Consider the following 576716-nt stretch of genomic DNA (forward strand, 5'->3'; position numbering starts at 1 on the left):
TTTATTGTATTTGTATTTTATTCATATACTAGCGGGTACTCGATGCCAGTTAAGTTAGATTGAGAGTAATGCATTCTGATGCGATATGGAATCCACATAAAAAATTCCATAGAAAATAAGCTCATTGTCTCTCATTATGTCAGCAGCAATGGCAGGCAGTTTTTAATGATTTTCGTCTGTCTAATCAAATGGTTGTAAAGGCTGAAGTTCAACCAATATTTCACCTGTATTCAATTTTAGTCGATTAAATGTCGCGAAAAATCGATCATAATTAATAAAAAATCAATAACGCGAAAAACAAACACACACTTTTTTTTATATAGATTTTGTAAAACTTCCAAATTTTTGATTAACAAAGTCTACGATTTGAAAGCAAGCAGTAGCAACACTTTTCAAAATAAAGCATTTTTATCTCCAACGTGCGAGACTGTTGCCACTCGAAAAAAATGAGTGCGAAAATGAGCGCACAGGTTTTTAATTAATATTTAGGCTGATTAAAGTCGTACGAAGATGGGAATAGCCGAAATGGCTTCCCACGAATTTTCGGAATCGGGAATAATGTATTTAATGTTTGGCGATGCTATTTTTATTTCATCCTGAAACTTAGAAATTTCAAACTCTAGGATTTGAAAGAGAGCAGTGGCAACAACTTTCGAAATAAAGAAGATTTTTCATCTCCAGCTTGCGAGACTGTTGCCACTCGAAAAAATGAGGGGAAAATCAGCGTTTTTCCGAGTTTTTAATTAATATATCTGATTTTAGCTTTTTTTTTTTTTTTTTTTTTTTTTTTGTTGTTGTTGTTAAAGTGAACGTCGACCTTTTTCAGGACCAAGAAAAGAGTTGTAGAAAGTTTGGTGACAATAGCTATAGTAGTGACTGAGTTATTAGAGGATAAACGCACAGACTTTCTTCTTTGTATATAGATTCAAGATAACGTATTAGCTTCTAAAATAAAAAGGTACCAAAATCTTGACAAAAGCAATTAGACATATTCATTGAAAAAAAATTATCGCCAAATGAAATGCATGAAATAAATATTGTTGCGTGTGTCGTTACAGATTAAATGCAATCAGGTCCATTCATAGGTATGTAAAATTTATTTTATCAAAAGAAACACTTCAGAGATATTTCTAGCACTTTCTGCTTCTTGAAATTACTGGAAGGCAACATGAGAATCGAATTACGGTTACAGCTAATACAGTGATCAGTTACATTTATTAAATTACAGTACTTATTACGATCATACAGTACCGAACCCATATGTCGCCAAGTTTGGCGACTTGTAGAGATTTCTCGCCAAATTTGGATACAAAAATTAATCGCTAAAACAGCGGCCATCTTGGCGATATCTCGCTAAATTACCGAGATACCTATTTGTTGAATGTTAAATAGACCTTTTTCTTCTTACTTTTCCGGCAAAGCTTGTCTCTTTAAATATATTTTCGTGTTACATTACACAGAAAAATACAACAATTTCACATATAATTGCACTAAAATCGTCTATCTATGTTTAAAATTCGTAACAATATAATATATTAAAATAAATATATAAAAATTTTAAAAAATAAAGCTTTAAATTAAAATGCATAAGATAAAAGAAAATTTGTGAATTTGCGAAAGAGTTGTTAACAATGAGTGGCTTTCAGTTTTGGTGTAGTACCTTTAAGTAGACTCAACAAACTTCCAGATTGGGGTCAAACAAGCTAACTACTTTGCTTAAAGCTAGACTTTCTAAATCTGGGGCTCAAATAAATGTATTTGATAAAGCATATACCAACAATTTACTTGTTGTATTCTTTAAGAACTTAAAATTGGAGTTTTATATGTGTGGGTACTCGACCTTTAAGATTACCTGAGGTTCCGGAAATAATGCAATAAAGTTCGTACTGTTCGTACTGCATTCAAGTACACCAACAAATCACGATACAGAAAGCAGATATTTTTAGCTGCAGATTCTAAAATACGAACTTCTATCCACATCAGTTTTGTGTCTGAATCACTTTTCAAATTGCCGCTACCACTGCTATCGAAATATATTATTAAAAAATAAATAAATAAATAAACAATGAAGAATCTGTATATACGCATGTTCTCGTATTCTTTAAAAATGGCGACACCCAGAGATACCGAATTTTTAATACACCTAATCCTCTACCCGAACGTGGGCACCTGGAAGCACGAATTTTGGATTTCGAATTTGTTTTTGATTTATTTCCTGTAGAAACTCAATGAATTTTTGTTTAACAAACTGAGCAGTTTGAAAGCGAGAAGTGGCAACACTGTTCGAAATAAAACAATTTCCAGCGCACTTGATTGTTGCCATTTGGCAAAATTTAAGATGTTTATCTTTCAGTTTTAATCCACAAATTCGGTTATTTGAAAGCAATGTTTTGTCACTGCCTTATGTAGAATACACTTTATCCCCACGCATCGACATGTTACCATTCAGTAAAACGTAAGATATTTTAACTTTCAAATTTATTCTTTCTATTACTGAGCAACAAACCAAGTGATTGGAAAACAATAAACGGAGTTCTTAAAAATTATTTATCTACTTTTTAATCTGATTGATTTCGATAAAAATACATTTAAATCACGATATTTCTAATTAGAAATATTAAATATTTTAATGAAATAGCACTAACTGGACTCATTAAAACTATTATATATTTTTTTCTTTAACTCATAACTCTGTAAAGTGTATGTTTCTTTGGAAACATATTATGTAGACTTTAAAAGGGATTATTGAAGAATTATATTCTAGCCTTGTGAAACCAAACAGAAATCAGAAGAAAGGTGTATAAGACCTTTTATTTAAACATAAAATTAACAAATGATCCAACTTGGGCCACAAATATGCCAAGCACTTCTGGCTTGACAGAACTACGGAACAATAATAATTTTCAAGGTGTCGTAGATTAGCCTAACGTCTCACAGAATACTTTAACGCGCAGGAAGAGCTCTGGTTTGTAGAAAATCGGCGTGACAAAACGCTTCATTCTACTTAATCTGAATAAACTCTCGCTGTCGCTTTTACATTCTTGCATGAAACGCGTGGGTGAAAAGGGAGTAACAGGAAAGTCAAACTTAAAATTAACTATTAGTTAATAAAAAGATAAACATCAGAACTCCTCGCTTGGAATTTGTTTTCCTAATTTCTTATCAGGATGTTTTCAAAATATATTCATCCAACATGCGCGATAAGGTTATTAGACAATGCTGTTACACGAATTCCCTTTTCCTTTTTCTCCGAGGAAAAATCGGGTCATAATCGTAGATAATTCTTCAATAAGGAATCAAACTTAAAGTTTTTTTTTTTTTTTTTTTTTTTTTTTTTTTAAGTGCTTGGGATTTTTTGGTTTTGGAGCCTTTTAATTCATGGGCGAAACCAGCATCCACAAAAATCTCGTATTTTCAAGGGCTCCTTAAAACAGCATTAATAATAATGAAAATAATACGTATACGTATTATTACGTACGCATTGTTAAATATTATTACGTACGTATACGTTCATTACGAAATTTAAGAATGAAATAAATACTTTATTTTAGAATTCATTTTTCCCAGTTTGAAAACTTTAAATATTGCAGTTCAGTTCGTATTCATAAGTTGAAAATTTAACTTACCTTTGCTCATTTTTATCCATACTGTTAATTAGATAAGTTGAAGAATTATCGTGGATTAATTTATTAAGTATTTACATAAACGTATGTGTCATACCTTTGTGACTTTCGAGTTCTCTTTAAACAATCAATTAAGAGAAAGACATTAACAATATATCGTAAATAATAACGACAAATAGCAAAATAAATAACTAAACTTCAGTTTCTTAGAGATAGCAAGTGACTGACGACATCTGAGTATCGAAGCTGTATTTATAGATGCTGCACAAGCTTCTGGAAACTTCGGGAGAAATCACACTCTATAGCCAAAGATTTTTCTAGTAGTTCCTTGAAGTTCTTTACTAGAGGAGTCATCTGCAACCCAAATTACATCTAGGCTGAATGCACGACCCGAGTTTTATGATAACTTAAAGGAAAGTAAGTTCCAAAAAGTAGCACAGCGAAATGATGAGGTAGCAGAAAGTACGCAAATTTGCATAACCATAAATTTCAGTAGCGCAAGGTTGTCAAAAGTAGCAAATTTGTGAAGAATCGTACAATCTGGCAAAACTGCACAGCGACAGGACAAGCGTTTTCGCACTGCTGATACCAGAATTGGTTTGGTTTATTTGATTATGGCAAAGCACTCGAGGGGTATTTGCTAAGGGGGAGGGATGCCTTCGTGGAGCACTTTTTAAGGGTGGCTCATGTACGCGTTACACATGGGGAAAAGCACGGAAACGCCCATGCTGACGGCCCGTTCGCCGGGATTCGAACCATGGACCGAACTGCCAGTATTCAACAACTTTATCGCTTGGCCGCTGATGGGCTCAGGTTACTGCAGGGAAAGTGACGCAAAACGAAGGGAGTATATACTTAAATTAAAATTTGTAATATAAAAAGGTCTATTGCCAATTTGTTTCAATTAAGTTTAATTTGTTAGTATATTTCCGTCATATTTTTGTATCTTAGATATTCCCCCCTTGAAGGAGAAAGGCTTGGAGACAGAAAAGCCTTTGGAGGGGGAAAAAACAAACAAACTGTTAAGTTCCTATCACATACATTTCCTCTAAGCGGGACTGGACGTCGAAAGGGACATTTCGCAGAACCCGCACATTTCCACGAAACCTACGTAACTAGGTTACCATTTTTACTTACTAAATAGACTTGAGCGCCAAACAGTAATCGATTATCGCTCAGATTGGAATCACGTGATCCTTCAGAAGCAGAACTTTCGTCTGATTAGTTGATCTCTACCCGGGAGAGAGCTGCAGATGAAACATTTTGGGTGACGTTTCAAAATGACATCGTTTCCGTAGGTAGGCGGGATATCTCTTCCAGCAGAGCTGTTTTTTTTTTCTAGGAATCATCCCTCTTAAACCAGAGCTACCAGAATCTAGTTTCTCAGAAAAGTCCCGTCTAGCAGAGACTGTCGCTAGATGTGACGACTCTTTTAGCAACAGAAGCGAAATTTTGTGCAATATTTATCAGTTTCAGTGAGAAAACAAATAATGGCTTCTCTGTCACTACGCCTTTTCTCCTTGAAGGGTGGGGTGATATGTACGAAAAAAAAAAATGTTAATAGAAATTATAATTTGAATTAGCGATATATCCATTATGCTCTGATACTTGATATGATGTTTGAATAGCATAATCGTCAAGTTATAAAGATGTGCTTATCCAAGGATTTTATTGTTCTAAGTGTTGACGATATCTGTTACGCCGTCAGCGTTGTGCGTCACATCTTTTACCACTTCGATCATGATTTAAAAGTGAAACGTACTACGCCTGCCAGCGTCTAAACTACTACAACACAGAGCTTCGAAAATGCGTTTTCCCCGAACTTCCTAAAAAGCTGCCAAGTTGCGAAAATTCGTCAGATATCGCTAATGCCTGTCAGAAGTGTGTCTGCCCATATCTTGCGGTCTGGTCGAGCCATTTTAAATAGCACAAAGTGTAGAGAATTTAGAATTTAGAGAGAGCAAAAATTTTAGAATTTAAAGAAGGACCGAGCAGCCAAATTCAAGAAACGTAAAATTTGTAGAATTCAGGAGAGGCACTGATTAGCAGAATTCAGGGACTGTAAAATTTTTTAATTTAAGGGGCCACCAAATATCAGAATTCAGAATCCTTAGAGATTGCACCGGACGGTGAAATATGTCTGAATGATAGTGAAAGCCTCCTCAAGGTTTTAAAATCTATTTACCGTCGTCAGTCCATGAAGACTTTTATTTGTTTTTGCTAGGAGTTCTAAAGTCGCCTCATTTTAAGTAACTATATATTATGGCCTAATGTCTCCAAATTAGTTCTAAATCTGCAGAAGATTAGAACGCAGGTATGCAGGTATTAGGTTTATATTTAAAGAAATTAAATAATGAAGAAGCCGCATGAATGTTTCTCGCATTGTGAAAAAACAAAAGTAGCTAGTGCCATCAAATTTTGAATAAACCCATTGTGAATAACCTGACCTTTTGAGAAGTTTGAAATTTTCATCAACAAACATCAGAAAAGTGTTACGGAATCTCAGATAGGGTAACTTAAAGTTCAGTCTTTCGAAATAAAAATGATTTTGCCGAGAAATTAGCTGTCCTGATCATATTATTTCCGCCGAAAGTGTACTGTACGCACAGATTTTGAGAATATTCTCAAAACGTCAGATTTTCACAGTGGGTTTATATCTAATACCTGCATTCTAATCTTCTGCAGATTTAGAACTAATTTGGAGACATTAGGCCATAATATATAGTTACTTGAAATTAGAGAAAACAAGAGTTTTTGTATTTGGCGTGATTTTAATTGAAACTTGATTTCGAAGGAGCACAGGCACAAGTCCCTCTTCGTCAGGAGCAAAGAAATTCTGCAATCTTTACCGCCGGCACTTTAATTAAAACCACGAAACCTGTTCATTATTGCACTAGTTTGGCGTTTTAAAACCGTACGAAACAAGCAGACGTACTTCGACATCTTAGAATATTTATTTTCGGAATTAATTTCACAAAATGCTCTGTAAAATAATAACTTCGAACAACTGCAGAAGGGGAAAGTGCAGAATCAAAGAATTTCTAAGGAGACAGGTATCTAGAAACTGAGAATTTGAACATCCACTACGGGAATTTTAGAAGTTGAAAGAATCAGATGGCGCCCTCTAGTGGGAGGAAAAATCGTTTAAGATATCTAATCTGAGAAAAAGGGAGTACTGCTTTGTACAATCATCAATTATTATTTTTATTTAATTTTATAGAAAATAACCTGATTTAAAATTATAATTCAGAATGTTAAACAACATTTTGTTAATTTTTACATCAGCTAGTTTAATTTTTATTATTATTGAAAATTCTTTGAATTAAAAAAATAGATAAATATCATTTTTATAAAAATCATACTTAAATATATTATCAAATGCTTATTAAATTAAAAAAAAAACATATAGCTAACAGGTTGATGTTACGGCAAATAATCAACAAATATTAAAGTAAAAAGTTATATAAAAAAAGAAATAAAAATATTTATGATCTGAGCTCTTCTAATTTTTAAAGCATACAAATGTTTAAAGAAATGTGTAATCTATGGATGGAAATAAATGGCTTAATTAAAAAAAACATAGTAATATTGAATGTTTAAAATAATAATTTAAATATCACTTTCTTCTTTAGAATTTGAATTCTTGTTGAGAATTAAAGATAAGGCTATATTTTGTTGTTCAATAGGATTTCTTGGTTTTTTACGAATTCTACGTATAGAGTACAAAGTTCTCTGACAGGTAATGTTTTTGTTTGCAGGGAATTTTTTAAGATTATCTTGTGACGTAAGTGAACAATTGGTTGATGTAATGGCATATAAAGTCGGTTCTATTGGTGAAATTAGTTTTTTAACTGCTTCAAACTGACTATCTGATGATATAGAATCAATAATGCATGTAATTTTTTGTTGAGTTTCTCTTTTTTAAGAGAAAGGTTTAGTTTGATACAGGGGAATCATTTTTACTTAGCTCGAAAACTAATGAGTCTGACTCTTTATTTTGATCAGCAACATGCATATGTAATGTGGTATCACCATCGTTTTGAAGAATTACTTCTTCAGAATTATTTCCAGTGTTCATGGATTTTACTCGACATATTAAATGGATATGTTTGCACATATTCCATTTTATGCTGGAATCTATACAAGTGCAAGTATAATTGTGAATACATGACTTGCACTCCAAGCAAGTTAACTGGCATTTGCAATCAATGCCTGATTGTTGTACAAAATACACCTATTGGATTTCTGATGTTGAAATTACATTCCAGCTATTTTCAGTTTTCGAGACTAATTCATTAGGAAGCTTATCATATCAAACAAAAACTTATCATGTCTCTTACGAAGCTCAATTAACTTATTTGTGAGCTTTCCTTTATGCATGATTATTAGTCTATCAAAAAATTTGTCTTTGATAAATTGCATAAGTATGTTTATCGATTTATCCAATCTTTTTATTTGTTTACCTAGTAAGTAAACATGCTTGATTGTGCGATGCATACTCTCAACATGCATATTGGTATTAATACCACAGTGTAACCTGTGACAATATGCCCATGTTTCCACGCAGTTTGCATAATTAGATACAAAATATTTTCCAAATTCAGAAGTTTTATCATCATTTAACATCAACGAAATAGCTTCTGTTAACATTTTATGAAAAGCAGTGGAATCTCGCTCTTCCAAAAGTGTGCGCACTACTTTATACACCTCCAGTTGCTTTTCTGTTGAATTAATTTTTTTAAGATTATTTCTCCACGCACGGTCTACATGCCATGTACAAAGTAATCTTTTCTTTGGAACTTCCATAACCTGGCACCAGGCACTGTAAAAAAGAGTGTGCCATATCAGACATAAAGATATTAGCCTTAAAAACTCTTTATTTTTTATGTATTTGAAAAATATCGAAAGGCAAATTTCATCAGTTCTATTTGATATTAGAAATCCACATGGAAAGCCTTGTCTGATATCATCGAGAACAAGAATTGTTATCAATTCAAACTGATATGCATTCAATCCGTGTGTCCCATCCACAGAAACACAAGCTGAGCCGTATTTTTTTTTTAAATTTCAGATTGAGCATCTGTCATTATCATTAATACAAAATCTTCATTTTTTAATTCACCATGTTCCCTGAGGTTTTATAATAAAGGAGAATGCTTTCATTGCTTCTCATTTCATTTACACTTGTACCATCATCTTTGTTTAGTATGGGTTAAATTGTATCTATTTTCAATGTTCAGCAGATCTTTTCTTGTTGTGAGATGAATTCTGTCCAAGTTACAGCCAGATACCGTGTTTCGAATATCATTAAGGATAACATTCAATGGTATGTTTGAAGCAATTTTTGTTGCTAGAAATTGTTTTTCTGTCTTTGATAAAACCATGTGTGATAAAACCTTTCGTGACCGATGTATGTTTTCATAAAAGAAACTTTGCACTGACCATTGGCCATTTTGATAGCTTTTATTTTTGATGGACAATATGAATTGATTTTTTTACTTCCTTGTAATTTTAGATGTCTATTACCCAAAGATTTTATTGCAAATGAAACAGTGACATCTGAAATAGTGCTATTCTATACCAGATGAAGTTTTTTTAATTCCACAGTCTTTTATATATACATCTTTTGTTTCTTTTTCAACACTGAGCTTCTATGCTTCAAACTCTTCAAAAGATGAAAATAAAAAAATTATCACATTCAAGCCTAATATCGTGTTTGGAACCGAAATGGGCTTCAAAATTGGTTTTCAACCCTGTAAAATCACAGAAAGTACACTTAAGAGGCTTATTATCTTTCTCTTTATGCCCTAAGTGCGTTTTGCAAAAGTGCACTTGCAACTCCCATTTGAAGCCACTGTTAACTTTATTCATGATGGACAGTACAAATTCATTTTCTTCGTTTCATTTTCAGTATTATCTTTAACTCTCTGTTTTGAGCAATTACACACAAAATAAAAGTGTTGACTACCCACTTTATTTTTCTTACTTCCGCCACAGTCTTTCATGAAACATGAATTCGTTTCACTTTCTAAGTTTGCTTTAAACTTTTCGAATTCCTCAAGTGAAGTGAACTCTAAATCATTATATTCAAGAGTAATGTTATGCTCGTTACACACATGAATTTTAATCTCTTCCATTTTAGCACAGAAGTCACACAAACTGCATTTTATTTCCACCATCTTTGAAAATAGCGGGGAAAAGTATGATATTCTATCTTATTTTCGCAATTTCCCCTCCACTAGAGGGCGCCACCCTAAAATTCGGGTAGTGGATGTGACGTCAGATTTTCAGATGGCAAATGTGGCTCCGTCAGACCGAAGAGACACATTGTGTATATCCCTGAAGCTTATTTTAAAGGGGAAATCCATTCACCCTCCGTACCTTTCTGCGCATGTGCGAAATAGCATCAGAATCAGAAGGCTACAAACCAGCATGTCGTCGGCTCAGGCAATTATGCGTGCTACCCATGTCGAAATGTAGCCGATTATCGAATGCTTGTAGTTTCTAAGAGTGGATACGGCATATCAACTTTAGGTGAATTAATCAAGCAATGTTGAATAATCTGACCATAAAAATTTGATGAAACATAATAAAACGAGACCGAGAGAGAGTCTAGCACTTAAGACTGTAGCTGAACGACGTAAGGCGAAGATGAGTTTTCTTATAAAAAGTAAACACCAGTATTGCAGGAGAGTTCAAGAGTCCATAAGTGTGACACTCATACGTATGATATTGAAACATATTATGATGACAACATAACAGCAATAAGTAAAGTTATATGTACATATAAATACAAATGAAAAATAGGGGTATGGTATATATACAGAAATAAAAATACATGTGACGCAACATTGCAATTAACACAGAATCAGACAACAAATTGTTAATGTTTTATTTATTTATTTATATTAATTTAGATGCCTTAGGATAGCAAGTGGCCTTTTTCTATACTCCCTAATTTGAAAGTTGTCGGCCATATTAGCAGTCTTTTACCGCGTTGTTTGAATAGGTTCTAAATTTTTTTTTTTCAGTTCTTTGTTGTAGTCAAAGGTGCATGTTTTAGTTATTTCAGCAAATCTTAAGATGGATGTTTCGCAAGACGATCACCGGAATTCACCCGATTTTCTTTCTGCAAGGTAAGCTTGCTTTTTAAATTTGAATACTTATAGATTTTAAAAATTGATTTTGTATAGTACATTTTAATGTTGATTCCCAAGCTTCGAAAATATTTTGTCTCATTGTATAACACAGCAGCTAGATTTTCATTCTTAAGTTACTTAATATATTAACTTTGCATTTTAGTATAATATAAAAATAAAATATTAACTTTGCATTTTAGCATATGAATCATCTTAATTTATATAATTAATCATATGGCAAACAAATACTATAGTTTGTGCAGGCATATTGGTATTTCTTTCTAAATTTTTAAATTAGTGAGTTTTAAGCTTTAAAGTCTAATAATAATATTACTACAAAACGAGCGATCTGGAATAAATTTGCCATTTATAATAATGCTGCAGCTAATGGCATGTATGATTGTATAAATTAATTTTATTAATAAATTGCGTTATGCTTTATTCAGCTTTAAAATTATGCTATAGATTACCGAATATTTTATCCGAGAAAATTTAAACTCATTTAATATTAGTGGCCGTTGAAGATATTACAGTATTATTTTTAATTTAGTATATTGATAGTTATATACAATATTTCCTATTTTATGATTATTTTTGAAAATTTTTTAAATTTATATTCGTTGTTATAAAAATATAATTTTGAGTTCTCTCAATATTTGATGTGGTGTGCTGAATAACAGACTAACTCACTTTATCTTCTACTCAGCAAACAACCCAAATCCTGATATCGCTGTTGTGTTTGTGGGACAACGTCTCGAAAAACACCAGACAGGAAATTCTTCAGATTTCCTAAGGATCCTATTAGGTAAATCATTTATAAGTTTAAAAGAAACTAAGCTTTGAGTATTATTAATATATATCTCCATTTTTGATAGAGCAGCAAATATTTCATGTATTTGGAATAATTTAAATAAATAGCTTGTTTTTTCCATTAAGTGTTCCTCATAATAGAGAAATAGTTCCGTGTTCTTCTGTAAATATCCAAGATAACTGTGTTTGTGACACAGTGGCTCCCAAAAATGTTCATACACTTTAAGCATTTGTATAAAATGTGCTGTAGCCTGGAATTGAATTCGATTATAAAGCCCAATATTTTCTCATATCTTGATACGATTTTGAATAAAACCAAATTTTTAAAAAAATTTCTCTTCTAATATCTTAAAAGATAATTTTTACAATTTATGTATTACAAACAACTTACAAGCTTGAATGCTGCAGGATATCCTACAAAAATTGACAGAAATTTAACTGCAATATTTCATAATAGTGGGTGCAGATTTCTTTAAAGTGCACAAAGATTTTTGTGAGGTAACTTTTTTGTTACTTTTTAATTATTTATTCCCTCCCCCCCCCAAAAAAAAAGTTTTACTGTATTCTTAAAATACTTTTATATAGTTTTGCTAAGATAAATTTATAGATATTATTAAAAAATTCTCACAGCAATATTTCACTGAAACTCGTAAATGTACGAACACTTTAGGGAACCGCTACATATTGGTGTGAATAAGGAAGGAAACATTTTAAAGACACACTTTACGAACAATGTGTATTTTTTATTGATGCCTTACCCTTTTTTAATCATATTTTTAACACCACCGTACAAACAAATGCTGAATTGTTTAATCAGATACTATGACCGGTAACTACAATTCAACACTGAATATCTGCAAAATTATTGGTTTTTGTAGATCAAACTAAAACTAGATGAAATGAAATCATTTCAGCATTTTTTACTAATGTAAAAGGAATTTTTTAACAAGACTAAATTTCTAGTAACACTGAAAAGGGATTCTTTGAATTAAAGAAAATAAAATTTTCTTTAATGTAAAGAATTTCAAAAGTTTTTGTTTTCATAGATCAAAATAATAGAGAATTAGTATAAATATGTCAGAAATGTAATAAATCATATTAAGTTTATCAAGTTATACATGAATTTTTCCTTAAATTATAGTTTAATGTTTGTTCTTAAAAAATATGTAACCCTTCTCGAGGTTGTGTAACTAATGTAGAAGGAATGTTTTTTGTTTGCTATTTTTCTGCTAACAGTGAAATGGATTTACTGAAATTCAAAATATAAAATTAATGTTTTTCATTTTCATAGATCAAAACAATGGGCTGCTGCATGCAGTAATGAAGACTTGTTAAATAAATCGGCTACTGATTTGTATAAAACTGCCCGAATATGTTCATCACATTTCAAAGATCATGATTACTGTTCGCCAAAGATGCGATATTTACATTCCTGTGCAGTGCCAAAAAAATTTGAACATGCAGGTATCTACAGTTTTTTATGTCATCAAACTTGATAATATTATAAAGGAGGTCATAAAAATTTCTTTTCTTCAAAAAAAAAAAAAAAAAAAAAAAAAAAAAAAAAAAGGAGGTAAAAAAAACTCACCACCAAGGGGTAATTGGTACTGTATGCAATATTGTTACGTGAAATAAGGCGTGAAGACATTGGTTTAAAATGTGCTTAATTGTTTCTGAAATGTGTTACAAAACATGTTAAATGTGGCATCCACCATTTTCAAAAAGCAAGTTAAATCGTATTAATGCATCCTGAACAGCAGCTCTTAGCATATCAGGAGGAATGTTACAAACCTGTTGGTGCTTTATCTTTCATTTACACCAAATTGTTTAGATTATTTGTGTAAATCATTTGCTTCTTCTTCCCGTAAGCCAATCACAAAGCCATTGTGGTTTTGCTTTAACTCACAAAAAGCTCCGTTTAGATACGATTAAAATCGTTTTAAACCGAATCTTCATGTCCTAGGGCTGAATTCACGCTTAAAAAATCGCAAATTAGAGATCTGCAAGAAAACAGTTTCTGTATAATTATACATTACTATTTATTTGTTAAGAATTAGTTGAAGACTACTCTGAAGAATTATCTTTAAAACAATACCCAGTTTTAAAATTTGTCATTCAGTTTTTAATATATTTCATGTTTGTACTGTAAAAGATTCTTACATATTTTTACTATATGTCTAATTTTCTTTTAATAGATATTGAAGTTTCAAAAAAATTGCGATTAGACTTAGGAATGTTACGGAGTAACTTAAAAAGAAAATTACATTCAGAGGAATCCCATTCAACTGCAGAGAATTTGGCTAAAGATGCAGGCCAAACATCATCTTGTGATGCAAAACTAGCTGTTCAACAAGATGAAGCACTAATATGTATGAGTAAAGTTTGTATGAAAGATTGAGAGAATTAATCTTTCATACAACATACATTCATTTTCTTATCTTTTGGCTAAGAACCAAAAGATAAGAAAATTAAGAAACCAAGTTTCGTATTCAAATTAATAATTTTTTTTTTTTTTTAATTGTGGTCAGATAATGATATTATGTATTTTAGTGTTTTCAATTTATTTAGAGGTGCTTTAAATTGCCTTTAATTATTTTTTCTGTTTTGATTAGTTATATGCAAATTTTGCCTGTAAAATTTTAAATATTGATTCATAAAAATTCATTATGTATTGTATGGTATGGTTTTTTTTTCTTTTTTAAGATTACAGAATTAAATGCACTCATTGGTCGAATAATTCTGGATTAAATAGATTTTTTGTAAAATTAAAATTATGAAAAATCCAAACATATAGCAATTTTACAATTATTAGTTGTATAGCGAAGGTGAAGAATAGTCATTTTTGTAATTTTATATTTTGTCATTTTTGTATTTTTGTAATTTTTTAATTTCATAATTTGAAATAATTTTTGTCCCTGTGTCCATAACAATATTTATTTGATTCAGTAAATTATTTACAAAATTTCTATCCAGGTTTTAATAATAATACCTGGAAGGTTTGATTTTCAAGTTAAGTATTTAACCTTATATTAATAAATATAAGAAGTATTGAATATTTTATGATAAAATAATAAAATCAGTTATTTTAATAATTTATGTGAAATTCTTTAAAAGGCCTTTTAAGTGTAATTTTGTATTTAATTTATGTGAAATGCTTTTGGTTTTTGGCTGCAAAATTTGTTCATGGTTTTCATAATGGTCATTCCAAATAATTGTCTAAAACATTTCTTGGTATTTGTGAAGATGATTAAAAATTATTTTGCATATGTATATTCTGTAACATGAGAAATGTCAATAAACATAATTATTTTACTTAAAATGTGTTATTCTTTATTTTAATATTTAATAATACGCTTGATATGAAAAGAATTACAAAATAGCATTATTTATGTAATTAATTACAGATTTGTTAGAAATCTAACATCATAGCAGTAGTTAATTTTATTTTCTATTAATTCTGATGTTAGTTATAAATTAATGCTGGATATTATATCAAATGAAAAACAATTATGTGAATTTACAGAAAGAAGGGTTAAGAGGGAAAAAATAAGGAATATAAAAATAATAATATTTATTTATTTATTCTTTTTCCCCCCTCCATTTATTTTGCAGTGGAACTTTAGGATGTTCCATGCGAAACATCTAGATAATTAAAGATTAGAAGATAAAAGATACAACTGCACAATTTATCTAAAACAAAAGTCTCTGAATCCTAAAAAGTATTCAGAAATTTATTTCATTTAAATTTTGTCTTACGTATGGCTCGCTGTTTAAATTAAAAGTAAAAATTGGATGGGATTCCTATAATTCGCCCGAAATTCCAACTAACATCATTTTGCTCATAAAACTTCGGAGATGTATGAAAGTAAAACATTTTGAGTTATTAAGTAAAAAATTTACTATCTCCTCGGACTGCCCTATTTAAATTCCATCCTGCGCTGCTGTGTCACTGCACAGCCGTGGCTCCTCCGTGCAGAGCGAAACAGGTTTACATTGCGTCTATGGAAGCTTTTATTCTTCTCCTTAGAAACTCTTCGCTTTATCCCTGCAGAATTATCTGTAGCTATGGGTGGTTGTCTTCTTAAATAAGACTAGATATTGTATTAAGTTAGCAAAGTAAATATAGAAATTTTAACAAATTCATCATGTTAACTAAGTAGGACGTGCCGAAATAGCTCAGTTGGGAGAGCGTTAGACTGAAGATCTAAAGGTCCCTGGTTCGATCCCGGGTTTCGGCAAAACATCATTTTGCTTCTTTCGATCTTTCTTTCTGGTTTGAATAATACTTTCTTTAAGAATCTGCATATTATTTATTTATTTATTTTTTAAACTGAGAGTTTCATGATTTAAGTTCGGACTTTCTGAATCGTGTGTCGTGTTAGCCTCTAAATAAACTTTGTAGTAACGCGAACATGAAAAATTAATAAGAAAATAAATGTCAAATTAATAAAAATATAATTAAACTTCTTTCCTGTTCAATTTTTTTAATGTAAAATACAATCTAAAAAATATAAATAATTGATTTATATAAGCAAAATGAAATTATTTATTAATATAAATAAAAATCTAAATATTAATATTATAAGAATGTCAATGTAAATAAAAACGTGTATAGTAAAATACCAGTAAACTACAGAGTAAATGTACTTTTCTTCTAGACTAATATTCAAAGTTATAAAATGTAGTATGTCCACACAAACACAAAAGAAAATATATCAATTATAGCGTTTTTCACATTTCACTAGTAGATGGCGACACAGACTGTTCTAACAACCAGATTGCGTATCTATTTACCGAACTCTACTTCATTTGTTTATCGTCCTTCATAGAAAAACTGTTAAAAACAGAACGCAAAATTATTAGGAACAAAATATTCCGTTCTTTTCTTGTCTCTTAATAAAAACTTTAAAGAAAGGCACAGAATAAATTTTCTATAACTAGCCTATATGGACTATTGTTTACATAGAGTAAGTTAATGAATGTTTATCATGATAATGTTTGTGCATTCATGAGGAACATGACTATTATTTAAAAACTAATTTATGTTAAAACTTTTATTAAGTTTTAAAAAGTCTTTTTATTATTCTAATTAAAGCAGCTACAAACAATCCGCTGAATTCTCTCTTAAATATGATGGCGCCATCTAGTGAGAGTATCTTTCCCCACATCAAATTTGCTTAAATTGATTAAGAATATTTTTCGATATTTTGCAAAACGCTGCAAAATATGCTTCTAACTTTAATTGTTTTATTAAATGTTTTCAAAATAAAAATTATTTCGTAAATATTATTTAAAACTTAATTTTAACCGTATAAAGCAAAAATTCAAACATACTTTTCTCTTTTACTAAAAAATTTCACACTTTATATTTCATTGATTGATACGGAATTGTGAACCGTTGTTATTGCAGGGGCGTAGCTAGAGGGGGGGGGCAAGGGGGCATTTTCCCCCTGGCACAGAATCCAAGGGGCGCCAAACTGATGTTACGACATTTTAGAATTAAACGTTTTCCATCCTTGGCCAGCAGTAGGGGGCGCGAAATCTTCAGTTGTCCCTGGGCGCTGAAAACCCTAGCTACGACTCTGTGTTATTGCTATTAATTGAACGTTTTATATGCAGTTTATAGGGCCGTATTACTGATATTTATTTTTTCTTATCTTATCAGATTTTATGCAATTATATTTTATTTGAGATTTTTATTTATTTATTTTTTCCTTTTAGAGCCTTGCTTAATTCATACGGATGATGATGATCAGGAAAATAAAAGTAAGAGCGCTGCTTTCTTGCCACATAAAATATATTTTGGATTTCAACAAATTTCTTTTAAAACTACTTGCTGTGTTGCCCTTCTTACATTTACGTTATTAGCCCAAAAGGTCATTAGTCACGAAACGGCATTTCGCGCTGAATCACTTAAAAGTGATGTATTACTTTTCAAATTATTGCCACCAAATATTACCGCCCTGTATTATATTTAAAGAAACTAAATAATGAAAAATCTGCATGAATGTATGCATGTTTCTTGCATTGTGAAAAAAGTAACGGTCCCTAGAATCAACAAATTCTGAATAACCTAGTCCTCCACCCGAACATGGGCATCCGGAAGCCCGAATTCGGAATTCCGATTTTGTTTTACTATCTGCTTCATATTTAAACTTTAACGAATTTTTAATTAAAAAACTCGTTAATTTCAAAGCGGACAGTGGCGACACTGTAGGGAATAAAACATTTTTTCTGCAGCACACGAGACTGTTTATCAGCAGAAATTCTACAGATATACTATTCTTAAATATTTTTATCTCAAAGTGGCGTCAGCTTAAATGCTTTTGAAACGTGTATGTGCCTGTAAGTGAAAAGAGCGCCCGTCTTGGCGTAATATAAAATCTGAAAGCATTCAGATTTTTTTTTTTTTTTAAATATTATTATAAATAAAATCATTCTAAGTTGCATTCTTTCTAACTACGCTTCAAAATGTTCAAAAACTAATACACCGATTGTGGTAGCGGAGCTATATAATTGTTCTAAAATGACTATTTTGTAATATTTATAATTTTTATTGATTATATTATTATTATTTATTGTTGATTATATCCACCAGACTAGCCGCCTAAAGTAACTATTATAAAAAGAAAAGATATATAGTGATTTTAATGAGTCTGGCTCTAGTGTCATTTCACAGGTGCAGCCAGTAACGGCTAATAAAAGAAGCGAAAAATTGCGTTTACTGCTTTTTAATCGCTTAGTTTATCAGTCAAAATTAAATATGAAATAAAAAATCGGACATCTTACGCTTTCCCGAAAGACAACAGGCTAGAGCATGGAAATTCAAAATAGTACTTAATTTGAGTAGTAGCAGCCCACTTTTTTTTTTAAATCGATTAAATTTGATTTTCGATTAAATTTTAAATACAAATACTTTAAGCTTTGCCATGTAGCAACACATGTCTTCTAAACGGCTGAGTTTTCTGATAAAATCTGAAATAAATATTTTACGATTGCCGAATGGTAACACATTGCTTTATCGTGAAGTTTTTAAATCAAAATATCATCATATTCGCTCAATAAATTCAAACCTGGACTTCGAAGAGCACATGTACGGATGGAGGACTATGTATGGTTAAAATTTGGAGGATGTAGATGCCGCCAATTTACCACAGTGCAAAGTGCATACGTACAGAAATTCATACATTCTTCAACGCACACCTTCTTCAGTATTTCATAACAGAGATAAATGCGAGTTATTAGGTTGTCCGGAAAATAATGCAGGTTTTTAACCTATATCTTAAAAGTATCATAACTCAACTCAAAAACAGTTAAGAATGACCTGGTTGAATGACGCCGTGAGTACGTAACATTTCAAAACGGAAAGTAAGAAAAAGTTCTGTTATTCTTAGAGGTATATGGTAAATAAAAAATTATTTATTCTCAAACAGTATCTCTCTTTACAGAAATTTATTGTTCGCAGCAACAATATCAAAAAATTCTGTATAGATTGCTCAGATGAACATTTTCTACCAAGGTACGTAATAATGACGTTAACATCTATATTAATTAAAGCTAGAATATCATTCATTTTTTTATAATAAATTAATAATTAGTGAGCGTGAATCCTTTAAATTACAACGAAGATTGTGAAGTCATCTTCATAAGTTACTTTACATACCGAAAGAAAAAAATATTGCCAACTACAGATTACAATCTAACACTCGAAGAGTTTGCCAATAAAGCTTTTAAGAGTAAAATACAGATATTCAAAAATTAAAAACTAGAAAAGTTGTAAAGATAAATAGACATTGCAGTCTGTTATTATAGAAATTGCATCAGTTTAGCTTCTCACTGAGTTTTAAACTAAATACATACGATAGCCCCCTAGTTTAGGAATTAGTTTTCTAGAAATAGTCAAATAATTAAAAAAGTCTGATATTATTTTATTGTAAATTAACGCCATATGGAAAAATCTGTGTGCTTTTTTAATAATAATAAGTAATAATGATAACAATAACAGTAACAATAAACCTTAACTAGTCAAGATTGTTTCTGTGTATTTATTTTATTGGATTATGTGTGCTGGAGGCTTGTAACAAATATTTTCTTTAAGAGGCAGTGCTTTTTACTTTGCCAGTACACGAAAAGTGCTCACTGAAAAAAAAAAAAATTAGTACTTTTTCGAGGTGTTAAAAAACGTAAAGGGAAAAGTTAAATACTTTCATTTTGTTGTGAAAAACAAAAGTTCTGGATTTTTTCCTTTCCTTTAAAACTCAAAATTTAGTTCTGTGAGCATTCTATACCGGTTTCAATATTTAGCTGTGATGTTTATTTAGGTAGTTTATCGCTTATTATAAGCAGTTCTTAAAAATTTTGAAGCCCATTACTGTGTAATCCCATATAATCTTACTTCCTTGTACATATGTGAGATATAAAAGGTTAAAGAAAACTACTAACTTTAATTTGGCAAAGTGCTTTTAATTCCTCATTTTAAGTAGGCTACGTTCCCTTCCATTAAAATCGTATGATTTGAGAATAACTGTAATGATTTGAGAATAACTGTATCATTTCTAGCGATAGTCTCTACTAGACAGGACTTTTCTGAGAAACGAGATTCTGGTAGCACTGGCTTAAACGAGGGATTCCTAGAAAAAAAGAGCCCCGCTGGATACGAAGTCCGGCCTAGCTATAGAAACGATGTTGCGGCTACGCAAGATTTTTTCAAACCTCACCAAAAATGTATCGGTTGGAGCTCTGTCCCGCGTAGAGTCAAACGATCAGACGAAATTCCTGCTTCTTAAGGATCACGTGATCCCAATCTGAGCGATAATCGATTACTGTTTGGCGTTCAAATCTTTGTAGTAAGTGAAAATGGTAACCTAGCTACGTGGGTTTCCTGGAAATGTGCAGGTTTTGAGAATTGTCCCTATCGACGTCCAGTCCCGCGTAGCCGAAACTTAATGTGATTAGAACTTAACAAGCTGTTTGGAAATAGCTGCGTAGTCGAACAATGCCCCGAGAAACCGCCTCAACAGTACGATGATAGGACTTTTTTAACTTCTTGTTTTAACTTCTTGTTACTGGATATTTCCTTTGAATTCTGCAGACCAATTTGCTTACATTTTCAGACAATGGACAACAGACAAAAGAGGCGAGCGAGACGCAAGAGCAGATGCAAAGCGAAAAAGGGAAGAATGTAAACATGGATTCAGGTAGACAGTTAAAAAAAAAAAAAAAGATTTTTTATTCTGATTGGTGGAAAAATATCCGCATTGCTACTCTTACATGGCACTTACACTCACATGCCATTACATGGCTTACATCACATTTCTATGCTTACACGGCATGTGAACCCAAATGCAGATTTTCCTTTCGCAAGTAAAATATTCCGAATTAGTAGAGCAAAGTTTAAAAAAATAATAATAAGCTGAATTCTCAGACAATAACAACAATATCTTTTATACGTTTATTTTTCCTATTCTGAAAATTGAATACAATATTTTCATTTTAATGCTGATTTGAGATATCTTTCTTTTTAGAGTCTTCAAAGATACATCACTCTTCAGAGATTTTTGAAACGTCATTTTCTGGCAAATCCTGGTCCTCGACACATGCACTTGTTGCCAAAGCACTCCCCATTAGCTTTGCCATAAAATCTGCATGTGTTGATGCACGCACTTTATTTATTTGTAATGGGCAAGGATTAGTATGGGCGGATGTGGTAGCTGGAAAGATAAAATAACATTACAAGTAACAAAAGGTTTAATCGCGGTAAAAAATAATTCTGCCAAGGAAAACTTGTTAACAACAGCGAGAAAAATAATATTTAAGTACCAATCATAGTGGATAATTCATGGTCCCACATGAAACTTTTTCAAATACGAGTTGGAATCGCAATTTATGATATAAATCCGTAATACAGTTTGCAATTTCAATCGTTCCTCATTCTAATCTCTTAAATCATAAATTTCTGTGAAAGTGAACTGAAAAATTCGCCAAGCACTCCATCGAACGGAAAATTTCCTGGAATTTTGCTTACGTAGTTAGGTTGTCATCTTCAATAGGGAATAGTTGGAAAGGAATGCTTTTAACTCCTTATCAACGGAAGATGGTTTCTGGTCGTTCTTCACCTTGTTTCTGATTGGTTTAATTATCCGCAACTTGCGATATGTTGTATCTCAGAATGAAACACTATGTATAGAAGCATATTGTTCAGATTAAACGGTCTAGAAAGCACACTTCTAAGGAAAGTTGCTTATGCGTCTCGAATCCTTCTGTCCGGTAGAATTTGAGGATTACAGAAAATTTACCCTGTCACAAAAGTTATGCGGATATCATTGTCGTCTTGGCACTCTCAAAACCGGAAGCTCCAAACAAACGTTAAACGTTGGGACTATGCAGACATGGAAAATGGAAGGTGGCTAAATATTACACAAATAAGTTAAAACAGAATGCGAACCGGTATTGAATGTGGATAATTATAGCAACCTGTATAGGATTTATCAAATAATAGCATGGCTAAAGAGGTTTGTTCATAATATAAAACCGAATTCCGAGAAAATAAAAGGATTCATGACAGAACAGGAATTAGCTGAGGCTGAAACTTTCTATGTAAAATATGTTCAAAAAACAGATTTCCAAAGGAATTAATGCAATTATCTCGTGGAAAAGCGGTGAATAGTGCTTCTCGATTGATTGGCCTTGACCCAAATTTGGATTAAAATGGACATCTACGTTTAGGCGGACGGCTACAGAATTCATGTTTTCTTACTAGTCTAAAACACCCCTGGAACGCATCGTTTTACGGAATTTGTTAATTGATACTGAGAGATCTCCAAAGAGACAAAAGGGTTTTAAACAATTGTTATAAATGCAAAAAGTTCATGGCACACCACGGAACTCAGAAAATAGCTCCACTACCTCTCGAAGAATTAAAGAAGCATGTGCTTTGGAGGTTATCGGAGTGGATTTTGCTGGGCCACTTTATGTGAAAGGTATGAATGGAAAAGCATATATTAGCGCTTAATCATGTGCAGTAATTTGCGCCATTCATTTGGAAATGATTTCAGGATAAGTGAGAAATATCTTCTTGCATTTCGGCGTTTCATAGCATGAAGCGGATTATGTAAAGTTATATGCAGTGATAACGGACAGACTTTTAAAAGGGCAGAATACGATCTCCGTAGATTATGGACATCAGTTACCGATGATCAGATTACGGATTATTACGGTGAAAAGGGAATCAGAATTAAATATATAGTAGAAGAGGCTGCTTGGTGGGGAGGATTTCGGGAAAGAATGGTACAAAAGTTTGTTTGAGGAAAAATTCTAGGAAAGGCTTTATTATCTTACTAAGGATGGTTATCTTAGGTTACCTTGTAAACTGTAATAACGAAAATTAAAGCTATCTTTAATTCATGGCCGATTACTTATGTGTATAATGACACTTTGAACCATCTCCTCGAACTACTTCTCATCTCTTAGTAGGTAAAAGACTGACTTATCTACCTGATCTAGCTACATCTACTGACGACGTTACCTGCAGCAGAAATGTCATCCTGAAAAGGCATCTGTACTCTCAAGGTCTGCTGAATAACTTCTGACGCAGGCGACGCAAGGAATATTTACTGCAGTTGAAGGGAGCTCATTACACAACTCCTGTTGACGTCGAGCATAGTTTAAAATGGGTGATGTCGTTTTAACACAAGAGGACAAGTTATCTCGACATATCTGGAGACTTGGAAAGATTGTATACATTCATAAAGGAAGAGATGGTAAGGTGCGCAGTTGCAGGTTAAAGACTTCAAGTAGTATGTTCAGGAGGCCAGTGCAGTTACTTTATTATTTAGAACTTGAGAAGTTGTAAAAGTATCTTGGTTTAATTTCATACGATTTATCTTTATTTCTGATGAACCTCTTCATCTCGGGGAAAGGATGTCGCATAAATTAAACTAATATCATTGCCGTCTTGGCACGGCGCGAGCATATGCAGCACGTATCATAAAGACTTTTAAAGCGGGTAATGAGTTTGTACCAGTAGCTTCTGCTGAGGAACTTCCATGATGCCGGTGCCCAAGTAACCTGCTGTTTCATCCTGTTGCCTTTGTTCCCATCGCCAAGTGGGCGATGCTTCTGTACAAGGAGTGCTACTCATCCTAAAGTGCCATCAATCAGTAGATCTTCATCAAGGCAAAGCAAGCAGCCACACTTCAAAATTCTCTGTTAATTTCCCGGAAAAACTGTAACAAGAATCGAGAATCAAGACCATACCTTCCACCTAAATCCCTATTAAATATCCTGATGGATTTTCGCGCTTTTGCACTTTGAAAAATCAAATTGTCCAAATCTCCAACTACAACCATCCTTGGACTTTAGAAAGCTGTTCAAGAGGAATGGAATAAAATGCCTCTTCCGATACTACAGAAGGCTTTATTGTTTAGGAAATTTCGAGGTAGAAAGACACTGAAGAATAAGAGTTATAAAACAGAACATTTAAAACACAAAACTTTTGCGCAAAATAGTTCTGTAAATTCAATGAAGTTCGTCTGAAAAATGTGCGAACAGCCTCTGTACTGGATCAAAGCTTTAAAAGTTTTGTTATATATTGTTTCTCGTATAATTTAAGACTGTAAAGTATATACGTTGCTGCGCTACCAACATAATTTCAGTAAGAAATGTAAATTACCGCAGACGATTATCTGTAAAGAATATACGCAGACGATGTGCGCGCTTAAAAATTTTTTTTTCAGTTATTCTGTAAGTTTTGACTAATAAAGTTGATTGTTCGTTCAAAAATGGCGAGAGTTCTTTAAAACTTTATTACAGACATATACAAGAATAAATATCTGGTGGCAGTGGTGTTGTACGTAAGAATTATGGTGGCGAATATTCATACATTTTAATAGAAAAAAACACTTTTCTGTAGTTTTCGGAGTGTTGTGATGTATCGGTAGAGATATCTTTTCATATGCAAAAATCATGAAACATTTTATTTAGTTATTCAATTTGATTAGCTATTTAACTCTAATTAATTACCGTTTTCTGGTTTTCTTTCAATATAAAGAAGATAATAAAGGTATGTTCCTATGTACAAAACCATGTGAACCCAAATGCACTTACATCTTCTTTTCGTAAATAAAATAATTTGAATTTGTAGAGCAAAGTTTAAAGAATTAATAATAAATAGCTATCTCAGAAAATAACAACAATATCTTTTACACATTTATTTTTCCTATTCTGAAAATTGGATGCAATATTTCAATTTTAATGCTGATAAGAGTTTTTTTTTTAAAAAGAGTCTTGAAAGACACATCACTCTTCGGAGACCTTTGACACGTCATTTTCTGGCAAAGACTAGTCCTTGGCATATGCAGTTGTTGCCAACGCACACTCCACTAGTTCTGCCAAACAATCTGCATCTGTCGAAACATTCTCTTTGATTATATGGGCAAGGATTAGTATCCTGAGCTGATGTGGCAACTGTAAAGATAAAATAACATTACCAGAAACAGAAGGTTTAATCGGGGTAAAAGCTAACACTGCCAAGTAGAACTTATTAAATAAAAACAAAATGAAAGCAGAGGCGAATATATATATATACGATGATATAAAGTTTGGTACTCTTTGCATCTACTAGGTATAAATACGCTTTGCAAAACAAATACGTCATTCCGTTTCCTAGCTTCTACCCTCCAAACAACTCTGCGCCGCTTATGCTGTCCTGTCCAAAATGCCTATATCAGAACAATGCTATATATAAATATAATGTATATCATAAGTTAAGTGTAAAATATTCCTATCCCCCCCGGGATGTTTTCCATCAAAATTAGGGGCGGAACTGAGCTAAATCGCATTGTTATCTGTTAGGTGCTCAAGGCTGCTGCCAACCACAAGCGTATCTAGTACTCCCTGCCACGAGGAACTTCGTGGGCTTGGGCGTCACCATCGAGATAGATAAGGCCTGCGCGCTGAGTTACTACGTCACTGCTAGGGGACCGGTCTTCGCGCAGTTTAGCTTCCTTGCTAAACACCCGTTTTCCTAAACCTATTCTATGAAACTGGTATCTCATACTATAAAATCAGTCTAAAACAAAATTACAAGCAGCAATATAATGTTTTAGCTTATACGAATATGAAATATTTTCATTTTCTTTTGTTATTATTTATTTTCAAAACAAAATTATTTGAGAATGGTGTGGTGCTTTTAAAAGCAAATCATTTCTTTGAAGAAAAATTGGTTTTAAAATTCAAGTAGCTAAAATTTTTACTTTGATTTTTCTGCACTGTCTTTGTGTCTCTCGTTGATTCTCATCACCGCATCAAATTTTTTTGTTTCACCTACTACTTTAACAAAATGTTTGCCAGTGGGAACACTTGTTATCGCTCATTCTATAATTATTGCATATTTTTTATATCTATCATATTAATGTAGCAGGATTATAAAACATCAAACGAATGCAAGAGACTGCTTAATATTTAGACTAACATTTAAATGCCTTATATCAGTCAGAAAATTTTTCTGAATGTAATAAATTACTAAATAGTCTAGTCTTAAAATTATTTCTTACTTACATATTGTATGTTAATCTGTATTACAGTTAATGTTTTCCTCTTAATGCTACATAATTATTCGAGAAGAATCTGTAGTTAAATTGAGATAATGTTTATTACATAGCTCTGAAGACTATCAATATTAAAATTCCAAATAAGACAGGAAAAAAGTTTTTTAAATAAAGTTATACACAATTTTTTTTGAAAATATTTTAAAAATATACGAAATACTTAAAAAACTTTTAGAAACTGAAATTTCTTGCAAATATTTACATCATACCTATTTAACTATAAGCGTTACCTCTGTTCTGAAAATATTTTTTTTACTACTGCTCCTTCAATAACTGTACATTTTTAAAATTTCATTTTGCAGTTTCGCAATTTAATTACCTTAATATGAATCTTACATACATTACTTTAGAAACTTTTCTATCATTCTCAGAAAGATTTATATTGCATAAAAAATTTTAAACAAACTGATTGCATGATAATAACATACATAAAAGTGAACAGAAGCTATATTAGCTAAACATATGCATTTAAGTTTCATCATGATAAAATGATATTTAATGATTTGCAAAAAACATTGATATTTAAATTTAAGAACACAGTACTCTGTCAAGAATCAAATTTACTCTGCATTTGATATTCTACATATTATGTAATGAAATAAGTGTTATGCTTTTAACCCCTTAGGACAGTTATTTCATATAAAAGTAGTTTCCAATTAAAATAAATAATCATAAATTTTGCTGACAATTTTTATATTACTAGTGTTAGTAATTATTACAAGGGATGATGCTCCAGATGTCAAAAGTAAACATAAATTCAATTCTTAAAACATAATGAATAAAAAATTACAACTTATAAAAGCCAAAAAAAAAGTTTGCTGAGGGTCTCTTAACCGTGACGTCACAAGCCAGTTTCGTTTCAGAGCGCAGGCCTTATCTATCTCGATGGTGACGGCTTGGGCTGACTATGGGTCAGACAAGTGAGCACTAGTCAATAATAATAAATATATTATCTATGCCCACTGGCAGCACACTAGCGCGTGAAATATAGAAGTATTTTATTTCGGACAATGTACTTGTAGGGTTTATATTTATTTTAACTAACATTTATTTTAAGTTTAAACTATCTTTCCTGTCAAGCCTTACTTTCCCCTGGAACTGCCAATGCCAGAATATGTAAATTTGAGTAGAACGCGCAAGCATTCAAATTATCAGCGGAAGTAGTATGATTTAAATAGAAGGAAACGAGTTCGGTGAGAGAGTTATTCTTACTTAGCGAGCGCGGAGGTAGAAATCGAGAATTGAAGAACCCCGCGTTGCGGCCTATGTGCTTGGCGGGAAGTAGTTGCAATTGTTCCAGTGAGCTTCAAGTCTGCTGAATTAGCTGCGGCTTTTGTAAAACGCGGTGAGTTAGTTATTTTAGAGAGCCTCGTAGTTAGAATATTGTCTTTAATTTCTTTTCAGGTTTTTATTTTTATTTGACTGCCGAGTTGGCACCGTTTGTAAGCGTCAAGAGAACGCAATTGTAATTCATTACGTTGAATAAAAAGGGACTTAAACCCTTTACAAGACTCTGTGGTTTATACAAGCTTTCACAGTCACCCTTGGTTGCGTGCAAGTTGTAGGCGCGCAACGTTATATACATACTATAATTTATGCAGGTTTTTATTCCGAAAACTGTTTAAAATATTACGCCTTCATAAATGATATACTACGAAATTAAAGGGAATGTGCATTTTTACTTTCTTGTACGAAAAAAAAAGGAAGTATTGTAATCGCGAAAAGTTTCAGGCAGCATATTTCAACGAAAATATCCAATTTGACCGCTATCGAACGCATTTTAACGATGTTTTTGCGTGATATCTGGACATAAGAACAGAAATACTCTTTTCCTCCAAAAAAATTATAAAACTGCTTTAAAATGAATTCTAAAGAGAATTTTTTCGTGGCGTCTGTACGAACGTACGTACGTACGTATCTCGCATAACTCAAAAACGAGTAGCCTCAGAACGTTGAAATTTTGTATATAAGACTACTATAACATGTACATGTGCACCTCGTATTTTGGTTTCAATCGGCCGCACCAAACGTATATGCAACATCAGTCAGCAATCTTTGGTAAATGTGATTTCTCTATATTAGTTATTGCAGATGGTGTTCGTTATGGCTACGAAACAAGCTAGTACATCGCTAACACTGAAATGTATTGGTACTTCTGGGTTACTAAAAATTTTAAACTCCGGTGCTTCTGATTGCAAGCCGGACGTGCTTCCAATTACACCACGAGGAAACGAGTTAAGGAAGGAGAAACTCTTTATAACACAAGTAAATTAGACAGCAGATATTTTAAATCCCATTATTGTCAAAAATTAATAGATTTGAATGGAAGAATTTAACATTAGATCAACTGCATTTCAGATTTTTGATGCAAAATTCTTCTATTTCTTGATTGTTCCATTTTTGCATTTAAAATTATAATTGACTAGTTGCCTAAAATAGTATGATAAAAAATCAAAAATTATATATATAAATCTGAAAGTTTTCATATTTTATATTACACTCCAAGAGGCTTTTTACTTCCTTGTATGAAGTAAAAAGGAAGTATTGTAATCGCGAAAAGTTTCAGTACACTATGTATATTTCAACGCAAATATCCATTTTCATCGCTATTGAATGCAATTTAACAATGTTTTTTTGTTACATCTGCATGTAAGGACTCTTTTACCCCCCCCCAAAAAAGTGTAAAACTAATATTAAATGAATTCTGAAGAGAAATTTTCGTGGCGTCTGTGCGTACTTACGTACGTTCTTATGTATCTCGCATAACTCAAAAACGAGTAGCCTCAGAACGTGGAAATTTTGTATATAGGACTGCTATAATATGTAGATGTGCACCTCGTATTTTGATTGCAATCGGCCGCACCAAACGTATATAAATATATTTATATATATATATATCCACTCTGTTACCCGGCTCAGTGATCTCAGTTTCTTTACTTTTATATGTTTGTAAATTGTACATTTTTTGCTTTAAAAATGGTTGAATTATGTTGTTCTTATCTTCCGGTTAAGGTTTTTATGCCTTTAGTAAATCTGTATGCAATATTTTTAGAATTATCAATAATTTAAAAGTTGTTTAAGTGCCGCTAAGCCTAATAATTTTTCCATGGCGGCCATTGGTTATTTACATTTGAAACCAGCAGAATAGTAGATTTGTTGCCAATCTAGAGAAAGTAAGCTTCGAAATAACAAAGATAACGCCTTCTTTTATTATTGCGAATTAAATCATGCTTAATCCATTCTGGAATTTATTCGAGGAAATAAGTGTTTAAGATTTACTTTATAATTTTCAATGCAGACATCTTGAGTTTTAATGCATTTTTGCCTTTTCGCGAAGTGAGAACTGAATTAATTGAATGAGAAATACTGAATCGTCTGTGAAAAACTTTCTTTTTTGTTTTGTTTGCTTAATTTCTTTTATGCATCGTTTTAGATTTGTTACAGTATTTGAATAAAACATGTGGCACCGATTAGATAATTCTTAAGATGATATAAATTTTGTGCATTCTGACTTAAAAAATGAATGAAATGTAATGCTGTTAAGTGAACCTAGGGCCAGAGTGTCGCTATGGTAAACAAATAGAGTGAAGTTTAAAGAGTGCATTTATTCTATTGGGATTTATACTGTATCAACGAAGTAGATTTAATTCAATCCAGTAATTTTAAATGAAATGCAAGAAAAAATGGGTATAATTTACTATTCCGTACAAGGAAGTCATGTGGTGCATACATCAGATTTTTTGTTTCACGTTTTGTGTGTTACTTTAATATATTAAATATCGTGTTCTTCGTAGTTAAATCATAAAATTCAATTCAACAGCAATATTACAAAATAATTTAAAAAGAGCATATGTTTAGAATTTCCGACACACAGTCAAGCGCATTTCCGATACACGCAAATTTCCGATACACAGACTGGTTTTTATAGCTTTGTAAACCTTGATTTGCTATTATATTTTGTTTACATGGTTTGTTTGTTTTTTGTGTGTAGTGTAATATGGACGCAGCTCCTTTGTGTCATATAAAGAGCTTCGCCTGCCAGTCGGGCTGGACAGCGTCCTAAATAAATAAAACACAGTCTGGCGCGCTGGAGATAAAAAATGTTCTTTTTTCCGTACAGTTTTGCCATTGCTCGTTTTGAAATCGTTGAGTTTCTTAATCAAAAACTCATAAATGCTTTACAAAATATGAAATAGATAAAATAAATTCCAAATTTCAGCTTCCAGATGCCCATATTCGAGTGGAGACGTACGTTATTCAAAATTTGATGTCTCTAAGTACCGTCGTTTTATCACAGTGCGAAAAACATATACACATTTATGCAGTTTCTTCATTATTTAATTTCTTTGAGCATAGATAATAAGAATATAGATATTGGGTGGCAACAATTTGAAAACTGAAACGTCGTCTATAGTGAAACACCACAAAATGACAAACGAAATTTATAGCCCTTCTGGGCAAACACCCTTTGGGCTAATAATTATTTTATAAACGATTATAACAGCGGAGCACATTTATTGATTTATTTATTGATCCCTTTACTGTATCAGTAAAGCTTTACAGAATATTTACAATGCATTTTTCATTTCTGTCGCATGTATAAAACGTAAAGAATTCTCACGTTAGCCTATCTTCGAGAGAGAACGGCGGTTGGGAGTGAAAGCTAAATGATGTAAAATACAGACAATGCGATGAAACGGGTGCTCTATCTAAATTAAGAACTGTGTTGAAGCAGTTGTGTTTGAGTCCCACGTGGTCTAGTGGTTAGGATACCTGGCTCTCACCCAGGAGGCCCGGGTTCAATTCCCGGCGTGGGAAAGACGTTTTTTGCATTAAAATAGCTATTAAAAAGAAAAAATATACTATAAGTGAGTACAGCTGGTGTCATGTTACAGGTCCCGCTTGTGATTAATAATAATAAAGAACTGCGTTTATTGCTTTTAAATCACTTACTTTGTTATTGAATAATTAACAAATCAGATTTGAAAGAAAAATTACATATTGCTTTCCCGAATGGCTTGCCAGTGCGTGAGAGATTTATTTCGGGTCGACATAACACATTTGCTTTAAAACGCTGGGATTTTATTAACTTTGGAAGATAATTAACTTACCGTTAGTTGATGGGAAGCACTTTTCTGATTAAATTTGAAACATTAATATATTTCATTCATACATACATTTATGCAGATTCTCGTTTATTTAATTTATTTAAATATAATAAAACGTTCTAATATTTGGTGGAAACAATTTGAAAAGCGAACCGACAGTTATAGTGAAACAACGCAAAATGACAAAACGAAATTAATAGTCCTTCTGGGCAAATAGCCCCCTTTGGACTAGTAAATAAATAAAAATTTCCTCATTAAATTTGTTAATAAAAAATGCAGTTATACGTATCTGCAAAATTAACAAGCACTACTTGGAAATTAAAAATGTAAGAATTTTAGATATATATTCAAAGAATTTAAAATGCCGTAACACTAAAAATTAAAAATGTAGGAATTATTAATAAAGAGTCCTTGGCTGTTCTTAGTAGGTAGCAAATAAAATGAAGTTCAAATTTAATCGTTAAAAATTTTGAAGTGTATAAAAGAAAGAGATGCTACTCGTGAAAGCAAAAATTATTGGTAAATATTAATAAAAACATTAATAGTCTTACCAAACAAGACGCTCATAACAATAGCCAACAGAACAATAACGCAAACTTTCATTTTGAAAACTAGTCTAGAAAAAGTCTAGAAGAAAAAAAAATTCTAATTAATTTTAAATGTTTTTACTCGATTAAACAATACATATTAAAAAAATATCTTTTAAAAATTTCCAAGGCTATAGTTGTAAATTTTTTAAGAGTTCCTTCTTAGCATTGGTATATTGTAATAATTTTAAGCTTCGCTATTCTTACGGTACATAAGTGTCTTAAATATGTAGCGTGACAACATATCTTGAAAATGAAATTAATTATAGATCTTAGTTACTCAATTCGAAACTATGCTATGGCATTTTGTTGCTAAATCTTTTAATAAGTACGTAAATAATCTAAAAAATAATCTTAGCACGTAAATAAGCTAGAAACTATAACATCTTTCTCAATGAAGCCTCTTTTATATGTTATCTAATAGATTATGCAACATTAAAACAACCTATATGCAGTTTCTAAGTCAGTGCAATGAATTTCTCTGAAAATAGCAATTCGAAGAAGTTCATTCATTAAAATTTTAAACACTTTTGTCTGCCTTTCAAATCTATCAGCTATACATTCGTTCCTATTTGATCTACATCAGCGATTCTCAACCGATGGTACGCAAAAGAAAAATAGGTGGTACGCAAGGAAACAAAGTATTTTCAAGTATTGAATTAAAAAATTAAATACCCCAACATCCTGTCTAAGGTTTTTTTCCTAACACTCGTAAATTTATGCAATCTGAACTTTGTTCAAATCAAAAGCCGCTGTAACGTGTATTTGCGTTGCTAAGCTACCAACATAATTCCACTAAGAAATGTAAAGAAACCGAGCGCAAGAATATCCGTGCAGACGATATACGCCCTTACTTATGACTTACTTTTTTCTGGTCATTAACTACTAAAGAGTTTTCGTCAGTAGATCGCATTGAAGTGCACTAGGCAAAGATATTTTCAAATAAATGGTACTAGGGAAGTACCAACACCCGTGGGCGAAGAAAATTCAGCTGCATGAGCAGGCATTAATACTTACGAAAGTAGGCGTTCATCATAAAAATTGTGCAGTGATAAGCAATGGCATTAAATTGAAGCATGCAGGCAGGTGCAGTGAGTTGTATGGCAAATGCAGATGGTGAGTGCAATATAGCTAGTAAGAGTGCAGGATAAGCAATAGTGAAACATCATGAAAATGGCGCGAAGACAGTTTGAAGCTGTGAATGGCATAAGAGTTCAAAGTCCTTCAGAAGTATGCAGTAGCTAGATAGGCCGTAAAAAGTTCAAAAGTTCGTAGAATCATACGATAAAGTAAACATTCATACAAAATAATTTCTTAAAAATGAAATAGTAACATAAAAATCTCGAATAAAAAAAGTTTCTTGATTAACATAAGATGCAACACAAATAATAGGATAGAGTCCAATTTCAGAGTTCAAATAAATTTTAAAATTAAAATTTACAAATTACCACCATGACGAATTGTGATGAATTGTCCTTGGGCGTTATGACAGTGTATTCAATGGTTGGATCATAATTCAGCATTTGTTTAATTGCGTTATACTGACTATGCTTCCTCTTCTCAAAGAAGTTGTGAGCTGTCATGAGTATATTGCACAGATGGAATATCCAGGTCGTTATGAATTATAGAGTTTCTCACGTACCAAGCTGCATTCACATTGCTACGTAGAATTTTATTTTGAAGTATATCCAGTTTTTTGCGCTCAGTTTTATTGGCGATTGCCCAGGCCGGCACTGCATATAGCATGATCGGTCGAATTAGATATATGTAAAGCATTTTCTTTATTTTTAGACTGAGCTTTGATTTTTTGCCGATAATAGGATAAATTGCTATGTAGGCTGCATTTGCTTTGTTTAAGATATAGGAAATATGATCTTTGAAGTTGAGAGACTTATCTATGTAAACACCTAAATATTTGTAGGAATTAGCTACGGGGATTAGAGTTCTATCTAAGTAGATATCAGTATTGACTCTTAATCTTGTTTTGTATCTCCGATAGAGCACAATACAACATTTAGAGGCGTTGAGCTTAATTTTCCAAGTCTTGCACCAGTGATTGATCATACTGAGATGCATTTGTAAATTACTTAGATCGAGCTGGAGACTTCTGGATTCAGTCAGTACTACAGTACTGACAGTTCGGCGCATTTAAGACACCTAGGTTTGCAATGACATAGATCTCGAGTGTGTCCGTATCTCTGGCACCTGTGGCATTGCACAGGGCCAGGTCTGGATTTGTAAGCACGGACTATGACGTCTAGGAGTTGCTTTATTTGGTAGATTTGTTTACCGTTTTCGTTTCTTTTAGCCTCGACTAAGAATATAAGTAGTTTAACAATTTTTCCTTCTCGGAATCTTTCGAGCTGACGTATCTTTTCTACAGGAATTCCGTGTTCAGTGAGTTCTTTGTGAATTATTTCCACGTTTGAGTTTCTAGGCAGCTTCTTAATTACTACTTTGATTGGTTTTTCGGAATTAATTTTGTATGTGTGGAATTGCACATCTCGTTTGGCCAGAAACTCCGTGATTGCGCGATTGTCATCTTTATGTGAGATTGCCTATTACTTTTTTTACTCCTAAATTTTCGATTTCCTCTTTTAACGTATCCCAGTTGGAGTAAAATCTGAGAGAACAATTGGGGGAATATGTCCAGTGCTTTTTTTGGCGAAAGTAAATCCTGTGGACTCTGAGTTCGATTCCTGCTCCATGCTGTCATCGTCCTGTAGGTCATTGAACTTATTTTTCTGTACGGCTAGTTCAGCTTCCGATGAATTTGAATGCGTTCGTTTATGCGTGATACGGGGTGGGGTTTAAACCCGTCGCTGTCAGTAGTAATTTTCTTTTTCTTATTCTTAGATATAGTCGGACGCTCTATATTTTTTGCATCGCTTTTTTGATTATATGTTGTTTTGTTATATGCTTTTGTTATATTATATGCTTTTGCCTTTAACATAGCATCGCTTTCGTTATTATTTTCCATAATGGAATTGTTTGTTTGATTTTTATGCATGACGGCCAGTCTTAAGAATTCTTCGTAATCCTGAATGATGCGTTCAAGCTCCGCTATACGTTTGAGATCATCGCTAGTTTTGTTTTCAACTGAGTTGAATTTAAGGAGATCAGCAATAGCTTGCTTTTTTAGGGTTGTGTAAGAGTTAACATTGGGTGGGAGATTAGCTCTCTCTATTATATTAATTCTACCGAAGGCTTGTTCTGCGGCTGAGATTTCATTATCTAAATTTGCTGATGGCTGACACTCACTCATATTTCACCGAGGTAAAGCATAGCGAGGAAATCAAAAAGCAAAAATAGCTTACCTAAATCCAGAGCAGCAGCTTCGGCGAAATACCGAAAGATATACGCCCTTAAAATGTTTTTCAGTTATTCTGTAAATTTTAGCTAATAAAGTTGCTCGTTCAAAATGACAAGATTTCTTTAAAATTTCCTTACAGAGGTATAAAAGAATAAATATTACATATAAAATGTAATATTCTAATATTACACTGCTAACAGACTTCATAATAATACTAATAATGCAAAATAATCCGTTTTTATTTTCCCAAGTATTCTTTTAGACATTAGAAATAACAAAAATTTTCATACATGATGTTTTTGATGTTTTTAAAATCAGTAATAAAAATGAATGTTGTATTTAATAGGAAATAAAACAAGTTCCTATAAGAATATAGCAGTATCTTATTAATTCTTTTAGAGCTGATAGATTTATTAGCATGTCTACGCTTTACGTCGCCATCATTTCTGGGTTCATATTGCTCTATTTTCAATTAGAATAATTTTTTTACGTTGATTTTCTGTCTCTAACAGCAGGTATTTTGCGTTCTTGTTATTTTGTATTCCTCACTTTTCTACGCGATTTGAGAATATCGTCGTTTGTTTTTGAAGAATTTATAATATATTGTGCATTTAAATATATGCGAAAAATTAATAAACAAACTTACATTTTCAGAACGGAAAAATGGCTAGGAGTAACTAAGCGGAAAAGGGATAATTCACAGGTGATGGATCCAGGGCAATCTGCAAGCACTAAGAATACTGAGAAAAAAAAAAAAATTATAGAAAATATAATGAAAGTTATTTATCATTTGGGTTTACTTGGAATGGAGATAAAATGGACCCTCAACCTCAATGTGTTGTTTTTAGTGAACTATTATCCAATCAATGTATGAAACCATCGTTTCTTAACAGACATCTTGAATCTAAGCATGCCAGTGTAAAGGATAAATCTGAAGAATATTTTAAGAGGAAATTATTGGAGTTCAAAAATAGTAAACAAGTAATGAAAGGTTTTGTTACTTCAAGCTTTGGAAGCTGCCAAGACTGGGCAGACTCATACTAATGGAGAAAAAACTTATATAACCAGCAGCCAAAGATATCATTTTAAAATTATTCAGCGAAAAAGCGGCTAATGAACTTAATAATATTCTATTATCAAATGATACAATAAGTCGACGCATTCATGAAATGGCAAATTCCATAGAAGAGACACTTACTCAAAAAATTAAACACAGTGAGTATTTTGCATTGCATTTGGATGAAAGTACTGATATAACGAACTTTGTTAAATTATTGGTTTACGTACGCTTCGAAGTAGGTAAACGAATTGCCGAAGAGTATTTATTTTGTGGATCTCTTCATGACAAAGCAACTGAAATTTTCAAAGTAATTGACAATTTTATGTCTTGGAATAAGTGCATTGCCGTATGCAGTGACGTACCTCAATCTTTAACAGGAAAACATTCCGGTTACTTCTCAAAAATAGAAAATCACACCTGAAACTAAATTCACTCACTGCTAAATTCATCGTGAAGCTTAAGTAGCCAACACAATCCCCGAAAACTTAAAAATCGTTTCGAATCAAGCGTTAAAACTGTTAATTTCATTAAAAGCCGAGCTTTAAATTCAAGAATATTTACGATTTTATGCCAAGAGATGGGCAGCGAGTATGAAGCGTTTTTGTTACATTCCGAAGTAAGGTGGAGACAAAGTTTTAAATCGTCTTTTGCTTAAATCAGAAATCCTAATTTTCCTCTGTGATTCAATATTTGAATTGCAAAATTGTTTATTTAGTGAATAATGGTTGGCGCGTTTAGCATATTTAGCTGATATTTTTGGAAATTTAAATGAATTACATTTAAGATTACAAAGACAAAATGTTAATTTGTTTACCATTAGAGATAAAATAAATGCAATGATAAGAAACTTAACTAATAATTAAAGAATTAGAGAGAATAATATATTAAGCTTTTGACCACATTTAGAAAGCTTTCTAAGCGAAAATAATTTGAAAATAAAAGAAGAATTAACTTCTGACATTAAAAATCATTGTTTTTCATTGATAAATTCATTGAAAATTAGATTGGAAATCCATTTTGTTCCAATGTACCTGAAATTTTGTCTCGGGAAGAAATAGAACCAACTGATAGAAATTTCCTGTGGTCGAACTCTAACTGATGATTTAAAAAATAACACACCTGTTAACTTTTGTCTGAACCGAAAAAAAGAATTTAAAGGCAAATAAAACTATTAAATTTTTATTGTCTTTTTGCACAAATTATTTGTGTGAAAAGGGATTTTCTTCTATGTTATGTTTAAAAAATAAATTTAGAACAAAATTAAAAATGAATCCTAATTTAAGTTTAAATCTAAGCGAAATAAGACCAGACAAAAGAAATTGATATATCTTAACAGGCCCAAATTTCGCACTAAACTTTAGAATTAAAATATCATAGCGTAAATTTTGATAATTAAAATGGTAACCAATTTTTAAGATAATATATTTTTATTTTTGGACATTTAGACTGTTTAAAATCGCAAAATATATGTTTTTTTAATATTTCTATTGAGAAATTGAAAAATAATCATCGTAAAATGTAGTAGGGGTACTAAAGTGTTTCAATTTTTGTTTAGATGCTGCGCGTTAGTCAAAAGTTTGAGAACCGCTGATCATCTACATGACAAGCATAAAAGTAAATTTCTTTGCCGGTTGCTGTTTAGGTAAGGTATTATTATTTTAATTTGATTTCTTTTTTATATGAACACAGAGAGATTTCCCATGCGCTGTAAGTGCACACTGCGGAGGGGGACATTAAAAAAATCTGAAAGGTTTCAGATTTTAAATTACGTCCAAAGGGGCGTTTTTTTAACGTTTTGTGTGTTACCTTTATTTATTAAATATCATGCTCTTCGTACTTAAACCATAAATTTCAGTTATATAGCAATGTCGCAAAATAATTTTTAAATGAGCCTATCTTTAGAATTTCCGATACACAGTTCCGCGCGCTGGAGATAAAAAGGTCCCCCCCCCCGTAGAGTGTTGCCATTGCTCGCTTTCAAATCGTTGAGTTTGTTACTCAAAAATTTAATCAAGATTCGGAAAACTGAAGTTTTCGACTGAAGCGAAGTTTTCCAAAATATGAAATCGATAATAAAACAAATTCCAAATTTCAAATTTGGGCTTCCACATGCCCATATTCGCAGTAGGATTACGTCATTCAAAATTGGATAGCTCTACGTACCGTTGTTTTATCACAATGCGAGAAATATACATACATCTATGTAGATTTTTCATTATTTAATTTCACCAAATATAATGCAGGACTCTAACATTTGGTGGCAACAGTTTAAAAATAATAGTCCTTCAGGGACAAAGCCACTTTAGACTAAAAAAAAAAAAAAAAAAAAAATTACCCGAAAGCTTTCAGATTTTATATTATGCCGAAAGAAGCTTTTTCTAACGTTTTTTGTGTTATCCTTATTTATTAAATATCATATTCTTCGCCCTAAAACCATAAAATTAAGTTCAACAGCAATATCGCAAAATATTTAAAAACAACATATGTTTAGAAATTCCAATTGAGTCTCCTGCGCTGAAGATTTTTTCCCCCTCGTACAGTGTTGCCATTTCTGGCTTGGAAATCGTTGAGATTGTTAATCAAAAATTCATTATTAAGTTTTACAAAATATGAAATAGACAATGAAACAAATTCAAAATTTGGGCTTGGAAATGCCCAAATTCGAGTGGAAGACAACGTTATTCGAAATTTGGTGTCTTTAGGTACCGTTGTGTTTTCATTATGCGAGAAACAAACATACATGCGCGCGGATTCTTTATTTAATTTTTTTAAATATACTGCAGGGCTCTAATATTTGGTGGCAACAATTGGAAAAGTGAACGACACAAAATGCCAAAACGAAATTAATATCCCTTCTGGGCAAATTGCCTTTTTTTTTTTTTTTGCTTATTACTTGCTCTGTCCTTAGGCAGTACATGGAAAGGGAGGGTGTATTTGGTGTATTTAAGTATGGCAAAGCTCACTGGAGCTATCTGCCTAAGGGGAGGGATGCCTTCGTGGAGGACTTTCTAAGGGAAACTGGCTCGTATACACGTTACACATGGGGAAAACCACGAAAACGCTCATGCAGCCAGCCCGTTCGCGGGATTGGAAAGGGAGGGATGCCCCGTGGAGGTCCTTTTAAGAGAAACTGGCTCGTATCACGAAAACGCCCATGCAGCCAGCCCGTTCATCGGGACTCGAACCCCGAACCGAACTACCAGTGTTCAAAGGCTTTTAGCACTCGGCCGCTGGTGGGCAAAACAAATTGCCCCTTTGGACTAAAAATAAAAGGAAATTGTTCTTATTATCTCTACATTTGACGCTCATAATTTCATCCAGCACTAAATATTTAGATATTGTTACGAAATGTACAAGCGCGGTAAGATACCTTCCCCCGCAAAGCAGTTTCAGGGTTGCCATAAAATGGCGAGGGAAGTCTGAGTTGCCATATTTGGCGAGAAATTGTCCATTTGGCGACAAAACTGGCGATATGCCATGGACGGATGGAGAACCTTCTGAAACGAATTCTTACCGGTTTAGCCCAGAATGTTCTCGAACACAAGCCGGAAGCTATATAAACCCTGCTGGTCCGCAGTTAGTTAGTCTCTGTCTCTCATCGAGTTGGTGTTTTGTCTAGCGAGTCAATCTCTGCGGAGTCGATCGAGTTGACAGCCGGGCAGCGAGTGCCGAGTGGGTCGTCGAGTTCACCGAAGGATTCTCTTAGTGTATCGCGGTTAGTGCATCGTCGAGAGAGCGTGTTGAGCTCCGGGAACGACTGAAGCGAAGAGTCGGGAGCCATGCTCTGTGTGTTGTAGAGTGCATCGCGAGTTGTAGCGTGAAGAGCCTCGAGAGTACGTGGAGTTCCGAGAACGACCGAGCAGAGTCGGGAGCTGTATTCTGGTGCTTTGCAGTGAAGCTGTCTCAAATGCGATAGTCTGATAACCTGAAGGCTGTGTCGCTGATCGTGCCAGCGTGTTTATAGTAGATCTTCGACGACTGTAAAAGTGTTTTGGAGCTGTCCTGATTAATATTGGTAAATAAAGTGTGTTTCGATACTTCATCAAGTGTCGTCGTTATTCTCTCCAAATCTACGAACCCTGTACGAATTTTAAGGAAGAAAATAACGTAACAACTGGTGTCAGAAAAGAAAAAACGCAACAATATTTTATATCACCAAATTACTGAAATATAGCATCGGAAATCTGATGATATTGAAAGTATAAAGTTAATTTTTCACCCCAAACAAGCTCAAATTTTCGAAAATCATTACTGGAAATCTGATGATATTGAAAGTATAAAGTTAATTTTTCACCCCAAACAAGCTCAAATTTTCGAAAATCATTACTGGAAATCTGATGATATTGAAAGTATAAAGTTAATTTTTCACCCCAAACAAGCTCAAATTTTCGAAAATCATTACTGGAAATCTGATGATATTGAAAGTATAAAGTTAATTTTTCACCCCAAACAAGCTCAAATTTTCGAAAATCATTACTGGAATATTTCGCAGGCATCTATTATCGTTATCGTTAACAATGAAAATTACAATATCGTTTAAAAAGCAGATTATCTATCGATTTTCAAATGTATTTTGCTAAAGAGAATCTTGATTAAAATTTATCATACTTACAGGAGAACGTAATTCCGATGTTTAATCTTTCTTCTTAAATGCTTGAATGTAAAAATCAGGATGACAGCGGTTTTTATATGAAAGCAAAAACAAATAACAGAGAATGTTTTCGCAAGTGTTAGCTTATTGTAAGTAAGACAATGACATCGTTCATGTGCTTTAACAATTACAGCGTAAGATATTATTTTTTAGAAGATGTATCACCTGTTCCTAATTCTTGAGAAATCATAAAATATTGATAGGGATTTTGATTCGTCATTTATTTACTAGTGTTAATTTACCCGAGAGAGCTTCAGGAGGGGATGATAACTATGACAAGGCATATAATTATTTATGACATGTTGATTTATTCAAATGGCATTATAATTTCTAATGATTACATATGTCAAACGATTTCTCTTTGTTCTTAGCTAAGGATCGTTTTTCATGATGATTGCTGGCTTCGTATTGATAACTAACTGACTTCCTTAAACGCTAAATTTCAGCTGGAAAAGAAGAAAAATCATTGTTCTTTGAGAAATCTGACCAAACGATTAGATGTTTGAAACGTTTATCACTTTTTAAATTCCTTAAACTTAGTACTGATACGGCTAAACTATTTGCAAAATCCGAAACGTTCAAAAGAAAAAATTCTGAAAAAAAAAAAAAATTCCATATATTATTCAGAAACAAATGGTAAGATTTTAAGATGCTATTTGTTGTTTTTTAATGATATTAATTTTGTTAACTATTTGTATTAAATCTAAACATTTTTCATGGGAAATGGGTAAATGTAGCAATCAGCACATTGTTAACATCTCAGATTTATATGAATTTACATGTTAAATCTCTCCTGCATTTCCACTTTGCGTTCATTTCCACCAGAAATGCAAATTACGTAAGTTTAAACAAAGAAAGAAAATGTAAATTAACTGACAGAGAATAAGTAATATATCCTCTAATTTGTATTTCCTTTCAAAGTAACTGAACTGCTGCTAAAACCTTATCCCCCCTGAAGCGGTTGTTTAGTTTTTGTTAACGTTTTAGTCTGTAATTTCAAGTGGAAACACAAATAAATGTTTGGATTAATTTTACCATTCAGTTATTTCGTGCTACTGAATTCTACTGTTAGTGAATTACTTTGGGCTGTTGTGTTCCATGTTAAAGTTAGGTATGGTGTGGTCTACTTAATTATGGCAAAGCACACTAGGGCTATCTGCCTAAGGGGAGGGATGCCTTCGTGGAGGACTTTCTAAGGGAAACTGGCTCGTATACACGTTACACATGGGGAAAACCACGAAAACACCCTTGCAGACAGCCCGTTCGCGGGATTCGAACCTCGGACCGAACTACAAGTGTTCAGCGATTTTACCGCTCGGCCGCTGGTGAGCCTGTTAAAGTTAGGAATGGAATTTGTTGGACAGGGGGTTAGGAAATGTTTAGGAAATTTAACCTAGTCCCCAAATAATGGCACGGCACAATGCCTTACAAATGAGACTCATTCTGCTCTGCTGTCTCAATTAAGGCTCTTTGAATTAAGACATGGTTTTGGAATAAAACCTAGCTTTGAATTAAGGCCTGGTTTTGAATAAAGGCTTTCTGAATTAAGGTCTCGTTTTAAATAAAGGCCCTCTGAAATAAGATCTGGTTTTAAATTAAGGCCTGGTTTTGAATTAATTAAGACTCTCTGAATTAAGATCTGTTTTTGAGTGAAGGCTCTCTGAATTAAGGTCTCGTTTTAAATAAAGGCCCTCTGAAATAAGATAAGATAAAATAAGTGAACAAATGTTGCTGAAAGTCGTCAGGCATACAAATATTTATATTGCATCTATTTCTGACAGCTTTCAAAGAGAGAGAGAGAGATGCTCATAACACGACTCTAAACGAAATTCGCACTTTTATGGGTCTTTTATATTTTTGTGATACAAGGCATCTCATGTAAATGTGAGGTATCTGCGGGCAACAGACGGAACCGGCTTGGAAATTTTCGACAAAACTATGTCCTACAAATGTTTTCTTTTTTTATCAAGATGTTTGTGTTTTGATAACATAGAAACTCGCGTCGTCAAGAAAGAATCAGATAAACTTGCACCTATAAGAGAATTTTTTGATGATTTTGTGAATAACTGCGAGAAATATTACACTGTCGATGAGTTCATAACAATTAATGAAAAACTTGAAGCCTTCTGAGGAAAATGTTCTTTCAGGCAGCATATTCCTGGAAAACCTGAATTATAATTCCTGAATAATCTGAATAATATAATGAATTCCTAATCAATTCAATATTAATATAATATATTTTCTATTCCTTTAAACATTTATTTCATAAAAAATATTACAGAAATTGAAATTAAAATTTTAATTTTTATAGTTTGAATATTTTTTGTTTGAGCATAAAATTTTCGCATAAATGTAATACTTTTACCCGAAGAGCAACAGTTTTTTCTTCAGAAAACACGAGCCGGGTCTTGCGCGTCAGGATTAAAACTTGTTTTTGAAATAAGACTGGTTTGAATTAAGATCTGGCTTTGAATTAAGGCCTGGTTTTGAATTAAGGCTCTCTGAATTAAGACCTGTTTTTTGAAATAATACCTGGCTTTCAATTAAGATCTGGCTTTGAATGAAGGTTCTCTGAATTCAGGCCTAGTTCTCTGAATTAAGACCTGGTTTTGAAATAAGACCTGACTTTGAATGAAGGTTCTCTGAATTCAGGCCTGGTTTTGAATTAAGGCTCTGTGAATTAAGAACTGGTTGGCCTGGTTTTGAATTAAGAATCTCTGAATTAAGACCTGTTTTTTGAAATAATACCTGGCGTTCAATTAAGATCTGGCTTTGAGTGAAGGTTCTCTGAATTCAGGCCTAGTTCTGAAGTCAGGCTTTCTGAATTAAGACCTGGTTTTGAATTAAGACCTGACTTTGAATTAAGGCCTGGCTTTGAATGAAGGTTCTTTGAATTCAGGCCTGGTTTTAAGTTAAGGCTCTGTGAATTAAGAACTGGTTTTGAAATAAGACTTGGTTTTGAATGAAGGCTCTAATTAAGAATTAAGATCTGGTTTTTCGAGATTCGATCGGGATTTTAAGATTAATTTCCGAGATTAAAAAAATTCAGTCGAAGGGTAATTAAGTCATAACATTACAAAAGTGGCCTAGTATTAAGGCATTAGTATCCTATCCTGCTTTTATAGATTTGAGCGGGATCTAGAATTCGATCGATATCTGTATCGATTTACTTTTGCCGTGCTCTTTGAATTATGCGGTCATTTATCTTGGATAATAGCCGGCTTTACATCCCCGTCCCCGCTTTCTAATCTGCCAATAACAAACTCTATACAAATGAGCTTAGATTAAAGAATTAGCAGTAGTTATAATAATATGGCAAACATTTCAAGAATGCGCACTATTCATCAATAAATTTTCTATTTTATTGTGCTTCTTTTCCTTAAAATGGTCTCAGAACAATTTATGAAACTAAGTGTAATGGCTAATTCAGAGAATTTAAACACTTTCTTGTTACTTTACTACTTCAGATCGTCATTTATAAATGTTTCAGGGAATTTGAAATCTCTCGAAGTATTAATCTTTAAACAAGCAGCATTTCGGGAAAAAATGGATGCCTGTGGCGACATGGCATTCTTTGCAAGAATCAGAAATAATGCTATGCTCGTATATTTTGATTCGTGTAACTAGAAAGTATTAAACATTTTTCCTTAGGTCTACCGAACTACAGGATTTTTCCGGAAAGTAGAAGAATTGAATTTCTTAAAAAAATTATTCACAATTTTGACACATCGAATTAATTAGTTTTCAAAATATGCCCGTTCTGCTACAACACGGAGTTTCCAGTGGCTCTGCCATTCACGGAAGGCTTCCTGGAACGCATAAATTGGAATGATGTTCAGCTTATGTCTTAACTTCGGGTAAGAGGCAATCTGGTCTATTGCGGCCTTTTCCAATATATTATTTTTGACTTTTTTAATCTTGAGAATCAAGGGAGTTGAATCCACTAGAATGGAAAGTACTTATATACATACTGTGCTAGAGATTTTTAATGGAGGCTCCAGTGCCGCCATCTGTTGAGATAAGTAAACTTAGAAGATACGAGGGTGCTCATGTGGCTTCACCTATTTTTGGTAATGGAAAGCTTCTTAGTACACTGGTGCTCCGGTGGCGCCATCTCTTGTAGATTGCATCGTGAGCCATTTTTGAAAACATTTTCATACTATTCTTTGGAAAAGCAATTATTGGCAAGTGATTATATGATGAAATATCATAGTTTGTCACTGTAGAAAACGGTTCACAAGAATAAAACTATATACACATCAAAGTTTATATCTGCTTTGACAGGGACAAAGTCCATAGCGCTTTGTAAAGTAATGCAGTAAGATGAAAAGTAAAAATAATAATAAAATGAAGCTTGGCTAAATAAGTAAAGAACGAAAAATATATACATAATTACCACCGATTTTCGTGGTGAATAGAACCGGGTCTTTTGTGGCGTTGTTCTACTGTGTAATCATAATTTCCGAGTTTTTTAATAATATTTTCCGGATAATTGTCTCACTTCGTAAAGAAGTTATGAGATAATTTTAAAATTTCTGCATCTGTTGGTTTGATTTTCAAGTCGTGTGTAAGGTGCTATCCCGCACAAACCAAGATGCATTTGTAATTATTCGAATTGTCTTGTTTTGAATCTTTTGAATTCTTGTGCGGTGAATTCTCTTGCAGTAGCAGCCCAAGCTGGAGATGCATAAGAAGAATAGGACGTAATGCCTGAAGATAAATTACTCTTTTTGTTGCTACACTGAGTTGAGAATTTTTTCCTATGATCGCATAAATACTTCCTATTGCTTGATTAGCTTTTTTTGCATGTATTTTCAACGTGATCTTTGAATGTGAGTTTTTGGTCGAGATAAACTCCTAAATACTTGATGCATTTTTCATTGAGGATAGGGATGTTATTGATTTATTTGCTTTCGTTAATTTTAATTTTCCATGCATTGAACCATGGGAAAATATAATCTATTGCATTCTGTAAGGTTTGAACAGCTCTTTGAGGGTTGTTGGATTTGCTGAGAATGGCAGTGTCGTCTGCATAGCAGGCGATAATGGCATCTTTGTGGTGGGAAGATAGATTATACACATATTAAAGAGAAAAGGCGAAAAATTCGAGCCCTGAGGGACACCTGCATTCATATAACTGATATTCGAGAGTTCGTTCTTAATACGAACTTGAAAAGTTCTGTTTACCAAAAAACTAGAAATTAGAAGGATTAATCCAGGTAGAAAATTGTTGCCGATAAGAAGGGCTGGGTGCCAAACCTTATCAAATGCTTTCTTAATATCAATAAAGATGCAGGCAACCGTTTCTTTTTTATTGAAGGCCCCACTGATAATTTCTGTGATACGAGTCACTTGGTGGGTAGTGCTAAATCCATGCCTGAATCCAAACTGATGTTCCTTAACGACTTCTGCGAATTTTGTAAGTATGTTGATAACTAATTTCTCAAATAATTTTCCAATAGCTGAAAGCTAACTGTTGATGTTCAGCTAGCTCCCTCGTTACGGCCTCTTGAATGATCTGGACCGAACCTTGGCGCCCTCCTTTCATGACCCTATTCAGGCGGGAGAAGTGGAAGACGTCTGAAGGAGCGATATCTGGGCTGTAGGTTGGCTGGTGAAGCTGTGTGATTTGGTCAGGAAGTCCATGACAGCAATGGCGATGTGGCTCGGTGCCTTGTCGTGATGCAGCCTTCATGATCCACCAATTTCTGGACGGACGTGGGCGATCCGTTTTTCGAGTCTGTCAAGTACAGGTATAGCCCAGATGTCAATCCTTCAGTCTTTTTCCTCTTCCTCCGACTGAAAAGAGTCATGAAAAGATGGCACCACAGCTCGGACCAGGCCAATCAAGAGGCCATATCCAGGAAGCTGAAGATCATTCCAGTTTCTGCGTTCCAAGGAGCCTTCAGTGATTGGCAGAGTCGCAGGAAACGCTGTTGATGTAGAAGGAGCATATTTTGAAAACTATTAAGTCGATGCGTCAAAATTGTGAATATTTTTTTTTTTTTTTTCAATTCAGTCCTACTACTTTCAGGGCAAACACTGTGTAGTGAGTTAATGAAAAAAATGACATGATGAAATATATGCTGCTTTGCGAAATGCATTCATTCACACTGTGGCATGTTACTTCTTTTCCTTCCTGCCTCTTTCGCGATAAAGCTCGTTCATTCCAGAATTTATGCAGATTTTGAGCAGAAGCAGTTTTACTGCAAAGTAGATAAAGGAATTATGAATACGTGTGTAAGAGTTTGGCCTGCGGTCCACTGCTGTCTTGCCGATCAAAGTGAAGTCTGTTAGCGACTCCAGTGCTGTTCTTGAATGGGATATTGTAATCTGAAGATAGACTTGATTTTGGAAAGTCGTATGTTTGAATTTCTGTCGTGGTCTAGGGAAAGCTTGTAGTCTCTGTTCAGGGTAGATTAAAACTGTTAAATATATAGAAAATGTTAAAACAACTCGGGCAGAAACCGGACCTAGTTGTCTGGTAACTTTCTATATTTTAACTCCTCAAAAGTGGTTATAAATTTAATGTAATTTTACTCCTGTGTCTGTTTGCTTGTAGTTAGAAATTCTTGCAGTTATAACTCCATTTGGAATATATGTAACACCTTAATTTGACTGAAATTTGAACTAGCTAAGTTACTCAACAGTAGTTGTAAATATTCTGTTCACATCGTGCATGCATGTTTGTTGTGACGGTCGCAATTTCCTTGGTAAGATAATACTATCACTATTTTTAATGCTATTACTGTTTTAGATGAGCAGTTTGGTTGGGGAGGTAAACCATGCTGGAAAAAGGTACAAATCAAACTAAATGTTCGCAAATATTTGTTTTAACAATTTAATATTAAATTTATGTAGATTAAAATTGCTCGAAATCCTTAAATTTAACGAATTTTAGAGTTATTAGCCTAAAGGAGCTTTAGCCCAGGAGGGCTATTAGTATAGAAACAGAATTTTGAGTCGGTTTACTATAAACGGCGTATCATTTTTTTAAATCGTTGCCACCAAATATGTTCTTCCTGTAATTATATTTAAAGAAATTAAATAATGAAGAATGTGAATGAAAGTATATGTTTCTTGCATTTTGAAATAAAACGGTACCTAGAGCCATCAAATTTTGAATAACGTACTTCTCCACCAGAATATGGGCACCAGAAAGGCCGAATATGGAATTCCTTTCATTGTCTACTTCATATTTTGTAAAACTTTAAGAAAGTTTTGAGTAAAACTCTCACCGATTTCAAAGTGGCAGCACCGTACGAAAAACTAAATTATCTTCAGCGCACGAGACTGTTTAACGGAAATTCTAAAGGTATGCTGTTTTTAAATATTTTTAGCCCAAAGGGACATTAATATCCAAAATTCTTTCGAAACGTGTACGTGTCTGTAAATGAAAAAAAAAAAAAAAAAAAAAAAAAACTGGCCCGTTTGAGCGTAATATAAAATCTGAAGGCTTTCAGATTTTCTTTTCTTTTTTTTTCTTTTATTATTTTAATTAATCAGTTACGACTATTTAGAGCTTTACTATAATTTCTCTTTTTCTATTTCTTCACCAGAAATGTAAATCAGTTATAGAGTATTTAAGCAGAGCTTTTTGAAATGTCAGACAGAACGTGTTTCTGCCTCCGAGGCCACGTTGCTAGGTTTTGCCAATTCTGATAAGATTGCAATTGTGTAGTCTTTGATTATTAGGCTTAGTTTTAAATTTCAATTTTACTGTTACTTTAAATTTTATCGTCAGAGGTGGTGGTTGTTTTGTTAAGCACGAGACATGCGTGTTAATTTAAACTTAATAAAAAAAGCTCTGCTTTAATTAAAAGGTTGTTTTAACCTTCTTAAGTCTATGTCGTTAACTTCAGACACAGCGATAATTCTCTCTACGTGTGTTAGGAGTTTGATACCAGTTTATGCTACCAAAGAAAGTCAAATTCTATAAATAATTGCACTCAAAAATGACTGTTCTTGCTTTTATGATGACCATAACAAAACTAATATAAATGGGGTCATCTTCAAATTAAAGAGATGAATTTCTGTTTCACCTACCTTCTGTTTAACCCTTTGATTACGCATTTTTTTTAAAAAATGCCATGTTTTCTATCCAAGTGAAAAAAATATGTCACATATAAGGTAAATTTAGCATTTGGGATTTTTTTGACAAACGGTTTTCAAGCCAAAGGATGGGACACGTATGTCCCAGCCGTAGTTAATGGTGGGAGACATATGTGCCACGCGTAGCGATCGACTTACTATAAGCAAACCTATTACTGTCGAAAGCTTCATTATCTGAAATAGATTTTACATCGTATGGTACAGGATAAAGATTCTTTGCATAACCCAACATTATACATTGGGCAACTCATACTTGTTCTTTTTTCCATGTTCATTTGTGTACAACGAGCACAGCGGCGTCTGGATTTTCAAACTATTGGAAGATGATCCTCAACATTTACGAGATTCTAAGTACTTTTTAACTAAGCATGGATTTTTAAACTTTTAGTGGGACATATATGTCCCGTTAGTAGTCAAAAGGTAAAAGATTTCAAGCAGATAATATATTAAAGTAAAGAAAATACAATTATGCTGATAAGAGAGTAATGTCACCTTTATTTTACTTCCTTGTAAGAAGCAAGTATTGTAATCATGAAAAATTCCGGGTGTGATATTTCAACGAAAATATCCATTGTGACCGCTATCGAATGCAGTTTAACGATGTTTTTGCGCTTGAAATTTGTACGTAAGGACAGAATAAAGGACTCTTTTTTCCCCCAAACGAATTATAAAACTAATTTAAAATGGATACAGAAGTGATTTTTTCGTGGCGTCTGTACGTACGTGTGTACGTATCTAGCATAACTCAAAAACCAGTAGCCTCAGAACGTTCCAATTTTGTATATAGGACTGCTATAACATGTACTGGTGCACCTGCCTTTTTGGTTGCAGTCGGTCTCACCAAAATTATCACTTTTTCTAATTCTTATATATTGATAAATTTTGCATTTTTTGCTTTAAAAATTATTGAATTATGTTGTTCTTATCTTCCGGTTAAGGTTTTTATACCTTTAGTTAATCTTCATGCAATATTTGTAGAATTATCAAGAATTTAAAAGTTGTTTACGTGCGGCTAAGCCTAATTTTTTTTTAACCATAGCAGCCATATTTGTTTACATTTGAAATTTAGCAGAATAGTAAATTAACTCTTTCTGCACCTTCAGTGTCTTTTTGTCGAGTGAGTCCAAAATGAAACTTCTAGTTTTGTACACCAAAAAAATCTGCCTTCTTGCCTGCTGGCCAAATTGCTTGTTTTTCCATAGAAACTGTAATTTTAGTAAAAATTGTTTTAACTGTATTTGGTGTTTTATGTTTTCGATAATATTTCAATTTTTAATGAAGATGTTTTGTGTTTTTATGTATTTTTGCTGTGCCACGAAGTGCGAATGGAATCAATTGAATGAGAAAATATATCTTTAATGAAATTTGAGGAAATAAGTTAAAATAAAATGCGTATAATTTAATATTCCGTAGAAGGAGGTCATGCGGTTTATACATCAGATTTATTAAGATTCAAAATGGCAGGCCATTAATTGTAATATCGCACTTATATAAATTCATTCATACAGGACTGGTTGATCGTCTGATCTGTTTAGGAAACATCTAATAATCCTGAATAGGAACAGATAGCTTACTCAAACTATGTTCTCTGAAATTGTAGAAGAGATGACTAAGATGCGAAGGGTTTAACTACCCTTTATTCTCCACGATATTATAGGCGCTCCCGCACTTCGGGATACAAAGACCACCCACTTGTGGTCTGAACCCGAAAAGATAAGAACTACTAACTAACTAAATTTAAATAAGAGCTAACTTTGAATACTTTACACACATGACTAACACTATGGTTGGCCTTTCAGATTATTACGTATGTAAAACGCAAACTGCGGAAAACTACAATACGTCTTAGATAGCAAGAGGACTAAACCTCTGGCCTTAAAGGCGGACAGTAACTGATTGAAAGCTCGCGTGTAGTACAGTGGCAAGAAGGCTCACCCTCTCCCCATCTAAACTCTGTTCCTGGCGAAATTAAATACTTAAGCGTTAGCAAGTACAATTTGCATAGACCGATTAACGCGTTTATTCTGGCTGGAAGTGGAAAATAAGAGAGGACAGTAAAGTTTTAAAACAAAATAAACGTTAGTCAAACTTAAGATCCTTGCAAAATGAGTAGAAGTAAAGGTAAACAAGAATGACACACTCCATTGTATGTCAATCAGAAACTATCCCGGCATCAACACTTTCTACGGATTCAGATTTCAAGTATTATTATCTGAGAAGTCTCGTGCCATTACAGGTCCTTTAATCATCTGTATAGAGAGATATGTTGATTGCCCACGTAATGAAATGGGAATACGCTGACTCATTTCTTTTCGGCATATTTCAGAAGCGAATGTCGTATTACGAAAGGCATCATTAAGCCATTATTATATTTACATGGCAAATATTTCGTGTTGAAAACAATTTGATTCATTTGTTTTTTGTAAGTGCGTAGTAACGAATTAAATACACGTTTTGTTTACGAATTTCATTACCGAGTTATTTTCCAGCATGTTGCGCGTACGCGTCGATTTTTCACCACGAATATCAGCTATTCTCCTGCCCTACGGTTTTAAGAGACCTTAAATATTGCGAATTTATAGACTTTATTCCATCAGTAATGCATGATATAGGATGAACCTCCAGAGATTATGTTTTTAATCTTGACAGGTAGCCAGCAAGACAATATTTTTGAATAAAAGTACTTAATTTTTGCTTTAAGAATATTTTTTATTAGCCCAAAAGGAGCATTAGTCCAAGTTTTAATCTCGAAACAGCATTTTCAGTCGAATCACAATAAATGACATATCGCTTTTCGAATTGTTGCCGCCAAATATTATTGCTCTATATTATATTATATTTAAAGAACTGTACTTCAAATTCTCACCACTGTACTTCAAATTATGAACAATCTGCATGGATGTAGGTATGTTTCTCGCATTGTGAAAAAACAACGGTACCTAGAGCAAACGTAGTCTTCGACTCGAACATGGGCACATGAAAGCCCGAATTTTGAATGTCGATTTTTTGTTATTATTATCTTGTAGAGTTGCGCGCCTCCAACTTGCACGCAACCAAGAGGTGACTGTTGAAACTGGAAAATAGACAAAGTCTTGCTAAGGGTTTAAGTCCCTTTTTATTCAACGTAATAAATTACAAGTGCGTGCTCTTGACGCTCACAAACTACGCCGACCCGGCGGTAAAATAAAAATAAGAACCTGAAAAGAAAATAATAACAAGACTCTAACTACGAGGCTCTTTAAAAGTAACTATCCTCATCGCGTTTACCGCTGCTAATTCAGCAAACTTTGAATATCACGTTGAACAATTAACAATTCTCCTAGGCAAGCACAGCTACTTGTTTTTATTTATTGTATTTTAATTTAATCAATTGTACTCACCCCATCACGTGTTTGGCGCACTATAATCATCTTTGGTTTTGCGCCATAATCTCTCACTCACCCCCCCCCCTAGGCAAGCACACAGGCCGAAACGCGGGGTTCTTTAATTTCTGGCTAACTACCTCCGCGCTCGTGAAGTAAGAACAGCACACTTCGAACTCGTTTCCTTTCTATTTAACTCAGAATACTTCCGCTGATAATTTGAATATTTGCGCGTTCTACTAAAATTTACATACTCTGGCATAGGCAGTTCCAGGGGAAAGTAAGGCTTGACAGGAAAGATAGTTTAAACTTAAAATAAATGTTAGTTAAAATAAATATAAACCCTACAATCTATTTTATATTTCGTAAAATTTCGACGAATTTATCATTAACAAAATGATTTCAAAGCGAGTGGTGGCAGCACTGTAAAGAAAAATTACAATTTTAATCACCAGAGGGCGAGATTGTTTATCGGAAATTCTAAAAATATCTGTTTTTAAATATTTTGTGATTTTTTTTTTTTTTTTTTTTTTTTTGTTAAATTGAATTATAAAATTTACATGGTGTAAGCACCATAAACGTCATATTTAATAAATAAAGTAACCATAGAAAAGGTTAATAATAAAAAGACAAATAAAAGCTTGGTAAAGGTGTCTTAGTAAGAAAACTGATTAGTAGTGAGTGCAACAGCACCCTGGTAGACTGCGAGTTCAGTGACAGTATAAAATACCTGAACAAACCCTTCTGGACAACCGTTACAATCTGAAGGCTTTCAGATTTTTTTTTTTTTTTTTTTTTAAACTTAGGCAAGGTTCAAGTTTAATCGTTCAAGTTTAATCGTTAACCGAAGCCAAAACATATAGATCAGACCAAAATAAAATGTAATGCTTAGTTAACTAACCGTTAAATTTTATAGCAAAATACATGTATAATATGGTTCGGCATCGCCTGGGACGATAAAAAAGTTGCAATATTGAAGAAAGCCCGATATTGCTCAGCATGATAAAATTATAACGTCGAATAAAATCCGGTATCGTCCAGGATTTCCCAAAACACTGGATTAGCATGTGCACTGAACAGTTATCCATTAATTAATACTAGCAGAGCTTAAAATTGCTCCGGTACTTCTTAGTTTTTGGGATAAATCATAAATCTAGACAGAGCGCAGTGGAGCCCTACGTAAGAAGGCTCCTGAATTGCTTTTATGTAACTGAAGAATAATTTCAGTAGAAATTTGATGTCGAAAATTTTATTTTTGTTAATAAAATTATATTAAAAACCGTTCATTTAATTTTAATTTGCCTCTTAACATTTTATTAAATTTAAATTATTTAATTACTTTAATCATTAATTATTAGCCCAAAGGGGTTATTAATTTCGTTTTTGCATTTTGCGTTGAAAACTTTAATGTCGGTTCGCTTTTCAAATTGTTGCCACAAAATATTAGAGCTCTGTATTATAGTTAAAGAAATTAAATAATGAGGAATATGCATAAAGGTATCTATGTTTCTCGCATTGTAATAAAACGACGGAACCTAGAGCCATCAAATTTTGACTAACATACGTTTTCACCAGAATATGGGCATCTGGAAGCCCAAATTGGAATTTGTTTCATTATCTAGTTTATATTTTGTAAAACTTTAACGAATGTTTGATTAAGAAACTCAACGATTTCAAAGCGAGAAATGGCAGCGAGACTGTGTATAGGAAATTCTAAAGACATGCTCATTTTAAAATTACTTTTCGGATATTGCTGCTGAACTGAATTTTATGGTTTAAGTGCGAAGAACATGATATTTAATAAATAAAGATAACACACGAAACGTTAAAAAACGCCCCTTTGGGCGTAAAGTAAAATCTAAAAACCTTCAGATTTTATACTTTTTAAATTAATTATTAATGATTTTTATTAGTCATTTTATTTATTTATGTATTCTAGTTCTTTTTTTATTTATGTATTCTAGTTTTTCTTTCTTTTTCGTTCCTTAGGGCTGTAGCACTTCTAATTTCAGAAATTAAGCCCTGAATGAGTTAACATTTAAAAATTCATAATTAGCAATTAAGATTAACAGTCTTACATTTATTATCGAAAAGATGTGGTAGGTTATTAAGTGTTGTAGTTACAGTCACTGTATTACCTGCTATTGCAGAGTTCGAAACAAAACGCCCTCAAAATCCTGAATACATTGTTGCCAATTGCAAAAATCAAATTCTAGCTAGTGCTGTCATCTAGTGGGGACAAAAGGAACTTTTATCTCCCACAGGACGATAAAACTACCCACTCAGCACAATACAACTATAATATCGAATCCAACACGACGCAGTCAAGACCACGACGACAAACACGGTCTTTTATCATCAACAGCTCTGAAACTATGATGTGGAATACAGTACGCCTCCATCAAGAATAATAAAACTCTGATTTCGAACATGATCTGGCACCATCCATCCGAGTATAACTGTGATATCGAACACTCTGTTTAGAAATGAATATGATATATTTCAGGACTAACGAGATAACTACTAATTTTTTTGCCACCATTATATGTTAATCTCATTGAATTCGAAAACAAAGTAATCGTAATTTTTTTAATTAAAGTGTAGATGATAATAACGAACCATTAAAACATTATGATCACCACGTATGTATGAAAGCAACTTCAGACACATACAGAACATATCAAGCTCATGAAGAGACTAATATAAAGCGCCTTTGAACTTTGCTAATGTATGTACTTCTTCTAAGGATGGGAATGGCGGATAGCTAATCTAACTTTGAAAAAGACAAAAACAAAACGGTTCTGCAACAGAGTTGGAAAATTGCTCCAATAGCAAAGCATGTGCGGTACTCATCATTAGGTGCAAGAAAGGGCACATACCACTAGTACTACAGGCAAAGTACTACTTAAAACTCTATTCGAACACTATTCAGGAGTGGGAGAAGAGAATGTATCGTTTATATAATTGTAGATGTGCGTCTTTTTATATTTTTGGTGCTACAATTTGAGAATTCCTCCAAATTTTGAAAATTTTCTTACTTGACAAAAATTTCACCTCTACCACTTCTGAAGCACTTGTAATAACGAAAATGGTCTCTTTCCTAAACCAGGTTATAACTATCATAATTTACAGATTAAGAATATCTTGATTTAATTTTGAATTATTATGATTTGCGAAAGAGCTAATTTTTTTAAAACTCATATTTTTATATAAATATAAATATACATATATATAAAGGAAAATTGTTAATAATTTAGTGTCAGCTGGCAATAGCCCTTTAACATTCCTAATTTTAGTTTAAATAGAACCCCCTTCAAAGCATGTATACTGCGTCATTGACGTCATGTTTTTCTTGCAAGATAACGCAATGCGAAAGTTCTTCTCAATCATCATTTAAAATTCAAATAAAGAATTTCCGAGCAATAAATACGTCAGGTACGTAATATGCATCACCTATCCTCCTGCTGTCGCTTCGTAAGCATGTAATCTCAATATCTTCCTGTATGGTAACGATGTAATCTGCGTATATAAACTCGTGGGGCGCTTACAGTACCCCTAGTGTTGTACCAGTTAAGAAAATATGTGGTATGAAACTCTCTGTCCAGAAATAAAACCGATGTTTTGCCCATCAAGCTAGTTGTGCTTTTCCCGAACTGCGCTCATCTACGTAACAGCTTAAAGCTATCTTCTATCGTGTGCAAGCTACATCTTTCCTCAATCTGGCCATGATTGAAACACAATAGTGTCTTCTCTACTAAGTTATCTATCTAAAAAAATCATATGCATATATATATATATATATATATATATATATATAAATACAAAATGTAAACATATCTAGTATTTTCGTTCATTAAGCTGCTGAAAAATTATCAGTAAAGATATAAACATTTTTCACAAAGACCAAAACTGAAATTCATAATTAATACATTTCAAATAATTTTATAAATGCAATAAAGAATTTAAAAAATGTTAAAACCAAAACTTTTCAAACGAGCAATACAAAAAAAAAAAAAAAAAAAAAAAAAAAAAAACATTAAACAATTTAAAGAAAAACGAACATAATAAAAGAGGAATTCAATCAACTTCAATGCCACTTCGTCAGGAGGAGGAACACTGAAATCAATTGAAATCTCTTCTTCCACAAAAATTCTTGCTTTTCTGTATCCAGAATTAGCCGATGAACCATTTCAATGTATTTTAATTATAATATTTTTATTTTTATTATAATTATAATTATTATAAGACAAAAACTGCGATTTTAGCCTTCTGCACTGTGTCTGTCGTCAAAGCCTCTCGATGTCAGGAGGGCTGACAAACCAATGATCTTGTTTTTCCTCTGATATCGTTCCATATATATAACGAATCAAAAGACGTAAAATACTATTGAAAAATTAAGGAGGCGTGGCTAATTCAGTCTAGATTTTTTTCCAACCGAACAACAGAATGCTCTTGAAATATCGACTAGAGAGATCCTCGTTAGCAAGTTCCTTTATTAATTTAACTTTCACGGTCATTTCTAATATCCTTAAAATACAATCTGACCCTTCGAAATTTACGGTATGATTATTTTTTATATAGATTGGATTCGCAATATTTAAATAAAATAACAAAGAAAAACGGGGACAGAGCGTCTACTCGCCAACTCTGAATTATTCCAAGAAACGGTAATTTTTCCTGAAAAGGATTTAATTCTTTACCGAATTGAATGCTTTTTCTTTTTATAAAAGAGAAAATAATAAAATAAAAGCGCAAGCTGAAAAAGCAAATCCTATAGATGCATAGGATGCTCTAGGGTTGAAGAGAATGAGGAAATTCAGATTTTAGTATTGTCTTGTACTTTGAGGAAACCCTGTCTGTTAAACATGCTATGGAATTTGGGTGCTTTTGTTACAACCTAACATAACAACGGAATAAAAATGCAAGATCAAAATGACGTAATAACTATGTTTCCGGCTCGAAGAAGTGAAAGGAAAACAGAGGGTATTATATAGATGAAATATTTTTGGACTTGGAAAATATGAATTGATAAGCGAAACTGCATGTTCTCCGGATACTGACGTGAAGAGGTTTGAATGTATTTATCTTTATTAATTTTTATATGTTTAGAAGCAGATGCAATTAATTAATTATTGAACTTCTGATATATATGTTTATTAGCATAAATAATTGTAAAGGAAATTTAGTATGAAGACTGATACAAACTAGCACGATAAATCCACTTGGTACAAATACAGTAATTAATGGTCTCGGTAGTATTTAGATATGGAACATCTTTCTAAGTTTTAATTTTTCTCTTAAAGATTCTAGACTTTTTGAAGTTTAAATTGAATAAAGAAGGTGTTTGCTAAAACTGAAATATGTTAGCCCATAGGGGCAATTTGCCTAGAAAATTAATAGACCTTCAACTTTGGGCTTCCAGATGCCCATATTCGCAGGAGGATTACGCTACTTAAAATTTGATTTCTCTAGATCCGTTGTTTTATCAAAGTGCGAGAAATATATATACATTTATGCAGATTCTTCAATGTTTAATTTCTTTAAACATAAGGCAGGGCGATAATATTTGGTGGCAACAATTTGAAAAGTGAAACAACGCTTGTAGTGAATCGACGCAAAATGCAAAAAAGAAATTAATAGTCCTTCTGGGCAAATTGCCCCTTTGGACTAATAACGAATGAATTTCGATTGGTTACATCCTATAGTTGATAGCTTTCTCCGCTTTAAAAAAGCACTTCCATATGCACTCAGAAATTTAAAAAAGAATCGCAGTTCGAATTATAGTCGAGTAAAAAATCATTACGAAGCAACAAGAGACAATAAGTTTAAACATTTTCATTTTTATTCTTATAATTTTCTTTTTAAGACATAGTTGCCTTGAACTAAAAAAGCATCAGTTTTGTATAAAATCTTTATTGATATTCTAAAACATGAAATATTATTTAAGAAAAATTGCCTGCAGCGCAGTGTGGCTAAGAACACTATTCTACTGAAACATAAACATGAACAATTGTTGCCATTCACACAAACTCAATAGTAAAATAAAGCATGTTGCCAGTAACAAGATTATTGAAAAAATCACAACATAAAATTAAACAGTGAGAAAATAGATAAGGCGAAAGAAAAAAAGGAACGCAAATATTAAATATACATCCAAAACCAGACCTATAAACTGCAATAAAAATTGTAAGCAAAATATCAATTATATCGCGAAAATTGTTCAGTACGTAGACTTAATCTAAGAATTTTTGTATTTCATTATCCCACAGAAATATCTGAGGAAAGTGGAAAGATGTAACGCAGAATAGCACAAAGTAAGCGAACAGGAATGGAAATGCGTTATGTCTGTTATTTAAATTAGAAGGATCCGTGTGACTGCATGTTCCTCACATTTTGAAAAAAAATAAAAAGAAAAAAGAAAAAAGGCGGGAAACTAGAACTACCAAGTTTTGAACACATATATATTCTTTCCTAGGAAGACATGCACCGCCAAGCCGAAATTTTATTTTCGATTTATTCCAAATTTTGTGTAAATTAAAAAATTTAACCAGAAAACTCAACTGTTTAAAAGAACTGTGTTGATATATTTGTCTTTGAATTTAATTATGAAACTTCCTCGTTTTTTTTTTTTTTTTTTTTTTTTTTTTTTTTTTTTCTAGGCTTTGCCATATCGCAAACAAAAAATAATTTCACGCGCCAGTGTGTTGCCATTCCGCAAAGCGCAATATTTTTAATTTTTCTTTCAAATTAAAATTTTTTCTTATCGACTAACTGATTAAAAAATACACACACACACATATATGTGTAATAGATTAAAACTCAGAAGCAATGACTATCAGAAATTTGGATGGTGTAAAATTAAATGATTAGAAAATTGGAGGTGAAGGCAGATTAAATCTTCATTTTTACTTCCTTGTACGAAGTAAAAAGGAAGTAGTGTAATCGCGAAAAGCTTCAGGCAGCATATTTCAACGGAAATATCCACTTTGACCACTTTTGAATGCAATTTAACGATGTTTTTGCGTGATATCTATACGTAAGGACAGAATAAAAGACTCTTTTCCTCCAAAAAAACTAAAAAACTGCTTTAAAATGAATTCTGAAGAGAATTTTTCGTGGCGTCTGTACGAACGTACGTACGTATCTCGCATAACTCAAAAACGAGTAGCCTCAGTACGTTGAAATTTTGTATATAAGACTACTATAACATGTAGATGTGCACCTCGTATTTTGGTTTCAATCGGCCGCGCCAAACGTACATAAATATATTTTTATAAACATATCCACTCTGTTACCCGGCTCAGTGATCTCAGTTTCTTTACTCTTATATGTTTGTAAATTGTACATTTTTTGCTTTAAAAATGATTGAATTATGTTGTTTTTATCTTCCGGTTAAAGTTTTTATGCCTTTCGTAATTCTGGAAGCAATATTTGTACAATTATCAACAATTTAAAAGCTGTTTAAGGGCGGTTAAGTTTTAAATAACATGGCGGACATATTTGTTTACATTTGAAACAGCAGAATTGTAGATTTGTTGCCAATCTAGAGAGACTAAACTTCGCAACACAAAAATAACGCCTTCATTTATTATTGCGAATTAAATGATTCTTAATCCTTTCTGGAATTTTTTCGAGGAAATAAGTGTTTAAGATTTACTTCGTAATTTTTAATACAGATATTTTGAGTTTTTATGTATTTTTGCCTTGTTGAGAAGTGAAAACTGAATTAATTGAATGAGAAATACTCAATCGTCTGTGAAAAACTGTTTCTTTTTCGTTTTGTTTGCTTAATTTCTTTTATACATCGTTCTAGCTTTGTTATAGTATTTGAATAGAACATGTGGCAGCGATTAGATAATTCTTTAAATGATATAAATTTTGTGCATTCTGAGTTATAATATGAACGAAATATAATACTGTTAAGTAAACCTAGGGCCAGAGTGTCGCTATGGTAAACAAAGTGAATTTTAAAGAATGCATTTATTCTATTGTGGTTTATGCGCTGTCGGCGAAGTAGGTTTAATTCAATCTAATAAGTTAAATGAAATGCAAGAAAAAATGCGTATAATTTAATATTCCGTACAAGGAAGTCATGTGGTGTACACATCAGATTTTTTTATTTCCGCAAACATGTTGTAACCACAATCCAGTTGGCACATTAATCGTGCCTATACCGAGAATTTTTACATTTTAGATAAATTTGCAGTAAGAAAGAAGGAGCAGACAGATAGCAGTCGGGCCAGGCCAAAGCGCAGAAAGGAAGTGTGTTCTGTTCATCTTAACTCGGACTGAGTTAGTTTTGGTTCACAAAACATTTTGATTGGATAATTAATATTGCTGTAAAATTACTATTGGCTGCTTGAGTTTTAGTTCCATTTACATCATCAGAACTATGTAGGAGTCACATGACACGGATTAATCTAGAAAAGACGTAGTCCAGAGAGAGAGGTTACTATGTTAAGAATTGAGAAGGGAAATTTATGTTGCTAATTTAATCTTTTACATATTTTTTATTTTTCTTACACACACACACACATATATATATATATATTTCTTGCAATAGCTGTTTTAGGTGATTGTCAGTGCAAGCGGCTAACATGTTGCAAAAGTAACATATATGAGTATTAAAAAGGAAAAAAAAAGATATTTCTCTCTGTCGATACTGCTTTTTAAAATGTTTATAAAATCCCAGTTTGCCTTCTTAACGACTTGCTAAGCCGCATTCATTTAAAGTTACCCTTTTACATTTTATCCTATAACATGTAATCTGTCAAAATTACGCATTGTCTGTAAGCTTTCGTACTTGAAATTTTATTAATTAAACTATTGTTCATATCATATAGTATTAGAAAGTCATGTCTATTAAATCCAATATTCGTGACTGGCGAAACTGCATGTGCGTATACGGGATGATGCTACGAACTGTTTCGTAACATCGTCCCGCATATGCAGAACAAACATCAGCCGTGGGGCTGTATATCAGAATGATTAGAACATTTCATTCTGAGTCATCTTAATCTAATCCTCCCCCCCCCACGGGAAGGTCCGTTTTTCCACATCTCCCACCTCTCGATCGACTCCCACTACATAATCGATCATACTTCCCTGAACATTCTCTAAATAAGACGTAGCTTTTCATCAGAGCAGCGAATGCACATAGAAAACCATCGGTTTTAAATATAACATCATGTTTGGCACGTAGGCGGCAAAAACAAGGTAAGACCAAAGTATATTATATTTATAATTTATACAAATGTTTTAACGTTAGAAATGCCTATAACTAAATCTTTCCACTTTTTTGGTCACAGTTATATTAATGTTACACTACAATGACATTAATCGTCGTCCGGAAGTAAATGTTGCCTTTATAAGAGACGTGAAAATCATATTTTGTTAAAAATGATAACCGAAAGTTCTTATTATCCACCCAGCTTGCAAACTGCATGTTCTCAGAGGTGCTGCCATTCAGCGCACTAAAAGATAAGCTTAGCTTTAAAAAAAATTGCATACTGCTTAACCAACTGTGCAATTCAAAAGCACTTTACAACGCTATCTCTATAAGACGAAGACTCAGATCTACTGGAGAGCTGGTCGCCTTAGAAAGAGGACCTGTTCCCTAGTAGACCACTGTTTATTAGCGTTCCTCTGCACATTACCGCTGTTTATTCATATTTCAGGAAATATCGTTCACTTTTTGAGGTGATCCTTTACTGTAGATGATTACTATGAGAATTTGCACTATAAATAATTCTTAGAAATTTACACTTTTTTAATAATATCTTTATATTGCGCTCTTATCTATTTCGTGGGACATTTTTATTGGATAACTGTTGTTGAAATTAATGAAGATATGCTCTTAATACCTTATGCTACACACTTAGATACAGAATAATCATTTGTGTTCCAATTTGAAATAACCATAACCATTCATATATAGATTAATATGAAATAATAATGGATTTTGATCAAAGAGCAAAGTGGTGGTTATAACATATGTCCAAGGTGCCTGGTAGGAAGAAGGAACATTCAGACAAACTCTTGCAAGCTTTGAAAGAGAATTGGTTGGAATCCCAAACACAATGGATGTGTAATAATGGATTTCGGTCAAGGAGCAAAGTGGTGGTTATAGCATATGTCCAAGATGCCTGATAGGAAGAAGGAACAATAATAATAATAATAATAATACAAAAATCTTGCAAGCTTTAAAGAAGTTGGTTGGAATCGGAAATACGATAGACGGGTAATAATGGATTTCGATCAAGGAGCAAAGTGGTGGTTATAGCATATGTTCAGGATGCCTCATAGGAAGAAGGAACATTCAAACAAAATCTTGCAAGATTTGAAGGTGATGTTGGTTGGAGTCCGAAACACAGTGGATGGATAAGAATGGATTTTGATCAAGGAGTTCAGAATAAGATGACTATGAAACTGATTATGCAGATTTTGAATTTTTCTGAAAAGAAAATTGGGGGTGGGGAGTGCATTGAAGTGGGCAAGAGTGTCTAAAATCATCTTAATTAACTGAGAAACAACGCAGGATTAGAAAAGTGCCCCAAAATTCTACTTTTTTGTCTCTAAAATCTGAATTAGAATATAAATGCAATAAAAAATTGAAAATTATAATGTATGTTTTGTGTTTTGCACACAAGAGAGTAATTGCCTTTTGTATTAAAAAAAATCAACAAAAAAGGTAAAATTCATTGATAATTTTTTTATCACGCCAGCATTTTGCTGTCAATCCGTAGCCTAGATAGAGAATGAAGAGAAATTATACATGCTTTTTAAGAGATATATTAGGTATTTATCAATTTTTATACATATAACACATACATCTTTGTTGTTAAAATCTATATTTATGTATACAAGTAGCCTAAATAAAATATTGCTAAAGCAAATTAGTAATTAAAGTCACCATTCCAAATTTATTAAAAGATAATTAAGAAGGGTGGTTTTGTGGATAAATTCCACTAAATTAAACAAGCTACGTATGCTGTCCATCAGTTCACATTCCTGTGAGAGGAAATATCCCTGGTTTCGATTTGTGCAGAAATGTTGCGTGCGAAAGTCCCTTAAATTGTCCCAATTTTGATAGAAAACACTTCGGAGGAGCTGGGCAACTAGTTTGTATAAAAAATATGAGCTTTTTTAAAATACATGTCATGTTTAAAATTAACTTATGATGGTTCCTCGATTTAAAGGCAACAATGACATAAGAACTGTCAAGTAATCGTATACTCCGTTTCACTATAATTTTCAATAATCCCTTGGTAGTTGCCAAATTCAGATTTAATCATACTTGCTTTAATGGTCTGTATTTTGAAAGGGAGCTTACCATATCTTCTTTTTACACAGCACTGAAATGCAGCCTCAGTATTAGGACAGCATCTGATAATAAAAGTGCAATGACTAAGAAAATTCGAGTCTTCCTGGAAATCGGATATCCACAGTTTATCATCTGTTTATTCTTTCATGGCCTATTATTTGCAGGTAAGTGAAAACACATTTATCAAATTATCAAATTAACACCTAGGTTATAATGATAGGAGAATTCTTTCTCACTGCATTTACCAACCATTCAAATTGAACACTAACAATACGGTCCAGATTCGGATCCCGGTGATCGGGCTGGTTGCATGGGCGTTTTCGTGGTTTTCCTTGTGTGTAAAGTAGACGCGAGTCAGTTTCCCTTAGAAAATTCCTCCCCAAAGGCATCCTTCCTCTTAGACATATAGCACTCGAGTGCTTTACCGTAATTAAATAAACCAAACTAAACCATTACCTAACTTTGGTTATCTCCCTTCAGTCGAGTTATCTCCCTTCAGTGTGGAAACAACAAACGTACCAAGGCTCAAAATATTTGTTTCATTTTTCTTCATATTTGTGAGATAAATTAAAATAATACAAAAATAAATCTAAGTCTCCTCGACTTTTAGCTACCGACTGGAATGTACAACCGTTTAACTGGTTACGATACCAGCACTTACTGCTCAGTAACACTTGGGCCGATCAACCTAACTCTGAATTAAAATGGCATTTACCAATCTGTGCTTAATGTCTGGCAAATATTCTTAATCTAACTGCATTTTCTGACGGCGAAGGAAGTTGGCAGAGGTAGCAACAGCAAGTGTCTCTACCACAAGTCATGTGGAAAGAAGCTTAGATAAATCACTAAACCAGCGGCTCTGAACCCTTTTTACCCCATGCATCCCTTTCACCCCTGCTAGAAGATCAATTTCTTTCTCCTTTTCCCAAATCAAAAAAAATATATATATTTACCTAAATTTAGTTAATTTTTCAATGTGTTTTATAAATTTAACAACAACCAAAAAAATGTAGAAAATATTGATAAATACCAAAACTTGAATCAAAGTAGATTTTAGACTCGGAGCTAAAACTAAAACAGTTAACAGATAAAGAAGACTGACAGGTGACAGGTGAGAGCGGATCCAGACACCCGGGCGGCTTACTAGGACTATTCGGGTATCGTCTGGTATCCGCAACTGTACAACGCGATAATTCTTTGACGCCCTAGAAGCGCGGTGTCAGGAGCTTAATAGAAACTTTTGTTGGTGCTGTATATTGAAATTTGAGCATTTTAAACTGATATTTAAACATTTAACAATAACTAATTTACAATACAATAATTGCATACTGATGCACGCACTGAAGCTGTTGCATAAATATTATACATTAATAATTAAACATTAACGTGGTACATTTTATGTGCACCTAGGTTTAAACACTGGGAATAAATTGTTACAATAATATTTGTTTTGCACATGCGTACGTTATTGCACGTACATAAACATTCCACACTAATAATTAATCATTTTACTCTTGGATACAGGCCAGTTATACATATATACATAAATAAATAAACACACATAAGTTACCCTGGTACATTTTACATATATAGTAGTTTTGAGCTCCATCATGCACATACTAAATAGCACACTAACATGCCGCGCAAGAGTACTAGTACCATACAACGAGGCGCTCAGGAATAAGGCAGTTAGTACTGAAGACTGGGTAGGAATCTGTAGTGCACTAGGTGACATGACAAAGGTCCTGTCTCAAAGCCTGCAGTTTTTCCATTATGAGTTTTAGTTTTCTGAGGAAAAGACTGACAGCATTGCCCCCTTCTGAAATTATGAAATTCCGCCCCCCCGGTTGAGAACCCTTGCTCTTAAACTGGGTGGATATGAAACAAGGCATAAAGGAATGTGTAAAACAAACTCATAACTGTTACTTCCAATGAACTATCAGAAGTTCATTTGCCTAAAATTTCGCGTCAAGAAACATGAGGCATATGTTAGAAAAAAGGAAACACAGAAGTCTTCTGTTGCCCAACACTGTTGGTCCGAAAATCACACTTTCAATTTTTCTGCTGCCAAAATTATTCAAAAAACATCTTCCATTGGAGAACTGGATTTTCTAGAGGCATTTCACATTCAAAAAAATCTTTATGTTCTAGTTAATGATCCTAATTCCAATCCATCTTTGCCTTCGGCCTTTAAAGAAATTATGTTTTAGTTCTAGTTTCCCCAGCAGATGGCGCCACTAGCTTATTTTCTGTCCAGGATTTCTTATCTTATCTGATCATTATATCCTATCTCGTTCATTTGTGCTTTTGCAGCTGACGATGGTGGTTCAGTAAAACCATCGAAACTAGTCCTGTGAAAATTTGAACATATAACGCTGATTTTTGTTGTTTGACTTCTGAATTAGTATCAGAAGGTTAATGGATGTTCGACCAATTAAGTCTTAGCCGTGGGGAAGACAGTGATACCATTACAACGTACAGGGGTTGGACAAAAATATGGAAACACCTTTAAAATAATATGGTGTAGGAAACCCATTGGCATCCAAAACAGCTTGCAGTCTTCTCGGAATGGATAAATACAGTTCCTGTATGTTTGCCAAGGGAATATTATACCATTCTTCCTGCAAAACAGTGGCAAGTTCAGATAACGATGCTGGCGGTGGATAACGAGAACGCACTTTCCGTTCTAATGTAGACCACAAAGGTTCGATAATATTCAGGTCTGGTGACTGTGGTGGCCAGGGGAGATGGGACAACTCATCCTCGTGCTCAGAAAACCAGTCTTGGACAATGTGAGCTGTGTGAACAGGGGCTTTGTCGTCTTGGAAGACACCATCACCATCGGGGAACAAAGCTTGTACCATGGGATGAACTTGATCGGCCAAAATGTTCACATAAGTCTTGGCAATCATGTGCCCTGGCACAGTCATCATGGGGCTAGCAGAGAACCACGATTTGGCTGCCCAAACCATAACAGAACTCCCGCCATGTTTCACTCTTGGCAACAAGCAATCTGTATTATAGGCTTGAGATGACGTTCTCCAGACGTAAACTCGGCCAGAAGTGGGAAACAATGTGAAAGAAGACTCGTCAGACCATATTACTCGCTTCCACTGCTCTATAGTCCAGGCTTTATGACTTAAACACCACCTTCTCCTGTTACGGGCATTAGCATCACTGATGAGTGGCTTCTCAATTGCAGCACGGCCAGCAATTCCTTGTTTATGAAGCTCCCTTCTAATTGTTTTGGTACTCACAGGGTTCGGTAACACAACATTCATTTCAGCAGTAACCTTTGCAGCTACGGTCTTCTTATTTTTCGTCACAATTGCCCTTAATGATCGTCTGTCACGATCACTCAGGACACACTTTCGTCCGCGCTATGATTTAGCAGATGATGTTTTTCCGCTTTTCAAATATGCGGAATAAATCTTCGATACAGTACCTCTTGAAACACTAAACACCTCGGCTACCTTGCTTGCGGAAGCACCTACCATACGTGCTCCAACAATTTGCCCACGTTCGAAGTCTGTTAACTCTGACATAATGAATGACAACCTCACATAACAGTACTCCGACAACAACTGAACTGTTTAGCACATTTACGAAGTTGTATAGGTGGCGTCAGTATTCAAAAACGCCAGCGCCACCTAGATATTTCATTAAAATCAATCTTTCTTTTCAAACATGCATTTCACAAGGTGTTTCCATATTTTTGTCCATCCACTGTAATATAATGATGTAGCTGCAATCAACTGCAGCTATTGTGAAGATTAAATACCATTTTTATTTCTGAACAAGAATAATTTTTTAGAGACACATTTTTGTTGATGGTGCAACACTAGGGGCGTTAAACGATAACATAGCAATCTTATGAGCAAATCATCTTGAACAAAATAGTGTTCTGCACGAGTGGCCAAGGAGTGCTAGACAGTTATACTTGCCAACATATCCATGTTATCGGCAAATCCTGTTCAACTAACTGGTGTAGTGGCCAAGAGGTGTTAGACAATTACTTCTAAAAGGCTACAGTTCCTTGTTTAAAGGCAATTAGTCTTTTTGAGTTGTGCTAAAACATTCCATTATATATATATATATGTATAAATAAACCCACTTTATTATATGAAAAAATAAGAATAAAAATTATTCTATTAAAAAAATTTAATTTTTTTCATAAGATGGGAACCTTCAAAGCCTTTTCTTAATATAGTACTCTATGTGAACATGCAATTATCCATTAAGGTTCACTTACCATATTTTGATATTACATATCTGCATTAACTTCACTTCTTAATTACATTACTCATAATCAATTTTATTATAATTATTCAATCTCTAAAGTTACAAATATTTTTAAATTTATTATATTCATTACAACAATATTCAATATCAAAATATTAAATATTTCCTATATTATACTCAAAAGATAATTTTATGTCCATTATTTTTTCTGATATTCAAAATTACTTCTTTTAGCTTTGATATTATGCTCAAGAAACATTATTTGTTTATCATATTCTATACCAGTTTATCAAATTATTTTATTCACTTAAAAAAAATCTTACGAACAATTCAAAATTCTCAATATAAGTTCAAAAATATAATTATTAAAAATTTTTAACAGAAATACTGAAAAATCGATTGAATTGGTGTTACAAACGCTTCGTATTTCCCTTACTTCGATTTCAGAAATGAATATTACTTGCTAGCAACAAATGGCTGCTGTTGCAATTTTTGGAAAAAATTCGTCGAATCTTGTAAAATAGTGATATTTTATAAGGTATTTCTCCCGCCTTCTTGGCATGCATTCGTGGTGTGGTGGTCTGCACACTGGGCGCGTATTCCATGTTCGATTTCCGGCGAAGGCGTTGCTAACTTTTCATCTCTCCTGCTTTCAAAAAATACCTAATGTCTCTACAATTTAACCTGGAAAAATGTTATCTTATCTAAGGTTATGTCTCGTTTCAGGCTTTCCCAATTGAGGCTTTTTAAAAAATCATGCCATTTCCCTTTCTGTTGATGAGATAAATAAGAACGATTCCCATTTCAGCCTTTTCATTCAGGGTCAGCATAAGAACATTACGTGACTGTGAAGTATGTATAAAACGATGTCACAAAATATAATGCTCAAGAAAATCGTGAGTAGTACAGCTGTCACAGTTTTCTGTCACAGAATCTGTTTAATAAAACAGATTCTGTTTCCAAGTGCCTCTTCTAAATTCTAAATTTTTTCTGATTTTGCTGTTCAAAGTGGTTTCGTATTCTAAACATTTTACCGCCTCTAATTCTGCCGGTTGCACCAGTTTGGGCGCCGGCCATGCTGATTTACGTAAAGCTAAAAAGAATGTACTACTTCATTTTAAAGCATTTTAAAGCAGAAAATAAAAGCAAAGTTATAATTTAGAAAGAAGGTATTTGTGATGTGCCTTAAATTTTTATTATGAGACTTCATTGTCTGGTACAAGTTATTACCATTTCGGAAACGTAAAATATTAAGATATGAAGGTGTATAATATTTTGAGTGAAGAGACTTTTCGAAATAGATCATAACTTAAATGGAGAGTTTATGATCTTAGCAATGTATGTTATGTGAAATATAACTATATCAAAAGTTAAAATCATCAGTTCTGAGAGTTATTTGTTAATTAGTAGAATTTAGTATTTAGTAGTTTATCTAACGGAGCTTACGTATTTGTTTATAAAAGTACACTAATAATAATAATAATAATAATAATAATAATAATAATAATAATAATAATAATAACAGTTCTATATCTATATAGGGTCGATTGACGAAATTCATTTTGAGTTATTCAAGTCTGGAAAACACCTCTTAGGATATGTATTAGACTTATATACAACATTGTTCTAACTTGGATGTTTTAACACAGAATCGGATTATTTTAAAATTTTTTTTTTCATATGTCTATTCTACAACTCAAATTATGCGTAAATATTATTATTTTTTTTAAGTTGGGGGAGGAACATGCCGAGAAATTCAAGCATTTATCTTGGCGTACTTTTTTCAGTTTTCGCCAAGAATAATTCACTTAACAAAATTCTTAATTTATGGTAACCTATTTTCATTTCCCTTTTAACAAACAATTTTAACAAAGTGCTAAAACCACTTTGGCGTTATTATCTCTTGCAACAAATACACCAGATTTCAAAACTCGCCAGCGTATAAATTTCATTATATCTTAGGAAATTTTGAATAAAAAACTCTAAATTTTTTTCAGGTATGCGTAGAAATGCATCTACTTTAAAATGATGATAAAAATTTTACAGGTTATAATTCAAAAATGTTTTCGAAAAATTTTTTAAAATAACTGAAAAATATAAATTAAAAAAATAAATCAGAAAATATCTGCGAATTTTATTTAGATTGATCCTAAATTTCGACTTAATGAAAGAAGGACTCAATTACATTTAATTAAAAAAAAGATATATTGGTAAATATATAACAAATTCAATAAACATCGAGGAGCTAAAATTCTGAGAGCTAACTTTTTAAAAACTACTGGCGCAATTTTTACAAAACTTGGCATTTAGATATAACTTTAGTGGTAGAATCGAAATGCGGGAAAAAATCGCTATGACATCTTCAGAAAAAATCTGATTTTGTGTCAAAATACCTATGTTAGAATAATGCTGTATATAAATCTAATATATATATCCTACGTCGCACTTTCGAGATATGAGAGTGTAACGTGCTGTATAAATTACGTGTTTCATTTTTACTTTTACCACTTGTTGTCTTTTATCCAAGAATGCTAAGTTCATTTGTATTATTACTAGTTGTAGTAAATGTAATGGGTAATTTTTTTTTCTTGTAATTTCAGACTGCATAGCCGGCTCTAACACTGACAATTTAAGAATAAACCGTCAGAAAAGAAATATATTTTGTTTTTGGGGTTTAACTGGCCTTATAAAGCAAGTATGTTATTTAATCATTATTATTATTATTTACTCATTAATGAAATATTTAATTTTCTTAATACAGATAAGATTTTCAAATATGTTAGAATAAATTTAAAAACAATAATCTAAATTCATGTTTATTACTCCTGGAAGCAGTTTCAAAAATTTGATACTCGAATCGCAATAATACGACTGTAACGTAGAGCCTAATAAAGACGATAATCTATGAATTAAAATTTTCAAACTTTCTGAACATTTTCCGATGTCTGATTAACACATTTATTTTGCTATAGTTAAGGTTGATGACGGTACAAATATTAATAATAATAACGTTTATATAAAACGTATAAATATTTGCCGATACAATGCCGATACATTTCAAGAAGAAATCACTAACTTGGTCAAAATTCTCTTAGAGAACCTTTATTCAAAATTTCTATATCTTTAAGGAAAGTTGGCATTAAGAATACTTTTTAAAATTCTTATCTAAATTGAAATGGTAATTATCAATTAAACCTTAATGGGAGGTAATAATTGGATGATTACGATAAGAAATTTAATGTAAATATGTAAAAGTATCTAGTAATTTTTTCTTATAATTATTTTAAATACGAACTTTCTAATCTTTCTACTACTTTGTCAATTTAAATAAACTGGCAAACTTTACTTTTACTAAAAAAAAACATGGGGATCCTAGTTTCATTCTGAACAGACGATTACAGACGAAGACATTCTGAACCCCGATTACGCGAAGACCTTTATCTTTTATGACTTGATTTTTTTTTTTTTCCTTTTTCCTCCACTTTCAGCCAGTTTTCGTGTTTTAATATTTTACAGCGGACATTATCTTTTAATAAAGTTTAATCTGCCGCCATGTTACGTTGACACTCTCCTTCGTCGTTTGTTACTTTTCCGGACCACACTCACATTTCACCCCCTCTTCCACAAAGATTAACAGGATAGGATATTGCACACACGCAAAATTAATGTTTTCTGCTATTGCACACTTAGTTAGACCCTTGTCTCATATTTTTTCCAAAAAGTTCAACTTTTCTACATCTCTAAGAGTAGTTTTGAATTCAGTTTTCTTCTGCACGAGTCCACAATTTGGAAAACGCTGGTCTTTCCGTAAGATATTCAGTAAGTTTGCGTTTTATTCAATAATTTTGTTTTGGATAGGTTTACAGTTTTTTAGCTGGTTAAGGCTCGGTTTAGAATTTTATGTACAATTTATTTATGGAAATCTTTTTAGAAAAAATTTTCATTTTCTTAGTTTTAAAAGTTTAAGGTTCGCATAATCGGAGACCACCCATTCTTTGAGTTCTGTTTAAACGACAATTTGATTTAAAAGTGAATTCTTTTAATTATTAATTTGTAATTTCTTTTGAAAGTCGGATTTGCATTTTAACGTATCTTTGGCAAATTTTGTTTTTTAGAGAGTAGTAATTTTTGTATAATATAGTATTTTACGCATTTTCTCTTTTTTACAAGTGATCGAATACGTGTAGGGCAAATTCTGAATAAATGTGAGATTCGATCTTTCGGTTTTATTTGAATTTAAATTTTTTTATTGAAAATTTAGTTGAATCTTTTATCGGATTTTAATCTCAAATGATTCAGACGAAAAAAACATGTATTCGAGTCACATTAATCGACTTTTATGAAACTTTAATTCATTTTCTCCTGATGAGTTCGGAATTAAAGTTTAAGACAAAGAAAATTCATTTTAAAATTTTTATTTCTATTACCCATTTGCATTTTTATTTATCGAATTTTATTTTTCGAGTTTTCTACTGATGAATTCTTATATTAAATTTGATTTTTTTTAGCCACAATGTTAAACCTTTTATCCACGGTTGCAATTTTTAATATTTTTAAAGTTTAGAAATTTAGATTATTGCTTCTTAATAATAAGTACTAATATAAAACTGTTAAGGACTGGCAAAAATGTTGTCCATCCTAAATGTCTTTTCCTGTTTTAATATCCAATACTTTCTTTCAGACGCTTTACAACTCGCTTCAAGACATCCATGAACATGATCCTCTTGATTTGGGAAACGCATACGGCAATAAACTACGAGATGGCGTTCTGCGAGGTCTGTCTTCTCTAACTAATGTTACCGATCTTGATGTCTACTGTAATTCAGATACTGTGATTTTTGCCACGACACTGGGCATGAAAGATGCAGAAATTCGTTACAAATGGCGGCGTAAATTGCTTTTTAGCTTTATGGGGTCTGTCTGGACGAAAGCTAAAGAAGTTCACTTTTCAATTAAGGTTTCTTTAAACACTACGAGAGAGACAAGATTTGCTGTAACTGATATTAAAGTGACGAAACTGGAAGGCTTCGAATTTGGGTTCACTGGATTGGGTCCACTTAACCATTTATTGAAGAGTTTTGTGAAAGTGATGTATCAAGTGTGGACAAAGCGTGTTATCAGAATAATACAAAAGCTTATAAAAACTGCAGTGGAATCCCAGCTTAGTAAAGTTACTCTACCATTCTGATATTTGCTAAATTATTATAACGAAAAGAACACTCCAAAGGTCAATGTGAAACATACTATAGCAACAAGAATCAGCCTAAGTTGCGTAAATTTCACGATTTTAATTTTGAAGGTCAAATAAAACCTTCTCTCTCAGCTGCGGTAATGAAAATGACGATGGAGAAGCATGTGCTCACGCGATAACAGTAACGAAAAAGGAAGAAACAAAGCCACTGGCGTCATCTAGTAACAAAATGAGAAAACACAACAATAAAAATAGGTTCTTTAAAAGCTGAAGGCAAAGACAGATTAGAATAGGATTCAACTTTAAAGAAATGATTTAAAACGATTGAATTAACTGATTGAATTAATCTTCGCATATTTTCGTTTTTTTCAACATAATACAGTAAATCAAGAAATCACCCTGAAACTATATGTGAACAGAGTTGGATCTAGCATTGTCTGATCGTCTGCTTAAGCAGGCGGCCATTTTATACGAATGTGAATAATTCTTGCAGGTTAAAAATTTTTCCGTTGAACTCTTTTATTTATTGATTGATTTTTCTACACTTTTACTTGCTCCTCCTTCTTTCGATTGGCTTTACGCGAGTAAAATACTAAGAATTAAACCTTATATTTGCCATTTAAAAAAAGTGTCTCGTTTAAAGGTTCTGTTTCAGGTTTAAAGAAATTACAACTTCGTTTTATTTAATTTATAAAACACTAATACTAAAATTGTACTTTGCAACTGCATAGATTTTATCCATTATCAAAGAAAGTATGTATGTGTTATGAATAAAACCAAAGATTTTACATGTATTATAATTTGTTGCTTCATTTCTTCAAAGAATTAAATTAAATAGAGTATCAAAACACTACGAGACACGAAACTGCGTAATATACACAGGGTGTTTACACATTTTTGTAATGATTTTGATTTTATACATAAATTTAAATATTAATTTAAAAATATAAACGTGACTTGCACCAAATTTGCATAATGTTTACTTATTGTATGCAGCATTAAAAATATTCTTTTCTTTAAAATGTCTCTAAAAAATAAACAATGGATCGAAGGTTGTACTTTTGCGCTGTCCAAAGAGAAATACTCTTATTCGTTTATTAAAAAATGGGAAAAGCATGGTTTTAATATTTCTACACGCAAAATAAGTAACATAACTAATTAATATGAAAGGAGTTTACATCTGACAAAGTTTACATCTGACTGGGGAAAAGCCAAAACATGCGTACCCAATAAAGGTACGTACAGCTCTTATGAAATCTAAAGTTGTATCTCATGTTTTAAAGAAAAATCCAGCTCTCAAAAGAACTATTGCAAAATCTTAAAATATCTCTGTAGGAATTGTGAACAAAATTATAAAAATCTGATTTAAATCTAATAAAAACAAAACAAAAACACGATGTTTATCGCCTAAAAATGTTTCTCAGCTTAAGTATCGGATACCGATTTCAAAACTCAACTATAAATCGATATTCATAATACTCAAAAACTCAAATAATGTACAAAGTATTAGCACAATACTCTTTTTTATTCTTCGTACGTTAATAATCACAGCGTTTATATTTTAAACATCTAACTACGAATATATAAAGACAATTCTCATTAAATTCAAAACATTAGAATATTTTTTTCAGTTGCCAGACTCAGAATTACAAAGTTAAAAACATTAAACTCGTGAAGTTATACTGACAACAATACGCGTGCATAAATTTAACACTCAGTTTTCTGCTTCTTCCCATCTTGAGACTTTACAACTTAACAATCGCGTTACAAATCAAGTATTTCTGGTATTTTGATAATTCTTCCAAATCGAGTTGTTACAGTTCATGTAATGGGTTCTCCAGGATTTGCTACTCGTGCCTGGGAAACTTCAGAATGAAACACTTGCTATCTTTGCATTTCAGCGTGAACATCCTTAACCATTTCACAAGCAACCTCTAACGGAAACAGCCATTGTATCATTCTCATTATTTCTTCATGAGCTGTTTCACGAGCCTGGTGATGCTTTCTTTTCCATATAAGATCCCTCAGAAACGTTCCCTCAGAAGATTAAGTAACATTTAAGTCTCCACATGTTCATGCCTTTTGTGAAAAAGAAAATGTTAAAAGTTTTACAACTTGGCGTTGAGAAGGTAGAATCACAGGTCTTGTAAAAAAATGGCTGTCTTCTCGATAGACAATTTTTGTCCTTAATCTGATGAGATCATCTTCATCTTTATAAACATTTAGTGTTCTTAATTTCTCATCTTTCTCGTCTAAAAATTCTTCTCTTTGAATGATCTTCATTACTCTTTTCTCAGCTTCTGAAAGTTCTTCTGCATCCAGACCTGATTCTTTTCTCAATTCTTCCGATTTTTCTTTGCAATTTTCCAGAAATCTCAACATCCAGCCAATCATGCGTACAATCTTTTCATACTGTGAAAAGTAACGAAAGTACCAATCAATATTTACTTTTTTTTTATCTGCGTAGACAAGCAGCTAGTCTACGCAGAATATCTTCTTTCGCTCCTTAAGAACTCATCTTCATTCACAACAAATTCTGAAGATGGCCTTTCTCAGTAGATCCCCCCGGGGGTCGACGTAGAGAACTCTGCGAAGCTACTGGCTAGGATCTGTACCTAGGCAGTCTCGGCCACGGGGGTATAAAATTTATGAACTTGGCGGTTCCCGATGGTCCATGGGGTAAGTCTATACTTTCTCTTCATGGGCCGGGAGGTGTAAGTCCCTTCCACCAGGGTATTGGTAGCCAAATAGCAAACTGGGCCATTGAGTGTCTGGTCACTGCTGTCCTTGGTATTCCATGTAAAAGCCTAAGGAGAGGGGCATCCCGTGTAGTGCTCGCAGGTAGCCCAATTTAACGGCCCGGTCATCGACCCTAAGTTGTCATCGCCCACCCCACCGTGGTCTCGGCCCAGCCGGGACGGTGGTCTTGACTGGGTCGTGTTTAGCGGTGGGCTCGATGATCGTTGTGCGATCATCAGAGGGTTCCATAAATTTGTTGGTGTCTCGGGGGTGTGGGACCCTGGGCCCAAGGTGGATTTCTGACTGATTTTATCAGTCCCTGTAGTGCCATTAAGTTAGCGAAGCAGGTATAAAATTAGTTAGTTAGTTTCTCAGTAGATAAATGTAACCAATTCGAGCACTCCCACCATTTTGATTGTATCATTTTATTCGCAGAACAGCCTCTACTTGGAAGATCAGAAGGGTTTAATGTTCCTGACACATGTCTCCATTTCTCTTTGGAAATCAAAATTCTCATTTCAAATATTCGATTTCGAAGAAAGGTTCCCCAAGCTTCTTCTCTTTTAATCCAAGTAAGTACAGTAGTGCATTCTGTCGAAAAGTAAACTTCATCAAGTGGAATCTCACACACAATTGAAAAAGCAAGGCGAGAAGCAATTATGGCTGGCTGCTAATAACTCTAATCTAGTGATAATTCTTTTTTTTTTATTTTTTCAGTTGTAGAAACTCTGGATTTAGCACTTAACAACTGTACTTTAACACATTTACTAGTTTCAACTCGAAAAAAGGCTACTGCCGCATAGGCATACATGCTTGCGTCACAGAAGAAATGCAAAGAATATTTTTCATTGTTATCACCGATTTTCAAATATTGAGGAATGCGCACCTTTTCTAAATAAAAAATATTTCTCATCCTCTTCAGAAATTCTGCTTTAGTTTCAGAGTTAACCTCTTCCTCCCAATTCAACGTCCACGTTCTCTGCAATAATAGTTTCGGAAACAATGCAGCAGGGCAAGTCTCATTAATGGGATCGAAGATTCGATGAGCAGCACAAAGTATAATTTTCTTCGTAATTTTTTCTACTCAAATCTCCCTCAAACTAGTCACACTGATATCCAACTCTGCATCTTTATCTCACTGCATCCCCAACACATTTGTATTGGGAGTGACTGCGAAAATTGCCTCTTAAGTCAAATTTTCGTTCAGTCGTAGCATTGGTTGCAACTTTAATAAAAAGCTTTAATTCTTGTTCGTTCGGCACACTTGCTACACAGTTATCTACATAGAAACTTTTCATCAGTAATTCGTTGCAATTTGTGAAAAAGCTTTGCGAATGTTGCCTATAACACAAATTTTTTCCAATCGGAAACAATACAAAATATTTGGTATCATCTCAATCAAATTTAATCCACGCTCTAAACAATCATTGAGACTCGGTGTACCTTTTCGTTTTGGCGAAGCATCAAAAACGGGTCGGATTTTGGTTGTGCTATTCTCCTTTAAAACAGGGTGGTGAGGTACATAATGTGCAGGGAGTCGCAATTCACCTTTGGCCACTTCTATAATATTTTTCTCTAACCACTCTGCAAACATTTTTCCGTACTCAAGCAATCCTACTATTTTAAGACTCTACAACTTTGTGTAGTCTTTTCTCAGAAAGCTCAAAGTTATCAGGAAGTGGGAGATGACCTTCAATCCAAGGTTAAGTTTCCTAAAATCCTTTCATTTTCTATCTTAACTGTGTTCAAGAAATGTTTTGTTGCCTCTTGTAATTCGATCGTTGTTTTCTTTTCAGATGGATCAGTGATATCCAGAGAGTCTAAAGTCGACAATTCTGAAATGCAAGTACTAGTTGTGAGTATTGAAGCAATTAAACTTGAACTCTCATTATATTTGTGTGTCCAATGACTGTCCAACCCGATTTTGTTTCAATTGCAGTTAAGTCCATTCTTTAGTTGCAGATGGTTTCCTGTGATTAACTTTCCAGCAATGTCTACTCCGATGAAAACTACAATCAGACCATCCAAATCTTAGATTATAAGTGATTAGGCTTGGACGCTGATTAGATTAAAAATGTGTGACCCTCGCTTGTTAGCTAATATTAAGTCAGAAATCACCACTTCTCCAAGTCCTTCAAAATGGCAAGTATAGCCTTCCATTAAGCTTGACAAGTATTTCGTGAACGCATCATGCTGGCATCTGACGTATTGGAGCCACCGAACAAGGCATGCTTGTAGATACGCTTTCCGTTTGGAATCGTACTTAATTTCTTCTGTCCTTGTTTTGAGAATGTACTGAATAATACAGAATCACTGAGAGCCAGAATCTGTGATTGCTCCAGTTTTGCGTTTAATATTTTCCCCCTACTAACACTGTTAAGGTCTATAAACAAACATTGGAAGATTTAGACAAGTTGGCTAAGGCTTGTAAGGATCTTAAGTTTTAATAACGTTTATTTTTATTTTAAATCTTTACTATCACTTCTTATTTTCTACTTCCGGCCAGAATTAAAAGCTTTAACTTATTTATGCAAATTTGTCTGGCGAACGCCAAGTACTTAAGTTGTGGCTTTTTGCCAAGCGAGAGAGAGGAAGGAGTTAGTCGAAGCAGGCCGCTTGCCTTAGAAGTTTTACTCGGTTGCTGGTTGCCTTCCAGGCCAGAGGTTTAATCCTCTTGATAATTTTAAAAGTATTGTAGTGTTAACAGTTCTCTGTACTACATACGGCTTCCTGTTAATATACGGCCAATCTTCCACGCAGGCCCTTGTTTATTATTCCAAAATTTAAGTTAGAGTTTAGTTAAGATTTTTATATTCTTACGTTCAGACCACAAGTAGTTGGTCTCTGTATTCCGAAGTACGGAAATTATTGTAAAGAGTGAAAAATAAAGGGTTTCGTATACCCTTCCTGTGTATCTTGTCTACTTCCCACATTTATTGAACATAGCTTTAGTAAGCTCCCTGTTCCGAGTCAGGTTCCTCAATGTTCCCCAAGCAAGTAAGGAGAAACACTGAACCTGATAGTGGCGCCCAACGAAGAAGAATAACCATGGCCGAGTTTCAAGAAGAACCTGTGCTGCCTGCAGAAGCGGCTCAGAATCCAGAAATGCCAGCTGCCGCCCTGGAAGGATTTGGTTACATCGTCCAGACCATGCGCGCAGCGATGAAACCAGAAGCAACATTTAATGGAAACTCACCGGTAACCAGTTTTTTGGAAAAACTAGATGCCCTCTTCATGATGTATCCCGTGCACGAGTTCCAAAAAGTTACCTTAGCTACCAGCGCTTTGAGGGGCCAAGCGCTTAACTGGTTCAAATGTATAGGCAGAAGTCTCTTGGGTCAAGCAGGAAGTCCCACCTATACTTACGAAAATTTCAGGACTGCCCTAGTAAAAGCCTTCCCTGTCGTAAGGGATCGTGCGAAATTAGAAACGGAACTTTTCAGCATATATCAGCAAAGAATCGAAAATCTCTCAAGCTTTATTTTATTTTAAGAAAAATTCACGTCTTCAAACTCTTGTATGGAAACCGTCCGAATCCTGAGATAATTCAAGTGATTTTGCCGAGGTTACTTCCCCAAGTACAAGACTTTATTGAATTAAGGAATCCGACTACACTGGAAAAATTATTTGAGCTAGCAATCCAGTTTGAAAGTAGAAGAACGGCGGACATTGAAAGAAGACGCCAATATCAACAACGAAACCAATTTGGTGCGCCAAGACCACAGCAAAGTCAAGCACACGGCTACGGAAGCAAAGCGAATCAGTGGGCAAGGAAACCCGAGCATCCAAAAACAGCCGGCGAACGTCGACAGTTCAATAGCAATCCAGGAAAAAAGTCTCAAGGCCAGTGGAAAAAGAAGGAAAGCATGGAAATGGAAAATGATTTAAACTAAAACGGATTTCTGCTGACGGGAGGGTGCGGAAATCCCCGAAGGCCAAGAAAACTCCTCTTCCTTCAAGTTAAATACAGTGATGGTGAAAGCCACCGCACTCCTGGATACAGGCGCGCAGTGTTCCTGTGTGGCAGAAGATTTTTTTAGGAAGTATTTTCTTAAATATCGCATATATAATTCGGATAATACGACAGTGTTCGCTGCGCAAGGAGAAAGATGTAAGTGCATAGGTAAATTACCGCTATACGTCCGTATCAAGGACGAACAAGTAAAGGTTATGTTTTTTATAGTAAAGAATCTGCAAGCACATATTATCTTAGGAATAGATTTTCTTTCAGAGGCACAAGCAACCCTGGATTTTAATGAAGCGTCCCTAAGCTGACGATGAAACCAGTTCGAGAAGAAAAATCGGAGCCGCCGATGTTAAACCTTGACCACCTGCCTAATGAAGAGCAACAAAGAATCCGACAAGTGGTAAGTGAATTTGCTTCGTTATTTAGTGATATTCCAGGATTTACTCAAGTTACTAACCATAGTATTGACACCGGAGATTCAATGCCAGTTCGCCACAAAGCATACCGGTATGATAAGAATAAAGAAAAAATTATAGAATGGCACATCAGCGATATGCTACGTAAAAAGATCATAACGCCCATCTCAAGTAGTTACGCTAGCCCGGTGGTTTTATGTAAGAAAAATAATGACTATCCATTAACACATCCAAAAAGGTGGCGTTTCGCGATCGACTATCGTAAATTAAACTCCATAACTAAATATCCGGTATATCCGTTACCTATTATTGAAGAAATTCTAAGGAACATAACGTCGACCAAATATATGACGACTTTAGACTTAACGACTGGTTATTTTCAAATAGGGGACCGGAGGACGTGCCTAAGACTGCATTTATAACCAAGTCTGGCACTTATGCATTCCTGCGTATGCCGTTTGGCCTTTCAGGGGCACCGGCAACATTTCAGCGATGTATGGACATTGTGTTAAGGCCTGTTCTTGGAAAGTCCACATTTATCTATTTAGACGATATCATTATTACTAGTGATAATCTCGACCAACATGTACAGGATTTAAGACAGGTGTTTTCTTTATTAAATGAGGCCGGTCTAAAAGTTAATGTCGAAAAGTGCAAATTTGCAGCCCCTGAATTAAAATATTTAGGTTAACAAATATCTCAGAAAGGAACCGAGACAGACGAATCAAAAATAATCGCTGTGCAAAAGTATCCGCCGCCAAACACGGTGAAGAAGCTCTCTTCTTTTCTAGGACTTTGTTCATATTATAGGTCCTTTATAAAAGATTTTGCAGCTATTGCTGAACCATTGTTAAAATTAAAAAGGAAAAAGGCAAGATTCTCGAGGACGGCCGAAGCCAATAGTGCTTTCGAAAAATTAAAGCAAGCATTAACGCTAGCCCCTGTGTTGAAATTTCCTGAAAAGGATGAGAATTTAGAAATTTCAGCGGATGCTTCGGATTATGCAGTAGGAGCGGTACTTTCGCAAAATCAGCAGCCCGTGGCATTTTTTAGCCGGACTTTAAATCAAACACAAAGAAATTATTCCGCGACCGAGAGAGAGGCACTTGCAGTTCTGTTAGCAGTGTAAAAGTTCCGAGTCTATTTTGGAAAGGCGCCAATAACAGTGTATTCTGATCATGCGGCGGTAACTAGATTGTACTCAGGGAAAAACTTATCCCCAAGGTTAATAAGATGGGCACTCGAGCTGCAAGAATATAATCTGGTAATCAAGCATACCCTTGGAAAGGAAAATATTGTAGCAGATGCCCTATGTAGAATAAAAATAGATGAAGAAGGTGATACTGTACAGGTGGCAATGCTCACAGCATGTACAATAAATTCCCGAGAAACTGTAATAACCGAACTGGGTAAGGATCCTGAGTTTGGAAGCATTTATGAGTATTTAAAGGATCCTGAAAATTTTAGCCACCAAGATATTGTGGCGATAAGAAATAGGGCGGCCCATTACGAACTAATAGATGGTTTATTATTTTATACAAAAACTACGAATTCCAACAACGAATTTCGACCTGTTATCCCAGCTAGTCTTAGATTAAATATCCTGCAGGAGTTGCATCACAGCCCTTTAGCTTCTCATGCTGGTATTCGAAAAACTATCCAACGCGTACGCGAGGCAGTCTATTTTCCTGAACTGCAAAAGTTAACAAGGGCGTATGTCCAGTCCTGCCCAACATGTCAAGCGGTTAATTATATTAATTTCCGCCCGGCCGGGTTTCTAAATAGTATTAAATCCGAATTTCCAAATGAAATAATTGGCATCGATTTATTGGGCCCTTTCCCAAAAAGTCAGTTAAATAAAAGTCGCTATCTCCTTGTTATGGTTGATCATTTTAGTAAGTGGACCGAAATTGTTACCTTAAAACGAGCCTCCGCGAAATTAGTTACTGATTCTATTTTAAATAAATATATTTTAAAATACGGGGCGCCCCTAAAAGTTATATCGGATAATGGTCCTCAATTTGTAAGTAATGTATTTGAAGACATGTGCCAAAAACTGGGCATACGTCATTTAAAAATGGTCCCGTATCGGCCGCAATCAAATATAGCGGAACGGGTCAATAGAAATATAGTGAAAATTATCCGTAGTTATGTTAAAAATTTTCATAAAAGCTGGGATAACTATGTCAATGAATTTGCTTTCGCCCTTAGGACCGCAAAACATGATACAACGGGCAAAACTCCTGCTGAGTTATTTTTAGGCAGAAAGACTATAACGCCGTTAGATAAATTATTTTATGTGCAACAAAGAGCCCCAGAATTTAAAATGGGTGATATAGAAAAATTAATTAAAGAAGCAAAAAAGAATACTGAAGTAGCACAAAGAAAACAAAAACTTTACTACGATTTGAAACGACGGGGAGTAACTTATAAAGTAGGAGATGAAGTATTGAAAATTAAGCATTCACTTTCTTCAGCACCAGAAGATAAAACCGCCAAATTTTTTCCACGATTTGAAGGACCATATGTCATAAAAAAAAATAACTCACGCTGTAGTGGTGTTAAAAGCCAGGAATGGTGAAACATGCTCCGCAAACATTGATCAAATAAAACCCTACTATGATCGTAATAAAATGCAAATTTTCAAAGATCTTTTGCAGGATCCGGCACGGCAGGCACAAGCTCCAGAGGTGGAACAACGACAAGTACAAGGGCAAGCCATTAGGAGGCAGGAGCAATTGAAAAGAAAGTTCCCCCCCCCCTGGAAAATTGAAGGTAACAAGAAACCGTTCCACCGTCCAGAAAAGAGAGCTCACGAACACCCCCAGAATGAAGAAGGGAGAAGTACGACGAATGCAAAGAAAGCTAGGAGAAATAACGGCAACTATAACCCGGCTCCCAAACGGTAGATCTACTCATCGGACAGGACTCTCCGCAGCAAATGTCGCCGAACTGCGGAAGGGCCACCAGCGGCGGACGAAAAGATACAAGGAAAATTTGAACGGCCAGCAACGAGGTCCAAGCAGGAACGAGAGCGAAGTGTCCCGGTTCCGCCAAGACCAGCTGCCATCAAACGGCCAAGACCACAGGCAGAGGCGAAAATGAAGGTATTCAAGGGTGACCGAACTGGAGGAAAAAGAAAGCTTCTAGAGGAAGGCACTGAAGGGCGAGCCCGCACAAGAAGGAGGATAAATCAAACTAGAGTCTCCGCTACCTTCCAGGACTGGGCTGAGAAAAGAATGTCCGAATATCACAAAGATAAGTAAAATTTTATGTTACTTTGCAAACTTAAGTTAATCTTTCATTCTTACTGCAAGTGGCAGATTTCAAGAAGTTTTACCTCATGTGAGGTCTACCTTTATCGCCAAAAAGGCGAGAAATGAGTTGTTACCTATTTTGGTATTATGTTTTTCAATTACTCGCGAGTAAAACTAAAGTTGATGTATAATAGGAATATTGTAAAAGTTATTGTATAAATTTTATTTAAAACATTCTGGCAAGAAAGAAGTTTTAGTCTGAAAGACTTTTGAAATGCAGTATTTCAATGTAGAAGAATTGGCACTTGCTTGGAAAAGAATAGAAGTTAACAATGTACTACTAATGTATGTTTTAAAATGCGTAAAATTAACGGCATGTTAATATGTTCTTATATACAATGTAAACTGTTATTTTAAATGTTAAGAAATACTGTGATATGGTAAAAGTGAAAGTAATGCAAAAAAATTTTAAACTTATTCGTGTGACTGTAAAAAGACCAAATTATGGTGAATATGTGTTAAAGGTTGAATGAATGTAGTTAGGCTCTCTGACGCTACACTTCAGAGTTAGCCACTTTCAGAAAAGTACCTCAGGGTTTAGAGTTGAAGATAGGGTGTGTTACGAGGTCTTGTTATGTTGAATTTTAACACGTTAGTTGATTGTAGGCGGCAGTGTTGAACACGTATACATAAACACATTCGTGTTTGGTGTTCTTTTACAACACATGTCAGAGAGCACGGGGAGAGATAATTAAAATAAAGTCATGAATGAAATAAGAATGTTAAGAGAAATATAAATATGCATGTTACTTGCCATTTCATTGTGTAACATTTCATTAAACTAGTTTTCCTTCCAGATCTCTGGAAGGAACCAGATTTGAATAAAAGCTCCTGTTTAGATGCAGTACAGATGAAAAATTGGTTGTCCATGGAGCTGATATTGTAAAAACAGATTTTTTTTTTTTTTTTTTTTTTTTAAATTTCTAGTTTCTAGTGAGAAATGTTTGTAAAAGATTGGCCTCGCGTTAGATTCTAGAGCTAAAAGTTTTCAACAAGGTCGTTTTAGACCTCAGTTTCAAACTAATTAACTCTGGCGGGAAGTATGTAAGGATCTTAAGTTTTACTAACGTTTATTTTTATTTTAAATCTTTACTATCACTTCTTATTTTCTACTTCCGGCCAGAATTAAAAGCTTTAACTTATTTATGCAAATTTGTCTGGCGAACGCCAAGTACTTAAGTTGTGGCTTTTTGCCAAGCAAGAGAGAGGAAGGAGTTAGTCGAAGCAGGCCGCTTGCCTTAGAAGTTTTACTCGGTTGCTGGTTGCCTTCCAGGCCAGAGGTTTAATCCTCTTGATAATTTTAAACGTATTGTAGTGTTAACAGTTCTCTGTACTACATACCTGCGGCCGAGCGGTTAAGTTGCTGAACACTGGTAGTTCGGTCCGAGGGTCGAATCCCGCAAACGGGCCAGCTGCATGGGCGTTTTCGTGGTTTTCCCCATGTGTAACGTGTATACGAGCCAGTTTCCCTTAGAAAGTCCTCCACGAAGGCATCCCTCCCCTTAGGCAGATAGCCCTAGTGTGCTTTGTCGTTATCTCAATAAACCAAGCCAAACCTCTTATTTAATAATTTATTATATTTTTATTCTGGTACATTTTATTGAACTTCAATGTTGATTATTTAATTATTTGAACTGTAAGCCATTTTATAATTTTAACAATTAATTATTTAATTATTGGTTGTTTCACTGTTTTAATAACTTTTGTACTTTTTTATTTTTCTCCTCTTTCTTCCAACGCTTTTAATTTTAGAAATTAAGCCTTAAAAATGCGTATTTTTTGGAACGTCTTTAGTCCAAACAAGGGATACTGTTAGATGCCCTTTGTTTTAAGTAGAATATAAATACTACTTTATATCTGTATAGGACTTAGAACAACATGAACATTCGAAGCCTTCATTTCATTAAGTCTAGTTGGTCACTAGGCAAGAAGCAGTAACAAGAAGAAGTATTCGCAAAAGAAGTATTCTAAGTATATCAGAATTTTATTCGCAATAAACACTTACAATCTATCTATATAAGTATACAAAGAAAGTCTGCGTGTTTGTTTGCTAATAATTCAATTACTACTACAGCTATCGTCTTCGAACTTTCTACAATTCCTTTCTGGGTCCTGGAAAATATCGACGTCCATATTTTTTCTAAAAAAAGTAGCTAAAATCATCCGAGATATTAATTAAAACCTCGGAAAAACGATAATTTTCGCCCTCATTTTTTCGAGTGGCAACAGTCTCGCAAGCTGGAAATCTGCTTTATTTTGAAATGTGTTGCTTCTGCTCGCTTTCAAATCCTAGAATTTGTTAAGCCGAAATATTAATTAAAAACTTTGAAAGCGCTCATTTTCGCACTCATTTTCCCGAGAGGCTAGAGTCTCGCACGTTGGAGATAGAAATGTTTTATTTCGAAAAGTGTTGCTAATGCTTGCTATCAAATCTAAGAATTTCTTAATAAAAAATTTGTAAGTTTTACAAAATCTATACATATAAAGAAGAATGTCTGTTTGTGTGTTCGCGTGATTGATTTCTGATCAATTATGATCCATTTTTTTGCCACATTTAATCGACTAAAATTGAATATAGGTGAAATACTGGATGGAACTTGAGCTTTTACGACCATTTGATTAGAAAGACGAAAATCATTGTGCCATTGTTGTTGATATAATGAGAGAGAATGAGCTTATTTTTCTATCGAAATTTTTTATGTGGATTCCATATCGCATCAGAGTGAAAAATTTTTTATGTGGATTCCATATCGCATCAGAGTGAAAATTTTTTACGTGGATTCCATATCGCATCAGAGTGAAAAATGTCTGACTATGAATCGTATTTTTTGCATCGTTATTACAGGAGTATCATTCTCTCTGTTAGGTGCATTACCCTCAATCTAACTTGACTGGTATCGGGTATTTGCTAACAATCTGCTGCAACACTGACAAATTTTCAAGTATGTTCGATGCTATTATGGTCAAGCTTCTCAACTTATAAATAAAATTAGCGATAAATTCTGAGTTATAGAATCACCTGTTAATGAACTGAAAAGAAAATTAAAATGCTTCTATGATTATTATCGATAACGAGAAGATCGAAGCTGAATTCTTTGATTAACGTTACAAGCTACTACTACGGTGATAGTGCATAACTATTTTGCCGTCATACCAACTTACAAAAAGAATGTGCAGCTTTGATTATAAATCTTCCACTTCAGATACAACATCCATTGTTTCTTTGTAAAAAGGGATATAACTGTCCAGATTTTAAATGTTTTCCGTCCTTTCATTTCTTTTCTGACCTTTTCAATTACTTTTACAATGGCCAACTTTGGGATGAAACAGATGCAGCATATGAATAAACATCGTACCAATGGTAAAGTAAAAATCTCTGAGAACATTACAACTGAAATATATATAAATGAACAAAAGAAAAAAAATTAGCCTAAACTTCAAAAGAGAGAGAGAAAGGGAAAAAAAAAAAAAAAAAAAAAATATCTGAAAATTTTCAGATTTTATATTACGCCTAAAGGGGCGTTTATTTAACGTTTTGCATGTTACTTTTATTTATTAAATATTATGTTCTTCGCACTTAAACCATTAAATTCAATTCAACAGCAATATCTCAAAATAATTTTAAAATGAGCCTATCTCTAGAATTTCTGATAAACAGTCTCGTGCGCTGGAGATAAAATTCCCCCCTCCCCTCCCGTTCAGTGTTGCCATTACTCGCTTTGAAATCATTGAATTTTTTAACCAAAAATTCGCTAAAGTGTTAAAAATATGAAATCGATAATAAAACAAATTCCAAATTAGGGCTTCTAGATGCCCATATTCGGCGGAGGATTACGCTATTCAAAATTGGATGGCTCTGAGTATCATTGTTTTATCACAGTGCGAGAAACATACGTACATTTATGCAGATTCTTCATTATTTAATTTCTTTAAATATAATACAAGGGTCTAATATATGGTAGCAACAATTTGAAAAGTGAAACGGATATTAAAATTTTTTCAGTGCAAAATGCCAAAACTTTATTTACGAATTCGTTGTTATTGATGTTGAGAAAAAGTTATATTATATTAAATTTTAATAATGATATCATATATACACATACATTTGAACTTGAAGTGTCCAAAGGTTTTGTTTCTTTTGATTTGGCAACAAAATTTTTTTTTACGAATTCGTTGTTGCTTGGAAACAATGAACTGACTTCATTCATATTGAAATGCTTTTATGCACTTCCTTTTCAGGTGTACACAGAATTCATAAATTTTGCTTTGGTCGCAGGTAGCAACTTTGTATACTGTACATTAGAATTAATAGTTCATTTGATTTTCAGTTTTTCCGTACAAAGAACTTAGCCGCTTATCTGGCTGATTTGCTCTTTAGTCTTGTCTTAGCTTTTGTAACTTTCTATAAGCCTAAAGTATGGATATTATACCTATCAACAAACACGAGCGTCTTCAGATCTAGCTGCTATTTAAAAATTTAATGCGTAAATTAATGTAAAAAATTAACGAAATAAAAATGTCATCTGATCCATACTTAATTTTTTATACTTAATTATTAAACAGTAAAATGTTTTTATACGCTGAAAAAAAAAAAAAAAAAAAAAGTAATGTGCCTAAAATAGTGCAATTGTCGAGCAGGAGCAAAATAAATAAATAAATAAATGGAACATAGAACCCGAATACTGTTATTCTATTAATTTTATACCTATACTACAAACATCTCTGCTATTTGATGACAATGGCTGTTTCCATCAACAGTACTACAAATAGATATGTATAAAGAAAATACAGATAGTATTTATTTCCCGTCACTACCACAAAAAACTGATTAATGTAAACAGTAACAGTCGGAAGTAAGGCCGCCAGTTGACCGAGTGAATAAGAATATTAGTAAAAGACTGAGTGAATAAGAATATCAGTAAAGAATACTAGTAAAAGTTCGATTCTACTCCCAAAGGTAAAAAGTTGTGTGTTTTTGTAGTTTTTCTCTGCGTATAAAAAGACGAACCAAAAACCTTTCAAAAGTCCTCCACGAAAATACATATACTTTTAGGCAGATAATTCTCATATGCTTTGTCATAATAAATTAAATAAACAAACGGTCGGAAGTAACGTTAACTTTTGAAGAATAGGTTTCCAGATGCTCATAGTAGCTTATGTATCGAAGAGCAGATTTCTAGACGCTCATAGTAGGTTATTTATCAAAGAATAGATTTCCAGATACTCATAGTAGGTTATGTATCGAATAATAGATTTCTAGATGCTCATACTGGGTTATGTACCGAAGAATAGGTTTCTAGATTATCATACTGAGTTATGTAAATTATCACCATACTTCTAGGATGTCTGACATTTACAAAAAATATTAAAAATTAGATTTAATTATCCGAATACTAAGACGATAAAGTTAAATCTCACTAAATTGCTGATATCGATATCGTAATGTTGAATTCATACCCTTCAGTTTACAGCAGAGCATTAAAATTGTCTTTTAATTCTGTAATTCTGCAAGACTTAAATTTTAGTGAATAATTTTTATGTGCGTTCAAGTTATTTTAATTATCAATTAACGTATGGAATGTAAATCATCAACACAAAAACATCTAGCCTGATAATTGGTAAGGTAATAAATTAAATAAGAAATCGGAAAGGCAATGACATTATAGAATAAAACAGGAAGTATGCTTCCTGTATCCGAAAGCAGAATTACTCCACTTCCGATTCAAGCTGGCCTCTTTTGCCTCAAAGATAAATAAGGTACTTTGTCTTTGATTAGGTACTCTATGATATTAAGTTCATTGTTAAAAAGATATTCTGAGCCCCATTATTCAGTATAATAATAGAATTTTCACCAACATTTAGAAGTAAAAATTGAAAAAGCTGAAAAACTTGTGAATTGCTCATGACTTACAATAAAATATATAAACATTAAGAGATGTAGGGAAGGTTTTATTTATTTATTTATTTTTTTTCCCTGAAATTTTTGGGTCTTTCATCTTAAGACGCAAAGTGTGTTTACTAATTTTTGAAAATTGTTAGAGTATGTTTAAAGACCTTTTGGAATATGAGGTCTCGACTTGTTCGATTTCATTGATCCTTCTGTGGCTGCAATCCAAAAAGCTGTATTTTATACACGCTGAAGGAAGCCAATAAAAATTAACATTTAAACATGGAAAGAAAAACTGTTATAATTGAAGCAAACGGGAAGATACCAAAGTTAAGCTAAAGAGGATTATGTGAATGATGGCAACCGTTGTATGCACCAAATTTACGTAATTTTTCAGCTGCACTACTCTACGACTTTACACTACGACTGTACGACTTAACATTGTTATGTTCAACAGCGTCATTGTTTCAACAAAATTCCGCTGGTGTGAGTCAGAATTATGGCTAAATTTGACAAAAATATGTGATGAAAATATTTATAGCCGGAGAAAATGAGGCAGCCCAATCGGTAAGTGAAGTTAGCAAATTGAAGAACTATCTACAACTATATCAATCAAACTCGCTTTATTGTCTCAAACTTGCTCACAACTTCAAAAACGCTTCTGATGTCGCTGCATCAGTCAGGGTTTTCAGGGTTTTTCCTTCTGTAAGCAGTCATTCTATTCCCTTGATCTCTGTCGATGACAACAGCATTGTTTTCAAATAACGTTTATTCAGTCTCGTGGGCTGTCAATCTTTCTGAGCACTGATCATTTTGCAAAATGGGTGTTTTACGATCGCCAATGCAACTTGCCCATGTTTTAGCTGAATATTCAGGGCTATCTTTGCTAATGATACAGTAATCCCTTGCTGAAGGTGGAGGTTACGTCTTTAACCAGCAGCCCCTGGACTTAAGTTCTAGGGGGTGTTGCTTTAACACACTGAGCGTACGGCAAAATCGTATTCCGCAGAATTAACTTTCTATAGAGAAAACAGCTTATAATAGTTCAGAATAAGAAACAAATTATAATTTATATAAATCTAAATATTATTGTAATTAAAACAGAAAAATGAAGCAAATTTGAAGTGAAATGATTTCCATTACTGCTTAAAAATAGATACACGATACAGTTATATTTTTTTTTCAAAAAAGCTGGTAATTTTTGCTTGGGGAATGTCTGAAGCAACTCATTAAACATTTCGCGATAAAGAGCGCAAAGGTTTCAGTGTTTCTCATAAAATGTCCTTATCTTTAGTTCATTTAGGTCAATTTCCATTACAAAATCAGACAATTCCTGTGCCTCTTTTAACAGTTCGAGCAATTTCTTGTTTCTTGTTTAATTTTACCTCCTTCACTATCGCTACTTTCATCGTCAGTTGGTGTTATAAGGTTATCCAGTTCTTCATTTGTCATTTCATGATTGTCATTCTCGACTAATCGTTTAATTTCTCTTTCTTCCATATTTGACATTCTTTCGCTGCCTATTTTGTAATTTTTACGATTACCTTGGCTTCATTTTCAACGGATGGAAATTCTTTAAAACTGATGAAAAGTTCTGGCCAGAGCTGACGCTTTCATTGTAGATGAATGCATTTTTTTGAACAACTTGAACAAGTTTAATTATTCCGATGCTGCTTCAAAAATAACGTTAGTGTGTCATGTTTCCCTTTGTCTAGTACTTTTATTTTCAGGGATGTAAATGTGCCTGAAATAACTGGCTTTGAATGCTTTTATGATTACTTAATCCATTGATTGGATTAACGAATCGTAAAAGCATCCATTGACTGGATTAACGAATCATAAAAGTACTCATTGACTAGATTAAGGAAGTGGTGTTCTGTGGAATAAATAAAACTCTTAAATTTGGATGCAGTATTGTGAGGGTTTCAGTACTGTGGCCTAGTGCGTTAATGAGAATTAGAACTATCAAGCCTCAGGTTTTGGTTTTCTGAGTACCTTTTCTTTTGACTTTATAAGGTATTTTCTCATCCTTCCAGGATGCCTTCGTGGTGTAAGGGTAGCACACTCGGTGCGTATTCGAGAGGTCCAGGCTGGAGTCCTGCGGAGGGCTTGCACATTTTTCACGGCTCCTGCTTCAAAAGAAAAAAAAACATAATGACTCTACATCTTCTTTAATGGATGAATTTTCAAACCAATCATTAAAAAGAACTATCATAACACGGCTGACGCTTTACAGCTAACGTGTATCATTGTAATTCTAGTGTTGGACATATTAAATGGAGGCAATTAAGAAGTCACGTATATGCCAAATCACGCAACGCAAGTCCGCGTTTGACAAGAGTTTACTGTATAAACCAGGGCTTGTGATTCTAAATTGCAATGAAAATTCAAGCTTCAAATTTATTATAACATTCGCCATTTTTTTCTAGAATATTAAGTAACACAACCTAATATTTACTATTCTAACTAATTTTCTAAATTACTCCATAAGTTCAACAAAAGCAATTCATATTAATAATGTTCATTTTTTATATTACATAAATGCATTTTTGACAAAGTGCCGATGTAATCTGGAGTTTCAATGGAGACTCCTAGCTATCTTTTAGGATTCTCAACAAGAAATTGTAAAATTCTCCTTTTTACCTGCCTTTCCTGCACACGAAAAACTCTGTAATTAGAAGATGAATATTCAACCTTTCGAGCCAAATCTGTTTTTATTGAAACCAATTTCTGAAGAATGAATCAATATTACACAACATATTTTATAGTTCTAGTAGAAATGAAGCTGTAGATTTATAAATTCAGTCAATGACAGTGAGTTGCAATTACTCAGTCCAGTTTCCCAAATTATATAATTATAAAATCACAACACAACCTTAAAACACATACGAAAGAAATTTCATAACGAAAAAAATATATAATTATTTCTTTAAAATATGTAGAATGTAAAGCACAATATGAAAATAAAGCGGGGCTTCATATTAAACATGCATTAAAAACTAGAGCAAAATCAATCAAATATATTTATTATTTTGTGACATGAACCCACGACAGTGTAATTTTACTTAAAATAATATGCGGCTTTCATAAGAGTATGCAGAAAAAACTCAATTTATTAACATTAGGGGATGCATTCATATATAACTCAAAAAGTTTCGATAAAACATTAATATATATATGATAACTTCAGAGTCGAAACTTGATTACTGATGGATCCAATATAACTGGAGCTGCTCAAAATAAGATAGTTTTAAGAAGACGGTTTTGTCCAATAATTACCCAGCTGGGGCACCAAATATTGCAGTGTTTGTCAACAATAAAAGCTGTACATAATAAATATAAGGTACGCAATAAAAGATTTATAGCCTTTTATTACGATCCACAGAAAACGAGATGCATTTTTACTAATTGAAATTTGTGGAAGCTCAGCATCACGCTAGGGGATCAGCATCATTTTGCTAACCAAATCAGTGTCTTACTCCATATCGCTAGGTAACATTCTCATAATTCACTCAGTATTTAAAACTAACATATTATTATTATAATTATACTGAAATTAAACCAAAATAATAGTCTACGATGGTATTTAATTATACATTGACTAACACTACATTTATTATTTAAAGCTGAAAGGGGCTAATGGGCACTTAATTTTGTCTGTTGTTGAAGTTCTCTATGCCATGAAAATATTTTCATAAGAGTATTACAGTATTATTGCTACACATTTTATGAATTTAATATTATACTTAACCCTCACAACGTATCAAACATTTTTACATGTTGGATATTCATATTTTACATTGAAATTCACATATTGAATGCTCATGTATTATATTGAAATTGGTTTGCATACTAGATGTTCGTGTATTATACTGAAAAACATATCTCTGTTACTGAGCATCAACGTCAGACTTTGCTTTCATTACAAGTCACAGGGGTACGATGATTAGTACTTTGAAATCTTCCTAAAAATTACAAATTATATGTGTTATACGAAATTGAAATTAATTAAACTAACATTCAAATTAATTATCTTGCGTTAATTAAATATGCTAAGAACGTATGCTAATATTAATCTTTCATTAACATTAAAAATAGCTGACGCTTGAATGACAAAAAAAGAAAGAATCTTACGTTCCTTTATAGACTACAATATGTGAAGTTATATCTAATATCAAAAATATTTATCTGACTATAAGAAAGATAAATAACATTTTTTAGGAAAGAAATTATACTTTATTGAGATATTTACCAGATTACTATGTATTGAAACCGAGCTCACAATGTCATAAGATACACTGCGCAAACAAAAGGGGGGGACAGTTCTGTATCTTCCGTTCTACCGGGCCGATTGGCGAAACTCAAATTACATTTTCCATGTCTCAAAAGCGCAACTTATGCTATATATTAGATTTATATATAGCACTGTTCTAATATAGGCATTTTGACACAAAATCGGACTCTTTCTGAAATAACATGCCAAAGGTTTTCCATATTTCGATTCTACGACTGAAATTATGCCGAAGTATTAACTTTTGTAATTTTTGGTGAGAAATTTATGGAGAAATTTAAAAAATTTATCTTGGCAAATTTTTTTCAGTTTGCGCCAAGAATAATTCACTTGGCCAATTTCTTAATGTATAGCAACCTATTTTCCTTTCCTGAGCGGAAACCTATCCACGAGCGGAAAAAAGGTAATCGTTCGTACTTTCAAATCATTTTAACAGAGTGCGTAAAACCATATTTTCGTTATACGCCAAATTTCAAAACGCGGCGCCAAAATGTAAATTCGCGTATATCTTCGGAAATGTTGAATAAAAACTCCAGGTATGCCTAGAAATGCATTTACTTTAAGATGATGGCAAAACTTTTATAAGTTATAATTCAAAAGTTTTTTCGAAAAATTTATAAAAATTATTTAAAAATAAATGATTATGGGCGAATTTTATTTGGAATGGACCTAAATTTTGAAATGTGAAAGGCATAATCAAATAAGTTTAATGAAAAAAGAGAGATTAATAAATATATACCAAGCTTAATTAACATTGAGCAGCTAAAATTTTGGAAGCTTATTTTATAAGCTATTTCTCCCGCCTTCTAGGCGTGTCTTCGTGGTGTGGTGGTCTGCACGCTCAGCGGGTGATTGAGAGGTTCGTGGTTCGATTCCCGGTGACGGCGTTGTATATTTTTCATCTTTCCTTCTTCCGAAATAAACCTAATGTCTCTACAATTTTTCAAAAACTACTTATGCGATTTTTACAAAACTTGGCAGTTTGGTATAATTTGAGTCGTAGAATCGAAATATGGAAAAACATTGGCATGTTATTTCAGAAAAAGTCCGATTTTGTAGCAAAATACCTATATTAGACCAATGCTATATATAAATCTAATACATACCCTTAGTCGCGCTTCCGAGATATGAAAAATGCAAGCTGAATTTCGTCAATCGGCCCAGTAAACGGGAAATATAGAACTGTCCATTCCCCCCCCCCGCGCAGTGTGCGTCTGAACTGAGAGAATTTTTATTTATAATCGGGTTATAGGTAGCAGTAACGTAATATTGAAAGTTTCCGATTATAAATAATTTCATAAATTTTGGTAATTCACTTGAAAGGAAATAAGAGATTTACAATATATAAACATGAGCTTACAATAATTGGATTATAGATAGCAGTAATTAACGTAATATTGAAAGTTTCTGATTGTTCATTTTCTTGAAATAGTTCCATAAGCACTGTTAACTTCACTTGAAAGGAAATAAGAGATTTATAATATATAAACATGAATTACTTGAGTTACGCAACTTCAAAGTTTCAGCTTCAAACATAAGTAATCTTTCAACTAGAATGTAAGCCATGCCAATGTCTCCTTACTTGCTCGGTGTATTATTCTTACCCTGCATAGAAAATTGCATTAATAATACAGCGTACGAAATCATAACGCTGCTCATTGTGAGAATCAAGCTTCTTTTTAAACTGAACATTTTCCAGGCAGTTAGACTGACGCGGCTGCTGTTGACGTTCTGCAACAACAAAGAGAGCTTCTCAAAATCTCGAGAGGATGTCGTAGTTAACCTCCTCAGCTCGTTACCAATGCTGTCAATAGCATGAGTCACAGAAGCACCCATTAAAGTAACTGAAAGAAAAATGATAATGTTTTTCATAGATATCATGAATTCCATTAGGATTGAAGCTGGATGAGTCAGAACCCCACCACCAGCTATTACTTGAGTCACAACACACAGCTGATTTGTCATTAAACCTCCATAGAGGAAAAATGTGCAGCTTGACAATAACTCTTCCACTTCAAGCATGAGATCCGTTGTTGCGTTGTAGCAGGTTACATAGCTGTCTAAATCTGGGATATTTTTTATCCTTTCATTTCTGATCTTCTCGCTAACTTTCTTGATGGTCTTCTTCAAAGTAAAGTGGATACAGCATACGAATAAGCAAACAGCCATCGGACCAAAATGATGGTAAAAAATGGTACCTGTGAACATAATCCACTGGAATATACGAAAGAATGAAAACTCACCTTCCGTTGTATTCAAGCCAAAAATAAAATCCTGAGAATACCTTTCCATACAACCAGCCACCTTCAAGTGTTCTGCAGATATAATGAGCATTCCGAAACCAGCTAGGCAGCAGAGATAACAAAGCACTGTTATGTAGCGTTTTATTGATTTATAACTGGGTGTAAACGTCGAAGAGTATCTTTCAATGGACCTCAGAACTGAAAAGATTTTTCGTTTTTTGCTCGTCAGTGTAAAATGTATCATACCAATAATTATATTCATGAGACTTAAAGTGATATTGTAATGGAATTTTTGAGTTAGTTGCATAACAGATAACAAACCGATAACGATGACATAGAGCCAGAAGATGTGCAGCGTATTCTCGATGAACAAGCGCAAAATGTAATGGTACATTGCTTCCTTCTCGCCTAAACTTTCGTCCATTGCAAAAATTCCCATAACAGCAAGTAACTGGATGCTTGGTGATAGATCTGAAATAATGGAATCCGTTTCAACACCTAATTCCTTTGTCTTTGGTAAAGAGTTATCGTTACGTCGATTTATCGTTTTGAATTGTTTTTCGGCGAATGTACGAAGATCTAAGAATTCCATTTGTTCTTGCTGAAATGTTAAGAACGCTGAGTTGATACGTCTCTTTTAGTTGAAAATCATGCTCTGGAAATAGCAGTTTGGAGGATGGGAATTTTAAAAACGCCGCCTTTGTTACCTTTCAGTTGCACATTATTTCTTGTTGCTTGCCGAAGTATTTAAAAGTCCTGCTTCTGAGACTTGGTAACGCATCACATAGAAATTATTTCTTGTTATTAGAACACAGTGTTTTCTCAAAAGTTTTCACATTTTGCCACCTGAAGAGTAAATAAGGAGGTCTCCACTATAAGTATCATATGTTGCTTTACTAGGAGTCACAGCGCATTTAAACACACGTGTCATTAAAGTCACACGAATAAATAGCATTAAAAAGCTCACGAAAAGCAAAAATTCTTAAAAAGGACAGAAATTGGATGAAATAGATTCTTTCTGCTTCAAAGCACTTAAGGCAGCTGGGAAGTCTGCTTATGTTACCATGCTATAAATGTATAGCAGCATGTTTCATCCATCAGATGTACATAGCATCTCCTACGATTCAGATGTAGTTTAGACTTGCGTTCTCTAGATTTTGGGCACAAAGTAAAAGATTTATGTCCATATAATTAAACGTACGTCTTCTAGAACCCGTTACAAAATCTGAAACGAACCCTTTAAGGAGCAGATTTATTTCTCACTGATCTGACAAAGCTTAGAATAAAAATCATATTAGTATACCCAAATATATTCTACCACTTCGCATGCGCTGTTGGCTGATTAGAACCCGTTACAAAATCTGAAACGAACCCTTTAAGGAGCAGATTTATTTCTCACTGATCTGACAAAGCTTAGAATAAAAATCATATTAGTATACCCAAATATATTCTACCACTTCGCATGCGCTGTTGGCTGATTAGAAAAGATCTCCGCAAATATTTGCACGTGATCATCGATGATGGCTATGATACCACGCATCAGAAGCGCCATTTTCAGTGTTTATGTTGTTCAGCTTCGGAACATTAAACGCATAGAATAATAGCTCCATTAATTTCTGGCTTTGTTATTTTTACTGCCTTCACTTTATTAGAGATGAGCCTTTCCTGCAACACCTAAGAATGTAATAGTTCTATTAAACGTCTTCCGGCACTGAAGAAGAGCCGCACCATAGTGCCTCAGAAGACTTCGGCTGCCATTAATAAAGTAAATATAGTGAGGAGGTGTGGTTCGTTTAAAAGCTTTACACAATGAACACTGCGGACATTTTACTCGTATTAAGGCGAATGACTTAAATGCGATTAATGCTAATCACTCTAAACTATAGCATTAATTATATATCAGTCACTAAAGAACTACACACACACGCTCGGGGAAAAAAAAAAAAAAAAAAAAAAAAAAAAACGATTTATACATCACATTACTTTTTTGTAAGGCCTATTAAATTATGCACAATTTTTTCTGCATTTCATTTAAACTTATTTCCTCAAATTTCATTAGAAATATATTTCTCATTCAATTAATTCAGTTCTTTCTTTGTGGCAAGACAGATACAAAACCTCACAGCATCTTCTTTAAAAATTATAAAATACAGTAAAACAGAAAGCCCCAAATGCAGCTAAAAACAATTTTGACCAGCGGGCAGGAAGATAGATTTTTCGGTGCACAAAATTAAAAGTTCTGATTCCACTCGGCAAAAAGACACTGAAGTTGGTGTGCAAACTAACTTAAAATTCTACTAAGAGCTTTAAATGTAAGAAAATGGTGGTCTCGTCAGGCTTAAAATGACGTAAACAACTTTCAGATTGTTGATAATTCTACAACTAGTGCATGTAGATTAACTAAAGGCGTAAAAACCTTAACCGGAAGATAAGAACAAAGTATTTAAATCACTTTTAAAGCAAAATATGTACAATTTATATATTTATGTACAATATAAGAATAAAAATCTACCTCACCGATTGGAAAAATCGTATGCACAGATTATGCAAAAACATCCTTAAGATGGATTCGAAAGCGATCAAAATGGACATTTTTTTTTAAATACGATACCCGAAAATTTTCACGATTATAATACTTTTTTTAATTCGCATAAGGAACTAAAAAGAAACAGTTTTATCATTTACTGCTACTGAGTTTTCGCCTCAGGCAAATGAACAAAGTATAAATGAACACAGAAGTTTGTAAATATAAACGTAAATCTATTTTAATCCTACGAACTAAAAATAAACAAAAAATCACCCCGATTTATAATCAGGCACTGCAACTGCATGCAATATCAAAACTTTTAAGCTTTATAGTTAGGTGTTAAGCTACTAAATATTTACACAATAACTTAAATATTTAGGCCTAATACTAAATGATCCTCATTTCAGACTTAAATAGCATACCTCAGATAAACACACATCTTGATGATTGTTAAGTTTCGACCGCAGTTTTTTAAGCTCTTCTTAATTTCTTAAATTAGAAGTTTACCTTCTGTGCATTGTAATTTAGTGGTTAGAATAAAAGTCTGGTTGTCTGAAGAGCCCAGTTCGATTCTTGGAGGTAATTTTTCAAACGTTTTACCTTTTCCTAAAATCCTAAAGTAGCCAAATTTAAAGCATAGCTAAATTTAAAATCTCAACAGATCACAGTTTCGGAAGTGAGAAAGACAGCTAACCCAAGCGTTAAGATCACAATTAATAATGTCCGTTTTACCTTTTTAACAACTTTTACTTCGCCTTTCATTTACATAGCTATGGAAGTGGTAAACGTAATCAAAAAGGAAAGCGAGATTAATAAAGAAATCTAAGTTAAAAATGTTTGATTTACGGCAAGGCGCTCGACAGCTATCTGCCTAAAGGGAGGGATGCCTTCTTGGAGGGCTCTTTCTAAGGGAAATTGGTTCGTGTACACGTTACACATTGGGAAAACCACGGAAACGCTCATGCAGCCAGCCCGTTCGCGTGATTCGAACCTCGGACCGAACTACCAGTGTTCAGCAACTTTCGCTCGGTGCTAAGATAATAGGAAACATAAAGAATTTATTAATAACATGACATAAGTGTATTCGACAGGTTCAGGGTTCGAGTCTCGGTGAGGGCATTGAACATTTTTGCTTCTCCTGCTTCAAAAAACGTAATCACTTTACAGCACATAAAGAATTACTTTAAAATTGACTGAATAATCTTCAGATTTAGCCTAGGCTTCTAGCCTGGATAAAAGCGAATGAGGAATGCTAATAGTGAAGATGATGGTTGTTTGGTAGAGTATTTTTGTTTATATTTTGTCCATTAAAAGTACTATAGGCCGCCTGATGTATTTAAATGTAAATTAGACATTTGCACAAATATCGGTTTATTAAACAGCTTCCTATTCTACCAAAACAATGAATGATGCAGAGCACGCAACATTACATATATTGAATTTTGGCTATTCTGTGACTATTTTAAAATACTCACATCAGATCTCCTCAGTTTTTAGATCTGTATCTATAAAGCACGTTCGGCAAGAAATGGTGAGGAAGAAAGCAAAAATGCTCTATTTTTTCCTAAAGTAGATAATAAAACTTGTAATGCCAGAAGAACGACAAAATATTTTCTTTAAAATCATTAAAAAACTTGTCAAATCATTCCAAGAAGGGTTAAATGTATTTTTCAACCAAACGAGGCATCTAGTTAAAATTTTATTCTATATATGTAGTAATTCTGCCCTTCCCGATTCGTATTCATCGTCTGCTTTAAAAGCCTCATTATTTTTTGTGACCTTCATTATTTAATATATATATATTTTACTCTTTTGCTCTTAAAAAATTTCTAAAATGCACAAAATTGCCACAAAATTTAAAAAAAAAATCTGAAAGCTTTCAGATTTCATTTTACGCACAAAAATATCATGTTCTTCGCACTCAAACAACATAAAGTTCAATTCAACAGCAATACCCCAAAATATTTAAAAACAGCATATCTTTAATTTCCAAAGACAGTCTCGCACGGTAGAGATAATTTTTTTTTTTTTTTTTTCCGTACAGTGTTGCCATTGCTCGCTTTGAAATGGTTGAGTTTGTTAATTAAAACTTAGTTAAATTTTTACAAAATATGAAATAGATAATAAAGCAAATTTGAAATTAAAAGTTTGGCCGCCCAGCTGCCCATGTTCGGGTGGAGGATTACGTTATTCAAAATTTGATGACTCTAGGCACCATCGTTTTTTCACAATGCGAGAAATATGCATGCGTTCATGGAGATTCTTCATAAATATAATACAGGGTGATAATATTAAGTGGCAACAATTTAAACGTGATTCGCCGTTTATAGTGAAACGCCACAAAATGCCGTTTTGAGACTAACAGCCCTTCTGGGCAGCCAACCGTCTGGGCTAAAAAAATTTTTCGTCAATTCCTTATTTTAAGCCACTTTTTTTATGTAATAAGTGTTGCACATAACGAACCTCATTACTTATGGGTAGCCAATACATTTTTTTTGTCAGTTGGACTTTCAGCAAATTTCTAACTGCTGTGTAAACTAGCAATGGCATTGCCATCTGGATACAGTAATCCACAGTTCTCTAGATAAAAGAACGAATATTTATTCTAGACATTTATAAAAAAAAAAAAATGTTGTTCAAAATATTTTTAGCCCAGAGGTGCGGCAGCCAAGAAGGACTATTAGTCTCAAAGTGGCATTTTGTGGTGTTTCATTATAAACGGCGAATCAGTTTTTGAATTCTTGTCACCAAATATTATTGCCCTGTATTATATTTAAAGAATTAAATAATGAAGAATTATCATGAATATATGTGTTTTTCTCGCATTGTGAGAAAACAACGGTACCTAGAGCCATCCAATTTTGAATAACGTAATCCTCCACCCGAACATGGGCACCTGGAAGCCCGAGTTTTGAATTAGGAAGTATCATTATCTATTTTATATTTTGTAAAACTTTAACGAATTTTCGATTAACAAACTAAACGATTTCAAAGGGAGCAATGGCAACATTGTACGAAAAAAAATTTTTATTTCCAGCGCGTGATACTGTGTATTGGAAATTCTAAAGATATACTTTTTTAAAAATATTTTGTGATAATGCTGTTGAAATGAATTTTTTGTTGTTTAACCCTTTGACGCGCGGTGGTCGCGCCCTGAAACCACCAATTTTCGAATTTTTATATTCTCAACCTTCTGAAACTTTTGAGTGAATATCAACTGATTACTCATCTTTGACTTCTAAATAACACAAAATGACTGCAGAATCATACATGTTTTAGGTTTTAGTACTTCAAATCGGATGCCTTTTAAAATTCGTTTTCAATGAGACAAAATAACTTTCTTTTATTAATATAAACAACTTTAAATTTCAAAAGTTATTCATCGCACATCATGATTTATATCATAAACAATAACAAATAGCAATAATTAAACTGCGTATATAAAAAAACCCTCTATGTGTATGACATTTGCTTTGTGGTTTCAGGGCGCGACTACTGCCCCACTAGAGCATTATGCCACAATGCTCTAGAGGCTCGGTGATCGCGTCTTGAAACCACTGCTCTTCACAATGGCGTTTGCTTGCTTCTCAAATAGGAATGTTTATTTTTACCCGGATATACATAAGCGATTTTGAAATCACAGAGTTATTTTATTACTAAACAATACATGCACCTGCCCAGTAAAATGGTCTTTCTTTTCCAGAGACTTTTCTCTGACCTCAACACACTTGCTCCCCAAGCTAGTATTGTGATTTTATAAATTATTTCATGTGGTTTAAATTTAATGTAAATATAATTTTCTGTAATTAAAAATATAAATCGCGTAACGTTTTATTTAAATTAAAAATATTTTCTGAATATTTTGATACGAAATACGAATAAAATAAGTATGAATGGGGAACTAATGATCCGTACCAAAGCCAAAAAGACCAAGCTCCCCCCCTCCATTAACATTAAAAACCCACAAATTTCATGTGTCAGATGAAAAGAAACTAAATAACTCTGGGCATATACCAGTGAAATTTAGATCCAATCAGTGTACATTTTGTGTAGCACAAGGAAGAAACATCATAGAAGAAGATACATGTGCGAAACGTGCAATGTGGGTCTATGCATGTACCAAAAAGACAAAACATGCTTTGAACAGTGTCACAAAAAATATTTGTTCTTTGAAATTAAAAAAAAAAAAAAACACTGAGTCTTTTTTTTACCCTTATTTTACTGAGTTTTTTAATCCATGTAGCCAAACGTTCTTATTATGTAGGTACTTATACTTTCACTGCTAAAGAAAAATTACATAAATGTTTATTTTTAAATTTTTTCTGACGATTTAGTTTGTAACATAATGTAAAAAATATATATATTATGCAATTCCTACATGCATTTTTTTATTAATTCGTAAATTTCCACATTTATTGGAACACGGGAAAAGGTTAAGTTTTTTTTTTCCTACTACCTAGGTAAGTTTCAAAGTCCTAGACGCGCGGTGGTTTCACAGTGCGATCACCACCCACAAAACAATGGGCAAGAGTAGATTTTTTTAAATTCATATATTATTTGTCTCTAGGATCATAATATTCAATTTCTAGAATTTTTAGTTAAAAAAATTATAAAAATAATATCGCGCGCGTCAAAGGGTTAAGTGCGAAGAACATAATATTTATTAAATAAGGTAACACACCAAATGTTGAAAAAAGCGTAATATAAAATCTGAAAGCTTTCGGATTTTTTTCCCTTGTTCTGTGTAGTTTTAGGTTAACACGAATTAAATATCTAAGTAAGTAAATAGGAGAAAAATAGGAAATATTAAGAAAGAGTGAACGCGTTTTCTAATAATATCCTGGCTTGCATAAAACGCAAAGGAAGAAATTCGTAACACTCTTACTTCCGACCTCATATCTGATCCAAAAGGGTGTTCGTTTTTCGAAGCCATAACCTAGATAAAAAATTAAGCAGAAAATACGAAAATCATTTTCCGCTATAACTGAGCCCAAAATTAACAAACATTTCCGTTAGAATATTATATAAAGTAATACAGAAAATCTCTATCAGATATCAGGCTCTAGTATATCTCTGGTTTACTCTTATCAGGTTTGGGTAAGTAACATATTTATTATCTATCTCTCTTTTTTTAAACTGCCAATTGTACAAGGTGACAAAGAATTTGCGTAGAAAGCTACAAGTTGTAAGAGTTAAACGTTTTTGATGCTATTACTTTTTGACCATCTAACATCAAAACTCGTCTCCTTCAGCTGCTTGCAAATTTGTGTAACGCTTTCTATAAGTGTGTTGGAATAAGCATCGAGAATAGTAGCGTAACCAGAGATTTTGTTAGAAATTCAGGGGTGATCCCTGAGTTTGCTATCCCTCTCAGTGTACAACAGAGGAGTTCGAAAATGTCCAATGTATTAGAGTGATGTAATTATCCCAAATTACTCAAAAAAGAAATAATTATTAAAACAGAAAATTAAACAAAATTAAAATGGATAATAATAAATTAATAAAAATAATTATATAATTAATAAAAATTAAAACAGAATATTAAAATAAAACAGGAAAATAAAAAAATAGTAAACAAAAATTTAAAAAAAAATTAAAAATCAGAAAGGTTTTAGATTTTAAATTACGTTCAAAGGGGAGATTTTTTAATATTTTGTGTGTTACTTTTATTAATTAAATGTCATGTTCTTCGCACTTAAACCATAAAATTCAGTTCAACAGCAATACCGCAAAATAATTTTAAATTGAGCATATCTTTAGAATTGCCGATACACAGTCTAATAAAAATGTTTTTTATTAAAAAAAAAGATAAAATGTTTTTTTCTGTACAACGTTGACACTGCTCGCTTTGAAATCCTTCAGTTTGTTAACCAAAAATTCTTTAAAGTTATATAAAATGTGAAATCGATCATAAAACAAATTCCAAATTTCAAATTTGGGCTTCCACATGCCCATATTCGCAGTAGGATTATGTCATTCAAAATTCGATAGCTCTATTTTATCACAATGCGAGAAATATACTACATACATTTGTGCACATTTTTCATTATTTAATTTCTTCAAATATAATGCAGGACTCTAATATTTGGTGGCAACAGTTTGAAAATTGAAACAGACTTTCAGAGTGATTCGACGCAAAATCGAAGAACGAAAACAATAGTCCCTCAGGAACAAAGCCCCTCTGGATTAAAAAACCTGAAAGCTTTCAGATTCTACATTACGCGCAAACGGGCGTTTCTTTAACGTTTTGTGTGTTACCTTTATTTATTAAATATTATGTTCTTTGCACTTAAGCCATAAAATTCAATTCAGCAGCAATATCGAAAAGTTTTAGAATTTCCGATACAGAGTCTCGCGCGCTGGAGATAAAAAGTTTTTTTTTTTTTTTTTTTTTTTTTTTTTGTACAGTGTTGCCATTTCCACTTTGAAATCGTTGGGTTTGTTAATCAAAAATTCATTAAAGTGTTACAAAATATGAAATTGATCATAAAACAAATTTCAAATTCCAAATTTGAGCTTCCAGATGAACATATTCGGTAGAAGATTACGTTATTGAAAATTGGATGGCTCTAGGTACCGTTGTTTTATCCTTAATGTGAGAAACATACATACTTTTATGGGGATTTTTCATTATTTAATTTCTTTAAATATAACGCAGGGCGATAACATTTGGTGGCAACAATCTGAAAAGTGAACCGACATTTATAGCGAACTAAAGCAAAATGCCAAAACGAAATAATAGTTCTTCAGGGCAAATTAGCTCTTTGGACAAATAAAAATATCTGAATTTATATTTGACTTGAAACAAGTCAAATATAAGTTTGGATATTATAAAATTCTATTCTGCTTGTTTTTGCATGAAAATCGGCGAAGACATTACAGAAATATATTCATTAGTGGTGTTGCTGCGCGGCAGATAGTACATTAAGATTTCTTCAAAGGGCTTCACTTGTAAGTCTTAATCAATTTTAATTTAGAAAAACTGACATCTTAAGAGAACGGTGGACTTAACATATAACTTAAAATAGCTAAAAATCAACTTAAATATTGAATTTGCGTTTTTACTCTTGTAATATTCCATATACGTAACTACATCGTATGCAAAAAAAACGATTTCAATTTTTTTAATTTTTAAAGAAGTTACAAGCATTTAAAATGTGTGAACAACTAATAATTGTGCCCTTAACTTTTCGAGAAAATGTAAAAAAATGTATTTCAACATTTATTTACTGGTGTAATAATTTATATATTTGCTCAAAGAAGTGTTATTTTTAAAACAAAGGCTAAAAATGTCAGTATTGACAATTATTAATGAATTTAACTTTGGTTATGTGAATGCTATACGCGTAGAACAGGTGGAAACTCCTTTTCCCTACTCGTCGCAAAAAAGCGTGATCAACGTCGCTTGAATCAAAGCAAAAGGAGAAGTTTACCTGCTTGGAAAAAAATCAGAAATAGTAAAAAAATTGTAAAGCAATAAAAGATAATGTAAATGTAACAAATGAAGGCAAAACATATTATGCGATTGAATTTTAAAAGTTTCATTGGATATAATGCATAAATTGTTTTTACCTCTAACTTCGAATGACATACCAATTTGCGATATGTTTATTTTTCTCATATTTAATATTATGAGATTAAAAATAGTTAAATGACACGATAATGTTATCTAGTGTCTTCATATTCATATTTAAAGTTAATTTGCTGTTTCTCATGACCATGTATTAAAGGTAAGTTTGAAGAAAAACTTTAAATTCGATTTTCTCAAAACGAATTTTTTCGCAGTTCGTATGTCTTGAAAATGCTCCATGCGTCTCATTTTTACTAAATGATATTTAGAAGAAAATTTCTTGCTATATATGTTACAGTAGATCTGTGTATGCATTTTTGGATATGAGGTTATTAAGAAGTTTAAAGGTGTGATAACAAAAGGTGACATTTTTCCGAAAACTGGGTTTAAGTTCACAAAAATCCTTTTTAAAAATTTCTGATCCATCATATTTAACGGATACAAAAAATCAAACGGATACAAAAAATAACGGATACAAAAAATCTTTTTTCAAGCCTTTATAACTTATTTAAGGGAAAAATTAGGAAAAAATATTGAAAATTAGCGCGCAAGGAGCATTTTAAATTTTTAATTAAAATAATTAATTTTTTGTTTAAAATTTTTTAATTTAAAATAGATTATAATTTTTAACATATATTTTTTAAACTGATGCTATAATACGTATATGTGTAAAATTTCTTGTTGAAAACACAAAAACTTAAAACTAATTTTTAAAGTTTAATTAGTAACTGTGAGGAAAATTCGCACTAGTATTATTATATTATTACAATATACCGCGTTCAGAAAGAAGACTGTATTTCAAAATAAATTGCAAAAATTCAGAGGTGCTAATTTCCACATTTGTGTTTCGTTCCCTTTAACCGTAACAGAAATAAAACTCAAAACTATTTCTCTCTTAAATCCTGTTGTTTTCACTAATCTCACATGTCTGACCTCGACAGAACAAGCCCATGAAATTCATCGTGGCAAAAAACACAAGATAACGCTTGCCATTGGCTAGAGCTTGGGCAACATATAGGTGACCACGCGATGTTGCCAAGTTCTAACTTTTCAGCAATTATGGCATTTCTTTCATGAAAATTATATGGCTCTAAAAGGAGCCTTTTCGAGTTTATGAGAACTCATAATACTTTATGTAAAATACTTTGAATAGAGACTTAGGATAAACATCATATGTTTATGCCTAAAAATGATTACAGGATTATTTCCTAATGAATTTAAGAGACTATTAAAAATAGTCTCTTAAGTTCGTAGTCTCGTTCGACCAAGTTCGCAGTCATAAAAGTCTCTTGGTTTCTCTTCTCATAAGTCAGTGTTTATATATATTTTCTATGATTGAAAAAACAGTCATTTTTTGCCACTCAGCAATTTTACTTTTATGACAAACACTTCATTTCACTTGTATAACATGTATATATTTTCCATTGAATATTCACCTTCAAATACCTTAACCATTTTTAACATTTGAAAATGTTTACCTGTAATTCATTGTCTTCATGTATGTTTTTAAATCCATATTTGTACATATTTGTATTTCATGTAGTCCATGTACACATCATCTCATCTATCTCCGAGATATATGTAAATATTGACGTTATTAGTACTCAATATTTTATTAATTACTTATTGTATATACTCATAAAAATCATATCAGTTATCTGTTTGTTTACATTTCACTTCGTGCTTACGTCATCGCCGTTTTGACAATCTTTTCGCTCTTTTTATTTTATTTCATTACTGCCATCTTTCGTCACAATAGGCCAAATCCCATGGAAAATATATATATATATATATATATGGTTTGTATGGTTAGGAATTAAATATCTAAAAGCTGTTCCTGGAGGAAGTGAATTATGCAAGACATAATCAAATAGTTAATTTTTAATAGGGATTGCAATCTTTCGAAATCATTATCTGATGTGGTGTACAATATAACAGAAGCATAGTAAATAAAGGGTGAATAATGGTAAAAGATATTCTGCAGTTTCTACGTAGTTAGAAAGCAGAATTTTTTACCAAGAAAAGCAAAAGTCTGATAACGATGTCTTTTTGTCTTTACCTATAGCATTATTAATGTGGGGAGTAGATGGGGAGTTTGGAATTGGGTTTAATGCCAAAATAATCCACAATGCACGCTTCTTTCCAAATAGTTCGAACTCCAAATAGCGTTTCTTGTGTCTTTTGATAAGTTAACTGGAATTTGGAGCATTAATGCTAATATGTAATTTAGTTCAACAAGCTTTGGTGACTTTTTTTTTTTCCAGTGGGACGGACATAAGAAATTTTTCGAACCGAAAACAACATGTGCCACGTTTTACAAAGAAATAATAGAACAATTTCTGAAAATAATTTATCGCGTTAAGCCAGAAATTGATTATTGGTGGTTGTTTTGTACGCTTAGGAAAATTTATTACCAATATAATCTTAACTAAATTTGTTTCAGGCCAGAGAGAAATATTGGTATCGACCAACAGCAAACAGAATGCGTTTTCTACTAAAATTTGGGCTGGTAGTCGTCATTGCAGCTGCGGTTTTAGGTATTGCGAGCTGTGCCTCTAAAAAGCATTCAAAACGCGGACATAAGCTAGATGACGAGTTGCTGTACAATGAGTTACTAGAAGCCGAGTTCGAAGATAATCATAAAACCTATGCAGATGCTTTTGGTAAGTATACTAAAACGCCTTTTTGCAAAAAACTTTTAGAAAGTTTTGCTTTCCTGTAAAAAAAAAAAAAAAAAAAAGAAAAACCATCTTCTCGGAATTTTTTTTAAATTGCAAATATATTTTCCGAAAGTATAAATTATCGTCTGCTACTTGACAGTTTTCTTTTCATGCAAAATGTTGCTTTTAAAGAAAAACTACGTTTGTATTCTTTCCGGTAAAAGTTATTCGTATCTAGATATTAAAAAACATTGCGAAAGCCGTGGTTGTCGATATCTAAAGCTACGATTAATATTGTCAATAACAAACGAAAAAAAAAAAAGTCAAAATTTAGCTTCAAGTGGAAAAATTGTTCCAAATACGTATCCAAGGATAAAACGGAATGTTTCAAATGTTACAAAAGTAAGATCTTTAATGTTAAAAGAAAATCTGCCAGGTGAAAGGACAGTTGCAAAATCATTATTCCGCTTGTCGTTGTAATTATTCGTTGCAAAATCATTATTCATATTTCTCCTGTCCGCGAAAATTCCCCCCCCCCCAGCAGCCGTCTATTTTTCGTAGCGTGTAATGTTGTTTTTTTCTGTACATCTTAGCTTTCCATATATGACTTTCGTAGTGGATGAATGTCAATGAATATTAAGTAAAATTATAAGGAAATAAAGCATACTGGGAAAATAATAATATCTCTGCTTATTTCTAACAGCAGGATAATTTGATAACATCTGATCCAGGAGGTCCACTCCTCCCATTTTGTTGTAATCTTTCACAATTATTGGTTTTTTTACAATTCTTTTCCGTGTTCCAACATCAATCATCGAATTATTATGGACTGTACTCATCAAACGTATATCCTTCTTGTCTTTCTAATTCACAACCTCATTTTTTCTCTTCTTCTGCTGAGTAGACGTCGAAGCCATCTCTCACTGTCTTGTATCTTATGTAAAATGACGCGAATATTCATAAAACACGGTTTAAATTCAATTAGAAATAGAATGGCTGATTAGTGCTACCCTCTAGGAGGTATTAGAACAAACAAAAATAAAAACTCAAACAAGTAAACATTTACAAAGCGTTTTAAACGTTTAAAAGTTTTAAAATGTAGAAGAACGTTTGAGGCGCGTCATGGCCGCCCTGCGGAAGATTCACTTGAACGCGCTAGACTCGTTACCGACGACGAAGAGGTTAAAATGCTCAGTGTTATCTGTAAAAAATGATTAATGTTCATTGTTGATTTGAATCTTAAAAAGGGGGAAAATATAATGTGCATTGTCTTTCTTCTCGACATACCACCAAACGCAGAACACGCTGCAGAATTCTTTATGGGAAACATTTATCCGAATAAAAATGGGAAAATGTTGTCAGCATAGACGAATTTTGGGTGTTCTTAAATGAATGCCATAAAAAGAGATCCATTTATTACCATCAAAGAGAAGAGAAAGTGTTAAAACATCGTTCAAGGAATCTAAAGGAAGTTTTTCTAAGGGATTTATGACTGCTGCTGGTTTTTCATATAACGGCAAATTAAAAAGACAAAGTGGAGAAAAATGTTAAGATCAACTCTACATATTATGAAAACTACATTTCATACCCAATTTTCAATTATGAATTACCTTTTCTTTACACATAGTATGATCATTCAGTAGAACTGCACCAAGATAAAGTAAGCAGCCACACTTAAAATTCTGCTACAAATTTCCTGGAAAAAGTGGAACAAGAAACGGGTTATCAAGGCCATAACCTTCAATTATATCCCTGCTAAATTCTCCTGATCTATCATCAATGTGTTTTTGCGATTTGGAACATTTAAGAAGCGGGTTGTTTTAACGTCGACATACAACTTCCTTAGACTTTGGAAAGTTGTTCGAGAGCAACGGGATAAAATACCTCTTCCGATACTGCAGAAGGCTTTATTGTCTTGAAGATTACGATGTATACAGATAGTAAAGAATGAGCGTTATTAAATAGAACATTTAAAACATAAAAATTTTAGGTAAAATATTTCTGTAATTACAATGAAAATCGTCTAAAAAATCTGCGAACAGCCTCTGTACGTATTAGTAATTTGGAAATACTTTTTAGAATGCTTTCGTATTCCATACCGTATAGTACAGGAGTATATGTTAATGACATGGTAAAAGTATATAAAAACCTTTGAACACACGATCTAATTCCGAGCATTTATCATTGCAATTTTCGTAACGAAACGTACGGCACTAGCTGCGCATTATTCAGAGTTTCTCGGTTACAACACGGCTCGATACGGATATTACCCTTTTTCCTTACAACTGCACATTGTAAATAACATGATCCTATTTTACGCACCTAACAAACAAACAAACAAATAATAATAATAAATCTGAAAGGTTTCAGATTTTAAATCACATCCAAAGTGGCATTTTTTTAACATTTTGTATGTTACTTTTATTTATTAAATGTCATGTTCTTCGCACTTTAACCATAAATTTCAGTTCAATAGCAATGTCGCAAAATAATTTTAAAATGAGCCTATCTTTAGAATTTCCGATACACAGTTCCGCGCGCTGGGGATAAAAAAAAATCCCCCCCTCCCGTAGATTGTTGCTATTTCTCGCTTTCAAATCGTTGAGTTTGTTACTCAAAAATTCGTTAAATTTTTACAAAATATGAAATCGATAATAAAACAAATTCCAAATTTCAAATTTGGGCTTCCACATGCCCATATTCGCAGTAGGATTACGTCATTCAAAATTCGATGGCTCTAGGTACCGATGTTTTATAACAATGCGAGAAATACACATACATTTATGCAGATTTTTCATTATGTAATTTCTTCAAAAATTATGCAGGACTCTAACATTTGGTGGCAACAGTTTGAAAAGTGAAACGGACATTTTTATTGATTCAACGCAAAATCGCGAAACGAAAACAATAATCCTTCAGGGACAAAGCCCCTTTGGATTAAAAAGTTAAATTACCATCAAAGAAATTTTAAGATCTAACGAATCGAGAAGGTTAGGTTATCTGAATACAGCAAAGCACACAAAGGCTTATTTTACCTAAGGGAAGGGATGCGCTAGCAAAGAACTTTCTGAAGGAAACTAGCATTTATGTCACATGCAGGAAAAAGCGCGAAAACGAGTCATTCAGCCAGCCTGTTCGCCAGACAAATTAAGACAATAAAGAAACAATAAAGAGGACAATAAAGAAAAGCGAGACGATGTTGGAGGGGAGACGGTATTTTCAAACTAACAAGAGTTGGAAGCTATCGAGACTATATCTGAAGCTCAGAAAGAAGGGAGGCGTTAATTAAAACTGTGTTACAAAACATTACCGAAACATACAGTGATATTTAAAACACCAGCTAGTTTAAGAAACGGAAGGAATGAGTTATTGTGTTATTAATAATATGAAGTATAGATCCAATAATTAAGAAGACAACACTGGTTATTACAAAAACAGAAAATTTCTTTGTTTTGCCTTTTGTAGATTAGTAGATAGATGGCGCTATCATCGCGCAAAAAAGGTTCAGTGAACTCCTGTAACTCACCATGTATCTTGAAGCGTATCTTGAAGCGTCAACAAAATCCAATAGCGCCACTCTTAAATGTGTATCAGATATGTTAATATAATATTGCATCGTGTTCTTCGTCATAATAATTGTTGTATATGTGAAATTTGTTATATCCCTGGAATAATTTACCGATCACATTGAAACCCCACCTCTACATATTAGGTTGTCCGGAAAATAATGCAGGTTTTTAACCTATATCTTTAAAATATCATAACTGAACTCAGAAACGATTTTATTAATCAAAATACGAACCAGCCGAATCAATGCATTTTTGCCAACGAGATATAAGTTTATTTATACCGGTAGAATAAATTCTGGAGTTCTGGAGGCGATAAAGTTCTTCAAGAGGTTTTTGGCCTCGTCTTCATTTCTGAAGCATTTCTTCTGTAGAGCGTTATCCAGATGTTTGAAAAAGGGATAATCGGTCGGCGGAGAGGTCAAACGAATATGGGGGAAGAGGGAGAGTCTCGTATCCCAATTCGTTCAATTTTCTGTAGGGTCAGTTGCACGACGAGCGGCCGAGCATTGTCGTGGAGAAGAACTGGTCCCTTTCTGTTGACCAACGCCGGACACATGCGTTGCATTTTTTGGTGAATTTCATCGATTTTCTGACAGTACATATCTGCCGTAATGGTTTCGCCCACATTTAGGAAGCTACGGTGGATAAGAACGGCCGTAGACTACCAAACAGTCACCATAATTTTCTTTTGGTGCGAATTTGGCTTTGGAAAGTGTTGTGGTGTCTGACTGCGGTCGAACCACTGAGCCGAAATATTGTCGGTTGATAGAGAGAATCCACTTTTCATCGCACGTAAAAATTTGATCAAGAAAAGGGTCGTTTTTATTGCGGAGAAAAAGAGCAGACGACACTTCAAAACGGCGATTTTTTTTTTTTCCCCCCTCAATTCGTGAGACACCCACTTATCGAGCTTTTTTGACTTTCCTATACGATTCCAAGTGATCAGAAAAGTTATTTTGCTTACGCCAAGCTCCTCCGCAAGCTCTCGAACAGTTGTGCTAGGGTTTGTTTCAACTAAAGTCTTCAAATCGTCGTCATCAACAACTGAAGAGCGTCCACAACGCTCTTGATCTTCCAGGTCAAATTCTCCACGGCGAAACTTTTAGTACCACCGTTGAACTGTAGATTCATTAACACTTTTCTCAGCCCATACTTTGTTGACATTTCGAGCCTTTTGTGCTGCGCTGTGGCCTAGCTTGTACTCATAAAAGTAAATTTACCGAAAATCCCGTTTTGATATCTAATCAAAAACACCTAGTAAATATTTTTAAAACAATTTTGGAACAAAATGATTGTTATAGAAATATAGAGAGAAAATAGAGCTTGAAAATGATATATAAACCAATATAATTCAAAATATTTTTGTTGCTAAAAATGTAGAGGAAAGATAAACAATTTCAAAAACCTGCATTATTTTCCGGACAACCCGATTCTTGGAGCTAAAACCATGATCCCTCCTCCTTGATTCCTTTCAAACCTCCATGTTTGAAAAGAGTCAAGAATTTACAAACTTTACAACAGCAGCAAGAACACATGGATGTCAAGTTTTATTTTTACTGATTTTCTTTTGAAATGAAACAGCGAAATGAAAAATATAAAATAACATTACTAATTAGATTGGTGCGCACGGTACACACATCTATCTATTTCTGGAAAACACTGGTCTCGCTTCCTGAAAATTCAACTTCTAAAATTCAGCCTTTTGACGAAGGTATTATAAAAGCTTTTAAATGTCGTTAAAGAAACAAGTGTTCAGAAAAGAATGAACGGAATTGAATTTTGTGAATACAAGCACTTCAAAACAGATATGTAAGTCCATAGCTCTGCTAAAGGCCGTGCATATTACAATCAATGCATGGGTTAATCTCTTAAAATAAGTTAAAAAAAATCTGTTTTCGAAAATGTACCTTTTATGTAAAAGAGGTCTTGGAGGAACTGCAAGCTATAGTAATGTTTGAAGCCTCAGTGAGTTAAGTTACGAAGATTTATTTTCATAAGAGTCAATTCGCAAAAATATTGAGACAACCAGCGTAAAAACTGACCATGAAAGTGTTAAAAGCACTACAGAAACTGCAGTGGGAAAATGACGATATGTCAACATCAATAGAATTTCGAAATGCACTGCACGGTCTAAGAAAATCTCTTGAACTGAAAGATGCAGATCAGAAAAGCTACCAGCAATTTTACAAAATTGAGACTGCGATTGAAAAACTGTTGTTGAACAATATATGAAACAAACACAGATAAAATCGTTGTTTGTAAGATATTAAATTTCATCAAAAGCGTAAATATAAAAATAATTTTATATAAAATTAAAAAATAAATTTCTAAACTGCGTAAATAGATTTAATTTTAATATTATTATTTTAGGATTAAACTGAACTAGTTTTTAGTTATTATTTTACCCGAAAAATGTAAACACGATTTTCAATGCCTTGCTAAACGCAATTTTGCACGTACACGCTTTAATAAGTGTCTCCATTTAAACCGTGTCCGCGAGAATTGCAATTATATGCGGTACACTACAGTGTAGAGCTTCGGCCGCATTGTGATAGCCAGGGGAGTAGCTAGAAGGGGGCATCTGTCCTTGAATGCCATATCCAGGGGACGCCAAACTGATGTTACTAAATTTTAGAATTAAATGTTTTTCATTCTTGGCAAATAGGAGGGAGCGCGAAATCTTCCGTTGTTCCGGGGCGCTGAAAACCCTAGTTATGACTCTGGCGATAGCCTTGTTTAATGTCTGGTTTGACAAATTATTCATTAAAGAAGTCAAACATTGCTTAGAGCATCCAAATCGGAGCTTTACAATTCTCCTAATTCTCAATAATGCTCTAGGACACGGCGCTGAAGCCCTCATAACATTGCATCCAAATGTAAAGATTCTACTCCTTCCACCGAACATCACTTTCTTAATCCAACTAATGCATCAAGGAATCATGCTGTTGTTTTCGTAAACAATTCAAAAACTTGTTACGTAGTATGTGCATGAGACTTATCACTTATTTAAACATATTTAATTTCGCAGAATCTTCCGGCGCTGAGACGAATCCAGAAGAAGTAGAGGAAAAAGGATGTAGTAAAGCTGCCAGAAAAAAGACAGACCAATATATAGACAAAGTATTAGATGAAGTTCGCCCAAAACTTCCGGAGCCAGCTTTCCTGCCAGAAAGAGTAGGTAGATTCCGGCTTTTCAACGGTACACTGGTAAACCTCGCATCCATCAAAAGGAGCGGTCCGGCACTTGTGCGTTGCTCTGACTCCACATTCAGCTTCCTTGTTCCTGTGGGGCTAAGGAACCTAACCGGACGTTACTATTGGGAAACCGATGCTGGTGTTCCAGTGTTCCGAGGATTCATTGATATGTTCATTAGGAGGTTGGATGCCGATGTCTTTTACACCAGGCAAAGACACGATGTCCTTGACGAGTCTGCACCCAAAGCCACTGTCGAGAAATTTACAATCACCAGACTGGATGGAGTGCAAGTTAAGTTTGATGGTCTGGGTCCTCTGAATGCAATCGCTTCTCGGTTCACCAATTTAGTTGTCCGATTCTTTAATCGAGGAGTTTCCCGAGCCTTGGAAGGCCCTGTCAAGAACGCTATCAACAAGGAATTGGAGAATGTATCGAAATATGAATATTATTATTTTTAAAGTAAGCAACAAATGTATTTTCATATTCAGCCTTTCCATAGTAATGCGTTTTATTACTGATAGAAGAAAATCCCAGTTTAATTAGTAGTTTTAGTGGTTCCATTTAACGGTCCTATAGCACTTAAAAGCTACCCTCTTACCCAGTTTTAAAAAGAACAAAGTTTCTGGACTGGGTTCTACGTAAATTATCGGATATGAATGTGAAAATTCGCCCTTGGACTCATCTCTCTGGATAGGCAAAAAGCCTATTTTTTATCCGAATAATAACCAGTAACGAAAAATAAATCCCTTATAAGAATATAAAAGGTAGAATAAAATGAGTTGGTAAACCCAATACACCACGTGTAACACCACATGTAATAATACACCACGTGTGTATAAATAAGGCTTTCATCTAAAGAAGATAAAGCTATCTTTGGTGGAACTAGGAAAGATTTTTGTTAGCATAAGCTACTTCCTGCAAATAAAACCATCCATAAAAAGCTATGAAAAAAGACAGAGAGATGAGAAAGGCTAATCAACACCCACTTTGAAAAAAAAAAAAAAAAAAAAAAAAAAAAAAAAAAAATAATATACCTCATCCAACTTATTCTTCTGATTTGGTATCGTGACATTATTATTCTCAATAGAAAATTTTTGAATTTGAATTATAATGTCCGGAAAGAGAGTTCGATTCATTTGCTAAATCAATATACAAGAATTTATTTGTCGCCATAGTATAAAAAAAAAAAAAAAAAAAAAAAAAAAAAAAATTAATTAACGGGCAAGTGCGTTGTGAATAAGACTGGTAGATGTCTGTATAAAATTGAATTTTTTAATTTTAAAATTTATTCTTAAAAAAACGCAATACTAATGGATGAGCTATATATGTCATTTCTATGAAGAATGTATTACACAGATTCTCCAAAATCCTTATTACTCAAAAGGTAAATACAGCAGACAGGTTTTTAAAATTTGAAAATTTTAAATCAGAAATTAGCAATTTTCTTAATAAGTTATTTTTAGACAAAAAAGAAGACAGTTTCAATGGATGGCACAATCAGCTTTGTTTAGCTTATTATAAGCAAACTTAAGATGAATTTAAGCTCTTTTTTTTTTAGAGTAATTAATCACTGATTTATTATGTATTATCAGTATCAACTAAATTTCAATAAAGTTTTTTTAAAAAAATTATATAACTGTATACTTCCTCATTCAAATTCATATTAGAAAATATGGTTCACATTAGTCAAATTTGTTTCATTTTATATTTTCAGATTTTCCCAAAATTTGAATATAATATGACACGTTATTTTTTTTACAAGTAAACGCTTTTTTAAAAAATATTTTCAACTAAGAATACTTTTTCACTTTATAATAATTTAATTCTGAGATTATTCATATAAATCCTAGGCATTTTATTTGTAAATATTTCTTCACATTCTAGTCTAATACTTCAGATTTGTGTTAAAAAATTGTAAGACAATAAAAATCTGAAAGTTTTCAGATTTTACATTACACCCAAAGGGGCGCTTCTTTAACGTTTTGTGTGTTACCTTTATTTATTTAATATTATGCTCATTGCCTTTAAACCATAAAATTCAATTCAACAGCAATATCGCAAAATAATTTTAAAAATGAGCAAAGCTTTAGAATTTCCGATACACAGTTTCGCGCGCTGGAAATATCTATTTTTTTCTTTCCCCGTACAGTGTTGCTATTGCTCGCTTTGTTTGTTAACCAAAAATTCGTTAAAGCGTTACAAAATATGAAATCGATAATGAAACAAATTTCAAATTCCAAATTTGGGCTTAAAAATGACCATATTAGGTAGAAGATTACGTTATTCAAAATTGGATGGCTCTGGGTACCGCTGTTTTATCAAAATGCCAGAAACATACATACATTTATGGAAATTCTTCATTATTTCATTACTTTAAATATGACGCAGGATGATATTATTTGGTGGCAACAATTTGAAAAGTGAACCGACTTTTATAGTGAACCAACGCAAAATGCGAAAACAAAATTAACAGTTCTTCAGGGCAAATTGCCCCTTTGCACTAATAAAAAAATAACAAAAAAATATGTATTTGTACAAATGTATCATACATAAATTAAAATAGGTATTACTAGATTTCCTGTTCTATGAACAAGTCTAGGTAAAATGAAATTCAAAAAAATCTATTCTCGTGCAAATCTAACATTATGCACTAGCAAATAATAATGAAATAACTGCGTAGAAAGCACTAAGTATAGGTAAAGAATAATATTCTGTTATATTCCAATAAATCTTCTCATATAGGTTTCAGATGCATAAATTCTTTTTTTTTTTCTGAACGTATATATTTGTCTGTTCAACGAGAAAAGAGTAAATGTCTAAAAAAGAAAATCGAAAATCTGCACACTAGTTTTACCTTGTATTTTGTCTTTTATAATTTCTCTTCTATCTCTTTCTTCACGTTTTTCCTGAGACATAATTAACAGTTCCTTTCTTATCCACTTCAAGATTTCAGTTTTCTTCTTTTTAAACTTTTTAGTATGACTATAACTGCTTTTAGAAGGCTGAAACTTACTTCTTACGCGAATTTCAACTTCCCCAGCAGTATCATTTGGAAAAAATATCATTATCATTATTTAAAGCATTGCCATTCCTTTCTTCTTTGTCACTAGCTTCTGCAGTTTCTGGGGAAACAAAAACAATATCAGTTTCATTCTGGTCATTATTAACATTATCATCATCTGTTTCTTCATAAAAAAATCTTTTAAGGGCTTCTTCTGATGTAAGATACGTCGTTCTAGGCATTTTTAAATAACCAGAACATGAACCAGAACATCGAAAGGAATGAGTGAAAAAGGAGACTGGCTACCCGTTTCCTGCTGACGTTGCGTCAGCGCAACACCTGTTTTCCCTTCCTTCCCAACACAAATATAAACATCTGACTGATGTAATGTTCTGATAAACGGTGACCTTGACTAAAAATAGATCATTCATAAAAATGGCAATTCTTTCGTTAAATATTTTCAGCAAAAATACCCGGTCGAAAATTTTGCTTAAAGTATGAGATTAATTATTATAAACAAAATTATTGTTGAAGGCAAATATTTTTTTACAGAAATAATCTTCATAATATTCCCTACACAAAATCATCTGCTAGTATAAAATATCTTAGGTATTTATATTTATATACCCATTTATTTTGACCGTTGCGTCAACGCAACACCAGCGGCTAATGGGTTAAATGGACTAATTTCAGCATCTTTGTTTAAATGCTTGAACTTTCACGAAGGAATGATTTTTCTGACTTGCCACCTGTGTTTCTTAGTTTTTTCGTCCCCAGGACGCGGCACACAAGACAGTGTGCCTTTGATTGAATTAAAAAAAAAATAATAATGTAAGAGCCCAAGGGCCAAGATATCTACTGGTGATTACTCTTTGTAGTACAGGCCAGACTTTAAATTTACGATCCAGATCCAGGCAAAGCTACATCTACCTCTGGCTATCGAACACCGCTCAGCTGCTGCACTCCTACGATGAAACTGTACATCTCATCACAGAGTAGCTATCGAATATATTTCGCTTCAACAATCTACATGTCTCATATACTGGTTACTGCATCTCATCGGACTTTCTACAAAATTGCTATCTGCTGCTACAGATTTCTCAGAATTCTTTCCTCTTTTACCTTATGTTGTTCAAAACTTCACTTTATGCTCATCAATGTTCGGAAAGCTATATACATATTATATTGGGATAGGAAGTCTTCCCAGGAGCCCAAAGAAATGAACTATGTTCACGAAGCGATATGCACGTTGAGTATGCCCATACCGTTGGTAGTTGAAACACTGCGTCGGTCCGGGCCTGCTTTTGTACGAAACCACTTTTACTCTAATATCAGTAATTAGGCGCACGTGATTAATTAATTTTCCAGCTTCAGTGCGTGGAGTTTCAACATAAAAAAAAGGGTAGGTTAACAGCTATGCGCTGTATTAGTTTGCATTTTAGTACAGGAATGTTTTGAGATTTAAGATCTTCAATTTCTTTTATGTCTATGTCATTTGATAACCCTTTTATTATGCTTCTAACCACTTTGTCAGAGTTCAGTAAATATGTGTGATAGGAAATCTTTCGAGAATCAAGCCTATCCTGAACTTTTCGCCTTCTATCTTTCCTTCAACTTTTTCGATGCCTAAATCTTCTTTTATTTCTTTACGTAATTCTTTCCAATTTATTTTAGGATCTGTGATAATAAATGGTGGAATTTTGCCAGCGTATTTACGTGGTTGTTTAAATCCTGTGATGCAGTAGTCGTGGTGTAACTCGCAGAAGTATTAGTTTCAGTGTCTTGTTCCATATTATCTAAGTTTTCTTCGTTAGGAAGAGAGTCAAATTTTGATTGAGTTTTTAAGGGGGGTAAATCCTCTTCAACGAGGAGTTACTGTTATTTCGCGTGCGTTTTCTGGGAACCTATTTCCATTCATCTTTGGTTTTGGTGTTTTGTGAAATGGCTATTTTTTCGACTTGTTTTACAAAGCTTTCGGGAGTGTTATAAGTATCATTAAGGGTTTTATGATACTGTTGCCTCAGATTGTTTAGTACAGCTAGTTGCTCACTATTCGGTTTGCCGTCGACGAAATTCGCCGAATAATTTGCAATTTCTTTTTCCAGGTAAGTTCAGATCCTTAAGGTGCGTATCCTTTATCATTTCCGTATCGTCTTCGTAAAAAAGCAATTATAGCGCGTGAGACGGACTCTCAACTTAGAATCAGGATGACCAAAAAGAACAAATTACAGCTCGGAAATGATGTTGCACTTATTAAAGCCTAATTAGGCTTTGCATCGCGGAGCACAAAAACGTTAATTATTTTACCAGTTTCGCTCAAAATCAAAAATACTAAGTCACACTAGATGAAGTAACACTTAAATCATATTAAACACACAGTCACAATTCAAATGAACTTAGAAATACAACATGAAAGCATAAATTGAAGGGCTCACCAACTTCCAAGTAACATCCAAGTCTCGCACGCTGTCCAAACAATGTTTATGCAACAAAAAAGTTCATATTCGAGTATGCAAAATGTGCATACACACGTGCTATTTCAAAAAGCAGCTATATTATGTAGTCAGCTGTAAAAAGTTGGGAGTAATTGCTTTTAAAGTAAGTAAGTTATCCTAATTCTTGCAACAGTCACATATTTGAAGATCTTATGGGTTTTAAGGTGTACGAGTCTCCTTATAGTAAAAAATATCCTCCGTAGTGAAGGTATACTCCGACGTTCGACCATACACATTATCTTCCTGCAAACAAGACACTTATAATGGCTATGCGGCTTCTTCATTATTTAATTTCCTTAAATATAATATATGGCGATAATATTTGGTGGCAACAGTTTGAAAAGTGAATCAACGTTTTTGAGGATTCGACGCAAAATGCCTTTTCAAGACTAACAATAAAAACGCCGTATGCAGGAGAAAACAGCCTTTATTTATCTTTGCGGAAGTCATAATTCGGGAACAGTTGTTGTTAGCGAATGAACACGTTGAGCGCCACGTCAGCCATTTGCGGCTGACACTAGATTTTCCGTTTAGGCCGCGTGAGCCATCTGTGGCTGACACTAGAATTTCCGTTTAGGCCGCGTCAGACATCTGTGTACTAGATTTTCCGTTTACGAAGCATCAGTCATTTGTGGCTGATACTAGACCTTTTCGTTTAGGCCGCGTCGACCGCCGCTAGCTGACAGCGAGTAACATGATATATAACTATAAAATTTACACTGTTTTATGAAATTACACAAAATTTATTTAAAATTTACTTAATTTTGATTCATTGGGTTTCATTGAAACACGGTAAATATAAAAACGGTTCTCCATTACAGCTATTACAAAATGTGACAACACTCTTTTAGTCTTTTTTCTGGCCATTACTCTACCAGCTTCTGTTGCATTTTTATCATAACATAATTTATAATATTTTCGTACTTCAGAGGCTTTCTTCGGAGTTTATGTTGTCGTTTTCTAGATATTCTTGCATTTTTGTTCGACGGAATGTCTTCTTTTTCACAAATTGTTGCTATCTTCTACCGCGATACGAATCACTGGCCGTACAATATCAGGGCTTTTAAGCGAAGCGCGTGGCCTGAACGGGATTGCCTAAAACATACGCGTGGCGCTCAACGTGTTAAATATTTTCTCTCGTCTTCCATAATGCCAGTACATAAATTATAAGTGTGAACCCATGAGCTGGCGATCCGTTCTTCTTGTCCTTTTTTTGGGGGGGGGGCAATATCTAAAAAGACGATTTTGTTTGTATGCGCTTCAAACGTTGAACTTACAAACTGAATTTATGATTCATTGTAAAATGCTAAAAATTGACCTTTTCTAATTCCTCGCTCTGATCAACATGCCAGAAATTCGAATATATCATACTTTCTTCATACATAAAACCTTTTATAGTTTCCATCAGGGCTTAGTTTCTAATATTAGAATTATATAAACTGCATGGAAAGCCTACGCGGCCTCCCCCTCCAAAAAATAAATAAATAAATAAAATAACTAAACGAAAAGTAAATCAAATAACTAACATAATAATTACAAATTAAAAATGAAATTTTAATTAATTATTAATAATAAATAGTTAAATTATAAAATAAAATACAGGACCTCTTATTTCGGATTTCAACTAAAATTACAATTTCATTCAAAACTTAAGAAATAGCTCATCCCATCTCCAGCTTCATTAGGCTTTGTAGGTACAACCTATTTCGAGGGATGACAGGAACAATGATCCTTCTTTTTCCAACATACCAATGAGAAAAGTAAAACGATTAAAGCGTCACTAGTGAATACAAGAGTGCGCAAGGAAATTTTAATAGAGATGTGTAGGTATGAAGAAAAGAAATATGCCTGAGTCCAACTTTCCTAACCACAAACTCCTACCAATATAATTCTAGCTTAAAAAAAATGCGATAGGGGGAGGGGAACTCCTTCAAATCCAAGAGTTGATCCATAACCTGAAAAAAGAAGTAAGGTTCTGTACAGGTGATAACTTTCGTTATCAAAATGAAATTGCCAAATCTGGCAAGTACCAAATGATGCATTTTAGCCAAAAGCACAATAAGGAATTTCCATACTGTTTTCATACTTCCTGTATTACATAAATTAAACGAAGAATGAATCTAATAACTCCCAGGTTTGTCAATATTAATGCTTCATCCTCCACAAATTTTCCGTTATTTTTTTAAACTGAGCATTTGTATGTTGAAATAGTTAGTCCATCCCTACATCATTCAAGGACACGTCTCACAACTTGATATTTTTCAAATGATTAAAAAATCTCATTCAGTTAACCACTTAAATTTAATTTACACTAATGCAAATACATGTTAGGATGGATGAGTACTAATACTTTTCTTCTTAGAAAAAACCTACATTATTTTTCTTGTTTGGATAAGAAATAATTTTGCAATGGATTTTCATTTTTATGCATAATGGCAGTTTATATTGAATTATCTTTTTTGTCTCCTTTTGTATAATTTTGATATTCACTGAAACTCACCAACTAATTGAAGCATTCTGTCACAAATATATTTTAAAATTTAAAAAGTCAAAATTGTTAATAATTTTATTTATGTATTACATAAACATGTGATCAAAATTATTTTAATTACCCATTTCAATTACTACATTAATTAATGAATGTAATAATTGAAGATGAATAATTAAAATTATTTTGTTGCAAAAAAATACATGCACCCAGAAAAATTTGAGCACAACTTTTGAAGAGCTCGTAAACAATTAAACTTGCAATACCAATCAGCATTGTGGAGCAATACAAGCCGGAAGTGCACAGCTGATAAAATGTAAAAGGGGCAGGTGTGACGAGCATTTACAACTGCTCTGACAGCATGAATACACAACATTGTAACAAAAGATGCCTTTAAGATGTACCCGATGGCATTAAGAACAGCTCTCAGACTTTGAGAGGGGTCACATCATAAGGCTTAAAAAGAAGCTGTTTGATTGAACAGGCGAAATAGGTCAGCATATTGGTTGAAGCAATACGGTCATTGTCCATTGTTGGAACCAGTGGTTCACCAAAAGCATAGTCAGCTGTCGTAGTGGCTTGGGATGTCCTCAGGGCACCAATGCAGGAGATGATCATGCAGTTAGAAGTGTTGTTATGTCTTCACCAGTAGTTATGCTATCATTAAAGCAATGCCATTTGTTAACTTGCTGGGACTAAAGGATATCCAAGGATACGATTTGCAGAATACTAGGTGAAGCTGGGCTCAGATCTCAACATCCATTAAGATGTCTGCTATTGACATTCCACCATTTGCATTGTAATTCTGCATGATGTTGCTCTCATTCAAGCTGAACAGTATTTAATTAGAGAAATGTGATCTTCAGCAATGAATCACATTTTTCTCTCAATGCTTATGACTGCTGCATATGTGTCTAGAGATGGAGAGGTGAGCAGTCCAATGTACTGTTTGTTACAGAATGGCACACAGCCAGAATACAGGGTGTGACAGTCTGGGAAGTGATCAGCTGGGATAGTTGTTCACCATTAGTCATGCTGCAAAGTACTCTGACTGCTCACATCTATGTTGATAACATTTTGCAGCCGATCATACTGCCTATGCTAGCAGGTACCTCAGGTTCTGTTTTCCAGTACGACAACACTTGGCCACATACAGCATGACTTTCCAAGAATATCTTCCATGTGTAATATCCTAGACTTGTCTACCGGGTCTCCAGCTTAGTCTATCAAGTATGTCTGAGACATGTTGAGAAGGCAAATGCAGCCGTGTACAAATACATCTCAACTCACTGACCAGTTGCTCCATTTGTGGCACAATCTACTGCAAAGGGATACTAGCAACTTAATAGATTCCATGCCCAACTGAGTAATTCAGTTGCATTTTTCATATTTTTAATTAAAACTAATCTGTAAAATGCAGTACATATTTTAGTACAATATTAACCACATATCTCGCAGTTTTGGAAAATGTCATTCATCAAAATATGGGGTAGAGAATTTTAATCATGATATGCATATAAATAAAAATTCTATTCTGTCACATTTTTAATAAAAAAAAAAATAAATTGTCTACAAAAATCTCAATGAAATATATATAATTTTTTCTGAGTACCTGAGGTTAGTGGGGGATTTGGATTGAAAGGCCTTTTTTAAAGTAAGTATGGATAATAATCTGATCTTTGAAAAAGCAGGTTTAAAAATTTCAAGACTTTAACCTTTTGATGGTCATCAGTGAGCTCAGCTTGCATTACAGTCATGTACTGCAGTATATGCAAACTAATACAACCTGTGTTAAATATTTGCATAATTGCCTGTAGTAACGGCAACCGCCGTCAATAAAAGGAGGTGCTTTCCTTAGTGGCACCGCAGTTCATTTTAGTTCGAGCCAGAGTAGACCTGCCTGGGGATGATAGATTCCGGTTCCCGTCTTGTTCCGGTCCTGTTCTATTTCCAGTCCGGCCTTTTAAGTCCAAAACACGTAGGAGCGGAAGTCTGAATCCAGCGAATGGAGATATATGCCGAAAGGGCTAGATGGATTTTGTCTTTTAAAAGAAAGTGTCCTTCACCGTGCCGGCATAGCTGTTACTTTAAAGCACTTGAATGCACACAGAATGTTTTCCACCTAAGATGTTACGTTTTCGTTTATGATGTTAAGTTTACATCATTTTTGAAGTTGCAGTTGAATAAACCTTTAAGTTTTAGACAAGGTTTTTGTGTTCTTCAGAAAACTTTAGATTCGAAGTCAGATATATCACATAGGATTTAGCGGAAAAATCAACATTTGGCGCCAAGCGACAGGACATTGTCTGCAAGGTAAGCGAAAAATCAACAGCCTGCATTCAAATTTAAAACTGACAGATAACATGCTTATTTGGAAAGAAATTGGTTAATCCCACAATTGCAAAAGAGTTAATAATAAAACATTAGCCATTTCCAGATTTATTGCAAACATTGAAAGCTTCGTGTTAATAACAACTATTCTGAGTGTATTTTTCATACTTTTATTTTTGTGAATATAAAAAGTAAAGAGTCAATTTATTAAAATATATTTTTTAATATGGAGTATTTAACATTACAAAGGCTTCACTGCAGACGAGAAAAATACTTAAAGGACACTTCAGTGAATATTCTTCAATGGAGAGCATTACAAATTTCGTTGAGACAGGTGCAAAATTAAATTGCACTTAAAAAGTTATATATTTATTTAAAAACTTGTTACTATTATTACACCTAAAATGTAAAATGTAATTTGAAATTTACATCAAAAACACAGAAAGTCCTCTATAGGCATAAATTTAAAATAAAACACAACACACACAAACTTCATTTAAATTTTACTCTTATGAGTATTTAGTTAAAGTATATAATTTTTGTGAATACTTTACAATTTCTAATTCTAAATTTCTTATACTTTGAGATGGAATGTGGAAGCACTCTAAGCTTTTGAATTAATATCTGGACGGCCTCATATATAGTTGCAATTACTAAAAAGATGCTAATGAATTGCACATTCAATGAATTGCACCCAGCAACACAATACAAAATCTTTCAAACAATAAAAGATTATGAAAAACACATTTACAGGATCTTTTCAGATTGTGACTCAACAAAATTAAAATTAACAAGCTACTAATCATGTAGCAATACTACAAGGAACCATAATTACGAACTGTAAACCATTTAAAAGCTATGAATTTGTAGGCTTGTAATACACAATATATATAACTGGAATAGAATACACCTAAATGTTTAATACATGACCTTCAAAATTATATTCTATCAAATTTTTTAAACATTTTTATATACATGAATTATTATTAATATTATTTATAATTAATATTATTTATCTGCTTTTGTGGAATCAATTTTGAAATACTGAACCAGGCAATGAATAAAATGCTACTTTTGCTCACAATAATTTAAATGTTTCTAAAGCACACAAAACTTTCCTAATACTGCTCATGAAAATTAATCACAATGATCAACATAAATGTTTTAAATATATAACAGCAGCTGCAGACAGTATATTGCTATTTATTTCACTAAAACATCACAGTTATTTAGCTTCTAATCACCAATGGCACTGTTAAATTAAATGAAACATAGACTAAATATCCATAAAATATATCTAACAAAAATATTTAAACTAAAAACAAAAAAGAAATCATATCCCAATTCAGTTAAAATACTTCTGTTGACAGAATAGATAGTATCACAGAAACTAAATTAAAAAAAAAATCCATCTAAATAAGTCAAAACTTGTAAACTATTACACAGAAGAAGAGAACTCTAGCATCTTGAGAGAGCAAACTTTTTAATCCAAACTAAAATTACTGAAAGCTTTGTTAATAAATTATGATAAAAGCTAGGGTTAACTGACTTGAATACATTTTTGACAGGAGTTTAATTTTTTTAATATGTTATTTAAAAACGGTAATAAATATATATCTAATTGGCATTTAAGATGATATAAAACACTTGTAAATTATAATAAATAACCTTATTCTATTTCAATCTCATAATTTTGAAGGTATATCAAACAAAAGCAAAATTCTTTTAACTTCATGAGAATAATAATAATAATAAAAAATTATGCACTGCAATAAAGGTTAAAGTAAAATATATTTTAAATAATAATCAAGCATCATGTTCCAACTGAAAGAATGTTATAACCCTTAAATTAAAAAAAAAAAAAAAAAATATTTGTAACAAGTGAAGGAAAAAACAGTTTTTAGATTTAGAAATAATTTTGTAACACATTTTCAGAAGGGAAAAAAAATTACATGCTGAAGGAAATAAATATATGAGATCATTATTGCTATTGAATTTTTAAGGAATAAAAGAACATTTTAAAATGAGGCAAAAAAAACCTTTATCAATATCTTTAACTGTTACCATAGTAATGTGTTAACCCAACAAAAAGACAACAAAGAATTATTTATAAAGAGATAAAATTTATAATTAATCAGTTTAAACAGATTTAAGAAATAACCACTAAAAGTAGTATATTTTCCAGTTTCCTTTGCATATGGATATTTTTCAGAATCTATGATGTTTCTATATAATGATGAGTATAAATATTGAAAGATCAAATAATTCTGTGGATGGCAAGTAAGATGAGCCTTTTTCACAACCAGGAAATATATTAGTATACCTAAATTTTCATTCTCACAAATGAATGAATAAAATTACTAATTCCTTTTTAAAATCCTAAAAACTAGAAAACACATATATACAACTATATGCAGCCCTCATTAGAAGTTTCGGAATGAAAAATATTCCAACTGTCATTTCTTTATATTCCCTCAAAAATAAGGAAACTTTCAAAACTCTTTAAATCAGTTTTTCGTTCTAAAGCAAATGGTGGCCTAAAAACAGGCCATATACTGTGCTACATGTTGCCTTAAAACTGCATTAGAAGTTGCATTTTTACAGCACACATCCACAAGGGTGTTTAATCTGAAATTGGAATGGATAATGCAATATTTACACAGTATCTTTAGAAAATGATTCTAAAATAATAGCAGTTCATTCTGCAAAATCAATTTTCTTGCAGCTTCTCCACATAAACAATTTCAAGAATCATGTATGTCAACATTCTGATTTATCTTCCACCACTAGTTGAGCAGTGTCTTTATCTGTATCAAGAGTCATAGGATCCAGTGCACTTTTTCTTATTTGAAGAACAGCTGGAGATGATTTATTTTTCTCTACCTTTGTTTCAGTAGGTATTTCATAGAGTTGTGCAGCTTTATCATTCTGAGCAGTGCCAATCACATCGTACATAGGATTACTGAAATCAGTGGGCTTGTCGAAATCACCTAGGTTGAAATGAGTATCAAGAGGTTCCTGAAAGAATTTAATTAAATTAGTTCTGCATAAAATTTCAATACTTAATCAGTTTAAGAAGATATAGTAAATAATATAAGTTGAGATTTGGACAGTCCATTGATATGAAGACACAGACAATAAGTATCTACACAGAAGACGAAACCAAAGCAGATCCAAAATTCATAATAGATACAGCTAGTTCAGTAATCCCAAATATGGCTAGAATATTAGCAGATTATGGACATACTTTTTATTATATCATGGACAAGAAAAATGACAAGTATCAGTAAATATATTATTCATTCCAAAATACAACACAAAACTTCTGTCTTATACAGATCTCAAAATAAATAAAGGAATTAACTATCAATGGTTCAAAATAATAATTAAGCCAGTATTAATTATTTATATAGAATAAACTGGAAGTAAAAATGAACTTGTATATTCATCTAAAAATGAACAACAATCACCTGAAGAAGATGGAGCTGTATTTGATCATCCTCAAAATCAATAGAATTTCATTCAAAATCTATGCCAAAAAAAATTTGCTAATTTTTTTAAATAGTACATGCAAAATAACTTATTATGTTGCATTGTACAATGAAGTACTAATATATGAAGCAATAAAATGATTGTTATATGTAACAAAAGTTAGTTTCTCTGAAATGAAAAAACAATATCATTTCATCCTATGTGTATATAGGGCAATAAAAACTTTTCTCTTTTGTTACAGAAAACTTACTATTTCATCCTGAGACTTTAGAAACATTTTTAAATATTAAAACAATATAAATGAAATTACAAACTGAATTTTCAAAGATAAACCTGAACGCACTTAAAATAGGTAAATTAAAACAAAATAAGGACAGAGTATATGATCTTAGATCAAAACAAAACTTACTTCTGTTGCCATTTCTGATGGACCATTGCGTCCCATAATTGTTGGAGAGAATTCAACATTTGTTCCACTTCTAAAAGAGACACTTTGGCTACTACCACCGAAACCACCAGGTTTTCTACAAGACATAGTTTATAAACATTTAGAATTTCTACCAATATACATACTACTAATGCAAATTTAAACACAAAATGACTTCTTATATGAAATGGATGATATTCATGAAAACATTAAGGCATCTTAAGAAATTTGTTATACACATTTAAAAATCAAAGTATTCAAAAATACTAAAAAATCTTACAAATGTCTCTTTCGGAAGACATAGAAAACTCCCACGCCAGCAATAAGAACCAGTAAGATTATGAATATTGGAATAACTATTGCAGCAACACCTAAAAAAATTAAAATATATATATATATAAATTTTAAATAGGCATTCCAGATTTTGCATATTTTGTGCTTTACATTAATAACTTTATTAAGAGATTGCTCTATATGAAGAAAACATTAAGCCTATTTTATTGAATACAAAACAAAAATTATTTTTACCAAAGGTTAAAATTAAAATTTTAGAATTCCCAGCAGAACAACAAATCAGCAAGCATTACATGTGCTAAATAAAGGTATTCATTAATGTTGAGCCGCAAATAAAGAAAAGCAAAATATTTACCTAGGCTGTTCAATAAGACTAATTTTACTGCAGTGAAACCATCCATCGGAATGTAATTTATGTGACATAAAAAAACTTTGTTGTCTGTATTAACAAAAGCTACCGATAGATGGCGTGTACAAGCTCATATTCCTGAGTATCACATGATTGAACTGAAGTGTGTTTGCGGGTGTCTATGAGACGTGGCCAGTTGTCGAAATGGAAGCATCGATGGAACAACGTTATGTGAATAAATTTTGTGTTTATCTGCAAAAATCAGCATCAGAGACCTTTGACATGATACGTGAAGCTTTCAATGATGAAGCATTATTAGTGAGGACAAATGTTTTTCGCTGGCATAAAGCTTTTAAGGAAGGCAGGCAAAATGTGGAAGATATTGAATGCGAGGGACGATCTTTAATGTCCGTCACAGCGTGTATCAACATACTTTAAAACCCGGTAATACTGAAAACAAATGGCTTCCTATTGCAAAATGGCTTCCTATTCCAAAATGGCTTCTTATTGCATCATGACAATGCCTGACCAGATATTGCTCGTTGCATATACAATGTTTCGCAACAGAATAACATAGAGATTTTACCGCACCCTCCATACAATACAGTCCTGATCTCGCTCTACGCGATTTCTGGCTGTTTCCTGAACTTAAGAAACCATAACGAGGCAAACATTTTTCAAGCAACAAAGAACATGTAAAGGCTGTGGAGGCAGTTTTGGAAAAGTTCTCAAAAAACGGACTTTTACGTGTTTTTCAGAAGTGGATAGAATGTTGGGATAAATGCATTGCGTGCAGCGGTAATTACTTTGAAAAAGACCACGTAAATGATGACGATTAAACGTATTCTGTATTTTGTTTAATTTTAGTCTTATTTACTTATTGAACAGCCCTCGTAAATTATCAACATGAGGAGTAAACAAATTAATTTAATGAACTGTAAACCTTCTTGGATATGACAAAAAATGTAAATATTAAAAACTGAACAGAGTAATTAAAGTTTGTGGTGACACTATAGTAGAATGTATTAAAATTAAGGACATAAAAACCTCACAAACAACTGCAATTTAAATTCAAATTACACATACAGTAACGATAACACATGCAATTCATCTGATTATGTTCACACTAACAGTTCATGATGATACTTACTGCTACCCCTAATCGCCTGAGCTTTTTTATCAGGAGTAAAATCTGTACAATGAACACCACTGTAATTCTCAGGACATACACATGACACTTTATTTTTTGAAGATTCAACAAAACAAATACCACCATGTCTACAAGGACAGCGATACGGTTGAGGCTTTGGCAACTCCATCCCTGTAAATTAGTTAATGATAGTATTAAAATAAGCTAATAGACAAATCAAAAGCAAACCGTAATTTATAACAAAACATGTTAGCAGTTATATTCAATCTCCACATTGCCTAGTTCATTTTTAACCTTTACATTTCTCTACCGGTCCTTTGATTTTAATAAATATAATGAATAAATAAAATGTATTAATGTCAAAATTTCTACATTATTATTTTTTTATTTAATACATGGAAAAATTGGACAGCAACATGACTAAGGTAATAAACTTGTTAGGGGGTAACAGTAAGGAAACAAATTACATGATAAATATGTTCAGTGCTAGTAAATAGATAATAAATTTCTTTTCTTTTGGGGAGTGTAATAAAAAACTTATTAATAACGTGTATGTGTAATTATATTTTAATATCCAATATATATATATATGTATATGTGTGTGTGTATATATTTATGAGTAACTTAAAAACCCGAATACTTGTGCTAAAGCTGCTAAGTAATAAATCAATTATTTATTATTAGAAAAGGTTTTTTTGTATATCACCTCCAAGGAATAGAAATTTAATTAAAGCAGTGAATTATTGGAATATATTTTTAGTCAGTATTTAAAGTTATTTAGAATTCTATTGTAGTAAAAATTATGTTATTTAGATTTCTATTGTAATAAAAATTATTTAAAAGCTGTATAGAAATATTAATAGATAAATATATGTGAGTGTCAGGGAATGTTTTTTCTCAAGTGAGGATCTCGTTTAATTCTGTTCTTAAGGAGTACCTTAAATTCAGAAAAAATTTTAATTAATTTAAACAAAATTAAAAATAATACTCAGTATTATTTTTAATTTTGTTTATGACAAAATGTTATGGCTTAAGCAGACTAATTTGTTTCTAATAATTAAATTTTGTGCATAACTTATGATCTAACTCTAGCAAAATAATTACAGTCAAAAGTCGTTATTCCGGACTCGTCGGGACTTCGGCGATTCCGGATTATCGATTTTTCCGGATTATAGATCATCAGTTTAAATCTCGTAAGATGGCATGCAGAAATTCTAAAATTAAAAATATGAAACCGTAATATATGAAATAAAGAACAATTATGATCTAAAGGGTATCAAAATTTTCAAAAAGAAAAAGCTTAATATTTATTTGTTTACTTTATTAAACATTTCTTTCAATGTAAGTTGTTTAAGTTTTGCTTCGTTTCATGTGATACTTTCTCTTTAATTCTATTAAACAGACATAATTTCTTGTTCAGTTACAAAGTATCGCTGTTCAAGTCCTATAATTGCTGTGTCGAGAACACCGACTAATTTGTGAATCGAAATTTTTTCGTTTTCACTAACCTCTGTTACTTTCTTCGCTATCGGAAGCGAATTATAATGACGAGGAACTTATTTTAAATCATATCAAAGACGGAGCGCATCGAGATGAAATACTAATTTGGTAAGGAATTATAAGCCAAATAAAATAAAAACATCTGATCTTCAATTATAAGCCAAATAAAATAAAAACATCTGCCCTGAAGATAAGGATAGTGCTGATAGATAACTTCCAATTCATTACGCGCCCGCCGCGCAGCGTGAAATTGATAAACAGATTTCGGATTTCAAAACATACTTTCGCTTTAGATCCTTTACATATTAACAAATATATATCGGAAATTCTATTTGATATAATCGAAAGTTTAAGCTTACTTTTATAAAATTGCTCTTACAGTCTGCAAAAAATAATAAGCCGGATCCAATTCGAAAATTAAGGAACAACGCAATCATCAACATTAACTGAAATAGATAATTAGATAATTTTAGCTTATACGTCCATTATACATAAAACGCGCACGCGAAAACGTATTCTGCACTTGCGCACACTCATATGCGCAGTCGTAAAAGGTCTTACGCGCACGCGTAAACGCCTATGCGCATGTGTCAACGCGGCGCATGCGCAGAAAGTTTTTAGTTTTGAGGTCCGGATTATAGATCATTCCGAATTATGGGTGTCCGAATTAACGACTTTTGACTGTAATTTGATCCTTACTTGGAAGAAAGACAAAACACTCTAATTTGGTTATTGTTATTTGATAGTGGATTGGTTTGTTCCCTTTGACAAGTCAATTAATCTATGATCAATGACAATAGCTACCTTTTCAGTACTTTATATTTTACTTATAATTTTACCATTTAAATTTTTTATGGTTCAAAATAATATTTCGACACAGTTTTTAAATAATTTTTACAATACTAGAAATCTAAATGACATTATTTTTACTACAATAGAAATCTAAATAACAATTTTTACTACAATAGAATTCTAAATAACTTTAAATACTGACAAAAATTTATTCCAATAATTCATGGCTTTAATCAAATGTCTGGTCCTTGGAGATGATATACCAAAAAACTTTTCTAATGATATGTATATATATACATATACAATATATAACTTATTTGATTTACAAGGACAATTAAGGAATGAAAGATGCTCATTAATCCTTCCAATGCTGCAGTATCTGGCATAAACTATGTACTGTGAGCCACCAGTTTACTCTTAAGTACACTCACTAAGTAAGTTGTGCCGATATGAAAGGATTATGTGAATACGTGAATAGATTGTCCTGAATACATGAAGAGATTAACATGAATATATACAGAAATAAGTTCATATGTAGACTCATAAATGATTTCGCACTTCACTCAGTGTGAACATTTTTTGGAAGTGATATACCCTGGGTCATAGAAATCCTTCTTTGAACATTATTTTCTCAAATGCTGGCCAATTTTTTTTTAAAGACAATTTTCAATTACAAAAGTGTTTTCAATGAACCAAGTATTCATGTCTTAGAAATTTTAAATTAAAAAAAATTAATTAATTACAAAGTTACCTATATTTATGTTTAAGAAAATTTTATACTCATTAGATATATATATAAGACTGACCTAACATATTTCACTATAAAGTTATGGATCATAATTAGGGCTACACACAATTTGAAAAGTGAAATATTTGTATTCATATGCACTTAAAAATAAAGGTTTCCTATTCTAGAGGATTAAGTGATGAGTATTTTTATATGCAGATTGTTGTGAAAGTAATGATTAATATATTTTTTTCAAAAATAACTTATTTACAAAATTTTCTAGAACATGTGCTCTAGAAATCACTGGCACACTTCAGTAATAACACCATTTCCCCAGACATTAAAATTTATTAAACAAACTTTGACTATTTAAAACTAAAAGTATTTTTAGTTTACGGTTTTTGTATGATTATTAGATTATGATTCTGAAGTACTGAAAGTTCATGAGAATATTAATAATGTATTTTTAACATTTGAAAAATCAAATATTACTTACATGAAAATTCTTTCAGCACACCAGTTGACACAAAATTATCTGTTACACATTAGTAAATTACAAAAGAATAACATTGGAAAGTACTGAAGAGGGGAAGACGAGCCTCACATTACTGCAATTTATTTATTAACTGACACCCCCAAAGCAAGTGGAAAAATGACGTCAAATATTCTAAATTTTGAAATTAAATATTTTGGCCAATTTCTGAAGCACAGGAGTCAAAATTTTTGCTTTTTATTGTTTTTATTAGGAATATAAAATCTTCTTAAATGTAAGTACTGTCTGCTTATCACAAGAAGAGCTCTTGCCACGATATCTAATTAGTGACAGTCATTATAGCAATAGCGCTAGAATATTTCAAGTCAGGTTAGCCAAATAAATGTTTTATTGCTATTTTGTTTTTAGTGAATTAAATTAATTAAGGAACAACGCAATCATCAACATTAACTGAAATAGATAATTAGATAATTTTAGCTTATACGTCCATTATACATAAAACGCGCACGCGAAAACGTATTCTGCACTTGCGCACACTCATATGCGCAGTCGTAAAAGGTCTTACGCAGTCTCATATGCGCAGTCGTAAAAGGTCACAGGAAAGAGAAAATCAATTCTTCACAATACCACTCTGGAAAATGGATTAAGGCTTGTTTTTATGACAATAGACTGCAGAATATTCTTATGACAGATGCTCTTGAGCACTGTTCTTGTGGTAGACAAACAGTATATGCACCAAGACTATAAAAAATCTGATGTGTGCACTACATGACTTCCTTACATAGAATATTAAATTACATGCATTTTTTTCCTGCATTTCATTTAAACTCATTTCCTTGAATCTCCTTAAAGATATATTTCTCATTCAACTAATTAAGTTCACACTTTGCGGCAAGGCAAAAATGCATAAAAACTTAAAATACCTTCATTAAAAATTGAAAGATATAGAAACACAGAAAACATCAAACACAGTTAAAACAATTAAAATTACAGTTTCTATGCAAAAACAGACAATTCAACCAGCGGTCAATAAAGGCCAGATAAAGACATTTTTGAACACACTATATAGGGTCATAAAGCTGAGAGGAAGATTTTTTGGGAACTCATTAAATGGTAATGTATATAAAGGTTAAAACATGTGCAGAATATAAATTAAGAATTCAAAATACTTTGCAGCTTTCATATTTCTCAGCTTGTTTCTAAATTCAATTAAATACATTATTTTGCAGAAAAATATTTAAATTGCTGAAATAAATTGCGATTTTTTGCTGAATATTTCATGATGCTAAACAAATATAACTCTTCACATGTTCATTTAATTCATGCAAATTCTAAATTAAAACCTTAAATAATGGGTTGATTGTTGACAGGCTAAAGAAGAAATTTATTTTGAACATAAAATGATTAAATGGAATTTCTTGGGGAAGAACATACAATTATTGCTATTACAACTGCTGAATTAAAACACAGAAGTCTCTAGTTTTTCTAATAACTAAATAACAAACTCAATACATTAAAATTAAGCAGCCAGATATCTAATGATTGAGATATAACAAAGTTTTAGTTATTTAGTAGTTCATTATGAGAGTTATTAAGTTATTATGTATGAATTTCTAAATAATTTCTATGAATAATACATAACCTTCTTCTCATTGCCATTTTTACTTCAATTTAAAATTTATTAGTAGTTTTATTCGCATTTCCCCTCTCACTTGAAAAATAAAATTAAAATTTAATTATTAATGTTCCAAAATTTATTTTACCTGCATTACATGACATCACTCCAATGACAGACATAGGTGAACCATCTGGACAGGCACACCTGTAACCTCCAGGTATGAGCAAACAAAGATGTGAACATGCTTCAACTGGACAACGATTTTTAACTATAAATACAATTAGCAGATTAAATATTAAAATATAAAAAATGCAGTTCAAATAACATAACAAAGCAGCATATTGATGAGAATAACAAAATAAACAATAAATGCATTTTCAAAATCCAATAACTTACTTGATGAATTATAACGAAGAGAATGATAAATTTTGATTGCAGTAGGTGATACAACACTTCCATGGATTTTAACCTTCACACCTCGCCCAAATTTATCCTGTTGCCATATATCATCAGCATCTTTTGTTAACCAATACAAATGATCTTCAAAAAGGTCAAGTGATATTGGATGATTTATACCTAAAAGTGCAACATAAAAACAAAATTAAACACAGAGTTGATGACATTCCCCCCTTCAAATAATTTACAACTGACAACTAAATTCCTTGTAAAACATATAATTTAAAAATTTTGACTTCTGTGAACCCAAAGTAGAATTTGATTCTAATTCTAGTAAATGAAAAAATAGAATTATAACACCAAAAGCAAGAAAATCACAACTAATTACAATGTAAAGAGCTGCGAACATAGTACAGTCAAAAGTCGTTAATTCGGACACCCATAACTCGGAATGATCTATAATCCGGACCTCAAAACTAAAAACTTTCTGCGCATGCGCCGCGTTGACACATGTGCATAGGCGTTTACATGTGCGCGTAAGACCTTTTACGACTGCGCATATGAGTGTGCGCAAGTGCAGAATACGTTTTCGCGTGCGCGTTTTATGTATAATGGACGTATAAGCTAAAATTATCTATTTCAGTTAATGTTGATGATTGCGTTGTTCCTTAATTTTCGAATTAGATCCGGCTTATTATTTTTTGCAGACTGTAAGAGCAATTTTATAAAAGTAAGCTTAAACTTTCGATTATATCAAATAGAATTTCCGATATATATTTGTTAACATGTAAAGGATCTAAAGCGAAAGTATGTTTTGAAATCCGAAATCTGTTTATCAATTTAACGCTGCTCGGCGGGGGGAACGCCGCGCATAATGAATTGGAAGTTGATTTGTCAGCACTATCCTTATCTTGCGCAGATGTTTTTATTTGGCTTATAATTCCTTACCAAATGTAGTATTTCATCTCGATATGCTCCGTCTTTGATATGATTTAAAACAAGTTCCTCATCATTATAATTCGCTTCCGATAGCGAAGAAAAGTAACAGAGGTTGTTGAAAACGAAAAAATTTCGATTGACAAATTAGTCGATGTTCTTGACACAGCAATTATAGGACTTGAACAGCGGAACTTTGTAACTGAACAAGAAATTATGTCTGTTTAATAGAATTAAAGAGAAAGTATTATCACATGAAACGAAGCAAAACTTAAAACAACTTACATTGAAAGAAATGTTTAATAAAGTACACAAATAAATATTAAGCTTTTTCTTTTTGCAAATTTTGATACCCTTTAGATCATAATTGTTCTTTATTTCATAAATTACGGTTTCATATTTTTAATTTTAGAATTTCTGCATGCCATTTTACGAGATTTAAACTGATTATCTATAATCCGGAATCGCCGAAGTCCCGACGAGTCCGGATTAACGACTTTTGACTGTATATGATTCTAGGAAACAAAATTTGTGGAGAGGTAGAACTAAAATATTTAAAAAACTACTCCCTTAGTTTTTCAACATGAATTTGAAAGAATTAATCACGGTTGTTAAAAGAACACTACTTTAAAATAAAAAAGAAGACTTAATTAACAGTTCATTTTCCTACTGGGTTTTAGACATACACTACTACTACTGCAAGTTTTATATGTAAATCATGAACTTGCAGCAATGTAGCACTTCCATGCATACGATCTCATTTCAGAATATAAATGTAATTAAAATCACAATATATAACATAATCGTTGTGATATTTATATCACAAAATGATTCCTAATAAGAATGGTTACATTTTGTTCACCAATTTTGCATATGAAATCTACAGTTATTTTAAAATTAACTTTCAGTTTATGTGGTCAGCATGTATAAAGACTATTATTTGTCTACAGATTTTTAGATGCAGAGTTTTAATTTTAAATGCACCTCATAGCTGAGTTGTTTACATTCCAGACAACAAGCAAGCTACTGCAATTTTACTTTATTTTCTTTGATTAGGAATACATTAACAAAAATAACACTTTGGTGACTTGTTATTTACCAAAAATGGAAGCATGGTAAAGAAAAGTGAAAGAAAATGAAAATGAAAGAAATAATAAATGAAATAGTAATAAATAAAATTAAAGGATGTTTACAAAGTCAAATCTTCAACTACAGCAGCTTTTATTAAATTTTAATAATCCAAATGCACATACATGGAACATAACTGCAGATTCAGTGAAGGGATTAAATTAAAGGAAACCTTACTGCAAGGATTTAGGTAAATTGTATATTTATTTATGCATTTATTTTTCTTTCACTAAAGAACATAAAAAATCATTTTAAAAGTAATTTTGCTGGTAAATATATCAATTTTGTTACGTGTGCATTTTTATAAAAAAAAGTTCAGTATTTACTCAAAATCTTTCCCGCTTAATTATCCCCCTTTCCCCTCCTCATGTGTAATGATATTTGTTTTGTTCCACATAATTGTTAAAAAAATAACAGTTTTGTATTCTATAAATCTTGATTAAATAATTCTTAAAGTGTAGGTAACAGTTACTTGTGCAAATACTAACAAATTTAATGCTAAAATTAAAATGGCAAAAATATATAGAAAAGACACCTACCCACCCACCCCAAAAGGGTGGGGGGTTATAATCTGCAGGATTCTCCAATCTGCACAATTTTTAGTCTCAGTATGTTTAAATTTCTACTGTACTAACCAGAGCCATAGCTTAAGTTTTCAGTGCCTGGGGACAACTGAAGATTTCGCCAGGTCAGGGTCCTGTTTGCCAAAATAAAAATATTTCATTTGAAAATTTCTTAACATCAACTTGGCACCCCTTGTCCCTGGAACAGATACCCCTCCTTGCTCCCTCCAGCTACACCTATAGTACTAACTGAGCCTTTTCCGTTTGTAGGAAACATATTAAGCATTTTTGTTTGCAAATTAAAAGCTCTCTACTATCAGCCAAACTTTTTTACATCTTTTTTCAAAGCATGTAATGTCGTTTTAGACCACAATACCCATTTTTTATTTTATTTTTTGCTGCATTCCTATACTGAAAGAAGAAAGCAAACCAAGAAGTAAATTTCATTCACTTAAAAATAAGCATAAGAGAATTTTACTTCATGGAAAGTTTGCAGAGATTTTTGGAATATGAAAAAAAATTCCCCCCCCCCCCAAGTATTATATGAATAGATCAGTGGCCATAAACAGTTCTGGTGAAAAACAACACTTTTCTAAATTTAAAAATACACTGTGATATATCAAGGCTTATTACAATAAATATGTATCAATTTAAAAACTGTGAAATAAAAATAAATATTAATGAGACATATTATAGATTTATTTACACTACATTCTGTTAAATATGCTAAATCTCAGACTGTGAAATTTTCACTACTTACACAATGAATTTTCCCCCTCCCTACAATAAAGTGTGTGGGATATCTAAATTGAGGGAAAGATACTTAAATCTGATAAATAATTATGCAAGACATGAGATCTGTCCTAATCAGTCCATTGATCTATTAATATTGTCACGGATTTGGTATTTATATAGCTAATGTTAGTTGAATTGTAAATTAAATGGTTTTATTTCCCGCACAGTGCAGCGTGTGATGAATATTAAAAGAAAGCTAAGCTGGAAAATTGAAAATACAAGAGTGCGTGCATGTAACATTTAATAAATATCTCTTTTTGATTTCGAGAAAGTTTCAGAAAGTTCTTGTGCGCAATTTAAAAATCTTATAAAAGGGAGGAAAACCTCTCAATTCAGTCAGTCAGTGATTTTAGTTAGTTTGTTGTTGTTTTAAGAGTTTGCTTAGAAAACTGCTCTTGTTGACTGTAGCAAATTCGCAGATTAGCTTTCTTTTAATATTCGTCACGCGCTGCACTCGCGGATTAGCTTTCTTTTAATATTCGTCATGCCACTGCGCGGGAAATAAAACCATTTAATTTACAATTCAACTAACATTAGCTATTTAAATACCAAATCCGTAACAATATCATATGGTCCGATTTTAATACGAGTTTATATTTTGCTATAAACTGCTAAATGTAGGGGATACTGTATTTTGTAGCCAAGATGAGGTTATATAAATCTATATACTTTAGAAGTGAATCAACTATTTAAACTTCAACTAACCTCATGATACAACTCCACACAAGTTCAGCTTTGGAGTAATAGGTAATAACAGAAAGTATTATAATAAATACATACCTGAAATTATAGTCACTCTATCAGATCCATTTATTTTCATTGATTCAATGGTATCAAGTTTTGTATCACACCAATAAACGCGGTGACCACCAGCATAATCAATTGCAAGACCAGTAGGATATCCTAAACGTTCACTAACTAGGACTTTTCTCTTGCTACCATCCATCCATGCAGTTTCAATTTTTGGAGACATGCTTGCTTCAGTCCAAAACATAAGACTATGACACAAAGATTTTATAAATGGATGCAGAAACAATTATAAATAAAATATCTAAGTTGTTAAATGATTTTTAAAATAGTAATTTTTTTCTCCACTGGAATTAAAAATAAAAGTACAGTGAAATGCCAAATGGAAGGGGGAAATTCTAATAAGATTTTCTAAGCAATTTTGTATTTTAAATACATTTTTATAGCAATATTTCAAGCATTTTGGAGGAAGGGAAACCATACAGTAGACAGACTCAATAGGATCACAGTAATGTTATCAATTGGCTATCGTAATAAAACAGACGAAATAACATTGTATATGTAAACATGTAATACGTACTGCTTATTGTGATCACCAAGTCGGTTAATATATTAAAAATACTACACAATTAATTTTTTAAACTGAAGCAAAATTTTCCAAATAATAGATAATACTGCCAAATAAGGTCAAAATAGATTAAAAAATTGTCAAAATGGCAGAGAAATAAAGCCAAGGGATTAAATCACCAAACAGTTTGGTTTTGAATAAAAATTTTAAATTAGACCAAAGAAAAAGTAAATATAGTTTGGTATAGATATTTAATAAATCTATCAATCTAGGGAGAGATCAGATATAGACCACCCTTCTTCAGAAGCAAAAAAATTTTTGCGCCCAGGGGGAAAAAAAAATATTCCCTGAATATATTCTATGCCAAACTAAGGATGCCTTTTAGTCTAATTTTAAATTTTAAATTGGCATGTTCTCTTCTAATTTGATCAAGACTATCATGTACAAAGTAAACCATTTTCCAAAACTGGAATTCTAAATAACCTTGCTTCCACACACTAAAAGAAAATCTTTACAATATATTTTGAGCTTTATATTTTGACCATGCATAGGATGAGTGTTCTGTTCCAGGACATGCTCATTTCTTTAGTTCATTTGATCAAATTTAGTTATTTTAATCATTTGTAGTCATTTTTACTCTCTTCTGGTAATTTTAGAATTATAGAGACTAGTAAAAGGCTTAATAATCTGAGTCTAAGGGATAAAGTCCATTTACTAGATTGCTAAGAATAGCTTTAAAAATAATCAATGGGGCGCTGATCTTAACTTAAATGTTTCTCATCCACTCTTATGCAAGATTTTAAAGAATGGTGAAGATATTGTTTGCAAATCAAATCAAAACTGAAATGGAAACATAAAACAGATGGATGCACTGAAGGAAAGGCCACCATGTTGAGAAAGCACTGAAGTTTTGTTTACAAAAATCCATGGAAAAAGATGCACGAATTAGCAATGCACCAATGTGGCAGAAAGCTGAAATATTTACTTTAGAAATAGAGACAGTTGATTTTGTAGCAATATATGGCTGGTTCAGCTAATAGAAGATAACATCGTTTACAAATATATTAGCAATGAAGAAAGAGATGCCGATTTGCCCACTTCAGGACCATCATTGCCAAATGAATGGCCTAAATTTTCCGCTCTGAAAACACTTATAATGCTGAAGAAATAAGTCTATAGTAACATGCCCTGCCTCAACATACATATTTATTTGAAAACAGAAAGTTCAAAATGTTGGCTGCATCAAATTGCATGATGGCAAAAGGAATCTGTCAGTGAACCCGGGGGGAGAGGAGAGAAGGCATCTCCACAGCTTTAAAAAGTTTAACTAGTGTGAAGTACAGATAATTTTTAATGAATAAGTTTTTTAAATGGATGAAAAAATATTATTGTTATGATATAAGTATTCTAATCTTTATAAGATGGATGATGTGTATACAAGTGCATATGAATTAAAAAAAACATAAACCTTCTCAGTATGTTACATTTACTGAATGTGTCTTGAAACTGTACTTCAGAAAAGACAAGCATACCAACCTTTCAATAAATAACAAATTAGAGGACATTGAAGAAATAAAAGCAATGTCTCCAACTAACATGAATTGTGAGGAATTTAAGTCATTGAAGAATACTGATAAAAAATTTCAGGTTGCCGAATTAATGACAGGAGATACCTACTAACATTTTCTGTATTACATTAAAGCACATCATGTGATAAACTTTATGAAGAAGATTAACAAGAAACCAAAGCTGAAGGGATGCTTTTCAGGTGTTAAGGTTAGAAGTACAATGTTGTTCGGGGGGGGGGCAGAATAATTTCCAAAAACATTATGAACAGTTCATAAATGAATGTTTGCATAACACTTGAAGACACTCCACTAATAATGACTTTTTTTACTATTTAAAAAGTCATTAAAGTAAGTACTTATATGTTTACTGTTATATTAAATAGGTTAAATTCTGTTGTTCTTTTGAAGGATATTTTTTCTTACTGTTTACTGTTATTAAAATAACCATGGACAAACATGATTACATTAAGCAGCATCATCCAAGTTTTAAGTAAATTTAGATCTGAAATTTGACTAGGAAATTACACTTTAGTTGCACAGGGTTGCAATTAATGAATAGTTTATTTGTTAATTTTTTAATGTAATGGACTACAAAATTATGTAACTTTCTTTGAATTTCAAGAAATATATGGAAGCTATTTAAAATATAAAGAAACAAATAAATAATTAAATTTTTGTTTTCTTTCATTTATTTATGGAATTAAAAATACCGAATATTTCAAGAAAGTTCTACATAGCCTATCAAAGAAGTAAACTGTTTTCGAAAAAACTATACTTTTCGAAATACAACTAAAAACTGTTCTATAGAATTTTCAAACAGACACTTGTTTATTTATTTACTTATAGCTATTTTACTTATTCAGTTAGTCCTTGGGTTTCACAATAGATTTTTCAAATTAAGTTTGATTTCATATTTAATTATATCATAAAAATGTTTGCTAAAAGCTAAGGGTTTGAAGGAATGCTCCTCATATCAAAGAGAAGCATTCCTATCATTCCATCATATCAAAGACATGAGCTCATAGTTATGATTCCTCATATCAAAGATATGAGCTCAACATTTTATCAACCACTGGTTTATACTTTTTATGGAATTTTTGGCTGCTTGATTTAATAAATAATAATTAATAAATGGAAATATGTAAGGGCAAACCACCAAAGAAGGGAACCTTTGTGAGGAACTTTTTAAGAGAAATTATAGCTCATATATAACATACAGGAAAAATCATGAAAATGCCCATGCAGTCAGCATATGTGCCAGGAATTTAACCTGAACTGAATTACCAATGTTTACTTATCTCGGTTACTGGGGATAGGGCTTATTTCATGGACTGAAAATTGAGATTTGTAATTTTGATTTTTCATGACATGTGTAGATGGATCATTAATTATAATTAGTAGTGCAGTACAGATTATGAAGACAAGTTGTAAAGCTACATAAAGCATCATGGCTCATAATGGCTAAGTTATTCTTATTATTATAGTAAAATTCATATTATATTGCTATAAATACAATAACAAGGCACTGTAGAAAGATTTGTTGACTTGCAACAAAATGCTATTTCGCATTCCTTGCCCATTTTCTGTTAGAATAAAATTATCTGATTGAAAGTAAAGTTAGGATTTTGTTTTTAAATATTGGACAGGTTACCAGATATTTATGTTTATTTGAGTGATTATTTCATATTAAGGAATGATTAACAATTTCAAGTTTTGAGTTTGATTCAGTTCTTATAGTTAGAACAGCTATACAATGAGATATTGTTTAAATGTTATAACACTGGGTCAGTAAATCATCAGTATGTAGCAATTAATCAGTCTCAGTCTCTCCATCTGACATCTTCACTGAATATACGTATCTTACTGCAATGTAAACATATTGCATTTCATTAATAAAAAGACAAAATTTTTAGAAAATATCCAGATACACATACTGTCTTCTAGATTTCTTTTATAGTGTTACAGATACTACAGAATATAATTTCAAATATTCATTATGTATTACACAAATAGTATACTATTTTAGTTGTGTGCCAACTTTATAATAAGAATTTCATATTTACAGATATAAAACTTAAATGTTTCATTTTTGAAAGAGAGGTAATTATTTTGTCACTGCTTACCCCAACTCAGGATCTAATGCAAGAGATGTTGGTTGTTCTAAACCATATGAAACAATAGCATGCCTGTATCGACCATCAAGTTCACTGACAAATATACGACCTTTAGGTCTGCTACTTGATAAATCTGTGTCCATCCAATATAAATGCCTTAAAAAATAAGAAATTTATTTACCTAAATGAAAAACTACTGCAGTATTTATTTAATAACAATAACTTTTTATAAATTTATCATTAATATTGTATTTAACATTAAGCACTTTTCTATAAAATTTAAGCTAAAATAATGGAATAAAAACATATTAACTGACATATTTAAAAATTATGAATAAATTATTTACATAAAATTCAGTATGAGACTGCAGTTATTTCATTTATTTAGTAACAGAATGAGAACATTATATGCAAATAATAATTACATATAAAAAAATTCTGACTAACAGTATTCAATATGAAAACATGTTAGTCATAATAATTTAAAGTTACAAATGATTGTTGTAAGGAATGTAAGGAAAATATGCACATGTACAATAATAGTTTAATTTGAAATAACTCTCAAATGCTTCCTTTTAGTATTCAAATTTCCTATTCATTTCTTAAAAGTAGCAACATACTTAGTACTGCTGGTATGGATGACATGACGATAATTACAAAGAGATTATTCAATTCACAGAACTTTTTATTTCATTGGCAAATACTTTAAAATACTGAGTATTAAGAAAACAAAAGCGGATGGTTGTAAATTTTTCACTTCAAATATGCTTATAAGAGAAACATGTTTAGTTAAAGGCATTCCCAAAAGAGAACTTTAACCTGTTCCTTCTTGCTCCCTTCTAAATTACGGGGTGAGGTTTTGCCCTCTATTTTATGTGCCTGTGATACTTCCTGGGCAGGGGTGTTCAAAAGAAATGCTTAAAAAAAAAAAAAAAAAAAAAAAAAAAAAAAAAAAAAAAAAAAAGGCCTGGAAAATATTTTTATTTCTTATTTTACATATTAGCTGGCAGTATCAGATTATTTTCAATGTAACTGGAGATAGTTGGTTTATTTTAAATTAGATGTCAGCACTAGCCAATAAATTTATTTTGTAATATTTAGCTCAGTTATGCTTGTGAATGCACATGGTTTGTGTTCACTGATAAAATATATTTTTCAATATTGTGTACATTATAGAGTCAAGAATATAATTCTAGGATTCTTAATTTTAGTATAAATGGATCTAAAAGTGATTCTGAAATAAATGATTTTTATGAAAATTCAGATAGTGAATATGAGAACAGTGATCAAGCTCTACTGTTGACTGGACGAGTATGGACTGAAATTGTATATACTTCAGTAGATTATGCACTCACACATTTAAAATTTTGGGGAACACCAAATGTAAATAAAATTTTTGATCCAAATTATGGTGCCTTACAATATTTTGAGTATTTTGTGAATGATTATTCAGTAAGTCTAATAGTCTTTCGAAACTAATGTGTGTACGGAACAATGCCAAAATTCTCCAGGATTTCGATTACCCAAAGAGTAGAAAACTTTGGATACTTTTTTCACAAAGGAAAAAATTCTGTCATTTCTTATATCTTACAAGGTACTGTGAAGGAAACCAGAAAATAAAATGTGCTGGAGGGAAAAAAAAATTCAATTTGAATACATTTTTTCAGATACATAATGCCTTGTAATAGACTTTATGAAATACACTTTATAGATAGCAAAATTTTTTATGCTAACATGCATCCAAATTCCAAACTGCATAAAACTTGGTCTGTGTTAGAGCACCTGAATGAACTTTTTTCAAAGAGATATGACTCCTAATGTTACATTGTAACTGATAAAACACTTAGCTCTTCAAAGATCATTTGGGATGGTGACAATATATGCAAAAAGATATCCCGTTTTGGGGTAAAGTCTTATTCATTATGCGAATCAACTTCAGGGTATATATGTTCTTAAATTATAAAAATTGTAGTAAGCTCGCCTAAAAGTTACCAAGAGCTGCTGCTCCAAAAGGTTTAACATGTTTTCAAAAAATTAATACACATGAAAATCAAATCATTAGACATGTAAAACATTAGACATGTAAATCATTAGACATGTTCTTAAATTATATATATATATATCGGAAAATGTATGAATTTTGATCTGAAATATAAAGATTTGCCTCAATCAATTCATCATTATGTCAGCTTAACCACTGCTAAAACGAAGTATCTGATAACAGACAATTTTTATACCTCACCAAAATTGGCAGACATGCTTCTAAAATTTCAGAAAGACCGAAACTGCAAAATTAAATAGAAAAGAAATGCCTTAAGAGCTGGCGAAAAGAAAATCACAAAAAGTGACACTGTTGCTTTTCATGTAGGTAAAATTCTTGTCATGAAGCAGAAAGATAAGAAAGATGTAACACTGTTAGCCACTGTCCATACAAATGACATGGTAGATGCACAGTGCCATAGCAGAGTTATAAAAAACCTACAGTTGTAACAGACTACAACAAAACTGTGGGAGCATTAGATATTATAGATCAATATCTTGGAAATTACTTTATTGTTCAAAAAAGGGGAAAGACATACTATACGAAAATATTTTTCTGCAAAGTTGTTGTTTGAGATGAGATGTAAACAATAAGAGATGCAGGAAGGAAACTCAGTATTGCTGCCCAGATTGTGACATTGGACTTTGCATCCCATGTTTCGAAGTTTATCATACAAGTCATTGATATTTATTTGTATTATATGTAAGTTTCCTAAAATTATCTTTTACTATTTAAAATACATATTTTATGTAGGTAATCCAGCAAGTAAGTTCCGTCTTAAATTTTTGGCATGGAATAGCTATATTCGTTAGTTCAAGCATGTGATTTTTTTCTGCTGAAGTCACTGGCATGTGAGGAAAGGCATTTTCAGATCACTGACTTATGCAGTGTTTGAATTTGGCGAGAGTTTTAAAACATTAAAAATAATCAGGCATCCTGCTGTGTGCAAGATACAGTCGATCATTCAATTTCTCAATGTGATGAACACCACAGCTTGTGAAATTCACAAACATATTTGTGGAGTGTGCAGACTGAATGTGAAGAGGGATTCCGTGGTTAGAAGGTGGGTGCAGCAATTCAGCGGAGGCCATGAAAATGTTCTTGATAATGAATGAAGTGGGCGCCCATCTCCGACTGATAACGATTTGATTGCAGCAGATAATGTGAAGATTATGGAGAACAGCCATTTCACCAAAACGACACTTTTCCTAGAATTTAATCAGATTTTTAAGTCACTTCTGCACGAGATATAATACCACATACCCATTAACCCATCCAATAGCTAAAGCTGAAGGCTTTGTTAGTTCTTTGAGTCCAAAAAACTGAAATTGTAAATAAAAAGGTGAAGGCTTTGTTAGTCCTCCGAGTCAAAAAAAAAACTGAAATTGTAAAAGTGGTAAGCTTGGTGGATAACTCACAATCTGACAGCAACAAGATTGAAATATCAGGGCAGTGCTCTGGATTTCCTGACACAGTACAATGAAGAGGGTAATGCCTTCTTAAGCCAGATCATGACTGGCAATGAGACCTGGGTGTGTCATGTAGCCCCAGAACCCAAACTGCAGTCTATGGCATGTCATTGCCAACACAGATGAAAGTCAAGCCACTAATAATGTGTTGCAAATTGATGTGTACACTGTTTTGAGATTGGCGCAGCAGTTTGCTGGTGGATTTCACAGCACATGAACAAACAATCAATGTTGCGCATTATTACAAGAAGTTTAGAAAATTGCATTGTGCAATACAGATTAAGCACCATGACAAGCTCTGGGACAGAATTATGCTCATTCATGACAATACATAATCACACACTGCATGTGATTATGCTACAATGCCTTATGGAGTTGCGACAGAAAACGTTTTACCATCAGTTCTACAGTATGGATCTCACACCAAGTAATTTTCATATTTTCAAAATATTTTCAAAAATTTCTGAAATCATTTCTTGCTGGCAACCAGTTCCAGGATGATGACAATGGCACATCTGTTGTTACCCAATAGTTGCAATTATAAGCGGTAATGTTCTTTGATGAGGACATCCAAATACTTGTATCACTACAATCAAAAAATGCCTAAACAATAGTGGTACTTATGTCGAAAAATAGTCCGACCATTGTAGTTCATTATTTAATAAAGGTTAATTCCAAATGACTGCTTCCTTTTTCGAGTTGCTTAATGAAATTTACTTTCTGGATTATCCTCGTAATTTTTCTTACTTACTGGAAAACCAACATTCAGGCACAATAACACTGATGTTACTTTTGTCTAAAAAATTAAATTTTCTTGATTTCAAGCTAAAAAAATTTCCTAAAATTAAAAATGAATATATTGTTTATAACAATAATGTTTACATAAGTTTCTTGAATACACCTTTTTACAGTTTTCTTGAAAACTATGCGATTGTTTAGGGGTTAAAGACAATAAAAGAAACTGAAAAGGAAAATAATACTACATACCCACTAACCCAATCAACAGCTAAAGCTGAAGGCTTTGTCAGTCCTTTGAGTTCCAGATTTTGAGCAAAACCACTTCTCGTGTCTTGATACATGACATCTGGTATAAAAGATCTTTTTATGGTCTTTTCCGAGGTATCAGTCCAGTACATAATATCTAGGAAACATTAATTGATTAGAACCATTGCGGCAAAAATTCCTACTTTTAATAACATAAAATCATTTTAAAAATCCCATAATCATGCAAATGTCTATATTTTGAATGGATAAAATTTTACAGAATTTTTCATTTTTGTTATTAATTACGACTTATGCAACTCGCGAGTTGACCATGCCTGTTCTTTGCTTTTCTTCTTTTATCATCTGCTGGTATTATAATAAGATCATTAATTTTTTCATTTGTCCTTTCACACACATCATTCTCAACAAATTCTTTAATTTCCCCTTCTTCTGTTATCTGAAAAACTTCACTGCCAATTACTTTAGCAATCTGTATGATTTCCTTGGCTTCATTTTCAGTTGATGGAAATCCTTTAAAATTGTTGACAATTTCTGGTAAGAGTTGATGCCAACAAGCATTCATTTTTGATGAATAGGCTTGTTCCATATGAATTTAATCATTTTTATGCAATGTCTTATGTTGAACTGCTTCTAAAATGCAATTAGGCATTGTGCTTTTCTTCATCTGCTTTATTTGCAGAGACTTAAGCATGCCTGATATAATAGGCTTTGAATGTTTTTATGATTCATTGATTAGATTAAGAAAGTGGTATTCAATGAAAAGAATAAAATCTCTACATTTGTATGCAATGCTGTGAGGGCTTCAGCATCGTTCAGCATCATCAAGAATTAGGAGAAATTTAAAGTCTCAGGTTTTGCTCTTCTAAGAAGTAATTGACTGAATTTTCAAACCATTCATTAAAGAGGACTATCAACCGATACTCTGTAGCATATTGCACATGACAGAAATTCTCGTTAAGTTAAATTGAGACAATTAAGCACTCATATATGTAAAATCGCATTCCACAAGTCTTCATTTCGCAAGGGTTTACTATAAACATAATTGAAAAGTTTAATAACATTTTTACTTTTGTATTCAACTTCTCCATAGATCTGTGTGGGATTTTCCTTGCTGAGGACACACACACACACACACACACAAAAAAAAAAAAAAAAAAAAAAAAAAAAAAAAAAAATAATATTACTGAGTAGAACTAAAACATTGAACTATTAAGAATTTCTTCACACCTCTCATCTTGTTCATTGTTTGAGTTTTATTTATCTATGCATTTTTATTTCATTTATTACCACTAGTGTAATAATATTAATTAGCACTTGATATAATTTTACTTATCAGTATCAATTCAGAAAAACCGTATTTCAAAATTTCATTCATTTCACTTACCTTTTGTTACATCATAATCTAAAGCCTGTATTCTGCTTTCACCTGTGATGAAAGAAAACTGGTGATCCATTTTTAACTGGAAAGCACGAATTTCTGATCCAGCTGAGTACATGACAATGGGAGACACACCTAAAACAATTTATACATATAAAATCCATAAAAACAGAAAATTTACACGTGATAATTTTAAGTAATTGTAAGATAATAATTAGTAAAAACTGATACCGGAATAAAAATGCAACATTTACACATAAAATGGACACATCTCTCTTAACACACAGAAAACACTTTACGTATAAGGCAGCAAGTCTGATGTTTGGAATTTGAAGCTCGAAAAATTATTCAAGAAATTACAAAGAGATTTCAGTAGCTTCACTTTCTCTTTATGCCTTCCTTACTTCATCGAAACTTTTGAATAGAAATTACGAACGATAATTAAATTATGATCTTAACAGTGGCAGCTCGTGGCTAAAATTAGTTGAGGTGCTGTTCCAAAAAAAATTTAACCTTTGTTTTAAAATCGTCTAAAAGGAAATAAACATGTATAAAAAGAAAATTTATTTTGAAACTTCATGAAATCTTACAAGAAAAAAATTAAACATTAATTACTTTAACCAAAATTGTTACAGTTCAATCTTTGTCTATTCACTTAAAAATGAAATCAATTCTTCTTGTTTTAATTTGCACGAAAAGATCAATAATTTTCTCCTTGATCTCTGGATGACAACTGAGGAAATTTTTCTTTATTGAAATCAATGCAAGCGCATTTAGTCTTTCTGAATTCCTAGTGCTTCTTAGAAAAGTTGTCATTCTTTTAAATGTTGAAAAGCAGTGTTCTGCCTCTGATGTAGTCATGGGAACACTCAAGAGAATTTTTCTCTGTTTAGTAATTTCACTAAGAATATCATCTAGATTATTTTCGAAGATAAATTTCAGTAGCTCAATTAATTTGCAGTATTCATGGATATCAAACCTACAATAGAATACTTTTAGTTCATTTTCAAGCTTTTCTTTGTCAATCATTAAATATGCTTCAGTGGTCAGTACTATTTCTTCTGTAGAATGTTCATTCCTAAAACTAGCGAAGCATTTCTTGTTTAACAATTTAGCAGCTGCTAAGTGTTTAGTGGAAGAATATCTGTGCATTATATCAATACATAGTATAAAGTCACATATTTCCTTAGCTTCTGCCATCAGTGTCTTTGAAAAATTCTTACAGTACTTTGAGTTTCTTAATTCTAAAATAGCAGTTTTGAAATTTGTTATATATTTGTTAACTTTAAACAACAAACTAATTTCTCTGGATAGCATTTAGTTGTATAATATTTCAGCATGAGGCATCTCATAAAAAAGCTCTAACCAAAACTTGAAATTATCATGATATAGTTTTTTTTTTTTAAATTCCTGTTGCTTTTGCAATTGTTTGATCTGCATTTGATGTTGATTGAATTTCAGTAAGGCAATTTTTTAAAGGTTGTAAATTTTCATTAACTCTGTTTATGGTCCGAATGATAAAGTTCCACCTTTGGAGGAATACCACAAGCGCGGAGTAAAAAGAAATCACGTTTCCAACAACATGCCAGAATTTTGGCACTGCAAGAGCGACAGTGCTCTTCTTGCTACCCGGCTCACGTGCACAGAACAGCCAAACACCATATCGCTGGAACTGTGAAGCGCGCGGTTCCAAACAAAGAATTTCATACCTTTTTCACAAAGTAGGAGATGGCAACTGACATTAAGCTTAAGGATTATGTATTGCAAAAGTATAAAGAAAGAATTAAAGACTAAAGGGCACATTATATTAAATATTAAAAATAATAATAAGTGGAAATAGGGGGTGCTGCAGTTCCACAGTGTTTATTACGAGCCACCACTCGATCTTAATGACATAAATAAGAAAGAGTTCCTTACTGAGAGATATATTTTAGAGTTTTATTTCTGTTACAACTTGGGAAGACGAAACTGACAGGTGGAAAGACACTTGCTTTGAACTTTTACAGTTTTTTAAAAGACTCTCAAATTCTACTTTGAATATGTCTCTATTAGAATATTGGTTAAGCATCGTTTGCAGTGACAGGAGTTTTTCTAGATAAAAATCAGTTATGAAGCAACAACACCACAAAATGAGTACCTTGTACTTAACATTGCACAGTCAAGAGAACAGCAACGGGGATAATGAAACATACTTTGAGAATGTCACCAATGATTTTGCCAACAGAAAAGCAAGCAAAATAGCACTTTAAACTGGCGAAATTAAAACTTTTGATTTCAAAAACTAATGAAGACCTTTTATTTATTTATTTTTTTTATTTGCCCTTTTGACATTTAATAAATTTTACTTTTGGATGTGCACTGAGGTAGCAAACAGACCGAGATTTATAATTTTATTTTTGCATGTGCATTGAGAGGAGCACTGTGAGGTAAAAGTTTAACCTTTTACTTTAGAAACTCCACTACTACTTTAGAAATTAGATAAAAAATCAGTTGAAAGGAAATATAGAAATCAGTAACTTAATTTTTGATATTAAAAAACTTTGAAATAAAGCATTAACCTCCTTAATGTTTTATGTTAGTTTAAGATATATAAAAAAAGCAAAATCAATACATTAATGGCTTTATAAAGGTTAACTATTTTATTCTTCTTTTGCAGATAACTTATGTCTTGATAATTAATGGGTTTAATGAGCAAGAGTTATTAAATCCATTAATTATCAAGAGATAAGTATCAAGAGTATCATTCCTATTAGAGATAATTTTTTATTATTATCTTCCTCATCTTATAAATTGGTTATTGATACAATCAATGAATTGATATAATCCATCAGAGCTTACATGTTCTTCATCACTAGACATATATAAGTCCACATAAGTTACTCACACCAATTAAAAAAAAAATTCTTAAACATATGCATAAGCATCACAGTCCTATTGCAAAACATTACATTAGGTGACAATCACATTTGGTTTTACATATAAAACAAAAAGAGGTAACATATCTATCATGGAATATTAAAGCTTTATTGAGCAAATTAGATATGGTTATGAAAATTTTACATGGTATATTTCTGAATTTTCAACAGTACACATCAAAATCAGTGGTTTCAATAATATCACAAAAACTTCAAAGCAGATATGACATACAAATAAAAATTTTAATTTGAAAGAAAATTCTGAAACAGCTGAGCAATGATTCTAGTACATTCCAAACTTAAAATACTTTCCACTACAGAAAACATATCAAAGAATTAAAATCTTTTTTTATTAATTTTTGAAAAAATAAATTTATGGACTTTTTTTATTTCAACCTTTTAGCTTTACAGAACAATTGAAATTTATTATAAATATCAGATTCATTTTATATTAATTATAAATATCAGATTCCTTTATATTAAAAAGACCTGCCAAACTCACCATTTGCAGCACAACGTCTTCCATAGTTCTGATAACCATTATGGCAGCTGCACTGATATGTGCCTTCCAAGTTGATGCATATTTGAGAACAGTTGTGACCGAAACTTGCACATTCATCAATATCTAAAAAACAGGACAATTATGAAACTCATTCTGAAATGTCATATACAGATACAAACACAATTAATTTTAAAATTATATTATAATTTAGATCCATAATTATTGATATGAATAATTCTTAAAGATAATTAGAATTCAAAAGAAAGTTTCCAAATTCCTTATTTTAAATATTAATTTGAATTAATTTAATTTTTGGCAAAGAAAGTTTTGTAGTTAAAAAACTGACATTACAGTTAAAAAACTGACATTACAGTTAAAAAATATGTCCCATTCTAAATTATGTACTCTTAATAAATCATGTTACCAACAACTATTAATTATCAATATTGATACATAACTATCTATGCATACTATCTAAATAAAATATAGAAAACTATTCATACCAATGCAAAGCTTAGGGTTTTCATGATCAACTTTATACCCAACTGGACATGTACAAATGTATCCACTACCACTACTCAGAGCAGTACAATTGTGTTCACACCCACCACGTTTACTATCACATGTACCAACATCTACAAAGGAAAAAGTATATTAATATATGACTTCATAATTACCTACAAATATCAATGAATAAGAAGTTAAAATTAGAATGATTTTACAATTAGTTTGCTAATTTCTATTTAAAATATTACTGGAAAAATGAATTATTAAAAACCAAAGGACACACAGATTTTGTAAAATTTTTCAAACGCCAAAGAAGAACGGTTTTTAAACTACAAATAAATAAATGAAAGAAAATAGAAATCTTATGCAATATCTTTAAAATTTTCAATGATTTTCCTTTTGATTAAAAATAAAAAATTAGCATAACTTAAACATACAGATTTTCTTTACAACTGTTAGTTTACTGTCAATTTTAATATGGGGTGCAAAAATAAAAATTTGACATATTTTACTTTTTTATTTTTATAAAGGTAAGAAACTGGCTAAAACTCAAAAAAAGTTATGTCTATCACAAAAAATATAAGTCTATGTTATTGATTGCTTAAGAGAATGTATATGTTATAACTGGTTTAAAAAACTGCATTTTTAGAGATTTTTCACTTGAGGATGACCAACATTCTAGCTGATTTTCTGAATATGTTGATGACAAAATTAAAGTCATACTTAAATTGAATGGTCATACAACTGTGCCAGAGATTGCAAAAAGGTTAAATGTATCCCAAACAACAACTTAAAGTTATATAAGAAGTCTTGAACTCATTAAGAAGCTTGATATTTAGGTTCCACATGAACTGAAAGAAATTCACTTAACTCGACGAATCAATATTCGCTATATGCATTTCAAACATAATGCAATTGACCCTTTTCTTAAATGAGTTATCCCTGGTGATGAAAAGTGGATCATCTATAATAACATTTATTGAGAAGGATTACGATCCAAGCATGATGAATGAGCACAAATCATATTGAAAGCTAAACTCCGTCAGAAATAGATCATGTTAGCCAATTGGGGAGAATTACAAAGGTGTTGTCTATTTTGAGTTGCTTCTAAGCAATCAAGTGGTTAACTCAGATGTTTACTGCCAAAAACTTACAAAATTGGAGGAAGCAATTAAAGAGAAAAGACCAAAATTGGCAAATCGTAAAGGAATCAAATTCCACCATGACAATGCAAGGCCTAACACATCTTTAGAAACACATATGATAGTATTGGAGCTTGGTTTGGGAAGTGATGCCACAACCCGCATACGGACACAACAGTGGATCACTGTTGGATTATCCTTTACTTCAAAGTTTACAAAACTTCTTAAATGGTAAAAATTTCATTAAGAATGATGACCTCAAATCACACTTGTTCTTGATAAAGGCCAGAAGTTCTACAAAAGTGGAATTATGAAGTTACCAGAATGATGGCAAAAGACCATTGAACAAAATGGAAGATATTTGACTAATTTCTCTGTTTATGCAGGGAAAAAATGAGTGTTATTTCATACCTAATAAAACAGTGCCAAAAATATAGCAGTATAAACTCAAATAACATACATATCAATAGCTTATTTTAATAGAAATATGCTACGTGTATACATAGGTTTTAAACACAAAATTTACGTTTTTGCAGCCAAAATTTATTGAAGGGTTCTCAAATACAGCAATGAAAAGCCAAAGATATAAACCCTTAATAGAGAAGCAATTTATTATTCATTCGAACTGAATGCTCTAATTTCATCTACTGTATTATAAAATCATTTGAAAAAGACTAAAATGTGGATTTAAAAAAAAAAAAAAAAAAAAAAAAAAAAAAAAAAAAAAACAATTATTTTTCAGTAGAAAATTCTTACACAGTTAAAAAAAAAAAAAGAAAAAAAAATAAAGAACAGTATTTTACTCAATAACTTCTATATATAATACACTGTTTCAATTTTACTTACGACAGCCTCTTTCATCAGATTCATCTCCACAATCATCATTCAAATTACAAACTTCAGTGACAGGAATACATTTATGATTGGCACATCTAAATTCACTTCTAGTACATGGCAATGGAGTTTTTTGACACATTGTGTGATTATTTTCATCTGAACCATCTCCACAGTCATCTTGTCCATTGCAGACATGCCATACTGGGATGCATCGATGATTATCACACTGGAATTTGTGACCTATGTTACAGGAAAATGCACCTGGAATGAATAAAAATGGCTCGTTTAAAACAGTATAAAAAATTTAAATAATAAAATCATAAATGAAAAAATAGAATGATTTAATATTGGCAATCAGGCAAGCAATTCTAAACACTAATAAAAATTATAAGTACATTCAGTTTAAGACTTAAGCTTTAATTAAAAATGAATATTTCATTAAAAATAACTAAATAACATTTAAAAATGAAACCTACGGCATAATTCAGGTTTTTCATCAGAGAGATCTCCACAATCATTATCCCCATCGCATAAGAAATCTCGACGAATACACACCTAACAAATCAGATAAAATACATACATTTAATTAAAATATTAAATTTATACTAAATAATATAATTTTATAATATAATTATTATTTTATTTTTATATATATCATATAATTTTACAATAAATCACTTATTGCAAGAAATAAACATACAGTGTTATTGCATTGAAACATGTTTTCTTGACAATACATTCCATTGGGATACCTAGGTGGACAGTCTTGTTCATCAGACACATCATTACAGTCTTTATTTCCATCACATTTTAATCTGTTAGCAATACAATGGCCACTTTTGCATTTAAATTGATCAGCCTAAAAATAAATAAAAATAAATAAAGAAAAAATAAAAAAATAAACAGATCATGAAAAAAGTAAATGCACATAAAATTTTTAATTTCATTCCTCTAATAAAATAATAAAAAAGTAAATTGAAAATAATATGAAATAAATATTAAAATTTCACAACTCCACATAAGAATTTTAAAACACTGGCATAATTTTATACAGTATAAAAATATAATTACAAAAGGGCATATAAGGCTTTTTGCAACTTCTAACAAGATCTGAATAAATTTATTAAAGATCATGAGTTCATTTCCTTACACATTTAAATATACCTTTAACAATCAGTATCTAGATTTATATTCCATAGTGTAACAGAAAAATTAATAAAGCTCATTTCAAATGTAAATCCTTGCACTGTGTATAATTATGGGAAAATTTCCACTGCTTTTAATATCACTTGATGTTTTGCAGCACCTTCTGATTTTCTGCACCCCTGGTTTGAACATCCAGAATTGCTGCATTTTTTGCAGTACACATGCTGTAATACCCAGCCTGTACATGTTTTGAATGCACTAACATTTACACACTTTATATTTAACTACCATTACAGTATCCACTGGTTATGAAAACTGGTTATTTCTGGTGATTCTAAAGTAACCGATAAAAAGAATACATTTAAAAAAATAAGTTTCTTGCTAAAGAAATTTGAAAAAATATAGTTTCTAAAAAAGCTGAAACTTGAAAGAGAAAACAATGAACACTATACGAGGACTGATTTTTAGATTAGAAAAAACTGAAATGAAAACATCAAAATAAATTACACTATAAATTAGATTGCAAACTTGTTTACTGTTGTGAATAAAAACTAATAGAAGCACCTTAATATTCACTAAATATAACATACTGAAGTCCACAGAGTTAACTGATGAAGTATAGTAAAGAGAAGGTATGAAGTGACATTTAATCAACTTTAAAAATAGTGCTTATGTTGTAAGAATATGACGAGAACAGTAAGTTATAAAATTGTATCTGACTGCTGCTCTATTGGTCCTATTTGAAGAAGAGTTCATTGGCATATATTCTGCTCAGGTTCAAATACATCTTTCTTGCAAAAAAATTCATTCAACTGATAAAAGATAAATGAGTTTTAAAGTTAAAATGAGTTTAACTTTAATCAATTGATTACAATAAAAGATGCACAGCTATTTTCTTTAGGAGAGGAAGCTTTAGTATAGAATTCATTAAGGAACTATCTTGTATTTACATTTTGAAAGAATTTGAAAGCTGTATGCAGTCAAAACATTTAACATGAAACATATCAGGACTAATTGCCGTATTATCCATGCAGACACTTGCGGGCATGAATTTTAGAGAAACAACCATAACAGGGTTCATAGCCACATTTTAGTTAAAAAAATAAGCACATATAAGCACTTTTCAAGCACATTTTAAGGAAAAAAATAAGCACCTGTCTAATTACATTATACACAACTGCATAACCTTAAAAATTAGACTTGTAATTTAAAATATGAGAACAGTATTTATTAAGAGAGAATAAGCATTACCTCAACCATGGAAAATAATTCCTTTTGTTTAAGAAAAAATTTAAATAACAGTTCAATTTAAAAAACTAGTTTACAATGAGAGAAAAAAAAACTATGCAGAACTAAACTATATTACAAGATTTAATGATGAAATTTCAGTTCAAAATAGAGAAAATAAATAATAATAAGGAATAGTTATTGTATTCGCTTGGAACCTAATAATAAATACAATTTATTTTTCCACTCATACTGATATTTAAATAATTTAAATCTAAATTCTGAACATTTTCTAAATTTTAATTGTATATCAGTTTTCCTTTAAAAGATATTGCAAGCAAAGAAAGTAATTTAAGTAAAAAAGAGGAACATTTCTGAAATCAGAAGACAGAAATTTGCTTCATGCAGTAAATTAACAGTAAAAGCTTAACTAACCCGCATACTTGGAAATTGGTGAATATTCGGACAGTCGAGCGTAACTTGAAAAAGAGGAGCGGAAGAGAGGGGGTAGATTGTAGCCGCTCTTTAGATTTTTCCACTAAATAAATGCTTTTGACATTTTGATATATGCATCATATAAAAATTAAAAAATGGAACTGAAAAATATTCTGTTTAGCAAGCACAGTAAAAAGTGTTCATAAACAAATCTTGGACAGAACATCAAAATTAATTATCTCTGCAAAATATTGCAAATGTTACTGCGCAATACGTGCGCCGTAATTCTTCCCTACGTGATATTACGCAATCAGAATCAACAGCTGCTGGTATTGGGAGAATAAAGAACTAAATAACTGGGGTGTTTTTCATTCTAATTTTCAACAGACGGCGTTAAATTTCCGGAATAGAATCATTCTTCGCTTGGGTTGGTAGACCGCAGAACTTTTAGTCCTATTCAATACAGATTGGAAAGTGACAAAAAAAAAAAAAAAAAAAAAAAAAAAAAAAAAAAAAAAAAAAAAAGGTCCGTTGCTTGTTTTGCAGCGAACTGTAACAGTTTCAATATTCGAGATTTTGCGGAGAAAGGGGAGAACCTCCCAATCTTCATACTGTATAATGTATTGGCCAAAAAAATTAAATTACTTTGACTATTCGATTACTTTCCCTTTATTTAAGCAATTCGGAATATCATTCATTAGAAAGCTAATCTGTGTTAAAACACAACCATTTTTGGAAGTTTACTACACTTCAGCAGTTACTGCAACTATGTTATTATAAACATTCATACATATGCTCATAATATAAGCATAATGATCATAATAAACACGAATATGAACTGACCAAGCAAAACGAGAATGCAAATTATTAAGATCTTGATAGAAATTCAAACGTAAAATGAAAAAAAAACTTCTTAGAAAAAACTGAGAGAAATCTCAGCTATATTGAGAAGATATGCTTTGATTTTACATGACATTTTTAGGTGTTACATTAAACTGCAAAGTAATGAATCTGCTATTTCTTATCAATTTCAAACAGAAGCATGTGCTATATATAGAGATTGCAAGATGATAGAAATACTATGATGGGCAGTATTTTTTAAATATGTGTAACAACAAACATTCTTCATACATACCTCTGCCTAAAAATTTTATAAAGATTAAGTATGTCCGTCCTACCTCTTTTTCTACCTCTTTCTCTCACACTCTCTCTCTCTCTCTTTTTTTTTTTTTTTTTTTTTTTGCAAAGGGGTTTTAGTTTTGATAACTGCTTTCTTGAAGCCTATAATTTATATTTTGAATGAAATTATCTATCTGTTAAAAAGCAAGCCTGTTAAGGTTTAAGCAGTCCCTATACTAATAATGAAGAAGAAAAAAAAATTAGAAGGAATGCATATTAATACATTATCACTTGAATTAAAGTAGAAATAGAGTTTTAGATTGCTTGGTTTTGATTTGAAAGAATTTTGAGGGAATGAACCATTGCAAATGGCAAAATATTTCACATATTAAATAATAATAAAATGCTAAAAAAGTCAAGATGTTTTTCAAATTGAAAATATATATCAAAATTATATATAATATGAACAAAAACTATGTTATCTTACCGGACATTCATAACTCAAGCAGCCTTGCTCATCTGATCCATCATCACAATCATCATCATGATCACAACGCCATCTCATTGGTATGCACTTTTTATTGCTGCACTGAAATTCACTTTCAGTGCATTCTCGATATAATTCAGCTGTTAAGAAAGTACAGCAGATTGATCAACAGGCAAATAATAAGAATGCATAAGAAATATTACTTTGGAGAAAGTATTTTTAATAATTTGTGTTAATCTTTTAAGGTTCTAACATGCAAATTAGAAAATCCCCAGAAAAATTCCTTCAAAAAAGTAACTCTAAATTCTAGACTACACACTTTCCTCAAATATCCCGTGTTAAATAATTAAAAAACAGATTCCAATTTTGTTTGAGAATTTTACTAAACTTCTGATGCATGAATTAGGTAATAGAGCTAATAATCACTTTGCATTCACACTTCTATTATGGAGAAATATTTTTCTATAAATGGTAAGACTACTTTTTATACTCCATTATAAAGTACAGGGGAAATTTAATTTTGACTTAAAACTAATTTAGATACAAAATAGATTTAATACAGTCAAAAGTCGTTAATTCGGACACCCATAATTCGAAATGATCTATAATCCGGACCTCAAAACTAAAAACTTTCTGCACATGCGCCGCGTTGACACATGCGCATAGGCGTTTACGCGTGCGCGTTTTATGTATAATGGACGTATAAGCTAAAATTATCTATTTCAGTTAATGTTGATGATTGCGTTGTTCCTTAATTTTCGAATTGGTTCCGGCTTATTATTTTTTGCAGACTGTAAGAGCAATTTTATAAAAGTAAGCTTAAACTTTCGATTATATCAAATAGAATTTCCGATATATATTTGTTAATATGTAAAGGATCTAAAGCGAAAGTATGTTTTGAAATCCGAAATCTGTTTATCAATTTCACGCTGCTTGGCGGGGGGAACGCCGCAGCGAGCGCGTCATGAATTGGAAGTTGATCTGTCAGCACTATCCTTATCTTCAGGGCAGATGTTTTTATTTTATTTGGCTTATAATTCCTTACCAAATTAGTATTTCATCTCGATGCACTCCGTCTTTGATATGATTTAAAATAAGTTCCTCGTCATTATAATTCGCTTCCGATAGCAAAGAAAGTAACAGAGGTTAGTGAAAATGAAAAAATTTCGATTCACAAATTAGTCGGTGTTCTCGACACAGCAATTATAGGACTTGACCAGCGGTACTTTGTAACTGAACAAGAAATTATGTCTGTTTAATAGAATTAAAGAGAAAGTATCACATGAAACGAAGCAAAACTTAAACAACTTACATTGAAAGAAATGTTTAATAAAGTAAACAAATAAATATTAAGCTTTTTCTTTTTGAAAATTTTGATACCCTTTAGATCATAATTGTTCCTTATTTCATATATTACGGTTTCATATTTTTAATTTTAGAATTTCTGCATGCCATCTTACGAGATTTATACTGATGATCTATAATCCGGAAAAATCGATAATCCGGAAAAATCGATAATCCGGAATCGCTGAAGTCCTGACGAGTCCGGATTAGCGACTTTTGACTGTATTTGCAAAACAAGTGCCAAAAAGTTCTTTGCTTTAATATTTTTTCATTAATAATTTAAGTTTTAAAAATTATTTTTAACAGCATAAAAATTGATTTTTTTATATTTTGATAAAGACATCTGCAATGCTGCTTTTGCATAATGGCATAATGCATATTAATTTTCAGATGACACGCTTTAGATTCTAGGAACGGGATGTAGCCAAATTAAAGAACTATAGCTTAATTAAAGTTCATAGTTTTTTTTTTTACATTTTATATCTTACATACCCCCCCCTTCAAAGAGAAAAAGGCTTAATGATAGAAAAGCCGTTTTAGAAAGAAGCATTAAAGTGTTATCAAAACCAGAGAAACATAAGTTTAGAGGGGAAAGGCAGGAAAACATACAATTTTTACAATTTTGAAGGTAACATTTTTGATCAATGAATGCAAATTTTGAGTTCTAATGAAATTTTGAGTCCAATTTTTAAAGTTTGCATGTTCATTTTTTCTTAAAATATCATAAACACTGACTGACAGTTTTCAAGAAGCAATTGTAAAAGTTCAATGTAAAGTTGTAAAGTTCTTGGCATCTTTCCATCTTGGCATCAATGGTAAAGTTCTTGGCATCTTTTCTTGAAATATTATTAATGTAATTTTTACAGTACTTTGGTTAAAAAAAAACTATTGTATTCGGTATAAAACCAAAATATTTCTTTTACGTCTTCATAAAACTGTATTAAAATAAATTATTTACTCATTATAAAATAATCCACATTGTCTTACCATAGAGCAATGTAAAATAGACATTAGACATTAATAAATATAAAAAAGTAGGAATTTTACATGCAGTAGCACACAAAAGACTTTTTGTTCCTTTGTTTAAATGTTAAGCTGCCAATTGGATAAAAAGTACATACGCTGTTTCCCTTACATAATAGCATACTGAATACTAATTTTCAGAAGAAGCACTTTACATTAAAGGAAGGGGACATAGCCAAATTAAAATAAGGAATTAAAAGGTCTACTGCTATATAAAATTTAGTAGTTTTCTTTCATATTTTATATCTTATACACACAAACACACACATTTGTATATTCAAATGCTTGGTAAATTTTCAGTATATAATAATACCTATAATGGTTATGCTGAGAATTTTAATACTCAGAAAATGCTTTTAATTTTCTAAGATGGCAACAACTTAAATACTTACTACATATACTTGGATCTTCATCAGAATTATCACCACAATCATCTTCAAAATCACATCTCCATCTTAGAGGAATGCATCTTTTATTTTTACATTCAAAATCTCCAGCTTGATGACACTGGGGACAGAATACCGGATCAGTTTCGTCAGAATTATCACGGCAATCATCTTTGCCATCACAGAAAAGCCAACTGGGGATGCATCGGTAGTTACCATGTGTGGGACATTTTCTCCAACCAGTGGTACAGTTGCGATTGCCTGCAATTAAAGAAAATAAAGTGGATTCAAAATAAACATCTCTCTTCACAGAAGTTTAGAAAAGGCTGAAAGGACATGCACAAGGAAGCATTTTTTCATAAGTTAAAATATAAATTTCACATTTCCATTTTTCACAAACAGCAGATCTCTATATTCAGCAATTATTTCACTTTAGCTGCTATTTTTAGTCCCAAACTGATATTTCACAAGAATAATAATGCATAAAAAACATTGGGCTCAAGTTTCTAAAAATTCCCCTTCTGATATTTTTCATTAATAACAGTTTATGAGTTCATTTATAAGAATATCTACAATAAGAGGACAAAATAATAAGTTGCTGACAAGAAAACATATGAAATATCACTTTAAAAACAGTATTCCTTACTTAAAAATCCCACGATAAATGATGAAAGTAATTTTTTAAGGACACAAGTGATGGTATTAAAATCTGCTACAAACTGCACAGTAATAAGGAATTTGGATTTGTGTACATTATGTACATAAACATTTAATTTGATGTTTTATTTAATGAAGTTTGCAATACATTTAAAAAAAAGGGGGGACACATAACAGAAAGGAAAGAAAAAGTAATTGAACTGAATTAATTTAAGCTTAAAATTTTACAGATGTCTTTTATAAAGCAATCATATGCATCTTCAACATCATGACCTTTAAAGCAAACTGAATACTGAACTGGATCTGTGTTCATAGCAAAATAAATCTTATCTGTATATATTAAAAATTAGAAAGTGTGATATAAAACTGAAGACAGGTAGTAAGTACTTTACCCAACAGAAAATTTAAAATAGTACAAGCACATAGAATTACATATTTTTACAATAATTAAATTACAAAATAATTAATGAAATCTAGTGCTACTTACGACACCTATGTGATGGCTCATCAGAATTATCACCGCAGTCATCATCAAAATCACAGTACCATAGTTTGGGAATACACTTTCCATTATTGCACTTAAATTGAGTTTCAGGATCACATTCTTTTTTGTCTGTTAAGAAAAATAAAAATTCATGAGGCAGTATTAAAAATAACATAAATCTCAACCGAAAAAATAATTTGCATTTTGAAATTTTAGGTAACATTTCTTTAACGATGGAAAGAATGGGAATTTAATATATGCATCATCATCATCATTATTAACAGTGCATCAGCAAAACAGAGCATGATGTCATTATGAAATACTTTTACAAATACCATCTAGATAGAAGATTTTTCACCTGCTGAATAGTCAAGAAATTAGAAATCATCTATCTGTATTTATTTCCTGCGAGTTATTGGATGTCACAAAAAATTTCCAGGTTTAGAAAACTAACAAAAACACATTTTGTAAATTATATGGGACACGTTTTTAAAGTAAGTACTGTTTTGAAATTCTGGGGTGGTAGTGCCATGGTTGGTATTATGCACATGCACCATTATGGAAACATTCAAAGATGCTAATGTTTGTTTTTGAGCATTTAAAATGGCTCTACCAATTGAGAATGCAGCTGATTGTACTTTACTGTAAATGATTTGTTTTCTTAGTGCTAAAAATATGAAAGCAGCTGAAATTAATCGTCAGATTAGTGAAGTATATGAAGAAAACATTATGAGCATTGACATGGTGTGGAAATGTGTGACAGCTTTTAAAGATGGTTGTACAAACGATGAATGAAGTGGCCTTCTGTCATTATTACAGATTTGGTGCAGACAGTTGACAAGCAGGTGAAATAGAACAGAGGTTTTATAGTTTCATCATTATCTGATGACTTTCCTCAGGTTTCATACACTATTCTGTATAAAACTGTAAGCAAATACTTAAATTATCGAAAACTTTGTATAAGCTGGGTACCGAAAATGCTGACGGAGGTGCACAAAACTAAATGTTTACATAGTGCTTTAATATTCTTTCAGATGTACAGTGAGTAAGGTGATAATTTTTTAAACAAAGCCAACGAAACCTGGATGGCTTTTGCTACACCAGAATCAAAGCAGCAATCTATGGAATAGCAGCACCCATCATCACTTGAGACAGTGAAGTTCAAGCAAACAGTTTCAATCCAGAAAAATCATTTGTATTGTAATTTGGAACAGGAAGGGAGTATTGACTGTGATTTTTTGCCTCGTGGTTACACAATAAATTCTATATGACATATTGTGAGACCTTAAACAAACTGCACTGTGCAATCCAAAAGAAAAGGAATGGCATTCTGAGTAGGAAGGTCATTTTGCTTCATGATAACGCCCATCAGTCCGTGGCTAAACAAACTCCAGACCTCATCATGTGATTTCGCTGGTAACAACTTGATTACAATTCATGCAGTCTCGATGTAGCACCCAGTGATGCATTCCTGCATTTGAAGAAGCATCCATACAGTCTTCATCACAACGATGAGGAAGTCAAAATGATCGTATCACAGTAAGTGTCAAATCAAGTGCCAGAGGAGATTCAAAAGCTGTATGACACTACAAGTGTCTTAATATTTGTGGAAATTATCTAGAAAAGTAGACTGAGGTACAGGCTTTCATATGAAAATAAAACTGGTAAGAAAATTCTACCTCTTTCTTTTTTTCTTTGCTTATTGTACTCACTTTAAAAACTTGCATCATAGTATTAATTAACTTCAGAATATTTTAGATATGCAACTGATCCAAATTTTACATTTTCATAAATAGAAGTGACATATAAAGGGAATTATTTACCAATGATGATGGTAGAAAAATTTTATTTTTGTCTGTAATAATACCTTTTATTTATGTATAAACAGGTGAAATTTTTAACATTTTAATTCAAATATGGCTTATTTAAATAAAAATCCATCTGAAAATCTGCACATAATTTATAATTTTTTACCAACAATTTATTTTTCAACAATGAAAAATAAATTTGCTCACAATTTCAAGTCAAATTTTGTTCTTTCTGTAACAATAAACATTTCCTGAATATCTTCTTTATTTCATATTGAATTTGCTTTGCAAAGTTTCTACTCTGTATATTAAACTAAGATATATTGATTTTAAAATAATTATAAATTCAAATCATATCAAAATTATATAATTTTAAATTAAAAAATTGCATCCTATAATAATAATAGAAAGAAAAGCATAACATATGTCAAGGCAGTTAATTTCCTAGACTAAAAAGCAGTTTTTAATAGTACATAAAATTGATTTTAATTTTTTAAGTTATTAATATTGTAAAGGTGATTTTAAATAATTCTGAAATTAAAACAACTTTGAAAAGAAATTATGGGTATCAGAATGTATTTTTTCCTGTAGACTTATTTATTAGACTTTTTATTAGACTGCATAGGGCTTAAAGTATTAAGAATGGTATTTTGCAAACCAGTTAACACATACGACAACAGCAAAGGAAGGATCCCAGCAATAGGATCTTTTATAGTACAGTCTAACAACTTTTTTTTTTTAAATTAACTTCGTCACTCAAAACATTTATTATTTCCTTCTGTTATTGTTTTTACATTTTGCTATGGCTAAGCTTAATAGTAATGGTATAAAGTTTTGCAGATGTTATAAATAATATCTGCTGTCACGTTTTGATTTACAAATATTTTTGCAATGGCCATTATGCCTTTGGTCATTAACATTATGGATTAGCCTGTAATTGATATATATTTGCAAAATTTTTTTAACAGAATACTGCAATCAGACACATAGTAGATTAAAACTTCAGATTGCAAATATGAAATCATCAAAATACCATTACACAGAGTTACTATTAGCAAAAATTTCAGTCTTTCAAATTCAAGAAGTAGACACTGATCTAAAGTATGTTAGAACACAAAAATTATTCACAGAATAGATTTTATAAGGTTCAATTCTGTAATTTAAAAAGTTCTCAAAAACATCTAATAATTTGCTTGTTTTAAATACCTTGTATAACAAAACTACAAAACTAAACTAATACACTTGATGAACTTCAGAAGTATTTCTGGGGGTTTTGCATCTCTAAGCCTGATTTTAGGGGGGGGGGGATCAGTTAATTCAGTTCTATCATCGTAATTTTCGGTACCATTTTAGATTATTACTTGAGCTCTTATATATGTTAAAATTAGCATTTAATATCTTTTCCCTTTATTTTACATTAAAATATATTTAAAAAATTACTTATCTTGCAAAATACGTAATTTTCGGAAGTGCTATTCAAATTATTCCAAAGATTTAATTGATACAATTCATTAAAAAGTTTAAAATTAATAAAACAACACAATAAAGAATATTTACAGAAAGAAGTAACAAAATTTAAAATGAAGACCGAGTGTAGTAAATCACGAAGCACAGAGAAGTATCACTTCCTAACTCAGAGAAGAAGTATAACTTTTTAACTCTAAAAAATGAATCATCACTCTTATCTGTGTTAGTAAATGGTTCATTAACCGTATGAATGTATTCTTCCTCTGATAAATAATGCCTTCGCACCACAATAGACTGGAGTTGAGAAGTTCAAGTACTGGTTCCCATATTCATCTTTTTGAGATACAGTTTATTAATCTAAACATTAATATTGCATTTGGCCTATTTTATTTAACTGATAAGCAATGTGTGACACCAATTTAGAAGATATTTGAAAGATTGCATGCTACATAAATTAGCAACAACTGTACTGACTGTTCCAAACAAAACATGAGCAAAATGAAAACATGAACATCCAAAATTGTATTGAGTGCTATTTTGATTTTCAAGATTTGTTTAGCATATATGTAAAAATGCTTTAAGCTTCTTAGAAAAGATTAAAATACATTTAAATATGGGCTAGAGAATATAGAAATTGTAACAATTACTCAAAATACCTATTTTCAAAATGTGTTATAAATTTACAAGACAATCCCCAAAACACAAGTGAACATCAGAATGAAAAGTTAATAAAGCAAATAAATTAGTCTGTGTTTAAAAATTACTTACGACACAAGGCTGGATCTTCATCAGATCCATCAGGACAATCTTCATCGCCATCACAATGCCATGCTTCAGAAACACAACGACCAGTACTTTTGCACTTAAAACTGTGTTCTCCACAGTCATGAACTATAAAATACAAAATTTTTAAAATGCTTAGAATACACTGAAAATTTTTGTTTTGCATATATCAATAACATGACTAGCAATAATTTAACATGAAATTTTTATAAAAAAAGGAAAATTTGTTATGTAATTTTTGAGAGCCATATTTATATACTAAAATTAGCAGTTTTTGTATGTATAATACAAGTAAATCAGAAGGTATTAAAATACAATTTCAAATAAAAAAATGACAATACAATAATACAGAAAACTATGTAAATCTTTTTTTTAAAAATTTCCAACGGCCTTTCGTTTTAGCTAAGTAATACAGAAGTCTAAATGGGCAGTATACTACAGTTAAAATACGTAGCATAGTCACAGAAGTTTAAAATATACATTATAAACATTTATGAAAGATTTGAAAAGTGCAACATCTGACTTCATCAACTTAAAAAAATTGATAATATTCTTTACTAATGAATCAAAAGTTGATAATAAACTATAGATGTTTGGAGAAAAAGTGTTTTCTTGTCAGAGAACGAGTCTCTTCTTGATGAAAAAAATGTTTACTCATTTATTAAAGTTTTCACATCAGCAGATTTATGAATATACAGTACAAAGTCTTTAATCTGGACTCGTCGGGACTTCAGTGATTCCCGATTAGAGGTTTTTCCGGATTATAGATCATCAATTTAAATCTGGTAAGATGGCATGCAGAAATTATAAAATTAAAAATATGAAACCGTAATTTACAAAATAAAGAGCAATTATGATCTAAAGGGTATTAAAAAAAGCTTAATATTTAATTATTTACTTTATTAAACATTTCTTTCAATGTAAGTTGTTTAAATTGCTTCGTTTTATGTGTTAATACTTTCTCTTTAATTCTATAAAAAGACATAATTTCTTGTTCAGATACAAACTTCCGCTGTTCAAGTCCTGTAATTGCTGTGTCGAGAATACTGACTAACTTGTCAACCGAAATTTTTCTGTTTTCACCAACCTCTCTGTTACCTTTTCCATGCCTTTATCCATTTTTTTGCAGCAATTTCACTTTTTGTTTGATGGACATCGAAACATGCTTTCGCTTTGTAGATCCTTTAGCAGCTCCAGAATCGGAAACTCTTTTTGACATAATCGAAAGTTCAAGCTTACTTTTTATAAAATTGCTCTAATAGTCTGAAAAAAATAATAAGCCAGATCCAATTAGAAGACAGCAATCTGCAACATTAACTGAAATAGATAATTACATAATTTTAGCCTAGCTAGCGTTCGTTATATAATAAACGAGCATGCGTAAATGTGTAATGCGCATGCGTAAACGCATATGCGCAGAAAGTTTGTAGCTTTGAGGTCTGGATTATGGACGTCTGGATTAAAGACTTTGTACTCTATATGGCAAATTTCATTGCCATATAGAGTACAAAAATTAAAAATTTGAATGCTCAGCATCATATAACACAAAATATATGTGCTGTAGTAGGAACTGTTCCAAAAAGCATGAAATGAATTCAGTGCAAATAAAATATTTTAAGCTCAACATTCTACTATCATAAAGAAAAAATATAATAAGAAATATGTTTCCTACTGAGACTACTGAGCAAACAGAATAATTAGCATTCTTCTACCTATTTTTTAGAAGGGAGCAGATCTATTTTTAACTTTCAAAATATTTTAGAAACCATGAAAGACAAGAGAGACAGTCCTTTCTCTCAAATTAAAGAGTGATAGTCCTTTCTCTTGAATTCATTTGATAGACTTGTTGAATCAGGATATTGAGAGACCTTTCTGGAGAGCTATCTTTAACCTCCTGGAGAGCATGCCTGGTGTACATTTTCAACCTGAACTCAGGACTCATACTAACAAAAATAAAGACTGGCCTAAGTATCTATTTTAACTTGCTTTGGAGGTCATTGCCCAAATCCCAGAAACTGCTTTTTAAATATATACTGAATAGCAATAAAGATGATCACAGTTATTGTGGTAGTGGAATCTTCATTGAGGCCCCTGACTACTCACTTAGATTTAAGAATCCAGATTTCTGCTCTATTTTTAGATCTGAGCTAATAGCTATTGTTGGGGCACTTAATGCTATTAAATCTGTAACATCCATAAATACCTGGATCTTATCAGACAGTCATAGCATATATGTAACTGGAATAAGGGTGGCGACAAAACAACTATTTCAATACGCTTTTAAGCAACTTTCTCAACAACGAGAAATTTACTTTCAATGGATACCTTCTCACATTGGCCTTTTTGGCCCAGAAGTGAGCCTCTGTTATGTTGATTTCAAAAGACCATTTGACCTTCTTGAGATCTGCCGCAAGATAGAAATCTCAAATCAGCAGCTATGGAAAATAACTCCAATTCACGCCTGGTATAATAGGCAGGCTCCAGGTGGTGCCCTTGCTATCAAGGCTGATAGAGTCATTTAGTCCACTATTAGCAGGCTCACTAGTGGACACATCAAGTGTCTCTCATTTGATCAAGGTTAAAAGCCCTTTCTGACGTGCATCAATTGCAACTGTGTGCAGACCTTTCCCAATCACATATTGAACTTTGCAGGTGTTGATAGAATTGACCTTTTTATCAATCCTCTTCTTGTTTATGAATTTTTTAAGATTCTTGGGCTCGTGGTCTTGGTCAAGCCTGCACCTAGATCAAATAAAACAACAGCACCAACAGAAACCACACAGAAAATTTTTTATCTAGTTAATTCTAACAGATTTACTGGAATGCCTGTTTTCTGATTAAAGACCAGTAGCTATTTTAAGTAACTGTTTTAAGTTTTTATTCACATAACAGATTTTAAATATGAGCAACTTCAGCACAGAAACAGATAAATACATAAAAATACTTTATGTGATTCCATGCTTTCACTCATTTAAATAATTTGCTATATTTCTATGTAGAAGGTAGTGCAGACTCACCACAGAATTCTTCATCTGATTTATCACTGCAGTCAGCAGTACCATCACATATACGAATACGAGAAATGCAGCTTTGATTGTTACGGCACTGAAATTGTCCCGGCTTGCATACAAATGGTGCTGTAATAATTACAATACATACTTATATCACAATAAAAGTAAAGCTAAACATAAAATGCAGCAGAGAATTTTGATACTTCAACTAAATGATATTTAAAATAATAATTTTTCACAACAGTACACAACAATCAGATTTTTTAAAATATTTCTAAAACTAATTCCCCCCCCCTTGCTTACAGAAATAAAGTGAAAATAATTACAAATGAATTTAATTCCACCTAAGAATCATTGAACTAATTTTCATCAAATGTTTTTCACTAACTACAACTATAATTTATACTCAATTACTGTTTTACACTCAATTCTAACATACAACAGTTTTCCAACACTCAAACACTGTTTCAATAAAAAATACTATAGAAAAAGAATATCTCTGACATTAACTGTACAGTAAAAATTAAATGTTCTTGCCTTGAGTAGATTGCTGTGAATCTCCAGATAAATATTTTCCCTTTAGAATAAAATATTTTATCATTCCTTCCCAACAGTTGTTGCTGAAGATACACTCTTTTAAAATGTGCTATAATACTTTTTTTGGTTTTATTTGCATAGAGTTTCTATACTTTTATATCGACTGAATGATGAATATTATTTGGGGCATGGCCATTATGTACGATAAAATTGACAGAAATACACTTTTGTGATTTTTGTATCTAAAGTACAGTTTCACAAAAACTGCGGCTATTTCATTAGTGGAAACAGTTTTCGTTGCACTAATGATCAACTGGTGAAAGAGATTCTAAGAATTTTGGAACTGTAAGTTTGCAATAAAAAGACCACAGACAAGATCAGGTTTTTTATAAAGCAAATTTAAAGTTATTCAGAACAGCTTGCTCTTGAAGCAACAAAGGCATTTCCAAGATACTCAACCTATAAGACTGTGCTGATAATCTCAGTACATAATCTTTAATATTTAACTTGTGATCAAAAGTGTCACATGGGTGTGAGAAACCAATTATTTCAGGAATAGCAAATTGTCATAAAATTGAAGAGAATGTAAAGATTGGTAGGTAAGGAAGAAAGACTAAAACATTAAAATGTCCTTTTAGTTACATTCCCCTTTATATTATGCGCACACACAAATTATAAAGTGCCACAACAGCTTCATTCATATGTATCAGAGAATTGTTCAAAAAATATCTGCTACAGCAAATATTAATTTAGTGATTTTTACAAGGTGTATAATAGACATCAATTTCGTTATTTATACATTAAAATTTTGTCACTGTTTAAAAAAAAAACTGAAACTAAATGTATAAAGTATATTAGATTTTGTTCATTAAACATTTTGTACAAAATATTCATATAATTAATCACAATAGAAACTACAAATGAACTAATCAAACTAATTAATTTTACATATATTTAATAATTCATTTAATGCATTTAACTTTTAGTTAACAAATAGATTAATAAAATTCTAGTTAATGAACTTTTTCAGATTTCCACTAAAAACATTGCCAATTGCAATTAAATAAGGGTCCTACTTTTAAATAATATCAAACTTGTATAAAATGTAGTTTTACATTTTTGAAAAATTGCTTTAAAACTAAATTGAAATTGGAAAACACAGGTTGTTTGGCTAATGATCAGTCATGCTAATAGCATACTGGAAAACTGAAAAAAAGTGCTTTTAAATGAATATATAAGGTGAGAAGTACCAAATATCCTTGTTTAAAAGTAAAAATAAATGTATAGTGTACACTTAGTGTATATATTAAATTCAGAGAACAGAGGTAAAAGCTGAGAAAATTTTGTTTTAACATTATATGAATTTCCACATTACTTATCAGCTGATTCTGCAGCTAACATGTCAGCATGCATGTGAAGTGCTTTTAACAGAATGAAATCTATTAATCTGTTAATTTCAATCATTCATTATGAAATAAAATGTCATAATAAATGACTGAAAATCAGACAGCATTATTCCTCAGTATATGCTTCCGCAATAAAATATTTGTTTTACTTATATCCCACATAAAAAAATGTAGCCACATTTTTGAAAAGATAATTCATTCAAGCAAATTTCTAAAAACACAATATTTGAAAACTTACGACATCCTGCTTCATCAGATCCATCTCTGCAGTCCTTATTTCCATCACATTTGTAATATATGGGAATACATCTAGACTCACGTCCACCACACAAATGCTGGCCAGCAGTGCAGTTAGCTATACATGAATGACTGGCAGAAGCATGTCCTACAGTATTTGGCAAAAGCACAAAATTATCTGGACATGCACAAGTGTACTTTTCTGCCCCTGGAGCAATCAGGCATAAGTTAGAGCATCCTCCATTATTAGTGCCACAAGGATTTTTATCTGGAAGATACGATTTAAATAATTATAATTCTTAATTTGAACTTAAATACTATGGAATCCTATAAAGAATATAACAACTGTGAAATGAAACATGATGAATGCTTACATGGTAACTGACGCAAAGGATGATAAACGTGAATATCATATGGTCGATGAGATGTATTTCTAAGAACTTGTAAATTTTCTCCAGTAAACTTGTCAGCTCTGTAAACACCTTTCATATTCCAATCAGTCCAATATATGGAATTATCAAATACAGTAATTGCAAACACATGAGGCACAGAATTGCCAGATAATACTTGATGTCTATTTTTCCCATCAAAATCTGCAAATCTATCAAAACACACAGTGTTAAATGGAAGAAAACTATTAGTTGTAAATAATAATTAAAAATATTACAAGCAGCTACAATCTTAAATAAAGCTGAAATCTTAACTACTACAGCAAATATAGTTTAATGCATTATAATAAAAAGATCATCTCATCTAATTAATAACTATTATATTAATGATATTTGTATTTACTTTTTTTACAGGAGACAAAAATGGCTAACAAAACAATATTGCAGCCAGAAAATTATAAAAATCTAATAATATTAATTATTTAAATATTTTTCTTTCTAAGGAATATCAAAAGACACACTTTATTTGTTAAATTTTATTCATTTTTATTATTATTTTGCTCAAGTCAATGATGAATTTCTAATAAAATGGTATCACTTGCAAATATAGAATTGATTTCCAATTTAAATTTAAAATTAATTACTCAATTAAAAATGTGCAACAAATATTTATAAGAAAGTACAGGATTTACCTAATACATGCATCCTAAGAAAAGTAGCTGAAAATATTTAGTCAAAAATAAAGCAGCATATATATGAAACAAATTTATGCTTTTACAAATTACAAATAAAGACTGATAAAATATACATGAGTGTGTTACACACACACTCACAAATACATATGCACAACAATACAAAATTATTATTATAAATAAGCACGAAAGATTTTTGAAAGAAAAAACTACACCAACACACACACAATATAAATTTTCAGGTATTCAGAATTTAGGTTAGATTCCAGTTTTTTTAAAACCATGTACAAATACAAGATTTTCTTATAAAAATTTGAATCTGGTAAAACAGCATCACAAACAATCATAACATAATCTACCACAAAAATTTCCACTTACTCAATATAATCTAAATGAGCATCAGCCCAAAATATTTTATTGCTGAAGTAATCAATAGTGAGAGCATTTGGCCAGACAAGTTTGTTTTCATATAAGACAATGCGTGAGAAGTTACTTCCATCCATTCCCATACGAGCTATATATGCATGATGTCCCCAATCAGTAAAGTACAAGTACCTGCAAAAATTATATGAACTGTAAACATGCATCATACTATTGATGACTAATGTATACTACTGAAAATACATTTCCTTATTAATTTATTAATTAGAAAGGAAAAATACACATAGAAAATTACAATCTTACCCAATGCCAGGATGAACAGCAAGTGCTCGCGGATCAGATATTCCTTTCGTCAGCAAGGTTTTTCTATTTCTTCCATCAAGTTCAGCAACATCTAATTGTTTTGAAGTACGATCCAACCAGTATATTTTTCTGCAATAACAAGTATTTAACATCTAAGTAAAATTTTAAATCTTTAAAAATGATAATTTATTAATCAACATAAAGCAATAAATGATTTCTAATTTACCAACATCATGAATTAAAAAATTCCTTTAAATTAACCATTACACATAATGTTTCCTATATAAGCTGAAGGACCTTGATTGACAATACTACCATTTTTGTGAAACTGATTTTTTAAGCCATAAAAATGATAAATGGTAACTTACTTGATTTTATGTATTTTTAGTGAATTCTGCTAAAGTACCACTTGGAATTAAGTTTTAGGAAATTAACTGAATAACATATGCTTTCAAACACATAATCTTTGGGCTCCTTTACCCCTGTGCAGCCGAGAGATTAGATGGACGATGAGTTTTACTTTTATTGCACTACACATTTAACATTAAAGGCACGAACAGACAAATATTTATGGGCACATTATTGCCATTTCTGTTGTACATCCAGGTTTGATGTAACTAACAGATATCATGTAGAGATAACATATGGAAAATATATGTATGTATTTGAGCAATCTTTTAAGTTTTTTCTTCCAAAGTCTACAATGGAAATACATTAAGTGATTCAAATAAATATCTTAAAAGTATAATACAGTTCTGAAAAGTTGTATGACTTATTTGTGGCTAAAGTTATCTTTACCATTCCAAGAATGATCAACAAGTGACAATATGATGCTACATCACTGAGGAGGAAGCAGTGTCAATGCAAGGATACAACAAGCACTATGTTTGATGCAGTCTCTGATGTATTTTTTGAGTAGCTGAAAACTGATAGTTGTTGGACTTAATTGCTGTAAACTGGTAGTTGCTGATGAAACTCAGTCTGGACCAACTGAAGCTCATCACAAAATGAAGGTGAAATATAGTGAATTGTATATGTCCCTGCAGCAAGTACTAGTAGTGAAGGAAGTGTAAAAGTAACATTGCAAGATTGACTATTTTCTGTTAAAATCAGTTTTAACAATCATTTAGATAATGAATTGAGATGGAAAGCCATCACAAGGCTTAAGTCTGGGTAGTGGAAATTACTCAATTATTGTGAGCTTCTCAGACAGTATCTAGGTTATAGCACAAATTCCAGACCTACATTTATCTTAATAAGAAGGTCCAACTAAGAGGAATGATATCTGCAGAGGTCAATTTGTAGCATGATGCAAGAGAACCTGGAACAATAATTTCCACATAAACTTATAAAGAGCTATCTTTTGCGGAACAGATACATCATTTTCAGATGCAGCAAGATTAGGGGCATGTTAATGTCAGTGATGAGTTGAGGTATAATACACAGAGCGATTCTCAACAAATCATCACCTCAAGAGAGCCTGGGGTCTGCTATCATTCTACGACATTACATACTACTGCATGTCTTTGATGTGGCCATTATGATGTTCATGTTAAGGCTTTACCAGAAGGCTGTTGGGAAGGACTTTATATTTACAGAAAATAATGTGAGGATACACAAAGCTCATTTGGTCAAAGATTTCCTGAAAGAAAAATGCATAATGTTTCAATATATAATATGGAATTTGCTGGGCTTGAATCCAATACAGCAAGTTTGGAATCCTCTAGAAAGAGCCTGAAATAATGCTCCATAATGCCAACATCATCTCAGAATTCTACGGGTATTAAATTCATCATTTTCAGAAAAACAGGATTTGTTGCCACAAGCTATGATAAACAATCTCATTTAAATTATTAAGACTCATTTAGAGGCATATAGAGTTGTGTAGAACTGCGACACCTATCATTTTGTTGATGTGCCATCTTTTCATGATTTTTAGATTTAGTATTTACATGTTGCAAAATATTTACCTCGATTATTTTGCTATGTTGCTATCAGTCTTTTTATAACACTGGGCATCAGTGAACTTAAATTAATTATAATAAACCATTTATTTTTTGAGATATTACAATTTTTGTATTTGTAACTTTGGATACCAGTGTAATTTCATTAAGAAAGTGAATTTCAATAGTCACAGGATTATACTTGTACAAAGAGATAAACATACATTTTATGATCTGAATTCTGTATTATCTCACAATTAATTGAGAGTTTAGAGAAATTTTACAATAACATGCAAAAAATAAAGAATTTAAATATGGGTAAACACTCTAGTTACAGTAAAATATTACCTTCCAATCCAATCAACAGCCAACCCTTCTAGTCCTTGTGTGTCATGCCTTATCAAAGTTTCTTCTCCAGTACCATTAATGAATATACGACTTATTGTTTTATTTCCTACATCACAGAAGTACAGCCGATCTTCTGAATAATCAAAATCTAGAGCCACTACATTTCTCAAATCCATTTTAATCAGGTTGTACTTTTTGCCATCAGTACTCATATTTCGAAGATAATATCTATTGGTAAAGATGATCCATGGTTCAATTGCTGGGGAAAAAAGAAAAAAAAATTAATATTTTCTAAAGATAAAATAATACGGTAAATTTCATATTAACTACTAGTTTCTAAAATCACTTAAAACTAAGAGATGACTTTTTTGCTCTTCTTCCTCCCCCCTCCCTCTCTTTTATTTTTTTCAAAACTTGTGGGTGATATAATACAGTTCAATATAAATACAGTTCAATATAAAATTAACAAAATATACCAAAAGTACATCAAGTCTGAAACTTGAATGAGGTTCAGACTTTGTGCATGAAGGTGCAGTTGCCCCTCGCTCCCTATTTTTTGACTTCGCTGATTTTTTTTGCATTAGTCTATGTGTTCGCTGATTTTTTTGCATTAGTCTATGTGTTATATGTTTAATCAGATAGCCTGGCTCAGTAAAAGTAGGCGGCCAGTGTAACTCTGATTCAAAATCCGGTTACGACCATGTGCAGTGCTGATAACGATCACGTGTTTCTGAGACTTCTTTGCCAATGCTTTATTTTTCTTCTTTTTCCGCCTTTTTAGTAATTTCGTTCTCCTGATGAGGAGGGACTTTTAGCTGCCCTTGAAATCGATTGAGAGTTTTAATATATGTACGCTAAATACAAGGTTGTTATTGTGATTTTGATTGTCACATTGCGTGTTTCTCTTCTATTCTATCTTACGATTATTGGGAAGGCCTTTGAAAAAGGAACAATGTTATTCTTTGAAAAGAGAAAACAACATTTAATCTCATTTTAAATAAGAAGCAGCTGTTTTCGGGTAAACACAGCAATCTTTTTTAAGTGAATAGGAAAAATAGGTCAAGGTCAGATCTACCACAAATGATTACTGCTGTTGCTATAGAAGCATGCCTGAACTTTCTTCAGAGTCAATTCTTTCAAGCTAAAATTTATTATTCAAAATCAAACAATCATTATCAACTGTGTATTAAAAGCACCCTTAAAAATGGCTCACAATATCAGACTGACACAATTTAAGTAAGGTACTTTAATCACCTTATATTGCATGAAAGTTTTATGCAGTACAAGATTTTCAAACCTGGTAATTTTCTAATTATAAGCTGCAAGGAGTTACTGATGTTATAATGTCTATAACTTAGTCTTATCCTTTTTTATTTCATATTAGACTACCATTTATTGTTCATGCAGTTGGGCAAATTGCCATTTCTCATAAGCACTGCTATTCTGCAAGACTTAAGATCAGTACAAAGAGATTCATCATTTTTCAAGCAAACTATGTACTGCATAACAAATAGAAAAATTAAAACCAATGTACATGATTTTTAAAAATTTACTTCTTTAATTTTTTGATTACATACCTAATTTGCGTAAACTACAGTTAAAATAATAATAATAATAATTGATATAGTTATCAATTTTTTAAATATATGCATCATGAATGTAATTAATAAAAGATGATTCTCACACTGCATATTATACACCTCAGCTCCAATATAATCGTTTGTGAATCACTAATAATGAGTTTAGTACATTTCTTTCTTTTTAGATTATTAGGTTTTTGATAGACAGAATAAGATCACTGGATAGATTCTGAGAATTCTGCTAACACTTAGATGTTTAGGATGATGTTTGTTTCTAATTATATTACTAACCAATTACAGATCACTGATTAAGTCATAAAGAGATCAGGTATTAATATCTATAAAATGTCCAGTTTAAGAGCAGTTTCAGAATAATTATAAAAACAATTAATATTTTTAAATGCTCATATAACGATTTTTTGTTTATCATCAAACATATTTAACACTTTAAAAGATATAATATTTTTAGAATTAATTGTCAGTATACAATTCTATGAATTAGGTACAATTAAGACTAAATTTAAATTATCAACTGATTTCAATTTATAATTTCAAATACACTCTTAGCAACTATTTTAATTTTTAATATTAAAACTGCCATCCCTTCAAACTTAAAATTCAATATTTAATAGCTCTAATTTTCGATTTTTGTCAGAATAAGATAAAAAAATTTAATCATTATATGAGCATTACTATAAAATAAAACAATTAATTATTACAAATTGTGACCATGAAACTGGAAGAAAGGAAAAGTCATATTTACCATCCTTTCTTTTGCATGTACGCCCATCAAGTTCTCTTTCATAATATGTTTCATTGCATTTACAATAATATGAACCTGGTGTATTGAAACAATACTGGGAGCATACTTCAGGCTTCACAACACATTCATTAATATCCCTGCATGCCTTTTCGTCCTTTGCTAATTCATATCCTTCATTGCATTCACAGTAGAAACTAGTTAAGGTGTTGACACACTTATGCTCACACTGATTTGTTTCAACTTTAGCACATTCATCAACATGACAATGAGCAGGTTCATCTGAGCTATCATCACAATCAATCTGCTTATTGCAGACACGTTCATATGGAATGCACTGTCCATTTTTACATCGAAACTGAGCACCAGGACAGGTAGGTGCTTCCGTTGCACAATCTTTGGCCAGCTCATCACTTCCATCACCACAATCATCTTCACCATCACAATGATACATTTTTCGTATACATTTAGCGTTGCGACATGTGAATTCTTCATCTGTGCAATTTCTAAATGCTTTAGGAAAATGAGAAAAATTTAATTTTGATTTATAGAGATCTACACAAATATAAAGCCAATACTAACAAAATAAGCTTATGAATTCATATTTCAAACCCAAATAATAATTTTTATAGAAATGATTCAGAAAAAATACTAAAACAGGGGATAAAATGATACAAAAATGTTTAATTCAACCTAGCTAAAACAATATACAAAATTTAAAAAATACAAATAAATACAAAATAATACTTAATACAAAATAAAATAAATCAATGTATAAAATATAACAACATTTACCAATTTCAAATTGTCAAGTATGAAGGGTATAAAGCAAAAGCGAAAAGAAACTTCCTTACTAAACTTGATATATATAAAGTTTAGTAAAGTGTTATAAATTATACATATGTATAACACTGAAGAGCCAAAAATACTATGACCACTTACATATAATGCATTGTGCAACCTTTGGCTTACAAAACAGCTGCAACTTGCCTTGGATGCCACAAAATAACTTGAGACAGGTTGTACCAAATGTCTAAGCAGTAGTTACACAAAGTCAAGATATTCCAACAGGTGGTGTTTGAGCTCTGACCTGCAGTACCATGACATCCCAAATGGGCTCTATCAGGTTAAGATCAGTTGAGTTAAGTGGCCTAGACAATAACTGGAATTCATCCGTATGCTCCTTGAATCACTTTCAACACAATTTGAGCTTTGTGACATGGGGCATTGTCCTGCTCGAAATTGAATTTCCAGTTTGGAAGACAGATGCCATGTAAGGGTGCAACTGATCTGCAGTTATGTTCAGATATTCTGCTGCTTTCATGGTCTGTTCTACCACAACCTGACATGACCATCGAAGTAATGAATGAGAAATCGTGGTTCATCTGACCATGCAACTGTCTTCCATTAATCCATGGTTCAGTCTCAATAATCCCAGGCCCATTGTAGGCATAGTTGACTATGACACTTGGTCAACAGAAGTATATAAGTGGGATATCTGCTACACAGTTCCATATCCAACAGTGTGCTCTGAACTGTGTGTTCTGAAACATTTGCACTTGGATCTACGCTGTACTGGGTTGTCAGCTGAGCCACTGTCTGGCACTGATTTTGCTGTACCAAGCAGAACAGTCTCTGATGTGTTTTTTCTTTGATAATGTGTGGACGTCCAACCCCTTGTCATCTACTGCTGCTTTCACTGTAATTTATCCACTTTGAATAAATACTAACAACAGAAGATCATGAATACCATAGCAGTCATGCAGTTTTGAAAATACTTATTCCTAGTCAAAGAGCCATTACAATCTATCCTCTATTACATTCGCTTAAATCAGCAGCCATTCCCCATCACTTGCAAAAATAAGTGCAAGAATGATTCCATACCTTCTCCAGCAGTAGTTAAATACCACTCTCACTTAATCACAGGGTCTCTAAATTATCCAAACGAGTTCACTGAAAAATGCAGGGATGGTCATAATGCTTTGGCTCATCAGTGTATATATAACAAAAGTCTGAAATTTTACCAAATAATACTGCTCTTTTAGGTATAATTAAAGTGAAAGAGCTTAACACATACTGTAGTAAGAGCATTTAATCTCTTTAATAAATTTTAATACGTACATTCTTCCTTAAATGCTATTTGTTTCTCCTATTTGAGAGTTTACTGTAATTTCACATTTCAGTGCATGTCACATGTAAGTTATTTATGATGCTTTAGATTAAAATGTACAGCATGAACAAGAACACTTACTGCAATTCTTTGGTTCATCAGAGCCATCCCCACAATCATTATCATGATCACAAACCCATTCTTTATTAATGCACCTTCGATTATCACACTGAAACTGGTTCTCTTCACATGGATCAGGGGGAGGGCAGTTATGCAAGGTACTGTTTTCATCTGCCCCATCAACACAGTCAGGATCTCCATCACAAACCCATCTCTTAGGTATACAAGAGGCACGTCCCCACTGTTTGTTTTGTGGACATGTGAATTCCTTCTCTGCATCACATTCCCTAGTTTCTGCAACAGAATACCATAAAAGATTTAAATACTCAAGTTATAAATCACATAAAGCAATTCCATGACAGATCAATTTCACATTTTATAGTAATACATCAGTAATTAAACATAAGATGACACTTATTTCAACTTAAATACTGTTTACTAAATTAAATGCATGATTTCAATAAGATGTACAAAAACTGACATAATAAACTGGCATTCCATTATTTACTGCCATAAATTTGAATAGATAGGAGAGACAAAAATCCCAAGCTAAGAAATAATTAATTCAAATCTAACAAAAATTAAAAGAGTGGTTAATATCTTTTATAGGTTTTTATAAATTTCTCAATGCAAGACAAACCAGGTTAAACTATTTTACTGATATAAAGAATGTTAGGTCAAATTTAATATGCAAACAGATTAAAGATTTTTGAAGAAAATTATCAACTAACCACACTGATGCCGTTCATCTTCATCTGAATTATCCAAGCAATCATTGTCTCCATCACAAATATAAATTCGAGGAATGCAGTTACCATTGTCACATGTGAAAAGATCGCCAAAGCAAGTTTTCTTTTCACTTTTGCAATATTCTTCTGGTTCATCAGCTCCATCACCACAATCATCATCTCCATCACAATACCATGTTGCTGGTATACAACGATGACTTGAGCATCTACAAAATTCAGAAATTGTAACTCTTACAACAGGAATATTTATTTTAAAAAATATTTCATGTATTGGTAGTATAATTCCAATAAACAGAAACATAATTTTACTTGTGGAGTTTCAGCACTGAATTTACTACATTTATGCAAGATGTGCAATTAATAAAATATTCATTACGCCTTTAAAAGACAAACATAATAAATCTCATATTTTTTCCTGCAATAATCACAGTTATGTTAGTTATTAATATTTCTATAAGAACAGTGGCACGTTTAATAATGAGTGCTATGTAACTTAATATGAAATCATTAATCATCAGAATGGTCAACTTTTGTAGTTTTTCTCAAAATTTGATCTAAAATCAAAAACAAAACAAAAACAACAACAACAACAACAACAACAACAACGAATTTTGTGTATAAAAGTATGTAAAGTTTTGTATCAAAATACAGTAAGAACATTTTACTCAACTGACTGACTGATCTAAACACATCACACAAAAACTGCATTTTAAATTTATAATACCTTTTATTTCCAATATTGTTTTCATAAAATTCTCTACTTTACTCTAGATAACTGCACAATTGAAATATATGCTCAGGAATATTTAAGGAAATAAAATCTACATACATATTCCCATAAAATATTTAAATTGCCCAGCATAAAAATTTTGAATCAAAAGTAATCAAAAATACAGATTATAAAATACTTTGCTGTTCCCATTAAAATTCAAATTCAAAAAATTTACATTTTCATAAAATTTTTTACTTCATTTTCCCTTCTTTTATAATACAGGGCATTAGAATTAATATATATATGATTTATATTTTAAGTAACATATATATGATTTATAATTACTACTGAAAAAACAAACAATAAGGAGTACTGTATTTGACGGCATAAAAGACGCATTTTTTTTCCTAAATTTGGTCTCAAAAACGTTACCTGCGTCTTATATGTGAAGGACACAGGTTAACTTTCAATACTGAATGCTATTTTTAGCCCATATAAAGGTCTAGACACACATAAATTTTTCTACATCTACATGTGTGTGGCCTTCTAAATAAGGGTGCGTCTTATATGCCATCAAATACGGTAATTACAGTTAATAATTTACCTGAAACTATTAGGTGGGCAAGTTCTTTGAGCACACAATGCTGGATTTTCATCTGAATTATCCCCACAGTCGTTATCACCATCACAAAGCCAATATGGTTCTACACAGATATTAGTTGAATTGCATTTAATATGGTTTCCTGGACAGGTCCTGTTATTTGCACAATGCTCCAGACTCTCGTCTGATGTTTTATTGTCTTTACAATCATTAACTCCATTACATAACTGAGACTTTGGAATGCAGCGGAAATTTGCACAAGTGAATTCTCCTTCAGCACATGGTGGGTAAACTACAAAAACATATCTTGATTAGATCATTGAAACTCTTTACAGCTATGCAAGAGACACCAATATTTAAACACAGTGGAATACCATTTCCAGATTAATCATTTTGTTAAATAGCTTCAGTAATTTCCTTTGAAGAATTAATAAGCTGTTTCATATTAATTAATAAGCCATGCACAATAGCTATAAATATTTTATATTTCAGTTTAATTCTTACATCATTTCTACAGAAAGAAAATCATACATATATATATTGGGTCTGGGAAAAAGTTTGTGGCATTTTTCCTGACAGATGGCATGAATGGCAAATAACTCAAGAAACAAAGATCACAGTGACATCAGAGGCTCATTAGAAAGGTAATTCTTTGAAAGTTACTCTGAGTATATAAAAATCAAATGTCTTGCAGTGGGTGGAAAGATGTGGGGGTTTGATAATGGAGAAAAGTAAGGGAAAATTGTGCTATATTTTGCACTATTATTATACTAAAGGAAAGGACATCACGCAGGGTTGTGAAAAAATTTGTGCTTTATACAGTGCATGGAAATAGTTTGCTTGCTTTCGTTCTGGTAATTTCAACGTAAAAGATGAGTCATGCTCTGGGAATACAATCACTGAAAAAGCTGACAAAATTCTTTCAAAAGTCCAACAAGATAAGTTCATCAGCAGTGCTAACATTGGTATGGAGCTGGGATTTGACCACAAAACTGGTTTGAACCATTTACACAAAGTTGGCTACAAAAAGCATGAGCAATGAGTCCACCATGAGCTACTTTCAGTTGGTCAGACAATTAATTTTCAACTCTACTTTGAAAAACTGAAGAGATTATGCCAGGCAATTGAAAGAAAATGGCCTGAATTGATTAATAGGAAAGGTGTTGCCTTCAATCATGACAACACTCAACCACACACATTTTTGATTACTCGTCAAAAATTGCACGTGGGAAGTTATGATGCATCCACCGTATAGTCCAGACATAGCATCATCGGACTATCACTTGTTCCAATCTCTGCAGAGCTCTCTCACTGGAATTCAGTCAGTTTTCAAAAGATGCCTTGAAAAACCACTTGATTCAGTTTTTCAAATGGAAACCACAGAAGTTTTTCACTGATGGCATCATGGCTCTACCTGAAGAAACATTGCTAATACTTATGGAGCAATTTGGTTTAAATAAATTTTATTTCACACTATAAGAAAACTAGTCCAATTTTACTCCAAAAACGTCACAAACTTTTCCCTAGACTCAATAAATACAAATAACTCTAATGCAAAAAATTAATATTTTTTAAAATAATATCCTAGAAGCATACATTACCATATTACTCCAAACAATGAAAATATACATTTAGAGAGTTTTTACCTAATGCACATTATGCACAAAAAATAAATATATACACTAAATTATAAATTTAAAGGAAAATATGCAATTTTTATAAATTGTTATTATATAAAGAAAATTTCAACAAATTATTTTTATTATATAAAGGAAATTTTAACACAAGCAGTGAGCAATATGCACTCAGATATAAATATTATACTTTTAGCAACATACCACAGTCCATTTCATCTGTCCCATCACCACAATCATTTTCATGATCACATTTCCAATTTTTGAATATGCAACGTCCGATGCCACATCGGAATTCTGCTGGACTGCATGTATGTAGAGCTAGGTACAAATGATAAAAGTTATTGAATAGCAAGCAAAATAATTTGAAACCAAGTGCAAAGTACTTTTACATATTTTAATATTTTTCAAAAATGTAATCTACTCTGAATAATCTTATTTAAATCAAAGTTTATAATCACAAACTACTGCATACCACAAAACTTTTCATCTTCGTCGGTGTTATCACCACAGTCATCATCACCATCACATGCCCATAAACGAGGTATACATTTGCCATTTCCACATGTAAATTTGTTATCAGCACAAGTTATATTTTCAGCTAAAACATTTAAAATACACATATTACTGAAAGGTAAAAATATATGAACTAAAATTAAATTGCTGTTTTCATGCAATTCTGAAAGTGAAAAACATTTATTACATTAAATATTGGAGATAAAATTCACATGATGAAATATAATTTTAAGTATGTAAATTTAATCTTCACATTTAATACTTAAACTACATGTGCTAATCACAGTATTCAAGATGTATTATATGTTTTCTATACTCTTATAACTAAATAGTTTGAATTAATTTAATTTTTATGAAGACATTAAATTTATTATATAAATTTCTTACCAGCACACATGCGACCTTCATTGACAACTTTATAGCCTTTCGCACATAAGCACTCCACACTTCCATTTGGTGCTGGATGACATGAATGAGCACAACCTCCGTTGTTTATCTTGCAAAGATCTTTATCACCTGTATAATAAATGTTTCCTCTTAAAATATATTGCATTGATTAGAAACTTAAATAAATATACAAAGGGGCTAATGAAAAGTATGGAAGAATAATTTACCACAAAAAAGTATGCCTTCCATAAAAAAGTTTCAAAATGGCTCGATTCATAATTGTAATTGAACATGCAATGAAATACTTAATAACTTTATTTCAATTATAAGAGGATATTCTAAAAACATTTTTTAATAAATAAAACATAAGAGATATAAAAAACTAAACTCAAATGTTAAAAAAAATTACTAAAATATTAGAATAATATAATACAAATATATTTCAAAATGATGAAGTAATTAACTTGAAGAAAATTTACATAATTAAAGCTCAAATAATTTTTTTATCTTACACTTCTGTCGATCGGGTGCATAGATGTGAATATCACGTGGAGACTCCTCTAATCGCTTTATCATATCAATCATTCCAGCACCAGTATGCTTTTCTGCTCGATAAACACCTCCTACAAAATGTTTTTAAAACATTTTAGAAAATTTTATACTAACTTAATTATTTATTTATATAATTTAAAGAAAAAAGCTTTACAAAAGTAAGTAATTTTAGAAGAACATAAAAGTATAAGATATAAAGGTTTAGAAAAGGAGGTACTGAATTCCACAACTCTCAACTGCAGTTTCATAGCCTTATTACACAAAGAAAATCTACCCAAATTGTACATAAATGGGGGGGGGAAGAAAAAAAACTCTTATTGCTATTGGGAAGGGTGAATCAATGCTTTTAGAAATAATACAAAGAAAAATTTACTGCTTCAAGTTTCACATGAAAATACAAGATTTTAAGACTAAAAATGCTAATTTAAATTTTTTACTATACTAAGCCCACACAACAAATGGTTAAAAAGGGGGGGGTTAAATGATTAATTAATATCTCTTAAATAAATAAATTTTAACTCTTTGAAGGCCAAGGTCATCACACAATTGTTTGCTTAAAATGCCAAAATACCTCAAAGTCCATTTGAAATTTATAACAATTTCTCCCTCAATTCATTAACGAACAAAGATGTGTGAAAGTTTCAAATGACATCATTTCAAATTTCTAACAAAGGAGCTGCCATTACACACCACTGAGTGTATACTAAGTTACCTTTAAACTCAGTGTATACACTAAGTTACCTTGAGTGTATACTAAGTTACCTTTTGTGGTTCCCCAAGGAACCACAAAAGAATCCTTCAAGACAAGACAGTCTACACAATAAAGATGACCTGATACTTGGGGAAATGCACATTAGGCTATCATGTACTTAAGGAGAAGGGTAGAACAATGTTTGCAATTTTAGCCATTCAGGCAGCTTGTTGGTGCCTGAATGTCTGCTATACAAAGCCTTTCGCCTCTAACTCAGTTGCCTAGCAATGACTTTTGTAACGCACATGCGTCAATATAGTTTGTTTTCGTAATTCTTTTTATTAGTTTGTTTGATGAGAAAATTGTTGCTTGGAATTTTGAATGGCTGCTACTTGAGCGGTTAATTTTCGAATAGAATAAAAGATGGATTTAAAAGAAAATTAGTTTCGTTATTTCGTAGCTACAGTCCAAAACACAGCTGTTGTTGTTTGAATGAAAGGCTGTCTTGGATGCGTTGGTTGTGAAAGAGTTAGTATGTTATTTAAAAAAAAAAAAAAAAAAAAAAAACTCACAGTCTCATTGCATTAAAATTCATTCTGGTGTTCCTACTAAAATTTAGTTTTTAGTTTAACATTTTTTAATTATGACAAGCATAACAAACTAGTTATTGAATTAAGTATAATTAACTGGATACTTTTACGCATTTATTATAAAATACTATGACGTAATTAAAAACATTAAAAATATCATTTTGCTCCTTACTGTGAAATAAATTGAAGAAACAAAGAAAAATATAAAAAACACATTTAAAGCATTTTAAAAGATAACTCAAAAAGAGTTCTACGAACAATAAAAACAATACATTTAATATCATACTTAGTTGTAAATCTGTCCAGTAGATGTATTTGCCATAAACTGTGATAGCAAATGGGTATATAGTGGCAGAAACTAGTACTTCTCGATTCTTTCCATCTAAATCTGACCGTTCTATCTTCTCCCTGAAATTTTTGGGGTAAAATTATAATGACAAACATAACATATAACAATGGTAAAAAAAAAATACTAAAACTATAATCAGTTTTCGAAAAGACTTGATATGAAACATTCAGAATTTTACAAATACTTGAAAAAATTTTAATGGGTGAGTAAAAGAGACATCAGTATAAGATCTTCTGCATGCTTTTAAAAAAATGTAAACAACCTATTCCTACATCTAAGCTAAAGCTTTTACTAAAAAGAAGTTTTGGGACATTCTAGAGATTTGCTTCAGATAAAATTCAGGACAAGATTCTGTAATCATTCGTGAAATCACAATTTGTTTTTAAAGCCCAAAGATGATATTAAGCCATGATTCAGATTGTATGACAAACTTATAAGAAAAAGAATTTAAATCAAACTTAATAAGGCTTTGTATCACAGGGTCCAAAAAATCTTAGTCACATAATCATCAAACTATTACTTAAAAAAGGGAATAAATATAATCTATCATTACCATAGCACAATTAATTTATCATCCCTTTTTTCAGTCATTTAGAGTGCTTAATGTGATGTGTGATCATTACCATAGCACAATTAATTCATCATTCCATTTTTTTTTCAGTCATTTAGAGTGCTTAGTGTGATGTAAGATTTTTCACGTCTAGATTACCATAATGCATGTATGAGAGCTTTCAAACTTGAAATATGAAGAATGGGAGTTCTGGGAGGTTTTTGTCATTTGAATTAGAGTCCATTTCAAAAGAACTCCAATTTTGACTTATTTTATAATGCAGGATTCAGTTATTGAACTTTTTATAATGCGATTCTGATGTAAAAATATATTAATATTTAATAAGAATTTTAAATTTTCTATTGTTTGGCTAATTTCCTTTTATAATTTTCCTGCATTGACTTTGCCTTTGTTTATCAAAGTACATTTAAATACAATGATAATAAATACAATAATTCATGCATATATTATTGTGTAGCTAACCTTTCTTCATGTAAGACAAAATTAAATGCAAATATTGACTGATTAAACACTAAGTGCACCTTCATACAAAGTTATAACCTTATTCAGCAGTTGAGACTTCATCAAATTTTGCAGTTTTCACATTCAGTAACAAAATTTTAAAACATGCAGTGAAAATTACTATGTTACTTTTTTAAAACTGAAAGTAGATTAATAGCTAGATAAAACTGAAAAATAGTTCTAGTGCATACCTGAGTGCATCAGTCCAATACAATTTTCTATCCTCATAATCTATAGCCAAACCACTTGGCTGAGTAAGATTACTTTCAAGTATAGCAATTTTTTTATTTCCGCCCATTGTAGCTCGATATATTTTCCCAGTGTTTCCAAATCGACCCCAATCAGTATAATACATGTACCTGCAAAATAAATGAAAGTTAAAAATATACCACTAGCAAAAAAAAAAAAAAAAAATAAAATAAAATAAAATAAATAAATAAATAAATAAATAAAAATTTAAAAAAAAAAAAAAAAAAAAAAAAAACCATGATACTTAAAAGCACAATAATTTAATAAATAAATAAATTCTGTGCTGTTACACAAATGAACTGATAACAGCTTTATCTTCAAATTAAAATTAATTAAAGTTAAGAAACAACAGCTTTAAATTAGCATACCCTTCACAAGGATCTAAAACAATTGCCCTGGGTCTTTCAACTCTGGTGATCATAACTATCTGCGAACCATCCATATTCATAGCATATATACTGCGATTTCCAGAATCAGTCCAATAGATCTTTTCTCTAGTCCAATCATAAGCAATACCTTCTGGATTTACACCTTTATTTAAAATCACATTTATTTTATCCATTTGATTGAGATTGGCCCACGATATGCTGCCATCAGGACGTATTTCTACAAAAGGGAAAGATATTAGAGCTAAATAGGTATGTCTTGTAGAATTCACACTAGAGTGAATTGTAAGTAATAATTTCATCAAAGTTTACAATAATTTTCAGATTTTGTGCCATAAATCCAAACATAATAAATTGCCTGAGTTTAGCAGTGAAATTCTTTAAATCAATATTATTCACTAAATCATTTTGAAAAGTTTAAAAGTGGTATCATGGTTCACAACACACATGTTGCCATCTATAAAATTCAAATGCTTAATAAACTCAAATACTTTTGAGTGAAGTGATTTTAATAAGCGGCTGGCAATGTATTCAGGACATCTGAACCCATTTCAATATTAGTGTTAGAAAATCACAGAACAAAACAGTCTGATATACTTTACAATCGATTTGTATGTATCGATTTGTTTGTGGTTGTATACTTTACAATCGATTTTATGCAGATAAAATTTAAATCTGGATTTTCTATAATTTTTTACATTTAACTAATTTTAGATGCTGTCTAATACAATCTGCAGGTGTTGGAGTAATAACATCCACATTAATTTTAACATTTTATAAATGAAAGCATATTTTTTATGATAGTAAATAATAAAATGACTAGAACTATAAAAATTCTAAGCATTGATGACAGATATTTTAAACCCTTTGATATTTCTAAAATTTGCATTTTTTTAAGCCCAAAATAGCTATTACTTTTGAAACATGAGTTTCTGTCATCCACTCTATCATTCATATTTAATCTATCTATTATTGAGTAACAAACTAAGATACTTAAAAACAAAAGATGCAGTTCTTAAAATTATTCCTACAGAACAAAGTCCGTAAAGTCGGGACTTCGGCGATTCCGAATTATAGATTATCAATTTAAATCTGGTAAGATGGCATGCAGAAATTATACAATTATAAATATGAAACCACAATTTATAAAATAAAGAGCAATTATAATCTAAAGGGTATCAAAATTTACAAAAAAAAAAAAAAAAAAAGAGAGAGAGAGCTTAATATTTATTTGTTTACTTTAGTAAACATTTCTATCAATGTAAGTTGTTTAAGTTGCTTCATTTTTTGTGCTAAATGTGCATGCGTAAACATTAAACGTGCATGCATAACATTAAACATGCATGCATAAAGAATACAAAAAAAAAAAAAAAAAAGTTTGTGGCTTTGAGGGCCGGATTATAGATCATTCCGGATAATGGACGTCCGGATTACAGACTTTGTACTGTATTCCTTTCTAAAGTAAAAGGGGGAGTTTAATATATATATGTTATACATATAAAAATAACACAGGCCCACAATCACAAGCATACAATCAAGAACCTGTAATTAGACCTCGCATACGTAGAGAAACCTGCAATTAGACCAAAATAATAATAATATAATAAGAGAAGAACCTTAAATTGGGCCAGATTTTCATTCTATTCAAAACCTACATCAATCTAAGATTGCTTTTTTGCTCAATTTTAAATCTGATGAGATATTTGAGAATTATAAACACGTCTACTTCCCCCCCATTTTACACAGTTTGTTTAAAAATAAATAGTTAGTTAGATGAATAAAAATTAATAAAAAAATGATAGAAAAGCTGTACGTCATTCACCCAATTCTTAAGCTTTTCATGTAGGCACAAGGCTCACCAGCGATCAAGCGGTAAAAATGCTGAGCACTGGTACTTCGTCCAGGGTTCAAACCTCGGTGGAAAGGCTGACTGCATGGGTGCTTTCGTGGTTTTCCCCTTGCGTAACATGTTTACGAGCGAGTTTCCTTTAAAACATCCTCCATGAAGGCATGCCTTCCCTTGGCTTAGTGCCATTTCGTCCTCTCTCTTTTCATGCCGAGTTCGAAATAGTGTCGTTTCGTCCGCTGCCGTTCTCACTTATTCTCTCTTTCCCATTTCATTCACTGTTCGAAAAATCATTTTATGATTAAGAAAAGATATATTCAGACGAAATGGCCCTTACTACATTGACCTGACTTAGCCTTTGAGTTCTAATACTTATTAAACATTTCCTTTAGATAAATTTATTCCGAGCAGAATAATGAATTTCAGGCATGTTCAAGAGGTGTGGTTTTGAATCTAATTCCATTTTTGTCACATAGTGTCCATTTTTTTTAAATTTCACATACTTCTAAAGAAACAGAACCACTGCTCCTCTGCTTTGACAGAAAATCAAAATGCAGCAAGTGCATAACTAAGATGTACATGTTTTATTAAAAATATAGTGAGTCCTCTTTAAACGCAACCATTCACAGTTTTAAAGGATTTTGGTTGTAGATAGGATGGTCTTAGAAATGTGATATTCACTGCAATGTTTGTTAATGTTCACAAAAAATACAGGTCTCTTTCAAAAGGCGACCTCTTAGAAAACGTCGTCGATAGATATAATTTGCTGTAATTATTTTCTAATGGATAATGAATTAATTTAATCTAATGTCAATTAGAAAACGGCTATTCACAATAGGAAGATTTAAAAGCACTATAACTGCAATTAAGAGCACTGTAATTTTTCTTTCACAATCAGCTGTTATATAAGATTAGCTGCTTTCTGTGTATTTTTCATGTTTTATAACTGATATACATACATCTTAAACAAATATACAATAAATGCAAGACAAATTATTAAAAAAATTGCAATTTGAAACATCAATACTAATTTTCTATTACAGTACAAAGTCTGTAATCCGTACTCGTCGGGACTTCGGCGATTCCGGATTAGGGTTTTTTCCAGATTATAGATTATCAATTTAAATCTGGTAAGATAGCATGCAGAAATTATACAATTAAAAATATGAAACTGTAATTTATAAAATAAAGAGCAGTTATCATCTAAAGGGTATCAAAATTTACCAAAAAAAAAAAGGCTTAATATTTATTTGTTTACTTTATTAAACATTTCTTTCAATGTAAGTTGTTTAAGTTGCTTCGTTCTTTGTGTCAATACTTTCTCTTTAATTCTATAAACAGACATAATTTCTTGTTCAGTTACAAAGTTCCACTGTTTAAGTTCTGTAATTGCTGTGTCGAGAATACCAACTAACTTGTCAATTGAAATTTTTTCATTTTCAATAACCTCTCTGTCACTTTCTTCACTATTGGAAATGGTATTTTCTGGATCTAGAACCATACTACAGATTTCGCCGTCCGTTGATTGATGATTGGGGAATTGTTATCGCAACGAAAAACTTCTGTTATATCATCTCCATTTATTACCGCTTCTCCACATTTCTTTACAAAATCCAATAACTGGAAAATATCACCTTTAGTTTGCGATGTCCAAAAACCTTCAAATTCACGGCTATCATCTTCATCGTCCTCACCATGAAATATGGTAGCTGGCCATAAATTATGCCAAGCATTTGTTAACGTACCTGGAGACACATCCTCCCACGATCTTGTGATGCTCCACACAGCAGATTTTTATGCTAAAAAATTTCAAAATGTCTTGAATAGGCTTGCCATTGTTTAAGAAATTTAACATAGATTTTAAAAATGCTACTTTATATTTGCACTTCAGCCCATATCCATTATGGGCTATTCCCATATCCATAGGCTGAATGATAGACATACAATTTGGAGGGAAGAATAATACAGATACATTATCTTTCACTAAAATTTTAGTGAAGTATGCGCCGAACATCAGGTAAACCAACCGAATTCAAATGTTGCTGAGCCTCGGGTATAAAATGACTTTCAAACCAATTATTCATCAACGCTTGTGTCATCCATACTCTTTTATTTGAGTGATATATAATTTTAATTTGCGCGAATTATGCTACATATTTGTTTCTTCACTTTTCAAACATGCATAAGATAAGATATATAATGCTCTCATGTTTAGTCTAAATAAATATTTATCTAGTATCCTATAAGATGTTTGGGTGCTACAAATCTAATAAAAAAGTCCAGCATATTAATTTAAAAATAAAACCTCTTAGTATAGCCATACAATAATTGAAAGTGGAATTTTTCAAGCGAAAATTTATTATTTAGATTTCACTTTATAGAAGAGAAAATATAAATTCCTCATTTAAAATATAATGTTGATAAAATGTAATATATTTTAAAATTTTTCGTATGATTTAATTCTTAAATTTATAGTTACTTTTGTAAACTTTTTAAAAACTACATTTAAAGAACAATATTTGATGTTAAATTCAAAAACTAATAAGGATTGCAATAAAAATATCCTACAATATAAAGATACAAAAATCATTGTAATTCATTTTACTACAACAAATATTAAAACATGTACTACTGAATATGAATGCATTTAAATATTGAGACTAAAATTCTATGTAAAAGCACTACAAAGTGTTCAAAAGATATTTAATATATAATTAAAAATCTTACGAGTGAAAAAAATCTTTTTGTCCTTGTAATCAAAATCTAATCCAACAACATTTGATAAATTTGTTTTGGGTGGAAATGGAACACTTGTAACTTTAGGATCAAGGTGAAGGCTCCTAATTTCTTTTCTTGTTGTAAACACAATATATTCATTCAAATCTAAAAATATTAAAAATACACAACATGATTAATAAAACTCTTTAAACACTTCTAATCATACTTTTTGAAAATACAACAATATGTTAGAAAGCATAGGAGTAAATTAAGTCCCTTTCGAGACCTATTAAATAGCTTAGTTAATTTCTGAATATGTGCTTTTGAAACACTGTTTAATTTTTAATGTTCACCTTTTTTTAGCAAAAGGATATTTTTTAGATCTAGGAAAGAAATGATAAAAATAAAGTTTAAGAAGTAACTACAAAAAAGGGGGAAAGAAAAGAAGAAAAAGAAAGAAATTTACCTCCACATTTCTTTTGGTCAGTCATAAGAACACCAGAAGCACAAGCACATTTCCATGATGTTCCAGTATGCATCTCTGGCATAGCAAAACATAGCTGCTCACATTTTATAGATTGCTGGCGCCCACAAGGAGAATCTCCTGTAAAAAGAGGAACAAAATGTATAGCAAAATTTTATTTTTCATTAACATTTTTCAAATTTATATGGATGTAAAGTTACTATGCTTTTGTACTTTAAAACTTTATAATGCCCCAATTTTTATTCAGAAAAAAAAAATATGTTCATAGTAAGACAAAAGATTAGAATTTATTTTTTAGTTCAAGAAAAGATTCTCTGGTACTTTCTGAATATGCACTTCATAAAAATTTACTAATTAATTGGTAACTTTGATAATTAGCAAAAAACATTTGTTTAGCTATCTTTAGACCTTATAAGAATTGCTGTGTTCATAATTAATAATAAAAAAGATGCATTTTCAAGAAACAAACAAACAAAAAAAATTTCTTTTGAGGAAAAACCAAATATCTATGTGACTGATACTTACATTTTAACAGCGAATGAACACAAAACGTAATTTAACTACATATAATATACGTATAATTTTAAGTTATATTTAACGTGTATTAATCCACACACCATATATAATCCACTTTTTTTTTGCATATTTTTAAGCACATGCATAACAATAATCAACTAATGCATGTGTGACCTGTACAAGCATGAGTTGGTTATTGTTTTGCATATACTCAAAAAGATGGCAAAAAATAATAATTAAAAAAAAAGGGAACACAGTAGTTTTACTACATGTTAAATCAAGCTTGCAGAAATTCGGATAGCATCAACAGTCTTCCTTGAAAAAATATTTCTGGGGACTATCGTGCCATGGACATTTAATTATAAATGGATAAAAATGATTTAGAAAACCATTTAGGTTATATAATAAGTTAAATATAAACAGTAAACGTGCCATTTCCAAAACCTTACACGTACGAAAATTCTACAGAGTTACTGAAAAGTATGAATTACATATTATCAGCTCTCAAGAGTTTTCAAATTTACATCTGTAGACTTTTTACATGAGAATAAAATATTTTTAAAGTGAAATCAAACATACAACATTTAATCACCATTAAGAGCACGAGAAAGAGAATTTTTTTCCTTCTCCCCCCTTAACAGATCAACTATTATTAATAAATATAGATTTGGTGTCTCATATACTATCAAAAATAATTTTTCTTTTCTCCTCTTTAGTTTCAGAGTACCTGTTTTATTTTCTCATGTATACACATATACAAAGAAGAAAACTGAAAGTCATTTTTTAATCTCAATGTAGCAGCTGTCAGGTGACATTTTTCTTCTTTATAAGAAATACAAGTTGCTAGAAAAGTCCCAAATGAGATATTTGAATATCTTAATTTAGCTTACATAGATCTGGCAGTGACATAATACTGCTAGAAATATGTGAGTAAGATACTGACAACTGCATTCTATCATACAGTCATATGATTATTTTTTAAAGTAAGTGTCAGATTAAGGTATACTTTAAAATTACAATAAAAATAGTTTTGCATTAAAAGATCTTACCAGAAGGCTGATTTTTGCCATCAAAGATAACTATATCACGTAGGGTATCCATATCTGACATAATTGGCTCTGGTTTTGAAGTATTTGTTGGATTTTTAGGAGCTTTATATATTGTACGAAGATTTCGATCTACCCAGTAAATATCTGATCCATGAAGAGCAACTCCCATTGGGTTTGGCAATCGCCGATATACGTAAGTTCTATCTCCTCCATTATATGTGACTCTCTATATCCAATGCAAAAAATAGATACAAATAGTTTATGTTACATATAAGCAAATTATAAAAAATTTGAAAAGAAAAAATTACTTCACATAAATTACTCATACTTCATAAAAGAAGATCTTACAAATATTGATCCACATTTCTGAAAAGCATTACAGTCAAAAGTCGTTAATTCGGACACCCGTAATCCGGAATGATCTATAATCCGGACATCAAAGCTAAAATCTTTCTGCGCATGCGCCGCATTGACGCATGCGCATAGGCGTTTTACTCGTGCGCGCAAGACATTTACGACTGCGCATATGCATCTGCGCAAGTGCAGAATACGTTTTTGCGTGCGCGTTTAATGTATAACGGACGGTAAAAGCTAAAATTATCTAATTATCTATTTCAGTTAATGTTGATAATTGCGTTGTTCCTTAATCTTCAAATTGGATCCGGCTTATTATTTTTTGCAGACTGTAAGAGCAATTTTCTAAAAGTAAGCTTGAACTTTCGATTATGTCAAATAGAATTTCCGATGCTGGAGCTCCCAAAGGATCTAGAAAACGAAAGTATGTTTCGATGTCCATCAAACAAAAAACGAATTGCTACAAAAAATGGATAAAAGCATATCCTTTGTTTATCTAACCGTTCCGAAATCTGTTTATCAATTTCACGCTGCTCTGCGCCGGGGGGGGGGGGCACGTCGCGGCGCGCAATGAACTGGAAGTTGATCTGTCAACACTATCGTTATGTTCAGGGCAGATGTTTTTATTTTAGTCGGCTTATAATTCCTTACTAAATGTAGTATTTAATTTCGATGTACTCCGTCTTTGATACGATTTAAATCAAATTCCTCGTCATTATAAATATCACGAATACAAATCACATAGTTTTCTGGTTGCAATTTTCTAATTTCGGCTATGAGTAAGGTATGCTTTACGCATCCGCACGTTAAAAGAAATGTTTAATAAAGTAAATAAATATTAGGCTTCTTTTTTGGTAAATTTGGATACCCTTTAGATCATAATTGCTCATTATTTTATAAATTACGGTTTCATATTTTTAATTTTATAATTTCTGCATGCCATCTTACCAGATTTAAACTGATGATCTATAATCTGGAAAAATCGATAATCCGGAATCGCCGAAGTCCCAACGAGTCTGGATTAAAGACTTTTGACTGTATAGGATTATTCAAACACAAAATCAAAATGTTTATTTCTAAAACATACAACACAGAATAAGATTTCTTTAGTTAGTATTTTTATTCTACATTATTATAACATTTATATTCTACCATAAATGCCTCGCATATTAGTTTCATAATTTACTTATTGTCTTTAACAAAAATATTTTCTTCATTCTGAGTAAGGAAAATATCGCAAATCTCAGGATAGTCCAATATGAAAAATTTTTTGCATATTAAGTTAAATTAAGTTTAATGCATTTCAAATAAATTATATATAGTAATGTAAGCTATAATAATTTTAAACACTTTAAAGCAATTCAAAACGTTCTAAAAGTATCATTTGATATTATAAAAAAATACCATACAAAATCTAACCTGAACTGCATCTTCTTTTGAATCAACCCAATATACATCATGGGTTTCAATATCAATAGTAAGATCTCTAGGACTGCTAATTGATGTGACTACAATGGGAGTACGGTTAGTTCCATCTAAGAAAGCCTGTTCAATTTTTGGATATTGACCATAATCAATCCAATACAGATAGCGTTTTATTGGATTCACTGCTATTTCCCTTGGTGAATCTGTGGTAGTTTTTAGAAGAACCATTCGTTTTGAACCATCAAGCCATGATACCTCAATAAAGGTTTCATGAGGGAACACATTTGTAAAATATAAATTACCTGTGAAAGAAATTTAAAAATAAAATCACATTGGACGAAATTTTCATGATACTTCAGTATTTCATTTTGTTATTCAATTAAAATAGTCTCTAAATAGAATCTTAATCTAATCTAATATACACTTTATCCATCGGATAGACATACGACCAAATAAGTTCCTTTTAATATTGCTATTAAAGATGATGTTATTTTTTAAAATCGATATATTTCAAGGTAAAACAAATGAAAGAAAATTTTCTTTAAATAAGACTACCCAAGAAACATAAGAAAATAAGTGGTGAATTTACTAAAAGTTCCAGACATTTAATAGTATTTATTACTGAAACTAATTTACAATGGCACACAGCATAAAATACATACCAAAACTGCAAGTGCAGATTAATAAAAATAGTAAAAAAGCAATCAAGAATGACATACAAACATAGAACTCAATTCAAAATAAAAATTTTATACATAAAATTTCAACTTTCAGACAAAATGAGGTGTACTGAATAACACATAATAAGTTTAATTATAAATGCAACTTCAAAAATTCATTATGGATAAAAAGATATACATAACAATGTTCTATATTTTAAAATGGAGCACAACAACTTTTAAGTTAAATAAATCTGAATAAGAATTAAGTATTTCTAAAAATACTTAAAGTTACTCATTATTTGCAATTAGTAAGAAATTAAATTCATGCTACCCATAAAATTATATTAAAGCATTTTACCAGCAATCCAATCAACTGCTAATCCTCTAATGCCGTTACTTCCAATACCATCTGAAATGATATGTGTAAGATCTGTTCCATCTGGCTTTATGCGATATATACCATTCTTTTCACCTTGATTAAATTCTACCCAATAGATATGATTTTCTGCAATATGGACATCTAAATGCAGAATATTGTGCCCTGCAGGGAAAAAATACAACATGTTCAAATAATGCTAAATAAATATTGACAAACTGTTTAAAAAAGAGAGAGAGAGAGAGCTAGAGAGAGAAAACTAAAGAAAATCTGAAAGTTTCAGATTTTATATTATGCACAAAAGGGCATTTTTTTCAACGTTTTGCTAATTACTTTTATTTATTAAATATCATGTTCTTCACACTTAAATCACATAAAACTCAATTCAACAGCAATATCACAAAATATTTAAAAACAGCATATCCTTAGAATTTTCGATACACAGGCTTGCACGTCGGAGATAAAAATGTTTTCTTTCATGCAGTGTTGCCCTTGCTTACTTTCAAATTGTTGACTTTGTTAATCAAAAATTCATCAGAGTTTTACAACATTTGAAACAGATAAAAAACAAATTCAAAATTCGGACCTCCACGTGCCCATGTTCGGTTGGAGGACTATGTTATTCGAAATTTGATGGCTCTAGGTACCATTGTTTTTTCACAATGTGAGAAACATTCATGCATATTCTTCATTATTTAGTTTCTTTAAATATAATACATGGCAATAACTGGTGGCAACAGTTCGAAAAGAGAATCAGTGCAGAAAGTGAAAGGATGGAAAATGCTGTTTTGAGACTAACGCTCTTAGGGTTAAAAAAAAAAAAAATTACCCTTTTTCTGGCTTCTAAGAAAAACAGGCAATCTTAAAATTACACTTTAAAATTAATTATTTTACACTTTAAAATTAATTTTATATATTCAGATTTTTTAATCATATAACTGGAACATTATCAAAAAGCACAATGTAATTGCTTTCATAGCACAATAAATTACATCCAATTTTTCTTATACACAAGGTCATTGGGATCACTTGATGACCATGCATCTGCATTTTAGCCGAACGGCAAGCAACGCCTCTCTCTCACATAACTATAGAATAGAAAAGAATGTGATAGTAATGAAAGCAACATGCTGTAACTAATATAATGATAAATATGGTTCTATTTTTGTGTAAACTATTTGTTTTGTTGGTGTGATAATAAAGTGGTCGTGCTATTAAATGTATGTTACGTGAGATGCGCACATTAAGTTCACAGTCACTTTAAGCAGTACATATATATCCGGAACCCACACCAAGTATCATGTAAAACATTTACTCCACAGCATGTATCTCATACAACAAATACCAGTTTATATTCCACTTTATACATACCTGCACCAGATATCGGAGCCATAGCTTCACTTGCATCTTCCAATCCAAAGCCTCTGGCCTTTTCCAGCTCTGATACAATGGCAAATGACTGATAAGCTCTGCACCCTGTCTCTCCATCAGATTGAAATCCAGTACCACACAGGCATTTCCGCTTATTATTAGCAAGTGGTATACACAGCTGTTGGCAGTCTCCATTATTTTTATGGCACTGATGATTATCGGAAGCTAAGATAAAAGCCATTTTAAAATTAGGTGTTAAATGTTATAACACTAGAAAATTTATCAATAAATTGTGTAAATGCATGATTATAATACTCCAGGAAATGCATCTATTAAAATGAAAGCTAAAATTATCAATGCAATCACAAAATTATTATACTTTTAGGGATAAAATAAAGTTCTCACATACATAAAATATACACCAAAGAGCCATTACATTATGACCACCCTCCATCTATAAAAATAGGTCGCCCAGGAACAAAATCACTGCATGTGTGTGGCTGCTGTTGGAGTATATAAAACGGCTCTGCATTGTCTTTCCAAATACAGTGTGATTGGTGACATAATGGGAAAAACAGTTTATTTATCAGACTCCGATAAAGATCAAATCGGCGACTGGGAATAGCAGAAATTTAGTGGGCTGTTCATGTGCAAACTTGTTGTGAGCACATACTGAAAGTACCGTATGGATGATAGACGGCACACTGATTCCAGAGGACAGCCAAGAATGCTATGCATTGTTTGCCATGATCGATGAGCTACAATAGCCAAAATCACCACCAGCTATAACAGTGGCACCCCAGACAGTATTTCTCAACACACTATGCAGCATACATTGCTGTATATGGGCCTACGCAGCCGGAGGTTGAAGCATGTCCCTGTACTGATGGCATGTCACAACCAGATGCATCTGCAATGGGCATTGGAACTGGACATTAGAAGAATGGAAGGAAGTTGCATGGTCTGAAGAATCACATCTTCTGGGCCATCACATCGATAGCATGTGCTAATATGCCAGTTTCCAAACAAAATTCTAGCTTCCGGATGCACAGTTGGGCAAAGACAAGCTGGTAGCGGGGGTATTATGGTGTGAGCAATGTTTTCCTGGAGCACATTAGGATCCATAATCCCCATAGAACAATCCCTGATGTCTGTGTGCTACACGAACATTGTTGCAGACCAGATTCACGCATTCACAACAACAGTATTTTCAGCAGGAGCATGGTGTTTATCAACAGGATACTGCACCATGTCATAAGGGTCGAATGGTCAGAGAGTGGTTTGAGGAACATTCTAGTGATTTTTAAGTCCTATCTTGGTCCCCAAGTTCACCTGACATCAATTCAATAGAGTATTTGTGATCCCACCTGGAAAACCAAATTTGTGCTGCCATGCTACCCCCTCGCAATGTGCGGGAATAGCAGAACCAGTTGGTGAGTGCTTAGTACCAGATATCTTAAGACTACCTAATTGCCCCTTCTAGAATCAATGCCACACTAGGACGCCTATTCTATGATCACTGGATCTGTCTACAACTTGAGCGAACAATATTGACTCAAAAGAACCGGTATGGACAGCCATCACAACTTATCGGAGAAAGCCATTCTGTGGTCCTCAGTTGGAGGGCAGGTGGGTCCATTTAACTTTACTGGAAGGGGACAAGGCTTCAAGGAGTTTTAGACCAATCGCAATTAAACTAATCTATCCTGTATGTGTGATTAATTCGTTTTGCAATTTTTTTCACACAATTACTAATACCTTTTTTTCAATATTACATTGCTGTTATTTTAATTTTGTATATAAGAACTGCTCAGTTTAAATATTCTTCCTTCTCAAAAGATTTTGTTCTTTGAAAATAATTAAAAGATAGTAATATTTTCACAATGGAAGTACTAAAGTAAAAATAAACAGTGTAGGTCTCCTGCAGTTCAAGTCCTTATCAAACCAGCGTTTCGACACATTTTAAATAGAAAACTAATAATAATCAATATCTCTTTTACAATATAAAAATGAGAATGCTATGAACAGTATTTTTTTTTTTTTTTTTTTTAAAGTTTGCAAAGGAACAATGATTTTTTAATACTATAATAGGTTACAAAAGTACTATTCCATGAACAAACCCTCAGTCTTATAGCATTGTTACTTTATAGCATAATACAATAATAATACAGTATAATTCTGCTAACAAGCCCACCAGCCGCCGAGCGGTAGAGTCGCTGAAGGCAGGTAGTTTGGTCCGAGATTCGAATCCCGCGAACGAGCTGGACGGCGTTTTCATGGCTTTCCCCATGTGTAACGTGTATACAAGCCAGTTTCCCTTAGAAAGTCCTCACTTAGAAACCAGTTTTAAAACGTATTAAAATTACACACACACACACACACACACACACAAAAAAAAAAAAAAAAAAAAAAAAAAAAAAAAAAAACTGAAAGCTTTCAGATTTTATATTACTCCCAAAGGGCCATTTTTTTAACGTTTTGCGTGTTACCTTTATTTATTAAATATCATGTTTTTCGCACTTAAACCATAAAATTCAATTCAACAGCAATATCATATAATTTTAAAAAAGCATATTTTTTGAATTTCCGATACATAGTCTCGCGCGCTAGAGATGAAAGTGTTTTTTGCCATTGCTCGCTTTGAAATCGTTGGGTTTCTTAATCAAAAACTCATAAATGCTTTACAAAATATGATATATGAAATGGATAGTAATACAAATTCCCAGTTCCAAATTTGGGCCTCCAGATGCCTATATTAGGATGGAGGATTACGTTATTCAGAATTTCATGGCTCTAGGTACCGTTGTTTTATCACAGTGCGAGAAACATTCATACATTCTGCAGATTCCTCATTATTTAATTTCTTTAAATATAATAGAGTGCGATAATACTTGGTGGCAACGATTTGAAAAGTGAAACGCCACAAAATGGCAAAACGAAATTAATAGCCCCTCTGGGCTAAAACTTATTTTTAAAAGTATCACACTAGTAGTAGTACAACTACTGAAAAAAATATTATAAATCTATTTTATAGTTTTATAATTATTATTATTATTATTTTTTTAAATTTTTATTTTAGTGTGAATTTCGCGTAATAATGAACGACAGTTTTTGTGTTCACAGTATTATTCGTAAGGTATTCAACTGTTAGATTTTAAAGTAAACGTAATTCTTGCTGTACATAAATCGAGTAGAAGCTTATCGGATGTCTATATTTGTATTAAATGAAGAAGGTTTATGTGCTTGATAAACTTATTATCTTCTACATTTTTAAAGCGTACAATTACAATTTATATCTATAATTTCAGGAATAGTATAACCTTTCTTTCAGTAGAAATTGCGTTCTTGTTTTCTGAATGTGGCTCCAAATACTCTCTCAGTTCATTCCAAATTAAAATAACTATAAATTTTGGCAATCTGAAATACGCAATGAAAACATCTTTTGGCAGAGCAAAAGCATCAACATATTTTCTATAAATTCGCCATCGATTCAGAGATCTACGACGGTATTCTTCGTTTAAATATGGAAAAAATCAGCGGCGAAAACATATACAAAGCCATTGTCTACTTAGTACATCAACTGGACAACCCTGATTGACGACGCGGCAACACTTTTTCACGTGCTTTCGACAACTTCCGTACTCAGAGAATATAGGATGTTGGGCAGACCTGTTTTTTACTAGCAGCGGCATCTGGCGGCCTACAACTTGCTGTCGACTCTCGTAGCGTAGAATAACCGTCCTGGTGCTGGCAGTTTTGAGGGTTAAAGGTGGTCCTACATGTTATTAACAGGGTGGTCATAATGCAATGGCCCTTCAGTGTATATATATGTACATAAATATTTATTCACTTGGTATTGAAAGTAATTGCAAAAATCTAAGGTTTGTTCAATTTTTAATAAAATGCATACTAAAATATTTTTCTAAAAATACAGTAAAGTGTACCATCATATACTTTTTTTAAAGTATAGCTTGGAGCATCATATTTTTAAAGCTGTAACAATATGAAGCAGCACACCAAAAAAAGTAAATACAGTCTAAAGCAGCATATAATATCTATTCACTCACTTTAAATTTGAGAATTTCCTTCTTCTAAGAACATCAGGTGTCAAAAATATTAGTTCAGGTCATTACACAAATTTTAATTTCGAGTCACCAAACACTTGTTATTTTTAAATCACATTATTTTTAAGCTATTAAAACTTTTTATAGCATTTTTATTAAAGACATTTGAGCTTCAAAACAAGAAAATATTTTATTTTTTGCCTCCCATTTTTCTTTTTAGGTGTTATGGTAAAAAAAAAGTGTTTAGTTATGCTGTATGAAATACGTGACTGAATTAAATTGAAAAGCATATCTATACTAACTGTTCTCCTAAAGTCAATCTACATTTCTGAAAAGTTTGGCATTTTCTTTATTTTTTACACTGTAGAGACATTAGAATACTTTTAGGAAGCAGAGCCATGAAAAATTAGCAATGGCTTTGCCGGGAATCGAACCAAGGACCCCTGAATATGCGCCCAGCGTGCTGACCACTACACTACGAAGGCATGCCAAGAAGGTGGGAGAAATACCTTATAACTCAATTTAAAGAAATCAGGAAAAATAAATTTCATTCTTACTTTAGCAAAAAATGTGCACAAAATTCATTAAAATCCTATTTTTGTAGAAAATTAGCACAGAATATTTGTTTTCAAGCAGAATGCGGTACGAAATCAGCAATATTTTGGTTTAGTAAAAGTTGGTGATAACCTTCTGAACTGGCTTAGCTTTTAACTCAAACCTTATACAGTCAAATACCTGAATTCTGCGTTGCCTCTCAACATATAAACATTTAGTTTATAGGTTCCGGAAACCACAACATGAAGTACAAAATATCAAAGAAAAAATACTTACTGGATAATGACGTCCTAATTACCGAGTAATAATGAGTCATAACGGAAATACCAAATTATTGACATCATGATAAGAGTTTTTTCCCCTCCAATCTGCATCGAGGTAAAAAAAAAAGCAGATGATTAACTCAACTCTTCTTTCAAGTTCACGCTGTTGTACTTTCTGAACTTTGTTATTTCACAAGATGGTTTAGTAATGTCGTTTTTTATATCCGGATATTTTGTGGATATATTAAGAATATTTTTAATTTCAACACTGACAGATACAAAACGCACTCATGATTTTACTGATTGCAACGTTGAAAAATATAAAGACGTTGCATTGACGGTATGGAAAAAAGTGGAAATTCTGCTAAAGATGGAGGCAAGTTCTACTGCTCGGTTTATAGCAGAATCATATGGAATTGGCACTGTGTACGATAGGCACTGTGTACGATATACAGAACAATAAAGAAAAGCTGTTGAAATTTTATAGTAACAGTGATTTTAACACCAGAATCCGAAACCAAAAAGGCGAAATCGGCAAACCTGAATGCTATCTTGTACGAGTGGCTCCGGCAGTGGCGGAGTGATGGGGTACCTATTTCAGGACTAATCCTGAGAGAAAAGGAGAAGCAGATTCATGCTGATTTAAAAATAGAGGAGCCTAATGTAAATGAGCAATATAATATAATCAGTTTATATCTGTAATAATAATTTAATGTATATAATTAATTATTGTATTAATATATATAATAATTTAATTAAATGTATCTAAGACACCTTATTTATTTTGTACTTTTAGTCTGAATATTATCTTTTTTGCCCTGAAATCCGCAAAATCCTGAAATCCACCTCTAATAAAACCCTAGCTCCCGGATGCACAGTTGGGCAAAGACAAGCTGGTAGCGGGGGTATTATGGTGTGAGCAATGTTTTCCTGGAGCACATTAGGATCCATAATCCCCATAGAACAATCCCTGATGCCTGTGTGCTACACGAATATTGTTGCAGACCAGATTCATGCATTCACAACAACAGTATTTTCAGCAGGAGCATGGTGCTTATCAACAGGATACTGCACCATGTCATAAGGGTCGAATGGTCAGAGAGTGGTTTGAGGAACATTCTAGTGATTTTTAAGTCATGTCTTGGCCCCCAAATTCACCTGACATCAATCCAATAGAGTATTTGTGACGCTTTTCTGGACTTCTAATGTAGTACATTTTTTTTAAAGCATATACTCTGTGCAGCACATACTCTTAAATACAATTTGGTGCTATTGGTTTTGATATTCCAATGCTGAGAGTTAAGCAACTCAAATCCATTACTGAATTCAGTTGCTCTATTCACAACTGAAAGACTATCTAACATTCAGTTAGAGGAACAAATTTTGTAATTATAATGATAATAATTTCTGGTAGTGAGTAATGATTTTTTTGTTTACAACAGTTATAAATATATTGTAATTTCACCTGCTATTACACGATGCCAACATACTTATACCAATATAAAATTCATACTTTTAATTCTGACATTAGCATTACCATATACAAGAGAAAATGGCATTTTAATTCTTCCGAAAAAAGAAACACTGAGCCCAATGAATCAAAACTAACACTTAACACTTGGGTTTATTTTTGTTCTAAATGCATCCCAATCATCAACTAAAGCCTTTTACTTGTACTTACTTTTACTTACTAAATAGAGTGACTCAATGACCTGGGATTAAATTGTGTGAGACCAAAATATTCCTTTTTACTTAAATAGCTAATGAATTTCTCTGTGTAAACTTATTATCAATAATTTAGAGCACAGATTTGTGAGGGTTACATAACATACTTTTGAAATCTGGAATTGTAGTATTTCTTAGTAAAGCAATTAAATATAGAATTTAGCAGAGCATTCCTTCTGTCTTAGCAATCTGTTTTTTTAATTAATAAATAATAAAAACCTTATCCAAGCGGACAATGACTGTATTCAAATAGCAACATATTTCACTTAGCAGCATGTTTTAAATGCTCAAATACATATTTCCACAAAAAATAAAAATAACCTTAAAATAGAAAACTTACATGGCCTTTTACTGTATACTTTCATTGTAATAAGTCCTACAGCATTATCCTCAAGAACAACTGGATTACTGCCATCGGGTAAATCAACTCGCTCAATTTTCTCATGCAAAGGATCCAAGTAATATAACTTATTATTATATACAGTAAGACCTTGAGGTTTTGCTACAGCTTCTGAGACTACAGTTTTCTTATCTTTTCCTTCAGTGGTAATACTGTATATCTTGAAAGAAAGAAAAAATTAGAATGATTATTTTAAAAAAGGTATCTCAGAAATAGATTTGCAACTCAACATAATAAATGGTACTTTTCCGTTTCGCCAGCATAAATCTCGCCAAACAGACTTTATTGGCGACATCATACAGTATACATATAAAAAATATTTTAAAAAATGTTAGTTCTAAGATTTCTTTTTTTTAAGGCATAAACATTTTAATATCGCTTAAAATTTTATAAAAAGCAAATAAATAAAGACAATAAATTTGTAAAAAGACATTAATTTAAGAATTGACTATGCTTTCATGGTTCAACATTCTGATTCGCCGGTTCATATCACGTGACCCCAAGAGTTCTCATCTCACGTAAACTACTCTACAAAAATCCAATGCTTTCAGTAATTATCTACATTAATTTCAAGTTAAATCTTAATTTGGAACACAAGTTTAAATGCAAGAAGTATTTCAATTCGTACGAATAGCTTACTCATAAATTATGTAAAAGTGCAGTACTTTACTTCACTAATGCATTTCATTAGAATTGATGAATTTAACCCTTGACTTTATCTTTTCTATATTTTCGGCTTTGGGTAAGTGCTGTGATTGCATCCTAATTGTCTTAATTACCGAAAATGGCCTTTAACATAAAACTGAACTATCTGATAAAAATTCTATGTAATTATATGCCAGTATTGAAAGAAACAATCTGATAAGAAAAAGCTGCGACTTGTTTTGAAAATGTGGCATGAAAGGTTACCAGCAAGAATATTCCATTTGGCATCGGTTGTACCATTATTGGCGACTTTATCGCTTGCGCCGGCAAAACGGAAAAGTACCTAATAAATTAAAAATTTTCTTAACATTTAATAAAACTACATATTTATTGAACAATATTGTATATATAAAATAGATAATTAGGAAAGATTAGATTCAGTATGAGAAACTGAAATTTATTTTCAACTTTGCTAAGAGAAATTTATTTATTAACAGCATCTTTAAATTTAAACCAAAATTTTTAAAAATTATATTCTCTTATTTTACCAGAAGGCTAATACTGTAACAAATTATGAAGTTATAGAATTTTATTTAAACATAACAAGTCATGAAAAAAGAGTTTTGATTTCATTTGTAAAGAGAGACTGCGATGTTTAAATTATGTTGAAGTGCTGATGTCTTTTTATGCTGATTAACCAGTTATAAATAAAAAACACATGACAAAATTTTGACTGCCAATACTTTAAAAGCAATTCTGTTTTAACTTACAAAGCGAGAAAAACGTCATAAAAAATTCAATACTTAGAAAGGTAACAAAGTAACTGATATTATGAAACAGATGACTATTTTGAGATTTACAGTATAACAAATTACAACAATGCAAAATTGAAATTATTGTACATTCTTAATAATGATTACAAATGATCATTTCTAACTATAATGGCATAATAGCAAATTGCAATCATGAAAATATTCACTTACCACTCCTTCAAATCGTTGACTCCAATACAAACGCTTATTAAATAAATCTATTGTAAGAGCTTCCAGATTTATAAGTCCATCTCTTAAAAGAATATGAGAATTGCTGCCATCCATAGCAACAGCTCCAATTTTCATTGGTACGCCAAAACCTCCTTCATCAAGCCAGTACAACATTCTATAAAAGAAAAGAAGATTATATTTGCACATTTCACCAATTTTACTTATTTAGAAATCTTACTTATTGGGTGAAAGGTTATTACTTATTCCTTACTTAATTATTAAAAAAATTATATAAATAAAAAACTTAAATGAGTAATCCTACTTATTAAAAAAACTTAATAAATAATACTACTTAATATAAAACTTAAAAAACTCAAATAAACTTAAATTACTTAAATAATTTTAAATACTACTTAGTATTTATTTAGAAAAAGCAGAATAAAAAGATGAAATTGCCGACATAAATTTTACATTATTTTCATTTTTTTCAAGCAACCGATAGAGTTAATGACTAGCACAGGTTCTACCCAATAATGTAACATCAGTTATCATTTATTCAATAAATGCTCCTTGAGAATTAAGAGCATCAGAGAATGCAAATGCAACTAATAATAACCAACATAAATTCACATAATGGGAATAAATTTATAGGACTAGAGTTCTGACGTTTAATAAAACTTTCTTCATCAGCTGTGTGAGAGAAAATGTTAAATGAGAAGCATGTCTGCACAAGAATTACAATGAAAAATTTTGAGAATGCTCTAGTTAAATGATATAAAAAGAAGCCGCAGGCACTATTTGTTAACCAAAAACAAAATGAAAAGCAACAATAGGGGGAAACAATCTTTAAAAGTTGACCATAAAAGATAGAACTGGGATCATAAATCAGAACTGAAATTTTTTATAGATGTGAAATACCTCTAGGAATCTAATTTACCGATGGAAATTATTTTTTGAATAATTACAGATGGAAAATGCGACTTTCTGAGCTGCAATAAAGCATAATAGATGATTTATTGTTTCCTTTTCATACATCTCTTGATCTTTAGCAAGAATTTCAATGTTCTCTATGTTTGACTAATATATATCAAACTGTGAAACACCTCTAAGAAATCTAATCTACAGACGGAAATTATTTTTTGAATAATTACAAATGGAAAACGTGACTTTTTGAGCTGCAGTAAATCACAATAGATGATATATTGTTTTCTTTTCATACATATGTTACTCATTAGCATGAATTTCAGTGCTCTCTGTGTTTGACAAATACTGTACATCAAATCACACTGGCAAGGATATTTATTATATTAAAAAATTTTATATTTGGAATATAATGCTTAATTATTGAATTTTATATTTGGAATATGATGCTTATTATTATTATTGAAAAATATTAAGGGTGTCAGGAAATATTTGATTAGAACAAGAATATACAAAACTGAAAGTTTTGTTTTAGTCAAAAAATATATACTGAAAAGTAATCTATATCAGGGAATTATTTTTTAAAAATATTTTCATGAATTTTACATGGAAGTAGAATTTTTTTTTTTTTTTCATTTAACTTATTTTTATATACTTTAGATAACATTTTTCAAGCCGGATCTTTTGTTCTAAAAGCACCACATAAAAAGTTAAATTTTTATGTCCTTAAAAACCATTCTACCCCCTAGTGCTGAAAGTAGTCTCATAAAATTTTTCTTTCTTTATTTATTTATATACGGATGTTTTGTAATTGAAGTACATACCTAGGATCAATATACACTCTTTTGCGAAAAATTCAATGCACCAAGAAGGACTTTTGCGATCGTGATAAAATTTGGTATGCAAAAACATCTTGATCGAGCATGCAAATGATCAAAGTTTCAAGGCAAATGAATAGAAATTGCAATCATAGCACACATTTCTAGTGCGCAATTTGCAAAGTATAGAACCAGTAACAGAGGCGGAAAATTTCTCTCTTTCCCCCCCTGCCATTATAATTTTGTAAAGAAGCAACTTAAGCTTCCATTACGATGATATCAAAGACCTTGCAGAAAACTAAACGACTTTGAACGTGGTAGCATTGTAGGATTGCGTGAAGCTCGGTAATCATACTGAGCAATAGGCCGCTACCTTCAGCATACAGACCAGTGCAAAGATGTTGGCAGCAATAGTTGCTACAAGGAAATTGCCGATGAAATGAAGGCTCTGGAAGGCCAAGGAGCACAAATACGAGGCAAGATAGAATGATTGTTTGCCAGGCCGAACCACCCCAACGGTATCATTATCAACTATTCAATGCACTACAGCCATGTCTATACCACCCGTGGTACCGTTCACCATCTCCCGGCACTTGTCTCAGGTGGGGTTATGCTCACATAAGACGTTTGCCTTTGACCCTATAACATCGGTGGAGTCGTCTGGAGTGATTTGCAGTCGATCATCATGGCTGCCATCAGACTGGCATTGTATAGTGTTCAGCGATGAATCCCGCTTCACTCTTGAAGCAGATGACTACCGTGTTCGTGTATGGAGAGGACGAGGACAGCAGTCCCAATCAGCCTTTGTTTTAACAAAGGCATACAGCCATAACCCCTATTGTGTTGGTGTGAAGCACTATTTCTTATGACAGCAGGTCATCTTCAGTCATCTTCCGTACATCTTTAACAGCTCAGCGATCTGTCAATACCATCCTGCAACCGGTTGTGTTACCCTTCATGGCACGTCATCCTGGGGCCATTTTCAACAAGATAATGCCAGGCCACATACCGCTTGCATATCTCTGGACTGTCTCCGTGCAGTTGATACTCTTTCTTGGCCAGCAAGGTCACCAGACCTTTCACCAATTGAGCATGTCTGGAACATAGTACGCCGCCAGATTCGGGCACCACAAAATATCACAGATCTGGAGCGACAACCGATGAATGGCAGGCAGAATGTGTCGCAGGATGACATTAAGAACATCTACCACTCCTTGCCTCGAAGAATTCAAACATACATTGCCGCACGGGGCATTTCGACCAACTACTAATTTGAACACTCAGAGGGTGATTGTTAGCCGTGAACCGGTACTATGGCCTTGATTTTTTAATCATTTTATTATCTGTGTATGAGCTATACAGATATTCAATTTCATTAAAAACAACCACTTCCTTCATATTGCCTAGATTTTTTTGCGAAAAAGTGCATAAGGAAATAAAGTTTGTAGCAAACTTTCTCAAATATGCAGCATATGTTTCATAATGCATAAAAACATGATTAAATAAAAAAGATTTGAACACTATTTTATGGATTTCATTTCCTATATTTCCAAGAACTTACCCTCCTTCAGGGTCTAAAACCATAGCTTTCGGTCTCGCTACTCCAGTTTCTTTGCCATCGTTGTTTAAAATGACTCTTCTGAAATCTTCTTCACCATCAGCCTGTTAGCATTTAAAATACATCAATAAAAATTCGAGTTAATAAATATAAAACATATATATAGCAAACAATTGCATTATTTTCCATTAAAAATTTGAAACACATTATAAGTTTCCCTCAAAATTATTCAGGCTATTACTTAAGACAGGGTATAAATGACCTTTGATACCATTAGCAATACAATAAAAGGTGAGCACCTTCCTGGAAAAAAAAAAAAAAAAAAAAAAAAAAAAAGCACTTTAGAAACAAAGAATCACTTCAACAACAGCATTATTTCCGTTAACTGTGGTATAAGTTCAAAGTTGTATAAAACATTTGCAATCACCATGTTCCAACACTTTGAGAGTAAATCTCCCATCTCTGTCCTCCTTTCTTCTTTGCCCCCCTTTTTAAGGCAATACTGTTGTAATTTTAATGCACAAGTAGCATGAACCCTCTCCCAATAAATTACTTGCCTAAGAGGACTACGTGTTTAAACAATCAGTATTTCTGAGAAGTGAAATTCAATTCACTATATAATCAAACTAACACCACTCAATACATACTGAGGTTGCAGTATATACAAATACACCACAAGAGCACACATGGAGGGAAATGATAATTTCTTACTTTCTCTGTCTCTTAGTAGAGGACTGGAAAAAAACATAAAAACCTAGCTGATCAAATGCAGATGGTGATGAATTATTGTTCACAATATCTTTAGTTAAAGCACTACCAAAGAGAATATTGAGCTTTTCAGACTGAAAACATGAAAAAACAATGTGCCCTTTCCAGGATTCATACCACAAATCTTCTACTTTCCCAGTTGGATGCAACCACTTATATCATGAAAGCATCATTCGGAAATACAGTAATTCCTTACAAAGTGAGCACGAAAATTTTTAGTTTCACTAATCAAAAATCACTACCAAATTAATGTTTTCTTCGTTTGAAATGTAACCTTTCATGAGGTCAAGGGTTTGGCTCCCAAAGCCAACTAACCTTCCCCACGAAAGGATTGGGGAGCCATGAGTAAATGATATTATCTTGATTACAATTCAAAATTCCTTCCTCTTTGTACCTTGACTTTATTTCTTCCACTTTTACCTTAACTGTTTGGACACTTTCAAGTGCATATGTATGTGTACTTAAAGGCATCATGCCAAACAGTTTTGGATGCATGTATACAGCTAGGTTATTTCAAAGATTAAATAAATCTGGGAATTTCATTTCTATTTAATAAAAAATCAATGCTTGAATACGAAGAACATTATTATTTGACATGAATCATATGGAGCTAAATAAAAAATTTATATATTTAGTCAGATTGCACAACTAAACTTTTGTTGAATGGCTGGTTGCAGACATTATCGTTCCAGTATAAGAAATGAATCAAAACTAAGTTTGCAGGATTTGATAATTTTTAACCACATGTATTTTGTAAAAATATATGAAATATGTACAAACAATACATCAGCTCCATAGGAAAGGAGTATCATGTACGTGATTTTTTTCATAGGTGAAATAGTGAAAAAAACAAGCAAAAAACTCGCCTTTATATTATGAAAATTACTGAAGCTATCACTGATTTTTCCCCTTCCCCCCTACTGGAAACGAATACTGTCTGCAGCTATGTGCACAAGCTTTTAAATACAAATTTCTAAAGAAAACATACGTTTACTTTGGAAAGCAAAATTATTAAGTTAGGGGCCTAAAATTTATATTTGTAGAAATGTCCAACTTTTTGTCTATAAGAATTACATTAAATAAAGCTTTTTATTTAATGTAATTCTAATTTCGTACAGTCTCTGAAACTAGCTTTACTGAGAAAGGAAGTGGCTTAAGTTGTAAAATTCTGACAGTTTTTTTCAGCGATTATTTTGCACATTACAAAAACAAGATATACATAATTTTTTTCTTTTCTTTTTAGTAGCACAAGTGACTACTTACAACTTGAAATTTTTTTGCAGAGGATCCACATAAAAATTAAAACGTTGCTTATTTTTATTAAAAAGTGTCAAATAACTAAAACTGTCATATCATGAAAGCCTGCTTTATTTGATTTTCTTAAACTGGAATCATGGGTCTACCATCAAACATTCAAGAAGTAATTAATTAATTGTGCAATTTTTTAAAAACCCTATAATCACAATCGACATTATAATTCAGAAAAACAACTGTCAACATTATCTAACATTATCTTTAGACCACCCTTTCGTAATATTTTATAAATCATTAGGAATTACTGAACTACAAGGACAGGAAAATTCAGCTTACCTTAACAACTTCAAAATTTGAAGCTTTTCGATTTCCAACATATATATTCCGGCCTACCCAATCGAATGCAAGAATGTAAGGTGCTCCAACAAAACCTTCAGGAAGGAATTTAGTTTGATTTCCTCCAGTCAAAGATACTTTATATATAGTTCCCTTAAAAAGAAAACTTTGAATAAGAACAAAATCATTTCACATTAAAATTACTTATCATATATTTTTATATGTCTTCAACAAAAATAGGCTTACATTTTCTTTATCTTCTTCTTCAAGCTGAATATAATAAATGATGCCACTTTTCTTGTCATAATCAAAATCATAACCATTTTCAATTCCAATTACAGGCGTAAAATAGCCAGTTGTCTTATCTCCAGGAGTCAGACTCATATCAACTAACTGAGTAGTTCTCATTATCATTAAATATGGTGTATCCACTGCAAACAAATAATACAATTCAATGAAAAATATTTTGCACGAATTTAGAAATTTTGTTTGAGTTTTAAAATTAAATTTTTGTGCATTATTCTATTAGTAAGTTACCAGATTTTAAAATTTGATTGGGGGGGGCATTATTATAGTATTCTAATACCTAAAATTCCTTATATCAGTTCTAAAACTCTCACCTGGTACACAGTTTCCTTCAGCTGTTTTGGTGTCTCTGCCGTATCCAGGAGGACATTTGCAGGTATATCCAGATGAATGGGATGGAGATAGAAGACACAAATGACTGCAAGTGGCATTTTCGCAAGTATTAACAGCTAAAAATGTAAGAATAATAAATATGTAGTGATTTTCAGTGATAATATTAAATGAAAATTATGTGCAAACTGATTATTACAAGTATTTTTCTCAATGCTTGCAGGTTATATTTTTAATATTTAAAGTACAAAAAACTCAAGTGAAAATGCTTTGCAATATGCAAATACAATTTAATATATGAGTTTTATTTAATATATAATTTAACATGTAATTTTATACATGACACCTTAATAATAAGAGTGCTGCAATACGTCATAGTGATTAACAAAATTGTCATTATACATTAAGAGCTATACAATAAATATTCTATAATAAATAGTCTTATATATATATATATTTAATAAAGCTATTTAATATATGATTTAATATATAATCTTGATTTAACATATAGTACTTAATTTACAAATAATCATTCAGTTATTTACTAATTATGATTTTTAATAAAATATTATAAATTCATATTTATTAATTACTATCAAATAACAATATGCATTTATTTGCAACGAAAGATCTCAGCACATAAAATGTTACTGAAACTTCTCTGATTACGACTAAATGAATATATTTTAATAAATTACTGTAGTTCAATTACAAATTATGAAATTAAAAGAATTAATAAATTTTTTGGTATAAAAGTGTTTATAAAACCATTTCATATACCAACCATAATTCACTTCTTTCTAAATCTTATCAGAATTCAGTTGTGGAACCCAATTCTGGTCCTTGATTTTTGCATTTTTTATAAACAGACGATTCCCAATTGACATTTTAAAATTAATGACAATACAATATTAAATAAATATGATAATTACATTAATTAATATTATTTACAAAAGAAAACTTACAGGGAGGTTGGAGAATGGGATGACTAACATGAATACCAAGTGGTTGACTGACTAGATGTGACACAACGGTTTGATTAATGCCTTTAAATTTATGACATGATAACACTCGATTTAGCTGCCTATCTGTCCAGTACAATGTATCTTCAAAAATGGTGAGAGAATGGGGATGTAGTAAATACTGAAGAAATAATAAATAAAAAAATATTATTCAAAAGAAAACAAATCTAAACATTTGCAAATAAACTTACACATCAATAAAAATTCAATTTAAGTAAGTAAAGAAATAATTTACATGATTTCTGGCCAAAACTTGGTGGCGACCAGATCCATCGTAGTTGCAAAAATCAATGTAGTCTAATTTACTATCAGCAAAATATATTCGCTTGTTGGGGATATCTATAGTGAGTCCATTAGGCCAGAAAATTTTAGTCTGCACTATAACTCGTCTTAAAGTACCATCCATGCCACAACTTTCAATTCTTGGATTCTCACCCCAGTCAGTCCAAAACATAATACGAGAACTACAAAAATAAACAGAAGTCATTTCTATTTTGAGTGTAAAATAAGATATATAATATATGAATGATAAATACATAATATGTGAATACACACCAGGAAAAGATGTGGTTTTTATAGTACATTGTTTAGAAAAGAATTTATTTAAAAATGGTAAGACACAAAATAATAATTGTGGTAAATATCAAACTTTTAAATTCATGAAAGTTTTGAAATAATCTGCAGATTATGAACATGAGTTTCACAATTATGATAAATAAAAGTTTATGAAAAAATAAATAGGAAAAGGTTATTTGTGGAAATCTCTGTAGTTTACATACGAAACTATATAAAACATCCATTAACACATGGATGAAAGAACATATATGTCCTATTTCCCATATTTTCTCAACTGAAGTAATTTATTTTGTATCTAAAAAAATGCGTGATAAAAAAAAGTGACCAGATCTCTATTAATTTTAGTGATTTAATATCTAATTAAATTTTTATTTTTAATATATATATATATATATATATATATATATATATATATATATATATACACATAAACCAATAATTTATAATTAGAAAACTTTTCATATACCATATCCAAGGAACAGAAATTCAATTAAAAGAATGAATGTTAAAAAAAATTTAGTCAGTAAAAATCAAAAGTAAAAATTTTTTAAGTACTGAAAAAGTAGCTATAGCTATATATATATTCCAATACAATAAAAGTTATTATAACTTTTTTATACATTTTTAAATACCACTTAGCTCTATTTTATATATATATACGACACAATTTTTGAGGAGGGTAAAAGTCCAAAAGATAAAATTTAAACCGTGTTAATTATTCATTCACAGTCAGTAAATAAAAATATTACAGAAAAGTAGTCTCTAATAAATTCTTGTTTTATTTTTTTTTTTACTATTATTTTCTTTTTAAGTGATTTTAAAAGTGGATAAAGAGTGGATAAGCAAGCAGCTTTAGTTTAAAGAAAACTGAAGCAATTTAGTGAATAATTTCCCCCCCTTCAAATGCAAAGTACTTCTTTAAATCTGGTAATTTAGTAGTTAAAAGCATAGTAATTATCATTCAGTAATTAGAAACTTAACAGATTAAAAATTTTAACATTTTCCAACTCTCAATTCATAATTTCTTTTCCTTCTTAGGCTTGGATTCTATTAATTTTGAAAAATATTTTGTATTCAATATATACTGCACATAAACAATAAAAAATAATAGAAACAGAAAAAATCAGAATAGTATTAATTTTAAATGACCAAACTAGTTTATTTTATTTTTTATTTATTTATTTTTTTATATATATAAATTCTCTACAAGATTTATTAAATTGTCAATGCTTGGTAAAATCTACTTAAAAAGGGGGGACAGTAAGCAGTGACAGAAACTTGCAATTTTAATATACAGTTTCTAAAAAAATTATGATCCAAAATTATATTTTTTATGAAAAAGCGATCAGTTATGCATTTTCAAGTATATAAAATCTTCACAAACTGACTTACCCTTCACTAGGATCAATAGATAATCCTCTTGGCTGGCTGATATTTTCATTTAACAGAACCATATGATGTTCTCCATTAAGAGTTGATACATCAACAGTCTTAAGACGAGAATCAACCCAGTATAAATTTCTGCCTACCCAATCAACAGCAAGACCTTCTACTAAATCCAAGCCACTTCCAACAACCTTTTAACATAGAAATAATAAGTCAGATAGACATACATACATTTATTCACTCACAGAAAAAAAAATTTATTCTCTAGAAAAATTATATCTACATTGAAAAGTACTTAATTGATATCCAAATACTGAATCTATAATAAAGTTGTATTTAAAACTAAAATACTTAATTTCTAAATATGCTATTTATAATCCTGAAATGTATGATCAAGTATGTGGAAATTATGAAAAGAAATGTGGGAAATGCATATTTAGAGATACCTGCAGAAAGAATAACATTCATGAGAATTTAATTATTGTAAAAGGTAAAAGCAAAGTATATTTGAAACTCTTATAAAAATTTCTTTTATTATGCATTTCTAATCCATTTTTCTTTCACTTTTCTAAAATTCATGGAATAACATTTGTATTTTGAAGTAGCTACAGGGGAAAAACATTTTAAAACTATACAGATATGCCACTTGAAGAACACTACTATAAAGAATATTTCTGTATAGTTTTGAATCTGATAATAACTTCAATCTATTTTTAAATTTGTTCATTTTATAAATACTGAAATCTGAACTGGTATCTGTAACATTTTCTTTAACTGGCCTAATTGAATGCCATAACAAATTTAGTTATTCCATTTGATAATATTAAACAGTATTAATCAATTACTAGTAAATAAATTTATCATGATGTTTTGATAAGAATATCTATAAATAAAGTTTTATTGAATCAGAATGAGAGAGCTTTCTTACCACTTCGGGCTCACCACCTTTGGTTAGACGGAATATCTTTTTAAGAACCATGTCAGACCAATAAATAGTACCAGTTGCCATTTCTGAAGCAGTAGCTACAACATTTTCCACTCTGACTGGAACTCTTTCTAATGTAGTTGTGTTTAAATTGGCAACCAAAATCGAACGACGATTAGAAATTACTAAAAAGGCACTGCTGGCATCTAGAAAATCAGAATTTAAAAAAAGAATCAGAATGATAAATTATACAAAACTGAAGTAAAAATTATGTTAATTTGCAAGCTGCTACTGCCTATGAGCTTTATTTTCTTATACTTCATTTTTACTCCTTAGACTTATTTTAAAAATTTGAATATTACCATGAGAAAAGTAACTCTGATTCTGAGATAATCAGACAAATGAAATAAAGTGCTAGAATACATCTAACAATATTTATCTATAACATCAAACAATATTTATTTATATCATATATATTTATATCATATATACAGTTTAACAATTAACAGAACTTAATCAGATTTAATAAAAAAAATTACCTATTTACCATTAGATAATGATTCAACATTTCTTGCTGAAATCAAAATCAGGATATGATTTTTCTAATAACTGCAACTTTATCTGAGTTTACCCGTTTTAAAATACCTTATCTAACATTCACTACCATATATTACATAATTTCTTTCTTAAGTACTGATAATGCAACATTTCTAAAAATGATAAAAATGCATGGAAACAATATTGATGATCATGCAAAAAACAAAGTATTTATTGTATCAATTCTAGGAGACAGCATGCCAGTAGAAATGCTTATAGGAAAAAAGTGCATTTTAGAATCAAAGAAATATGATATATTAAATATAGCATTATGTCTCGAATTCATCAAAGCTAATAAATACAGAAGATTTCATGAAAGAATTTTATGTTTTTAAAAGGTCCTCATAAAGCAAAAATTCCTTAAAAATATTCATCTTTCTTTAATAGGCTAGATATAAAATACTTCTTTAAATAAAAATTTACGTCACTTGATATGTCAATTAGTAAAATATTCATTACACTTTGGACTGGTTAAAAATAAAAAGTCCCTTTTTCACATAAAGTACATATAAATATTTTCAAAAGGCCATTCACAAATTTAATAACGAATGCTATTTTATCCAAGAAGAAATCATCATTTCTCTAAATTTGAAAGTGTACGTATCAAAATTTAGTTTCAAGCTAAGATTATCACATTTTATGAATTAAGTGACCAGTAGCCAAGCAATAACCAATACAGATATATAAATCCTAAAGTGGATGCTTATTGCCAATAATTTGCATATCAATTTGCAAACATTTGTTCTGCCTCAGTCATATATCTCATGCACTAATCACATTGGGCTAAAACCCTACACATATTTCACACTGAAAAGTTCACAACTCGGTTTATACTTCACGGTCACTAACAATTCCTAATTTTTTACATTTGATTAGAAAAAATTAGATAGCATTAGAGATTTTAATGGCAAATTTGATTTAGGGGAAATAAATTACTGTTACATTTTGTAAAAAAGCTAACAGTAATAAAATTTTTATGACAGTTTTCATGAAAATTATGAGATCTTATACGGATACCGTATTTTTTTTGCTAAATTGATAAGATATTCTAAGTGGTGAACGTATTTTCTAATTAAACACTTACTTATTGCTTTACAAGTGTGACGATCTGTTGTAAGCGTATAACCATCTTTGCACTGGCACTTAAATGAACCTTTAGTGTTGATGCACTGCTGACTGCAAGCTCCGGGAGTGGCACATTCATCAACATCTGGAAATTATTCATACAAAATTACAAGACATGAAAAAATCTACACATAAAATAGATCACGACTGCAATATTACTATGCTAACGGCTCAGTTTTCTAGTACAATGGATACAGTTTTTTAATAACAGGTAAATTTTTTGTGTGCAAGACACTACATAAGGGTACAGCACTGGCATTGTACCTATTTAAAGGTATCAGATAATTTTTTAGCACTGACACTACACTGATCTATACCTATTTATAGAAACAACATAAAAAACTAATGGAAATTTACCAATACAGGTTTTTGAATCATTCAGCACTTTTCCAAGTGGACATATACAGATAGGACCCAAAGGAGTTTCAGAACAATTATGAGTGCAACCCATGTTTTTTGTTGAGCAGGTTTCCAATGCTTAAGAAAGGGGAAAAAAAAAAGGAATCAAATACATAATAAAAAATAAAAAGAAGAATTAGCCAACATTTTTTATTGGAAGTAAGCTTTAGCAGCATCAATCAGTTACATCTTAAATATTTAAAAATGTCCGACGCAAAAATGGTTTGCACTGACAGTTATAATGTTTGCTTATACAACATAAATTGAGATAACAAGGTAAAAATGATTTTAAACATTAACACGTAAAGATTTCCTTTTTATTAACTTCAAACCTTAAAATTATATTTGTAGAAAAGAAAATATTTTGTCACTGCTCTTCAACAGTTGAAATAAATATATAAATTTAAAAAAAAAAAAAAAAAAAAAAAAAAAAAAGCACAATGCTTATGACAGCTACAATAATGATTTGAAGTTAGTGCAGAATTTTGCGAATTTAGTTTTAGTTGCACTCAAACCAGAAACTTAAATGTAAAGAATGTAAAACATCTTTTCCCCGAGTACAGGGAGACATATTTTATCAAATCTTAACAAATGGAGATTTCTTTTATCAAATAAATGATTAATATATATATATAGAGAGAGAGAGAGAGACATGTATTATTAAAATAAAGATATATCTATAGCAATATTTATTCTGATACAGTAAAGTTAAGAAACAACAAAAATTTTTAATTCACATAGTAAAACTTAATTAAAAATTAATGTAAATTAAAAATGTATTAATTAAAAATTAATGTAAGAAACTGAATACCTCTCTATTAGATGAAAGACAGAACAAAACAAATAGCAATATATACTAAATTTAATACAGGAAAAAGATGACAGAAGTAAACGGTAATAACCAATTTCATAGATTAGGAATAATTTTATTATGCCACTAGTGACGGCTTATTATTCAAAATAACTGATACAGTCATACATAGTTTTACATAAAAAATTTAAGTACTAACACAGTTTATCCACTTTTGAAATTCACATACTTTTAACTCTCCAAGCATTACACATTTGGTTATCAAACCCTAGCACTCTTTAAAATATCATGAATAAGTGATATTTTCTTGATTACATTTCTAAAGTGATCCTCTCACTTTGTACATTATCTTCCAATATACATTTAACCTGAAATCAGATCTAGCACCATTTGGCCAAAATTTTTGGGTGTAGTGAATTCAAAAGGCGGAATTTTATATGCCTTCTATTGGCCTATCTATATTTATGTGGAATCTTACATCCATACCTCTTACAGGGTTAAAGACAAAAAAAAAAAAAAAAAAATAATAATAATAATAATAATAATAATAATAATAATTACTAAATATTTTTGCAGATAATGTTAGCCTCACTGGCTACTTAAGGAAATTGAATTATTTTAAAATTATGGAAAATATATCCTTAGGTTGAGGCTGGTTTTACAGAAGCACTGTGTGTTTTGAGGTACAAAAACATGAGTACCTCTTCTGCGAGAAGTAGACAGGACAAACATGAAAAAACACAATCCTATGCCTACGCAGATTTCTCATGAAATCAACATTAGTTTAATGCTGCTTTCTGACTTATTTTCAATTTGGAAATAATATCCTTTTTCTGCAGCATCAATTGAATTATACAGTCCATAGAGCCATATACTATCTAAATTATAATTTTTTGATGCATCATGTGTGAAAAATTTAATGACTTTCTATTATTTTACTCTAGTTAAACTGGAATTAATTGTAATTAGATGCTTTCTTTCTTGGTACAAACTGTGCAGTTATATATTACTGTAATTCCAATAAAAATGTATAAATATAAAAATTTTTTATATAAATTAATACAAACTTACTGCAACCAGGTCCTTCATCAGCATCATTTGGGCAATCAGGTTTTTTATCACAGACATTAGATAAAGGAATACAACGACCAGTAACATCAGGACAAGGCCATTGTCCAGAAGGACATCCTTCTACAACTGGGCCTGTAAGTTCACAAATAAATGACAAAATGGCGAGAAAAAGGTATATGAGATTTTAAATAAGTCTTTTAAAATTTTACTTAAAATAAGTTATATGATTAGAGAAATCAAAAAAGTAAATCACAGAAAAAATTATATTTTGGAGCTGTAGCTACCATAAAGGTACAAAGGCATAAGGAAACTATGGTAACTATGGTACTAACCATTTTATTAGTATAGTACCATTTTATTTCTTAATGGTAGTAGGGAGGGATAACTATGAAAAAGCCCTTTTAAAAGTACTCTCATAATAAATCAAGCAGGAAATTAAGATTTCACATTCTTGGCTAACTAAAAACTAACGAAACATTAAAAAAAGTTAGACTAACACTAATTTGGTTTATATCATGGATTTGGAACTTTTTAAGTGGGTATTTTAAACAAAAATATTTTAAATGTGTGTTATAGAATACATTATTCAAAAATTACTTAAATATGTCTTTTACAGCACATTAATGTAGAGATATGATCAATAAATATACCACAAGCATGTCTATGGTCTTCATCAGAGCCATCACCACAATCATCAGCTCCATCACAGATCCAAGACTTGAATACACAACGTGTGTTATTACACTTAAAGTGGTTAGATGGACATTCAATTTCACCTGCAGTATCAAAATTTAAACTGTTAGCAGGTTAATGAAAAATAAAATACACATTTCATACGACAAAGATATTCCCTTAAACAATTTTATTTGAAAAATTGCTAATTAAATAGCATATGTGGGAGAAATGCAACAAAATACTTTTTACTGGAATAAAACCAAATAACTTGAAAACAAATTTGAAAGGTTTCAGATTTTAACAGTAGCCTAAAAGCTACTGTGCTACTTTTTATGTTTTCGCTGAGCTTGCAGTCTACCAGTCTGGCTGTTACACTAACTCCTACAACACCACATTTATTGTTGTTGTTGTTGTCTTTTTAGCTTTATTATTAAGCATCATTTTCTTCGCATTTATGCCATATGCAATTCATCAGCAGTAAAAATGGCATAACTTTGGAATTTTTTATACACAGTCTCACATGCTGGAAACAAACATGTTCACTGCTCGCTCTGAAATCATCGAGTTTGTTAATAAAAATTCATTTAAGTTTTACAAAATATGAAATAGATACTAAAAGAAATTCAAAATTTAAAATTCCGGCCTCCAGATGCCCATGTTTGAGTGGAGAAATGAATTATTAAAAATTCGGTGGCTCCAGATACTGTTGTTTCTTCACAATGAGAGAAACCTATATATATTCATGCAGATTCCTCATTATTTAATTTCTTTATAATACAAGGAGATAATATTTGGTGGCAACAATTTGAAAAGTGATACAACACAGTTAAGTGTTTTGACACAAAATGCTGTTTTGAAACTAATAAAGGATAATACGAAATGGAAAGTTTAACAAACAAGATTAAATAATGTTATCAACCAGGGCAGTAAAATAAATTTTAAAAACTTCTCTTAATACTATTTTTATATATTATAAGACTTCTAATAGAAAGGATATTATGTCAAACATATGTTAAATGACAGGAAAGAAAACATATCCATTTACCACATGAACTTGGCTCGTCACTGCCATCTTCACAATCAGAATTGCCATCACAATACCAAGATTTAGGAATGCAAATTCTAGATGTTCTGCACTGGAATGTTTTTTCAGGTTCGCATTGGTCAGGTGCTCTTGACGCTAGAAACAGAAATGGTTCATTCCACATTAAAACAATCATGCAGTAAACCATGCAATCAAACAAAACAAAATACAGTAACATGCTGGCAGTTAACAAAATGTATGACTTAATTACAGCAATATTTAAATGCTTAACAAACATATTCATTTGTATATGTTAAGACTCATATTCAGATATTTATACAAATGAAAACCAGCTAATTTCAAATTTAATGTACTAAATCAAAATTTTCCTTGCTTACATTAATGCTCTTATCGAACAGGAATGTCACAGACTGATGCTTATCATATGCTAAAAACTTTCCTATTAAACAAAAATTTTGAGCAAAGTTTATAAATTATTTCAGTAAATAAAATTAATTTTTTCTGGTGCATATATTAAACGGCAAATAATATACAGCTAATGACTATGTTATTTATTAATCATATTTATCACCAATTTGAGACTTAATACTAATTCCTTGGAGATTTTGGAAATAAAACCAGACTTTTATAAAACATATACCCCAGTACAGAATGAATAATGCAAATTTTTCATACCTCCAACACACATACAGCTGAAGACTAATGGTACTTTTCATTATTTTTATGTTAAAGAGATTTCTAAGTATCTAATATCCATTTTATTAAACAACTTTATTCCTGCATAACAAAATTTCACAGCATAACAATTATCAGAAATTCCTGGTTAATAATCATCATGCATAATAATGAATATTTACTTACGACAGTTTTGTTCATCTGAACCATCTTGACAGTCTGAAACACCATCACAATGATAACTTTCATGTATGCATTGCTTCTGATTTGCACACTGAAATTGTGAAGATGTACAAGTAATTGGAGGGCAGTTCTGTTCATCTGCATGATCAAAACAATCATTGTCTCCATCACAAACCCAGTTCTGAGGTATGCAGTGTCCAGACCCTGGACATGTAAACTGATAGTATGCACAGGTTTTTTCAGCTAAAACAAGAGAGAAACATTATATATTAAAAGAAAGTAAGTTTTTAAAAGAAATATTACTGTGGGCTTTTGACAGTATGAGTATAAAATGCATCTAAATTTACAGTTTTAAAATTTAACTCTGAAATTTCAGAATCTTTACTATCAACACCTTCTTCTCCCAGAATTAGGAATTAGTAACAATAAACATAATCTGAAATTAAGATAAAGCTAAATAATAAAAAAAAAAAAAAATCATTTTAAAACACGATAAATCTCAAAGTCTTTGTAGTCAGTGTTTCTATCTAAAGATCTGATGTACTTGATGCAAATTTTTAGTTGTTATCTCCCTTTAAGCTTGCTGACATTGCTACAATAATAAATTATGCAAGATTATGCATAGTTATTATACTAAGAGGTGCACATAATATCTTGTATCCACACAATCTTTCAGACCAATATGGATCTATCTCATGATTTTATTCAGCACTCTCAACTACAAGGAACTTTACAAAATCTTGTACAAATTAAATTTGCATTTACTATGTTTTAATCTGCTGGGACTTGCATATAATGAATGAATATAAGAAGCCTCAGTTATATATTTTGTAACAATTAATATTTTAGACTCTTAAATTATATGTCAAACATATTTATGCCAGATAAAAAGATTAGTCACTTTCAACTGTGCAAGATCATATGGTTTTTATAAATTTTCTTTAATTTTTTAATCGACTCTCAAATAAATACTGTACTTCAATTATCTGTAATGTATGCTTATTACAGGCTTATCAACAGAGCAGGACTGACAGTATGCCTTTTTTTGGGGGGAGTGTTTACTTCTAAAAACAGGGCATAGCATGCATGATTAATATGCAGATACGGGTGCTGCGTTAGACATGCTAAAGTGTGGATACCTAACTACTGTGTAGCTGTATCAGTGCATATTTACAAGCAGTGATAAATATTGCAATAAACTGTCACTCACCATCTGAAACACAGCCGGAAACTTAAGCTCCTTGTTTGTGCTTGCAGACAAAGTGAGTAATTAAGACTAATACGCAACACAAAGAAAATACCATTGATGTCTCATGCTTCATGACAGCAATTCACTGTGCACTCAGAGAAACATTTCTGCAGCAAGTCAGTATAGATATACAGAAAAAACTATTTCTGCAAAAAGTGAAAGGAACTGTATTCACAGCTGACTGCTTTGAAAGGAGCTCTTACTAACAGTTTTTCATAGAGTTGCACAGTAATAGTGGGTGATAGCCTTCAAGCACTGGAATCTTGATACACAAAAATGTAATGTTTTGCTTGTACAATGCAAGCAAAACATGATTCAATCAAGTCAATTAGTACATCATAAATTGCATGAAGTTTTAAAGAGGATTGCGTTCAAATTGGAAAAGGCTCTGGCAGTTTTTCAATTATGAGAAAAAAGTTCTTCCTTTGAGGTGAGGATGTATTTAAACTACAGAAATACAACTACAAATTTATTTCAATGAATCAATTCAAAAGTTAATACAAAATAACTATTTCAGTCTTCCAAGACAATAAAATAACTGTCATTTTCAGTGGATTGTATGCGATTTCGGTAATGAATATTCTGATATATTAATCTCATAAATTCCCATATTCAAGAATGAAATATGAGATACTTTTTTAAACAAGATGTCAAATGCTAAAACAGCTAATGAAAAATTTGAACCAAAATATTTAGGCAGAAAAATGAGGGAAAATTGATATTATCCACATCTGTAAACCAGTGGCATGAAGAAATGGACCTATTATCTCCCCCCCCTTTTTTAAGCAACTTACGATGAAGTTACCCATGAGATAACAGAAGAAAAATTTACTTTTAATCTATAACAAATCTCTACCGTCATATAAAATATTAGAAGAGGTGATCAATATTTTATTCTGTTAGCATAAAAAAAGTTGCAATAAAACTTTTAATAATTTTAGATAAATTATACGCTTAAACTAATGTTTACATCTGTATGCAAGGTATGATGTCACTAACATTCAAGAGACTTTACTCTCAGTTTAAACACCATCTCCAATTCAATTAATTTAACTGCTTTGACCTTAAAAAATCATTTTTATCTAACAAAATTTATAATTTTTCATTTAAAAGTAAAAAATGCTTGGATTTTTACTTCCACATACGAAGTACAGGAAGTAAAGTAATCACAAAGAATTCTGGATATCATATTTCAACAGAAAAATCCAATTGGACAGTTCCAAATGCATTCTGAATTTTTTTTTGGGGGGGGCATGATGTTAATATGTATGGACAAATTAGACTCTTTTTCCCACAACAGATTGTAAGTTGGACTTAAAATGGATTTCTCTATGGCATCTGTACATGCATACATATCTCCCATAACTCAAAAATGATTTCCACAGAACACTAACATTTCATATATGTGACTGCTATAACATTTAGCTGAGCAACTCCCTTTTTTATTGCAATTTTCAGTATACTCACACCCTTACCTGGCTTAAAAGTTCTTACCCAGCCTATATTTTTGCAAATGTTGGTTGTAGTCATATACTTACAGTTACAGATGTTTTTTAAATCACAAAAATATTCATGTTTGACAATGTTTTTTTAATTAATTTTGGACAAATAAAAAAAAATCTAACTTTTAATCTAGGTTCCCATATTTATATTTTAGATAGTTTTAGACAAAAATTGACCAGGATATTTAATTTTCAAATTTGCAATTTTTGATGTCACTTTCAATTTGTCTTGAAGGACCAAATAATTAAGTTCGAGTTATTCGAGGAAATAAGTTTGAATGAAATAAAGCAAAAAATTGAGTATAATTTAATAGGCCATACAAGGAAGTGGTGTCCACATCAGCTTTTGTTTTAAACATTTCACTAAGATACATTTTTCTTACATACTTAGTGAAAGGCAAACACTTAATTTTGTTCATTTCTTGCAAAGAAATTTTAAATTTTAGTTCTGAATGATATTACTAACAATACTTACTTTTAATTTACCATATATAGCACTTCTAAATTCAAAATGAAATTTATTTCAATAAAATACCGATATACAAAAATAAACATACTACAGAAATCTCCTTCATCTGATCCATCACCACAGTCGTTCTCTGAATCACATTTCCAAGATTTTGGAATACACCTTCCATTCTCACAAGGAAATTCAGTTGCTTCACATGTGACATTGACTGAAAGAGGGAATAATAATTATTAATTACAATATAGACTAATGTTAATGTACACTGATGGACCAAGCAAGAAAAGAAAAAAGTTTTTGTGTTCACAAATATAATTAACACACACAAAATAAATAAGAAAAGGGTGTTAGAATCTGTGATTTAAAAACTGAAATTAAAGCAGTGATAAACATAAAATGTAATGTAGCCAAACCTATGAGAGGTTGAGGAAAATATTAGAAACACATAGAAGTCAATTGCCTCAATAAATCTAAATATTAATATAAAATACTTTAGAAAGAATAATAATTATTAATTACCAGACAGAGTAATGCTAACATACATTGATGGATTAAATATTATTAAACAAATGCTATAAGCTTTCCAATACGTTTTAACAATACAGCCCATATCATTTAACGCAAATTACTCGTTCAGCAGCAATCATGTCTTTGTCTGGAGTTACACATTCAGTTGAATCAGTTTTAATGATGGATCAAATATTCGTCACATAAGAAAACATAATCATGACAAAGACGTGTTCAGAATGCCATTCACAGACTTTAAATTTCAGAAATAAATACAGTTCCAGTTTTGCAATTAAAATTGCAGAAAATTTAAATAGAGTATTAAATAAAAATGTAAATTAAAAATTGTATTTCTAGTATTTAGATAGTTAATTGGCTTGAATTTCTATTTTGTTTCTATATTTATTCCACTTCACATTTTCAAACATTATTAATTTTATAGTCAAATTTTTTGATACCAATTTTACAAAAAAAAAAAAAAAAAAAAAAAAAAAAAAAAAAAAATTCAGTACATATTGTGCAAGTGCAAATAAATGCAGCAATTATAAATTTATGAAATACAATTTATGTATTAAATGTTTATATGCAGTAAATACTTCTATATATTAACAGATATAAATATGGAGGGAAGAAAGAAAGAATCAAGTACCTTTTTTATCAACACATAAATTACATTTTAAGCTGCCATGTTGAGAAAATGTGTAACATAATAAAAATAAAAGTAGTGAAAATTCAACTTACCACATCCCATTTCATCTGAATAGTCACCACAATCGTTATCTGAATCACATCGGAAGGATTGAGGTATGCAACGTCCCCCACTGCATGTAAAATCTCGAGGTCCACAGGTGCTTTCTATGAAAAGTAATAAACTAAATTTAAAAATGCATTAATAGAAAACATCTGAAAAAAATTGAAATTTGAAAAATGACACAAAACAATAAAGTTGCAAAGATATCGATCTTTGCTTTGACAGAATTTCTAACTACAGTCAAAAGTCGTTAATTCGGACACCCATAATTCAGAATGATCTATAATCCGGACCTCAAAACTAAAAACGTTCTGCGCATGCGCCGCGTTGACACATGCGCATAGGCTTTACGCGTGCACGTAAGACATTTTACGACTGCGCATATGAGTGTGCGCAAGTGCAGAATACGTTTTCGCGTGCGCGTTTTATGTATTATGGATGTATAAGCTAAATAATTATCTATTTCAGTTAATGTTGATGATTGCGTTGTTCCTTAATTTTCGAATTGGATCCGGCTCATTATTTTTTGCAGACTGTAAGAGCAATTTTATAAAAGTAAGTTTAAACTTTCGATTATATCAAATAGAATTTCCGATATATATTTATTAATATGTAAAGGATGTAAAGCGAAAGTCTGTTTTGAAATCCGAAATCTGTTTATCAATTTCACGCTGCTCGGCGGGGGGAACGGCGCGGCGGGCGCGTAATGAATTGGAAGTTGATCTGTCAGCACTATCCTTATCTTCAGGGCAGATGTTTTTATTTTATTTGGCTTATAATTCCTTATCAAATGTAGTATTTCATGTCGATGTGCTCCGTCTTTAATATCATTTAAAACAAGTTCCTCGTCATTATAATTCGCTTCCGATAGCGAAGAAAGTGACAGAGGTTATTGAAAACGAAAAAATTTCGATTGACAAATTAGTCAGTATTCTCGACACAGCAATTATAGGACTTGAACAGCGGAACTTTGTAACTGAACAAGAAATTATGTCTGTTTAATAGAATTAAAGAGAAAGTATTATCACATGAAACGAAGCAAAACTTAAACAACTTACATTGAAAAAATGTTTAATAAAGTAAACAAATAAATATTAAGCTTTTTCTTTTTGCAAATTTTGATACCCTTTAGATCATAATTGTTCTTTATTTCATAAATTACGGTTTCATACTTTTAATTTTAGAATTTCTGTATGCCATCTTACGAGATTTAAACTGATGATCTATAATCCGGAAAAATCGATAATCCGGAATCGCCGAAGTCCCGACGAGTCCGGATTAATGAGTTTTGACTGTACTATATATTTGATTACTGATGTTTATTGATTCACATAAGCTTTATTTCTTTAAATTAATATTTGAGTTTTAAAAGCCTAATGAAATTTTTTTTTTTTTTTTCATTAGAAAATAATATACTGTTACGAAATGAACAGGCGCGGTAAGACGGCTTTCCTGCAAAGCAGTTTAGGGTTGCCGTAAAATGGCAAGTGGAGGCAGGTTTGCCACATTTGGCGAGAAATCACCCATTTGGAGAAGAAATTGGCGACATGCCATGGAAGGACAGAGAACCTTCTCAAACGAATTCTTACAGGTTTAGCCCAGAATGTTCTCAAACACAAGCCGGAAGTTATATAAACCCTGCTGGTCTGCAGTCAATTAGTGTGAGTGCCACATCTAGAGGGCGAGATAGTTAGTATTGAGAGACTGCCTCGTCGAGAGGGCGAGTTAGTGAGTGCCCCGCATAGAGTGCGAGATAGTATCGAGTTGGTGTCTCGTCTAGCAATTCAATTCCTGCGGAAGTGGGTCGTCAAGTGCATCGAAGGAGTCTCTTAGTGTATTGCGGTTAGTGCCTTGTCAAGAGAGTGTGTTGGGTCTCCTTGGCAGAGTGTGTCTGCCTTGTCGAGAGAGTGTGTATGAGGCACACACAAACTGGGTGTATGCCTCATAGTGCAGGTTTTGCAGACAAGGACTTGATTCTAAACACAGATACTTCTCCTTGTAAAGGACCGGATTCAATTCATGACCCTGGTGCAAACATCGGAAGTCTTGAGAGTATGTGGAGTTCCGAGAACGACCAAGCAGAGTTGGGAGCTGCACTCTAGTGCTTTGCCATGAAGCTGCCTCCACTGTGATAGCCTGATAACCTGGAGGATGTATCGCTGATCATGTCAGCGTGTTTATAGTAGTTCATCGACGACTGTAAAAATGTGTTTTGGAGCTGTCCTGACAATACTGGCCAATAAACTGTGTTTCGATACTTCATCAAGTTGTATTGTCATTATTCACTCCAAATTCTCACGAACCCCGTACGAATGCGAAAGAAAAAATTAACGTAACAACTGGTGTCAGAAAAAGGAAACGTAACAATACATTTACACAGTCACACAAGAGAAAACTGTAAACCTTATGAAAACAATATCCAAATGGATGGGATAATCAAAATTGAATGGGACAAATATCATCATCTCCATCACAAACCCATGTTTTTGGAATACATCTTTCATTATCACAAGTAAAGTCCCATGAGTTAGGACATGCTTGTATGGGTGGTTCATGCTGAATTCATAATTAGATGGACTTAGGTATTTCCTTATCAAAAACTCACTTTGTGATTTTATTTAAATACTCATCAAAAACAATGAAATCTTACATATTTTATTGGTAGCCTATCCAGTGTTTTGTGTTAAAAATTGAATATAAAAACTGTAATATCATGTTAAATATTCAAATATTATCTTACTTGTACAGTTTTGCATCTCATCTGAGTTATCCAGACAATCATCATCCCCATCACAAACCCACGTTTTTGGAATACATCTTTGATTATCACAAGTAAAGTCCCATGAGTTAGGACATGCTTGCACGGGTGGTTCTGCATCAGGGTCAGATTGACAAGTTCTGTTGTCGGCGGCTAAACGCTCTCCATATGGACAGCCACACTGAACTTGGAGATCAGGGCCTTGACTGTTGTTTGATGGAATTGGGAAACAAAATTTTTGGCAGTTACCATTATTGCTCCAACAAGGATGTCGATCTGGGTAAGGAAGAAAGAATCATAAGTATCATATATTCAGGTAAGACTGCATATGCTCATATCAAATACAGTTCTATGACTTCCAATTACAGAAAATTAAAATCATTGAGTGCACTTATTATTAAATTTATACTCACTATCAACTCTTTGGTTCTCTCGACTGAACACTTTAATTCCATATAATCTACTGCCTTCTTCTACACTAGCAACAATTTGTTCTCCAGCTCCACTCTCTTTATCCATTCTCAAGATGGCATCTAATCTCCAGTCAGTAACATATAAGTAATCTGAATAAAAGACAACAAAGAAATTGGTATATAATAAAAGGAAACATATTTCTCAGCAGAATTAAGAAAAGCAATGAATAAAACACAACTTATTATTCTTAAAAACATAGCAGTCATCAATAAATATTAACTTGTTACATCATTTCAGATGACAAATATTCAAAATGAATATTTAATAAACTATAACAATTGTCTTCTCTGAGCGGAAGAGTAAAATGGGAAGTCAAAAAGTGTGAAAAATTATACTTAATTTTTCTCTTGCTACCCTGAACCATCAAAATATTACATATGCACAAATAAAAATTGATGCTTTACTCTTCTGTAATTATTAAATATTACCTCTTTGTCCTCAAAAGCTAGTGTCTTCACTCAGTATATTGTAGCAGAAGTGACTGACTGTGTCCCTTCTGGAGTTTAAAGTGTTAATCGTAGTTTCAAAATTAGTTGAATTTCTGAATGTATTATAATACAATGGGATTAATGTCATTTTGGACACCAAACTTTAAAATAGCATTTGGACTTATGTATTTCACATTATTTTGTATTAAATATTGTTTCTGAGAACTTAAGCTTTTTATCAATCATTAAACCAACATTTATAATATCCATACACACTTAAAATAACTTTCAATATAAATTAATTACAAAAGAATTTTGATTAATAAAACTGAATGGATTAAGAAAATATTATTAATTTTATAATAGAATTGGAAATTTTAACGTTTTAAACTTTTTGTTGGGTTTTCAAAAAGAAACCTATCCTCAAAATTACAGAAATATGAATTCAGATCTCATATAAAATAGTGATTAAGAACTGTTGTATTACATATACTTCTTTGTGATTGGTTATATCAAGTTTATTTTTATATTTGAGGACAGCAGTTATTAATTTAAAAAGTTATCAATAGAAGCAAAAACACAATTCACTAAGAAAATCTCAACAGGGCAGCAAAAACAATTTCCATCAAGGATTTGTTAGCAGCAAACAGCATAGGTGTATTGATCACAATTCCAAGGGGTCCCTTGTTCTATGGGGCTTCGAAAACATTAATTTTTCAAACTCATACACATATCCTTATGAAAGAGGGTGCCCAGTTAATACTTAGGTAGATTTAAAAATTATCAGCCTCCCATATAAAAAATTGTTTGGCAATAAAGTCCTCTTACAGACATGTTGTGGCATTACTAAATGAAGAAATTCCAAAGTTTCACAAGAAAAACTGTATGCATTCTTTTTTAATTGTTTATTGAATGACATAATGCACTAGTCTGCTCTGTAATGTTCAGTGATTAAATTTTTGGTTAAAGGAGGACTTAATTTCAAAGAAATAAAACAACACTTGAAGCATGTCTATCTTGATTCACTTCTTTCTTATTCTGCAGTGAAAAACTGGATTAAACAATTTCACATGGACTGAGGAATCTGTAGAAATTGATTCCCATGAAGGTCAACCATCGAAGGCATTGACATCATAAAATATTTTATGATAATATTAAAAGTGAAGGAAACAGCAGCAAGATTGGATATGTATAAAACAATTTTGCACATTCTATATGAAAACTTTCACACAAACAAAGTCTATACACGATGAGCACCACAACATTATTTCCGTAATTCAAAAACAGCAGTGCTATTTTAAGGAATATGACCACCTCCCTTGTGATTACTAGCTACTGTAGAAAAGGATTTAATAATGATGATGGCATGAAAAGAGCAGTTATAAAACACTTTGGAGAAGAATATTTAGATTACTTTTACAGGGGAACACAGTTCTCATTGAATGAATGCATCTAGATGACCCGATTAAAATTTTCTCTCTTTCTTTCAGAAGTATATAAGGCTGGAAACTTTGGATTTACATAAATTAACCCACTAACAGCATAAAGGAACAAAAAAATTAATACCAATGAATATAATACTTCACTTTTTAAACATGAATATAATACTTCACTTTTATATTCAAAAAGTTTTCATAAACTTAAATTTTGCATACTGTGTAACTCTTAAAAGATATATACAATGTAACTTAAACCCTTAGTGGTACATTTGATGACTGAGTTTCAACTGTAGGGTTTCCCTTAGTTTGAATAGCCAATTATTCTGAATTTTGTTATCACTTCTGAACTCCTCAATTTCCCCTCGCATTTCCTTGCCAGGATGCAAATTAAGTTAAAGTGATGAAGAGTATTTCAACAGGCAAAACGAGAAAGTTAGCAGAGCGTGATTTCCCTAGCCTAGCACATGTTGTTATCCTGTCTTTCCTGCTGTTACTCTGAGTTGCTGATACACCTTCTAGCCATTTGGTTTAAGTCAGCCAGTGTAGGTTGCTGAGTCAGCCTATTAGTCTCAAGTAGTCTAGCACTATTCTTTGCCATTTAAATTTATTGTTAAATTATTCTTAAATTCCCACCACAGGTAGCCAGTGTTAGTGTGAACACGAAGCATGTGCATTTTTATTGAAGAGCTTAATCAAATAAATGGGCAATTTAAACCCTTTCCTCTGTGTACTATTTCCTCACATCTGTGCCCGAAGTCGCCTGGCTGAGTAAGATCTTTACCTTGCATGATAACTAAAAGAAGCAGATCTCAAACATCATGTACTTGTTTTGCCTAAGGATTTTGGGATATTATAGTTGAAGAGACATGAATAAATGAATTCTCAAATAATAAATAAATTAATAATAAAAAAGAAAATCTGAAAGTTTTCAGATTTTATACTATACAACCAAAAGGGTGGTTTATTTTAAAAAAAAAAGTTTCGTATGCTACCTTTTAGACTAAATATCATGCTGTTTGCACTTAAAACACTTAAAATTCAATTCAACAACAATATCACAAACTATTTAAAATCAGCAAAACAGCATATCTTTAGAATTTCTGATATGCAGTCTCGTGCGTTGGAGATAAAAATGTCCCTCCCCCAATACAGTGTTGCCATTGCTTGCTTTGAAATTGCTGAGTTTATTAATGAAAAATTCCTTTAAGTTTTACAAAATTTTAAATAGATACTAAAACAAATTTGAAATTCAAAATTCGGGCTTCCAAGTGCCTATGTTTGGTTGGAGGACTACATTATTCAAAATTTGATGGCTCTATGTACTGTTGGTTCTTCACAATGCAAGAAACATTCATGCAGATTCTTCATTATTAATTTCTTTAAATATATACTGTCTCACATATCAGCAAATTATATCCGTTCCAAATGCAAGAATTTTTTCAAATAAATCTCTGTACTCAAGGGGTTAAAATTCATAAACTTGTATACATCACGTGTAAATATGTTAACATAACATACACCAAAAGTACACATATGTTACATATCTCTGTTGCCTCTAAAAAGTTTAAATATAAAAATTAAATTAAAAGCTATATTTACATTCAATGTATGCATTTATTACATAAAAATTTCTTAATTTACTACGGAAAATAAAATATGCTAAAACATACCATGATGAATTACTAGTGAAAATGGATGTTTGATACGAGGTGAACTAATGGTTTTAACGTCAGTTCCATCCAAGTTTGCATGCTGGATATGATCTAAAAGAGCATCACACCAATATAAACGATCTTTCTGGAAATCAATTGCCAAACCATTAGGCCACCCAAGGAGAACTCCTCTAAATACCATTAAATTTGATCCATCTAGATATGCTCTAGATATATTTGCTGGACGATCCCATTCAGAGTAAAACACATACCTAAAACAAACAACGTATAGCAGATTAAATATACAGTCAAAAAGAGACAAATATATTTGCATATTTTGGGTGCAAATTTAAAGCTTTAAATATGAAGCACAAAATATTTGAGGTTTTAAACATTTTCAACGTTATAATGAAATTTATTCCTTACAAGCATTAAAATTTTAACTAGATAGTTTCACATTAAAATTTTAATTTTGGATTCAAATGCAAAAATAATATGATTTTAACATATAACTTGCAAATTAAGTTAGAATATCCATTTTACAGAAAGAAAGCAAATATATTCTGTGATTGAAAGGCATGGTATCAATTAAGTACAGCTATAATACAATAAGATTTTTAACAACACACATAGCTTTCATTTTAGTTTCTAACTGGCGGATAAAAGCTTAAAATTTTTTATAATAATTGAATATAAATTTTTAAAAATTCAGAAATTGAAATCCTCCCTTCAGGAAGGAAGTTGGAGCTGGTTATTTTGAAGATATCACATGCAGGATTTTACAACAGCGCAAAACTAATATTAATAATTGCATCACATCAAAAAGATGACAGATGCTTTAATGAAATGTAAATAAATATATGCTTCCCTTCTGTGTCATTGTGCAAGGTATAACAATTTTCTCTTTAATACCCTCTCAAGCTTTTCTTTACTTAAAAGCAATTAAAAAGATGTGTACTTTTCAGGGTAACTGATATTTTCCATAGAGTTAGATGTTCTAATTTCCTCTTTAATATCCTCTCAAGCCCAAAGGAATACTTCCCCCCCCCCTAAAGAAGCTTTCCTTTACTTAAAAGCAATTAAAAATATGTATACTTTTCAGGATAACTGATGTTTTCCATGCAGTTAGATGTTTTAACTTTCAAGATCTTTCAGATTATAAATGCTAAAACATTCAAGGTATAAACGTGTAAAACTAATTTTTTATTGAAACACTTGAAGTACACTTTTTTAAGCATTAAAATGCATACTTTTTAATTTAATGTACACAGCTACAACATTTCAGATGAAACTGAAACAACATTTCAATGACTATATACAAAAGAACTGGAAAATTAATATATAAGCAAATGCTTAAAACTTGAAGTTTTATCACAATCACTTTGAGAAATGGCTGCATTAAATAATGAACAACTGAATTTTTAACACATACCCTTTATTAGGATGTACAACAATAGCTCTAGGTCGTTTCAGATTTCTCAACAGTGTCCTACGATACTGAAAATTAACAGTACTTATAACATTTAAAGTTCCTTTACGGCTGTCAATATAGTACAAATTGTTAGACACCCAGTCCAATGCCAAACCTTCAACTCCTTCATTCTGAGATGCTAACACATTTGTCTGACCTATCAGAAAAATTATAGAAATGTAATTTAAATGCTTAATTATATTTGAACATCAATATCATTGAAAAAAAGCAGCTGAAATATCTGAATGTTTGAATCTATAAAGAATTTCACATTTATGATTTAAGACAGTAATAATTACATTGATACGATAATTGTTTCACTAACATACAAAAATATAGTGCTAAATTCTTCTTCACATTTATAGAAAAGTATTTTATCTAAAGTCATTTAAATTTAATCGCTGTAATAAAATACAAGTTAAAACATTCTACTTTGTAACTTAAGTCAACATTTTATTAATAACAAACATACTAGAAGATCTATTTAACACATATGTATTTTTCTCCAAAAGTTTCTGAAATAAATTCAAGGCATTTGAGAACTTGGGAACCTAGAATTTTGCAATTCAACATAATCCTGTAAATTGTTTATGCCTTTACCTCTCCTGTATTTAAAAAAATTCTTTTAAATTTTCTAAAAACATTTTTTTCTTTTTTTTGACTAAAGCAGTTTATTTCTATACATACCTATTTGCCTATTTTTAAAAACTGCTTTCTTAATTTTTGTACCAAATTTAATTTGAAGCAAACTTGAAATGGAAAATCTTATCTGTAAGCACTGGCACATGCAAATGATTTTACTCTTAATAAAAATTTAAATGCAACCTAATATTTTCAAAAAACAGAGAGAAAAAATTCTCCCATTTTGTTCATGAAACAAAAATTTTTCCGATTTCATTTCTTTAAATCTTTCTACTGACTTGCAAACAGACACAATTAAAAGATTCATACAACTTAAGCACAATATCTAGAAAATGCAATAATTAAATGGAAATTAAAAAAACTTTGCATATATTTTGTAAAATAAAATGCTGTGTCACGCATAATATTAAGGAGTGTAGCAATGGCACCAACAACAGAAGTGAATTAATTATATTATCAAGAAAGTAGATTTTCCAGAATCGTTCATTGGTTTATGATCAATAATAAGAAAATCATTTTAAGTAACATAGCTGCAAGTTCTCTTTAATACATAAGTGGAGAATTGCTGGTAGATCAGAGAACAGCCAAAGTTATATAAGAAGAATATATAAAAGTTAGTACCATATTCACAGGTTATACAAGGTTCATAAATGAACGTGAACACCTGTAGTTCATAAATTTATGATATAATGCAGAGGTTAAAGCACAATTCATTTCAGTTAATTTTGGGGTTGAGCTAATTTAAATTACCTCTATTATTAACTTATGAAAACTAGCATGTTATCATGAACATGACTTGTGGGTTACTTTGTGAAAAAGAAGAAAATTTCCCACCTTCATCTAGCATGAAAAATACTTCTGCATATATATCAAAATTTAAAAAATATGACTGAGTTTATAGTTATAAAACTAGCTCAGTACATACCAGTTCCATCAACTTTTATACGATAAATAACATCTAAAACGACATCAGAATAGTATATATATCCCTGTTGTGCATCGAAGTCCAGCCCTACAAATCTAGCACTTTTGGACACAATAGGTATCATTGCATCAGAGAAACCATTCACTACAGGATTTAGTAATACTCCTCGGATAAACTTTTGTTGAGCATACAGTAGAAACTCTTCAACCTCTATAAGTAAGAAAGCAAACTATGATTATAATTGGCAACGAACAAAATGTAAGTAATAAACTACAAGCAAAATGTGCAAGTCATATGTAGGTACAGATCTTATTACAATCTTGCATAAAAGTATTTTAAGAAAGGTTAATACCAACAATTAAATGGTATTTGTAAAAATATTAAATTTATAAAAATATAACATACAAATGCTATGTTTTACTTTAGCCAGGAAATAATAAGAATTCATGTTCTAGTCATGGCTGAAAATACTGCAGCGTAGATGATTGGCAATGCGTCAAAGTGGAATGATCCGATGGAATTTTAGAAGAAGCACGACCAGCTTGATAGTTAAACATCATTTATTTTTTAATGACAAATTTTTTAACACATATCTTCATAACAAATAGAAGAGTAGGGATGCTAAATGCATCCCACAATTTAATATATGCAATTGCATTTTAAGTAATGGCGAATAACCAGCAGAGGATGAGCAACATGTCGTCAGCAAGCAGGTGAAAAGAGAGAGACTGCACAGTTAGTAGCTATTTATAGTAGATAGGTGCATAAGTATAGCTAATCTGTGATTGGGTAATTTTGGATTTTGGTTCTATTTTTCAAGCAGCATTAATGTAAAATGGAAAGATCTTAAATTTTGGAGAATAGATGAATTTGGGGGAGGAACAGCAAATTTAGAATACTTAATTTTGAGGTCACTAGTCATTTGTTAGCACAGTCATCGTATTTTGTCATACCTTAGACATATATGTATGTGTAAAATATAAAAAATATGATGGCAAACAGGTACCTCTAATTAACTTTCCGCAATTTCAGGATCTTCCCCCTAGACCAGTACTTTCGAGAACATTCGAGCATATTATGTAGCCGCTTCTATAAATGAAGAATTCAGGCTATCTTGCATCAGAGACCGCTTTCTCCCCCTACTGCTGCTCTTCTCATCTGCCCTTTGTTCGAATACTATGACACAGTGAATTTAAAGTTAATCTTACTTAGTAAAGAATAATGATCTGCCGTTTGAACTGAATAAAGATACGGAGCTATAAATTTAAATCCTTCTGTATCGTCATTGGATGTCCCCTTACACACTGTAGCTACAATCAATGATCATGTTTTGGTTCTTCACGAATAAAGGTTTGTCAAGGCAAGACAAACTCAATCCCTTAAGAATCGCTTAACTTTCATGAAAATCATTGCAAAAAATAACCATTTTTTATGAAGAAAATTGAACAGGACATTACAAAATGAAATATGTGATTTAAATCATATACATAGGTGACAACCATTATCTAGTTTTACTAAAAAAGATCTCAAATAACCTGGCAATATCAAAGCTGTGAGACTCCTCAACTCATCATACTGATGTGCACAAGCAAGAACAGGTTTATAAAAATATTTATCACTAAAACTTTATAAAAAAATTAAAACAAAATAAGCATGGCATACTTTTGCAAGTCTTTTCATTGTGAGCTATTTCATAGCCTATATTACATACACATCGGTAACCAAGGCCAAAACTGTCTGCTGATCTTGTAAGTAAGCACATGTGCTGACATCCACCATTGCTGAAATAACAGGGATTTGGAACTGTAAGAAAGCAAAAATTATACTTTTACAGAACATAGGAAATAAACTTTAAAGAATGTATATTAATTAATTAAAAATTAAAATTTACCTTGTGTTTTTTAATGTAATAGAAATTTAGGTATGCACATATTTTGTTAGTAAAGGACAAACAAATACAGTGAAACTTTAGTTCGTGAATTCAATTCATTCCTGAAGGCCAGTCGTCATCCAAAATGCTCATAAACAAAAACTATTTTACCAGCAGGAATTAATGTAAAATGGATTAATCTGTTCCTAGACTACAGATGATGGCTTATTTAAAATTTACAACAGTATTTTAAGCAAAAGTTCCTAACACAAAATAAATCTGAAATCTAAGGCAGAAAAAATTACACAGCATTAAAAATACAAAAAAGTTGAAAATTTAACTTAATTACACTGTATTTATACAAAGGAGTTTGGACGGCATAAATGGAAGAGAGGTTATTGCTTGCCTGAGAATTCTCTTTCCATATAAATATCCAGTTATTTATGTTTCTGGAGGATTTAAAAAAAAAAAAAAAAAAAAAAAAAAACTCTTGTTAGAATCACTCAATTTTTTTTTGACAGAACACTGGATCTCCATTTCACTAAAAATTCATTCAAAGTGATTATCTGTTGCCTGCATTTGCATTTTGCACCTTACTATAACCTCCCCCCCCTTTTTTTTTTACAAATTTTGCGAATAAAAGAATTGAGATCATTTTCCCTTTCTTCTGAAGTCATTTCTTCCACAAACTTCTTTTTAAAGCTGTTTCTAAAGTTATTCCAGTTCTTTCTACTTGAGCTCATTTTTATAGTCCTCTATAGCAGTTCCTCTGCATTTTCATTGTTAATTTCCAAGCCCATGGGTTTCACTTAGAGATGCAACATTACAGTTACTAGCAAACAAACAAATAAAAAAAACATGCAGTGCTAAAATCCACAAAATTTCTAGCAGCAATACAATCTAGGTATAATTTATAATTCCCTCCAGGCCGAATTCATAGTCCTGTAAATCACTTGCTGTTACTCTTAGGCTTAAGAGTGATACAGTGAGTGAGAGTTAAGTGATAAAAATATTAAAGTGATGTTACTAGAAATGCCTTTGTATTAATTATGCAGCAGAGTTTACATCAAAACCAGGGCCAATCACAGTGTGTGTTGGGGGGGTAAGATGGTGCACAGCAATGGGGAGCCACATTTAATAGTAGTAGAATGATAATCAAACATATTAAATTTCTGTAAAAAAGGGCAGCCAATTTTAATTTGCACATGTTCCGCCAACGATTTAGGATCCACACTGATCAAGACACTCCTGAAAATTATTTGTTGCTCAAATGTATGTTCATTAACTTGAGACACCATTTGTCATCGTAGAAGTTTTGTTCAGCAAACTAGGAAAAAAGTTCTTCCAGGAACGTATTAAAAAAATTCAGATAAAAACATAATATAAATTTGACACATTAAAACTCACACCATATTCATTCTGGTGCAGATTATAATCAATTCTTTATTTATCTTCAATTTCATGTTAAAAACTTTCAAATAAATTAAAGCATGAATAACACATGCAATATAGGCAAAATTCCATAAAAATACTCACAATCATTAAATTATTTTTCACCACAATGAAATCACAATTTTGTTTCATGTCTAACAGGATGACATGCAACTGTGGTCATGAAATTAAAAACAAAATGCAATTCTAGTTAAAACTTTACATTATATACTGTTACCCTGTTTCTTTTAAAATTTGTAATATGGAGGAAAAGTTAGAATATTTATATGAATAATATACACAGCATTTCATAAATACTAAAGTATTTGGATGTATTTTTCCCTGAACTAGGTCAACATGTTCTACAATAATATTTTATCACAAGTATTTGTTAAGGATTAAAAATTGCACATTCTGACAAAGAATTAAATGGAACTTCCTTTCTTACCTTTTTAAAATTGGCAAAAAAATTCATATTATTATAAATTCAAAATTCTAAAACTGCTTTCAACTACATAGTTTGAACAATTTCTGCAGATATCAGGAAGTCAATTAAAATAATCACATAATAAAATATTGTCTTCAAAAATGCTATTCATTTAAATATTAGTTAAAAAATTTACTCATTATATTTAGCGATTATTATAAGCACACATATTCTAAGCAGAATTATCTGTTTATAACCATATTTCAAAAATGCATATTTAAAATTATTTACAAACATAAAGAAATAAATATTTACCGACTGGCTGACGTAAATAATGGTATGATTTAATGGCTTTTGGTTCTTTTAACAAGGAGCGATCCCGATATATTGTGAGTACAGTCTGAGAATTGTTATACAAATCAGTTTTCAACACTCCTTGCCGTGTTCCATCAGTCCAATAAATATTATTTTCAAACATAGTCAGTTTGCTGGGAGATGGCACACGAGTACTTCCGCGAATGATTGAATGCCTATTTTAAAAAAGAAATAAATTTACGAATTCAGTTAAAACTTTTTATTGCATTTAAAGTGTTATAAAATAATTATTATTTATGAGAAGAAAATAGATTTTAATATTATTTACATTCACACATACTTGAAAAATAAAAAAAATAAAAATAACAAAAATAAAAATAACAAAAATAAAAGCTTCCTTACATTATCTATTAAGTATTATGTTATATTTATAGAAGATTATTTACAATGAATGTCCAAAAACTGTTTTCTTTTCATTAACATATATTTCTATAACTCCTATTTCTGTTATTTCTTTAAAGGATATCTGCTGAGATGGTGACTGCTATGGATTTCAACTGAAAATCCACCACTTCAGCAAAGAAACTATTAAAAGGCAATTTCTAGTTTTCGATTTAAATTTACCCTCTATTTCCCTTATCTGACCATATACAGACATTCTTATCTGCACATTCCCCCAAAATAATTACTTTTGCTGAAATTTTAAACTCCCAACTTCCTTCAAGCAATTAGAAAGAACCAATTCTGTGGGGAAAAAAAAAAAAAAGAAGAAGAAGAAGAAGAAGAAGAAATTTCATATATAAATAGATCAGCAGAAAATTAAAGATGTTTAATTACTTTCATAATTTCTCCCAAACAAATTCTACTATAATACAGAACATGGTGCTTTTGTCAAAACCATATGCTTCTGTGCTTCTGTACAAAACCTGTGATATAACTACAAAGTATTTATATAAGTATTTATGTGGCAATATAAGTATGCACATAGCATCCCCCCCAAAAACAGTGCCCAACTTCTCCAGACATTTCCAACAGTGCAACTGCAGATTAAGATCCTTCTTATGGGCTTAGCATAGCAGAGGGAATACATACTGCAGTCGTCATAGTCTTTGGCAAAATCTCATGCTTAGCTATTTGCAGTGTAATATAGCTTACTTAAAGGCATCATACACCTCTTTTTGACTTTTCTTTTTAGGATTTTGGTGACGAGTTTGTACTCAACAACAACAGAGGAAGGGGGAAAGGAGAAGTATGCAGGTTTTTACATTCTTCCCTTTTTATGCATAAAGTGAAGAATGTAAAAAAATAAGTAGCACTGGATGTATCCTTGAAATAGGTGCAAATGCACAGACACAAATGCTTCTCTGCAACATTATTGAGTTTACAAATGCTCTCCAAAGTTCGCAATCAGTTTGCAATCTTTTGGAAATGGTGTGAATAATCAGAAAGTACTATGATTTTTAATACAGATTATAACAGATAAAAGTATATTATAATACAATTAATTACCTGCCACTTCCATCATAATTACATGCAACTATTTGATCAAGCTGGGAATCACACCAAAACACTCTTTTAGTGACGTAGTCAAGTGTTAAACCTGATGCTTTGTATATGAAAGTATTTACAATTGTCACTCTAATTGTGCCGTCCATGTTGGCACGATCAATATTATCAGCATCACTGAAGAACATTAACCTAAGAAGACAAATCACAGTTTAAGAATTTAAACATATGGCAAAATAAAAAATTAAATCAATATACTATCAAACACTTACTAAAAAAGTACATACAGCAAAAAATGTATAAACAAATATTTAATCTGCACACAGAATAACTAATTCAATTACAGTTAGTAAAATTTATAGACTCAGATTTTTGATAACTATTCACTTCCTAAAATTATACATACACATATTACATGATTTTAGAAAACATAGCATATAAGGAAATACAGTGAAACAATATGATTTATTTCATACTCGTAGCACAGAATACAGCTGGTGTCCCCCATATTATAATAAAAGTATCAAACAAAAGAAAGATGTTATTATGGTTAGATTAGAATACACTAACTTATAGATTATAGTTTAAAAATTAATGTAATTTTTTAATACAAGTATATTATACTTAATCATAAAATACATACCCCAGATGTGGATCTAATGCTATGTCTAATGGTGAAGATAAATTACGACTGATTAGAATTGTATGCTGACTACCATCTAACTCCATTACATCAATTTTTTGGCCTATTGCATCACAAATATAGATTTTGTTTCCAATCCAATCAATTGCAAATGCTGTTGGGCTCCAGGGAAAAGAGACATTGAAGTCAGAAATGTATTCCGATTCCCTCCAGGGATCTACTTTTATAGAGTAAATCTAATTTGGAAAATATTTTAATTACTATAATATACACAAATATATTTTCACACATTATTTTACAAGAAAATAAACATATATATGTAGAGGAAGCTCAATTTTTAGTTTCTTTCACAATCTACAAATTCCATGACCATTTAAAAGTCCAAAAATTATTCTACCAAGCAAAAGTTATACTACTGAAATCTAAATCAAATTAAAAAAGTTTATTAACATTTTCATAAAAGGTAGCAAGAAGTTTGAAAGTGCATCATTTTGTATCTAATATATTTTGAAGGGAATGCAATGTGCATTGTCAATTCTTTAACCCCTTAAGGCCAAGCGCTGGGAGAACGAAGCGCAGTCACGGGACCGGACCCCTTGAAATAGATCATCGTCACCGGCCCGCGCATTTTCAGCAGTTATGCCTAATTTTAGAAACAAAATCGTATAAAATCAGCATTTTGATATTATGACATCAATTTTTGAAGTTGCGTATTTAATGTACTTATTTTTAATGTGTATTAATATAAAGAATATCACATTAATAGAAATAAATTAAACAGGCAAAATACTAAGATCATAAATATATGCACAAATAAATACCATAAGCATGAAAAAAAGTACAAATATGAAATTTAAAAAAAAACTAAACAAGAATTACCTGTAGATAATTAAATTCCAATTTAAAAATTCTGTTGTGTGTGAAATAATTCAAAACAAGGATTAACACACAGTCCTACAGTTGATATTTTGCACTCAAAATATGTTGTTTGCTTTCACTTTTCCTTGGTTTTAGCCCACACAATGCATCTTCTCCTATCTTTACCTCTTCCGTTAAAGTAAATTTTTGAAAATTGTCTTCCAGTTAGATGGAAAGGTGGAGTGTCTAGGGATTTTGGACAAATTTTTAAGTTTTTAATTGAGCTCTCTCAGCCATGACTAACAGAATGAAACTGAATATAACCCCAACACATATCCAAAAACTTCTTCAAAAGACACTCAGAAATATTTCATCCTCAAACCCTGTGTGACATCAGGTTTATATTAGAAAACTTCCTGTTTTTCTAAATCGAAAACGGTGTCCTCGATGACAGGAAAGTGATCAAGGAAAGACCCTCCACTGGTGGAATATCCGCTATTGATCACATCAATATGTACATTATAAACCAAAATATAATGCCTGTGTCATTATATATAATGACAATTCAAGACATATATAATGCCCTATTAAATTGAGTAAGAAAAACAAAAATGCTGGCTCTTTCCTGAGAAATGCGAGCAAGTAAGACGCATTACGCGTCGAGAAAGCTGATAGTCTTTCCCCTTCTGTAATAATGTTACTTTTTAATTAACCAAGAAAGCTTGTGTTAAGTTCCAAAATAAATATAGGTGAAAGAAAAAAAAGAAAAAGCAAAAAAATCTGAAATGTTTCAGATTTTAACATATGTCCAAAGGGGCATTTTTTAACGTTTTGTTTGTTACCTTTATTTATTGAATATCATGTTCTTTGCACTTAAAGCATAAAATTTAGTTCAATAGCAATGTCGCAAAATAATTTTAAAATGAGCATATCTTTAGAATTCCAGATACACAGTTCGACGCGCTGGAGATAAAAATGTGTTGCCATTGCTCGCTTTTAAACTGTTGAGTTTGTTACTCAAAAATTCGTTAAAGTTTCACAAAATATGAAATCGATAATAAAACAAATTCCAATTTTCAAATTTGGTATTTCAGGTGTCCATATCCGCAGTAGGATTACGTCATTCAAAACTGGATGGCTCTAGATACCGTTGGTTTATGATAATGCAAGAAATATACATACATTTATGCAGATTTTTCATTATTTAATTTCTTCAAATATAATGCAGGACTCTAACATTTTGTGACAACAGTTTGAAAAGTGAACCGACATTTATAGGAGTCTGACGCATTTATAAAGAGCTGTGATTCATAGTTTGTTTATTTCAATAAATCTATCAAAACTAGAAGCACAAAACAGAAACTAATGGCAGTACGTGAAGGCCAAATGCCGTATGAATCAGCCCATGTGAAAACAGTTACCAGTTAGCTCCATCTACTGGCTTTTAAAAGTTCAAATAAACCGTTCCATTTTAATGTTACGTATATGTGATGCTGGGCTGATAGTAGGAGAAACGCTGCGTCGCGTATACGGTACCGGTACGCTGGGCTGGTAGGAGTGGAATCGTTGCGTTGCGTATACCTGCAGCTGATCCTGAATAGGTTAATGATATTCAATCTACAGTAATTTAATAGCTTGCTCCAAAATATGTAACTAAATTATTATAGATTGAGTTTAAAAATTTAAACATATATATAAAAAAAACTTACTTTGCGTGTTACAGTATCAGACCAGAAGAGCAAGTTTTTGTGGTAATGAAAATCTAATCCACTAGCGGCAGTTGTGTTTGTGACTAGTTCTAACAAAGATCCTTCAGCATTTACTTTATAGATGGCACTATGGTGAGCAAAAATAAGCCTCATTGCAGAACCTGTATAATAAAGTAATAAAAAAACAATAATGTTACTGCACTGCAAGTACAGATGCAGTAAGAAAGTCATATTTGGATTACATACTCTTTTGCAACAAGTGTAGAGATAAAAACAAAATTATGCAAATTCTGTATATATATACCACAATGAATTATGAATTGCAATTGTTCACTTGCTGTAATATAATAATACATAAACAGGATTACCAGGTGAAAAAAATCATGTCAGAATTTTCTTTTAATTCCCTTACCCACCATGATCCCCTAGCACTTATAAGAATTTCTGCCTTTTGATATATATCAGTTTATAAATTAAAATATTTTGCTTTCTTACATTCTTTAATGATGCAAATACCATCTTAATGAATGAAAGTTTATGAAAACACCGATTAAAATACATAGTTATACAAAGTTTATGAAAACACCGATTAAAATACATAATTATACAAATTTAGTTAACTCTCTGGCTGCTCATCCCACGATTTCCACAGGCAACTCAAATGTAGCAAAATCTGCTCATCCCACGATTTCCGCAGGCATGTCTTTTAATTCCTTTATTGAGGAGCACATCCCATTTTTTCCCCCATTTAACCACTGAAATAAATTATATACAGTATTAGACATTTAGTTTACACTTTGGCGAACAGATATCGGTAATCGTCCACTAAATTGGGGCGTTTGAAGGCACGTGGTATTACTGCTCAAACTCCACTTTTTGCTGCTTTTTTCTTACAAGAAATGGCTGCTAGAAAACATTCAGCGATTATCTTGATTATTTAATTAAATTATTGAATTATTAATTAAGATTTATAGATTAGATTAATAATTAGATTGATTATTAATTAGATTTCTTGAATCTGGTGCAAAGACTGTGAAATTGGATTTTGCCTTGAACCCTGTTTTGAACTCTTATCATAGTAAACTGCATTTCTAAAATATTTTTCCCTCAGTGCTTTATATTTTCTTAAATTTTATATATTGCTTAATTTTATAATAATAAAAAACAAATAAATAAAAAAACTCAATTTTTAAAGCGATTTTGGTCAACAAATTGAGCAGTCAGAGGGTTAATAAATGATCTTTAAATATAGATTTCATGAGCAGATCAAAAATGGTGAATTCCTTTAGATGGTTAAAAAACTCTATTATCATTAAGACATACAGGGGTTGGACAAAAATATGAAAACACCTTTAAAAAAACATGTTTCTTTGCTTAATATGGTGTAGGAAACCCGTTGGCATCCAAAACAGCTTGCAGTCTTCTTGGAATGGATAAATACAGTTCCTGTATGTTTGCCAAGGGAATATTATACCATTCTTCCTGCAAAACGGTGGCAAGTTCCGATAACGATGTTGGCGGTGGATAACGAGAACGCACTTTCCGTTCCAATGTAGACCACAAAGGTTCGATAATATTCAGGTATGGTGACTGTGGTGACCAGGGAAGATGGGACAACTCATCCTGGTGCTCAGAAAACCAGTCCTGACAATGTGAGCTGTGTGAACAGGGGCTTTGTCGTCTTGGAAGACACCATCACCATCGAGGAACAAAGTTTGTACCATGGGATGAACTTGATCGGCCAAAATGTTCACATAAGTCTTGGCAGTCTTGTGCCCTGACACAGTTATCATGGGGCTAGCAGAGAACCACGATATGGCTGCCCAAACCATAACAGAACCCTCGCCATGTTTCACTCTTGGCAACAAGCAGTCTGTATTATAGGCTTGAGATGGCGTTCTCCAGACGTAAACTCGGCCAGAAGTGGGGAAACAATGTGAAAGAAGACTCGTCAGACCATATTACTCGCTTCCACTGCTCTATAGTCCAGGCTTTATGACTTAAACACCCCTTTTCCTGTTCCGGGCATTAGCATCACTGATGAGTGGCTTCTCAATTGCAGCACGGCCAGCAATTCCCTGTTTATGAAGCTCTCTTCTAATTGTTTTGGTACTCACAGGGTTCGGTAACACAACATTCATTTCAGCAGTAACTTTTGCAGCCGTGGTCTTCTTACTTTTCGTCACAATTGCCCTTAATGATCGTCTGTCACGATCACTCAGGACACACTTTTGTCCGCGCTGTGATTTAGCAGATGATGTTTTTCCGCTTTTCAAATATGCGGAATAAATCTTCGATACAGTACCTCTTGAAACACTAAACACCTCGGCTACCTTGCTTACGGAAGCACCTACCATAAGTGCTCCAACAATTTGCCCACGTTCGAAGTCTGTTAACTCTGACATAATGCAATGACAACCTCACATAACAGTACTCCGACAACAACTGAACTGTTTAGCACATTTACGAAGTTGTATAGGTGGCGTCAGTAGTCAAAAATGCCAGCGCCACCTACATATTTCATTAAAATCAATCTTTCTTTTCAAACATGCATTTCACAAGGTGTTTCCATATTTTTCTCCATCTTCTGTATTATTATTGAGACATTTTAAAAGTCTGATGATAAAAAAAAATTTTTTTTCGTTCAAGATAACAGCCTTTCTTATTAATCTAAATACAGTCAAAAGTCGTTAATTCGGACACCCATAATCCGGAATGATCTATAATCCGGACCTCAAAGCTAAAATCTTTCTGCGCATGCGCCGCATTGACGCATGCGCATAGGCGCTTTACTCGTGCATGCAAGACATTTACGACTGCGCATATGCGTCTGCGCAAGTGCAGAATACGTTTTCGCGTGCGCGTTTAATATATAACGGACGGTATAAGCTAAAATTATCTAATTATCTATTTCAGTTAATGTTGATGATTGTGTTGTTCTTTAATCGTCGAATTGGATCCGGCTTATTATTTTTTGCAGACTGTAAGAGCAATTTTCTAAAAGTAAGCTTGAACTTTCGATTATGTCAAATAGAATTTCCGATGCTGGAGCTCCCAAAGGATCTAGAAAACGAAAGTATGTTTCGATGTCCATCAAACAAAAAACGAATTGCTACATAAATGGATAAAGGCATATTCTTTGTTTATCTAACCGTTCTGAAATCTGTTTATCAATTTCAGGCTGCTCTGCGCGGGGAGGGGGGGGACATCGCGGCGCGCAATGAACTGGAAGTTGATTTGTCAACACTGTCGTTATCTTCAGGGCAGATGTTTTTATTTTATTCCGCTTATAATTCCTTACTAAATGTAGTATTTAATTTCGATGTACTCCGTCTTTGATATGATTTAAATCAAATTCCTCGTCATTATAAATATCACGAATACAAATCAAATAGTTTTCTGGTTGCAATTGTCTAATTTCGACTATGCCTAAGGTATGCTTTACGCATCCGCGCATTGAAAGAAATGTTTAATAAAGTAAACAAATAAATATTAGGCTTCTTTTTTGGTAAATTTTGATACCCTTTAGATCATAATTGCTCATTATTTTATAAATTACGGTTTCATATTTTTAATTTTATAATTTCTGCATGCCATCTTACCAGATTTAAACTGATGATCTATAATGCGGAAAAATCGATAATCCGGAATCGCCGAAGTCCCGACGAGTCCGGATTAAAGACTTTTGACTGTATTGATGATATTCCAATTTCAGAACATGAATGTATTATATCCATGTATACATCATGAATACACACACACACACACACACACACCAGATATCTGCAATACTTGGACCAGAGTTTGTGCAGATTTTAAGATTTTGTAGATTTCAGATATAAAACCACAAAGTGTTAAATCACTTCAAAATATGGCTACAAATTAAGAACCACTTTTACTGTAAAAAGTTACAAAAATATGCACTGAAGAAAAAACAACCATTTATTAAATAAAAAATTGCAAAGTGACCAGGTATCATTATATCACAAATGGGCATTTAATAAAACGATGTACTCAGTAATAGAGTAAATATAGAAAATAATACAGTAATAAATGCAGACATAGTAATATAAATCAAAATTGAATAATATAACAATTAAATGTAAACATAATCACATATTCATAATATAAACACAATCATATATTCATAATATAAACACAATAACTACATGTTATCTTCATAATAATTACATGTCGTAATGACCGAATGTTGTCTAACACTTTTACTTTCATAATAACTACTACTTCTAATATCCATTTATTAGATTATTTGATTTCTAATTATAAAGTCCACATGATAGCAGCCAAATTCTGTTATAATAACAAAAGCATAAAATATACTGGAATAGATGTGAAAAGTATTTTGCAATGTTATTAAAAAATATACTTACTGTTATGAGCTCTACAATGTTTAGGAGCAACAAGACTGTAATCAGAAACACAAGAACAAATGTAACTTCCCATTGTATTGATACAGACTTGTTCACAATAGCCCCACTCGCTGCATTCATTCATATCTGTAATATGTAATATCAAGATAAATTCAAGTTCAGAGAGAGGGAGTAATGAAAGATTCTTTTTAGCATTCAATACAGAAATTAAGTTTTTTGACATCAAAACCAAGTTTTAATTAGTATAATTAATGATATTTTATTCTTGAATTATTTAACTGATGAATGTAACAAGCAGGTACATACACACAAACATACATAACATATAAAATTTAGTTTGGCAGTCAGGAACTTTTGAAGAATCAGAAAAATCACTTGATATTCCAAATATACCTTTATTACTTGTGGCACTTCACAATTACTTCACAATGCGCCCCACAATTTTGTTGATGGCACATTACATTTTAAACTAAAAGAGCAAAGCAAGAGACGTCCTTCAGCCAAATCAAAGCACAGAAAGAGGGTGGGGGTAGGATTGCAACAATATTTATAGTAAAATTTTTCATTAATCTGATTGGCTAAAAATTATAGGCAATGCAGAAGTTTCAAGATGACATAATGTGGAACCCATTTTCAGATATGATGCAGTTTAGAGAACGTTATTACTAGAGACAAAGTACCCAAATTAAAAATGAGCAATTATGAGGCATTTTACATTATAATTTTGATTTGCATTTTCTTTAAACTTACAAATATATCCTCTAATGTTTTATATATATATATATATATATATATATAACATTATAGAAGTCATATAAAAATATATTTTGTAATAATTTGTTAATAAAGTTTATAATTCAAGCATTCTGCATGCTTCCTTTAGGCTATAAATAACTGATTTATGAAAACTTACAAATATATCCTCTAATGTTTTATATATATATATATATATAACATTATAGGAGTCATATAAAAATATATTTTGTAATAATTTGTTAATAAAGTTTATAATTCAAGCATTCTGCATGCTTCCTTTAGGCTATAAATAACTGATTTATGAATAATTAATGCAAAAGATCAATATGTAATATACCTGAGCCAAATTAAGATCTCAGACGCAAAGTAGTTTTAAACTCATAGTTGCATATGATTGAAAGCATTTTTTCCCCAAAAGGGAGGCCTAATATATGATTGCAGCAAGTGTTACATTTACACGAGTTAATAAATATAGAGAAATTGTTTTCTGAGACAGGCAAACATTCAAGCATTCATTTTCTATTATGTTGCTTATTTACAGATTGTGTACTACAAAAAAAGAATTTAAGTGCCTTTCCTTTACCCTACAGGAACATTACTTAACTTTAGCAGGACTCTTGGAATGTAAAAGTCCTGGAAAGGTCTTTTCTACATAAATAATGACACCATGCACAATAAAACTTCACACAAAGTAAATTTTTCAAATAACCTTTCACTGTTTTACAAGAATTTTATTATTAAATCAACCTGGTTCAAAATGTTTGCATTATTATTAATTTTGCATTTATTTCTTTTCATTAAATAATTAAATTTCATTCAAAAAAATTTTTTTAAAGTAAAAACAACTTTTCATTTTAACAACGTATTGATTTACATCAATATTTTACATTAATTTTGCTACATCCTTGGACAATTCCATTAAACTATTTTCTATTTTATGGGTGTAATATAACCAAGTATTACCCTATTTTGTTTCTCTGCATGTTCATAGCCATGTCGGACTCAGTCATTAAATAAACAATTTAACTTTATTTAATTTCCTTGACTATTTTTATTTCCTTAACGATATAACATTTCTTTTGGCCTTCCTAAATTATTCATTAAATAAATCAGACTACTGTTGCACTCATGGCTAATGGCTGCACTTCTCATGTTAACATTTCCTAAAGATGTTACGAGAAATGTTAACACTTCAGTACATGTTAACATTTCTATGAACTTTTCCGGACAAATAATTAATATCGCATTAGACAGACATACCTATACATTTCAAAGTGTTCATTGGATCTACTTGCATTCCTGGTCCACAATAACACTCTCCGCCTTCTAATGAAGCTCGACAACCATGCTCGCACCTCAGAGACATACACAACTGGGATGCTGAAAGGTTCAAAAAATAATTAATACTGGATGCAATTCCAAATAAGTTTTGATGAATTAAAACATTAAATTCTAACATGTCTTACATCGGAAGTATAAATATATGCAAATATCAGCAGCATAATATACGGCATTTGGGTCAGCAATTGAAATAAATTTGCGTCTCACCCCAATACTCTTCCAGAAAGGAAATTTTTCTTTGGGAAACAGGAATAAAATTTTGTAAGATTTCAATTTAGCTCCATTTAGAAAATGAATTTCTAAGCTATTTTTAGTCTATATGCTGCTAGAAATACCTCAATATGATCAGTGTGGTAATATTACTCAAATAAAATAAAAATAATAAAAACAATAAACTCAAATAATTGGGTAACTAATAAAAACAATAAATTCAAATTAATTCCCTTTGGGAAATAATATAAAAACAATTATTTTTTCAACACTATACTTTTATCAACAAAATTACAACTGATACATACAACAAGCATCTTTTTCATCAGCTCCATCTTCACAGTCTGGAGTGCCATCACAGAGCTTTTTTTTATCGATACATTTTTTCTCTTGAGGGCAGAGGAACTTTGTGTCAGGACATGAGATCAAAGCTAAAATTAAGAAATAAAACTTCAATGAAGAAACTACATGGCACAAATAATGTGCACATCATAAAAACAGTAGCTTTTTTTAAACCAAAAACTAAACAAAAATTAAATGGCAATGCATGAATATTTATACAAAGAATAAAATAGAGTAAATTAAAGATAATATTAATAATGATAAAACAGGAAACTGCACTAAAACTTACTGCAATTAACCTCATCTGAGTGATCTGTGCAATCAGCGTGGCCATCACACCTCCACCTCGTAGGAATGCAGATTGCGTTGGTACATCGAAACTGGCCACTATTGCAAGGTGGAAATTCTAGATTGAAATACAACATATTTAAATGGCAAATAAAATACACATAAAGTGTATCTTTCAACATTTATTACAAAAAGATAAATAATTAAGAATGCAAAAGTTTCAAAATGGAAGCTATATGTCATTTCATTACTGGCAACTCAATTATAGCCTTATGTTTCAGCAACAAACTGCCAACTGCAATGTTGCAAACACAGGTAAAAATAATTTACAACTCATAAGAAACTTAGGTTCAGTATACTGATAATACATCAGAAATCTTCAAAATGTGAATTATATACTATTTGAAATCTTTGTTTAAAATCTTATAACATACTTCAATTTACATTTTTTTTAACTTCTAGAGAATCAGAAAGCTTTCAAAATTTTTTTTAAGATTTTCTATCAATATGGAATTTTAGATTCATTCACAATGACAGCTGAGCAAATTTTCAATATCACCAGATAATAATTCACGAGAAATGAAAATTTACCCTTAAGCAATTAAAAACTCTTTTACAATTTTATTATCTAGAAAAAATAATACAAAATCTTGAAGTCTCCTTTCTTATGGATAACCACAATATTAATTTAAGAATTATTTATTAATACAATGATAATAATTTATGGGCATATATAAATGCATGAAGAATGAATTCTTACACCTTTTAATACAAACTAGAATCCTAAGAATAAATACACTGAAATATTTCTGCCTCAAAAAATTATGTTTAATAAAAACATATTTTTTTAATTGCAAAACTCACCACAATCGGCTTCATCAGAGTTATCACCACAATCATTCCAATGATCGCATTTTTTGCCTTCATCTATGCACTTTGCCCCATTAGCACACCGAAATTCATTTAATCGACATTTTGTTGTATCTGAAATTAAAAATACAGAATAATAAAGTATTCCTTTTGAAAATCCTTGAAACAGGTTACGCAAAATAAAACTTCACAGTCATAATTTAATTAAAAGCAACATAGCTCTTTTTCATATAAGGCTCTGAAAGAATTCTGGATTATAATGTGAAAATTAAAAAAATGTACTTACTACTTTTACACAGCTCATCAGCTTCATCACTTTCATCCCTACAATCATAGTAATGGTCACATCTTTTTTCAATAGGAATGCACAGACCACTGCCACATTTATGATCACTAGGAAGGCAGTTTCGGTAATCTAAAAGAATTCAAATAACAATATTTATAACACAATATTTATACTACTTGTTTTAACAGAACGTTTTGCCAAATTATTTAAAAATTAGATCTGCTTAAAACATATTACCCGTTTTTTTTTTACATTTCTGTCAGCCATTTTTATAATGGCTCAATTTAATAAAGCAAGAAAAGGAGAGGAGGACTTGTTTCTAGCAATCAAATTAATTCAAGAATACTGAAAGCAATATTTTTTACTATTATAAAAACAACAGAAATATTAACTTTATGAACACTTTAAAAGAAGCAGCCTCAGATTTATAAAAACCTGACTTAAAGAAGCCATTTAATCAAAAGTGCCAGTTGAAATCAAAAGCTTTTTATTTTATAAAACAGAAATACACAGATACAAAATAAGAATAAGAACTTATTATGAGAAATTTAATAAATAAGTAAAACAAGAGATTTGTGTGTTGAAGGGAATTGAGGTTTGTGACTCTAAAGCAGTTATTCTCTCTCTATTTAGACCAAGTCCACTATTGTAAGCAGCTCTGCACTGGAGGCCCCAAGTAGTCAATCCTGAACTACTGAAGAATCTATACTCTACAATCACATACCCCCACCTGATGGATACCATCAGGCAGAGCTGGTTTAAGAAATTTTGGGGGATCCCAAATGGGATCTCTTTTAATATTATACTTTCTACTTCACGGTCACACTGTAACATAAATTAATATTACTAATACAGTATAAAGTCTTTAATCCAGATGTCCATAATCCGGAATGATCTATAATCCGGACCTCAAATCTACAAGCGCATGCGTAGCATATACGTTATATAATACGTTTACACATGCTCGTTTAATGTATAACGGACGGTAAAAGCTAGGCTAAAATTATCTAATTACGCATTTCAGTTAATGTTGCAGATTGCGTTGTTCCTTAATCTTTTAATTGGATCCGGCTTATTATTTTTTGCAGACTGTTACAGCAATTTTATAAAAAGTAAGCTTGAACTTTTATGTCAAAAAGAGTTTCCAATTCTAGAGCTGCCAAAGGATCTACAAAGCGAAAGCATGTTTCGATGTCCATTAAACAAAATGTGAAATTGCTGCAAAAAATGGATAAAGGCATGAAGAAAGTGACAGAGAGATGATTTGTTTCTCTAACCATTCCGAAATCTGTTTATCAATTTCACGCTGCTTTGCGGGGGGAAGGGGGGGAAACGTCGTGGCACGCAATGAACTGGAAGTTGATCTGTCAGCACTATCCTCATCTTCAGGGCAGATGTTTTTATATTATTCGGCTTATAATTCCTTACTAAATGTAGTGTTTTATCTCGATGTACTCCGATATGATTTAAATCAATTTCCTTGTCATTATAAATATCACGAATACACATTCAAATAGTTTTCTGGTTGCAATTTTCTAATTTCGACTATGCGTAATGTATGCTTTACGCATGGGCACGTTGAAAGAAATGCTTAATAAAGTAAACAAATAAATATTAAGCTTTTTTTTTTTTTTTTGTAAATTTTGATACCCTTTAGATCATAATTGCTCTTTATTTCATAAATTACGGTTTCATATTTTTAATTGTATAATTTCTGCATGCCATCTTACCAGATTTAAATTGATGATCTATAATCCGGAAAAACCCCTAATCCGGAATTGCCGAAGTCCTGACGAGTCCAGATTAAAGACTTTGTACTGTAATTTTATTTTTAAAGTTTAATAGTTTTCAAAATAACAGAATACAAATGTATTAAAAACTGTATTAAACAAATGTAAATGTAAACAAATGTATTAAGCACTTTTATAATATTACAGAAAGTGCAAAATTCTACGCCATAAAAGTCTAGGATATTTTCATCACACTTCTTCTAACCCCTTTTTGTTTTACAATAAATACTATATTACACATATTTACATAAATTGTCAGATGTATTTTTATACTTAACTTTCATCGCTTTTCATATAATTGGTCTAACTTCCTAATTTTCCTTAATTCTTTAAACTTCCGTTTTAGACAACTTTTTTATACATTTATTAAATGTTCATTCCATGTTAAAAATGTTAATTCATTAAATGTTTCTTAAATGCTCATTCTTAAATTTCATGTTTCTTTAGCAGCAAACATTTTAATTAATTTGTCAATGTCAAATAAATGTGCAATTTTATTTTTTAATATTATTTTAGAAAGACCTCTTAATCCTTCCTCATTCACTGAAGATGATGAATGAGGAAATCTATAAATAATTTTTTTATCAGATTTAGCTCTCAAAAGCTGCATTCCATTGAGGTTCCATTTTGTCTATTATCCACCTGTTTGTGGATACCATTTTAAAATAGGTTATGAGACTGATGCGTTGCCTACTGCACTACTGAGGCTTATTCTGCAATAGGTATCTACAGGCAAGTTCTCAGTACAAATGACACATTTGGGAAAATGTCTTCTAAATTCTTTTCATAAATACGCTGAAGTACTCTTGGCAAAGTAAAACAGCCATTGGCAATTTGTGATAGCATTGATGGATAGCACTTCTAGATCTACGTCATTTATATCTTCTGGATTTTATTTCAGGTCACTTCATCTACAAATATAATTACAACGTCTGTTCAAATATTACTTGCTTTTTTGGCAAGTTCTTAATATCTCATACAACACACATTACACCAAAGCAATGACTTAACTGCTCAAATTCTTCTGTCAATAAAACAAGAGCAGTGTCTGTATACCATATTAAAAAAGTTTAATCTTACGTCTTTGTCAAGTTTTATTTATTTTTTTTTCTGCTAAAATGGGTTCACTTTTATTTTCATAAGAAAATTACTTTTTATAGTTCTACATCTTGTATTGAACAACATACCTTAAAAATAAAATAAATTCCCTTGCTTTAACTTTTCTAAATCCACTTTCTCGAAACTCTTTAATAATGCATAGTGTTGCATTTGTAAGTTTTATTATAGTATTTAATTGCATGTCTTTCTATTGGATTGCTTTTTATTGACATGAACAAGAAAAGTATACCAGATCAAAATTTGAATATGGCATGCAAAAACAGATATTTTTCTTAGAAAAAGAATAAAACAAAAGAAAAAAAACAAGGGCTTTCAAATTAAAGACAAATTTTGTAATTGGTTTGAGCAATTTGCTGAAAGCTCCCTACAGTTTACCACTCCTTTTAAGTACACCTTCCGAATGTTGAACATGTATAACCCAAGGAAGTAATCACTTCCAGATTTTACTGCAAAGCATATTTTTCCTTCCCCCTGCCAAAACAACCACTAGCAATCAAGGTTGAACCCTTGAAAGTTGGTTTATGAACACTGAGATAATTTCCTTTTGTTCGAATCACTAATTTTCACTTTCTTTTGTTTGAAAGCTGTCTTCTAAACTCACCCTATGTTTTTGAAAAGCTAGAGCAGGTATTTAAAAATTATTTTGAAAAACACTCCCTTTATATTTGACTTTCTTTTCTGGATGTAAACTAGTATAAATCACGAAAGAAGAAAATACTCAACATCAAAAACTATGAAAATGTGAAAAAACCACATCCATAACCAAACTGAAGAAACCGAACATCTATGATTGTCTATAGCATATGGATAACTCACTCGGCTTTTTTGTTTATGATACTGAAGTAATAATATCCGCCAGATTCTTTTGTGATCTTCCGTTTCAATGGTGGCAATGAAAGTTGCTCATAGAGAAACTGTCGAACCATTGCATCTAAAGCAAGGAGTTTGAAATAAAGGTTTCAAATCCTTTGGTCTGAAGGCAGGGGCACAGTGTCGTAAAATTTTGACAAAAGGATTATAGCTATGATTTTTACGGTGTTATTTTCGATAGCTGAAATGGAATTTCGGTGCATGCAAGATTTCAAAAATTCAAAGTACAAAAGTATTGTTTCAGTGAGAAGTTCTGCCTAGTTTTATTAATATTTCTGCATGTTGGGGCCCCTCTCAAGTTCAGGGGCCCCAAAACTGCAGGTGTTGATGATCCTCCAAACTGGCCCTGCCTTTAGAGAGTCCATTCGTTATTTTCCTCCTGATAGAAACTTCACAGAGAAAAAGGAACAGCTTTATTATTTTCTATGATAAACTTAATATTTTTCTATAGTAAACATAAAAATATGACAAGGTTAAATGAAAGTTTTTTATACCATGTCAAAAAAACTTTTTTTCAAAATCATTCAGCCTTGCTGATCTTATGTTCAGATTAAGAGTTAAAAACATAAATAAAATCTTAAAAGCAGGATTAAAGAAAAAGTTTAATTAAAATATATACTTACTACATGTTTCTCCTTCATCTGTGCCATCGACACAATCTACTATCCTGTCACATCGCCAATATCGAGGAATGCAAAATGACTGATTAAAAACATAATGGCCACACGAGAACTGATTAGAATTACATTGTGGAGGTGCTAAAAATTCAAGATTTTAAAGAATAAATAAATAAATATATGTTTTTCTTTTTACACATTTACAAAATTTACTAAAATAGGTGTTATTTAAAATTACTAATTTAACTGAAATACAAACTACATGATAAATCCTTGGCATTGAAATCTTAAAAAGTTACCCTTTTTCTTCACAATAATTAGAAAACACAGAACGTGATATATTCATTTCAAACTTTTATTACAAGAAATTCAAACAAATTTCTTCAAATTCTTTAGTAGTATTAAAAGTACTGGAAGAAAGGTTAGAAAAATAATAAGGCTAAGAATATGTAACGTCAAGCAAGGCATTATCATTTCAGAAGTTACAGAAGAGACTAGTAAATATTTTGGAACAATTTTAAAACAATAAAAGATATTGAAAATATACTGTTTATATAACAAAACACAATAAGCAAACAAAAAATTTATTAGCAAAAATATCACTTTAATTTTTACCCACGGTCAGTTTACATATTAGACTCACAATGGAACACTTATGTCTCAGGACATGTACTGATCTTAATTTGAAACTAAACTTCCTCCAAGGTAGTACTGATGATTTCTCCATATACTGCATAAATACTTCAACTTATACACTTATAGATAAGAATTAATTTTTAGTTATTAAAAACTTTAGCCTTGATATTATTCTAATGCATTTTACTTTCTTTTTAATTCCTAGTAAAAACTGGTGCATTTTGAGAGGAATACAGGCGGGTATGTAACCCTTAACATTTTGTAAATCTAACGGGATAAAATAAAAATTTTAAAATGCTGGAATTCCCATTAAAATTATCTCCGGATACATTATAGATATTTACAGGATTCATACGGCAGTAGCAGCTACAATGAACTTTAGTCTTAATATGGTAGTGTTCCAAGAAACATTACTGTGTTAATATCCAGGGTTACTATAGTAACATATTTGTAATAGCATGTATGTGGATTACATTATGGATACAAAGGTGGAATAATGAGTCAATGTGAAATTCTGCATTTAACTGGGCAAATTGGGGACATAAACACTGAATGCGCTTCAGCAATGAGTCATACATAATGTTTCAAAATGCACAGGTGCTTTTTTAAAAGTGGAAAAACATTCCTTGAAGATGAGAAGTAGTCTAGAAGACCTGAAAAAGAGCATCAAACCTGTAAAAGAGAAACCAATTTGGAACTTTTCCTTGAGAAGAATCACCATATACATTGTGGACACTGTTGGGTTACATAGGTCAATTCATCCCAAAATGCAACATGAGCCTCGGATTCTCCAAGGTGATAATGCACCCTATTGAATGAACTGCATTTATGAACTGAACAGTATGTTACAGAACTGCATATTGTAATAGAATAACTTTTTGAAGTAACTCAAGCTTCAAAATTCAATAAATATTCAAATGGAAATTAAAATTTAGAATTTTCTGAATTCCGCAGCTCCAACATTGCACTACAGTTTATTACTTTAAAACAGGCACTTTAGGGTCATTTTTCCTTCACCCAATTTTCCCCTCCATAACTATGGTAATGACCATTACAGAAGATGGTCCCTAATTCTGGCTTCCCCTCACTTCATTTTCCATTTGTTTTGCTTCCTGAAAAGTGTGCAAATGAAAACTGACTTGAACTACAGTCTCAAATGAGGAGGAGAAAACAAGCACTATCAGGTGATCACGGCATGCATTATGATTATAAATGAAAGGAAAGTGAAAAGACCTTAAGTTTTTACCTTAAAATAGACAGATGTGAGATTTTTTTAGTTTAAATGAGATTTATCATTTTAAATTGACAGATGTGAGATTTTTTTACTTTAAATGAGATTTATCACTTTAAATTAACAGATGTGATGCAAAATATGTGAAATTTTATTAGGGCAGTCATCCACAGAGCTAGAGTAGCAAAAATTAATTTGCCTACTACACTGCATGTTAGCATACATTCTTATTACATATTTTCAATCATTTTTTCACTTGTAACATGAAATGTAATTAACAAAAACAACTCTTCTGCAGTTACTGGTATTTAAAAGTTCTGCCAACACCATCTAGATAACCTACCAACCTTTTTAGAGGAGCAATTTCCCACGACTTTAGCAGATTTAACTTCAGTAAATAGTGATGAAAGTTCTTGCTTTCATAATTTCCAATTTTTACATCGTATCTTTAAAGGAACAAAATAAAAGTGCTATATGTTTTAGGACATTTATCAGCAACTTCGTGAAAATCAGAGTTATGTGGCTTTTTTGCCTATTCTGTACCATATTCAGTGAAATTGGTAAAAGTAAGGTTTTCATTGTTGGATAAGCCGCCAAGTAGGAGCACGTAATCAATCTGAATCTAAGAATTAAATATAATACAAAATCCCCCAATTAAAAAAATCAAAAACTGCCAAAGTACTTACAACAAGATTGATATTCATCCTCTCCTTCTTCACAATCTCTCTGATAATCACAGACCCATCTCCTTGGAATGCACCTACCATTTGAACACCGAAAATTTTCTGACGTGCATGTTGTGTTTTCTGAAATAAACAAAAAGAGAAAATCAAAATGCAATATTAAAAGAAAAAAACTGACATAAATAATTTAAATTTGATAGGGCTCAAACATCGCGATGGAAAGACTACAACCCAAGGCACATTGCATAGCTAAGAGACTTGATGTAGTAAAGTGCTACAACTGTTTGAGAGGAACATACTGCCCCTTTCAGGGGTTGTTCCAAGTTCCCTAAACCTAACAAAAACAATGCTAATCTTCACTGGAATAATGACAAAAATGCAATTGCAAAACCCACAGAAACTAAATATTCTCAGGTCACTAATGGCATATCTTATGCAAACATTACTCAAAACGGCAGCAAAACTAATATACATTCATTAAAACCAAGTAATTCTGATGTAAACAAAAATAATAGCAACAACTTTAACTTGAGTTTCCAGGGTGAAGTTTTCAAACTTATTAAAGAAATAAGTAATCTGTTCAAAGGACTCTCACTATCTAATATAATTATGAAAATTTCTGCCAAAATGCCAGAGATTCAATCAACGGAAAACCCAATCGATAAACTTTTCCTATTATTTAACCTAGTTGAAGAAATATTTATGCAAAGTAATACCAGCGTATAATATTTCTTATATATAAGCTTTAAAAAAATATTCTATATCTTGTTAGCATTATTATGTATGTATCTTGACAAATAACCTATTATATTCTCGGCTGGTTACTAGTTTTTCACTCTTGTATATTGCCATAGCTTATGATTCTCACCCCACTTATTTCAGTAAATTTATTTCCCATCTTAAAGTACAGTTATATTACCAGTGTCTTTATCTACAGTATTTACTTAACTAAATTTAATTCCTAATTTTGTATCTCACCGAATGCTTCTGTACTGCCTTTATCTCTCATGTATTAAGAAACTCTTACAATATTTCAAGTCACCAGCTCCAACAATATTCCAGGTACTCTGGCATTTTCACCTTTCGACTGGTTTCACGCTTACTTTATATTTATTAAATTTTTATCATTGTTTATATAATACTTTTCACTTTATGGCTAGGAAAATTTAAAAATACCCAATTTGTTCGATAAGGGGTCGGGCCTTCAGCCCAGGTACCCTGGTGCTAACACCTTCTACCCAAGGCACAATGTGACAATAATGTGTTGGCGAGCAAAAATTAATTAAAGGAACAAATATAAAAACTTATGGAGCTTGAACGATTTTTCAATTAAGAACATGGAATTTGCAGAAGATTTTTATCATTTTCAACACTGCATCAGAACACACAATTGCCTATTTCTGCAATATATATATATATATATATATATATATATATATATAAACACAAAAAATGCGATATAAAGTGTAGTTGGAAAAATTTGATGTTACAAAAGAGATGCATCGAAAAATTAAGGTGTGTGTGGTCACCCCTGAGCAAAATGCAAGCTTTACGTCTAGTTCCTATGCTGGGTACTTTTCTATAGTAGGAGTTTCTATAGTAACATATTACTCGTGAAAAAGAGCACCCTGAAACTCCTGGACATTGCTAGGTGGGGGTTGCAATGATGCAAGATCCATCGCACAGACGTTCCAACGCATTTAAATTCGGAGATTATGAAAGCCGCTCTATCCACTGAATTTCTTGGCTTTCAGATAATCGATCATTAGTGCAGCGCAATGAAGACGAACATTAGCATCCATTAAGAGGGTGTCATAATCTTTTTTATGTCTAAACAACTCGATATAAGGATGAAGAACCCTCATCTCTGTGTATTGCAGTATTTATTAATGCGCTAGCAAAAATGCGTAGGTAAGCCCACTCAGACCTTTACTTCACCGATTCCTTTCACAAATATTTTCAAACGTATTGCGTGTGTTTTGCTCTCTTCCCCGGATAGATACGCGTCTGAAATCCTTGTCCAAAAAACAACAACAACAACAACAACAACAACAACAACAACAACAAAAAAAAAAGAAAAAAAAAGAAAAAAGAAAAAGAAAGAGAGAGAGAGAGAGACTCGTTAGTAAAGAGAACTTAACTCCGTGGTACTTCAGTCCCGATGATCTCTGCACCACTGTAACTGAGAGCATTTTGGACTCAGAGTTAGATGAATACAAACCATTGGCTTTCTTGCAATACAGCCCTCTCTTATGCAGGCTGCAATTCACAGTGAATAAACGAATATAATATTTCTGAATAGTCGAGTTCTTATAGTTGCAGCGAACTCCCCCGCAATCAGGGCTGACGTCAGTTGTCTACTTGTTTTAACAATCGATGCTAAGCAAAGATCCAAAGAGTCTGCTGCACGTTTTTGACCTTGGCTTGGTTACCTGAAATACATTATCAATGTCTTTAAACTGTTTCGATTCTTACCATGGTTGTTTTTAGCTACTTTTAGATCTTAACAAGACTTGCGCTAGTGCCTGTCTCGCTTCCATTCTCCAAATCGAACGCCATTCCTCACAAGCCGTCAAATGCCTTCTCAGCGATATGTTCCGCATTAACGTGAAATTTTTATCCAACTACTCCCACAATCCTTAAAATTACAATCTGACCTCTTACACTCCTAGTCACATGTGAAGATAGAACCAGCCCAAAAATTTGCACATTTCTGTATAAAGAATGCGAATCGTATTCGATTAAGTTGACCTTGAGCCATTAAACAACTACTTTTCATAGGATTTCACTCAATAGAATTGGCATAAAGCGCAGTGGCGTAGCTAGGGTGGGGCAAGGAGGGACTTCTGTCCCCGGGCGCAGCAATCCAGGGGCGCCAAATTGATATTACAATTCATAGTGAAGGGTCAGAATTCATACAGAAAGGGACGCAAGATCTTCAGTTGTCCCAGGGCGCTGAAAAACCTAGCTACGCCTCTGATAAAGCACCTTCTCATCCTTGTTCCTTTAATTTTCCAGTATGTACACGGAAATAAAAATATCATTCATTCATTCATACAGAATTATTTTTTATTAACAATATTTGTTATAAATTTAAAATATTTGTTATAAATTTAAAATATTTGTTATCAATTATATTAACAATATTTGTTAATATGTTAATAGTTTTCATTCACACAGTGAATTGCAAGAAATAACTTCATACATTTTTTTAAAAACCTTTACAGGTAAAGGAAGTAGAGAACATGACATTATACAACTCTATCCTCTTACCTATTTAACTGAGCTTATTAAGCATTTAATTTAGTTTTATTAGCTATTTAACTGACTCCGCCAACACACACGCACTTATACTTTAATCAAATAAAGGAACTGAATCGTCAGAGGATAAAAACAGTGAGCGGCAACAGTTTCCACTTGGGAAATTAAAAGGAGAAGCCAGTGTATTGATGGTAGGCCAGTATGTGTGGTACCATTAGTGATAAAAGGAATTCCTTGAGACCTAGAAATAAATTGGACCAGGCCCTTTGATTTGAGCTACTACAGACAAAATCAGCAGCGGATTTAAGAAGAGAAGAGCGCTCTAATCTTAAGACACTGGGCCCGTTCACTAGTTTTTAAAAATATTAATTATTTGGTGAGGTTTCCTTGCGATTTTGATTTGCATGATCCCGTAAATCTACCTCTGGATACAATGTTAAAACTCCAGTAGAAATAATTTGCAACTATCATCCAATCATAGTATGACAAACGGCAGAACGCGGTTATTTTTCAGTTCAGAATACCCACATTATTCTTCCAGAACATCAGCACAAAAGGCCAGTGAATGCAAGACCTCATCAACTAAAATATGGTTCCTCAACAACTAAAATAAATTCATGCTGTTAAAGCATTAACTTCTGAAACTCCTAAAAACGAAAAATATTTGAAATTCATAATCATAACTACCCTAATCTTTCTTAAAACAGAAGAGACAAAGCTCCGTACGTAAAAACACTTTGTCTCCAATTCCAAAGGCCCACCACAGGCCGAATAGCTACGACAATGGAACACTAGTTATTTATCCAGTCGCAGAAAGCATTGACTCGTTATTTTGGTTTTCCAGGTGTACCATAAATATCAACCAATAAAAGTATTCCGAATCTACGGCAAATATCCTTCAAGTGCTTTGCCATATATCCGGCAATCCAAGCTACTGAAGTTTAAAAAAAGACAAGAAAACTTCAGTGGAAACATGTTGTACCACTCCAACACCATAGTTACCTATGTTTCTATGTTTAAACTTTTGTAAACTCCTTAGAGAGGCGGCTAGTTACAGTTTCCCTGAGTTTTCAGGCCTGTGCAGGCTGAGTGTTTGGTTTCTAAAATTGAAAATCGATATACCTACATACAATTAGAATATGGAATTCTCAAATAAATAATAAATCATCTCATCAATCGTCGCTGTTTACATAAAGATAACATTTCAGTATTAAATTCAAAAAAGCGCTAAACAGCGAGGATATATTTGAAATGAAATCGCAATACACAAACAGAAAGTGTGTTTATAGTTTCAAAGATAACTCTAAACATCTGGTAAAATTTAATCTGATATGATTGACGGTTAAGCACAAAGTTTAAGGAATATTTGTCCAATGATAAAAATTAATTAAAGTGCAGTTTAAAAAAATTATTTCCAATCTGAAAATTTACCAATAGAATTTTTAAAATGTTTTTAAAAAACTAAGTGGGGAAAAGGAACATTTAAAAAAAAATACAAACTAATCTTATAAGTGGATTTCAGTTCAACACTTAAGAATTTAAACTAAACAGTTACAATTAACCTACTCGCTTATGAATCAGTCCCTAAGAACTAAGATATCATATAAAACCACACATTTAAATCGCTATACCGAATAGTAATAAAGAAATCTTGCTATGACATCTTTTCATAATACATTACCTCTATTCATTAAATGAAGGCAATAATTAATTAAGGTAATAAGATTATTATTCATAGATTTAAATATAAAATTTATTTCATAAAGTAAAGAAGTAGTTGTGTATTTATTTCATTGGATCGTTTGGGTACGAGTCTAATAACAAATATTTCCCTCAAATGGCAATACCTTGGGGGGAGGGGAGAAACAAAGACAGATCCGTTTTCTAAAAGCAATAAACACCGCGAAAGATGCCCTTTGAAGTGATAAAAAAAATAAAGGTAATATAACACTTTCCTTATTCCTTACAAATAAAAATTAAATACGGTTTAAACTTCGCGTAGAATGCACATGGATGATAAGTGCTGCGTCCGATTTTTTTCATTTTTCATCCATCAATATCCAGACACTGATCGTGTCTACGGATTTTGCTGGCAAAATCGGTAAACACGATCAGTACACGAAATTATTATTAATCAGACAGAATGTATACCAAGAAATGGAAAAATAAAAAAGCCAGTCCTAGTTGTCGTTCTACTTACATTCTTATCTATCTATCTATCTCTATATAATAATATCTATCAAAGCATGCCATCGTAATTACCTTCCTGAAGCCTATAAAGAACCCAAAGGAGCCCTCCATTTACAAACCAGCTGCCTACTTCCAAGAATGGGCACAGTATATGAAAACATACTCCAAACTCGCCTGATTCTGTTCCCTTGAAGACACACAGACACACTCAGCGAGACACAGTACGGTTGCAGAAGAGGACATCGCCCTGTTCATCAATTGAGATAGCTGAAGCCTTCATTAAAAAGACCGTTGTTGCGGCACGCTTTCTTGACTTCGAGAAGGCATTTGACCGCGTATGACATGCCTGTCTCATTATAAAACTGAAAGAAATCGATCTTCCAATTAATTTCCTGAAGATCACTTCCTTATACCTTAAAAACAGACCGTTTCAGGTTCGTATATGAAACAGTCCCTCGAATTCGAAAAGAATAAAAGCAGGAGTGCTCCAGTGGTCAATTCTTGGACCCACATTCTTCCGCATTTATATAAATGACCCACCGGAGCCACCAAATCAATGAATCAACAAAAAACTCTGGACTCATTTAAAATGACAATAAAAATTGTAACGCGCTGGTGTAGCTCACGGAGAGTTAAAACCAATCCTTCTACAAGCACTGTCATTCTCTTCAGACGGTACAAGAAATCTTTAATACAAATTTAAACAAATTAAAATTAATGGAGCTAAAATTCAAGTAATTCCTCTGTACAATTCTTAGGAGTAATTTCTAACGGACAGTTTCTTTTCAAAGAACATGTCAACCATGTCATAAAGAAGGTAAATGCAGTTAAACTTAGCTATGGGGTAAAACGAAAATTCTACCTCACACTTAAGACCGTTACTAACGTATGTGTCTGGTGTGGGCCACTATAGATAAAAACAGACAGAAAAATATGAAGTTTTTTAAAATAAGACTCTTCGAATGATATTTAATGCGTCTTGGTTTGTACGTATAAAATATATATATATAGAGAGAGAGAGACTAAAGAAATATTGATTATCTCCTAATATTAATTTTAGTAGAAGTACGTATCTAAAAAGAGTGAACCCAGAGGTAGGAAGTTTAATACCGAAAATTGTTTTAAAGTAACTTGAATGTAAATTGTTAAAAATGTTTTACGGGGACTTGAATTAAATCATGAATAACAAAATTTCAAACTTAAAAAGAAATTAAATTAAAAGCAAGTAATTATTGCAATTGCTGGAAATTAATTGACTTTTCAAGGGGAACAAACCAACTCACTGGCAAATTAAGTTAGGCCAAATAGTTCCGTGAAGTGAAGGTATTTAGAATCAAAGTAGAGTACCAAAGAACTCATTCTGAATTAAGCATTTTCGCTAATACCAATTTTGAATGAAAAGCAATTTATGTAGTAAAATTGATAAAGTACTTGAGTAATTGTCCCCCGACACCCTCGTTTTTATGCATGTTATATGCATGTTATTTTAAGATCATACAACATTTGATATATATAAAGAAAGAAAGAATTTAACAAATTACGATTATCTCCTCATTAGTTCTCATAATTTCTTTAACAAAATGATGAACTCTGAGTTTAAACATCTATCATGAATCACATATTATGACCCAATCACAGAGAAGGTGGTAAAAAAATACACGAAATATAACATCACAACTTATAAGTTGGTGAACACGCAACTTAGTGACTCAGTTTAGCTGCGAAGACTAGAATAAGGGAAGACTTACTATCCTTACCGAAACTCCTTCGTACTTGTAAAATATGTTTTTGTAAATATTTTGTTATTATTTCAAAATACTAGTTGCATTTGAACTTTTGAATAGTGCTCGCAAGCTCGACGATTTGGATCGTAAATCCTGAAGTATTATTATCGACTGAATTAGCAAATGTGTTTGTAATCATTTCTCACGTGTTTATCTCAAGAATATACTGTATCTTTCTACTCTTATTTTGCGATATGATTGCTACAGATTGGCACTGCATACAATTTACTTCCAAATGGATCTTCATTATTTTTCAAGAAACATGTTCAAGTCGAGCAAGCGCTCCTCAGATGGCGCCACACGTGAGTGACTAATTTAAATACGCAAGAAGCTAACAAATGTAAATTTACATAAATAGAACAATTGAAAAAAATTACTTCCCTTTGATAGTGTTAATACGGAATGCATTATTAGCACTCAGGCGTAAATTACAGAGATGTAGTACGACTGGTCACTAAAGAAAAGTATAAGGAACGCGATACACTTTCGCCTTGTTCCTAAGGTATTGCATAATAATAATAATAGCAATAATTTGCAAAACTTTTGTTTATCAAGTACCTAACCAGTTTTTTTTTTAATTATTGTCTTAGAAAAGGCGTTAAATACTCAATCTAAATCATATAACTGATAAGGTTATGATAATTTTCTCCTAAACCTTCAAAAGGCGGAATCTGTTGGATGTCTCTCAGTTAAAGATTTGTAAATTTTGTAATTACTGTAATTTTGTATATGATGCAAATTAATCGATTCTTCTGGCAGTCTATCCTTTTACTTACAAATGGGAATATTTCAATTTTTTCAGACTAGTATGTAGTACATTACTAGTGAAGATTTTCTTTTCTTAGTACAATTAAAACCATTAGCCAGATATAAATTAATTTCGTCTCTTTGGTCAAATTTAACTAATGCAGCAAGTTTCTATCACCAACTTTATGGTAGCCCAAACACCAACTCATTTTCCCGCGTTTAAAAATAGCGTCCCAAACGTAACCGCCAATCCCTCTCTACCCTAAAAACTATAACCCCAATCGCCTTCCATTGCTACCAACATTGACGGTTACAGACTTTTTGTCGTTGATTTAAATTTAACAAACAAGTACGTTTAATTAATTTCTGGCCTACTTAAATATATATTAACTATGTATTTAAATAAGACTGATGTTTCGTTTAAGTCGAATAAGAATATATTAATTTGTACGTGTTTCAGCTGTTTTATATTGTTTTTATCTTGTTTTTGTATTCAACAGCGAAGGTGTCGGGGAATAGTTTTTCTGAAGTAAGAAGCTTACATCATAAATTCAACTTGGTTCTTGGATTATACCTAAAATGAAACAGAATAACTAATTAAATGTTCATTTTCTGTACTATGCAAATTAGTTCTTTGTTATTTGATTCTCACTGAGGAAAAACGACGAAACACTCGTTTATATTAATTATTGTTAATTAATCAGAAATTGCTTTGTTTCGCTTGAAAAATCGATTAATTTCCGATTAATAACAATAATTACGTCAAATTTCTGCACTACAGTTTTGCCTATTTTTTCCAATTTACTTTAAAAAAAAATTCTTACTTCCGGCTTTTATACTGCTGCCATCTTTTACTAGAATAGCATACTAATTAGCTTTTTATTAAGCTTATTTTCTTAGGACATGATATATATATATATATATATACAAAGCTCTTCTCATAAATAAGATCTTATACATATATATTTCCCCCCAGCTGCGGGCTCTAGCCGTGTACAGGAGTTGGCCACTACTAAGGAAGGACGCACTGGTTTCTCTATTATGGAGGCACCTAATAGGTGAACACCGCTGGTTTTATTGAAGGAGACGACAAATTGCACCTATGCCTTCTTCGGAATTATTCGAACCCGGGACCTTCGGTACGGCAGTCAGATTCACTAAACACTTTCCCAATCTAAGCGGCTATGTTTAACTACTGTTTATGAGTTATATTAGCATTTGTATCTTGCTTAACGTGAAACTAAATCGAAATTATCTATCCGATGTCCAATGCAATATTTTCTTTCCTCAGTTACAGCCCACCAGCGGCCGAGCGGTAAAGACGCTGAACACTGGTAGTTCGGTCCGAGGTTCGAATCCCGCGAACGGGCTGGCTGCATGGGCGTTTTCGTGGTTTTCCCCATGTGTAACGTGTATACGAGCCAGTTTCCCTTGGAAAGTCCTCCACGAAAGGCATCCCTCCCTTTAGGCAGATAGCCCTCGTGTGCTTTGCCATAACTGAATAATCCAATCCAATCCATCTTTCCTCAGTTACAAGTTCCATCGAAATTTCATTTCATTGTTATCGAAAGCAAACGGGTTGTTGAAAGACGTCTGCTCAATCACGTGAAAAATCTGCGCTCAACTTAACCTTGTTTCTCGAACAGTTCAACGCGAGAATCCAGTTTATCTCTTCAAGTATATTTCAGAACCTCATGAATTATGCAAGAAGCAAAACGATCAAGGAATGGAATTATTATCAAATCAATATATCAAAACAAATGGAGATTATTATCAAACTCTTCAAACTTCGTAGATAATCAAGCTTACTTATAACATCTGAAACCAGAAAGTAAAGATTTCATTTCTTCGTCGACAAAAATAGGTAACATAAGATAAAAACAAGAAGATGCATATTACGACAAACTGTGTGACAATCATAAGGTAGTCATATTTTAGGCCATACGAAGCATTAGCGAGTAAATTACCCACAGTTAAACAGTTATGAAGCGATACCTAAAACGAAAACTTTGTTTCAAATTTCAGTAACAAGGAGACGCCGTAAATTTTATAAATGCATGGGGTTTACATATTACGCTGCTCGGTATAATATGCAAGTAAGCAAGACTTCATTTCTAAAATTAGAAACGCTGGAGCCCTGTGAAAAGCCACCAACAAAGGGAAAAATAAATAATGAAATAAAATGTAATATTTTTAAAATAAATTAATGATAAATATATAAATTATTAAATAATGCACTGTAAAAATTAAATGAAACCAAAGTAAATTATTAATGATAAAAAATGGTAATGATGATGAAAGAAAGATAAGTACTTTGAACAGTATTCATCAAGGTGATGAAATTATTCCTTTGTTTTGCCATCTGGTCCATTTAAAAAGTTATCGTAAACGGACATTGACTGTTACAGACTTTTTGTCGCCGATTTAAATTTAACAAACAAGTACCTTTAATTAATTTCTGGCCTACTTAACTATGTATTTAAATAACACTATATTTTGCCTATATTTTCCAATTTACTTTAAAAAAAAATTCTTCCGGCATTTATACTGCTGCCATCTTTTACTACTATAGCATACTAATTAAAATTAATTTAATAAATTTCTTCTTCCTGAAGAGAAAGCATTTCAACATGGACGCTTCTTCCCCAGCTATTCAAGATTTTCTGCATACTGTGCTCTTCTGAGGGTTTGGTTTATTTATTATGACAACGCACACTAGGGCTACCAGCCTAAGGGAAGGGGTGCCTTCGTGGAGGTCTTCATAGGAGAAACTGGCTCGTATACAAGTAACACATAAAAAAAAAAAAAAAAAAAAAACGAAAACGAAAACGCCCGTGTGTCCAGTTCGTTCGCCAGGATTCGAGTCCAAGTCGGAACTACTAATGTTCAGCGACTTTACCGCTCGGCCGTTGGTGGGCCCGCTCTTTTGAGGGAAAACAAGGCTTACATTCAATAGCTAAAGTTAGTATTACTAGCTAGAAAAAATGCTGCATTTATAACTGAATTTTCTGCTACTACTACTACGACTGACGGCTGTAAATTACCAACGGTCATCTTATATGGGTTTCATACTGAATAAGACGCTAAAAAGGAATGAGGATTTTCCCTCCCTTTACTTGCCAATATTCTCACACCAGCAGTAACCCTTGCCTTAATGTTGCTCATCTCGCGAGTGACATCCAAGCTCATCTTGTGTAATTGTAATATTGCTTGTTGTAATATTGCTTGTAAAATTGTAATATTGCTGGTGCCCATCGGGAATCTCATCGCAGAAACAAAATACTGGCGAAATCTACGACTCCATTGTCCTCCCAGATAAATGAATGATCGGTTTTGATACAAATATCAGGAAACTTCGATAAAAAAATTTTGCATTTATACTCATTTGGGACACCTCAAAGCTGAATAGTGTAGTTGAAACTGCTAAGCATGAGTTGTTCTCTCAGATTTCTTATTTCAGGCAGCCTGAACGGCTTGGCTGCATGATGTTTTCGCGGTTTTCTCCTATGTTATCACAGATAGGCTCCTCAGCGTAAAGTCGCTGAACACTGGTAGTTCAATCCGAAGTTCGAGTCCCGGCGAACGGCCTGCCACATGGGACTTTTCGTGGTTTTCCTCACGTATAACGTGTGTACGAGCCAGTTTCCCTTAGAAAAGTCCTCAACGAAGGCATCCTTTCCCTTAGGCAGATAGCCCTCGAATGCTTTGCCATAATTAAATAAACCAAAAACATGTATCATAAACACAAACAAAAATAAGCTAGATCCCTTTAAAATGTCTAGCTCCCCCAAGAAAAATGAGCTTAACAATTCAAAGTAAATATCTTCAGTTTATTACTAGGGCATCGCAGCTTAACCGAAACAGGTTGTAGAGACATTAGGTATTTTGGAAGCAGGAAAGATGAAAAATGAGCAAACGCCTCTGCCGGGAATCGAACCACGGACCTCTGGAATACCGGCCCAGCTTGCAAGCCACTACACCAAGAGAGCACACTAGGAAGGCAGGAGAAATACCCTATAAACTACCCCTTTTAAAGGATGACTGGGGTTTTTAAGGGACCCAATCGCCAAATCCCGGGTGAGGTGAATCATCATCGAACACCCTTTTTTAGTTCGGGCGTCACTGCAGAGACATTAGGATCGTTTGGAAGCAGGCAAGATGAAAAATATGCAACGCCTTTGCCGGGAATTGAACCGCGGACCTCTCAATTACGCGCTGAGCGTGCAAACCACTACATCACGAAGGCACGCTAGGAAAGCGGGATAAATACCTTATATACTTCCCCTTTTAAAGGGCGACTGGTTTTTTTTTAGGGAACCCAATCGCCAAATCTTGGGTGCGGAGGATCATCATCCAACACCCTTTTAGTTCGGTCGCCAGTGTAGAGACATTAGGATTTTTTGGAAGCATAAGAGATGAAACATGAGCAACCGCCTTCGCCGGGAATCGAACCGTGAACCTCCGGAATACTGGCCTAGAGTGTGCAAACCACTGCACCACGAAGGCACACTAAGAAGGCGGGAGAAATACCTTATAAGGTCTCAAAAGAGATATAAATTAAAGACCATCTAAACTGCATTCAATGACTAGTTCAATATATCAATGAGAGGAAAACTAATCTAATTAAAGTTTTCAAATAACTGAAAATACGAATTTTTTTCTGACAACTTGACCATCTGCGTCCTCATGCAAACCCACCTCTTTAAAATAATATTATACTTCCCATGTTTAATAAACTCATATCTTTTCTCTGATATTTCCTAAAACAGGTAAATTCCTCACTTATTCTGTATACATTTATCCCCCTCTTATTCGAAAGTACATACTACGAATAATACAGAAGGATGTGCCTTCCCCGCCTCTTCCTTTCATAATAGAAATTTTAAGCGATTTCGCACCTACCACGACCTTTCAAAGTGAAGTTCTGTTACAGATATTATTTTGCAATTACCGTATTTGCCGGCATATAAGACAAACTTTTTTCCTTTGAAAATAGATCTGAAAAACGGGGTTCGTCTTATACGTGGATACTGCGTATTATGTGTCGAAGCTTCATGGGATGCTGTGAAAACAGAGACATTGGCTAAATCATTTAAGAAGTGTGACATTAGAAATGCATTGGATGGTACAGAGGAAAATTTGTTGTATGAGGACTCAGATGCTGATTTAGAAGAGGTTTCAAGTGACTTCATTTAACTTTGGAGATGAGTGCCTGAGTTTTGACGAAGATTAAAAGGTGTTCTTTCTCAGATAGTTGGGTATTTGCAGAAAGTATTACTTTGTATTTGTATTACTTTGCATTTAAAATTCTTATATGTATATACTTGATGCAATTCTCTGTAATATATAGGTAATCAATTTTGTAATACAGGTGTTCAATCTGCTAGCGTTAACATATTAATATATACGCATGTACTATGAAAATCGCTGACGCACTACCTCTGTTATATGCATTTGCAGTGTAAAAAATTATTTACCTCATCCTCCAATAGCCCCAATCATATGCAACATATCTCATACATATATCCACACTTAACGTAATTCTCTCCTATACATAAGTATTCAAACTTATAATTTAAATGTTTCATTCTACTGTTCTAAATATATTAACATTATCAGGTTCAATGTTTCTTCTAACCTTCTTCGGAAACATACAATGACCTGACTAGAACAGAGAGCTTACTAAAGCTATGTTCGCTAATTGTAGTAAGTAGACAGGATACAGACGAAGGGTATACAAAACCCTTTATTTTTTTCTTTATATACAATGACTTCCGTACTTCGGAATACAATGACCCTCCACTCGGGGTCTAACTTAAAAGATATCAAAATAAAACTAAACTCTAATTTAACTTTAGAATAAGATTGGCCTTATAATAACAGAAAGCGTATGTAGCACAGAGACTGTGAACACTACAATACGTTTAATTTATCAAGAGGATTAAAACCTCTGGCCTGGAAGGCGAACAGCAACTGCGTAACTTCTAAGGTAAGCGGCCTGCGTTGACTTACTGCTTCCTCTCTTTCTTGCTTGGCAAAAAGCCACAACTTAAGTACTTGGCGTTCGCCAGACAAACTTTGCATAAAAACCTTCACGCTTATAATTCTGGCCGGAAGTAGAAAATAAGAAGTGATAGTAAAGATTTAAAATAAAATAAACGTTAGTAAAACTTAAGATCCTTACATACTTCCCGCCAGAGTTAATTAGTTTGAAACTGAGGTCTAAAACGACCTTGTTGAAAACTTTTAGCTCTAGAAACTAACGCGAGGCCAAACTTTTACAATCATAACTTAGCTAGAAACTAGAAAATTTTAAAAGAAAGAAATTTGTTACAATAGCAGCTCCCGGAATATACAACAATCTTTTTTCTTTTTCATCTGTACTGCATCAAAACAGGAGCTTTATTCAATTCTGGTTCCTTCCAGAGATCTGGAAGGAAAACTAGTTTAATGAAATGTTACAGAATGACATTGCAAATAACATATAGAATATACTTCTCTTAACATTCTTATTTCATTCATGACTATTTTAATTATCTCTCCCCGTGCTCTCTGACATGTGTTGTAAAAACACCAAACACGAATGTGTTTCTGTCTATGTGTTCAACACTTCCTCCTACAATCAAAACACTAACGTGTTAAAATTCAACATACGAGACCTCTTAACACACCCTAATTTCAACTCTAGACCCTGAGGTACTATTCTGAAAGTGGCTAACTCTAAAGTGTAGCGTCAGAGAGCCTAACTACATCATTCAACCTTTAACACATATTCACCATGATTTAATCTTTACAGTCACACGAATAACAAATTTTTTTAACATTACTTTCACTTTTACCATATCACGGTATTTCTAAACATTCAAAATAACAGTTCACATGTATACAAGAACATATCAAGATGCCGTTAATTTTACACATTTGAAAACATACATTAGTAGTACATTGTTAACTTCTATTCTTTTCAAAGCAAGTGCCAATTCTTTCTACATTGAAATAATACTACATTTCAAAAAGTCTTTCAGACTAAAACGTCTTTCTTGTTAGAATGTTTTAAATAAAATTTATACAATAACTTTTTACAATATTTAAGTCTTTATACAACGCTATTATACATCAACTTTAGTTTTACGCGCGAGTAATTGAAAAACATAATAAGAAAATCGGTCACAACTCATTTCTCGCCCTTTTGGCGATAAAGGTAGACCTCGCATGAGGTAAAACTTCTTGAAATCTGCCACTTCCAGTAAGAATGAAAGATTAACTTAAGTTTGTAAAGTAACATAAAATTTTACTTATCTTTGTAATATTCAGACATCCTTTTCTGGGCCCAGTCTTTAAAGGTGCTGCAGACCGTAGCTTGGTTGATCCTCCTTCTTGTACGGGCTCGCCCTTCAGTGCTTTCCTCTGGAAGCTTCCGTTTTTCACCACTACGGCCACCCTTGAACATCTTCCTTCTGTCCTCTGCTTGTGGTCTTGGCCGTTTGAAGGCAGCTGGTCTTGGTGGAACCGGGAAACTTCTGTCGTGATCCTGCTTGGACCTCGTTGTTGGCCGTTCAAATTTTTCTTGTACTTTTTCCTCCGCCGCTGATGGCCCTTCCGCAGTTCGGCGACTTTTGCTGCGGAGAGTTCTGTCGGATGAGTCAATCTTCCGTTTCACAGCCGGGTTATAGTTGCCGTCCTTTCTCCCGGTCTTTTCCACATACGTCGTCCTTCTCCCTTCTTCATTCTGGGGGTGTTCGTGAACTCTGTTTTTTGGACGGTGGAACGGCTTCTTTTTCTTTGTACCTTCAATTTTTCCGCGGGGCAATTTTCTTTTCACTTGCTCTGTCTCTCATTGGCTTGCCCTTGTACTTGTCGTTTTCCCACCTCTGGAACTTGTACCTGCGGTGTCTGCCGTACCGGATCCTGCAAAAGATCTGAAAAGATTTGCATTTTATTACGGTCATAGAATGGTTTTATCTGGTCAATGTTTGCGGAACAGGTTTCACCATTTCTTGCCTTTAACACTACAACAGCGTGAGTTATTTTTTCTATAACATATGGTCCTTCAAAGCGTGGAAAAAATTTGGCAGTTTTATCTTCTGGTGCTGAAGAAAGTGAATGCTTAATTTTTAGTACTTCATCCCCTACTTTATAAGTTACTCCCCGTCGTTTCAAGTCATAATACAATTTTTGTTTTCTTTGTGCTACTTCCGTATTCTTTTTTGCTTCTTTTATTAGTTTTTCTATATCACCCATTTTAAATTCTGGGGCTCTTTGTTGCACATAAAATAGTTTATCTAACGGTGTTATAACCTTTCTGCCTAGAAATAACTCAGCAGGAGTTTTGCCCGTTGTATCATGTTTTGCGGTCCTAAGGGCGAAAGGAAATTCATTGACATAGTTATCCCAGCTTTTACGAAAATTTTTAACATAACTACGGATAATTTTCACTATATTTCTGTTGACCCGTTCCGCTATATTTGATTGCGGCCGATACGGGACCATTTTTAAATGACGTATGCCCAGTTTTTGGCACATGTCTTCAAATATATTACTTACAAATTGAGGACCATTATCCGATATAACTTTTAGGGGCGCCCCGTATTTTAAAATATATTTATTTAAAATAGAATCGGTAACTAATTTCCCGGAGGCTCGTTTTAAGGGAACAATTTCGGTCCATTTACTAAAATGATCAACTATAACAAGGAGATAGCGACTTTTGTTTAACTGACTTTTTGGGAAAGGGCCCAATAAATCGATGCCGATTATTTCATTTGGAAATTCGGATTTAATACTATTTAGAAACCCGGCCGGGCGGAAATTAATATAATTAACGGCTTGACATGTTGGGCAGGACTGGACATACGCCCTTGTTAACTTTTGCAGTTCAGGAAAGTAGACTGCCTCGCGTACGCGTTGAGTAGTTTTTCGAATACCAGCATGAGAAGCTAAAGGGCTGTCATGGAGCTCTTGCAGGATATTTAATCTAAGACTAGCTGGGATAACAGGTCGAAATTCGTTGTTGGAATTCGTAGTTTTTGTATAAAATAATAGACCATCTATTAGTTCGTAATGGGCCGCCCTATTTCTTATCGCCACAATATCTTGGTGGCTAAAATTTTCAGGATCCTTCAAATACTCATAAATACTTCCAAACTCAGGATCCTTACCCAGTTCGGTTATTACAGTTTCTCGGGAATTTATTGTACACGCTGTCAGCATTGCAACTTTTAAGGTATTACCCTGTTCGTCTAATTTAATTCGTGACAGGGCATCTGCTACGATATTTTCCTTTCCGGGGGTATGCTTGATTACCAGATTATATTCTTGCAGCTTGAGTGCCCATCTCATTAACCTTGGGGATAAATTTTTTCCAGAGTACAATCTAGTTACCGCCGCATGATCAGAATATACTGTTATCGGCGCCTTTCCAAAATAGACTCGGAACTTTTGCACTGCTAACAGAACTGCAAGTGCCTCTCTCTCGGTCGCGGAATAGTTTCTTTGTGTTTGATTTAAAGTTCGGCTAAAAAATGCTACTGGCTGCTGATTTTGCGAAAGTACCGCTCCTACCGCATAATCCGAAGCATCGGCTGAAATTTCTAAATTTTCATCCTTTTCAGGAAATTTCAACACAGGGGCTTGCGTTAATGCTTGTTTTAATTTTTCGAAAGCACTATTGGCTTCGGCCGTCCACGAGAATCTTGCCTTTTTCCTTTTTAATTTTAACAACGGCTCAGCGATAGCCGCAAAGTCTTTTATAAAGGACCTATAATATGAACAAAGTCCTAGAAAAGAAGAGAGCTTCTTTGCCGTGTTTGGAGTCGGATACTTTTGTACAGCGATTATTTTTGATTCATCTGTCTCGATCCCTTTTTGCGATATTTTGTAACCTAAATATTTTAATTCAGGGGCTGCAAATTTGCATTTTTCGACATTAACTTTTAGACCGGCCTCATTTAATAAAGAAAACACCTGTCTTAAATCCTGTACATGTTGGTCTAGATTATCACTAGTAATAATGATATCGTCTAAATAGATAAATGTGGACTTTCCGAGAACAGGTCTTAACACAATGTCCATGCATCGCTGAAATGTTGCTGGGGCGCCTGAAAGGCCAAACGGCATTCGCAAAAATGCATAAGTGCCAGACTTGGTTATAAAAGCAGTCTTAGGCACGTCCTCAGGCCTGATCCCTATTTGAAAATAACCATTCGTTAAGTCTAAAGTTGTCATAAATTTGGTTGATTTTATGTTCCTTAAAATTTCTTCTATAATCGGTAACGGATATACCGGAAATTTCGTTATGGAATTTAATTTACGGTAATCAATAGCGAATCTCCACCTTTTTGGATGCTCCAAAGGATAATCATTATTTTTCTTACATAAAACCACCGGACTAGCATAACTACTTGAGATAGGCGTTACGATCTTTTTACGTAGCATATCGGTAATATGCCATTCTATAATTTTTTCCTTATTCTTATCATACCGGTATGGTTTTTGACGATCCGGCAATGCATCTCCGGTGTCAATACTATGGTTAGTAACCTGGGTAAATCCTGGAATATCACTAAATAAGGAAGCAAATTCACTTACCACTTGTCGGATTCTATCTTGCTCGTCATTAGGCAGGTGGTCGAGATTTAACCTTGGCGGTTCAACCTTTTCTACACGCACTGGTTTCATCGTCAGCTTAAGAGACGCTTCATTAAAATCCAGTGTAGCTTGTGCGTCTGAAAGAAAGTCTATTCCTAGTATTAAGTGTGCTTGCAAATTCTTTACTATAAAAAACATCACCTTTACTTGTTCGTCCTTGATACGGATGTACAAAGGTACTTTACCTACGCACTTACATTGTTCTCCTTGCGCCGCTAATACTGTTGTATTATCCGCATTATATATGCGGTATTTGCGAAAATACTTTCTAAAAAAGACTTCTGCCACACAGGAACACTGCGCGCCGGTATCCAGGAGTGCGGTGGCCGGGATATTATTTACCAAGACTTCAATCTTCGGAAGAGTTAAATTTTTCACCATTACTGTATTTAACTTGTAGGAAGAGGGGTTTTCGTGGCCTTCGGATTTCCGCACCCTCTCGTCAGCAGAAATCCGTTTTAGTTTAAATTATTTTTCCTTTCGGTGCTTTCCTTCTTTCTCCACTGGCCTTGAGACTTTTTTCCTGGGTTGCTATTGAACTGTCGACGTTCGCCGGCTGTTTTTGAATGCTCGGGTTTCCTTGCCCACTGATTCGCTTTTTCTCCGTAGCCATGTGCTTGAGTTTGCTGTTCTTTCGACGTCCGCCGTTCTTCTACTTTCAAACTGGATTGCTAGCTCAAATAATTTTTCCAGTGTAGTCGGATTTCTCAATTCAATAAAGTCTTGCACTTGGGGTAGTAACCTCGGCAAAATCACTTGAATTATTTCAGGATCCGGACGGTTTCCATACAAGAGCTTGAAAACGTGAATTTTTCTTAAAATAAACCTGGAGAGGTTTTCCATTCTTTGTTGATATATACTGAAAAGTTCTGTTTCTAATTTCGCACGATCCCTTACAACAGGGAAGGCTTTTAGTAGGGCAGTCTTGAAATTTTCGTAGGTATAGGTGGGACTTCCTGCTTGACCCAAGAGACTTCTGCCGATACATTTGAACCAGTTAAGCGCTTGGCCCCTCAAAGCGCTGGTAGCTAAGGTAACTTTTTGAAACTCGTGCACGGGGTAGAGCATGAAGTGGTCATCCAATTTTTCCAAAAAACTGGTTACCTGTGAGTTTCCATTAAACGTTGCTTCTGGTTTCATCGAAGCGCGCATGGTCTGGACAATATACCCAAATCCTTCCAGGGCGGCAGCTGGCATTTCTGGATTCTGAGCTGTTTCTGCAGGCAGCACAGGTTCTTCTTGAAACTCGGCCATGGTTATTCTTCGTCGGGCGCCACTATCAGGTTCAATGTTTCTTCTAACCTTCTTCGGAAACATACAATGACCTGACTAGAACAGAGAGCTTACTAAAGCTATGTTCGCTAATTGTAGTAAGTAGACAGGATACAGACGAAGGGTATACAAAACCCTTTATTTTTTTCTTTATATACAATGACTTCCGTACTTCGGAATACAATGACCCTCCACTCGGGGTCTAACTTAAAAGATATCAAAATAAAACTAAACTCTAATTTAACTTTAGAATAAGATTGGCCTTATAATAACAGAAAGCGTATGTAGCACAGAGACTGTGAACACTACAATACGTTTAATTTATCAAGAGGATTAAAACCTCTGGCCTGGAAGGCAAAGTAGCAACTGCGTAACTTCTAAGGTAAGCGGCCTGCTTCGAACTCACGGCTTCCTCTCTTCTGCTTGGCAAAAAGGCCACACTTAAATACTTGGCGTTCGCCAGACAACTTTGCATAAACTCCTTCACGCTTATAATTCTGGCCGGAAGTAGAAAATAAGAAGTGATAGTAAAGATTTAAAATAAAATAAACGTTAGTAAAACTTAAGATCCTTACAACATAATGCATACGTTCCACATAGGTAAACGGACATGTGTGTAACCATAGTGATCTACTTGAGTGTATATTTTTTCAGTATTTATACATGTACAATAAAATTCATTGTCCCACCAACCCACGAACAGACACAAATCAATGCCAAGTGAACGGTTACGTAAACCACAATACTCTGCTGTTCAAAATATCTCGCAATCATGTTTTTCACGCTTAAACTACATACAATTCAATTCAACAAGAGTATTACAAAATATTTAAAAACAACATATCTTTAGAATTTCCGATACACAGTCTCGCGCGCTGGATATAAAAATGTTCCCTCCCCCCCCTCTGTACAGTGTTGCCATTGCTCGCTTTGAAATCGTTGAGTTTGTTAATTAAAAATTAGTTACAGTTTTATAAAATTTGAAATAGATAATAAAACATATTCGAAATTCAAAATTTGGGGTTCCAAGTGCCCATGTTCGGTTGGAGGACTATGTTACTCAAAATATTATGGCTTTAGGTACCGCTGTTTTTTCACAACGGAAGAAATATTCATGCAGATTCTTAATTATTTAGTTTCTTTAAATATAATACACGGTGATAATATTTGGTGGCAACAGTTTGAAAAGTGAATTAATGCAGAAAGGGAAACGATGCAAAATGCCGTTTTGAGATAAGAGACCTTTGGGTTAATAAGTTAGGGTTGCGAGTTATCCGATGACTTCCGCTGAAATAACGCATAAATAACATTCTCATAACGCATATACTGCATAGGTGTGTAACTAAAAATAAAATATCAATTAGAAAACGGTTTCTGAGTCTATACGACAAGCACGTCTATGCAGACTATTGTGAACATTAAGGATCATTAATTCCCCGTCGCCCCAAATGAAGATTTTATTCACAGAATCTTAACAATTTCATACTCTTGGAAACAATGACAAGCTTCAGTATGGACACGTAGCTAGTTTGTAATATTATTAGCATTAATTAAAAAAGAAATACATTTGTACTCAATGAATTTTGTACGATTACGGGACTATGTTTCTAAATAATACAACACTTTTTAAGAATACTAATAGCGCATTTTTAGACTTCATCCTTTCGCGCCGATTGTCACGCATACGTACCAGCAAGAAACGCACTCATTTCCCCGGCCGGTACACTGGCGTGCCAGTTTAGCCAGATATGCCAGAAAAGATATACTATCTTACACGAGTTACACACAGGATGTGGCTTTCCGAGCCTAGGAGCCTGTTGAAGCGCCCAGCCCCTGAGCCTTCCCTTTTTATTTTGGAAAACCTTCACTCCAGATTATTATGGCGAGAAAGTGTTATTTATCAGACGAATGATATACTCGCATAGTAAATGAGCTAATTAATGACAGAGATTAGAGTGATGATTCATTTTCTAAAGTGATATTTCTAATAATTCTGATAGAGGCAATTTGTCAGATATTGAGCTCAGTGCCTGCCTTCCACTTCTCGTGAAAGATTTCGTTATTTCTTGTTAATAATCTTTCTTGTACTTTTTTTATTAATTTTGAATAATTAATAATTACGTTTTTTAATTTTTAATTATTTTTTATATTATTCGGAACAATTTGAATAGCTCATCCGGAAATTATTTTTAAAGTAAGCAGTTTTTTAATATATTTTCATGTAGGGTAAAGAAAAGAGACTATTTAAATGCTAATTTTAACATATATGATAGCTTAAGTAATAACTAAAAATTATGACGTTACGACTTCTCTTTTTAATGATTCCCCTAGTTAAAGTTAGGCTTAGCTACGCAACCCCCCCCGTCCTGTGGGAGCATTCCTTTCGTCTCTCCTCCGTCCCGAGACAATGTCTTAAACAAAGGCCAGCCGAGGATTATAAATTACGAGAGGATTATTATAAATCCGAGAGGATTATAAATTACTTGTGTGGATATTCTTTCAGCATACCAAATGTAATAAAATTATAAATTAAAGACGCTGGTAAATCACAAAACAATGTCGTTGAATAGCATTTAAGAGGGGAAATCAACCTAGATTTACTATAATTTATTTACTATCTGATCCCTCAATCCAAGTTGACTATAACGTCAAAAATCGTTAGTTTTGAAATTAATTATCTCGATCAACTTTAACCGTATGGGAGTTAAAAACGTTTCGTGTTTAATTTTTATAACGAAGAGAAAAATTTCTTAAATATAAGTATAGAGACTGAAACCGGATAAAAAGTTACATTTCTTAATATTTATATAACTGATGTCTTTAAACATTTTTGTGATTAGAAGTATATATAACATTTGCGAAAATAAAGGCCAGGTAGGGCATTTTGTAAACACAGTGTATATATAATATATTGTTACGAAATGTATAGGCGCGGTAAGATGGCTTCCCCGCAAAGCAGTTTTAGGGTTGCCATAAAATGGCAAGGGAAGGCAGGTTTGTCACATTTGGTGAGAAATCGCCCATTTGGCGACAACATTGGCCATGGACTGATGGAGAACCTTCTGGAATGAATTCTTACCGGTTTAGCCCAGAATGTTCTCGAACGCAAGCCAAAAGCTATATAAACCCTGCTGGTCCGCAGTCAGTCAGCGTGTGTGCCTCGTCTAGCGAGCTGATAGTCAGTGATTGAGCGAGTGTCTCGAAGTCTAGCGCCGAGTTGGTCGTCGAGTGCATCGAGAGAGTCTTTTAGTGCATAGCGAATTAGTGCATCGTCGAGTTTTGTCTTAGACTGTGCTGAGTCGAGAGCTATCGTCGAGTGCATCGCGTGGAGAGTCTCGAGAGTACGTGGAGTTCCGAGAACGACCATACACTGCAAAGCACCAGAGTGCTGTACTCTGGTGCTTTGCAGTGAAGCTATCTCCACCGTTATTGCCTGACAGTGTGAAGGCTGTGTCGCTGATTGTTCCAGCGTGTTTAGAGTAGATTTTCGACGACTGTAAAAAGTGATTTTGGAGCTGTCCTGATTAATATTGGCTGAATAAAGTGTGTTTCGATACTTCATCAAGTGTCGTCGTTATTCACTCCAAATCCACACGAACCCCGCACGAACGTGAAGGAAGAGAAAAACGTAATAATATATTTATGACTGTGGTTATGCAATGGTAATGCAAATGCAGCTGGGCTACCAATTATTCGTCTTTCGTACTCTTGTTCTCTACATTACAGAAACTAGAAAAATTGTTTCTCATTTAGATGTCTTCCTAGGAAAAAAGCGAAATACCAAATCTTATGTTAACCTTATTACATTGCTGATTATTGCAGAACACACGGGAGGCTAAGAAGCATCTTCGTGGAAACTTTCTTTAAAAAAAAAAAAAAAAAAAAACTGTATTCCCGTTATACAAGAGGGAAACTACAGAAGCGTCCATGCAGCCAGCAAGTTTGCTAGGATTTCAACCCGAATCAAACTACCAATATTTAATCGTTTCATTCATTGAGCAATTTTTATGGGTAATTAAAATTAGGCGACTAAAGAAAATCCAATTAAAATGTCTCTCTGATCTTAAGATTAAATAAAACTCAAGTCTAAAGTGTATATCTTTTACATCTTCTCATATGAAGATACTTTGAAAGTTACCCACTTCGTTGAATCGTTCCACAATCATTTTTCTTCTTTGCGAATGCGCAAAACTGAAAATGGTTAGAATAAAAATAGCTTTTTACAACTCAGCACATTTTTAAAACAGGCGTAAATGCTGAAATGTGATAAAAACTTTACTTTGAGAATCAATATAAAAAATTTCGTATTCCAATTCCTCGAAACTTCGCAGCGAATGTATTACAATAACCATTTTAAAGAATGTGACGCATTTTGGCTATTCAATCTGTATGTAAGAACAATCTAGGTGATATAAAAGTACATCCATATTTAATATCTGCGCTGACTTGCCACATTTTGCTATAAAGTCACTCCAACTTTCCTAGTTCTCCAATAATAAATAGATAAGAATATTTTTGAAATAGAGAGAAAGAGTCAATTTTAAGAGTTTCAACTAAGAATGCTAAATTATTCTACATGCAGAATCAGATTAAATTATTCTATATGGAGAATCAGACTTTCTATATTTAAAACCAGAAGCCTTTTTTAATTAATTTCTGATCCCCATGGGGGTAATTATAGTCCAATATAATATTTTAGTAATTAAAATTTCTGTAATTTAGTGAAATAAATATAACATTAATATTTGCATTATTTAATACGAAGTTCAGTTTTTGAAGGAATACTTGAATATTTAACAGAACGCTGTATTTAGACTAATTAAACAGTGGCATGAAAAACAAAAGGAATCGGTTTATAATCTTCTACTGGCTAAAAGAATTTTGCAAATATTTTAATCATGACACGAATACATCTAAATTGGAAACTACCATGCCATATATTTTTTTAGATCACCACTTTAAAAAATTATGAGGAAAAAACGCGGAAAGTGTAATGTATCATAGAATGACTGAGCTTTAAATCTTGCTCAGAAGAAGTAAACATGGGTATCTGCAGAAAATTTTTCAAAGGAGGGCAAATATTGATGGCAAATAATTTCATATAACATTTTTATTTAATTAAACTGCAAAAGGAAATTTTGATTCGAATTTTTTGTTACGATAATGTTTTATTATAATATCCCAAACCTTTAGAAAGTTTTTAATTACATAATAACGCAAATTAATCATTTCAAAGCGGAAAAAATTAATCATTTCAAGTTTTCACGGGTAGAAGCAATATAAAAATGATCGAATGTCATATATGATGGCCGATATCGGCTGTCCTTTGTTGACCAGACTACATAAACAGAAATAATATTTAAAAGCTTCTTAAGACCAAAAGCATAATGTTAAAATGATTATTATATATTATACTATACTTTTGTTTTTAGGAACACTTTAATGTTATTTCGAAGTAAGATATTAAAAATCGCATAAATATGAAAAGCTATTATGAAGACTTTTGACTATATAACTAACTTTACAGACTGATACTGACTATAATAAGCAATTATTTTCATACCTCTAGATACTGCAGTTTCAGTCCCTATTCGCAGTAGTAAAATAAATATTGCAATACCAATGCGACCAAGTCACGTTTACTCTAATTGCTGCACTAAAAAGGGATGAGGATATCTTGTGCATAATAATAATAATAATAATAATTAGCGGGCAAGAGTGGGCTACGACCAAAGTAATAAAAAGTTCTATGTACTGAAAAACTGAAAATAAAATGAATAATTAATTTAACGTACTGTATACAAAGTTGCTAGCTGAGACAAAAGCAAAATTTATGAGTTCTATGCACACCTGGAAAAAAATGCATAAAAAAATTTTCATTATGAATTTCATTATGAAACATTTCAGTATGAATGAAATCAATTCATTCTTTTTAAGCAACAACAAATTCGTAATTTTTTTTTTTTGGGGGGGGTGCCAAAACAAATCTTTGGGCACTTCAGGTTAATGCGCATACGTATGACGTCATCATTTAAATTTAAGTTAATATCAGTAAAAGAATTAATGTGGCAATAACATACCGCGTCTGTTATTTTAATCTCAGTTGCCAACAGCAGATATTAAATACTGACATTGACGAAACATTTTCGACATACAATGACATGACATGTAATCGCGTGCTTTCTCCAAACGTCAGAAGATGACCTTACATAGTAATAATAATATGTTTGGCAATGCTATTTTCATTTCATATTATGTAAATGCTATAAATGTTTTAATAACAAACTCTACGATTTGAAAGCGAGCAGTGGCACCACCTTTCGAAATAAAGTAGATTTTTATCTTTAGCGTGCAAGACTGTTGCCACTCGGAAAAATGATTGTGAAAATTAGCGTTTTCTCGACTGATTAAAGTCGTACGAAGATGAGAATGATCGAAATGGCTTCCCACCAGTTTGGATAAGAACATCACACCTATCGAATCTTTTCTCGACCGTGAGCTACTTTGTTTTCCCTCCAAGCAATGTCACGATTTACTGATGGGCAAAAAAAAAACATAAAATATCTAATAAAATGCAATATGATCGATAAGCTGGTCAGCCTCGTTATATATAAATTGGAAAACAAGAGATGTTTTAATTAATTTTTTTCTTGCATTCTTTTTTTCTCCCTTTAAATAAATAAGACTAATCAAAGGCTTTTAAAAGATTGGAAAGAGTATTATTGAAAATCAGTATTGATAATATACGCAGTTAAAGCAAAGAATGGCCGATTATCTGGAGTTTATTTTCCAAGCATATTTTTAAAAAAATCTGCTATACACACAGACGCCATTAAGACTGAAACATAATGCATTTTTCGGCTTTCATCAATAGCATTGAACTGTCAGATGACAATAGATATTGAGGAAAAATAACCATAAAAAAGTTCTTTTGCAATGACATGCGATAAATTACTCATATTAATAATACGCTTTCCTACATGTATTAAAAAAAAGAAAAAAGACTTGGAAGCAACAGTTGCCATTTCCTGTACCTACATTTATTCTGCTGTAAAAAAAGACATAAATAAATAAATAATGAAATGAAGTTATGCTTGTCTGCTATTTTAATGCATTAATGCATTAAAGATAGATAAAATAATTCTTTGTAAATCTATTCGAATTCAGATTTTATAGTTGTAATAATAACTGGGCAAGGTAAAACGCGATAGCGTTCGCAAAATGGCAAAACCGCGAATCTGCAAATTGTTTCGAGAAAAAAACTAAGACATACGTTGGGCAGTTTTGGAGTTTTACAATAAAAGTCTTTTAACAGCATATGAGAATATATGCACTGTCTTTTGATAAAACATTCAAAAACAACGTATGAAAACGATTTAGATAAAGTAGCTTTTAAGCTTTTGATATGGGGATTGAATGGACACACAGTAACCATGCGGAACTGCGATTGCATCTACTAACTGTAAATAACATTACAGATTTTCCGTTTTTGTTAAAAAAGTTTAGTAGAATAGGTCCTACAATAATTTTTCGTTAAAGTTATTATAATTTCACGATTCTTTATATGTTCATTTCTTACTTAGTCCAGCAGTGCAAATTTACCTAAATACTATGCCATACTAAAGTTTGATCAAAAGATATATTTCTGTCGAAACAATCTGAAAAGTTGCATACTTTTATACCTCCTTTCTGAACTGAGAAGAGACAGCATCTATGCATTCTTGCAATAGAAGTGATACACTTTGAGAAATGGTTAAGTTAAGATTAATTGGGAGAAAGGACCTGCTTAACTAGAAATGGACGCTTTCTTGGTAAACTAGTTTGTTAATTACAGATATGTATAATACGCAAATGACTGAAATATACACGTAAAAGCGTTAAAATAGTATCTTCTAAATAAAACTAAATTTACAAAACATAGTTTTATTTAACACTAATGAAATCTCTAACTAAAAACGATTTTCGAAATGATTTCATCTACATATTCTTAATTCATTCAGGAAATCAAAAGCACTTCAACAACTATTAATGTTATTGTACGTCTCGATGAATGAATGGCTGTTATTTTAGTTAAAGCAAAACACAAAGTTGTTTATCGCAGAAGAATTTTTTAGAACTGGCTCGTACTAATGGAAAAACCAACTACACTGACTTCCTGAGAATCTTCTTGATTTATTTGAGAAAAATTATTTTGAGCAAAGTTTCTAATTCATTACTTAATTGGTTTATTAAGCGAGAGAGGCCTTTATAAGTATACCGATTATTATGTTTTTAATTTTAATATGTAATTTAAACAATATTCGGTTTGACAGAATGGCATCACAGCAACTCTTTTTACATAATCGGGAAGAACGTTGATCCCACTGGAGAATCTAAACAGATTTCGGTAAAAATTTTCGTTTAATCGAAATGACAAAAATCCGTTACAGATGATTCATTCAATGGCATTTGCAGCATCCAAGTGTTTTAAGTAAACTTTCAGCCGCGAGTCAGCACAGCTGTTCTAACAAATCGGCAAAAATCAAATGGTTCGAATTCGCGTGAAATTATAGACACGTGCTACGTAGAAGAATCCAAAAATTTTTTTAGGCTAAAACTATATTCGCTAACATTATTTTTATGGAATAAATGATACACTGTTACTCGATTCCGACACACCCCCCTTTATTTACTACTATGCTTTGTTTTTGATATATATATATATAAAACTGATGTGTACACCACATGACGTCCATATACGGAATATTAAATTATACGAATTTTTTTCCTGCATTTTATTTAAACTTATTTTCTCGAATTTCATCAGAGATATATTTCTCATTCAATTAATTCAGTTCTCACTTCGCGACAAGACAAAAATACATAAAACCTCAAAATATCTTTATTAAAAATTGGAAAATATAGAAAAACATAAGACACCTAATACAGTTTTAAAAAAAATTTTTAAATTTTTTTTTACAGTTAAAATTAGGGTTTCTACGCAGAAACAAGCAATTCGGTTGGCGGGCAAGAAGGCATATTTTTCGGTGCACAAAACTGAAAGTGTACTTTTGGTCCCATTCGGCAAAAAGAAGCAGAATATACAGAAAAGAAGCTGAATTCACTAGTTTCAAATGTAAACAAACAAGGCGGTCAAAATGGATATTTTCATTGAAATATGATACCTGATTTTTTTCGCGACTAGAGTACATCCTTTGCTTCGCACCAATAAAAATTTGGGAGGGAAACTGCTGGTAGTGTTTGAATTATATAAAACTGAAATTTAAAATAAATAAATAAATAAATAAATAAATAAATCATTGCTACTTATTTCCCATATTTATAAGTCTTTTCATGTAACACAGAAGAATATTAATACAGATTCCATATACCGCTGTTCAATAAATACTGCCGAAAACACTGCGGACCAAAGCGTGGCGAATAAAACAACACAAGTAGAAACGTCGTGATACAAAACATCGTGGGTGAAAAATCAAGGAGAAAATATCATGAAAAATAAAAAGGTTCAAAATCTTTACAATTTAAAACATCGTCGTATAAAATATCGTGGCGGAAAAATAAAGCGCCAAAGAATTATCGCAGATATTTTACTTTTATATTTTTGAATTAACTAATAAATTTTTACTGAAAAAGTGAGAAGAAAATTTATACTACGATGTTTTCACTTCGCTTTCTTTTTTCCCCGTGATGTTTTGTACAACTAAGTTTCCCTCATGAGCTATAGTTTTAGCAAAAAGTTGTTTAACGAAATATACATACTAAAAGTACAATTATAATCTAAATGCTTAAGAAACTAATGAAAATAAAAGACAAGTTTGTTACAACATAAAATACAGCTTAACAATCGAATCAAATAATTTTCTTATGTATTTTCGTAATAATTCAATAAAACTAAAGTAAACGAACATTTTTTCCCGCACCGAACGTTTAATGAAGAAATTATGTTAACCTTAGTCTTCTTCGTAAACATTATTTTAGCAATAAAACAAGTTAAATGAGGAGCATAATTGAAGTGTTAATAAAATCAATAAGATATTAATTCCTAAATATAAATAATTCGAATAAATTGAAAATAGCAATGTATCCAAATTAAATAACTAATGTATTAATGGCGTAGAAAATCAATTAATCAATTAGGAGTTAATATATTAAAATTTGTGTTGAGTATAATATGTGCATTCAGGTATTTCTGTGTTTATACGTTGACTTTTTCCATGCACTAATAATGGTAAAATAAAACTGATTTCTTAGACTATTATAGGCACAGAAATTTTTACAGATAAAAAAATATAATACTAGTGGGCTGCGGCCAAAGCAAAATTTACAAGTTCTATATACACCTGAAAAGAAAATGTATAAAATCATTTCGATATGAATAAAATCAGTTCATTCTTTCTTTCTAAGTAACAACCAATTCGTAAATAATTTATGGATGTAGAGAAAGCCTTCGATAAAGTTTGACATCACGGTCTTATCATCAAGCTGATGAACTATAATTTCCCACCTGCCATCATCCATGTAATCGCTGATTTTTTAAAAAACAGAACTTTTCAAGTTAAGATTCAAGATAACTATTCAAGATTCAAGATAACCACAAGAAAAATTCACGCGGGTTTACCACAGGGGTCGGTAATTTCCCCGCTTCTCTATAATTTATATATTAATGATCTTCCTAATATTGAAAATATTCTCACCGCATGCTATGCCGATGACACGGCACTTTTATTTCACTCACTTAATCCATATCATGCAAGAAATAAACTACAGAATGCCATTAATTACATTTCACCCTGGTTTAAAGGATGGAAAAATTAAAATTAACCCCGAAAAATCAAAAGTGATTTACTTTAAAAAAATAAATATCCCTCAAGACTTGGAAGAAATTACGATGGACGGACAAATCGTGTCACGCGACCACCAAGTAAAATATAGGTGTTTATCTCGACCAGAAGTTAACTTTCAAATTTCATGTTAATTATATCAGAGACAAAGCACAACGTGTCTTAATGAGCATGTACCCTCTGATGTGCAAATATTCGAAGGTAAATATCAACGCTAAAAGAGCACTCTATCTTCAGGCAATCCGACCCATAATTCTATATGCTGCTCCGGCGTGGGCAGCTACTGCACGTTCAAACCGAGCAAGGCTTCAAAGTTTTCAGAGTAAAACTCTCAGATTCCTATCGAACGCTCCGTGGTTCGTTAGGAACACTGTCATCCATAATTCTTTAAAGATTTTACCATTAGATGCCGAATTACTAAATATTACATTCAAATTCTACGAAAAATGCGATTCCTCCACTCACGAAGTTATTAAAAACATAGGGGAGTACGACTATCTAATCGAACAGCCGCTTAAACGCCCCAGAACTATACATCATAATGTTAGATGGTAGTTCTTGTATATATTTTATTATTTTCAACTATTTAATCTAGATTTTGTTACATCTTTATCATCATTTTCATCTTACTATTGTACGATACTGTGTCAAATCTACGATAATGTGTAAAAGATATGCCAAAATTATTAGTTGCTATTATAACTTATCCAACGAAGACTTCATCTGTGGCCGATATATTGCGCCAAGCCTGATCAACTTCTTCACCACTGAAGACTTTGCACTTTTATTACAAGTGCACAGGACTTTTCCAGTTTATGGAATTTAACGAAATTTTACAGGTCCTTAGGGTATTGATAAACATGTAGTGGTAAAGGCCCTCGGGTCGAACACCACTTAACGAATGATGATCTCCGATCTCCGATCGTAAATAATTTTTTGTTGCCAAACTGGGAAACAAAAACATTTTGACACTTCAGGTTAATACGTATGATGTCATGATTTAAATTTAATGTTACATAACACTAAAAAAAATTCATGTGGCAATAGCATATCGTGTCGAGTATCTTAACTTGAAACAAAATAGGCGCCAACAGCAGCTATTTATTTAAAATGCTGACATTAACGAAAAATTTTCGACATACAAGATGTCACATGCAATCGCGTGCTTTCTTCAATGTCAGAATATGACCTTATATGCTAATAATATGTTTAATGTTTGGCAATTCTATTTTTATTTCATATTTTGTAAAAGTTAAAAATTTTTGATTAAAAAACTTAACGATTTGAAAGCGAGCAGTGGCAACACTTTTTGAAATAAAGCAGATTTTTATCTCTAGCGCGCGAGACTGTTGCCACTCGGAAAAATGAGTGCGAAAATTAGCAAAGTTTTTAAATAATAACTCAGCTGATTAAAGTCACACGAAGATAAAAATAGTCGAAATGGCTTTCCACGAATTTTTGGAATCCGTAGGTACACTGCGCAAAAAAAAGGGATTGACGAAATTCAAATTGCGTTTTTCGTATCTCGAAAACGCGACTTAGGATATATATTAGATTTACATATAGCATTGCTCTAACATAGGTATTTTGACACAAAATCCGACTCTGAAATAACATACCTATTTTTTTCTCCATATTTCGATTCTATAACTCAAATTATGCCTAAATATTAAATTTTGTAAAATCTGGTGCGAAATTTACGGAGAAACTCAAAAATTTATCTTGGTCCAATTTTTTCAGTTTGCGCCAAGAATATACGGCGCCACTTGGTGAACTTCTTAATATATAGCAACTTATTTCCCTTTACCTTCCATAAAGCAGGAGAGGGGGGGAAGTCACATCATTCCTACTTTCAAAAAATTTTAACAAAGTGCCTAAACCACATTTGATATCGCTTTAAACAAATATGCCAAATTTCAAAACGCGCAAATATATAAATTCACGTATATCTTCGGAAATTTTGAATAAAAAGCTGTAATTTTTTGCAGGTATGCTTAGAAATACCTCTACTTCAAGACGATGGTTAAAATTTTATAGGTTATAATTAAAATTTTTTTTCGAAAAATTTATAAAAATTATTTAAAAATACAAATTTTAAAAGCAAATCATAAAAAAGAGACGAATTTTACTTGGAATGAACCTAAATTACGAAATGTGAACGGAAGAATAAGTTTAATTTAAAAAAAAAAGAGATGTTATAAATTTATATACCAAATTCAATTAACATTGAGGAGCTAAAATTTTGAGAGCTAATTTTTTAAAAACTACTCGTGCGATTTTTACAAAACTTGGCAGTTTGCCATAATTTGAGTCGTAGAATCGAAATATGGAAAAAAAATTGGTATGTTATTTAAGAAAAAGGCCCGATTTTGCGTCGAAATACCAATACATATCCTAAGTCGCGCTTTCGAAACATGAAAAACGCAAGTAGAATTTCGTCAATCGGCCCAGTAGAACGGGAGATATAGAACTGACTCTACCTTTTTTTTCGCAGTGTACTTCTCTCGGAACTCAACTCTCCGCCATTCCGGAGGATATGATGTTACAAACAGACAGAAGCGCACAGATTTTAACAGCATAAATATTCAATAACAGGGCATAATATTATGCTATTCGCGTTGACAAGAAAAGACCGCTTCGTTATTAGTAAACTGGTTTCTTCAACAACAAATCGGTCAGTAACTGTATCATCCGAAAGGTCTGTATTATTTTTGATCGCATGACAAGCCAAGCACAATCAGAATAAAGTTTTGCAAACAATCGCTAAGCTGTGTAAAATCGATCAGTATTCTGTTATAATTATTCTAATGAGCGTTTCCTCATACGATTATGATACATAAGTTGGGTTTGCATTATTCAATATGCAACTTCAGTCCTTCGGCTCAGCAATATCATGGGCACGAGAAGCAGAAATACATACCTCAGCCCGTGACACTGAAGTGTGCAAAAGTTAAAATTCTTTTTTAATCTAAAAATATACTCTCCTTCGTATTCTACTATAATTACTCAACATCGGGATTACGGTGGGGGTTTTGTTTCACTAGGATTTGCAGGACTCCTCATCAAGTTCTACGGATCTTCCAGGAAGAAATTTGTTTTCTAAGTTGTACCTTCCAGCTCAGAATTTATGGAACCAACGTTGACACAGACTTACGCATATTTTCCGATCCCGATATTCTGCATCAATATTAGGATTTAATTGAACTCATGAAACAAAATATTCCAAATATGCTAGTTTAATCACTTCCATTTAGCTTTGAAAAAATAACTGTTTAAATCAAACTGCACTTGACAAAACTTGCACTAAGAGTAAAAACCAGGTAAAATTACTATCTGCGTTTATAGAAATTTAATGCAGGTAAGTTCTCGCCCTTCTCCAACTTTTAGTTCAAATAAATATTGCACTACATATGGAATGACCGGGCCCACTAGCGGCCTAGTGGTAAAGTCCCTGTACACTGGTAGTTCGGTCCGAGGTTCGAACCCAGCGAACGGGCTAGCTGCAAGGGCGTTTTCGTATGTGTAACGTGTTAACCCTTTCCGGCACGCTACCTTTTAAAGTCGGAGCTTTGATGATAAAAAAAAAAAAAAAAAAAAAAAAGGTAGGCAATCTAATTAGGCCTAGAGGAGTACACAAGTAAAATTTTGTGAAGATAGCACTTATCGTTTTAATTCTGTGGGTGTGCACAAAGTGGCACACTGAATGAATAGAGCTTCGAAAAGAGTACTGAAACGAGCATTGTTGTCAATGAACTGACCGATGAGATGCGGAGAAACAAAGAATACAAACTCTCAGTTGTCCTATATTATTGCTGAGCCCGGTCTGGGCACACCTAGGGTTCGCCGTTTGATTTAGGCAAGATTTCAAGGTAAAAATTTAAAATTAATATAGAATAAGGAGATTAGCATACAACCAAAAAAAATAACATAGAAATTTCTTTTCAAACAATACCTTTTATACCTAAAAAAAATCTGGAAGATTTCTTTGAAAAATGGGGGTCTTAAAAAACTAAACATGGCTAAAATATATGGACTGGTTTGTGTTGAGCTGTCATCTACTATAAATAAAGAAGGTTCAGAGTAACATATAGTAACCTATAAATCTTTTTTCATTCAATTTTTCTGTGCGTACAGAAGGAAAATTTTAGTTGTGTCCAGACCGGACACACTGTGCCGCAAAGGGTTAATACGAGTCAGTTTCCCTTAGAAAGTCCTGTTTTCTCAAATAGACAGTACAATAAATAGAACTATAAAGTTTTCCCAAAATATTCCTTGAAAACTAGGTACGTCTTGCTGAGGGTTTCATTTTCCAGTAAATATTAAAAAACCATTAAAATAACGGAGAGAAAATGTATTTGATTCCAAGATTTTAGCAAAATGTTCACAAGCTAAAAGATAAGAAGTATTAATTTAGAAGTCAAACAACAAAAATCAGCGTTATATTTCCAAATTTTCACAGGACTGGTTTCGATGGTTTTACCGAACCATCCATCCTCAGCTGCAAAAGTGCAAAATCAAAATTTGTTGTTTGACTTCTAAATTAATATTTTTTCGGTGTGTTATTGTATCTTAATTATAAGAAGTATTGTCCACTACATACAGAATGGTTGTAAACTGATCATAACTAAAACATGTTTGGGAGAGTAACCTTAGGAGGGGCGTATTACCTGGATTAAGGCAACAACGTGAATTCTTGATTGACCAATGAGATACATTCCGCTGACTTCATAGATCACGTGACTTATATATACCTTTTGTAAACAATCAATGCAGATGACCTCAGAGGTCACGTGACTTATGTACAGTTAATGCAATCAAGCAAGGTCATTCTTCCTCTTCTTCTCTTGCGGAATGTATCTCATTCGGCGATTAAAAAGCAATGCGTTGCACTCCGCAAAGCGTAAGCTAGCATTTAAGTTTTACATTTAATCAGTAAACATGGCGATTAAAAAGAAATGTACCAGCACTGCCAAATATAAAATATTTTTATCTTCCGCGTGCTAGTTTTGTTGCTATTTGCCGAAGCGTCAAGATATTTAAGTTTCCCTTCGAATTCGATATATCTGTTATTGATTAAGAAACTAAGCAATTTGAAAGCAACAAACGTTGTTCTTCATTTGTATTAATATTGATTAACACAAATTACACTATTTAGATTCCTTAAAATTATACAATTTTCAGTTACTATAATAAATAACTATTTAATGCGGTTCGCCCAGCAGGCGGCTAGTTTTTAGAATTATCCAGCAATATATATATATCTTCTAATTACGAATATTTAGTCAGTTACCCAGCGAATCGACTTGCAAAGAAAAGGCATCAAGCACAGTATAGTAGTTTTTGAACGACCTTACAACAATTAGTCATAAAAATTATATATCATTCTAAATTATGCAAGGTTTGGAACAATACGCGGCTTTAGACAAAAATGTGACATCATACATTTGCTCTGAGTAGATAACTTGTTCCTTTTTTTATTTGCATTTGCAGTCAAGTATCTTCTAAATATGAAGAACAATGCAATTTTTAATTATTTATTGCATTTACTAATATCTGGCTTTCGGCACTTAAAGACAGCCATTTTGCTTCCCAGTTCTTTCGGGTAACACGGTTAAAACTATTAAGTGTAGAACTAGGGTTTAAGTGTTTTTTGTCCATTGATCATCCAGACTCAAAGACATGTGAAAAATGTGCAATGCCCTCGCCGAGACTCAAACCTGGACCTCTCGAATACGCGCCGAGTGTGCTACCATTACACCACGAAGGCATGCAAAAAGAAAGGAGAAAATATCATCTCATATTGAAGTAAAGACGAAAATAACGGTTCCCGACAGCCTGCGAGTGCTCTGCACAATTTTGACATGACATAAAAAAAAAAATAAAAAAAAAAACTAATCACTCTACAACTATAACACAAAACGTTTAGTAAAACGTTAATCATTATGCTGTAGCAAGTTAAATATGCAAAATGGTAACATTTACGAGCAAAATTAGAAGAGATACTGGCAGAGATACTGAAATTTTTAAAATTTAGAGAGGCATCTGCTGGAAGAATTGGGAATCAAAGAAACTGCACCAGGCAGCACGCAGAAAGCCAAGTGCCGGTCCTGCATCTTTAAGACGGGAAACATGGTCGTGTTTACATTATGCAGTTATACACTTATAACATTATACACACGTAAAACTATGGAACTCCCAACAGCCACCTCGTTCGCTGGAATTTGAGGCTGGTATAATGGACACATATCGAATCGGATATAATATCCAATATCTTCTTGGATTTAATACGAGTACAAAGAGGAATAGAAATGGAAGCATTGCATTTAACTTACTGTCACTTAACACTATTGAACTTTAATTGACATTTTAATTGTTGGGCTTTTAGCTTTATAAGACCACATAAAAATGCAAGCTTTATTATTTGCGAAAATTCTCGTACCTCAGCTGCTGAAAAAGCTTTCATACAATTTCTCAACCCCATTTTGAGAAATTTTTTGAATGAAAATTAATAGGATCAATGTTTATAGTAACAGCCTATATCTATCTTTTCTGATCACCTCAAATATACCAAGAACACGTCGCCGCCAGTTTTTTTTTTTTTTTTATTATTATTTTTCTTCAATTTAAGACATTTAAATCAAAGAAAAAAAAAGTTTCAGATTTTAAATTACGCCCAAAGGGACGTTTTTTTCACGTTTTGTGTGTTACCTTTATTTATTAAATATCATGTTCTTTGCACTTAAACCATAAAATTCAGTTCAACAGCAATATCGTAAAATAATTTTTAAATGAGCATATCTTTAGAATTTCCGATACAGAGTCACGCGCGCTGGATTAAAAAAAATCTCCCCCATACAGTGTTGCCATTGCTCGCTTTGAAATTGTTTAGTTTTTTAATCAAAAATTCATTGAAGTGTTACAAAATATGAAATCGATAATAAAACAAATTTCAACTTCAAATTAGGGCTTCCACATGCCCATATAATATGGAAGATTACGTTATTCAAATTTTGATGGCTTTAGGTACTATTGTTTTATCACAATGAGAGAAACACACATTTATGCAGATTCTTCATTATTTAATTTCTTTAAATATAATACAGGGCTCTAATATTTGGTGGCAACAATTTGAAAAGTGATTCGCCGTTTAAAGTGAATCAACGCCAAATGACAAATCGAAATTAATAAGTCCTTCAGAGCAAATTACCCTTTTGGACTAAAAAGAAAATAAACTGAAATTCGCCGCGTCGTAATAAAATATTTGTCCTACTGATAACACAAAACATAATTCCAATTCTGAGAATAAAATGTACGGTATATATATATATATCTATAAAATTCATTCAATTAAAATTCTAATTTTAATATGCAATAGTCCCTTAACTCTCCATTTTAAATGGGCCATTTCCTTTTTGTATATTAAAAATAGTAACTGCTTATAATAAACCTCTCTAAACTGCATCCTTACAAAATAAATCGTCGTACATACGACTGATGACGCAGAAATTTACGTAAGGCTTCAGCCAATCACAATTTTAAAAGTTATTAACATTTTTAAGGTCAACAACGAGCTCAATTCGCATTTTTAGCTAAGGACACCTCGCATTCCAAATTTACGACAGACAGATATCACCTATATTCGTGAAGAGATAATTGTTTAATCTCGTAACCACTGAAGAGTTAATTAGCTTGTAAGGATTATGTTAATTTTATTAACATTTAAATTTTGAGTTAAAGTTCTTTTGAGTAAATTCTTAACTCAACTTACCACTTCCGGCCAGAACGTAGTTTTAGAATCAGGTATGAGTATATAATGAGGAAGAGCGGTATTTAACCGCAAAGTTCTTCGGTCTTTGGAAGAGAGATACCAGGTATTCTGCCTGCACGCGTCCGTACTTTAGGCCCTTGATAGCTTCGCAGTCTATTAACGTTAAGGGGCCAACTCTGTTAGAATTTTGATAGCTTCGGCTATACCTCTTTAGTTTAGATTAGTTTAGTACTATTCTTAGTCTCTTAAGTTCAAAGCCCAAGTGTCGGCTTTATTGTACACTCCAAGACGGAGATTTGTTAAAATTTAGTTGGAATAATAAACAGCTAGTTTACCCTTCTATCTTGTTGTTTCTTGTCACACGAACTCAAGCGATTATTCGCTTATCAATTCTTAAATTCCAACAGTGAGGATTACAAAGCGAAGAACTTACAAGCTAATCAAAATACACGTAAACCGAAACCAATCATTCTGAACCAATTTCATCTTGAACATGTCAAATTTATTCTCCGCTTCTCCTTAGTATTACTTGAAGATTCAACTTCAACTTTTTCCTTTTATGTCACTAATTTAAAACAGTACGCTTAAAAATAACAGTAAATAAGCTACTCCTACCAAAATGACGACTTTCCCACAAGATTTTATTTCTTTAGCTGTATTTGTATTAAATTATTATTGCATTTGCTGATTGTTTCAATACTGATCAACAGATAAAAGCTTTCAAATAAATACACAGATATACAGGGTGATATTTTTTAAAGTGACAGTGTTTGGAGCGCCCTGTAGCGCGATCTAATAGCCGAAATGGCACCAAACTTGGTAGTTAGACTAATCAAAACATGGGAAAAAGGATTCCGTGAAAAAAAATTTTAGTTCCAAAAATCGCCGCTAGGTCATTTGTGGCGCTGCTGTAGCTTATAATAACGAGAATTAGCATAAAACACATGTATCAAAGAAAAATGCAAATGTTGTGCGATGACAGCGCCAGTGATAGGGGCTACAAAAGCAAATAATTTCAGCTGAAGTAAACGAGCTCCAGTGGACATGCCTCTCACGTTACCGGAACGTGCGTTACTGGTGAAGCTTTATTACATGAATCAATGTAATGCATCCGCAGCTCTTCGGGAATTTCGAACCAGAAAAAAATTACGAAAGGGGCTTTTATCGCTGAATGGTATTAAGAAGTTCAAGGAAACGGGGTCAATGACCATTCGCGCTGGGAGAGGACGTCAACCAGTATCAGAAGATGTAATAACTGATGTGACAACTGCAATTGTCGAAGGATCGCAGAGAACCATTGCTGGTACTAGCAGCGCCCGGGATGTAGCTCGACAATTGGACTTGAATTATTCCACGGTATGGAGAGTTTTGCGGCACGTTATTGGATTTTACCCCTACAAAATCAGCCGCTTGCACGAACTGAAACCAAGTGATTACGATAAGCGAGTGACATTCGCTCTATCGTTTCTTGCCAGGGTAGAAATTGATGATGCTTTTCCATGGTACATTCTGTAGAGAGATCAGTGCCATTTTTATCTCAATGGGTCCGTAGACACACAAAATAGCCGAATTCGGGCTTCTCAGAGCCCCACACCGTGCACGAAATCCCATTAAATTCCCCAAAAGTCACTGTTTGGTGTGGTTTCACAGTCGAATTCGTAATTGGGCCATTCTTTTTCGAGACCATCACTTTGACAGGACCCCAAACGTGCACCATAAATGCAGAAAGGTACCACGAAATGCTGCAAACGTTTGTTATTCCACAACTTCAGCAAAGAAACCGTCTCCAACAGACAATTTTTACGCAGAATGGTGCTCCGCCACACATTAGTAATAAGGTAAAGCATCTGTTGCGCCAAAACTTCACTGATGATAGAGTCATAAGTCGCAGTTTTCCAGCTTCATGGTCGCCTCGTTCCCCTGACCTCACGCCATGCGATTGTTGGTGGAGTATCAAATTTTTCTATTCTAAAGGACAACATAACAAAGACAGTGCGGAATATTCCTCGTGATATGGTACATACGGCAGTGGAGAACGTTGTTCACAGAATGCACGGTGTTATTTCTGAGAAGGGTGCTCACATTGAATGTGGTCTAATTCCTCACCGGGGAAGTTAATGTAGTAAATAAACATTAATAATTTAACTGTACGATTGTATGTCTTGATTAGTCTAAATACCAAGTTTGGTGCCATTTCGGCTATTACGATCGCGCTACAGGGCGCTCCAAACACTGTCACTTTAAAAAAGATCACCCTGTATTTCGCTTTAGTTCTCTTTCTCTCTCTCTCTCTCTTTTTTTTTTTTTTTTTTTTTTTTTCCCTCTTCCTTGTACGAAGTAAAGGAAGTATTGTAATCGCGAAAAATTTCGGGTATCGTATTTTAAGACCCTTTTGACCTCTCTTGAATACACGTGAAAGATTTTTTTGCATGACGTCCCTACGCACGGAGAGAATAATGGAGTCTTTTAACAAAATGGATTTAGAACAGAATTTTTTGGGTGACGTCTGTACGTACGTACGTACGTATCTCGCATAATTCATAAAAAAACAGCCTCAGAATGTTGAAACTTTGTATTGAACTGCTATAGCATGTAGTTAGTTGTTCACTTCACTTTTTGGTTGAGCCACACCAAAATTATATATATAGAAAGAGCCACTTTGCTACCCGACTTGGTGAACTCAATTTTTTTATTCTTATAACTTGGTAAATTGTGCAATTTTTGTTTTAAAAGTGATTGAAATATGCCGTTCTTATGTTCCGGTTAAGGTTTTTATGACTTCAGTTAAATCTGCATGCAACAGTTGTACAATTATCAACAATTTAAAAATTGTTTAAGTGCTACAAGCGTAATGAACTGATTCGTGAATTCGAAAAACAGTAAATTAAGACAGTTTCTGCACCTTCAGTGTCTTTTTGTCGAGTAGAAGTAAACTGTCAGTTCTGTGCGAAATAAAAATCTGCCTTTTTGACCGCTGGCCAAATTGCTTGTTTTGGGGTAGAAAATCTAATTTTAATTCTAAAAATTGTTTTTTCAACTGTTTTGACTGCATTTAGTGTTTTATGTGTGGGTCCCCCTCCCCCTATTTTACAATTTTTAATGAAGATGTTCTGAATTTTTATGTATTTTTGCCTTGCCGCGAAGTGAAAACTGAATTAATTGAATGAGAAATATATATTTAATGAAATTCGAGGAAATAAGTTTTAATGAAATGCAGCAAAATGTGCGCATAATTTAATAGGCCGTAAAAGGAGGTCATGTGGTATCCACATCAGTTTTTTTTTTTATTATTATTTTTAAAAGAAACTTTTTTATTGGTTTTCTTAACTACATATCGTCACAATGTTATCACAGCAGAAAAGACTCAAAAGTTTTTAGGCGACTCTTCAATTTGTTCGTAATGTCTACATGAACGAAGAAAATGCTATATTACACGAATAAAACACGGTCTATTAAAGTTTATGCTAGTAATAATCATTTCTATCATACTATTTATGCAAATTCAACGTAAAAACGGGGGGAAAGGGGAAGAAATGAAGAAGATAAGGGGAACAAATCCACGTATTTTTTATGAAAATATACTTTACGCAGATTGAACAGCGTTTCGATAACATAAAAAATGCGCGTACACGTCACATAATTTGAAACCAAATTGGCTTATTGTAGTGATACAAAAAAGTTCACTTCAGCGAAGTAATAAGTATGATGGCACTGAAGAAGCTATTTCGTTCTCTTTAGATGATTTTAAAATTATCATAATCACAAACTGCCCGAGGGGTACAAGACATGCCCGATTGAGCGCAGTCGAGACGGTTGTGAAATGTTAAGTTAATTTCAAAGGATACTAAGAAATAGCATTTTCTTTTTTCAAGGACCTTGTTAGTTATAAATATTTATTAACTGTTTGTGAAGAAAACACAGGTCAGGGTAACACATCCGTCGTGCAGATCTTATTTAAACAAGGTGAGTTGAGAAACATTAAAATACCTGTGGTTAAACTGTTACCGACAATGTATGAAACGCACGCATTCTATAGAATATCTAGGCATTTTATACAATGCCTGACGTTTTTAGGCGAAATATGAAATATGAGAATTAGTTTATACTTTACCAAGGCAATCTACAGAATGACAAATGCTCTTTAAACAATGCATGAAAAAAAGGTCATGATAAGGCTACTAATTAGAAGACATTCGTTCCTCAAAAACATGAGTTATTTCGAAAAACTAATGAAAGACTGCCATTAAAAATTTCATTCAAAATATGTAAAAAAATATAATATTAATAATGAGATGATCTTGGTATACTTAATAAATTTGTATTCTGTATCTGGCTGAAACTGGAAAACAGTAAGATCTACCTGACAACGGGAATAATAATTAAAAAAAAAACTGAAAGCTTTCAGATTTCATAGTACGCCCAAAAGGGCGTTTTTTAAATCAGGTTCTTTGCACTTAAACAACATAAAACTCAATTCACAGCAATATCACAACATATTTAAAAACAGCAAAACAGTATCTTTAGAATTTCCGTAACACAGTCTCGCGCGCTGGAGATAAAAAAAATCAAAATTTTTTTTTTTTTTTTTTTTTTTTTTTTTTTTTTTTTTTTTTTCCGTACAGTGCTCGCTTTGAAATCGTTGGAGTTTGTAAATCAAAAATTCGTTAAAGTTTTACAAAATCTGAAACACATAATAAAACAAATTCGAATATTTATTCGAATATTCGTATATCCCCCCATATAAAAGAACACACAGCTTGAAAATCTAGATGTTTAATCTATTCTGCAGTTTCGTCGGCGCCAAGCCATATGTACCTTTCTAGGATTTTAAGAGGCCTACGTAATAAATATCAAACCGTTTAGATGCTAATATATTACTCGATTAATATTTATGGAAACGTTCTCTATTTGAAGCATATAACTGTTCTCTACATACAATGGCTCTTCTATTCCCTCTTAGTTAATAAGTTATTACACTTTAAAAACACCATCGGAGACGATTTGGGAGATCCATTAACTGTATATACATTACTTTTGGAATTTTGATTTTATGTACACATTGTAAACTTGTAGAGTTCCTCACTTTGGAATTCTAAGTTCATGTTGGAAGTGAAGAATCTAAGAACTGATAAGCGAATAATCGCTTGATTTCGGTGGCAAGAAACAACAAGATAGAAGGGTAACTAACCCTTTATTATTCCAATAAGATTTAACAAAACTCCGCCTGGGAGTGTACAAGCAAAGCCCGCACTTGGACTTGAACTTAAAAGACTAAGAATTAAACTAAAACTAAGATTAACTAAAGAAGTATAGCCGAAGCTATCAAGGTTCAAATCGAGTTGGCCCCTTAACTTATTTGACTACGAAGCTTAGCAAGGGCCTGAGTACGGCCGAGCGTAATAACAGCTTTGAGAGAGAGAGTAGAATGTATATGTATCGTAGTGGCGTAGTTACAGATGTTCGGTCAGGATGTCCCATTACTGGAGGCGGCATTTTTCATGCAAAACATAATTAATATAATGGTTATTCCCCTGATCATGGCAGCAGAAATAAGTTATCTATAAAAGCCTTTGGAAATTGAGAACTAGTCCACTTTCACGTTATTAAAACCACGTATTCATGTTACATTGGACCATGAAAACACGCTCACGAAACAAGGCCGTTCTTTGGGATTTGATCCCATGTGGAACTACCAGTGTTCAGATGACGTATCCGTTCGGCCAATTCTCTGCGTTGGTAACTAACAAAAGGATCCTTGGGAGTAGTCAGGGTCTTCTCAAAGCAGTTCAGTACGGAAAGCATACATCTGGTACCAAATAACCAGAAGGTTTCAAACCACATTATGACAGAAGTACTACAAATTTACTTAAATGTTACTCACACTGTTACAATTGTATTTTAGTGTAATCGAAACTAAAAATGACCTTACATCACCTCCCTTAATTGAATAGTTTTTTTTCAACTTGTAGAAATCTATAAATAGATACTTTTAGACATTTACATTTTGGTATATATGTTATATTTAAATTGAAAATAACACATCTAACTGAAAACCTAACTGAAAACAATGAATGCGTGGCGATGAAATTCCCTATGCATTACGCCTAATTTTTTTTCGCTCAGGGCCGTCAATTACCATGGGGTGGCCTCGTTGTGTACGCGTTTTTTACCGTTTGCGCACAATATAAAACAATAAAAATGATCAAATAATGCATTTCAATCCCAGTGAAACGGGAATTTTATGCCGGATAAAAATTACCTAAGCGGAACGCTAGAAAGCACTGGAATGCTAGAAAAAGACTTTTATTGAAATGCCTTCACTTCCCTACTGAATTTCATCACTAATATATAAAACTGAAGTGTTAAAAACCCTTAAAGCATGCATTACAATTAATTTTGGTTATCATTCGCTTAAATTACTTATCATTAAAAATGTTGGCATACAATGGACGAGAGGATATTGTATGCACTTTCTGTTAACTAGATTCCATTAAAACGAATATGGTTCCTTGTTTACATTTCACATTCCACCCCCCCCCCTCCAAAGAAAACCATAGAAACTAATGCTGTAAACCCACAACCACAGAACACATTTCAGTGCTAAGGACTACTTGGTACTTTTCGGTAGAGATGAGATGCGTGTGATATTTATTATATTATACAATTTTTGCTTGACGTCAACTTGAAACAAAATGACTCAGTGGAGTTCAAAGAAAGGTATGACATGTTTCCGCAGGAAGGAATTATTTTTCGCAACAGCCAAGATTCAATCGTCATACTATAACTCAAGGCGAATGACAATATGAAAGGAAACTGCATCAACAAATATCAAAAGTGGATGAAAAACATGACAATATTTTTATGCGCTGATATTGTACTGTTAAATCCCTCATTTTCATGTTTATTTCTGATTACAAAACGAACAAAGATTTTAATTTATCAAGTTTAATTTAATTTTATCAAGTTTTTTACCATAAATATTCTTTTCGAAACTGAAGTATGCAATTTAAATCTTCCCAAAATTTAGGAAGATTAGTGCGTATACTGTATTAAATGACTGAACACCAGGGAACACGCCAAGAATTATTAGAATTTTCGGGGTTACGGCAAAGCACAAGAAAGCCTGGAAGAATGCGTAAGATTCTCCACGCAAAACAGGTTCGTATCTACTTTACATATAAGGGAATCACAAACACTCCTATGCTGACAACCTGTTTTCCAGGATTTGAATGCGAGTCGAACTACCAGTGTTCAGCGATTTTACCGCTTGGCTACTGATGGTCCATTGCAGAACTATTTACTTGAATGGATGGAATACCTTCAAAGCAAAAATCGTAACAGGAATTAGCTGATAATTACATTGCACATAAGAGAGAACCAGTCAGCCCATTTAGCCACTGTTAACTGAAACCGGGATGAAATACCACCACCTCATGCAGTCAGCACATTTAGCCATTGTTAACCGAAACTAGGATGACATACCACTGCTATACACCCGTTTGGATTACTTAATTATCGCTAACTACACTAGGACAATTCATCTATTAGGAGAGATGCCTTCGTTGAGGATTCTTTCAGAATATCTTACAAGTTACAGATACTCCCCCCCCCCCGCAAAAAAAAAATAATCGTGTATCCATCCGAATTAGCAGCTATGAGAAAAATCAGAAGTGAACTACCAGTACTTCGCGATTTTACCCGTCGGCTTCGTGTGCATTGAAAGTCAGATGCTGAATACTATAATACCATTTAATTTTTGAGTAATAATCCTTTGGTAATTAAAAAGCGCTGTTTTATATAATTTGAAATATAGAATTTCAGATTTTAGATATTAAATCAAGAATTTCAATAGTTAGTACAGCAATTTATAATTTCCCTGAAACATAAAATTATGTATAATAAGACAAATAGATACTATAAATAATAATAATAGCAAATAACTATTTGTACTGTTATATATATTCGTAAAAATACATTTCGCCACCATCAACGGGAGGGGGTTTCACAAAATAAATAATGCTCATTAATTCAAAAATAAAATAATTCCTGAAGGATAAAAAAGATTACACGACCAACGCATTCTGCCTGTCATCTTTAATACCAGAAAAGAGCTTCAAAGCATTTTCGTCTAATTCAACTATATTTAACTACTAACCTTTAATTCAACTATATTTAAGTATTAACCGTAAGAAGAAAGGAAGAGAAGGGAGAAGAAAAAGAAATCATTTGGGAAAAAAATGCTTTTCATCATAAAATATTGTCTTTTCAGCAATCCTTCGCTTAGAAAAGCAAATCCGCATCTTCATCTACCCCCCCCCTTTTAAAATGCTGTCTATTATTTCGAAAATGGGTTTCTACTTGATGTATATTAATTTTTTATCGTTTAGGGTTATTTTTAACCTTTTCATTGGAGAAAGCCATCCAAAATATTTGGTCGTTTTTAATATACCACAACAAGGATTCCAATTACTAATTTGAATTTAAGATTCCAGAATGCCGCATATGTAATTAGTGCGGTGTTCTAACACATAAATAAGTGCCACCGTCTATTTAGACGCTCTAATTTAGTGCGGTGTCAAATACATCGGACTAATTAAAAAATATTAAATCCTAGAATAGACTTACATATATTCATTAATTTTAATTGCAGAAGATATTTACACATTTTTAGAACTATTTCGATAAATAATAAAAATCAAATGTTTTGGAATAAAAGTTCCTGACAACAACTTCTTTAATTGAAATGAGAAATATCGTCTGCTATTTTTACATTTATTCTTCTTTCAAAATGTCGCAGTTAAATAAGATATATATTGAAGGCTACGTCTTTGCGTTTCTCGAAGAGAAGTATTGCTATTCCATAATTCAAAAACATTGTGAAATGTGTGGTATTAAAATTTCTAAGTGCAAAAATAAGCAATATTATTAAGCGGAGAGGAAAAAACCGTCAACCATTACGTCTACATGGAATATATTTATTAAAAAGGAAAAAGGACTCCAAACAAAAACTAGAAAAATGTACGTGTTTTTTCTAATGTTTTTACAGTTAAATTGGTTGTAAAAAGAAAACATTCGCCAACGCAGAACTGTGGCAACAATAAATTTGGCAGGAGATAAATGGAAATACACGATGATAGATAATGATGTACAGGTTTATATAAATGCCAGCAACGGGAAAAAAAAAAAAAAAAAAAAAAAAAATAGGTCTGCTTATTATCGAAAACGGAGAGGAAAACACGTACTATAAACTTGGTTCCGTCAATGCAAAGAAAGTTTCAGTACGGAGTTTATGATTGTCGCAGGATTCATCTCTTAGTGGGAAATTAAAAACAAGAAGAGTAGGAGATTTTATATTACGCCTAAAAACCGAATTTTTAAGGTTTCGTGTTTTACCTTTATTTATTAAATATCATGCTCTTCGCACTGAAACCACATAAAACTCAATTCAACAGCAATACCGCAAAATATTTAAAAACAGCAAAAATCATATCTTTAGAATTTCCGAATATTTGGTGGCAACAGTTTGAAAAGTGAAACTACTCAAAATGCCGTTACGAGACTAACAGCCCTTTGGGTTAACCCGCCTTTGGGCTAAAAAGTGTTAAAAATCTATTTAACGTACTATCAAGAGAAAGTTTTACAACCCAACCGATTTTAAAGAAAAAAATTATTTTTCTTTATCCCAATTACTTTCAAAAAGTGAATCTTCATCAAAACATAGCAACAAGGCCTAGCTCGAAAGTACCACTGCTTTCCTTAAATGAAAACTGATGCAGGTATTGCCCGTATACCTTTTCAACGTATTCCTGCGAAGTCCCTGAAACTTCAGCAATGGAATATTGTGCCTTTGGTCTCTCAAAAAGAGCTCTTTCTAGGCGCAAACTGACCACGATTGATGGACTCTTAAGAAGTAATGGAAATCAATACCACTGGAAATTTTACGCAAAGTCCTTCTCTGATAGAAATGACAATGCAGACTTATAGTCCAGGAAAAAGAGGTTATCAGCTCGAACATTTAAAAAAATATTCTCCTTACATTTTTATCATTAATCAAACGGTCCTAAAATCGTTTTAAAAATGTGTAAACATCCTCTGGTGGTGATAAAAAACAAAGAGCGCTTTGAAAGCTGAATAACGGATTTATTCAGTAAAAAGAAACATAAAAATTCGACGATGTTGATGAAAACTATTAACTACACAATGAATCGAACATTCAAGTTAGATTTCTTAAACATTTCGAAATTCTTTAAATTAACTTTTTCTCGGTAATGAGCTTGTATGTGTCGTTTTCTTTGTAGCTTCGGCTTAAAATTTATTATTTCACACAGAATATTTATTTTTACACGATTCTTTCGGAAACTTATTTATCCCGTAAAATAAAACTGGTTTGTATTTTGTGAACGACGCCACAATTTTTTTTATAGATTCAGAAATACGCAGTTTTCATTGAAACTTGCTGAACGATACTACAGGTTTTCAATCACTGTAATTTCATCATTTGCAAATACTCAAATATTTCTTTGCTTGATAAAAATGATATTGTATATCCCCCCATATAAAATAACACATAGTATGAAAATCTAGATGTTTAATCTTTTCTAGTTTCGTCGATGCCAAGCCATATGCACCTTTCTAGGATTTCAAGAGGTCTACATAATAAATATCAAATCGCTTAAATGCTAATATATTACTCGATTAATATTTATAGAAACGTTCGCTGCTTGAAGCATACAACAGTTCTCTACAAACAATGGCTCTTCTGTCCCTTTTCAGTTAATACGTTATTAAATTTTAAAAACGATGTCGGAGACGATTGGGGAAATCGGAATGATTGTATACAGTCCGTTTGAAATTTTGAATTTACGTATACATCGGAAACTATGCAAACAGACTACGGTTGGACTACATATAGCTATTACAATACATGAAAGAATGTTAAATTGTTGCGTTTGAAAAATATATTTATAATTAGCTTTGTTACAGTTTGAATCTACCTTGTGAAACTGGCGGAAGGGTTATTATTATTTACTATCAGAAATACATAAAAAAGACGCACAACTTTTTGTATGGTCGTTTGTTTCCCCTTAAAACAATTAAAAAATAATAATAAAATTAAACTAAATTAAAATTTAAAATTTAAAAAAACAAACTAAAAAAAATCTGAAATTGCCCCCAAAAGGGTCCTTTTTTTTTAACGTTTTGTGTGTTGCGAATTTTTCGACAGTGCGAGAAACATACTTTTGCGTGCGTACGGGTTCGTTATGAAATGAATGCACAAGTCCGATGAAAAATGAACAAAAAAAAATTTATTATTATCACAACAAAAATGCTTAAATTTTCTCAAATTATCATGCAGTATTACAATATCTCACAGTAGTTATCTTTTAACTACTCAAATGTCCAATAGAACGCAATTAAAAACAGCTAAAGAACGCTAATCCGCGAATTCGCTACAATCAACAAGAGCAGTTTTCTAAACAACAACAAACTAAGCAACTACTACAAACTGAGATGTTTTCCTCCTTTTATAAGATTTTAAAATCACGCGCTAGAATTTTCCAGTACTTTCTCGAAATCAAAAAGAGATATTTATTTATTTAAAGCACGCGCTCTTGTATTTTTAATTTTCCGGCTTAGCTTTCTTTTAATATTCGTCACGCGCTGCACTGCGCGAGAAATAAAACCAATTAATTTATAATTGAGCTAATATTAGCTTTTTAAATACCAAATTCGTAACACTGCCCCCTTCCCAAGGACTGCACGTCCCGGGCAGTACAATCCCTGGACAGGAAGCTAAACTTACAACTGTGGCATGAATGCATTAATAAGCATTACATTACAGTAATAAACAACATGAACAATAAATGCAATAAATAAAACAAATCAAATGCTATCAAATACTAAATACAAAACAAATACTAAATACAAATCAAATACTAAATACAAATCAAATACTAAATGCAAATCAAATACTAAATACAAATCAAATCAAATACACATTTATAAACAAAAAGGACCATGGTCTTATACTATTTACAATTATTTACATTATGTACTATGGCCATAGTAACGAGCTAACCTGTCGTAAGAGTTCGAAGACTCACGGATCCGAACCACGACGTCATTCGTGTTCAGCACTGTATATGGACCATCCGAAGGTGACTGTAATTTAGGTGACAGTCCTTTTCGTTGAATCGGGTTCCACAACCACACCTTGTCTCCTTTGTTGGATCTATGTCTAGTAGCTCTTGTGTCGCATCTGGTCTTCATTTTCTCCGTCGCCAAGTTGACTCGCTTTCGTGCAGAACGGTGCATCCCCTCAAACCGGGCCTGGGCGTCTTGGATGTGTTCCTCAGGCGATGAAGGCGCATCCGTATGGCGATCAAACACGTGGTCACAATGCAGACGAAGGTCTCGACCGGAGAGCATCTGAGATGGAGAATAGCTGGTAGTCTGGTGTTTCTTTTCGACCCTAGCATGATTTCGGCTGTTTCTCGAGCTGGTTCTTTCGGACAAAGCGTCGGCATTTCCAGGTGAGGATCCCTTCTTAGGATGGATAGTCATGTCTTCAGATGCTGAAAGCAGTTTGTTGTTTTTGAAGTCTAAGGAAAAATTGTATTTCCTTAAAAAGTCCAATCCGAGTATGCATGGATCTGTGATATCCGCCACATAAGCCGTGTGATGGTAGGCGGCATTTCCAAACGTGATGTTTACGTTTAACTTCCCAGTTATGTCGATCTTATCACCAGACGCAGTCTGAAGGGTAACACAGGATGGCGTCCAAATAAGTTTATCTTTAAACTGTTCAGCTAAATCTTTCCTAATGATGGTAACATTAGCTCCTGTGTCAATGATCATATCGCAAGGAACTCCACCGATATTCCCATTAATGGACATTCCGTTACTGTTGCCACTCACTGTATAAATTTTAAGCGCTTTAAAACAAGGTTTTTCATTATCTGACAACCTCCGTTCCTCGATATGGTCACTAATTTGTTTACTGCGTCGTTGCTGGGAAATGGTCTTATTTTCCGTACCTCGGGATGTTCTGCAATTTCTTCGTATGTGGCCTTCAACTCCGCAGTTCCAGCATTTTAGAATTAGTTTCTTTTCACATATGTTCCGTCTCAAGCCACTGACTTGTCTGGTAAAATCATCTGCTTTATATTCCGTACCCTGGGGTGCTCTGCAATTCCGTCTTAGGTGACCTTCACTACCACATCTCCAACACCTTAGAGCCACTTTCTTCTCCCTCCTACTCCGTATCAAAGCGTCGACTTGTCTGGCTAAATCATCTAAACTAGCCATCAGTTGATCCACTGGCTCATGGACTCGCACAGCTCTAACTGGGTAGCGATCTCTACTAGTTGCTTGCTGGGCTGCCTCGAACTTCATGGCGTACAACAGAGCGCTTTTCATGTCCTTTACATCTGCCATTCGAAGAGCTTTCTGTATTTCAGGATCTCGGATGCCGTCGATGAAATATTGCAGCGACAGGATTTCTCTTGTTTCTGTCGGGCACTCCGAAAAGGCGAGGTGGGACAGCCTTTCAACATCCGTGGCGAGCTCCTGAAGTGTTTCGGTACGCTTCTGTTGACGAGATTTTAATTGGAGCCTGCTGTAGTCTTTTAAACACTTCTCCCCAAAGCGCAACTCCAAGGCGCCGGACAGAGCTTCGAAATCTAACCTTTTGTTTTCGGGAAGAGTCTGAAGGATATCCGCTGCGTCGGCTCTTAGAGAAGCGGCGAGATGACAGGCCTTAGCTTGGGAATCCCATCCATTCGCATCCGCCACGATAGAAAATTGTGTCTTATACACCTGCCAGGAGGTCTTCCCAACATACGTGGATAGCTTCAAATTTATTTTCTATTATGCAAGTAATTTCTCTTTTCATTTCTTCTTGACCAGCTTGAACGGCTTTCATTTCGTCCTTAACGGATTCCTGGCCCAATTTCATTTCTTCCTTAACGGATTCCTGGCCCAATTTCATTTCCTCTTTAATTTCTTCTTTAAATGAGGCAAAGGCTGATATTAACTGCCTTAATTGCTCTTCCATCGCTCTTGTTATTGGCATTCAAACCCCACTCCTGACACCAAAAATTGTTGCGTGCGTACGGGTTCGTTATGAAATGAATGCACAAGTCCGATGAAAAATGAACAAAAAAAAATTTATTATTATCACAACAAAAATGCTTAAATTTTCTCAAATTATCATGCAGTATTACAATATCTCACAGTAGTTATCTTTTAACTACTCAAATGTCCAATAGAACGCAATTAAAAACAGCTAAAGAACGCTAATCCGCGATTTCGCTACAATCAACAAGAGCAGTTTTCTAAACAACAACAAACTAAGCAACTACTACAAACTGAGATGTTTTCCTCCTTTTATAAGATTTTAAAATCACGCGCTAGAATTTTCCAGTACTTTCTCGAAATCAAAAAGAGATATTTATTTATTTAAAGCACGCGCTCTTGTATTTTTAATTTTCCGGCTTAGCTTTCTTTTAATATTCGTCACGCGCTGCACTGCGCGAGAAATAAAACCAATTAATTTATAATTGAGCTAATATTAGCTTTTTAAATACCAAATTCGTAACAATACATTATTCACATTTATATTCATTTATTAAACATTTATTCACATTTATATTCATTTATTAAACATTATTCACATTTATATTCATTTATTAAACATTTATTCACATTTATATTCATTTATTAAACATTATTCACATTTATATTCATTTATTAAACATTTATTCACATTCTCCTTTATTTAACTTCTTTTAAAATAACAGAGGTGGATAATATTTGGTAGCGACAATTTGAAAAGTGATTTAGCTTTTTACAGTGATTCAACGCCAAGTTCCGTTTTGATACCTTTCTTAGCTAACGCTCCTTTGGCCTACCCCACGAAAACATACCTACCCTTAGACAAATAAAATTCGAGGGTTTTGTCTTAATTTAATATCGTATTTTGGTTGGCTTCGTTTATTTAATTATGGCAAAGCATTTAAGGGCCATCTGCCTAAGGGGAGGGATGCCTTCGTGGAGGTTGATTACACAATGAAAGTAGTAACTTAATTTCTGAATTTGCCCGATTTTTATTTCCTTGTACGAAATAAAAAGGGAAGTATTGTAATCGCGAAAAGTTTCAGGCATCATATTTCAACGAAAATATCCATTTTGACCGCTATCGAATGCAATTTAACGATGTTTTTGCGTGATATCTGTACGGAAGGACAGAATAAAAAACTCTTTTCCCCCAAAAAAATTATAAAACTGATTTAAAATTAATTCTAAAGAGAATTTTTCGTGACGTCTGTACGTACGTACGTATCTCGCATAACGAATAGCCTCAGAACGTTGAAATTTTGTATATAGGACTGTATAACATGTAGATGTGCAATTCGTATTTTGGTTGCAATCGGCTGCACCAAAAGTATATAAATATATGTATACATATGTATACATATGTATACATATATCCTCTCTGTTACCCGATTCAGTAATCTCAGTTTCTTTACTCTTATATGTTTGCATATCGTGAATGTTTTGCTTTAAAAATGATTGAATTATGTTGTTCTTATCTTCCGGTTAAGGTTTTTATGCCTTTAGGAAATCTGCATGCAATATTTGTCGAGTTATCAACAATCTAAAAGTTATTTAAGTGCGGCCTAATTATTTTTGCGATGGCGTCCATGTTTGTTTACATTTCAGACTTGGCAAAATAGCGGATTTGTTGCCAATCTAGATAAACTAAGTTTCCCAACAACAAAGATAACGCCTTCATTTATTATTGCGAATTAAATCATACTTAATCCATTCTGAAATTTATTCGAGAAAATAAGTGTTTAAGATTTACTTCCTAATTTTTAATACAGATATTTTGAGTTATTATGTATTTTTGCCTTGTCGGGAAGTGAGAACTGAATTAATTGACTGAGAAATACTGAATCATCTGTGAGAAATTGTTTTTTCTTAATTTTTTTATACATCGTTTTATATTTATTATAGTATTTGAACAGAACATGGGGCAACGATTACATAATTCTTCGAATGATATAAATTTTGTGCATTCTGAGCTATAATATGAACGAATTGTAACGCTGTTAAGGAACCTAGCGCCAGAGTGTCGCTATGGTAAACAAATATAGTGAATTTTAGACTGAATTTATTCTATTGTGGTTTATACGCTATCGACGAAGTAGATTTACTTCAATCCAATAAGTTAAATGAAATGCAAGAAAAAATGCATATAATTTAACATTCCGTACAAGGAAATCATGTGTTGCACACATCAGATTTTTTAGAGTACGTGACTTTTAAGATTTAAAAACTTCCACAGAGTATAAAACAAACTTTTGGCCCTCTTTTTTAAAATATGAATGATTTAAAAAAAAATTAATTGTGGAATTTCCTGAAATTAAAAAAAATGGGGGGGGGGGGAGTTTCTCGGAAAAAATTGCTTTTGAGTTTGCTATCTTGGGCATACTCTAAAGTACTTAATAGCAAAGTTTACCATCTTGGCACATTTATTGATAAATTGGCGTTTTTCCAGTTTCCAAAACTCTCAATTTCGAGTGCGAGCAGGCACATATCCTTCTTCGTCAGGAGGGAAAAAAAATTGCTATTTACGTTTTATAATTAATTTAGCTTTAGGTTTTGATATCATATCGCGTCGTTGCATAACATGAAGGGCTTTAAGTCATAGAATAGTAGGCGCCGGCTATCTGCCTAAGAGCAGTGATGCTTTCGAGGAGGACGTTTTAAGGGAACTGCCTCGTATTCACAATACAAAACTTCCAAAAAGCTCCATGTAACAAGAAGTTAAGAGGACTTCAAAAAAATTAAATCGGCAGTCTCCCTTATTAAATACGAAGAATCTGTAAGCATGTTTTATTGTTCCTCGCATTCTGAGAAAATCGCAGCATTTATACCCAACAAATTTTGAATACACTTTGTACACCAACTAAACATGTGCAGTCTGGAACACGACTTTTTAATTTCGAATTCGCATTTATTTCATGTTTTGTCCGAACTTGATGAAATTATGATTAATAAACTCAACAATTTAAAAGAAGGGCGTTGCCACTCGACAAAACGTATGATATTTATATTTAAAATTAATCAGAACATTCAGTCAGCGATTTAAAAGAAATATGTTGCCACTTAGCAAAGCGTAAAATACACATTAATGTTTCAATTTAATTACCAAACTCAGCGATTTAAAAGAAATGTGTTGCCACTGCTGGATATAAAATATGTTTATCTTATTTCATGTTTTGTCCGAACTTGATGAAATTACGATTAATAAACTCAAAAATTTAAAAGAAGTGCGTTGCCACTCGGCAAAACGTATGACATTTGTATTTAAAATTAATCAGAACATTCAGCGATTTAAAAGAAATGTGTTGCCACTTGGCAAAGCCTAAAAGACATATTAATGTTTCAAATTTAATTAACAAACTCGGCGATTTAAGAGAAATGTGTTGCCACTGCTGAATATAAAATATGTTTATCTTCCAAAGTGTGTTGCCACTGTAAGATATAAAATATTTTTATTGCCATTGTTTTACCATAAGGCAAAAGCATTAAGAAATTTAATTTCAGTTTAAAATTTAATCTGTCTGTCACTCGTTAGCAAACCAAGCGATTTAAAAACGATAATCACAGTTCTTCATGACTAGTATTATTAATGACTAGCTGGACATGCGAAATTACAATAAATGGACTCATTAAAATCAATACATATTTTTCTTTTTAATAACTATTTTAGGTGGCTGGTTTGGTTAGGCAATCAGATTTTCTTCAGTGTAACTTTGCATCAAATATACCAAAATTATGTCAACATGAAACGACGAGACGTTTCCTGGAAACATAGTATTTGTGATAAGCGTTTTAAGCTACATTTGCTGTTGTCTTGTCCATGAATTTCAACGAAGAATGGTTGCCAGAGCCTCAAAGAAGTTGGGCATCTACTTCCACCCCAATTTTGAGGAACAGCTTGTCCCCGGGGAGGTCCGAGAGTCTCCCACCCCTCTCCCCTTCCACCAAACCACATGAGAGACCTTTAGGCTCGCCATATATTTAAAGTGCCCCCATGCCGCAAAGAAACTATACATTTACAAACATCCATGTCTTCTTCAGGATTCGAAACAAGGCCCTTCGGTACCGCAGTAGGTTCCTCTAACTACACCGTCTGACCGGCTAAGCTACGTTTAAATAAACAAAATCCGTTCTCGGTATTTCGTTGATAACAAAAGATTAGACGATTATTTGGATTACGTCAAAATACAAAAAGGCCACCTGCGTAAGGTGGGCTTGCTTTCGTGGATGACGTTTTAAGAGAATCTGGATGCCATCCATGTCACACACGGGAAATAGATAACAGATGATGCAGAAGTTTCTTATCACTAAACTTACTTCTTATCACGTACTATTAAGGACACATATAGATTTTAAATGCAATATCATCAAAAGTTGAAAAGGTTAGCATCATGAATTTGAATTGAATTCTATTCAGAAAATTTTAAGTTGCCAAAAAGGGAAGATAAAACTTATTAATCGTGACAACCGGCCCAAGAAATCATAGACCGTGACGGTTGTACCCAAATCACTCAAGAGGCTTTCAATTGTGGCAAAACGTGTTTCAGAATAACCTTGAGAATCTGAACTCGTTTGACATTTGCCAGCTGTCATCAACAAGACAATTTACTACAACGGCCATCTGCCCAGCCAAATTTAATATCGAAAAAACTTGAGGCAATTTTCGCGAAACTGATCACGCGATTAATTTTAGTTGGTCCGGAAATCTCTCTTTTTGACACAACATTTAAGAAAAGTAATTAAAAACTTTCCTTAATTTAAACTTAAAATCTAAATAACAATTTGGATTATTATACGTACGTATAGAAAAATCATGACTTCTTAGCAAATAAAAGATAGTTATCACTAAGAAAAAAACGCTAAACATATTTCCGTAAGTTTATGTATTTAACACGGGTGTACAGAACAGAAATCCAGGCCTACAGCGGCTGAGCGGTATAGTCGCTAAACACAGGTAGTTTGACCTGGATTCGATTCGGACGAACGGGCTGGTATCCCTCTCCATAGGCCCATAGCCTTCGAATTGCACTGCCATTATCTGATAAAACCAAATTTTATATTTAAATACAATTGAATCTTTAGATTCCTATGCATATTTTAAACTTTACATCGGAAAGTGGACTTCCTGACGACAGATGTCGAACGCATGATTATAGCGTAATATTACTTTAAACTCACTTCCATAATGCTTCAGTAATTAAATTTTTCAGCATTAAATACGAATACAAGTTTCCTTTGATTGAGAATCAGACTTTTAATTCTTCTAAAGCGAGTTTTTAGAATAAGTATATGCTCTAAACCAGAGGTTCTCCACCTATTTTGCCGCATGTGCACCTTTTACCATCGCTAGGAGATATTCCCCTCGCCTTTCCAAAACTTGAAAAAATAGACCCATATACGTTTACTTTCATTTATTCTTTTTAGTGTGTTTTATACATTAAACAACAAAAAGTATAGAAAAAACACACTCAACAGCCAAATAAAAAAAGTTTGAGCACATTACCCTCGGGGGGGGAGACCACAGCTCCCCTCCAATTGAGAATCCCTGATCTAAACCCTTAACTATAAGAATTTCGGAAAAATTGTAATAACTTGTTAACGTAAAACGGTATATTTAAGCGTCATGCAAACGATTATTCTGTTTAGGTTATTCTATGCAATATATGACTTTAGAATATTTTTTATACTTACAGTAATTGTTCATTGTTAATAAAACGATTAGATATGAATCGTGTGAATCAAACGCATTAGAAGATATAAGAAAATAAATCAAGATATAATAAGCATCTATATCGTTTATAAATCGCTCGACTAAACAATGTACAGTTTTTAATTTGAAAGATAAATTAAAGATTCTCCGTTGGATATTATCGCCGCTGAAAATTCCCAATTTTCCAGGCCATGTGGATGATAAAAATACTTATACCTTGGAAGGTTTATATTATAATTCAACGGGTAAGCAAAAATGGAAAGATTCAGAAAGATTTAAGCCAAAATACAATACAAAAATAAATAAAAAAAATCTGAATGCTTTCATTTTATATTACGTTTATGGAACGTTTATTAACGTTTTGTGTGTTACCTTTATTTATTAAATATCATGTTCTTCGCAATTAAACCACATAAAATTCATTTCAACAGCAATACCACAAAATATTTAGAAACAGCATATCTTTAGAATTTCCGATACGCAATCTCGCAAGCTAAAAACAAAAATGTTTTCCTCCAGAAAGTGTTGTCATTGCTCGCTTTGAAATCGTCGAGTTTGTTAATCGAAAATTAGTTTAAAGAATTTTAAAAAATGAAATAGATAATAAAACAAATTCTAAATTCAAAATTCGGTCTTCCGAGTGTCCATGTTCGGTTGCAGGACTACGTTACTCAAAATTTGATGGCTCTAGCTATTATTGTTTTTTCACAATGCGAGAAACGTCCATGCATTCATGTAGATTCTTCATTACTTAGTTTCTTTATATATGGCGATTATGTTTGGTGGCAACAGTTTGAAAAGCGAAACGACGCAAAATGCCCTTTCGAGACTAAAAGCCCTTTGGGTCTAACGCCCCTTTTGGCTAATAATAAATAAAAGTATTAAACATATACAGGCTCCAGACGATATAAATACAATCATTGTTGATTAATTCTTGAAAAGAAAATGATGAAACAAAAATTTATACAAACGAACTACACGCAGAATTTTTGCAATAAAAATATACCAGACGTTTTTTGAAGAGAAGTTTCCTAGCTTTGAATAAAGAAAATACTATGATCCAATTTTTAAAAAAAATATAAATGGCCAGTTTTCTGAAACCAGACAAAAGCTAAGAGTAATAATAGCATTACAAATTAAAGCATTTGCTTTCTATCTAAAACCAGGATTTTTCTAAAAGCTTTGAATGAGAAGTAACACTTTTTAAATTGAAACGATAAAACTACAAAACCTGCGATCTAATATTTAAAAAACGACCACAGCTAAGAAAATGTGCTGATGACAAGTTACTTTTCACGGAAATATTCACATCCTGAGAATCAAGAACATGAGCTTTTGCAACTTGTATAGCAGCCGCACGATATGTGTTAAGGAAGCAAATGTTCCAGTTAAAAACAGAAAATTCCACCTCGCTAACTAACCAGATCAGAGTTCCGTAAAGATAGTTACAACCATTTAAGTTGTATGTTCCGGTCTAGTTTCTCTCCATGAGATCCAAAAGGCGATACAACAATAACCGTACCCAGTTAACATGCAACTAACTCACTCCGAATTTATCCGACACAACCCACAGCAGTGATGTCCGAGCTTACAGAGCTTCTGGGATTCTCATAGCCCAACAAAAGGATTCCAAGGTCCCCGTAGAGAACTTAGTATTTAATTAACGGCCACAATATAACCTACATTGCTTCTAAGAAAATTACATTTATGTTTCAAATTCAAAAGATATTTATTGTTGAACAAACATTAATACATTTTTAAAATGAATATCGAGTCTAATTTTTGATTACCAACTTGTCTCTATTTGATGATTTGGCTGATAAACATAGCTGAGACTTCAAAGCATACAATTCAAGACATTAATCGAATCCACCCCCAAATGGGAGTTAGCCCAGAAGGGTTATTAGTCTGGAAATGGCATTTTGCGTCGAATTAAAAAGCGTTGAATCATTTTTCAGATTGCTGCCACCAAATATTATCTCCCTGTATTCTATTTAAAGAAATTAAATAATGAATCTGCATGAATGTAGGTATGTTTCTCGCAATAGAGGGGGTGAACTGAACGAATAGCTTTCATCACATGCGACATTGTTAGGTTTACCAGACGTACGGAATTTGTAACTAAGCCCGAGTTGTGTGTGTGGTTTCCCCCCCCCCTCCCCAAGGAATATAAAAATGCCCGGAATTTTTAGATAAGAGTGTGTATCTAGCACAATTGTTTAAGACGCTCGTGCGGGACGAAAGGAAATCGAAGGCAGTCATCGTACAGGACGGAGGTTTTGCATCGCTAAGTCTAATTTTATAAAAAAAAAAAATCAGAAAACAAAGTTTCGCTTCTAGCATCGTAATTTTTGGTATCATTTTAGATTATTACTTGGGCCCTTATATATGTTAAAATTAGCACTTAATAACGTTTTTTTCTTTATTTACTTAAAATGTACTTAAAAAAATGCTTATCTTGTAAAATAATTTTCGGAAGCGCTATTCAAATTATTTCAAAGTTTAAAATCCATCAATAAAGTTTAAAATTAATAAAACAACACAATAAAGACTATTTACTGTAAGAAATAACAAAATTTAAAATGTTGACGAGTGTGGTAAATCTCGAAGCACAGAAGAAATATCACTTTCTAACTCTTAGAAAAAGTATCACTTTTTAACTCTTTAGAAAAGGAATCATTATTCTCATTTGCGTTAGTAAATGGTTCCTTAACTATACGAGGGTATTCTTCCTCTGATCAATAGCGCCTTCCCGCCATAATAGGCTGGAGGTGAGGCTTTCCTAAATAAAAAGAGAAGAAACGGAAATATATCTGAAGGCAATGGAAAACGTAAAAAAACTCCGCGAAGTATCCCAAAAGATCGTACATAGTAGAGGAAAAAATAGAATAAAAAAAGAAATTGGATATAAATCAGACACAAGAATGTTTTCATTAGCACGCAGCGATTTAAAGAACCCACCTCTGTTTACGCTTTCCCTCCCCCCCCCCCCGCCCTCGCAACAGCTGATGAGTAAAATAGCAAAGTCAAACAGAATATATCAAACTCAAAGTCAGGAACCTAAAACTGTGTTCATTTCAAAAGTAATGGACTTAGGATGCCATCTAGTGGCCTTCAGAAAAAGGTTCCACCTTAAAATGCGTATACTCATACCCCGTCCTCTGAATGTAATCTCTAGTGATGCATGGATGGGACGCCCGGCTGTAAGAGACGTTCTTAGAGAATGCGTATATGGGACGCCCCTCCTGAAAGGGTTAATCAATTTCGCTGCTAAATGTATCTTTTCCAGCATACTTTTTTTTTTTTTTTTTTTTTTTTTTTTTTTAAACTTTGAACAATACTTGGTCTTTAGAAAAAAGTTGACTACAGGTGTCAACACTCAAAAAATGTTTAATCTTGAAAGTGAGTTCCAGATATTCATGTAGTGATTTTCATGAAGGTGTAAGAAGCAGCAAAAAGTTTTTGTGAATTATATTAGTTAAGAAAGGTTCATCGATTAAAACAAAACAACTCGAAAGCTATTTCCTTATTGAGATGGAGGCGTCTACGGGAAACATGGTCGTATCCGCAGTGAGTAAAAAAAGTTTCCGAACGGACAATCAGAGTTAAAAATATATTAGCCTAAATTTCTAAGCTTTGCTACATACTTGCAGTAACTGCTAAAATATGATAAATTTGACTTGGAAAAAGTTTATAATAAATGTCTGGTTTTACAACACGCGGCAAGCGTTTTAAAATACTGCGCAGTGTCACGCAAGAAATGTTTCCGTATTCAATATGCAATACAAATTAATCCTGACATCTTCTACGATTGACCCACAGCAAATTTTCGAAACTGGATCGTATGTAAGTGCCACGAAGGCATGATAGCAAACGTTGTGTAATTCTTAAAATGGAAGTTTATAAAGTCATTTGTGAGTTGCTGACTCTTACGCAACGATGGATTATCTTGGTGAAATGGTTAATAAATCGAAGTCTACAGTAATATATTTTTGAAAGATAGCACGAGCTTCAAAACTTTTTGGGGACAGAGATCGATCCGGAAAACCTCCGACGCCATATACCACGAGTAAGATTCAAAAAAATTTACGATTAAGTCACAGCTGACTTAAAGGCTGTTTATAACACTGAAGTGAGACCTTAGTAACAGAAAAAAGCGCTTCGAATTTGCAAAGAAGCATACCCGTAAGCCTTTATCTTTGTGGGAAATGGTACTTTTTATGGATGAATCAAAATTTAATATCCATGGGTCAAGTTATGGTCAAGAGAAAACCAAACCAACGTACAGTGGATGGACAGAAATATGGAAACACCTTGTGAAATGCATGTTTAAAAAGAAAGATTGATTTTAATGAAATATGTAGGTGGCGCTGGCGTTTTTGACTACTGACACCACCTATACAACTTCGTAAATGTGCTAAACAGTTCAGTTGTTGTCGGAGTACTGTTATGTGAGGTTGTCATTGCATTATGTCAGAGTTAACAGACTTCGAACGTGGGCAAATTGTTGGAGCACGTATGGTAGGTGCTTCCGTAAGCAAGGTAGCCGAGGTGTTTAGTGTTTCAAGAGGTACTGTATCAAAGATTTATTCCGCATATTTGAAAAGCGGAAAAACATCATCTGCTAAATCACAGCGCGGACGAAAGTGTGTCCTGAGTGATCGTGACAGACGATCATTAAGGGCAATTGCGACGAAAAATAAGAAGACCACAGCTGCAAAAGTTACTGCTGAAATGAATGTTGTGTTACCGAACCCTGTGAGTACCAAAACAATTAGAAGGCAGCTTCCTAAACAGGGAATTGCTGGCCGTGCTGCAATTGAGAAGCCACTCATCAGTGATGCTAATGCCCGTAACAGGAAAAGGTGGTGTTTAAGTCATAAAGCCTGGACTATAGAGCAGTGGAAGCGAGTAATATGGTCTGACGAGTCTTCTTTCACATTGTTTCCCACTTCTGGCCGAGTTTACGTCTGGAGAACGCCATCTCAGGCCTATAATACAGACTGCTTGTTGCCAAGAGTGAAACATGGCGGGGGTTCTGTTATGGTTTGGGCAGCCATATCGTGGTTCTCTACTAGCCCCATGATAACTGTGTCAGGGCACATGACTGCCAAGACTTATGTGAACATTTTGGCCGATCAAGTTCATCCCATGGTACAAACTTTGTTCCCCGATGGTGATGGTGTCTTCCAAGACGACAAAGCCCCTGTTCACACAGCTCACATTGTCCAGGACTGGTTTTCTGAGCACGAGGATGAGTCGTCCCATTTCCCCTGGCCACCACAGTCACCAGACCTGAATATTATCGAACCTTTGTGGTCTACATTGGAACGGAAAGTGCGTTCTCGTTATCTACCCGCCAACATCGTTATCTGAACTTGCCACCGTTTTGCAGGAAGAATGGTATAATATTCTCCTGGCAAACATACAGGAACTGTATTTATCCATTCCGAGAAGACTGCAAGCTGTTTTGGATACCAACGGGTTTCCTACACCATATTAAGAAAAGAAACATGTTTTTTTAAAGGTGTTTCCATATTTTTGTCCAACCCCTGTATGTTAACTGAGAATTTATGTGCTTTATGTCTTATGTTATTATGTTTTGTGTATCCATGCCTTCTCCGTGATTCGAACCCGGGACCTTCGGCACGGCAGTAAGCGACGCTAACCACTATACCGGTTGGGCGTTACAGGTAGATTATAAAATATAGCATTGCACCGATTAAAAACATACGGATTAATGCATCAATAGAAAAATTAGTTTTACTTCAGCGAGGTCATATGCGCCTTCCTCGCCTCTTGGGAAAACACAGGGTCCAGGATTCTCGTTGTTGAAGTATGGTAACCCTAGCCATAGTTCATCATCATTGCTGTAAGTAGTTTGTTAGTGTGCTTAACGATAATTAAGGAATTTGATACAATTCATTCCATCATCCCTTATATTCCGATATTTTGTTACAAGACAATATTAAATGACAGTCTCTTCATATCTCATCGACTAGGTTCCACCCAAAAAGTGATCTGTCAGCTAAAGGCAGAAATCAAAGACAGCCAAACAAACGTTTTTCGCCACTTCACAAAGTCGCCAATGAGCTGCACCTCTTCGCAAGGGCGCGGGTAATAAGAAAATACAGAGCCATTTCTTCCACAAGGATCAGGAACTAGATTTCACATTCGAAGACTTTTTGGAATTTTGACACAAACGCAGCCATCAGCAGCCAAGCAGTAAGATTGCTCAGCAGTGGTACTTCAAGCCAGGTTAAGATCCCAGCGAACGAGCTGGTTGCGTAAGAGCTTTCGGGTTTATTATTATTATTATTATTATTTCAGGGTGTATCGTGAATGCAAGCTTGTTTCCCTTAAAAAATGCTCCACGGCGACATCCCTTTTGTTACGCAGCTATTCCACATGTCTTTTGCCATAATTCAAATATCATAATCTTATTAATATCCTTAATTTGCAGCGTCCTAAATCCACTAACACAACCGCTTGCTACCCTCAACCGTGCGTCGAAAGAAACATTTTCAAAAATCTCCGCTTCCAAAATATCTGACACGTTGACTTACATTAAGACATTCGCGATACACAGCTGTAGGTGAAATATTTTCTCCGGTCTCGTTAGATGTCTCGATGTACCCGCAACACATCGTTGAGGGCAACTGTCTTGGATGGAAAAATTCCGTTCAAAATAAATAGTGCTGGAAGAAACCCGTTCCTCGGAGAAGTTTCGTACAACCTCGCTCTTTTCCCCCAAAAGACGGTCATGGCAAGGAAGTTCATGGCAAGGAAGTTCATGGCAAGGAAGTTTTGGAGAAGCTAAGGAAACTGCGTGTAATCATTCAGAGGTAAATTATGTCCGTTTCAATATTATTCGAAAGATTAAATTTCTGCGAAAAATAATACACATTTGTAAGTATTAATAAACTTCGTATCACAATAATAATCACAAATTTTAATTCTATTGAAATTAAAAGTTTCCTTACAGTCTTTATTTTATAGTGAAAATTGTCTGGTGTGACCTTCCTTGTTTTAACACAATGTGGGCGAAAATAGCTGTCTTGAAATGATGGAAAAACCTGTCTTTAACGTCAAAGATATCTGTCTCGTCGGAACGAATACATAATTAACGCGTAAATTTCAAACGTTACATTATAACATTTCAGCTCAAGTATTTCGGCGAGAAATTAAAAGCAATAGAAAGCTAGAAGAAACCACAGGACTGAATCAATAACGCACCAACACGGAAAGTCTTTTTTTGCCTAAACCGGCTCGGAAATGTATTAGCGAAATAAATAAAAAGAGAGTGGTATTCAGGTCTCTTACTAGATCGTGATATTCTAAGTAGCATCTCATTCCATACATAGAATGTGATGATCTTTGGGAGACCTCATTCGCCAAATAAAACAGGTCGAGTACTTCTGCTCCAGATTAAGACAACAAATCTCTTTGGATTAAACTTTTGGAGATGAAAAAAAAAAAAAAGTCGTTAATATTCCACTGTTTAACAAACACGTGTTCTTTGTTTTCAACTTTCCCTGCGGTCAAAAATCTTTTACCCATTTGGTTCTGTTCTGAAAGCTGAGGACATTTTTAAGAGCAATACATTCATGCTAAGTCCGTCATTCTAAAAAAGTATATAAAATAGTCTACATAAGAGTTCCGGAGTTTTAAACATAAAATTCTTTTATTTCTGTTTATCCTTATTATCTAATAACGAAGAATATAAGCGCTTAATTAAGATACAATAACAACGCCGAACAAATATTAATTTCGAAATCAAACAACAAAAATCAGCGTTATATTTTCAAATTTTCACAGGACTAGTTTCGACTAGTTTTACCGAACTATCATCCTCAGCTGCAAAAGCGCAAATGAACCAGATAAGATATAATGCTTAGATAAAATAAGAAAGCCTGGACAGGAGATAAGCCACTGGCGCCATCTGTTGATAAAACCAGAACTAAAAAATAATTTCTTTAAAGGCTGAAGGCAAAGATAGATTGGAATTAGGGTCGTTAACTAGAACAGTTAACCCATCTTTGCCTTCAGCCTTTAAAGAAATTATGTTTTAGTTCTGGTTTCATCAACAGATGACGCCAGTGGCTTATCTCCTGTCCAGGCTTTCTTATCTTATCTAAACATTATATCTTATCTGGTTCATTTGCGCTTTTGCAGCTGAGGATGATAGTTCGGTAAAACCATCGAAACTAGTCTTCTGAAAATTTGAAAATATAACGCTGATTTTTGCTCTTTGACTTCTAAATTAATATAAGCGCTTGCATGTTTGTTCCTCGCATTGTGGAAAACGGCGACAAGCAAAAACCACCAAGTTTTGCACACACACACACACAACACACACATACACTAAGTTTTTCACTTAAGCATGTGCATCTCGAAGCCGAATTTTGAATTTTCAGCCCCAAAATAGGCTATTACTCTCGGAATGAGATCCTCGTCGAAAAAGTACAAATGCGTTGTTTCCGTTTTGTTTAAGAGTCTGTTGCCATTCGACAAAATATAAGACATTTATTTATCTTTCAGTCTCAATGTCACTCTGAAATCATGATCTATCTAATTAAAAGTATTCAGTACTTTCACAGAATGAAACCATATATTTTTTTATTATTTATTTGATATTTTGTAAAACTTTAACAAACTTTTGATTAACAAACTCAACGATTTGAAGACAAGCAGTGGTAACAGCGTACAGAATATAACATTTTTACCTCCAGCGCACGAGACTATCTATCGGAAATGAAGTTACGCTGTTTTTTAATTTTTTATGATTATGATCGAATTTCATGTGACGTAAGCGCCAAGAATGTAATATTTAATAAATAAATAAACAAAATGTTAATAAAAAAAAGCCAACAAAATTTTACAAAGCCATTTTAGTAAAAAACTGAACACTGATATGATGCACTGAGAAAAGATTAAAAAAAAAACCAGAAACATATATGCCGACAAGGGAATTCTAAACATATACTGCTATGCTGCTTTTAAAATTTTTGTAATATTGCTGTTAAATTTTATATGAAGAAAGTCGGAAGAAAATGATGCTTAATAATAAAGCTATAAAGAATTTAAAAAAAAAAAAAGTGGGGTAGCAGAGGTAAGTGCAACTGGTAGACTCGTAGACTGCGAGCTCAACGACAGCGTAAAAATCCTTAACAAACCCTTTTGTACGACAGTTAAAATCTGAAACCTTTCAAATAATAATACTAATTAAAAAAACTGAATTAATTTAATTATTAATTAATTACAATTAAAATACAAAACATAAAACCGTATATTTAAAATACGCTGTAGGTAAAAAATTGCCATGATATTACTTCAACGTAAATTAACATCTTCGGGAGCCTTGTTCGTATATTTAATAAAAAAAAAAAAAAAGAAAAGAAAAGAAAAAGAAATACGCAAGGCGTAGCAATGCACTTATTTCGCTGAATTATTTCTGCATTAGCCTTGCAATAAATATTTCCCTTTTAATGGTTACAATTTCTGTTTTGCCACGACATCGATTTCTTTCGATGTATTAAAAAAAGAGAGTGGACACGTAATACTTGCTAAACGCAATCAAAATGGTATACATGTATTTAATTTAAATCTTTAATTATTATTTATCAGGCATCCATTTACGCGGATAAAACGGCACGGCATTTTAACCATATAAATTCCTCTGTCAGGAAATAAATTTATAAATAGATCAGAAACTGTTACACTTCATCCCGTAAGCAAATTTCTTGTCCGGATGCGTAAATTACCTAAGCTTTTTCTGCGCAATTTATTTACACTCATAGATGCCACTCTTGAAATATGAAAATCCGGAAGCAGTTTCGAAAAACCGGGAGCAGTTTCCGGTTTTCGCATCGCGCGGCCATAGCATTTCAAAAAGAACTCATTGATTTAAACCTGTTTTATAACGCATGAATCAGACTATTTATATATTTATAATACGATTTTGACGTAAAATATATTAATATTTAATCATTAAAGACATAAAGTAAGAAATTTAGAACTAATATTTCACAAAGACCAGAAATTGAAATCCATAATTAATAAATTTCAAATAATCATATAAATGCAACAAAGAATTTTAAAATGTTAAAATCAAAACATTTCAAACGATGATTATTTGAAACAATTTCTGGTCTTTGTGAAATATTAGTTCTAAATTTCTTACTTTATGTTTTTAAGATAAGTTTTCTGCAGCTTAATGCGCAAAAATACTAAGCATATTTGTGTTTTGTTTTCAAAAGAATTGTTTTGTAAGTAAGATTTAATCAAGTATTCTAAATTTCATATTCTCTGGCTAATTCATTTTGGAAATTTTCTTACATTTTTAAACTGAAACAATCTCGAGTAGGGAAATAAAGCTTTTGTGTATTTATCCAAGTACTTTTAAATATGATAAAAATAATAATTAATATATATACTATTGTGTGGATATAAACTTAGTAATACCATACTTTGATGTACAACAAAACTAAATACAAATAATTAAATTATTGAGCACTGTTTGAATCTTCATAAGAAATTCTAGACATCTACAGTAGATTCAGATAAATCAGATGAAATAAAATTTAAAAAAGGAAAAAAAGACAGTGCTTAAAATCAGTAGGGATGGGAAACAAAATCTGCACAATTTAAATTCCAATAATTCAGTAATGAAACTCAAACTGTGTAAATTTTATTTGCATAATAAAACTCATCCTAAGCCCTTAAAATTTCAGAAAAACACCAAATCGTCTTATGTAAGTCCTCACAACTTTGTTTTTACCACTCTTGAAAACATCTTGAGTACCTTAATTTGTATTATGACGTCTGCCAAGGGAACAAGGACACATACTTTTCGGATTAAAAAGTAAATGTTATTTTACTTTATACATTAATAATATGTATCATGCAGTTGTCACAATTAAATTCTATTTGAATCCTATAGGCCATTTTTTGTGGAAAATGTAGTCCAGAAAATCCCAATGCTAGATACTCAACACGGGGTTCTTCAGAAACCTACTGTTTTGCAAGAAATCGCAAGGGGTTCCACAAACATTGATGATGATCAGAGATGTGGTTTGGAAAATTCCGAAAGCTGGACATCCATAGCCTAGCGTTTCTCAGCCGGAGTTTTCAAGAAACCAAGTGCTCTTCGAGAAATTTCAAAAGGCTCCACAAGACAAAGCGATAATAAGGTAATGAAGAATAGGCTAATTTTTATATACAATTTGCTCGAAAATGTGAATATTTGTATTGCCTATTATTATTCACATCGTTAAGGTTTAAAAAATGTTTCAAGTGGTCCGCATGAGTGAACAACATCAGAAACGCAAGAAAAGCCTTCAGATTGGAGCGTATAAGTCTGCATTATAAACCTAAAATCAGACTTCAAAAATCTCTCTTCCTAAACTGGAATAACGCGTTAAAGTAGTTCTGACAGCGTGGAAATTATGTGCGGAGGATGTAAATTTGGCGTGGACGGAAATGAATCAAATCGTGTTTCCCACAAATCAATTTGCCCCAGCCTTGTGGTTCTTAAGGCCAACAGGAGCATGAGCGCATATTTAAATATATTACGAGGGCTATCCAGAAAGTAGATTACGTTTTGGAATAAAAAAATAAACAAAGTATAGGAAACAAATTTTATTATATACAGATGAAAGCCACACTCAAATACTACTTTTCTACATAGTCACCATACAAATTAAGGCATTTATCGTAGCGATGTACGAGCTTGGAAATTCCTTCGTCGAAAAATTCGGCCGCCTGCGCCTTCAACCACTTCGTTACCTCTTCTTGCCTTCCATCTTGCACAAAACTTGTGGTAACTAAGCTTTTCGCTGATGATTTCGTGCAACAAACTTCGCGAAATTTGTGGAAAACTCAAAGAAAGTTCCGTTATTGTGAAATTTCGATTTTCACGGACTTTAGCATCGACTTTTTCGAGAAGTTCGGCGGTCACTATGCTGGGTCTCCCACTTCGATCTTCGTCGTGAACATTGGTTCGGCCATTTTGAAATCTTATGACCCACTGACGCACTCCACCTTCAGTGATAATGTTGTCCCCATACACTTCACGAAGCTGCCGATAGATTTCTATCGGTTTACAGTTTTTTGCAGTCAGAAACCTTATTACTGAGCGCACCTCGCGGGATTTTCAATTAACGCAGACATTTCAAACCGTCACAGTATCTGAACGGAGCACAGCACGAACCTCTCACTAGCACGGCTAGATGCAGACTGAGCTGCGCAACGCTCTGACCCCAAGATGGCCGCGCTAGCCCCGCCCCTAGCGGACACAGACGGAAACGTAATCTACTTCCTGGATGGCCCTCGTATAACTGTAATTTTTTTTTTTCAATTCCACTGCATATATTCGACTGAAGAACGATTTCGTAAATAAAAATAACCCCTAATTCAAACATGGACAAGTGCCATTTAAATTTTGCTATTATTGATACCTTTATTTTCAGAAATATGCTATGCAGAATTCAAATAATAATATGCAGATTTTAAATAAAAAATACAAAATTTTAATGGCATAATTGTTAGGATAAATTAGTGTCACTTTTGCATTATGAAACTCGGCAACGTCAGAAACAAACGAAATATTGGCCAGAGAGGATTCTACCTATGTTTTGATGCAGAAGTCTTAAAAAGATTTTGTACTCGAGCTTCATTCTTTTTTCGCCATGTTACGTTCTTTTTTGGATATACTCCTGGCACTGTGCCCTAAAAGCCTGAAGATATCTAAAACTTATAAATGAGTCTTTTAACTTATAAATCAGTTCTTTTTTTCAAAACTTCAATTTAAATGTTTTTGTGAAGACTGTTAATTTTGATTTGTGTTCTGTTTGAAATAAGCAAACTCTCTAACTTGCTAAATAAAGATTTCACAGTTATTCTAAATTATGATCCTTCAAATGAACTACGCTAAATAGAGGAGAGTGTACTCAAACGCCTTAGCTGTGTTAAATGCATGACACCTAGCATCTAAAGGAGAGTTATAATTCTACAGTTATTTTATAACTGTACAAACAGTATTGTTGGATTTATTGTATTACGTAAAAGTACAGTAAAAAGATTAACACTATTTTATCTCAGATACGCAAAACTGGCGTTAAAACCTTTTTTATTTATTATATTAATGTACTTTAATTCGTATCGATCAGATAATCTTTATTTCCTTTTTTAAATAATAGAAGATTCTAAGGAAACTGTTTATTGCTTTGAAATCGCCAATTTATTACGTAATTACGCACTGATTTAAATCGAAACATAAACTAAAAGTGGCATATTGAAGAATGTCAACACAGAGAAAAGCATTATGTGAGGAAGGCGAGTGGATGCATCCGTGATACTGTAAGAAAAAGTAAGGTACACAGTTCGAATTTTTTAATTCCTTGCACGAAGTAATGGAAGTATTGTAATCACGAAAAATTTCGGGCATCTTATTTCAACGAAAATATCCATTTCAATCGCTCCAGAAGCCATTTGAACGATGTTTTTCCGTGACATCTGTACCTGCGGACAGCATAAAGGACTGTTTTTGACAAAATGGATTGAAAAAGGGATTTTTCGAGACGCCTCTACGTACGTACGTATCTCACATAATTCAAGAAAGAGTAGAGACAGAACGTTGAAATTCTGTATACAGGACTGTTATAACATGTAGCTGTGCATCTCCCATTTTCGTTACAATCGGCCGCTCCCAAAATGTTACCCGGCTCGGGGAGCTCAGGTTTTTTATTCTTATATGTGATAAATCGTGCATGTTTTGCTTTAAAAGTTGTTGAATAATGTTGCTCTTATATTCCGGTTAAGGTTTTCATGGTTTCTTTTAGTTAATCTGCATGTAGTAGTTGTAGAATTATCAACAATTTAACAGTTTAAGTAGCGTTAGGCCTAACGAGGCTGCCTTTTCTTTATATTTGAAACTCTTAGAAGAATAATTAATTAAATCAGCTGCGCACCAACTTCAGTGTCTTTGCCCAGAGGGCAGGGCCATTCCTATCGAGGGTTCAGCACATAAAACTACGCGAGCGACCAAAATCAGAGGCGGCCGGATTCTCGCAATACCACGCCTAAATATTTTTAATTAATAGTAAGTACTTTTTATACAATTTGTCATATGTAATTACTTAGTGAGTATAAAAAAAAATTATATTAATAATTGATTTGGGAGCGGCAATCTTAGGAAAGAACGCAGGCAGCCAATGGCCTATGAATGGCCCTGCCGAGAGGGTCCGATAGTTAACTTTCACTTGACCGAAAATTTGTCTTCCTGCTCTCTGGCCGAATTGCTTGTTTGGGGGTAGAAACTCTAATTTTAATTGTAAAAAAATGTTTTTCAAACTATGTATTTTGTGTTTTAGATTTTTCTGTATTTTCTAACTTTTAATGAAAATGTTTCGAATTTTTATATATTTTTGCTTAGCCAGGAAGTGAAAACTGAATTGATTGAATGAGAAATATCTCCCTAATAAAATTCAATGAAATAAATGAAGTGCAGGAAAAAAATGTCTATAATTTAATAAGCCATACAAGGAAGTCATAAGTCGGATTTTTTTAGGACTGCTATGGGCATTTGCGCCGACAAAAAATTTTCGAAGGCCAGTCAGTTTCCATCAGAGTATGAAGCATAACTAAATCTGAAACACGTTCTTTCAGCAGACAGCCATTACTTGTGCATTAATCGCCCATCATTTGTGCCAAGCTATGCTCCATAATTTAGGCGGTCGATGACTTATCGCCTGTCCATCAAAGTGTCGTCGTGTTCATGAAGTCATGAACGTCTTTTGGCACAAACGAGGCCAACGAAGTGAAGCAACTAGCTATTATCACATAGTTCTTCAGATTCATACTCTTAACTGTAATATTTTTACTGGTATACCATATGTTACTCGTGAATAAATATTGAAATTAATTTCAACAGAACGGTTTTCATGTTATAGGTGTAAGAAGTAACCTGAAGGTATAAGAAGTAACTTTATACCTTCATGTAAGACGGTATAAAGTATATTTTTGATATGTTGTTGAGTATTTATGAATGTACCACATATTTTAACCATGAAATTTCTCCCTCCTTTTTAAAGCCTAATCTAAACATTCAAAAATTTTTTAAGTGTTTCCAATCTCGCAAAATTAAAAAAATAAATACATAGATAAATAAAAATTTGAAAGGTATCAGATTTTATATCACGCCCAAACGGGCGTGAAAGTTTTGTGTGTTACCTTTATTTATTAAAGATCATGTTCTTCGCACTTAAACCATAAAATTCAGTTCAATAGCAGTATCGCAAAAAATTTTTTAAATGAGTATGTCTTTAGAATTTCCGATACACAGTCTCGCGCACTGGGTATAATTTCTATTTTCCCCCATACAAAGTCGCCATTGTTCGCTTTGAAATCGTTCAGTTTCTTAACCAAAAACTCATAAATGCTTTACAAAATATGAAACAGATAATAAAACAAATTCCAAATTTGGGCTTCCAGATGCCCGTATTCGGGTGGAGATGTACGTTATTCAAAATTTGACGTCCGCAGGTACCCTTGTTTTATCACAATGCGAGAAACATACATACATTTGTGCATATTTTTCATTATTTAATTTCTTTCAATATGATACAGGGCTCTAATATTTGGTGGCAACAATTTGAAAAGTTTCGCCGTTTAAAGTGAATCAACGCCAAATGACAAATCGAAATTGCCCTTTTGGGCTGACGCCCTTAGGACTAAAAGCTCAAACAGAAAGACAGAATATATTAAATGCATTATATAATATATGTATAAAACATTTTACGCAAAGAAATTGAAGCGAATTTGTTTCGAAATGTCTGTCCCCCCCTCTCCCCCCCCGCGGTATGGGTCATGGTCAGGTTCATTTTTATACGGGGAGCGGAAATTTTTTTCCCGTTATTGTTTTTGCACACATTTTCCGCAAGTGCTAGTTTTGAATGCATGCTACTAACTTCAAAATTTCCTTTTTAAACCTTTTCATTTAAATCCCATATGCAACAGTAATTTAAAAAAGAAATTATTACCATAAATTATCATTTTTAAACTATTCAATTCCCACTATACAAACACCCGTGATAGAGAGACTAGAAAAATGGTCAAATGGATATTTTCAGTCAAAATGGATATCGTTAAAATATGATAACCGAAATTTTTCGCGATTGCAATACTTCCTTTAATTCGCGGGGGGTGGGGGGGAAATTAGAATAGAGTAGACGCAATGACTCGAAGTCGCGCATCCAATATCATTTTTCGTAATCTTTCAGAACCTCAATAGTAGGACGACGGTAGCAATGGTAGAAATCGCCGCGTTGGATTGAGAAATTTTTGACAGTTCTATGGTAAAGGGAATTGTGAAATGTGAGAATTTATAATATTCAAAGAAAGAGACGGAATTTTTCCGGCGAAAATGATGCAAAGATTGTTGATGGTGCTGAAATTCACGCCATTTAATAGGAACTTTTAAATTAACGTAATTTTGCATAAATATTTCAAACCTGCTGTCAGAGACTTTTGAGCAAGCAATGGAACAGACATTAGACATTTTCTCATAGCCCATTGTCAAATAAAAGATTAGCTCTATACTCATTATGAGATTTGACAACGTATGCGCCACTGATATCAAACGCAATATTTTAACAAAAATGCTGCAATGAGAGAATTATTTTCAGGGAACAAGAATCGTAGGTTCAAAACAATATTTGTTATAAATTAGATGCACATAAGCGCTGATGCATAATAATGCATAAAAAATATTATTTTGAATTCTGCTCAATCACTTTAGAAAATAAGTTAAGCCCTCTAGTAAAAAGTAATTTTGGATTTTATTTTAAATAGTTATGTGCATTTAAAATATATTTCATTATAAGAAAGGTATATAAACAATTCAATGAAATTTTTAATACATGGAATCTTCAGGTATCGCACGCGCGCTCATGTGTTTGTGAAGCAAATGCGCTTTACCTCAAGTTAAGTAATATTTCACGACTGAAATTTTTTCATTTTTACTTCCTTCTACGAAGCAATCGCGAAAAATTTCGATTACCAGATTTAAACGGAGACATACATTTTGACCGCTCCCGAATACCTTGTCACCATTTATTTTTAGCGTGACGTCTATATGTATGAGCTGAACAAAGGACTCTGATCGAAAACGGATTCAAAATGGGCTTTTTCGTTAGTCTGTACGGACCTATTTGTATATACGTACGTATATATATATCTCGCATGACTCACAAATGATTAGCCGTACAATGTTGAAATTTTGTATACAGGACTGCTATAACATCTAATTGTGTACCACCCTTTTTTACTGCAATTGGTAGTTGCAAAAATATACATGTATATATCCACCTCCTTACCCATTATTTAAGGCCTTTATTTTTGCACTTGTTAAAACGTAGTCATATACTTCCTATTACAGAAGTGTTTTAAATGACGAAAATATTAATATTTTTGAATATGACAAATTAAAAAAAAATAAATAAATGAAATAAATCTTTCAGACTTTACTTTATGCCCGAAAGGGTGTTTTTTTAACGCTGTGTGTTTTACCTTTATATATTAAATATCATGCCACTGAAACCATAAAAATTACTTGTAATTCAATTCAACAGCAATATCGCAAAATAATTTAAAAATGAGAATATCTTTAGAATTTCCGTTACATAGTTTCGCGCTGGAGATAAAAATTTTCCCCCCTCTCTCCCATACAGTGTTGCCATTCCCCACTTGAGTTTGTTAATCAAAAATTCTTTAATGTCTGACAAAGTATGAAATAAATAATAAAACAAATTACAAATTAGAGCCTCTAGATGCCCATATTCGGTGGAGGATTACGTTATTCAAAATTCGATGGCTCTAGGTACCGTTGTTTGATCACAATACGAGATACATACATACATTTACGCAGATTCTTCATTATTTAATTTCTTTAATATAATACAGAGCTAAAATATTTGGTGGCAACAGTTTGAAAAGTAATCAACGCAAAAAGTGAACCGACGCAAAATGCCGAAACGAAATTAACAGCCCTTCTGGGCTAACGTCCTTTGGGCTAAAAATTAATTTTGGACTAAGTCTAACTTTTAATGAGGGGTTCCTATATTTATGCATGGGAAAGTTTCATATTCGTTATGAAAAATTTAAATTATGAGAAGGTTCACTCCCATACACAAAAACTGACCAGAATATTTAATTTCAAAATTTGCAATTTTTGATACCATTTTCAACTTGCAATCAGGAATCGGTTCATTAAGTTAGAATACTTTAAATGAAGTGAAGAAGTTTAAGTGAAGTGCAACAGTGTGTAATTTAACAGGCCGTACAAAGAAGTCATGTGACGTTCACATCAGACTTTTTTAATACAAATGAAATTGAGGTAAAGCACATTTTGGTACTCCAAAAATTTTGATTTTTCTCTCTGCATATAAGGCAAAAGCCGAACGAATAAAGCTACAGAACACTGGCAATTTAGACCTATGTTCGACACTAGTGATTGCAAAGCGTTGAAAGGTTGGAATGGTAACAAAAATACAAACTATTTTCCTTTCAAAAGTGTATCAAGATGTTTACTTGATTTGTGCCTAAAATTTTAAACTTCTTACATTCCTTCTGATTTCTATAGCAGATAACAAATAGCCAAGAAGTTAGCGTAAAAGACGCTATTTGAATATTAGCAGCAATTTTGTTAATTTACATCGCATTTTTAAATATTGTTACTATTTTTTAATATATTTTTCTACTTAAATATTTAATTCTTTCTGTATCGGTACTTTGACTAACTACACTGGGCGGTTCACAGACTAGACTGGGTTTATATAGTCGCACAGATTCGGAATATTGAGAAAGGACAATTATTGACACTTATATATTCAGTACTTAAGTGCATTATACGTAAATGAATTAACATTATATCTGAATACTGATTTAAAGAATATACGCATAAAACAGTTAGCATATTAAAAAAAAATTAAAAAATACATAAATTTCATTCATGGTCTGCTAATAAAAGTGCTCAAAGAAATATCTAACCATAGTGGAAAATAGACAAGAATCTTCTGTTTATTACCTTTTTATTTCGAAACACGTTCATGTTACAATAAGTACGACCAAACTAAAAGCATTTTACACTCCATAACATTTCAACGGAAAAATTTCAAAAAAAAATTTTACAGGAAATTTTCGTTTTCCTCTATTTGTTTAAACAATACGGCATTTGGTTTGTTTTACGGCATAAGCAAACAATTCAAACTGAAAATATTCCAAATACTACGCCTGGAATGAGAGCAAAATAGTTTTTTTTTTTTTTTTTTTTTTTTTTTTTTTCCCCGTTTTATTTTAGTGAAACAAACAGAAAGCGGAAAACTAGTTCACTTTATTTTTTCGTATGGAAATATATTTTTACGCTGTGCGCCGGTTAAAACACATTATTTGCTATCACAGAATAAAATATTTTCTTGAGCGTACAACTAAATCTAGCAAAACAAATGAAACGCCAGTTTTAAGAGGGAGGTTGAGAAATGGGGATGGGAATTCTTTTCAAATTCAAACAATCCAACTTCTTAATAAATTGTGCAATTTAAAAGCAATAAATGCATTCTTAATAAATTATATCTCTAATTCGTTCTTAATGATACATCTATTAGATATAATTCAAAATGCATTTAATTTATTACGCATTTAATTACGTCCAAAGGTGCGGGTTTTTTTAACGTCTGGTGTGTTGCCTTTATTTATTAAATATTCTTCGCACTTAAATCATAAAATTCAATTCAACAGCAATATTACAAAATATTTAAAAAGAGCATATATTTAGAATTTCCGATACACAGTCACGCGCGCTGGAGATAATCCCCCCCCCATACAGTGTTACCATTGCTCGCTTTGAAATCGGTGAGTTTCTTAATGACAAATGCGTTTAAGTTTAACAAAATACGAAATACATAATAAAACAGGTGAGTTTCTTAATCAAAAATTCGTTTAATAAAACAAACTCCAAATTTGGGCTTCTAGATGCCCATATTCGAGTTATAAGGTGTTTTTCTCGCTTTCCTAGCGTGCCTTCGTGGTGTACTGGTTTCGCACGTTGGGCCGGTATTCCAGAGGTCCGTGGTTCAATTCCCGGCGGTTACTAATTTTTCATCTCTCCGGCTTCCAAAAATAACTTACAATCTACAGTGGCGCCCGAACTAACAGGGTGTTGGATGAGGATTCTCCACACCCAGGATTTGGTGATTGGGTCCCCTGAAAACCCAGTCGCCTTTTAAAAAGGGGAGTATATAAGGTATTTCTTTCGCTTTCCTAGCGTGCCTTCGTGCTGTAGTGGTTCTGCACGCTGAGCCGGTATTCCAGAGGTCAGTGGTTTGATTCCCAGCGAAGGTGGATGCTAATTTTTCATCTCTCCGGCTTCCAAAAATAGCCTATGTCTCTAAAGAGTGATGAACTACCTTATTCAAAATTTGATGCTTCTAGGTACCGTTGTTTTTTCACAGTGCGAAATATGCGTACATTTTTGAAGATTCTTCATTACTTAAGTTCATTAAATATAATGCAGGGCTCTAATATTTGGTGGCAATAATTTCAAAAGTGAAACTCCGTTTTATAGTGGACAACGCAAAATGCCAAAATGAAATTAATAGCCCTTATGGACAAATTGCCCCTTTGAACTAAAAAGAATCACACTGCCCAAATCGAAAAATTTAGATATACGTAAAAAAATATGCAAAAGGTTTAACAACAGCACCTTAAGCATTATTTCCAAAAAAATAGTGCAGATAACATTAGCTATTCGAAGACGTTTGCAATGAGGAAACAGTTTAATGATGTGGAAGGATATCAGCTAAAGTTCAGAGGTAAATGAAATGATCATCGAGAATTATTAAAAACGAACAAAAACATCACTACAGCAATTACGTAATTCATCGTTTTAGAAGATGGTAAAAGCTGATGCCATCGGAAAAAAAAAAGTCATTTAAAGAAAATTAATCTCGAATGCAAATTGGCAACAAATATGACACAAAGCAAGAAAATAAAGTAAACAAAAAGCCTCAAGATCTGGTAATCTGCACGATAAGCAGACTCAAAGAGCTCTGTCACGTGGATTATCAGCAATAAATATTGAAAAAAATATACTTGCGGTTTAATAAAACTGAGATACTTTATTTTGTATTACACATGAGACCATGAAAAAAATTTGTCAAAAAGAATAAGTATTGGTATAGAAATATCTTTCAGTAATTTATATTGCAGCATATATTTTAAATTTAAACCAATTACTTATATTATTAAAATTGAAACAGAGATGTAACTTATTAAGAAATGTGTTTATTGTTCAGTCATTTTCTTAAAGGAATTATATATTAATTAAATTCTAAAGATAAATCAATCATATCTTTTGCCAATTGGTACAACTCCCCTAAAACCTAGTTAAGCAAGAGGCCACGTGGAACATAAATTAAGGACATGATGTTTCGCATAGTGCAATACTTTGATATAGTATTCACGACTATATAACGCAATGGTCCAAAAATTTTGGGGACTCCGCTAAGGACGTCAGTACAGGCCGATATAACTTATTGTTTTAAAATTTAATCAAATATTTTTAACTTTTCTTATTATAAATTATTATGTATTAATTGGTGTAAGCAGCTAGCAATGAGCATTAATGAGCAATGAAGAGAAGGACTTTTTTCCCCTGCTTTCTGGTTTTACAGGTCTCGTAGACAATATCAAGAAGAACCCCCCCCCCAAAAAAAAAAAATCTGAAAGGTTTCCGATTTTAAATTACGTTTAAACGGGTGTTTTTTTAACGTTTTGTATATTACCTTTATTTATTAAATATCATGTTCTTCGCACTTAAACCATAAAATTCAGTTCAATAGCAATGTCGCAAAATAATTTTAAAATAAGCCTATCTTTAGAATTTCCGATACACAGTTCCGCGCTCTGGAGATAAAAAGGTTTTTCTCCAAGGAGGTTAGACTCTCCCTTCTAACCTCCTTGTTTTTTCCCCGTAGAGCGTTGCCATTGCTCGCTTTGAAATCCTTTTGAGTTTGTTAATCAAAAATTCGTTAAAGTTTTACAAAATATGAAACCGATAATAAAACAAATTCCAAATGTCAAATTTGGCCTTCCACATGCCCATATTAGTAGGAGGATTACGTCATTCAAAATTCGATGTCTCAATGTACCGTTGTTTTTTCACAATGCGAGAAACATACATACATTAATGGAGATTTTTCATTATTTAATTTCTTCAAATATAGTACAGGATTCTATAACATTTGGTGGCAACAGTTTGAAAAGTGATTCAACGCAAAATCGCAAAACGAAAACAATACTCCTTCAGGGACAAAGCCCCTTTGGACTAAAAAAATGAATATATTCGTTTAAATTAATCCGCGAATGCAGTCTTTTTTATAAGATAAACAGCCATACACTTTGTAAAAAGAACAAAAATAATTTAAAAAAAAAATATCCTCACAGAATTTTGATAAAATAAAACACGGTCTGAGATTACATATAACATTACCAGACTTAACGTCCTTCCGAAAAATTATAGCCAGTTATAAAAGTCATTATAATAAAAAAATAACTGGAAATATTTCAGTAAGCAGGACGTTTCGAATCCATAAGGAAGTTCGAGGAAGACTATTCTCATTTCAAGATGAGATGAGATTCAACTTGTTTCAATCGTCTGAGAGAGGTTAATTTAACAAAGCTATTTCCTCAATATAATCCGAAATTGGGGAGTTTCGAGTACGCGCATTCTTTTATTCTACAATCAATGCAATTCTGTCGATGCAAAATAACATCGAATTATTATATTCTGTACAATTTTAAAACATACATAGAAGACTTTAAAATCCTGGCGAAAATCTAATGATAATCTTTACTTATTTACTCTACAATAAACGAATATGTGCAGTGGCTCTAAAAAGTGTTCTTACGCTTTAAAAACTTGTAGGAAAATTCGAATATAAAGCTCAATATTTGTTCATATAATCTCCATGCAATTTTGAATAAAATCAATGAAAAAAAAACCATTTAAAAAAATATTGACTTATTTTTTTCAAAAATTGAAAATTTAAAGAGGCATAGATAAAACACAGCAGAAAAGTGATGGTACACCGAAACATTTTCGTAAAACTTCATAAATAAAATTATCGTCAGCCATTTTTTTCAAAGGGGTCAAGTCCCTGAGGGACTATTGTTTTCGTTTTGCGATTTTGCTTCGAATCACTCTGAATGTTCGTATCATTCTTCAAACTGTTGCTACCAAATATTATCGCCCTGTATTATATTTGACGAAATTAATTAAAATAGAAATCTGCATAAATGTACGTATGTTTCTCACATTGTGATAAAACAACGATACCTAGACCTATCCAATTTTGAATGCCATAATCCTATTGGGAATATGGGCATCTAGAAGCCCAAATTTGAAATTGGTTTTATGATCGATTTCCTATCTCCAGTGCGTGAGACTGGGTATTGGAAATTCTAAAGATATGCTCGATTTAAAATTATTTTGCGAATTTGTTGGTTTAAGTGCGAAGAACATCATATTTAATAAATAAAGGTAAAACACAAAATGTTAAAAAAAAAAACCGCCCTTTTGAACTTAATTTAGAATCTGAAAGTTTTAAGTGGTTTTTTTTTTTTTTTTTTTTTTTTTTAAATTTTAATTTTAATTTTTTATTTTATTTGCCCTTCCCCATTTTGGTAACATTTAAAAAATCGTTTGGCTTTATTTGCTTATGCATTATATTTTAAAAGAAGTCGTAGTCGTAATTAAACAACGCATAGCATTCAAAAATTGATCATTTTTCACTAAAGGGTTGAAATTAATCTGGGATACCGCTAAATTGGTATATTTATCACATTCTACGGTGTAGTATCTGATAAAATGCTTTAAAGAAGAAAATCGGATCGAAAACAAAGCAAGAAGAGGTCGTCTGGCAAAGTTAACTCAACGTGATCAGAGATTTAAAGTTGGAAAATCTGTGAAAACTTCACCTTTTAGTGTTGTAAAGATGTAAAGATTTCTACAGAATTTTCGGAAAATTTTTTGCTTTATTTTCCATGAAACTGTTCGACGAGTACTCAGATCAAGTGGATTACATGGGCGCTCTGCTCGAAGAAAATTTTTTAAGTTTTGTAAAAAAAAAAAAAAAAAAAAAAAGAAAGCTTAGGCTTTCCTTCGCAAAATAAGGCGGAAGCGTATTGGAACCCTGTCTTATTTGTAGATGAAAGCAAATCTAACATTTTTGGTTCCGATGGGAGTATAATTGTATGGAAAAAAATAAGGAACTTAATCCCAAGACCTTGGCTTGAATAGTAAAGCATGGCGGTGGAAGTGTCCTTATGCGGGGGTGCATGTCGGTATCAGGATTAGGTAATTTAGTATTTCTTGATGGCATAATGAACCGTGCACTTTATTTAAATATGCTAAAAGATAATTTCAAATTATCCGCCCAAAACTTGAATATTGGAAACAACTTTATTTTTTGTCAGGATAACGATTCTAAGCACACGACCCTCAACGTTCGCCTTTGGAGTGTCTGTATTAATTGTGCACCAGTTCTAAAAGCACCACCTCAGTCACTAGATTTAAACACGATAGAGCACACTTGGAGATAATCAGAGTATGAAGACACATTATAAAAACGAAAAAAGAAAAAAAGAAAACAAATCTGAAATGTTTCAGATTTTAAATTACGTCCAAAGGGGCGTTTTTTAACATTTTGTGTGTTACCTTTCTTTATTAAATATCATGTTCCTCGCATATAAACCATAAGATCCAGTGCAACAGCAATATCGCAAAATAGTTTTAAAACGAGCATATCTTTAGAATTTCCGATACAGAGACTCACGCGCTGGAGATAAAAATGTTTTTTCTGCACAACGTTGCCATTGCTCGCTTTGAAATCCTTGAGTTTGTTAATCAAAAATTCGTCAAAGTTTCAAAAAATTGGAAATCGATCATAAAACAAATTTCAAATTTGGTCTTCCACAGGTTCATATTCTTTGGAGGATTACGTTATTCAAAATTCGATGACTCTATGTACCGTTATTTTATGACAATGTGAGAAATATACATACATTTACGCAGATTTTCATTATTTAATTTCTTCAAATATAATGCAGCACTCTAACATTTGGAGACAACAGTTTGAAAAGTGAACCGACATTTATCCGTCCGACGCAAAATGCCAAAACGAAACTAATAGTCCTTCGGGATTCAAATCCCTTTGGACTAAAAAAATGGTGAACTCTACGCACATATGTTTGCTGCACGATATCCTATAAAATACTAACTGGCAGAAGTACTGCAATATTTATCATTATGGTATAGATTAAAGTGTACGAGGACTTTCGTGAGTTATCTTTTTGTTACTTTTTGATTATGGATTTTCTTAAAAAAAAGTTTTACTATGTTCATAAAATAATTAATGTATTTTTACTATGATACATTTATAGATATTATTAAAAATTCATTCTCAAATATTAATTTTAATGAATAAAGCAATATTTCACTAAAATTCGTAACTGTACGAACACCTTTTGGGAGCCACTGTACATCGAGTTCTAGACGATAAATAATTTCGAAAATTATGAAATACAAATTTAATAGAAGGCATTTAAGTTTAAAAAAAATGCAGAAAAACAATAGCGTTACGAAAGAATTAATCTTTGGAAATTTCAAGCTAAAACAATGAAAATGCAATTTAGCATTTTCAAATAAATGTATTTTCTGCGTCATTTTATACACTGAACATGATATTTACATATAAAAGAGAATTATGGCAGAATTCGATTTTCCTCAACAGCAACTAAGCGAACGCGTTTTTAGAGAAACAATGATTTTGCAGACTCCATAGATTGGAATGATGACGACGATATATTTGACTCCATCAAATAAGATATGTCGAAATGCATTAGTCACTATTAAATTTTGTGGTTTAAAAGAAATAAAACACACAGCTTCACACATTCTGATAAAGTTCACGTATACCGAGCTAACAACAGTAAAGCAGTAATTTCATGCACATTTTTAACGTAACATGGCAACTTTAAAGAACTAATTTAAACAACTTTACTGTAAAGCCTAGTTTACGGGAGGAAAAAAAAATACTTCACAAAATTAAATAAATATAAAAATACCTGAAAGGATTCATATTTTAACACCGCATCATCGGATTTGTTAAGGTTCTTTCATGCTCTGGCTGAGTATGGAGTTTACCACTCTGCTCTCAGACTCATGCCTGCTAACACAACTATTTTGTTTTTTAAATTTCATTATTAAACATCGCTTGCTTCGCTCTTACAACGCATAAAATTCAACAGCAAAATCACAAAAATTTTTAAAAGCAGAGTATGTTTACAATTCCCGATACGGGTTTCTTTTGATAACACGCGTAAATATTTTCTCTTCTCCCAGAAGTATTTCGTGGTTTAAAGCCATCAAATTTTGAACAACGTAATCTTCCACCGAATATCGTTATCCGGAAGCCCTAATTTGGAAATTGTTTAATTATCGATTTCATATTTTGACGTATTTTTGATTAACAAGCTCAACGATTTCAAAGCGAGCAATGGCAACACTGTACGAAAGAAAAAAACATTTTTATCTCCATGACGCGAGACTCGGAAATTCTGAATTCAGAATATGGCGAACAGAAATATGGCGAATATTATTTCGCCATATTTCTGTTGAATTGAATTTTATGGTTTAAGTGCGAAGAACCTGATATTTAACAAATAAAGTAACACACAAAACGTTTAAAAAAAAAAAAAGGTCCTTTGGGCGCAATGTAAAATATGAAAACTTTCAGATTTTTTGGTCCAAAGGGACTTCGTCCCTGAACGACTGTTGTTTTCGTTTTGCGATTTTGCGTCGAATCACCATAAACGGCGAATCTCTTTTCAAACTGTTGCCACCAAATGTTAAGAGTCCTGCATTATATTTGAAGAAATTAATGAAAAATCTGCATAAATGTATGTATATTTCTTGTATTGTGATAAAACAACGGTACATAGAGCCATCGAATTTTGAATGACGTAATTCTTCTACGAATATGGGCATGAAATATGAAGACCAAATTTGGAATTTGTTTTATTATCGATTACATATTTTGTAAAACTTTAATGAAGTTTTGATTATCAAACTCAAATTCAAGGATTTCAAAGCGAGCAATGGCGGCATTGTACAGTAAAAACATTTTTAACTCCATCGCGCGAGACTGTATCGGAAATTCTAAAGATAGGCTCAATTTCAAACTATTTTGCGATATTGCTCTTGAACTGAATTTTATGGTTTAAGTGCGAAGAACGTGATATTTAATAAATAAAGGTAACAGACAAAATGTGAAAAAAACGCCCCTTTGGACATAATTTAAAATCTGAAACCTTTCAGATTTTTATTATTATTATTCTCCCCCCCCCCCAGATGCATAATCTTTCTTATAAAACTAAACTTTCTGAAGAGTATTCAACAATGTTAAAAATAGTCAAAATACAACAATAATATCAAAAACGCGGGAAATGGAGTAGAAGTCTCAACAGCAGTCTAATACAAATTCCTATTTTATATAATAAAACTCTTAAATTGTTACTTTTAGTGTCGATAAATAATTTTTAAGTACTTCAAGTGCGAAATAAGACAGTAATATAATAATTTCCAAAAATATCGGCAGGTAATTTAGTAGCTAAAAAAAAAAAAATACACGTGAATAATTTCAGTTCGCAGGTAATGCATACATCTATCGGAGATTAACATACTATGGGATCATGTGTGATTAAATTCATGCTATAAAATATGCATGTAATGCTGGACTTTTATCATCTGTATTTGATGAGAAGCCTTCGACTAAACTAGCATCAAATCGCATTGGCGAACAAAGGTTAACAACCTTCAGAACTTCTCATTCCAGTTTAGGAAACTGAAAGCAAAGAATTCTCGTTTGGATTCAAAATGGCGACAAACGCAAGGTAACTTGTACTTTTTTGGTCGTAAGGGTAGAAAATTAACAAATTGAGTTTATTCATGATTTTGAATGTACATATTTTTTAATAATTTAAGAAGATTTTAAAGACACTTCTAGGAATAATGTTTTAGTTCAATATTAAAAATACAGAAGACTTAATCATGTTAATCAGTAGCAAAGTTTATATCTTATTTATTTAATTCTGGAACATTAATTTCTTGTTAAATAATTAGGAATACATAAATAAAAAATTATGAACTTTGATGTTTAACAGTGTGTCTTACGGTTCAGAATGGCAATTTTTAAGACGGTAATACAATTTAATACCTAACAATATTATCATATCTCCTATCAGAATAAGCAAACCTATAAAAATGACACACTAAGAATAAGTGAAAATACTTAATAGTCTTGGTAAGAAAATTCGATTTTATAATAACAGTAAACATGCAATGGTTAAATATTTTAACACAAGAAAGCAATATTGAATGTATACTACATTTTACTGCATCAAAAGTGTGCTATTTAATAGTTAATTGTTGAAAATAAATATATCTACTGAAAAATCTGAAATCCTGATATTATACTGAAAAACCTTGGAAGAGGTCCAAAGAATTTTTGAAGAAAATCTGCTTGTATTAACAAAATCTACATCAGTTTACAGACAAGCCAGTTTGGGAATTTTTTACATCATAAAAATGACTTTTCTGAATAACTGAGGCTAGCAGGAAATATTAAGTTTAGAAACCTTAAAAATCCTTTTATTGGCATTTGCAATATGCATTGTTGTAAGAAAACTTTGCTTTACCTCTCATAATTATTTTTATATATTTAATAGCATGTCAACATAACATGGAAATTATTTTTCATATCTCATATTTCAAGATGTTTTCAGCAATATTTTTCATTTCTCATTTCAAGTGTCAGTAGGCATTTAGAATTATACATAATTTAATATGCAAATTGCAACTCTGATACTTATACTTTAATGCATATTAAGTTACATTCAATGTGTTTTCAGTGTTTTTGCAAGGAACTGAATGGTCATAAAATTTGTTTCTAACCAAAGACTTTGCATGACTTCTTTTAGATATAAAATTATTGAAAATCACAGTATAGGATGCATGTAACAAGAATATAGGCTTGCTTAAAAGCATTCAATGATAAAATTGTCTTCTGGAGTTAGATAATTCCAAATGAAATTATTTACAAAATAAGTCATATTTGATTCATTATTTTTCATACACACTATCCTTGATATTAAATTCATCTATTCACCTTTTTACTCAATACTGTTTGTTCCCAATTCCAACAGATTTTATTGAACTAGAAATGATAAAGTAATGTTCTAGCAATACAAAAAATGAGTGCCCTTTTATATTTTGCCTGCATTTAAAAACAGAACACCATTCTTGCAATTATCTTTTTCTTAAAACTAGAATCAAAGTGTACATTATACAGAAGTAAGAATACAAAACAAAACAAACAAAAAAAAAACTATAATGAAAAAATATATATATATATTCTTTTAATGCCTAAAATAAGAATATATTTCTCCATACAAAATCCAATATAAATGTTTTAACACATTTCTTCAGATTGTAGCCAGTCAGACTTGAGATGTAACTTTATTTATTAGTTGATTTATATTTCACTGTTCCCTTAAAAGAAGAGTCTTTTTCGGAGTTGTCAGGGAAACAGAAATAATCTAAGCAATATCCTATCTCTACTAATCACAAAATGAAACAGGGATTTGTAGCTGTGGATCAATTTATAAAATTAATTCATTCAGGCTACTGAAACTCTAAATATCCTTAAGTACATTTTTTGCCCACAGATTACAGAAATGTAAATGAATTGACAGATGAAATTATTAGTTATTAAAATGCCCAGCAGGTTTATAAAATTTATGTAAATACTGAAAAACATTAGTTTCCTTTGTAATTGTAATCAGAACACCATGAATGTATTAAGAAAACATTCCTAATGTCTTTTAATGGACTTTATTTATAGCAAAATATAACCGAAATTTATTTTGAGAATTTTAATTAACTGAAAAGGTTGAGGCCAATGAATTAAAAACACTGCAGGATCAAAGAATAAAAACAATCCCAAATGTTTTCCTAACATTTATTAGCACACAAATGTTTTTCGCCTTCCATAAATAAAACATACCTCACATTGTATGATAACAAGAAAATTTACTTTGGCAAAATTTAAAAAAAGTACTTATGTTCCCGCACTTTCGAGATTCGAAAACAAAAACAAATCAGCTAGATATGTTCAGAGCGTTATGCTTGTATTTAAATCTTCTATACGATCTGTCAAAACATTTTACCAAAAAATACAAGAAACTTATTATACAGCTCATCAAAAAGTATGTTTGAAATGCTGTTTTCAAGATCCTAGCCATTTCCATCAACAGATTAGAAATAATCTACGCAATATTCTATCCCTACTAATCACAAACGAAACAGGGATTCCTTGAAACTCCCGCGTAATATCTCCAAAATGATTATTTATTCACCAAGGAGATAAGGAGGTAACGGTCTGGAAGGTATTTTAAAAATTCGACCTTATTCTAAGCCGAAACAAAATATGTTTATTTACTGGAACTTAAAATGAGGAGAAGGAATTTTAAACATCAAGAGAGTTATTACTCGTCCTTTATCTTATCTATGTTTATAAGAGAGGAAGCACTTGGAAATTCCGAAACAAAACATGACAGGAAGTAATAAAAAAAGGAAAGCATCGCTTTCGGCGGGTTTTTGATCATGATTCCGAAGAGAGTTGTATATTTATTAGAATATTACTTTCTTATGATGGCAAATAAACGTTGTTGAATAACCGATCTTCCTAAATACAGTTTTGAATTAGTCTATACTATCATTTAATGATAAAAAGGTCATAAAAGACGGACTTAAGAAACGGACTATACCAATTTAACCAACACCAACAAAATATACCAATAGTTTTTCTGCAAAGTATATACTTTATATTGTTTGTTACATTATTAATTTAAAATAGTACATGGTACCATATCGAAAGAAAATTTTTCCTATCTAAATAATGATTTTAAAGATTAAATATAAATAGATATTGAATGAAGAAAAACTATTAAAAAAATTTTACCACAATAACTTTAAACTGATACACGAAATATTTACCTAAATATTAAATTAACAAATAATATATTTTAAGCTAAAATAATTTAGAACACCAAACGATGTTCAATCTGACAGGTAAAATTAAGCATAACAGACGTTGAACAAGCATCTGATTAATATGTATGCATCTTGCAAGCACAGTAGCCTATTACTAATGCGGAAAATATTTACTGAATATTAAGTTAACCAGTACATAGTAACTTAAGCTAGTTAAGGAAACTTCGAAAAATGACCAATTCAATGACCGGTAAAATCAATATCTTTTGCAACTTAAAATCACTTGTACACGTCTACATCATTTAGCATTTCTCCACTTTTCTTTTTCAAGAAGCAGGATTTCATCCATGCTTATATGCACCACTGGTCACGACTTACCTACTTCAGCTGTATTTGAAATATGCACAGTACTCCAAAAATATAGTAAAATTAAACACAGTTTGAAGATCCTATCCTTAGAAAAGAGCACATCCATTATTGAATGTTTGTTGGGCTTATCCTTGTAGAAAGAAGTCTGTTATACCATCAATATATATTAGTAAAATAAACTATATAAAATTCATTCACATATAAAAGATCGTGCTGTTTAACATGCACATCGCCAGCTTTCGTGGCGACTTCCCTCCACCGATGATATGATCCACAGGTTCGAGAGCATTTCACTAAACGCCGCGGTTATGGCAACTACCTTGGAAGGACTGCCGCATTTTTCTGAACGCATTTTGTCGCCAAGCTGCTACACATTTCGCGCCACATAGCAACCAGAGTTTGGCGATTGAAACGCGTCGTTTTTTCATCTGAGATCTGAATAGCTAAAACAGTACGTATCCATCGTACAGTGTTTGTTACGTATTTGATCATCCCTGAAAATATTTTGATAGTTAATGCAAAAGTTTAATTTTTAGCATGAATATTTATGTTATAATAAATATTAATAGCATATAGTAATATTAATATCCATCCTGGAGACCTAAATAGCACACACACAAAGCAAAAAGAAAAAATATCTCAAATGTTTTACATTTTAACGGTTGCTCAAAAGGATTTGTTAAGGTTTTTTTACGCTCTCGCTGGGCTCGCAGTCTACCAATCTGCTGTTGCACTCACCTAACGCTAACGTATTTCTTTCTGTCGTTTTAGCTTTATTATTAAGCATAAATTTCTTCGCACTTACGCCACAATTCAACAACAAAATTACAAAAAGTTTAAAAGCAGCATATGTTTAGAAATCCCGATAGAGTGTTAAGTGGTGGCATACACCTTTTTTTTCCCCCTCAGTCTTTTCTCAGTTCAATTTTCTTAATAAAATGGCTTGCAAAAGTTTTTTTTTTTTTTTTTTTTTTTTTTTTACTAATAATGTTTCATGAGTTAAATTTATTAATTAAATATCATATTCTTATTCTTAGCACTTACGTCACATAAAATTCCGTTGAATAGCAAAATCACAAAATATTTAAGAAGAACATATCTTTAGAATTTCCGATATACAATCTCGCGCGCTGGAGATAACAGTATTTTAATTTCTACAGTATTGCTACTGCTGTCTTTCAAATAGTTGAGTTTGTTTAAAATTCATCAAAGTTTTACAAAATATGAAATATAAAATTCGAAATTAAAAATTTCGGCTTCCAGATGTACATAATCGGTTGGAGGACATGCGTTACTCAAAATTTAATGGCTCAAGTACTGTCGTTTTTTTTTTTTTTTTTTTTTTTTCCTCCACAGTACAAGAAACATATATACATTCATGCAAATTTTTCATTATTTAATTTCTTTAAAGGTAATACAGGGCGATAATATTTCATAGCAACAATTTGAAAAGTGATTCAGGCATTTAAAGTGATACGCTGCCAAATTTCGTTTCGAGACTACTAGCTAATTCGGGCGAACACACTTTTGTGCTAATAAGTCACTAAAAAGTAAATAAATAAAAATTAATAACCTGTAATTTTAAAACTTGAGATTACAGTCAAGTTTAACCTCACAGAGGAGTTTACAATTAAACATTTTTTAAATATGAAAGAAAAGGGAAAATTTCGCTTCATAAGGGGGATTATTTGGATTAAGGCAAAGCACGCTAAAATCCTAAGGGAAGATACACATTCCTGACTTAGCAATATCTTGATTCTAAAAAAATGAGCAGGATATTGCCTTCCAACCGAGATAGTAGTTAAAGAGTATGACTGCCGTACCGAAGAGTCCGGCTCGAATGCCGGAGAAAGCACCAATGTTTGTAAATGTGTAGTGTTAGTGCGGCATGGGAGCACTCTAAATATGCAGCGAAATCCTCTCGAGAGATTAGTGATAGGGAAAAAGGGATGGGGGACCCTCGGAACTGTCCTCCCGGGGTGCTCTCACTCAGAAATGGGAGCGGAACTGAGCTAAAATCGGGCTGTCACCTATATGGTACTTAAGGTTCTTGTTAATGACAAATGAATTTGACTCCATGCCATGATGAATGACATACGCTGTGGGTTTGTGCTGACTTTTGTCAGACAAATGAAATTCGCAAATAACATCAACATTGCTAATATGAGCAGCACATTCGTGAAGAACTTTCTAAAAGAAACTGACTTGTCTGCTCATTTGTTCGCGTACAAATGGATGCCAGCAATGAGACCTGAAAATAGCTTTATTTCCTTATTAAACAAATCTCTTTTCACTGTCAATCGCCAAGGAAACTTTACAACACGTGTCACAATGCACGAATCAGACGCCGCGATGAAAACTGTAATAAATATTACACTCCTACTTAAAAAAATAAGCAGTAAAGGCAAATCACAGAATAAAACCAAAACTATTTAATGGATATGCATGAAACCAATCCAACAGGTTGGTGTAGCATTGCTAAACTACATATCAAACAATAATGCAATGACATACAAAAACACATGTATTATGACCATCACATCGCGGAAGACCAAACGGGTCGGAGGAATGCGCAATGGAAGCGTCAAGCTAATAACGGGTATGATACCCTCTAGTTGAAATGCATGCTTGACAACAGTAAAGTATGCTATTAACAGTGTGGTTGATCGCTTTGCTGCGGCAGTAATGCCCATTCCTTTAGTACGGCATTTCGGAGTTCGTGAAAGGTGCCTGGCAGCACACTGCGACCTGCTATCCATCATTCCCAACATGTCTTCATATGCTGTATGGGATTCAGGTCCGGTAATCTAGCAGGCCACAGCAGATGTGAAAGTATTTCACTCTCCAGATAACTCCGCACCACTCAAGCTCTATGCAAGCGGGGGTTGTCGCCCAGTAGTATCCATTGCAGGAATAAAAGAATGCAAAAGAGGGTGTAGAATTTCGTCGCTATATCGGACAGCTAAGATGGAACCACCAGGAATCACATAGAGATCAGTGTGGCCGTTCGTTATTATCCCAGCTCCTAAAAGTATGCCTCCTCCTTTATAATGGTCTTTTTCGACGATCTTTGGCGTCCGATAGCATATCTCTGGCTCCAGAGCCTCATTAAGGCAGGGAAATACGGGGCTGTTGTCCAGAGCCCCCACATCAGAGGGAGCCCCAAATAAAATAGAAAGTTTATTATTATGAAAATTTAAATACCTCCATAAAGTTCGGTTGTTCTTTACTGAAATAGTGACGCAGAAGGGGGCCCCTAAAGACGTTTTTGCCCGGGCTCCAATTAGGCTAAGTCGGGCCCTGCCTGGCTCTCGCCATATCTTTACTCTTCGGGATTCGTTCTAGATATTAAATTGAGACTCATCCGGGAAGAGTACTTGGTCCCACTGCCTGGCTCTCGCCATATCTTTACTCTTCGGGATTCGTTCTAGATATTAAATTGAGACTCATCCGGGAAGAGTACTTGGTCCCACTGCTTCGGTGTCCAACTGCGATGTTCACAAGCTTAACCGCTCTCTGACAGGCGATGGGGACAAAGAAACACAAACTGCATGTCGTCATGCGTACAGTCTAGCTTCATGCAATCGATGCAACACAATTTGGCGAGATATAGGTCGTCCTGCAGCAACGGAGAGTTGCAATGCCAGTTGTTGTGCTGTTAGTGATCTACTGCTTCTTGCGCATAGTAACAGGAAGCGATAGTCTGCTGGTGTGGTAATTCTCCGGCGTGCAGACCCACGTCTTCTACAGGGGTTTTGATCCCTTTGATAACGATTCCACAGCCTGCTGATGACACTATAATGCATATTCAGCTCTCTCGCAACAGCGGATTGTCTTGCACCAACCTGCAACATCCTGACAGCTCTCCAAAGCATTTCTTCGTGGAAATGGTGTCTTCGGCTCATGCTTTCCGCTTTGGCTATCTCCGATATACGGAATTATCTCTGCTTGCGAACTGACGCATAGATGCGGCATGCCCCTTTTGTAATGCGCTGCGGTGCGACTGCGGGATTGCGTTTCATGCTAAATTTGGTTGCTTATTTGCATTTGGCAATTCAACCTCTACCTCATATGTAAATTGTATGTTTTAATTTTACTTATTACATTCGTACTTTTTTATTTTACCATTTGTTGCTTATTTTGCACGAGTGTGTTATATTCTTTCATCTGTTCAGGAGAACTGAACCAGAGAAAATGTTAAAACTTGTCGGATGTTATTAACAGTGATTACAACAAGGTTGTTTTACATATTTGGATGCAGTTCTGAATGTTTTTTTTCTTTAAGCCAAAAAATTCTTTTGTTTTTAGAAGAAAGTAATAAAGTATATCGCGAACTTAAAAATTTGAGGTTGTTGTGGTGTACTTTAACCTTTCTGGCTCGAGATCGCAGAAAAACTTAAAAACCTCAGTCGTGGTTTGTAAGATGAAAATAAAATTACTTGGCAGATAAAAACAATGTATTTATCTTATATGAGAAACTAATAAGTATTTATTGCCAAGCTATACAAAAACAAATATTGCATAATTTCCCAACCAATGTCTAAAAACTATGCAATAATTTCAAATTACTGGGCCGCCTTATACGAGGAATTTAAAAGCATACTTCAAGATTTGAGAAATATAAAGAACTGTCTGTTACTTGTAGGAAACTCCTAGAATTTAAAAACAGCAATGATTATGAAACTGGCTATATTAAAATACGATTATGCAACGCAATTTGATGCATGCATAGATCTCAGAAAATATGAATTTGTAGGTTATTTGTAAAGAGAAGAGAGAGGAGGAGTGTGAATTTTGGAAATTAATGCTTGAAAAATAGGAGACTGTGGAAACGTATGCGCGAAATGTTGCTCACGTTTTTCCCATCAAAATGTCTTTCTGAATCATCCTGTCCTAAAATAGTAAAATGTGGTGAACAGCTTACATAGAAATCACTTATTGATTCTGATGTATTAAGAGTAGTAAGTAACAATGTAAACCTAGTTAAAAACAGTAAAAGGTTTGTCTCAATACAAAATTCACATCGATTTTCAAATAAGTCAGGCGACTTATCGTGACATTGACTTAATGTTTTCTACTCTCAAGTCTTATTGGAAGCATGTGGCTTGTGAGAAAATAATGGTTGATTGAAATGCTGAATATCTTACTTCTTCGAAGGCCCGGTGAACTAAGAGATTTTTGTCAAGTCGCTGAAAGACTTGAATGTAAGCATTTTCAACCGGATTATAAGCTTGCTCAGATTTTGATCGGTCATGGGAATTTTCGAATTTACTTACTCGGTTTCGATATTGTGACCAGTGGACTTTGTGCTTGCGGCGATGCTATCGAAGACATAGAACACATTTCATTGCATTGGAGGTTGAATGCGAGTGCCATAACTACTTTTAAAGTGAGTTTAGGTCAACTCGCTATTTGCTGGCCTCCTGTTTTCTGTGATCTTGTTAGGAGTCCCGAAGCCTATGCAGTCTTGTGCGACTTTATTTGTTATTTGAACTTAAAGTATTATTATTTATATGATTATATACTCGGACCTACAGACAAAGCGATTCGTAAACTTGTGAACAATTTTAAAACCTTTATATGAAGAGGTGCGAAGAGGACAGCCAAGGATAAACAGACTCCCGCAATACTGAACACATTAAAAAATTGCTCCAAATCGAACCAAAAACCACGGCTAGAGACATAATATATATAAACCTCTTTTCTTTATATTATTATTTTTAATTAATGTATTCTTTTAGTAATCATAATTGAGTTGCCAAAATAAACGTAATATTTTTTTTTAATCTACCAAACCAAATAGTTAATTCTGAAACATCCTGTACGCATGAAAATAGAATTTAGTTTTACCACATTTCTTATGATAAAAATTAGTAGAGTTTAAATTAAAAAATTAGTAGTCTGCAAAATGATTGAAGGGGAGTATGGAGGGTCCAGAATAGGGAATTCCCACACATTTCTTTGAATTGATCTTTTATTTCAAAGAATGGTTTTTCTTTATCGCCATCCTCCCATTTTTCTCTATAACATTCTGTATACAGCAGAATCATGATACAGATAACTGCACATAAATAATTTAAAGATAATAATTAGACTAAGAATGAGAAGAAAAGTCTTTCCCCTCCCACCAACATCTCCAGAGAACTTTGGCTTGCCGTGTATTTTGAGTACCACCTTGCCATACAGACACCATCCGTTTACAAACATTCATGCCTTCTCCAGGATTCGAACCCGAGCTCATTGATCCAGCAGTTGACGTCGTTAACAACTATACCGATTGGTCGGCTTGAATTTGTTTTTCGGGTGAGGGACTAATTTTCCATTGTTTCGCTACAAACAAATTTAACTTTTTCTTTTACACAGAGGTCGGTTAACCGGTCCGCGGTAAACCGGAGCCACAGGGGTTGATTGTATTGCTTTTTTTTTTTTTTTTTTTTTCTGTGATAATGTAATAGTCTTCATTGAGTTTCATATAAATAAAACGTATATTAAAATGAAAATTTATCTTTTTTCGGATGAAACCAAAGGAAGTATCTACGCGGCAAAGTTTAACATCAGAACGAAGTATTGGAAAGCATTAGTCACAACCGGCCATAAAGGTCACGCTTGTTGTCGTCGCTCCATTTTACTTCCGCACAGATTTTAAAGAGCAGAGCATAATAAAAGTTGAGTCACAGCGCCTTTAAACTGTAAACAGGATATAATATATAAATTAATCAAGCAGCAATTTCTTTCATAGCGTTTAAACCAACACTAGTCTCAATTCAAATGTAATTTTAGCGTCATATTTATGGGCTTTATCATCCTTTTTATACTTCTATATTCTTCTAAAGAATACACAACATTTTAGACAGGAAAACGAAACACTTCAGCAAATTTATAAATGCATAAAAACTACTAAAAATGCTTTTTCAAAACTACATTTGGCAATTACTTTTACTTTAAAATAAAAACCTTCAAGTAATTTTTATCCGCATCAGCTGATTTAGATGCTCCTAATTTTTACTCTTCGGTTTCTTTACTTAAATATATTACAAAGAATTTACTTTGTAAATAATGAATCACTTTGTAAATAATGAATAATAATAATTTCATAAAAATGAATAAATAAAACAAAAAAAGAAAAAAAAAACCTGAAAGTTTTCAGACTTTATAAAACGCTCAAAGGGGCGTTTTTTTAAAGTTGTGTGTGTTACCTTTATTTGTTAAATATCATGTTCTTCATACTCCAACCATAAAATTAAGTTCGACTGCAATATCACAAAATATTTAAAAAGAGCATATCTTTAGAATTTTCGATAGCGCACAGAGTCTGGTACGCTGGAGATAAAAAATTTTTTTTCTGTACAATGTTGCCATTGCTCGTTTTGAAATCGTTGAATTTGTTAATCAAAAATTCGTTAAAGTTTTACAAAAATTGGAATAGTTAATGAAACAAATTACAAATTTGGGCTTTCAGATGACTATATTCGAGTGGAGAACTACGTTATACAAAATTGGAGGTCTCTAGATACCTTTATTTTTTAACAATGCGAGAAACATACATACATTCATGCAGATTTTTCATTATTTAATTTCTGTAAATATAATGCAGGGCTCTATTTGGTGGCAATAATTTGAAAAATGAAACGCCGTTTTATAGTAGGCGACGCAAAATTCCAAAACGAAAGTAATAGCCCTTCTGGTAAAATTGCACCTTTAGGCTAATAAATTTCACGCATAAAATAATTACAAAATTTTCTCCAATTGATAATGATATGAGAGCTCTGAAGGTCACACTTTTAAAACGGCAGAAAGGTTTTCTGAATTATATACAAATGTGTCCGATAAATAATCCGTGAAACATTCAACTTGAATTTTCTGATGACTTACATATTCTGCAGATAACTGCATTTAATTACTTTTCAAGTATTCTCAGAGCCTTTGTAAATATAGATTCCACTCTAAAACGACCGTCCACTCTTTCAGACAATTTTGTTCTTTGTATATGTTGTCACTTTAGAGAGGTGGTCATCATGAAAGAGTTAATTGTATTTCATCTCAAAGCAGCACATTGCCTTCATACAACCTTAATCAGCTGGTATCCACCAAAAACATCGCCGAGAAAACAACATAAGGGGAAAACATCGCCGTACAGCATCTGGTGGGTGGTGGGAAACGTAGGAGAAAAGAAAGCAAGGGCAGTGGTAAAATATGGCAGTGGTAAAATATCGTGGTACAAAACGTCGTTGTGGGAAATAATGAGATTTAAACACTTTGTAGTTTTAAAAACCTATTCATAGACAATATCGCAGTAAAAAATAAAGCACCTGCAAATCGTCGCGTGATGATAACATCGCAACCTTGTGTTTTCAGATTTAAAAATTTCAAATGGATGTTAATCCGCCTTTATTAAAGAAATTAACTAAGCAATGTAATAATCATCTTGTAATTGTAAATTATAATTAATTACAGACGTTTAAAATTCTATTAACTGCTGTAAGTAGCATTAATTTTCTATTAAGTTTTTGAATGCTTAAGTTTCGTTCTTACTTTTCAAGTAATTCAGTAGTTAATTCAAAAACATGAGATATAGAGGTAAAAATTTTCCTCATTCCTTCTTGCGCTCGCAAACCATTATGCGAATTTGGAGTTAAAATTGGAAAACACATGTCTGCAATGTTACCATCATGCGATAATTTGTAGGTGCTTTATTTTTTAAGATATTTTCTACCCTGATGATTAAAAACTGCGAAGTTTTTGAGTCTCTTTATTTCACAAATTTATTTAATTTTTAATTACATTTTGATATTCTATAGAGGTTTTTGACTAGGCTTAGCGATAATGCTCCACCAATTGAATACAAATGCTGATAGTCATACAATAGGTGATACAGCACCTCAGCTGGTGGTAAGTAAGTAAGTAAATTGCTTTATTTCCTCCGGCGATGTTTCATAGTATGACATTTCGGAACTGCAATGTTTTCCTTTTTGTTTTTCTCACAAGAGTTTTTTTCTTGCCGTTGTTTTCATCAACGGTGTTTTCGCTTGTAATTAGTCAGCTCTGCCTACTGCTTTAAACTCAGTTCCTTGCGAAATCAGTGCAGTGCAGTGGTCCAATCATTTCTTTAAATTTTTATCATAGACAAAATGTCTAATAAACTTTTAGACGAATTTTTTGATAGAAATTTCTAACGAATGTCATAAACTAGTTTTGAAAAGTTTGAGCATTTTCTGTGATAATAATTTTCAAAACAGCTAACTAAAAAATCATTAATAATAAGAATAACAATTTCAGTTAAAGCGCTTTCACGCTTAATGATTACCTGATATATTTTCTGAATAAAATAATTTTTATTTATTTTAAAAATTGCTGATAAAATGCACGATTTCATTTTTATCCGCACAACTGGCATTTTATGATACAGATGCTTTTATATTCGGAAAGAAGCATAATAGGATGATTTCATACTCAAGAGCAAGTTTTTCAAAAATTTAAAAAAAAAAAAAAAAAAAAGACGAATGGAATGTGAGTTTGCAAAGTTTCCAGTTTCATTGTTTCCGTTACTTATTAGGTTATTAGAATATAGCAAAACGCATGAGGGCTATCTGCCTCAGGAAAGGTATGCCTTCAAGGAGAGCTTTATAAGAGAAATTGGTTCGTATTCACATTACACATGGGAAAAACCACAAAAAACCAACCATACAGCCAGCCCGTTCGCCTGGAATCGAACTCCTATCAAAGCCTCCCAATATTCAGCGGTCTTAACCACTTGACCACTGTTGCGGTCGATATTAAATACATACCTTATTGGAGTTGCACACGAATTATACTATAGAGATTACTTTTGAAATGACTCAGCTCAGAAATATTTCTTATAAGTATGGTATTGTTTTTAGAAAGAAAGGCAAAATAATCAAATTTAAAAGGAGACTTAGGGGCTTTTACAAACTAAAGGGTACTACTTTGTTAAAGCGACCATTTCGGTCAATCGTTAAAATTCGAATGTAAGGCTGCTATTACACGTCGGTTTGTTTCGGAAGAACAACTGTTTGGAACAATTTTTCTGCTTTGTCACAACAGCCAATCACCACAGATCGCAGGGGAACTGGTTTCCCATTACAAACAAGCTGATAGCATTCGAAGCTGATAGCTGATTGGTTGAAAACGAACAACCTGCAATTTTTTTGGAAATAAAGGAAAAAGACGCGCGTCTTTCTTTCAACAGTAAACCAAGCAGAAAAATTGTCCGAAACAGTTGTTCGTGTGGAAACAAACGCCATGTGATATGGGCCTTTAGTCACCAGAACTGGCAAACTTGTAATATCTGTAATAACAATGACTTGTAGCAGGAAACTTTTAATAATAGTTTACATAACATACGTAGATGGATCCAACCAGAGAATATTTATTTATATTCTTACCAGAGAATATTTATTTTTACAGCAAAAAAAAAAAAAAAAAAAAAAAAAAAAAAAAAAAAAAAAAAACTAAATTACCGTTATAATTCACTAACTAAAAAAAAAAAAAAAACAAACGGTTTCAGATTTTAAATTACGCCCAAAGGGCGTTTTTTTAACATTTTCTCTGTTACCTTTATTTATTAAATATCATGTTCTTCGCACTTAACCATAAAATTCAGTTCAAGAGCAATATCGCAAAATAGTTTGAAATTAAGCCTATCTTTAGAATTTCCGATACAGTGTCTGGTGTGCTGGAGATATTTTTTTTTTTTTTTTTCCCTGTACAATGTTGCCATTGCTCGCTTTGAAATCCTTGAGTTTGTTAATCAAAAATTCGTTCAAGTTTTACAAAATATGAAATCGATAATAAAACAAATTCCAAATTTCAAATTTGGGCTTCCACATGCCCATATTCGCAGTAGGATTACGTCATTCAAAATTCGATGGCTCTATGTACCGTTGCTTTATTACAATCCGCGAAATATACATACATTTATGCAGATTTTTCATTATTTAATTTCTTCAAGTATAATGCAGGACTCTAGCATTTGGTGGCAACAGTTTGAAAAGTGAAACGGACATTTATAGTGAACCAACGCAAAATCGCTAAACGAAAACAATAGTCCTTCAGGGACAAAGCCTCTTTGGACTAAAAAATAAATAAATAAACGTTGCAAGCATCAACATTTGAACAATAATTAATGTAAAGGGTAGTTTTCATCCTCACAATGTAGAGATATGACACTAGCTGTCTAGCAGCGGTTTTGCAGGTACGTAGATAGGCTCGCAGACGCGTCAGAGCGATTGAATGGCAAGAAAAGTGATTTGGCTTGGAGGATCGAGCTGTGATACGTTATCCTAATCGAGTATCTGGCACGTAGCCATACTGTTACTGGCGATCGTTATTGTGCCACTTTGACAAAGTTATTGAAAGCCATCCGACGCAAGTTCCCTGGCAAGTTGAGTGATGGTGTTATCCTCCTTCAGTGATAATGCCTGGCACCATACTGTTCACCAAACTCAAGAATTGCTGCAAAAGTGGGAGGTCTGGAGTCCCGCCTCCATATAGCTCAGGTTTAGCACCCAGTGACTATTTTCGTTTTTCAGAATTGAAGGAACAATTATCTGGAATGAGATTCTCTTCAGACAGTGATGTGAAAACAGCTACCAAGAAGTGGCTCATTGGGCAGGGACGTGATTTCTACAAAGCCGGGTTAAACAATTTCGCCCTGCGTTCAGATAAATGCCTAATGAGATTTGGTGATTATGTGGGAAAATGATGGACAAGTATGCGTATTATTTCCCTTTTGTGTTTCCTGTTCATTGTTAATAAATAATTTTTTATTACTCTTGTAACCTTTTTTTATCCAACCCTCCTATATAACGTTAATATAAGAATTATACAATATAATATACGAGATGTTTCATCAGATCGTTACAAACTTTCAAGAGAGACAGAGTACAGCTAGACAATGGAGAAACACACATGCGATGCATGGCTGGAAACAAACTCTTTTCTGGCGCTGTAGTGACGACACAAAACACAAGAAAGGAAGGACATGGACAAGGTGAGAATATGTTTATTGCGTTTAGTGCAGCGGAAACCAAGAAATAAGAACAAAGACAGACAATCGCCATCAAAGAAGGTGTTCGAAATGACAACCCGGACCGTGATGCAGGAGCCGTGCGTCATGCATCTTCCATGCGTTATGAAGATTTTCCATGTTATGAAGATTTCCAGATGTTAGGCCTGCATCATGGTCCGGGGGTCGCAATTTCGAACACCTTCTTTAATGACGATTGCGGTCTGTTTTTGTTCTTATCTGTTGGTTTCTGCTGTTCTAAACATAATAAAACGCGTTTTGTCATATTGCTCTTGACCTTCCTTTGTGTTTTGTGTCGTCACAAGAAAGTGTTTCCCACCATGCATTGCTTTGTGATTTTCCATCGACTAAGTGCACTCTAGCTCTCCCGACAGTTTGTAACCGATTTGCTGAAACACCCTGTATATAACGCTTAACAACCGCAATGACGAATTCAGTTCTATGATTTTTTTAAACGGAAACTGATCCTGTGTACATGGGAAGAACTACGACGACGTGTAAAGTATAATACATCAAATAATCCTTATATTGGATTGCGATGGCCGCTTTAACAAAAAAGTATACCAATTAAAGTTGAAATTTTATCTTGCACATTTTTTATTTTGCATTCATGTTTTCATTGAGTTAATTTTGTTAATGTTTGTTTGACTTTATAAAAAGAACAAGTCAGATTCTTCCAAACGTATGTACTTATTTTACTTATGAATTCACTCACAAGCCTTACTCATCTTTTGAGCTGTGACATATTTTAGATATTATTTCACTTCATGACCAAGCATGGCTTGAAGCTTTAATGTAAACTGAGAGGTGAATTTTACTGCTCAGCTGACAGTATAAAGTCTATGAATTGCGTTTTTAACCTCATGAAAAGGAATTTCTTGCTTAATACCATTGTATGCGCACTTTCACGCTTCCTTAGATTTCCCCGGCACATTCCATTACGCAAATTGAGTAGTAGCGCTTTCGTGTTAAAAGAATTTATGAAATACCTCAAATGCCATTGAGTAATTCAAGAAACAAAAATCACCATTAAGTCTAACACAGGTATGACACATTTCACATCATTTAGTTTTATGCTCGCTTTTGTTCTGAATCTCTTATACATATCATGACTAGATTAAATGAAGGCATTGAATAATTTGTTAGACAAAAAGAACTCCTACTTACTTCCTAGAAATCTAGACAGCATCCACATGATATGAATACAAAAAAATTAAATTTGTTAAGAAATTGAAGTCCTGTCTTCTCTCTTAACGCCCAATTCTATTCACTTCTTCGATGGAATATTCAAATCCTCATCGAATTCCTCGAACTTTGAAAAAGATTTGAGAATACAAAGATTCGAAATCTGAAACATTAGAATTTTTTCATCGTTCGAATACAAATGAGCCTTCAGTTCGAAACTGTGCAAAGACCAGTTTTTGACGTCCAATAGATCAGATCACAGAGAAAAAGAATGTAAGTGTTGCCATATTAGGACACCCGGTTCACCAATAATCAGCTCGTAAAGACCCAAGTGCCAAAAATGTATCTTAACGAACTCTTAAAATAAAGATGGTTCATTATAAATGGTTTCATTATAAAATCGCCTGAAGTGCTGCAATAGAAAAGAATTGTTATACGACTTTTCGCTACCTTATGACCACTAGCCTGATTTGCGAGCTTTAGCTAAATAGGTACTTTCAGGCATTTTTTTCTAGAAAAACCCGGACTCGTCAGCATTGAAGATCTGATTAGAAGTGTAGGAGTGGGAGGCAATTATTTCAGAAATTTAGCTAGATATTGTTGAGCTACATCCGAATCAGCAGACTCGTATTGGAGAAAATCGTGGTTCGAGCCCCAGCCAGGGCATTGCTCATTTTTCATCTCTCCTGCTTCGAAATAACCTAATGTCTCTACAATGTAAAGAATGTCCGAAAAAAGATACTTTTTTTTTTCATTTGACGAAATTGACAGTGACTGATTCTTAAGTGCTTTATAAGTCTTTAAAGCAATAGTATCAATAGTATCAGTATCAGTAGTCTTTAAAGCAATAGTTGTCTTTAGAGCAATAGTTTCTAATAGCAATAGTATCAATTGGAATCCGTTTCTGATTTTGCTCTTCTATCCATATCACTATTGCCTTTTCCATATTTTCTATTGTATCATCTCCTACATATGAAATTGTGCTCTTACTGCTGCAAGTTCCAGCTGCTACACTTTTTCTAATAGAGTTTTCATTTTTTCTAATTTTCCTTATTGTGGCTTCATTCATGCAGTAACATTTAGCAACATTTACGCTTTCTCTATTACGTAGACGATTTAATATTTTAATTTTTGTTTCTAAAAAAATACACTCTTTTGCAAAAAAATCGAAATACTATGAAGGAAGTGGTTGTTTTTGATGAAATTGAATATGTGTATAGCTCATACACAGATAATAAAATGATTAAAAAATCAAGGTCATGGTGCCTGTTCACAGCTCACAATCACCCGTTGAGTGTTCAAATTAGTAATTGGTCGAACCTCCCCTGGCGGCAATGCATGCTTGAATTCGTCGAGGCAAGGAGTGGTAGAGGTTCGTAATATCATCCTGCGACAAATTCTGCCAGGTATTCATCAGTTGTCGCTCCAAATCTGCAATATTTTGTGGTGCCCGAATCTGGTGGCCTACCATGTCCCAGACATGCTCGATTAGTGAAAGGTCTGATAACCTTGTCAAGGAAGAGTATTAACCGCACGGAGACAGTCCACAGATATGCGAGCGGTATGTGGCCTGGCATTATCTTGTTTAAAAATGGAGCCAGGATGATGTGCCATGAAGAGTAATGCAACCGGCCACAGGAGGGTATCAACATATCGTTGAGCTGTTAAAGATTTAAGGAGGTTGACTAAAGACGACCTGCTGCCATAAGAAATAGCGCCCCACAACATCACACGATGGGTTATGGCTGTATGCCTTTGTAAAACAAAGGCTGATTGGGACAGCTGGCCCCGTCCTCTCCAGACACGAACACGGTGGTCATCTGCTTCAAAAGCGAAGCGGGATTCATCTCAATACTATGCGACGCCAGTCTGATGGCAGCCATGATGATCTGCTGCGACACCACTCCAGACGACTCCGTCGATGTTGTGGGGTCAAAGGCAAACGTCTTTAAGGCCTCTGTGAGCGTAACGCCGCCTCAGCTGAGCGGCGTGAGATGGTGGACGATACCACGGGAGGTACAGACGTGGCTGTAGTCCGTTGAATAGTCGACACTGATACCGTTGGGGCGGTTCGGGCCTGGCGAACAGTCATCCTATCTTGCCTCGCATTTCTGCTCCTTGGCCTTCCAGAGCCTTCATTTCGTTGGGAATTTCCTTGTAGCAACCACTGCTGCCAACATCTTTGCACAGCAGTGTCTGTACGCTGCAGGTGGCGGCCTTTTGCTCGGTATAACCACCCAGCTTCACGTAACCCTACATTACGACTACGTTCGAAGCCGTGTAGTTGTCTGTATAAGGTCTTCGATATCGTCGTAATGACATCTTTAGTTGCTTCTTTACGGAACTACAATGGCGGGGGAAAAAAAAAAAATTCGCCTTTATTACTGGTTTTGCATACTAAATTTTGTCACAATCGCAAAAAAATTTACGTAAATTATAAAAATGCCACAAAAAATATAAATGATGAAAACTTACGAGTAAACGTTCAAAGATGTAGACAAAAATGATGTAAGGTTTGGTGCTAAAATATTGATACTGCACTAATTCACGTGAACCAAATAGCTTTACTTACTACGGAGATTACTCTTTTACAACACGGAGAATCCCCATCCTTGTTGTTGCCACCAGTGTTACCAAAAGAATGAGATTCAAAAATGACTTCAAATATATATATTTGCGTATATGCAACTGGATATGCATTTTTACCAAGTTTTTGAAATCCGATAATTTTTCTGTATTTTGTAAAACCGAAATCGTGCAAAACGAGTACCGTGTAAATCGAGTGATAGGTGTATTTTTTAAAGCAACATGGCGGCACTTAGATAAAAAAAACTTCGTGTTACTGTATTATATAAAATATTAAAATTTATATTTTATTATTTCAAAATCAATAATTTTATTTATTAAAATATATAATATAGTTATATAAAATTATTGATTTTGAAATATTTTTTAAAGCTCTTAGGCGTGGCGGCTCTTAGGTGGCGGCTTTTAGGTAGAAAACCATGACATAAAATATTTTAACTATGAACAAGTAGAAAATATATATTTATATTTTTCTATATCTGTATATAAATAATTTCCTTCAATTAGAGAATGATGTTGAAGCGTGCTATGTATCTACATTTATTGCTTTATGGTTTTAAATAAGAGACCTGAATTACATAAATGAACAATTAATTCTACGAAGAAAAGTAATATTTTGATTAAGAATTACTGCTAAGACTTGCTTAATTTTGCAAGCAGTATCCTCCCAAAAGAATAAAAATCGCTAAATTCATTTAGTTCCTGAAAGTTTTTACTAACACGTCTTCAGGTTACAACACTTGAAAAAAGAATAAAATTTTTTTTTCCTCCCAAAAGAATAAAAATCGCTAAATTCATTTAGTTCCTGAAAGTTTTTACTAACACGTCTTCAGGTTACAACACTTGAAAAAACGGTCCATCAAATGATGGATTTTTAGATGTGGTAAAATTTGGCATAAATTCGTAGATTGTATCTTTAATGATGAAATGTTCAATCTTACTTATTATAAAGTCCAAATTTTAAATTAAAATACAGAGAAAAACGTATATGCTTGCTTGTAATTTGTCATTTTGAAAATTAGATTGTTCTGATGTTAAAACATTTGTCAAGAACACTTGAGTATGTACTTGTTTTTAATCCGCCATTTTGGCACGTAGATTGTTCTGGCGCTAAAGAATATCAAGAAGACTGAAAATGTTTCTTACTGATATGCGACGAAAATTTGACAAGTCTCTGAGAGTAAAACTAAACGTGATTTCTATTTTTCAGTTTTACATTTTATAAAGCATATTTTCAGAAAAAAAAATAATAAATTTTGTGTCAAAATTGGCATAAGGATATATTTTCAACTCTTCTGAATTTAACATTTATTACAAAAACACCATCAAATGATCTCTACATTTCCCTTCGAAAAATACAAGTAAAGAAGAGCTAAACTTTTAAACAATAAGATATTCATTTGCAACTGTTACGATTATAAATTTATTTTCTACTGATGTAGATTAACCTATTCCTGGTGTCAAAGATTAAAAAAAAAAAAAAAAAAAAAAAAAAAGATATATATATGTTGCCACGTTACTTTGTTTCCTTTCATCTAAAAGATAAAAACTACCCGATATAAGCAGTAATACATATAACTAGTTTTTCCTCCCACGCTTGATTGAAAAGCTTGAGAAGATTACGAAATATGTAGACAGCTATTATGGCCAGATGAGTTTATTGAAAAATTGTTCGTTTTACATCCATTGCATTAAAGGTGACATACAAGCGTTTTTTTCGACAAGTTCGAAAAGCTAAGTTGTTATGATATACTATTTCTTTCATTGCCAAGTAATTCTTTCATGGTTGTGGTCTGCCAATAACATTTCAGAATTTAAGACTTGGTTTTATCTCAATATAAATTACAAGTAGAGGGAATCCCTTCATGGCGATCGCATCAGAAAATGAGCATTATTTGTGAGAAATATTGTGGTATTGAACATCACCTCCTTAAGGCGACCGTCTTAAGCGACGGCCTAAACTGGCTTGAAGTGTCGGTGGTCGTCTTAGGAACGGTTTACACTACTTAGTAAATGTCTTAGCCTTTAAAAGAAGGGAATGGAAAATGAAGGAGTAAGAGTCGCATCATAGAGACCGCAAAGAGTTCAAGAGTGAGAAAGATGTTAAATAAACTGTGGTCTTGTTCGATGTCGAATACGGAATCTTGGGTGTGCTAGATTGTTAAAAACTGTACACGGGAAAATTAACTGCCATACTCCTTACTTCATCCCCCCTAAAATATGATTTCCAGTCGATCAGTTCTAACATTGCGTCAAGTTATCGCTCACCCTTTTATTTCAGGCGCCAAGATATCTAGATAGAGATGAGCTGGGAACAGAGATATGTTTGAAAACAAATTGTGTTCTCATGTGGAGCTGAAGATCGGACTCAGCCCTAGGGCACTGCTATGTTGTTCGTCGTACAACAAGAGTCCATAGCAGGCAAGCCCTTACAACACGATTAAAATCACCAATAGCATTTCGGTGGATTTCTCGCATATTTAACACATATGATATAGCAAGACGACAAGATGACGCTAAGGAACTAAAAAAATAAATTCTGCCGATCTTACTTGAAAATAAATTAAATTACATTCTATTACTTACTACGTCACTTGCTTAAGAGGATCCTATGCTTATCTAGTGCATTTTAAAAATAGAATGAAAGTTATCAAAAAGGAAAAGCAGATTAATTTATGCAAGGTACATTAAATTCGTACGTAATATTTTTATATATTTTTCCTACTAAAAAGACTTTAAGTATTAATGCAAAAATGCTCTTAGTTCGTTCCAGAACTTACCGCTGTTACATGAAAACTCTGATAATATCAAACGCTATATATACGGGATTTTAATATAACAAACCTACACATAAAACGTTGATAAACGACGGAAGTTAGAGTTTACCAATCTTAGCTAAAATAATATTTGTATTCTGTGCAGATAATATCTGTATACTACTGTAAATATATTGTACAGAGGCTGTTCGCATATTTTTAGACGATTTTGCTTTGGAACAAAAACAAATTGCTTGCCTGAAAAACGTTTTTTTAACTGCAACTGTATTTTTTAAGTTATCATCTGTAATCTGACAATTTTGCTTTCATACAGAATTCTCTCTGAGAAATAATTATTCGGATAAGAAAGGAAAAATGTTGTCAAAATACATAAATCTTGGATATATTTAAATGACAGCAATAAAAACACATTCATTTATTATCATCAAAGAGAAGAAAAAAAGTCTTAGAACATGGTTCAAAGAATTTAAAGAAAGTTTTTCAAAGGGATTTATGATTGTTGCTGATTTTTGATATAACGGCAAATTAAAAATAAAGAGAGTGGAGAAAAATATTATGATCAACTCCAGATATTATCAGGAACATATTTTATACCCAGCGCTTTTAAAGAAGCGATGGACGGGACTAAGTTTGCGCTCTCTCCGAAGAAAATTATTCTTATTTAGTTATTAAAAATTTTTATTTGATTTTTAGGTATCCAAAGCAATGATATTGTCAATAGAGGACAAAAAATATCAAAGTTTGGATTCAGGGAGAAAAATTGTTCAATACATATCCAAAACAAAAACGGAATGTTTAGAATGTTGCAAAGGTAAGAAATTTAATATTAAAAGAAAATCTGCGAAGTCAAAGGACAGTTGCATACTCATTAAAATGCTTAGTGTCAATAAAACCACTGTCAAATGCTCACTGTCATTAAAATGCTCACTGGCAAGTGATTAATGATGATTTGAATCTTAAAAAGGCGAAAAAACGTAATGTGCATCATCTTTCTCCACGACATATCGCCGAAAGCAGAACGCGCTGCAGAATTCTCTCTGAGAAATAATTATTCGGATAAGAAAGGAAAAATGTTGTCAAAATACATAAATCTTGGATATATTTAAATGACAGCAATAAAAACACATTCATTTATTATCATCAAAGAGAAGAAAAAAAGTCTTAGAACATGGTTCAAAGAATTTAAAGAAAGTTTTTCAAAGGGATTTATGATTGTTGCTGATTTTTGATATAACGGCAAATTAAAAATAAAGAGAGTGGAGAAAAATATTATGATCAACTCCAGATATTATCAGGAACATATTTTATACCCAGTTTTCAAATAAGAAATACCTTCACTTTACCCAAACTGCCATCAATGAACAGAACTGCATCAAGACAAACCAAACAGCCGCAAATCAAAATCCACTGTTAATTTCCTGGAAAAAACGGAGTAAGAAGTATGCATCAAGGCCAAATCCTTCATTCATTTCCCTACTAAATTTCTTGATGCATCGGTCCACGGATTTTTGCGCTTTGTGACTTTTCAAAAGCAGGTTGTTCAGACGTCGACCTGCAACCTTCCTTGGACTTTCGAAAGTTGTTCAAAAGGAATGGAAATAAAATACCTCTTCCGCTAGTTAAAAAAGCTTTATTGTCTTGGAAATTACAGTGTAGAAAGATAGCTAAGAATAAGAGTTATCAAATGGAGCATTTAAAACACAAAAATTTTAGGTAAAATATTTCTGTAAAGACAATGAAAATCGTCTAAAAAGTTTGAGCGAACAGCCTTAGTACGTTACACATTGCAGTAAATTTTATCTTCTTCCATACATATGAAAGCAAGGTTTTGATGTTCTACGAGTAAGTAATCCCCAAGAGGCCACACACCAAAGATAAAATGTTGTACCTTTATTGTTTAGTATTACGGATATTTTCAAGGCTTGGTAGAAGAATAAAAAATCATGCTTTCCATTTAAAAAGGTGTAAAATCAATTAAACCCTGCGAACTGTGCTTATGCGAACTGTGCTTATAGTCGTGTCATCATGGGGAGGCAGTAAAAAACGATTTAGCAGCGTCGACAAGAGCACGATCAAATGGGGTTTTAGCGCGCCGACTGTTGCGCCCATTATTGTTTAGCACTGTATTTATAGTCTGTTATTTTAAAATAGGCACTTCAAGGTTTTACGACCCTCCCTCATTTACGATCGTAACGTATGTTTTCTTTACTGCACCTCATTTATTTTCGCCACTTCATCTGGGACTCCAGTTCGAGTCAGCATTTACTCGGGCGCTTTTCATGAAGCGAAACACCCTGAAAGGAAAGGAATAAATCATTTTCCGCAGCCTCAAAATCTTGATTACATGGGAAGCTGGAAGAGAGAAAATGATTTTAAAATTCCTGTTTGTGAGTAACAGAATCTCTTATTTATCTCTGGGAATTTCCCATTTTGCCCTTTTCTTTTTAAATCCTGTGGACAAAATCATGGCGTTTTATTCACTGGCATCCCCAGTCCTCCCTGGTTAGTAACCTCTATTGACAAAATCCTTCTCATTTCATCCGCTGTCTCCCTTATCCCCTCATTAGTACCGCTACTGCCGTAAGGCTGAATGTTCCCAGATTCATCCCCTTTTCAAAATATCATTGTTAAGACAACCATTTGCTCAAACAAGGAAGATTATGTTATAAATGCCAGTTAGCTTAACAATTAACAATCTGATCAGTAGACCAGCAGCTCTGAAGTAATTTTACAAGACATGAAAATTAAGCGAAAAGTAATTCTATTTTCAATTTATATATGATTATTCTGAATTTGTCTCTTAATATATTCATTCATTTCGGTTTAAAACGTAATTATGAGTTTAATGAGAGCTGAATTTATTGAAACCAGACGTGATTATCCAACTGCAATAATATTCAAAAATAGATCACATACGTTAAAAAAAGTTTAGAAAATTACAATAAATGCTAGATTTGCTTAGAAAGTCTTTGCAACAGCACTTTATTGACAAATTTTTAAGATGATGTATTGCAGGGAGGACACCATACTTGCATTTCTAACATAATTAAGATCGAGATAGAAAAATATGTCACAAAGTGAAAAAAAAGAAGGGGCCGTGACGAACTTACTCCGATTCAGCAAATCTACAAAAATACTCTATCACCAGCAGAGATTTGCGAATAGATTTCGCCACAGATATCCCTAAATTTTCACCTGTAAAATCTTCGACGTACAGAATGAAATACAGACACCGACTTAATGTCCCTAGCTGGGATCCCAGATGATTTAATTTTCCCGTTGAGTTGTCCACTATAAACGGCTGCGTCGCTTCTCAAACTGTTGCCACCAAATGTTATCGTTCTGCGCTATTTTTAAAGAAGTTAAATAATGAAGAATCTGCATGAATGTATATATGTTTTTCGCACTGTGAAAAGCGACTGTACCTAGAGCCATCAAATTTGAATAACGTAGTCCTCCATCCTAACATGTGAACCTCGAAGCCCGAATTTTGAATTCTGAATTTTATATTTCATATTCTGTAAAACTTTAATGAGTTTTTCATTTACAAATTCAACGATTTGAAAACCAGTGGTGGCAGCATTGTGTGGAATAAAACATTTTTATCTCCAGCGCGTGAGACAGTCTATCGAACACTCTAAATATATCCTCTCTTAAATACTTTCTAATTTTGCTGTTGAATTCAATTTTATGTGGCATAAGTGCGAAGAACATGATGTTAAGTATTACATTAACATCCAAAACATTAATAATAGAAAGACAAAAAAAAAAAAAAAAAAAAAGTTTTGAGAGCCTAAGAATACTGAACATTGATTTGATGAACTGATAAAAGACTGAAATAAATAAATAAATAAAAATATATTCCAACACGTAACACTGCGTCAGGAATTCTAAACATATGATGTTATTCTGCTTTTAAAATTTTTGCAGTTCTGTTGCAGAATGATACACGGTTTAAGTGAGAAGAAAATGATGCTTAAAAATAAAGATGAAACGACAAAAACAAATGGGTTAGCAGAAGTGAGTGCAACAGCAGAGACTGGTTGACTGCGGGCTCAGCGAGAGCATGAAAACCCTTAATAAATCCTTTTGGGCGATCGTTAAAATCTGAACCTTTCCAGATTCTTTTATCTTCTTTTTTCTTTCTTTTCTTATATTTATTGTCATCATTATTATCATTATTGCGTGTGGATATATAACTAGTTTTGATATATTACGTTTAACATTTGAAGAGTAAGATTCTGTCTTGATGAGAATGAATTAATTCTATTTTAACAGTTTGCTAAGCATATGTTCTATAACGCTCCAAAAACAGCAAATTAGGAATATGTAACAGAGAAGAATTCGTTACTTCAAATCAATTCATCTGATACTTAAACAAAAGATCTTCTTTTTGTGCTTTAAGTCTGCAGGAAATATTAATAAAAATTTTCCGATGCTTAGCGCTTCCCAAACATCGGAAGAAGTGAGTAACAAAATGAATGAGTTAAAAAATAAAAAAGTAAATTAATAAATAAATAAAATCTGAAAGCTTTCATATATTACGCCTAAACGGGCGATTTTTTTTTTTTTTTTTTTTAATTTACAGACATATGCACGTTTCGAGCAAGGCAAGGCAAAAACACATAAAAACTCAGAGCATCTTCATTAAAAATTGTCAAATACAGAAAAACCTTAACACAGTTAAAAACAGTTTAAAAAATAATTTTTGCGATTAAAATTAGAGACTCTAGCGGGAAAAAAAGCAATTCGGCCAGCGAGCAGGAAAACAACATTTTCGGTGCACAAAACTGAAAGTTAACATTTGATCCCACTGGACAAAAAGGACACTGAACTTGGTGCACCAGTCGACTTAATTTACTATTCTACTAAGAGTTTTAGATGTTAAGAAATAGCCGCTTCGTTAGGCCTAGCGAGACTTACACTTTTAAGTTCTGACAATCTATAACTGTTGCACGCTTATTAACTAAAAGCATGAAAACCTTAACCGCAACATAAGAACCACATAAATCAATCATTTTTAAAGCAAAAATGCATAATTTACCAACATATAAGAACAAAAAACACAAAGTTTACCGAACCAGGTAACAAAGTGGGAACATATATATATTATATATTTTATATGTAGAAGTAGATTCTTCGACTACTTCTACTTCTCCTTCTACCCAGCAAGGCATGACGTCATCACAGCTTAGCGCGAGGCCTACGTGATATACAGGCCACGGCGCGAAACGGAGTTTTGGGTGTCACGTGATCAAGCAAGGCTGACTGAGGAGAGTCGCCTTCCGCAATGCTCGATCGTTTCTATGAGACAGTTGCAACTTACGATATTTTGTTAGCCTTTTTTTTTTTTTTTTTTCAGTTGCAACTTGCGATATTTTGTTAGCCTTTTTTTTTTTTTCCCCTCCTTTAAATACTTCAGCAATAACGCTTTTACACATGGAAAAATTTCCGCAATTTAATATTTATTTCTATATTTTTAAAATTATTATTCTCTTTATTTACATGTAGAGTACATTTCAGCCGTCATTGCATTTGCTGAAAAATAGTTTTTTAATATTTTCTCATGATTTACATATATGTAAAACTAGCGAATATTTTTTCTTTTTTCCTCTCCTGAAACATAGTACTGGTATTATTTTTATTTTATTGTATCTGAAATAACAGATAAGAGTTGTTTCAGATGAAAGAATATTAAATTATTAGCGAATATTTAACAGTATTTCAGTTCGTAACCTTGCTACTTAAACATAACTGAAAACAAGAATTAAATATTTTTTGGTATGAAATATTTAGTTCATTGATTCTTGATTTAATTTCCAGTTATTTTAAGAATTCAAATTACTGTATGTAATTAAGTACACCTGATGAGAAATTATGATAAACTTTATTTTGAAAAAAATTAAAAACACTACTATGTATACTTTTATTCCAAAATAACATTTCATACATTACAAGACATAAAACATTTTTTTCTAACTTTTAAGACCAGCAGTAAAATAAAATAAAATAAAATGTACTGAAAAGCAGTTCAAAAAATAAACAAAGCAACTGAAATACAACAAATTTGCATAGAAAATTATAAATATATCACTAATTACCTCATTCATGTTTAATCTGAGTAAATTACAAAAAGAGTTCAACAGCGAAGGGAATAGTTTATTACTGCTTTTGAAAATGTTTTACATGTGTATGTTGTGCTAAATATTGTAATTAGTTTTTCTTAAAAAATTTATACTAATCTAGAGATAAAATGAATAAATTGTCACAATGATACTTACCTTTCAAAGTATTGCAGAATTGCATGTGAATTAATTTCATATATACAGTAGACTATAATTGTCAGAAAATAAATGCGGTCACCAACCTTACGTCATAAGAACTCCATGCAGCTTTACTAAATTTACTAAACTTGAAATATTTTTTGGTCACACTTGAAAATTTTTTGCCAGTCTACAACCAATGTGTCTTCTATCCATCGTTCTCCTGTATGCGGACCACAATACCCATTAGAAACTTTTTTTTCACAAGAAATGGTTGTGGTTTCTTCTCATCAATAGTCACAGATAACACCCCAGTTTCCCTTTGTTTCTCAGCCTTGCATGTATGGATTCGATTAGATTTTGCATGTATGGATTTCGATTAGATTCGATCCTTCTTCTTTTCATGTAAATGAGCAGTGCCATGAACAAAATAGAAATGTACCTGTACAAATGTATGATTTCAAAGATGCAGACATGATTAAGAAGCAGAATGCAAACTATTTTGCATACGCTACCCCATTCTGCACCTCTAACTTCAGAATACCCTCTAGCTCAACAAAATTACAATTATAAGCATATAAAATTTTCACCGATACCCATAAACTGAGCAAATTTAAAAGCGGATTTTTGTTACATAAACTATTTGAGAACACACGAATGCACATTTAGAGCAATTTTATAGATCCACACACTGCAAACATTTCATACAATTATTTCTACAATATATTAAAAAACTTCACACAACATGAATACAGGATTGTAGTATTTGGTAAAAGTATACTTAAGGGTAACCCTCAGCGATTTTTCGGCGTTACACAAAGACAAAATAACAAGTCAAAGAATTACACAAACTCAGTATTCATGTGCATACTGACCTATTTTCCCTTCTAAAAACATCACAGAATTGCACAAACTAAGCATTGTGAACTCCTTTGACTTTATCCATGTTTGCGAACTCCATTGACTTTATCCATGTACATGTTGACTTATTTTCACTTAAAAACAAAATCGGAGAATTGCACAAACTTGGCATTGAGCACTTCCTTGACTTGGCGATAAATGAAACAAATTCACAATAATACAAAGGGTAACCTTCAGTCTACTCTAACCTAATATTTTTATGTGAGGTTAGTATAATAAATCTTGTTTTTGAAATGCAATTGCAGAAGCCAATTCCAGCTAAACACTTCATATATGTACATACAAATGAGACTAGTCCACTTTTGGCATCAGAAGGTTTCACATACTTGTTAAATATACATAAATGGATTCAAGTGTTTATTAATAAAATCAACAAAAATAAGAGACAACTCTGCCTAAGAGCATGATATATCCCAGTTTCTGACATTTCAGTATATATTTAAGGAGTAGAGAATCAGGCAGCATAAACACAAATTTACAATTTTCACCAATTCATATAAACAACATCAATTTATGGAAGTATTCTTGCTGCATACAACAGTACCTCAGATGAGCACACTTATACAAAGATATGTTTTCAAGATGCAGAAATAGCAAGGCATACTATTTCATGTTTGCATGTAGCATATTTCTAACAGATAAAATCAATTTCTAGACAGTTTACATGCATTAAATGTGAAATATTTTAGATACAACTCTCATACATAAATACATACATACAAAAATGTATATGACAAATACAGGAACAATTCAAATTTTGCTAAGATACAGTAAGAAAATAATTTTGCATGCACAGTGCAAATTATGCACCAATAAATTTAAATTAAGTATGTCTCAAAGGCATTTTAAACATATAAAATTCCTACTGATACACATAACAGTGTGAACAACATTTAAAACACTTATCATCATTGTTGGCTGCCATATAATATTTCAGATACCATCAGCACACTTTACACATGAATACATCACTGAAATACAATCTACGAGAAATCGCATTGAAAGTGCTTCACTGAAATTGAGCCTGAGACTTTGTGGACATTGCTAAACTTGTATCAAAAAAGCAGTGCGAATCATCACATTGATTTCTAGACTACAAAATAAAGTGATATATTAAACTACTGATTTTATATGTAATTCATTTTCTTTCTTTACTGACTGCTCTCACTCTGCTACACTAATGTTTGAATGGCCATCGCGTAATTAAAAGTTGGACCACACTGATTTAGATCATGAATGCACAATAACCGACATATTTTGATATGAAATTTCAATATTACATGTACAAATATTCGAAGCAATTTTTTGCAACTCGCAACTCATGCTAGCACTCTTGCTACAATTCATTACGAATGAAACTAGATTCAGAAATAAACAGAACACGAAAACAGAAACAAACAAACAAAACAAAACAAAACAAAAAAAACTTTACGCAGAATGTCAGGCCATTAAATATAAGTTTTTTTTTTTTTTTTTTTTTTAAATTTTGTTTCTGAATAACACTAAACTAAACAGTTTACACTATTATACACTTACTTGAGAGAGATTGACTTTATACTGGGCGAAGTTTTTTTACTTTTCTATTTGAGCTCATTTTGGTAAAAGTTGTGTCATTTTTGAATTTTACCAAATTATTCATCAAAATTTTTGATGTAAGTAATGAAATGCTTTCTAATCGTTCGAATAAGCTTAAATCACACTCACAGGTATCAGAATGAGGGAGAGCAAGCCAACTTAACTGTACAGAAGAGAGTTTGTGGAGTAGCATTAATGAATTATTGTGCCTGAGAAAATCAGCCTCATGTTTCTCAATCAGTTCATTTAACACTTTCCAAGTGCAACTAACAGCTAGCACTGAAAATTCTGACGGAAAAATTAATTTGCCACGATCTAAATATTTTATTAGTTCAAATGGACCTTCTATGTCCATACTTTTATCCAATTGCAACCACGCAATGCATGGCATGTAAAACACTTTTTTTTAACCAACTCTTTACGCACTACAAAACCTGATATATATGTTAAAACAGGTAAAACATCACTTGGAACACATTCAATTGAAAGGGAATCATTTAATACATCATCGTATAAATTTATGTCAACAGTCTCACAACTTCTCTCTTCAAATGCAATCAAAGTTTTTATTATTTAAATTAACATTCAAATTTTTCGCCGATACAATTACACAACTCTTGAAACGTAACTTTCTTTCACTTTCTAAAACTTGCACAAAACTTATATAGTAATTTGATCCAGATAATTGACGATATGCTCCAAATCTCGATTCTAAATCATCCGTTTGAAATTTTCCAAGTAAAATATAATCCATTTTGTACTTTTGAAAAAGGTAAGGAATTAGCTGGACCATCGCCTCATTTGACATAATTAATGATTGAAATGTCTGCGGTGATAAACCACTGGTTGAATGAACAGACAGCTTCCAATTTTTCAACCACAAAGTCATATCTTTCAAAAAATTTAATTGCATAATACTATCAACTCTAATTGGTTCTCTATATATATCATTTAAATGTATGCCTTCATATGGACTGCGTACATTCACTATTTTCCACCACGTTGCAATTGTTTCAATAAAACTGCAAGTTCCTTCAATATCTGTAAATACTGCTGGGTAATGCTTAGTTATACATTTAAGAGCTGCAATATTTTTTTCATTTAACAATTTAAGAGCCAAATTAACATTTTGTTTCTGAATGCTGGATGGGTAGAGTACTTTACGAGATAATAAATGGCTATATTTTGCAAGAGATTTCTGTTCCATCTGAAATAGCATCTCAAAGTTCTTAAGATGTGCTTTCTGAAAAACGGAATGATTTTTTGTGTCGGGAAAAGTTAGTGTGCCATTATTTTTACTATTCAACCAATTGTTTCGAATACATTTTAAAATGTGCACTGAATCAAATAATATAAAAAGCAGTCTTTCTGGATCAAAAGGATGAGGAATAACAGGCCGTAATAATTTATTTGGTGTTAGGAGCTCAAAAGTTTTACGATTAATTACATTATTGTCTGATATTAGACATATAATTTTAAATCCAATTTGTTCTACTTCTTTAATTACTGGGGCCCACCAGCGGCCGAGCGGTAAAGACGCTGAACACTGGTAGTTCGGTCCGAGGTTCGAATCCCGCGAACGGGCTGGCTGCATGGGCGTTTTCGTGGTTTTCCCCATGTGTAACGTGTATACGAGCCAGTTTCCCTTAGAAAGTCCTCCACGAAAGGCATCCCTCCCCTTAGGCAGATAGCCCTAGTGCGCTTTGCCATAATTAAATACACACACACTCTTTAATTACTGTTAACAACATATTTTGCAATAAATCACTAGTTAAATTTATAACTGGTGCTATGCATACTACATCCTTATATGAAGATAAAATTGAAGAAATCATGAAGACTTGTGCAGTTTTTGTAGGATCAGAATCAGTGCTGCCATATATACGTCCAGCCTTAAAATTTAATTGTGGCTCAATATAAATTTCATCTAACAGAAGGCTCACTAGAATTTCATGTTCTTTTAAGTACTTAAATTTTGTTTTTAAATAAGATATGCTTCCCTGGAGAGAACTGTTTGACAATGAAAATTTTGAAATCAGCTTCTGCATGTTTCGAGGGTGAGGCAGACAAAATGAGCCACATTTGTAGACTGCACAGTATGACGAAGCAGAATGCACATATAATGATTCTGCTAATACAACTGTCTCATTGCAATATCGTCTGTTATTTTTAGGTACTTGCAGAAGTTTTAGCTGGTCAATAATAAATTCAATTTTCTTTTGTTCTTCATGGTTAATTAATTTTAAAATACCAATAACCTGGTTAAGTGCAGTGGGCTCAATTGGTTTCTGTACCTCTTGCTCTAGATATGATAATAAAGATTCTAATATATTTATCGAATTAATATGCATAGTATTTTTTGGAAGCTTAGAATGAGCAACTTTGCATTTATTTACATACATATCAAATTTTAAGTTGGTATATACTTCAATATGGCCTAATATCACAGGTGTAACATTTACACTTATCAGAGAAATATATAATTTTTCAGAATTTTGCTGAACATGCCATTTACTTGGAAACTCTTTTTCATTTAATAATTTAAAATATGATAAAATACCAGAAACTTCTTTTATAGCTTGCTTTTCTTCCTAATCCTTTTGATCTAATAAACTCTGCCTTGCAGCTAAATCGAAATTACTTTGTTCAGCATCCACCAAACGACGAGACGGTCGACTATCCAAACTCAAATATTTTGGTAAATTGGGGAAAACACTTGGAATAGCATCATCTTTAAGTTTGGGAACTTTCCTAGGATATTGTTTTAATATACCATTTACACATACTTCATCCACACGAATAATTCACATTCACGAAAATGTTCGATGCACACATATGGATTTTTCAATCCTGAAAAATCTGTGGGTATTTTCCGCAGCCACTTTTTTTTCTTTTCATCATCTTTTGGTAGTGAAAACAATGTTTTATATTCTTTTCCTGTATCATAATTTGAACGACACCCAGCAACACTACACTTGTTTGGCATGACAAAGTCTCTGAAAAGAAGGAAATTAAATAAATAAATAAAAGAACTTTAAAGAATAAAAGTTAGTTAAATCCTAAGCTTAACTGTTTATTTATTTATTTATTATTATTATTATTATTATTATTATTATTGAAAATAACTGTTTAATACCTTTTTCTGTGTTTGTATTGGTTTTAAAAAGGCCCTTTTAAAAAATAAAACTGTTTGTTCAAATAAATTGCTAAAGAACAATTATTCCATATACAGAAACATGTACATACTGTTTGTTGACAATGCTTTAATGAGTAAGTCTTAGTTAATATATACCTTTATCTGCACACAGTTATTTATGCTTTGTCCTTTCGAATTCCAATAGCTTAAGTAATTTTAAATGTTTTAAAAATCAAAATGAAATAAAGAAAGGTTTACATACGGTTCAACATGAACATGAATACATTTACTGAGTTAATTGAACGAAATCATATTTTACTCATCTTAACTATTTTAGTTATTCCAATTAATATGAATTAAAAACTTATATAAAATGTACGCAGTATATAAACATAAACAGAAAATTAAAAAGAATAAATTACTTACCAAAATGATATTTCAAGACGACGTAAATTTTCTTATTCCAACTGAACACAAGTTCAAATCATAAAACAGTACAATCATGTATAAAAAATGGTTATTAACCACACTAAGCTTACACGTTACGTTTAAGTTTGTTTAAAATGTTAATACTGAAACAGATTAAACAAATTCTAACTAAAAATATGTTTAATATCAATTACATAAAGAGCTGCACAATACACGCACATAACAGAAGAAGGCTTGCCAGCCTTTCTCGATCACGTGACTTTTTCGCGCCGTGGCCTGTCTATCACGTAGGCCTCGAGCTTAGCGCAGCTTGCAGAGCGGCAGTCGACCGCTGGAAGTGCTGAGATTAAGACGTTTCGACGCGCAGAGCGGATACCTTCGAGATGCAGAAAGGAATGGAAGCAGGCAGACGGCCTGCAGATCCTCCAAGATGCTTACATCGAGCTTGCCATACGAGGGCAGACGTGTCCTTTGAATGTATTTTTTGAGGACTGATAATGTATGAGAACTATTAGTGACCGTTACATTAATCGGATCCAGTTTGGACTTACTTAATTATTGAGATTACCTGCCAGCTGAACTATTACTTAATTTACCTTTATTTATTTTATTTCATATTAGTAAAATAAAGAACTTAGTTGCGTTTAAGTCGTGCTCTACTGTGTTCTTATTGAAAGATAATTCCACAAATTTATGGCGCACAACCGTGGCGGGAATTCAAAAATTAGTGTTCTAAGTAGAAACTCGAAAGTGGCGCGAATCCAAAAATTAGTGTTCTAAGTTGAACTGTGTATTGATTGACTGTGAATTTAGTGGACTGTTCTTACGAGACGTTGGATTACTCTTACAAAGTGTTTGGATTACCAGTTGAAGACGATCATCTGTCGGATGAGTACAAAACTTTCTTTCCAATATGAAGTTAGTAGAAATTCCAGAAATTGAAGCAGCGATCATCACTTTCCAAAACGGTTGCTGTTTAAAATTTTCCGCAACCACGTAAACAACTACAACGCTTTTTAGGACTAACGGGATACTTTCATAAATTCATTCCACATTATGATAAAATAGCTAAACCTCTTAGACATACTTAAAAAAGGTACTGGTTTTAAGTTCGATTCCGAACAACAAGAGGCCCACCAGCGGCCGAGAGGTAAAGTCGCTGAACACTGATAGTTCGGTCCGAGGTTCGAATCCCGCGAACGGGCTGGCTGCATGAGCGTTTTCGTGGTTTTCCCCATGAGTAACGTGTATATAAGCCAGTTCCCCTTAGAAAGTCCTCCAAGAAGGCATCCCTCCCCCTAGGCAGATAGCCATAGTGTGTTTTGCCGTAATCTCAATAAACCGAACAACAGGAAGCTTTCTGTAGATTAAAAGAAATTCTCTCTCAAGCACCTGTTTTCATACTGATGCTAGTAGCCAAGGCTTTGGTGCGGTACTACTCCAACTGTCTGACGATGGTAGTTATCACCCAATCCAGTATATGAGTAAGAAGACTTTACCGCAGCAAGAGAAATTCTGTAGTTACGAATTAGAAGCCCTTGCAGTTATAGAAGCTCTTAAGAAGTTTAGAAACTATTTGTTAGGCTCTAAATTCAAAATTGTAACCGATGGTAGCACTTTTCAGAAAACTTTAGATAAGAAAGATTTAACTCCCAAGACTGCAAGATGGGCAATTTTTATTGAAAAATTCAATTACGAAATTGTACATTGTGCAGGAAGCCAAATGAAACACGCTGATGCTCTAAGTAGGAATGCTTTAACTTTGATGTCGTACATAACTTTGTACATCCGATGTAACTAAGAAGATTCGGTTAGCACAACAACAGAATGAAGATGAGCATGTGAAATTGATCAAGAATTTGATCGAGAAAGGAGAAGAAAATAGATTCTTCCTGAGAAATGGTATTTTGTATAAATTGAAAAATGGTATCTGCTAGTAGTGCCGGAAACATTACAAAACGAAATCATACAGAAGGTACATAAAAAGGGTCACTTTGCTGTAGGGAAAACTGTGAATGCTTCAGAGCAAGAATTCTATATTCCTAGACTGAAATGCAAAGTTGAAAAGGTAATTGCTAACTGCATAGAATGTATACTGTACAACAAGAAGCAAGGAAAAGCAGAAGGACTTCCTCATCCTCTACCGAAGGAAAATATTTCCTTGAGTACATATCATGTCGACTTTATTGGACCTCTTCCATCAACGAACAAGAGATACCAACACATTTTAACTGTGGTCGATGCTTTTACGAAATTTACTTGGTTCTATTCAATACAGTCACCAACAACAGACTGTATTTGGAAATCCCGCCAGAATCATTTCTGATCTTCCTGTCTTAGCGAAATTATCGCATGAGGATTCAACGAAATGGCTTAAATATGTTCCAGATGTCCAAAGATTAATCAACAGAACAACTACGAGAAGTACAAAGTATTCAACGTTTGAGCTACTCGTAGGTACGAAAGTGAAGAACAAGGAAGATCTGAGAATTAGTGAGATATTGAATGAAGAATATATAAAGCAGTTTATGCAAGAACGTGATGAAATGAGAGAAGATGCGAAAAACAACATTTTGAAGCCACAAGAAGAGAATCGTAAGCAATTTAACAAAAGACGGAAGAAACCCAGACTGTATAAGATTGGCGACTTGGTAGCCATTCAGCGAACTTATAGGACTGGTTTGAAACTACGACTTAAGTTTCACAGACGGGTACAAAGTCATAGCTTTTCAATCGAATGACAGATATGAAGTCGAAAGTAGGATGGCATGAAGGACCAAATATGACATCTACTGCGGATGACCATATGAAGCCATGGCCAAATTGATTCATAATCGTATCAGCTCAACTCTAAGGACCTGATACTCTCTTCTTTTCTTTTTGTTTTTTTTATTTCTCTTTGTAGGTACCTCATGATGATGGTGACGTCCACTCAACAGACTTCAGGGACAATGTCCTGCAGGATAGCTGAGTGCGGAGATAGATTCCTCGACTACTTCTACTTCTACTTCTATCCAGCAAGGCATGACGTCACCACAGCTTAGCGCAGCTTGCAGAGCGGCAGACGACCGCTGGAAGTGCTGAGGTTAAGACGTGTTCGACGCGCAAAGCGGATAGCTTAGAGATGCGGAAAGGAATGGAAGCAGGCAGACGGCCTACAGATCCTCCAAGATGCTTACATCGAGCTTGCCATACGGGGGCAGACGTGCCCTTTGAATGTATTTATTGAAGACTGATAATGTGTGAGAACTATTAGTGACCGTTACATTAATCAGATCCAGTTTGGACTTACTTAATTATTGAGATTACCTGCCAGCTGAACTATTAACTTTTACTTAATTTACCTTTTATTTATCTTATTTCATATTAGTAAAATAAAATAGTTACGTTTAAGTCGTGCTCTACTATGTTATTATTGAAAGATAACCCCCCCCCACACACACACAGATATGTTTAGTGCAAGCGATTGCAAGAAAAAAAAGAGGTGCACAACTACATGTCACAGAAGTCCTATATATAAAACTATAACGTTCTACGGCTATTCGTGTTTGAGTTATGCGATACACATACATACGCACGCACAGACATCAAGGAAAAATTCTCTTTTGAACCCATTTTACAATCTGTTGCGGCAAAAACAGTCCTTTATTCTGTCGTTAAGAAGAGTTTTCACTCAAAAACAACTTTCAAATTGATTCGAGAGTGGTCGAAATGGATATTTATGTTGAAATATGACACTCGAAATTTTTCGTTATTGCAATACTTCCTTTACTTCGTACAAGGAAGTAAAAAGGGTAGTTTACTATTTACGGTATATTCAAATCAGCAACAAAAGGATGCGAAGGCTTTAAATACCAGCTTTTAAATATAGTCGATCTTCAAACAGAAGCTCGCGAGAAACACTTGCATTCATCTATTTATGGAAATCGTTCGCTGATAAAAACTATCACTTCCGGCACAATGCATTCAGAAATGTAAAAGCACTTAATTTTCTCTCTTCCATTCTTTTATTATTATTATTATTATTATTATTATTATTATTCATTATAATGAACTACTGAAAAAAAAACTATATAGAATCTAAATATGGGTAGAATAAATTCGAATGTAAAGCAAAACTGTAAGACATTTATAGAATTTCAATACCTTAAAGCATGACAATAATCGACAGGCTATCAAAAGTGCTATCACACACAGCCCTTGATTCTTTGTGTCACGTTTCAAGACCAAACCCTGGGCAGTTACCTTGAAAACAATGGGAGATGATCACAGGATACGTATGGAAAACAGGAAGTAGTTGCGGCTATAAAAATGTTATTTCACCAATGCATTCAGCCATTCTAGCGACGTATTACATGCCGAAATTGATGAAGAAGATCATACTACAATGGGGTTCGGGTTAACTGGGTAATAGATGATTGAAATATATTCCAATTTCCTAATTCGCTAGAATCCAGCTACTTAAAAAATGGCGGAAGAACTATTTGCAGTGAAAGAAAATTTTTGTTCTAAATAAGATAAGATTAGATCAGTTTGAAATTTCATGAAAGCTAGTTTTCAAATAATAAAAGTAAGCAACTTTAAGGTATCAATACAGAGGCAAATTTTGTGAATGTTAGAAAAGTATTTGTTTTTATTTCGTAATAGGCATCAAGATATACGTATGATATGATACGTATGATAATATGAAAAAAAGACGTAGCGATGTTGCTGGCGTACAGCGTAGATCCATACTGAACAGGAAGAATTCTGATTGCGTAGAATGCTGAAATGTTGAATCCGTAATACGCAGCAAACTTGGCAGTCGAGGCAAATTAAATTTTCATTTTTATTTCAATTGACATTTTGGCCACAATTAACTTGGCACTTCTAAATCGTGCCTATTCATGAACATTTGCATTTATGATCCTGTTGCGTTAGGAAGAGAGCACAGCGAAAAAGCGTCATTACAGCAAGTGAGGCAGAAGCTAAAGTGCGCAATTATCCAGTATGGAAGCTCACCAAGGGAAGGTTTTGGTTTAGGTTAGAAAGGTATCAGCTCTCAAAATTTCAAAAACTACGTCATGAGCATTACACAAGCTATGTAGCATAAATTAACCTAGAAATGGCGCAGTCGAGAAATGTTATTACTATTTTTAGAACAGAGACAGGAACTCTCGAAATTAAAAATAAGGAATTGAGAGGTTACTACTAAATTAAATTATAAAGCTGATTTACATATTTTTATCTCCCACATACCCACCACACACACACACATATATATGTATATATTTTCCCAAATTTCACTGCTATTAAAAATTACAATTTTATACGAATCCTGAATAAATGCTGCTCAAAAATTGCAAGATAAGATAATGTTTTGCAAACTAACTAAACCCTCTTTCTTTTACCACCTCCCCCCCCCCACGCAAAAGGCGAATATAAAGAAAATTGTCTAAATTTTGATTAAAAGTTCTCCATGTGATTTCCTTGGTTATACTCTATAGTACTTATTCCTTGGTTACACAATACGGTGTAAATATACAAATATAATCTTTTTGTTTGAACTGCAGTATCATTTCTACTTTTCGGTAGCTCTCATTAAGAATATAATTCTTGAAAGTTAGAGAGAGAGAGAAAGAGCTTTGGCAACGATCCTGACCTTAGACCCATTTCCTGGTCCAGCTCTGCAACCTGTGTTATCCGACGTTAGCCTTTTTGTTAGTGGAATGACTCGCGCGTTTAGATAGAATTTAAGCCAATGCTCATTAGGTTTTTGTATTATAAATTATAAACATCAAATTACCTTGAATTTTAAATTGCCATTTATATGACTATTTTCTTCGCTACTTGCGTTGAATTATAAGCACAAATCGTTTCTTCTGGCTAAACTTGCTAACACGTTCTAGCTGCCCTCTGTTACCGTCCCTTAAACTGCAACAATGCAAATTTTTGGTTCATGTAGGCGTGTGGGAAGAGGTGTCATAAGAAACAACACGCCTTACGTACAACTGAAGCAAAACTTCTCATAGAATAAAACGGAATTATCTGTAAAGGAAAGCTGTCGAATTTATAAATGAAGAAGCACTTCATTAATGAATCGATGAATCTCTACTAATAAGACCTTCTTTTTGCAAAACAAAGCTATCAACAGAATGTTCATTCACTGAGAAAGAAATAAGCATATTTGGAAGAATATTTATATATATATATATTTGAAAAAAAAATAATGATATTGCAACATGCCCAAACAGGAGATTCCTATCATAGCATTTTAAAATAAACTATAAAACATATATAGTGTCACTGCGGCATGGGGGCACTCTAAATATGAGGCGAGCCGCAAGTCCTCTCGAGAGGTTGTTCATGGAGGAAAGAGGAGTGGGAGAACCTCCGAACCGTTCTCCCGCGGTGCGTTTCATCAAAATTGAGGGCGGAACTGAGAAATACTGTCACCTGTATGATGCTTAAAGCTATTGCCAACGTCAGGCGCAATTTTGCACTCCTTTCACGATGAATTTCCTGGGCTTGTTCTGATGTTACTGTCAGACAAGTGAGATAAGTCACAGCAACAAAAGTTAAAAAAAAATCGTTCATATTTGGCTTGAAGTATCATTCATGTTTTGTTAATATGCCTTGAAGTATCGTTCATATTTGCCTTGAAGAAAATGAGCAAATAGAGAGATCATTATTTTGGTAACAAATACATTTTATTTCCATTTAAGCTAATAAATGTGAATTTATTTAATTAATTATTGCAATTATTTCAAATTAACTTAAGATGAGCAAAACATTGGCTTCCTTGAACACAAGGAATTTAACATATTGGAAAATTCAAAATTCTGCAGTTATGCTTAATAGCAAAAAATTACATGTCCGATTTATATTGTTTACAATTAATGTTAAATTTTTGACAGATAAGAACCATGTGGCTTTTATCTGACGACGACCTAATTACGGCGATAAAATTCTTGAAGTAGTATTTTTATCTGCAAATTTTGGGGCAAAAATAGTTTCTTTTTTGATTACACAACTTCCTCCAATTAATCTTGAGAAGTAAATAAAGATGAACAAAAAACGCTCTTTTGAACTTTGATAAGAAAACCAAATTAAATCCAAGAACTCTATTTTCATTCAGTGTAGATATGGAAATTGTAACGCGATGAGTCAATAATGCGGGAAATCAAGATTGCAGAACTGGGTGTTCATGTTTAAAATGTGGAAATTATGACAATCCTTTCTCAGTCGGAAGAAAAAAAAAAAAAAAAAAAAAATCTCTACAGAGGTTGGTTGCACAATTTTAAGATGACTTTGCTATTTTCGGATGTTGCAAACGTAAAATCTTTAATGTTAAAAGAAAATCTGCCAGTAAAAGGACAGCTGTATAATCAGTCATTAAAACCATTAGTTTCAATGTAAACAAATTGATTAATGCTGACTTAAAAAGGTGAAAAGCGTAATGTGCACCATCTTTCTTCATGACATATCGCCGAAAGCAGAACGCGCCGCATAATTTTCTATGAGCAAAAATTATTCGGACAAAAATGGAAAAATGTTGTCACAATAGATAAATCTTGGGTATATTTAAATAACTGCAATAATAAGAGATTCATTTACTATTATCAAAAAGAAGAGCAATAATCTTAGAATCCCGGTTTAAAGAATTTATAGATGTTTTTCAAAGAGATTTATGATTGATGCTGGTTTTTCATATAACGGCAAATAAAAGTTAAAGAGAGTACAGCCAACACCTTTAAGAAGGTGTTGGTACAGCAAACTGTTAAGGTCAGCTCCGCATATTCTCAGGAACATATCTGACACCCAATTGTCAAATCTGAAATCAAGGACGGACTCTTCATTTGTATCCCTGCTAAATCTCCTGCTGTATCATCCACGGGTGTTTGCACTGTGGACTTTAAAAAAGCGATTTGCCCAAATGTCGACTTACAACCCTCCTTGGACTCTGGAAAGCTGTTCAAGAGGAATGGGATAAAATATCTCTTTCGACACTAAAATAGGCTTAATTGTCTTGGAAATTACGGGGTAGAAAGATAGTGAAGCCTAAGGTTTGTCAAATGTAGCGTTTAAAAAAAAAATTACGTAATATATTTCTGTAAATAGAATGAAATTCGTCTAAAAAATGTGCGAACTGCCTCTGTGTATGTTTCTATTCTTCAGGGAAATATTTCATATGAATTTCTGTTTGCGGTTTTAACACGCTGACTGTTGTATTTCTACTTATTATTGAAATAACTGAGGTTAAGATGTAGAGACATTAGGTTATTTCGAAGCAGAAGACATGAAAAATTAGCAATGCCTTCGCCGGGACTCGAACCACGGACCTCTCGAATACGCGTCCGGCGTGCTGACCATTACACCACGAAAGCATGCAAGGAAGGCCGGAGAAATACCTTATGTACTCCCCCTTTTAAAGGGCGACTGGGGATTAGGGAACCCAATCGTCAAATCCTGGTGGTGGAGAACCATCATCCACCACCTTTTTTTTTAGTTCGGGCGTCACTGTAGATTTATGTAGAATTTTTTGAATCAGGAAATTGAAGAAATGTGCAATGCCGTTGCCGGGACTCGAATCCCTCGAATACGCGCCTAATTAATTTCTAATTAGTAATAAAATTATAAATCAAAGATTGTTACACGTTAGTAAACCATAAAAGAATATCATTGAATGGCATTTAAGATAAGAAAAAAGAAAAAAGAGGGGAAATCCCCCCTCAAGTTATTCTAATTTATTTATTAACCGACCACTCAGGGTTAATTAAATCAAAAACTGCAAATTTTGAAATTAAATATCTTGTTGAATTTGTTTTAATGTTGTGCATGAAAGTTTTCTAAATAAAAGTATGAAGTCAGGGGAACCGTATAAAAAAGTTAGATTCCATATTTTACATAAAACGTATTTTTTTTAATTTAAAAATATCAAAACATGAATACTTGCTTCATAAGAAAAATTTCCATAATCGGAAGTGCATTTTAACGGTTGCGAAAATAAAGATCGGGTAAATACTTTTGCGGACAGGGTGTATAATAATAACATGATATGGCAATAATGCCTGTTCATATGGCATAAACATAGGAGCATAAAACGATAAACTTGCTGGAGCACTCTACGATAAAAGGTAGAGATAAAAAACAAGGATACTACACAGATTCATTATATATGAGTTTTATTAATGATTATTTAGAATTCAAATATATTAGAATATGAAGGTGTCCTCCTCCTCTCCTTTCGAATTTACAAACGACTTACATTTATTTGTTTTTATTAACCAAAGGAAATATAAAAATAATTTTTGTTATTACGAGGAAGGAGAAAAATAACTCTCTGTAGAGATTCATTTATTTTAACTAATAGTTAATTTTTATTTAAAGCAACTTACCATTTCACTCTTCTTTTCATCCACGCTTTCCTGCCGGTATGTTAATCAGTTAGCGCGCGTTTATTAAAAATTAAGGGAGAAAGAAGAGCTATTTAAGCGAAGGCTTCGGATTGACTTTAGAATGTGCTATGCCTGCTTGAAATCCATGTTGTTACTTAATAGCGATTTGATTCTACGGCGTTGAGTGTTCTAGACATTAGCCTTGTTCCGCCGACTTCTACGAGTCAGAGCCTTCCTGCACCATTAAATTATCCTGTGAGCCGTGAGGCTGGTTTAATTACATTTTATTTCAAATTCAACCTTACTTGTCTAAGCTGAACCATAAGTGTTAGCTAATTGTAAGTCCAAGTGAGGCTGTCTGTGCAATTCTTTGTGATTGAATGAAAGATCCTTTACATCCTTCTTCTGACTTTGTCTGTATCCTAAGACCTGAGGATAATTCCTCTACAGTCTTTCTATAGCTCGTTAGTTTATGATACCAAAGAAGACAAGACTCTAAGTCAACAAGACAAGACTCCAAAGAAGACAACCCTAATGCGAAAAAAATTCAAATTAACGTTTATAGAGTCTGTCTCTCTTGTTCCACATAAACTAGAATAGACCCTATCATGACCTGGCGAATTCTCGCACAGGCGTGAATAAAAACTACTGATTCAGAGGAAGGGTAAAAATAACTCTTCATTAAATCAAACTAGTTAACAGAAAGGACACGGACTTCGTGCGTTACAAAGTCACCGTCAACTTGCAGTGGAAACTAAAACGCAGAATATAATACACGTCAAACCTGAAATAAATAGTGCAAGATCGCACTTAAGTTAAGCCTAAGAGGTGTACTCACAGAAATCCAACCGGCGTGATACTAAACTGATAAGGCGAAGAGGCTTACTAGCGTGACCGCGAAATAACAACGAAACGTGCCCTTAGCTAGCGAAACACGCTCTGAATAAACTGATATATTCACACGTTTAACTTTAAATTTACGTCCTGGCGAGAAAATGTGAGGGGAAGTTGAGAAGTCTAGAACAGGTAACAAACTTAAAATAAATTTGTTATGTAACATAAGGAAAACCCTACATATTTATTTGTGAAATGATTTCAGAAAATCACGACTTTAATGAGCAGTCACTTTAACCAAGACTTGGGAATGAGCCCTCAAGATTTAGATAGTTTTCATAGTAAGCAGAAGTTGAGTAACAGAAAAATAGAGCAGTTTAGGGCAGTCAAACATATTATTGCATTTCATACCATCTACAATAGCAACTAGGGCAGGCAATCAGAAGCTGAATGGGCAGTAAAGATCTTAAGATTTTAGGTCAGTTAAGATGTTAAAAGGTGGTTTTCTCCTAAGAGACCACTGCATAGCAGTGTCTAGTTAGAAAGGTTCCGGCAACTTTATACCAGACGGTTTCGGTTCGTCAACATAGAAGCTTTTGTAAGGATTCCGAGGCGGCAAATTATAATCTTACTTCTATAGCAATGTCCCAGCACTAAAGTGCCAGCATCTTTGTAAAGATTTCTTTCTTTTTAAATTACAAAATGAACTTGATAAAGTTTCCTATAACTTTACTCCAGAAAATTATTATCTGTTTTATAATCCATGTATTTTGCCTTGACGAAGAATGGGCGACTTGCATAAAGGTGCAATTCCATTATGAAGGCGTCCTCCCTTTAAATCTCTTCATTCCCAGTTTCATTATCTCTCACTACACAGTCTCTGATAACTCAATCAAAACACCATTAACATAACTACCCTTCTCATCTTTTCAGATGGTTTGTTATGATGATGCCATTGTATCTCCGGTTATAGAAAAGTGAAATTGTACTATACGTTATTTTTATTCATATATTGTATCTTTATTGTACCATGCTTGCTTTTCACTGCATATTAGCATTGCATTATGCTTCTTGGTTTATTGGCACTACTGTATTAGATGTTTTGGGGTTCAGAAATTGAATTCTAGTACAATAAAGTTGTAAGCCTACTTCTTCGATTTGTTGTTGCGTTGTTGTTGCTGATCCTAAGTGGTTATCCATTAGGCTAGACCAGACCCATGAGTCCAAGAGCCGTCAGTATTTCCAATACTAAGGTAGATCTTGTCAATAGGTCTTCTTTTACGAGTCCCAAACAAGTGAGAAGATGTCCAAGAGTGAAATGATCAGTATTACATTTCCTACAGATGAGGTAGATCTCCCCGCCCCTCAAGTTCTACTAGTTGGCTTAACGTGATGAAAGGGTGACAATGGGCTGGATGAGCGAAGTACGTCGAGAGTTTCTCCTGGTAGGGCCATCCTAGGTGTGAATGCCATTCTTCTTAGCCAAGCTAAACGTAGCAGACAAGGTCAAAGCGAAATCAGCCTTCTATACCTTTTGGTGCTTCACGTCTCTTGACCGAATAGAAGCTGTACCGCTCTTCTTTTTCCATGAATCGAACGTCCAAACTTGTTCGATTTAAGTCATGCAGGCTTATGAACCATTTCAAAAAACTCTGCTCTTTCTCACAGAGGAGAAAACTAATGCCTGCATTTACATCGGTAACTCGGTGTACAGAGGATCGACAACATAATCCAAAGTATTTCTAAGAATAAAATATGGCGAAGAATAATGTATAATTTCAAGCAAATTTCTTCATGACTGGGCAAAAGCAATAATGCAGCTCGGAAGACTTTAAAATAATCATACATGCTTTTAATCTCGAATAGTAAGAATCTATGGATCAAAAGTATTTCCAATACTAAGGTATCAATGCTTCAAAAGCTATGGATGGCGAAACGCAGTAAATTAGAAACGAAATACAGAAATGCGGAATGATGTGAACACCATGTATTGATAAGAAAATAATCTTTGTTGTATAAGATGATGTATCAGTCTTTCAGCGAAAATCACGAATGATCAGATCTATCTTTCAGTTCTAAATTTTTATTTACCTATAATGTAGCATATTCAAGTTGAACTTTGTAGAGTCTTTAGGATTTTTTTGGAAACAGGAGACTTGAAAAATGAGCAACGCCTTCGCCGGGTATCAAACCACTGATCTCTGGAATACGCGCCCATCGTGCACACCACTACACTACGAAGGCGGGAGAAATACCTTATAACTTTATATGAATAAAAATCAGAAAATTCTCCTTTCTATGTTCATTTTATAATAATTACTGAATAATTTGGGATTTTCGGAGTCGAACTGTAAACGTACACCGCCAAAATATTTCATTTTAAACTTAATTGACAATCTGGATGGTGAAAAAGGTATCTATAGAGCTTAAATGATTGCTGCTTTGAATACCAGAAGAGGTATTCAAGGTTAATTGTTTTTAATTATCCCTAAAATATGTTTTATCATTGCAACATGTTTCATATAAAAATATAAAAACGTTCTGTACTTCCTTTTGTGATAAGCTAGAAATATTTAAATTTTGCATTAGATCTCTGGGAATCTATCTCTTTTACAACCTTGTCACAATGAGGTACTGATAACAATGAGCACCAGAGTTTACATCCCGCAAATAAAGTGCTTCCTTCAAAAGCTCAAAAACCGCAACAAATTGTTCCCGTTTGGAGATTGTGGCATTTCCTATCTATTAAACGATTCTCTTCCGGCATTAGAAGTGTAGTGACCTGCACATTTGTCAAGAGAAAAAGCCAGGATTTAGGTATCCTATTGTTGATAGATCTCTAGTAAATATTCGTGTAAAATTTAAAACCAGGTTTCATGCTGTGCTTTTCATTACAACTGAAATATTCCTGGAATCTTTATTACGGAAGAGTATTCTCGTGTAATCATATATTTGACAAGTGTTAATGCGGCTAGACATTTTTTCAAGAATTGAAACCCGGGAACGAGAATATGTTGTCATTAATTAACAGCATTTTTTAAATTGAAGTTCGTAAATCAAATTACTTTTGTGTAGATAGTTCGGGATATTACATTGTAAAGATTAATATCAGTAAATTTTAATGAAGACCATGGTGTTTAATATATTGAAAAGAATTATGCTAAACTGAAATCGTAATATAAATAAAATTGAATGTTAATTTGGTAGTTAGTTTACAGAAAAACTCTTTACGTTTGCAGGAAGACTGGCGCAATTCCTTCGAAATGCATAATTTATGAAGACGCAAGACGTCTGGAAATCGTAAATTCGTGAAACAAATCTGATGTAGACACCACACGGCTTCATAGTACGGCCTGTTAAATTATTTACATTTTTGCTGCATTTCATTTAAATTTATTTCCCGAATTTCATTAGAGATATATTTCTCATTCAATTAATCCAGTTCTCCTTCGCGGCAAAGCAAAAATACATAAAAACTCAAAACATCTTCGATAATAATAGAAAGATATAGAAAACATAAAACATTAAATACAGTTAAAACAGTTAAAAAATTACAAGCATAATTAGGGTTTCTGCACAAAAACAACCATTTTAGTCAGCGGGCAAGAAGGCATATTTTTCGGTGCACAAAATTAAAAGTTTACTTTTGGTCCCACTCGGCAGAAAAATTCTGAAGCTGCAGAAACTGACGTAATTAATTGTTCTACTAAGTTTCAAATGTAAACAAATGGCTGCTCGTTAGGCTTAGTCCCACTTAAACAGCTTTTTTAAGTTGTTGATAATTCTACAACTATTACATGCAGATTAACTAAAGGAATGTAAATCTTAACCCGAACATAAGAACAATATAATTAAATTACTTTTAAAGCAAATGTTTACAATTTACCAACATATAAGAATAAAAAAAAAAAACTGAGCTCACCGAGCCGAGTAACAGAGTAGATATATATAAATACATAAAAAAACTTAATAAAAGGCAAAATAAAAAAAAAATTTAAACCCGTCTTGCGCTATAGCTCCAGGATTGAAGCAAAAAATCTTTAAGCAAAAAATATGAAAGTTAAAAATAAATTGGAGTCAAAGCAAGGCGATTCCTTAACAATATTAATAATTACATCCTTGTAAAGATATTAAACATAAAATCAGAACATTTCAAAATAAAAATGATCATAGTAGTACAAACTCGAAAACTAAAAATACAAAAAGGAAAATACGTAAGATAATAAAAATATAAAAATAAATCTCCCTTTATTGAAATTGAAACTTTAATTCAAAACTAATCAGGGGAAAATGAATTAAAGCTTCATAAAAGTTGATTAATATGCTTCGAAAACGTGTTTTGTTTTCCTGGTTCATTTGAGACCAAAAACCGAAAAAAGAAACAAATTTATATTACATAAAAACTCGTATAAAACCAAAAGAAGTGAATCCCAAATATACCAGGATTTTCCCTACACGCCTTTGAAACACTTGGAAAAAAGAATAAAACGTAACATTGCTTCAAATTGACTTGAAAAAAAATTACATATTGTAAAATAAACTCAGTTTGTTCGTCTGAAGAATTTAGTAAATTTTCGTTTGAAAGACGTCATATGATTTCAGTAAATTTGCGTTTTTTTTTAATTTTGTATTTCATAGATACTTTCAATTTTGCTTTTATTAGATTTTCAGTTTTTTTTTTTTTTTTTTTTTTTTTTTTTTTCAGAAATAGGCTCTGATTTGATTTTTTTTTATTTATTCAGTCTTCATGAAAAGTTCTTCGTTTTCTTGAAATTAAAAGTTTAGTTAAACATAATCTGGAACCGTCCATTTTTAGAATATTGTTTAAATGACTATTTGGTTTAAAGTTAATTTATATTGCGATCTATTTTTATATTTGAATCTGAATTCCGGATTTGCATATAATGTCTTTAGACCTTTTTTTTTTTTTTTTTTTTCCCCGAACGGTCATTTTACACGGCGGCGATGTATTTCCAGCAACAAAATTATTTTTGTTCCAAATTATCAAAATCAATTTAAAATATCTATTATACGCATTTGACTTATTATATTTTATACTATATATTATTATTTCGTACTAGCTTTTAGAAAAGGTTACAGCCGAAAACATCGCGGACGAAAACGTCGTGGAGAAAACAAAGCAAGGCGAAAACATCGTGGGAGAAAACATCGCAAAGAGAAAACATCGCAGTTCTAAAACATCGTGGTACAAAATCTCGTCGTCTAAAATAAAGCGGTTCAAAAATTTCGCAATTTAAAAACATCGTCGTCGAAAATATCGTGGTAAAAAATAAAGTATCTACAAATCATTGCATGACGATAACATCGCAGACATGCTTTTTTCAGGCTTTAATAATTGTAAATGGATATTTCCATAATGACTTGTGAGCGCAAGATGGAAAGAAGGATAATTTTTACTTTCATATTTTTTATTAACTAATAATTTTTTGCTGAAAAAGTAAGAAGAAAATTTAAGCATAGAAAATTAAGGCAACTTATAGCACTTAATAGAATTTTAAACTGACATAGTTAACTAACAAAGGTCATTAATAAATCATTTTTTATAAAGTTTTTACTGGTAATTTTTAATTAAAAGTATAATCTAAAAAAGTTTAGAAAAGGAAGCTACCTAACTATCTATAAAAAATTGCTAATTATGAGAGTATTTTCTTTTGTCAATCTAATACTCTTATAATGAAAATTATTTCTCGTTCTGCTTCAGTTTATTCTTAAGTATTAAGTTTCCTTCTTACTTTTTCAGCAAAAATTTATTAGTTAATAATAAAAAATATGAAAGTAAAAATTATCTTTCTTTCCATCTCGCGCTCACAAATCATTATGGGAATATCCATTTACAATTATTAAAGCCTGTACAAAGCAGGTCTGCCATGTTATAGTCCTGCGATGATTTGTCGATACTTTATTCTTTTCCGCGATATTTTCGACGAAGATGTTTTTAAACTGCGAAGTTTTTGAACCGCTTTATTTTCGACGACGATATTTTGTACCACGATGTTTTGTAGCACGACGTTTTCGCCTTGCGTTGTTTTCTCCGCGACGTTTTCGCCCGCGATGATTTTGCCGCGATGTTATCAGCGGACACCATGCGGCCAGCCTTCGCCTGGCTTTTAAATGTACCGGAAAACAAACGTTGTCTCGACAAACGTCGTATCTAAACAACTTTCGACAGATAAAGGGATATTCAAGAGAAACTTTAAATTTAAGAACTGCACAGAATTATCGACCTCATTTTTCGGAGTGGCAACAATGCTGATATCAGCAACAGTGATATATCAACAACAATGGCTGCGTGCCATTGTTGATATAATGAGAGAGTTTTCAATTTGATGCGATTTCATCAAAAAATATATAATTTAAAAAAAAAATTTCATTCTAATTTTGAAAAAAAATCGCTTACGAGGTGCACTGGCTCTTGTCTAGATGCACCCCTATGTACCAAATTTCGTAACCCTAAGTCTATTAGCTTACGTGCAGAATGAACGAAAGACACACACACAGTCAGACTCTTCCTTTTATTATATGTAGAGATAAATGTTACAAAGAGCTATACAATTATATCTCTTGTAAACAATGGTCGGATAATAGTGGATATTATGTTTAAATCTTATTTTTTTTTTTCAGTAAATTAAAAAGAGGCTTGAATTTTTTTTTTTTTTTTTTTTTCCTCTTAGAGGAAAACTCATACTTTATCACATACAAGTGGTTTTTGGTTTTTTTTAAGTGAGGACTTGCTTGTGAATTTTGAATTAATTTAACTAAGTAATACAATCACCGATATTTATTTTACATTATACGTATAACGTAATCTAAGCAGAAGAAATATGCACATAGCATTGATTGATGAAACTGATGAATTGATTGATTGATGAAAACAATTATTAGTTCCTTGTACGAAGTAAACATCCATTTCAATCGCTCTCGAAACCATCTAAACAATGCTTTTGCGTGACATTTGTACGTACGGACATAATAAAGGACTGTTTTTGCCAAAAAGGATTGTAAATTGGATTTAAAATGGATTCAGAAGAGATTTTTTTCCTTGACGTCTGTACGTACGTATGAAGGTATGTCGCATAACTCAAGAACGAGTAGTCGCAGGACGTTCAAATTTTGTATATGAGACTGCTATAACATGTAGTTGTGCACATCCCTTTCTCATTGCAATCGGTTGCACCAGTCGTACATATATATATATTCCCAATCTGTTATCTAACTCCGTGAGCTTTGTTTTTTATTCTTATATGTTGGTGAATTTGCATTTTTTGTTTTAAAAAAAATTGAATCATGTGAGTTTTATGTTCCGGTTAAGGTTTTGACGTCTTTAGTTTATCTGCATGCAATGGTTGTAGAATTATCAATAATTTAGAAGTTTAAGTGGCGAGTTTTGCCTAAAAAACTGTCATTTGTTTACATTTGGATCACAGTAAAATACTGAACTAAAATCAGTTTCTGCATACACAATATCTTTTTGCCGAGTGGGATCAAATGTAAACTTTCAGTTTTGCGGTCCGAAAAAAATCTGCCTTCTTGTCCGCTGGCCAAATTGCTTTTTTTTTTTTTTTTTTTCGTAAAAATTGTGATTTTAATTGTAAAAATTGTATTTGAACTGTTTTAATTGTTTTTGTGTATTTTAATGAAGATATTTTGAGTTTTTATATATTTTTGGTGTGCCTCGAAGTGAGAACTGAATTAATTGAATTAGAAATATATCTCTAATGAAATTCGGGGAAATAAGTTTAAATGAAATGCAGCAAAAAATGCGTGTAATTTAATCTGTCATACAAAAAAGTCATGTAGTGTCCAGATCAGATTTTTTTTTAGTACTGCGCATTTAATCTGCTACGATGAGTTTATTTAACAGTAGTAAACACTGTGTTAATAGCAACAGCTGAAACAACTCATTGAAGATTATTTCTCTTCCAAATGTCTTTCGCTTTCAGAAATCATTCTGTTAGTTCAGACACGGTTTTCTGTTGTTTTGTGTTCCTCTCAAGTCACGACTTTACTTTATTGAATGGCAATAATCAGCTTACGTATGCCAAACCAAATGGGAAGCATTTTTCTTTCTAATTAAATATTTAGAGACAATCGATGTCCATAAGCAACTTAATTTGAGAACCTGTAAGTTCAAGAAACAGTTCTTAAAAATGATTAGAGGAAGTAAAAGAGTAAGTGTAATTGCCTTTCGTGAACATACAGATATTCGATAATTTTATCGTTCCCAAATTTTACCATTTTTCGTCGCCTACCTGTAACGAAACGAAATGATAGTCTATAATAAAAATTTAAAATAAGAAAAAAAGAAAAAATACGAAATTCTCAGTAATACGAAGTGAATTAAATATGCCGCCTTGGTCAGCATACTGGTTAGCAATACTGACTACCGCCTCGATAGACCCGGGCCCGATTCACACAGAAGGCTTAGGTGTTTCTAAGTATATAACGTCTTTACAAGCATGGAGACAATATAAATAAACTGAGAGCCAAAAATCCTATCGAGCAGTTTGATGGTATACGAAGAAGGGTGGGAAATCCTCGGATCCGTCGCCCGGGGTGGGGAAATTTTTCTTCAACACTTGGGATGACAATGAACAAAGTCGCTCTCTCATCTACAAGGTGCCGAAGGCCCAAATCAATGACAGACGTAATCCTGCGGTCCTCTCAACTGTAAAATTCGTGAATTTGTTCTAACGTTATTCTCAGACAAATGAGACAAGACACAACATACATTTAAATATTACTGCTACTTTATTATTAAACTTATGTAGGAATTTTTAATCAAGTAAAGAAAGGTGACCAATTACGATGAATAGTAGTTGAAGTAGCTGATATAGAGTAGGGAAGATCAGAGGGTTATGATTAATTCGTAGTTGTAGGACTTGCACAAAAATGATGAATTGGTGTAGTGCATAAAAATTTGTAATTGTTATTTTCATTAAACTGAGCTTTTATATTCATCTTTTGTATTTTTTCCAGCACGAAATCTAAGTTATGATAATTATACACTCTTTTGCAAAAATTCGAAACACCATGAAGGAAGTGATTGTTTTTGATGAAATTGAATATGTATATAGCTCATACATAGATAATAAAACGATTAAAAATCAAGGTCATAGTACTTGTTCATGGCTGCCAACCACCCATTGAGTGTTCAAATTAATATTTGGTCGAAACGCCTTTGGCGGCAATGCATGCTTGAATTCGTCGAGGCTGAAAGGTTAACGGTTTATAATGTCATCCACATTCTGCCAGGCATTTATCAACTATCACTCCAGATCCACAATATTTTGCGGTGCCCGAATCTGGCGGCCTACCATGTCCGAGACGTGCTCGATTGCTGAAAAGTCTGGTGACCTTGCTGGCTAAGGAAGACTATCAACCGTACGGAGACAGTATATGCGAGCGTTATTTGGCCTGGCATTACCTTGTTGGAAAAGGGTCCCAGTATGACGTCCCATGAAGGGTAATGCAACCGGCTGCAGGATGGTATCAACATATTGTTGAACTGTTAAAGATGTACGGAGGATGACTAAAGATGACTTGCTGTTATAAGAAATAGCGCCCCACACCATCACACCAGGGGTTATGTCTGTATGCCTTTGTAAAACAAAGGCTGATTGGGATCACTGGCCCCGTCCTCTCCAGACACGAACACGATGGTCATCTGATTCAAGAGTGAAGCGGCATTCATCGCTGAACACTATACGATGCCAGTCTGATGGCAGCTATGAGGATCGGCTGCGACACCACTCCAAACTTTCGTTTGTGATGTTGTGGGGTCGCCGATGTTGTGGGGTCAAAGGCCTCTGTGAGCGTAACCCCGCCTCAGAGAAGCTCCATGAGATGGTGGACGGTACCACAGGAGGTATAGACGTGGCTGGTAGTGCGTTGAATAGTCGACAATGATATCGTTAGGGCGGTTCGGGACTGGCGAACAATCATCCTATCTTGCATCGCATTTGTGCTCCTTGGCCTTCCAGAGCCTTCGTTTCGTCGGCAATTTCCTTGTAGCAACCATTGCTGCCAACATCTTTGCACAGCAGTGACTGTACACTGCAGGTGACGGCCTAGCTCGGTATGACCACCCAGCTTCCCGCAACCCTGCATTGCGTCCACGTTCGAAGTCGTTTAGTTGTCTGTAAGGTCTTCGATATCGTCGTAATGGCATCTTTAGTCGCTTCTTTACGGAATTACAATGGCAGCAACAAAAAAAGATAAATTTTCCGCCTCTGTTACTGGTTTTATACTTCGCGAATGGCGCACTAGAAATGTGCGCTATGATCGAAATTCCTGTTCATTTGCCTTGAAACTTTGATCATTTGCATGTTTGATCAAGTTGTTTTTGCATACCAAATTTCGTGTATGCAAAAACATCTTGAATCGGATCGCAAAAAACCTTCTTGGTGCTTCAATTTTTTTGTAAAAACGTGTATTAAACTATACATTTAATTAAATTTCACATAGCCACGAAGGAACAATTTGATTGGATTTTTAAAATGTTTTCAATTTATTTGAGGAAAGATAAAAAAAGATAACTGCAAATTTAATTTTCTTAATTATTAATTTTAAACATGTACGTTTCAAAACACATACGTTTTCAAAATAAGGTAAGGGATGTTATGAAAATATTCAATATTAGGAATACATTCAAAAATTTAACTCTATATATAGTCCTCACACAAAAATAATCCAAGTAATAAACTGTTCATTATGCTTTCATGAGTTAAATATAAAATGTTCTGTAACTTTAGTGAAAAATACATGGATATATTTAATCATAATTTTCAAGCAAATCTAAAGCAATAATATAAACTTCAAAAATCAAACTAGATTTAAAAACTCAAGCGTTTCTTTCTATACTTCTTTTTCTAAAAAAATAGAGGAAAAGTATCTAAATACTCTTAAAACTTACATTATCTTTTGAATAAAATTAAAACAAGGTGTATGTAGGCTATTCCTTTTTTTTATTACAGTGTTTTTATCGTTAGATTTTTTATCATGCAGCAGATAAAGCACGCGCTAGAGTTAAAAATTCTTCAATAACGGCATATAAAAAGGTTGTTCGCACATTGTTTGGACGATTTTCATTGTAATTACAGTAATATTTTACGTAAAATTTTTATGTTTAAACCCTTATCCTTCATTATTTTAATACACCGTGTTTAATACACCACAGAACTATCACTTTTGACCAGTCCAAAAGCGCAAAAATATATTGGTGATAAATCCGAAAATTTAGTAGGGATATGAGTGAAAGGTATGTATGGCTTTGATACTCGTTTCTTGGTTTATGTTTTCCAGGAAATGAACAGCAGATCTTTGACGTTCGCTGGTTGCTGAAGTTCTACTGATTCATCACACTCTGTGTAAGGTGAAGGTATTTCATATTTGAAAACTGAGTATAAAATATATTTTTGATAATACATAGAGTTGATCTTAACATTTTTCTTTATTTTAAATTTGTAAAATAATAAACGTTTCTCATAAAGAATTCTGCAGAGCGTTCTGCGTTCGGCGATATTTACCGATATTTACTGCGAAGGAAGACGATGCACATTATGTTTTTTGCCTTTTTAAGATTCATATCAGCATTAATCACCTTAATTTTGCAATTGTCTTCGGGAATTTTCTTTTAACATTAAAGATCTTACTTTTGAAATATTCGAAACATTCCGTTTTTTCCTTGGATACGTATTTGGAACAACTTTTCCACTTAAATTTTGACGTTTTTCACTTCCTTGTACGAAATAAAAAGGAAGTATTGTAATCGCGAAAAGTTTCAGGCATCATCTTTCAACGCAAATAGCCATTTTCACCGCTATCGAATGCAATTTAACGATATTTTTTCATGACATCTGTACGTAAGGACAGGATAAAGGACTCTTTTCCCCCCAAAAAATTCCAAAACTAATTTAAAATTAATTCTGAAGATAATTTTCCGTGGCGTCTGTGCGTACTTACGTATGTATCTCGCATAACTCAAAAACGAATAGCCTCAGAACGTTGGAATTTTGTATATAGGACTGCTATAACATGTAGATGTGCACCTCGTATTTTGGTTGCAATCGGCGGCACCAAAAGTATATAAATATATGTATATATATATATATATATCCACTCATCTCAGTTTCTTTATTCTTATATGTTTGCAAATTGTGCATTTTTGCTTTAAAAATGATTAATTATGTTGTTCATATCTTCCGGTTAAAGTTTTTATGCCTTTAGGAAATTTGCAAGCAATATTTGTAGAAGTATCAACAATTCAAAAGCGGTTTAAGTGCGGTTAAGCCTAATTTTTAAATAACATGGCAGACATATTTGTTTACGTTTGAAACAGCAGAATAGTAGATATGTTGCCATCTAGAGAGACTAAGCTTCGCAACAACAAAGATAACGCCTTCATTTATTATTGCGAATTAAATCATGCTTAATCCTTTCTGGTATTTTTTCTAGGAAATAAGTGTTTAAGATTTACTTTATAATTTTCAATACAGACATCTTGAGTTTTAATGTACTTTTGCCTTGTCGCGAAGTGAGAACTGAATTAATTGAATGAGAAATACTGAATCGTCTGTGAAAAGCTGTTTCTTTTTTCTTTTTTTTTTTCGGGGGGGGGGGGTTTGTTATTGTTTTTTGCTTAATTTCTTTTATACATCGTTTTAGATTTATTATAATATTTGAACAGAACATGTGGCAATGATTAGATAATTCTTAAGATGATATAAATTTTGTGCATTCTGAGTTAAAATATGAATGAAAGGTAACGCTGTTAAGTGAACCTAGGGGCAGAGTGTCATTATGGTAAACAAATATAGTGAATTTTAAAGAGTGCATTTATTCTATTGTGGTGTACACATCAGATTTTTTCCCTTTGTAGTTGGCAATATTACCTATCGTAGCTTTAGATATCGAAAAACCATGTCTTTCACAACGTTTTTTAATAACTAGGTACGAATAATTTTCTTCGGAAAGAACGCAATTATAGCCTTCCATCCATTCCTTCTTTAAAAGCGACATTTTGCATGAAAACAAAGTTGTCAAGTAGCAGACGATAGTCTTTAGACAGATCAATATTACCAAGCTATTGCAGGCGCAACGTTGCCGGTTCCTTAAATAAAGCCCAAGGGTACATGACATAATGAATTCTGGAAATAAAAAACATTTCGAAAGAGAAAACGGAGAAAAGAAACGTGAAAGGGGTACCAAAAAGAAAAAGGCCAAAGGCATCTGGCAGATGATCGAAACTTGACAAAATGAAAAAATCCGAACTGATCCTTGACAATGTAGAGAAACGACGAATGCAAAACATGGTTCAAAATGGTTTGTTATATATACAACAACAAAAAAAGTTCAATACTACTAACTTAACTACACAAATTCAACTGATAAAATAGAAAATCAACATTAGCAGACGATAATTTATGCTTTCAAAAATATAATTGCATTTAAAAAAATTCCGAGCAGAAGTTTTTTATAGCAAAGGAAAATCGTCTATAATTTGTGCGAACAGCTTCTGTATTATACGAATTAGAAACGTTTTTCACTAACTTTATATATAACAGGAACTTTAATAACACTAGTTATAAAATTAACTAATACAAATTGTATTTAATGATCTATAATGTTACGCTCCTAAATAATGCATTTTAATAACATAGAAGACAACCTACACCTCATCGACTGGCAGTAGCTAACTATTTTGATAGGCACGTAAACTAATTTGTTTAGCTTTCGTGCTGTGAAAACAGTAACATCTGATTTTAGGTACGAAAGAAAAATAAAGAATGATGTTTTTATAGATATTTCCTGGCACTCGGTAAATCCCAATATTTCAATGACAATGAAAATATAATATCTATACCAGGAACATTAAATTCTTTAAATAGGGTATACTTTGCAGTGATTGAGGAAAATATTACAGGCTGGAGATAGAAACAGTGCTATTGTTCTATGTTTGAACAGCCATCTGTGAATCACTGGCAGAAGCAGCACGCGAAATAACCTGCTACGCGTGCATCTCTACCAGGAATGATTGCTGAATGGGCTCACAAAGAATGCCGCCAATGGATGTCTCGATTCTTTTTATGAAACTGTCGCTAGAAGTGTTGTAATGAGTCTATTCATCACAGCAATAAAAAACGTTTACGTTGTGAAAAAAGGATTCAAATGGGATGGCCTATATTTCTACAGAATGATTATGACTTTAATCACTAAGCTCTTGCTTTGTTTCCATACCATATTTGTCGGTCCAAGCAGTATGATTAAGCATTTCAGAAGTCAATCTTTTTCATTTGCAGAGACAAAAATCAGCTTTGTTACTAAGATAAAGATTCCAGATAAATATAAAGAAAAGCATAAATGCAATGCGTTTTAAAAAACTTTAAATTAAACGAAGTTAAAAAAACCTTAAATTATGAAGGCGGAAAATATACACCGAAATACAGTAGCAGAAATTTTTTTAACATGCCGAACGTCGAGAGACTGTTATTGGGAATAAAGTAACATATCCAAGGGGAAAACAAAGGTTAAAAAATTTTGAAAATGAGTAAAAACTCTGAAACTAGAAATTTTTTTAAAGTTATTCATTGGAACTACAAGTTTTTTTTTTTTTTTTTCCAAATTTAAAGTTAACGAACCAGATTCAATTATATGTGGAAAAGTTGTCGCGGGGTGTTTAAAATCAGGACGCGGGCAATATGTTGCACATGCTTTAGACCTGTGGTCTTCAAACTTTATCGACTCTTCGACTCACGAGGCCCACCAGCGGCCGAGCGGTAATGTCGCTGAACACTTGTTATTCGGTCCGAGGTTCGAATCCCGCGAACGGGCTGGCTGCATGGGCGTTTTCGTGGTTTTCCCCATGTGTAACGAGCCACTTTCCTTCCCTTAGAAAGTCCTCCACGAAGGCATTCTTCCCCTTAGGCAGATAGCCCTAGTGTGCTTTGCCATAATTAAATACACACACACACTTCGACTCACGAAACCCTGTATATGGTTTTTTTCGGGGGGGACCCAGTCTACCTTGGAAAAACATATCTTAAATAATATTTTAAGTGTTTTTGTGTTGTGCGTTTTGACTTATTTCACTTATCTGACAGTGTCATCAGAACAAGCCAACGAAATACATCGTGCCAAGGCGTGCAAGATGGCGTCTTTCGTTAGCAAGAAAGAACCTTCAGCATCACACGGGAACGGCTTCGTTCAGTTCCGATCCCAATTCTGATGTAGAGCACCCCGGGAGGGGGAAGAGCCCGAGGGTCTCCCACCCTTCTTCTCCTACCACCAACCTCTCGCGAGGACTTTCGATTCGCCACATATTAAGAATGCCCCCACGCCACATTTACAAAACATGATTCAAAATACTATACAACAACAACAAAAGTTCAATACTACTAACTTAACTACACAAATTCAACTCATAAAATAGAAAATTTACAAACATCCATGTCTTAACCGGGATTTGAACCTCGGCCATTCGGTACTGCAGTAGGCCACCCTAAGCACTATACTGTGTGGAAGGTATATTCAAGGTAGATCAATATATTACAGATACTTTATATGAAGACAATTAAAGAAGCCATTGTATTCTTTATAAAAAAATAATATAAATTAATGTAATTTATTTATTAATAACATTAACTTGTGCTTCAGGTGTCATCTACCTTTGCATTATATTTAATGACTGGGGCGTGCTTACATATTTTTACCTAAACTGTCGAAGTCTGTCTCTACTTATGTTATCTGCAGTCGCATTTCCTATTCTGCATTTAATTTGTTTTTATATTTTGTTTTCGTTGTCATATACGTTGAGAAAGATTTTTCTCTTAAATACGTTGTTCTGAATGTTATTAAAGCGTTTATAGCTGTGTGAAAAACTTCTGAATATTCTACATGAATCTGCAACCAAAAATTAAGGAGCTGCTCTTGCTTAAATGGAAAATGGTGGAGTCAAATAATGAAAAACGAAAGAAAACACATGTTGCTTCTGAGCAAGCGTGCCAAATAAAGGGTTCAATTGAGATTTTAACTTCGAATCTGTTGATATGTCGGTAAGTTGTTCCCTTTTCTTCATTGGCAAGGCCTTCTTATTTATCTTAGTAATAGAAAGGATATTTTATCCAGTCTGTTGTTGTTACCAATCCCACTTGTCTGACACAGTCAGCACGACATTCATCGTGGCAACGAGTTAAATGTGCCTGTCGTTGGCAAGAGCCTTGAGCACCATATAGGTGACAGCTCGACCAAAGAATCTCTAAGGAATTCCTTACAGATTCTTTGGCTCGACTTCAGTTCCGCCCCCCAATTTTAAGAGAGAGAGAGAACCCCTGGGGGACGAGTCCGAGGGCCTCCCATCTCTCTTCTTCTACCATAACCTCTCGAGAAAGGTTTGCCAGCGACGCCAACCAGTACCCGGTTGGGCACCTTATCCAGTCTTACTTAAGTTTTCTCTTCTTGGAAATAATCTATACCACTACTTTAAACACAAAAGAAGAGGAGAGTTTTTTTTTTTTTTTTTTTTTTTTTTTTTTTCTAAATCGTGAAAATGTTTATGTGTAACATGGGAAATAAGTTCTATAGATCGTCTTTGTGCTGTAGAATAACAGTTGGTAACCCCACTGACCAGGATGATTTTAGAGCGCCTAAAGAAACAGATGTACGGAGAATAGCCTGGAGTTGAAAGCATTGATAGCTTTGAATGGAAGGCATTTGGGATCCAGATACGATTAGGTTCGTTGGTTCATGGACACATACGACTACCACATCTTTGCACTCCTGGCAGCTTCTGCTACCTCTAGAGTCTTTTAGAGCATCTAAAGAAATAGATCTGATGTACGGGGAATAGCTTGAAGTTGAAAGTATTGATAGCTTTGAACGGCAGGCATTTGGGATCCAGATACGATTAAGTACGTTGGTTCATGAACACATACGACTACCATATCTTTGCACTCCTGGCAGCTTCTGCTACCTCTAGAATCTTTTAGAGCATCTAAAGAAATAGATCTGATGTACGGGGAATAGCTTGAAGTTGAAAGTATTGATAGCTTTGAACGGCAGGCATTTGGGATCCAGATACGATTAGATTCGTTGGTTAATGGACACTGGTGATTACCACATCTCTGCACTTCTGGCAGATTCTGCTACATCTAGAGTCTTCTGCCGCATCCAATCACGCCGTAACCAACACGTAACGAGGCTTCCACTGGAGAAAACTCTGTATTTATAGAAAAAACTCTGTATGCTTTGAGAAAGACTGACACATTTCTCTCGAAATGCATAGTTTGTGAAGGTGTAAGAAGTCTAAAAGCTGTGGAACCAAATAGAAAAATTCACGTTCGCTACAGCTCCTTTTTTTAGCATTACAGGGACGAAAATGAAATGCAAATTTCCAACATATATGTATATATGTTAGAAATTTGCGAAATGCGTATGCGCATTAGTAATTTTATTTCTATAGTAAACAAATCTCGCTTATTCTGTGGCAAAACATTTGATGACTAATATTAACAACAAGAGCAACTTTATCAAAGGTTGTGATTGAGTTACAGCGCTTATTCTGTATTTTGTGACTGCAATAATTTGATTTTGTGAACATTCTCGCGATGATCAGTAGTCGCTGAATAGTTGTTGACGGAGATAATCTTTGCGATGCTTAAAAGTAAACTGACCAATATTTTGAATACGTTCATAAATATTTTTATATACTTTAGTTCTTTTAATATAAAATATGTTAAGATAAAAAAATGATAATTTGACGATCATAATCCACGTACACCCTATTTTGGAGGCCACATTTCATTCACAGTAACTGGGATGGTAAATTTAGTATGCTTCAGATAAGTGTAAAATATCTGACCTTGAAAGGTGGCCTTGGCAATTTTTGTTTCCGTCCTCCTATTCTTACCACTTCAGGAAATAGTATAGCCCATCTTCAGTAACAGCAGCAACAATACTAAAATAAATAAAAAGCGAATAAAAAATGTTAAGATTGTTTTAACTTTTCCTTTACTGATAGGCTTTTAAAACTTAGCAAATTTGACTTTCGCTTTGGAGATAGACGCAGAAAATCAGAACAAGAAAAAATATTAATAAATTATAGTGTATATGAGCCTTGATCTGATTTTTTTATACTTTTTTATTACCATGTTTATCACTGAGTTAATCTTCTTATTTCAAAGCCTGCGATTATTTGCATTCACTCTTTCAGCTACAACGCTAAGACTAATAATATAAAGAAATACGATCAAACGTACTAAATGTTATCTTTTTGTTTTTCTACTTCTATTGTTTTAATCTTACAGTTCAAGGAAGTTGACTTTATTGTGTTTATCGGTCAAAGTAGGATTAATAATTTCAATTGAATTTTGAGAATGACTAATTTTTAACTTAGTGTGTAACATTTATATCGATTGCTAATTAAAAGAGTAATTTAAAAATGACTTTAAATCTAAGGAACATTATGAAAACTAGCTTTTATTACCTTCCGCTTGATTCAAATATCTTGTTTCATTTTCAAAAACATTCCTTGCTTTGGCATTCGCAAGCTATTGTTATTAATGGAACTAATCATTCATTAGCTATATCAGAAGATTTTTCCTTCTTCTATAGTGTGATTGTAGGGGGGAAAATCATAGTATAATTAATTTTAAGGAGTTTTAAAATATTTATATTTCCTCGACTCCATATTTGATTTCTTACACTTATGATGATTGTATTTATCTTCAATTACTCCCTAAAATAATACTAAATTAATTTTATTTAACAGTAACTATTAATTACATCAGTTCGCAACAATAGTTAACATTTCTATGTATTCAAGAAGAGAATAGAAACATTTGTATGAATTTTTTGGTCCAAAGCGGCTTTGTCCCTCAGGGACTATTGTTTTCGTTTAACGATTTTGCGTCGAATCACTGAATGTCCGTTTCACTTTTCAAACTCTTGCTACCAAATGTTAGAGTCCTGTATCATACTTGAAGAAATTAAATAATGAAGAATCTGCACAAATGTATATATGTTTCTCGCACTGTGATAAAACAACAGTACCTAGAGCCATCCAATTTTGAATAACGTAATCATCCTGCGAATATGGGCATCTGGAAGCCCAAATTAGAAATTTGGAATTTGTTTTATTATCGATTTCATGTTTTGAAAAACTTTAACGAATTTTTGATGAACAAATATACTTATAAAAACAAATAAAATTCTCAGACAATCAGATCATTCAGTCTATTTTGTGTTTCCAATTTTCTGCCTTTTTGTCAAGAAGGCATTATGATAGATTAGCTTAATGGCATATTGCGTTCAATTTCGTCGTCAATCCATATAGACAGTCGTTTTTCCATTTCCTCTATAATGTTATTTCTAGAACGGGTAATTCTAGTTGCAGAGCTTGACGTAGTTGCAGTTGCCGATGACAGTATTTTTTCTTTATTCTTAAGAATTGTCCTCATTGTTGCAGCCCCGGGTTGAAATAAAAGAGCGCTAAACCGAAACAGCGTTAAGCGGGGTCTTACTCGAAATTGTTCGCGATGACAATACTTCCTTTACTTCGTAGAAGGATGTAAAAAAAGTAACTGCAAATTATTCTTCGAGATTTGGACTTTGATTTGAAGTTTTAAGCTTACATTGCGAGTAATTTTTCTTCCCATTTTTCTCTAGATGAATGTGTAACAGCTTTTCTGTTACCAATATAATCATGGAAATTTCACCACTGGTTGTGATTCTTCATTGTGGCAATATTTCAATAGAAATGAATATTTTCATCTTGTTGGTTTAATAACTTAATGGAATATTTTTCTCTTGGTTCTAGCAAGATTTTGGAAAATCGTCTTGAAATAAGGAAATTAAATAAATGAAAAAAAGTGTATTAGTACTAGTTATTAACGTTTTACCTCAGCTTTGACTATATAATTATAGATTTTAATTCCTTTTCCATTATTCCGTGAATTATTTTTTATATATTGATCATTTCGTGTAAAAATTATGTAACCATAATTACTTTTATAATATTAGTGTTAGGAGAAATATTTCATTTCATTTCAATATTTGATATATCTAGAAATGTCTTAATAAGTATTTAAAGCAAGGGACTTTATTTTAGCATTTTATTGTGTGATATCCTGATTATTCAGAGCACTTTGAACAAAATATTTAATTAAGTTTAGTGTAAAATGAAAAAGATTCATATTTTCTTGAATGTGTGTAATTTAGAGGAATAGTATTCTGCGAAGATTTCTCCCTTCTCTCCTAATCCAGGAATACATTTTGTGTTTCAAATAAAATTCAAGTCAAGTTCTTCCAAGTAAAATTTTAATCTCAATGATTTTACATGTCTCACTTTTGATATTAGAAATGGGGAATATTCAAATTCTTAAGTGATTACGCAATTTAGTCATTTATCATGCAAGCGATCTCTCAAGTATTGTTATTTCAAAAGATATAAAATCTTAAATTTCTGCAAGGCTGGCCAAATAGTCAGTTCTAAAAATGCTGTCTTTGCGATGAAGCAAAATGTTTATTTATCTAATTTTTAATCATAACTGTAACGAGTAGAAAACTCAGCGATTTAAAAGCATGAAACAATCTTCTTAAAAATTTACATCCTTATTTTTAATAATGCATTTAATTTGCGTAATTTATAGCATATTTAATTTATAACACATCTAAGTGAAAATTTCATGAACATGTGCAGCAATATTATAATTAATAAATGATTTTTATAACGCCATGCATTATATACTGTATATGTTTATATTGGTACAAGGCTATTTCGTTTTTCTCCACTCTTTACGGAACTTTTCCGGTTTGGTTTTCGATACCATCTAGTTTTCCTTATAAAATCCTCCATTAAAGGAGCGGCCAAGCGATAAAGTATACTATCCAGTTTTCCTTACGAAGTCTTCTATGAATGCATCCTTCACCTAAGGCACATATCCCTATCCCTAGGGTATTTTGCCATAAACAAAAAAATAAACCAAATAAACCTCTATTAAAGCAGTCTTGCCATGTGCAGATATCTTTCGTGTTCTTTGCTAAAATCAGTTAATCAAACAACGAACCCCTTAAGCACTCGCTGAGGCACCGCCTTTGAAAATCGTTGTTTTGAGGTAACTGTGTGCAACTTTATACTGTAAACTAACATTGTGCTATTAACTAATACAATATTATCATGGATGCCAGGTACTATTCTAAAATTTGCTGCAATGACAAGAATTCTTTTAACTATGGCATTTGGTCACCACTGAATATTCTATGTTTGGTTAGCACTGAATAATAATCAAATATAGAATTTATATTTATACAAATTTGTTATAATTTACATAAAATGACTTTATTTATGGTTTAGAAGTTTTTATGAAAGGTGTTGCCACCTTTTATTTTATTTCAAAATGCATGAAAAGACTTTTCCGAGAACTATAAAGAGAAAGCCGTCACAGATGTTAACAGGAAAATAAAAATGGGTTTCATGTTGCAGAATTTATAGCAACAATCCTGTTATCTTTCGAAAAACAAACAGCTGCTTCTTTATGAGTGGATATACACTGTTTTCACTAAGCAAACTTTCACCTCGTTTCTGAAAAGAGTACCTGACAGAAATAAAACATAAAAAAGGGTTTTGGAAAAGGAATTTTTATTTAAAAAAAGTTTTACTGCATTCTTTGCATTGGGGCCCCGAAAAATATCCAAATATTGCAAAAGGATGGTGGAGTTAATGCGTTTAAACTTCACTTTTGTAAACAAAGAAAGCAAATTTTTTTACAGGACGCCCAAATAAATGCATTAAAAATTATTTTATTACCTTTTTCTCATTTCTATCGATTTATTTGCATTACTTTTGGTTTATGAAAGTTTATTTTAAGAAAGGAGCTAATTTTATAGTTTGAAAACGTTTTGATATGGAATTCTGGACCCTGGAAGAATGTCTGTTTAACATAAAAAAGGTTTTACCGAAGTAATCAAAATAAAATTCTAGCTTAACGTAAAATTAGAAACAATATTGGATGCAGAGAATTCTTTCTAAAGAAGTCATTGCACAAAACGGTTAGGGTTCCAAAATATATTCCTATGTTACAGATTTTGTATTTCGTTAGCTATTTTTAGTAGAATTATAATTCAAATTGCTTTATTTTATTTTATTTTAAGCTACGCCGGAAAAGTAAAAATACAAGAGCACGTGCTCTTGTATTTTTGCATCAAATTTTGAATATCTTAATCCTTAACCTGAACATGGGCATCTGGAAACCCAAATTTGTTTTATTATCTATTTCAAATTTTGTAAAACTTTAACGAATTTTTTTATTAAAAAACTCAGTTTCAAAACGAGAAATGGCAACACTGTACGAAAAAAAATATGTGCAGCACGCGAGTGTATCGAGAATTATCCTGTGGAATTCTAAAAATATTTTGTGATATTTCTGTTGAACTGAATTTTATGTGGTTTAAGTGCGAAGAACATTATATTTAACAAAGAAAGGTAACACACAAAACATTAAATAAAAGCCTCTTTGGGCGTAATATAAAATCTGGAAACTTTCACTTTTTTTAAAAATTTTAATTGGATTCTTTTTCAAAAATTACAGAGTACGTACTTTTTCCAAAGCTGCAGAAGTTCATTTAATTTTGTAAACGAAGCCGTTTTGACCTTATCCTCATTTTCCGGTTATCTATGCGTACGCTGCGTTAATTAGCACGGATAATTTAAAATCCGTTGTTCGTTGATATGATATCCATCGCCCATGAGCTTAATTAACATTAAAGTTCCAATACAGAATTTCGAATTCCTCTAAATTTCGAGTTAATTTACTTGACATTTAGAACTAACTGTTTGCATCCGATATTCTAAAACGACCTTGAGGGTTAATATAATTACAAGTAATTATTAATGAACGCAACTCCATCGATTAGAGAGCAGCAGCGTTTGATAGATCTATCATTAAATTGACTAATGGTTGTAAGATTTGGTATTTTCCTTTACTTCTATTTAAACAGAGATTCATAAAACCTTTCATGCAAGAAAATCATTAAATACTGAATATCTAACGTTTCCAAATTGTGTTTCTAGAAACACTGTTATTTTTAATGTTATGAATATTAAACGACTATTACAATTATATGGAAAATATATACTATAAATAGCTCTTGTGATGAATGATATAATTTGATTTATAGTCACATTTCTGTTTGTATTCCAGCAAGTTGTCAAACAAGGTGAAGCAGTTAATCTATTTTATGTAAGCTATTTTCATAACTATGTGGACTGAAAACGAGATATTTATTTTTTCCCTGGCTCAAAAAAAAAAAAAAAAAAAAATTCCCACACTACACAAACTAAAAAATTTTCTTCTGCTTTCTTTCTTTTTAGTTCAAACGGGAGGTAGTCCAAAAAGGCTATTAGTATCGAAACGGCATTTTGCGTTGTTTCACTATAAATGTCTGTTTAACTTTTTAAATTGTTGCCACCAAATATTATCGCCCTATATTATATTTAAAGAAATTAAATAATGAAGAATCTGCATGAATGTATGTATGTTTCTTGCATTGTAAAAAACAACGGTACCTAGAGTCATGAAATTTTGAATAACGTAATCCTCCACTCGAACATGGGCACCTAGATGCCCGAATTTCGAATTTATTTTATTTCATATTTCATAAAACTTTAACGCACTTTTGATTAACAAAGTCAACGATTTCAAAGCGAGCAATGGCAATACTGTACGGAACATAACATTCTTATCTCCAGCGCGCGAGTCTCTGTCAGAAATTCTAAAGATGTGCTGTTTTTAAATATATTTGTGATATTGCTGTGGAATTGAATTTTATACGGTTTAAGTGCGAAGAACATTATATTTAATAAGTAAAGTTAACACACAAAACATCTCTACAAGTTACATTCAAGTTGAAAGAAAAGTAATACAAATTTTCTAGGAATATTAATCGCCCTTTTTTAATAAGAGCGGGAAAACTAGAACGAGTAAAATTTGCATTTAATTTTAAAGCTGAATAAATATACAGTTTAAATAATTATATTGTACATAACAATCATAATATATTGTACTAAAAAACTATATTGCTGCAGCAAAACAGCCTTCTATTTCTCAAAAGCAAAATTCAATAATTGCGAATATAATACAGTCCCCTTAAGCCAAATCGTACTTGATAGAAATGGTGATGAATTGTAGTGAAACTTCTCTGAGGCGATTGCGCACGGCCTCGAATTCTTCTATTTCGATAAACGTCTTAAGCAACCGATGCATCAGTGTGCATTTGTATTCTGAGAAATATCGATCACTTTCAGAATCCCAATGAAATGAATAAATTGTCAGTGCAATCATCTATAATTTTAAACTGGCTTTCGTACGTAGAAATAGTGACTTGGGAAAAAAACCTCTATTCAAGACAAAGCTTCAGTTGTCTATTATTTATTGACGGATTGCACTAATATAAATTTGCATGATATGAAATTAAAGAGTTATAGGAAGAATTAAAAAGTATTGGAAATGATTCCGTTGCAGTTAGTTCAAATAAACGGGGCTGTACCGTAATAATCTGCTCCATTAAAATAATATCCGAAAACTATTTTAAGCGTGAGAGTCTCATCACAATTTCAGTTTTTTTTTTTTTTTTTTCATTTACTTCTCAAATGCGTTTTCTTTTTTCCTGTTAACGATTAAGTTTTCATCTACAAAATCTTTTATTTCAAATAGCTTAGCTTTCAAAAAATCCCATAAAAGAAAATCTTGTGGATTATTATCCGGACTATGGCGGACTTCGGCGGGAGAACTATTGTGTCCCGCACCACCCCTTCAGGAAGCCGATGTCACATTATTACGCGTAGATTAAGGAACTCATACAGTAAATCAAAATTTGCAATGTGTGGACTGGCTCCAGCTTACGTGAACTACTGAGAGAGACATGTTGTCATTTTCATGTGTTGCGAACACTGATGGGCGCTGTTGTTTCTTCTCCAAGGGCTGGTGGCTTCTAGCACAGATTGTGAACAGTCTGTTTGCAAGGAGCCCATCTTTTACAAAGTGTGCACGAAAACGTCTTTGTGTCACCACGAAATACTTTGTTTCTTTAGCGAGCATTCCAACTTTCCCCTTCTCTTCAGCACTCAACCGGTGGTGTTCCGCCATTTTGCATTGTTTCGTACATCTGTCGGATTTTTCCCGAAAACAAGTAATATAAAGAAAAATTAATGGCAATTCCTACTTAGGTCAACAAAGAAAAATTTTATTTTAGTTACTTTTTATTAGCATTATTATCCTTTCTCCGTTTCTAATTTAACTTGACCTGCTGCAAAGAGTTTTCGTCCTAGATATATTACTGCATTATCTACAGTGCTACCTTGCATCTTATGCACAGTTGTTGCCTATGATAGTGGGCAACAACGCTTGCGGCGCTTCGTTGTAGTTTCTTTTCGCATTCTCTGTTTGTGAAGCAAGGGATATTTAAAGAATTATATTTTAAGCATAGTATATTATTATCACGTTAACATAGAAATATGGGGAGAATTTTCTCTACATAATGGGACATTGCATCCGCTTCATCCAACTCTATAAAACTACAATTCTTTAATTCCATACACTTTATAAATCTTTAGAACTCTGTCTTACTGTTGCCACTTATTTTTGTTAAATATTACAGTTCCATTGATCACAGTCATGTACTATTATATTTATAACTTGTTATAAAATTAATTTTTACCGCACGTGAGAATTCCTAATAAACGGTCATTATTTGAAAGTCTCATAATATATTTAATAAAAACAGCACATCTTTAGTTCGGATAAACAGGAATAAAATAAACAGGAATTCACTTTAATACGTGAAAAAAATTGAATCAACATCAAGTGCCATCCACTACAAGTTAAAAAAAAATGTATTTGAACTTGAATGGATGAATAAAAGTGTTTTATTACCGATTGAAAATGTTAACAAGATATTGGGGGAGTGTAAGCTAATAGTAGGAACTTAAAAAGTCCCCGGATGCATGTTTATAACCTTCAATATATAACATTAAAATTTTACTGGATTATTGAAAAGTACAATTTTCCGTGCGCCACTCTATAGGTTTATGAAGTGTAAAGGTACAATGAAAAGAAATAAGAATTTAACTAATGCTTTGGAAGCTACATGGAAAAGCTTTTTATCAACGTTAATAAAAGCTTTTCCTTTGAAATGGTAAATAAAAGTCATTCCGAAAGAATTTTAAATTGCAATCAACCTCATCAATTAATTTAACCATATCAACCATATTCAATGTGTTTGACATTCGTATTTTACATTTAAAGGTTTATATAACAAATATCAGGTATCAGTTTGAAACAAATTTGTGGTAAAACATAGTAAGTTAGAATAACAAAAATGAAAAATTATCTTTTTTTCAAAACTTCTAAATTACGTTATTTTCTGCTTATTGCCTTAAAATATATTGCTTACATAAATTTCCTTTCAAAACAAAATAAAATAAATTAATAGTACTGATTTAAAAAAATGCGCTGGCTGATTATTTAAACTGAGAATTTGAAGTCTGCAGTTTCGAACATTAGTGTATTCTACCGCTTTAAATTACACACTTGATAGTCACTCCCCATCCTTAAGCCATGCTTCATAACAATGTTAACGACTGCTGCGGGAAAATGATCGAGTTCTCTGATTTGCTAAAAGTTCTCTGGGCGGGGATGACGACACACATTACGCTCGGAAATAAAAGGAGGGTTGCTACGGCCTTGAAGTGCCTATTTCAAAGTAACATTTTTTGATATGACAATCCTCTTATCAGATATCACAGTGGGTATCGAAAAATTTGTTGTTGTTTTAATAATTATTTTTTTAACGGTCGGGCAATCGGTGATCAAATATTTCCTGAGTATTACGTACAAACCCATTCCTCATTTAATCATCTCATGCAGATAATGCTGCCCAGGCACCACAGAAAGTCAATATTGCATCCGGGAAGACAATACACAGACAAACAAAGCTTATATAAGAATCGAATCAATGTTCGCGATCCTGAACTGACGATCAGAATACACTTACCGCTGTAGCATTAGAACGAGAATGCACAGTTTAAGTAGTAAAAAAGTAAGTAGTAAGTAGTAAAAGCTACCACCTCACACAAAACGTGCATACACACACAGACATATATATTGTTACAAATTGCCCAGCTGCGGTAAGATAGCTTCTCCGAAAAGGGGGGTTAGGCTTCCGAAAAAATGGCAAGGAAAGTCAGGGTTGCTAGATTTAGCACAAAATCCTCCATTTGGCTACAAAATTGGCGATATGCCATAGACGGAGAGAAAACGTTCTAGAACGAATTATTACCAGTTTTTCTGAGAATATTCTCAGAAGCAGGTCAAAAGCTATATATACCCTGCCCGTAAGCGGAGTAGAGAGTATCGGGAGAATATGTTGAGTTCTGCAGTCATGATCTGAGTTCAGAGATTTGCTTGAGAGCGATCGACCGTGTCGGGAGCTGTACTTTAGTGCTTTGCTGTGAAGCTGCCTTTACCATTTAAGCCTGAAGACTGTGTTGAGGATTGTTTCAGCGTGGTTATCATAGTTTCTCGACGACTGTAAACGTGTCTTTAGAACTCATGTGTGTGATACTGACGAATATATTGTGTTTTGATTCTTCATTAAGTGTTATCATCAATTACTCCAAATCCACGAACCCGTAGAACGCAACAATATATATATGTGTTTGTGTGTGTATGTGTGATGAGAAAGACGTACCAGTGTTGACGATGTAGAACGTGGAATGATAATCCTTAATGAACAGCAAACTTGGTAGTCGAGGTAGTATATTAAATATTCCTCGTTTACTTCAACTGACGTTTGCAGATGCGATTTACTCGTGCCTATTCTTGAGCATTGCATTTTTGATGATTTTGATTTGAGGCGAGAGGAAAAAAGCAATCACGCAGCGTCTTAAGGGGAACAGAAGTAGAAACAAAAGTGCGCATTTATCCAGTATGGAAGCTTACTAGGAGAAAGGTTTCAGTTCTCAAAATTTTGAGTTCAAGTTCCGAATTAGTTACGTTAAGGTTTCAGTTTAGGTTCCGCAATAGTTACGTCATCAGCGTTATTAAGTGATAAGATAAGCGTTTAGTTAAAATTTTGATTTATGGTTAAAAGAATTTATTTTCATTTTTTACCTTTATGTAAGTACATTCTTCATTAGCGTTATATAAGAATCATATGACTGAAATAACATGCATCGCAAAACTAAATTATAAGCATTTTACATTTCTTAGAACAGAAAGGGGAAATAGCCAAATTAAAAAGAAAACTTAAGGTATATTACGGATTGAAGGTAGAATTTTATAATACACTTTTATTCCCGTTAAGATTCTTAATGACTATGCAGGGTAAGGGAGAACTATATGACTCAAGAAGAACAAAGAGAACGCTAAGAGAAAGTAAGATAGCATTTCGACAAAATCTGATATTGATCTGATTTCTTTAAAAAATAGAAGTACTCTGAACAGAAATTTTTCTTATCTTAGAAAAGGATTTAATCAACTCTCTTGTAAAACATTTTCAACATATCAACTCATTTACAAGTGTAGAGCCATTTTACATGCAGTCATTCCTTGAAAAACACCTATAAAAATACAGGTCGTATTTATACAAGGCTGACTTATTCTCTCCAATGCTTCATTTAGTTATAATAATAATAATAATAATAATAATAATAATAATAATAATAATAATAATAAAACATTTGTAGAGGTATTAGGTTATTTGTTGGAAGGAGCAGGGACGAAAAAGGAGCAATACCCTCGCCGGGAATAGAACCTCGGACCTCTGGAATACGCGCCCTGCGTGCAGACCACTGCACTACGAAGGCATGCTAAGAAGGCGGGAAAAATACATTATACATTAAATTATTGTAATTAAGATAAAGATTCTGAAAACCATATTAAATTTTACTCTTAAAAAGTGCAACTTCTAAATGCCTTTAAATCGACTCAAGAGCCGGTTATGCATTTACTAGAAAATCTTCACTAAGCTTGAGTTATTGCGAACGTTAACAGAAGACTGGAAAGTCTCGCTTTGGATGGATGACTTGCAATCATATTACCTCAGATTGTAATTTTGATCGTTTTTAGTTGTACTTTCCATTAACAAAGGTTATCCGACGACTCTTCGGTGAGTTCATCATAGCTGACCGCGTTTATAGTCCTGCTTCAACAAATCGTGATCAGAATCATATTTCAATCACTCCCCCCTTTCTTGAATAAGCTTAATGATTTCACTGACGTTCGTGGTTTGTCCTTCGTGCTGGGAATTCCCGCTACAGACTTTTGTAATGATTGCTGTGGATAATTCAAACATTTATCCGTCTAACTCTTAGACCAAATGACCCATATACCCTGGGTCAAAAAATTAGTAAACAAACAGTGGCGTACCTAAGCAACAGTATAGGCTATGTTCAACTTCTTGACGTTTTATTACGTGATATTTACTACAATCTCTGGCTTGTTCGAAATGTATGTGAAGGTAAAATATACGCAAATTAATTACCTTGAAGTAATAAACGTAATATGTAAATTCAGACAATGACCGATCGTCTGCAGTGCTACGTTTGAAATTAAACCAGGCTTATGATTTTTCCTTCGTTCCGTCGAAAACAAAATTGATTATCAATCCAAATATTGCTTTATTTGTACAAAATTTAATGCAGCCTATTTAGTTGTCATGGAAAATAGATACAAGGATGATATGCAAACTGTTTGGAAAAGGTATTCCCTAGCTGTATTTCCTCAAATATTATACCCAGATCTTTAAGACTTGCGTATTTCACGTACAGAGTTTCTCAAAATTTTATAAAGACGGTTTCAATACTGAGCGTAAGAAGGTTCTGTACCTATAAAATAGTTTTTATTACATAATCTGCATAAAATAGGTTAACCATTATTAAAATATATTTGCAATAAAATATTCAATAGCTTTTAATAAATCATTTCATGGAGATATTAATGAAACCAGCTACAAAGGTAACTATTTTGACTAATACGGTGTAAGTTATATTTTAATTTTATAATATTTATTTTAAAGTCCCTTTCCTATCAATTCTTGTTTCCACTTAAAATTTCCTACCAGACTGAGTTTTTAGAATTGCGTTGAATGCAAATGAGTTAGAAGAAGTATTTAAGGAAGGTTCAAGTTATTTCGTGAAAGAGAGCTAAAAATCATGAGTAGCGCGTGTTTGCTTTAGGACTAAGTCTCTCTTAAAGCTGTTACGCTCGGCCTTATTATTACCTGCCTTTTGATATTCACCGGCTAACTACGTTAGGTGCTTGTGTTTAGCTTCGGCTAAATCTCCTTTAGTTAGTTATAGTTTAGTTCTTATTTCTTATTCTGAGTTTAAGCCTTAGTAGAGGCTTTGTAGTAAGCCCGAGAACGGGGCCGACTGTATTCACGTCCTCATGAGAAAACCATGGAAACTCACGATGTAAACATGAACTGGTGAACATGAATCCAGACCGTTCACCAGGATTTAAAGCCGTGAAGAGACTAAGTCAAATTCTTCTAAATCGATTTATTTTATTTAAAATTTGCTCCAATCTTAAGCTGCCTTTTTGCCTAATTTTACATTTTACTAGGTGTGTATCTCTAGTAATAAACTATCAAATTCCGTGCTTCTAATATATTATCAGACAAAGGTGTAAAATCAAAATATAATTTTTTCACATTTCTAGTTGATAATGCGTAAGAGGGGGGGGATGCTTTTCTAAAGGAAATTCACTTGTATTTGTGTTGCATTTTGGGACAGTAATGTTATGCAGCTATTTCATTCTATTGCAAGAAATCGAAAACCGTTTATCCGTTCAGCGAATTTAACCACTAATAGTCTGCATATTAAGTTCTAAGGCTAATAAGGCTAATAAATCTCCCTCTTCCCTTCCAGAAAAACCGAAGACACAGTTCTTCGATTTAGAAGAACAAGCAATTACATAATTACTGGCGATATCTTTGGTTATTCTTTTCTTTCTAATTTTAATCTTTCAGTGAAAGAAAACAAAACTGTATTTGTATTTATTACAAAATTTGTGGTGAAAAAAACTTTATTTTATAATTCCATTGCATTGAATGAGAAATTTTCGAACTAGGAAGAAAAAAAATGTTGTTTTGAAAGTGGAATGATCATTTATTTATTTTATAAGACGCGATATTCAACTAAGTATTTTGGAAAAGATTCGCGAGGTTCGAAAACTCAAATCTTATATCTTTTTTCTCTTTCACTTTTTACGAATCCTAACTCAAAAGACTGTTAAATATCAAAAGACTCAAAAATTTGGAAAAGTTACTTTTTCCGAAATCTAACAGAAATAGTCATAAAAAATATAATGCAATATTTGCAATTTTAGTAGTATTTGGATCAACATTGTCACTTCATGGAGATTAAGCTCATTGCGGAACGAAAAACAATTGTAGGAGATTATATAAAAACATCTAACTGGTGATAAATAGAAATTTGTGGTAACACTGGATAAGGTAAGAGTATATTTAAGTGACTATAATAAAGTCGAAGTCAACGTACTTCGTCAGTGTACAGAAGATCTACCAATCGGATTCATGATAGTTATAAGATTTTGTTATAATGATATATTAAAACTCAAAAAAGTCTCTAGTAAGGCTAAAATTAATTAAGCGGCATATCACCACAACATTTAAGAATAAATCGAAAAAGAAATTCACGCCTTATTATGGAAAAGATATCAATAAAATTGAGCTTCATAATGGACAAAGCTTCTTGTCACACAGCTAAATACACTGCCGCTTATTTAGTAAAAAAAAACAAAGGGGAGGGGAGGGATAAAATGTATCCCATTTAATAAAGTATGTGTATAATTTTTTAAGCAGTTAATTAAAATTAATGCAAATTTAAGTTTTAATTTTTCCTAATTTTAAGGATGGTTGCTACTTTTCTTCTATTAAATTGTGTTACGCCATCAGATCATCAAAATTCCACTCATGTTCAGTGGATTTCCCCATGTGTAACGTGTTAATACGAGCCAGTTTCCGTTAGAAAGTCCTCCATGAAGGCATTGCTCCCCTTAAGGAGATAGCCCTCGAGGCTTTGCCATATTCACACACACACACACCACTCATTTTCAGAGATCTATGAAAATTCGCAATTTTAAATAGCTTGCGATTCATTCGTTAATTTTATTTAATGCTAGCTGAAGTACCCATAGTTGTCCGGGAATTACAGAAAGTGAAGAGTCTTCATTTAAAAGAATGGTGAGGCATGTTTTTCGAAATGTCAAGCAGACAGTGACCTTCGTTTTATTTTGGTTAAGACGAATTATGCAAAATTTTACCAAGCTCGAATAATTGTAGAATAGTGTAGAATTAACACAGCGCCATGTAATGGTTTTAGTAAGAACTAATATTTGCTTTATTAATCGGTTGCATCTTTTTTTTTTTTTTTTTTTTTTTTTCCCCGGAAAAATCACCGTTTTCGAAATCTCCGTTTCTTTTCCGTTTTCTAAATATTCACGAAAACCTGACAGAGAGAGTATTTAAATTCTGCCCTAAAAGTTCTACACTGTTCTTCAAATTTCTAAAGAGTTCGGCGAATACGGCACAATCTAACGGTTTTAGTAGTAACTGATAGCGAGAAAGCAATAATGCTGTCTTGAACCTAAGATGGGTGATGCGATTTCAAAGTTGAAAGTGCGTAGAAATAGTAATTTTTACTTTTTGTAAAAAAAAAAAAAAAGTGTTGTTGTAAATTCGTTGTTTATCATGCAAGATTTTCACTGACAGCGAGAACGCAACAACCACGATGTAAACCTAAGATAGGTGTCGTAAGCACATAACGTTCTTATCTTATTACACATTGAGTGTGGACCCCATGGTTTGGTTTTCTCCGAAATCGTACGTAAATGGTGACTTTTATTTAATCTCAAGGTCAAGGTGAACCTAATTTTATCAGGATCGATAGGGTAAACTTGGTAAATATGGGCACCAAAACACTTAATTGAAATATATTACACTAAAAAACTTTCCATTTCTCCGAAATTAATAGATTTCAAACTTTAGAGTACGATCTTTCTAAAGGTATATGAACAAACCTCTAATTCTTATTGCTATGTGTATAAAGAAGCTCCACAACAAATTCTGCAAGTGCTCATATTTGACTCATACTTTAAGTAATATGGGAACAATTCCCGGAAACATGGGCAGGTTACATTATTAAAAAGATTAAAAAAAACTGTCATCTGTATTTACCTTTTACAAACAGAAATACATTTTTATACAAATTATAAGTTTGGCAAATGATAAGAAGTAAAATGAAACTTTTGTTATTGAGCAAACTGTATTACAAAAAAAGTCCAAGTTTTTATCTCAAATAAAAAATAATTGAATAGCGAAAATCAGATAAGATAACTGCCCTAGACATGTTCTGTACGTCTCATTTCTGGCAAACAGTCACTCCATTTTACAATCCATTTCACTCCATTTTACTATTAGCTCACACGCTTCCTATATCTTGTTCAAATTTTCAATCGTCAATAAAATACTTTTTATTCATCCACTCAAGTTCAAATACATATTTTTTTTAACTTGTAGTGGATAACATTTGATGTGAATACAGTTTTTTTAACATATTTAAGTCAATTCCTACTTATTTATTCCTGTTTATTGGAACTAAAGATGTCCTGTTTTTATTAAATATATTGTGAGACTTTCAAATAATGACCGTTTATTAGGAATTCTCACGTGCTGTAAAAAGTAATTTTATAACTACTTATAAATAATAGTGAATGACTGTGATCAATGGGATTGTAATATTTAACAAAAATAAATGGCAACAGTAAGACAGAGTTCTAAAGATTTTTAAAGTGTATGGAATTAAAGAATTGTAGTTTTATAGAGTTGGGTGAAGCGGATGGAATGTCCCATTACGTAGCGAAAATTCTCTCCGCATTTCTATGGTAACGTGATAATAATATATGTTGAAAATATAACCCTTTAAAAATGTCCCTTGCTTCACAAACGGAGAAAGCGAAAAGAAACTAGTACAACACAACGCAAGCGACGATTAGGGAAAGAAAACCATGAGAGTCAAAAAAAAGCTTCCTACGAAAACTCTTCGCAGCAGGTCAAACACATGCCGCCTTGAGTCGTGTGAAATCATTAGATGGAATATTATTTGAAGAACTGGACTCACTGGAGAGATTCCTTTCAATAATGAAGCATTATGAGAGATGGATAGAATGAAAAATTATAGACCACCATCAGCTTCATAAATTAAAAACGAAAAAATGTTAATAAAAAGTAACTAAAATAAATTTTTTCTTTGTTGACCTAAGTAGGAACTGGCTTTAAAACATTTTTCTTTTTATATTACGTGTTTTTCTGCAGGACCTGAAAAAAAAAAAAAAATCATTTATTTTGCAGCAGTATAACGCCATAATTCAGAAGCATAAATTACGCAATGGTTATTTTTAGAGCATCAAATAACCATTCTCACTTTAATTGCCTCGTGAAAAGAAAATATCATAACATTTTGGTACTGCCCATATTACCCTTAATCCTACTGCCCATATTTGCTCTAGTTACATTGTTCATTGTTTACACTGTACTGCTGTCGAAAGAAGAAAGAACGACACCGTCCGCTACTGCCAACGGATATTGCAACTCGCATTAGATTGCAGCCATTTATAGGTTTCACGAAAAATTAATTAATTTCACTTGTTAAAGCTTAAGTAAGGTAACTAAAATATAACAGCAGCATTAATTTGAAATATCCAGGTAGTTGTGCTTACATTAGAAATGGTCCGTTTGCACTTCAGTTTGAACCGCACAGCACAAACTAATCGCACAGTCGTCAGGACACTTGAGCATTGCCAACGCCGCAGTGCGAATCATCTATTCTAACCTCCTTGGTGCGAATGGATCAACTCAAAACCATTACATGCAATATGAGCATTTGCCTAAATGTGCCCATATTTTCCAAGTTTACGCCATATTTGCATGAATTACACACACATACACAACAAAATACAGACATATAATATATATATATATATATATATCTAGAGAGAGAGAGATGATTTTAATGAAATCAGCTAGTGTAATTTCCCACTTTCAGATAATAATCAATAATAATTGAAATGATTCTGCATTTGTTGTTTTTAAATCGATTAGTTTGTTAATTAATAACAAAATAAACTTGAAAGAAACATTAAATACCGTACTTTTTGTTGAGCGACAACACTCAGAATGCGTGGAAGCTAAAGCTATTTCATTTCGAACAATGGCAATACATTTTTCTTAAATCGTCGAGTTTGCTTACTGAATTCGAAAGGCCAATAAATTATTTGCTTTTTGCCGAGTACAGCTACTCTTTTCTGATTAAATTTGAAACAAAAATATATTACGCTTTGTAAAGTGGCAACACAATGTTTTTGAACTTTGAGTTAAAAACTCAGTGACACATTAAAGTAAAATATATGTATATGAAGAATGCGAAACCCTTGGTGCATTGGGATGGTTTTTAAGAAATCTCATGTAAACAGTGAGCTCCCTCTTGTGTCAAATTCCATCAAAATCGAAATAAAATTGTAGATTTGCATGAAAGACAGACGCACAGACTCTCTGCTTTATTCAGATAAAGAAATACATTTTGAGGAAGTTCTAAAATTGAATCGTTTAAAAAATTTGCAGTTTTTTTTAAACAAAACGAAAATAAATCCTATATTACTTCACAGATATTCAAATCTCAATAATTCATTTTGGAAAGAATCGAGGTTTCAAAACAAAAGTGTGTTACTTTCTTTTCTTTTGTAATTATTTCTACGCAACATAGATAATGAGGTCAAAAAAATTCGAACTATAAATTTAGACGAACTGACATGTTTTAAACATCCTCGAGTATTCTTTTATATTTTAAGTATTTCTATATATATTATTCTTTTATATTTTAAGTTCTTTTATATTTAGTCTTTTTGAGCTTATGCTTTTAAAGCAAAGAAATTCCTTCAAAGAAAATTTGCCACACAAAGTTTTCGCACAGAATTCATCTTTGAAAGAAGTGGCGAAAATAAAATGTTTGAAAAAAGTTTTTAACAGAAAAATTGAATGAAAATAGCTTTCAGTTCAGACAGGCCACAGTTTAGTATTTTTCGTGTTAAAATGTGATGTGTGTGATTATGGCAAAGCCTCGAGGGCTATCTGCCTAAGGGTAGGCATGCCTTCGTGGAGGACTTTCTAAGGGAAACTGGCTCGTATACACGTGACACATGGGGAAAACCACGAAAGCGCCCATGTAGCCATCCCGTTCGCGGGATTCGAAAGAGACCGAACTACCAGTGTTCAGCGACTTTACCGCTCGTCCGCTGTTGGGATCATGTTAAGCTGAGATATACTTTTCCTCTCAAAATCTATCAAATATAAACACTACATTTTTATGAGACACTTTTTTTTTTTTTCTTTTTTCTTTTTCTTTTTTTTTTTTTTTTTTTGTATAGCTGAAAATATTTAAACTAACTACTGCTTTTTTCTTTCTGCTGCTAGAAGCCAAAATATATGATACATTGACATACTTTACGTTCAAGTAAATTTTTAACCCAAACGGGCAATTTGCCCAGAAGGACTATAAATTTCGTTTTGGCAGTTTGCTTTGGTTCACTATAAATGGGCCCACCAGCGGCCGAGCGGTAAAGACGCTGAACACTGGTAGTTCGGTCTGAGGTTCGAATCCCGCGAACGGGCTGGCTGCATGGGCGTTTTCGTGGTTTTCCCCATGTGTAACGTGTATACGAGCCAGTTTCCCTTAGAAAGTCCTCCACGAAAGGCATCCCTCCCTTTAGGCAGATAGCCCTCGTGTGCTTTGCCATAATTAAATACACCAACACCAACACTATAAATGTCGGTTCACTTTTCAAACTGTTGTCACCAAATATTATGCCCCTGTATAATACTTGAAAAAATTAAATAATGAAGAATCTGCATGAATATAGGTATGCTTCTTCGCATTGTGATAAAACAATGGTACATAGAGCCATGCAATTTTGAATGACGTAATTCTCCTACGAATATGGGCATGTTGAAGACCAAATCTGAAATTTGGAATTTGTTTTATGATCGATTTCATATTTTGTAAAACTTTAACGAATGTTTGATTAACAAACTCAAGGATTTCAAAGTGAGGAATGGCAACGTTGTACAGAAAAAACATTTTTATCTCCAGCGCGTGAGACTGCGTATCGGAAATTCTAAAGATATGCTCAGTTTAAAATTATTTTGCGATATTGCTGTTGAACTGAATTTTATGGTTTAGGTGCGAAGAGCGTGATATTTAATAAATAAAGGTAACAAAAAAAGGTTAAAAAAACGCCCTTTTGGACGTAATTTAAAATTTAAAACCTTTCAGATTTTCTTTTTTTCTATTTCATATTTTGTAAAACTTTAACGAATTTTTTATTAGCAATATGATTTCAAAGCGAGCAATGGCAACATTTTACGGGAAAAAAAAGTGTGCTAGACTGTGTATCGGAAATTCTAAAGGATGTGCTTGTTTTAAAATTATTTTGAGATATTGCTGTTGAACTGAATTTTGTGGTTTAATTGAGAAGAACATGATATTTAATAAATAAAGGTAACGCACGAAAAAAAAAGCTTAAAAAGCCTCTTTGGACGAATGCAAAAGCTTTCAGAATTCTTTTTTACGTTTATTTTTATTATTTTACGTATAATTTCAAGTACCCTTAAATGCTTTGGCTGAAATATGACATAGAATCCTTAAGATTGCTTCATAAAGTGTTTAGATCATGTAGTTTCCTAGAAATACAGAGGCTGTTCACACATTTTTTAGACGATGTATATTGTATTCACAAAACTAAATTTCATAAAATTCTTGTGTTTTAAATGTTCTATTTGACATCCCTTATTCTGAACTATCAGTCGACACCCCAATTTCCAGGATAATAATGCCTTTTGAAGTGGCAAAAGAGGTATTCTATCCCATTCCTCCCGAACAGCTTTCCAACAGTCCTGTTAGGGTTTTGGGACAACGTTTGGATAATGCAGTTTTTAAAAGTCCGAAAGCACAAAATTCCATAGGTGACACATCGGGAGATTGAGTAGGGATATCAGTGAAGGGTATGGCCTTGATACCAGTTTTTTGTTCCATTTCTTTTAGGAAATTTACAGTGGATTTTGATGTGTGACTGTTAGCTTTGTCCTGATGGAGTCTCACAGATTGATGGCACTGTGGGTAAAGCGATGGTATTTCATTCAGAAAAATTGGCGATAAAATATGTTCCTGATAGTATTTGGAGTTAATCTTGACATTTTTTCCACTCTCTTTATTTTTAACTTGCCATTATAAGAAAAATCAGCAACAAACATGAATCCCTTAGAAAAACTTTCTTTCGATTCTTTGAACCATGTACTTAAATTTTTTTCTCCCCTTTTATGATAATAAATGGCTCTTTTTTTGTTACAATTATTTAAATACACCCATGCTCCATCTATTGTGACAATTGTTTTCCATTTTTCTTTGGATAAGTGTTTCTCATATAGAATTCTACAGCGTGTCCTACGTTGAGCGATATGCTTTGGAAGAAGATGATGCACATTGCGTTTTTTCGCTTTCAAGATTTAAATCAACGTTTATCATTTTGTTTACAGTGGACACCGAGCATTTTAATGATTTTGCAACTGTCCTTTGACTAGGGGGATTTTCTTTTAACATTAAACAACGTACCTTTGCAATAGTCGAAGATGTCCGTTTTTTCTTTGGATACTTGTTTGGAATTTTTGTCCCACTTGAGGCTCCAATTTGACGTTTTTTTCCTTTCTTGTTGATGGTATTACCTATCGACGCTTTAAATATCACAAAACCATGACTCTCGCATCGTTTTTGGATAACGGAGTATGCATATTTCTCTTCAGAAAAAGCGTAGATGTAGACTTCGAATCACTGCTTTGTTAAATTCGCCATTTTGAATAAAAACAAAACTTTCAAGCCACAGACGATAATTTTGACTTTTAAAAACACAGTACAATTGCAATTACGTCTTTTGCAGCAAACGATTTTTTATTACTGCTAACCAAAATCGTCTAAAATGTGTGAGAACAGCCTCTGTGTATATGGTACAAAAGTCACTGCGGACAAATCTTATTTTTAATGTTTTTGTCGATACATTCCTGAGCCTTAAATTGTATCATCATTTTTTTTTTTTAAATCAACTTTTAATTTTCCTTTAAATGTTCTGACACCTATTTTCTCCCTCGTAGTTCCTTCAACAACATTTCCTGATCTTTAGACATTCTAAATTTTTCCTTGCTAAACGTAAGCATTGAGGAACATGGATAATAGCCAAATTTCTTTATTCGCTAAAAGAGCTAGTGTAATTATAAATATTTAAGGTTTATCGAAAACATAACTAGTAATAGTTAAACTTTAATTAAAAGCGGGCATTAACAAATTCGACTTCTTAACGACTTTATCGCCGCTGAAGAAAGGAAAAAAAAACTCTTAAAAATTAAAACCATAGTTAAAAATGTAGTTGCCACCGAAAAGAAAATAAATTAAGAGATCTTTTTTAAAAAGCTGTAGATTTGCCGTTGTGTTGCTGTTGTATGTGTCAATCATTTCTGGAACATTCGAAAGTATCGAGATTAGAATGCTTGCATCTTTATAACAGCTTTTAAAAATCTTTCTAAACTGCAGCAAGAACCAAAAACGTAATGCGTCACTTTAAACTTAAGAACTCAGCTTTTCATTGAATAAGGTAATCCCAAAATCGCTTTTTCCTCCCTCAGTGATTTAAATTAGCGAAGCAGCTTAATAAAAGGGAAAATTTCAATATTAATAGTTAAAAAAAAGGCAATAAAAATGAATAAGCCCAAATGTTAGGTAGTAAGCAGCAGCTGACAGATACTCAGCACGGCAATTTGTAACATTCTGTCTCTAAGCTGGAACCTGAAATAGCAGGCCCTGCAAGTTACAGAGCGCAGGGAAATAAATTCTACTTTCTAGTTTTTGAGGGTGAAAATGATACAGAAACAATCAGATTTCTAAGTGGCTTATTTATTTATAATTTCATATTTCAATTTTGTATTTATAAGGTATTTCTCCCTCCTTCTTAGCATGCCTTCGTAGTGTGATGGTCTGCACGCTGGGCGCGTATTCCGGAGGTCCGTGGTTCGATTCCCTGTGTAGGCGCTGCTTATTTTTAACTTCTCTTGCTTCCAAAAAAATACCTAATGTCTCTACAGTGGCGCCCGAACTAAAAGGGTGGTGGATGATGATTCTCCACATCCGGGATTTGCGATTGGGTCCCCTAAAAACGCCAGTCGCCCTTTAAAAGGGGGAGTATGTAAGATATTTCTTCCGCCTTCTTAGCATGCGTTCGTGGTGTGGTGGTTTGCACTCTGGGCGCTTATTCCAGAGGTCCGTGGTTCGATTCCCGGGAAAGGCGTTGCTCATTTTTCACTTCTCCTGCTTCCAAAAAATATCTAACATCTCTAGGAGTTTATTTATTATTTTTATACAAACAAATTTCTCAATATGCAATTAGTAATAAGTAAACGTAGGTTTACATTTGACCGTGACATTTGTTTCTCAGTGTTTATTTTAGACTTTTTGATTGAGTAAAAAATTATAGCAAGTATTGATATTTTAATTTACTTTCAGTTTTGATCTTTCTTAGAATCAGAAGATCTTAAATTGGAATTTATGTTTGAGTTTACAATCTTCCAAGGGCGTATAGATCAATTAAGCTTTTTTAGTTTCATTTAAAATTCAAGTGGTTATTTTCCACCAATAGTAATCCAGAAGAAAATGCAATAATAACCTTTAGTGCATAACCATTTAGCTAAGCGTTATAACTTTTAGGGCATAATCATTTAGCTAAGCGTTATAACTTTTAGGGCATAACCTAAATGCTAAAGTTGTTTAATCTACTCTTAAAAATAAAGTCAACTGGAAATTACTTCCTAAATTTTTGGTGAGTTATCTTCCTAATTAGAATAAACTTACACGAACACAGATTAAAATCACTAATTTTTATTTGACTAGGCCTGGTGAGTTATAGCCGCACCAGTGGCCGAGTGGTGATCCGGGTTAGTTTTCAGGCGAAAGGCCTCGCTGCCTGTTGCAACATAAGTTTTATAGTATAGGACTTTCCGTTTCTCTTGGGAGAAAAACACAGGGTCCTCGGAAATAGCCGGAAAGTTTGGTTTGGTTTATTAGATTACGGCAAAGCACTCGAGGGCTATCTGCCTTAAGGGAGGGATGCCTTCGTGGAGGACTTTTTAAGGGAAACTGGCTCGTATACACGTATAGCCGGAAAGTGATCAAGAGAAAACTCGTTAAGGCGTGCGGAATTCCTGTGGGTGATAACGGAAAATGTAAAAAACGATCTTTTGTCTGATAAGTGCCGGAGGAATAAGTCGCATCGTGCGACGGGAAAGCTGATGCCTTTCCCTTTCTGTAATTGAGCTGTTATATTTAACCTTTTATTTAACCAAGAAAACTTATGTTAAGTTTCAAAATAAATATTTAAAAAGACAACTGGTCTTTGTATTTTCATCACGGAAATTCGGCAAACGTTACACTGTTTGGTTTTCCTAGTTTCCTGGATGTGTAACGTGAATAACAGCCAGTTTGCCTTAGAAAGTAATCGCGAAGGAATCACTTCCATCACACAGAGATCCCTCTTATGCTTTGCCATGTTCAAATAACCTAACTTAAGCTGGTGGGAAAAAAAGGATACCTTATCGAAAATAACTGGTAACAAACAGATAGTCTGCTTTGAAATGAACAAACGTCAAAATCAAAGCGCTTAAAACAAGACTGTAAATTTTAGCTGTTTGCAATATCACTTGCCACTGTAGAACTCCAGCGGGATTCGGCATGATCTCCAACCAAGCTACTCAGTTTCCATTATAGACAGCTGGATCGCTGCTAGCAATCAACCAAAGCAAGGTAGGTCTTCACGAAACAAGATGAAAGTTTCAGTTAATATTCTTTAGCTTTAAAACTTTCTTTCGCATACTTTTACATGTACGTAATCTTCTTGCCAGAGCGAATATACGCAACGCGAATCAAAGACGAGTTAGGAGAGTGTTTATCTGAAGCAGAATTATTAGCGAAACTTAAAATATCTGTCACACATTTACAGAAAGCTTTCGGCTAGAAGAAAGAAGAATTCTTCAATATCTGTTCAGTGCTTCCATTTCATATATTTATCAAAATTGTGTAAAATAAAATATGCAGCGTCATCTACGTAAGTTTATGATCAGTAAATAGATAAGTAGTTTGGAGATATAGCATCCGGTGATTTCTTTATTTCCAAATTTTTTGGAAATGAAATATTATAAATTAAAATTTTTTCTCCTCATTCCATTCAGAAGTTAAATTATAAAACATTCAAAATTCAAATATCAGATAATAGAATGAATAAGTTAATGATACTAAAAAATAAATTTACATATCAGTTTCTCTTCATAAAAGAATTACGGCAGTTTACTTATTTTTAGGCCTCGTCATTAAAATTTTATTATCATTAATATGCACTATAAAAAGCATTTTATGAATATATACTGATATTTATTTTATTACGCTATTTTATATGCAGGTAGAAATAAAATATGTTTCGCATCATGAGGTTTTACAAGGAAAAAATCTAAATCTGTTTGCGTTTCCTTAATTACACGTATGAAATTACTTTCTAATGGAATTTTTTATTTCTTATTTTGCATAATACTTATTAAAAAACAAAAATTATTTCAAGGAAAATTATGTGAGGTAATAAAAAATAAAGTTTTCTAAATGTCATTAAGGGGTAATAATAGTTTTTTCCTTTCTGTTTTGTACACAGCAATAGAAAAGATTAGCTACATAAAAGATTCAGAATATTTTTTAAAGACTGTTTGTTTAACAGTTAGACATTCTATGGGTAAACTATTGAATTAAAGTTACCACGAATGAAAAGAATGAAATTAACTTTGAAACTCTGAAGGTAAAGTTTCTCGAATCCGAATCTGAATCCTGAAAGATTTTTGAATTTTTCGAATTTTCAATCTGTGGCATCCTTTACACTCGAATACTAATGAGACGAACAAAAAAAGTGTAGTTAATGCTAATAGCTATTAATTAAAGTAAAATTTCAAATCCTCGGTTAATGAAAATCAAGTTCCAGATTATAAAGTCCTAGATAAATTATGTATCCTTGACAACTAGAACCTTGGAGAAGAGTATAGCTATTATTCGTTGTTCTTCGTACAACTATTATAAAGTCCAAAGAAAGGTTAAAATACCCTTTTATTTAACTCAAATAAATATTTGACAGTTGGCCACTCTTGGGCTTACAGGAAAACCTCCACTTGGGCTTTAACTTAAGGTAGAATATAAGAAACTAAACTAATTCAAACTAACTAAAATTTAACCGAAGCTGTACAAAGATAACTAACCGATTTGGCCCGTAACTAAACCTCACCAGCGAATACTAACAGGCAGGTAAGACTATAGGCGAACATAGTAAGATAGGCTTAAAGCAACGACGAAAGCAAAATACGCTGTGCTGAGAACTTCTGAGCCCTTCTACGGAAGTGACTGAAATTCCCAGTAAATACTGGTTCTACCTCATTTACATAAAACGCGATACTGAAAATTCATTCTAGCTAGGTGGGGGGAATAAGAATTTAAATGAAAGGGTTTCAAAATTAAAAATAACTATTAGAAAATTAAATAATCCGTGCAAGATTATACAGTTGATACTGATTAAGAAAATAGAGGTGAAATTCAATAAATGAAGTTTAAAATTAAAATTTTGAGGTTTATATTCTCAATATAATTTAAATCCTCGATAATTCTCAATATTTTCTGAATTTTCAATATAATTGAATTATAACTCAGTAGATATTTGAGTAGCAATTCAGATATTTTACATTTTGGATAAACCTCTTAAAAGAAAGTATATGTAGAGAAGAGAGGATTATTTCGAAAGATAAACATCAAGCTCATTAAATTCTACCTAAAAATTTAATGGTGTCGTCCTGAGTGCCCTACTCATAACCCCAGTGAGGTAATAGTGTGATCCAGGTCAGCTATAAGTACAAATATAACAATCACTTTATTCTTTCAATGGAAGCTTCTGTTTGTCGTCGATAAAATTAATCTTTCCAGCGTTTCAGAGTTAAAGCCTTTAATTATTCTTTTAGGTTAGAACTCGAAAGCCCCCAAAATCTCAAAGACTGGAGTTTTCGAATCTTGAATGCTTCACAAGATTATAAAACTTCAAGGATTCGAATGCCTCATCTTTAAAACTGGTCAAGTGGCAAGACCGCCAAACGGTGGTATTTCGATTCTGGTTCATATCACAATGAACTGGCTGGCTATATAGAGGTTTTTATGGCTTCTTCCATGTGTGCAACGTGAATACAAGTCTGCTCTTTCAGAAGAAACCTTCAAGAAAGCAGGTCTTTCTTTAGACAGATAGCACACAGTTTGCTTTGTCATAATCGATATGATCTAATTCAGTTCCTAAAATTAACATATTATTGTATGCGTAAGGGTTCTTAATGGATTGAATGACACTGAGCCGATGCTTAATAAAATTAATTTTTGTTCTGGAACTTTCCATAAAAATACTCGTACAGCTTTTCTCAATATCACAGAATGCTATCAGTAGTTACACTTCCAACTATTAAGAACGTTAAACACAGAGCAATGCAAAGCAGATCTAAAAAAGGCCAAGCTCGTTCGGACATCTCTCAATACTCCGAACTCACGCTGAACTAAACAACTACTGAGAAAGTGATCCTCTCTCCGGTCTTATATAGTTTTCCCCTGACCGCCGAGCAATTTCTAGTACCTGCAACTTCTCAAAATTACTGGGAGACAGATGAGGGCTGGATACGGTTATAGTTACATATAAGGATCAATTACATTTATTCATTCACAATACCAATTACAGTTATACACGACAGGAAACACTGGGTGAGCAGCTGTGCCGCCATGAAGAGTTTCAGCTTTATTGCTCACTCAGTGGGACCATGTTTATTTAAATTTTATAATCTATACAATTCATGAAATTTCGATTTATACATTAAATAACGAATTATGATATGAGAAAAATTTTGATATATACACAAAAATCAATTAAATGTAATTTGAGAGTTCTGTAATAGCTGCTGAGATGAATTTTTATGAGTTCATAAGTGCTTGTGGACAATTCATACGAATTTGAGTTCATAGAGATATTAAGTACATAATTTCAGTTAGTTACATCGGAATTAGAGTTCTTAGTAGTTTATAGAGTTATTTAAAAGGGTTTAAAGTTCATAAGTGTCATTTTGATGTCTTGAGTATCTTGAGTATGCGATTGAATACATAAAATCTTGAGTTTTCAAATGAATGAAATAAAAATCTTGAGTATGGAAATATGAAATATCTTAAATCTTGGATTAGAAGAAGAACGAGAAATAGGAAGTCGAGTTGGGAGTGTTTAAGTTCAATTTTGAACTTGAATCATTTTTGTGCATAAGCTTTTGGAAAATCTCAAAATTTTGTCGAGGAGGATCGTAAAGTACCATATCGAAGTTACTTGTAATAGGAGTTTTGATGAATTTTTACTTTTGCTAGATGTTTCTGTTGAACGAATTCCAGTAATATTGATCCTCTTTTGTTTTCTGTATTTGAACAGAATTACATCTATATAGGGACCGAACCAAAATGTCGCCAAATGGTCTCTAAGTTTTGCGGCTTTTGGTGATTTTTCGCCAAATTTGGTGGTGAAATTAGTCGCCAAACACTTCGCCAGCTTGGGATATGTTGCCTAGTTAGCGAGATAGCCATTAACTCAATGCCCCCTGTAATCTTATTTTTCTGGCAAAGCATCTTCTCTTTCAAACATTTCATGTCTCATTACACAAAATATATTAAAATTTCACATATAATATCACTAAAGTTACTTACATATATACAAATACGTAGCAATATTTATGCCCTCATTGAGAAGAATGAAACCAAAATGAATCTATTTATCTTAGTATAACAATGTAACCACCTAAAAAAGAGTAAAGTAGAAACATGATGTGTGGTTACCACCGGCGTAGGCAGTCGAGAAACCAAAGTTAATGCTTAGGAAGTGACGCAGAATCGTGATTCATGCCCGCGGTCTAATCATGGTCTGTTAGAAGGAAAGGAAGCATGTGTAAACTGGAGATGCGTGAACTGAATCAGATTGGTATTATGTTTTTTTATTTGAAATCATCTTATAATGTTTGTTATCCATTGTCATCATGCCTTAGCCTATGGAAAACAACTGACAGGGCCTTTCTTAAAGTTCCTAGATTTTCATTAAATTTATAATGTCTTCATTCTTAATACATGTTTTGCGAAAATACATAAATTAAGTTTTAGCAGTAGCAGCAGATAAAAAAGGGCTCATGAAAATTATCAGATAAAAGCATACTTCTGCGGTCAAAGAAAGAACGGTGGGATAAACATCCTTCATTCTGTACTAGTTGTTTCACTTGTCAAAATTATGAAATGAGCAGCCCTGAATAATATAATAAACTACTGTAAATCCCGTGTTTGTCTAAAAATGCGCAGAGCAGTGATATTCTGTTTCAAAGAAGATGGAGACTGAATTGTTTCTTGAGAGAATTACACCCAGTCATGAAACGTAGTAGCGTAATGAATAACCTATTGCATGAGCTTATAATGTTACACATCATCATCGTCTCCTCCTCAGAAAATATGCAGTATCATCGGAATTAGGAAAGCAATGTTATCCCCTGCCTTTTTTAAATATTGTTACTAATTTTTTACATAGATAGAAGCTTTTAGTGCAATAATTTGTGAAATTGTATTTTGCTGCGTAATGTTGTAGAGACATTAGGTATTTTGGAAGCAAGAATGATGAAAAATATGCAACGCATTCGCCGGGAATCGAACCATGGACCTCTGGAATACGCGCCCAGCGTGCAAACCACCATACCACGAAAGCATGCCTAGAAGGCGAGAGAAATACCTTATAATGTAACATGAAAAATCCAAAGAGTATGCCTGGAAAGTAAGAATACAGGGGCAAGTGCATTTAACATTGAGTAAATGGGTATCTCGGTAATTTGGCGAGATATCGCCAAGCTGACAACGGTTTTAATGACTTATATTTTCGCCAAATTTTGAAAGAAATCGCTAAAAAGTCACCAAACGGCGATCATTTGGCGAAATTTTGGTCCGGCCTCTGTATCACCATAATAGGTATTGTAACTGAGTAAATGTAATTGATCACTATATTAGTTGTAACCGTAATTCGACCCTCATGTTGTTTTCCAGTGATTTCCAGAAGCAGGACATACTAGAAATATCTGAGCGGCCTTTGAAAACTATACAAAACTATATAAGGCCAATAATTGTAACAGCTGAGAGCAGCTGCTCTCAGTTGTTGTTGCTATTATTGCGAATCGGTAGTTCAGGGTGAGATCGGAGATATTTCCGGGTTAGCTTTCTCTTTAAATGAGCTTTGCATTGCGTTGTGTTTAACGTGCTTAGTAGTTTGAAGCATAACTACTGATTGTACTCTGTGGTACTGTAAATACCTGTATGAGGATTTATGTGGAAAATTGCGTAACTTTGAAGTGTTTCTGTTGATCAATTAATTTTATTAACTTATCATAGGCCCTGGGTACATTCAATCAATTACGAGCCCGTACGCACACAATAATATTAATAATAATGGTCCAATACTATACTGTCATTATGAGTGAGGAATTATACTTCAAGATGTCTGAAAAGCCAAGATTGAATTCGAAAACGGTTTGGAACATTAAGGTTTTTTTCCTAGGTACTGCAATTAGTGTTCCACAAAATACGTAATTTACTATCTCAGGATTTCCCAAAAATTTCCTGAGAGGTTTAACAAATTGACAAGGTCTAGAGAATTCTGTGTAAGTTTAGAAACATCGATTGTTTATATTTGCATAGTTAAAAATAATTAAAAATTACACACTTTGTTACAATGGAGAAAAAAGTGGTTTACTCTTCTTTTTACATTGTAAAAAAAATAAATACGTTTTTATATTTGTAGTTAAAATAAATGAGTGAAGGGATGATTCATAGTTAAGTACTTTTAAGAAGAGAACTTATTTTCCCTAAAATTTTAAGATTTTTATATAAAATAAATTTTTATACATTTCCATAATAACTTATAAGATCAACGCTAATAATTTTAAGGTATTTTTAAGACAAATGCTTAAGCAATGTGTTTGATTCTGAGAAAAAAGATTTATGTCAGTGTTTGTCAAAGGGACCCATTTATTAAATAAAAAAAAAAAAGGATCTGAAAGGTTTCAGATTTTAAATTACGTCTAAAGGGGCTTTTTTTTTAAATATTTTGTGTGTTATTTTTATTTATTAAATATCATGTTCTTCGCACTTAAACCATAAAATTTAGTTCAAGAGCAATATCGCAAAATAATTTTAAATTGAGCATATCTTTACAATTTCGGATACACAGTCTCGCGCGCTGGAGATAAAAATGTCTTTCTGTACAACGTTGCCATTGCTCGCTTTTAAATCGTTGAGTTCGTTAATCAGAAATTCGTTAAAGTTTTACAAAATATGAAATTGACAATAAAATAAATTCCAAATTTCAAATTTGAGCCTCCAGATGCCCATATCTGCAGTAGGATTACGTCATTCAAAATTGGATGGCTCTAGATACCGTTGTTTTATCACAATGCGAGAAAAATACATACATTTATACAGATTCTTTATTATTTAATTTCTTCAAATGTAATATAGAGCGATAATATTTGGTAGCAACAGTTTGAAGTGAAGCGGACATTCAGAGTGAATCGCAAAACGAAAACAATAGTCCCTCAGGGAGAAAGCCCCTTAGGACTAAAAAGGCTCTGCAGACCATCTTATTCATGTTACTTTCGAAACAATTTAGTGTATATGTTACTACCAATTTACTTATATTTTTAAAATGTATGTAATTAAAATTCATTTTATTTCTTATCGATATTGAGTTATGAATTTTACAGGAGAAAATCTACATTCGTTTTTAATAATTCAAGACTATTATAACTTGGATAATCTTTATCTTATTAACTAAAAATTAAATAAATGTTGAGACTCATATTGATCAAAATGGTGACCATGCGGATTCTTGTAAATATGTTCTTTGTTTAGATATATGCTTTTAAGCTTAAGCCTGAGATCGGAATATACATCAAGTACATTTCAGTACCTTATTTTTGTTTGAGTGAAAGATGAAAATCCTTTCTCACAGACATACATAGAAGTGAACCTAATTATTATTTTTAAAGCACAATTGTACACTTCATTGCATTCTGTTTTCAATGCTAAAGAGTTCAGTAGTACCAGAAGTGCTGCGAATCGATGACGAGAATCACCACAATCATAGTGCTTTAAATCCTTCTTTTGTTGCACTAAGGTAAGGACGTCTATTAAAATGTTAGTCTTTGAAGATAAAGAGATTGCTGTGTCTTGCTGTTGGTGTTTAATTTCTAAACATAAATTATTGCCACTAAATGTTAGAACGCTGCATTATATTTAACGAAATTAAATAACGAAGAATCTGCATAAATGTATATATTTTTCTCGCATTGTGATAAAAGATGTATCTAGAGCCATCGAATTTTGAATAACCTAATCCTCCACCCGAAGGAGGTAGGAAGCCCTAATTTGGAATTTGTTTTATTGTATATTTCATGTTTAGTAAAACTTTAACGAATTTTTGATTAACAAACTCAAAGATTTCAAAGCCAGCAATGGCAACAAACATTTTTACCTCCAGCGCGCGAGAGTGTGTATCGGAAATTCTAAAGCTATGCCCTTTCTAAATTATTTTGTAATACTGCTGTTGAATTGAATTTTACGGTTTAAGCGCGAAGAACATGACTTTTAATATATAAAGGTAACACACAAAGCGTTAAAAAAAAGGCCCCTTTCGGCGTAATAAAAAATCTGAAAATTTTCAAACATTTTTATTTTATTTTTTTCCCCTGCATGACAGTTATGATTAAGGTTTCATCCGTTAGCCGTAGGAAAGTGACGAGGTGGTGCTATCGCTATCGGCACCTAAGGAAATTTCCGGAATTTCCGATAGCCCTACCAGCCCCTGCTTGACATTCGAACTCTCGATCTTTCGAAACTTAAAAATTTCAGATTCAAAATATTATTTTTCGTACGTTTCTGGCCATTTGAAACTTTCGAATTCTAATCTTAAAAAAAAAAAAAAAAAAAAAGTTAAATCTTTCATCTCAAAACCTTGGAGAGATTAGTTTTATTGATACTCAATACAAATCCTCATCAAGAAAAAGAAAGCCTTTTTTTGCAATTTCAGTAATGTCTGAATCACCGATATCATCTCGTTGTGTCCCTGAATACCACCTTGTTTCTGTGTACCGCTTAATCTCCTGGGAAATCTACTGTAATTTTCACGTAATCGATGCGCTGCGGTTTTCTTAATATTCGATTGCATATTCTTGGAACTAAATCTCGACAGTTTGGTTCGTTGGTAACTTATTACTAATTGATGCCAGGTGTTTCTAACCACTCATGCTAGGGCATATAAGTGCCTCGTCACGCGTATGACTCCATTTGTTTACCAGTTGCATTCCCTAGTTACGGTTGTTAAATCTGGTACAGATAATAGGAACCTGAATTTTTGCTCACATTTTCCCCTTACATTAGGACTGAGAAAATGAATTTAGAAATTTTTATGAGTTTTAATCATGTAATTCTTTAACTAAATTTACATCTCCTGAATAAACATAGGTGTATTTTTAAAAGCTGCCTTCTTAAATATGTGTGTTGCTGTTTGTGGCTTATCCCACTCTATCGACAGTGATATTAGATTAGGTCTCTGAAATCAGAGCAAGTCCACGAAATTCATCCTGGCAAAGGGTCACGAAAGCGCATTTCATTGGCAAGAGCCAGTGACAGTTATACTTTGCTCAGTTCAGCTCAGAGTTTGAAGGAGAGCACTCTGGGGAAAGGGTTCGGGGGTCTCTCACCCCTTTCACTCTACCATAACTTCTCGAGTGTGTACAGTCATTAGGCTAATTTGGAAGCAGAAGATATGAAAAATGAGCAACGCCTTCGCCGGGACTCTAATCACAGGCCTCTCGAATACGCGCCGAGCGTGCTGACCACTGCACTACGAAGGTATGCTAACAAGGCGGGAGAAATACCTTATAAGTGGACTTTTGGGTTCACTTCATATTTAAGGTGTTCCCGTACCTCACAGACACTATACATTTACAAACATCCACGCCTTCCTTGGGATTTGAACCCGGGCCATTCGGTACGGCAGTCAGCGTCGCTAATCACTATCCCAATTGGGCGTAGATTTCAAACTCTGTTTTATTTAAAATATTTTAATACTAAGTAAGGTATTTATTCTTTCTTTTTTCCCTTTATTATTATTATTATAATTATTATTATTATTAGTGTTATTATTTTGAAGGATTCTAAGGATTCTACAACCTTTGAGGATTCGGGTTCAGAATTTGAGAAAATTTAGGATTTCTTCTCTTCCGTCTATATTTTTATTTCTCCCAAGATTATTTAGAAATTAGTGCTCTCTTATGTATGAAAGTACAGATCTCCAGCCAGAGCATTTAAGTAAATTGATTCAATAGCTTTTCTGGTAATGCTCTCTTTAATTTCTTCTTTTTTATCCCATTCCAGTTAAAGCGCAATTCGAAACACATAAAAAAACTGTGGAAACAAAAAGTCTATATCATCTTTCCTGTCAGTGATACGCATGTGATGGAAACAGCAGAAATCTCACCTAAATCGGATTTTTAAAAGATTTGTCTAATCATTGACCTATGGAATTAAATGGAGCGAAGCGATCTCAAGCGTATTCTTAGCTGATAAAAAAAATTATAATCAAAAAACTATTTGTCCCAAATTTCCAACTTTAGCAAGAATACTGAAACAGGAGTTTTGTGACACTCGACGAAGCTGAACCAAGTGACATGAAGCGATATGCGGAAAAGAATCAACAAGAAGAGAAAAGAATTTTTGAAAAAAAGAATGATTACCATAAAAAAATAAGAAAACAAAATATTTATTTGTAGAAAAAATGCAGAATACTATTAATATCCCTTTTGATTCATTTTAAATTATTCAAAAACTGAAATTTTCCTGAAAACAGAAAATCAATACCACACGGAATTCCTTAAATGTATCACCAATAACCCTGAGTAAAATTTAATCAATGCCGTGGGGATACCGTGTGTTCCGCAATAATTGCATTATTGAGGGAGACAAGATATCCTCTCGGCATCATTGCATTATTGCACACATATTAATGTTTCCTGAAGTACCCGATGCCCGTTAAGTTAGATTGAGAGTAAAGCATCTAACAACAAAGCGAACGATACCGCTGTAATCCTTCTCTAATAGCGATGCAAAAAATAACATTCATAGTCATACATTTTTTTTCAGTCTGATGCGACATGGAACCCGCATAAAAATTTCGATAGAAAAATAAGCTTTTTCTCTCTTCTTATATCAGCAAAAATGGTTCGCAGTTTTTAATGATTTTCGTCTTTCTAATCAAATGGTCGTAAAAGCTCAAGTTCCATTCAATATTTCACCTATATACAGTTTAGTCGATTAAATGCGGCAAAAAATTTATCATAATTAATCAAAAATTAACAACGCGAACAAACAAACACACAAACATACATTCTTTATTATTAGCCCAGAGAGGTTTTGAATCACTGTCCGTTTCACTTTTCAAACTGTTACCACCAAATGTTAGGATTCTGCATTATATTTGAAGAAATTAAATAATGAAAAATCTGCATAAATGTATGTATATTTCTCGCATTGGAATAAAACAACGGTACCTAAAGCCATCAAATTTTGAATGACATAATCCTCCTACGAATATGGGCACGTGGAAGAACAAATTTGGAATTTGTTTTATGATCGATTTCTTATTTTGCAAAACTTTAACGAATTTTTGAGTAACAAACGATTTCAAAGCGAACCATGGCAACACTCTACGGGGGGGGGGGACCTTTTTATCTCCAGCGCGCGGAACTCTGTATCGGAAATTTTGATAGGCTCCTTTTAAAATTATTTTGCGACATTGCTATTGAACTGAATTTTATGGTTTATAACGTTGCGCGCCTCCAACTTGCACGCAACCAAGAGGTGACTGTGAAAGCTGTATAAAACACAGAGTCTTGTAAAGGGTTTAAGTCCCTTTTTATTCAACGTAATAAATTACAATTGCGTCCTCTTGACGCTTACAGACGGTGCCAACTCGGCAGTCAAATAAAAATAATAACCTGAAAAGAAACTAAAGACAAGATTCTAACTACGAGGCTCTCTAAAATAACTAACTCACCGCGTTTTAGAATACCGCTGCTAATTCAGCAGACTCGAAGCTCACTGGAACGATTACCACTACTTCCCTCCAAGCACATAGGCCGCAACGCGGGGTTCTTCAATTCTCGCTAACTACCTCCGCGCTCGTGCAGTAAGAATATATCACACACCGAACTTGTTTCCTTCCTATTTAAATCATAATACTTCCGCTGATAATTTGAATCCTTGCGCGTTCTACTAAAATTTACATATTCTGGCATTGGCAGTTCCAGGGGAAAGTAAGGCTTGACAGGAAAGATAGTTTAAACTTAAAATAAATGTTAGTTAAAATAAATATAAACCCTACATTTGCCGCTGCCAGAATTTGGAAAACTTGGAAGCAGGTCCTACAAACGACCTGTTGTAAGTTTCTCTAATTCTGAACTAATTGGCGAGAACCTCGTTTACACAAAAAAATCTTATGTAACAAATTGTATCTAAAATTTTGTTGATCGTTATAAAGCTCTCTTCTTACAGCAACTTTTCCTGGACTTCATCAATCAATCTTGGTCTTTCCTTCCAGCATCTGGAAGGAATAAGTATCAGTATCTTTCTACATACATTATAATTTACACTTTCTTGACACAATAAATTTTTGTTTTTAAACGATTCGTTTTTCTTAGTTATTGCTTACTTCGCATTCATTCAATTTTTCAAGCATTAATTTAACTTTACCCTGGCTCTCCACCGTGTGTGGTGTCAAACGGGAATATTCGTGTTTTAGTCTTACAACACTTCCCCTAACCACCATGATTTGTTAGAATTCAACGACCAAATAGACACACCTTACTCGACATTCTACAACTCAATGAGCTACTTTAATAGTCTTAAAAATTCAAATGTAGGTGGAGAACCCTACAAAACACATTCATTCTAACTTCCCCCTCATTCATCTTTAAACATGCAGGCTTTCGCTCTAAAGCATGACTTTACAGTTTAATACTTACATTTTGACTTCATTGCTTTTAAGCATTCACTTTTAGTATCTACAATTTTATGCTTCTAGACTAAATTCTACTTTTATATAACATTCAAGTATTTACATACATTTACAAAAGTTTAATACATATGCTTTTTACAATTTACCATAAAATGAATAAGAGAAAATAAATTTTTACTTTACTCATTCTTCGCCAAGCTGGCGGCACTGAAAGTAAAATTCTTATTAATACAAGAATACGAAGTTATTTTTATCTCCGGCCAAATTTTGGCTTTAACATAACAGAATTAGTCTTTCGACCAACAGAAAATGCTTGTTTTTAGCTTTTACACTTAAAGAAAATAATACTTTTGCCTTAGCTAAATAAAGTAAAACAAAACTAAGTCTCAACCGAGACATATTGACTTTCGTCAAAACATAGAACTTCGTACTTATGCATAACATTTCGGAACAAAAGAGAAAAAAAAAAAAAAAAAAAAAATTATAGAAGGTTTTAACTTATCTTTGAGTTTTCGATGCTTGAAACTCCGTCATTCGTTTTTGGCAGAATTGGTCCCAAGTTAGAGGTTTCATGGATGTTAATCTTCTCCTTACTGCCCTCCGAGTGTCGTCCACCTGACTTTTTCTTTTGCGTCCTCTACATGCTGGCCTCTTGACGGAGTAATCGTCTGGTTGTTGGCCTTTCCGTTTCTCCCTGGGACGGCTGGTCTTGACGTCCTCCGGTCTGGAGTCCTTCTTGAATTTCTTCTGTTCCTCGTATTTTTGTGCCTCCTGTTGGCGTTTCAGTTTCCGGAACGGCGGCCTTGCTGGCACCTGACTCTGTGGCCGTGTGCGCGTTCTCCTTGATGTGTAATTTCTCCTGCTATCCTTTGTAGGTGGTGTTTTTCTCTTTACCACGGTTTCTTTACCCGGTGCATCTGTATTTTTGTTTTTCTTAAACGCTGGAGTTTGAAAATTATTTTTTCTTTTTGATACCGACGTCCGGGTTGTAGAAGTGCTAGGTCTCTCTTCAGTTCTCTGTTTCTTGGGTGGTGGAATAGTTGTTGTAGTCTCTGGACCTTCTATTTCGTTTAGACTTGAGTCCTGCAAGAAACTTTTAAGGATTTCAAAATCATTTGGATTATAGTATTTTTTCACCTGGTCGGGACTTGCTTTACAGATTTCCCCTCTCTCGTTCTTAAGATATAAGACTACACCTTTGATTTCCTGAATTACATAGGGGCCTTCAAACTTTGGAGCTAGCTTTGCCATAAAATTGTCTGGGGCACTTGATAAAGAAAATTTCCGCTTCAATACTTTATCCCCAACTTTAAAATCTGCTTCACGGCGTTTTCTATCGTAATATAGTTTCTGCCTATTTCTTGCCGTATCCGAGGTTTTAAGCGCCTGATCAATCAACTTTTGCACATCTTTTTGTTTAAACTCCTGCTCTCTTTGTTGCACAAAGAATAATTTATCTAAAGGCGTAATTAACATTCTGCCTAAAAATAATTCTGCTGGAGTTTTTCCCGTAGTATCATGATGTGCCGTTCTTAAAGCATAAGCTAATTCATTTATGTAGCCATCCCAGCGCTTGTGATGTGTGCTCACGTAACTGCGAATTATTTTTTCTATGTTTTTATTAACTCTTTCTGCTATGTTAGCCTGTGGTCTATACGGAACCATTTTGATATGGCGTATGCCAAGTCCATTGCATATGTTTTCAAATATTTGACTAATGAATTGTTTTCCGTTATCGCTAATGACTTTTATCGGTTAACCGTATTTTAAAATGTATCTGTGTAAGAATGCATCTGCGACTGTTTTGGCTGACGCGCGTTTAAGTGGAACAATTTCTATCCATTTTGAAAAATGATCTACTATTACTAAAAGAAAACGATTTTTATTTAACTCGCTCTGGGGGAAGGGACCAAGAAGATCTATGCCTAAAATTTCATTCGGAAATGTAGCGCGAATGCTATTTAAGTACCCGGCCGGGCTGTAATTAATATCATTTATTAACTGACATTGATTGCAGGACTTGACATACGCCGTTACTATTTTGTATAATTGCGGGAAATATACCGCCTCGCGTACCCTTTTTATAGTCTTTCTGACCCCTAGGTGGCCCGCTGTTTTTTCTTCGTGCAACTCCTTCAAAATGCTTAATCGAAGCGAGGCTGGGATGACTGGCTTATACTCAAGATTTTCGTTTGTTGTTTTCGTATAGAATAATAAATTATCTATTATTTCATAGTTTTTTGCTCTATTTCTTATCGCATCGATATCTGTGTGCTCGAAGCTTTCGGGGTCTTTCAAATAAACATAGATATTTCCAAATTCAGGATCAGCTTTCAGTTCAGTAATAACCGTATCTCTAGAATCTAAAATTTTTGAAGTCAACACAGCGCATTTAAGTTCATTACCTTCATCGTCCAGTTTTATACGAGAAAGTGCGTCAGCTACATTGTTTTCCTTACCCGGTTTATATTTTATTGTGATATTATATTCTTGGAGTTTTAAAGCCCATCTTATTAACCTGGGCGTTAGGTTTTTCCCCGAGTAAAGTCTACCAACAGCCGCATGATCCGAAAAGACTGTTACTGGCGATTTGCCGAAATAAACTCGAAATTTGTGTACAGCCATTAATACGGCTAATGTTTCTCTTTCTGTAGCTGTATAATTCCTTTGTGTCTGATTCAATGTTTTACTAAAAAATGCCAGCGGATGGTTATTTTGCATAAAAACCGCACCCACCGCATAGTCTGACGCATCTGCTGCAATTTCCAGGTTTTCGTCCCCCTCAGGGAATTTTAAAACAGGGGCATTAATAAGCGCTTCTTTTAATCTTTCAAAAGCTGTGTTAGTACGCTGTCCACGTAAATTTAGCCCTTTTTCTTTTGATTACTAATAGTGGTTCAACAATATTAGCGAAATCTTTTATGAAAGATCGATAGTAAGAACATAATCCAAGGAAAGAAGAAAGTTTCTTGGCGGTGTTGGGCGGTGGGAAATTCTTAATAGCTTTTATTTTTGAATCTTGCGTTTCTATACCCTTTTGCGAAATTTTATAACCGAGATATTTAAGTTCTTTAGTTGCGAACTTGCATTTTGAGGCGTTAATTGTAAGACCGGCCTCTTTTAATAATTTAAAAACTTGTTCGAGGTCATTAATGTGTTGTTCCAACGTACTACTCGTTATAATTATATCATCTAGATAAATTAAAGTTGATTTTCCTAGGACAGGCTTTAGAAGAATGTCCATAGCTCTCTGGAATGTTGATGGGGCCCCACACAACCCAAAGGGCATGCGTAAAAATGCATAAGTGCCCGATTTTGTTATAAACGCGGTTTTATGTATATCTTCGGGTCTCATAGCTATTTGATAGTAGCCAGACGTTAAGTCCAAAGTAGACATATATCTTGTCGATTTGATCTGTCTAATGATCTCGTCTATAACCGGCAAAGGGTAAACTGGAAATTTGGTAATACTATTTAGTTTTCTGTAATCAATAGCAAACCTCCAAGCCCTTTTATCCGAAGGAGGAAACTCGTTCTTTTTCCTACATAGTACGACTGGACTCGCGTACTCACTATTTATGGGCGTTATTATTTTATTCTTTAACATCTCCTGAATATGTTCTTCGATGATTAAGTCTTTTTGTTTGTCATAACGGTATGGCTTAGTTCTACAAGGTTTCTCGGCATTTAATTGAATCTTGTGCGTCACGATTTGGCAGTTTCCTGGTTTTTCTGAAAACAAATGAGAAAAATTACTCACCACTTGCTGTATTGCTTTACTTTCATGGTCATTCAGATGGCTAAGGTCCACTTCAGGTGTCTCCACAGGTTCCACCACCCTCTGGTCCATCTACAACACCACGGAACTATCTTGAAAATTTAATTTGGCCCTCGCGGCCCTTAAAAAGTCCATACCTAAAATAAGAGAGTGTTGCAGGTCTTTCACCACAAAAATTAATACTTTGAGACTTTCCTCTTTTACCTGTAAGTTTAATGATATTTTCCCGATGCAGTGACATGTTTTTCCTTGCGCCGCTATAATTTCCGTATTTTTGGTTTTAAATAGTCGTATCCTATAAAAATTCTTTTTGAAGAAATTTTCACTCATAAAATTTCCTTCTGCTCCTGTATCTATGAGGGCTTCTACTGGTACATCGCCAACCAGGACTTGTATAATTGGTAGCTGTGAGTTTTTTACGATGACCGTGTTTAAATGTCTATTTGAGGGTTTTTTTAAAACTTCCGGGGTCTGGACCCTCCCTTTCACAGGCCCCTCTACTCGTTTAAAGCTTTCCTTTCAATCTGTGTCTTCTGGGTACGCGGATGTTTATTTTCAAATTTTCTTTTTGGGCCTTGACCTTCGAGTTTCGATGCGTTAGCTTGATAGTTCTTTCCCCCATAAGAGCGATTTCCATTTCTGGTTTCCTCCTTCCTTCGGGTACTTTGAGAATATGTTTCCCCTCTCGCTTTTTCCGCTATTCTGCGATTTTGAAACTTCACCGCCAATTCGAAAAGTTCCTGCAATGTGCTTGGGTTTCTAATTTCAAAGTAGTCATGGACAGCGGGTAACAATCTTGGTAATATTATTTCAATTATCTCCGCATCGGGTTTCTTTCCATACAGCATATCCGTTAGCTTGATTTTTCGTAAAATAAAGTCCGTCAATTGTGCTGTATCCCGTTGATAGAAACTATATAGTTCGGCTTCCAGCCGTGCGCGATCTTTCACTATGGGGAAGGCCTTTACTAACGATTTTTTGAAATTTTCAAATGTATATGTCTGGCTTCCAAATTCACCTAGTAAAAATTTGCCTATGTTTTTCCACCATAGCGCGGCCTGTCCTCTTAGTGCTGATGTGGCGATGGCAACTTTTTGTCTTTCAGGCACAGGGTAGAGCTGAAAGTGGTTTTCTAGACCTTCTAGAAATACCGACACCGAATTTTTTCCGTCGAAATAGACGTTTGGCTTGATTGATGCTCTCAAAGTCTGGACCAGGTATCCAAATCCTTCTAACTGAGTTGTCATTTCTTGGTGTTGTCCAGCGGCTTCCATCCAATTTTCGGCCATTTCAGTTCGATAATTGTTCGGGCGCCAATATAACGTTGCGCGCCTCCAACTTGCACGCAACCAAGAGGTGACTGTGAAAGCTGTATAAAACACAGAGTCTTGTAAAGGGTTTAAGTCCCTTTTTATTCAACGTAATAAATTGCAATTGCGTCCTCTTGACGCTTACAGACGGTGCCAACTCGGCAGTCAAATAAAAATAATAACCTCAAAAGAAACTAAAGACAAGATTCTAACTACGAGGCTCTCTAAAATAACTAACTCACCGCGTTTTACAATACCGCTGCTAATTCAGCAGACTTGAAGCTCACTGGAACGATTACCACTACTTCCCGCCAAGCACATAGGCCACAACGCGGGGTTCTTCAATTCTCGCTAACTATCTCCGCGCTCGTGCAGTAAGAATATATCACACACCGAACTTGTTTCCTTCCTATTTAAATTATAATACTTCCGCTGATAATTTGAATCCTTGCGCGTTCTACTAAAATTTACATATTCTGGCATTGGCAGTTCCAGGGGAAAGTAAGGCTTGACAGGAAAGATAGTTTAAACTTAAAATAAATGTTAGTTAAAATAAATATAAACCCTACAGGTTTAAGTGCGAAAAACATTATATTTAATAAATAAATCGCGTATTGTTCGTTTAACGCTGTGATAAAACGTTAAAAAAACGTCCCTTTGGACGTAATTTAAAATATGAATCCTTTAAGATTTTAATCTGCAAAAATGTTATGCTGTTACATCGGTTACAAGTAAAGACGCTGCGAACAAAAGTATAGAGAGAAATGTTCCAGGAGAAAAGTATAGTAGTAGTCGATAAGAAACAAAGCAGCAACGAAGATTCGAAGTTTTGTAACATACATTTGAGAATTTGAAGGAACAGGAATAAGCATACGAGACATCAAGACTTTGCCATACGATAATACGTATGTTCTCGATGCTTGTCACTCGATGTTCCTATCCAATAAAAAATCCAACAAAAGCTCTATGCAAAATTTCCAGAACTTCTTCATGCAGTTATTAATTAGAAGAATTTGCATACTAATATAAGGACTTTTCCGTAGTAGTTGTAGGATTTATATCCATTTTATATAACCAATTTACTTTAATTTTACTTTCTAAAAGTCTTCATTCCCCTAATTGTTAGTGCCATAATTTTTAAATTTGGTACCCACGTGAAGTATTGTAAATTCTACCTTGAGGAGAAAAAGTTTAAATATTGGGCAACTGCCATCACCTCTGTAGCGTGACCTTCTATTTCTGCAGTTATTGCTGGTTTACTTGCCATAATAGCCCATAAGCTATTACTTTGCTACCACTAGATTTCGATGCACTGGGTGAATTTTAAAGAGTTTAATAAAAGGTATTTTAACCCTTCTCCTGTGTGGTTCCTACACATACTGCAGGTGTTGCCTTAGAAGATAGACAAATGGTTCTTGCATAGCTATTGCTCACAAATATCTTGGCCTTGTTCCGAAAGGTATTTCACAATACTGTTGATTTTTATGATGGACATTTTATTATATATCTTTGAAATTGGAGTTCGCGTATTGTTCGTTTAACGCTGTGATGTGCTTATGCTAGTGGGCATATGCTCAATGTTATTATCATGAAATGACTTATAAGCGTTTTATTTTTTGCCACGATATTTTACATGATGTTTTCCCCTAATGTATTTTCCTTTCGTAGTGTTTTTGGTGAATACCGTTATGTCACATCTATCAAGATACTTGCTATCATCCGTTTGTCCTCATAAGTAGTACCATTCCGGCAATATTGTACTTAAATAAAAGACGTTTCTGATGCCATATGTTATGCATCTCAATACAGAAACTTTTGTTATGTACAGATGGATGACAAAATAATGCGAACGTCTGAGAAGAAGTATGAAGTATGACGTATTTCACACTTGCAGTACAGCCGCGCCACCTGCAACAAAAGTCTGCCACATAGTGAGCGTGAAGAGGAAGTTATCAGTCTCTCAACAGCAGTCACCTGCAATGCATGCTTCGGTCGAACTGTCTGTGAGAAGTTGAAATGTCAGTATGACGTATTTCACACTTACAGTACAGCTGCAACAGAAGTCTGCCATCTAGTGAGCGTGAAGAGGAAGACATCTCTCTTTCAACAGCAGTCACCTGCGTTGCATGCTTCGATCGAACTGTCTGTGAGAAGTTGAAATGTCAGACCTGTCAGAGTTCCAAAGAGGAATGATAGTTGGAGCGCGTTTAAGTGGAGCATCGGTTACGGAAACAGCAAACCTTGTAGGGTGTGCAAGGGGTAGGGTATCAGCCGTTATGACAGCGTACACGAAAGAGAGTAAGACGACGTCTTCAAAGCACAGTGGCAGAAACAGTCAGTGGCAGAAAGTCAAAGCTGGCTGATAGGGATAGACGGGTCTTGAAGCGCATAGTAGCTCGAAATCGCAAGCAATCGTTATCCGAGATAACATACGAAATAAACAGTCATCTCCAGGACCCCGTTTCAAGAAAACCTATCAAAAGGGAACTTCATTTATGGCAAAGTGGCAATTCGTAGAGTGGCTTTCAAGCGACGCCAGTGGTGCAGAAATTACAAAGGATGTCCCACAGCAACGGACACAGGTAATATAGTCATGTGAATCGCCATTCACACTATTTCAGACGACCGGAAGCGTTTATGTCTGGAAAAAGCCCAAGGAAGCGTTTCATCCTGACTGGCTCTTGCCATCTGTGAAGCATGGGGGTGGCGGCATTATGTTATGGGGTGCGGTATCTTGGCGCGGTTTTGGACCACTTGTTATTCTGCATGAGAGGATCACATCCAATCACTATCTAAGCATTCTAGGGGATCATGCCCATCCTTTTGTCCGGACTGTATTCCCTGGGGAGCGACCGCTTTTTCAAAACAACAACGCCCCTATCTACACTGCTAGGTGCATTCAAGAAAGACACTGCTAGGTGCAATAGGTTCGAAGAGCATGACGATGTAATTGAACATCTCCCTTGGCCTCCTCAGTCTCCGGACTTGAATATTATTGAACATTTATGGGCATATTTGGAGTCCAAACTTCGTTCCCGATTTCCACCTCCATCCGGACTTTCGGAATTAGAGACCGCTCTGCAGGACGAATGCCTTGACATTCCTTTAAATATTGTCCATAACCTTTATGCATCTATCCCACGTCGTATTCAATCTGTATTTCAGTCAAATGGTGGTTCAACCCCCTATTAATAAAGATTTTCCATTATTTCGCAGATGTTCGTATTATTGGTAAGAAAATGGTAAGAAAACTGAGATGTAGATGAGCAGAAATGCTAATTGCGAAGATACTTGATGCTTAGAACATCCATCCACTTTTGAAGAAAAAGCAGTCGAGCCGGATTAAATTCCATATTTATTTAAATTCACATCGGTGGCCACAATTCGCTTGACACTCCAATCATACCTATTTCCAGAATATTTACAATTTTGGTATAGCGATAGAAGCGAACATAGAAGATGTTGCAGCGATCCTGCTGCAGCGTCTTAACAGGATGAAAACGTAAGCCACAAAGGAGAGTGTTGCAGTAGTAATGCAGAGGAAGAAGGGAGGGAGTCAAAAGGTTTTGCTTTGCAATTATTTCGATTGGGCAAGGGATATCTGCATTAAGCGTTACGTAAGATCGCATAATTAATGAATGACGCAGTTTTAATTTATGGCGCTATTTCTAAGACAGCGAGATGAAGTCCCCAAATTAAATAAAAAATAAAAGAGGTCATAGCCAATTAAAGTTGGATGCTTGCTTTCATATTTTATATCTTACGCATATATATATATATACATATATATAAATGATAAAATATGAAAGAAAATTACTAACAAATTACTAATTTAATTTGGCAACAGCCCTTTTAATTCCTGATTTTGTTTTAGCTACATTTCCGATCTGTAATCTGTACTGCGTCACTACTTTCTTCTGCAATACAGTAGAACTCTTGTTCAGTACCTTTCAGAGCCTAAGCAAAGAAATTTCAGCTATCTATATTTCCAAGCTTCTGACTATTGCACTTACGTTTCTCCACTGCTCCCCCTTCGCAAAAGCACGTAATTAAGGTTAGGTTAGGTTATTTAATTACGGCCTCGAGAGCTATCTGACTAAGGGAGGGGTGCCTTCGTGGAGGACTTTCTAAGAGCAACTGGCTCGTATACACGTTGCACATGGGGAAAACCACATGCACCCAGCCCGCACCCAGCCCGCTCGCGAGACTCGAACCTCGGACCGAACTACCAGTGTTCAGCGACTTTACCGCTCGGCTGCTGGTGGGCTCGCACGTAATTAAGGATTTTGCTGTTTTCTTCTATTGTTTAAAATAAAAATGTGATATGTCATATAATAAAATAGTGGAGGTGCATATCATACCCACAGTGTTGTATTAACCAAGAAACTATGTCTTAAGAATCTGTTCGTCGAGAAATTAAACTCTATGTTGCGATTATCCAGCTATTGGTAGCTTCCAAAACTGTGTCTGGTTACGACGCAATCTGCATCTCCGCAGCACTCTACGGATTTCGCTCTCGTATATTTCCATGTTTAAAGGTCATTTTTTAATTGTGAAAGTTTGCACAATGGATTTTTTGTCAATGCCTTTACTAATATTTCTTTTTTTTCTAAGTATGTAGTAAAAATCTCGCACAGTTTTAAATTAAACCAGGCAATTAAATACCAAATATTAGTTAATTATGAAGTTAGTCATCATATTACATTCTTGTGAAGTTTATATTCCTAATAGTGTTCAGTGCATGCATCTTCCTCAATAGGACTAAAATAAATTTTAATTACGAAAATCGTAATTATTAATTAAAATAAGTTCTGGAAAGCCTGTAGCTATGATCACACACACTTCGCTGAGAATTAAACAAAAAGTTCAAAGCTTATGTTCAAATGCTAGCAGTTTAGCATTTTATCAGTGTCGGAATTGTTTCTTATGTTTCCGGTGGTGCGGATTTGAGTTTTACAGTGAAATTAAAGTTGAGCTCTAGGTTCTAAATTACCTAATAACTCCATTTCTACGAACAGATTTGTACTTGCAAGAAGCTTCATTGTACGTTTGCCGCTTCTCTCTCACCCAAAAAGAGAATCAGCGGCTCAATCACTTGCGGAGGTATTGCTTGCTGTTATGAATTAATAAATATTTTTTTAGCCCAAAGGATCGTTAGCTCAGAAGGGTTATTAGTCTCGAAAGGTGATTTTGCTTTGAATCACTGTAAAAAACTGAATCACTTTTCAAATTGTTGCCACCAAATATTATCGTCCTATATTATTTTAAAAGAAATTAAATACAGGAGAATGTGCATGAAAGTGAACTGCGGAAAAAAAGGGGGAGAACAGTTCTATATCTCTCGTTCTACTGGGCCGATTGATGAAATTCAGCTTGCGTTCTTCATGTCTTGAAAGCGCGACTTAGGATATGTATTAGATTTATATACAGCATTGTTCTAATATAGGTAGTTTCACACAAAATCAGACAATGTCTGAAATGACACGCCAATTTTTTCCATATTTCGATTCTACGGCTCAAATTATGCCAAACAGCCCAGTTTTGTAAAAGTCGCGCGAGTAGTTTTTAAAAAATTATCTCTCAAAATTTTATCCTCTCAATGTTAATTGAATTTGATATATATTTATTAATATCTCTCTTTTTATTAAACTTATTTGATTCGGGTGCAATAATTTGAAAAGTGAGTAAAAAAAGTAGTATCCTTTCGCATTTCGAAATTTAGGCTCATTACAAATAAAATTCGCAAATTTTTGACGATTTAGTTTTAAAACTTATATTTTTAAATAATTTTTATCAATTTTCCGAACAAATTTTTGAATTATAACCGATAAAATTTCCTAAAATATGCGTGAATTTAAATTTTGGCGCGTTTTGAAATTAGGGGTATTTATTATAAACGATAATAACGAAAATGTGGTTTACGCACTTGGTTAAAATTATTTGAAAGTATGAACGATGCCTTTTTTCCCGCTCGTGCATAAAAAAGAAAGGCAAAGGAAAAAAAGGTTGCATTAAAATTAAGAATTTCGCCAAGTGAATTATTCTTGGCGCAAACTGAAAAAATTTGCCAAGATAAATTTTTAAATTTCGCCATAAATTTCTCACCAAAAATTACAAAATTTAATATATACGCATAATTTGACTCGTAGATACGAAATATGGGGGAAACATATATGTGTTATTTCAGAAAGAGGTCCGGTTTTATTTAAAAATACATATGTTAGAATAATGCTGTATATAAATTTAATATATATATTCCAGGTATATAGTTAATATACACATCGGGGTACCATTTCTCCAAACGAGCACTAGTACCCGGGTGCCTGAATTTTTTAATTTAGAATCTGTTTTATTATCTAGTTCACATCTTGTAAAACGAAATCTTGTTTAACGAATTTTTGATTAACAAACTCAACGATTCCAAAGCAAGCAATGGCAACACTGTACAGGAAAAAAAAAAAATTATCTCCAACTCGCGCGAGACTGGCTATCGGAAATTCTAAAGATTTGCTATTTTTGTGATATTACATACTGTTGAATTGAATTTAATGTAGCTTAACTACTAAGAACATGATATTTCATAAAAAGAAAGGTAACACACAAAATGTTAAAAAAAAGTCCCTTTGGGCGTAATATAAAATCTGAAAGCTTTCAGATTTTCTTTTTACTCCAAAGGGGCAATATCCCCAGATGGATTATTAATTTCGTTTTGGCATTTTACGCTGATTCACCACAAGCATTATTTCACTTTTCAAATTGTTGCCACCGAATATTATCGCCCTGTATTATATTTAAAGAAATTAAATTATAAAGAATCTGCATAAATATATGTATGTTTCTCGCACTGGGATAAAACAACGGTACATAGAGCCGTCGAATTTTGAATAACCTTATCCTCGTGCGAATATGGGCACCTGGAAGACCAAATTTGAAATTTGGAATTTGTTTTGTGATCGATTTCATATTTTGTAAAACTTTAACGAATTTGTAATTAACAAACTCAAGGATTTCAAAGCGAGCAATGGCAACATTGTACAGAAAAAACATATTTATCTCCAGCGCGCGAGACTGTGTATCGGGAATTCTAAAGAAAAGCTCATTTTAAAATTATTTTACGACATTGCTGTTGAAGTGAATTTTATGGTTTAAGTGCGAAGAATATGATATTTAATAAATAAAGATAACACACAAAACGTTAAAAAAAACGCTCCTTTGGACGTAATTTAAAATCTGAAACCTTTCAGATTTTTTTTTATTATTCAATTTTTCTTTTTTAATTTTTGTTATTTTTCATACGGACTTGCAGCTTTCCTTACATAATTATACTTGTTTCATTCTACAATAATTTAAACGTTTTATCGCATTGAGTGAGTTTTACTTCTAGTTAGGATTTATCTCAGCAGAAAGATAAGCAATATAAATTATCTACATACAAAAAGAGGATCTCGGAAAATTTTCCTTAATGCTAATCTTTCGGATTAATTTTCGTATCTGAAAGTATGCAATTCTAATCCGGTGGTTTGTAGCGTTAAAGAAGAATTAGTAATAATGGTTAATTTCCGAGGAGAAAATATGCAATACTTTCGTGTTGATACAGCTTATGGATTATCCATCCGGTTTTTTGTTCAGAGACCTTGATTCACTTCCAGAACACGCTTATTTTCCTACTTCCTTCTTATCTAGTCTAGTGGTTAATCTGCATTGCCAAATACTGTCGCTGCATTGAATTATTTTATCCATTCTTAAAGTTAAAAAATTACTTCGTCTTACTGAAGCTTGACGTTAGAAAATGCGATTTTAATCAAACATAAAATGTAGCTTTTTAATATGCATTAATATGCACAATACTTTAATTTTTGCGAAATTTCTGTCAATCACAGGCTGAGAATTCATTAATAGAAATAAGAAAAATTTTTAAAAACACATATTTTTAATCCACAAATTGGTACTGCTAGTTTAGTTATTTTCTAAATAATATGTTGCTCGTGAACTGTGTTCTTATCTCAGGAAAATATGCGACAATATCTGCACCATAGACGTAATTTTCATTTTGGTATATATAATATATGTTAATTATCAGTACCCTAAATTTATTATTTTTCAGCTAATTTTTCTACCCTGCCGTACCTTTCCCTATCTACAATACTTTCCCCACGTGTAACGTGTATACGAGCCAGTCCCCCCTAGAAAGTCCTCCACGAAGTCATCCCTCCCTTTAGGCTGATAGCCCTCGTGTGCGTTGCCATAATTGAATAATCCCAAACCTAATTCCCTATCTACTATAATGCATACGCATACACAGTGCCCTATCTATAATACATATATATACACAGAATTACTGTAAACTTTGAAGAGCGGTATTACCCGGAGTAGCTAAAAAATTGCCTGAATGATTGTTCATCTGGTGATCCATAGTTTTTGAGAGAAGCGTGAAGAAAATAAAATCGTGGCATTGCATCCAACACAAAGAAAATAAGTTAATTTTATTTTTAACATCCACAGCGGATTAAAATACTGTTAATTTTTCTGTAACAATGCATTTTGGAATATAGGTTTGACTTCCGGCAGATAAAAACTGACCTAGGTATTTTATTTAAAAATTTAGGATATTTGACTTCATTTTCCCCATTCGGTTAGTTAAAAAAAATTGGAATAATTCGCTTTGTAATTTTCTCCTTTAAATGCCAACTAATGATACTCTTTTGAGATTTGCTAGCGTTTAAAATTTTTTAATTTGTAATTTTGTTGCAAATGTTATGTAAGGATTATGCTAATTTTATTAACAGTTAAATTTTAAATTAAAGTTCCTTTCCTGTCAAATTCTTAACTTCAACTTACTGCTTCCGGCCAGAACGTAGTTTTGGAATCTTGCTGAATATTTAATGAGGATTAACGGTATTTAAACCACGAAGTTACTTACTGAGTCAGAGAGAATCAGAGTTTCTGATTTACGCGCGTCTGCCTTTTTGGCCACTCTCTCTCTCAAAGCTGTTATTACGCTCGGCCGTACTCAGGTCCTTGCTAAGCTTCGTCGTCAATTAAGTTAAGGGGCCAACTCGATTTGAACCTTGATAGCTTCGGCTATACTTCTTTAGTTAATCTTAGTTTTAGTTTAATTCTTAGTCTTTTAAGTTCAAGTCCAAGTGCGAGCTTTGCTTGTACACTCCCAGGCGGAGTTTTGTTAAATCTTATTGGAATAATAAAGGGTTAGTTACCCTTCTATCTTGTCGTTTCTTGCCACCGAACTCAAGCGATTATTCGCTTATCAGTTCTTAGATTCTTCATTTCCAACATTAACTTAGAATTCCAAAGTGAGGAACTCTACAGTTATGCCAAATAAATTCTTACAAAAGCAACTTCTACGTTTCCGAGCTCTAAAAATATGTTTCAAAATTTTCATAACGTTTTATCATCTTAGAATCATAATCTAATAATCATACTATAAGTTCCGCGTGCCTTCTTGGTGAAACTGGACAGCATGTCCAGCTAGCAATCGGGAGAACTGCTGTTCAAATTCCGGAGAGGGCACTGCGGATTTCTTTGATTTCCTTTCTCCAAAAAATTCTAAAAGGATTCTACAATATAAATAATTTATTAAACTAGAAACACTTTTTATTTTGTATTTATGCCAATAATGTTATAAGCTGGTTAAGTGCCGATACTGAAGCATGTCTGTGTTTTCTAGAATACAAATTCTATAGGATTTTGTGATTAAGATCCTCTTTTTGAAAAAGTTTATATTGATTAATGTATTTCACCACAATCTGAAGAGAAATACTCAATACTTAGTCTACTAGCATCAAAAGTATTTTTCTAAACTAATATTTCCTTTTTATTTGCGTACAAATGCAAATATTACGCTTTTTAATGTGTGCACTGTCCCTAAATATGATCCCCAACTTTAAATTGGAATATTTTGGTCAATTTTCGTCGTACGGAGGTTACACTTTTTATTTTTTATTCTTTTATTACGAGTATAAAATTCTCCTAAATATAAATATATGTATCGGATAAATGTATAAACATTAATTTAAAAAAAAATAATGTTTAAAATTAAAAAATGCCAAAATAGAGCAATTTCATTATATGGAACATTTTCGCAACTGGAAGTACATGTCTACGATCAATAGTGGCAATAGGTCGGGTAAGGTTGGCTAATGGGGGTGATTATTGCAAAGCCTCAGCCTCGAGGGCTATATATGCTTAACGGAAGGGATGCCTTCGTGGAGGACTTTCTAAAGGAAACTGACACGTATACAGGTTACACATGCGAAAAACCACGAAAAACAGCCCGTTCGCGGGATTCACACCTCGTATCGAACTACCAGTGTTCGGATACTTTACCGTTCGGTCGCTGCAGGGCGTACGGGTAAGGACTTCAGTGGATACGGTGTATATATAAGTATACCTACTTCTTCCCATGCCAGATGGACTCTTCAAATTCCTTCAAATAAATTTAATTGACATTTGACAATAAAATTTGAATTGTAAATTTAATTTTTTTATGAAGCTTGTAGAAAAGTCCTAAGCTTTCTCTTAAATTTGAAACAGAGCACTGCAGCCACATCATGAACTTACAGTCAATATTTATTACTATTTTGTAATGGCCATCAAAGTTTACTTTCAACTTTATTTTGAACTAGTGGAACTATATCATCAACAATGGTATGCAGTTTTTAATGATTTTCGTTTTTCTAATCGAACGGTTGTAAAAGCTCAAGTTCCAGCCAGTATTTCACCTATTTTCAATTTTAGTCGATTAAATAGGGCAGAAAATTCATCATAATTAATCAGAAATCAATAACGCAAACAAACAAATAAACACACAAACAGACATTCCTCCTTATACATATAAATCTTGTAAAACTTTCAAATTTTTGATTAACAAATTCTACGATTTGAAAGCGAGCAGTAGCATTACTTTTCGAAATAAAGCATTATCTGAACTCGCGAGACTGTTGCCACTCGGAAAAATGAGTGCGAAAATTAATTTTTTTTGAATTTTTAATTAATATCTCGGCTGATTAAAGTCGTACGCAGTCGAAATGGCTTCCCACGAATTTTTGGAATCGGGAATAATGTATTTAATATTTAGCAATGCTATTTTTATTTCATCGCAAAACTTAAGAAATTTTTTATTAGCAAACTCTAGGAAAGTGAGCAGTGGCAACAACTTTCGAAATAAAGCAGATTTTCATCTTCAGCTTGCGAAACTGTTGCCACACGGGAAAATGAGAGCGAAAATTACCATTTTTCCAAGTTTTTAATTAATATCTCTGATTTTAGCTACTTTTTTTTGGACAAAAGTGCACGTCGAACTTTTCCAGAACCTAGAAAAAAATCGTAAAACGTTTGGCGACGAGAGCTAAAGTAGTGACTGAGTTATTAGAGGACAAACACATAGACTTTCTTCTTTATATATACTACAGATAGCAGAATCACACCGACTTACAGATTAAAAAAAGGGAGCAATTGACTCTTATAGAGTGACATTCGGTTGCTTGATTAAAAATTTCCGGGCACAGCATCAGAATCATACAATACTTTCTCTACGCGTTAATCCAAATATAAATTAATAAGTAACAATTGGAGAGGCTATAGATTTATAAGTAAATTCAATTTTAAAAGGGCCTGAGAATTGTCTAATTGTTCATAGAATTGTCTAATAGGTAATAAGAACATGCAGATCTGACGAAAATTTTATGCAAAAATATTTTTTTCTAGTTCCAGCTTTCCGATTTTAAATAATATTGCAGAATGTTATACATGTGCGCACACAAACTATTGGAATGCAAATTAGATGAATGAGTGGAGATGAAATTAACTTAAAAGGGCGTTTAACATTGTTACGTCATCGCTCAATCAATTACTTTCACATCCCTTAAGGCATTAAACGCCCTTCTATAATGGGGCGCACCCTATCTAGTTTGTGAGGCCGCACTTTAACACCAAGTTATTGTTAGTAGGAATGCTAATAATTAATGAAGTTTCCGTAAATGTCACTGGACTACATATTCACATTAGAGAAACAACGCTTACGAAGTTCGATTGCAGTTCGTTATTTCGTTATTTTTATTGCCTTAAAGCAGGAATTTCTATATAAATTGTTTCTTATTTATGTTTTAAGGAATTTATATTTTACTTTTAGTCTTTCCTGTTTCCCGAAAATGTTTCTTCTTTAGTATTACATTATCAAATAAATATAAACTATACACGCCAATTTTAAAAATAAACTTCAGCCTTTAACCTGTGGTAATTTAAAAAATAAAAAGTTCTCTTTGAGAGAATATTTGCTTTTGAAGATGAGAAAAAGACAGCTTATGTCTCGATGTTCATTGAACAGAGTTTATTGAAAGATAAACATTTCATATTTTAAAAATACTCTTTATATTTCTGATCTGTTTAAACCTTCGTTTTACCCTTAAACAAATTATTGTCATTATCACAATAAGCTGTTCAGATTTGTGTGTGTGTGTGTATGTGTGTGTATTTAATTATGGCAAAGCACACTAGGGCTATCTGCCTAAGGGGAGGGATGCCTTCGTGGAGGACTTTCTAAGGGAAACTGGCTCGTATACACGTTACACATGGGAAAAACCACGAAAACACCCATGCAGCCAGCCCGTTCGCGGGATTCGAACCTCAGACCGAACTACCAGTGTTCAGCGACTTTACCGCTCGGCCGCTGGTGGGCCTGTTCAGATTTGAGAATTATTTTTATTGGACTACTAATTATCTGCCGCCCAACCAGTATAGTGGATAACGTCGCTGACTGCCGTGCCGAACGGCCTGGTTTCGTCCGGGAGAAGACATGGACAGACATGGCCTGCTTTCGTCCGGGAGAAGACATGGATGTTTGCAAATGTTTAGTGTCCGGGCAACACGAGGGCACTCTGAATATGCGATGAGTCTGTAAGATTCCAAACTTTGAATGTACTACAATGTGTCTGGAACCTTGAGAATTATTAAACGAATAATAGCTTTAGTTCAGTAGAGAGAACAGAAACTCAAGGGTTAATTACCCTTTATTATTCCAAATAAAGTTTAGCAAATGACTCCTTTATTGGAGTTTACAATAAAGCCTCCACTCGGGCTTGAACTCAGGAAATTAAGAACTAAACTAATCTTAACTAAAAAGATATAGCCGAAGCTATCAAGATTCTAACAGAGTTAGCCCTTTAATGCTTACTAACGGCGAAGCTATCAAAGGCCTAAAGTACGGCCGAGCGTAATAATAGCTTGTGCGAGAGTATCGCCAAAAGGCTAGCGCGCGCTGGACAGATTATCAGACTTTCTAACGAAGTCAGAACTTCACAAGCCGAAAGTCCTCTCGAGAGGTTGGTGATTGGGGAGAGACCCTCTGACCGGTCCCCCACGGGATGCTCTCCATCAAAATTGATTCGGAACTGAGCTAAATCGCACTGTCTCCAGTAAGGTGCTCAAGGCTGTGGCCAACGACAGGCGTATACGTGTGCTCCTTGCCTGGAGGACTTTCGTGGGCTTGGGCTGACTATAGGTCAGACAAGTGAGCATTACCAACAAAAACAGCAACAACTAATTCTCTTATTTTTAATCACTCTGTGGGTTCCAACCTTTTATCTGACAGCGAAGTGTGTAGGAACTTCGTGAACACTTAAGCGAATAACCGCTTTAGTTCAGAAAAGATACGTAAAACACAAGAAGGGTTAATTACCCTTTATTTCTCAAAATAAGAAATTAACAGATGGCTCTTTCAGAGCGTACAGCAAAGCGTGCACTTGAGTAATAAGAGGTAAAACTTAACTAAAGCTTAGCTAAAAAGATATAGTCGAAGCTATCAATATTTCTAAGTAGTTGGCCTCTGATTGCCTACTAAACTGGCGAAGTTATCAAGGGACTGATATACGGGCGAGCGTAGTAATAGCTTAGAGAGAGGTAGCCAAAAGGCGAACGCGCGCTAGACAGAATCTCTAGCTCTCTAACGAAGTCGGTGGAACTTCGACTACTCATTTGCATTAACCACACACAAAACACATTCTGGTAGGAAATTGTAAGCTGAAATTAGGGGGGATAGGAAAGTAGTTTTAGTAGTTTTAACTAAAGATAACTGTTAAAACGTTAGGATAAACCTTACAACTCCTAAAATCTTGGCATTTCTTTTAACGTTTTTATTGAGTTGAATAGTACCGCTTTCTATTCATCATATCTATTGCAAAGCCTTTTAATATATTTTTTATATTTGTCTGTGGAAATCGCCCTTTATAAGCTATGGGAGTATAAATACAGTGACAACAACGCAAATTATTGCTTAAGTAAAATAAAACCTTACATTTTTATTATTATTCTTATAAATAATTTTAATAACCTTGCCAACCATTTGAGTTTTGCCATCAACGTCTGAGCTCGAATGAACACTCGAACGCCAAGTTTTCGGCTTTATCCGTTTTGTGCACTTTCTGTAAGTTTTCACTAAACTGATTGTGCGACTTTTGGTCTCGTTCTTTCGCTTTTCACACGTATACACACACCTATATATGCGTGTGTGTATGTAAGAACGTAGAATATTAGGAATCATGTAGATGCGTAACGAAGAAGTAGAAACTTGCAGTCATGCCTCTTTAAATATTTTTATTGTAATTGACATGATATTGTAGTTCAAGACAAAAATCTTAGTTCAGAATGAATTGGTTTCAAATCCGATACTATTTTGATATGCTAATAAAAAACTTCCCAAAATTACTATTGGCTAAAGGCTTATGTAAATCGTTTGTATCAGAGCGTCACATAAAGACGTAAATTAAAGCGGTTGATTATAAGCAATTACTATTTTTAGTACAGAAAGGGGAAACACCCGAATTATATTGGAAAAGTGTCCTCCCAGACGGTATAGGGGTTAAGGAAGCCCGACTGTGATACCAAAAGGGCACGGGTTCGAATTCCAAAGAAGGTACAGATGTAAAATTGTCTGTCCATTCATAGGAGGTAACAGTGCCCGCCTATTAGGTGCCTCCACAATAAAATGGTCAACGCTTCTGGCCCTAGTAGTGCCCAGTGCCGTTATAGGCAAGTACCCGCCATTTGTTCAAAAAAAAAAAAAAATTAGAATAGTAAGGGACCATCCCAAATTAAAGTTAGAATTTTTATTTACATATTTATTACCTTATAAATATATGAAAATATTTCGTCCTACATCATCCAACCATACTCTTCTAGATGAGGTAACAAAAGCGGTTTTGTTCATGTATGGTATATGTAAATACTGAAACCTAAATTTCTTAATCGCGACGTTAAAAAAGACAAACCTCGTTTTGCTCTTGGAATTTATGCCATTGTTCAAATTTTAATACTCTCATGTTTGTTAGGTCATCTTCTAAGCTTCCTTTTCTTGACATAAAGCATTGGTGTCGCATATAGGTTAAGTGAACTTTCAACGGAAGCAGTAAAGGTCAACGAACCCAAAACTGAAAACCTCACAGCAAACAGCAAGGAAGAGAGCAGGACGAGGTTAAGTCGGACGGCTAAGTATTCTATGTGGTCAGAACAATGAATTATTAACATTCAGGCAGCAAGGCGAGGAAGTTCGTAACGGACAATGATGCGCTTAAAACTTTGTACTTTCCAAGGTAGTTTCTTTTTATTACAAGTAAACAATAAATACCAGACATTATATGGCATTGAGGGTTTGCAAAGAGACTAGGATGTTCTGGACATTTTTTCTCAATCGTAATCACACTTTTTTCTTTTCTGCCCAGTTGAATTAGCATTGTTTTCAGAAATTTTGCGAGTTATGAGATACCCTCAGCAAATGTGTCTTACGATATCTGATAGATATAAGATTTCCCAAAATTATAAAACTAGCATCTGCTTTTGTTTTAATGTTGCTAAAAAACAAAACACGATTGACTCTCAAGTACGAGGGTTTAAAATGCAAGGATCCAGTTATATAGAAATTACGCAAAGTTTGTACATTTGAGGATCCAGTTACATATAAATTACGGTAAAGTTTGTATATATGAGGATCCAGTTAGATATAAATTACGGTAAAGTTTGTATACATGAGGATCCAGTTAGCTATAAATTACTGTAAAATTTGTATATTTGAGGATCCAGTTATATAGAAATTACCGTAAAGTTTGTATATTTGAGGATCCAGTTATATAGAAATTACGCAATGTTTGTACATTTGAGTTTCCAGTTATATATGAATTACGATAAAGTTTGTACATTTGAGGATCCAGTTATGCATAAATTACGGTAACGTTTGTATATTTGAGGATCCAGTTAGATATAAATTACTGTAAAGCTTGCATATTTGAAGATACAGTTACATATAAATTACGGTAAAGTTTGTATATTTGAAGATCCGGTTATATATAAATTACGGCAAAGTTTGTATATTTGAGGATCCAGTTACATATAAATTACGGTAAAATTTGTGTATTAGAGGATCCAGTTATATATATGGAGATGAAACATAAGTAAGAGCCTTTTTTTAATTTAAACATTTATATTTTAACAAAACAGAAAACAATAAATTAGTCAATAATATCCGAGTTTTTTGGTTTTCCCCGCAGACCCAAGATGTCGAACTATAATCATTTGGCTACAACCCATTCGTCCGGCTCATTCTCGAATGGTTTGACGCGCGTCTTCGTGCAGAAGTTGATTCAAACGCTCTTCATCAAACTCATTTGGTCGTCCGGAACGAGCAGCGTCTTCGAGGTCGAAATTTCCATTTTTGAATTTGGCAAAACAATTTCTTGCAGTTCGTTCAGGCATTGCACCTTCTCCGTGTACTTCACAAATCTCTCGGGCAGCATCTGCAACATTGGCGTCTCGATTAAACACAAAAAGAAGAAGGTGTCGAAAATGCTTAATTTTGTCGACTTGATACTCCATTTTAAGGATCTGAAAAATAACAAAAATTAGCGCAGACAAAAAAATTCAAATGCGTCAACTTGTAAAGGGAAAGATTCTCTTTGGAATAAACACAAAACATTATACCCATACATTTAATTATTACCGCATAATTTTAAACACAACATAAACAGCCATTATTTATGGTTTCAACCCAATAAATTACGGTAAAGTTTGTATTTTGCTTTCAGATCGCTCCATTAAATAAAGGAGTGCTTTATTCCGAGTTATTTATTCTTCCAGATAAATATCATGTAGTACTTCGGAAAGACACACCTACGAGAAACGCAACCCGCAAAGAGGCTAATTTCCCAGATAGCATAATGTTATGCAATTATTAGACAAATGTGGAAAGATTAAACTGCTCGTTTTGGGTATCAAAATTATTAAGAAATTCGGATATTGGTTTTTAAATCTCTCGATTTATTGCACTGAATGTATAATAAAATATTTTAATTTGAAAGAAAAATCAGATATATTCCCTTTCAATTAGTAATTTTCGTGGCACCGATTGCAGTCAAGAAGGGAGGTGCACAACTACATATTATAACAGTCCATTATAAAAAATTTCAGCTCTGTGAGGCTTCTGTTTTTAGAGTTATGTGAAATATATACATACGTACGTACAGGTACCACGAAAACAATCTCTTCTGAATCCATTTTACAATCCGTTTTGGAAAAAAAAAAAAAAAGAGTCCTTTATTCTGTCCGAGTAACTGAGCCGAGTAACAGAGTGGATATATATATATATATATGTGTGTGTGTGTGTGTGTGTGTGTGTGAAAATATAAAAACATACGATGGCTTTGCTCTTTGCGAACACGCAACCTTTAATTAATTTTCTGCAATTTAGGATCTTCCCCCTTCTCTTTTAGAATTTGCTAGCCTATTACGTAACCGCTACTATAAATATTGAGCACGCGCCATTTTTCAATCTTTCTTTCCTTTGCTAGAATTAGTTTTGACGCAGAAAGTTTAAATTCAATCCTACTTAGTTAAAATCATTATGGATATGTAATTTAGAGAGTTTCATATAAAATGAAAATGATGTGCTAATTGGATTAAGCAAAAATTGGCAATTAAAAGCTAAATCAATTTGTGTCATCTTTGGATATCGGCTTACCACTCTGCTAAAGAAATGCCTCAACTTTGATGCCAAGCTTCACCACGACTGCCGAAATATCACATATATATATATATGTAGTCATATATTTTTGGTGCGGCCGATTGCAACCAAAATATGAGGTGCACATCTACATATTATAGCAGTCCTATATACAAAACTTCAACGTTCTGAGGCTACTCGTTTTTGAGTTATGCGAGATACTTACATATGTACGCACAGACGCTACGAAAAATTCTCTTCAGAATTCATTTTAAATTAGTTTTATAATTTTTTTTGGGAGAAAACAGTCCTTTATTCTGTCCTTACGTGCAGATGTCACGCAAAAGCATCATTCAAATGAACTCAAGAGAAGTCAAAATGAATATATTCATTGAAATATGATGCCCGAAATTTTTGGCGATTACGATACTTCCTTTACTTCGTACAAGAAAATAAAAAGTGAGGCACTATCTCTTCTTTTACATGCAATCCTGGAATTTGCTTATGCTGTGTTTTTAGTCCAAAGGGTCAATTGGCCCAGAAGGACTAATAATTTCGTTTCGTCATTTTGCGTTGGTTCATTATAAATGTCGGCTCACTTTTCAAATTGTTTCCACCAAATATTATCGCTCTGTATTATATTTAAAGAAATTAAATAGTGAAGAATCTGCATGAATGTATGCATGTTTCTCGCATTGTAATAAAACAACGGTACCTAGAGCTATCAAAATTTGAATAACGTAATGTTCCATAGAATATGGACATGTGGATGCCCTAATTTGAATTTGAAATTTGTTTATTATCGATTTCATATTTTGCAACACTTCAACGAATTTTTTATTAACAAAGTGGACGATTTCAAATCAAGCAATTGCAACACTGTACGGGGGGAAAAAATTATCTGCAGCGCATGGAACTCAGTATCGAAAATTCTAAAGATATGCTCATTTTAAAGTTATTTTGCCATATTGCTGTTGAACTGAATTTTATGGTTTGAGTACGTAGAACGTTATATTTAATAAATAAAGGTAACACACAAAGCGTAAAAAATTGCCTTTTTGGACGTAATTTAACCTTTCAACGTAATTGTAACCTTTCAGACGTAATTGTAACGTAATTGTAACCTTTCAGAATTTTTTCTTATCTTCCATGATTTTAACTAATTTTTTTTTCCAATTTAAGTTTGAATTTTTAGTGTTAATCAACTTCTATGTGAATCTATGTGAATTTCAAATGTGAAATTCAAAAATCTATGTAAATTTTTATTTCCATTAGTTTTTTCCTCCCGCTTTAGTCCTGTAAGCTACTGTGTAACAACAGCGAATCAAAAAACATTTTGTATTAATTAGTAAGCATTAAGGTAATAATATGTACAAAATAAAAACTTATTTTGGTTCAGGCAGAAAAATTATCATTTGCTGTTACGGGAAAACTTTTAAAAGCGTAAAAGCTATCTCTCATGAACATCTGCAAAACTTGGCATTTTTTTCGAAAAATAATGTACCACGAAATTCTGAACAAAGAATTCATCTTCTAGTTTGTACGTTCTACTTCAGTCAAAACAGTTTTTTTTTCTTTAATTTTTTTGAAGAATGAAAAACAATTGAGCGATTAAATGGGGTAAAAGAACGTTTGCAAAAATCTTCTTGTTTTGTTCAGAATTTCATTTCAGGCATGAATACTTAAACTTCGGAAAATATTGATCTTTTGCTTTACTTCTTCGCAAACACTTCTTTTCTTTTAAAATGCTTAAGCCAAAAATAACTTTTTTTTCTTTTTTAACCGAGTTCATTTGTGAAATAGTGCGTGTGACAAAACATGAAAAAAAGATCACGGCTGAAAAGGAAATGCTGTCTTCCTAGCGATAAATACTAAAATGCAAATGAAGAAGCATGTGATAAAAATACATAAATAATTCATGTGCTCGGAAAATGAATTTTTGTGGCAATATGTTTTTAAACAGTGAAACATTTCTTCCTGATTATTTCCTCAATAATGCAGTACAACAATAAAAACTTGGAAAAAAGAGCCTTGCCATTTTTTATAACTGCTTACAACTGTTCTCCTATTCGTGCGTTTAAAATTAATAGAATTTATTTCGTGGTATTTTAAATAACTGAGGGGACAGGAACTTACAATTCCAATGTAAACTTGCGAAAATTTAAAAAAAAAATTGACTCAAAGCATACATTTATAATAAGAAAAAAAATACAATTAAAAAAGATTTTTATACTGTAAGCTTTTATTTAAAATGGATATGTTATTTAATGCATGTAGAAAAATAATTTATCATACAGTTTAATGGGATCGATTAAATAATTCTATATACGGAATTCATGCATAATTTTATATCCCAGATACTAAAAGTGTAAAATTTAAAACGTTAATGGCTTATGCAGATGGTGTATACGCATTTTTAGAACGATTTCGATAAAAAAAAAAAATGCAAATGCTTCAAATAAAAATTTCTGGCAACAGTTTGTTAGTTTAAATAAGAAACATCGTCTGCTAAATTTATTCTTCTTTCAAAATGCTGCTTGTAAGCAACATTGTCGACTGAAAGATATGCTTTTGCACTTTTTGAAGAGAAATATTCCTATTTCATATTTTAAAACATTTTTATATGCATAGCATTAAAATTTATAAATGCTAAATAAGCAACATTATTAATCAGGAAGAGAAAACCGTCAATCATTACTTCTACATGGGAAAAAGTCTCCAAACAAATACTCGAAAAAGGTACGCACTATATCTAATTTTCCTAAATCGTTGGTAGCAAGAGAAAATCCGCCGCCCCAGAAACCAGTAACAATGTCTTTAAATACATCTGTAGCAACAATAAATAAAATAATAAAGCAAGATTTACAACTTAAATAAGCTAAAAAACATAATTTTCATCAGCTTTGGGCGATGCATGTGACTCAACTCAGAATAATTTGTAGTGTAAAACCCTATACGAAAACTATTTAGCAGGAGATAAATGGAAGTACATTGCCTTTGTTGCCATTGTTCCCTTTAAAATCGTTGAGTTTGTTAATTAAAAATTCGTTAAAGTTTTACAAAATATGAAATAGATAATAAACCAAATTCCAAATTTGGGCTTCCAGCTGCCCATATTCGAGTAGAGGACTAAATTATTCAAAATTTGATGTCTCTAGGTACCGTTGTTTTATCATAGTGCTAAAAACATACCTTACCTTCATTCATGCAGATTCTTCATTGTTTAATTTCTTTAAATATAATGCGGGGCTCTAGTATTTGGTGGCAACAATTTGAAAGGTGAAACGTCGTTTATAGCGAAGCAACGCAAAATGCCAAAACGAAATTAATAGCCCTTCTCGGCAAATTGCTCCTCTGGGCTAAAAAAGGGGGGTTACGGCGAGTGATGACGTACTTATCTTAATCAAGCACTTATTGCTAAAAAAGATGACATTGCTAACGGACATTGCAAAATGGACAAATAAGTTACTACATAATGAACGCTGAAGAATTCACTTTTTGTATCAGCAGCATTATATGTTCTGCCATTAGCACTCGAAGCCCTCAAGAATAATCAGCAAGTCACGCTCAGTTCTATCTGAAGAAACTATATGTTATTTGAAATTAACGCATTTGAGTGCAGTAAAGATTTAAAACAAGTCAATCAAAAAATAAATAAGATAAAATAAATGAGACATTGCAGATTTTTTATTATGCCCAAAAGGGCGCTTTTATTTTTCATTTAGGAATACATACACGTTTCGAAAGCATTTCGCTAACTTCCCTTTGAGCTAAAAATATTTAAAAACAGAATAGATTCAGAATTTCCGGTAGACAGTCTCGTGCGCTGGAGATAAAAATATTTTATTCGGCACTGTGAGTTGCCACTGCTCGCTTTGAAATCGTTGAGTTTCTTGATCAAAAATTCGATAAATATTAAAAAAATATGAAGTAAATAATAAAAAAAATCGAAATTCAAAATTCGGGCTTCCAGGTGCCCATATTTGAGTGGAGGTCTACGTTATTCAGAATTTGGTATCGATGTTTTTTCACAATGCGAGCAACATCCATACATACATGCATATTCTTCATTATTTCATTTCTTTAAATATAATACAGAGTGATAATATTTGATGGTAACAAATTGAAAAGTGATATAGCTGTTTATAGCGATTCGACACAAAATGCTGTGTCGAGATTAATAGCTCTTCTGGGGTAATTCCCCTTTCAGCTGATAGCAAATACTTTATACTATTCAGAGTCAGTAATCAATTGTTTTATGATACCGATCGGGCAATACACAAAGTTGGAGTGGATGAGTTTACTTCGTAGATAAAGACATTACTTGGATATTGATTAAGACACATTCATTGGATATTGGATATTGATATACATTGGATATTGATATACATTTCTCCGAGAATTTTGGTAGTAGATGAAGAACACTTATGTATTCATATCAATGAACAACAGTTTCATATAAGTATAAGCTTTCATATACGTAGAGAGTTCTTATTCGAATCGAATTTGTTATTACTTGTTTGTAACATATCTGTCTTATAAACTAAGCTTTTAAATTTTTTTTTCTGGCGTTAAGTCTATGTTTAAAACTTATGAGATTTAATTTTCTTATAAAATAAAGTTATTGCAAACATACTCCTAGTCAAGTGGAAAATTCAACCAACTGGAAAATTCTCAGAAGTAGTTCTCTAACGTAACTTACCGATTTGAGTGAGAATTGAGTTCGATACTTCTGTTTTGCATCATTCGAAACGAATAAATAACCCAATACGTGTCGCCAGTCGCAAAGAACTTTCCAATCTTGATTTTTTGGGTTTAACATCAAGAATTTTAACCGGTTTTATACCCCCTAGGATGCTTTTCTTTGGCATGATTTCGAAGAAAATTGTTTCTCATTATGAAAAATATTCGATTTAGACTTTTTATAGGTTTGCAGTTTTTTTATTACAGAAACTTAACACTTTCAACTATTTAATATTTAACTCTATTATTGATTATTGACATCAGGTACGTATTATATTATTGACATCTTAACAGTTAGATTACAGGATTTTTTTCACTTCATAAAATAATGCTATTTCTCAAAGCGTTATTTATATAATAATGCTTTGCGAAATATGCTATAATGTAATAATGCTTATATATTATAAATAATCGTCTTGAACTAATACTTAAAACAACAGAAATTCCATCTTTAAATTTCAGTGTAAAACATATTCAGAGTTAAAATTTTATGATATCTTTAAAGTGCCACAAAATTTTACAAACTGAACTTTAAAATGTCAAATTTCTCATAGATTTAATTTTTAAGAAATTCGCCAATTAAAGTATTTCTTAAGTGTATAATTAATACCATAAATAAAATTATACTACCCACTCAATAAATTACTACTTTTCAAGAACTACATAAACTGAAACTAATACTTATTCTATAAAAAAGTACTTTTATAACTATTAAATTTAACTATTTAAAAGTTTATGAAATCAGTAGATATTAGGTACTGTTCTAAATTATTAACTAGTATTAAAAACAGCTTGTTAAGAGAAAGTGTTCTGTTTTATAAAATTATAACTTTCTTCGAAGAGCAGAAGCATCATTCCTAGAGTCATTAGGTTTTTCGAAGCGGTAAACATGAAAAATATACACTGCTGACTCAAAGATCCAATTCGGAACTTCCAGACTGTTAGCCGGACGTACTTCCATTATATCACGAAGACACTTGGTGAGGAGGAAGAAAATAAGTTAAATTCTTCCTCACAAAAGAGGAAGAGAAACGAACTTAAAGAACGACTAAAGAGGAGGGGACCTAATCACCGAGGCTACTAATCAGTCCTCATTTTTACTTCTTTGTACGAAGTAAAGGAAGTATTGTAATAGCGAAAATTTTCGGATATCATATATCAACGAAAATATCCCTTTTGACCATCGAATGCAATTTAACGATGTCTCTGCGGGACATCTGTACGTAAGAACAGAATAAAAGACTCTTTTTCCCAAAACGGTTTGTGTAATGGATTTAAAATGGATTCAGAAGAGACTTTTTTCCGTGACGTCTGTACTACGCATGTATGTATCTCGCAGAACTGAAAATCGAGTAGCCTCAGAACGTTAAAATTGTACGTATGTATGTATGTATCTCGCAGAACTCAAAAACGAGTAGCCTCAGAACGTTAACATTTTGTATATGAGGCAGCTATAACATGTGCATCTTCCTTTTTTAGTTGCAATCGGCCGCACCAAAAGTGTATAAATATATATATATATATATACCCATTCTATTACCCTACTCGGTGAGCTAAGTTTTTAATCTTAAATCTTAGAATGTGCATTTTTTGCTTTAAAAGGGAGTGAAATATATTGTTCTTATGTTCCAGTTAAGGGTTTTATGCCTTTAATTAATCTGCATGAAATAGTTGTAGAATTATCCACAGTTTAAAAGTTATTTAAGTTCCACTAAAGCTAACGAGGCCGCCATTGCTTTACATTTGAAAATTAGTAACATGGTTAATTAAGACAGTTTCTCCACCAACTTCAGTGCCTTTGCCGAGTGGAGCCAAACGTTTTGAGCAAAGTTTTGTGTCTCTGTCGTTCTGCCTAATTTTAATTAATTTAAGCTCTAATTTTAATTGTAAAAATTGTTTTTTAGCGTTTTTTTTTTTTTTTTTTGTGTGTGTGTTTTACATTTTTCTGTATTTTACAATTTTGAATGAGGACGTTTTAAGTTTTTATGTAATTTTTCCTTCCGGCGAAGTGAGAACTGAAATGATTAAATAAGAAAAAGTGTGCATAATTTAATAAGCTGTATAAAGAATTCATATGGTATCCACATCTGATTTTTTTTTCAAGCAGGAATATGAAAAATGAGCAATGCCTTTACAGGGACTCGGATCTAGAGCTCTCGAATATGCGCCCAGTGTGCTACCGTTACGTCACGAAGGCATGCTGGAAGGAGGGAGAAAATACCTTACAAGGCTCCAGAATATAATAATTTAATTTGCATTTTATATTTTTCATTATGTAAACACATGTTTCATAGAATGTTGGATATTCAGCATTAAGTAAATCCATTCAGATTCAGTCTTCGATTTATTTACACTAAAGAGTAATTAATGGAACGATAATTTATTATGTTTTAAAGTAATTCTTTCTCTTAATTTCTGTTCGCTTTTGAATTACCTAAGTAATCTTTCGTTAATTAGCAGTCTGCTATTAAAAATTACTCTTCTGTATGTCAGTTAGTCTTTTACATATAAATACGATGAAGACAATAGTTTAAAAATCATTCAGAAATGTACCAATTTTGCATTTTGATGTTTTCAAAAAACAGAAAAGAAATGGCCAAAGATTTCATGGTATTTTTCCACCGCTGTAGTTTTTATTTTAAATTAAAACAGTATATTAAAAATCTTCAGTAAGAAAGTCATTGTTATTGCTTTTACGAAATATTTTTCATCAAAAGCAAAGATGTTAGGAGTAACATTCAAAATACATTTTTCTTTTTTGATTCGTTTTAAATCCCCTTGAAAACAACACTAGTTAGCAAGCAGTTTTACAAAACTAATGCAGAAATACTTCTTGGCCGTAGTCAGGGGCGAATTTTGGGGTTGTGATAATCGCAATCACAAAAGGCCCTCCTTTACAAGAAGCTCCAAACCTTGATGAATATGTAAGCAATAATAAATATAGCCAAGTGTCTTAAGATGAAGAGCCTCACAACCAAAGTTTAGACGAGGAAGGGCCTCCCATTTCATAAATCCACCATTAGTTCGGCACTGGTAAAAAATAATCATGAATCAGTTCAGGCCCAATAAACAATTTCTGATAATACAGTGTTTTTAAAAACGATCAGTATAAGTTTTAAAACGTAACAAAAAAGTACACCTTCACGTTAGACGGAATAGACTGACCTCATTCAAGAGGCCGATTTTGCCTAAAAAAACTCTTTTTTTTTTTTTTTTTAATTTCACGTTTTTAAAGGCCACATCAGCTGTCAAACTTGTTTTCTTGATATGTTTATTAGAAATGGAGCTATCTCATTTTTTTTTTTTTTTTTCAGAGACGACGAACCGGAAGTTATCGTTTGCCACAGCGGAAGTGAAAGTTTAAACGGCAAATTAAATATGCGATTTTCGCTCTTTTTTGTGTTATTCGTTAACTAAATTTTTAAGCATTTCAATTAGTATGGAGACTCTGGCAGAGTATTTTTGTTATGAATTTTCTCATTTTCGTTTGGCAACGTGAATAGTTGTGTATATATGTCACGTAATGTTAATCTGAGAACTTTAAATGTGATTTTTAATAAATCTTTTTTTTTTTAATGATTTATGTTCACAGCAACCATGATAACTCTAAAAGTGGCTTATAGAATCACTTGAAATTTTGCGCACAGAGTTTTTATATTATCATGCACGATGTAAACTAAGAGTTACTTAGCCTTACAGAATTTAAATTACTTTTTTTTTTTTTTTTTTTTTTTTTTGTCAATAGTGTAGTATGTATTTTTTAAAAACTTTTGTGTGTTTACTAGCACAATTGACCATACATTACTAGTGATTCAACATTTTCCAATTATTCTACTTCACTGCATGCTTATGGTTAATATACATAAAATAAAGTCAAAAATATGTTATTATTATTATTATTTTCTTATCAGTGATGTATGACGTAAATCTAATACATATTGTTAATATCGATGTTAATTTTTTCAGTTTTTTTTTTTTTTTTTTTTTTTTTTTTTTCGTAAACTTTACAAAATTATTAATTTTTTATCACTTTTCTGTAAGTGTGAGTGCAATCCAATGAAAAATCGCATAAAGTCATAAATATAACAAACATTTTTAAAAAAAAGCCCTTCCAACGAGGTCGGTTACCTTATGGGGACTCGTACACCTTAAAACCCATAAGATCTTCGAATATGTGACTGTTGCAAGAATTGGGATAACTTATTTATTTTAAAAGCAATTACTTTCAACTTTTTACAGCTGATCACATAGTATAGCTGCTTCCTTAAATAGTAATCAGAAAGTTTGTGTTGCCATAAATATTTAATCCGCTTTGTGACAAAATTCTTCATCATGTTTCCACCTTGCGCGCACAGTTTAAAACATACTGTTGCATAATTTAATTTCATATTTGATATATAGCTTTTATAACATTTGGAAACTACTGTGAACGAAAAATTCTAAGAATTTCGTGTTAACTTTTTTATTTTATTTGCAGTTGAGTTTATAAAATGTATTTTATTTAAAAAATCTGTAATGTTTTCGTCCATAAAATTTTTTAATATTATAATATTCACCAGATTTTTGGTTCAGTTAAAAAAAATGTCCATTTAAAAAATTCCATAAAATTTCAAGTATGTACCGTTAGCCATTTTTAAAGTATTATGCGCGCAAGGTGGAAACATGATGAAAAACTTTGTCACGAAGTGGATTAAATTACAAAAATATTTGTGGCAACACAAACTTTCTGGTTACTATTTTCAAAAGTAGTTATATTATTTAGTCAGCTGTAAAAAGGAAGTAATTGCTTTTAAAGTAAATAAAACATCTCAGTTCTTGCAACAGTCACATATTCGAAAATCATAAGGGGTTTAAGGTGTATGAGCCCCCTTAAGAAATGATAGTAGCTCAAGTATTTCTTGCTGAAAATTACAATTGCAATTATTGTTGTACTGTTGTACACTGCGCAAAAAAAAGGGAGGGGAAGGGTAAAATTCCCCAAAAAGGGGGGAAGTTGTATATCTTCCGCTCTACTGGGTCGATTGACAAAATTCAAAATGCGTTTTCCATGTCTCAAAAGCGCGACTTAGGCTATATATTACATATATATATATATATATAGCAATGTTCTAACATAGGTATTTTGACACAAAATCGGACTTTTTCTGAAATAACATACCATTTTTTTCCGTATTTCGATTCTACGACTCAAATTATGCCTAGATATTAAATTTTGTAAAATTTGGTGCGAAATTTACGGAGAAATTCAAAAATTTATCTTGGCGCAATTTTCAGTTTGCGCCAAGAATAATTCACTTGGCCCACTTCTTAATATATGGCAACCAATTTTCCTTTCCCTTCCATTATGGCAGAGCGGAAAAAAGGCACCTCATTCCTACCTTTTTACATTGTGCATGAGCGGAGAAAAAGTCCATCGTTCCTACTTAATAAGTAATTTACTAAGTAATTTTTGTAAAGTTTCTACGCCACATTTGATGTTTTATCGCTTTCAACAAATAAGCCAAATTTCAAAACGCGCCAATATATAAATTCACGTATATCTTCGGAAATTTTGAATAAAAAACTGTCATTTTTTGCAGGTATGCTTAGAAATACGTCTACTTTAGGATGACGGTAAAAATACATACGTCATACATTACAATTTAAAATCTTTTTTGAAAAATTAATAAAAAATATTTGTAAATACAAATTTTTAAAATAAATCATAAGAAATGGGTGAATTTTATTTGGAATAAATATGAATTTCAAATTCTGGAAGAAAAAATCAAGTAAGTTTTAGTAAAAAGAGAGATATTAATAAATATATACCAAATTTAATTAACATTGAGGAGCTAAAATTTTTAGAGCTAATTTTATAAAAAAATACTCGTGTGATTTTTATAAAATTCGGCAGTTTCACATATTTTGAGTCGTAGTATCGAAATATGGAAAAAAAAAAGGCTTGTCATTTCAGAAAAAGTCCGATTTTGTGTCAAAATACCTATGTTAGAACATTGCTATATATATATGTAATATATAGCCTAAGTCGCGCTTTTGAGACATGGAAAACGCATTTTGAACTTTGTCAATCGACCCAGTAGAGCGGAAGATATACAACTTCCCCCCTTTTTGGGGAATTTTACCCTTCCCCTCCCTTTTTTTTTGCGCAGTGTACAACAGTACAACAATAATTGCAATTGTAATTTTCAGCAAGAAATACTTGAGCTACTATCATTTCTTAAGGGGGCTCATACACCTTAAACCCCTTATGATTTTCGAATATGTGACTGTTGCAAGAACTGAGATGTTTTATTTACTTTAAAAGCAATTACTTCCTTTTTACAGCTGACTAAATAATATAGCTACTTTTGAAAATAGTAACCAGAAAGTTTGTGTTGCCACAAATATTTTTGTAATTTAATCCACTTCGTGACAAAGTTTTTCATCATGTTTCCACCTTGCGCGCATAATACTTTAAAAATGGCTAACGGTACATACTTGAAATTTTATGGAATTTTTTAAATGGACATTTTTTTTAACTGAACCAAAAATCTGGTTAATATTTTAATATTAAAAAATTTTATGGACGAAAACATTACAGATTTTTTAAATAAAATATATTTTATAAACTCAAATGCAAATAAAATAAAAAAGTTAACACGAAATTCTTAGAATTTTTCGTTCACAGTAGTTTTCAAATGTTATAAAAGCTATATATCAAATATGAAATTAAATTATGCAACAGTATGTTTTAAACTGTGCGCGCAATGTGGAAACATGATGAAGAATTTTGTCACAAAGCGGATTAAATATTTATGGCAACACAAACTTTCTGATTACTATTTAAGGAAGCAGCTATACTATGTGATCAGCTGTAAAAAGTTGAAAGTAATTGCTTTTAAAATAAATAAGTTATCCCAATTCTTGCAACAGTCACATATTCGAAGATCTTATGGGTTTTAAGGTGTACGAGTCCCCATAAGGTAACCGACCTCGTTGGAAGGGCTTTTTTTAAAAATGTTTGTTATATTTATGACTTTATGCGATTTTTCATTGGATTGCACTCACACTTACAGAAAAGTGATAAAAAATTAATAATTTTGTAAAGTTTACGCAAAAAAAAAAAAAAAAAAAAAAAAAAAAAAAAAAAAAAAAAAAAAAAACTGAAAAAATTAACATCGATATTAACAATATGTATTAGATTTACGTCATACATCACTGATAAGAAAATAATAATAATAATAACATATTTTTGACTTTATTTTATGTATATTAACCATAAGCTTGCAGTGAAGTAGAATAATTGGAAAATGTTGAATCACTAGTAATGTATGGTCAATTGTGCTAGTAAACACACAAAAGTTTTTAAAAAATACATACTACACTATTGACAAAAAAAAAAAAAAAAAAAAAGTAATTTAAATTCTGTAAGGCTAAGTAACTCTTAGTTTACATCGTGCATGATAATATAAAAACTCTGTGCGCAAAATTTCAAGTGATTCTATAAGCCACTTTTAGAGTTATCATGGTTGCTGTGAACATAAATCATTAAAAAAAAAAAGATTTATTAAAAATCACATTTAAAGTTCTCAGATTAACATTACGTGACATATATACACAACTATTCACGTTGCCAAACGAAAATGAGAAAATTCATAACAAAAATACTCTGCCAGAGTCTCCATACTAATTGAAATGCTTAAAAATTTAGTTAACGAATAACACAAAAAAGAGCGAAAATCGCATATTTAATTTGCCGTTTAAACTTTCACTTCCGCTGTGGCAAACGATAACTTCCGGTTCGTCGTCTCTGAAAAAAAAAAAAAAAAAATGAGATAGCTCCATTTCTAATAAACATATCAAGAAAACAAGTTTGACAGCTGATGTGGCCTTTAAAAACGTGAAATTAAAAAAAAAAAAAAAAGAGTTTTTTTAGGCAAAATCGGCCTTTTGAATGAGGTCAGTCTATTCCGTCTAACGTGAAGGTGTACTTTTTTGTTACATTTTAAAACTTATACTGATCGTTTTTAAAAACACTGTATTATCAGAAATTGTTTATTGGGCCTGAACTGATTCATGAATTTTTTTTACCAGTGCCGAACTAATGGTGGATTTATGAAATGGGAGGCCCTTCCTCGTCTAAACTTTGGTTGTGAGGCTCTTCATCTTAAGACACTTGGCTATATTTATTATTGCTTACATATTCATCAAGGTTTGGAGCTTCTTGTAAAGGAGGGCCTTTTGTGATTGCGATTATCACAACCCCAAAATTCGCCCCTGACTACGGCCAAGAAGTATTTCTGCATTAGTTTTGTAAAACTGCTTGCTAACTAGTGTTGTTTTCAAGGGGATTTAAAACGAATCAAAAAAGAAAAATGTATTTTGAATGTTACTCCTAACATCTTTGCTTTTGATGAAAAATATTTCGTAAAAGCAATAACAATGACTTTCTTACTGAAGATTTTTAATATACTGTTTTAAGTTAAAATAAAAACTACAGCGGTGGAAAAATACCATGAAATCTTTGGCCATTTCTTTTCTGTTTTTTGAAAACATCAAAATGCAAAATTGGTACATTTCTGAATGATTTTTAAACTATTGTCTTCATCGTATTTATATGTAAAAGACTAACTGACATACAGAAGAGTAATTTTTAATAGCAGACTGCTAATTAACGTAAGATTACTTAGGTAATTCAAAAGCGAACAGAAATTAAGAGAAAGAATTACTTTAAAACATAATAAATTATCGTTCCATTAATTACTCTTTAGTGTAAATAAATCGAAGACTGAATCTGAATGGATTTACTTAATGCTGAATATCCAACATTCTATGAAACATGTGTTTACATAATGAAAAATATAAAATGCAAATTAAATTATTATATTCTGGAGCCTTGTAAGGTATTTTCTCCCTCCTTCCAGCATGCCTTCGTGACGTAACGGTAGCACACTGGGCGCATATTCGAGAGCTCTAGATCCGAGTCCCTGTAAAGGCATTGCTCATTTTTCATATTCCTGCTTGAAAAAAAAATCAGATGTGGATACCATATGAATTCTTTATACAGCTTATTAAATTATGCACACTTTTTCTTATTTAATCATTTCAGTTCTCACTTCGCCGGAAGGAAAAATTACATAAAAACTTAAAACGTCCTCATTCAAAATTGTAAAATACAGAAAAATGTAAAACACACACACAAAAAAAAAAAAACGCTAAAAAACAATTTTTACAATTAAAATTAGAGCTTAAATTAATTAAAATTAGGCAGAACGACAGAGACACAAAACTTTGCTCAAAACGTTTGGCTCCACTCGGCAAAGGCACTGAAGTTGGTGGAGAAACTGTCTTAATTAACCATGTTACTAATTTTCAAATGTAAAGCAATGGCGGCCTCGTTAGCTTTAGTGGAACTTAAATAACTTTTAAACTGTGGATAATTCTACAACTATTTCATGCAGATTAATTAAAGGCATAAAACCCTTAACTGGAACATAAGAACAATATATTTCACTCCCTTTTAAAGCAAAAAATGCACAATTTACTAAGATTTAAGATTAAAAACTTAGCTCACCGAGTAGGGTAATAGAATGGGTATATATATATATATATTTATACACTTTTGGTGCGGCCGATTGCAACTAAAAAAGGAAGATGCACATGTTATAGCTGCCTCATATACAAAATGTTAACGTTCTGAGGCTACTCGTTTTTGAGTTCTGCGAGATACATACATACATACGTACAATTTTAACGTTCTGAGGCTACTCGATTTTCAGTTCTGCGAGATACATACATGCGTAGTACAGACGTCACGGAAAAAAGTCTCTTCTGAATCCATTTTAAATCCATTACACAAACCGTTTTGGGAAAAAGAGTCCTTTATTCTTATTTATCATTCGAAACGAATAAAGAACCCAATACGTGTCGCCAGTCGCAAAGAACTTTCCAATCTTGATTTTTTGGGTTTAACATCAAGAATTTTAACCGGTTTTATACCCTCTAGGATGCTTTTCTTTGGCATGATTTCGAAGAAAATTGTTTCTCATTATGAAAAATATTCGATTTAGACTTTTTATAGGTTTGCAGTTTTTTTATTACAGAAACTTAACACTTTCAACTATTTAATATTTAACTCTATTATTGATTATTGACATCAGGTACGTATTATATTATTGACATCTTAACAGTTAGATTACAGGATTTTTTTCACTTCATAAAATAATGCTATTTCTCAAAGCGTTATATATATAATAATGCTTTGCGAAATATGCTATAATGTAATAATGCTTATATATTATAAATAATCGTCTTGAACTAATACTTAAAACAACAGAAATTCCATCTTTAAATTTCAGTGTAAAACATATTCAGAGTTAAAATTTTATGATATCTTTAAAGTGCCACAAAATTTTACAAACTGAACTTTAAAATGTCAAATTTCTCATAGATTTAATTTTTAAGAAATTCGCCAATTAAAGTATTGCTTAAGTGTATAATTAATACCATAAATAAAATTATACTACCCACTCAATAAATTACTACTTTTCAAGAACTACATAAACTGAAACTAATACTTATTCTATAAAAAAGTACTTTTATAACTATTAAATTTAACTATTTAAAAGTTTATGAAATCAGTAGATATTAGGTACTGTTCTAAATTATTAACTAGTATTAAAAACAGCTTGTTAAGAGAAAGTGTTCTGTTTTATAAAATTATAACTTTCTTCGAAGAGCAGAAGCATCATTCCTAGAGTCATTAGGTTTTTCGAAGCGGTAAACATGAAAAATATACACTGCTGACTCAAAGATCCAATTCGGAACTTCCAGACTGTTAGCCGGACGTACTTCCATTATATCACGAAGACACTTGGTGAGGAGGAAGAAAATAAGTTAAATTCTTCCTCACAAAAGAGGAAGAGAAACGAACTTAAAGAACGACTAAAGAGGAGGGGACCTAATCACCGAGGCTACTAATCAGTCCTCATTTTTACTTCTTTGTACGAAGTAAAGGAAGTATTGTAATAGCGAAAATTTTCGGATATCATATATCAACGAAAATATCCCTTTTGACCATCGAATGCAATTTAACGATGTCTCTGCGGGACATCTGTACGTAAGAACAGAATAAAAGACTCTTTTTCCCAAAACGGTTTGTGTAATGGATTTAAAATGGATTCAGAAGAGACTTTTTTCCGTGACGTCTGTACTACGCATGTATGTATCTCGCAGAACTGAAAATCGAGTAGCCTCAGAACGTTAAAATTGTACGTATGTATGTATGTATCTCGCAGAACTCAAAAACGAGTAGCCTCAGAACGTTAACATTTTGTATATGAGGCAGCTATAACATGTGCATCTTCCTTTTTTAGTTGCAATCGGCCGCACCAAAAGTGTATAAATATATATATATATATACCCATTCTATTACCCTACTCGGTGAGCTAAGTTTTTAATCTTAAATCTTAGTAAATTGTGCATTTTTTGCTTTAAAAGGGAGTGAAATATATTGTTCTTATGTTCCAGTTAAGGGTTTTATGCCTTTAATTAATCTGCATGAAATAGTTGTAGAATTATCCACAGTTTAAAAGTTATTTAAGTTCCACTAAAGCTAACGAGGCCGCCATTGCTTTACATTTGAAAATTAGTAACATGGTTAATTAAGACAGTTTCTCCACCAACTTCAGTGCCTTTGCCGAGTGGAGCCAAACGTTTTGAGCAAAGTTTTGTGTCTCTGTCGTTCTGCCTAATTTTAATTAATTTAAGCTCTAATTTTAATTGTAAAAATTGTTTTTTAGCGTTTTTTTTTTTTTTTTTTGTGTGTGTGTTTTACATTTTTCTGTATTTTACAATTTTGAATGAGGACGTTTTAAGTTTTTATGTAATTTTTCCTTCCGGCGAAGTGAGAACTGAAATGATTAAATAAGAAAAAGTGTGCATAATTTAATAAGCTGTATAAAGAATTCATATGGTATCCACATCTGATTTTTTTTTCAAGCAGGAATATGAAAAATGAGCAATGCCTTTACAGGGACTCGGATCTAGAGCTCTCGAATATGCGCCCAGTGTGCTACCGTTACGTCACGAAGGCATGCTGGAAGGAGGGAGAAAATACCTTACAAGGCTCCAGAATATAATAATTTAATTTGCATTTTATATTTTTCATTATGTAAACACATGTTTCATAGAATGTTGGATATTCAGCATTAAGTAAATCCATTCAGATTCAGTCTTCGATTTATTTACACTAAAGAGTAATTAATGGAACGATAATTTATTATGTTTTAAAGTAATTCTTTCTCTTAATTTCTGTTCGCTTTTGAATTACCTAAGTAATCTTACGTTAATTAGCAGTCTGCTATTAAAAATTACTCTTCTGTATGTCAGTTAGTCTTTTACATATAAATACGATGAAGACAATAGTTTAAAAATCATTCAGAAATGTACCAATTTTGCATTTTGATGTTTTCAAAAAACAGAAAAGAAATGGCCAAAGATTTCATGGTATTTTTCCACCGCTGTAGTTTTTATTTTAAATTAAAACAGTATATTAAAAATCTTCAGTAAGAAAGTCATTGTTATTGCTTTTACGAAATATTTTTCATCAAAAGCAAAGATGTTAGGAGTAACATTCAAAATACATTTTTCTTTTTTGATTCGTTTTAAATCCCCTTGAAAACAACACTAGTTAGCAAGCAGTTTTACAAAACTAATGCAGAAATACTTCTTGGCCGTAGTCAGGGGCGAATTTTGGGGTTGTGATAATCGCAATCACAAAAGGCCCTCCTTTACAAGAAGCTCCAAACCTTGATGAATATGTAAGCAATAATAAATATAGCCAAGTGTCTTAAGATGAAGAGCCTCACAACCAAAGTTTAGACGAGGAAGGGCCTCCCATTTCATAAATCCACCATTAGTTCGGCACTGGTAAAAAAAATTCATGAATCAGTTCAGGCCCAATAAACAATTTCTGATAATACAGTGTTTTTAAAAACGATCAGTATAAGTTTTAAAACGTAACAAAAAAGTACACCTTCACGTTAGACGGAATAGACTGACCTCATTCAAAAGGCCGATTTTGCCTAAAAAATCTTTCTCTCTTTTTTTTTTTTTTTTTTTTTTTTTTTTTTTTTTTAATTTCACGTTTTTAAAGGCCACATCAGCTGTCAAACTTCTTTTCTTGATATGTTTATTAGAAATGGAGCTATCTCATTTTTTTTTTCAGAGACGACGAACCGGAAGTTATCGTTTGCCACAGCGGAAGTGAAAGTTTAAACGGCAAATTAAATATGCGATTTTCGCTCTTTTTTGTGTTATTCGTTAACTAAATTTTTAAGCATTTCAATTAGTATGGAGACTCTGGTAGAGTATTTTTGTTATGAATTTTCTCATTTTCGTTTGGCAACGTGAATAGTTGTGTATATATGTCACGTAATGTTAATCTGAGAACATTAAATGTGATTTTTAATAAATCTTTTTTTTTTAATGATTTATGTTCACAGCAACCATGATAACTCTAAAAGTGGCTTATAGAATCACTTGAAATTTAGCGCACAGAGTTTTTATATTATCATGCACGATGTAAACTAAGAGTTACTTAGCCTTACAGAATTTAAATTACTTTTTTTTTTTTTTTTTTTTTTTTGTCAATAGTGTAGTATGTATTTTTTAAAAACTTTTGTGTGTTTACTAGCACAATTAACCATACATTTCTAGTGATTCAACATTTTCCAATTATTCTACTTCACTGCATGCTTATGGTTAATATACATAAAATAAAGTCAAAAATATGTTATTAGTATTATTATTTTCTTATCAGTGATGTATGACGTAAATCTAATACATATTGTTAATATCGATGTTAATTTTTTCAGTTTTTTTTTTTTTTTTTTTTTTTTTTTTTTTTTTTTTTTTTTTTGCGTAAACTTTACGAAATTATTAATTTTTTATCACTTTTCTGTAAGTGTGAGTGCAATCCAATGAAAAATCGCATAAAGTCATAAATATAACAAACATTTTTTAAAAAAAAGCCCTTCCAACGAGGTCGGTTACCTTATGGGGACTCGTACACCTTAAAACCCATAAGATCTTCGAATATGTGACTGTTGCAAGAATTGGGATAACTTATTTATTTTAAAAGCAATTACTTTCAACTTTTTACATCTGATCACATAGTATAGCTGCTTCCTTAAATAGTAATCAGAAAGTTTGTGTTGCCATAAATATTTAATCCGCTTTGTGACAAAATTCTTCATCATGTTTCCACCTTGCGCGCACAGTTTAAAACATACTGTTGCATAATTTAATTTCATATTTCATATATAGCTTTTATAACATTTGGAAACTACTGTGAACGAAAAATTCTAAGAATTTCGTGTTAACTTTTTTATTTTATTTGCAGTTGAGTTTATAAAATGTATTTTATTTAAAAAATCTGTAATGTTTTCGTCCATAAAATTTTTTAATATTAAAATATTCACCAGATTTTTGGTTCAGTTAAAAAAAATGTCCATTTAAAAAATTCCATAAAATTTCAAGTATGTACCGTTAGCCATTTTTAAAGTATTATGCGCGCAAGGTGGAAACATGATGAAAAACTTTGTCACGAAGTGGATTAAATTACAAAAATATTTGTGGCAACACAAACTTTCTGGTTACTATTTTTAAAAGTAGCTATATTATTTAGTCAGCTGTAAAAAGGAAGTAATTGCTTTTAAAGTAAATAAAACATCTCAGTTCTTGCAACAGTCACATATTCGAAAATCATAAGGGGTTTAAGGTGTATGAGCCCCCTTAAGAAATGATAGTAGCTCAAGTATTTCTTGCTGAAAATTACAATTGCAATTATTGTTGTACTGTTGTACACTGCGCAAAAAAAAGGGAGGGGAAGGGTAAAATTCCCCAAAAAGGGGGGAAGTTGTATATCTTCCGCTCTACTGGGTCGATTGACAAAATTCAAAATGCGTTTTCCATGTCTCAAAAGCGCGACTTAGGCTATATATTACATATATATATATATATAGCAATGTTCTAACATAGGTATTTTGACACAAAATCGGACTTTTTCTGAAATAACATACCATTTTTTTCCGTATTTCGATTCTACGACTCAAATTATGCCTAGATATTAAATTTTGTAAAATTTTTGAATTTCTCCGTAAATTTCGCACCAAATTTTATCTAGGCATAATTAATAGATATTAAATTTTGTAAAATTTTTGAATTTCTCCGTAAATTTCGCACCAAATTTTATCTAGGCATAATTTGAGTCGTAGAATCGAAATACGGAAAAAAATGGTATGTTATTTCAGAAAAAGTCCGATTTTGTGTCAAAATACCTATGTTAGAACATTGCTATATATATATATATATGTAATATATAGCCTAAGTCGCGCTTTTGAGACATGGAAAACGCATTTTGAATTTTGTCAATCGACCCAGTAGAGCGGAAGATATACAACATCCCCCCTTTTTGGGGAATTTTACCCTTCCCCTCCCTTTTTTTTGCGCAGTGTACAACAGTACAACAATAATTGCAATTGTAATTTTCAGCAAGAAATACTTGAGCTACTATCATTTCTTAAGGGGGCTCATACACCTTAAACCCCTTATGATTTTTGAATATGTGACTGTTGCAAGAACTGAGATGTTTTATTTACTTTAAAAGCAATTACTTCCTTTTTACAGCTGACTAAATAATATAGCTACTTTTGAAAATAGTAACCAGAAAGTTTGTGTTGCCACAAATATTTTTGTAATTTAATCCACTTCGTGACAATGTTTTTCATCATGTTTCCACCTTGCGCGCATAATACTTTAAAAATGGCTAACGGTACATACTTGAAATTTTATGGAATTTTTTAAATGGACATTTTTTTTAACTGAACCAAAAATCTGGTTAATATTTTAATATTAAAAAATTTTATGGACGAAAACATTACAGATTTTTTAAATAAAATACATTTTATAAACTCAACTGCAAATAAAATAAAAAAGTTAACACGAAATTCTTAGAATTTTTCGTTCACAGTAGTTTCCAAATGTTATAAAAGCTATATATGAAATATGAAATTAAATTATGCAACAGTATGTTTTAAACTGTGCGCGCAAGGTGAAAACATGATGAAGAATTTTGTCACAAAGCGGATTAAATATTTATGGCAACACAAACTTTCTGATCACTATTTAAGGAAGCAGCTATACTATGTGATCAGCTGTAAAAAGTTGAAAGTAATTGCTTTTAAAATAAATAAGTTATCCCAATTCTTGCAACAGTCACATATTCGAAGATCTTATGGGTTTTAAGGTGTACGAGTCCCCATAAGGTAACCGACCTCGTTGGAAGGGCTTTTTTTAAAAAATGTTTGTTATATTTATGACTTTATGCGATTTTTCATTGGATTGCACTCACACTTACAGAAAAGTGATAAAAAATTAATAATTTCGTAAAGTTTACGCAAAAAAAAAAAAAAAAAAAAAACTGAAAAAATTAACATCGATATTAACAATATGTATTAGATTTACGTCATACATCACTGATAAGAAAATAATAATACTAATAACATATTTTTGACTTTATTTTATGTATATTAACCATAAGCATGCAGTGAAGTAGAATAATTGGAAAATGTTGAATCACTAGAAATGTATGGTTAATTGTGCTAGTAAACACACAAAAGTTTTTAAAAAATACATACTACACTATTGACAAAAAAAAAAAAAAAAAAAAAAGTAATTTAAATTCTGTAAGGCTAAGTAACTCTTAGTTTACATCGTGCATGATAATATAAAAACTCTGTGCGCTAAATTTCAAGTGATTCTATAAGCCACTTTTAGAGTTATCATGGTTGCTGTGAACATAAATCATTAAAAAAAAAAGATTTATTAAAAATCACATTTAATGTTCTCAGATTAACATTACGTGACATATATACACAACTATTCACGTTGCCAAACGAAAATGAGAAAATTCATAACAAAAATACTCTACCAGAGTCTCCATACTAATTGAAATGCTTAAAAATTTAGTTAACGAATAACACAAAAAAGAGCGAAAATCGCATATTTAATTTGCCGTTTAAACTTTCACTTCCGCTGTGGCAAACGAGAACTTCCGGTTCGTCGTCTCTGAAAAAAAAAAATGAGATAGCTCCATTTCTAATAAACATATCAAGAAAAGAAGTTTGACAGCTGATGTGGCCTTTAAAAACGTGAAATTAAAAAAAAAAAAAAAAAAAAAAAAAGAGAGATTTTTTAGGCAAAATCGGCCTTTTGAATGAGGTCAGTCTATTCCGTCTAACGTGAAGGTGTACTTTTTTGTTACGTTTTAAAACTTATACTGATCGTTTTTAAAAACACTGTATTATCAGAAATTGTTTATTGGGCCTGAACTGATTCATGAATTTTTTTTAGCAGTGCCGAACTAATGGTGGATTTGTGAAATGGGAGGCCCTTCCTCGTCTAAACTTTGGTTGTGAGGCTCTTCATCTTAAGACACTGGGCTATATTTATTATTGCTTACATATTCATCAAGGTTTGGAGCTTCTTGTAAAGGAGGGCCTTTTGTGATTGCGATTATCACAACCCCAAAATTCGCCCCTGACTACGGCCAAGAAGTATTTCTGCATTAGTTTTGTAAAACTGCTTGCTAACTAGTGTTGTTTTCAAGGGGATTTAAAACGAATCAAAAAAGAAAAATGTATTTTGAATGTTACTCCTAACATCTTTGCTTTTGATGAAAAATATTTCGTAAAAGCAATAACAATGACTTTCTTACTGAAGATTTTTAATATACTGTTTTAATTTAAAATAAAAACTACAGCGGTGGAAAAATACCATGAAATCTTTGGCCATTTCTTTTCTGTTTTTTGAAAACATCAAAATGCAAAATTGGTACATTTCTGAATGATTTTTAAACTATTGTCTTCTACGACTCAAATTATGCCTAGCTAAAATTTGGTGCGAAATTTACGGAGAAATTCAAAAATTTATCTTGGCGCAATTTTCAGTTTGCGCCAAGAATAATTCACTTGGCCCACTTCTTAATATATGGCAATCAATTTTCCTTTCCCTTGCATTATGGCAGAGCGGAAAAAAGGCACCTCATTCCTACCTTTTTACATTGTGCATGAGCGGAGAAAAAGTCCATCGTTCCTACTTAATAAGTAATTTACTAAGTAATTTTTGTAAAGTTTTTACGCCACATTTGATGTTTTATCGCTTTCAACAAATAAGCCAAATTTCAAAACGCGCCAATATATAAATTCACGTATATCTTCGGAAATTTTGAATAAAAAACTGTCATTTTTTGCAGGTATGCTTAGAAATACGTCTACTTTAGGATGACGGTAAAAATACATACGTCATACATTACAATTTAAAATCTTTTTTGAAAAATTAATAAAATATATTTGTAAATACAAATTTTTAAAATAAATCATAAGAAATGGGTGAATTTTATTTGGAATAAATATGAATTTCAAATTCTGGAAGAAAAAATTAAGTAAGTTTTAGTAAAAAGAGAGATATTAATAAATATATACCAAATTTAATTAACATTGAGGAGCTAAAATTTTTAGAGCTAATTTTATAAAAAAATACTCGTGTGATTTTTATAAAATTGGGCAGTTTCACATATTTTGAGTCGTAGTATCGAAATATGGAAAAAAAAAGGCTTGTCATTTCAGAAAAAGTCTGATTTTACGTCAAAATACTAATATGAGAATAATGCTATATATAAATCTAATAGATATTGTCCATCGGCCCAGTAAAACGGGAGATATAGAACTGTCTTTTTTTTTTTTTTTTTTTTTTTTTTTCCCGCTGTGTACATTAAAGACTGAATTTTTAAAATTATACATGTAGGAACTACGATTTTAATCAACGCATCATCTGTCTAGATCCATATGTATGCAAATTAAAGGGAAAAGAGCTCTGTATATGGATCTGAATAACACTTCCAATGATTGCTAAAAGGAAATAGCTATTTTAATAACGAAGTAGTAAAACAAGATTACACAAAAATAATAAACAGTGACCTTGAAAAACCCTTTATAGGCGGAGTCAATATGAAATGAAAACTACTTCTTTGGCCTTGAAAAGAATTAAGATTAATTTGGAACACCTGATAGCAGAGTCATGATCAAATTATTCTGAAGTAAGAGTTATTTTAGCTGTGCAGGTTTAGTTCCTATTACTCTCATGCTGCGTCTGTGTACAACAAGCAATAAATCATATAGTAGATTACAACAAGCAATAAATTACAACAAGCAATAAATCATATAGTAGATAGTATCTATCATTTACGCTTTTATCTCAAGTTCATATAATTGAAATCATTTTTAATAAATAATAAAGATAAATTCTCAGAAATAACTTTAAATCTCGGATTCCTAGGGTGCCAGTTCTCACGAAGTGACGATACCTAGGATCGATTTGTATATCAGAAACCGTTAGATCACTTTTGATTGGATAATACCAATTAGGATAATGCCTTTCTTACATTCTCTGCAAAAATGAATTACATCAATTGGATATTTCGAGGAATATTATTATGGAAACATGTAAAGATAAATCTGGACATAGTGAGCATAAAACTATAGACTGGTAAGAAAATAATAACTTTACAATCTCTAGATTCAGCTAGCGCTGTTTAAAAACTTTGGCTGATTGAAAAAGGAGCGTTGTTAGGAAATCCTCTAGTTGCTATGACAAATGTTAAAATATTGCCATAAATATTAATAGTTTATAATTTTAATATTTAAAATGTGGCGTGCTTAATTGTAATTAGCCAACGTGTTTATCTCAGAAATTCAAACTGAAGTATTTTTATCTGTATTTCATTGATTTTTTTATAAATGAATTGATTTAATTTTTGTAGTAAAATTTAAATGAATTAATAACTTATAAATGGGATTAATTTAATATTTTTACAATTGAAGATTAAGAGTATTTGTATTTATTAGTTTAGTTTATGTTTATATTATGGGCATCAATTTTGGATTTCAAACTATGATAAATTATTCTTAAAGATTGATAATTTAAGATAACCAAACAATTCTGAAACATGCTATGGACTTAAAATTTTCACGTAAATTACCCATTAAAATTTGCAGAGCAAAGTTATAAAAATATAACGTTAGATCGAAATTTCATCCAAAATGCCTTTTAAACACGCCATAGGTAATAATATTAACAGTCAGTATGAATGACGGATTGAGAATTGCCCATTGTGCCTACATCTCTCGAAGTTATCTTCTTTCATGTTTTAAAAGCAAGCCGTCCTCAACAATCTCAGTAAAATTTGCATATAAATAACTTACTACCTGCAGTTTATGATATAAGCTTATAGTTACAAGAAACTTAATTTGCATATATATGGATCTAGATTAAAGGCTCGCATTTTATCATTACGTAACCGTAAGCGCAAAAGGAAGCTTTATCGGGAAGCGAAGACATTAATATTGATGAGAAAATATGTTTTCGGATCAAAATTGTCTTCGTATTATTGAGATGACAGTCATATTTTCTGCTTTAATGAGAAACGGAATTTTTGCGCTTTGCGCTCATTTTTGCAAATGAAGATAATTTTCAAATAAATCACGAAAACTATTGAAAAATATTTACAGAATCAAATTATTGTGTCGGACTATAATGAGAATACATTTCATTTAACACGGAGTGCCAACTAATAAAAATTACCTCGTTCCTCCCTTAAAAGATGGGGAGAGGGAGAGGATTCATGAAAAAGAGAAGAAAGTTAATTATCCTTCTCTTGGAACATTTAACTACAGCTGCACTTTTTAAAATTTGTTATGCGCATAAACAGGAGGGTAAAGCTAAAACTTGCTTATTATCTAAATTGAGTTAATTTCAGAATAAGCGAATAAATGAATAAATTTAAAGTCTAATACAGAGATATTTGGAGTTTATTTTGAATAATGTTTTATTGATAGGGCATGTCTTTGACTAATCGAGTTTCACGCTGCTCTTGAGATGCCTCCTGTAATTTTTACTTCCTTATGCGAAGTAAAAAGTAAGTATTGTAATCGTGAAAAGTTTCAGGCATCACATTTCAACGCAAATTATCCATTTTTAACACTATCTAATGCAGTTTAACGATCTTTTTGCGTGACATCTGTACCTAAAGACTTTTTCCCCCAAAAAAATTATAAAAAAAAAAAAATAAAATAAAATCTGAAATTTTTCAGATTTTAGATTTTAAATTACGTCCAAAGGGGCGTTTTTTAACGTTTTGAGAGTTACCTTTATTTATTAAATATCATGTTCTTTGCACTTAAACCATAAAATTCAGTTCAAGAGCAATATCGCAAAATAATGTTAAATTAAGCATATCTTTACAATTTCCGATATACACAGTCTCGCGAGCTGGAGATAAAAGTATTTTTTTTTTTTCTATATAACGTTGCCATTTCTCGCTTTTAAAAGCATTGAGTTTGTAAATCAAAAATTCGTTAAAGTTTTACAAAATATAAAATCTATAATAAAACAAATTCCAAATTTGGGATTTCAGATGCCCATATTCGCAGTAGGATTTCGTCATTCAAAATTCGATGGCTCTATGTACCATTGTTTTATCACAATGCGAGAAATAGACAATCATTTATGCAGATTTTTCATTATTTAATTTCTTCAAATATAATGCAGGACTCTAACATTTTGTGGCAACAGTTTGAAAAGTGAACCGACGTTTATGAGTCCGACGCAAAATGCCAAAACGAAAGCAATAGTCCTCCGGGACTGAAATCCCTTTGGACTAAAAACTAATTTTAAATGAATTCTGAAGAGAATTTTTCGTGGCGTCTGTGCGTACGTACGTATGCATGTATGTATCTCGCATAACTCAAAAGCGAGTAGCCTCAGAACGTTGAAATTTTGTATATAGGACTGCTATAACATGTAATGTGCACCTAGTGTTTTGGTTGCAATCGGCCGCACCAAAAATATATAAATATATGTATATATATAAGAAAGTAAAAGATAACATGAGCTAAAAAGACCTTAGTGGTCAAGAATTTTGCGCATTGAGCTGCAAAATTAAAAAAAAAAAAAAAAAAAAAAAACTTCTAAAGAAAAGGAATTTTTAAAAGCTAATGCTAAAAAATGCATTTGACACTATATTTCCTGAGTAAAAATGTAACATTATGTAACAACAGCAAACAATACTAAAGAAGTAAAAGACTATCGCGTAAAAACTAAATTTAAAAATTAAAAAACGAGATAACTTCAAAATCAAAAAGGGTGAGAAAAAATTAATACATTTAAAACACACAAAATATTTTATGTTTTATTTCATTTCTTTTATACATCGTTTTAGATTTATTATAATATTTGAATAGAACATGTGGCAACGATTAGATAATTTTTCAGATGATATAAATTTTGTGCATTCTGAGTCATAATATGGACGAAATGCAACGCTGTTAAGTGAACTTAGGGCCAGAGTGTCACTATGGTAAACATATATAGTGAATTTTAAAGAGTGCATTTATTCTATTGTGGTTTATGCGCTATTGACGAAGTAAATTATATTCAATTCAATAAGTTTAAATGAAATGCAAGAAAAAATGCGTATAATTTAATATTCCGTACAGGGAAGTCATGCGATGTACACATCAGATTTTTGATTTCGTTTATCTAAGCGTGGCGCTTTTATTCTTTTGTTTCATTTGCAAGCTTTTCTTGGCACTTATTTCATTTCTGTAATCTTCGCTTGCGTTGTGTTGTAGTTTCTTTTCGCTTTCTCTTCGCATTCTCCTTTTGTGAAGCTAGGAACATTTTAAAGGGTTATATTTTAAACATATATTATTATCCCGTTAACACAGAAATATGGAGAGAATTTTCGCTACATTAATGGGACATTTTATCCGCTTCATCTAACTCTATAAAACTACAATTCTTTAATTCCATACACTTTAAAAATCTTTAGAACTCTGTCTTACTCTTTTCACTTATTTTTATTAAATATTACAATCCCATTTATCACAGTCATGTACTATTATTTATAAGTCGTTATAAAATTAATTTTTACATCACGTGAGAATTGCTAATAAACGGTCATTATTAGTAAGTCTTATAATATATTTAAAAACAGCATATCTTTAGTTCCTATAAACAGGAATAAATAAATAGGAATTGACTTTAATATCTAGAAAATCTGTATTAACATCAAGTGCCAGCCACTACAAGTTTAAAAAATGTATTTGAACTTGTGGATGAATAAAAAGTATTTTATTAACAATTGAAATTTTAACAAGATATAGGGAAAGTGTGAGCTAATAGTAGGAACTTAAAAAAGGGAAAGTGAAGTAGGTTACCGTAAATTGGGGAGATCGCCAAGTGATTAGAAAAAAGAGCACCAATATATATTTTCGAATTACTGACCAAGTTTCACGCAACTTTGAGTCGTAGAATGGAAATATGAAAAAGAAATCGGCATGTCGCTTCAGAAAAAGCCCGATTTTGTGTCAAAATACATGCATTAAAACAACGTATATAAATGTATATATATAACGCTATAAATAAAACTTAAGTCACTCTTTCGACACATGAAAAACTCAAGTTGAATTTCGTCAATTGGCCAAGTAAAACGGAAGATATAGCACTGTCTTTTTGATAGAGTCTATTTGGGAAATACTTTAGAGCTGTGATCCAAAGGTAGTCATTTATTTGTTAGTTCAGTAGCTTTGATCACATTGCTAAAATAAATATTTTCCTTATTCCTCTACTTCCTTATTAGATTTCTTTTATTATTAACTTCCTCTCTACACGAGTGAATGATGAAATTTTATTTCGCTATGAAGATTAAAGATAAGTATTTACTTTAAACTAATTAAAAATAAAGAAGAGCAGTAGTAATGAATAACTTTTTATGTAGTTTGATGCATTAGTTTAAAATAAAATTAAAAATGGATTTTTTCAAAATATTATTGATAAACACTGAAACTGTGTCCTGCAGTTTCAAGAAGTAAATGAAAAAAGAGACTCGGACTTGTTTCTTGAATAAAGACATTTTGTACAAAATAAGTATGTTATCTTAAATAAAGACATTTTGTGCAAATTGAGTATGTTAAATGCTTAATAATAAAAAGCGAGATTTTCTTTTTTACAAAAATTACGATTTTATGGTTTTGATTGATTTGTAGCCATTCCATTACAGCGCAGTTTTTATAACTAGAATTTACAAAACCACAAACTAAAAATATTTTCTATTATTATTTACTGATTTACTCTGCACGATAGGTGTAAAACGACTATCTTTCTTAATTAAACACTATGTAAAGTAAAGAAAGTAAAAAGAAAAACGCATTAGTTCAAAAATTTTCTCCTTCACTAAATTAAACAGTATGTAAAGTAAAGATAGAAAACAGAAAAGCGTATTAGTTCAAAACATCTCTCCTTCACCCAAATTAAACACTATGTAAAAATTTAAAAAATAAGAAAGAAAAGCCTATTAATTCAGAAGTCAAACAACAAAAATCAGCGTATTTTCAAAATTTTCGCAGGACTAGTTTCGATGGTTTTACCGAACCACCATCCTCAGCTGCAAAACCGCAATTTCAAAATTTTCGCAGGACTAGTTTCGATGGTTTTACCGAACCACCACCCTCAACTGCAAAACCGCAATTTTGACCAAAATTTTGAAAATATAACGCTGGTTTTTGTTGTTTGACTTCTGAATTAGTATTTATTCGGCGTGTTATTGTGTCTTAAAAGCCTATTAGTTCAAAAAAAAAAAAAAAATTCTTTCACTCAACGTCTATTTGTACTTCTTGTTCCTTTGCTTTCTTCTTCTATTCCTTCTTGAGGTCCCTGCCGGGACAGTGGTCGAGTGATTAAGATCATTGAAACCTGGTAGTTCAGCCCGGATTCAAGTCCAGGTGGACGGGGGGATGCATGCTTAGTTTTCTTCATATGTGACATGGGTATAAGGAGTTTCTCTTAAAAACAGTATAAATAATTTCTTAGAAAAGCCTCCATGAAGACATTCGTTCCCTTTGGAAGGTAGCCCTTGTGTACTTCAAATAACCAGTCCTTCATTTTATCTCACAAACTGGACCAATTCTCCTCGAAGAGTAAAATTTTGTTGATTAGCAGTGAATTATACAAATACATTAGAATTTTATTTTTCATTGAAAAGCTATGAAACTTCGCTCAAATTAAAATCCTTAATATCAGTAGAAACAATCAACAAATTTCTCTATGATTGGGATATCTTTGCAGAAAATAAGGGGGTACCTAAAATCAGTCAGTTCGAAATCTCTCTTAAGAATTTGCCTTCAGAGAAACAAATCTCCTGGATTCCATCTCCCAGGTGTTCGCCATCATGGGATGAAGCTTAGGAATGTAGCATTTTGATATTTTGCCTAGATTAAATAATCCAGCCCACTCCCTTCAGTTTATGAATAGAAGAAGATCAGTTAATCAAAGAAGCATATTCTAATATTAATACAGGAGCATAACAAATACGTAGCGCAACAAATTAGAATCGATCTAAATGCTATCCATTCCCAGGAAACAAACAGAAACGACAACGAAAGCAATCTAATCTAAAACTCAGAAAGGCGTTTAAACTAGAATCTTTTCGACTTAGCAAGCTGTAACACATTCTGCCTTTTCCATTCTATATCAACGACTTTGAGAAAAGCTGATGGGAGTAGTTCGGAAAGGCACTAATGGATGTGTGGACAAAAACTCTTTTTAGCAGCAAAAAGAGACCGCTCAAATGCTAATGCGTTTCGCTCTTTCTGACACTTTGAATCTTTTGAAATACAAGCGGGTGTATAGCATTAACGGTTCATTTTTTATGCTCGTAAACCTCTTCGTTTTTCATATATAAGATCTAAATTATATATCATCGTAATATGAACGGCGTTTATTATTTTTCTGTGCTATTTGTAGTAATTTTGTACAGCTACATATTTATTTGTTTGTATTTATCTAAAAGCAAAATCGTGAGATAATTAACTATGTGCTCATCAGGATTTGAATCACTCGCTAGCCGGCCGTGCTACCAGTTACACCCGAGAGGCACACAGTAGAGAAGGCGATATTAGACTGTAATCTCCCTAACTATGAATTATCATTTACCACATTTCTGTCGGGTGCCACCACTATAAAGTTAGCTGAATATACGAAACCAGGAAAGGCGAGAAATCGGTTACGCCCTCGCCGGGATTCAAACTTCCGATCGCTAGCCGAGTGTGCTACTACTTACACTATGAGATGCATTAGAAAAAGTGGTAATTCCTCATATAGATGAAAACCATTCGTAGAATGAAATTGTAGAATGAGACCATTCATAGAATGGTGATGAATGGTAGATTAGTAGAATGATGATCACTCGTAGAATGGTGATGAATGGTAGATTCGTAGAATGATGACCACTCGTGGAATGAGATTCATCTTCTAGGAAAACTGTTTCTTCTGAAAGGTTTGAGCCACTGAGCTGGCTTCCGTCCCGGGTATAATGGGTATACGCATACGGAATTGGATGCAAACTCGGTGGATATTTATTGTACTGTATAAAAGATGTACATGGGCACGGTTACAGGGCCCTTGATGACTTGTAATCAGAAGGTCAGGGGTTTGAATCCCCGGGGAGTAAATGTTAATTTTTCCTGTTTTACGGTTCTAAAAAATCAAATAATTCTACAGAATTACAGCTTCGACTATGGTCACCCTAATAGGTGTGCCTGTTAGTGTTGTTGAATGTCAACAGAGAGTAAGGGATTATTAACATAAGAGACACATAGATTATACAATGATTTGAAGCTATTAAGACTGTACATGAGGGTACATGGAGGCTATTTTTGCATGAAGATGTTTGAGTGCAAATCAATGTGTCAGTCGCATGACAATACCCATGCGTACATTGTACCATTGGTACTTTTAGTGCTGTACATGTGACTTACATTATGCTATGAGTTGAGACTTTAGGAGCAATACATGGAAGAGCATGGATAAACAGACACTATAGTACCATACAGGATACTAGTATAAACAGACACTATTGGTACAATACGTGAGACATACATTGAACGTTAGAATTGTACTTAAAATTATTACATATAACAAGCATTATACTAAGCGTTGAAACAATAGACTGTACATGGTGCTGGTAATACATGAAGATACCGATGCGAGCCAATTGGTGCTGATTGACACTGTTAATGCCGAACAGGATACATACATTATGCTGTAGGAATGCACAATAATACTTATAACATACCTTAACCTGAATATTAGTACATATGAAACCATACAAGAGAATGCGTGATAAACATGAGTGCTGAGAGAACATGATGGCACGTGAGAACGGGAAAGAAAAAAAAAACATACATTATGCTGAAAAATTTGACAATAATGCAAATAATAAACATTAAGCTGATTAACAGTACGTTAGAACCCATACAGGAGAATGTTTGAGTGTACATGAGTACTGAAGAAATTGACCAAACTTGAAACATACATTAAGCTGAATACATGATATAACATACTTTGAGCTGAAGCTGAGTGCATGATATACAAATATGCTGAAAGAAACATGAAGGCACGTGAGTACGTCCAAATATGATACAGACGTACATACATTATGTTGGAGAAGTTACGCTATAGAATTTACAATAGTGCACATTGCATACTTTAAACTGAATATTCGTATTTTAGAAGCTATGCAGGAGAATGTGTGAATATACTTGGATGCTGAAGATCTTCTGAAAGGTGAAGTCCAGGGAGATAAAGAGTTCTGATATCCCTCATCGAGTGTATCTGAGTGTTCAGCCCATATCTAGGGAGTTATTTATCTGGGCGTCTAGAATAAGAAATTTTCACCTTCTCCCACTACGGGGGCGCCTTCGAGGTAAGCAGTAGCACATCTGGCTACTACAATACGTTTAAAGTTATCAAGAGGATTAAACCTCTGGCCTGGAAGGCAACCAGCAACTGAGTAAAACTTCTAAGGTAAGCGGCCTGCTTCGACTAACTGCTTCCTCTCTCTCGCTTGGCAAAAAGCCACAACTTAAATACTTGGCGCTCGCCAGACAAACTTTGCATAAATACTTTAACGCTTATAATTCTGGCCGGAAGTAGAAAATAAGAAGTGATAGTAAAGATTTAAAATAAAATAAACGTTAGTAAAACTTAAGATCCTTACATACTTCCCGCCAGAGTTAATTAGTTTGAAACTGAGGTCTAGTTTAATGAAATGTTACACAATGAAATGGCAAGTAACATGTATAATTATATTTCTCTTAACATTCTTATTTCATTCATGACTATTTTAATTATCTCTCCCCGTGCTCTCTGACATGTGTTGTAAAAGAACACCAAACACGAATGTGTTTATGTCTATGTGTTCAACACTTCCTCCTACAATCAAAGCACTAACGTGTTAAAAATTCAACATACCAAGACCTCGTAACACACCCTAACTTCAACTCTAAACCCTGAGGTACTATTCTGAAAGTGGCTAACTCTGAAGTGTAGCGTCAGAGAGCCTAACTACATTCATTCAACCTTTAACACATATTCACCATGATTTAGTCTTTTTTACAGTCACACGAATAAAAAAAAAAAAAAAATTAACATTACTTTCACTTTTACCATATCACGGTATTTCTTAACATTTGAAATAACAGTTCACATTCTATATAAGAACATATGAACATGCCGTTAATTTTACGCATTTGACAACATACATTAGTAGTACATTGTTAACTTCTATTCTTTTCAAAGCAAGTGCCAATTTTTCTACATTGAAATACTACATTTCAAAAAGTCTTTCAGACTAAAACTTCTTTCTTGCCAGAAAGTTTTAAATAAAATTTATACAATAACTTTTACAATCTTTAAGTCTTTACACATCGCTATTATACATCAACTTTAGTTTTACACGCGAGTAATTGAAAAACATAATACCAAAATCGGTAACAACTCATTTCTCGCCCTTTTGGCGATAAAGGTAGACCTCGCATGAGGTAAAACTTCTTGAAATCTGCCACTTGCAGTAAGAATGAAAGATTAACTTAAGTTTGCAAAGTAATGTAAAATTTTACTTATCTTTGTGATATTCGGACATCCTTTTCTGGGCCCAGTCTTTAAAGGTATTGCAGATAGTAGTTTGATTTATCCTCCTTCTTGTACGGGCTCGCCCTTCAGTGCCTTCCTCTGGAAGCTTCCTTTTTTCACCAGTTCGGTCACCCTTGAATACCTTCTTTTTCGCCTCTGCCTGTGGTCTTGGCCGTTTGATGGCAGCTGGTCTTGGCGGAACCGGGAAACTTCTTTCGTGTTTCTGCTTGGACCTCGTTGCTGGCCTTTCCAATTTTCCTTGTAACTTTTCCTCCGCCGCTGGTGGCCCTTCCGCAGTTCGGCGACATTTGCTGCGGAGAGTCCTGTCGGATGAGTAGATCTTCCATTTTAGAGCCGGGTTATAGTTGCCGTCATTTCTCCTGGCTCTCTTTGCATTCGTCGTCCTTCTCCCTTCTTCATTGTGGGGATTTTCGTGAGCTCTCTTTTCTGGACGGTGGAACGGCTTCTTTTTCTTGCTACCTTCAATTTTCCCGCGGGGAAACTTTCTTTTCACTTGCTCCTGCCTCTTAATGGCTTGCCCTTGTACTTGTCGTTGTTCCACCTCTGGAGCTTGTGCCTGCGGTGTCTGCCGTGCCGGATCCTGCAAAAGATCTGTAAATATTTGCATTTTATTACGATCATAGTAGGGTTTGATTTGATCAATGTTTGCGGAGCAGTTTTCACCATTTCTATCTTTTAACACCACTACAGCGTGAGTTATTTTTTCTATGACATATGGTCCTTCAAATCGTGGAAAAAATTTGTCAGTTTTATCTTCTGGTGCTGAAGAAAGTGAATGCTTAATATTTAATACTTCATCCCCTACTTTATAAGTTACTCCCCGTCGTTTCAAGTCATAATATAGTTTTTGTTTTCTCTGTGCTACTTCAGTATTCTTTTTTGCTTCTTTAATTAGTTTTTCTATATCACCCATTTTAAATTCTGGGGCTCTTTGTTGCACATAAAATAATTTATCTAACGGCGTTATAATCTTTCTGCCTAAAAATAACTCAGCAGGAGTTTTGCCCGTTGTATCATGTTTTGCGGTCCTAAGGGCGAAAGGAAATTCATTGACATAGTTATCCCAGCTTTTACGAAAATTTTTAACATAACTACGGATAATTTTCACTATATTTCTGTTGACCCGTTCCGCTATATTTGATTGCGGCCGATACGGGACCATTTTTAAATGACGTATGCCCAGTTTTTGGCACATGTCTTCAAATATATTACTTACAAATTGAGGACCATTATCCGATATAACTTTTAGGGGCGCCCCGTATTTTAAAATATATTTATTTAAAATAGAATCGGTAACTAATTTCGCGGAGGCTCGTTTTAAGGGAACAATTTCGGTCCATTTACTAAAATGATCAACTATAACAAGGAGATAGCGACTTTTGTTTAACTGACTTTTTGGGAAAGGGCCCAATAAATCGATGCCGATTATTTCATTTGGAAATTCGGATTTAATACTATTTAGAAACCCGGCCGGGCGGAAATTAATATAATTAACGGCTTGACATGTTGGGCAGGACTGGACATACGCCCTTGTTAACTTTTGCAGTTCAGGAAAGTAGACTGCCTCGCGTACGCGTTGAGTAGTTTTTCGAATACCAGCATGAGAAGCTAAAGGGCTGTCATGGAGCTCTTGCAGGATATTTAATCTAAGACTAGCTGGGATAACAGGTCGAAATTCGTTGTTGGAATTCCTAGTTTTTGTATAGAATAATAGACCATCTATTAGTTCGTAATGGGCCGCCCTATTTCTTATCGCCACAATATCTTGGTGGCTAAAATTTTCAGGATCCTTTAAATACTCATAAATGCTTCCAAACTCAGGATCCTTACCCAGTTCGGTTATTACAGTTTCTCGGGAATTTATTGTACATGCTGTGAGCATTGCCACCTTTACGGTATTACCTTCTTCATCTATTTTAATTCTGGATAGGGCATCTGCTACGATATTTTCCTTTCCGGGGGTATGCTTGATTACCAGATTATATTCTTGTAGCTTGAGTGCCCATCTTATTAACCTTGGGGATAAGTTTTTCCCTGAGTACAATCTAGTTATCGCCGCATGATCAGAGTACACTGTTATTGGCGCCTTTCCAAAATAGACTCGGAACTTTTGCACTGCTAACAGAACTGCAAGTGCCTCTCTCTCGGTCGCGGAATAGTTTCTTTGCGTTTGATTTAAAGTTTGGCTAAAAAATGCCACGGGCTGCTGATTTTGCGAAAGTACCGCTCCTACCGCATAATCCGAAGTATCCGCTGAAATTTCTAAATTTTCATCCTTTTCAGGAAATTTCAACACAGGGGCTTGCGTTAATGCTTGTTTTAATTTTTCGAAAGCACTATTGGCTTCGGCCGTCCACGAGAATCTTGCCTATTTCCTTTTTAATTTTAACAATGGTTCAGCAATAGCTGCAAAATTTTTTATAAAGGACCTATAATATGAACAAAGTCCTAGAAAAGAAGAGAGCTTCTTCGCCGTGTTTGGAGTCGGATACTTTTGTACAGCGATTATTTTTGATTCGTCTGTCTCTATTCCTTTCTGAGATATTTTGTAAGCTAAATATTTTAATTCAGGTGCTGCAAATTTGCACTTTTCGACATTAACTTTTAGACCGGCCTCATTTAATAAAGCAAACACCTGTCTTAAATCCTGTACATGTTGGTCGAGATTATCACTAGTAATAATGATATCGTCTAAATAGATAAATGTGGACTTTCCAAGAACAGGCCTTAACACAATGTCCATACATCGCTGAAATGTTGCCGGTGCCCCTGAAAGGCCAAATGGCATACGCAAAAATGCATAAGTGCCAGACTTGGTTATAAAAGCAGTCTTAGGCACGTCCTCAGGCCTAACCCCTATTTGAAAATAACCAGTCGTTAAGTCTAAAGTCGTCATATATTTGGTGGATGTTATGTTCCTTAGAATTTCTTGAATAATAGGTAACGGATATACCGGATATTTAGTTATGGAGTTTAATTTACGGTAGTCAATTGCGAATCTCCACCTTTTTGGATGTGTCAAAGGATTGTCATTATTTTTCTTACATAAAACCACCGGGCTAGCATAACTACTTGAGATGGGCGTTATGATCTTTTTACGTAGCATATCGGTGATATGCCATTCTATAATTTTTTCCTTATTCTTATCATACCGGTATGCTTTGTGGCGAACTGGCATTGAATCTCCGGTGTCAATACTATGGTTAGTAACCTGAGTAAATCCTGGAATATCACTAAATAACGAAGCAAATTCACTTACCACTTGTCGGATTCTTCGCTGTTCTTCATTAGGCAGGTGGTCAAGATTTAACATCGGCGGTTCAGCCTTTTCTCCACGAACTGGTTTCATCATCAGCTTAAGGGACGCTTCATTAAAATCCAGCGTTGCTTGTGCCTCTGAAAGAAAATCTATTCCTAAAATAATATGTGCTTGCAGATTCTTTACTATGAAAAACATCACCTTTACTTCTTCGTCCTTGATACGGACATACAGCGGTAATTTACCTATACACTTACATTTTTCTCCTTGCGCCGCTAACACTGTCGTATTATCCGAATTATATATGCGGTATTTCCGAAAATACTTCCTAAAAAAATCTTCTGCCACACAGGAACACTGCGCGCCTGTATCCAGGAGTGCGGTGGCTGGGATATTATTCACCAACACTTCAATCTTCGGAAGAGTCAAATTTTTCACCATTACTGTATTTAACTTGAAGGAAGAGGGGTTTTCGTGGCCTTCGGATTTCCGCACCCTCCCGTCAGCAGAAATCCGTTTTAGTTTAAATTATTTTTCATTTCCGTGCTTTCCTTCTTTTTCCACTGGCCTTGAGACTTTTTTCCTGGATTGCTATTGAACTGTCGACGTTCTCGGCTGTTTTTGAATGCTCGGGTTTCCTTGCCCACTGATTCGCTTTGCTTCCGTAGCCGTGTGCTTGAGTTTGCTGTAGTCTTGGCCCACCAAATTGGTTTCGCTGTTGATATCGGCGTCTTCTTTCAATGTCCGCCGTTCTTCTACTTTCAAACTGGATTGCTAGCTCAAATAACTTTTCCAGTGTAGTCGGATTTCTTAATTCAATAAAGTCTTGTACTTGGGGCAGTAACCTCGGCAAAATCACTTGAATTATCTCAGGATCCGGACGGTTTCCATACAAGAGTTAGAAGACGTGAATTTTTCTTAAAATAAAGCTTGAGAGGTTTTCGATTCTTTGCTGATATATACTGAAAAGTTCCGTTTCTAATTTCGCACGATCCCTTACAACAGGGAAGGCTTTTACTAGGGCAGTCTTGAAATTTTCGTAAGTATAGGTGGGACTTCCTGCTTGACCCAAGAGACTTCTGCCTATACATTTGAACCAATTAAGCGCTTGGCCCCTCAAAGCGCTGGTAGCTAAGGTAACATTTTGAAATTCGTGCACGGGGTAGAGCATGAAGTGGTCATCCAATTTTTCCAAAAAACTGGTTACCGGTGAGTTTCCATTAAATGTTGCTTCTGGTTTCATCGAAGCGCGCATGGTCTGGACGATGTAACCAAATCCTTCCAGGGCGGCAGCTGGCATTTCTGGATTCTGAGCCGCTTCTTCAGGCAGCACAGGTTCTTCTTGAAACTCGGCCATGGTTATTCTTCTTCGTTGGGCGCCACTATCAGGTTCAATGTTCCGTCTTACTTTCTTCGGGAACATGCAAGGACCTGACTCGTAACAGAGAGCTTACTAAAGCTATGTTCAATAACTGTGGGAAGTAGACAGGATACACAAGAAGGGTATACAAAACACTTTATTTTTCTCTATTTACAATAACTTCCGTACTTCGGAATACAAAGACCCACTACTTGTGGTCTAAACGTAAAAATATAAAAATAAAACTAAACTCTAATTTAACTTTAAAATAATAAACGTGGAAGATTGACCTTATATTAACAGGAAGCCGTATGTAGTACAGAGAACTGTGAACACTACAATACGTTTAAAAATTATCAAGAGGATTAAACCTCTGGCCTGGAAGGCAACCAGCAACTGAGTAAAACTTCTAAGGTAAGCGGCCTGCTTCGACTAACTGCTTCCTCTCTCTCGCTTGGCAAAAAGCCACAACTTAAATACTTGGCGCTCGCCAGACAAACTTTGCATAAATACTTTAACGCTTATAATTCTGGCCGGAAGTAGAAAATAAGAAGTGATAGTAAAGATTTAAAATAAAATAAACGTTAGTAAAACTTAAGATCCTTACAAGTGTTGTTGACTGTCGTATCCTTTGTACCGGGTTGTATGAGGATTCCGTACCGCCCTGTGCGCATAGGGAAAAATCCATCCTTATGATTAGATTTGGCTTGTGAAGACATCATTTCTTCTACGGCTTAGGAATGCTTTGATTTTGCTTGGGCTCGGAGAGTACCCGTTAATAGCATTTGTTGATATTTTGACAGCAGCAACGAAAAGACTATTCCTGTTAATGAAGGGTTTTATTTTCGGTTCCTACGAAATTACATTTCTTATAGCACTATAGTGTGGTGAATATAATATAAAAGATGTAGTGTCCCTTCTCTTACTAAAAAAAATAATAAAAAGTATTACTTCTTCCAGTGTGTTAAGTCCGTAAATATGTATTAATATTGGGTGCAAAGGTTTTTAACAAATGTATTCTTAATTAAAATCTGTTTATGTTAAAGTCATTGTGATGATTAATTCGGTATTTCGTGTTCATTATGTATCCATTCGCTGCATATGCAGCCTCCAAAAGCATGAGATAAATGAGTTTTCGCTAATATAAAAAAAATAAAAAAAATATATATATAAAAAAGTGGAAGCTAATATTGTACACAGTAAATTCGCGATATTTGTAATTAATCTGAAAAAGTAAAATTTATTTTTGAAGTTAGGCTACTACTTTGGAAGAGAGAAATAGAAATACGTATGTTTGAACTGAATAATATTACTTTATGAATATTACCTATTTTTTATATGCAACATGTTTTGTACCTTTGTATGAAATAGTATTCATCACAGAAGGAAGTTTTTTTTTTCTTATATGCTTATATTAAATTCAGCGATAATACTGAATGTACTTTTCCTTTCATTTAAAGCAAGGTTTCCTAATTTTTTTTTTAGTCGCGACCCCTTTTTATCACTGAGATTTTTTCGCGACCCCCAGGACCCCATAATATTTACAAAAATTTTGTGGAACCCCATAAGCATTGCGCAAATTCGTGAGTGAAACTGTCAATTTTTTCACTTGTACTGTAATATACTATTGCAGTTATAGTTCATTAGCTTTAATTTCTAATTTTAGACATAGAACAATGTGAAAATTTTAAATAAGTAGCAGACGAAATGACAGCAAAGAAAGGAAAATAAATGTTTCTATTATACAAAAGAAGCGTCGAAACGTTTTCGTTTATTTATTTATTTTTTTTTTCTTTGTCTCTATTGTCTTATCTTTATCTATTTTAAGACACATTGTGTAAAAATAATTGGTAATTGTAAAATTATTATAATAAGTTAAAGAAATATCAGAACTGTAAAAATTTTTGGAGACCCCCTGCTGCAGGTTTCGACCCACAGTTTAAGAAACCCAGATTTAAAGTAACAAAATATTAGAAATGTGAAAGGCGTGGACAGCAACATGGAAATAATATATATACACTTGCAAAAGAAATATTTTCTGCGATATGAAAGGAACAAAATACAATAAAATTTCAATAATAATGTACTTACCAGCGCACAGTGCCTTTGCAGTTGCGTAGAGATCGTTTTGTAATCCAATGTGTTTCGGTTTTTGCACTGAATTCATAGACTCAACTATTTATATAATCTAAGTACTTAAGCATGGTTCCAATAGTAACAGCATTTTGGGAGGATTTTATAATTTTATTATTCCGAGAAAGAGGAAGGCCATCTGCAGAAAGCTTCATGTAAATATTTTCGTTAGGCATTATTACTCAAAGAAAACAAACGATAATTTTCAATCGTCAGTATAAGCGAAACCAAAACCATAAGAATTCCGCGTAAATATCAAGCACAGAGAAAATGATGTTATTGGAAAGTATGCCCAATTAAAAGGACGGATTTTCCATATGCACACAGCGTGGTACCAAATGCTTATTTGCCACTGGGTTATATTACCGAAGAAGCCTTGGATGTTATATTAAATGGCTAGTATCTTTCGGCATGTGAGCACTTAAAATACACGGCCAGCCGGAAGTCCTTACCAGTGTGTTTGGTGATAGGGGAAGAGCGGTAGGAGAATCTGTATTAGACTCCTGAGGGATTCACCTTCAAAACTGACAGAACTAAACAAAGTCGTATTGTCACCTTACATGTCTAAAAAGTCCACCTCAGCAACAGACACAATCCTGCGTTTCTCGCCACGATAAAATTTGTGGACTTGATCTGATGTTACTTTCAGTCAAGTGAGATAATTTACAACACTCTCTGGATTCTTGAGTTAGGTTATTTTGAGTGTTGGAGACGTGTAAAGTGTGCAATGCCCTTACCGGGACTCAAACCTTAAACCTCTCGAATACGCGTCGAATGTGCTATCGTTACACCACGAAGGCATGCTGGAAGAAGGGAAAAAATACCTTATATACTCGCCTTTTTAAAGGACGACTGGGAATTAGGGGACCTAGTCCCAAATCCTGGTGGTGGCGAATTATTGCCCATCACCTTCTAGTTCGGGCGCCACTGTAAATTCATTAGGTTATTTCGAAGCAGGAAACATGAAAAATGAGCAGTGCCTTCGCCGGGAGTCAAACCTGGGACCGCTCGAATACGCGCCGACTGTGCTACCGTTACATCACGATGACATGCTGGAAGGAGAAACAAAATACCTTATAGAATTGTAAAATGCGCAACGTCTAGGAAACGCAATAAAAACAGGCATAAACGTAAACCGTAAAGCAAAAGGGATAATTTTAATTTTTTATCATTGTTCCATACTAAGTAATAATTCTAACAACTAAAGTGCAGAAACTGTATTTATTCTCTAATAATAAATTAGATTTTTTATTTTTAATAAAAAAATGTTCTGTAAAAGAAAAAAAATTAAAAATCAGGAGATAATAAAGAACATATAAACGCAAGCTAAATAAATACCAACTTTGTTTTCGGTAGAGTGTTCCCATTTTCGGGCAATCCTTTGTCCTCAATAATAATGATTTTTATCATATCTGCATCATAATTACCTCGCCATCAGTGAATTTACGATAATGTATGCGTACGTATTCGAGAGGCCGTAACGTGACGAAAATCGACGGTGAACTCTTTGACCCCTCTAATTCTGGGTCACGAATGACGCCAACTCCTGAACTTGGAAATAGCACATGCGCAAATTATTACCCCCCCCCCTTCCTTTGAATGCGGGTGTGTTCCTTCCCTAGTTTTTCTCATTAAATGATGTTGAATATGGATGTACTCAAAAACTCAAAATCTCAAAAGTGAAGATGTAATATATAATTCAGAAGTCACAAAAATCAGCGTTATACTTTCAGATTTCCACTAGTGATTTGACTTCTGAATTAGTATTTGTTCGGCGTGTTATTGTGTCTTAATTATGTAATATATAGTTTAGCACATTACATTAAATATCAGTATCAGGACCGTAAATGTTTCAGGTGATGGTGTTTAACATTTCTGCATGGTGTTTAAATTAGCACATCAAGAAAAAGACAAAAAATTTTTGCAGTATGGGTTTGTTACCTGATGAATTAAGAATGATGTTGACAAAACAGGAAAATAAAAATTACAGCTATTAAATACAAGCGAAGGCCAACCAGCGGCCGAGCGGTAAAATCCCTGAAAACTGGTAGTTCGGTCCGAGGTTCGAAACCCGCGAACGACTTAGCTGCATGGGCGTTTTCTCCATGTGTAATGTGTTAATACGAGGTTGTTTCCTTTAGAAAGTCCTCCACGAAGGCAGCCCTCCCGTGTAGTGCCTTAGGATGGAACACGTAAATAATAATAAATACAGGCGAATTTACTTAAACCGAATACTGATATGAGAGATTATGAGTCATCATAGTATAGATTAACTTACCAGAAATATTGAGAGTAATATTAATAAAAACAATCTGTACTTTAGTTGATGTTACAACAGATTTTCTATATAAATAAATTCAATATTAATTACTCAAAAAGAATTATGTATACATGTAAACATTCATCACTTTTTTATGAAAAGATTCGCAGATTATATTGTATTTCAGCCCTTACAACAGAACTTAAATTACTCAGATTAGATTGTACTGTTTGACAGTGGCAAAAATCTCTACACTTTTCTGCCTGAGGGAAGAAGGAGATGCCTTCGTGGAGAAATGTTTTAAGAGAAATTGGCTAGTGTTCTCATTTACAATGGGAAGAATTATTATAACATCGATCAGCCAGCCTATTCGCTCGGATTGGAACCTAGGGCAAACTACCACTGTTCAACGATTTTATCCTCTCAGCCAAATTTGGGCACTTATCTAGATGAAAATATCTGGATACAAAATACTGCTTTTTTTTTTCAGACTAAATTTCACAACTGCCATCTTTGAAATATGAAAAATCAGGTGGTATTCGCTCTAAAACCGGAAATTTCCACGAGATTTTTGCCCTGCAAGGCGACATCCTTTTGAAAAAACTTCAAATCAAATTGACATAAATTTGCTTTATAATGCCCGATTCAGATTATTAAACTATCTGTAATGTAATTCTGACGTAAAATATTTTAAAATTTAAATAGATATTCTGAATGTTATGTTCGTTGGCTAATTTCATTTCGCAGTTTTCTTACACTTTTTTTGCACTGAGAAAATCTTAAGTAGGGAAAGAAAGCTTTTATTTATCAAAGTAATTTTGAATGCGACAAAAATAATAATTAAAATACAAATTATTGTGTGGATATAATATAGTAATATACCATATATTGATGTAAAACAAAATTAAATGCAAATATTTAACTGATTAAACATTATTTGAATCATAAAAATCTCTACGGGTGTCTACAGTAGATTGAGGTAACTCATATGAAATAAAATTTAATAAGAAAAATTATGCTAGGTGTGGAAAGAAATTTGTACAGTTGAAGTTTCATTAATTCAGTAAATTCATCTATTGCTCGTAAACCTTTTCCTTAGTAAAGTTTCCTTAGCAGTAAAATTAGCAGTTATAAAATTCGTGCAGACTGTAAAGCAACCGAAACATAGTAATTTACACACTCTTATACTGTTTTATTTTAGTAAATATAATGCATTTAAAAAGAACAAGCCCAGCAACTGGTAGTTCCGTTCTGGGTTCGATTCCAGGCGAACGGGCTGGCTGCATGGGTGTTTTCATGTTTTCCCCCATGTTTAGGTTCCAGTCACATTATGTTTCAGCTACGCGGGACTTGACGTCGAAAGGGACAATTCTCAGAACCTGCACAATTCCAGGAAACACACGTAGCTTGATTACCATTCTCACTTACTACAAGGACATGAACGCCAAACAGTAATCGATTATCGCTCAAATCGGGATCACGTGATCCTTCAGAAGCAGAACTTTCGTCTGATTGGTTGTCTCTACCCGGGACTCGAGACATTTTCGGTGAGGTTTGAAAAAATCCCGCGTAGCCGCAACATTGCTTCCGTAGCTAGGCGGGACTTCGCTTCAGGTGGGGCTCTTTTTTCTGGGAATCCTCCCGTTTAAACCAGTGCTACCAGAAATCTCGTTTCTCAGAAAAGTCCCGTCTAGCAGGGACTGTAGCCATGTGTCTCTTAACGTGTATACGAGCCAGTTTGCCTTAGAAAGTTCTCCACGAATGGCATTCCTAGTGTTATCCGTTAGGCAGATAGTCCTAGTGTGCTTTGCCTTAATCTCAATAAACCAAACCAAACCTTAAATATAACAACCAAACAAGCAAAAGGAACCATATATTTTTTTTTCCGCGTAAAACAAAATACACTTATTTTAGCAAAACTGACTGATGAAACTTTCATTTACTAGTCTGAAGGCACACCGCATTATTATTTCAAATAAATTAAAGAAAAGAAGTCAATTATATTATACATGACCTTGTTTACTTCACTTGGAAAATAATTCACTTTTAAATAAATAAACAGAGGTAATATTACCATGATGTTTAATTTCACTGTGAAGAAAACTTGTTTTGGCTTTTTGTTAAGCAGCTATTCGAAAAGTAAAGGAAACAAACACACGTCCATAAATTGTTTTCTTGTTGATGTTTAGAAGCTATTTATGATTTTTTTCCGAATGATATGAATCAACCAGGATAGCGTGCTATTGAATTAAAATGAGATGAATTGGTATAACGCAATTATTCGCTAACGATAAATACTTATTTTATTCTAAGCAAATGCACATATCGCCAACATTAATCTAAACTAATTTAATACAAAGCGACTAGATATTCCGGATAGTGTAGTACAGTTCTCGTATTAATACACTTTTTCACTTATTTATGCGCCTTGGAAAAAGTCCCACATTCTGTGTGTTTTTGGATCTTGTAAATATAACTGATATTAATTTTGTTTTTGCCTCTCCATATGGTCATGAAGATATTTTGTGGGATGGAAAATGTATTTTGTTACGAAAAGCAGTGTGCTTTCTAGACGCATGTTTTATGAAAACTCGTAAAATTCATACAGAGACTCTTTTGGGTGAGAATTTATAGATTTTTATTCCAACTGGATTTCAATATTGGCAGAGAAGTTAAATCGACAGTGAAAAATCGGAGTGGAAATCGATACTTGAAAAATCTGCAGTGAAATTAAAGAATCTGAAGAATTTTAAATGAATCACATTTTGATAATATTGTAGAATGTAAGCTTCATTGTAGAATGTGTGGAGGAAAGCTTACTTTTCGAAAATTAAAACAAAAAAGGGGAGGACGAAGAATAATTTCTGATAACAAATGATTTAGTAAAATATTATATTTATAAAGTTTCAAAGCACCTGAAAAATTAAAGAATTTTCCTAGTATAAAACTGAAATGCAATGGATCCTCCCCCCCCCCAAAAAAAAATCCCTGTAATCAAAAGAACCAGGTTTCTTTAAGTATGTAACATTAATAACCGAATTCCGTATGCTTGGGAATATTGGAGCAAAACAGAACATCTTGCTATAAATGCAATGAAACATCTCAAAGTGGCCAGTATTTCATAGAACACAAATAAACATCGATCCTGAAATCACCGATGGTCATATTACTCTAAGGTCCTCACCGGTGGTTAATATGTCCTCCACGAAAGCATTCCTCCCCTTAGGCAGAGAAGCCGTCGCGTGCTTTGCCGTAATCAATTAACCCAAACCCCAACGACAGTCAGTCTACTCACAATATTCTTCAGAGAAAACAGAAATCGCTTGGAATCGTGGGAGGATCTGTATGGGTAGTTTCACTGAAACAAGTCAGCAGTTCAACGAAGCCCAACTAAAAGTATTATATTAATTACTAAAAGTATTGTATTAAGTTCGTACATCACAGTAAGTCCGGCCCCGAAGTCTTGTTGAAAACATTTTGTTCCACATTAGTTTAAAAAAAAAAAATCTAAAAGCTTTCAAATTTTTATATTACGTCTAAAAGTTTTTTTTTTTTTTTTTTTTTTTTTTTTTTTTCCTCACACATACATACATACATACATGTTTCGAGAGAAAATTTGGGTTGATTATTTTTAAAAACTGCATATCTTTAGAATTTCCGATAGAGAGACTGGCGCTGGAAATAAAAATATTTGATCTCTTTCAATATTCCCTCGGCTCACTTTGAAAATTTGTGAGTTTGTTGATCAAAAATTCGTTAATAAAAAAAATTCGAAATTCAAAATTCAGTCTTCCAGGTACCCATACTCATACGTTATTTAAAATTTGATGGCTCTAAGTACCGTGGTTTTTTTTCACAGTGCGAGAAACATGCAAACATTCATGCAGATTCTTCATTATTTAATTTCTTTTAAAATAATACTTGTCGATAATATTTGGTGGCAACAACTTGAAAAGTGATTCAGCGCTTTTAGTGATTAACGGAAAATGCGAGTCTAATAGCCCTTCTGGGACTAACGCCCACTTGGGCTAAAAAAAATCTGATCAATTTAATTTAATATCTTATATATACGGTTTTATCATTTTTGTTATTTAATTCGGTATAATGGTTGCTTCTGTAAGTTGAAGACAAAATATTCTATAGAAATTGCCATCGAAAAGCATCTAAATATTAAAGATAAGTATATTGTTCATCAATGGCTTTCTTTGCTGTACTGATAAGCAATGTGCTGCTAAATTAAACAACTTATTCGATGTGAAATGGCAATAGTTCTGATCTTCATTGGCGATGCACCCTAACCCACCGGAAGAAGGGGAATTATCTCACTGATGATACGTCTATATTAAACACTTACTTTTATGTCTCATCCACATCAAATCTATAAATGAACATTAGTGGCATTTTATTTATAAATGTAATACAATTCATTACCTTTTGCTCCACTAGACATAGCATCAAGTGGATACATAGAACATATCGTTACGTAGTTAATAGGGGAAACACTGAACAAACATAATTTTAGAGAAACGTAGTCTACTGAATTACCATTCATCAGTCTAAAGATGGCTATTATTAGGTGAATGTTAAAAGATCAAACTCATAAATCTTACAAGCAGTGACCCTTGACTAGATCATTTTCTGCCAACAGAGACTTTATCTGGTCTTCTTTCAAGAACCTTTCTCAGACTAAGACATCAGATAAAGCATTCTGAGCTTAGGTTCATTTGCATGTAGGCATTGTCCTGCAGCATGTTGTAATTCATTATGCAAGGCTTTAACAAAATTTGTTTCGTTTCTTCCTGTTCTTCCCACTCTCATGTCCCCCATGCATAAACAGGAGTTAATTAAATCTAGGCGATGCTGTTAAAACGGTTCAAAACGCTGTAAGTCACTTGACAAGGATTTGGACGGTATTCTGTTTGACGAACGAGAGGTCACAGGATTACCCACTTTGTCAGCTAGACATTTTCGTTTGAAGAATGAAGAAATAACTTTGCGAATCCATTAGAAAGTAATTGAAAGGTACAGAAACTAACTGAAATGTTTCTGGAAACATTATTTTTTCTTATTTTTATTTACTAAATTCTACTACTTATGCTGTGTAGTGCGTGCTTTGAAATTACAATTTTAAAATTAGTATTTTCTCTTTTATAGATTACCTCTGAAATACGTCCATTAAAAACATAAGAAGTAGTACTATAGCGCATTACACTAATTTTTGGCTGCACTTTATTTAAAATTATCTTCTCGAATTTCATTAGAGACATATTTCTCATTCAATCAATTCAGTTCTCACTCCACGGCAAAGTAAAAGTTCATAAAAACACAAAATCTTCATTAAAAATTGTAAAATACCAAAAAATCTAAAACGTCGAATGCAGTTAAAAACAGTTAAAAAAAAACTTTTTGAACTAAAATTCGAATTCGTACTGGAAAACAAGCAGTTTGAACAACGGGCGGAAAGATAAAATTTTCGTTCCACAGATTTCAAAGCTAACTTTCGGTACCATCAGACAAAAGTACACTCAAATTGGTGTACCAACTGACTTCACTCGCAATAAGAGTTTCAAATGTAAATAAATAGCTGCCACGTTAGGCCTAGCTCCAATAACAATTTTAATTTTTTTATTAGTCTACAACTATTGCATGAAGATTAACTAAACATATGAAAACCTTAAGCGGAACATGAAAACTACACAATTCAAACACTTTTAAAGCAAAGAATGCCCAATTTACAAACATATCAGAATAAAACAAAAACAGAGCTCACTAAGCCCGGTAAGAGGAGTACATCTGTATATATATATAACAACCTACCTATAATTTGTATACATATATATGTTTGGTGCAGCCGATCACAACAAAAAAGGGAAGTGCACAACTAGATGTTATAGCAGTCCCATATATAAAATTTCAACGTTCTACTATTGACCGTTTTTGAGTTACAAGAAATACATATAAGGTATTTCTCCTGTCTTCTTAGCATGCCTTCGTGGTGTAGTAGTCAGCACACTCGGCGAGTGTTCGAGAGGTCGGAGTTTGAGTCGCGGAGAGGGCTCACAAAAAAAAGTCCCTTCTGAATCCATTTTATAATCCGTTTTGGAAAAAGTAGTCCTTTATCCTATCCATACGTACAGGTATCACGCAGAAAAAATTTTTCAAATGAATTCGAAAGGGGTAAAAACGGATATTTGCGTTGAAGTATGATACCTGAAATTTTTTGTACCTTTACTTTGTACAAGGAAGTAACAAAAAATAAATTAATTAATTTTTAAAAAAATCTGAAAAGTTTCAGATTTTAAATTACGTCCAAAGGAGCGTTTTTTTAAACTTTTTCTGTGTTACCCTTATTTATTAAATATCATGCTCTTCGCACTTAAAACATAAAATTCAGTTCAACAGCAATATCGCAAAATAATTTTTAAATGAATCTTTAGAATTTCCAATACACAGTTCCGCGCGCTGAAAATTATCATTCCCCCAATAGAGTGTTGCCATTGCTCGTTCTTAAATCGTTGAGTTTGTTAATCAAAAATTCGTTAAAGTTTTACAAAATATGAAATAGATAATAAAACAAATTCCAAATTTGGGCTTCCAGATGCAGTTTGGGATCGGGTGGGGTGGAAACTACGTTATTCAAAATTGGATGGCTGTAGGTCATGCTGTTTTAACACAATGCGAGAAACATACATACATTTATGCAGATTCTTCATTATTTAATTTCTTTAAATATAATACAGGGCTCTAATATTTGGCGGCAACAATTTGAAAAGTGATACAGCCTTTTAAGGTTTTCAGCGCAGTCAAAACGAAAATAATAGTCCTTCAGGACAAATTGGACTTTGGACTTCGGACAAATTCAATGTGGCTCCCTTTGAGTGTCTAGACATAATTGCCAACATTTCACTACAGTCCGGAACACCTTATGTAAAGCTATTTGTATAATGTAAGCTGCTGCAGCCATAATTCACTGTTTTAATTGTTCAATGCTGCCAGTCTTAACGTCGTACATTTTAGACTTGGGAAAAACTCATACGAAAAAGTCTAGAGGAATTAAGTCTCGTGATTGTGAAGCCCAAAGCCGTTGAGAGCCACGACCAATCCACATATTAGGAATAGTTTCATTAAGATAACTATCCACAATAACGGCAAAATGAGGAGGTGCCCCATCCTGTTGGTAGACAACAGTATCAGTAATGACATCTAATACTAGCTGTGGCTCAAGATTTGCTGCAACATATTGGGATAAAGTTCTCTAGTGATGGTCCTTTCTGCAAACATGAAAGATCCACGGAGCTTAGTTTTTTCCAATATTATATATTAACTTTACGCGTGTCTCTTTGAGATTCGATAACACGTTTGGTTGTTCATCAGCCCTCATTCGGCAATTACGCCTATTAACATAACCGCTATGCAAAATTTGAATGTGGTAGGCATTCTGCTAGGCATTCTTGTTTAAATGACAGCGTAGAGTTTTCCAAATAGTACAATGCGAAATACGAGTTCTCGGCTGAGTTTTCGTGTAGATGCCTGGGGACTACTCGTAATTGCTTTTTGTACGTTTTGCTGAACTTGTGGCGATATCGAACGTCTCCCAGAACGGTCTTCATCTTTAACACCACCAGTTCGCTTGAATTTGTTTACCAAGGCTTTTAATAGCTGCTCTGATAGGGGCTTGTTTTCTGAATTTGCGGGCATCTGTTGATATGTTAATCCACGTATACGGAGACAAACAATGACAGCATTCTTTCAATTCGCCTCAAAATAAATTGGAATTAGAATGAACTTCTCAAAATGTATAGAGACTTTATAAACACGTAATAATACTACGCTTACAAGTAATAATACCTGTAATAACACGTAATAATACCTGTAATAATACTACGCTTGAAACAAAAGTTTTTCACCGCCTTTTTTCCTTTCAATTACCAAAATTGTGTTCTCTCATCTCTTCTAAAATAAATTATGTCTATAAGCAAAATGAGTGAAAATGCAGATATGTTTAAAAACATTTAGTATACTTACACCAGTAGTCTGAAACTACATGCTGGCCGCAGCAAGCACGACCTGAAAATAGCTCGTAATGCAATTTTTTTCACAAAATTTCAAACTAAATTTTAAATTAACCTTAAAATTCACTTACTAAATATTTTTCAAAACATTCATAAAAAAAAAATCTGAAAGTTTTCGGATTTAAAATTACGTCCAAAGGGGCGTTTTTTTAACGTTTTGTGTGTTACATTTATTTATTAAATATCATCGTCTTTGCACTTAAATCATAAAATTCAGTTCAATCGCAATGTCGCAAAATAATTTTTAAATGAGCATATCTTTAAAATTTCCAATACACAGTTCCACGCGCTGAAGATAGAAAGTTTTTTTTTCCTTCCCCCCCCCCGTAGATTGTTGCCATTCCTCGCTTTGAAATCCTTGAGTTTGTTAATCAAAAATTCGTTAAATTTTTACAAAATATGAAATTGATAATAAAACAAATTTCAAATTTGGTATGCTCACATTCGTAGGAGGATTACATCCGATGGCGTTATGTACCGTTGTTTTATCACAATGCGAGAAATATGCATACATTTATGCAGATTTTTCATTATTTAGTTTCTTCAAATATAATGCAGGACTATAAAATTTGGTGGCAACAGTTTGAAAAGTGAAACGGACATTTATAGTGATTCAACGCAAAATCGCGAAACGAAAACAATAAAATCGCAAAATGAAAACAATAGTCCTTCAGGGACAAGGCCCCTTTGTACTAACAATAATAATAATAACGCAAAGGAAAAAAAATTCGAATTTTTCGCGTTACTTTTCTATCTTTAACAAGTTTCTGTTCGTTACATTTCGTAAAGGAAACGTACTAGGAGCTAAATATTAAATTTTTTGACCGGTATTTATTCCAAATATAATTTTAATTAATAATGCTTATAGAAAAAATTTGTAAATGAGGCTATTTCTCTAAATCTCCAAATCTTTAAATAAGATTTTATATCATTCTGTAAATTAATTCCCTCTGTAGATTTTCGGTTACATTAAACACGTCCGCTTTTACTGGTATTGTCAATAATTTAAAATAGGACTACAAATCACTAAATTCCTTAAATCTACCTTCAAATCCTTCTCATAAAATTGTTAATTTTCTTGCATATTCTTAAGATTTTTTATTTGGAATAATAGGGCAGGATAGACAATGGGTATTTTTTTTTTTTTTTTTTTTTTTTTTTTTTTAATTTTAGCAGTGCTTCCTATATATGCAGTTTAAATTTAAAAGCTTTAATAGAAGCTGCGAGGAAAGGATAACATGTCAGTGACAAGTTTATCCTTTCCTCGCAGCTCTTTACTGAGAATATTTAAATGACCGGTTAAATCGATAAAAAATGCTAAACCTCTTAATCACGTGTATTTTTGCGTCATTTTTGCGTTTTGATTTAATTTATTAAACTGAAAAATCGTTTTAATACAGCTTCTTGAATTAACCACTTCACCTCGTCATGATAAATTCCTTTATCCGTCCCCAATTTTAATTTCTTCAAACAATACAATAAATGTTCGATGGTTCGGAACTCGCCCATGGATAAAGTTTGCTGTTTGAACGCCCGTTTTCATATCATTCATTTGCAAACTTTTGGCACAGAAAGCTTCTTGATAATTAATGCAATGTATTGCATACAATGTATTATGAAAATTTTCGTCTTTCACTGTACATTTTAATTTTATCATTACCTTTTTTTTTTTTTTTTTTTTTTTTTTGTTGAAGTCCAAAGGGGCTTTGTCCCTGAAGGACTATTGTTTTCGTTTTGCGATTTTACGTAGGTTCACTATAAATGTCTGTTTCACTTTTCAAACTGTTGCCACCAAATGTTAGAGTCCTGCATTATATTTGAAGAAATTAAATAATGAAAAATCTGCATAAATGTATGTATATTTCTCGCATTGTGATAAAACAACGGTACCTAGAGCCATCGAATTTTGAATGACGTAATCCTGTTGTTAATATGGGCATGTGGAAGCACAAATTTGATATTTGTTTTATTATCGATTTCATATTTTGTAAAACGTTAACGAATTTTTCATTAACAAACTCAAGGATTTCAAAGCGAGCAGTGGCAAGGTTGTGCAGAAAAAACCTATTTAACTCCATCGCATGAGACTGCGTATCGGAAATTTTAAAGATATGCTCAGTTTGAAACTATTTTTCGATATCGCTCTTGAACTGATTTTTACGGTTTAAGTGAGAACGTGATTTTCAATAAATAAAGGTAACAGACAAAATGTTAAAAAAAAAAAAAACGCCCCTTTGGACGTAATTTAAAATCTGAAACCTTTCAGATTTTTATTTTTTTATTTATTTACCGATCATAGCAGCTGCACAATCACTTGGAAACCCAACCATTTTATCCCAACTTAATTTATATTTATCTATTACATTTTCCAAAAAAAGATTCTGTGCAACAGTTTTTCCTTTCACAAGAATTATTTCCAGTAATTCCGTAACTACTTCAGATTCATCATTAACACCTCGTGCGAAAACGGCAAGCTGTGTTATATCTGTGACGTTCGTAATTTCATCAGATGCTATTGAGAATGCGGCAAAATTACATACTTTCCCATTTATCTTGAAAAACACATCTTTCCTCATTTTTCTTTTACCTTTGTTAAAGACATAACTTGCAGTTTAATTTCGTAAATAAAATCATAATTATAATTTTAGTTATAACTTCAAAGTATAAGAAAGAAAATTCAGCACGCTGAATTTTTCATATGAAAGCAACACTCAGACTTTTTCACAATTTCAAACTAGTTGTTGACGTAATGCATATCTAAAGACAAAGCCGTACTTAAGTTTGTTTCCATCTATTTAGGAATATCGAGCTTACCAGCTAGTGGCTGACGGAACGAAAGTAATAGTGCAAAATTTAACCCTTCTTTAAATTTGTTAATGAAGCATTAGAACTAAACGATTATTCGCTATACAGTTCTTAGAGATTCTAGCTGCCAAGTACTACAAATTTAGCTAGAAAGTTACGCATAATAAATGTCCGTTCCACTTTTCAAACTGTTGCCACCAAATATTATTGTCCTGCATTATATTTAAAGAAATTGAACAATGAAGAATCTGCATGAATGTACGTATGTTTCTCGCATTGTGAAAAAACAACGGTACCTAGAGTCATCGAATTTTGAATAATGTAGTCCTCTACCCGAATAGGGGCACCTGAAAACCCGAATTTGAAATTTCGAATTCGTTTTATTGTCTGTTTCATATTTTGCAAAACTTGAACGAATTTTTGATTAACAAAAGCAACAGTATCAAAGCGAGAAGTGCAACACTGTACGGAAAAATAAAGCATTTTTTTCCTCCAGCATTGCAAGTCTGTGTACTGGAAATTCTAAAGATATGCTGTTTTTAAATATTTTTAGCCTAAAGGAACATTAGTCCAAATGCTCTCGAAATGTGTATGTGTGTGTGTGGAAATGAGAAAAACACCCCTTTGGGGGCAATATAAATCTTAAAGCTTTCAGTTTTTTTTTTTTTTTTTTTTACTCTAAAGTTTTTTTCTTCTCGCCTGTTAGAGTACCGTTATATACGTTATTTTGGCTCTGTCAGCACTAGCTTTAAACTCACTTGAGATGTAGCTGAAATGTTTACTAGTGCTTTTCTGTTTTCTTAATAAACACTAGATTACATTCTACGGCGCACTGAAGTATATGCTGTAAAGAAATCTATAAACATTGTATTAAAACAAATACATAACTAAAATGTACAGGTGGGACGCATAAAATTGCTTCGGGGGCCGCTTACGATCGCGGGCCACCAGTTTGACACTTAACTTATAAATTAATTTTTCACGACATCTTCCTTTCATTCAGCATAGAATAACTTTACTTTTAGCAATTGACAAAATTCTGATTACTAGTTTAACTTGAAGCAATTATAAAGGTACCTGATTCTATAGCGATATTTCAAAAGTAACATTTTTTTATGCTGAATATTGTAAGGGAAAAATCAATACTGAAATTGTCTCTCTCTACCCTTTATTTTTTCTTTTTCTTTTAAGCTACATTTGGATTTCAACTCCAAAGACAAAGGGATTAAATTCAGATAGCTGGAAAAAACTCTTGAATTTTACATTGCTGAGTAGTTCTAGAGCAGACACCACCCCGATTAACAACAGCAGGAGGAAAAATGAGAAGAGTATAATGCTTGTATGAATATTCAGCCAAAGCACTCAACAACCCGGTTTCATCCACTCCAACCCACCCACGCGCATTCTGTCAGCACGTTTCTTTCCTAAAAAAAGACGGTTGGACAACCAAATTGAGATCGGAGGGAAGCCATCGGTAATTGGCGGCGACCAATCCGCGTTTCGCTTCACTTGCCACAAGCCTTGACCCAGTTGGTGGACAAAACATGGACCGTTTTTGATATTCGGCGATTGTCGTTCGAACAATAGCTTCCGATTCCTCCTCAGACAATGCTAAATCACGCAAAAATCTTGCAGCCGTTTTTATTTTGGTTTCTTGCCATCGACCTACCGATTGTTTTACTTAATCATACTAAAATAAAAATTACTTATACGTGTATAAATATATTTTTCTGGTCTTCTGCTTCAGCACGATGTTGCTGAATGATTGAATCTCACCTTGAAGGAAGGTTTTGGGAATAATAAGAAAAAGATGTTTGAGGTGTCTTCAGTGTTTGGAATTCATTGTTTGTTACATGCTTGGTCACTCTTCAGTCACTGGGGTGAATCAAATAAGTTTTCATTGTTCTTTTCTTGTACTACGCGCAAGAAAGTCTTCCATTTTTGGTGTTTGCTGTTTATTACGTAGTTTTGTTGCTGAATTTAGTTGTATTGTTCATATACTAGAACGTTAATGGATTGCATTCATGTACAAGGTAGACTTAATAACGCCAGGGAAAAGAAAAAAAGTCTACTACTTCATGCGCAACTGGTTAGTATGACTGGTACATTTTAGTTCCAGAAGATATCAGTGTTTTAAGGAGATTCAAGCTTATCGATAAACTTTACAATAATATTAACACATATCTACATGTATGCAAGGAGATTCTTTTCTTATTCAAAATAAAATCGTCCCCCCCCCCACTCTCCAAAATATTTTTAAAGCATACTGCTGCGTGCGTACGAGTTCGTAATAGATTGAATGAACACAAGTTCAATTATAGATTTGTAGAGACATTAGATTATTTAGAAGCAGGAGAGATGAAAAATGAGCAACGTCTTCGCCGGGAATCGAACCAAGGACCTCTGGAATACGCGCCCAGCGTGCAGAGCACCACACTACGAAGGTTGGAGAAATAACTTTTAGATTAAGAAGATTTATTTTTTTATTAAAAGAAATATTTCGGAACTCTACAATTTTCCACAGAAATATTCGTACTAAATAAGTTCGCAGTATTACACAGTACAATCAGTACTGCTGCACTTCAAACTGCTAACAACATTAAACACAATGCAATGCAAAGCGCAACTAAAGAGAAAGCTAACTCGGATATCTTAGTTCATGCGGAACTAACAACTCGCAACAACAATAATTAAGCAACTGAGAGCAGAAGCTCTCTCTTCGGCCTTAAATAGTTTTCAACCGGCCGCCGAGATATTTCTAGCACTTTCTGCGTCACAAAAGTACTGGAAACCAATACGAGGGTGGAATTACGATTACAGCTAACCCATTGGCCAATTATACTTATTCAGTTTCAATACATAATTCGATGATACAAGGACAAGACCAAAATGGTCACCAAATTTGACGACTTTTGGATTTCTCGCCAATGTGGCGACAAAATAAGTCCCCTAAACCGTTATTAGATTGGCGATATCTGCGCAAATTATCGAAATACCCATTTACTCAATGTTAAATGAACTTGCCCGTATATTCTTACCTTTCAGGCATAGCTTCTTTTTAGATTTTTCATGTTGCAAAAAAATTCAACAATTTTATTTATAACTCTACTAAAATTACCTATCTAAGTATAAAATTCGTAACAATACTACATTGTTAAAAGTCTAAAAGTGATAAAATGAAATATTAATGCGGGAAACAAAAATAATAATTTCAGTAAAATTTTTTATTATTAAAAAAATAAGCAGGCTATTAACAGTTATTATATCTGTAACCAATTATGATGCCTTAGCAGAAAAAGAGGCCTCTACTCATTTTGCAACTTTTATGGCTATTTTGTTCCTACAATTGTTTGAATTACATGCATAGAACTAAAAGAAATACATTATGATTAATTGCTTCTTTATATCGAACTTGAAAAGCCAAAGCATTTATTTCTTATTTTAATATCCATATCACTAAGAATATAACTGTAATAGCCCTTTTCATTTGAATACCATTTGTTCTCTCGAAAATGCGTATAGTTTCAAATGTAAAGTAAAAAAGTATCTCTCCTGGATATCACATGATTTGCTAGCAGGGCGTATTATATTATACGCATTTTTTGTTACACTTCATTTAAACTTATTTCCTCGAATTTCATTATAGATAAATTTCTCATTCAATCAATTCAGTTCTCACTTCACGGCAAGGTAAAAATTCAAAACATCTTCATTAAAAATTGTGAAATACTGCATAAAACTAAAACAGTAAACATAGTTAAAAAACAGTTAAAATATGTTTTTACAACTAAAATCAGAGTTTGTAAGACAAAATAAACAATCCGGCTAGCGGTCAGGATGCCAAAATTTTCGATGCACAAAACTTAAAGTTAACTTTTGGTCTTGCTAGGCAAAAAGACACTGAAATTGGGGTACAAATGACTTAATTCATTATTTTACTAAGAGTTTCAAATGTAAACAAAAGGCGATATCGTTAAGCTTTAAATATTTAAACTCATCACTTATAACTCATCACTTATCATAAATTTTAAATTGTTGATAATTCTACAACTGTTTCATGCAGATCAATTAAGGGCATAAGAACCTTAACCGGAATCTAAGAACAATATAAATTCAATTATTTTTAAAGCAAAAAATGCACAATTTGCCAACATGGAAGAATAGAAATACTGAACTCACCAAGCCGTGTAACAGGTAAATATAATATAAATATATATATATGTTGTGCGGCGGATTGCAACGAAAAAGGGAAATACATAACCTAGATGTTATAACAGTCCCCATATACAAAATTTCAACGTTTTACGACTACTCGATTTTGAGTTATGGGAGACACATACATACGTACGTACTAACAGACGTCACGAAAAAAAAAAATTCTTCTGAATCCATTTTACAATTCGTTTTGGAAAAAGTATTCCTTTCGTGTAGTTAGATGTCACACACAATAACTTTTCGTGTTCTCTCTCTCTCTCTCTCTCTTTTTTTTTTTTTTTTTTTTTTTTTTTTTTTTGTCGTGTCTGTTCTTCCTTATGTGTACATGTTACACACAAAATGAGTCTAAACAGATTCCAGAGCGGTCAAAATGGATACTTTCATTGAACTATGATACCCGAAGTTTTTCGTGCTAACAATACAGTGGAACTTCGAGATACAAGTTAAATTTGTTCCAGCATTGAGCTCGTACACCGTATTTCTCATATCTAGAAACAAACTTCCCAATTGCAAATAACAGAAATCCAGTTATACCTTTTCGAACCCCCAAAAATCTCATTGCCATCTTATCTTCAGTCGACGTCTGGTGTTTTTCAGAGAAGGTCCAAGTACAGATTCTTAGCCTTAGCGCAAATGATAGCTTCCGACACTCCGACACCGAATTGCCTTTTAACTGCCTCTCGTTATTCCACACCAACATCTTCCATGAGTTTTGGACGGTGTCTAGATGCAACGGTAACTCCTTTGGCCACATCAGGCTTCTTAATTTCTTCCTTCTTGTTCAGAACAGTGCAAATCGTCGATGTCGAACGGCCGTAAGTCCTCGCCAATTCTATCACTCTTACACCACTCTTATGGTTATCTTTGATTTCTTTCTTAATTTCAACGGCCATGGCTTCCTTCTTTTTCTTTGCAGCACTATCTGAGGCAACAATCTTCTTGACAGTCATCGTGGAATAATTATTTTCTCCTTAAAAGTAAAAAACAATTAACTCACAAGTGCACAAACACGTAGATCTAAGAACAATGAGTGATCTGACGAGGGGATTCCCCGAGTCGAGCTGGATCGAGAAAAACGCCACTCATACCAACAGCCTGGCTCGCTGCTCATTTCTAGACTAGAGTCAATGCTCGTATTTAGAGACGAATGTTTCGCTCATGCTTTCCTCGTATCTCGAATTTCTCGTATACAGAGGTGCTCGTATCTCGAAGTTCCACTGTACTTAGTTCAAGGACGCAAAAATTAGTTCTTTAGTTTTATATTATTTTGCATCTTAAATAAGGTGCAAAATCGCAGAAAGTATGATAACAGCATGAGTCACAGTGAAATTCAAAGACCTTCAAGAACACACGTTTTTTTTTGGGGGGGGGGACAAGATTGGTTGCCTTTTTTTATTATTATTATTTGAAGAAATCATAATATTTGAGTAGAGGAAATTATACAGGTGAGATAAGAATAAGTCAAGCGAAGATGATTATTTCCTTCAGTTTTTCAGGCTCGAAATGCCGAAGATGTAAGCAGCTTTTTCACATCTTTTTAATATCATAGAAATGTCGTAACTTTATTAAAAGTATATTTCTATCGAAATAATTCTCAGAAAGAAATTGATTGATCCTGAAAGCGGACAAAAATCCAAGTTTCATAATTTTTTTCTACACTGAGAAATTTTAAATGCGGTTCTTTTGCGTTTATATTTAATGGTTTGCTCTTCAGATGACGCTATTGAGGACTAACAGAAAATTTATTTCCTGGTAGACAGATTTCTTTTCTTTTCTTTCTGTTTAATAGCTGATAACTCTTGCATAAAATTTGTTCGCTGCTTCTAAGTGTCGACTCGCAGGTGCTTGGGAATTTTCATTAAAATGAAGCAATACTGGCACTCGTTTCCTCTCAAAACTAATCTAGTAAATGGTAGAAATAATACTTCGTTAATCAATATTTTATTACAATAAAATCGTAGAACGTTTTCAGAATATGGCGGACAGGTGGACTTTTTTTAGAACCCATTGCGTTTCTATAACTATCCATAACTCTTGCCTTTCAGTTTCACTCATTTTACTTCCTTGTACGAAGCAAAGGAAGTATGCAACAGCGAAAAATTTCGGGTCTCATATTTCTACGAAAATATACAACTCTTCCGAAACTATTTGAACGATGTTTTTGCGTGACATCTGTACGTACGGACAGAATAAAGGACTGTTTTTGCCAAAAAGATAGTAAACTGGATTCAGGAGAGACTTTTTCTTGACATCTGTACGTACGTATGTATGTATGCTGTATAACTCAAGAACGAGTAGCCGTAGAACGTTGAAATTTTGTATATGAGACTGCTATAACCTTCAGTTGTGCATCTCTCTTTTTCGTTGCTATCGACTGCACCAATCGTATATATTCAAAATAAAATAATTCAAAGTTTAAAAATAAAGTTTTAAATTGAATTTGTGTTTCTTGGAGATGGTATATGGAAGTAATTATACATATATATATATATATATATATATTTACACTCTCTTACCTGGCTGAGCTTAATTTTCTTATTTGGAATTATTAATTATTTTATTTGAAAATAAATTTGGAATTGAGTAGTGTATTTCTACGAGTGTGAAAGAAGTTGGGTATAAGTAATACAAAGATAAAACATAAAATTTTCTTCCAAGTTTCAAACATTTATTAACACGATAAGGGATTTTTTACCTCCTGTGTGCATGCCTTTGCGGTGTAAAGGTGTAAAGGTAGCGTATTCGAGCAGTTCAGGTTCGACTCCCGGCGAGGGCATTGCTCATTTTTCATGTCTCCTGCTCCAAAGTAACCTAATGACTCTACAACACATATGAAAACATAAAATGTTTGGAGCTAATGGCAAGATAATTGCAAGGAGTGGTGTGTGGTGTATTTAATTATGGCAAAGCACACTAGGGCTATCTGCCTAAGGAAAGGGACGCCTTCGTGGAGGACTTTCTAAGGGAAACTGGCTCATATCCACGTTACACATGGGGAAAACCACGAAAACTCCCATGCAGCCAGCCCGTTCGCGGGATTCGAACCTCGGACCGAATTACCAGTGTTCAGCGACTTTACCGCTTGGCCGCTGGTGGGCAGATAATTGCAAGGAACTTTGAACTCTCATTTTCGCATCAGCTAAGCTGGCTGTGTCAATTTTTAGTACAAAGGGGGCTTTTTTCCTGAGAGACAATTGTTTTGGTTTTGCGATTTTGCGTCGAATCACTCTGAATGTCGTTTCACTTTTCAAACTGTTGCCACCGAATATTATCGCCCTGTATTATATTTGAAGAAATTAAATAATGAAAAATCTGCATGAATGTATGTATGTTTCTCGCACTGTGATAAAACAACGGTATCTAGAGCCATCCAATTTTGAATGAAGTAATCCTCCTGCGAATATGGGCATCTGGAATACCAAATTTGAAATTTGGAAATTGTTTTATTATCGATTTCATATTTTGAAAAACTTTAACGAATTTTTGTTTAACAAACTCAAGGCTTTCAAAGCGAGCAGTAGCAACGTTGTGCAGAAAAAACATTTTTATCTTCAGCGCAGGAGACTGTGTATCGGAAATTCTAAAGATATGCTCCATTTAAAATTATTTTGCGATATTGCTGTTGAACTGAATTTTCTGGTTTAAGTGCGAAGAATATGATATTTAATAAATAAAGGTAACACACAAAATGTTAGGCGAAAAAAACCCATTTGGATGTAATTTAAAGACTAAAAACCTTTCAGTTTTTTTTTTTTTTTTTTCCTTTATTTTCATTTTTGGTTCTGATATAAAATTTACTTGTCGGAAAATCGATTATGTTTGGGAATACTTCTCTTTTCATTAAGACTCTTATAGGCACCGATCGTTATTTGGCTTGTGACCTCAGTGAAATATGACGCCATAGCCTTCTCAATCCTCTGACAAATTCTCTTACTGATTGAAATATACTGAAGCCTTCCTAACTAGTAGTGAAACAACATACGGCCTTTGATGATATGATTCGCTGAGAGAGTAATCTGCATTCACAGGTCAGAAACATGTATGCTTTTAATTAAGCATTAGTACATGTTAGCAAATAAATGTTTAGGCTAATAAACACCCCATATGATTTTGAACGGATCTTAATGACTTCATTCCGCCTTATTTAATTCATCTGGTCATAACTAGTGTCTCCTTTCGGCAAAATTTTGTTACATTGTATTGTACAACTTTCGCAGAAAACCTTCAAATCCATATTTAATTCAGTAATAAATTTTTGACAGATGTTGAGCAATTGCGGTTTGCGGTTTGGATGTCTCTCACAGCTAAAAATACGCAAATGTTAAAAAGAAGTTTGGGAAGTAAGCGAGTTACGCCTGAGGCAACAGGCCTTGACTGATGGCCGCACGGGGACGTCAAGAAATAACAATCGCTGAGGCTATGCTCTGAACCAAAACACTTCTCTAGAAAACGTTTCGTATATTCATTCCTCTAAGAATCCAGCACTTATGTACCGTCGCCAAACGTGTAGCAATACAGTAAAGTCAGAATGTAATGTGTTTGAAATTGGAGTAAAGTGAGTAAAACGAGATTCAGATGGCATATAATAAAAAAGAAATGAACGTCCTTATAAATATTTGAAGCTAGATTACGAAATTTTATCAGGAAAGTGCTTGTATCTCTTATACACGCATCGCAATGTGAGACAGAAATGAATTCGTATAAAAACTTTGTGCTTGAGAAGATGATAAATCAATTAGATAAGAATGAGCATTAGAAGGAAATATATTTTCTTTATAATTTTTTTTGATGAAAAACTGATTACCATTACTGATTACCACTATAAATTTTTGTATTCAGAGTTAGGTTACAATGTTAAAGTGTTCCATAAGCATTGCTTTAGATATTAAGCATAGAATATTATATTCATTTAATTATTAGTCCAAATGGGCTTTGTTCCTGAGGGACTATTGTTTTCGTTTTGCGATTTTGCGTCAAATCACTCTGAATGTCCGTTTCACTTTTCAAACTGTTACTACGCAATATTATCGCCCTGTATTATATTTGAAGAAATTAAATAATGAAGAATCTGCATAAATGTATGTATGTTTCTCGCATTGTGATAAAACTACGGTACCTAGAGCCATCGAATTTTGAATGACGTAATCCTCCTACGAATATGGGCATCTAGAAGCCGAAATTTGGAATTTGTTTTATTATCGATTTCATATTTTGTAACACTTTAACGAATGTTTGATTAACAAACTCAAGGATTTCAAAGCGAGCAATGGTAACTTTGTACAGAAAAAACATTTTTATCTTCAGCGCGCGTGACTCTGTATCGGAAATCCTAAAGATATGCTCAATTTAAAATTATTTTGCGATATTGCTGTTGAACTGAATTTTCTGGTTTAAGTGCGAAGAATGTGATATTTAATAAATAAAGGCAGCAGACAAAATTTAAAAAAAACGCCCCTTTGGACGTAATTTAAAATCTGAAATCTTTCAGTTATATATATGTTTATTTGTGATAAATGTTTTAGAAAGTATTAAAACAAAGGATTCAGTAACTTTATTTATTTAGTTAAGGAATTTATAATTATGAAATTTTAAATCAGTAAGAATGATAATATTCAAACGATGCAGGGTATAAGAAGAAAATGAAAGACGATTAAAATGCCATTTGAGGCTTAAAAAGTGATGAATCAAACAGATTAGCTAATTAAATATTCCTTTTCTGTAGTATTCTAGTTAATTCTTGACTGTAATTTGATTCTTATTCGGGAAAAACATACTCGCTTATATTGAGTATTGTTAATTGATTGGAAACTGATTTGTTCCTCTTGATGAATCAATTAATTTTCAGCCAATGACAATAATTACCGTATTTGCCGGCGTATAAGACGCACTTTTTTTTCTTTGAAAATGGGTCTAAAAAACGGAGTTCGTCTTATACGTCGATACTCATTTTTTGATTACATTCATTTCTGGAAATTTCCCCTATTCGGAATTATGCGATTTTTTTTTTTCCTTGTTTTCTTACTGAGGGTGGGAATATTACAGTTACGTAGAGTTCGGTGAATGCTCATATGCTGTCATCGACGATGACAGCTGCGTTCGTTTAAACTTTCCAATTTTTGTGAACGACTTTTAAGTGTTTGAAATCTCTACTGTTAAGTTTTCTTAAACTTGTTGGCAAGTTATGGCTCAAAAACAACGTCGGCATTGCTATAACATAGCATGCAAGCTGGATGCATTCTTCAAATTTTGAGGTTACGCCATTAGGAAAGTAGAGCCTAGCATTTCACAAGTTTGTGAATGAGTCAAAGCTTCATGGGATGCTGTGAAAACAGAGACAGTGGTAAAGCACTGGATGGCACAGAGAACAGTTTGTTGTACGAGGACTCAGATGCTGATTTAGAAGAGGTTTCAAGTGACTCTTCATTTAGTTCTGGAGATGAGTGTCTGTGCTATGACGAAGGAGGTTAAAAGGTGTTCTTTCCCAAATAGATTGGGTATTTGCAGAAAATATTACTTTGCATTTGTATTACTTTATATTTAAAATACTATAAATTCATTATAATGATCAGTAATGAAATTTCATCCTTCAAAAATGCGTACAAAGAAGAGAGTGCGTCTTATAGGCCGTTGCGTCTCATACGCCGACAAATACGGTACTTCTAATTTCTTACTGCTGGTTTGCTTGTTTTGTCAATTTCCTGATTTAAAGAATTTTTTTATTTCCAACTTTTAATTATACTGCTGGTATATATTATTACAACAGAATACTAATTAGCTTTTGATTAAGTTTACTTTCCTAGGAGAACAAAACTCTTCTTATAAATAAGATCTTATTAAGTTCCAGAGGTATATTTTCTTTTGCTTTTCATCTCAGTCATATCTGATGTTAAAACTTCTGATAAAACTTGCAAGATATGTTCGGCCAATTAGCAAATGAATTAGTTAATTATTTCACAAATCTTTGAAATCATTTATCGACAACAGCTTTAGTAAATCTTTCAGATTGCTAAATATTAGATAACTGATCACCTACAGTAGCTTATAATTGATTACTCGTATTTCTTAAAGATTATTAGACCCAGTTGGACTATTAATTTCGTTTTGGCATTTTGCATTGGCTCAATATAATCGGCGTTTCACTTTTCAAATTGTTGCCACGAAATATTAGAGCTCGCATTATATTTAAAGAAGTTAAATAATGAAGAATTTGCGTGAATGGAGGTATGTTTCTCGCACCCTGAAAAAACAACGGCACCTACAGACATCACATTTTGATTAACGTAGTCTTCCACTCGAATATGGACGTCTGAAAGTCCGAATTGGGAATTTGCTTTATTATCTATTTCATATTTTGCAACACATTTTTGATTAGCAAACTCAACAATTTCAAAGCGAGCAGTGGTAACACTCTGCGGAAAAAAGAAACACTTTTTTATCTCCACCACGCGAGACTGTCTATCGGAAATTCTAAAGAAACACTCTTTTTAAATGTTTTTGCGATATTGATGTTGAATTGAATTTAAGTGCGGAGAACATGATGATATTAATAAATAAAGGTGACACACAAAACGTTAAAAAGAACTTCCCTTTGGGCGTAATATAAAATCTGAAAGCTTTCACATTTTTTTTTTAAAAATTTGTTCAAATCAAAATAATTTTTGTTCACAAGATTATCAATTTTGCGAGCTTCTCTAGAGAACAATTATTCCACGGAATGATTCACTGTCTATTTAAGTTTAGTCCAAAATATATATTACATTCTACAATGTTTACCAAATTAATTTCTGGACTGAAAAATACACTCTCACAGTAGGAATTTCCTTCAGTTTTTAACAAAGAGTGATTTGCGTACATTACTCATGTCATCAGCGTGGTTTTCTAAAATGTTTTTCCTGCCAGAGAGAAAAACAAAGTCAGATAGTAGTTACATGCAATTGTTCTAGATTGATTTTTTAGAGAAGCACTATTTCTGCTAAGAACATTAGTCATACGGGAAAATTGTTGGTTTTATTTTGTGCTTCACTGCTTTGAGCTATTTCTGTACTACATTTATTATTTCATGTTTCAAAAGTCTATTTCGCTGAAACAGAAGACGTTCTTTCTAAAGGGAAATACCTTTTTCTTATAGAAATTTCTTTAAAGTGATATCCTTCTTTCAACTATTGATTTTTTGTTCAGGAAAATAGTAACACTGTTGCTATTAGCATTTCAGTTTTTTTCCCCCTTTAGTGAGCAGTTTCTTTGAATTTAAATTTATATTTGACTGAAGATTTTTATATTTAAACATTTGTGATATATTCATTGTTATTTTTATCTTATACAATTTATTTTATTTCTCATATTTCTCTAATTAAAAAGTGGCATAAAAATGTTAATATTTTGTAGCTTTGAGAATAAGCTATTTATATATACTAAGGCAGTTCGCACCTTTTTGAGACAATTTTCATTGTATTTATAGAAATATTTTACCTAAAATTTTATGTTTAAAATGTTTCATTTGATAGCCCCTATTCTTCGCTATCTTTCTATGTCGTAGTTTCCAAAACGCTTTATTAAGCCCTTATGACAGATGTCATTGAAAAAATTGTCCAAAAGGATTCGAGAACGGTCAAAATGAATATTTTCGTTGAAATATGATACCCAAAATTATTCGCGATTGCAGTACTTCCGTTACTTCGTAAAAGAAGTAATAAAACGTAAAAGTTTTGACTCCCGTACGACAAAAATAACCGAGATATTTGATATAAAAGTCAAGAATCAGACTCAGGGGCCCGCCCACAAATTGGAGAACGAAATGTTTGCATTTGTAAGTAGATAAAAATAAAATATCATGTAGTTAAAAATTTCTGATGTTAAGAGAGATTACGTAAGGAGCATTTCTATGCAGATTTTTGTAAAAAATATATATCAATACAATTTTATTTTCAAAAAGAAGATTCTGTTCGCAGAATCTTATGCCATTCGTGCTCTAAAAAACTCTGGCAGACTTCAGTATTTGCACGTAGCCAACTCGTAATATTACTTGCATTAATCAGAAATGAAAAATATTTGTACTTTAGACTTACTTTAATTTAACGAACAATTTACAATTACAAGATTATGATTCTAAAGTAATGATGTTCATGATACTATTAATAATGTAACTGTATTATTATTGTAACTGTATTATTATTATAACTGTATAATTATTGTATGTAACTTATTTACTTGCGTAAAAATTCTTTCGACATAGCAAACGTAACACAATTATGAATTAAGACATTAATAAATATCATCGAATGGAATGTAAATAGAAAAAAAATCATCCTCGAATTATCCTAATTTGTTTATTAATTGACAGCTCAATGCAAATTCAAAATAACGTCAAATATCGCAGATTTTGAAATTAAATGTTTTGGTCATTTTTTATTGTACAGCAGTCAAACTTTTATAGTTTTTATTTTTTATAACGAGCAGAAATTTTCCTAAATATAAGTATAGGAACCAAAGGAACGTGTAAAAAGTTAAATTTCGTGTTTTATACAGAATTAATTCTTTTAACGTAGGTTTAAATTTCTCCACAATGGTCCGACGGGAAAGCAAAAATTAAGACACTTTTTGAGGCGTGCGAAAATGCTTATATTTTCGAACCTACAAATGTTACGATCAATCTAAATACATCATTAGATAGGTAAAAGAACACATTAGCAAACACACACACACCAATAATAATAATAATAATAATAATAATTAAAACTAGGACAAAGGGTATGCGCACAGTAACGCGTCAAAAATAGTGACATTTTGGTGAGGCTCTGTGCGCATGCGCGGCCCCATGTGAGTGGCAAGGCCGTCTGGTAGACAGTCAAGTGTGTTTGGATGCTGTATTTTTATGTTTTTTCTCCGAGCTGGTGGTGTTGCGATCTATAGAAATTTGATGAGTGTAGCAGACTGTGTCCTAATAGAATTTACTGTTAAGAAGCCTAACAACAAGAAATAGATGATGTCATTCCAAACACGTGGTTCAAGAGTTCGTTGCCATAAACATAAATAAATATTGTCGTTGCCACAAAAAATAAAAACTTTGGGAACATAAAATCGTTGCCACAGAATAAAAACGAAACTATGCACGACGTCATCCCATCCATCGACACAATTTCCGGTTGTCACGTGATCCAAGATGGCGGAGACCAAGCACCTTTTCTGTGACGTCACTTCCGCCGCAAGAAGACCTCCGCTTACTACTCAAAGCAATAAATTTTCTAACTAAACGAAAAACATCCGTCATCTTATCTGTATTGCGCACTTACCAATGAAGTCTGAACCCTACACCTGTACATTATACTGCTATGTGATGTGAAATAGATTGCGGTATAAAAGCTTAATTGCGTTGTAAATCTCCCTCTTCTGTCTTCTCTTCTGCTTCCAGGCACTTGTGTTGCCTTGCCGCAATCCACGCAGAGTTTACTTTTCTAATTTTCGTCCTTTAAGAAGATGTAATCTGTACATAATTGAGGGTTGCATAGCATACCCACAGCGATAATGTGCATTATCAAGGAATAAAATTATGTGTGGAATTTAACGTTATGTGTGTTCTTCGAGTGTCACCTTGTCACCTTTCTAACTACGCAGCAAAATCTTCAAGTTATGATGCAGAGAACCACCACCAATCCGTTACAACTTACTTCTACCAAATCATCTTATTACTGTAATAACGCAGTCTTATTACAATAATGGAGCAGTTATATTACATCTGTCTATCTATCTATCTATCTATATATATATATATATATATACAGGACAAGATGTATATACGTATCGCATACCGACATTCTAGGAGCTCCTGAAAAATACTGTATTTAGAGTTCAACACTGTTTTAAAGAAAATTTTCATTTCATACATTTTATCACATCGCGAGTGATCAAAATTATCCTAGTTAGAAAGCCTGCCGTATTCCCCATATTGCTAAAATTAAAAGCATGAATCTTCGAATAACCGTTCAAGAATGCTCAGTTGTGCAACCATTTTGAAACACAAAGTATTTTGAAAATAAGGGGTACAAAATAGATTCTCATGGTCGTTTAAAATCAACAAAATGTTTGTTGCAGGGTACTGAAGTTTTTAGATACAGTCTGATGACTGCACGGTACCGAAATTTAGTCTAATAACAATCAGTGATCAGTACTTCTGCTCATAATATTACATATCGATATTAAAATACATAAATAAGTATGTTCTTGCAAATCCTATCTGTTGCACTTTTAAGATTTACATGTTCACCTGTTGCGGCTCAATGAACTATACATATTTTGTCTTTTCTTTTTAAATAAATCGTGTGAGTAGCTACTTGTTTACTTCATAAAGGTAAGACTTGGAAATATTTTAAGTTATGAATACATTTATTACCATGGTGAATAACCTAACATCAAGTTTATTAAACTCTTATGCTAAGTAACATAACATCGGGTTTATTAAACTCTTATGCTAAGTAACATAACATTGGGTTTATTAAACTGGATAGCATGTGAAAGTAACAAATACCAAAATGACAGGTGAACAAATGAGTGAGGCTAACTCCAGAAATAAGGATGTGTAAAGTGGGGTTCTTAGGGGGGGAAAGACGGTAATCATTACGCGAGTTATAAAAATCAGATGCTTATAAAATGTGATGTTTGTTAAAATTATATTCACTTTATTTAATTATTAGCAAATTATTGTCACCATTTATAAATTTTACGTACCTTTAGGAGGTAGTCATTACTTAGTAAATGTTGCTTGGAATTATAAACTAAAAAAGTTTTCTTTTTTTGCCGTTGACTTAAGTTGTTTTCTTTCCAGCAATAAATCACATAGCTTTTGAAGTGTTCAAAAAATTTTTCTATAAAAATGAGAAATCTCCGTTAAACTTAAATTTTAATCCCAGCAGCAATCTTTAGCTTCCAGGTAACCTTTCTAAGGTTACTTAAATTTCTAAGGTTGTTTATTCATTACAACAGAGAACTTATGTCTACCTGTTTTAGGAGAGATTACTTCGAGAAAGGGCGTTATCTGGCGTTCGTATGAAAGGCATTACTTCCCTTCGAATTCTAACGTAAATGAATTCACGTTACATATGATAGAATTCACGTTACATATCAAGAAAACTATGAAAATACATTGACTTACCCCTATTAGTTACTTGAGAACAAACCCGATGCAAACTACCTCTGGTCAAATATCTCATCAATTCGATCACCTTGGGTTTAAAAAAACTCATTGAAGAAGCATACATTTGGTAATAAATCGTTCCTTTAAATAACGGAAAATGAAATTTCTACAGGCCAACGTTTATCATAAACTTGTATTATTATTTAAGAAAGCAAATATAAAGCTCTTCTTGTTACACAAAATATGCCACGGGGTTCACAGAAGTAAATAAACAACTCAACAATACAAAGGAGATATAATAAAATAATAATGCATAGTATCTAGGTATGGGAAGAATAAAGATATAAATAGAAATAACACTATAATAAAAATACAAAATATAATATTATAAGTAATAAAACTCCAAATAATATATGATAGAATATATAATAATAATATCAATAATACAACAGTAATAAAATAATACGTAAATAATAATAATACAAAGAGATGTGATATAACAATAATATAATGCATTAATATAAAAAATAATAATATGTAGATAAAATATAATAATACATAAAAAATAATGCAATTTGCATAATAATAACAATAAAAAAAATAATAATAATGAAAGCTTAAACAACGAAGAAAGTTGCGCAAGACAACAAAAGCCTCAGAGCTCTTTTGGAAAAGTCTGAGAAAACAGGAAGCCAACAAATGGGGAGATGCCCTAGACCAGGGATAAATAGGGATCATTTAAGTCCTGCCCTAGACTCGCCATGAGTTCTGGCACACGCATGTATCCTGCAGTTCAATAAGATTTGCTTTTCCCTTTTATCTTTTACATCATTTTCCCAAGCACAAAGTCCATTGGTCATGATATTAAAATGAAATAAGTAATTTCTAAATTTCTCCCGTGACTAGTTAAATTGTGAGTTTAGTTTATAATCCCTTTGAATGCGCTTACACTTAAAATGCTGAAAAATTGTTGAGAGAAAAAAAACTATTTTGTCTTTCTTTTGGACCTTCGGTAAAGCAAAATATTCAATATTCTGGTCAAACACAGTTTAATCCCAAACAACACTCCTCCAATCAGACTTCATCAGAACAGACATCAAATCAGTCTTCAAGGATCAAGGAAGTTCAATTTTCGGAGTTCATAGGCAGAATAACGCCTGTACCTCCACATCATCAAAGAATTAAATTAATCATCAAAAGAGGGGATTGTCTAATACGGTAAAAATTTGGAAAATCCTAATAAAAGCCTTAAAGAATAAGTGCTTTCAGACTGAGAAGAAAGGTAAAAACTCAGAAGGTCTAATTTTGCGCCAAAATAAGAGCCAGAATAATTTAGATACAGGCAGTCATCAGTCTTACGGTAGTCTTACGATAAATCGCTTGCTTAGCCAATCACGATAAGCTTTTTCACGATATATCTCGTGGTCTGCCCTTTCATTACCGATAATACTACTGGGATCCCAAACGTACATAAAATGAATGTCTGCAATTTGCTCAAGATCACATAGAATTGAGTAAATTTCCACCATCAGTTTTCCTATTGATAGTAGGAATATCACGCGGAAGATAAAGTGAATCTGTACAAATAAGATATTTAAACTTATCATGCTTATGGCAAGAATTTCGTGTGCATGTTGTATGGTTTATATTTATTTTAACTAACATTTATTTTAAGTTTAAACTATCTTTCCTGTCAAGCCTTACTTTCCCCTGGAATTGCCAATGCCAGAGTATGTAAATTTTAGTAGAACGCGCAAGGATTCAAATTGTCAGCGGAAGTAAGCTGAATTAAATAGAAGGTGTGCTTTCTTGCTTCACGAGCGTGGAGGTGGCTAGTTAGAAATTGAAGAACCACGCGTTTCGGCCTGTGTGCTTGCCTCGGCAGTTTGTTAATATTTCAACGTAATATTCAGAAGTTTGCTGAATTATCAGCGGTATCTTAGAACGCGGTGAGGTTAGTTACGTTTAGAGAGCCTCGTAGTTAGTCACTTGTTATTATCTCTTTTCAGTTTCTTATTTTTATTTTACCGCTGGGTCGGCGTAGTTTGTGAGCGTCAAGAGCACGCATTTGTAATTTCTAAAGTTGAATAAAAAGGGATTTAAACCCTTTTCAAGACTTTGTCTACTTTCCAGTTCTCAGCAGTCACCACTATTGTTGCGTGCAGGTTGGAAGCGCGCAACATTACAATGTAACAGCGAGATTTATGCTCAGAAACTTGGCTTAAAAACGGAACATTCATCTGGTATTCTACGTTGGACGGTTAGATTCTTTTTATCATCTTCCTGCCTCCTTCGGGGGTCGACGCAGAGCGCTCTGTGCAGTACTGGCTAGGATCTGTACCTAGGCAGTCTCGGCCACGGGAGTACAAAATTTATTAACTTGGCAGTTCCCAATGGTCCATGGGGTAGGTCCTATACTCACTCTTCATGGGCCGGGAGGTGTAAGCCCTCATCCACCAGGATATTGGTAGCCAAATAACAAACTGGACCATTGAGAGTCTGGTTACTTCTGTCCTTGGTATTCCATGTGAAGCCTAAGTAGAGGGGCATCCCGCGTAGTGCTGGCTGGTAGCCAAAAAGAACGGCCAGTCATCGCTCCAAGTTCTCAAACCCCACTCCACCGTGGTCTAGACCAGGCCGGAACGGTGGTTCTGGCTGGGCCGTGTTTAGCGGTGGGAAAGAGGGAACCTCAAATAAATTGTTGGTGTTGTGGGATCCCTGCGTTGGTGTTGTGGGATCCCTGTCGGTGTTGTGGGACCCCTGTCGGGGTTGTGGGATCCCTGGGCCCAGCAGGTGTGTAAAATCGTCATCTTAGGGTGACGCTGACTGATGCTTTGCATGCTAACTAACTAACTAATCTTTATACCCAAACCGTGAACTAAATCACATTTTGGGGACTAGCATCAGTCCCCAAAATGTGATTTAGTTCATGAGTTGGGTATAAAGATTAGTTAGTTAGTTACTATCTTCATAGGCAAACAAACGCAAGGCCAACTCTTCCATTTAACTACCATCAGTGAAAAAAATACGAGTAGTTCGATAGTCTGAAGAACATTGTTGTCATAGGTAACAACTGGCACAGGTTTTCTGCCTGATGGGTGAGGAAAACTTGGAATAGGAAGCATCTCGCACAAGACATTGCAAAGGTGGTCACTTGAATGTCTACTTCTAACATGAAGATAATTTGAGATTATTAAATTGACAAATGAGAGATTAGAAATGACGAATACTATGTCATAACTCAAATTCCTGTTACCTCGAATAATGCGAAGAAGAAATCTGCTTTGGATCTTTAAGAAGTTTACAGTTAATTTTCTTCCTGAAAGAGTTTCCGAAGTTCTTACGATGCCTTTGTTATTAATCAGTTAACAGTAAGTTACAAATTTGTATTTAGGAAGGAAACTTCCACTTACAACTCTATATCGTTTACTTACGATTGAGATGAATATTGGTATAAGTGAAGAGAGATGCAAGCAGAATCTTAAGCCATCCGGTGTTGTAGCTACTCGTTATCCATTTACTAATTTAGAAGAAAATTTCATACAGAAAATATATATATGGTAAATAAAATTTGATGCTATAAAGTAGCACTAAGAAATTTTCAAGTATATGTTTCTAAGAATGTAAAAGATATATTATTATAAAGAATAAATACTCCTATAAGTTTGTAAATATAATTAGGCATTTTTTATTTAGGAGCAGGAGCCGTGTAAAATATAGTTTCGAACTTCGAACCTCCCGATTGGTAGCCAAAGAAGAAAAAAAAAAAACACCTTACAAGTTTATGCACAACAAATTAAGATAACATATAAGACATATTACGATAAGCAAAAATGCAATCAAATTTTGAAATCCTGAAAGTTTCTAAACGTTTCAGAAACTGTGTAATGCATAGAGAAAGGAGGCTGTGCCTAGAAAAGTCAATGAATGTTACCTAAATATTTTACATAATTTACAGAAAAGTTTACACTCGTTAGATACGGCGTATACCAATTCTGTGCGTTCACAGTAGTTCAAGCACTGGCGGACTGGTTAAGACCTGTGGCACTGGTAGTTAGACCCGCATTTGAACCCAGGTGAACTGGCTAGCTACATGGTAGATTTCATTGTATTTTTCTTCACGTGTGCTTAGCCATATTCAAAATAACCTAATAATCTAAGTTTAATAATAGTTTTCAGATACCGTTAAGGTTAACAAAGCTGTTCACTTTTAATTATATATATATGTGTGTAAGAAAAATAAAGACTTCACCCTGAACATAACTCACTTGCTTTCTATGCTTTGACCTAGCTGGACTGCTATCTACCTGCTACTTCTTTCTTACTACAAATTTATCTAAAATGTAAAACTTTTCGGTATAGGCACAATTAATGTGCCAACTTGATTGTGGAAATAAATAAAAAATGAAGATTTAATCTGCCTTCACCTCCAATCTCCTGTTCATTATGGATCAGCACTTACGCCATCAAATTTCTGCTGGTCATTTACTCCTGAAATTTCTCTCTCTATATATATATGTGTGATTTTTATCACACACATATATATAGAGAGAGAGAGAGAGATGATTTTTAATGAAATCAGTTAGTGTAATTTCAACTTTCAGCAAATAATTAATAATAATGTGAAATAATGTGCATTATGTGAAAGTTCAAATTACTTTACCTTTTTATAAAATAAAAATTATCTATGATGGAACGGAAGAAAAGATAATAATCCGGATCTCATGTTTGCGCGTAAGTCTTCAACATTCTAAATAAGAATAGGCACTTTCAAGTTGGCTTTTGCTGCAACACCTTCGCACAAATCATCTGTCGTCAAGGCAGTTTGTGGAAAAATAATTGATCTTAATTATCCTTTTTTGCTTTTGTCACTTGCCAAGTGCTTTCTGTTTTTTTAAAGCGATATCTCACCTTGAAGGCCACTATTTTGAAAACAGAAATTCACAGTAGTATATAGATAGGATTCCATCAGCTGACTTCTACGATGTCCTTGAAGTTTGGTACGTGTGGTAATCCTACTCGGGGATTATCTGAGGTGCCGGAAAGAGCAAGAAATAATTCTAACTAATGCCGGAAAAGATTAAAGTATCAAAGTTGTCCTCTACGAATGCATCCAAAAGTTCTATAAAAAGTAGGACAACATTAATAGAAACATACAGATCTCGGCGTTTTGTGAAATCAATCCTATAGCTTTGTAGCGGCTTTGGGTATTAAATACTTCTAGGTGATACAGGTTAAAATGAAATTTTACTTCCCACATACAATCATAAAGTAAGTTTCAAATTAGTATCTAACAGAAATTTAAGCTTAAATTTCCTTCTAGTGCTACATAGCAATACATTTCCTTCTAGTACAAAAGTACATAACTTCTGTAATCAACCACAAAGAGTGAAAAATATGTGTATCATCATCCAGGCTCAAAATTTTGCCTTTAGCTTTATCCAACCAAATGCTCTCTTTTCATACACAAAGAACTGTTGCTGGGTATTTATTTCATTGGATCGCTTGCAGACGAGACTAGTAACAAATATTTCCTTCATCACCACAGCAGTTTTGGTAAACAGTACTCCTGGGGATTGGTCCGGGGTCTCTCCTTCTCTTCCCCTGCAATCAACCACGAGAGAGGTCTTTCGACTTGTTTTCAGTGGTGATTCTCATGCTGCAAGACTTTCTTCAGAAGTACAAGGATTGGTAAATACTATCAGGTTACAGGTATAGAAGACAATTACAGCGAAGTGCTACACCACTAGGTGCCTTTCAGAAATTTTTCAATATTAGGAGACTCATGCTTCACCATGGTAATGTATCTTCTCATTCAGCAAAGCTGACAGTAGAATTTCTTGAACGAAAACTCATCAGAGTGATAGAACATCTACCATATTTTCCTATTTGTTATCTGAGACTTATGGTTATTTTTATAACAATATAAAAAAATCTGATATGTACACCACATGACTTCCTTATACGGAATATTAAATTATAAGCATTTATCCCTGCCTTTCATTTAAACGTATTTCCTCGAATTTCATTAGAGTTATATTTCTCATTCAATTAATTCAGTTCTCACTTCGCGGCAAGGCAAAAATAATAAAAACACAAAATATCTTCATTAAAAATTAAAAAATATGGAAAAACATAAAAAACCAAGTACAGTTAAAACAAATATATATATATATATATATATATATATTTTTACAATTAAACTTACAGTTTCTACCCAAAAACATGCAATTCGGCTAGCGGGCAAGAAGACAGATTTTTTGGTGCACAAAACTGGAAGTTTACTTTTGGTCTAGGACTTTTTACTAGGAAAAAGACACTGAAGGCGTAGAAACTGGCTTAATTGGTTTTGGACGCTATGCTGATTCAATATATGGGATAATTTAATAACTTAAATGATAATTTTAGAATGGATAAAGCATAATTGAATTTGAAATAATAAAAGAAGACGCTACTTTATTGTTGCGAAGCTTAATTTCTTTAGATTGGCAACAAAACCACTATTCTGTTAAGTTTCAAATGTAAACAAATATGGCTGCAATGTTAAAAAAATTAGGCTTAGTCTCACTTAAACAACTTTTAAATTGCTGATAATTCTACAACTATAACATGCAAGTTAACTAAAGCCATAAAAATCTTAACCGAAACATAAGAACAACATAATTCAATCATTTTTAAAGCAAAAAATGCACAATTTACAAACATATAAGAATAAAGAAACTGAGCTCAATAGTAATAGAGTAGCACAGTAGTAACATATATTGCTTTATACGAATAGAGAATATTTGTTAAATTCATATATATATATACGTAGGTTGGGGCAAAAGTCATGGCAACTATTTTTTTCTTGAAGATACCAGTCCGGTTGGAAAATGTGACATATACAGACGAAAGGACGAGGTCTTAACTACATGTGTGGACAATGAATAGCACTGAAATATCGTAACACACTATTTTATTACGGTAGTATACAGGGCAATATGGCCTTCCCCGTGCAAAAGAATGATAATAAAATACACATAAATTTGACATGACAAACCTGGGCCTAAAGACCCTCAATGTAGTCCCCTGCTACTGTCACCACACGCTGCCAACGATGTGGAAGGCGCTGAATACCATCAGCCTCAGCATTTGCCGCACCATGTGTGCATTGGGTCATCTGTTGGTGCACAGCATTAGCAATGTCCTCTTGTGTTGCAAACCACCTGCCACGTATTGGTTCCTTAATCTTGTGAATGAGATCAAAGTCACAGGGCGAAAGGTCAGGAGAGTACTGTGGGTGCTCCAATTCTTTCCATCCCCAACGTCGGAGTAGCTGCCGTACACACTCTGCTTGTACACTATGTGGTCTTGCATTGCCGTACACTATGTGGTCTTGCATTGTCGTGCAGAATTATTGCACTGTCCACAGGATCCGGACGTTTATTCCGAACGCCACGTCGTACCTGTCGCACCAAGAAGTTCTTGTAGTACTGTGCGGACACTGTTCTGCCATGAAGAACAAAGTGGCAAACAATGACACCCCTGACGTCATACGCGATGATCAACATCAATTTGACTGGGGAAGGATTCTGACAGACCTTCTGCTGCCTTGGTGATCCAGGATGTCGCCACTCCGAGGATTGACGTTTCAGTTCTGGTTCGTATGCCCTGGCCCAAAATTCATCGATGGCGATTATTCGTGACAAGAATTGATCGCCGTCCTGTTGCAAGCGTGCAAAGTGGTCGGAGCATATTGCATAGCGCACTCACCTTTGAACTTCCGTCAGTGATTGCGGTACCCACCGCGAAGCGATTTTGCGTAGCTGTAGCTCATTACGCAATATCCTGTGGACGGTGCGTTTCTCGATGCCACTTGCCCTCTCTAACTCCAATAACGTCCATCGTCTGTCTTGATCCATGAGGTGCTCGATGACGGCACGTGCCAAGTCGGTCCGCAGACTCACCGCTCGTCCCGAATGTTGCTCATCACTGGTTGACACACGTTCTTACTGAAACTTTCCTACCCACCGTGCTACTGTACGATATGGTAGGGCCTTATTTCCAAGGGTTTCTACTAATTCACTGTGACATTCCATCGCATTTCTCCCTCGGAGAACGGCTATTTTGATTTAAGCGCGCTTATCAACACGGGTTACTTCCATCTCGCACGATGCTCATCAACTGACTGATTTCAGAGCCCTAGCTACCACAGAGCCAGCTATCACAGAGCCATCTGTTGTTCTGCATATACACTATGCCTTCAGAACTTCCACACGACACATATACGTTTTGTGATCCGTTCACATATCTACAAGAAAAAAATAGTTGCCATGACTTTTGCCCCAACCCTCGTATATAATGTAATATTAGCAAGGAAAAGACGGAGCACTGTTGATACGTAACACTCTAATACTCAGATAGGATAGACCGTAGATCCATATTAAAGAGGAAGAATTCTGATTGCATAGGATGTTAATATGTTGAGCTCATAATATCTAAGAAACTTGACAGGCGAGGCCGTTTTAATTCCATTTTTATTTATGTGGCAGCAGTTCGCTTGGCACTCTAGTCGTGCCTATTCAAGAACATTTACATTTTTAATATTATTGCGATAGAAAGCAGGCCAGCGAAATTGCGTACAAGCACTGCATAGACAGAAGCTAAAGTGCGTAGTTATCCGATATGGAAGCACACGAAGAGAAAGGTTTTGGTTCGAATTAAAAGTTCCAGTTCCCAATTATCAAGTCATCAGCGCTGCGCAGGCCATACAAAATAGAATGATCTAGAAACGACGCAATCCGGAGAAGTTATTACGATTTTTAGAACAGAGAGGAAGAATTAAAGATTTTCCGTTAGTTTAAATTATAATTTTGATTCACATATTTTTATCTTACATATTTACATACATTTATATACTTTTGGTGCGGCCGATTGCAACCAAAATAGGAGGTGTACATCTACATGTTGTAGCAGTCCTATATACAAAATTTCAACGTTCCGAGGCTACTCGTTTTTGAGTAAAACGAAACGCCACGAAAAAAATACTCTTCTGAATCCATTTTAAATCAGTTTTATAATTTGTGTCGGGAAAAAGATTCCTTTATTCTGTCCTTACGTACAGACGTCACGCAAAAATATTGTTAAATTGCATTCGATAGCAGTCAAAATGGATGTTTTCGTTGAAATATGATACCCGAAATTTTTCGCGATTACAATGTATCTTTGTACTTCGTACAAGGAAGTAAAAATATATAAAATACATAAATATAAAAATATTTCAAAAAAGACATAATATAAAAAAAGACAACGGCTCTCAGTATTTCTATCACGGAAGTTCGGCGACGTTACAGCATTGTCCTTTTATTTATGAGTAATATTCTGTGAGGGACGGCTAAGTCTCCCTTGCGAACTGGATACGTACTTCACGCAGTACTGCGAACTAATCACCGTACTGTGAAGGGAAATTGACTGTATGAAATACCGTGATATTTAACCAATTATTTAATTGCTAAATTACTATGAAGTCTGCTCGGCGAATTATGCTTTTATAAATACCAAAAAGCATGTGTGAAATTCCTTCCTTTCCTTTTTTAGGACGAGATGGGGGTGAATTACTGCTCGGCTATCCCAAGCGTTTTCTTGTCTCCCTTTCAGAAGTAGAACCAAATGACGTGTTAGGAAAAATTTGCTCGGTTGTTCTTAAAGTTCACTGGTATTTGTAAGGATGTTTATTTCCATTCTGGCAACAAAACTCAGTTGTCTGGCAATCAAATTCCTAATGCAATGGATAGTTACGGATGGAGATTGTGTGTGTGTGTGATTATGGCAAAGCCTCGAGGGCTATCTGCCTAAGGGAAGGGATGCCTTCGTGGAGGACTTTCTAAGGGAAACTGGCTCGTATACACGTTACACATGGGGAAAACCACAAAAAACGCCCATGCAGCCAGCCCGTTCGCGGGATTCGAACCTCGGACCGAACTACCAGTGTTCAGCGACTTTACCGCTCGGCCGCTGGTGGGCGTTACGGATGGAGAAAAGTGATCTTGAGAAGCAATCATTTTTCCGTCCTCGACCTTGTCCCAGCCTCCTAGTAACAGTCGTCCGAGTCATTCTGAGAAAGCAGATGCAGTCTTAAAATATTCATCTATCTTGTCCCTTCCAAACTCGTCTTCCCTCGAAATACGCTTTACTCGATAATTTCTAAAATCAAACTTTTAGAGGCAGAAGATCTTGGTAAAAAGCACTTTGTAAAAAAAACTATCTTATTGCTTAGATGACATCATACCATTATCCGTATTTTAGAAATAGACTGATTATTTGGATTGGGATAATGATTAACAGGTTTGCCTTCTGTTCATTCGGTAAAATATTATTGATATTCATATTGATATTGATTATATTCCTATTGATTGGCTGCTTCAAAATACATCATTATCATACTGGTCAACCATATAGTTATCTAAATTCATATTGATTGGCTGCTTCAAAATACATCATTATCATACTGGTCAACCATATAGTTATCTGAATTCATATTGATTGGCTGCTTCAAAATACATCATTATCGTACTGGTCAACCATATAGTTATCTGAATTCATATTGATTGGCTGCTTCAAAATACATCATTATCATACTGGTCAACCATATAGATATCTGAATTCATATTGATTGGCTGCTTCAAAATACATCATTATCATACTGGTCAACCATATAGTTATCTGAATTTAGGAATTTACATAATAAAGACACATACATATTACGTGTATATAGATGTATAAAAAATACAATAATAAATATTTCAACTTTGGAGATCTCTAACACTGGTTTTGGTATTTATAACAGGAGAAGAAAAATGAATTTAGAACAAGGAAAGTTACATTTCTTTGTAACAGTTTTGATCATTGTTAAGTTAATAAAATAACTTAGCAGTGATGAGTCTTCAGCGAATTAAAATGATGTTAATTAAAAATGAAATAACAATTTCGATTGAAATAAAACATTTTACGCTTCGCAAGTAAAAATTTCATTGCAATTGCAAGTATGTTATTATAGTAAATAAATACAAGTGAAACATATCATAAAGTTCTATGTATTATATTTTTTAAAACTTAATATATTAACATCGTAAAGAAATATTTTTTTAAACTTAATATATTAACATCGTTAAGAGCAATTTTATTGTTGTTTTGGCTTTACCACATGAAATAAAAAACTGCTAAAATTTCTTTTTGTCACTGATTTAAATGTTTTTACACCCAAAGAAAAATTCGCTAAGCATAAAAAAGTTAATGTGCATTTTATAAAAACACACTTGTTTGCAAGAAAATGATCTCGCCAAATGGGGATAAAATCATAATACCATTGCAAAAAATTGAAAAGGCGATAACGTCGCCAAATAAGGCATTCCGTAACACTAAGTTGGCGGGTCCTTGCGTACCTGTCGCGGCCTGGCACGAGACATTTACCTATAGCAGCTTCACAGGTGCACCTCTGCCCCCAACTCTCGTAAACGTGTTTTGGAATTTCTCGTTTCTGCTATTACCATTCAGAAACCCAAGTTTATTCTTTCTTTTTTTCTCCCCTTTCTTTTGCCCTTTGCTTTTGCTTTTATTTTCATGGAAAGTTTTATTGTTTCTTTTCTATGCGCACCGTGTGGAAAGCTTTCGTGTCAGCCACATTCTTGAAAACAATTATCATCTGCACTTAAAATATAGAAACAGTAAGTAACAGGTATTTAAACAATTAATCTTTGCACTTAAAAACATAGAAACAGTAAGCAACAGGTATTTATTTTTATGAGTCTCATGTTAAAACAATAAATGTATAAAAGAGCTCATGTTAAAACAATAAATGTATAAAAATCATCATTGAATAATACAAAATGTACATCTTCTGATGTAACAACATTTATTTTCTACACGCTAGTCCACTTTTCTGCAGTAGAATTCTAAATAGCTGGATAACTCCATAATGCCAGATGAGGAAATTATATTATTTCCTTTACTCTATTTTATTTCAACGAAAATTATGCGGGTAAAAAGTAAAATATATTTCCTTTGAGAAAAATACGAAATACGCTTTTTTCCGATAAAATTACAGTAAAATTATTTTTATTCCTCTGAAAACGCACCCCATTTTTGTTTCAGCTAAAATAAAATAATAGAATTAATTTTTATTTACGTAAAGTCTTAAAAAATAAACATATTGTCTTCTTTTTAGTTTTACTGTACTGTTCAGCGACAATAGAAGTAAGACAGTACTTTTACTTGCGTAAAATAATGAAATTAATACACAAAATAAATTTTTAATAATTTAACAACATAAAACATACCATTAAATTTTTGCAATTAACAGTTTATAAAAAATAATAATTTTATATTGCACTCGTAGTGAGCATTCTTTTAAGTAAATTAACCCTGAATTAAACATACGTTCTATACTGTACCTTTTTATATTATTTAGGTCCCATTCTACAAAAATGCAGGACTAAAACGTCTGAAAGCTTTCAGATTTTATATTACACTCAAAGGGGCGAGTTTATTATTATTATTATTACTATTATTATTATTGATTTTTTATTTACATATACATACACGTTTCCAGAACATTTAGGTTAACGCCCCTTCGGCTAAAAATATTTAAAAACAGCATATCTTTAGAATTTCCGATAGGCAGTCTAGATATAAATATTTTATTTATATCTAGGAGATAAAAATATTTTATTCCTTACAGTGTGTTGCCACTGCTCGCTTTGAAATCGGTGAGTCTGTTAATCAGAAATTCGTTAAAGTTTTACAAAATATGAAATAGATAATAACACAAATTCAAAATTCAAGATTCAGGCTTCCAGGTGCCTATATTCAGGTGGAGGACTACGTTATTCAAAATTTGATAGCTCTAGGTACCGTTGTTTTTTCACAATGCGAGAAACATACATTCATGCAGATTCTTCATCATTTAATTTCTTATAATACAGGGTAATAATATTTAGTAGCAACAATTTGAAAAGTAATACAGCCGTTTATAGTGATTCGACGTAAAATGCCGTTTCGAGACTAATAGCCCTCCTAGGTAAAACCACCTTTGGACTAAAAATTCCAGTACTTAAATAATTAACAACAAACTTAAATTTTACCTAGTTTAGGAAAATGAAGCGATCCGGATAGCTGTAATTCCGGTTGTTTAAAAACCTAATACTTGGCAATCAGTTTATTTATTATTTACATGTTGATTGATAGTTACAAGGCTGCAGTTTTCTTGGTCCCAAAAACTGGCCCCGCTGTTGTACTGCTGACCCCAACAGCAGTTTCTCTTTTGCTTGTATCGAATGTATAAATAAATTTTTCAATAGAGCTGAATCGATTATGTATTTCAAATTAATATTTCTCCACCTTTCTTTTCAATTGTTTACTCGCTGCATATGGTTACGGTTCGAATATTTCTAATTTTTTAAAAATTTTAGTTAAACGAAATTCTAGTTAGAGAAAAATCTAATAGTTAGAATAAGAAAATTTTTCAATAGATATTTTGACAGGATACTATTTATATTTAGCTTGTACACTGATTACCAATAAGTATTTGGACACCTGTGCAAATGACGATATCTGCGGTCCTAAGGTACGTCACAGATTCCGACGGTATATATCGTGTAGGAAACAGCATCGGCTTTAGTCGCGTGCAAGATGCCTCGCAGTTTGGAGCTCTCTGATTTCGAGAAAGGTATAATTATTGGGTATCACAAATGTGGCCGATCCTTAAGGGACATATCTAGCGATCTGAAGTACCCAAAATCGACAGTGGCCTATGTGATTAAGAAGTGGAAGGTGAACGGTGACTGTCGGAATGTGCCCCGAGTCGTCACCATCGAGATAGATAAGGCCTGCGCGCTGAGTTACTACGTCACTGCTAGGGGACCGGTCTTCGCGCAGTTTAGCTTCCTTGCTAAACACCCGTTTTTCTAAACCTATTCTATGAAATTGGTATCTCATACTATAAAATCAGTCTAAAACAAAATTACAAGCGGCAATATAATGTTTTACAAAGCTTATACGAATATGAAATATTTTCATTTTCTTTTGTTGGTATTTATTTTCAAAACAAAATTATTTGAGAATGGTGTGGTGCTTTTAAAAGCAAATCATTTCTTTGAAGGAAAAATTGGTTTTAAAATTCAAGTAGCAAAAATTTTTACTTTGATTTTTCTGCACTATCTTTGTGTCTCTCGTTGATTCTCACCACCGCATCAAATTTTTTTGTTTCACCCACTACTTTAACAAAATTTTTGCCAGTGGGAACACATATTATCTCTCATTCTATAATTATTGCATATTTTTTTATATCTATTATATTAATGTAGCAGGATTATAAAACATCAAACGAATGCAAGAGACTACTTAATATTTAGACTAACATTTAAATGCCTTATATCAGTCCGAAAATTTTTTCTGAATGTCATAAATTACTCAATAGTATATTCTTAAAATTATTTCTTACTTACATATTGTATGTTAATCTGTATTACAGTTAATGTTTTCCTCTTAATGCTACATAATTATTCGACAGAATCTGTAGTTAAATTGAGATAATGTTTATTACATAGCTCTGAAGACTATCAATATTAAAATTCCAAATAAGACAGGAAAAAAGTTTTTTAAATAAACTTATACACAATTTTTTTGAAAATATTTTAAAAATATACGAAATACTTAAAAAATTTTTAGAAACTGAAATTTCTTGCAAATATTTACATTATACCTATTTAACTATAAGCGTTACATCTGTTCTGAAAATATCTTTTCTATTAATATCCACATGAAAAGAAAATATAAATCCTAACATCATACTCAAAACTTTTCTGTATAATGTAAGCAATTTTTTTAACTTACCTTACATAGCTTTTGGTGGTGCCACGTACTTAAATTAAAGATTGTAATTTAAAAGATAATTAGAAAAAATTGTTTTTAAAATTGCATTGAATTGAAATACAATGAAAACAAGTATGTCTACATATGAATTCAATTACTACTGCTTCTTCAATAACTGTACATTTTAAAAATTTCATTTTGCATTTCCGCAATTTAATTACCTTAATATGAATCTTACATACATTACTTTAGAAACTTTTCTATCATTCTCAGAAAGATTTATATTGCATAACAAATTTTAAACAAACTGATTGCATGATAATAACATATATAAAAGTGAACAGAAGCTATATTAGCTAAAGATATGCATTTAAGTTTCATCATGATAAAATGATATTTTGATTGCAAAAAACATTGATATTTAAATTTAACACAGTACTCTGTCAAGAATCAAATTTACTCCATTTGATATTCTACATATTATGTAATGAAATAATTGTTCTGCTTTTAACCCTTAGGACAGTTATTTCATATAAAATTAGTTTCCAATTAAAATAAATAATCATAAATTTTGCTGAAAATTTTTATATTACTAGTGTTAGTAATTATTACAAGAGATGATGCTTCAGATGTCAAAAGTAAACATAAATTCATTTCTTAAAACATAATGAATAAAAAATTACAACTTATAAAAGCCAACAAAAAGTTTGCTGAGGGTCCCTTAACCGTGACGTCACAAGCCAGTTTCGATTCAGAGCGCAGGCCTTATCTATCTCGATGGTGACGCCCGAGTCGGCAGACCAACGAAACTGGGAGATAGAGACCGACGAGTGCTGTCCAGAGAAATTCGGAAGAACCGCACCCAACCGATGGCCCTCATCCGCGAGTAGTTTCAACAGGCATCCGAGAGTATTGTTTCAATGAATACCATCCGTAAGGAAGCACATCTGCTTGGTTTTCATTGTGGTGCTGCTGCCCATAAGCCTTTGATCACAAAGTCCAACCGCGCTGCTCGGTTAATATGGTGGAAAGCACATCGAAATTGGACCGTAGATCAGTGGAAACGGGTTCTTTGGAGTGACGAATCAAGGTTCACCCTTTACCGTTCGGATGACAGGGTCTGGGTCTGGCGTCTACCTGGAAAACGTCTCCTGCCAGAATGCATTGTGCCAACAGTCAAGTTCGGCGGAGGTGGAATTATGGTCTTGAGGTGTTTCTCCTGGTATGGGCTGTCACCCTTGGTCCCCATTCATGGTAAGCTCAACTCCGATGCCTACTGCACTATTTTGGATGACAATGTGCTTCCTACGTTGTGGCAGTCTTACGGGTTGGACCCCTGTTACTTTCAGGACGACAATGCCAGTTGTCATGTTTCGACGTTAACCAAGGCTTGGTATGGTGCCAATGAAGTTCATCGAATGGACTGGCCTACCCAGAGTCCAGACCTGAACCCTATCGAGAACCCCTGGGACGAGTTGCATCGCTGAATTCAGGGGTGCACTACCCGTGAAAAATCGAAGAAGGAACTCTTAAGTCTTCTCCAAGCCGAATGGAAGAAAATACCACTAGCTGTCATACAAAGACTTGTGGAGAGTATGTCCCGAAGGGTCCACGCTGTAATTACCTCTCGTGGAGGCTCTACCAACTATTGATTTTGAATAAAGTTAGTTTTTCTTTTCTATCACAGGTGTCCAAATACTTATTGGTAGTCAGTGTATATATTTTTTCTGCAATGAACTCATTTGCTCTGCACATTCATAAATCTAATCTTTCTAGTACATCACTAAGAATTGTCAACTAAATGTTTCTAGTTTTTCAAAAATTTATTTTTAATTTCGGTAATTTCCTTGTCAAGAAATTTAAAGAAAATAAAAATACCCAAACTTTTTATTTCCAATGCAAAGCAATCGTTTGCTTTATTTTCTGAACCATATTACATTAAAATTCAGCTCCACTCAACTATTAACTGAAATGAATCCCCTTTTGCATAAAATACTGATGTAAATAATTTAAATAAATTTTACCCTTAAAGGAACGATTTGCCCGGAAGGGCTATTAATTTCGTTTATATATTTTGCGTCGTCCACTATGAAACGGCGTTTCACTTTTCAAAATTGTTGGCATCAAATATCAGAGCCTGCATTATATTATAAGAAATTAAAGAATTTGCATGAATGTATGTATATTTCTCGCATTGTGAAAAAACAACGGCACCTAGAGACATCCAATTTTAAATAACGTAGTCCTCCTCTCGAAAATTGGCATCTAGAAGCCAAATTTTGAAATTTGTTTTATTTTTATTTCATATTTTGTAAAATTTTAATGAATTTTTGATTAAAAATGTCAACGATTTCAAAGTGAGTAATGGCAACACTGTGCGGAAAAAAAATTATCTCCAGCGCGCAAGAATGTGTATCGGAAATTCTAAAAATATGTTTTTTTTTTTTTTTTTTTTTTTTTTTTAAATATTTTGCGCTATTGCTGTTGAATTGAATTTTATGGTTTAAGTACGAAGAATATGATATTTAATAAATAAAGGTAACACACAAAACGTTAAACAAAAGGCCCTTTTGGGAGTAATATAAATTCTGAAAGCTTTCAGTTTTTATATTATTTATTTATTTATTTATTAGTTCAAAGGGGGGCTTTGTCCCTGAAGAACTATTGTTTTCGTTTTGTGATTTTGCGTCCGAACTCTATAAGCGGCGTATCACTTTTCAAATCGTTGCCACCAAATACTACCGCACTGTATTATATTTGAAGAAATTAAATAATGAAGAATCTGCATAAATGTATGTATGTTTCTCGCATTGTGATAAAACAACGGTACCGAGAGCCATCTAATTTTGAATGACGTAATCCTACTGCGAATATGGGCATATGAAAGCTCAAATTTGAAATTTGGAATTTGTTTTATTATAAATTTCATATTTTGTAAAAGCTTAACGAATTTTTGATTAACAAATTCAAGGATTTCAAAGCGAGCGGTGGCAACGTTGTACAGAAAAAACATTTTTATCTCCAGCGCGTGAAGCTGTGTATCGGAAATTCTAAAGATATGCTCAATTTAAAATTATTTTGCGATATTGCTCTTGAACTGAATCTTATGGTTTAAATGCGAAGAACATGATATTTAATAAATAATGGTAAGACACAAAACGTAAAAAAAACGCCCCTTTAGGCGTAATTTAAAATTTGAAAACTTTAAGATTTTTTTTATGAATATTTTCAATTGGCAGTTGTGGCAAATAAAGGATTACTAAAATAATAATGTTTTATCAGCGGCTCAACACTGAACTTGCAGCAACGCCCCCCCCCCGAAAAAAAACAAGGCCAGAAAATGTCATAGAAATTTGAAATTCAGAGGACCAAAGGTACGTTAATATGTAAACGGTTAAAATGATCTGGATTTATCCGAATTGAATATGGACGCCATCTGCCTAAACAGACTCACTTACATGCTTTCTGCTATCAGTGAGGACATTAATCATTGTCTGAGTCTTAATGGGTTGTCTAGTTTGATAAAAAAAAATATAATTCGAGTTTTGAAAAGTGAATTTATCAGAATCATGCTAGATTATAAATGCTTCAAGAATGAACGAAAGCGAAAAATTTTGATTTGAAAGAAAAATTTACATGAACAAAAAATAACTAGGGAAACGCTTTCTGGTCTTGGGATATTGTATTATTTACAACTTCCTGAATTTTACAACCTCCTCACCGGTTTCAGTTCAAGGTTGCTTCTGTTATGTAGAGAAATTATCTGATAGCGTTATAAAAATTAGGTGAATGATTTTATGATTTATGGAAATCTTAATTTTTATTTGATTATGAATTATTTATTTTAAGGCTTTAATTTTGGGGAAAGACAGATGCTTCTGGGAATATTATTTAGTTTAAAAGAGTATTATTTATTTTCCTCTATTTGTAAATCTTGTACAAACTTTTATTCATTGTGAAAGAAGCAGGGAAAGGGAGGCAATTTTCGCCAAGTCATGATTTCGCGCGCTTTAGAATGTTCGAGAAAGAATTTTCATTGTTAGTTGACCTTAAGAGAGGAAAGTACGTGACGGAAAGGTCAAAGGTTGTCTTTCAATGTAAGTCATTCAGGTTTTGGCGATTGAGGGTCCGGTTATTGGCTAAGTGAAGAAGGGCGCGCATGCGCGATCACCCTTATTTCCGCATTCTGGAGTTGAAAACGAAGATTTTGCCATAATTAAGGGGGCGATAAGTGAAGCCATAGTGGGAGCCCGTTTGGTGAAGGACAAGAAGGAAATTTGAGTTGGACACACTTACTTTTGGCTGACTCTCGGACTGACTCGCTGATTTTTGGGCTTGCTGGACAAAATGTAAGTGACTCCGAGAGGTGTTTTCCGGCGGGGAGCGGCAAATGTGCTCCCCGGCCGCGTTTGGTTAAGAGGCGAGACACACTTACTCTTGACCGGAGAAAGGAAAAGATTTAGTCGGCATCGAGCAGTGCTTCCGGCGGGGAGCGGCAATTATGCTCCCCGGCCGCGGGTTTTCTCAAAAATGCGAAGAAAAAAAAAACTGTTGAGCGAATAACAAAAAAATTAACAGAGACTTGGGTCTCTATCTGTATCGGCAAAAGTCAGGACGATGTCCTCTGAACTCCGACTTGAAAACAGAAGGAATTATGTCACCTTAGACAACTGGAAGCCTGCGTTAGCCGTTCTCTAAAATGCCTAGCTTAATTGTCTACGTTTTCCTTGGTGGAGCTGAGAGTCTAGGCAGACAGCCGTGCGGTGTAAGCTGTTCTCTTGCTTCCAGTGGGAATAATTTTCTTCTATGGAAACCAGGAGCAGGCGTAAGATTTGACGGTATAGCTGATGTAATTTATTGTCGTGCCGTTCGAGTTTCTGGCTTGCGGATTTGCCAAGTGACGTAAGGATAGAGCTAAGATATGAGCTCTCCTCCACTTCAAGATGTCCACTCAAGATAAGTATTATTTTTTTTTTGGTGTGTTGGAACTTTAGGCAAGTTTTTTCAAAAACGTCCTTAGCAGTAAAAAAAAACAACGTCGAATCTAAAATTTAACTCTCAGGCCATAAATTGTTCCCTTTCCTTTCTTTTAAATCACCAGACAAACCTTAGTTTTTTTATGAATTTAAATGAACAGACTCTCAGATGAGGGTAAGATTTTTCTTATTGTGTTGTAATTGAATAAACTAATATTTAATCTGGAACCTCTTACAGTATGTTTTCTTTATATATTTAATATGAACTTTTCCTTTATATCTTGCATATGTTTTATGTTTTCGATCCTCTCACGGCGCGGTCCCGGAATGCATTTTTTTCACAACGCAAAAATGCTGTACACGTTTCACTATACGATTACTACCTTTAACGGCAAGTAGTTTCATATTTAACATTTTTTTATATGAATTTAAGATATAACATTGGTCAAGATGCCTACACCAGATAAGTGTATATTTTTTTTTGTGTTTATACGATCCTCTCACGAAACTTCTTTTCTCTATATAACACTTCTTACAAGATTATCCTCTAGGAGGATTTCCTTGCTTTCTTCTGGATTTTCCCGCTTAGCTGTTCCAGGCCGTAATTCTTACTGGTTTTCCAAAGGAGAATGTTGTGGAGCTTTTCTATGTTGAATGTTTTTCTATGGAGCTACTATTCTTTTATACTTTCTATGGAGCTATGTTTTCTGTTCTTTCTGTGGAGTTTCTATGGAGTTCTTTTCTATGGAGCTTCTAAAGTGTTGTGGAGCTTTTATGCGTTATTCTCTCTTCATCATTGTTCGCAATCGTGTTTAGGGAAGGTTTTAAGTTTTCGATAGCTCAAGATCTCTCGTGCTGTAATCAGTGTAACACGTAACTGCATTTTCTCTTGAAATGTTCTTTCTTTTGAAATTTATTTTTATCCACACATAAAAATTTCTAAACAGATCTTTTTCACCTCAAGAATCAATTATTAAAATTCAAAATAGCATGACAAATCACATCTATGATTATAAGTGGCGACATAGTCTGTAGTACTGTTTTCCCATCATTGGGTTTGAGATCGAAATCTGAAGAAGGTTTGAATGTTTATAAATGTATAATGTTCGAGTGGCATGGTGGCACTTAAAATATCGGCAAATAAAGTACCTATTCCAAAAAGAAACAAATATTTGGAATTGGTACTTTAATTGCTTTATTGATTACAATTGATGTTGACTTCAAATTGAAACTCCCAGTTTTGGCTAAATTTGCCCTTTTGATTTAAATTAATTAATATGATTATATATATATATATATATATATATACAAGTATTAATAGGAGACTGCTTTGAAGAGGAGTATTATTTTTTTTTTTAATTATAAACGTGTTAGTATGTAATATCTAGCTAAAATGAAAATAATTATATCCTGAGTAATAAAGTCTAAGGTGAAGGTTTCTTTTTAAAATGTACATTCTTGAGTTTGAAGATCACTGCACGAACTTTCCCAATTTAAGACTTTAATTTATATAAAACCCTAGCAAATATTAACTCAACAAGATATTATTACCTATTGATTTTCTAACCGTTGTAGAGACATTAGGATTTTTTGACTTGAAAAATGAGCAATGCCCTCGCCGGGAATCGAACCATGGACCTCTCGAATTCGCGTCGAGCGTGCCGACCATTACACCATGAAGGCATGCTAAGAAGGCGGGAGAAATACCTTACATACTTCCCCTTTTAAAGGGCGACTGGGGTTTTAGAGGACCCAATTGCCAAATCCTGGTGGTGAAGAACCATTATTCACCGCCTTTTAGTTCGGGCGCCACTGTAGAGACATTAGGATTTTTTGGAAACGGGAGACTTGAAAAATCAGCAATGCCCTCACCGGAAGTCGAACCACGGACCTCTCAAATTCGCGTCGAGCGTTGTTGACTGCTACACCACGAAGGCATGCTAAAGGCGGGAGAAATACCTTATACCGTTTATTTTTAACCGTAACCACCATTTATATCAGGTTTCGTTACGTAGACAAAGAGGAAAGGGCAACTGTAGTATATATTTGATAACCTTGCAAACAAATGCTACATATATCTTTTTTACAGCACATTTATATATCGGTAATTTTTAAGTCAATTCCTACTTAGGTAACAAAGAAAAATTTTTAAAATATAAAAAAAAATTAATTTGTGAAAAAACATTCTTAACATCAAGTGTTGTCCACTACAAATTAAAAAAATGTATTTGAACTTGAGTGGATGAATAAAAAGTACGTTATTAACGACTGAAAATTAATTAATTAATCATTAATTAAAAAAATTTAAAGTCAATTCCTACTTAGGTCAACAAAGAAGAATTTTAAAAATACAAAAAAAAAAAAAAAATTTAATTAAAAATTTCTAATATGTGAAAAAACTGTATTAGCATCAAGTGTCATCCACTACAAGTTTATAAAAATTTATTTGAACTTGAGTGGATGAACAAATGTATGTTATTAACGACTGAAAATTTATTAATTAATTTTCAGTCGTTAATAATTAATTAATAATAAAATTTGAACAAGATATAGGAAGTGTGAGCTAACAGTAGAAAAAAAAAATACAACTAGAAAAACGCGAGCGACCTGCTGGCCATGTATTTTTAATACACGAGATGCCACTGATGGGAAAATGTATCGTCTGCAAAAGGGTTCAAGACTTTTGACATACTTTGCATCCGGTTTTCTTTTGGAGAAGTGCGAGAGCTCAAGGGGTCGGTGTTCTCAAGCCCTTCTACCTAAGAACAGAAACACGGCAACTTCGCCCTCCCCCCCCGTTTTTTTACACGCACCCTCAGCCAGCACGCAAATTATCAGGCCGCACAGAGGTTAGAATAACCTCCTGAATATGCTGAAATGATAGGTGCGATGTGAAACATTCTTCAGGTACTGCCCATCGGAATTGTTGAGCAATAATAGACCTCATTTCTTTCATCAACGCTTACGGGCATTAGAATATAGTAGTTACAAGACAAAGGACGGCATGCTTATTACACATTGAAGCACAGTATTTTCTGAAGGCGTTTTGATATTAATCATTATGATCAACTTCTTTTACGAAGATGTATTTTTTTTTTTTTTTTTTTTTTTTTTTTTTCGAATTGAATTTGCTCGCGAAAACTATGGACTATTTTAGGTGAGTTTAGCAATATAAAATCAAATTAAATGGTACTGTGCAAAAAAAAGTTTGCTTATTATATCTATGAAATTCCCTATCGTTATGGTAGAATTATTCTTATATATACGTTCTCTACGACTCATGGGCACTATAGCTCAAAACGGCGCTTTATAGCTCGAGGTAAAGTGTTGCGCCTGGAAATATACCTGTCAAACTTGCTCGTGGAAAACATATTTCTTAAAAATACTGCTTCTTGCCTGACAATTTTTAAAGAAAAATGATTTGTGTATTTATGTTGCACATAGCAGGCATGCAGCCATTTCTTTTCGTTAACTGATCTCGAAATGGAATTACCGTAGTGTTCAGTATCCATTCACCATAGGCTTCGATGACATTACAGAAAAGATGTCATAAAGCATACAGACTTACATGGGACGACAAACCGTAATGAAACCAACAGGAAAATTTTTTTTCAAAGATAATTCCTACGAATGAAATGATTCGGGATGAAAAATTTATTTTTAGCCCAAAGGGGCGTTAATCTAGAAGGACTGTTAGTCTCGAAACGCCATTTTGCGTCGAATCGCTATAAACGGCGTTCCATTTTCAAACTGTTGCTACCAAATATTTTCGCCCCATACTATATTTAAAGAAATTAAATAGTAATGACGAATCTGCATGAATGTATGCATGTTTCTCACATCGTGAAAAAACAACTGTACCTAAAACCATCAAATTTTGAATAACGTAGTGATCCACCCGACATTGGACCCCTGCAAACCCGAAATTTTGAATTTCGAATTAATTTTACTATCTGTTTCATATTTTGTAAAATTCAACGAAGTTTTGATTGAAAAACTTAACAATTTCAAAGCCAGCGATGGCACTACTGTACGAACAAAACAATTTTATCTCCAGCGCGCGAGACTGTCTATCTCTAAAGATATGCTGTTTTTAAATATTTTTAGCCCAAAGGAACATTAGACCAAATGCTGTCGAAACGTGTATATGTGTATAAGTGCGAAAAAAAAATAATTAAAAATAAATAAATAAATAAATAAAAAGATAAAAATCTGAAAGGTTTCAGATTTTAAATTACGTCCAAAGGGGCGTTTTTTTAACATTTTGTCTGTTACCTTTATTTATTAACTATCACGTTCTTCGCACTTAAACCCTAAAATTCAATTCAATAGCAATGTCGCAAAATAATTTTAAAATCAGCCTACCTTTAGAATTTCCGATACACAGTTCCGCGCGCTGGAGATAAAAAGTTTTTTTTTTTTTTTTTTTTTTTTTTCCAAATCGTTGAATTTGTTACTCAAAAATTCGTTAAAGTTTTACGAAATATAAACCGATAATAAAACAAATTCCAAATTTCAAATTTGGGCTTTCAGATGCCCATATTCGCAGTAGGATTACACCATTCAAAATTGGATGGCTCTAGGTACCGTTGTTTTATCAAAATGCGAGAAATATGCATACATTTATGCATATTTTTCATCATTTAATTTCTTCAAATATAATGTAGGACGCGACATTTGGTGGCAACAGTTTGAAAAGTGCAACGGACATTTATAGTGAACCAACGCAAAATCGCAAAACGAAAACAATAGTCCTTCAGGGATAAAGCCCCTTTGGACTAATAAAAATAAAATTAAAAAAAAAAAAAAGTAGTCGCCTCTTGGGGCGTACTATAAAATTTGAATTCTAAGGAACGTGAATCGGGAAGAAAGAATCGTTGGCTGAATAGCAGTGAAAGAATCGACACGATTTTCAGTAAAGGATAAACTGACACTAAATCTGCATTATACAGTTTATTATTTTATTGGCTATTTGGTGCAAAATCAAAGTTTGTTTACGTATTAAAACAAAGAAAAAATTGAAACGCAGGTGTCACGTATGGGGTAGAATGCATGCTGAATATAAACATGTCGTGTACACCGTGATTATTTGAACCGCGTTCAAGTCCTGGCGATTGGGCTGGCTGCATTGGGGGGGGGGGGTGTTTTTATCCAAATGTAGTAAATACGAGTTGCTAGTTCACCCTTAGAAAATCCTTCACAGAAGCCTCCTTTGTACAGGCAGATAGTCCTGGGGTGCTTTTCTGTAATACAAATAATTCAGTGCCTTTTATACAAGGTTAATTTATGAGGTTTTTCATTATTTTTGTCAGCATTCCTGTTGTTCTAGAAAAATAAAACACAGCCATGATAAATGATCCTGGCATATATATATATTTTCATAAAATAGTGAATAATGAATTACGCTTACACTTCCATACCAGAGCGACAGATCTGTTGCCGCTTGCAAACAAATATAATTTATTCGAGTAGATTCCTCATTATAACAGCTGGAAAAATTTCATTTGGTAGAAAGTAATTAACGTTCGTCCTGCACTGTTCGCTCCAGTTGCAGCACATTAGTGAAATATGTAACCTTCCGCTAGGAAAAAATATATACATATACGCCTCACTCTCATTTTTAATAGACAATAGTTTTCCCAGCCACGTATGGAAAGTTCCGCAACGGGGTATCTTTTCACACATTGTTGGCGAAGAAAAGATCAAAAACATTGCCATGGGAGAAAGGAAAATACTGTTTTAGTTTCGTGCCGGTGGGTTTTTTACACAGCCGACTGTATACTTATAGAGTTGGCTGTGGTTTTTTAATCGTTTCCCCGATAGCTAATAAGGTAAGAGTGACCTTGAACTGGGCTTCGCGTCACAGACCCGACCAGTGTTTTGTTCCAAACTGGTCGAACCTTCTTGTCTGTTTACGTCAATCTTTTAACAGCTTGCTTTTCTTTTCTGGAGAAAGGTCTATTGGATGAATATTTTATTAGTATAGTCTTTCAGCATGCTGCGCCTTTGATAGATTTTATTACGAAAATAGTTATCGGATCAATCATATTTCTGCGTACGGGTAAGATCTAAACTACGAAAGCAGAACAACCGTGACAAAGAAATTGATGTTATAATTTTTACGAAATGTTGTTCTGACTGCTCAGAAGGATGTTAATCAGTACTTTTTATTCGACCTTCAAACTCATAAAAACCATCAAGATAAAGCAAAAAACAGTACGTTTGTTCCTAGGTTACTGGTCATTAAAGATCGTTTCTGTTATTAGTTAGATTATAAGGTGTTTCTCCCACTTCCCTAGCGTGCCTTCCTGGTGTAACGGTAGCACGCTGGGCCGGTATTCCAGAGGTCTGTGGTTCGCTTCCCGGCGAAGGCGGTTACATATTTTTCGTCTTTTCTGCTTCCAATTAACCTAATGACTCTACAAGATTTTCTTAACAAGTAATTTAGGCTTTCGCCCAAGCTTGCTGCTTTTCAGTGATTTTAACTCGGAAATATTTTAGCCAATAATAAATAGAAATAAATAACTGATTTTTTTTATGGTGGACACTAGGCATTTTAAAGCTTTCGCCGCTACTAAGGCCATTTATTATGGAGGCACCTAATAGTGGTGACCAAGTGGTGGTCATTTTATTATGGAGGCACCTAATAGGCGGCTGCCATTATCTTCTGTGAGAAGGAAAGACAATTTACATCCATACCTTCTCCGGGATTCGAACCCGAGTCCTTCGGTATCGCAGTCAATGACCCTAACCACTAAACCGTCTGGCCCGCAATAACTGATAGTAATAAAATTAATTATATACTGGATTTACTCGCATACATTTTACTAATTTTTAATCAAAGCTGTAAGGTATATTTTAATTTTATGTCAGTTATTTTAATTTTGAACCCTTTCCTATCAATTCTTGTTTCCACTTACAACTCTCTACCAGAATGAGCTTTTAGAATCGCATGGAGTGCAAATGAGTTAGAAAAGAAGTATTTAAGGAAGGTTCAGCTAACTTCGACAGAAAGTGCTAGGAGTCCTTTGTACCACGTGTTTGCCTTCTGGCTAAGTCACTCTTGAAGCTGTTACGCTCGGCCGTATTATACGTGCCTATTGATATTAGCCGGCTAGTTTAATTTAAGGGCTAACTACGTTAGATAACTGTGTCTAGCTTCTGCTAAGTGTCATTTAGTTAATTATAGTTTAATTTCTTATTTTCTAATCTCTCTCTTTATATATAATATAAATCTGTTTATACAGTTTTTTTTAATCATTTTCAGCATATTTTAGATACACTTTTTGTTGTTTAGGTTTAAAAATTTGCTTTCAAAATTTAACGATAATTTGAAATCAAAATTCCTTTCTAATAAAAAGTGATTTAAAATTATATTTCTGGTTTTATTATTTTACCTTCCCTTGTTTATTATAAATAAAGTGGCATTTATCAAACTATTAAAGATCACTTTGAACTAACGTAGAGGAGTGGAGAAAACAATATTTTTGTGGATTTCAAATAGATTTTTTTTATTAAAGATTTTCAATCTAAATATCACACAAACACACTCTTAATATTATCAGCTATAATCCGTTTCAATATTTGCCAGAAAATATTAATGACTTTATATTTTCTGGCAAATATTGAAATGGATTAAACGGATAAAGTCAATAACACAAGATAAGGTTTTACCACATAAACCCCTAGTAACTTTTTACCAGATAACCACCACATAAACATCTTTTTACCACATTGCATTGATAAAAAAGTTCACTATATATTGTATATACATGAGACAAAATATCGAATTTTTCACTTCTAGATATTAGATAATTTATGTAAAATGAATCCCTCTGCATATAAAAGTAAAATGTCTTTTTTAGATAGCCTATATATATATATATATTCGAGAATATGTGCACCGAATCTAGTACAATTTTTAGCTGGTCAAAATTTGGCATTTTGAGGAAGTTGTATCATAGAGATAATGGTAATTTTTTTAAAGCAGTGGAGATGTTAGCCAAGTTTGATCAAGTTACTTCAGAACACCGTAATAATGTCAGCCTTTCAGTTCTTTTAATATCAACTACAGCACTATTCTGGATATCAAACCCGATCAACCCTCTTCTGAAAACAAATATTTCTAACAGCATAAACAAACATCGGTATTTAACCATCAGCTTCCTGAATAAATACAAAGATAACTAAAAATGTATTTCACACTAAGCGCAACATTTTCAAAATGAAATAATTAATATTTTAGGCAAATCTATTCGTAATGAGATAACACGCATTGTCAAAAAAGCCAAATATTGCTCTATAATTCTCACTCTACACCAAATATTAGTCACACAGAACAAATAACGTTTGTAATTATATGTGTGAACACTACTAATGGTAAGGTAGATATTTTTTTTTTTTTAATTTTTTCCAGTAACTAATACCCACTGGAGCAGATCTGTGCAATTTTCTATCAGAGCAGCTATTACCTAGTTTGTAGATCGAAGTTAAAGATATACGCGATCAGCGCTATGCAAATGGACAAATTTTGAATTTGTTTTATTATCTATTTCATATTTCGTAAAACTTTAACGAATTTTTGATTAACAAGCTCAACAATTTCAAAGCGAGCATTGGCATCACTGTACGGAAAATTTTTTTATCTCCAGCACGTGAGACTGTCTATCGGAAATTCTAAAGATATGCTGTTTTTAAATATTTTGTGATATTGCTGTTGTATTGAGCTTTATGTGGTTTAAGTGCGAAGGACATGATATTTAATAAATAAAGGCCACAAAACGTAAAAAAAGTCCCTTTGGGCGTAATATAAAATCTAAAACCTTTCAGATTTACTCCCCCCTCCAAATCTTAAATATTTTGGTTAATGCCCTTAGGTGCATGTGTAGCATATGTTAAGGATGATTATTTTAGATGAAATAACTCAGAAGAAATTTTCTTTCCTCAGTTACTACTAAATTAATTGATCCAAATGAGATTTTGGTTTCGAAATGGCAAACTTTATAATGCGTTGGATATATATCAGAATTGTGTTTATCCAAACTAACAGGTGACACTTTTTCAAATCCTCTCAACTATTTACAGTAGTTATAGTGTTTAATATGTATATATATATGCAATGATTTGGAAATGTCAAAATTTGGTCATATGTTGATGACAGATATATGCGTAAAGAAGAAGCTTCAGTAATCTCCGATTTGAATATTTCTTTTTATTCTCGCTGGAAAACATTTTGAAGACAACACAGATAAACTGGCATACTAAGCGCCTGTTTTAGAACTTTTTACATTTTGGGGAAAAGGAACAGCAACCGCAAGTTAGCAAGATGGAACCGTGGGAGCGAATGCGAAGTATATAAGATGAAATCCTCGCTCAGAATGATTTGGTTTCAGTTGCAGTTTCTTTTGCTTAAAACGTTTTGTAAGTACCTGCATCAGTAGCGCTATGCAAGAATCATATGATAGCGACAAATTTTGAAATGACATGGTTAACTGCAGTTTATAATAAGCAGTTTATTATTTTCAAAATGGAAAAGGGAGCAACAGAATTAAAATGGAGAATTATGGGACTATTACAAATTAAAGTTAGCATTTTGATATACATGTTTTTTATCTTTCATATATATAATATTATTAAACATAAGTTGCAGCATTACTACACACGATCATATTTAGAGAGAAGAAAAAAGAACAAGAGGACAATGACTGGTTTTTGCACTCATTGAGTCGATGATTTTTTGGCACTATTTTGATTAAGTCAACTTTCGGTTACGAAAAGTGCAGAAATGTAATTTTGCTGCAAAATAATGATTTGTGATTCAGCCTTTCAGTTCTTTTAATATCAACTACAGCACTATTCTGGAGATCAAACCCGATTAACCCTCTTCTGAAAACAAATATTTCTAACAGCTTCCCATCAGCTTAACCATCAGCTTCCTGAGAGACCACCTCCATAGCAGACTAGAATCATGTGAAGCCGTAGATAGGGGTCTAAAGAGGGGTTCACAGCATGTTGTAATTTTAAGATCTTGACATTAGTGTCATTCAGTTAAATAATACGGAATATATACCTAAAATGCACTACTAAATCTTTTATCAAAAATTACATTAAATTCTTGTTTTTGAATAAAAATTGCGCATAACGTCATCTATAAAAGCCTGTCTGTTTTGTCCTGCTATGTGTATTTTATTCTGTAGTTGTTTAACATTGAACACATTTTTTTAATATCTATGATTCCAAGTGAATGTAGAGTTTTTAAATAAATTATGCTGGGTAGTCTAAGCTTATACGCGATTTAATACTTGACATCAGAGGTGGATAAATCTATCGGGGTTTCGGGAAATGTCTCGAGGTGTCACTGGTCGCAACACCGTCTTGTCATTTGATACGGATGTTTTAAAAAACGGATGAAACATTAAGCATAATTATAGGACTCAAGGAGCAGCAAACAATAACCTCAGTGGAAAGAAAATATTTCATGGCAACCCCATGCCACCTCCCAAATGGAAAAAAAAAAAAAAAAAAAGATAGAAATCTACTTAACCTCGTCGTCGTTAGCTTATAAGGCATTTTCTCAATCCTCCCGGTAAGCCTCCTTGGAGCTTATAAGGCACCAATGCTCCTTGGTGCACGTCGTTAGCTTATAAAGCATTTTCTCATTCCTCCGGTAGCACACTTGGAGCATATTCGAGAGGTCCAAGTTCAAGTCCCAGCGAGGGCATTGAACATTTTGGTCACATTTCCAGCACCAAAAAAAAAAAAACCTGATGTTTCTGCAAATGGCGCGCGAACTAAAAGATCGTGGACAATAATTCGTCACCACCAGGATTTGGAGACAAGGTCCCCTAATTCCCAGTCGCTCTTTAAAAGGGTGAGTATATAAAGCATTTACTTCCAGCATGCGTTCGTGGTGTAACGGTAGCACATTCACCGCTTGTTCGAGATGTCCAGGTTTGATGTCCCCCTAGGGCAGTGCACATTTTTAACATCTCCAGCATCAAAAAACCTAATGGCTGCGCAAGCTCATCGCTAGTTCTTAACTGTTGGATCTAATGCTTTATGCCACAACATAAACAGCACTGAATTTTCATGCCCCAGCACCTCGAAGATTTCATAACGATACGCTATCATAAAGTGCCGGCACCTTTACGCAAGTCGGTGACTACTTGCCAAGACCAGTCGGGGATTATTACACTCATTTGGGCGCCCTGGCATTTTCACGAAGACTATATTCTTCGTGATAATAAGCTGAACTCCATAAAGATGCCTTGTGTCTGTCTTAGGACACCCTTATGTAACACGGTGAACAAAAGACCATTTGCGAAAAGGTGACGAGACCATTTTGCATACTCAGAAGAGCCCTATTGGCCTCTGTTTGCCATTTACAATAACTTAAAGTGAAGAATCACATTTTTGAAGAAAAAAAAAATTGTAAGGACTGAAATAATTTTTTTAAGAGTATCTTGTTTTTAATTGTTGTGGTATTGTTCCCCACCACACTATGCTAGAGAAGAACTGCTCATGCAGCTGAAAACTACATAGTTTACAAAAGATAGGGGTTATGAAACAAACGTGAAAGCGCAATATATTAACACACTGTCTAGCTAACTTCTCTCATTGGATATTTTGACCAGATGAAAAGCATCTAGACACAGAAGATACATAACTATAAATTAATGCTGTTGAAATAAATTTTCTTTGTCTGTTTTGAAATATAGCGCATTGATAAAAAATTACGACGTCACATCTGCTTCAA

The 576716-nt window shown here is 32.9% G+C and overlaps 3 protein-coding genes, 1 long non-coding RNA gene and 2 other non-coding genes across 9 annotated transcripts; 4 read left to right on the forward strand and 2 right to left on the reverse strand.

The window, feature by feature from the left end:
• The first annotated feature begins 15737 nt into the window (after positions 1–15737).
• TRNAF-GAA (transfer RNA phenylalanine (anticodon GAA)) lies at positions 15738–15810 on the forward strand. Its single transcript has one exon. It is a non-coding gene; the product is annotated as a tRNA-Phe (tRNA).
• A 5205-nt stretch (positions 15811–21015) lies between these two features.
• Positions 21016–40992, reverse strand: LOC118198267 (uncharacterized). Of its 2 annotated transcripts, none has more exons than XR_015040445.1 (3): positions 40859–40992; positions 31838–31913; positions 21016–21282 (listed from the first exon to the last, which is right to left on the reverse strand). It is a non-coding gene; the product is annotated as an uncharacterized LOC118198267 (long non-coding RNA). The 2 variants fall into 2 exon arrangements; XR_004759732.2 differs by lacking the exon at positions 21016–21282 and adding an exon at positions 24766–25036 and having other exon boundaries at positions 40859–40936.
• Positions 27383–73942, forward strand: LOC118198266 (uncharacterized). 3 transcript variants are annotated; one of them, XM_085814063.1, is made up of 5 exons: positions 27383–27523; positions 37802–37888; positions 63724–63858; positions 70537–70631; positions 72618–73942. In XM_085814063.1, the coding sequence occupies exons 2-5, from the start codon at positions 37846–37848 to the stop codon at positions 73122–73124; spliced, it is 780 nt and encodes a 259-aa protein (XP_085670189.1). In that variant the 5' UTR covers positions 27383–27523; positions 37802–37845; the 3' UTR covers positions 73125–73942. The 3 variants fall into 3 exon arrangements, with proteins under 3 accessions (XP_085670189.1, XP_085670190.1, XP_035225800.1); XM_085814064.1 differs by lacking the exon at positions 37802–37888 and having other exon boundaries at positions 27399–27523; XM_035369909.2 differs by lacking the exons at positions 27383–27523; positions 37802–37888 and adding an exon at positions 57327–57440.
• Positions 30925–30996, forward strand: TRNAE-CUC (transfer RNA glutamic acid (anticodon CUC)). The gene has a single exon. It is a non-coding gene; the product is annotated as a tRNA-Glu (tRNA).
• Positions 73943–103459: 29517 nt separating the features above from the next.
• LOC118198264 (uncharacterized) lies at positions 103460–116538 on the forward strand. The gene is made up of 3 exons (XM_085814065.1): positions 103460–103611; positions 108528–108747; positions 115342–116538. Exons 2-3 carry the CDS (start codon positions 108567–108569, stop codon positions 115965–115967), a joined length of 807 nt encoding a protein of 268 aa, XP_085670191.1. The 5' UTR covers positions 103460–103611; positions 108528–108566; the 3' UTR covers positions 115968–116538.
• A 9489-nt stretch (positions 116539–126027) lies between these two features.
• On the reverse strand, positions 126028–356794 carry mgl (low-density lipoprotein receptor-related protein megalin). Its single transcript, XM_085814066.1, has 79 exons — positions 356497–356794; positions 266622–266741; positions 264075–264209; positions 259673–259801; positions 259381–259500; positions 258518–258634; positions 258195–258317; positions 257596–257715; positions 255580–255705; positions 251189–251349; positions 248622–248857; positions 247982–248170; positions 246473–246687; positions 244092–244232; positions 242430–242639; positions 240824–241019; positions 239410–239663; positions 235812–235961; positions 235381–235674; positions 232631–232744; positions 231474–231593; positions 228169–228408; positions 227308–227442; positions 226238–226363; positions 225588–225719; positions 223664–223783; positions 223266–223391; positions 221588–221790; positions 220666–220850; positions 218933–219161; positions 218641–218818; positions 217660–217794; positions 217286–217470; positions 217040–217192; positions 214685–214785; positions 211385–211559; positions 209697–209916; positions 202750–202974; positions 201361–201543; positions 200335–200642; positions 198562–198787; positions 196979–197116; positions 196522–196677; positions 191931–192168; positions 191505–191672; positions 190179–190300; positions 188572–188682; positions 188060–188188; positions 187632–187757; positions 187361–187477; positions 185526–185814; positions 184192–184415; positions 183482–183754; positions 181234–181743; positions 178891–179149; positions 176600–176728; positions 176294–176470; positions 175209–175435; positions 174836–175102; positions 172661–172780; positions 169629–169751; positions 165589–165714; positions 164451–164705; positions 161692–161831; positions 157978–158136; positions 157754–157832; positions 157287–157538; positions 155295–155426; positions 154792–154914; positions 151381–151509; positions 149979–150132; positions 145491–145637; positions 141265–141482; positions 137063–137242; positions 136812–136934; positions 131537–131707; positions 130024–130114; positions 129726–129840; positions 126028–128842 (listed from the first exon to the last, which is right to left on the reverse strand). The coding sequence occupies exons 1-79, from the start codon at positions 356591–356593 to the stop codon at positions 128585–128587; spliced, it is 13707 nt and encodes a 4568-aa protein (XP_085670192.1). The 5' UTR covers positions 356594–356794; the 3' UTR covers positions 126028–128584.
• Positions 356795–576716: the final 219922 nt, after the last annotated feature.

This window comes from Stegodyphus dumicola, chromosome 3, assembly GCF_044657685.1.
Source record: "Stegodyphus dumicola isolate Sdum_Otavi_A_Nest chromosome 3, ASM4465768v1".
In the NCBI taxonomy this organism is placed as follows: Eukaryota; Metazoa; Arthropoda; class Arachnida; order Araneae; family Eresidae; genus Stegodyphus; species Stegodyphus dumicola.

Bases quoted from the DNA above. Each gene is read 5' to 3' on its own strand.
- LOC118198266 (XM_085814063.1), top strand. From the start codon at position 37,846: ATGACAAGCATAAAAGTAAATTTCTTTGCCGGTTGCTGTTTAG. The intron at 37,889-63,723 runs GTAAGGTATTAT...CTTTTTACACAG, and splicing joins CTTTGCCGGTTGCTGTTTAG to CACTGAAATGCAGCCTCAGT. The intron at 63,859-70,536 runs GTAAGTGAAAAC...TTGTAATTTCAG, and splicing joins TCATGGCCTATTATTTGCAG to ACTGCATAGCCGGCTCTAAC.
- LOC118198264 (XM_085814065.1), top strand. From the start codon at position 108,567: ATGCGTTTTCTACTAAAATTTGGGCTGGTAGTCGTCATTGCAGCTGCG. The intron at 108,748-115,341 runs GTAAGTATACTA...TTAATTTCGCAG, and splicing joins AACCTATGCAGATGCTTTTG to AATCTTCCGGCGCTGAGACG.
- mgl (XM_085814066.1), bottom strand. From the start codon at position 356,593: ATGGATGTGCTCTTTTCTAAGGATAGGATCTTCAAACTGTGTTTAATT. The intron at 145,638-149,978 runs GTATGTAGTATT...TTATTTTTTAAG, and splicing joins GCTGTTGATTGGGTTAGTGG to GCATTTATATTGGATGGACA. The intron at 137,243-141,264 runs GTATGTATTTAT...TTGCACTTTTAG, and splicing joins TAGAGTGACTATAATTTCAG to GTATAAATCATCCAATATCA.